The sequence below is a fragment of the Dromaius novaehollandiae genome, chromosome 1 (assembly GCF_036370855.1).
Source record: "Dromaius novaehollandiae isolate bDroNov1 chromosome 1, bDroNov1.hap1, whole genome shotgun sequence".
Classification (NCBI taxonomy): domain Eukaryota; kingdom Metazoa; phylum Chordata; class Aves; order Casuariiformes; family Dromaiidae; genus Dromaius; species Dromaius novaehollandiae.
Genome location: NC_088098.1, coordinates 146,567,072 through 147,068,304, shown reverse-complemented (window position 1 = coordinate 147,068,304; position 501,233 = coordinate 146,567,072). Strand labels below are relative to the sequence as shown.

Here is a 501,233-nt window from a genome sequence, read left to right as displayed (position 1 = left end):
AAGTGATCCTGAGTTTGAATGCATTAAGCTCCACTTATATGGGGAAGGAGAGATCCTGGTTTTGTTCCCTGTTCCTGGCGTGGTTATATATTCTGCATTAAATATGCACTGGATAAAATATGTTAACAGCTGAGTATTGTGAATGCCTGACCTCCCCTGCACGCTTGGTAGAAAGCTGTGGGGACTCTCTCATGTCTGTGGATCCTGTGGTAATGGCCAGACACCTAAAACAAAACTGGCGGGGCGGGTAGGGCTCAGGTTAGATGCCACCATCTAGTCCATTTAAGATGCCCTGAGTTACTTGAGATACCTCCGTAGAGCTGTCAGATGTGAAACAGGACCTATGGGAGACCCACGATCTTCTGGAGAGGTAACTGGAGCCCAGGTGGGATACTGTGGAGCATGCCAGTGACACTAGTTACTCATGTGTGGGAACAGCCCGGAGCCTCTCGGGTCAGATTCCCCTCCTAAAAGAAGGACCCCAGCTTTTTGCACACAGGCCCCCTTAACTGAGCTGACTAGGTCCCTGTCAATGTAATGGAAGCACCCAGTTCTCATGTAGACATCTACATCTAATCTTCAAATAAATCCCATCCTGGTCTTCACAGTATCTAAGTTCATTTCATAGCTCTAGACATCAGGATTCTCAAACCATATTGCTCCTGATTTCAAGATTACAGTATTTCATGCCTGAGACCACACCTGAGCATATATGTTTTGTGGTTTGATTGATATTCTCAAGTACAGTTTTGTCTGGTGTCCACCCCACTTCGTTGTCCGGCCCACTGTGACTCAGTGAAGGCTTTTGGTAATTTCCTGAACTCAGCAAAGGACAGAAAAGGAAAGGAAAGGAAGAACAGAGAAGGGGCAACTTGAACCCAAATATGTCCCCTGGCTGTGGTCACCTAGCTCATATTTGTAGTCACATGGTCACTACTGGGAAGAGAAGACGGACAGGCTCTTTCCTGAAGAGTCCAAGGCCATTTGCTGCAAGATACTGGAGTAAACACTCCAGATTTGCAAAGCTGGAATATAGAGAGTCAGGGAGCATGCCCAGCCTGTGTTTTCCCCTAGGACTACACTCCTAAACATAGCCAAAGCAATGACACACAAGAGAGGTGCAGCTCAGCCTGTGACCATGAAAATTGTCATGGGATTGATAGCAAATTCATTATGGGTGGAAGAGGGCACCACCTCTAAATTAACAGGTTATTATAAATGAAAAAAAGTATTCATTTTCAATCCCTTTAGTTAAATATATCTGCAGCCATAAGACCACAAGAGACTCGGCCATACTAATATTTTCCCCTAATATATTAATTAAAATTTTCAAAAGAGTGCAAAACATCTTGTATGGCCACATTAACTATTGGCATCCATCAGCAAAAATGCAATTGGCAGGCTAGAATTAGCTTAGCTCCTTTTTAGAAGAAAAATGATAACAGCAAAGGGAGATCAGGAAAACAATTAGGCAAATGAAACAGGAAAGAATAAATATAATCTTTTAAAAGTTAAAGTTCCACAGTGGGCTTTGTTCAGACTGTTAATGCCCTCCTTTTTTCCTTCCCTTACAAAAATGTGAACACATCTTGATGTTGAAATTCTCATATTCAGTAGAGTGGTAAGACCTTTAGTCTCTGCATTAAAAAATGCCTTCTTGTGAATGATGAGTAAATTGAGTTCATCTCTTACAGAAGTCTCCTGCTGCTGCTGTTTGCCTAACACCAATAGAAGACAAGCTTCTGAAAGTATTACGAAAGTAATTCCCCCATCACAAAAGCACTACATTAAATGTACTTATATTAAAAGCACTTTTTTATATATGAATATCATTATGTAATTGATTATTCTCATTAAAACGTCTTGCATCCTTATCACAACTTTAATAAAAGAACAAAACTGCTTTGAATATTATACATGCACTTGCCTGGAGCCACTATTAAGCAAAGAGGTTCTGTGTGCAGCCAGGCAATCATTGATGGTAAATCAAATGGAGGGCATATGGTTTTGGTATTGCTTCTAGTGGTTTTTTTGTTGCTAGAAAGAGCTAATGTTTCGCATTTAGGATTATTAAAGTAACAAAAATATTAACTCCTTTTTCCCCTTTCTTCCCCCAGCTCCCTTGAAGTCACACTCAATATAATACAAGAAAAGATACCATGAGCAACCTGTATGGAATGTTAGGACTTTCCTGAACTGCAAAATAACAAATTTCTGTTCTTTTTTAAAATCAGCACAATTTCTGGATGATACCACAACAGACTTTCAAAACATCTTTGATTGGGATTCATTGGTACTGATGTAAGCATAAAAAATTAGATGTGTATGTCTGAGCCAATTACCATAGACTATTTTAATAAGCAATAGAGAGAAAAAGGCAAGTACAAAGACTGAAAAAAGACTAAAACAGGGTAGATGAATCACCCTCCAGAAGTGCCTAATAGCTATGAATGAAGCCTACACCTAGGTAGACATTTAACTTTCAGGTGTCTAAAACTGCATGAGATAAATCCTATCTATGGTGACTTAATGGGAAGGAAGGCTAGATCTGTTTCGGTACATTGAGCACATTGCCCTCCATAAGCTTATCAGACCAAGATCTCTCATATGTGTTTAAGTAGGTTGGAGCTCCATGAGGAATGTCTCTGCTAATGGAAGGTGGCTAGCAAATAGGAAATCTGTTATGTTATGTTAGCACTACTCTTATACTAAAATTATTAGTGGCTTTCAACTAAATATAAGTTAAATTTTAAGTGTAGCTTAACACAACTAAATTTAAACATAGCTAAACATAGCCAAATTAAACATAGCTAAACATAGCTAAATTTTAAACATCACTTTGTGCCACACGTTTAAATCTTACAAGATCATGTAAGAGCAGAAATTAAGTTAAATATCATATTCACTTGAAAATAATCATTAGGAGAGTGAAATATAGTATCTCTTCTTGAGTAAGGCCAGGACACAAAGAAATGCTAGTGAATCATAGGATGCTTAGCAAATGCTCTTGATGTTACGTATCTAACAAAATGACTCAACATAAAAATACAGATACAAGGACCAATATTTATAGCTCAAAAGATAATGCTAACAACACAAAAGTGAGCTATTTCAACTTCAGATTCTGAAAATGTCTGAATATGGAACCCCACTATGGAGAAAAATGCTTTCTTTTTCGCACTCTGGAAGGAAATCTGCACACCTTGCACAAGCCCTATAAAACAGAAAAAAAACGAAAGTGATGTTAAACTCCCTCTCCACAGGCCTGGAGAAAACACACCTCATTATATCTGAGCCTTTTTTCATCTTGAGGTGAAGAAAATTCCTTTGTTGATTGACCCAGCATATACAATAGAGTCCAAATTAAGCATGGAGTACATGGCTTTGGCGCAATAATCGTTGGTTGTAAGTCAGATGCAAACCTTCAGTATAAAACTTCTCCCTGGGACTAGCTGCTTCTGGGCTTTTACCTCAAGATCGTTCAACCCACCTTGCAAACCTTCCCCCAGGAAACCTCAGAAGCAGTGAGATGCCTGCATCAGTGAGTCAACAAAACTCACTTTCGCTCTTCCAAGGAGGTTCAACCCATGCTAGCAGGGCTGGGTATTCTAGGGCATTATTGTTGCCCAGTGTGATAGGCACTAATGAATTATTTTTAGTACCTACAAGCCTATCAAGAAAAGTAAGAAAGTACAGACTGAAATGCCAAATGCAAAAATGGGAAACTGTGTTTAAAACTCCCAGGATATTATAGACATAGTTATTGAATTATCATTGCAGATCTGCTGAAACCTCAGTAAGTAGCAGACGATGAAGGTTTCTGCTATAAAAAGATTCACGTACAAGATTCACATAGCTACCTCTTATTTTTTAAAGTAAAAATTAAGTGATGTGAGCCAAGTTTTCCTAAATAATGCCCAAAATGTTTATGTATGAGAAGCTTACGCTATGTGGCTCTAGCTGAAATAAATGTTTCAGTGAACATGATGATTTTAAACATGATTTATTCAAATGTTATGTTAAGTAAGCATTCAATATGCTTTTATGTAATGCTGATGCCCAAGTTACATGTAATTATGATGACATTATAACATCCTTGATCTTTCATAACCTCTCTGGAAATTCATTTTTCCCAGCATCAGGCTCCACAGATAGTATGGAATTGACAATGTCATATAGTATAAACAGTTACCAGAATAATACTTCTCGGGTCCAAGTCTATGAGAGCTAGCCAGATTTGACTCCTTTTGACATCAGCCAGAACTGGAAAGTTTAGCAGTGCTCAGAAACATGCCAATAAATTAGCAAGCCTACAAGCCCTTTCATTTGCATTTAAGAGCAAGGTAGGAAGGATATAAACATGAAATGAGAATACGTCAAGATCTAGACTTCTACTTACTCACGCTTTAAATCTAGTTCAAATCCAATAGATTCTATGCCATTAATTTGGTCCACAGAATTTCTTTAATGTGCTTTATTTTAATGCATTCCAGCTCTAAATATAAAAGTAATAGGCATAGGGGAAGCTAGCAAAATACACACAACAGTGATGTGTAAATTTGCCATTATTCTTACAGTGAAGGTCTGAGAGTCACTGAGGATAGCTCAGTGAAAGGCTCAGTTCCATGCTCAGCAGAGAGCAAAGAGGTAAACACATGCGAGGAATGATCGGGGCAGTGATAGACCAAAATAGCATCGGTATAGTATTGTATAAATCTGTGGTCTACCCACATCTTATAAACTTTGTGCAGTCCTCTTCCTTATCCAAAAGGATGAGAACTAGCAAATGGATAAGAAACTACAAAAAGCTGTAGAAAAGAGCAACAAGGATGGTTAGAAGTATGAAACAGCATTCTCAGGAGGAAAGAGGCAAGTTTTAGACTGCGACTCTTAAACTAGGAAAGCAGATCAGGGAAGGGAGGTATGATAGATGTATATGAAGTCACAAACTGCATAAATGATTATTTGTTATTGCTCATACTATAAAAAACAAAGGTGCACTCAGATGATCACATAGTGGATTTAAAGCAAGAAAAACAATCCTTTTTCACACAATGCATAATTAACTTGTGGATCTCGTTGCCAGAGGAAGCTGTGGAGGCCAAAGTTATAAATGGGCTCAAAAATCCATTAGGCAAATGCATGAAAGGGAGGGCCATCAATGGCTATTAAACACAACATTTTGAATGCACCCTCTGGCTGAGGAAGTCCATAAACCTCAAATTGCTTGAAACATAAAAGGTTATACCTGGGGAAGAGTTACTTTTTATCTGTCCTCTTTCTTATGCTCCTTCTGAAGTATGTGCTACAGTCCGATGCCAGAGGCAGGACAGCAAGCTACACGGATCTTCGACTTGAGTCAGTGCAAGATTTCCTATGTTTGATGTGATCAGAAATGTATGTCTTCATTTTACTGTGAACCAGCACTAAAATAATTATCAGACCTCTAACTATCCTGTTGGTTTCATTACTATGCTCCACAAATGAACTACTGATTTTTCTTCTCTTTTTTTAAACCAGTGGTATTTCACCCCAGAAATTCATTGAGTTGCATATTTTAATTGTTGTTCCCCCATCCCCTTAAGCACTTACATACATACTAGGATGCTCGAAAGTTTGACAATGTTCTTTTAGCCCTCCTGAGTTATTAAAGTGCTGTTGTAAAATGCATGCATTGGTTAAAAAAGAGAAACTTTCAGATGCAGTTAGTGCTCATAGAATCATGTAGAGAAAAAATCTCTGTACTTTCACAGACCAGAAAGTGTGTGCAACAACTGTGTCCATATTATAAAAGACCTACTAAAACATATACTTGCTGCTACAAGGGTTCTGCACCCTTCCAGTAAATTGAAGACTTTGATGGCAGAAGAGTTTCTGCCCTAGAAAGAAGTTAATTCACTCAGTCCCTTGGTCTTCTTTTTATTCTTTTACATACTTTTTCATCTTCAAAAGGAAGATTAGTAGTCTGAGCAAAATAAAAATGACTTCATGAAGAATAGTTGATGCCAATTCTAAAATGCCCATGACTGAAAAGGCCAGATTCACTCACAGGGATTTAGATTTTCCATGCAAAATTACATGGGAGGCAGAAGAAAGCCTTGAGTTCTCATCCTTGCATCCTAGCAGGCATTTTATATTAGTCACTGACCTGTATTACAAAATGCAGAGGTTATCTTGACCCAACGTTGTGACAGTTTTGAATGAAAGTAGGTGTTGCTAACGTGCTATGTGCTGAACTCAGTGCTGTTGTATAATAGCCATGCCAATGAGCACATCTATTTGACAGGGCCCGTCAGGTACCCCTCATATACTTCCACTGGCAAAAAGTAAGGTGCCCTTGGTCTTCAAAGAGGTTAGGATTCCTGCAGATCATTCCTTGGATTTTGTAGACAGTCACAAAAAACAAAAAATACTTTCCTTTATTTTGTTTTAAAGCATAATCTTCCATTAAACACTTGAATAGTTCAGTTATTTAAACAAAAATATCATGAGGAAGAATAATTTATCTGACCCATTCAAAACCTTGTTGTGAATGTATATATTACATTATACACAAATACTTATGGTAAATAGGGTTAGGACACATCCCTGTGCACACACAGACTACCTACTTTTACAGACAAAACCTGTCTCCAAATTGTGCATAGAAGAACAATTTTAAGATGGGGAAAATGTGTTTGATCAGATGGAATAATCTGTTGGATACATACATGATAATACTTTCTCATAAGTTGCTACCTGTTTTGCAAGTACAGCTCAAAATAATTATTCTAAGTGATCTTTAGCTCTCTTTGTTGTTTAGATAGGAAGTCTTTATAAATTCAAAGCCTGTCAGCACACAGTGTGTCAGGAAACTTGAATTCGAGAGCCCAGCCCTAACATTTACATTCCTAGGTTATGTTTCAGAGCTGGTTGCAGCTGTTAAGAATATCTCCTTTGGGACTTTTAAGTGCATTGTGTCATTGCCTTAAGCTGTACTTTGATTTATCCACAACTCTTCTTTAAACATCAGAAGTTTTTATTCAAAAGATCTCTAGCTGAGAAACAAGCTGGTAACAGGGGGTATGCATCTCTTCGTTCTCCCTAGCTCATATCAAGCGTGAGGGTGAAAGAACTGTAAAGTGTAGTTAAATACTCATGGCAGTCTATGAAAAATTGGAAGCGTTCTATGAAATGGAAAACATGGAAATGTTCTTTGCCTTAAAAATGAAACAGAAGAACTAACACCATTTTTATTTTACTGCTTTTGAGACCTGAATATGCACATTATTTGGTAAAAACCATTTAAACTGTCCTGAATGCAAAGGGACATCCTGCCATCTGTTGCAGAAGTGCTATATACTAATTTAGATCTTTTAATAAGGGTTGGTGAAATTTTTGCTGCTGAAACTTTTGTTTAAAATGCAGAATGAACTTGCAGTGACACTGGAATATTCCAAGCTCTCATTTTGGCTTTGCTAAAAAGAAAAGATAGACTTTTTTCAATGAAATGCTTTAGATATTTTTATTCGAAGTGATGCTTCAAAATTCCATCCTCTTTATTTTAAAACATGTTGAAGTACTCTAGTCTGAAAAAAGACTGCTGAAATCCAGAACACATTTTTCAGCCCCTCAATTCATCAAGAGTTTTATAAATAGTTCTAGATAAACCTGAAGTACTTTTTATTGCCAGTAAACCAAAATAAAAAAATCAGTTATTCATACACCTTCATTCATTCATATTCATTCTGTGTTCACTCATCTACTAGAATCTCTAAATCACCTGGTTCTTCATCATCTTTAGAGATTGCACTATGCTTACAAACTGGCTAAAAGGCTTTAATATAGGTTTTGCCACTAACTATATTTGGCATATTTCTTTCAAAGCTCTCAGATATTGTACATACATATATTAGCCAAAAGCAAAATATACATTGAGGCGTCTGTAACCTCAGAGATATTAGGTATTACTCTCCATTCGAGAATCCCATTTAAGGAATATGGGGCAAGAACCATGGAATTAAATCATTTATCAGTGTCATGCCATGAGTCTTGGTTATAAGGTCTCCTTGGCAGATAAGGAAGAGGATGTTAGCCTCCTAATAGCCAATACTTTGTTCTAACCTCTAGGAAACATAAGTGGTATTTCCCCTCTTGAAAGCAGTTCTATATTCAACAGTGCTTTAGATGAAATAAATCAATTAAACATCCATTTTATAGTACTTCAGACATTCTAATACCCTTCATTTTGACATATATAACTCTTATTTATAGATTTATTAGGTATGATTAAATATAGATTAACTTTTAACTCTAAACTGCAGATTTCTGGAATTTAGGTGTTGTGGAGAGGTTGACTTCCCACTGAAAGTTGGGTGCCACTGAGAGCAGTTTTGTTCCTTAGGCAAATAAGATATTAACTCTTCTGTTAGCTTTTCAGGGTTTACCAGGTCCTGGGAGGGTCTCTAGGCCTTCTCATACCTTTGCTCTGTTAGACATGAGGCAACTGCTCAGCTCTTCCTCTCTTTTGTTGGCTCTGTAAGTACTAGCCCTCTTCTTATTCACTTTCCATGAGTTTCTACAGGAATCCATTATACAGCATATTCTGGTCTGATCCAGTATTCCCCTTCTTACATGCTTATGACTGTATAGAGATTTGGTATTTTACTAGGTGTCTTTCTTTGTATATTTAGTAGCAGTTTTAAATCTTAACAGAAACTTTCGGTAGAAATGTCCATAATGAAAATAAGCTACAGTTCTCTGAACCTTAGATTCAATTTTCTTTTTGCTTTGGAAACCAATGTCATACTATGCTTTACAAATTATCTTGCTTTTCAGTCAATGCATACAATTTAATAGCTTTCAGAAAGCTTAAAACCTCATTCTTCAAAACAGTAGCAAATTGAACAAAACACATAGTCCATCAGCCTTTATTCCTTCCTTAATATGGTCCCTTCACCATTAAACGAAATTGCTACAAGTCCACTGTAATCAATCCTAGACTAAAAGAGGAACTGATGGAGCTGACAGTTTCTGTGTTCCAGTGTGGTATGTCTGACATCTTTTCCAGTTTCCCTCCTGGAAAGATTAATCTAGCTTTTGCAACATAAATTATTTAGCTTTTTTTTTTTTAAAAAAAATATTTCTTTCTAATCTGTTTGCATTGACTCTTATGCATATATTCCACTTAGAACAGTAATTAAAAACCAATAATCCTTAGAAGAAGATAACATTGTTATGAGTAACAATTTACTCTCTATTTTCTACTACATTAAGGGGATTATATCTTAGATGTGAAACTATAGGCCAGATTGTGCCTCACACAAACGTGCCTACTCTGGAGGTTATGGCAAGCTGCACAGCCCATTGGGAACCTCATGGCGCAAAGCGGACATGCACCAGATGCTACACCTTTCCAGTGCTCTTGTGTATGTCTGGCCGGGGTGGAAGATGGCAAAGCTGCATCTTCCCATCTTGGAGGATGATTAGTAGATCAGGAATGGAAATGAAATGCAGATGCAGGTCTCAGCAAAACGCTGACACTGTATGTGTGGCATGACTCTCCCTTGGAAGAATGTGGGAGCATACAAACACACACATACACACGTGTGCCCACAAACACGCACACACACACACAAACATCACATGTGTTGTAGTTACCCTCTTTGTTCCAAGGGCCAGCTAGCATTAGGTCATACATATCACTTATGGATACTTATAGACAAAAAAACGTTCTTGAGTCTCTCATTTGCTTTATGCTGTGATAAAACCATAAGAGTGGTTAAGCTGTTATCTACATGAAGGTGGGTAACCCTGTTTTTAAATTTGATGTGACTTAATCTGTTGACAGTCAAAGAGCACCCCAGATAAAACTGAGAAGTGCTGATGGGGGCTGATTACTTTGCCCTGGGGCCCAGAAAGCTATGTGAGTTTGAGTAGTGCCCTGAGGCAGCCATTTCTGTTTGTTTTTTACAAAGATAGGAGGTGTTTTGAATGATTCAGACCCTTTAAATGAGGTAGAGTATTGTTCAGGTTTCTGTCACTAGAGCCTGGCCTTCCAAACACCCTCAACTCTCGGTGGATCTCAACATAAACATTTATACAACACAACATACAGCATCAGATCAGATCAGTAAATTCTTTTCTTTAAAATGTAAACCTTTGTGCAGCTGTAGCTGGGCTAACTAAAAAAGCCACAACTGCTCTTACTTGCCACAGATTGAGTTTATACGTTTTTCTTATTATGAGCTTGCTTGCAGTGTTGGCTCGCAACTCTACATCACAGCTAGTCCCGGAGTTGTGGCACATGGAAAGTATTCTCCCTCCGTTCGGGTTTTTCTCTGGTTTCACTATGACCTTTTCAAAGTACATTCTGTGATAAAAGATGACAGTGATCTCTCCTTCCTCTTAATGTCTTTCCTTGACACCAACGAAGACATCAGTGTTTCAAACTGATTTTGATTACATGCATCAGGGTGCTATTCCCAGAAGAATATGAGTTTTACATTAGCTCCAAGTACAGCCAGGTTACAATCATTCTCATGTGTTCCAGCACTGAATTCCTTACATTTAGTGTGGTCCCTGCTGAAATTTTGGGTGTTATAATTACATTCAGCTCCTGCTTCTCAATAGCAGCATTATTTTACTGGCCCACATTTTTCATGGTTGATCATGGCAGGAGGCTTTGGCCAGTGAGCATCATCAGCGGTTAAAGGAAACATGACTTTTTCAACTGGCCTCTCTTTCGTTGGAGACCCTACATGAAAACATATTCAGGTGATCCATGTTTTGCTTGCTTCCCTATGTTTTCTACAGTCTAGCTGTCTCTGAAGATGCCAATAGGAAATACTAAGCAAAATATATTAAAAGAAATTTAGGCTATCAGATTTCGTTAGGCAACAATGCAAAGGATGCTGCATTTCTGGCAAACTTTTACTGAGCAGCAAGGCTGCCTTGTTCAGAACAAGCTAAAGATTTCTTCACTGAAGTCTCTTTTACAGTCATTCTTTTCATTTGAAAACTATTTTTAGAACAGTTTCAATAGGAGGCAGCAGATATTTAATTCATAAGTGACTAGAGGTAACAACAATCCATGACAGTAATTTTGTGCCTATTGTTTGTATCCAGCTCATAGCCAGTAGCACCATTTTTAAGCGAAAGGTAAAATCTTGAAGGACAGAGTGTTGCAAACATTTTTCTAGTGAGTGAATCACAGTAATAACTTTGCATATGGGTTCAGTTGCACTGAATTCACATGCTCAGAATTAATCATGTGCACAGTTCATAAGATCAGGGCCTGTAAAAAGACATTTAGGGGAATAATTTGCTCCAGAATACATGGTCATGAAGATTCTCAATGTAAGTAGCAAGAAGAAATGCTTTTTAAATATCCTTTTAAAATATTCTTTGGGGTCATGTTTCACTTCATTTTATGCAGTACATTCTTATTATCTTAAATAGAACTCAGTTATCACAAAAAAGATTATGAAATATATGTACAGAAATGTGTACACATAAATTACAATGAAACATGCTTCTTTGTTATGCACATTGAAAGTATTATGCCACAAGTATTATGCAGTGAATGATTCCCTTTTATATCAAGATAACCTCAAATATCATGATTTAAAATTAATATGTACTAATTTTATATCTAGCATCACTTAATGGAGTGGAAATAAGACCAACAAATCTGTGCGAGTTCTGTTATGGCAGAGCTTAGATATATGTTCCTTATATATAGGAAGGTAAGTGTGACTCCGACTATACTTGAATGAGCCCTATTGGGGGACTGCTGCACTGGCATGTTGTATATACAAATATGAAATAGAGAATGACAATACAGATATCTGAATAAAGTAACTATAAAGGGACATTTGGTGACTTGTTTTGTGCACTGCGCATGCTTTTCACAGACATAATAGCAATGATCTAATAAGCATTTAATTTGGAGGGTAAACATGCTCAGACTACTCTAATAAAGTTTGCTTGAAGCTTTAGCATACCACTGTGTACAGTGTTCTTTATTGCTTTCCTTGTTATTTCCGATAACTCAGGCTACTTAAGTCTTTTTGACCACTGCAATAATTTATTCATTTAGCTATGAAATAAAGTGTATTTTTGTAACAAAAATTAAAGTTAATTTGTCCAAAGAGGAGACCTTTGGGAGGATTTTATTTGTATGTGAAGATGGAGCTACTGTGTGAAGAAAGCAAATGGGTCACCTACCCTGCAGCTGATCTGAGAACCCAGAAAAGTGCAACATGAGGACAGGAACATGATAGTGTCATCAGAATAGACATAAAAAATGAGGACGCATTTGTTTTTCCTGGTTTTAAGACAGAAACTATTACAGAGATAATGCATGTGTGTCCATGAAGAATGGACACGTGCACTGTCAAAATGCTATTTTAATGAGTCAAACTCTTGTGGCAGGATGCAAGTTACAGAAGTAATCACATGCCTACACAAAATTGCCTTAAAAGAACATTTTGATGGTTGCCAAAATCAAGTGCTTTAAAGTTGAAGGGCACTGGAATCTAAATGGACTATGAAATCTTAATTGTACTTTCCTGTACATCGGTATTATGACTTTTTTTCAATTGTCCTTCTTTTTCCCCAAAGAACCCTTTATCATCCATTGTACAGGATGGATGGTACCTACTGAAAAAGCAGCTACTTAGAATAGTAATCTTCACCAGCCAGTTAGCAGTGCCTTGTTTACTACACATCTAAAGCCTGTAGTAAATGCAGAATTAATCATTTTTTCATGGTCTTTTTTAGGCCACTCGTCACTGTAGTATCTGCATGCCTCAAGAACATAGATGATCTTATCATTGCCAAAAAATAGGAGACCATTATTATTATTCCCATTTTACAGCTGAAGAGACAGGGAGTTGCCTGGAGCTACACAGTGAATTAGTGGCAGAGCAAGGATTAAAATTCATGGATTGCAACCCTGTGCACATTACCGCAGACCACAGTGCCTTGCTGTCAGAGGTGCTGAGACTCCACAGCTCCTACTGACTTCATCTGCTGTTGTAAGTGCTCAGCTTTGCTCTATATGCCTTGGGCAGTCCAGGCTGATCATCCATAAAATAAGATACGCAATTAATAGTCAGCTTCCAGAATATTGGGTTTATCATCACATTAAGAGACTGATCCTTGAGTCCAGTGTTTACAGAAAAGTCTTGAACTTGGTTCCCTCATGTCTTGATGAACAAACATCTTAGCTACTGGGTCGCTGGCTGTTCTGGGGTGGGTAGTTTACCTTTCCAGAATGTAGATGCTGGAACTCAAAAAGTTGTGGTAAAAGCATCATAATTTGATTTCAACAAAATGACACTTTATGAAGAAACACTCTTAGAGTGGGAAACTTGCTGACAGGCTTGAGATGTCTTCTCTTTCATTTCTCACCTGAAATCCGTTCCCTCCTGTTGTCTTAAGCATACCTAGGAGTCTATCCCAGTGCTGCCCACAGCAAAAGCATCTTACTCACAGTTGATAGTTTTTGTTTTGTTATTTTTTTAATAAACTGGGAAAACACCAATGGATCAAGCTGCAACTCATTCAGCAGTCATTATGATATTTTATTTAATACATTTTTTCTCTTTGAAGCTATTCTTTTGATCCTCTTCTGTGCATCTGAAGTGCTATGTTCATTGACCATGCCCACTCTTTGGGTACTACCACATGGTACGTGCAGATGCTAGAATTAAAATGTGCAAAAGCTCTCTGGATCCACAAGTGATACTGCAGAGACAAGCCAGTAAAGTTGCCTGCACACAATCGACCAGCAGTCTGTGATCCATTTAAATATATAGCCCCAAACATGAAACTAATACTCTAGTTTTCATTAGCTGAAGGTGAAAGACATCAGAAGCATGGCAATAAATCCTGCTCATCTTACTTCTGTAAGTAGTCCTGTTTGTCCAAAATTTGCAGCCAATGGAGTTGTTGTGAACTTTACACCAGGACCGGACAGTATGACTGAATCAACCCAGGGCTTCTGGGATGTATTTTGGGGTCTGGATCCTCGGTTGTCCAGCCTGACACCTTTCTGCCAACACACATGCTTGTTTGCTTCCTTCAGAAACTACGGCACAGGAATCAAGGGAAACACTCAGCACCCAGGACTGAACTTGGATCTGCTACATCATGTAAGAATGTCTTAAATAAGCGGCTTTGAGGAGGGTGCTCTCCTTCCCAGTAAAGCATTCCTTGGCCATGGCTGGTGCACAGGTTGGTATCCCAGCTCCCACTCGATACTTGACCCAGTGAACACATAAGCATTTCTATCAAAGTTGAACAGCTTTCCAGGAGAGATCAAGGAAAACCCATCCAAATTTCCCTTTGTCCTTGGAGATGATGGCTGCCCATTGTAGCTCTAAGTCAGACATCAAAGGGTTAATCTGGGTTTCTCACGGCCAAGGGGAATGTCACAAGCACAGGGTTGTACATCAAATCCTGACAGCCATTCTTAACTCTTTTTGCGACTATATCTTCCTCTTCTACCCCAAAGTACTGCAGATTTTTTTTTAGAAATATCAGAACAAAATGCTCAATGTCTCCAGCGTTTTACTCTATTCCTTTTTCTTTGGCTGAAAGAAATTGTCAAATTTTAGCCCACCGTGCAGTTGCTTCATGAGTAAGCACCTGCATTTTCATTGAATAAATTATTTGCCAAAAGAAAAAAATGTCCCTACTTCATTTTTGTGCCAAATCTTATTCTTCGGATTCATACAAACTCTCATTGACTGAATCATAATTACTGGGTCATACTTGAGGCATAACCTCAGCTGATGTACGGGCTTAGTTCCACTGCCCTTCACTTACGCCAGTTTATACGACAAGCAGATCTGGCTTGTTGACTGTGATATACATAATATACATTATTAGTTGTGTATTTATCTATTCTTCTGTACTGGAATGGACAAAACATTTTCATACAAAGCTATAGGACTGACATCTCTTGCACTGGTGTGGTATATTACAATCTTTGCTATAGTTCAATCCTTAGCATTTGTCACCTTATAGTATTATGTACAGGTCACCACTAAACCCCCACCATTTTCAGGCTATTTCTTTCTGTTTTTTTTTCTTTTTCTTTTCTCCTAAACAGCTCTTTCCAATTTCTGCAAATGTTAATTCTAGATGGAACAGTTTAAAAACTCATTTTTCTTGAAATTTTATTAATTATAGCACTTGAATCTATATAGCAGAAGTCAGCCTTAATGGGATTTGGAACTGCAGAGAACATTTATTTCCAGCTAACACTTGCCAATGAATTCAGCCTGAAAAGCAGTGTATTGCAAATCCTAAAATAAACGTAAGTTGTGTCTACAGCTTTCCAAATGGTATGCATTAACGTATTTTTTGTATCAGTAGCTAATTACCACAGTGAATCATTAGAGGTGACTTGAAAGCATTTGCAGAATTTTACAAGTGTAGAAACTAATATTTTTGGATATCTTTGATAGCTACCTGTGTTGATAAGAAACAGAAATAATGAATTCTGTCAATATGCCCAGAACATATAAACAACACAGAGAAATGCAGTAAATATAGGAACTATAGCAGCCAAAATAGACCCGAGAGTTCATCAAAATAGCTTAAAACATGCTAATCTCATCTTATCTTACCATCTACTTGCCGAAACTCAGTTGACAGATACACCTGCTATGTACATATATGTATCAATATACATAAATATTTATACTTTATAACCTAAATAGAAGAGAAAGATATACATACATATGTATGTTTAATAAAATTCAGAGATGTACTGTCAAATAGATTTTAGTACCTCTTGTCTGTCTTTAATCAACTTCTAAACTTCAAATATGCTCTTCTTCAACATCACTAATGTACATTAGGTTACCATATTCCTATATTGTCTATGAATACAGTCAGCTTCCATCTGCTACGAGCATTTGAATATACACTTATTGAAGAATTTATTTATTAACATCAATCCTTCAAATTCAGTTCAGTGAATTTCTACATTGTTCCTGCTAAGATTTGTTCTGCTCTTCCTGTTATGAAGAAATTGCATGTACAGTAGCATATGCATAAATCCTTCAATATTGATGTAGAACTTGTATGCTCTAGTTTAAGCCTGATTAATCCTCCTTTTTGAATCAGATATATATATACAACTGAATCACTATGGTTATTCTCCATAAAGTACTTTCTTACTTAGATGCTTCAGAAGATGGAGGAATTTGGTTTTTTTCTCAACTGTATAGTTAAAGATATATTTTGTCCTCACAACAAGTGCACTATGTAGTATAAATTCTGTTTACATGTACCACACTACCATGTAACTTATAGAAAAGATGATCTGGAATGTCCAGACAAGGACTGAGGCCTTAAATGTCATACACAATACTATTTTTTATTTTTCAAGTACAGATATAACTGTTACTCTAGCTAGCTGAAATGCTAACCAGCAAATTCAGCCATTTTGAAGAAATTAGCTAAAGTAATTTTGATGACAGGACCATAAAGTTTCAGTTCAGAGGTTTTCTAAGTTGATGCTCACTTGTGTGCTTTAAAAAAACCTAAGTTTACACAGAAAACTGTAACATTTTGTATTTGAATATATATCACCAGTGTTTAACATAGAATCATTTACCTGAACACGTTAGTGACAAGTATTTTACATGTCTAGAAGAACAGCTATTCATCCTCTACATTATTATCATTTTCTATAGAAAAGTATGGTTTATATATTACATCTTTAAAAGTTAAATTCCAGGGAACCAGAAGATCTACAGGCAATTGCTTTCAGGATACAGCAACTGCCACTGCTGAGCAGGCACTCAGATTGAGAGAAAATGTAATGTACCTCTGTTAGCTCCATATACATTTAACTCTGACTTTTGAATACACCTGCTTTTCACTAAGCCTGCTAAGAAGCTTAAGTACACCTATCTGCACTGTCATTCTCATGCTATCAGTACGACATCCACACTTTCAAAGCAGGGAACCTGTAATCAGTTCAACTCCGAGATAGGCAAAAATGTACATCTGTATCCAATATTTCCATATAGGTACACAAAATCAATTTGTTAATTTGGCCCAGAGCTGGACTTCAAATCTAAGAGATGCTCAGGTTATAAATTTTGATTAGGTGGCATCCTTATTTCAAATCTCCTTCTACTTGCAATGCCAGTCTCACTAGTCCACAATCTGATCTTTGCTAAAAACACTGTGTCAACACAGGGCAGATTCAAGGTCAGATAACAGCAGGCACTTGTTTATAAAGATATAACATACACAGAGGAGGTGACTTGCTGCAAAGTTCATGGATACCCAGAAAGAACAGCCTGTATTCTCACAAAGCAAGCAGAAAGCAAATGAGAAAGTCACACTTTATACTGCTCCTGGGTATTTGGAAATCACTGGACAGAAATTTATGTGCTGCATGATGCAGGAGGGACTACTGCTAGGTTGTCCCTTCTGCCGCCAGAACCTGAGACACTGAACTACAAGTTCACTACATGACACATGGTTGCAAATCCCTTTGACCTCCATGCTGTGCATCTAAAGGGCAGACTTTGGTAGACTCTGCAGGAACAGGGAAGAGGTTCCTTATCCGACCCTGTGAAGTATGTGAAAAATACTCTATTTCTTTTGTGGGAAAAACGTCTGCATTTGCCCTCGCACTCTGACTTTGCATTGTTATCATCGGGTGTAAAGGAAATTCTTTCTCTTTCAGGACAGAGGGGAAAAGCTATGGACTGCTACGAGTCAGCTATAAAATCCTGTCTGTGCACAACATTTCTCTGAAAAGGCACAGAAAGGCCAATCTCAGGCTTAAACCCTACCTATGGCCCTGGGCCTAATGTCCCTTACTGACTAGTTCTAGGCTTTCATCAAGTAAGCCTAGTTTCAGTGACATAGGTGGAATTTAAACTGTGTAAATCTGGACCAAGTAGGTTAATCTGTAGGGAGGATGGGATTTATAAGGGAGAAGGGGATTTTAAGGAGTCAGATGACATGGAAGTTTGGAAGATAAAGATGAAAACCTTTTGTCTAGATGCAGAAAGAAAGGGAAGTCAATGTAAGCAATGGACACAATCTTTGCTTTAACACTAATCCAAGAACTCTAAGACATTACAGTAGATTGACAAATGTTGGACATGTCTTCCACTGCTTCGGGTATCTCTAGGCATCATTTCCCTCATGTAGTGGGGCAAAGTGTCTAATACTGATCCAAACTCATTTAAATTTCTTGCCACCCACTTCTGAGAAATAGGGCTGCTGACATCCAAGGCTCTCTTCTGAGAATATGGACCTCTGTAAGGTATAGTGCCCACAGTCATTTAGAGAAACACTGTGAAGTTTACAGCATCCTGTAAATCCACAACAGCAGTGTTCAGCATACCCTCAATGTTCAGTCAGCTGCTAGCCCTATAGGTGGAAATGGATTGAAGTGTAGGTCACCTGTAATAGACAGGATGAACTACCAAACAGACAATGTAGCCTTTCATTCTCTTCTCGACGGAATGTGTGCAGAAAGTGGCCTATTTGGGATTAGCTTTAGATGATGTTTTTAGACCTTTGAACCTGAAGATTCGGGAATCACAACAAATAGCACAGAGAAGCATCAATGTCATTTTCTAAACATGTCACTTTTCACAACCAGCTGGAATTTTGCTGGAGCGGAGAGGGCTGTCACATGCCTCCTTCTCCCACTGGTACCACTGAGGTATTCTGTGTCACACCAGAGGGGACAACGTCTATCACCAAGCAACCCTTCCCAGCATCATGCTGCACCCTGCTGTGTTTCACAAAGCTCCATTAAATAACTCTGTATTGCCACTGGGATGCTAGGCACAAACCAAACAAACAAAATGCTAGATCTTAAAGTGCAATTCTGTCTGCAGCATGGTCTGTCAGACAAGTGAAATGCATGTCACGGATGATGTTTTATGGCTGTCCGCAGCATTGTAGAGATGGCATGCATGAGTGAAGAACAGGTGTTTAATACTCCTTCTCATCACTCAGAGATACACTCAATGTTTCAAAATCTATCAGACCCTGCTACCTATCACACCAGCAACGTTATTTGTAACATTTCACTGCAAGTTGTGAAATGGTTTGGAAAAAGTAATAGAGTATTTGACAGAATGACACTGTATTGATAGCTCACAGAGTTGCACCATAGTTGAGGCTGGAAGGCACCTCGGAGGTCATCTGGTCCCAACCCCCTGCTCAGAGCAGGGTCAGCTTGAGCGAGTTCCTCAGGGCCATGAACAGTCGGGTTTTCAATATCTCCAAAAATGAAGGCTTCACAACCTCTCTGGGCAGCCTGTGCCAATGTTCAACCACTCTCACAGTAAAGAAGTTTTTTCTTATGTTTAAATGAAATTTCCTGTGTTTCAGTTTGTGCCCATTACCTCTTGTCCTGTCACTGGGCATCACTGAGAAGGGTCTGGCCTGTCCTCTTGACACCCTCCCTTCAGATATTTATACGCATTGATGAGATCCCCTCTCAGTCTTCTCTTCTCCAGGCTGAACAGTCCCACCTTTCTCAGCCGTTCCTCATATGACAGGTGCTCCAGGCCCTTAATCATCTTTGTGGCCTCACTGGACTCACTCCAGTAGCTCCATGTTTGTCTTGTATGGGGATGACCAGCCCTGGACCCAGCACTCCAGGTGTGGTCTTACCAGGGCTGAGTAGAAAACTCTTGGCTTTGATCTCTGCAAACACTGAGAAAGAGGGGAGTGGAAACAACATTCATGCTTTGTTCAGATCCAGTCTCTGTGTTGAGTGGCCTAAAGTCAGTAGTAGCTGAAGGTTAGGGATTCGAGCAATGATTGAGGAATTTGGATTGGTCTGTACTGGAAAAGCATTCACACTGCCAAAATCACTGTCCCAGGTGCTGCCTTTTGTGAAGTCTTAGCAAAGAGGCCAAAGACAGGAGATTTCAAGAAAATAGGCAATCCTTTCCACCTAAATGTCAGAAGTGAAACACTGGCAGTAGAGAATGCCTCTAAAGAGCCTGTCGATACCCACCACACATCAGACCTCTCCTCAGTTGACAAGCTTTTTGTAGCTCTCTTGGGAGAAGAAGGAATGGTCCCAAGAGTATAAGCACTCCCTCACGCCATGGTAGAAATCATGGCATAGTCTGCCCAAATTGTCAGTTTTGTGCTATGTAGAGGAAGTTCTAGCTCATATGCATTCATCTCTGCAAAAAATGAATGTTACAAATGACAGAGGGAAGGGGAACCTTGGAGAGGGACAGTGCAAGACTTCTCCCAAATATTAAAGAAAATCACATATGAAATGGCTACTGGTAGGCTGTGTCAGCTTTTGCTAAATCCTGGCACAGATAAAACAAACATTTCCTTTACCAGAATAAAAAGCAATTTTTTCACATACCAAATTCAACACATCCTTTGAAACTGGATAAAAGGAGGGTAAGAATACAAATAGGAAAGTGTGAATCACAAGGTAGTGTCTGAAAAAAACAGACAGCAGAGGTCATGTACAATGCTGTTGCCTTCAAAGCAAAGATCTCTCTATTGTTTGTAACAATTCTACCTTAACAGTTCAAAGCCACCATCGTGCAGGGACCCGGTACGCAGATCTACACAATTAATGTCTGACAAGCTCTCAAGAAACGACCTTTGCCCAGGAGTTAATTCCTTGCATTATAAACAGCATGTTTCGAATATATTGTGTCATCAGGTATAATTAGCTGGCAAAGAGAACCAGTTCTGTATTATACCGCTACCACACAGACAAGGCTACAGGAAAAACCAACACTGCTGTTAAGAGTCATCAGATCCAATTCCTTGCTGATATAACTCTTGACCAGCTACGTCTAAGATGTGTTTTCCTCCCAACCACTTTATTTCCCCTTCGTTATATTTAAAGTACCACACAATAGACGGTTGATTTCCAACGAATCCACTTGGTACTTTCTTTGACAAATTAGCTATTGAGTTTTGGTTGACACCGTTACAATTACCTACACATGGTCCTGGCCTCTGCAAAATAGACAGTGAATGCTGCAGTGTACGTGCGCCACCATCAGCTTAATGCCTACGTCCATTCTTGTATATACTTCAACAAACACATACGGCTTTTTTTCACAGCTCTGAAGCGCTGACTGCCACGAGGGTTGTATGGAGCTGTGATACCCTCTAACGGTGGAATCACAAACTACATATATTTACCTAGATTGCCCACCTAAATAACAGCAAAAAAGCTGACCGAAGAGATGGGACTTAGCCACGCATGCTTGTAAATGGATATTCCCCATAGCAAGCGCAACTTTCTAAATTAAACTGATATTTATCAAACGCTCTGTTTTGCGCAGTATGGCACTTTTTCATTTTTCTTTAAGGTAAAGTCAACATGTGGTCTAATGTTTTGTTCCTGTTTCATTTCCCAGAGACTTAAATAATTTCGCTCTTTGTTAAATGAACCTGCAGCACGTGGCTTTGATGAGAAGATCTGACAAGTTAAAGAAATTAATGTTAGGTTCTGCTACAGGATAGCTGGAGCAAGCAGCTAAACAACATGCAACTCTCACTAGTTCAAACGACAATTCTAGGCCGATATTTCTAGGGTTTTCTGTTGCAAAATTATTTAAAGATGATGTATTTTTACAACCTCACCGATACAGAGATATAAAAAGTTCATACTAGAAAAAAATCAAAGCATAGTTAAAAATCTGTTTTAAACACTCCTAGGCAAGGGCATTACCATGAGAAACTACTGTCATTTCATACTACTTTGCTCAGATATTTTTAAACACACAGAAAGCTATTCTGATAGCAACATTCATTCACAACTTCATATTTATTGAAGTCACTAAGGTACAATGAGGAACAATGCATGTCATTGGCTCTGCATTTAAAATCATAAATCATTGCTTGAAAACCTGAAAATAGCTAAGCGCCATAGATAACTAAGAACTGAAAATTTAAATTTGTAAGGACCCATTTTCAGTTCAAACTGTGGAGATTGTGAACTAGCTACATATATAGCAACACTCTCTTTGGCAATGAGCTACAGAATCAATATTGATTTCAGTGGAGGGATTAATTTCTTAGAGCTTTTTTATGGATATAAGAAAAAGACAAATGCTTTATTGATCCATAATGTTGCTTGAAAGCCAGACATTATCTTGTTAGATCTGTTAATTTAATATCCGAGTTTGGAGCATTATTTTAAAGGGAGGTCACAGTAGTATATATTTAAATCATATTTATTGTCTGTAGTGCATGCATGCTACAACATACTGCGTGCGTCTGAAGGCATCCACCAGAACTATGCCAATGCAACACTCATTTCAGTTCTTTGGGATTGTTCAAAATGCACCAAGCATTTTGCATCTGCATGCAGCACAGAGTACGTGTGACTGGGACACATAGCAAGCGTAATGCCCTCCCTATACGGCGGCATTAAAGCGCTGTGTCCGTTTGGATGCAGCAGCGCTACACATGTTCACAGTGAAACCTCCAAGTTACCGCAGGTCTCCTGAAATTTGCAATTTGTGGAGCCGTAGTGACGAACAAGTGAAAAGAGAGTCAGCGTCGCGGGTACTAACCACCACTTCGCCGTTTAAGAGTTACAGTGGTACACAACACATCCACCGGCTACAAAATACGAGTGTATAGATATATATTTACTTATACGTGTGTGTGTACGAAGCGGAGCCCGTGCCGGGGAGCTCCCGGCCCGGCCGGCGGGGCACCGGCGCCCGGGCAGCGCACCTGCGGCGCGGGCAAGGGCTGCGCCGCAGCCCCGCGCCTCCCCCGCGGAGGGGCCGCGCCCGCGGAGGCGGCTGCGGGAGCGGGGGCCGGAGCGGGACAGAGCCGAGCAGAGCCCGGCAAAACTTGGCGGCTCTCGGGCGGGGCGGGGAGCCCGGCCGGGCCCCCGGGGGCCGCGCGCCGCTGCTGCGGCCGCTCCGCAGCGCACAGAGCCGCGCACCGCCGCGGCCGGGGGCTCCGCGGGGCGGCGCGGGGGCGGCGCGGCAGGGCGCGGGCGCGGCGCTGCGCTGCGCTGCGGCGGGGCCGCGCCTGCGAGCGGCGGGAGAGGCAGCGCCGCCGCGCCCGCTCCCGCTCCGCACCGCACCGCGCCGCGGAGACCGGCAACTTTCGGGCACGCTTCGCCCCCCGCGCCGCGCCGCGCCGCGCCGCGCCGCGGGCGGCTGGTAAGCGCCGGGCTCCGGCCGGGAGGAGCGGGGCCGGCGGCTGGAGCCCTGGCCGGAGCCCCCGCGCAGCGCCGCGCACATGGCCACGGCAAACTTTGCGGGCGGCGTGGGGGAGGCTCGGCGCGGGCGGCGGCGGAGCGGGCGCGGGCGCGCAGGGACCGGCCGCCGCGGCGCCCCCGGTACGCGGGAGGCGGCGGAGCGGAGCGGGCGGCGGTGGCCGGGCAGGTGTGCGGGAGTGGCGGCCCCGCAATGCCGCCCCGTCCGCGGGTGCGGTGCGGCGCGCAGCGAGCGGGGCGCACCGCGGGGCAGCGCGGGGGCGGTGGGAGCAGCGAGCGGGGTTTGGTTTGGGCTTTTTTCCCTCCCGCCGCCGGTGGGGAGGGAGGGCAGGTTGTTGGGCTCCGTAGCAAGGGGTCCGGCGTGGGGGGAGTCCAGACTGCTCCCTCGGGGCTTTTTTTCTTTGCTTTCCTCTTTTTTTTTTTTTTTTTTTTTTTAATAGGGCACAGAGGAAAATGTTAGTGCCCAGTGTTGAAACTGGTGATCTGGCCGCTGAGGCAGGTATCCGAAAAGCGGCAGTCGCTGGAGCAGCTCCGTTACTGTCATTCTTCATGCTAGCATGAGGTTTATGTGCCTTTGCAAGGAAGGTCACTTTCTCCCCCCCTCTTTTTACTCAGTCGTGTATCAGCAGCTTGAATTGCAAGAAGCAGTAGGTGTTTCTTGGCATTTTAGCTGGGATTTTGGAAAGGGAAGTTGAGTATTTTAAAGGGGAAAAATTGCAATAGAAGGAAGGGCTGCGGAGGCTGCACACATCTCTGGGTTTGCAGGCATACAGAAGTTGTTGAATAGGTAGAGGGTCCAAACTGACATTTGGAAAACAATGAACGGTTCTGTAGTTAATTATCTGATGAACAAATATAAAGGAGAACTGGGCCACTGAAAGAGAATTTTTCCTGTTTTGCAATTTGCTGTCAGCAGAAGATAAAACATATCCTTGAAGATATACAATTTTACATAAACAGCTGATGTTTACATAAGCCTAGATAAGTTTGTGAAAAACATAGATAGCAAAAGATGCGATGGTAGCTGAACTTGACTCTCCTGCTCTTTGAATATAATAATTTTTCTTTTTGTATTGTTGCAGCTTAAGAACAAAGTGTGCAGCAATACCTTTACCAAATCAACTACCTACACTATTAATTTGATTTGGAATGGACAATGGGATGTTCTCTGGCTTTATCATGATCAAAAACTTCTTCCTCTTCTGCGTTTCCATGAGTTTAGCCAGTCACTTCGGGTAAGTTGCCAATTGTGCTTGACTTTTTGCTATGGGTTTTTGAGAAAAGCAAAAGCTTTGGCTCCATGTGGTGTGGAACAGCAGAACAAAACAAGCAGACTTTGCGTTTGATCTTAATGTCCTGATGTCAGGAGAAAGGGAGCAGTTTTCTTTCCTACGCAAATTTAACTGTCTCGTGTCAGTCCTTTATTCTCTTGTCGCTCTTGCAGGAAGGCTTTGGGGGAGCAGGGAATTCAGGCTCACAGCTAGAGAGGCCAGGCCTACAGATGGTGATGATCTTGTGTATGTGTGTGTATATATACATACGTATACTTATATATATAGAGAGAGTATGGATTTATGGTCTTGAGGATAGCAAAGTGTGGGGCTGTGGTGCTCATTACTGTCCCTGGCTGCGATGAGGAGTGCTGATACCTTTCCCTCTTACCTGGCAAGTCCAGGCTATAAGCAGTAGACCACGACTGCACTAACAGGACTCAGTGCGTGCTTCTAGCTGATACAGGCTTCTTAATAAGAAAGGGAAAATCTTTACTACTCAGAATGACAGCTTGGAAATTTCATTTCTATGAAGCAACGTAACAAAGAATTGTTTCCTTAATTTTTTTTTGGTTGCTTTCCTGAGTCATGGTATTCTGAAAGCTTTATCGAAGAAATATTCCTGCTATAGCTCTTCAAAGAAACAAACAGAAAAACCTAATTTACATGTTCTACCTTATCCCAGAGATTTCACAGACCTACCAAAATCAGACTATGCAAATGAGTCTAGAGAAAGCATTTAGCAAGGGCCCTAGAAATACAAGTTGATTCTGTTTTATGGAGGAGAACAATTATTTATGGTTTTGCTACACTAAAAAAAAAAAAAAAAAGAATCCTCCCAAACTGTTTCTTCACGTGTAAGCACATGAATTCCTTGCTGTAGGAAGACAAAAAAGATAGATGCAAGTAAGTTTCTTATTTCAACCAAAGTAATTTTTTCTAGATTAGAGTTAGAAGAAAGACCAAGTTTCCAGTGGTGACTGAGTATACAGTAAGCAAAACTTAGCCCTGTCTCTGCTGTGCATCTTAGGTAGACACACAGAAATATGTAATCACAGTGCTGTGCGTGAACAGTTGTGGAATTGCACACTTCAAAGGAGGCAAACAGCTGCAAGCTGTCGCCTTGAAAAAGCTGGATCCTGCTTTCATTATGGTCTAAGGCAAAACTCTCACTGGACTTCAGAAAAGCAGATCAGCTTCTTTGTTTGTGATAGAAATGAAAAGGACTTAGATAACATGGGACTTGTTTTTAGCTTGTCTTGGAATGGTAGTGCTTTATCAAATCATTACTGTGTGGAGAAAACTCTAAGGACTGTAACCTTAAGTCCCTTCTGATCTTCTTTCATGCCTACAAAAGGTAGCAAATATCAGGAGTTTAGCATATCCTTTTTGGTGTGGGGTTTGTCAGATGGATGTTCTGTCTTTTGTATGTGTTACTTGTTCTAACAGAAGCATTGATATGCAAGACTGCTAAAAAGGGGGTTTAACTGTCTTGTTTCTGCTAGAAAGTGAATAATGAATCCCAGTCCCAGGTAGGAATCGTGACCTGTAGCATATCTGGTAATTGGAACAGGACAGTTATGTGAAACTAGGACGCTTGTTTTCTTTAAGTTAGTCAAAAAAGCTTTTATGCACTAAAATGAGATTATCACGTAACCTCCCCCAGCCCCCCATTTCTGATCTAGTAATTTTAGTCAGGGCCTGCAGAGATAAGCAGCTCCAATTCACTGCACCATTCACATGCTGCCTGAGGGCTGAATTTTGACCCTGCTCAAAAGACAGAGGATGTTCCGGCATCTCTGTTTCAGAGGCAGAAGCAGTTGGAGTGTAATTTGCTAAGTGCTTTGGGACTGACTCTTCAGGACAGAGTGGTACAATTTACATGTAGGCTGGTATACTAATTGCTACAATCCAAAATCTTGTACTGGTAATATTTACTGTTGCTACCAGATTCTTCTTTATTAGCTTCACCCATGTTTGGAATGTAGTGTTACATTTCAGTGCATTTTGCAGTGTGCTGAATAAAAGTGATTGGTCAAATGAGCTCGTATTTAAAAGCAAAATACAGTAAAGGTTACAGATGAAGGCAGAGATTTGTCTATTATATTCCACAGCCATTTCATATTTATATTAAATCATAAATACAGTTTTTGCTGGCATAGTCAAAGCCACTTTGGGAGATTTTGATGCACAATACCTAGTAAAATAAGCAGAAATTATGCATCTCGGTCTCCTAGGCTACTTCAGAAATCTCAGAAAAAGTCTCTGATTAATTGTTAACATAAATATGGAATGACTGTCAAGGATTGTCCACATCAATAGACTGCAGAGGAGGACTGTAGGCATAGTTGGACAAAGTTATTTTAAAAAAATCACTGAATTGAAGTTCAAAGGTGTAGAGCAAAGGAGAACAGTATGTGAACACCACACCGTTGCCTGTGCAAGAGTTTTATAAATCTAGTTATGCATAAGCAATCTAGCACAAGTCAAAGTTTTTTCAAGCTTGCTTGGCTTAAGCCTTGAGTTGTATAATGCTCTGGGTTAAGATATTTTACTGAAGTATTTCAAGATAGTTCACAATTGTATTGAAAGTAAACAGTGCTAGAGAATAATTCAAAATCAAATATAACAGAGAAGAGTGTTTTCAGATGAGACAGAGCCTGACTTCTTACATTTGAATTCAATTAAGGCTTCAGGTGTGCAGAGCCTACAGAATTGAGGCTGACAAAAACACACGAAAGGTGGCTGCTTTCCTGGTGGGAGGGCAGTGGAAATTCAGAATAGTTCAGATTCTGCCTTCTCCAGACTGATGCCCTGCAAGAACGACGCTGCGACGCTGAACATATCAGCTGAGTATCCTGCAGGATGGAAATCAGCTCACTTGGGGTGCCGTCCGGCTGGATGGTATCGTGGCACTGCTGAATGTTTTGTGCTTTCAGGCCCTGGGCAAATACCCGCATTTGCGGCTCTGAGGGAGGGGAATGGCAAACACACCGTGTTACGGAGTGGTTTCTGGCAGATCGCCACCGCCGACGGTCTCCCCACTCGCGCCAGCACTCCAGCTCCACAGCCCAAGAGAAAGGCAGCACCTTTTTCTCTGGGGAGCACGGCACAGACTGTCCTGGGGATCTTTCTGGGGGTGTGACGGTGTTACAAAGTCCCTGCGCACGCTTGCATTTCAGATGTGAAATTTCAGAAATCTGTCTGAGGGCCTGAACGAACAGGGACGGATGTCATTGGTATAACCACAACTTAGATAAGTAGAGGCCTTAGCAGGAAGCATGTATAAACTGATTCCTTCAAGCATCTGCTAATAACATTTATAATAATAGGAACATGGAAAACAGAAAATCCCAATTAATTCTAGCTCTAGCCAACACAAGAGTTTTCTGTACACTGTAAGAATTCAGTCTGTGGGGTGTCTATTGTTTCACATACTTTTCTACTAGCTCACAATCTCTGCCATAATCCTGCTATTTAGGTTAAACATATCTCTCCCTGAGACCATGGAATTTATTTTAAGTTAGTCTCTGCCACCCTGAACAGTTAGTTCTGCTGGGTTATCCCCGTTCAAGTACTTACAGATGCTACGGAGTTCTTCCCAATATTTTAGACTAATTTTGTGAGAATTAGCATATGCTTATTCAGTCATGCTTGTCCATTTATTTTTTTTTATCCTGTTTGTTTTTCTTTCTCCATCTTCCCAGATAGCTTTTCGAACCCATTAGCGAATTTCAACAATTGGAAAATAAGTGAGTTCCTAGAGCTGGTTAGAGGAGAATGACAGACGTTAATCCCTCTGCTGAGCAGAAGGCTACAGTGGCAGCACTTCTGTTCTGCTTGGGCTACTGGCTGGCCAAATAGCAGGTGTGTAATGCAGGCTGTCCAGCACGTGCTTAGCACAGGCTTAGCAGCACATATTGCCACTTAGTGAACCCGTAGTTAAGGGACTTAGAAGGAGCTGAGAGTCCTGGGAGCATTTGGTAACTCTGGGAGAAATTCAGGATATTGAAAGGGACATTAAGCTGCAAGGGGATGAGGATTATGAGAAATCGCTACATGAAGAACATACTCGAGTTCCACTGTTCACAAATTGCTCATTTCCAGAAGGTAGTAAAATACTGCTCTTGGTAAATAAAAGAATGAAATTAGTCTTTAAGGATCTGCAAAGACCATTAAAGTTTCATTATTTTCGAAGTCAGTCCTCTCTGCTATCCTTCTGATCTGATTTGAAAGAATTTAGTTTTCATTGCACAGATTTAAAGAATACCAAAATTTTTAGATCTTAAGAATCTGTAGGAAAGGGATGCTAAGAAGCTAGCTTAAAAAAGTATATCTATTTCTGTGATGTCTGGCCAGCTGACAGTATCCCAAGAGTGTGCAAATGCATTCTTTGCTGTCTTTTTCACACTCTGTTAATTTGTCTGAGCATTCTGGTATAATTCTGATATTCTTAAAGCAAGTTATTGGAAACTCTACTCTTAAGTGAGAGAGAGAAAAAAACACAGGCTTCAATTGCAAAATATTTCCCAGTTGTTTTCCAGCATCTAACTTTCCTTTTTGTTTTCAAAGTTTTGGGAAAATCATGAAATATCTATGGATACATTTTGCTCTTAATACAACTAAGCTATGAATAGTATCTGTCAAGCTTTTGACTAAATGGTAATAAAGGCAGTGATGTTTAACATGGTAAATGATGAACTCATCAGAAGAGGTAGCTAAGCATCTTTAGGGAGTTACCTGACACTACACTGATCATGCTTTCTGTGGCTTCTGATTTTTTCAGTCACCAGGAAATTGCCATATTAAATAAATGTGATAAGAAGTATTCCTGGTTGGTTTAGTTTATGTTTATAATGAGCTTTTAATTTAATTACCTTTGAACTTTCTTAGCATCTCGTAAGGGTTTTTTTTCTAGGTTTATTTTTATTCCAGAACTGAAAAAGTTTGCTTTAAAAAACAGTTTTGTTTGCTGAGTGACAATAGTCACTACTGATTTTTTGATAAAACCTAATCTTCATATGGCAGTAATTAATTTAGGCTATCATAGTTTTATCACTATTCATAAGGATATAGTATCTAATATACAAAAATGCATATAATGTTGCAGTATAATCTTAATGCTCTTATGTCATAAAAGACAACTTCAGCACTTACTCCAAAATATGAATTGCTATTTTATCAGCCATCTAAAAAATATAAACTAAATGCTTACTTTTCTGTGAAAGAAAAATTAATGTTTGCATTAGTGGCAAACGGTGATCCATCTACAAATGCAACTTGAATAATTCTGACATTTCTCTGTAATTCAGCATCAGATGCCTTCTTTTTTGAGTGATCTGCCAAATCTAAATTGGATTGCTGTTGTACAGATGAAGTGCAAATTTTCTATGATGCTTCATCCTAAGTCATTCCTCCATCTTTTTCGTCTGTTAATTAGGTTTTCTTGTGGATATGCGAGTATTTCAGTATGTGAGGTGTGTACTACTTTTATGAAAGGCGTATATAGTCAAGATAGAATGAGGCAACATCAATTACTCACGTGGATTCGGAGGAGAGATTATGAGAACTAGATATATTCTGTCCCTTACCCACAAAAATAGTTCAGTGGAAGTCTTTCCTGAGTTCAATTAGCTTTGAATTCAGACTTGCATACTAAAAATACGAGCTTTTCCAAGAGCAGCAAAACTAGTGAAGCTTGCTCTCCAAGCTTCTATATCCTCTTCCCCTGCACCATCGCTCTGCAATAAACCCGAGCTCCCCGTACACCTAGTAGCCGTCTCCCCTTGTAGGACCTACATTTTACCTCCGCAGTCCGTATCTCACAGTATCTTTTCTAATCACCCTGCAAGTCTCTTTCCTATCTCTTAATTACCAGCGAGGAGGTGGGCTGCTTTTGCTGAGGCTGTTTTTGAGCTATATGCGTGCTGACTTGCCCAGTTGGCAAGCCAGAGGGAATAGATGACTGCTGACCTCACATTTTTACTTAATGAGGCACTAATTTGGATCGCTCTCCTCTTGTCTAGTCACTGCTCCTCATGAAACTTGTAAGAATGAAATAGAGTTTGATCTCTCGGCCTCTTTGTCATATGCACTGGAAAATGGAAGTGGATCCGTAAGTTGATAGGGTGGAACAGGCAGACTGCATGATGCACGTCTGTTTTTCTTATGAAAACAAGCTAAAAATAAATGAAAGAAAATGTAAACAGTATTCTAGGATTTTACCAACACACTAGTTATGGTCACTGAATAGTAAGAATTTCTGTAACTTATGTCCCGTCTCCACATTCATTAGGCTGCTGCTTGCAACTAAAGGCTTTACACAGTGAATCCATTTGATTACGTTTGACGAAAAAGGACATAGTCTGTTGTCTTGAGTCATCCAGTGTGCAAGGATGTCTAGTGCTCTTTAGTTAGTTTGGGTGTACTGGATTAACTATATATCATTTTAGTCAAACATATCCATAATGTCATCTGCCTCGGTTACTTGCTAGAAGTTGTGGTCACAGCAATGAAAACTAAGAGTTAATTCAGTCTTTAGACCATGGAGAGATGGGATGCCCTGAAAAATGGGTGAAATTCTCAGGTACGCCTCTGCCTGCAGTGAAAGGGAGCTCCTTGGTGGATTTGGTCTCTCCCAGTTTTGAACTTGCTGAGGGGTCGCAGCAGCGCTGGTGTCACTCCTGCTACCAGGTCTCCTCTCTGCCCGGCTCTTGCACATGCTTCAGCATTTCTGGGAATTGCCACAAACCTTGCACCCTCAGTCCTGACCTGCTCCCCTTTCCTGAAAGGCTCTGAAATCCTTTCTTTTCTCAGCAGAACACAAGCTATAAAGGGACCTGAAACAGGGCTGGGGGTCCCTACATCTGGGTCTGGCTCTCAGATAGTACGTGGTCACCAGCAGCTCCTAGTGAGCCAGGTCTCATGTCCCTAAAAGTTCCAGACTGTGCCCAGGCTGATTACACAGATGTCAGGGAAGTCATATTCAGTGTAAACCTTGTGCATGTAAAACTGGATTAAGGTCCCTCATCTTTCTTTTTATAAATCCTGTTCTGTTAAGTAAGTGTAAGATGTATTTTAAAAGCATCCTGCAAGACAAGCTATTCTGTGGAATGCTTTGAGATTCTCTATTTATTTACTGATTTATTCTCTGGGAATTGGTAATAAATAAATATGGATCTTTTCTTATCTCCGGTCAGTGGTTCACATCCAGTTCAGGTCATTTGAGTGTAAGTGGTTGCTGTGTACTGGCAGAGTGCATGACGTGGGGTATGGTTCTTAGCGGGGTGACATGCCCTCTGTCACAGCTGCAACATTTGTTAGCAATCTCAGCAGAGGCTGAAACTTGAATAAGCACTTGGTGTCTCAAGAGAGAGTCATTGCTAGCTGCAGATGAAGTACATTTATGGATAAACTTTTGTGTCATCTTTTATTTAGGTAAGCAAAGGCATTAGTGTGCAGGGGATTCTCCTGAGCATCTTGAAATGAAAATCAAATAGATTTAAAAATGCAGGTTATAGTTGTGCTGTGAGCTGGAGTATCATTGTGAGTACTTCCTGTGTAAGCCAACCTCATAGGTTGGTCTGATCCATTGATACCTGAGCAGACAAGTTTTTTTTAAAAAAAGCAAACCAGGGATGTTTTGCTTGCTTAAAGGACTATATCTGAAATACTTATGTACACATCACTGAAATAAAAGAAGAGTTCATATCAAGCAAAGAGTGAAAACAGATCTGACCCAAATATACAGAATGAAGCCCAAGGCACATTGTTGTTATTTGCATACCGTAAGGGAGGAGTAACTTATGAAGAAGAGAAAGGAGGAATGAAGAACTGTATATTCTGTACCACAGTATTCTTTTCAGCTGTCCCTGTGATCCGGGGTGGAATGTTTGAGTGCAATGGGAGTTCTTTATCTTCAAATGAAGTTAGAGTTTATCAGTTGTTCTGGGAATGAATTACATAAACTGTGGAAATTAGAATCTATTTGGCATATAAGGATTAAAGGGTACCTTCAGGCAGACCTGAAGGTGTATCTCTAGGCAAACCTGTGCTGCTTGCATAGCCCCTCTGTGAGCTGATGCAGTTTACAAAGACTGGAGAGCTAACCCGAGAAAAAAATCAACAGCTTTTGCTAGCTTTGTGGGCTGAATTTGCTCCCTGAGGGGGATGGACGCATGCCAGAGCCAGCACTGGGGAAGTGGGGTCCCAAGGGCCACATCACTTACAGCCTCAACTGCTGAAAAGGCAGGGGAAAGAGCAGCGGACTCGGAGGCTGCCTTTGTGAAGTTCCCTGCAAATTATGCTGCCAAGAGGAAGCCTCTTAAGATTGGCACAGCTTTTGACATGTTTCTTTTTATTTGCATAAAATAGCTTCTCACAGATGCCAACAGCTTCGGGGAAAGAGGACACCAACGATAACATTACTATATTCACCAGGATCTTGGACGGCCTGCTGGATGGCTACGACAACCGACTACGCCCGGGACTGGGAGGTAGAATAGCAATTTAGTTGTGGCTGGTGAATCATTTAGACAATTCTTCTTGCATAGTGACTCCCTGATGCCTGCCTGTATGAGTACCTGCCCTTGGGACGGGTCTTAACGAGAGAGAGGTGTTTAATTAGCTAAATGTAGACCAGAAAATATTGTCTCCTTGCAAACAGGTACAAAGGTCACTGAAGTTTTTTCTTTCACTCAGTGAAGTCATTTGAGGTTGGATTAGGCATGCATGATACATGTTTTCTGTACTGAATACAGTTTGCATTTTTTTTTCATTCGTTTTGGTACTCTTCTCTTATATGGCGAGCTAGACAGGGTGCTTGCAGGTTGCTTTAAGGTTCCCTGCTGGTCAGCATGTATAAAATTATGCCAGTGACAAAAAATCTCTGTTAAAAAAAGAACCCCAAACCAGCCGTTTTTAGATAGCTGCAGTGACTCTGTATTGATACGTCATTTAGATAACCTCTATAGCAGCTATTTTAAAAGCGTAACATGTGAACAGTTACTTGCCATTCTAACCTTGTTGAGCCCTTCTTCAGCTCTCTTTCCCCCAGATTTCTCTCATCTTCTACCCATGTGTAAACCATCTGTTATGTTCTTCCTGGCCCTTTTTTAATCTGGCTACCCCCACCCCTTCATATTGTGAGACCAACACATTGCTTTCATTGCTTTCTCTCCTTCTCCTCTCACTTTACTCAGAGATGCTTGAAAATAGGGCTTGATGCTCTTATCTTATGTAACAAACTTCTGAAAATTCTGCCCTTAAATCAGATTAGTCCTGGATTTGAAAAGATGCCAGAAAGACTCAGAGTCTTGAGGGTAGAATTAATTTCACCTAGCTTTAGACATCTCTAATGTAGATGTCTGCAATTGAGCAAATCACCCAAGTCAGTGGAGATAAATAGGTCCTTCTAAGGTACACTTCATCTCAGCCTGTAGTAGGCATCTAAAGTGGTCAGAGGAATTGTACCTGAGAAGGGCCTGTTCATTTCCTCTGACTATAGGAAGAGAGCCTGGGCTCTCTTCCAAAGGAGCTAGACATTTGTATTTGATCAGGGATCAAATTTCTCCTCAAACGCCTTCTTAATTTCAAATTTTGGGGGGATGGGGGTTAGATGATTCAAAAGTTGTTAATGGGGAAATGCATCAGAAACACGTATGTGTGTCTTCACGTAATTACTGACTCAGAGCCTATATTTATTACAGAGAGAATAACTCAGGTGAAAACAGACATCTACGTTACCAGTTTTGGTCCTGTGTCAGACACAGAAATGGTAAGCTCTAGCCCATGGCTCCTACCTTGTATTTCCTTGCTAAAGTCATTTTCAGAACCGTTGCTCCTAATCAGACCCTGCAATAATACGTCTGCTTCTTTATGCCAGGAATACACCATTGACGTTTTTTTCCGACAAAGCTGGAAGGACGAAAGGCTTCGATTCAAAGGACCTATGCAGCGCCTCCCTCTTAACAATCTGCTTGCCAGCAAGATCTGGACCCCCGACACCTTCTTCCACAATGGCAAAAAGTCTATTGCTCACAACATGACAACACCAAACAAGCTTCTGCGTCTCGAGGATGACGGCACTCTGCTGTATACCATGAGGTAATAACCTGCTTTAATTTTTCCTGATGCTGTTTCCCAACTAGCTTTGCCAGTACTTGGGGGGAATGCCACTCCCTCCACTCACAGTAGAGCCAGGCAAGCAAACTTTTGCACATATTTATGTGAATATCAAGAAAAGCAGAAAACATAATCACTGCCTACAAGCAGCAATTAATTTGTAGCTTCTGAATACTGCTATTGCCTAAATATTTCCTTTGATTAAATGGAAGGCATATTCTCAACAGATGTGATGATTCAGTCCAGCTTTTTTATGAAGATCTGTACTCTCTTATTATTTGTATTTGCAGCTGCAGTGTGATTGCAAGAGAGCTGTCCTGAAGGCCAGAAACCGATATCTGGTTCTGGGGCAGTACATCTTGATCTCTTGACACGTATATTATTATTTTTTCAATTTCACTATTAGGCAAATCATCACTGAGATAAACAAAGTAAGCTAGCAGCAGTGTAAAGCTATTTTAGCGACTGCATTCCTGAAAACAAAGCTGGCACATTATATTGGCAGAGAAGCAGCTCAGTGTCTGAATTCTTCAGGGTCGTGCTCCTCATCTGATTAGAGGATACTGACAAGCTTCATCATTGCATAACCTAGATATAAGCTATAATATCGGTGATGTTAGAGGATTATCTGAAATTCTTCTCAGGCCAAATCCCACATCAGTGTAGGGTGATTTGCTCATTAAAAGTAATTAAGCTGTAGTAATTGAGATTGCCTTATATCTTTAATAGGGTTTTCTCTGAAAGCATAGTCATATGGACAACACTTCAGAAGAGATTAAGGAAAAACCTGCTGGGGAATAAAGTGTTATTGTAAGCTTATCACAGATAAGCACAGAATGATGCCTGAGACCCAGTAAAGCAGTTAGGAGACTAAAGTTAGACACTGAAGTGCTGGCGTTTCCTGCGCTCATTCCCCCATGCTGAGCCGGGCTGGACATCGGGCTCCCAAACAGAGGAGGGGGGCACAGACCCTGGGGGCAGCCTGGGGACTGCACGTCAAGGGCGAGAGCTGGTGCGCAGCGAGCACGAGGCAGGAGACTGGATGCCTGCCTCTCTCTGGGGCCGGGTCTGCAGCGTTGCGGAGAGCGAGACGTGGCTGGCTGTTTGAAGGGCAGAGCATCAAGTTCGCTCCGGAGGTCGGGGATCGGGACCTGTCAGGGCTCTGGGAGATTACAGTGTTGTATGCAGGCGCCTAGAGGTTCACAGATTTTATTTTGGGTGTTTCCGTTCTGATTTTTTTGATCCTAGCCTTAAATCCCTTCCTCTGAAAGGAAAAGAGAGGTAGGAGAGGTAAGGTATCCTTTTGTATATGCTGACAGCTTTAGATCATAGCTGTAACTGCGCTAGTACTAAAAAGATTCAGATTTGATTAGGGGTCACGTTTAAAAGTAGGGGGAAATCTCCCAGTTTCTTTCTGCCTTATACTGCTGTTATTTCTCACACATTTTGCTGAGTTAGTGATCTCAATAATAATACAGCCCTGAAACAATGTGGTGATATGGTGTGTGTTTAGATGAGTGAAAGTCAAAATAATTAGAAGAGAAACCTATATTTCACAAAAATACTGGTAATTCACGCCTTAAAACCAGTCTCATTGCTGCTAGGACTACACTAGTACAATTCCAGAGACCACTACAGAAGCGATTCCTGGTTGTTTGTGTAAATTACTTGTGTAAATAAACTCCAAATCAGGCTAACAGGCTGGAAGGAAACATTACATTGTGTGGTGGCTTCACAGCTGGCATGCTATTTTTGTGGAAGCACTGGGTTTTGCAGTGTTAAAGAAATGCAGTGAGGCACAGAATCATTAGGCGATTAACTGAGTCACCAGGCTTAGTGGAGCGAGATATATCTAGTAGGTAACCTAGCCATTGAATCTGAATTGCTCATTGGAGGTGCCTCTCCTGTGACTGTGGTAGACTTGCTAAATTAGGTGCCACAGGCTGTAAGTATGCTGAGGAAAAGACTGTGTCCTGCTCGTCACACGCAGCTGGAGCAAAATTTGGGCATGACCCAGTCTTTCTCATCTTCCCACTACTTCTCTTTTTCCCTTGTTTTCACAAAAAAGAAACAGGGGCACTTAGCCCAGATGACAGCTTGGGGAATAGGAGGGGGCTCCAGGCAGCAGCCTTATCTAGATATCTGAGGAGGCCTTTTAAAGTTAGATGGGATGAATACGGGCCTTAGGATTGGAAGTGAAACAGTCAAAGCTTTAGGTTAAGGCTCTTCGGATTGACGTTCTTGTAGGCTACAGAAAGATGCAGAATGCTTTTCTAACCTAAAAAACATGTAACATAACTTTTTTTTTTTGAGTGTTGTGTGTGGGTGTGCATGTGTGTGGAAATAAATTCCCACCAACCATGGCGTATGAGATAAGAAAAGGAGTGCAAAGCTTTTAAAATATCTTGCTTTCCACTATTGCAAATAATAACTTTAAAAGCTAATAAGAAGTGTCCATACTATTCTATTTAAACCTAAGTCCAGAGGCTGCTCCCGTAACATGAAAGGAGCTGTGCTGCTTTAGGGATACCAGTCGTTCATGATGGGCATTTCAGCAGTGGGAGCGAAGTTCTGCTGCAGGATTGTTTCAGGCTCCCCTTCCCAGCTGTGCAGCGATGGCTATGACATGCACTCAGCCTCCTTCAGCTGCTGCTACACCTTTTGGGACTCCTGATGAAGGTTAACAGCTCATCAGCGCTACTTAGCATGGTTTTCCACCGGAAGATAGGCAACATAGAGCCTTTGAGGGGAGAAGTTCTCACTGCGGTGCTGATGCACTGCATGAAGCTACTGGGCTTAAGCAGGGAGTCTCGTCTCCTGCAGCTTTGGTTCCCAGGATTTGGGGATTAGAAGGCAGCCCCCCTCTGTTAGTCCTGTATTTCCCTTGTTTCCAAGGAGGAATTGTGCGTTTCCAGGCTGTACGTAGGAGTATTCTGTGCAAGCAGGATTGGACCCTCTGTCATTGACAGAGATGCCTGAATTGCTTTTGCAACCTTGCATCTGGCTGTCTGAATGAAGAGGAGGAAAGCAGCGAAGTCAGGTGACCTTCTATCTTACCTGGCTTCCAAATGTACCAAGTTTGATCAGTTGAGTAAATTTCCAGCTTTAGCACTTGTCAGTACATGTGTTTTCATTATAAATGTGTTTACTTATAAAGAAAAAAGTAGTCTTTGCACTTTGCATTTGATAGTGTGTGGTCTAGATCAGAAGTTGATGGGATGTGTTTTGCTAGGGAAATGTAAAAAATAGGCTTCTGTATATGTGTAGTATTAAATCTCTTCTGCATGAATATAAGAACACAACACACCCTTTAAATAAATTTCATAGGCAATACTGTTCTCTACAGGGAATGACTTAATAATTCTAATTGTCTTTGATTTGGTAGGTCTTATTTGTTTTATTTAGCTAATGTGATTTACAAATGATACACTATTGGATTGAATGCTGCAAATTTTATTTCTGCCCCTAGAGGGGAGTATTGTCTGCACGCACAGTTTTAAATGTTGATTTTCAGCGAGAGCATGGTGGTAAAAGTGCTAGCAAATGTGCCTCATATTTCACTAGTCTATGTAGAAAATAACATTCCGAATGGAGGCAAAAGTTAAATTTTGTTCCCATAATTACTTTAAAAAAATCTAGTTTATCTTCTCTGAGAAATAAATGTTGTAAAAAGTGTGAAGCTCATTTGTTCCATAAAACTCTTCTACAAAATGAGGGTAGTCATTAAGCAAGCTTTTCAGGGTAAGGGAATCAGAATATCTCAATGAGCTGCATTTTTTTTTCTTCAGTGAGAACTGACTATAAAGACAGGAGCTTGATAAACTTCACTGTACAACACCAGAAGATGGTGCGAGTCTGCCTTTTTGGCCAAAAATTGTATGAAGCAGAACCTGCTCACTAAAGCCAAGCTTTTGGACCATAACTGAACCTCTAGACAGCAGTTCTGAAGCAGTTTTGCCTGGCTTTCTACCTGCTTGTAGATACCGAAAAATATTTTTGTGTCATTGTAAGGGCAGGGCTCCTTAGAGCCATATTCTCACCTTGACTTTGAAAGGACCCTGAGATTCCTCTACTAGCCCTAAGACTGTCAGACATCTGATATAATTGGGGATTTTAAATATCATATGGTCATACCTCTGAAGAGTGTACCACACATTGATTTTTCCCTTGTTATTCTGATGACTGAAGGTTCCCAGAGATCCTGAGGGCATTCACTGGTAAATTTGTCATGTTACACTGTTAATGTGTAATTTATCAGCTTGAGACTGCAGACGTTAGCTTGATCAATGCAGAGTTAAGAACCTCCAAAATCTTTATTACAGCCCTGAAATAGAGTTATCTTTATCATTCCTGGAAGACATTTAAAATTCAGCAATGTTGAAGAGCTATCCGCTTGATGGCAGCATAACCCCACTTCTTGGTATTCTGTAGTGAATACAGAGACTTAGCTCTGCTGAAAATACTGTTTCTTACATTAGCACTGAGCATTAAAATTGTATGTGCAAGTGTGCATATGTTCCAGCAGCATCATGCCTCTGCCCGTATATAAAGCATTTCATGACCAAACTAACCTTTTTTTTACTATAGAGGTATTGGTTATAAAAAGAATTTACTGTTTTCAAAACTTCCACTGGGAAAGCCAGATTTGTGTGTTTTTTAATGGGAAAATTACTCTATGAAGAATGTGTTCATTCTCAAAGTGCTGACTTTGCCAGAAGGAGGACTTTCCCAGATGTAGATTTGCTTGTGTGGCCCCAAATGAGGAACAGCCAGCCAACCTACATTTTTAAAAGACCTAGTTAGTTTTCAGTCTGCTAGTCATCTAGATGAGAACATTTTTGTTTAATTTGCATATCTTGTTCTTATTTCAGAGAGGAGACTTCATTTATGCATCCATTTATATTTACAAAAAAGGATCTGGCAATAATTTGGGCATTGTATAAATGTTACAAAACTAATTGGGAGGTCTCAAACCACACAAATATACATTTCTTTTCACCATCTTAAAGACTTGCTGCCTTTTCTTTCATATACAATCTTCAACAAGCTTATGCCAGGAAAAAAAAAAGTAGTTTTTTTTTTACTTTGGGCTGAATCTCGCAGAGTGCTGAAAAACTGCTGTGATGCCAAGTACTCTCAGCTGCCTTTCATCAATTCAAGTTTTGATAGAACAAGGAAAACAGGGATACATGAAGTAAAGGGACCTTCCCTGAGGACAGTGTGCCTGCAGGGTTCTTGTTTTAACCCTAGAGCTATCAGTTTCAAAATTTCTGCTTTTATTGCACATTACTGCCAAATCTCAAAAGTTGTCCTTCAAGGAACCATGTTTCATTGTTTTGAAAAAATCCATAGCTAGAATTACAGCCAGGGAAAGAAAAGAATCAGAGGAGACTGTGGTGTAATAAATTCAAAATAGGCAATTATTACCTGCAGCATTCAAAAAGGTTTCCAGAGATAGTCCCTATGTAGACAGCATTACAATAGCCTATTCTGCTGGTAATAAAAATGGCCAGAGCCCTGCGGAGATCTCCATCATAAAGAGAGGAACTCTCACAGCAAGGATAAAATTGATTAAAAGACAAAACCCAAACCAGAACCAACCCATCTTTGGATGAGATGCTTGCCTGGACTTTGAAGGGCTACAAAAGATCCAGCTTTAGTTTCAGGTTGGTGTTGAGCACAAAAGCAGACATGTCCTTCCACTGAGGTCAGCTGGTACAATTTCTGCCAAATTTGCTAGTGTTCCACCCATGCTATAAGCACAAACCAAGTGAGGTCTCGTTGGCTGCAGAAAACTGGATGACCTGGTGTCCTGGCTGTGCATGGAGAAGCAGGGCTAACAGACCAGATACGGGAGGGAAGCAGTGGCCTGGCAGGTGTCCCCCAATTACCCCCAGGAAAGCACAGCTGCATCAGTGACTTCTTCTTTGCCTAAATCCACAGATAAATCCCAGCTTCTTGTGGACAGGGGCTTTGGAAGTACCTGGTAGATATTAAAAAAAAGTTTATGGCTACGCTGTCTTTTTTATTACCAAGGGAGTACAACATTGCAGTGAACTCTCTAGTCATTTCATTTAGAGTGAAATTAAAAACATCATCTGCCTAGTTGGAAATACCATCCCCTGAAGTACATTTATGTTTGTGCTGAAACATCAGACTGCCAATGAGTAATCTAAAGTATGCTGTGGTGGAGTACACCAGACAGTATGGGTGGGATCTATCTCACCTGACTTTATCCATCTATGATGCTGATAGCTGCAGCTGAGCCTGTCAGCTCAGGATCACTCCCAGTGCAGTGGAGAGACTCTTTTAAGGAATTAATTGTCTGCATTATTTTAGACATCTGCTTTAGTATGAAAGATGCTTATATCTGCAGATGGAGAAAAAAGTGCATAGGGTTACTACTGTTGATACTGGTATTTAGTCACATGAGCCCCACCCTATTTAGCTATTTCAATTAGTATTTCCCACCACATACTCATGTAGTCTGGAGACTGGTAATGTGCAAACTGCCTAAAGCTATGGGTCATTGTGGGCAGCAGCTGGTTCCGTAGCTGTGTTGTGTGAGACTTGCACAGTTTCCTCTCCATAAAACGTATAACCCAAGGTTGTGCAGTTGCAGCATATGAAAGCACACTCCAACTGGGGTTGCTCCTCCACTTTTGTCCAGGTGGGCACAGGGGGGAATATAACATGCTTTAGGAGGAGTACAAGAAACCCCAGTGAACTGTAGTCTTGCCTATGTGGAGATGGGGTGGCAGGAGAGCAGAGCACATAGCAGTAGCCAGAAGGCTGGGAAGGATGCACACACTGACCTCCACCCCATTTCCTGTACTGGCAGCCCTCGCTTTTCCTGGAGTGCTCAACTTGCTGTCTTGACCAAGTCACAGCTGCACAGTGGTGGGATGTCACATGGAGAGATGAGAATAAAGTGATGGGATTCCCTCAGAAGAGGCTAGAGGGTATCTACCTAGGGATGCCAGAGGCCAGCTAGACACTGGTGGGTGCCAGGAACCTGTGCCTGAATCAAGACAGCAGGATTAGGAAGACATTTGAGGGCTTACATGGGAGCAGGCTTTGCAGGAAATGGGTGTGGAAGGATTTTGGGGAGCAGGATACATGGTACTGATAGTCACTTAGGAATAAGTAAGCGGGAGGTACTGCAGGTTTGATGTGTTGGGATCTGAGGCATCAGAGAGTAAAAGTGTATGTGCGAGGAATAGAGCGCTTAGGGAGCATACAGACCAGCTCCAAGCTGCTTCAAAAAAGAAGAAAGGAGGGGCCTTGTCTAGGATGTTTCAGAAATGTTGGTATACATAGTGGCATTTGCCAAGCACCTTTTCTTGGTATGTCAGTTTGTCCTATACTCTGGTTCACTGCCCTGGGCTTTACTACAGGAAGAATGAGCTATCACTGGGACAAAAAACATTGTGAAAAGCAGAAGTCAGCTGAGGGGGACATACATTTTCCACATTCCTAAAACCAGCTTGTAGTTGCAGGTTTGACACAGCCTTGGCTGGCACACTAAAGATGAGAGATAGCTACATGGCCTGTGTTTTACCCCACTGACCCACTGCAGATGCAGACCTATAGTTTGCGTTGTGCAATGTTCTGCTCTTCTCTTTGGTAGCCTCCAAACCTAACAAAACCTTCTCCAGTTTGTCTCTCTTGAAATAAAAATCCTCAGCATCAAAGAATATGGGAAATTAATTTTCATGTACTGCAGTTAATTCACACCAAATTCCTTTAAAATTTCAATGTGCAGTAGTAGAGATTTCCTTTTTAGAGGATGGGAGTGTCATAAAGTTAGGGCAGATGAACATATTATGGTGGAGTGAAAAATTAACACAGGTTTAAAATCTTATTATGTGTGAACTGTTCGTGGGACATGTTATGTCACTGTTACCCTGTAGGAAATTCTCAATGATTACACTTCTCAGATAGTTTCATTAAATTACTGAACATGAATAGCTGAGTCCTACTTCCTTTTTGGAAAGGAATAGTTTTCATTGTCCCCTTTCTTTCTTTTCTACTTTGCTTCTTCAGCCTTCCTTCAGGAAAGTCTCCTGATATGACAGTATAAATGAAAAAATACACATGGATTGTCACTTAATCGGTAATCCATTTCATTGGCTGCATGTTTCTTTTTCCATTTTCAGTAATTTTTCTACTCAGTTCTGTAGAGGTTTTAAGATATTACCTTCGGAGATCTCATTTACATTCTAAGAGATCTTAATTTTATCTTAACTTGGTGCTCAGCCTGACTTACTCTGTTCCTACTCTTAAATTAAAATTTCTTGAAACCACATATACAAATTTATATCCTATAGTCATGTTTGCATCATTCCAAAAACTCTAAACTGTTATTTCTATCTGGTTGCTCTAAATGATGAAACAAGTCTTTTTCACAAGGCTGTAGCTAAACTCCTGAAGTCATGTCCACTATATGCACTATATCTAGTGTAAAAGCCTAGGAAGAATTTCTGCAAGGGTGGCCTTCTCCTTGCATGCTCCCAATCAGAAATTTGAGACAGGAAATTTGGGGACTGAAGGGGAGATTTCACCTCGGGTTATTTAAACAGCTCAGTCAGACTTTTATGTGGTTGTCTGATTAATCCACAATCATCTTTTCAGTGGCTAATGCATTCAAGTCACATGTCCTGTTCATGTAAAAAATGCTATGTTTCTGGATCAGAAATTCATCTGAAAGATAAGGAAAATAAATAAGAAAAAAAGTCCTCAAAATAATAAATACCTGTTATGTTTCTGCCATTAACTATGCATCTTAAAAACATCGATTATGCAAACCAATTTCAGCATTACTTAAAATACTGTCTCTATGTTTGCTTTGTCTAATGGTAGAATACGTCTTACACTTTCTGCCTGCTTTCACTTTGTGTCACTTCTGAAGGCGATCTGTCACTGAGATATAAGCAGGCACAGCTCAATCCGTGTTAGTCTGCAGGGGCACGTGCCCTGGGGGAAGCTGACCCCTTCATCTTGGCTGTAATGTGGAGTTCCCACCTGGCTGCATAACTGCCTCTTCTTTCTGGGGAAACTTGGGTAGAGAGAAGGAGCCAAGTACACAGCTGGGTCTTGCTCCCAGGAAGGGCCTGAGACACAGCTGGAAAGAGCATGTGGGCCCAAGAGCATGGAAGCGCCTCTTAGTCCTCATTTCAGTCATTTAGATCAGGAATTCCTGCCCCCTCCCCTTGAAAAGCAGTGGATCTTTCTTCCTGGGGCTATCGTCAACCCTTTCGAAGAAATGTGAACCCTAGAGCTAGTTGGGTAGAAGTGTCTGATATGCCACATTCATGTCGTTTTAAAATCCTGTTAGACATGCTTTAGCATGGAGAAAATCAAATGTCACTAGGAGGCCCATTTGGCCCTTCTTTCTCTCAGGTTGTGCTGTAACTAGCAAATAGGTGCTTATACTGTAGCCGACTCCAGCTCTGGAGGTGTTACGAATAGCAAATAGACGGTAAATTGAGGCAGCAAACTGTTTAATGACTGTTTATGGTGGGAACAGCTGCAGGATTGGAGAGCTCTTTCCCTGGAGCAGCAAACACCCACAGCCTGCCATTTACCTGTCATTTCCAAAGCTGCATTGATCAGCAGCATGTAGCATTTCAGAAACAAAGGGCAAAAAGCAGACAATGATGTCCTGCCTGGCTGGCCGAACAAGCCTTTTCCGTGTACCGATGGGGGTACATACAAAAATGTACGTGCAAGTGTTTCCCTGTGACAGAGCAGCAGGAAAGAGCACATGTTGCCATGTGAAAGAGCGTATCATCAGATCTCTTGATCTGTGCCCCTTTCAGACAGAAGTGTTCAGGAACATGTAAGTTACTCAAAAGATAGTGGATCTTTGTGACAGGTGACATAAGAGGTGGGCTTAGAAATGTGAAGAGAATAAGAAGAGGCTGGGGTTAAATGAGAGTTGGTGAAAGGAAACTGTAGTGTAATGCTTTGGAGCTGTAGATTATTCATCTGAAACCATGGAAAATAACCAAGGATTCCAGCTCTGGATGCCAAAGCACAATCCCTCCTACCTGCCCTCCCATCTCTGTGCATCCCAGTCATGATGTAAGATGGCCCAAATGGGCTGATATGGCCTATCTCCCCCCCACACCTCCACAGATGACTTTCTAAATTCAGCTCATTTTTCTCTATAGGAAATATTACAAGCAGTTACATATGTTGCCTCTCTGTACAAAAATAAAGGTCGAATGAACAGAAAGGAAGGAAAAGGATGGCTGTGTAGCTGGGCGACCCACATCTGAGATGGGGGCATGTGCCATATTGACTGGTAGAAACAGAGGGGAAAAATAGCCCATTTGACTGGCTCAGGAGATCTACAATGATCAAATGGCCCAGTAGGCAGTGTGAAAGCTAGAGGACAGGTGCAGTGTACTGTGGCCACCACAGTCCTTAGTGTCCACCAATTAGGGTGTCTGTGAGAGCTTTCTGTGCATCCCTTCTTGCTCAGGTACTTCGGTTTTCTCCTGCTGAAAGCAAGGGACAACCCCACAGTGCAGCTGGGTGCACTGGGCATTGCCATCACTGGCTTGACTTTGTCGGTAGTTGGGAGCTGCTTTTCTCAAGAGCTAAAGAGAAGCCCATAGTTCAGCCTTACACAACAATGCAAGAACAGTCAAATTTCTTATATTTAACACACGGTTGAACATATCACCAAATGGCCAATTCATGCCTCATGCTGATTAGGAGATTTTAATTAAGACTTGTAATGTGTGCCAATTTGGGGGAATATGTAGCATGGCATAATGAAGTATGGGCTGGCTGAGATATTATTTCCTATTTTACTAGTACCAACAACTGCAACAGCTTCTCAGCATTGCCATTTCTATTAAGATTTCTGTTTTTTTTTAATTCAAGAATTAAGCAACAATAGAAGTCGCCGCAGAGGAGAAATTTGAAGGCCTTTGTCATAGGTGGTCAAGGAGGGTTCATCATGTATAAGGGACTAGCAGGCAGAGAAAGCATGGAAAGGCTTTCGAGTGGAACTGTCTATTAGATGGGTGGGATACAGTGCTATACATTTCATGTATAGCATTTGTAGCTGCATAGCCATATTGGTCTAAAGTTTCTTTAGGAAGGTAAGATTTGTAGTAGAGAACCTGAAGAAGGACTTGGCTGCCCAAAAGCTTGTTTTCTTGACTGTGCCACTTAGTCTGATGAAAGTAATGCTTCTTCCAGCAGGTTTTACTTTGCTGATGGACTTGATTAGATACTTTTCATGGTGAGGATAGATAGGCATAAATTCAATGCTCCATTCATTGCTCTTATGCATATAGAAGAGATGCTATAGAATGAAAGGTATTACCTCTGCTATAACTTTTGACCAGGAGCTAGAAATGTGGTTCTTTCTGTAACCCACAAAATCTCTGTCAAACATCAGTAAAATTAAGTGTCCTATTGGTTGTCTCTTTGCCATTCTCAGTTCCTCCTGTGTCTAGAGGCTAAACATCTCCCCTGCTCCTGTCTAAAGGTATGCTCTGGGTATGCCAAAGTACTCTGTGTGCAGGGAAGTCATTCCTCTAGTGCAGCTTTTGAGATTAGTCCTGCCCCCCTCAGATCATCTCAGGATAACCTAGTCTTCAGCACAGCTAACCTAGGCAATTGAAGAGGCAGCATAAGTCATGCTAAGGATTTTGATCACTTAAAATGAGAGTTTTGCTGTCAGGTACACCATGTATCTGAATTAGGTATTCACAGATCACAACAACATCAGTAATTAGAGTTACTAGTCTTCCATTAGTCTTCCAGCCTCATCTCTGTGGCATTTTCAAAGCACATTTCAGTGTCATACAAAGATAACACATCTCAGGGAAGTAGGAAAAGAGTAGTATTGTTGACAGAGTGGTTACAAAGCAGAAATGGGCCAAAACAGAAATTTGTACAGATCACTTCACTCAAGCTCCGAGCTTTAATTTCTATTCTGTATTCAGTTTGTATATTAGATCTCAAGGAAATAAGTGTATCATCAGCATTAAAAATAAGAAGCAGAGTGGTGAACTGCCTCCCCACGCTACTTAGAGGGGCAGAATAAAGCCTTGAATCCTTCTTTGGCCATTTATCCAACACAATGATGGAACTTCATGAGCAAGGAAGTGTTTGAATTGCTGGGCATAATTACTTTTCTTCCCCTGAACCACACTGCAGACAAGTCACGCAGCCAGGTGTGAGTTTCAGGTCTTATTGCTTTAGGATAATTCTAACAGCTATCAATAACGTGATTGAAAGTATATCTACATCCTAAGACTTCTTTACTGTGTTAGGTTACCCACTGTCACCACCAGGCACTGGTTTTGTTAGGATTGCATGAGAAGTGCTTCAGAAGCAGGAAAGATCTTTATGTATGTTCATATAAACACCCATACACATTTTCTTCAGGAACATAGGCAGGCATCAGTTCCCTAGACTACACAGTTTTTCTACCTGGGCCTGAAACATGTCTTATTTTAAAACCCTTTGAAACAGTAACAGTTTGGTTAGAAAAGTGTTCCCAAGACATAACCCTGGGAGAATGAAGTGAGGAGTTTTGTCCTGAATCAAAGCCAGATGAGTAATTTTACAAGCCTAACAATGTGTTCACAGTTTCAAAAAAAATGACTCTGTTATTATATTATCTGCATATGAGCATATCAGAGCCTGTACTGGAGACACCACAAGGGCTTGAATTGTTATGCAAACACTGTGTAGCAGCAGGTGTCCCATGGAAGCTCCTTCTGGAGTTTATTCCTCAGAATAGTCTGACCTGACCTTAAAATTGCTCCTTCACACAGAGCCAGGCTGCCATTTTGGGTGGAATAAAGCTTGTGTGAAGTTGAATCCACTTAACTGTTTTTTGATATGTTCAGGAGATGCTGAAAGAGGTTTGAGACAAGTTTCAAGCAAATGTTTTGCCTTTTCTAAGGAAAATGGTGGTGGCTGGCCTCCTATTGGGAAGGGAACTTTGACTTTTCTGCACCCATTCTGGCCTGAGCCACACAGTGGTAATTGGTTACCAGCACAGCCAGGCCCAAAGCACAGTTTTAATATGTTCCCTTTGATCAGGGGCATGGGCAATGCACAATAATAAAGAAGACTTAGCTGGTTTGGGGTTACAGCAAACAGGCAGAAGAGCTTTGTATCTCTCTGGCCCCAGTACCTCAGAGCCAGCAAAACCTGCCATGATTCCCCTGCATGAGTAATAGTTATTCAACACTTATCTTGAGTTAAGGTCTCCTAAAAGCCTCTGGTGACTCTGCCTTTCTGTTCCCTTCTCCTCCTAAAGCTCTCTATTTTTGTTTGTTTGCATAATAAACATAGTAGCTGATAAGAAAAAACAGGTTGCTGCTACTATCTGTTAGCTTTCCAGGCAGGTGTCTGCCCTCACCTCCTGTCTGGCAGCTGCAGATAGTACTCTGGAAAGTGTTTGATACATTTCCAGGGTAGCAAAAAGATGTTAGCTTTGCTGAATTGCCCAGCTCTTTACCTACGTGTAGCAGTAGATGCTCCTTGCATTGAGAGAAGCACTCTGCAGCATCCCTGAGTTCACTCTGTCCTCCTCCCCGCCCTGTAACAACTGTGCTACTTCTTTTATCCACTCTAAAGCAACCACAAAAATAGTGAGGAGACCTTTGTACCTTACTGTAATGGCTTTTGCAGGGCAGGGTGCCTTGTGCCTCTGGGACTTCTGCTGAGGAATTCCTGCCTCTATTTGACACACACTCCAGATGGATCTCCAGGTCCCAAACATCTGCCTCTATTTTCTCACCACATCCTTGACTTTAGCACCTCGTTTTTTTTCCCCCCAGGCTGTTAAAAATGAACAACTTTTTGAAAGAATTGGTATGCTTAATTCTCCAGCAAAAATGTTTGATGGTGACTTTTCTGGACTTAAGAAATCTTGCTGTTTGAATTGTTGTATATTTATTAGATGGGTATATACGTCTATAGTAAATGTGGTTGGAACAGAACATCAGTAATCACTTTATGTGGTTCTGTAGTGCATACACAATGTAGCTCCGATGACACTTTCACATACAGTTATGAATGATACATAAAGCAATTTGTATGTCTAGCTTTTTTCTCAGCAAATTAAGATGTGATTGCTTAACTGTTGGATAGCAGTATGAGTATTTGGAGTGTTACGAAAGTGAAATTTCGTAGTTAATAATAAATCATCAGCAGTAGCCAGGATTTCTTACCTATTTTGGGTTAATACAGGCCCCACTGAAGTTGGAGAGAATTTTACTTTTAACTTCAATAAAATGAAAGTTTCATCCTCCCTTTGTAAAGGACCTTTAACAGCTACTTATAATCTTGTCAAAAATCATGTTTGATTGAAACTAATCCCGTAGGTCTTTTATTAAGACAGAATGATAATGGAGGAGGGGAAGCTTTTAAATGCTTCTGTTTAAAAGAACTGTAGTATGAACGGCTCTAGTGCTATGGCAAAAAAATTCTGGTTTGGAGAGTGTCTCCAGCTCAGATAACTGCTGTAATAAGCACAGTAAGATCATTCTGGAGTGACCACATTAAAAGGGTTAGACAAAGACTGTTTTCTACATGCATGCCAAAGCCTTCTTTCTCTTCTTTCAGTAAATGCAAAGAGGGAGTAATTTTGTTGTAATCAATCAGCTGTGTAAACTAGGGTACGCGAAGGTTACCTAAGCCTTAACACAGTGCTAAAACCAAAAGTGTGCTATGTTCTCTGGGTGTTGCGTGTGCCTGTAAGTGGAGCTGAGAAGTTCTCCCTCTCTAGGTGTGAGCTCTCAATCAGATAGGGGCACAAGTAATGCTGCTGCTTCTCAGGTGATATTCAAAGAAGAGGACCAAGTATCAATTTCTTTACGACTCCTGGAGCTAGAATCTGAATATATGCTTTGTACTCTGCACCTAAGAGCAAATCTGTATGCAATGACCCATGCTTTTATCTCTCAGATTATCAGAGATGGCTGCTGTGCTGCTTTTTTTCTGTATGCAGTAGAAAATCTGGTCTCTTTGAAACAAGAGCCAATTTTGTGACTTTTTCAAGTTCTCACACATTAATGAAAAGCAACTACTAGAGAGCACAAAGAGCCCTGCAGAAAGCTGTACTGATGACATTTGTGCAACATTTCAAAATCCACAGTCAAGTTTTCTGTTGCTGTGCATTTTACAAGACACTACGCAAGTTTTGGTTCATGCATACTTCGTAAGAGGTAACTAGGAGAATATCTGCCAAAAATTTTTAAATTACCCAAGAGGATCAGCTACACACTCTTGTGAATAACATAATGTGAATAACATAAATGGCTCTGGAACAGAGGCATGGGTAAAGGAAATTAGAGATAATGAGCAAAAGGGACTTCTTCATCCAAAGAACTCATATAATGAAAGGAAAAACTGTAGCTGGGTAAATGTGCAGCTGCTAAACTCAGTTCCCCTTACCCTTGGGCTAGACCCAAAAGATTGCCCCAGGCACCATCCTAAAGGATATGCCGCCTTTTGCAGGATAAGGAATTCAGAGAGGACATGGGAGTAGTCCTGGTAGAACCAAGTGCTTTGCAGCTTCTAAGACAGGTTGTGGCAATAAGGTGCCACATAGCCTTATGTGTTACCCTTTCATTTAAAATGGGCAAAAATAGTTTCTGAAGGGACTTGATTAAACTCCACCAGGTCATGTTTGTGCATTGCATCCTCACTTCTCTGAGGAACATGCACAGCCTTCATCATTATGCCTAAGAGTTTTTTGCCAGAGATGCAGGTGGAAGGATACAGTTCACAGGACAACTGGATGAAACAGCAGGTCTTATTCGTAATTCTGCATTGAATCTTCATTCATGTAATTCCTGATTCCACAGTTGCTCTGTTAGTAAGATAGATGTAGGCATCCCTTCCTTTGAGGTTTGCAGATGACAAGTACTGTGTGTTAAAGTGTTGTCAAACTGCAACCTCTGAAACAACATCCTCAAACTATTGGTAGACAGAGAGACAGGAGATGAACTATGGTGAAGACATGTCAGCTTTATTATGGACATTTGAAGCAAGGTGTAGCATTCTGAGCTTATCAAGAAAATTAAATTTGCAATGCTTAATATAGAAAATATAACGATATATTGGAAGATGGCCACCTTGCTTTGAAATACCCATTAGAGTGATTTTTGTGAAAGGGATGCAAGTACTGGACAGGATGCTACTAGCACCAGCTTGATAAATTCATCCACGTAGCACTCCCAGCAATTGTGGCTCTGTTGGTTTTGGTGCCCAAGGGCAGTCTCCACTGCAGACAGCTCCATATTTTAGTGATTTTAATATTTCTTTTACAAAAATAAAGTCCAAGATCAGTTTTGCCTGAGGGCAGATAACTCAAGCCTCACTCATTTCTTTTCCAAATTGTAGACCTCCTTCCTATTCTAACAAAGCGACACATCTCTATTCTGAACCTGATTTTTTCCTTTTGTTTTATATGGTTTATTATCTTTATATCTTGTATTACTGTTTGCAGTTTCCCTTTTTTCACTCGCTGTTTCTCAGCTTATCCCCATATATGATCTCTAGCCAATGATGCTATTGCATTGCTGTGTGCTTATTTTGTCATTTCCAGCTATTGGTAAAGCTCCAGAATTTCTGTGTGTTGGCAGAAGGCAGAGTTGTTTCCCCCAATTTATAGTCCATGTAGCCTGAGTGCCCTGGTAAGGCATCATTGTGTTATATTGAACTGGACTGGCTGAATGTTATGCCATCTGTACATGGACAGATTGTTGCACTTTATGATCCCTTTCGATAGAAGTTCGTGTAACAAGAATACTCACTTTGGTGTGGCAATATGAAGCAGTGGGTATATTGTTGGGAAGTCTGGCTACAGGATGGTATTATGAGAGTAAGGGGTACCTTTGTATTCTGGGGATAGGACATTGGGGAATTACCTGCAGAATTTTGACCACCAGAGAAGCAGTTTGATAAGGTACCAGGGCTCCTCTCCAACAGGTCCCTGGGTTATCCCACCATAGGGCAGTCTTTGAAGCTTTGTGTGTTTCTGGTCTGTTGGCTTGTAGACAAAATATTTGTATAAAATGAGGAGGGTTTATGGATGTTCATAATGTAAAACAAGAGGTTTGCATCCTCACCATCCTGAGCAAACCATTTATATTAGGCAAATATCAAAACAGCCTAATCGGAAATGAATTACCATTGTGCTATGTGCTGTATGCACCTAGAAAAGATAGGCTTTTGTTCTGATATATGGCTATATTGCACTGGTCAGAAATTTACTTCAGACTTTTTTTTGTGTTCAGCTCGATTGGTCAGTTATACGGAACATCCATAGGATATATTCATTTTCTGTAAGAGATTCTCCTTTCCATATGTCCACTGTAGATATGTCCTCTATTCCATATATCCACTCTTCCATGTGTCCCTTTTCAGTGTCTAAGAAGGTAAAATCAGTGCTTCTTTGTGGCTGTAAAAGTGCTTCACTCGTGAGTCATATTCCTAGTTCAGTTGCAGTATCCACGGAAAATAGATGAGAATGAGGTATGGGGCAGAACATCCAGCATAGAAGTTCTTTCACATACAAATAAGAAAGAACGATATTACTGAAACAACTTACATAAATAAAATCAGTTTATGTGGATAAACATTACTGGACAAGGCCTACAACACACACAATGGCCCACTTGGTTTATCTCACATTCAGTTTAACAGAGGCTGCTGTGATTTCAGCAGGAGTGAGGAGCCTTTAGGAAAAGCTTGCTTGTGTCAGCACTTGTGTATTACAGCGGTAGGCCTAAAGAGAAGGCGCTGGATAAAATTATGGGTTTTCTTTTTACTCCTCTACAGATTGACCATCTCTGCTGAATGTCCCATGCAGCTTGAAGATTTCCCCATGGATGCACATGCTTGCCCATTAAAATTTGGAAGCTGTAAGTTCTCTCAAATAAGAACCAGAAAAAATCCACTGATATCTGGCTTTCCATGTTCATCTATGTTTTGTATGATTCTTTCACTGTTCCTGCACCCCTCACTTTTTAAGACTGCTCATTCACACCCCCAGGCTGCCATCCCTGCTACTAGTTTTCCATGATTGTGCTCCATATCTGCCACAACTGCTTTTCATCTCATGTTTTCATGCTGTTTGATAAACTGTGAGCTGATGGGTGATATATATCCATATCAGGTGTAACAGTCAGTGTTAGATGGAGTAGTAGATATGCAGGCAGCTAAGTTCATAACTGTAGGTTTTATGTTTGTAAAAAAATGGAGCTTTCATTAGGAAATACCAGATTGTTTGTCCTATCATAGTATTTACCTGAATCAGATTGCAGTGTAATATTTGCATCACATATATTAAAAGAGATCTAGAATATTAGAAGAGGAAATATCTTTCCATTTGGCTTTAATAAATCCATTCCTGTTATCTTGTTACATGATTTTGTGTACACATGTATTTGTATATATGCACACGTTATTCTAAACTGTATGCTGAATGATGATTTTTCCTCAATTCCAAGCCTCTAATCCACCATACTGCTGCCTTGCCAGAAGCTTACTTTAAAAATAACCTTAGGGGATTAGGTGGTTATATTTAAATACAAAGCTCTTAATTAAAGTACAGAGGAGGCTACTGCAGTAAACATTTTTCATTTCAGTAATCAAAACAGAGGTTCCAGGTGCAATCAACATTTATAGACTTGAAAATTACCAGCCAAGGCATTTTGCTAGTCCCTGAAGAAACCTAACTAACTGCAGCTTTTTCTGTTGTTTTTTCAATTGTATCAATTTAGATGCACTAATCCTACCAAGATTAAACTTTGCCTTTATCTTCCGTATCTGCACTGGTTTAATACTGGCTATGCATTGTCTTCTAGTGATCATACTAAGAAGTAAAAACACTGTTTGCAGTAATGATTACCAAATTACCAAACTTAAAATGAACAGATTTCCCTTCCCTCCTACAATCCAGATAGACCCAGTTTCATGTGAATCGCCACCAGTATTTTACAAGGTCACTCTAGGTTAAAGTGTGTCCATTTACTTCAGCAACATTAATTTGCTGCAAAGCCAATATGAATCTGAAGGCCAGCACTGCCTTACATCCAACTTAAAAAATTATAGTCAAACCATACATTTCATTCCTAACTTAAAAAATGAGAAGATATCTCAAAGGAAAGTGTGAGTGCATGCACATAGGGCCGAACAACATCTACTGGAAAAAAATGATAAAGAAAAATAAGCTGTTCTTCTTGGTATTGCTGTTCTTTACTGTACGAATAGATAAAGTTGAAGTTACATCTTATTAATCATTAGCTCAGAATATAGATCTGCGATGTTGGGTAGTTTTATCAGATCTTGCAAGGTATGCAATTTAAAACTAAAGGATATATATTTAAACAAAGACCCTGATTCAGCAGAGCTTTGAAGCTCAAGCTTAAAGTTAAATGAATGCTTCAATGAATTACCAAATTTGGGACAATATCATATAAGTTCAAACTCTAAGACACTAAGACAAAAACAAAAAACCCAAAACACACAAGTGCTCTGGATAATATTACTAGGTAAGCTAACAAATGTTTGGAATGAAGTACAGTCTTCAGTAACATTCAAAAAATCATAAAGCTGTCTAAATGCAAATACATGTTTTGCTTGTGCCAGATGTGTAGGGTAGAGGACATTTAGCACATATGTACTTTTAATCCATTCACGTTTGATTTTAAACACCAAAAAGTCACATTTCAGGTACGTGAGGGCTGAATGCTGTTTTTGTTCTTGCTACTTGCCACACAGTGCACAATCCTACAGTGTATTTCACGAGCTACTACAAGTCACCTTTAAGTTCTTCCACAGTGTCCAAGCACAGAGCCACTTGGCCTATGCTACTGTTCACTGTTTGGTGTGCAGTAAGTAAATATACATGAATAAGTTAAAGACAATCTTTCAGCCTTGTACATGTCTTTATTGTTCACCTGACAGCTCGTTAGTACTTTATTGTGATTTAGTATGCAGATAGATGTTTGCACAAGCATCAGCCAACAAGTTAAGGTTTATCGAGTTAGTCCAGTTGCATTTTAGGAAAATGCAATATTTATTCCCTATTTACAGCAATATGAGTTTGTATTAAGTCATTTTCACACTTGCAGCAAGACAAAGCTTACAAGGGTTCTATGGTGAGTATGTTGTATACAAGCACATGCCCTTTCTGCTTTTACTTTACTCCCTGTCATTCCCCGAAGGATTTATTTTTAATGGTCTTCTTTCCAAGAAAGCCTCAAGGAATAGCATCAGAGTAAATGTTAAACACATTATCAACAGAGCAGGGAGAGCGGAGAAGAGACAAATGTTAGCTGGTCAGTGGTGGAGAGAGCAGGACAGCAAAACAAAGCAGCCAGCGCATCGACAGATAAGCAAGAGGATGGATTCCAGGCAGCAATGGGTGCATCATCAGAGACAGTAGCTGGTTTTTCTTGCTGCATGAATGCCCACCTCACTCACTGCAATTCAGCAAGCAAAAGAAAAAAACTTGACATTTCCTTCAATATTAAAGAGAAGGAGTGTTGATCTTGCTCACAGAAATAAAGGTAGATGTTGATTTCTTATGTTCGATTTGACTAACTTCTTGCTATATTACAATTCTAGGAGATTTTATGAGCCTAGGCAACACTATACATAGCAACAGAATATTTTGTAGAAATAATTCAAAGCAAGGTAGAACGTGGGGAAAGGGATACAACATAACATACAAACACTGCTAGCCTCAATATCTGCAAGGCAGTTCAAATACCAGCTACAGAAGGAATACCTCTAAATGCCCTATGGCTTGTCATGAAAAGCTTTGTTGGCTACAGGCCAAAAGTTCAGGGACAGCTTCTAATGAACTGAACAGAAGAGATTTTAGTTCTCTGCCTCTTAAGTACAATGCCCCAGGGCTCTGAGATGGCAAGCCAGACCCTGCAGCGTGGTCAGGTTGGTCTGTTTCAGATAGTGCTGAGTATGTGTCCTGGCCCTCCAGGCTTGCATCCTGCTTAGTGGTAAGACTACCTCTAGAAATCACAGTTAGAGTTACAGGAGGACTGAGGATGATCCATGGGGCCAGCCTCTTGGGGGTGAGCTCTGTCACTGCTAGCAGGCTCGGCTCTGCTTGAGTTGTGGGTACTCAGTAAACATGGCCCTGGCAATCTGTTCGTTACATCACGGTAGGGTGGAAAGAATGCTAGTTTCTTCCATGGCTGAGTTAAAAAATAAACTTTCTGTTGCAATTCTAGTACTGACCCATACTCTAAATAAGTTTGCGGATCAAGCAGGATCTGACAAAATTTCCCGAAGCCACCTAGAGTTTCACAAGCTATGTCTTGGCCTGAAGAAATTCCTCCTTGCCCCCAAGTTATTTTTGGTTTGGGGAGGAGGAATTAGATATGACAGCAAGGACATTAAAGCTAGGAAGCTTTAGTGTCTCACCTCTTCCACTGCTAGGCCTTAAGAGTACATTAAAAGTATCATTTAGTACAGCCTCCAAACACCCATGTGTCACTAGGTAGGTAAGCATCATTATCTCCAGGGCAGCTGAGGCAGAGAAGTTAATTGACTTTCCATAAGGTCACACAGCAAATCAATGTCAGAAAACGGATTAAACTCAACTTCTTTGGTTGGAGGGACAGATGTCTAATCCACTAGACCATGAAGGTCTATGCCCAGGCAACTGACTTAACTCCTAAATCTCATTTTGCTCATGTGTTAATTATATCAGTTTTACCTAGCTCAGAGGGTTGCCCTGAAGATGAATGAGTTAAATGCTATTAGTGAATGTTAACCAGTACTTTGACAGTGTCAAATATTGTAAGGTTTATTGCAACTGTCTTTTGAAGGCACAGTGTTTGAGTATACGTATTTTTTCAGCTCTCGTATTGTAGAATAGATAAATGCATGAATCTGCTGCCCAATAGTCACTTGACCACAAAAAATCCTCCTGTGTCTAGAGTAAGTGGAGATTCTGTTGAATATTCTGAAACTAATGATCTTCCCTAGTTCACAAGCAATGCTTTGGGAAAACAGGCCTGGTTTCTATTCCTGATGAATTTCATTTGGCCATGGAGGTGGAGAAGACTGATCACTGTAGGTCAGACAGGGAGTTTGAAGACTGTGGGAAAACAGTGCTAGGTAAAACTTGTAGCATCTGAAGAAGTTCGTTAGCGTGGTTTATGTAAACTCCCTTTTTACCAGGACAAAGTGAGTCATAGTATCTTCTGTTGTCTGTGATTAAGAAAAGTGCACAGGCTATTTCTGTAGCAGAAGGCATGCTCAAATTATTTTCCTCTAAGAAGGTCTGTGATGTCAGAGTAATGAGGAAACAGTAGTTTCACCCGTATCCCAGGATTTTATTGCAACAGTGAAGTAGACATACCAAGACACTCAGTTTTTACAGACTATCCACATACCTATAGCTGAGAAACTCTCCAAAACTTTTTTTAAGCAAATTCTCCTGATGGTGAAGTTTCTCTATAATTCTCAGAACTAGCTGTGATATCACTGACAGGAAGGCAGCTGTAGAGGATTTCTTGATATTATGTACCTCCTACTAGCACCAGCTAGTAATTGCATGAGTACTGCATGTGGGGTGGGAGAACTTCAAAACAGAATCCTTCTAAACAGACTCAAATTCCCATTTAGCATGTTAGTTCCTTCTCTGAAAGGGCCTATGGCAAGAGACAGGGAGGTTCTAAGTGAAGTGCTAAGAGCAGCCAAGTTCAAGACTAGGCTGAGATTTTGTGATTTATAGAAAAGCCCATTTATATAGAAATTATAAGTTTGGCCTTTATGCCGCACATAGAAGCTTTTCTTGAAGCCAAGGGAGGCATGCTACTTGCTCATGTAAAATATTCTTTTACATTTTCCTTAGGTTTATCACTGCTTACTTAGACACCTCCATTGTATTAGACACCTAATTAACTAAAATTAGGTGAAGCTAGTTGAATACTGGAATTCTGTATTTCTAAGACACTTGATATTATTCCTGCTCCCTCCTTCTACCACATGCCACCACCAGTTACTGACCACCACTTCAGTTGGAGTTCTCCTCCTCTGAATTTTAGCTGAACCTCCAGACTTACTGAAAGAGGTGTTCATGATAAGATAGAGGTAATCTAGACAACTAGCTTGAACCAGGTATAATTTTACTTAAATTCAGCTTTGTAAAGTGTAGACACTTTGCCTGAACTAATTTTCCAGACACTCTTTAAAATTAGATAAGAAGATGCGGGCCACCTCTAGTTGCCTTGAAATTATGGACACATGATTAGTTGTGGGGCTGTATTGTTTAAAGAATTCAGTCTGTTAATTCAGAAGTTCTTAATACACAGGTTCCTGAAGGAAACATAGTCACAAAATCATAGGGATTCAGTAGAGCCACGAGGCTCCACTAGACTTCTAGAAATCTGCTGTGGCTCTTGCCTGTTCTGCGACATGGAAATGTTTTGCTCCAGAGTGAACAGGGCTGCCTGGGCCCATATCAAAAGCCTTGTATTGATAGCAGAGCCTTGGCTAATGGACAGGATGGATCTCTGACAATTTTAGACAGACGGCTCTATCCGAATGAGTTGTCTAGACTCCCTTTGTGGTCACTGAAGAGAAATAAGTACCTCTGTAGTGCAATTCACTAGACCTGTTTCTGATGACTGTCTAAGGATGAGATGAATCATATTTTAGAAGTCCCTATTTCTTTACAATACTAGCTCAGATTTGGGTAAGTATATTGTACCTTGGTTAGAGGAACTTCAAAGTCCCTTTTTCTCTACATAGCTAGCAGAGAAAGAGATACCTCTGTGGTACTTTGGTCAGAGGAACCAGGCACTGCTGTGGATTAGTTAGGTGTTGCACATGTTGGTGGCAAGCTATTATATCTGGTCTAAGTACTATTTTAGTTCTTTCTGCTGGAAGTGTTATTTTTTAAAAAGGGTCTTAGTATATTAAGTCAGTAAAGCTTTTCAGTACAGAGACAACTATACTATTTCTGCAAGTGTTTCATTTGAGCTGTGCTGTTCTTCCTACATCTGGTGGGGTGGGTTAGACCAATAAACAGTTATGTGTTCTCACAGCATAAACTGTACTCATTTCAAATATAGATTGGTAGCAATATAGAAACCTCTTTCATCTAGTTTTGAGCAGGCAGTGCTGTCAGCATCTTCATTGTTGTGTCCAGTCCCAAAGTCGATGTGGAGCAATGTAACCTGGAGCTCCAAAGGGCAGGAGATTCAGGGGGTGTGATGTATTAAAGAAAATACTGTCATATTTGGATATTTCAGAGATCGAAGAAGCTTTTCTTAGTAGAAATCTGCTTAGAATTTAAAAAATGGGCTCCTGAGCCTGGACTGCATGGTTCACAGTCACATCATTATGGGATCCTACTTTTGATCAGAATTTAAAAACAAGCATGGCCCTAACCACTTTCTCATTTGGTGGGTTTCCTATAGGGATGATACCTTTTATCGTGACAAAAGTAAAAAGAGCCCTTTGTATGAGCCCCCCCCCAAATTATCAGAACTGTCAGTTTTTCTTCACCCATAATTATGACACATTCAGACCTTTCTACAAGAGATTGGTGTGGCGTGGCCTTCCTTTGGAGAGCCTGAGCTGTTTTCATCTTAATTTTTTGCAGTCGCTGCCTTTAATTAACTTTTCAAAGAGTTTGTCGCATATAAATGATCACTGTTTGCACCTACAGAATTTAAAAAATACATTAAAAACATAGCATTTGCTACTTTCCAGTCCTCTAGGTGTGATTGTTTTCCTGTGAAATACAGCCCATTTTTGGATCAGTCCCTTGATCCTTTTTGTGATTCTCTGTTCAGAAGCCAGTGACTTTTTGTCACTCTAGGTCCATAATAGAGTTAAAAGGGAAGGTCAAACAGAACAGTGGCTAGGGCAGGGCGTTTACCATGGGAGCTGAAAAAGCTGTTGTCTCCCACATCTGGCTCACCATCGGTGGTAACTGCAGGCTGCAAGTTCTCCTGAAGTGCAGCGGCTGCGGGCTTGGCTCCCTACCAGCCCAGGGCAGCCACCATGCAGGCAAGATCATGGTTAATGAAACCGTTTTTATATTTGTAAGGAGTGCTTCCTGGAGGCTCAGGCACTGTCTTGTACTGGCTGCAGAGAGGCTGCTGAAAGGCGGTCACTGAAAGCCTGCAAGCCACATGCTGGCTCCTCGTGAGCAGCCTCTTCATTGAGTGGTGGCCTGTGCTCATCAGGCTTTTGGAGGGGGAAAAGCTCGACAGGCAGCGTTTTCAAGCTGAAGGAAACAAAAGTGCAGGCAGGGGAAGGAGCTGGTGTGGAGATATTCTACAGAATTTCTTACCTCATGTAAAGACAGTGCTCAAGACACTATTGTGGCAGAGTAGTCTGGATAGCCAGGTGCTTGATAAAACATCATCATGTCTTGCCCACACTGGAGATTTCAGTCTAAATGTAAAGGTCACACAACTGCCTGATTACAGGAAAACAGTGGCTCAATTTGAGTTATCATCAGTCAAAAAAAATGTACAGATACTCTGTGTTTAACATGCTTAAGGCATATATAGCCTTCAGATCACCCTTTGTCTGCAAAACTGCAAAGAAATAGCTGAGCCCCTAATGCCCAGGAAGCACAGTGAGGGCTTGGAGTTGCCAGCCATGGATCACTGGTTTATCCCATTGGTAAATGAGATACTATTTGCAAATGAGACAAATGGGTAAATACTGCTTTCCAAGCCATGTTTTTAGTGGCTGTTATTTTCTAAGGTGGCCATTTCCATGGCTTGTAAGTATTTCAAAAACGTTTCTGAAATCATTCTCATGATACTGGTGTGAGGTAGGTAGGACTCTGCTGCCTGCATTTTGCAGGTGGGGATAAAGGAGGCAAAGAGCAATTGCAGTCTCTTCTGAGCAAAGATAGAGTGGTTCATTAGCTGCTTTGCTTGCATCTGTCATTATGGGTCCTTAGGTTCAATTAGAGCCTCCCAGTGCTACTGTAGCATTACTGTAGTAATGACAAAATGACTTGCCTACAATTTTGAAGAAAATGCTGCAAGATGCTGCTAAAACTTTGATTTCAGTTTCTGGTCTGGCAGCTCCTTCCTGACACCTCTGTCATCAGCCAGGGAATCCTCCCTTTAAATTGCTCGATCCCTTATCAGTTTTATCTTCTATACAGAAAGCCAAGTTAGCCCAATGTCTAATTCAGTGCATGCTGCAGTTCTAGCTTAGCAAGTTTCTTCAGAAGAAACAACCTTTTTTGTTGTCCTTGGTGAAGAAATGGAAGGGAAGAAGGAATGAGAAGACGAAAAGCCTGAAGGAGCTTCTTTTTTTCCCATTCCCACATCATATCCACTGAAAAACTCCTCATGTCCAGCCTGAGCTAGCAGCTACTGATTTTACTGTAAACATCCCAGTAGTAAATCTGTCAGCAAAGATTGGATTCTTCTTATCTATTTGTATTTCTACAGTGTAAATATATACAGCTGGGCTAATCACTCTCACCCTCTTAGAGTCAGGGGAGAGAAGTAGATATTTTTAAGCTCAGGTTAATCTCCTCCTAAAGCAGATGACTAAAATGGGTCAGTTGATGGCTGTAGATAAGGAAATGTTTCACTCATGTACAGAAAAGATAAAATCAGTAAGCACCTTTGGGCCTGGGTCTCTGTGACTCCAAGGGATATTTTCCAAAGAGGGAGATTCATTTAACTTCTGCCACAGGCAGCATCTGAAATGGCAGCTACTCTGATAAGCAACTGGAGGCTGGAGTCAACAACTCACTTTAGAGGGGCTCCTGATGGAAATAGCTTTTATCCATCACTGAGGTAGGGTAATTTGAATTGATGGCCTCAGGAGGTTTTGTACCCATTAGTAAACTGCTTCTTTTGTGTTTATTATGAAGGGAAATGAAAAGGCCTTGGTGATACACAAGAGAAAGGTGAATTGAAGGAAAAGGGAGAGTGAGTCTGTGGCAGCCCTCATATGGCAAAGAAGATTTATGATTTGCTGGAGTAACTCCCTTCCCTTAAAAACATTATAGTCCAGTTATGGGCTGCACAGTGACCCACAACAGAAGTGTATAGTTAGAGACTTAAAAAGCTGGAGTCTTTTCCAAAATGTCATCTTAGTGCCAGAAGTAGGAATAGAAACCATATTTTGTGGTTTCTAGGCCAGCACCCATTCTCGGGACTGCAGATGCTCTTCATTTTGCACTGCTGTTCTGAAGACTTCTGGAACAGACCCTGTTTTAAGAGTTTTGTCTGCTGTTTCAGTAGCCATGAGTGCCTGACATTTTCAGTCATGCTGCAGTATGTCATAATATATAAAACAGTGATATGTCTTCTAAAGGGCAGGCACCCTGGATTTGGGAAAACCCAGTTAAACTAGCTGAGCTTTCAGGCTAGCAGCTGGGAGTGGGAATCAGAAGATCTGTTTTCTAACCGTGGGTGTCTGGAAATTTCCCCCTCTGAGTTTTAGATGACTGTAACTTGGGCATTGGGAATAAGTTCTAATGGTTGTGATTTCTGAGCAGTATTACAGTGTTTTAATAATAACATTTCAGCCTACTGCCTTTACAGACTTACTTATTATACATTCACAGAATGTTATTAATGTAGCAGTACTTCTGAGAGTTGTAAATTTCTTCGTTAAGGGACTGGTTTCAGAAACAAAGGCATATATTTAGTGCTGCAAGTAGTCCCAGTCACTCTTGGCTGATTTCAGGCCATACTGATTTATAAACCATGATCCTTTGAACAGTAGCTTGGTAGCTATGCTAACTGTAATGCGTGAGTTCCTGGCCGCACTGCAGTTGGTAGAAAGAACTTCTGTTGATTATGGTGAGGTCAAAATTTTGTTCTATGATGTTAGATTTAGCTAAAATTGTCATGTTTTGTGAAGGAACCCTTCACAACAAGATCAAATTGAGTATTTTCTATAGTTCATTCAACATTTCTCAGAACCATCTTCAGGGATACTGCTGGAGAGCTTACCATAGTAGCTTTGCTGATAGTAAGTGGCAGTTTAAAATATGAGTAGACCACTACAATCAAGATTGCTTACAGAGCAAGATAATATGCAGCGTGAATAATGGTGTCAGTCACACTTTGGAGGATGCTTTTATTTGCTTTGCAAAAAGTAATTTAAATCTCTAACATCTTCTTCATGACCATGCTGTTTTTACTAATGAAGCAGTTAATATAGCTGCCTAATATAGTGATTTTAAATTCAAAGTTCATTAAATGTTACTACAGCACTAAACCTAGCCCACAAGTTTGGAATTACCATATGCCTGGCCTACAAAGACCAGCACAGGGATAGCGAGGTCCCAAGGTATTTTGTATTTTTAAATGTCATCCCAGCCTGTCTCTCTGCTCTGTTCCTCTGCTCCCCTTGCAACAGATATTTATACCAGCCATAACATGGCAAGTATAACAGAAAATATATATACATACATATATATATATATATATATATATATATATATCAGAGGCTAGCAGAACAGATTTTTGCCCCTGCCATATGAAAGGCAATTGTGTCGCCACCATGAAATGTGGTGTAAAATTGATCCTCAGGTTAGTTCTAGATCAAGACAGCTATCACTAAAGCCTAAAATAAAGAAAGAAGTTGTGTTATAAATACTGACTGCAGGGAGAGAAAGAAATGGGATGGAGGCTGAAAGGAAAGGGTGAAAGATGGAAAACATCCCCTGCTCCCTAAAGTCAGTTCTCAGGGAGAGCAGGGACTTTGGGGAGATGAGCTCCCCTCTGCTGTGGGTGCTGCCTGGCACCTCAGGGCACCCAGACATGTAGAGGCCCTGCACTTGTCCCAGCTTAGTCACCCCTTAGAGTGTGTCTTCCTGCACAGGCTTCTGTGCATGCAATACCAAATCTCAGACTCTGCATTAGGGAGTTTCTTCGACTGTCCTATCATGGAGCATCGTCTTGTGGCCTAGAAACCTGCGGTCCTGAAACAGTGATTTAAGTTCTTCCTATTTCAGGAGAGTGACCTTTCGTGTGGCTTTTCGTGTGACTTTTGAGTGACTTTTGCATGGTGGCCAATACGCACACCTCTTTAGGGGGCAGTGTTCAAATTGCTGTGCTGTCCCCATGGTGATCCTTGAGAGAAATTCTGTGTTACGCTGCACAGCTCCTAGTACAGGGTTAATCTTAAGTGGTGTAATAGCAGCCTGTGAAGGCAGTGTGTCTGAGTGAATTACCAGTACAACTGTTCATTAGTATTCATATTACATTCATTGTTGGTATGACTGTGATTTAGTCTACCAGCCTGCAAATAGCCAATTTAGAGCAGTCAGCAGCCTTGCCTATGCTAATCATGAATCACACCTCTAAAATCACAAATTTGCTTTTGAACAAAATCATGAGTTTTTCTTTATTTGCCTTCTGTTTTTGAGCTCTAAGTCGGGTCATACTCGAAGATTTTCTCCATGAATTGGAACTTCTAAAATTAAGCAAGACTCTCCCCTTGTCACTGGCTTTGAAAAGCTGAAGAAACTTAAAACATATACATATATGTATACACACACACACACACACACACACACATGTATATGCATATATAACGTTGTGTGTCTCAAACTGAATTTCACAAGCATCTTCAGTCCTGTATGTGTTACTACCTCATGGATACAGTCAGTGCTTCTGTTTCATTTCTGAGCCATAGGAGCTTCTAGCACATTCCTATTCCCATGTTTTACTGAGATGACTTCTAAATTACTTTCTGAAACAGAGTCATTTCTATCTAACTTGGGGCTTTATTTTTTTAGGAATGATCACTGTAGTATATTAGTGTTGCTTGGTAATGAAGTCTCTTGAGACCTGTCTAACGCATTTTTTATAACATCCTATTCCATTCCCTGTGGAATGTGAATACAGAATCTAATAAAACTTTTTATGGGGAAGACATAACTTCAGGAAGGACAGAAATGATCATTTTAGTAAGACTGAACTTCATACTGCCCATTTTACAGCCACATGGAGTCCTATTATCTTTTGTCATCAATTTTCATACAGGAATTGTTTCAATTTCATGACAACTTGTCCTCCGTTGTCCCACTTAGATGATACCATGCCATTCCAAAAATGCTTCATTCTGGGTTTTCTAATTTATAATCCCTTGTATTTACATGTTATGCACTTTGTCTATGTCACATATTTGAAGTCATGCATGCTGTTTATCAAGCTGCTGTAAGTTTATGCCAGTTTAAATGATCAGTCTTAATTCTGATGATTTCAGGCTCCTAAAGTGATTTTCGTGAACTTCAGATTTCCAAAGAACAACAAATTCATCATCATACTGTTCCAAAGTCCTCATTTTAGGCTCTTAATCACTGAATATGTGAATACATTACTCTAAGTATTTAAATTGCAGTTTTACTTTCATAATTGATTATTATTAAAAAAAGTTTCCCCCAAGAAGTCCATGCATATTTAATACCACATCTTGTTTTTATACTTAAAATTATGTTCTTTTACTAGATCTCTTTCCACCTGTTCTTCCTATAGAGTGATCTCTTTTGTACACCGATTCTTTCTTCTCAACAGAATTTAATGGGAAATTCCAGTTACAGAGCTCAAATCTGGCCTCAGCTGCCTAGGCACGATGATTGACTGATGCTTTGTAATGAGGTAAAAAGTATTCATGCACAAACCAGAAGAAACCCAGCCTGACTCTCAGAATTCAGGCTGATACCTTGTGACTTAGTAGCAGCACTATTTTATTGCCTGCAGAAGTCTTTGAAAGATTGTAAACCTGAGTATCTATTGAGTTATTTAATAGTTTCTTTTAGGTGAGTCAAACAGATAGATAGATAGATAGACAGATGGATAGACAGATATTTGAATGCATGTTTAGATTATAATTAGATGTTCTAACTAAACTGATAATTTGTGCATATTGACAATCAACAGGCTTTGATAGGAATTAGCAACACTTCAAGATTAGGCAGTCTGATGATTCTGAGGCATGTACTAAATATGACGATGGAGCCTAAGAATATAGCTACACAGTTGTAATAAGTAAAATAAAAAACAAGCCCAAAATCATTTTTCTTCAGTATCTCTTTAAATTAATTCAATCTCCGACTAGTGCCTTTCTGAAAGAAAAATTCCAGTTGTGGATTGTGAGTTTTGTGTGACAGTTTATTTAATTATGGAATGCAAAGTCAAACATGCAGGTGTGCATTCATATACACATCCCACATTTCACAAGTTGGTATTATCCTCATTATGCAGGTAGTACATTAAGTAGGCCAAAGATCTTATGGCATCCTGTGAGGTTTATCCAAGATTTTAGGGGGTATTTTTTTCAGGATTCTTTTTTTCCCAAACTATTTGCTTTGCTGCCATGAGGATATGAAAGCTTACTGGCCAGACATCAGTGTTATTTTTATTTCCCATGGCTGGTAGTTCAACAGGTCAGTCCTGGAAGCACATCTGAGTCCCTTGGACTCGAAGTTTGGACCCAGCTATCTGTATTTGGGTTTATTTTACTTCGGAAGCCAAGAAACACTATGGTTTTTGCCTGGAGTCTATTCCAGTTTGGAGTGGGGGGAGAGAAAGGGAGAAAGCACAGCTGCCACCATTGCCCTGTGGTGGGGGAGAAGTGCCATGAGAAGAAGACTCCCTGCATACAACCTACTGTTCCATTAGCCTTAGAGGGCAGCTTGAATATCTGATCCAGTCCTTTTAAAACCCTTACCATAAAGAATGACCAAAGTAAAAATTCTTTGAAAGAAGCCAACAAATCAACACAGGCAGTTGTCCCAGTGTTGCTTTTCTAGTTCCTGTGTGACTATCCAAGGCAAAACATGGCACTCTTCAATGCCAAAGCAAATGGCAGGGATCCCTTAGATCTTACCAACTGGCTGCTTTGCTTCATCAGACTTTCTCTTAATGTACTTCCTTCCTTTGGCTGTGATTGCTCCCATCCTCTGTTCACAGAGGTAAGAGAGACCATTTCACGCTTACCTTGCCAGACATACGAGAGCAGGAAGATGGTAGGAAGGGTGGGGGGAACAGCAAGGGAGATCTCTATAGTTTTTGTATTCATTGTGATGTGTGTTGGACTTTAGAATGTAGGAAACTGGATGTGCTCATCCAATAAACACATATGAGAAAAAAATGACTTTATTTCATCACTCTTATAGAGGATAAGCCTGTAGCCATTTATCAAATGTCCCCTAGAAATAAATGTCTCTTGTCATTTTCTCATTTAGTAGCATCATATCTGTCTGTATTTTTAGCTGTCCATTCCAACTGTTACCTTTTTTTCTTGCTTTTTTGGTAGGATGGTCTTAGAAGAGAAAGGATAATTTAATGGGGCTTCCCCTTTCACTGGGAAGCCAACAAAATCATTATAAAGAACACCAAATTAATTATTTAGATTCAGAAACAACAAACGAAGTCCACTTGCTTAAATTAGAATAAACATCAAGCAGTCTCACTTGTTTTTTCAGTGACTTTGAATTTGGGTTTTTGCTTTTGCAGCAACATCAGCAGCATTCTCCCAATATTTTAACACAAAGCATCTGCTACACTTTTCTGTCACCCTCTGAGGGACTTCTTATCTCCCTGAGCTGTGCATGTGTGCGTGCCATGTAGAGAAGATGAGGGACTTATTCCTCTATCAACAGTAAAGCTTCCCTGTAACTGCAGATAGCATGGGCTGAGGATCTTCAGTTCTTCAGCAAGCCTGGTGGACTGAAAACCTGCCAGGAGCTTTACTTAAACAGAGGAAGGTTTTTACACAATTTGATATGACAGTGAATAATACCGTCTCTCTATCAGCACCTGCCCTATCCTGATACCAAAGTAACTTTATTCTAGACTACTCCTACACTTTCAGCTTTCAATACAACTGTGCCTAATTATACTGCATGGATTATCAGAAGCAGCACTGGAGCTTTTGGTAGTCAAGGTTGGGATAATTGGAGATAATTCTGGGGAGATGTGGCAGAAGGTTTGAGATAGGAAGACAAGTACCTACAGCAAGTGCACAGATACGTGGAGGTGACCTGAAAAGACATGGTCAGTGGTTTGGCTACCACACCAAGGTACATGGGGTAGCCTACACCTGTCAGAGCTGTAAGTTTCTCTCAGGAGTGGGGTCAGAGCAGAAGCAAGCAACTTCTTTCTCACAGCATACTGCAGTGAGAAGAAAAATCCTGAATCCTCAGGGACTGCTGATATATGACAAAGTTAGTGGACAAAACAGATACACAGCACTGGAAGCAGAAGCTGGACCTCCCCCTGCTAGCTGGGCTATTCTCCCTTTTCCCTTAGATATTATACCCTTGGCCAAGCAGTGCCGTGGCTTCAGTGAGAGTAGGAAGAAGCACCCTCAGCTTTCTGCGTGGCAGCCTAGCAGTAGATACTCTGCTGTCAGAGAGGATCTGCAGGCTTGGACCCTCCTCCCAGGCAGAGACTGGCCTTGAACTCTGCTCTTTTCTGGCGAAAGGCTTTCTCTTGTCACCAGGCTGCCCTGAGATGGGCAGCTTTCCTTTCCCACCATGATTTTGCAAGAAAATCTCATGGAGGATTGCATGAGCATACCTGTGAGAACCTGAATGGAATTTTGGCACCTTCTGGCTCCTGAATTACAGATGATTTTTTACAGGAGAAGGTGCTGGGCTGCTCTGAGTAGGAGCCTCTTCGAGATTGGCAGAGCTGGAGAGTAAAGTGAATACTTTTTAAGCCTGATGGGCCTACATTCCACTGTGTTTTTTATTTCAGCAGAATTTGGTTATGCTGTTCTGACTTGGAAGTGTTTAGTCAGGCTGCATTGTGATGTGCTGTATGCAGAAAACAAGACAAACCCAGTGATCTCAAAGCCTGGGACCCTAGCAGTAACAGGAACTACTGAGGTGAGGTACATCTAGATGATCCCAGCAAGAAGTCCAGCTGCTTGGTTTGCATAAGAAGTAATGCAGGCAAATAGTAATTTCTCTGACAATCCCAAATCTGCCTATTCAAATCTAGCATGCACTGGGGCTATCAGCACATGAACAGCATATATCAGATAAACATTTAAGAAAGAGGGCTTTCTGCAACGCCTTTCCAAACTGACCCAACTCCTCCTACTTCCCTTCTTAAGATCTAATTTGGAAATTATTTATAAAATGTTATTAACCAGTAATCATCTCTGAGATGCGAAGAGCATCTCACCTCTGCAGAGAAAGGTGAAATCTCATCACTTTATGTGATGCAAATATTGTACAATGGGAAGAAATTCCTTCTTAGCCTTTCAAAATTGGTTGTAAGATGTGGTTACAGCAATTTTACTGCAAAGGTACAAATATGAGCACATTAAAAGAATGGATGCAGTCTTGTACTCAGCATGGCTAATGAAGGATGGAGGATTCATAGATCCTCAACTTCCAAAGGCAGAATTGGCTCCAGCCCTGAACACAGCAGCAATGATCTACTGTAAGTCATATGATGGGAAAAATGCTTATCATATTATAGTATTTCTAGTAACAGTAGTCCATAATGTTCTTTTGAAAGAACATTATGTTCTTTTGTTTATTTACCCCCACTACGAGGAAATTTTGTTTTATTCCTGAGCTGAATCTGTCTGAACCCATCTTCGAGATATTTAATTTTCTTTTGCTTTTGTCAGTGGAATGGAATTCACCCTGTTCTTAGATTTCCATATGTGAGTATCTATAGTCAGTGATTTACTCATGTCTCAGCTTCTTGTCAATGAGCTAAATAAGTGGAGCTCTTTAAGCTTCAGATCGTAAGACTCATTTTCCAGTCCCTGGGAATTCTTGTGGCCCTCTTTTGAACTCTCTCTCTGTGTCTTTTTTATTTCCGTATCTTTTCTAAGTTGTGGACAGTAATAACCATAAAAGGTTAGACCAAAGATGTATCTAGCCTAGTATTCTGCCTCCTGCAGTGCCTCCCACAGATGCCAAGGGAAGACTAAGAACAAGAAAAACATAAAATGCTACTTACTGCCCTGATATGTACTCAGGTGATCTGGAGCTCATTGTACTAGATATGCTCTGAACCTGAGTCAGGATTACTTCCCATTTTCTGCTTGACATTCCTGGTTTTATGAATCTATGGTCTGCTTTAGCTTATTTTTTGCCATTGCAGTGGCTCAGAAGCTCATGTTGAAATGCTGTCCGTGAAAGTTTTTAAGTCCTTCATGGAGTTGCAGCTTTCAAAGACAGCTTACTGGCTCTGGCAAACAAAACTTCCAGTCTGCTGGAGACAGTGCATATGGTCCTTCAAGCTAGTAGTTTGCCCTTGCCTTTCAAGTTCTTATCTGGAAAGCCATCATGTTGCCTTTTGCACAGATTGCATTGAGCTAGGATGTTAGTTTTTCCAGAAGAAAACATTCTGCACTGCCAAGCTGTAAGTTAAACAGTGCAGAAGGTTGGATATTAGTATTCTACTTCAGACCACTTCCAATTCTATCTACATTTCACCTTTTATTTGGAAAGTAAAGTTTACCTGCCCTTCAGACATTTTAGTACAATGGACTCCAGCCTACTGTAACATTCCTGCACTGATGCTACCTGAAAGCATTCAACAATCAGGAAGTTCTAAAAACCATGAGAACTGCTTAAATTAAATAAAATATATTTAAATGTATAGTCAGCTCCTGGATTTTTTAAGACTTTATCTGCAGAGAAGGCTTAAAAAATAGAAAAAAGCTACCTTGACAGTATTTCTAAAAGAAAACTGAGGTTTCTTCTTAAAAGTGTAATTACTCCAGGTGTTAGGGCTTTAAAAATAACAGCAACATTATTGAGAAATGAATGAGCTGGCAGTACTGCCATTACCTTTATTTCCTAAGACTTATGTTAGAGAGAAATCTTGCCATATTCACATTTTCAGATATGCGTGTGTATCCAGACAACCATCCATTCACTCTTACATGCACAGCCCTCAGGTCCTGTTCTCCTTTACAGTCTGAGCCCTGATTACTTTCTTTGTTCTTCTGCATCATGGATACACACACACACACACACACACACACACACACACACACACACACACAGGGGCATGTACACACATCCCAGCTTTCCTTCCCTTGCATACAAAAGTTACTCCCCTCATGCATGCACACATATCCCAGGCTCAGTGGACACAGTTCAGTCTATTCATCCACACACACGAAGGTCTGACCTTGCACACAGAAGCCCTGGCCCTGCATGCACAACCAGTTCCCAGTCCAGACGCACGAATACCCCAACCTACCCCACACATGCACATCAGACCCAGCACTGACACATGGCTTATCTCATATATTTGATCCTGGAGGAGGGCTGAGACACAGAAGCTGTCATCCAAGGCACTTAAGGTACCAAGTGTTTTTGAGGGGAGACTTCAACAAAACACCTTTTGCAACTTGCTAGGATTTAGGAACTGCCAACTAGGTGAGTATGGGTCTGAGCTACTCTTTCTCAAATCAAGTGGCTGTGATAGATTTTATTTATACTTCTACTGTTCCAGCCTTTGACAAACCATCCCACACATCTGTTACATTAGAAGGCTTCAACCTAATATTTTTGAGCTGGGCATATGGGAACATGGTTATATCATCTTTATTTGTTTTTCTCCATTCAGTCTCACTCCTCCATTCTTCCCTCTCCCCATCATTTATCATTTAAAGATCCACTAAAATATTATACAGTGTTTTATTCATCACCATCTTTTTTTTCCTCCCTTGTCAACAGATGCCTACCCCAATTCTGAAGTGATCTATGTGTGGACTAATAGCACCACAACATCTGTGGTGGTGGCAGAAGATGGTTCACGACTTAATCAGTACCACTTGATGGGACAAACTGTAGGAACTGAAAACATCAGTACAAGTACAGGTAGGACAGTCTTTCCACCCTGTCCTTTCTGAAAGCACAAGTATTAGGAGAGATATACAGGCTCTGGTTATTTTGCAAGGAGATGGGGGAAGTGTCTGTAGAAGTTGGGGATATATGTGCAGACTCCTGGCTATTTAGCTGAGACACTGAGGGGGTATCTGCTAAAACACTGAGAGGGTATCTGCTGGCTCTTAGGTACTTCACGGGGCTGTTGCTGAAGATGCACCCAAGCTCCTGCAATTGCAGAAGCCCTGGATAAGTTGCATGCACCTTCTTGGCAACTACCTTTGCGGAGAGTGCCAGCACTACTGCTGGCTTATTTCCCTGTGGGAGGGACCCCTCCTCAGGATGCAAAAACCACCCACACATTTGATCTGTTTCAATCATAGCTTTAAAATGATTTGCTTGATGAAACTGCTTGGGGGAAGGGAGGGGAGGGAGGGGAGGGAGAGTGGCAGCTGTTGCATGGCTCTGCAATGTGTCCAGGGAACCCCGTGGCTGGAGAGGAGGTGCTAACCCCGAGGATTCCCATTTCCTCCATAACTGGAAGTGGAGGCGCCAGATGTGGCAGCATTAGGGAGGCAAAGAAGCTTTAATCCCAGCCCAGCCACCCACGTAAGCCCTCCCTCCCTGCTTCTTAAGGCTCCCACGCAAGGGCGGCCCTCTGTGCGCATTGGCGGGGGACTCCGCGTAGCCACAGAGGGCGGTCCAGGCTGGGCCTGGGGTCACATGGGCTCTGCAGGAGAGGGGCTTAACCAGGTTACATAATACGCTTGTCTTGAGAGCATTAGTGGCATAGAGTGGAAGGGCTTCTCAGCCTGGAGACAAAATAGCCTTCCTTAAAACAAAGAGAGATTCCCACCACTGCTCCTTGCACAGGGTATGGGGAGGGGAAAGGGAGCATCGTCCAGGTTTGAATAATGCAGCCTGTAAAAAGTAGTGCTGGCAAAGCATTCCAAAGTCTTGCCTGAGATACTCTCTGTTCCTCATTAAAAATAACAGCTTTTGAGCCTAAATCAGGATTGTAGATGAAAAGGTATAGATGAAGTAAGAAACCTGTTACTATCATCTGTGCGATTTTTAGGAGACATGAAAACAGGTGCACATACACTCACACACAAAGTTAGTAGGATTGAAACATAAAGGTGAGCAAAGCTTTCTGCTCAAACTATCCAAACATGCCAATGAAGAGGGACACAGCTGCGCTTGCCACTTACTCTCCAAGCACTAGACAAAGTGAGGGAAAGCCTGTCTCAGGCAGCACAGGAGATCAACAAAACCAAACCACCAGCTCCTTCCTATAAAACTTCATCCCTTCCCTTTGCCCATTTTAGGAGCCATAAAACAGTTGCTGAAGCAAAGATATTTAAAGTCAAGAGAAGCACATAGAGGAAGCTCAGAGCAGTCACCCCAATAGAAAAAGGACAAGCAATCTGTCTCCCATTAAAGAGCAAAGACGCTTTTTTCCTTACCAGTTTACCATCATAGCCGCATTGTTTTCTGCAATGAATGGCAACTCCCCTCTCGCCTTCATCATTGCCAAAAAAAAGAGCCAGAGGATGTATTGGGGCATCTCCTACAAACTCGTCCTGCTACTCAGAGCAAGAAAACAACCCAGCCGAGGCAGTGAGTGCTCCAGTGTGTCAGCTCCGGGCCACTTCCAGTTTGTAGCTCTGCCCGTGAGTCTTCTTGTCTTCTTGTCTCTTCAGACAAATCCCGAAGTTTGTGCTCAGTAATCACCTCACTCCTGTACCCTAAGATTTAGGCTAATAAATGCATGTTTTCCAAAGTCAAGATTTTATATTAATGTCCCAGGTTACATCTGGGCTGGCTGGATTCTGATTGCAGGGTGGATCACAAAGAGCAGGACACAGATTGTAACTGGGGATTAGCAAAATACAAAAATCCGATTTTACACAGGGAAAGCATCAGTCAGCAATGGATTTTCTGGACTTCATCAAGCTCACAGTAGGCTGGTAATCAGGGTTACTTGTGAACGGCTATCTAAGATGTTTCTTCCTTCTATTGAATTGTTGAATGTGAAAATGAAAAACCAAATAGCTACCGTACAAATCCAACTGTTTAGATCTTTAGTGTTTTTTTGTGACACACAAGTCAAACTACACAGCCCCTGCAGTTGCATAGGCAAAATGTTTATATGTGTCATGGGGCATTTATGCTCTTCTTTCTAATAGATTTTTTTTAAATGCTAAATGCTGAACCTGCACCGATCCATTTGGATTTCGCTGATTTTGTATCCAAGCCCCTAGGTTTAGCTCTCTTCTTGGAAAAGATATGCTGGCACTAACCAGTCCTTAAATTGGGAATGTGTTGGCCATGCCACAGAAAGTAGCTCTGACATGTGCTGCCTGTTTTTTGGGTTTTTTTTTTTTTTTTTTTTTTTTTGGTGCTAAGGTCCCTAAATGTCACTCCCCCAAAAGAGAAGATATTTGTCTACTCACACTGCTTTAAACAGTCCCAACATCTGTCATGTCTTGGTACTGGATCGCTGAAAACACTCAGAGCTGGGATTTGGGTCCAGCTAGATCTTGCTGGTTTCTGCAGATGGTTGCCCAGTTTGATGGTTGCCCACCTAAAGAGCACCTCAGAATCTCCGATTGCTAACTTAGCATCTGCAATGCCGTGAAACACAACAAAACCCCACTCTCTTAGCTTCTGCCAGCTGGAGCCTAAACTCTGCAGTATCCAAAGCCCAAATAATAAAAGAAACGTTCGGCCCTTCATTTTGCACCAAATAATTCTGGCTTTTCTTTGAGATGTATCTTTACTGTGCAGCACTATAAAAAGGGCATGGTCAGGGACTGCAGTGCTATAGACCTAACTTCAGGCTCCTGCCAGAACATGTCAGTTGTCAGTACCCCCGAGTGCTGGTACATACAGTCAGCAAGCGTAGGGGCTGGCTTGCCACTGAATCTCAGCATAATGGCAGTGGAAAAATGCATGTAAGAATCCTGAAAATTTTTAAGAGTGATCTCCAGAACTCCATTCTCCAAATACCTAAAAATATTGTTGCAGTTTTTGAAGCATCAAAAAACCAAGACCAGCAACAGCACAGTAGCATAGCTTTTCCTATATTAGCTTGATTTTTAGGCTAGTCCCCCCAAATTATAGCAACTGCATGGAGAAGAAATGCATTCTAGAGCTTTTAATTGCTGCTAAATTTATTATTAGAGTTGTTTTTGCAGTGGTTAGAGGACCCCATCAGGAACAGGGTTTTGTTTTGAGTGCTACATAAATCTATAATAAAAATTAGCTCCTGCTCAAGAAAGCTTATGCTCTAAGGATAAATTCTGGCCTTACAGAAGTAAAAGGGAGCTTTGCCTCTCCAACAGAGCATTTGGTGGATTTCATCCACCATAAATCAAAAGCCAACTCGTGCAGCTTTTAGCATTATTTTAAGCAGTGGTCCCAGGGCATTAAAAACCAAGCTATGTCTGTGTGGTTTTTGCAAGCCATATGTCTGCCGACGGAAACATCCCCAGTGTAGGCATTTTTTGAAAAGTATAACATAGGAAAAAGGAGAAGATACGTGTTGGAAGAAGAACAAATACACAATCAAGGTGTTATCATTTTTTCAGAGGCAAAAGGAGCCTTGATAGGTTAAAGAAAATGATTAAGTAAGGTGAGAACCAGCCATGGAAGGCCACCAAAATGTAGTCATTCATACATTCATACATTTTCTGTCTTTATAGAAACAAGGATCCTGTTGCTCTGCTGAAACTGCATAGTTCATATAAGGGTTTTTTATTCCAGCTCCCAAAGCATACTGTCAAAATCAATAATGCATATCATCACTCCTAAGTGACCAGGGAAACTGTGACTCAAAATGCATCCTAATGCAGTAGCGACTCAGAAACAGATTACAGGCACATAGACCCTGCTGCTTCTGGCATATCTTATTGTTAATCCACAAACTGAATGCTCATAAATAAAAAGCAAGTGGGGTTCCTCCTGAGACCACAGCATGTTCAGCATCCCTCGTTCAAAATTACACTAGATTGAAGAGAATTAGACATCATTTCACAGGGTTTTTCTCCCCAGTTTCACACCATTCCCTGTCCATCTCCCCATCCCTCTTCAGGGAGCCATTTCACAAGAAAATTAGACTCCAGAAGAAAGTCGAAAAGACTGAGGCAGGCTGTCAGGTAAGGAAATTCTGTGCTATTCAAGTCTTTGTGTCTAAAATCCCCAGGAGGAATGAAGTCCCTTAACTTCATTCAAAATAAGAGAGCTTTTCTAGTGTAACATATCAGTATAGCTATATGTGCAAAGCCCTTTTACTGTAGACCTGTCCTCAGCTAATTAGACATATTGTCACTTAGAAATAATCTGCCAAATCTAACTGCTTAGCAGTTCTGGCTGCAGCTCAACTCAGGCTATTCACTCAATGCAGAATCAGTCTGTTATGTATCTTCCTTTAGTGGCTGTTGTATAGAGGATAACAGTCCATTCTTGCAACAGATATTACAGCTAATCCTTTAGCTCAAGTAGCTAAAGTCTGCATTCAGCTCATTCTTCAGAAAATATGAGATACATGCCCAAAAAACTCCTAGATCTGCATAATTTGTAAGTCAAAAGGATAGTTATATTTGTTTTATTCTTAGAGGACAACATATATTTCAGAGCAAGCACTACTCTGATTCATCAGTATCCAGCTGAATAATGCATGCTTTCAAATTAATTTGATATCAAGATGAGAAGAGATCTGTTGAGGCTGGAGGGGGGTTATTTGTTTTTTATTCATATATTATGTTTTAGTCTTATTTTTCCTAGGCTAAGAATAGCCTCTTTTTAGATAGCAAGATTTGTGCTTTTGGGGGCAATTACCTTCAATCAATAGTCCTCAGTAACAGCTATATAATTTTACAGCAACACTCTGAAGGAACTAGTTAGGTTTTTATTTTTTCTGAAACATTAGGAAAGGTGACAGCTGGTCTGTCTCTTTTGGAATGTATTTTTTAGGCTTGTATTGAAATTTGGACCTCACAAAAATCAGATTAAAGCAATACTGTGACTTTTGCAAATAAAAAAGGTATGGAGCTTTCAGTGAATTCTCCGCACAGGCAATACAATATTAAGGTCTAATTGAACAGGCAAACAAGACTTGGCACAGTGTTGGTCCAGAAATAGATTATCTTTCCAGAGCTAGGACATATCAAATTCTAGGAAAACTGGATGCACAAGACGGATTTTTTTTTTTTTTCTGGAGGAACAGTTTGGTGGTTTTGGATACTCAGATCAATGAGATCTCCCAGGATCAGCGTGTGAAGTGAGTATTTCTGCAGCATCAACACTGGAACAGGTGGTCATTATAAATTTGGTGCAGAGGGAGTGTCTGGACCTCATCTCATTCTTGAAAACTCACGGGTTGGCCTTAACAATGGCCCTAATCAGGTTAAGTCCTGCTACTAAATCTGCATTCTGAAAGTAGATAGCCTTAATCGTTACTCTGATTAGACAGTTTGTAGGACTGAGTCAAAAACTGGCAGGACTGAGGCACTGTCACCAATCCGGATTTTTGAAGTTTGTGAGCATCAAGACATTCTAGGTACATAAAAGGATTGCACCTTTTTGTGCAATAGGGTATTCATTTTCTTCTGCTTTTAGGCATTTTGAGGATTGAATGTGAAGACTAGCAGGAACTAGCAGCATCTATATCTTAAGCCTTGATTTTCCACAATGCAGAAATTCAGGCATAACTCATGCAGTTAGGAATGGCTGAATGGTATCCTCAGATAGGGGCTGGAGCTGCTTCAGTCCCCAAATCCATAAACTTCCCTTACTTTTACCTACGTATGCATTTTCCTCCTTCTAGGTGAATATACTATTATGACAGCACATTTTCATCTGAAAAGAAAAATCGGTTATTTTGTCATCCAGACATACCTTCCTTGCATTATGACTGTGATCTTATCACAAGTGTCATTTTGGCTAAACAGAGAGTCTGTTCCTGCCAGAACTGTCTTCGGTGAGTATCTCACTTTTCTTGCAGTTTACAGGAAAGAATGGGCTTGTTTGTGGAAGTGATTTTCTGTAACCCAACCACAGTGCACTAATACTTATTTCTATTTGACATGTTTCAGATATTCCTTCATTCTCTTCTAGTTTCAATTCAAAATCTTTTAAAAATACTGTTGGGGCTTTTTGGTAAAATTATGACAGAAATTGCACAGGAATCAATTATATGAAGGTTAGAGGAGGGAAGACAGAAGAGTCAAATTGATGTGATTTGTGGGTTTTTTTTCACTCAGATAAAATAGTGAACAGTTTAAAACAAAAGAACATACATATTATCAGAGTTAATGCATACTCTAGTGTAAGCATTTGAAACAGATTTCACTTCAAAACATTGTGTTTATCTGTGTTTCAAGGTGTTTATCTGGGAAAACCATGTAGAGGTTAATTAGTGGTAATTATCTCTATTACCATCAAACAAATTAATATGATTTTGCATTTACAAAATACATATTTACTACAGAAGCTGCCATGGAAAAATCCTTTGGGATCGCTAAATTCCTTGATTTATTACTAGAAGATTGCAAAAATAAAGCACAATCTTAACTGAAGGCTGATGAAATACAAAGGATCCACTAGATGAGAAATCATGGAAGCGAGAGCAGTTTTCTGTATAAAACTTTGTTTGAGTCTTTTAAGAGTCATTCATCTATAGAATTCTCCTGAAATCAGCTGGGAGCTTTGATTAAAAATCAATTCAGTGATCTGTATTGGGAGCTTTGTTGACTGGTTTGGTGATATTGATTCTAGGTTTAGAAAGCTGTAACTGAGAGTTGAATTTTGTCCTATTAGGGGCATCCTTTCACAGATGAAATTAATGGCAGCTTTGTCATATATTGACTTCTGTGAAAGAAGGAGCTACTGTAAAGGAAATGAATAACGGCCAACAATTTCATTCATCCACAGGTGGGAAAACAAAAACTATAATCCCACCACTTTATGAAAGTTACTGCTAAATAGATTGACCACTGATTTTATAATGCACCACTTAATAAGGGGCACTATATGTATACCATATATCAAAGTACAAGGATAAAACATCAGTAAGATTTTGATTTATCTAACAGTTGGGTTTATATAATCTTTAAAAATATATATTTAAATGAACTAAGACTAGAGATAGCTAGAATGCCCCAGAAGTAAATATCTGAGGGCAGAGGCTTTTATTTTCTCATAGTCAGCAGTGTCTTACTCTTTCAGACCATAATATGGAAACACTGACTTTGTGTGGCCTTCTTAGGTTTCACACTGAATCAGGACCTATTCCTAAAATATTAGGAATCTCATAAACTCTATCTTTTTTTTTCCCCTTTACAGGAGTAACGACAGTCCTCACCATGACCACCTTAAGTATCAGTGCCCGTAACTCTTTGCCAAAAGTGGCCTATGCTACTGCAATGGACTGGTTTATAGCTGTCTGCTATGCCTTTGTATTTTCTGCACTGATTGAGTTTGCAACAGTCAACTATTTCACCAAGAGAGGCTGGGCATGGGATGGCAAAAAAGCTCTTGAAGCTGCTAAAATCAAGGTGCTTACCTTACACTTTTTAAATACCTAGAATAAAAAGCAATTACCAAGCATGGTTCAAATAATTGAATATACAATTTTCAGCTTCCCCATGAAAAGGTATTTAATTAACTCATGCCATATTCTCATCTTCCTGTGGAAGAAAATTTGCAAGGAAATACTCCTTCTGTTCAGAGAAATAGCCTATCAGTCTCCACCATCTATATGAGATGGTTTTGGGAAGGATACAGGGCATTAAATACATGTGACGTGGGATTTTAACGACCAAAATTCTGATAGTCAGCCAACATACACTCTGAAGGATATCTCTGTAGAGCACTCTGCTTGTGCTCTCCAAAATAAATGACAAAGCTCACACTGAGCCCCAGGGGTCAAGGTCCCAGCACAATATCCTCAGTAAAGAAGAAAAAAAAAAGGTAGTGCTATGAAGACAGGAACTTCTGCATTTCAAGCTGAAATTTAACTTTCGGAATCTGACTGACTCTTATCAAATGATGTTCTAAAGAAAGTTCATGCATGCAGGCAATAAAGGAATTGTAAAATAATGATACAAAGAGGAGAAAATAGCAGGAACAATAAGCCTTTCACTATTCTGCTTCCTTTTGTCAGGAGGGTGATGCCTGCAAGGCAGCAAGCTCAGCAGGTGAACATCACCCTGACAAAAGAACCTGCTATTTCACATGCCAAGTGGGATTCGGCCCTGGCAGTCCTTGTTTAGTGTTTGCTGACGTCAGGGAAAGTTTAAACTGAGTAAGGGCTATAATATCAAGGCAAAAACAGCTGTTTGGGAGTCGAAGTCAGAATAGCCAACAGACATTTGTTAGCATGATTGATTAGGGTGCATAGATTTTGGGTTATTATTTTGAGAACATATTTCCACTTTCTGTATCTGCTGTCTAACATTTGGTATTTACACTGCAGAAAAAAGAGCGTGAATTACTGGGGAATAAGTCAGCTAATACTTACACCACTGGAAAGATGACCCCCGCACCAAACATACCAAAGGACTCCGCCCCATCTGTCATCTCAAACACTGTTACTGCTCTGGTGAAATCTGCTGAAGAAAAGCCTGCTGAAAGCAAAAAGACTTACAACAGCATCAGTAAGATTGACAAAATGTCCCGGATAATTTTTCCAGTGCTGTTTGGAACTTTTAACTTAGTCTACTGGGCCACATATTTGAATAGGGAGCCTGTTATTAAAGGTGCCAGTTCTCCAAAATAAACTGAAGGACTCTAAAGCCACATGTGAGCCATACTTACAGAGCAGATGCTACCAAGGAAAATTTGAGATTCAGATGGCTTTCTACATTTGGGCAATATTCTTCAGGAAGTTTTTTGCATGTTTAATAATATGTACAAATAATATTGCCTTGATTGTTTCTACATGTAACCTCAGATGTTTCGAAGATGGTTATATTACTTACTTACAGCAACAGATCTTTATAAAAGGTCAGAAGACATTGAACATGGCTTCTTTGCTGCTGAGTATCTTGCATTGATAGTTTACAAATAAAATAAGTTATATTTTTTAACTGTTCAAGTGTACTACATATCGTGGTTTTTATACTTCAGATGTACAGTCATACAAATGTAGGCTTAAGCTATATTTTACAGAAGAGCTCCACTATTGTCATCTGATAGGTTACTATGAGTAACACCAGTTGTAAAAGTGCCAAATTATTAAATGTAGGGCTCTGTTTGAGCACCTTTACTGATTATAGATAGTACATTACTCCACAAATAAAACTGCACAGCCCAATTTTCATTAGCAGAAGTTAATACAGTGCAGTAAATCCTAATGGGGCTATGCTGATTTTCACTGCTTGAGCTTCTAGCTTGCAGTGAAGTAACATAGGGAGCAAGATGCTGCTTGTGTAAATAAAGGTGGTGGAATCTTGCCCTTAAAAGAAAATATTAGGTTTGTTTGATTTTTTGCATTCCAACAGAATTTTCTCTGATGATTCTCAGTATTTATTGCAAAAATTAGAGATATATTGCATGAAATTACCTTTAACATAGATTAGGAACATATTTGTGCAAATAAAACTTTTAACAGAAGCAGTAGACATTTTTATTAGGGTAAAGTAACTAATGTTTGGACATTTTCCCAAGAAGATTATGTTATATTAGCAGAGCTAAACAGTAAAGAATTACAATAATTCTGAAGTACTTATTACTTGTTTCCCAGAGTGAAAATCAATCAGCCAACACAAAGAAGGGTGATCAGAAAAGAGATATGCTTTATGACAGCAAGGTGTTTCAGTGACAATATTGACAGAAAGATCTTTGTACTGTCCATCTGAAACTTTTCTATAAGATGCCTTGCTGCTACCAGTGTGTTTTGCTTTCACAATGAATGAGAAAATGCAATCTCAGTTTTCAGCTCTTTTCTCCTTGGCATCCTTTCCTTGTTCCAGAAGCTTTTGTAATTTAATCTTAATGTTTAAAATAAAAAATGCATTCAACACTTGATTGCTAAATGTCATTCTTCTACTGATTATCATTTTAGGAAGATAAAAAAAGTCCGCAGTAGAGTTAGAACAATTAATTGGGAAACGTGTGCATGCACATGAGTACATGTGCGTACATGACGCATCCTCACTGTTGCCCAGAAAGTTACAGGTCAGGTCCAGGCCTGGGGACCTGTTTGGGCTTCTTGCATTTCTTCTCCATTCCTAAGTGTTGCGAAGAAAAAGCTAATGAGTGTATTCCTTTTTGCAGCTTCTGTTTTAATGTTGTGAATTTTGAAATTTGCAAATTTTCAGTGGCCAGAGGGCACGGGACCAGCAGGTGACTGGAAGCTGGTAAAAGGGAGTAAGAGAGGTACATGCCAATCCATTGGTTACAGTGCTAACTTGAGAGAAGGTCAGGATTTGTCTCTCAGTTTTCATTTAGGCATCCCATGCGGCTTTGAGCGGCCACAAATCTCCTTCTTCTTCGTTTCTCTATTTCTAAAGCTGGATCATGGTATTTGAATGCAATGAATCCAGTCCTTTGGGGATCAAAAAGAGTGAAAAATTGCAGAGAATGTTGGGAGGCAAAACTTCAGAAAGCCCAATGGGTATTTCTTTTCTTGCACATAAGTTATTCCCACTCACAAAAAGGTGTGAGCCAAAAAGACCTCTTTCCTCTGTGCAAAGCACATAGCTTTGCTAAGTCCAGCAGGGAGGCAGTGCAGTGAAGTGCACACGTGCTGCGATGGGCGTCCTCAGCGGTTGGCTCGCTCTGCGCAGCTCCAAAGGGGTTAAAAGCACCTGGTGTCTGATGGAAGAGAGCAGATCTCTCTGCATGTGTGTGATGCACAGCCCGTCAGTGGCAGCCTCTTCTGCTTCTGCCTATGGCAATAGCGATGCAAAATAAATGTAGCGCTAGACTCAGGTCACCACTCCTAGAGGCTGAATATTCAGGCTAGGAGAGCTGAGCCCAATATGCTGTCAGGACTAGCAAACACATTTGCTGTGAGTCAAGAGATGAACGCCTGGGGATATTTCTTGTAACCATTGATATGGGCATATATTCCTCCCATGGCTAGGCAAACTGTCCATGAAATGAGCAGCACAGTAGCGGCTTCTTATTAATCACCTTGTTGTTAATCACTGAGGGAAGCAGCCTGAGTACCTACAGATGACTGTTCACTGTCCTGAAGTCTTTTCCTGTGGTCAATGATAATATGGCATGCTATTGACACCCATGGCAGGCAGATCTGTGCTGGATAACACATCCGAACCAGAGTTCTTGCAAGGAATCAATCTACCAGCCGCTTGCTATTTCTAATCTCGCCAGAACAACGGATGAGAGGTAACACTTCCAGCATCAGTGACACAGCATAATGCACCAAACTAACCTTACTCAAATGGGTATCTGCAGATTACTGGTGGGTTGATAAGGACCCATCAGGAGATAGTCCATGTGATGATTTGTCTTTTTTTTTTTTTTTTTGACCACATACGTACACACATTATTATGTTCTTGGCAGGTACACATCTGTACCTGTAAGCTCAATTTTCTTCCCAGCTACTCTTGCAGACCACAGGTGGCACAAGCTCACACTTTCTTATCACGCATCATTATTCATAATATTTGTAGTTGTGAAAGGGAAGTTAGGTTCTGTACGGTAAGTGCATTTTATTCACTTCAGGTGGTAAGAACAGTACTTGCCACTTTTTCCCCTCAGATACCAAACACTCAAATTGCATGAACTAGACTATGGGTTTTTTCAAGAAGATTAAGTAGTTGTAGGATTTAGAAATAAAAGTAGTTATTGAGCAGCAATGCTACAGAGATTAAGGAACTAACGGACAGCCACTGACCCAAGCCAGGTACTGTGGATTCAGGTCTAATTTGGAGTGAGGGACTTCTGCACAATTTTCTAAATAGAACTATATCAGCATTCTGAGATGCTGATTGTTAGAGGCTAGAGGAGTATTCGGGAGAAATATTAAATATACATACCCTGTTCCTCTTAATCTTCCCCAAAACATCTGCTTCTGGCCACTATCAGACAAAGTATACTCGGCTAGCAAAACCTTTGTTCTGACCTCGTGCAGCTCTTCAGCGTATGTTCTTGTGTAAGAGAAGGCTAGAGCACAGGCTTACCTGGTCAGACCCTTAGACCACAGTGTAGTTGTGAAAGTGGCATTAGAGTGCTTTTGGGACAATATAGAGGCTGTATTTACTACACTGTTGAAAACTATGAGCTGTCTGCAAACCTCCAGAGGACAGCATGTATGGTAAAAAGATATCTAAATACACATGTATCCCAAAACAAGAAAGAATCACAGACAGTTGCTTTCACTTTTCCTTAAACTTCCACAAAAAGCCTCCAATGTAAGGCTTTTTCCTACCCGAAAGGGAAATGCTGAATCATCTTTAAAGCACCTTCTCCACAGCCATTCTGTCTACCTAGGAGGTCTTCTGTGCTAATTTTTATTTGCTCACACCCCAGTATGATTCTTATCCTGAATGGCTCAGCATTGTTTTCTGATCTCCATTCCAATCTGACTGGTTACTCATGAAGAGTCTCCTACTGAATATAGAATACCTGCAAATCATTACTAGTGGAGTTGTGCAGTCACAAGGCAGGACCAATTGCTTTATTTTAGCAGACAATACTTTGGAATTTACTTGATGTGTAGATCTGACAATTCCCTGCCCAAGGCATGTGGCATGTGGCCCCACAGATATTTTATATATACATCACTTCAAGTTGTATTGAGTGATGCCTTCTGCATCTAAAGACAGAAAATGATTAGGGCTCATTCTGTTATCATGGATTTGCTAAACCTCATTGAAATTTCCTAAAGAAATAGTCTATCTTATGTTTCTTGGAGAATCCCATACATTCCTAATCCTTGCTCAGAACTGAAATGATAGAAGAAGAATGAACTTCCCAGCATGTGCTCCTGCCTGAACAGTAGGTGTTGTGCCATAGTTTTGGAGATGTTTTAGTAAGCTGATTGACTCCAGTCTAGAATACTTAAATACCAAGTTATGGTCTACTGCCTTGCACTACATAACACCTAACAATTTAAATAATCTTGCTGCGGTCAGTAGCACTGTTTGTGTGGGAGACCATTACTCATTGATGGCATCTGAACTGTGGGAGATGGGAGCATTTCCCAGATCCTGGCTCAAAGTAAACACCTTGGACTTGTCCTGCTCCAAGCTAGGGCAGTATCTGGATGCATCAATCTCCTTTGGCTTCCACTGGAAGGAGCCTGGGCCTTCAGGAATGGGGTGAATTGTGTCACCACCCCCAGTTTGGGTGAGCAGGAACACTGTAGGGCACATCTACTTTACAGCTTAATCACAGCCAATGAGAGTAATAAAAAGGAATTCATTGTCACTGGTTTTTTTTCTATACGCTTTCATGAAAAAGAGTTGAAAAGTGAATTACAACAATTCACCACTGGAGTAAGTATATGCAGGTCTATTGCCAAATTTCCTCATTTCCTCCCATTAAGAATGAAAGAGTAAGTCAAATAAAATAGAAAAGGTTTTTATTTGTGATATTTGAGTTGTACCAGCTTACTCCAAGGATGAATTTAGCCAAGAATATATTTCCTAAAGCTTAGCCCTCTTCTGTTATCTTGAACTGTGTTCTGCTTTTTCCTGAACAGAATATGCCCTCTGTGGAATAGCTTAACATATTCGTACAGAACTGAGAAAGGAATGATTTTATGAAATAATCCTGTCTTTCAGAAATTCTTGCTCAATGTATAAATTAAACTTTCAAGAAAACTGAATGAAATTGCTTTGCTATTCAGCTTATACAGACAAGAAGAATGTAGCACTTGCCCAGCTATTTGTTTTTTAAATCTGGAGACAGTATTCTTCGTAATATGAATATATTTCCCCTAACATTGTTGCTCTCCAGATTGGAATTGACATTGAAATGTTCAGAGGAACCTAAATTATCCTAAAACAGTGTTCGATCAAATTGTTTGAGTTCTTTCTGGCTTTTATGCGTTTTTATTTCAATACAAACAAAATAAAACCAAACATCCAAAATTATGGCCATTGAATGGTCACAATATCTCAGAGAGCAACCTCCCCTTATTAATCTAGTATTTTATTGTGGACATTTGTTCAATTTTGAGAAAGGCAAAAAGAATTAAAAGGTAGATTTTATGAAGCCCAAAGGGCTTCTGAAGGATCTCCTTGTTTTAAATTGGTACTGGCTAAAAAGAAAACAAAAAGAAAATTTAAGAATGTTTATTGAAGATACCGAGTCATTTATTTCACCTAGAGGATTGTGAAGGGTTTTTAGGAAATGCCAGCAGATTGCAATGCACTCGACAGACCATGATAGGTTACATTCATATGTGACAACATCTGAAGTACTACATACAAAACCAAAAATATTCCATAACCTGTCATCTATACGGTTATAAACTCTGGAACTGCTAATTAACTCTGGAACTACAGTCAGCCATGGCACTCTTGGCCTCAGAGGGTCAGGGCTCAGTTCACAGAATCACACAGAATCACTGAATGGTCGAGGTTGGAAGGGACCTCTGGAGATCATCTAGTCCAACCCCCCTGTTCAAGCAGGGTCATCTAGAGCACATTGCCCAGGATTGTGTCCAGACAGCTTTTGAATATCTCCAAGGAAGGAGACTCCACAACCTCTCTGGGCAACCTGTTCCAGTGCTCTGTCACCCTCACAGTAAAGAAGTTTTACCTCACGTTCAGACAGAACTTCCTGTGTTTCAGTTTTTGCCCGTTGCCTCTCGTCCTATCGCTGGGCACCACTGAAAAGAGTCTAGCCCCATTCCTCCCCTGAAAAGAGAAACAGCACCCCCGTAGGACACTGAGCTGGATAAATGCACCACAGAGCAGCTCCTCTGGCATTGGAGGTAACAATGAAAGTCCAGATAAAGTAGAAGAGAGTGTTCAGCACTTTCTGGGCCTTCTCTCATCTCCAGTGCCAGAACGGAAAGGCCAAAGACTGGTTGGTACCTGTTTCAGGGTTTGTCCCTGAAGCTGTCGGAAAAGCCTCTGACTGTATGTAGTGGAGGAATGTTGGCTCTGCTGTTATTTTTCCAAACAGATTTTGGGAGAGCAGAGGAGCAAGAGCAAAGAAAGGTCTGGAGTATGCGCTTTCTTTCTCTCCAAAGCTTTCCTAGGTGCCCCATCTTGCCCTTAGCTTGGTAGGAGAGGGCAGGGCACAGGGCAGCAGCCCCATGCTCTGGCAAGTCATCAGTCAGTTTTTTCATCTCCAGGAAACTGGTATTTGTTCCTTCTCTCCCTCTGCTGTTCTCAGGGAGTCAAGATATGAGGAATGGGGATATTCTATGTTTTAAACACTACGAGTGCACCATGAATGGTGAGATTTCGATTGTTTGGAGACCCATGTTTTGTAAATCGGAGGTTGTGGCCAAGGAATAGCAGGTCAGCTGCGCTCAAGAAGATGTTGCTGGTAAGAAGACAGGTTAAAACTTTTGCCTGCAAGCTTAAGGTGGGTGCAAACTGCTCTGAAGACATGACTGAATGCTTCAAACTGGCCTGAGAACAATTTCAGCTTGTTCAAGCTGAAGTGGCCACCCAGGAGCAACTGCTCAGAACAGCCTCTTCGGTGTCCTTGCCTAATAATACACCTTTGCTGGATGCATGTGAGGGATAGGACACTGGTCCCAAAAGTGGAGACATTTGCCGGCTACAAGGAAGCAGAGGAGCAGAAGAATCCTTATGGGCTGCTGTGCCATCCTTGCACTTTGCTTCTTCCTGGAGTCTATTGACATGGCATAGGCTTAGCCAGAGTGCACTGTCTTTGAGCACAGTCACAATGACCTGGAGCCACGCATTTTGTCATGGGACTTGCAAAGTGTTGCTATGGAATGGTTAGTTTTCTTCTTTCTACTCCTGCACTGACAAAATCATTTCTGCCTCCTGAGTACCTCAGTTTGCAGAGTGCTCTGGCTCTTCCTAAAGGGACTGCACAAAATGCTCCTAGGATCTGTAGCAGAGGATTCAAGAGCCTGTTCTGTAGCAGCAATGCCTTGCCAGAAGGTGTTGTCCCCTGGTTATTGAAGCCGACTGCCCTGCTGCAGAGCTGACCTTGTTCCTCTTTTGCTGCTGTCTAGGTGATGTAAGAATCATCCCTCTGAAACATGAGGATCCACCCGTGTGTGCCCACACCCCCTTTACGATGGTACACTGTTGCATAAAGAAGACCACAACTGCATTCTTTCAGGCCATCTTGAAAAGACGGGACACACAGAATGAGCTTCTGACCCTGGCAGGCCTCTGAACATGCAGGCTTCCTGGCTAGCATTGTTGGGTAAGCTGATGGCAATGCTTTTCCAGGACTCAGCAGCATTTTGAGACTAACTACCATAAAAAAAAAAACATTCAGATGCTCTTGTAATGGAACAATAGCTTAAATAGGCAGACCTAACCTGGCAAGATTGTATGAGAAGTACATGAGACCACCTAATCTGTAAGACCAGCTAAATCTGTCTCCTGCTTTGGCATTACTGACGTCCTCAGAACAGCTGCTCAGGGGTTGTCCAGCCCCAGAGGTCCACATGCACAGAGGGTGTCTGCCCTCAATGTCCATGCTTCTGTCAGTGAGTGCACGTGAAGCTGCTGAAAAGCCACAGCACCACAGCTTCAGGTGGGATTTGCAATATCCTGCCCCTGGGCCAAAGACAGCACGTGAGCTTCATGCTGAAGGACAGAGGTAAGGACATGCAGAAGATGATTCTGCGGGTCACATTGTGAGGGCTCTCCTTCAACATCTAATCACAAGCAAAGTTTAGGTGCCTAAAGCAGGAAAATTGTTTAGTGCTAGAAAGGGGGGGCATCCAGTCCTAGCAAGTGAGCCAGTTGTATTCCTAAGCCCCATTCCTTCCCTCTTTTGCTCTTCAGTTCTGTTAACTGGCACAGCTTCCCTTCTGAAATTTTTAACTTTCTCCTCCCATGCACAACAAATACCACTGAGGTTTTAGCCTTTGGTATCCTTTAGGTTGCAAAGATAGCTGCCCTACGTAAAAATGCAATGAAAAGTAAGTTAGAATACGGATAAACTTTATTGTGCTAGAGAATATAAACATTTTACTGTCATTAAAATGTGCAATAAAAAGTTACTTTGTTAAAACGTGTTTAATAATCATGATCTTCATCTGAATACACTATTTGAAGAGGCACAGCAAAGGCACAGGGTGCAGTTAAAAATAAGAGAAAAGGATGTGAGTATGAAGAAAAGAAGTAAAAGTAAAAATGCAGAAGGGAGGAGGTATAATAAAAGAAGCAGCTAAAATATTTTTTTGGCATTAGCACATAGGCCACTGAGGACAACAGGAAGAAAGTCTTAAACATCAGCTTATTTCTCCTTAATGTCAGTGGAGAAGGAAGCAATAAATGAATTGTAATACTCTATTTAAGCCGTGGGGCTTGCTGTCACACCGTAACTGAAGAGGCGAATATCCAGTTAAACATTATGAGAGTTTTTCCGAAGGGCTGGATGATTTACCGACCACATACACTACTTTAACAGTGCACGGTCACAGAATCACGGTGAGAGCATGGTCGCAGGAGAGTCCTCTGCTGCTGCTGGCAGGAGAGACCCTGCCGGACGCACCGGCGGAGGGTGCCTGCGCTGGGTGAGCGCTGCCCCCGGGCATCGCCCCTTCCTGCCCCGCAGAGGGGCTCCGCGGACGGCCCGCGCCCGCGCTTCCCCCGGCAGCCGCCAGGGAATCCCGCCGCCGCCGCAGTAGCCAGCGAGGGCGGGATGCGCCTTCGCGGCGGGCGAGGAAGAGGAGGGACAGCGGCCCGAGGGAGCCGTGCGGCTCCAGGGAAACCATCTCCGGCCGAGGGCGGAGGGACCCTGCCCCTGCCGCGGGGCTGCGCAGAGCCCCGCTTCCCCGGCCGGGGGCGGGGGGGGGGGGGGGCATCGCTCTTTACGAGCGCCGCTCGCCACCACTGTTCGTTTCCTCCGGAGAATTTTTGTCGCGGTACCACCTGTCCCGCTCAGGCGGCCCGTCCGGGCGGTGGCAGGAGGGCAGGCGGCCCCGCGGTCGCCCCCGCCGGCACCTCGCGGGGGCTCCGCTCCGCCGCGCTGCGCCCCGGCCGCGGCCGGCACACGCGCCCCGCGGAGAGCAGCCCCTGCCGCGGAGCCTTGCGCCGGCTCTCTGCCTGCTCTGCCGCGCTCCGGGCGGGGCTCCGAGCACGCGCTGTGCTTCCGTTTAGTTGGCTTGAAACTGCGTGTGTGAGTACGCGTTGCATACGTGTTTATATATACATACGCATGTGCGATGTGGCAAGCGAAGGGGCAGCCGGCGATCGCGAAACCCCTCTTTGCACGCTGCTTCCCATCCTTTCTTCCCAATTGCTCAGGAACTCTGAAGCCGGGACGTTGCTATCATGAACTCCGCCCTCCAACTGCTGTTTCCATAAGCAACAGCCATCAGAAAACCTTCGGGTGCCTGCAAATGCTCCTTGGTCTTGCTGCAGCGAGTTACCTCGCGACAGTGCCCGAGAGCCCGGGAGCAGCGGCCGGGGCCGGTGGGACGCCCCGTGCCGACACCCGGCAGGGCTTTGTCGCCTCCACCTGAAATGCGGTCGTCACCCCCCGCCTCGTCCCGCATGCTCTCAAACGCGAACTATTCACATCCGCAGACAAACGTGCTGCAAAACTAGCCTGCATCTGAAGAATCATCTCCAACCTGCACTTTCGCATAGCTATTTCCGGTGAATCCCAAGGCAATACCTTCCTTCCCTTTCCTTTCATATTCTGCCCATTATTTTTCCAAGACAGCAGGAGGTCTGGAGTTCAACTGTATTCCTCTACTGGCAACAGAAAAGAGCACAAGTTTTATAACAAGTGATCATGAGCAATTCACAGTAATTGCAATTAGCCAAAATCAACACGAAAGAACTGCTGTATAATCTGGTAAAGAGAAGTTTAGTTTGCAAGAACCTAAAGTGCATGACTGGAAATTAATTGCCTGGCTCGCAGTGGATTTTCTCTAAGCTCTCTCGTTCCCTCAATAAATAAATTAGGGAACAGAACTCATTCTAATCAGTTCTTCTGGGCGTCATATAGGAGCTATTCTAAAAGCAAGATTACGTCTTGCAGCAGAACTTTTTTTAATGTAATGCAATAATTAAAAGCAACTCCTTCAAAACTTGGAAATTATACCTAAGGGAGGAGAAAGCAAAGATTTATACTCCAGAGATTTCAAATCACAGTAAAATGATCACTCTAGCAGGGTTTTTTTGTTTCTGCTTCACTGTAATATAAGTGAAATTTTGTCATTTTCCAATTCCGAAAGCGAAAGGGAATATTCTTATTACCCCGATGCCTGATGTAAAGTTCCACAGAACTGGAGAGAATTAAAGACGTCAAAAACCATATCTGTGTTGTTCTTAGTGGAGTAGAAAGATTATGTCCAGATCCAAACTATCTTTCCCCTGAACACTTTGCTGCAACCACGTTTCCTAGTTCTCACAGCAGAAGATCCTAATTTATTCCAATGATCCCAATATACATATAAATCCATGTAACTCTGCCTACTGCATGCCTCCCTCCTCCGCGTATACATCCTACAAGTATACCTTATATATGCGTATACATATATATGTACGTACATACAGTGCATGCAAACTGCTACATACATACAGCTAGATATAGAGGCATATACAAACGCCTTGTGTCTATGTTTGTCTCTCTCTCTGTGGAAGACTATACTGTAGGTTTCTCTCTGTAGCCGCACAGACTGCGTGTATATCTGCATCTATATGTACACGGGGATGCCCGCGGTGCCGACCACCCCAACATCGGAACCAGCACACACCTCGCTACCTCCGTCTGAAGGGAGCTCCTCCAGCGCCCTGGGCGCCCCATTTGGCAAGTGAGTGTGGGGTCTGGGGAGGTGGCATCCCCGAAATGCCGGGAGGAGCTGCAGCCGGGGGCCACGCCGCCGGCCGCCCCCGGTGCCGCAGCCCCTGCCCCGGGGCGCTCCTCCGCCGGGAGCCGCCGCCCCAGGGGTCTCGGCCCCCGCAACGGCAGCTAGGAATTGCGGGGAGAAATCCCCACTACTGGCTGGCATTTGATTGCGCCTGGCGAGTTTCCTGCTCCCCCTCTCCCGTGCGTGTGTGCGTGTGTGTGTGCGTGTGTGTGTGTGCGCTCGCAGGAGCTGGGGGCAGGGTTCACTGCTCGGCTCCACTCCTCGCCGACGAGGCAGGTACCTGTTGGGCAGAGAGAGGAAACAAGGTGCTTCCCAATGTGGGGCGATCTCGGGCAGCCCTCCGCCGCTCGGGATCCAGCGCCGTGCTGCAGTGCTGGGTCCGGGGTAGGTGCTCCACTCGGGGGCTAAGGTGATCCACGTCTTCCCCCCGGCCCGGCCCCGGCCCCGTCCGCAGCCCCAGCCCGCCCCGCAGCGCCCGGTGCGCGGGCGATGCCCGGGCTCTCCCGCGCTGGGCGCCGCCGAGGGGGCACGGTCAGTGCCAGCCTGGAAAGCAGGAGGGGCCGCTGCGTTATTCCCGACAACGGGCTCTCAGGAAGGGGGAAGCGCCGCAGCACGGTGGCTACTGAACACCTGCCAGACCGTGGAGCTTGATTTATACTTTGATCTGCAAGGATCTCCTTTGGGGATTTTCCCCCTCATCCCACTTTTTTTCCCCTCTCTCTCTTCCCCCTCCCCTCCTGGAGCAGTGTTAAAGGGGGGTATCTTCTTCGGGGTATAAAGCTGAGAATACACAAGAAGAGAGAATAAGAGCCACATCTCATTGCCTCATTCTTGTTTGCATGTGAACATCCTGCAACATTTACTTCATCCTGCTGCACCTTTTACCTGGCCAGATCTGCCCAGAGCATGTCAGCTAAGCTTCTAGTGGTTTTCTTCCTTCTGTCAGTGTTTCAAGCCTGGTAAGTCCGCACTCCTTTCAGCTACCCCCACCCCCTCCTTCTCTCTCCTCCTGATACTGGGTTTTGGGGGCACTCTCAGAGTTTGCAGAATACTTAACGCCTGGGAAGGACATCGGGCTCTTCCCTTTCCCTCCCCCTCACCATTTTATTCTTTTCTGCTCCGTGCCGGGTTTTATTCCGAAATGCAGCTTGCTGCGACAACCTCCTTGGGACCCAGCCCCACCTCGCTCCACGCACCAGCTAAAACCCCGGTGTCTTGACAGCCGGTGCGGCTGGCGCCGCCGTTACCCTTCGCAAGACGAGTGCGAAGCCGGAGGCTGCCCGGGACGGCTTCGTCCCGAGCCGGCTCGCCAGAAAGTTTTCTCGCTGCTGCGCTTGTCGGGGCGCTAGCCGAGGCCGGCGCACGGCGGGCCGCCGCGATGGCGCTGCCCGCGGCTCCCCTCCCGCCGCGGGGGATCCCGCGGTCAGGCTCAGAGCGAGCCGCGGCAGCGGCGGAAAGCGGGAGCCAGGCGGCCGGGACACGCTGCGGGGGCCTGGTCCTGCGGGGGCAGAGGTCGGAGCGCCCGTGCGCGAGGTGCCGCCGGCGGCGGCCGTTAACCGCCTCGGCGCCGGCCGAGCGCCGCGCGGCCCGCGCGGAGGTAAACGGCCGTCCCCGGCCGTTGGTGAGCGCGGCGCGCGGCGCTCCCCCCGTCCCCTCCCGCCGCGCGGCCGGGCCGGGGGAGCTGCTGGCGCCCGGCCCAGGGACGCAGGGCCCTCCCTGCTTGGGGCTCCGGGAGCGCCGGTCACGGGGCAGCCGTCAGAGCCGCCCGGGCCTCTGGCAGCGAGGCGGCGGAGGGGGAAAGGCGGCAGCCGAGCGGCGGTGCCGAGGGAGCGCTTCCGCGCCCGGGAACAGGCGGCCCTCCCCGCTCCGGGCCGCGGCGGCCGCAGCCCTGAGCGCCCGCGCCACGCTCGCCTCCGGCCACGGTAGTTGTCCGGGATAACAGGAAGGGCCCCTGCGCATAGCCCCGGGCAGAGGGGGCTCAGTATCCCCAGCAGGAGCTGTCGCTAACCGGCCCACAGGGGTGCAGGCGTGCTCAGAGACCCCTTCCCCTTCCCCTTCCCCTTCCCCTTCCCCTTCCCCTTCCCCTTCCCCTTCCCCTTCCCCTTCCCCTTCCCCTTCCCCTTCCCCTTCCATTTATGGACTGTATTATTCCTCTCAGCAGCCTGTCCCCCTAGCCTGGCGGTGGCATCTCTCTCTCCCCTCCAGATCCTCACAGGGAACAGCGGATGCTTCATGTCGGCCCCTGAGGCCAGGAGAGCATGTCCTGGACACACTTGTACCAGGAAATAAACCCTTTCTCTCACAGCCTCTCGGGGTTTTTCAGCCTTCCTCCTCTGTGGGTTATGCTTTTCCTCTCTGTCTTCTCGCAGGATCAAAGCTAGTGTCTCCTTAGGAATCTGGGGAAAGAGGGCAGCCCTTCTTCCCTTTTTGCAAATCACCTGCCATCATCCCACATTTATTTCTATGGATAGCAGGGATATGCCAGGAGTTTGGCAGTCACCTGTAAGGCTACAGGTGAAAAAGGAACCTCAAGTGCCTTCAGAGAGCTTAATTGTGTAGAGGCAAGCAAGAGAGGTGAAAAACTCTCAAGGAGGAAACAAAACACATTGAAAAATACGTATTTAATGTGTATCACTGCTGTTAGTCTGACTCACTGTGAAATCTCTGCCACCTGCAGTCTTAATCTAGAAGGTAGGTTGGAACTTACATCCTTTGGAGGTACTTTCTAGGAAACAAGCTGCTGCAGTGAAGGGATTTAAAAAGTCTGTCAGTGCTTAGAGTCTTATTAGTAAGTGGTTTAAAGAAGCTGCTCCCGGAAATGGGAATCATGGTCCTGCATGAACTCAGTTGTCACTGCCACATGCAGTCTGAATGCCTCCAGTAGAACTGTAGTGGGTGCAGGAGAAAAATACATATGATCTGATGCTCCTTTCCTATCAGTAATTCAGCAGCACTGCAGCTTTTCAGCTATGAGATATAAGCCATGTATGTTTGGAGATGGTGCCTCCTTTGAGAATGGTTCTGTAACTGCAGCATTCAAACATTGGCTTTTCATGAATCTTAGGGGAAAAAAACCCAAAATCCCTCTTAGGGTTTTTTAACACTCCTGGTTGAATTACACAGAAAAGATCAAGCTCCAAAAGTGCAGTTTACTAATAGAAAATGCCTGCTTATCTCTTCAAAATTTTCTGTAAGTTTTCTGTACTTTTGGAACTTGACTATATGAGCTTTCTGCATAGAAAATCGTCAGGGGCTAGAGTTCAAATTATTTTTATATAGAAAGGGTACCCAGATCACTGGTGATTTGTGGGTCATGTTAAGTGATTCATGGCTAATACTTAGATATTTAATTAAAACAAATAAAAGTTTGATATGCTTGAATGGTGGTCTACAAGCAATGGTGAAGGTTTATCATTAAATTTTTATAATTCTTTTTTCTGTCACTATAGATTATCTGCCAGGTCTTATAGAAATTTAAGGTATTTTGAAAGACACTAGTGTCATTAGAAAGAGAAGGGGAGGGAGAGAAAGAGAGAGTGAGGAGATTGCTTTGATGGAGGCAGCTCTGGCAATAACACATCCCAAGAATAGGCAAGGCCCATGCCTCTGATTCTCTGTTGCTTTGTACCTTGCATAACTGACATCTGTGTAAAAATGCTGTGAAATGATATCAAATCACTAGGGCAATTGCGAGTCCAAGCACTAGATAATTACTGTTCTAGGTTCCATGACTGAGGTTATCTTTTCTCCTGATAACTTCATCTTGGATTAACTGTCACAGATTTTCTCAAGTGAGAGAGATGAAATAGATTTGGTTTCTAAGATACCAAAAGATACATCTTCAAATCAACATTTTACTATTCATGCACAAAAAGCTGCACAAATGAAATTGGTCCCATGTGTGAAAATAACTTTAGCTGTAGTTTCTGAGCAAACTGTAGTTTTACTACGTTTGTATCACCATACTCTTAAAATAAAAATAATCCACCTGTGAAAGAAGAAGAGTTGGAACTCTTTGTGTAGTACTGTCTTTTCTAATGTAATTAAAATGTTCGGGAGACTCTGAAGTTCAGATTAATTTATGCAACATATTTGTGTGCTTGTGATAATCTATCTTACACTCAAAGAGCAAGTTCTTAATTCTAAGCCTTGTAATACATTAAATTCTGAAATGCAGGCACTGAGAATATAATAATTTATTAATAGGATAAAATGATCAGGAAGTATTAAAAGTTCTGAATTTTTAATACTCTTATTAGCCTCTTTGCAAGAGATGAATCAGTTGTCTTGGAGGATTCATAAAATAATACTGCAGATGTTAGCTCTTCATAAGAGTATATTGTAAATTAACTAGTATGAGTAGGTTGGTTAAAATGTAAGATAGAAAATAGTACCCTGGTAGATGTATTAACTCACACACTATAATTTCTCTGAGAGACTGGCAGAAGACATCTTCAAAACAATATTCGATGATGCCCCATCCACAAACACTCAACGACTATGAATGAGAACATCCCCATCCACAAACACTCAACGACTATGAATGAGAACATCTGGTTGCAAAAACATCCTAAGGTTGGGTAGATAGACAAACCCATGGGAAGAATCGAAAATTTCTTGAAATGAGTGTGGACATTTACTCAGAATGTAAATTCAGATTTTATTTATGTAAAATAACATCTATTTGTTTGATCTGTTATTGCAGTTCTAGAAAGGTTGAAGAGGATGAATATGAAGATGGAACGATTAACCAAAAATGGGTATTAGCTCCAAAAACACAGGACACAGATGTGACTCTCATACTAAACAAGCTGTTGAGAGAGTATGACAAAAAGCTGCGGCCAGATATTGGAAGTAAGTTCTCCCTTCTCTACAAGTGAGGAAAGGTATCCATGGGCACAGACTTATTATATTTTGGTTAGTGTACACGGATATTTGGGAAAGTGGAGGTTAAGCGTTTTTGGCTTAGGTTCATTTCCAAGTCAACATTTTATAAATACTAATTGTCATGGGAAGCTGTGGAGGTAATTTAGCCTGATAAACTTCATTTCACATGTATACACTTTGGACAGAGATACGGAAGGGCTAGCTCCAAAGGATTCAGCAGGTCTTTGGCAGAGTCAGGAACACTTCTCTCTTTTGTTATTCAGTGCATACATAAGAAAAACTCAGGCCACAAGCTCTGATGAGTGATTAAAGAAGCAGCATATTAAAAACAAAAAGTAGGACACAGCAGGAGAAGAGTGTGCATCTACCCTCTTCAAAACACATGGCGTGATCACAGAAGTTACGTTCCTTAATGCTGAGAAGAGGGGACTACGATTTGCCTCTGTAAATATAGGGCTACTCTAGGGATTTTCTCCATAAAGCCAGCAGACACTTTATCTCCAAAGAGATCTGATAGAATGGAAGTGTCTTGTGGCAGTACTAGTATACAGGGATACATTTAGGGAAAAGCCAATAGATATCTGTATGTATATAATCATTCTGAGCTATTTTCCATTTTTGATTTTTTTTCTTATTTGTGTAATAGGGGTCTGTATTTCTATCTAATATTTTTTACCATTTGTGGTTATGCCCTGTTTGCCTTGTTTATATCCTTAGACCAAAAGGGCTACAGCGACACTGTTGTTCAGTTTGTTCACAGCCAGTTTGAATGACAGAAAGCAGAGACAACTTATCTTTTACATTTACTGCACTTTCCATATAGTTCAGAATAAACTGAGAAGCAAGGGAACCTGAAAACAACCACCTCATACAATTTGCTGTTGCTAAACTTTTGTAGAGAGATTAGAGAAAGTTTCTACCACTGATTATAAATGAAATCACTGTTTGGTGATGGCACATGTATTGATGCTTGTATTCTAGGTGATCCCTTTCAGTGAGTTTAGAGGGAAGTAAGAGCCATCTGTGGGTGTTCACTGTGTTATTATCAGTATCTAACAGCTACACACTATTATAGTAATCCCAGAAAAACTATGCCATGCTATAAAAGGAAAGGTCTTTTCTCATAGCTATTACTTTGATATTTCTATAGTGTTTAAAGAGATCATATTTGATAGATGTCTCTGTTTTTATCAGGGAGTGACATTTATCTCTCCCTCTGCCTAGTTTGTCATACTGGATTTAACTGATCTTTAATACCTGTTGGAGAAACACTTTAATACAGTTTCCCACCTGCAGCAACATCTGGAAGACATTCTCAGACAAAAATTTTTTTTTACTCTGTACACTGTGTCCTCAGATCACTGACTTCAGACAGAGTAAATTATGTTATGCCTGTATGGGACAGAGCAATCATTCAGAGTCCCTGTGTCAGTTGCCGTAAAATTAGTAGAGGTCAGGCGTATCCCACAGTATCGGAAAATCATTGTTGCCAAAGTAATTCCTTTTGTCTCCACAAACTTTCATAAATCCTGTTTTAGAGAAAGGAGTTAAATTACACAGCTCCTCATATATCCTACCAAACAGAGACTTTAAGTTCTGGACTACATCTATCTATTTCTGTTAAGGATCTCAGTCCTAGGCCATTTTTCTCTTTGAAAGGAATCTGGCTATTTTACAACTTCAGCTAAGTGTTGCTCAGATGCTAGGGAAGTTATTTCACCTCCCTACTTCCTTCCCTGCTCCCTCTTCCCTCCTCTACCACCTCTGATGCAGATAAATAATGTTGCCCTTTTGAAGCTATGGAGCTGCTGCATTTGTCAAGAACACCAGAGGAATGTCAGAGGATCAGGCATCATATCCAACTTACCTGAATTGCCAGCTGGTTCCTTATGCTAAAGCATGTGGTCGGTTCCATGTGGGAGAAGGTTATCCTCCAGGTTAAACAGTTGACTTGTCCTGTCAATGAAATTGAGTCCCTGTCCTGCAGCTCCCAGTATTAATATGTATCAGTTAAAGCACTAGGAAAAAGAAAGTAGTGCACTGAATAATAAAATGCATATTTTGGGATTTATGGAAAGCATGGAATGAACCAGTAGAGGAGAGAGAGAAGTAATTTTCAGAATCAAAGCGGAAGTGGAGCCAATAAAAGACAAGGAGGATTAAATCCAGGACTGGCATGCAGTCAGCTGTTCATTAGGGTCTTTCCATTTGTGTGGTGTTGCCTGTAAGCAAATCAGCTGTCCCACAACACAGAGGAGACTTACCATTTCATGTGGCATTGCACTTCACTCCCTTACCCAATTCCTTATTGCAAAGCTAATATTTCTAACAGTGGATAACTTTAGCAGCGCTCCTGAAGAAGCAGTCTTCTTTTTGAAAGCAGATGAGCCTAGTAAAATACTGACTGCTCAGCACTTTTGAAGTTCAGGATTGCTATTTTTAGGTCACTTGGGAACACACTTGTACATGTCAAAGGCTATGGAGAGAAATAGAAAAGTGTGGCAAATGGGAGGTGTTGAAGTGCATGTTGTGAGTTTTCTGTGGTCTTTCATCCTTCTCAGGGGACTCGATGCTCTGGCTAACCCAAGTATGTCCAAGCACTACCTGGCACTACACAGACATAGTCATGAGTGCCCACTTGCAATATGATTGCTGAGTACCTCAGCAATCACATAACCTTCAGGTCAGGGGTAAATTCATCACTGAATGTCCTCCTGTGAACACAGACACTCAGCACCACCTCTGCCCAGATGTAAAGAGGGCATAGGTCCATGCTAAGATGTGAGGCCAGAGCTTGCTCTTTTCTCTTTGGAAGCACTGTTTTTCTTATCCTGTTCCAATGCCTGGCCTAGGCTTTTATGTAAATCACTGTCGCTCAGATGCTCCATTCTGTGCTCACCTGACAGCACTGGAGTAGAGACATCACCTTCAGTGTTCCAAGTCAGGGTTTTGAAGGAGGGGATTGAATAACCCAAATATTAGGCCAAATATTTACTCTGTGAAGGGTATCACCGATATGACACCTTAACAGGAGGTACCTAGGTGAAAGGGGCCTTAGGACTTCCAAAACAGAATAATGTTCCACCAGCAGGAGAATGTCTGCCTGCATCCCCCTTGGCCACACACTGAGCAGAGTTCTTGTCTCCATAAATATCACGGCTTGTGAGGGTTTTCCTTTTAATAGTGGCATCTGGCAGTTTCCCATTATGCCACAAAACAAGCATGCCTTTTGGAACTGAAAAAAGAAAGGAAGATAAAGTGCCCCACACTGAATAACTTATAGTAGTGTATAGATGAAAGAAAAAAGAGAAGTGTTTTATGGGAGAAAGCATCTTTTCCAGCCATTTTTTACCAGCTCAGTTATAGGGCTGAGGATCCTAGCACTGTGCCATAGTATAAAAGGCACCAATCTCAGGTAACAAGTAAACCTGTTCTGACCTGTGAAGGTCTTAAAATCCCTTCCATAGGCAGGTACTCCATGTGTTTCAAAGTCCTTTGAAATGAAGACAAACTCAATGGGCATGCTACATTTTCCTAAGTGTAGTAAGGCTTTACTACCTTGCAAGAGTGTGGTTTCCTTCTCAAGTCACACTGGATTAAGTTCTAACATTTGGTAGGACACAAATACTGTTCCTGAAATTTTGCTTCCTCTTTATTAGTATAATGAGAATGGAAATAGGCAAATCAACAGGCTACAGAGCAGAATGATAATTGCAGCTAGAAAAATCTTGGACTTACTTAGGCTCTGTTAATAAATCAGATTTTTGCCATTGCACTGTTTTTAACCAACTGATTTAAAACATAAGCTCTATTAATCCCCCCCAACCATCGAAAAATTAAGTGGCACATGACAAAATAGATTTCCTTCAAAGTCAGTTTATTTTAATGAAACTTTCCTTTTCACCATTCTTAATGGACAGCTCCACAACTGGAGTCCTGGAAAATAAAAGCTGCCTTTATTACTCTACTTTGTTTAGCTGTCATATTCATAGGGAATATAGGTTGCCTTAGACAAGTGGAGAAAGTTTGTAATAGTGTATTCTTCCAAAGTAAAAATTTTGCCAGCCTATAAGGTGGGTTATTGCACTCCCTGAGTGAGTTTTGTATATGGAAGATAATACGCGGTTTCTTTTATTGTGAAAATCGCCTTACGCATAGAAAATGCAAGTATGTGAGAGGTTTCAAGTGTCATGTAAGCAATGGGAGGGAAAAAGCCCTAGACCAGGCTTAGGACTGTGGTACTTACTTGGAGCATAAAGAATATTAAGTCTCAACAGTTACCTTTTGGTAGCTAGCTTGCCTACCTCAGGGAGGAGGGTTTTTTTCCCCTCTTGCTCACTAGAAGCAATAACTAATGTGGGGTGAAATTTCAATGAGGACAAGACAGTAGTAATGTTAAGATTAGTTCATAAGCTGAGGTAATCTCCAAGTTTCTCTTTTTAGCTCTACCTGCTAATGTGAAAGAAAATATCTTATTCTATTTCACTAGTACTTTTTAGAGAATAAAAACATTGTGTGAGCATCTCTAACAAGCAATCATTTATCTCAGTGCTCTAATTTAAGTGCAAAGCATATTCTTAAACCCGCATCCTGCAGTCTGACCAGGTGCTCTCCAGCCTTCCTGCCATTACCTGTCCTTTCCCCTAGCTCCTGAAGTACTTTTCCCAGTATACAACAGGTTTACAACAAGAAGTTACACATACTTGCCAGGTTCAGAAAGCCAGAACATCTGTCCATTACCTCTCTCGATGGAGTTCCTAATGTGAGAAAGTTAGGTAAGTGATAGTTTTCCAGTTTAGCACTTTTAAAGATATTTTAAAAATCACTATAGATTTTATTTTCTCTCCATTTTTGCCTGTACCAATTATCTTTAAAGTTATTTTTATGATGCCAGAGAAAGTTGAATACTTTAGTTTCTGTTTCATAGACTGATGTAGAATAATGCTGCTAAGAAAAAAGGCAACTACAAGGGACTGTACTCTAGTGTGCTTTAACTGTCCAGGGCAACTGAAAGTACGGTGTGATCATAAGTATTAGAAATAAAGTTAAGACACGAAGCCAAATCAAGGAATAGAAAGTTACAAGGCAGAGGTTCCAAGTTACCTAGCTGAGTGTTAGATTATCAACTGATACTTCTGATAATAGTCAGCCCAGAACTGAAAAGATTGCATTAAATTTTTAATGCGTTAGAGATCTTGTATAAATGTGGTAGTTTATCATCTTCATTTATCGTTCCTGTACTTTCTAAGATCTGGCTTCTGAGCTGCCTGCCTTCTTAATTTTAAAAAAAGTGCAAGCTGACATCAAATCAGACTTGAGGCAAGAACATTATAGGGAATACAGAACAAACATGAATAATACTGATCTTACCAATATCATTCACTGAAAGAGTAAAAAAGAGTGGTAGGGTAATCTGTATATTGAATGTTTTGATCTTGTTCTGTTTCTCAATTGTATCACTATAGTAGGGCAGGCTCTGGATTGCACATGTTCAAGAAAGTCTTATCAGATTATGTTTTGAGGCAGCTTCACCACTGATGCCTGCTTTTCCCTCTCTTTTCGATTATACTGCAGTAACTTAGAGGCTTCTTGGACCCTTTATAAATATTTGATCCTTACAGCTTCTGCTAGTCCCTTATTTTTATTGTGTATTTATAAGCCCAGATAAATGTGCTTTAAAGTGTGTATGCATACACACACATACACACCCACACACAATTTGATGCCTGTGTATCTTTCAGCTCCACAGGTTCTACCTGTCTTGAAAGTCCAGCTGTTTTTTTTTCTCCCCAAGTATCTTCATTAGTCAAATTTCCCAAGACCAGAGTAGTCTCACAAAAAGCTGTGCAACTCTCAGGACCTTGAGTAGGTTCGTACATGAGTAGCCAGTAGAAATAGGTAGACCAATTTGTGTTGGCAAACAAAAAGAATAGGTTCTGTCTGAGTTGCTTTACTCTGCTGGCTTTGCAGGGCTTAGTAGCAGTTCTCTTTTTAAGCAGTTAAAAGTTATCTTTGTAACTAACTTAAGCAGTTCCTCAGTGTGTGCCAGGAGCAGATCTGTTGAGTGAGTGGGCAGAACTTTCATTCTGTTGCTCTTTAAAGGAGATGTGCATTTTCAAGCACAATCCAAATGAAAACCTTGAGTTCTAGAGCTGTATTGGAAGCTTTCTTCTCTCTGATCTGCCTTCATGGCAGGCCACACCAAAACGCACCCCGAAGTGCACTACAGGCTATTACTTCCACTGTGGCTGTCAAGTTATTTCTTCTAGCTGCTGATTGCCATACCTGATATTCTTTAAATGAGCTCCAGCAAGGCTTCCCCATATGTGATGACAAAGGATTGCTGATTGCCTCACAGATCAAAATACTTCCTGGATCATAGTACAGAGAAAGCTGTAAACTGTCATGCGGGGTAAAATTATTATTTTCTGGTAGAAGTCTTTTTTTATGCTGTCCTATGAGAGATGTTGTCAGATTCCTTATAACAGGAAGTAGTGAAAGACATTTGTCACTTTGCAGTCGATTACAGACAGTTGCACTTGGAGAGCTAACTGATGTATAAATAGTAAAGGTCCTCCACAGTGAGAAGCAGAGAGGGAGTAAATTCTGTTTGTATTACAGTAGTACTCGGGAGGGGAAGGTCATAGTCCCAGATCCTAATTCAGTAGTACTGGGCATTGCAGAAAGATGTAGAGATTAGTCTAATTTAGGCTAGTATGTCAAAAAAAAATTGAAAAACCCATTAGTTAGGGTGTGGAATGCTGTAGCCAAGACTCAGGTAGGAAACAGGACTGAATCTGGTGAGTGCTCAGTAGTTGAAAAAGGTCCTAAAAAAAAAAGTTTCAGTTGCTGTCATTGGTACTTCCCTTTCTTTTCTTTTGTGAAAGGAAAGTGGACTGTCATTATTTCACAAAACTTTTCTTCTGATTCAGCTACCAAACTGGAAATCCATTAACTGCCCATTTCCATGAGTAAGACAGTAAATACGAAGACTATTTTAGTGCCAGTCATCTCCCATGGATAAACACACCTATGCGAGGAGGTGTTCCTGGATTAAATGCAAGTGAGAACCATCTCTGTTCTAGGGTGGAGGATAGAATGTTTTTCTCAGTTGTCTGCAGAAACTAATTCTCTAGCATCTCTAGTAGTTGATACTTTCCTCTGCAAACTTTGTCACGAACATTTCCTGAATATTAATGCCAAGGCTAATAAAGGATGAGTAAAGCACTCCATGGCCACTCCAAAATCCCAGTTTTAGATTTTAAAAACTGTGGTCCCTATTTGAGTTTTAAAACATGGCATAAACAGCAGATGATGTAAATACAGGGGAAAATAGAGTTAAGAATCTTACAAATGTTACGAGTAATGGACAAAGGTGCTTTAGTCTTATTATTAGTTGGGAGAAGTTGCCGATTTACATGTGTTACGTAAAACAAGAAACTCATCACAATCAGCCTCACGTACAAGTTAGATCAATGCACCATGCAGTACCCTAGTCTGGAACCTAAGATAACTTCATTCAAACCTGTGAAATGAATAAGCTTCTCTTCTTTTGGAAATCTTGCTATTGTGAAAAAGAAACCTCACAAAGCTGAGCACCTAATGCCAATCTGGTGCCAGTGCAGTGCATCAAACATGGAGTCTTTCAAAATCTAGGGTGGGAGCATTTCTCATTAGGATGGGCTGTTGACAATAAACTTTTTGATGCCTGCATTCTGCTTTTTGAACCTCTTAACCAGGGAGCTGAGTACAGGGGAATTTTTCAGTTTCATTCCTGAAGCGGTTTTTGTCACAGCTGCTCAGCTGTGAGTGAGTGAGGGGAAATATTCCCCTTTTTCCTCCTTCTCTCAGGTAAAACTCATGACCCATACTGAAAGGATATGTAGACAGGTTTCATTCAAAAGTACTGACCTTGCAGCCTCCCCCTCCCCCCGCCAATTGAATGTTTCTGCTCAAAAAAGAATGTAGCTTTATTTTTTGATTATTTAACAAGTATTTTTTTTCCTTTTTTTTCTTTGCTTTGTATTTTTTTCATACAGCAGCATTTTGATTTGAGGCTGATAATGCTTAAACAGAAATATTTCAGTATTCAAAAGCTTTTTTTCTGAAGCTAATATCAGAATTTAACCAGAGTAATACAATTCCTGGGGGATAAGACTGTTCTTTTGGCTCATTTGTAATGAGCTGCTTGTGGTATCTTAGCAATACTTAAGACTTGCATGTAGTCTTTTGGGTTGACAAAGTTATACTGGTTTTGTGTTGAAGAGAGTGGCGTCTTACCTGAGTACTTAACAGCAAGGTCCCTTTCAGCAAGATCCTCTTTGTGTGAATGTAAATAATGCATTAATGCAGATACCTGTTATTGAGTTTTATTTCTTGGCAGTGATTACTTGCTAAAATGGCTTGTGTACAAGTTCAGACTGAACCTTTCCCTTAAGTGCCATTGTAGGTAGGAAGGTTTGGCAGGCAGTTATGTTTGCCAGACTCTTCAGCTGAAATGGAAGACCCAAAACTACATATAGCAGTGGCTAGTTCATAACTGATGCCTGATTTTCCTCATCTTTTCCATAACTTCACTTAATAAATCTGAGAGGAGGTTGGAAGGGTAGCATACAGACTTTCAGGAAGACAGGGATTGGAAGTTAGAGAAATTTGTCCTAAAATATAGAAGTTTTAGCTGATCACAACTATCCCTGAGAAGTGACTTGTTGGCATAGCAATTTGTTTACAGGAACAGACAAGTAATTAGATGTTCCCTATAAGGAAAATATTAATAGTCATCATCACTAATGCAAAGTAAACATTAACACAATAATCGCTACTATGACAGTTACCAATAACTGTGTAATTATTTGTTACAGCTTTATCCCAGTCTAAAAATAGCAATTTATGTGTTAATGAGATACTGTAAAATGTCATTACAGAATAATTTCAAAAAGTATCTCATTACAATAGAGCCAATCTTGTTAGTCTTTTGCTCTCAGAAGTCTCGTGGAAGTTAGAGGAAGTTTAGAGGGCTGTATATTTCTGGAACAGAGCTCATATTGTGTTCATTATGTGGTTGCATGTCTTCTAAAAATCTAGTGCTAATTGCTTTGCTTCTGTAAATATGCGTATATTGATCCATAACTTTTTTGCCCTTTAGTTTTTGCTTAAAAACAGAATAATTTAGAGTTGAGAGCTGCTTGAACAATATGAGAAAGGTTAACTCTCAACAAAAAATAATTTTAATTTAATTTTAAAATTTATGAGCACTCAGCTGGTTCTATTCATGTTTAAATGAGTTTTCAAGGAAAAGATTTCTAAACATAAAACTTTTAAAAATAATTCAAAATATGTATGATTGGTGCAGGAACATAAATGCTATTTGGATAGACTTCAAGTGTGGAGGAAGCTTTCTGTAGGGAGGAAACAAAATTGGTCTCATTCATGAAATAAACATCAATATTGAATAGCAGAGATCTACCAAAATTAAGAGATATTTAAGGGGATGGTATCATTTAAAATACTAAATAAGTACAATAAAACGTCAGGAACTTATTTGCAGAATTTTCCCCTAAAGGACTTGTGAATTTATTTGACAATCTCTTTGTTCGTTTCCTCAAAAATCTTTTAAAATTCTCCCACTGATTTACCTGTCCATTTCTTTTACTCTCTTAATCAGCTTGCATATGTCCAAGAGTAAAGTCTCCATGGATTTTAATGGGATTTGAGAACTATTACTGTTTGTTTCACTGGTGAAAATCTAAAGCAGATCTGCACAAAACCTATAGACAGCCTGCATTTGTATTTTTGCATTGTTCTGACTGCCTCTGTATTTTGTTTCTGGGTAGACATACTAAGCTAGCTTCAGACTAATTTCACCTGGCTTCTTAAGTGCAAACAGCATTGAACTCCTGACTCCTGTGGCTAGGCTTCTCTTGAAGTATCTGAAGTTTGTAGATGAATTTCACTTTGACATGTCTTTGCAATGTGATAGTCACAGGGCTGACTGGAATGTAAACACTCCGTCTGTCTCAAAGTTGTGGCATTTGGATCAGATGGGGACTATTAGCTAAACATTGACATGACCGTAGCTTTGTTTGCAGATATTTTGATTGGCTTGATAAATTTCTTTCTCAGTTAAAATCAACATGTTTGAAAATGAAACGTGTGTGATAAGGAGTTAGCTAACCCGGGATAGCACTGTGTAGCGGTATAGCACTGCAGTTATTTGGATGTGCTTGCATTGTCTTTTAGTGCAAGTAAATACCATATATTAAAGAATATTTCAAAGAACTTTGAGAAGGTTGGAACATTTGTTCACAGTCTTTTTTAATTGCTCTCCTGCATGTGATATACACATGGTTCTGCCAGTAATTCTTCTGAGTTTCTGAGATCTCTTTAGAACTATTCTGGGCTGATGCCTTTGTCAAAACTGTACTGGGAGCTAGGTATCCATTTGTAATCTTATAATCTTAGTGTTAGCTTTCAGTGAGGTGTTAACACTTTGGTTGCTCAAGCAACAAAACTGTGAGGACTGACATTTAGTGCATGAAGAAAGGCTCCATCTGCAGCTCAGCAACTCTATGCAGGGCTTAGTTTGTTAACAGAATGTTCACAAGTGTATGTAGTATACAGCAAAAATGGTGTACATCTTGAAATAACTGGTAATGTAACTATTTCTGTCTTTTCATGAAACTCAGTTTGGTTTTGAAGACTTGTAGAGGGGGAGTCCTTTCTAAATGTAAAATATGATAATTTTGAGACTCAGCTGTTTTCTTTTTCATAATGCGTTCTGAGTGAAATAATCCTGAAACCCTTGTCCCATTATGGTTGGTATTCTGAATTAAACTCCTGTGATAGCAAATCTAAATTTTATACTTGATGGTTTTCCCAGTATCTGCTTATATCCATGACAGACCATATGCAACAAGAACTGTATTTGCACGTCTCCTCCTTCAGAACTCAAACACATATTTACCACACCATTGTATTATGATCGTATTTTATGCCACTGCCTAGGAAAACAATCTCATTCAAGGGAACTTTCAGTCTTTTTTATTGTGGGAGTTAATAGCTTGCTCGGATTTTATTTTAATTTTAATTTCTCTGGGAATTTCTGAGGCTAGATCCTGGCTTTTGCTGACATAGAAACTTGCTGCTGGTTAGTTTTCCTATGCTTCTAGGTTAGAGCTTTACTGTAAGTAAAACCAAATTCTCTTTAACCTAAGCAAATGCAGTGCGTCATTATTTTGCACCAGGAGAGAATTTGGCCCAGCACTTTCAGGAGAAATTATCATCTCATAATCTACTTATATAGTTAACTGTAATGATTAAACAAAATTGGATTCTAAGCATTGTGTCCTGGTCCTAAACTTTGGCCCCGATCCTGCCAAGATTTGACTGCATGCTTGATTTGCATCACTAAGTGCAGTCCCACTAATGTTTACCAGAACTCTTCAGTGTTGAGCTTCCAGCTGGATATGTACATAAGCCCTAACAGGATCAGAGCCCTTTTTTCTATGTATGACATCTTGGTAAAAGAGCTAGCTGTAGTTCCCTGCTATTACCAATTCCTATGTAATGACATTTATTACTGCATTTTGAGGCAAGTCTCATTATCAGAAGCTGCTAGACTCCTATTTAGTTATTAGCTGGGTACAGTTAGAATCCCATTAATCAGTTGTGCCTGTTCAACTGAGTTCAGATTTTCTTTTGCTGAAGAGAAGATCTGAGTTTATTACTATATGCCAATACTTCCGACAATTTGAAATCATGACCTTAAATAACTGCAAATATCCTGACATATGCAGTTAAAGAACTGTATGGTACTTCATGAATTACGGAGAATGATTATTGTCTTTGACCACTATTTGTACCCATTTTAATGTTTGTTTTGTAACAGCAGATCTAGTCTTTCTAAAGCAAGATGTACATACCTAAGTTTTACATGATGACCTAGTCCACCTATTTTTTCAGAACCCTGTAACTTTTTAGCCATTTAAACTTCCTCAGGTGTCTCATTGTTATCCTGAAGTTTGGGGGTGGGGCAAAAATTTTTCATCTTTACATGTGAAGATTCATATCTGTCTTCAGCTTTGTGTCTGACGGGTTCTTAAGCTTTAGACAAATTAATTGTTGACCACCTGAGATAAGCTTCCCTCAGAACTGTGATGCTGAACTGTTCCTCACTTCTCCACTCAGTAGCTTCCCTAAGGAAGGCTCTTTGAGTTTGGAGTGGCTGATGTACCCGGAATTTCCTTGTTCTAGGGGGCCTAAGGGTTATCATGAAAAAGCCCTGAGTTCTGTGTAGTCAGGACAGAAACTTTAGTTCCCAAACTTCAGTGTTTCATATTGTTCTCTGAAGTTTTTTGAAGATGATGGATGGGAGAAGATGCCTCTGTGGCAAATGGGTGTCTAACAGAGGTTGTTGGGCTACTAAGGGCCAAATTTATTTCAGTTATGAGTATGCATTTTAGAATGGAATTTAAACTTACTTAATTTTGAGTTAACTAATTAGACAATGTAATACACCAATTTAGACTTCAGTTAATAGGTTAATGTATACCCTGAAGAGGCAGAAGGAAGGCAGTATAAGTAAAAACTGTGCTTTTAAGTGCAGGAGTGGCATTACTGTAGAGTTATGCCATGTCACCATTAAGAGCTATCTAAATGGTGTTCAGCAGGTACACCAACAATAAAGATGCTGAATGGAATGTAAAACCTAGTGGCCTCCACTAAAGAGAGTACAGAGTTTGTCCTGGCCTACTTGTTGTCTCTGAATTAAACTCTGAAAGTCTGAAAACACTGAGGATCTTGTGAGAAACTTGTATTTATTTAACCAAATCAAATTCAAAAACCTTTATATGAATGAGTGTGAAGACAATGTGGACTGAAGGGAATGAGTCTAAACTGAAAGGAGGTGAGTTGCTCAGGATTAGTTGAAAGGATTTTAAAGTGATTTACTCTAAGTTAGGATGATTTCAGGGCTGATATGATGAGAAAATCTGGAAAGATTTCTTTTTTTGTGTGGAACAAGCATGCTAAAGCACTTGGATGTTGAGGCAATGGAAAAAAATTGTAAGTTGCATTGTTTCTGATTTCATGTCAGTCATCTTAGATTTTGCTTTTGAGCCATTGTGCTTAGTAGGAAAAGTTTCTTTAGAAAATTGCTGCTGAGATAAATGGAGATCATAATGATAAAATGGTATAGGCTGCAATTTGTATTGGTGAGGAAGGAAAGAACCTTGTTCTCCTGAAAAATATGTAATCCATGTTTCTTAGTAGTCCTTGATTTTATCTGAAGGATGTGCTCTACAGTTACTGGGAAAGAAAATGTTTAAAGTGCTTGCTTATGTTTTCCGCAAAATAATATTAAATGTTGTTTTTTTTTCTCCACAGTGAAACCAACAGTTATTGATGTTGACATTTATGTCAACAGCATTGGTCCTGTATCATCAATAAATATGGTAAGTGACTTGCTAGCAAGGATTTCTATCTGGACTGCTGATCTTGGCATCAATATTAACTTTTGAAAAAGATAATAAATAGCACTGGGATGAGTTGCTTTGATTGGTGATTTAGTTCTGTTTTCAGCTATAGTTCTGTTTGTCGTATGTCTCTTGTGCCTCTTCAAGAGGAGAACAAACTTTCAAGCAGTATTATATACTGTGTTCGCTGCCATAAAATGCTAGTAGATCTTGACTGACAAAATAGCGGCATTAGGAAAGAATGAAACAAAGCTATTGTCAAGAAAATTCTTGAATTATTGTTTCAAGATTTGATCAACTACATCTTCATAACGTGGAAATCTGTATATAAACATATAGTCAAATTAATGTTAATCTTAAGACTCAGCTACATTTGACAAAATTGAACGTTCAAATTGATAAATATCCATGTATAGTATATCCTAAAGTCTTATGAAACCACCCCTATAGTATGCTGTGCTTACATAAGATTTGGCTTCATAAGTCTTTAGGAAAGACTTGACTAATACCACCCTGTGCTGTCAGTATATTTATATGAAGTTTTTCATCTCTTCAGTGTTTGCTGTCTTTTCACTGAACTATCAATAATCTTTAGCCTTGCAGTTGAATTTCGAAGAAGTTATCCATAGCTGTACTGCATGTGTAAAGGCAGGAGAAACTGTGAAAGAGTTTATGTGATATTGTGACAATGAACCTAGAAAAACATTATTGTTGTTCAGTTACTGTGGGCCTTCTGAACTCCAGGACATTCCTCAGTTCTGCAGCAACACATTCAGACTTAGAAAGCAAGCTGGATATTTGTTCAGCTATAAAGGTGTGGGCTATTGTGACTACTTGTACAACTTCAAGCTTGAATTCAGCACTCTATTCTTTGTAAACTAGGTTGAATTTTATCTTAATACAATTTGGAAATGGAAGATCAAAAAGAATACTTGGTAATTTCTTTATTTATTTTAAAGCTCTTATATTAACCTCTTCAAAACAGTGACTTTCTTTCTGGTGTTCACAATGACATTCAAAGGCCTATGGGTATAATGGTGATATAAGAATCTAGTAAGTCGATTGGCTGGGTGTTTTGTATGTTTGGAACAGCTGCTTCTGAGTTAGAAAGCTGGTCATTCAGCCTGCTTGTTTGTTACTGTCTACAAATACAGGAGAAGGTAATTATTGTGGCATGTCAAACACCGGGGTGAGGGGAAGACTCCTCCTGCCACCCTGGCAATGGGAAATCTGGCAAGTAAAGATAGAACAAATTACTTATTGGGAATAACTCAGCTACATATTCAAGAAGTGTAAAACATATTGGTCATATTTCTTTAGGTGAAGGACCAGTTGGCAAGCAATGGAAGTGCCTGCTTCATTCTTGAACTAATACATAGCCAATTAACTTGCTCTTTCTCGACTGCAAACCAAAATGACATGCCCAGGAGATCTATTCGAAGATCTATTCTGCTTATGTTCCTCTGGCTTGTATTTATGTAGACTCTAGGAATAGGTACTTTATTCAGAGAAATGGGGACGATGGTGAGGATGCTTTCTTTTCAAGGTCTTTTTCCTCTTTTGTCCCTCTGAATTGGCTTGCAAATAGCATTTTGAAGTGCTAGAAATGAATATGTATCTTCTATTTAGAAATACTGTGGAATAATAATTAAGGTAGCATTTGATGGGAACTGCTTCAGGTAGGAAGATGGAAAAAATAATAATAGAAGTAACCAGCAGTTCTTGGAAGTTGACTGTGGCACAGTCAAAACATGACTAGTTTACTTGTCCCTTACCTTCAAGTTCAGGATATCTTATGGCACCAAGGTGGAAAAATGGGCCAAGATATCAAATAAAAAAGAACACTGTATCTCTTTGAAAGTAGACAGTCTTATTGGGGTAGTCAGTGACAAATGTATGGTGTAGTAAAAAGATTTCTTGGTTACACTGAAAAAACTAATTATAGCCTGTAAGTGTAAGACAGTAAATAAAATAGTGTCGAAAGTCAAAAATATGAAATGTAGGTACCTGAAGTTTAAAGTACCGAAATCTGCTTAAGGCTACATTTAAACCTTTGATTAGAAATGGCCCAGGTTTCAGATAAGCGTGTGGGCAGTATATCCCACTGAAACCTGTTGAATCTGAACTAGCTAAGTGCTTTGAGTATTGCTTCTATTCTCAAATTAATTATTGATGTAGGAAATTAAAATCACTTAAATGTAGGAAACTTTTGTCCAAAAGTTCCATTTCTGCTGTTACTCTGGAGTTATTCCAGATTTACATCAGAGAGCAGAAATAAGCATGCAGTCTCAGATTTACGGTGAATATTGGAAATTCCCCTCACATACCTACAAGCTGTATGATACTTGTGTCTCCAGTAGCAGAACTACTACTACTAGAGGAGCTACTCTCCCCCAGTTTCATGCTATTTCAACTGTTTGGCTGCAGTATGCACAGGCTCTGTGATGCTTTACTGGAAAAAAAGTCTTCCTATTTATTTATTGATTGATTGATTAAACCAGTGTTTCATATAGTCTGTAAACTGGAGCGTGACTGCACAAACAGTTGAACGTAAACAAATAAGCTCGTGACTACCTGTGGTAGATGGAGAGGAAGGAAAGGACCATCTTCACTGTGATGCCTGTCATGCATCTGAGCTCTCAAAGGGAGAGGAATGTGTGTGAAAATCCTGTGTAAAATATAGAGTAGTGTTCTGAGGAGCAAAAAAAGTATTCTTCTTACCCTGAATCTATGTATGCCCCCTATATTTCTTAGCATGACAGAAACTTTTTGTTTTTCTTCCCTAAATTATTATTAAAAGTTGAGCTATTCTGTCAAGGTAACTTGGCTAGACGGTAGTGATTGAGCAAAAAGAAAGATGATTGATTACACTGATTTTCATCTCTATTTCAAGAGTGAGATCATCAACATGTACAAGGAGGACTTCCCTGCTGTGTACTTCCAAACTTAGCCTTTAGCTCTGTCATTTTTGCTTAATCTGCAGCACTTCTGAGGGAGAATCATGTGGAGCTTCTCTAGAGATCAAACTTTGCAGCAATATTTTCAAATCAGTTTTCATCAGTGCTTTCTATCCTGTGGGTGAAACCGAGAAAGTAAAACGGCTTTCCTTAAGTTGTCTGTTCAGTGGGTGTTGAATTGCATGTTCAAGCAAATTTTATAGAGCAAACCTTTTCAGACATCATTAATTTGGTTATAATTATGATTATACTTGAATATGAATATTAATATTGCACTGTTTCTTTGACAGTCAGGAAAAAAACAATTGGTACGAGGTACTTACTGCAAAGATAGCCTCAAATGAATTGTATGCAAGTGGCCCAGTGAAAAAAGAAATCCTCATAGCCTGAGGCTGGAGATGCCACAAGGGAAAGAAATGTCTACACCTTTAAGGGGGCTTTCAATCAAGAGAAAGGTTATGTTCTCTGTGCCAAAGATGGCATGGTCTGCAGAAATATATATCTGTCCCTGTGTTCCAGGCTTGAATGCTATTTGTGGGAGATTTGTGCCACTTCCCCTAAATATCCAGGAGTGATTCATTTGCTGGTTGCTTTCAAAAATACCTATTTAGGATCTCAAGGTCTCAAAAAAGAAGGGGTGATTGTGGGAAGTTAATGTAGGTACTGTTCTGTTAGAAGATTCATCATTATGACATCTTTATGGTGACAGGAGGAACTTGTTCTCTGGGTAGACAGTGGTGACTTTTCCTTTATCTGTGACATGGAAGCTTTCTTTGGGGCATAGTCTGGGAAAATGCTTGTATTAAGTATCAAGGAATAGGAATTGAATAAGGATTAAGAAGCAGACTGAATAACGAACTGTGATGCTAGGAGGTAGTCTCAAGTGGTAGTAGCTTTAAAGAAGAAAGTAATTTCAGCATTTTGAGCCGTGACATGATGATATGAAATGACAGCAGTGATTGATACTAGACAGGAGTATTTTGAAATGTAGAACTCTGAAATGTTTAAATGCCCATTCAAAATTTTTAGGCTTTTAGCAGATAAAAGCCATTCTTTGTATAAATATCCTGATATCTGTCTTTTATCAAAGAAATAATAGGACATAAGCTTTAGCTGATTTAAAAGAAATGTAAGCTAGGTGGTATTAAAGTAAATGAGACATGGATGTTCTTAGTCAAATTAAAACTTCCTGTGTGCTTGGTTTTTATCTTTTTATAAGGTAAGTTACAGAAATCTGCTATTTGCCATTTCATGTTACGTCATTAGAGATTCTGATTGTAGGATGCAATATTTATATCTACCTCAAGAATTTATTGCAACCCTTTCTGTTATTTGAAAGCATTGTTATGCCTATAATGATAATTAAAATACTTCCACTACTATTAGTCACTATAGTATTTCCACTACTATAGTCACTTCTAAGCGACCTTTTAAAATTTGAAAATTCGGTTGCATTTTTTAAATTGCTTTCTATGCTTTATATTTTAAAACATGTAGGAATTCCCTATCATTCATTTTTCTAATCATAATAGCTTTATTTAAATCTTCACATTCAAAATGGTGTCCAGGAAGCATATGCTTTTGTGTTGAAGTCCATTTCTTTTCAATAACAGCAAAGGTTTATAAGTTGATTTCTAAATTTTAAATCTTAATGGGGCTTCTTGTAGTCTATTTTTCTACAGATTAGTCTTACTGGCTTGTATGTAAAAGAACAGGAAAATGAGAAAGACCATATCAATATGCAAAGTGGGAATCAGATGTAAATGATAGGGAAAAACAAATATATTGCCCTAGAAATAGTTTTGTGAGACAGAGGTATAGCACTATGCAATTACATAGACTGTTCAGTCTCAATTACATCAAAGTTTGTGTGTGTGTATACACATGAAATGGTCTGTCTTAATTGAGTAGCTTCCGGAACCTGAGGCTGTAACAGAAGGCAGCAGTTAATTTCTCTTTATGGTTTTAGCAACTGGAATCTCATTTTAATGCAGCTGCATGAAGGTAGTGTGAAAAACAAGCTTATAAGATATATTTCTGTGTTCATAAAAGTATTAATTACTTACCTGCTGGAAAAATGCTCATCTCTTTATTCTCAGGTAATCTGAAAACATAGTTTGTAGAGTATTTCTTTTGTATGCTTCATCACTTCATACTTTTGTGTCCACTCTCTGGCCTACTTTATATATCTTTATTTCCCTTTTGTTCAGTTCAGTGTTGTGGAATAAAGCCAATCTTTACTCTCTTTTGACCTTAAATGTATTGATAGACTTCTTTGAACTTCAGTTTCAAAGTGTCCACATGATCATTTTTCTTCTCTACGAGCCATGAGAGGTGTTTTAAAGAATGATCTCAATGCTGAGACTTGTTTAAAATACTATTCACAGTTTATAATTAAGTCTGAATTTCTTGTATATTTTTAGTCTCTAGCACTATTTACTTGGCAATTAAAACTATTATTTGAGCATCTGAAACTGTAGAAATATGGCCCAGCAAATCCTAAGGAAAAGCTAATTTAAACCCAGGTTTCATCTACTTTTCACCCCACTGTGTAACCCCAAATGATATTTTCTTTACAGGCTTTCATTTTTGCTTCTCAAAGATAATACAAGACACTCTTTTAGCACAGGACCAGTATCATGTTCTTTGTTATCTTGGAGTGTCATTTCGTAACTGTATCTCTCTGTCTTACCTGATCTCTGTGTAGAGCAGTTGTGTAGAGAGAAGGTGCTATTTCTGCTATTTTTGAGGGGTGAGTTTTCTGCTTGGTGAGTTCAGATCATCTCTAAAATAATGAATGCCTCAGGATTTTTCTCTTTATCCCTGCAGATTTTACAAGCCTGTCTTCTCTTCCATGACGTAGGAGAACACTCAAGTCCTGGTTTAAATTTTGGCTGGAGTGGGCCTATTTGTTTAGGAGGACTAGGATATTAATCATCCACTTAAGTGTTTTGCCAGATTATGATCAAGTTACTGTTCTTATTTTCTGGAGTGTATTCATATACTTTCATCAGTCTTGGATCACTTAAAACAAAAAGGTGTGAATTACAGAAAACGTGAGCTACATGGATTTTTACTGATAAATCAAAATCACCTTGCATATGGACTTATTCTTGTTGGCTCAAGCTCTGGCAGGCAACACTTGGCTATGAAAATGTTTCTGAGAAGTAGCAGTAATAAGCTGAAACTTGAGTGTATTTATGACTGCTTTTCCACAATGGAGCTTGTGAGAGACTAAGACAAACTCAAAAGTGAATGTGCAAAGGAGTGCAAAGGAGGAGTCTGGGGGGAAAAGAATACCACTTTGGCAGCTTCTGCTTTTGATATCCTCTAGAGCCCCACTTTATGTACTTAAAATATGACCTAGCTGGTAGACACTTGAATAAAGGCCTTAGACTGCCCTTGTTTGAGGTATCGTGGGATGCAGTAGTACAATGTTCGCTTTCCTGCAATGATGAATGTTTGTGATATGTAACAGGAAAACACTTATTGCCGTGATCTACTACTTTGGCAGGCAGTTTGCTTCTTGAAGGAATGATAGTTTTCTGTCACAAGTCTTTGGTAATGGACAGATCTTCTGTTTCCTGGCCTGTCTTATCAGAGTTCAAGCAGAATTTCAAATATGGATGAGTTAGCCTAGCGTTGTCTCAAAAGGTATATAAGAAATTGAGCAATTTACTTTCAGTAATATAGAAGTAAATATCTTATCTACCGAGTGAGGGACATTGGAAAAGGATCTGAAGAAGAACTGGACTGAATATCTTTCATAGCTGAACGGTGCTGCAGTATCTGACAGGTACTGCATTTTTGAGCAAATGGATGGACCTTGGTACAAAGTATGAAAAGAGGCTACTCTCTAGCCTGCTGCCAGTTTTCATGCTTGATTTCTCCCACGTTCATAGCCTAATTCTTAGGCCTGTAGGTCCTAGGCTTCAGACTGTGTGTACACGTGAACTATGTGAGTTCCTCTAAAAAGTGATTGCCTTCTTTTTCTGTATAATGCTGCAAAGATTCATTTCTTTTATTGCCAACATTTGGGAAACTGGTTAATGCAGAAAAACCATGGCTAAGTTGCTGCAAAGGATATTGAATTACTTTAGGGTAAACTGAGGATTTCTTTGCCTAGACCAGTTTAGTTTTCAAGTTACCACGCATTTATCAAGTTCATTTTCTAGCTTGAGCTTTCCATGACTGCTCCATGAAAGAGTAATTTCTTGTGTGCTATCCTGTTTATTGTGTTTCTGCATGATACCTAAATAGTTTAAACCATAGTTTTGAGGGTTTGGTCTTCCTCAGTTCTTTCAGTAATGAATTAACCCTACAAACAAACAGATGTTGCTGTTTGGTTCCATAAATAATAGAACAATCTTAATGACACTTTCTTTGTAAAATTTCATGGTATGAAGTTCTGTGAGCATGGGCCCAGCCATCAGGGCATCAAAGGAGTGATTCCAATGGAATTATAAGTTGCTTTGTAGTTAGGAAGGAGCATTTGAGTACAGTGTGACCCCATATGGTCTGTAACTGGGGAACAGAGTAGTCTTCATGTTTCTGTAAGGTGTTTACATTGGTAAAGAGAGAATACTATTCACCAGTGTCATTAAAATGTCAGAACAATGCCCTTTAATTTTCATATTGTTCTCACAATGAAAAAAAAACCCAGAAGAACCCACTTGCCCTTAATTTTTTTCCACATGAGAGACTGCCACCAGTCTAGTTGGCCATCATTTCATTTACTGTCTCATTGCTGGGAAATAAAGTTGAGAGAATTATATTTGAATTCTTTTCAAGTTTTTTAGTGAACATGGTGTCCCTTGTCTTTTAAGTACTCAGAGACATGCTTTTTCTGGTACAGACTTCTCCTGAGTAGCTATACTGAACTGCAGGATAAAACAAATGCTTGGTTTCTGCAATTAGAAAAAATCTACAGACTGCAGGGGTGTATCTGTATCCCAGTACCACCGTGCTTTTGTTAATGTCAGGAACTTTTCTCCTTTTAAATCACTGTAATCTTCATTTATTGCTTTCTTTGTCTGGAGAAGAGCCTTTTATATGGACAAAAATGGTAAGAATTTCCAAGTTCTTTGTCTGTTTTCAAAGGCTTCTTCTTCAAAATTCTCTCCTCCTCTGTCTCTTCTTGTGAAGCTTCTTTTCATTAGACTGCTAAGATGCGCACAGTTCTGCTCCATACTGCCCTGGACAAGCTGTTGTCCTCCCCTTAAAACTGTGATCTCCTCTGAATCTCATGTGCTACGTGTGCTAACTTTCCATAAACGTTGATGGTTCTTGAATACTTACATTAATCTGAGCTCCACTGATATTTTCCTTGCATAGAAAGTGAATATTTGATGTAGGTGGGATTAGGAATTTAGAAGATACTTCTAGAATTCTTGGCACTTTCTGTAAGTATTTCTCTATAGGAATTCTGATCCTAAAAAATTTTGTAATAATAGGGTGGTTGTAAGTCTCGTGATTTGAGATTAAAAAAAGGCAAAGTTTCAAGGAGGGAAATTAGGCCAGCTGTTATAAAGTAGTATTGTAATAAAGTGTATTTGGAAAAATGGAGAAGCTCATGGTCATGCAGACATTTCATCAAGTTTGACATAGACACAGATAATCTTATGTTGTCATATAATCTGCTTATGTATTAAAATTCTTCCAAGAAGGCAGAAGTTCTTGTGAAATCTGTATGGGAGAAGCAGAACAAGTAAGATGCATCACAATGAACTGTAACAGAGGAGGTAAGACAAAAATGATAGGTTACTGTTTTGAGAACATTTCATAAGACAGCTATGCTATTTCAGACCTCATAGTCCTTGTCCTTGAGGGAGATTACTGAATACCTTCCAGTGAACAAGCTTGGAAAACAAAATTCCTAATTCTGTTGACTATGGAAAAGCACAGCCTCAATGGTGGCGTTGACTTTATGTCTCAGTACAGCTTATGCTCCTGGTAACCTCTGCAAGTGCTAACTACTTGTCACCCCTCCTGTCTGTTGCATCTTCTTCTGCTTGATTGTACCTGGTAGCCTTTATCTTTGTTGTTCATTTGATGAATGTAACTTACTTTGGACCGAGAACAAATTGTTCTCAACAGGTTTGAAGTTTGCGATGTCTCTGTCAGATCTGAAAAAGAGTGTATGTGCCAGGGATTTTTGTGAAATTTTTCCAGCTATATTGTTTACCCAATAAAAAATAAATTACCTCTGTTTTCAGACTTTGCCTCTCTCAGAATTGTTTTTGGAAGCAGTAGCTAGTGGACTTGAGGGATACTGAGCCCTGGCATGTAGTTCAAGTTTGGTAAGGTGTGCTGGGTAACTGAGAAAAAGAACTAACTGCTATCCGCTTACACACATTCCATTTATCAGACTCTGATAGTTCTGTGCTTTCAAATTCTAGGTGAATATGTCCCTGAAGTATATTTACTGCAGTGTGCACCGTATGGGTTTTGTGTTACATAGAAGCTCTGTAGACTAAGGCTGAATTACGAGGCAATCAAAATTGTGAATTGCAGAAACGTATGACCTTGTTCTTTCAATTTATAGAGATTATTTTACTGTAATAAAACATCTTTTTGTCTAATAATGTCAGTAACTTAATTTTACTGCTTTTGGTGATTGAAGAATTGAGATCACCACACTGTTTGTTGGTCTTCCCCACTGCAAATGGAAATGAAAAATGTCTTCCTGTGTTACTGATCTGCCTCAGTCTTGGTCTTCATTTCTCTGGGTGAAATTGTCACTTGATCACATGCTCACTAAACATCTGGCCATCTTTAAGGCAAAACAGTTTCAATTTTCCTAAATTGGGCTTCATGCATTATGCAAACATTACTTCATTAGACACTGAGATGAGCTATCAAGCTATATTGTGTGGTCAGAATAATGTAGGCTTGCCTCTTCTCTCCATGCTGGTTTGAAATCAGACTAACAATTTTTGATAAATTCAGTTCATGCAATCTCTTTTGTTTGTGATTCAGTTAGGGCTTACATAGGGATCTAGGTAAGATGCAGTCAATGATTTTTGTCTCTGTTCCTGACTTAAGCTGATACCTATGTGTGCAATGTTTGAAATGGCATAAACAATAAAAGGGCTAAATTAGTCTCTCAAGAAGTGAATGGAACTATGCCAGGCATAAATTTGAGCTACATTATCCTAAAATATTCTGCATCGAGAGGCTATTAATAATAAGAGCCAAAATAAACCAAAGTTTATTTTGTCAACAGAATGCATTGGGTCCTCACTGCCTCTTGTCTTTCCTTTTAATTTACTCTGTTGTGGAGAATGCAAAGTGAAACACCAGTAAGTTGGAGAATTTTTACTCTGTTGGACAGGGTCACACAAACAGGTGATGAGTACAGCAGTGAAGGATCTGCCTGTTGCCTGATGTTATGCACTGAATTCCACAGGGGTCCAGATTCTTACCTGACATAAATGGCTGACTGCATCGCGGTGAATGGAAATGTGCAGCTCTACATTAATCTGCAGGCTGGTGCTTTCAAATTTCTTTTTTCCTAAGTAATTTTTATTGTTTCTAAATTAGCGTTAGATTTTTTTCTTCTTTTGTATAATGCTACAATCTGTTATAGCATTCTTTTGTGGGGCATTTTTTTTTAAAGAAAAAATTAAAAGACTGAAAGACTCTGCTTGTTCTCACCTGAAAGCTGCTAAGTTTATCTCTATTGTTTTCTCTGCAATGTGTTCTCTAATTCTCAGGTGTCTGAAACTGTATTTATGTAAATATGGCTGAGCATTTCTTTGCCATCTGGATGGTTCTGTACGAACAGTATAAAGAAAAGGAAAATGAAAACAAATGCAGAAGCTTGGGAGAACTTAAAAAAAAAAGACGTATTTTGAGAGCAGCTTAACCTAAACTGAACTAGCACACAAAAGTTTTGACAGGTTAGATAGCACAGCTAGATGGCTAAATGCTGGAGAGAGGCAGATTAAAAGAATTATTTAGGAGTTTCTTTTGGAGTTCCACAATGTCTGGCTAAACTGATACCATGTGAATTTTCTAATGGAAACAATGGTAGGTGATGCATTGAATAGTCAGCATGTGAGTTATTCTTCAGTTTAGACCAGATTTATGTGTGAAACCTTTGCTGGTATAGTAGTGTTTAGGACTGTGACATCTTTTAAAATACTTCACCAGAAAAGCCATCAGCTAGATTATGTAGTAAGAGTGTTTTGGTCCTAAGCCCACAGTGCTTGGAGAATCAGCAACTGGCTACTGTTGTTTGGTATAGAAGGACCTGCACTGGCAGTTGTGTTGTGCAAGAAAAACTGTATCAAAAACTTGAGAGTGTAAACAATGTTTATTGAGTGGGGAAAATCTAAACATCAGTTTACATCTCAGACAGAAAAAAATGCAACCTTTCATAGGTCTCATGCACCTGGGAATGCTTTTTCTGCTATTGCTAATACATTTTACCCTGTACATATATGTAGGCTCTGATAACACGGATTAGCATCTCCCAAGTTTCAGACTCTTCGGAGGTCTAGAGTTACAAGGGTCTTTATAAAGCTGTTTGAATAAAACAACAAAAAAAAGCAATCAAAAACTTCATTAAATAAAAATGAGGAACATTTAAAAAATCTTAGCCACTAAATAAGTTGCCTGATTTATACTGAGTATCACATGGGAACAAATGGGAGGAGCTGGATTTGAAAGTGCTGTTTGTTTATTTTTGTGTCTGATTGAACTTTACATAACTAAGCTTCCATTTTCATTGAGAATCTGAAGTCTTTCCACAGTTTAAATCTCCAGTTGTTTTAACTGGTTGTGTTCCAGGATGTGATGCAAGGCTGGGCTAGTTTTGCTTATAAAACTGTAGATAACATTAGCCTTATCTAGTAATTTATTCCAGTGGAACAGTTGTGGTTTATAAAATCCCGGTAAAGGTTGTAGAAAAAGAGTATAAGTATGTGGGGTTGATGTTATAACCTGATTCAACATCTACCCGATATTTTCCTTTATAACTCCTAGTTTTCAGCTGAGTATTGTAAAGATTTGTGGTAAACTTTTCCACAGCAGATATCCATCACAAAACTTTGATTTGCCAGAAGTGACTTGGACAAAGTGATTCAGCTATTTCTTATGCAAAACTAGGAAAAAACTTTTTTTTTCATATTCAGAAGTCAGTGACTCTTCCCCACCCCTCAAGCTTTATTGCCTCATGCTAATCAGAAGTGACATAAAATTTTAAGGCGTTGGGTAGGAGAGATGGAATGGTGCATTTCCTATATGTCAGGGAAGCCTTCTGTTTTCGCTGTGAAAATCTTCCTGCAAGTCTGTTTGCACATGCTCTGCAGAGAAGAATTATTTTAGCAGCTTAAATCCTTTGATTCCACCTGTACTGCACATGTTTCAGTCTGTGTGGGCCAGATTTCCTGGAGAGAGCTACTGCAGCTGAACTGAAAGAATAGTCTTCCATGCTCCTAATGGTCTTGCTGCACTGCAGCAGCATGGAGGAGCAGTGGACATGGGGCTAGGGGTAGTGTCAGGTGCTGTAATGTATGTAATATGGGTGAGAAGAATTGATTGAGATATGGGGTGTTTTGAAGAGGATAAAGACTATGACTGGAGACTGGCTGAATGTAATAAATATGATTGGACTGAAGAATTGAGGTAGGGAGAAATCAGGGTTGGAGTTAAAAAGAAAGAGCTAACCTGAAAGAAAAAGTACATGTTAGAGAGAATTAACAGGAAAGCCTTCAATAACTTTATCAATTACTATTAACAATAGAGGGAATTTTAACTCAAACAACTGAGCTCAGTGCAATGCAGCTAATATTTCAGACCTTGCTTATATACCTACAGAAATGATGATACAATGGAAGGTAATTCTTTTCTACATAAGAAGATAGGAAATCATGCACAAAGGTTATATTTAAAGATATTTTTTCATATTGAAAAGTCACCCAATCAAAGTTACGGTTGACTGTTTTCACTCACTCACACTCAAGCATCATGATGCAGTCTTACATTTCTTCATCACCTACCATGTGTGTGCAAAAACACTTCCTCCTTCAGCACACAGAAAACTTCTCTGGTTGGGAACTGTTTGTTCATTAAAGGAGACTTTTCCTTAACGGATGTTCATTGCAGCTGTTACAGTAGCCAGCAGGTGGTGTAGGCAGAAAACTGGAGGATCTTGAAGTTGAAGAAGCAGAGTGCTGCTCCAGTAGAACTGGATCCTGCCTCTGCCAAGGAATATTTGGTAGGACATAGGACAAGACATTTATAGTGAACCTCTCAAAATGGTTTTTTCGTTGGATTATTCCTCACTTTAAAACCTAATCTGACACCCTACTGTTTGATATGTGGCTTAGATGCTAAACTGAGGAGTGTTGAACATAAGTCCAGCAGCGTCACATATTAGGTAATAGAAAATACTCTGGAAAACTGAGACCCTTGTTTTGAACACCAAAACTTTCCATGAACTTTTTGTTTACTCTCTGCCTCTTGAGTGATTGAGAGCACGATGAGACTTCCCTGAAATTCTTTTCCTTAGTAAATGTATAGGAAGATGAGTGTGTGTTAGCACACTTGACATAAATTTCTTGACTTAGTTTGAGAACCATGACTTTCTAGGCTTCCTTTGATTTCTAATTTTGCTATAGCTTTAGGTACCTATTTTTTTACAGTAAATTGGCATTAGCTACAAACTTCATGTGCGCTTCTAAGGGAACTAGAAAAGAGAGGCTTCTGGTTGGCACTGCTTTCATAGACAACTGAGGATTGTTCTGTCTTGTCCCCTTTTTATCAACTTCCTTTGGGTGCACCTGGGAAGTGTAAGTTCTTCAATGAAGAGTGATTTAGGTAAGGCTTAAAATCCTGCTGTTGCTTAGAGGAAGTATTTTGATTTCTTTAATAGTTCAGTGAAGGGTTTCTTGAATGGCCAGTGAAAGTAGCTTTGAGCCTTAAAAAGGTGTTCTTCACTGGTATTATGTTAGGTACAGGTATAGATCCATCTTTGATGAGATGCTTGAATTAGTTTTAGTTTTACCATATAGTTTTTTGGTGCATGTATAGAGGAGGTGTTTGGAGTGGCTGAGCATCGTGCTTTCTGGTGGAAATTCAGGCTTTTTGGAAAAAGAAGCCACATACACATGCTCTGACAGAATTTTTTTGAGGGATGGGTTGCCTGCATGCTGTTTGACGAGGTCTTAATTCCGGACTCGTTTAAAACAAATGACCAAACCAGGTGACCTTGAAACTCACCCAGATGTTGCCATGCCCAACAGGAGATCAGCCTGCAAGAGCCATGGCAGCCCACTGTTTGGGAGAGGTGCAGCTGGCTATTGAGAGCTACTTGGTGAGAGTGGGCACAGTTGCTTTTGCTGTTGTTTAAATAGTTTAAGTTTTGTGAACTATCATTTTTCATCTAAAACCTCTGAGTTTCTTATAGCCTTTAAAAGAGCAGTTTTCTCAGGAGTCAGGAGGATTTCTTGACCTCTAAGCCAAACTGCAGTGAGCAAAGAAGTAATTAAGAGCCCTTTCAGGTGGAATGTAGGAGAATGCAGATCAGGTTTCTGACCTGCCCAGAAAAGAGGAAGGATCTGAACCCAGATATTTACATTTCCTGGCTGAATACTACAAACATTGGGTAATGTTTGTTTCAAGTTTTGGATTTTTTCAATCTTTAGTCATTGCTGTAGATACTGTGGGCTTCTCTTACACCCTTCTTATGGATTCTCAGATACAATGGTACATAGGCTATATTTACTAAAATGGTATGAGTAATTCACATTGATCAGTAAACTGGATGAGAAAAGTAACCCAGCCCATATTTAGAAGGGAGGGATTCTGATACTCTCCAAATAATATCCCGTAATCTGTTTCCATATAATCTATGAAATCCTATATTAGTGGGCTCAGGGAGAGAGAGAGAAAGAGGTTAACAGAAATCTTGCTTCCTCTCCTTCTAAACATTTTGGTACAGTTAAGAAAGGATCACTCCTTTTATAAAGTAGGTCTACGTTTAGGTGGAGGCTTAGTGTATTTTGTTTTAGGTGGAGGTTTTATTTGAAAGCAGGCAAATGGTCAAAATCTGTCAGTCTCCAGATGCAATTTTCAGGTATTTTCAATAGTAGGCATCTTACAGAAATTGATTTATAAACCTGCCAATAATGCCTGTTCACTTAAAAACAAAAGCCTGAGTGTAACAAACAAACTTTTCCATCCAAGAAAGGTTGCTTTGGCTCTGCATTTTCCTTGGTTTAACTAAAGCTGACAGACCTATGCAGCCCATAGTATAAAGGCAGAACCTGAAATACAGTATGAAAGGTGCTTCTTTTCTATACTTTTTCTCAACAGATTCTCAGCAGATAGTGCTGTTTTTCTCCTTATCTAAATTTTCCTCAACCCATTCTTTACCTCTCAAAAACTGTGTATATTTTTAGAAAGCCTCTGAAGTAAATATGACGATGTTGATGTTTTGGGTTTTTTGGTTTTGTGAAAAACCTCTCCTGAGAACAACTTTGTGGCAGACTTGCTGTCTCATTGCTTTGTGATTCTCTCTTTGTTGTTGGTTTTTTTTTAACTTTGAATTTTTTTCTCCATGATTAGTTTCAGTCTCAGCCACTACATTTTCGGCTGTTACCTGTAAACCATTGTCTCTTTATCCCTCTGTGTAGATGACAGTTTGAGTGATTTTTTTTTCTTCCATTTTCTTGCTAGTCTCTACTGATGGCTTTGTAGGGATATTTGGCTTCAAGCCCACAGAAGGAATTCCTACAAAGAAATTTTAGTCCAAGGAAACTATTTGGATATGAGAACTGAATTAGCACAACTAAGTCCTAAGTTTCCAAAAGGGTGATTACTTTTCCTAAAAACTTGCCCACAAGCAAAATCTACTAACTACAGAAAGAGTGGTGAGCTTCCAATTAGCAACTTCATATAATGGGTGAACCCACTCCTTTAATAAGGAACCAAGTGCAAAGCAAGAAGAAATGATTTGGATTTGGTCCTAACCGGGGCTGAGAGAAAGCAGGGGGGAATAAGTTTCCAAGATGAGAGGTTCTCATATCTTTGTATGTCATGCTAAACCTGCCAAACAGGTAGACTGCTGGAAGCACCAGCAGGAAGAAGGATCTGATCCCTTGTAAATACTTCCACTTCTGCTCTCAATACAGAGAGTTGGATAGTTCATGGAGTTGTCAGGCAGTTTTGACTCTTGAGTGTGTTTTGCTTTCTCTGATGTGATTCGACTGTGCAGGTCAGTGGCTTGATTCCAGTTTTTAATGGATCAGGTGCATGACAACATGGTTATTTCTACCTTTATTATGTTATAATTCTATCAAGCGAGTGCTCAGTGGTGCTGAGAGGGTTTGTTGATTTTTGCCTGCAGATGCTGGAAGGAAATGACAGAATCACTTTTTAACTTGTGGTCTTCCATCTCGTGTTGTAATAGGCTGTGGTGCTGCCGAATATTCCGTCTATAGGCTGTGGCCATAAAATTTTGTCAGGTCTTTTCTTCAGCAAGGAAATACTAGCGGGATCATTGAGGCTATTCTTATGTCAGACACACAAGATACTTCGTACAAACATTTTAAATGATTCAGGTAGGGAGGTGTAAGTGCTGACTGAGAACAGTCATAAACGGAAAAGGTATTGGATGATTGTCCTAGACATAATACAGGTAATGCTTCATGATGGTAAGAATACTTTTTTGCTATATAGAAGGGAGAGTTTGCCATTATTGTGGGATAGTTAGATGTATCTTCAAGTTAAGGGATATTCCTGAGCCTTGAATGCTCTGATAGTCTCAGTTGGCTTGGTGACCAGAAGCACCTTCCTATATCATGCTGGTATAAAGATTATGAATTTACTTTAATTTTTAATTCACAGTAGTGAATTGTGTGTCCTGACACTTGCTTTCCAGACCTCGGAGACCTGTGTTTATTTGTAACCGCTATATATTGGCTAGGTCTTTGTTAGTGAGCACTGGGGTGAGAACTCCCGTACTTTCTGCAGTGTTTGCTACACTGGGAATACAATCCCTGAGTGAGGTTTACCGGGTAGAAAAGCAATAGGAAGACTCTGTTACGGGCAAAGAACTACTTGGTGCCTGAGAGAGAGCACTGAGAATGTGATCACTGACCAAAGGTAAATTAGGAAAGAGGAAGAGAAATCTCTCAAGAATTAGCAATAGCACAGATTTGTGGGAGAGATGGATTGTAGACCAGGACAAGTTTGTGTAAAACCTTAAAGCCATGCTTGAAGAGACTGTTTCTTTATGCAGGGCATTAAGAGCAGAAGTTGTCCCCTATGTCACTGAACCAATTCCATGCTGTTGTAGTAAACTATGCGATCTAGTCCTCTTGCCTATCTGCCCAACTTCTTACAGCATGCCTAAACATTTGTTTTCCACTTCCATGGATCAGCTGACCAGTTTAATCGATTTATACTGTTTGGATGAAAGGAGAGATTAGCCTCTCCCTGTTTTGCATAGAGTGTATAGTATGTAGAACTACTGTCTTTATTCCTTGTATTACAGGATGGCCTGAAATCCAGGATATCAGATGGACTTTTCTGGATATAGTGAATGAACAGAGGAAGAGATGATTTTTAGACGAGAAAAGGGTGGGGGAAAGTGGTGGGAGGATCAGTCACTTGACTTTTCTGAGCTTTAATTCATAGTCTGCCATTGGAAATGGCAGAAATAAAGCCCAGACGTCCTGGCTAGCTGTCTTGTCTCTCTTGAGGGCTACTGCTGCGAGGGTTGGCATTGCATGACTAAATTTAAATATATCTGCATTTAATGTAAGATTAGTGGCTTTTTAAAAAGTCATTGTGATTTACACTGAGAAAATTTTTTTTTTCTCTTTATTTTTGCTTCTGGCCACCTTCTGGTATCTTTACCTACCTGTTGAGATCAATGAGCAAGCTTAGCTACTAGAAGCAATCATAGCTGTTTTAGGTCTACCAACTGGCTACACAGCTTCTAGTACCTGAGGTGGCTCTTACCTGCCTGTATTGGGTACATGCTGAGATTCATTTGCATGGTACATGGTTTAGTGTATGCTGAAAGTACACCTCTCTGTTCCCAGATGATTGTGGCAAGTCAGATGAATTTGAGTGGTTTTATTATCAAATCTTGGGCCTGCCTTCCTAAGAGTCTAGTGGTAGAATTTTTCTATGGAATGTTCCTCTGGATATCAGTAGGAGTTGAGTGCCTAGGAATCTCTTAGGGTCATGGTCTTGTGTCTTTGCACCTCCAAGGTGAAATAGTGTAACAGCAGTTCCTGGTCTGAAATGTTTGAGGAACCTTAAGAACTTTGAGGTTCTTTTCCTTCAGTGATGAGGAGTGTAATAATATTGTGTGGAAGGAGTGAATGGGGGAGCTACTAAAATCCGTTACTGGCAGCATATTCAAAAGGAAGGGGTCTGCTCTCTGTTCCTCTTTGATTGCTTTCCCTAGTCACTTTAATTCACCTTTACTCCAGATCTGTCTTTCTTCCTTTTCTCTCCTTTCCATTTAGCTTATCCTGTCCTAACTTATCCCACTCCACATCTTCTCAGCACTGATTTCTCCCTTCGAGCAGAACAGCTGCACAGTTTGCTAATCTTGCATAACTCATTCTCTGCAAGTTTCTCCTTTATTTCCTTCTTCTCCTGTGACTACAAATTCCTTAGGACATGGGGCATTTATAACACTGTGTACATCAGGGTTGCAGTGGATTTTACTATTAGTAGAATTATTCTCTAATAAATGTGATTAATATTAAATGCATACTATTTGCCTAATATACAGTCTGTATTGAAATAAAAAATGAGAGTGATACTTGTATAAATGTCAGCTCTTACAGTTGTAACATTTTAAGTTTGCAAATGTCAATGTATGCTATGTAATGGTTTTTGCCTGTGAGTGAAGTACATTATAATCACTGATGGATGAATCTTAAAATTTTCCAAAGTTCATACAAGTTAATCAATCCAAAGTTTAGATGCTTTTACAAACTACTGAAATTTTTCACTGTGCAAATGGACTGGAAAGGATTAACTAAGAAAATGCCAAAGCATTCAAATGAAAATTCAAACCCCAAAGATTTTGGGCTGTAAAGCATTGCCCTAGGAGCATGATTAAAGATTCTCATCAGTTTAGATGTCCTTATGTGGTCCTGGAAAAAGTATTAGCAGCAGAGGCCTCTCATTTATTATACATGCAATTGCAAAAATGGCATATGAAGGGGAGCAAGGGAGGATAATTTTGACTAATCAGCGAGGTAGTTCAAAATACTGTTGTGAAATTCAGGTTTCCCATATTTATCTGCTCAATTTCTTTCTTCTAATGGAAATCTTTAGATGGTGATTGCAAGAGCAGGAACAATCCCTCCCATAGCCACTGTTGTTCAGTTTTTAATCCTGAGGTTTTTAAGTGATGGTTCAAATATAGGAAACAACAAAAAATCATGCATATAGCAGTGTGTATAGCTAATGATTCCTTTAGATGTGAACAGAGAGAATTTTGACACTCAATTTTTCTGTAGTCAGAAGATGAAGGATCAGACCTGAATAAGCAGAGGTGGCTTCCTGGGTGGTATCCCAGTCTAGCATATCAGTTGTTTCAGTTGCAGGGTCAGAACCAATGTCTTCTTTGTTATCATTTACCACTCTGTCCATTTTGTTGGACTTGAACAATGCAACTAAATGACTCTTTGATTTCTTTTTTTGGTCCTCAAAATGAGTGCAGCTTTGTGCTTTCAGTCCTATACTGAGTAGGAGTGTGTAAATCAACTAAACATGGGCTTACCTTTTATGAGGAAAGGTAGTAGCTAAGTGTAAATGCTTGTTATTAAATAAATGTGTTGGTTTTGTTTGCTTTTTAATTCACCAGGAAAAATATGCATCTGCTACTGATCTGAAGAAAAGTAGGAAAAAGTAGTTCTGCATTCGTGCTTAGAATTATGAAATAATTTAGGTTGGAAGGGACTTCTAGAAATCTAGTCATATGATCATCTGGAAATCTGGTTATCTGGTCTTAACCCCACTCAAAGCAGGTTCAGTTAGATCAGGTTGCTAGGGCCTCATCCAGTCTGGTTTTGAATATCTCCAAGTATTCCATAGCCTCTCCAGGCAGCCTGGTCCAGGATGCTTGACCACTGTCACGGTTTAAAAAACCTTTAACTTACATCTAGTTGGAATTTTCTGTGCTTTAGCTTGTGTCCATTGCCTCCTGTTCTATCCCTGTGCACCTCTGAGAAGAATAGGTTCAGACTCCTTTATGCCCTCCCATTAGGTAGCTGAGGAGCTCCTCTTAGTCTTCTCTTAAGGCTGAACAAATCCAGTTCTCTCAGTCTTTCTTCATATGTCATATTTTCCAGTCTCATGGCCATCTTGATGCTCCTCTGCTAGATTTGCTCCAGTATGTCAATATCTTCTTTGTAATGAGGAGCCCCAAACTGGACACAGTACTCCAGATGCAGTCTCACAAGTGCTGAACAGAGGGACAGAATCACATCCTTCAACCAACTAGCTATGCTAATAGTGCTAATATAGCTCAGTTTGTGGTTGATCTTTATCTCCACAGCAGCACGTTGCTGATTTGTGGTCAACTTGTCCACCAGGGTCCTCAAGTCCTTTTCTGCAAAGTTGTTTTCTAGCCAGTTGGCCCCCAGCCTGTCCTGTTGCATGGCATTATGTCATCTCAGATGCAGGAATTTGCGTTAGACTATGTTGAACACAGGCCAATTTTACACTCACTTTATAGTCTGTTTATTGAGTCCATAGTGTACCAACTTGACTATAAGCAGGTTGGGAAACCCATTCACATAGCGTTTGTATCTCATGGTACGTCTTTCAGTTCTGTGTTTTCCTTTTAAGTTATTCATATTGTTATTAATCAGGGTTTAATTATTCCTTTCATCTAAGCAAGACTGACGTTTTTTAGCAAGTGCACAATAAATCAGAGACACATTCTTAGTGTGAAAGTGGACTCTGCGTGGGTCAGACAAACATGTAGTGAATCCTGTGGTAGTTTTAACCTAGCGATGTGTGGTTAGTTATTACAGGGTGAGAGACTAAGGCATGAAGAGCAGAGATGAGGTACCATGGTTCATTTGTCTTCCTTGGACTCCATATGGAGGGGGTAAAAGGCATGCATACCTCTTCTTTTTGTAATATTTATGCCAGTAGCTCATTGCTGTCATGGAAGGATAAATGTTTCCGCTGATATCCTTTGAAAGTTAGTTTTGAGGTGGGCAAGAGAAGTGGGAAGGGACTGCACTACAGCCTGTCAAAATCTCCTGCACTGGAGGTTATTCAGTTTTCTTTTTAATGGCTTACTAAGGCAGTAACTGATCTTGCTTGATAAGTTGACTGTAGCAAAAGTGAAATGTTAACTGTGCAACACCTTTATTGGTTGAACTAATCTATGGATGAAAGAACATTTTCCCATTGGGGAAATAATGGTGCAGCTACCCATAATTGCAATATTCTCTCAGCCTCAATTGATTTAATTTAGCAATCAGATGGAACAGCAGGGAAGCTTCTTCCCAGCTCTCTGAGCATTGATTTATCTTCATTTGGCTGTCTTGAAGAACACTGACTGTCTAATCCACATGTAGAGCCTGCTTTGTTTTTAAAAGTCAGGGTCAGTTTGTGTCCAAGGCAACCATTTAAAGATAAGGCAATCCTAATAGCTTCAAAACTTATTCCATGTATGTAGGAATCCAGCTACAGCAGGCTATACCTTGGGGTCTGCCAGTTTATCACCAGGAAATATATTACAATGCAGATACCATCAATTTGTATCCAGGAGATTAAAGCTGGTAACCGCTGTTAGAGGTTTAATAACACTACTGATGTTTAAACATAGAGAGCTGATCTTTCTTTTTGCCGTCATTTTTCACTTCCTTGAAAAAGAAGTTGTTTTTGTTTCCTGGGGTTTAACTTTTATTAATAGATTGGCCATATTAATCACAGAGCTATTCCAGCTTTCACAAAGCATTATAATTGAGCAGACTGCAAATGTACATGCATATGTTTGGTCTAATTAGGCAATGCAGTACTTCATTCCTGATGTTAACCATGGCTTGATGATCATCAAAAGGATGTCAGCAGAGCATCCTAAAGGTGTGTTTTATATCAGCAAACTAGGGCAAGTCACACTCCATGATCTCCTTGACAAACTGATTAAAAGCTTGTTAAAGTGTCTGCTTTGTCAACGCAGAAGTGATTCACAAGAGAGACAGTGTGGCTGCATATATTTCTGTGTTGTTTCCCATTTTTTGTAACAATAAAAATAATTGTGCAGCAATTTACATATGTTAATTAGTCGTCCATGTGCTTATAACCTTTATTCTCATGTTTTATAGATGTGTATGCTAGAGCACAGAAAAAGAGTTTCATTATAGCAGGCTGCCTTAGGATCACATCCCCCCCCAGACCAAATTGGGGAAGTCTAAGAAAAAGACCCCAGCATTCCTTGTTAGTCTGTCACCTGCTTTGCAGGTGGCAGATACATGCCAGTCTCCCATTTCTCATGTTCCTCCTCTTACCAGTTGCTCAGAAATGCCAGTTATGTTAAGATGTTTCTAAACTAAATCCCCCAATTGCTTTCCAGTTCCAGTTGTATACCTTGGTTGTGTTGTGACTTCAGGCTGCAATGAGACCTCAGCATGCATCATCCCCAGTGTGTTTTGATCTTCAAGGAAAGAAGGCTGAATGTACAGGCAGGAAGGGATCTGAGGAACATGGCAGCTTGGTCTCATTGCAGGGGTGGAGGAATGTTTCCAGATCAGGGAGGTTTAGACCTGCAGTGTTTTTATGTTGTGCTAAGGACCTGAAAAATAATCATCCAATTGTAACTTACCTATAGCAAACAGCCATTCCTCATTGTTACAAATGTCTGTATATGTAAAAGCTTGCTTCTTTTGGTTAAAGCTGTGACTATATGTTGTAATTAATGTATCATGAGATAGATGAAGAGAGATCTCATGAGACATTTCCTTCCAGAAATCAAACTGTGTGATTTTTCTCTTGAATTCAACAGAGCGGTACAAAGTAATTACATAGCAGCACTGAAAATAAAAAGAACAAAACCTCTGTTTCTTTTTTGCATTGCTGAGCTACTTTTCAACTTCCAATAAAGTTGATGGAGATCTACCTACTTCCATGGAGTAGAGCCTTTTTGGGAAACATTCAAGACCTTTTGGAGGAAACTGAGTTTTCCTAGTGAAAGGTTGGAAAATGAATTCTGTAAGCAATTAAAGGAGATAGAAGGGCAAGAGAGATGATGAATTCAACCTGTTTTCAGTTCTCATCTAGCAGTCTGTTGGGATTGATTCTTTGACTTGCTCATTTGTATAATTGTTTTCCTGCACCTGTGCAAAATAACAAGTATTTTGATTTGGAAGTGACTGTTGCATCTATCTGGGATTTACTTTGTTCACCATTAATGACAATATAGTCAAGAAAATAGGAAATAAGACCTGTCAGTTACATTTCTCTCGTTGAATTCATGAGAAAACCAGCAGTGTATGGTATTAGTGTTCTCATGTATTTCCTCTAGCTTCTTGGAGCAGTTTCTCCATGAATGCTGTAGGTTTAGTTTAATACACTAATAATAAATAATAATGCTTGATAAATAAACACCTTATATGCTTTTCTATGAGCTCCGTAGTGTTTTTATTTACCTATACCCATTTGCCAAAGTTAGTTGGTTTCTGTCTGAAGTTTTGCCATTGAATCCTTTTAAACTGTGAAGCCTGAAATATTGTTAAAAGTAATCAGGAATAATAGCACAACATAAGCTCAGAACTACTGTACATGTTACTTGTTAGACAATCATCATGATCCTTGTTCTTTTTGTTCCTCTATAAGCTGAGTTTCCAACTGAATATAGCTGTTAATTTTTTCTATGGTACCTCAATCTCAGAAAGGTCTTGGCAAGTGGGATATAATTGAGAGAGTCCTTGAGGCTTAACTGGCAAATATTAAGGCCTTTCTAAAGATCTTGGAATCATGATAGGAAAACAAAAATATTTTTATAACATCAGCTGTGACATTCAAGCCAACACCATACCAGAGTACCAGCTTTTTTTTTTTTTGAGAAATCGTGAATAGCAGATTTATCAAATAAAAACAGTGAAATTTGACAAACTTGTCTCCTATTTCCTTGCCCTGTTCCTGACCATCTTGAGTTACTAAGTTTGTAACCTTTGATAACTTGTGGAGATCTGACCCTCATTACCATGCTGTAACAGAGGGAATTTTTTAAAAGACCATAGTGTAATTTAAGGGTAGGACATAATGAAGGGGGTTTTGAGTGTACAGGTGTATTGTAAAAGATTGGTGAAGCCCTCCAGACTTTATCTAAAATTCTTGAAACTGGCTGAAAGAGAGGCTTTTTAAACTTTTTGGCGATCCACTGGTATTATTTTAAAGGTTTATTCAGCTAATCTATGCAGATTTTTCCCAGCTGTATTTCATTGCTGCAATTTCCAATGTCTTGAGCCTTTTACTGCTTAATATTACTTTGCTTTTCTTAAGGCAACCTATGTTACAGTTGCCTCATCCACCTTTATGTGGAAAAATTGGTCTTGCTTATTGTGCGGCTTTAAAAAAATTGACAAGTCTAATAAATATTGCTGTGAACTCTACAGGAGCAATTTCATGAAATTATCTGGACAGTACATAACAGGCTACAAGATACTAAAAGCTTAATTATTTTTATTCTTTAAAAAAAACTTCTGAATCTTGATCCTCCTCTAAAGAGATTCTAAAGTTTGGAGGTTAAGTTGCAGGTATAGCCAGAAGGATTTAGGAGCCTAAATTAGACATCCTTTAATAGAGTAGCACTATCTTATTTCCATTAGAATTCCAAAATATGAGTGGCACTTTATAAAGTGTGAAACTGTCATGAATTACCTAACATACATTGGCTAAAGCTGTAGCACTTTTACTTTGGATTGTGATTTGCAAACCTGAGTATTTATTTCCAGAAGCTTTTCACTCCTGAACATAGAGGAACTTTAAGAATGTTCAGTTTAAGTCAAAATTTTTCACAAGCTGGCAACCAAATTGTGACGTGGAGCAGGGCACTGAGCACTGGAAAGGGACTTGGAGGATTTTGATTGTATTCCCAGGCTTATTATGCAATTCTGACCAATTTATTGCCCTTCTCTCTACTCTACTTTTTCTGACCTTTCCTTAGAGGTAAGCAAAGACAACAGAGTGCAGTTGTGATAAGCTGTTTCCTATATATTTACCCAAATGTCCAATCAAGTGCCTTCTCAAAAAGTCATGGAATTGTTAAGATCTAGTAATATGCTTGGTATTATACAAGCAACAAGACTGTCCCAAGGAGATTGTGATCTACCTGTCCCTTTAGAACAATCAAGGAATGCTTCTTGCCATATCTCTGTCTGGAATATCCAGAGGAAGCATTTTAGAAATGCTTTCTGTAGAAAAGTAGAACACTTGCGTGTTTTTTAGTTCACTGCATGCCAAAAGAGTAGGTATTGGGTACTTTGACATTTAAACAGATTGATCAATTGGCTGCAAAATGTTTCTCCTCCCTAAATTGATCTGATCAGTGGTATATATTTCCAATATCTAATCCATGTCTAGCCTATGTGAAATAAAGAGGACATTCTGATCCTGAGCCTGCTGGCAGGAATCTGATTCCTTGGAAAACTGTGATCACAGAGATTAAAACCCTGCATACTCTCACCTCTGGAATGTGACCTGAAGCAGAAGGGAAGGACAGCGTTGGGAGAAGTGCTTGGTTACTTTTCTAGAGCTGGACTCTTCTAAGAACTACAACTATCAACAACTGTCAACCAGTTTGTCTTCTTCGAAATCCTCATAGGTTCCTTTCATGGTGACAAGTGGACCATAATGTCTTTTTTGTTTCCAGAAGAGGTAGACATTCACCTGAAAAGCTACCTGCAGAATAGCCTCAAATTCTCAGTCAGTACTATAGTGGTAAAAGAGGGTGAGTATATGTATCCACTTGGTATTTCCAGACTGGGCAGGAGAGTGGGCAAACTTCGTTTGTGTGCGTTTATTATCGTCTACACAATTGTTCCCTGCTCTCCATCATAAAGCACTACTTCTGAGGTGCCCCTGGCTCTTACCCAGGGGTATAAGCAAACTAGTAGCCTACAAAACAGGTAGTATGCCTTACTCAGTAGCTCCTAAGCCAAGCAGCTGCCGTATTGAATTGACCTTTTACTGGAATTCCTCTTGCTGACACACAATGCCAAGAATGTAGCCTGGGTTAATCAAAGAAAAAGTTAGACTAAGTTGAGAAGCCAAAGATGAGAGAAGTCAGCAGATGAAGAAATTTATTTGGGATGCTTTGTTTGAGGAAGAGTTGTCTTAAATGTTTGCATGCCATAGCTGTGGGACATACCTTGTACTTGAAGAGGTGCCTGATGGAAGTTTTGTGTTTTCTCACAAAAGAGAGAATGAAGACCTAAAATGCAACTGCAACGGTGCTGCAGTTTATAACGTAGAATGAAAATGGAGTGGAAGTATTGAGTACAACATGAAGAGTTATGGCTACCTGCCAAATAAGAGAACATGAAAGACAGATTTTTGGACCACGAGTGGAATACTTGACCATGGGGACAAAGTTAAAAAAGGAACTGGGAGTGGAGGAAGAGTTGTATGTGTTGGAAACAGAGGAGGAGAAGCTGTCAAAACAGAAGCTGAAGCAAGAAATAAAGATGAAAGAAGATATATGGGAGATTTTTCCTTCTGTCAGAACAAATAGAATTGTCATAGACCTAGGACAGTCTATTGAGAAAAATACTTGTTAATATGGAGACTTGAGTGATCTGTGGAATTTTCCAGTCCTGTAACTGGATAAGAGATGCATGATTCAAAGACACTTGCTCCACCAGTTGGGTGGAGCAGGACTTTACAACACAAACTCCATACCTTACAGTACGAAGCATGCTGATTGTCATCAGTGTCTCTTTAGACCATCACACCCAGCAGCTCCAGAGTTTGTGAAAACAGACATTTTACACAAGTGAGAGATAATAATTATCTATAAGACAAGTGTTGAATTATATGTTCTGTTAGGGAAGATAGATAATGTTGGAATAGCATTGTTGGTTGGTCATGGGATAGATCCATAAAGAAATTTTGTTAGGGACAGAATAGACTTGGTTTGAATTCCCTTTTCCTTTTGGGAAGAGTTGTTTTTTGGGGTTTTGTTGTTTTTTTTTAAAAAATCCCCTCTTAGTGTGAGAATATCCTGTATATTCCTAGGTCTGGGTTTTAAAATGGAAAGAGATTTTCAGAACAGTGCTGAGATAAATTTTACTAGGAATTGTATTGATGTGTGAAATTAAAGTCTCCTATAACTATCATGGAAAACTTAATGAGAACTTTTCAGTAGGTTTAAATACAATACTTAGTGTAAAGTAATATAGGAAACAGTTTGAAGAAACGATTTGTGTGCCAAATTACTGCTTAGCATTATTTTACTTTAGGTTAAAGAGAAGATGGTATGATCTTGATGATTGACTTCTTGAAACTTTGTTGCTCAGTTTTAATAAATTATGCAAGTTTTCCACCTGTATAAATGATTTTACTATTAGCGTTCTCTGAAGTAATCATTATGCTTGGTTTTAAATATTTTTTTCAAACTTTTATTTTCACTGTACCTTTAGTTAACCATCTTCTGCACCTCCTTCTTATCAGTGCAGCATGTAAATTTTCCATGTGATATCTCATATGGCTCTTTACCCTTGCTGACTGTATTGCATAATGACGTTGTTGACTTAAAAAGAATTTTACTTTTTACTGTAAAAGTCTGGCCACTTTAGGGCTTGTAATTTTCTCAGCTAATGTGTGAAGGTCAGCATAAAGTTCAGTTATTCCTGGATGTGATAGCAGTCTGACTTCTTTAGTAAATAATTACTGAATCAAAAAACTGCAATGCTTGGTTTTGATACGTATTGAACTTTTTTTAAAAAAAATCACCCTGTTGGATTAAGGAATCATGCATCAATTCAGCTTAACTTTCACTGTAGACCTGTTTTGATTTTCTTTTGGGTTGATTTATTTTAGAAGTCAAATCTTAAGAAATTTAAGAGATTTATTTAATAAAGTCAAGTTGATTGCACATCTCAAGAAATTTAATGTTAAGGAGGCTTGTAGTTATTTCCATGTTCTAAAACTGACTTTTATCCCAAGCAAAGAGAGGAGAAGGAAGGAAGTGACAGGGATAATGAGGGACAGAGCCCCAGAACTAGGTAAAATGGAATTAGGAGTCAGCGAAGAGCCTATTAGGAATGGAAAGTGGATTAATCAGAGAATAGCCTGCACCTTCACCAACAGAATAAGGGGATAAAGTAAGAAATTTGAACGGTAAAACACTTTGCAAAGGATGTTAAAATTCCTAGTACTTTAGCTGCCGAAGTACAAACAGAATAAGGAAAAATGGGACTGTTGTGCATTGGGGATGTAGTATGATCCAGTACTAAATGAATGCTTGCTCAATTAAATGAGGATGTTGTAAAAAGGAAGAATGGCTTAGAGGAATGAAGGAATAAAGACAAACAAGACTGAAGTACAAACATGTAGTCAAGTCAAGGGGACTAACCACTCTACTTGGTGCAGAAATTGCAGAAATACCACCAGGAAGTAGGATTAGTGATATTACATAATGAGATTTTGCTACAAACAGGAGTGGGGGTTTCAGACTGTGTTTTTCTCATGTCCTATACCTTGAAAACAGGACAGAAATTTTAATTGATACCTGCTTTCACTCACTTTATTTGAACTAACCGAAATAGCTGAAGTGCCAGAAAGGCCGAAATAGCAAAATAGTGAATATACAGAAGTCCACAGTGCTGCTAGAACTGTACAAATCAGTGTTGCTCCAAGATATCGTTCTAGATAATGTATTTATCTGAAAGAAAAACTAAATTATTGAGATCCTAATATAGAGTAATGCTCTCATGGGGAATCATATCTCTCAAACAGAGCAGTTAGTCACTGTCTGGATTGTGACAAGAGCCTCCATTGCAAGCATCCTTGCATCAGTGACTTCAGCTGGGTTGGATAAGACTCCCTGAGCCACAGCTCTGCTCCGTTCTAATAATCCAGCTGACCGTGATCTTCTGTGACTACCCAGAACATGCATTCTTCAGTGCTGTTGATTATCTTAACTACATACAAAACAACTACATAGAAAAGACTGTCCTATGTGACCATTTCTGCAGGAACAGTTTCTAATGACTATTTACAAGTGTCTTACCTACATATAATTTAATCTGTTTTGCAGCAGGAACTACTTAAGTCTTTGGAGGGAACAGCCAGATTCTCCACTGAGGATGTTAATCAACACATTTAAGCATGCAAATTGCTTAGACTAGGCACAATGGGAGGTGCATGAGGGAAATCCCTAGAACTGTCCAAAGCTCCGCTCAGGAGAACTCATGTAACAATCAGTCAGATACGTAATTTTAAAGTTTTGGTCAATCACCTAATTTCAAGTTGCTCCATTGTCTTAAGCCAGTTCAGCTATCTCATCTATACAGATGACCAGGGAATTTCTGACTTAAATATGCATACAGGCATGGCCCTTATACTCAGCTACACCACAATTATAATCGTAGAACAAACTTGATTTTTTACTTTTAACTCACAACTGAAGTCCCATAGTCTTTCCACATTTTCTCTCTTCTTAATAATGGTTTGATTTGTTCTGTAGATCTTTGGACATGAGCTCTTCCCCAGTAACTTCTGCAATAAGTATATCACAGTAGTTTAGTACTAGTACTAGACTGTAGTCTTCCAGACTATAAAGCATATGAAGAGTTTACACCTTGGAATAGACTGCTATTAACTGCTTTCATGGTTAAAATGACTTTCTTCATTCCAGTCATTTTGTCAGCTTTTAATAAGACTTAAAGTATCTCTCTCTCATCTTTTGGAAACTCTTTGATATTCAAGATGAATTAAAAATCAACAGAAAGGATTTACAGACCACTGGACCTTTAAAACTGCTTCTTTTTCATTGCAATCTACTCTGTCCTACTGATAGGTAAATGGAATAGTTGCTGTTTAACATCTTACCAAGTGACTGCTGGACAAAGTGTTTCTTTATCACTATCCGATGAATGCAGAGTGTGTCTTTGTAGATACACCACAGACATCTGCTTTTTTAGCATAATGCCTCCCAATTTTGCTACTCTGATCTATATCACTTTTACACCATTGGTCATATTTGTTCTATTTAGTATGATAGATGATGAAAACCTGCCTCTTTCTTATTGAGGAAGAAACATCTGATACAACAGGAACTGTGTGAGAATTCTGTAGAGAAAACTCTTCAGCTATTTATCTTTTAAATTGTCTTTTATTATTTGGAATATTGGATCCCTAATGATTTTAAAGTAATGAATGCCACTGGAAAGTAATAATCCCATTTCTGGCTTTATTTGCTTTTTAATAAATTGAAACTGTAACTTTCTGATGCCTTTTTATGGCTTCATGTTTTTAGCACTAAAGATAGCCTTACTGTTTTTTTCCTCTTTATGATTTATATATCTTATCTAGTCCTGAAACTAGGAGACTGACTGGCTATCAGTACAATTGTATCCTGTATGACAAGCTGCCTGAGATCCCCCTTGAAAATCAATTGAGGTTTTTATTTCTGCCACTTTCCTTGGAGGAAGGCCATTCCAGAACCTCACTTCTTTGATTAGAAACCTCTTGCATGTCTTATTTCCCAGCTTGTTTCCAGCTGTTCTCCTGCCAACATCATTAGCCTGTCACACTCTCTGTTCATATTTTTCTTCCCCAACCCATTATAGAGGGTGATCACATTGCTTCTTGAACAGTGTTTTGCAAGAAGAACAAGCCATGTTCTTCTAGCGGCCTCCCTTCCCAGATGTTTCACCTATTTGCACTCTAAGTGTCCTCTGCATAACTCTCCTCCACACCTCATCCACTTCAAATGTTTCTCCTTTTTTGGTGACCTAACAATAGTTGGCTGAATATTGCAGAAAACCTCTTGATGTGCAACAGTGTTACACTGTGAGTCACAAATCCCGATAGAAGTGAGGGCACGTGATTAGACATGAGCCAAAAGAAGCTGTTTTTAGCTGTGGCATAAAGGTAGTTTGGGAAGGATTTTATGGCCTGTGGGATGCAGTGACATATGGAATAGAGTGCCAGGGTGCTCCGAAGCTGGGGGCTACCTGTGTGCCAGGCGCCAGTACCTGTGGGGGATCCCCAGGGATCCCCTGGCCTCACGACCGAGGGCCTGTCCCACCACCTGCAGTGAGGGAGCAGGGCGGGCCAGGTGTCAGCCCCAGCTCTGGGCATCAGGCACATATGTGGGGGGAGGCCAGGTCAAGGCCAGGCTGAGTGGCTGGCCCGTGGATCAGCATCCAGGTCAGGCCTGGTGAGGGTAACTGGTGTCAGACACAGGCCCTTTATGGCTGGGCAGAGCCATGGAGATGGGGACAGGGCCAGGCCGGGCTAAGTCAGGCAGTCAGTCTATGGGTCGTGGTCTGAATCAGCAGGGCCTATGGCCAGGCACGGGGATGACTGCAATGCACTTACAGACTGTAACTTTTATGGCGTCACTGCGGCAAGAAGTGACAGCCCTGGGCTGAGCTGAAATAGAGCCCTTGGGCCCATGGGAAGAGGGTGGGGTGGGGATCCTAGGAGAGACTGATTAGGGCAATTAAGTCCTATTAATGCGTTCAGGGCTCTGATGTAGAGGTACTGCAGATACTTTTAAAGAGACATTTATCAGATGGCTGCCTGGGATTGAGGAGGGCTTGAGCAATACTGGAAACTAAGGTACTGGAGTCCTGTGCTCTAGTTAATTATGGCATTTCTAGTATCTGTGATTTCTCCTCTAGTTTGTTTAGTTTACGTCTGCCTTTGTCGTGGACCTATTCTTAGCCTCCTTGCAATGGAAACAGTAAAATAATGTATAAAAGTTCCATTCAGGACCTCAGATTGACAATCATGGGTGTTTTTTGTTGTTTTTTTGTTTCATACTGCTCAGTTGTGCTTAAGCACTTAGAATTCTTTAGTGGGGATGTTAATAATTGCTCTGATTTTGCAATTGTCTTCATACTGCATTGTGGGTTTCATAATGTCCTATTAGAGCTCTGGTTAGCCAGCAGATCTATCTTGCAACCAGCTGTAGGAAAACACTTCAAGAAAAGCACACTCTCAGTGGAAGTTATTCAGATTTTAATGAGCAGGATGTTATATGATCTTTGCTAATAAAAATGAAATTGAAAGGGAGCACTCTTGCCAGAATATGTTCTTCTCCGTACTGCCAAAAATTGCAGGCTATGCATAAGCTGTTGTAATTCCAAGCATATTCTGTCAGAATATGAATATGTATTATTCAATTAAGTGTTACAGTATGACCGTATAAATAGTAATAATACTGTGTGCAGAAATGGGAAATCCCATAGTGTATAATAATATCACCAACAGAATAGTGTACCAATGAAAAGCAGTTAGTGACCTCTCTGCTAGCAGCTCTGTTCAGGCAAAAGATCTAAACTATTTCAGAATCTCTTCCTCCCCTTCCCACACCCCAAATTCCCAAAGGAATAGCACATATTAAGAACTAACTGCCTACAGGTTGTGGGCTTACAAAATATCAATTTAGTTTTTCTCTCAATGACAAAAAATACTTGAAAGTGTTCATTCAGTTATAAATAGAAGTAGCCTGAACAGTTAATACTTCTTTTAAAATGTATTCCTGATTGACATCCTGCAACAAATGCTAATGCAAAATTTAGTCAGGCTGTTGAAAACTATATCAAGCTAATAAATTAGAAAAATAAAGTTTGAGATAGATTTTCTTTCTGCCTTTCCTATCCCAACCCCGAGGAAAACACATTTAGAACAATTCTAATATTTGTGCTAGGATCATATTCATAGATTCTTTCTGAAGAGAGTTTGATTGATCTTGCTGTTGGAGCTCAGCCATGAGTCTGTCTTGCTTCTTTGTCACATTGTCTCTGAAAGAAGCTGACTGGGACATGGAAGAGGAGACTTGTCTAGTAGGTGTCACAGTTAGCCTAGCAGGACACTTTGCTAGCCCCTTAAATCTTTGTTAATTCTCCTTCTATAAAACATCTCAGTATATTATCTGTCCTGGAAAGAACTTTGAGCACTCATCATCACTATTTTTCAATAATATCTATTTATCATTCTTGTTTGAATGAATGATGACTTGTTATTGTCTGAAATAGTTTTTAATATGTTTTGCCTGCCCCAAGGCCCTTTCATCATAAAATACTTTACAGCATCTTGTAAATTATGTTTAGACTGGAGTAATTATTTGTTTTAGTTCCTTATATGGTTAAATGTGTGTTATCTGGTAGGTAGGAAGGTTTTTGACGCCATGGATGTAGGTTGGGAGCAATTACGGTGAGGCAATGCAAACCAAGTCAGGTTAAGGTGAATATCATGAATAACCTGACAATAGTGGAGGGACAAGAGCAACAGTATTTGTAGGTAATTAGGATTTTGATTTTATGTCTTCATGGAGGAAATGTATGCGTGTTCTTTATTCGTAAGTAGTTTTGTATTAGCTTAATGCTTCTTCCCCTCCCCTCCTTATTTTTTTCCATCCATTAACTCAACAGTGATAGAGAGACCAAATTACATCTAAAATGTATCTAAAGACTAGCATTTGACCATAATTCATTGATCAATGTATATAGCACACCAATTCACAAAGATTATGTGTTTGTGTATTCAGCTGAAGGATTGATCTGGTAACACTTTCGTTTCTAAAGTCTTAGAAACGAAAGACAGTATTTAAGACAGTATTTATTACAGTTTGCTTTGGTTTGGGTTAATTTTTCAGTGTATACTTTTCTTCAGTGAGAGAAATTTTGCTTTAATAATCTATATAGTTTGTTGTGTTACAATAATCTATATTGTGTGTTCAGGTACTAGGTGAAGGCTGTCCAATTTTATATTATAGCAGGCAAAGGAGGAGCTGTATGTCTGCACTCTGAACAGGAGGCAGTAAGGCATTCATCCAAAGGACAGCAGTGGTATGGGCTGTTGGTTTAAAAGAAGTAATAAACGGATGCATTTCCTTACGACTGTGCCTGAACACAGGAGTGAGAGCTGAAGGAGTCTAGCTGTTAGAGAGTCATCAGGGTGTTAGGGTTTACCTCCAAAGGTGGAATGAAACTGAAGCTCAAATTTATTTCTGGCTGTGCAGTAGGAGTTCAACTGCAGCATTCTAAAATATTTTGAGGCAGGTCTTTTTCTGTTGCAGATGTGCACCATGTTGTTTCAAGGTTATAGAAAAAACTTCTGTTGCCATCCACTATTCACTTCCATGAAGCCAGATGTAAGGAAATGTAATTGGGTTGGGAAATCTAATGTTAGAATAAGTTGGTACCCACTATCAAAGGTTTGTCTTGTATAGCAGAACACACTGCTCTCTAGGTGTAGGTGTTCTAGCTTGGAACTTGATTCTTTTGTTTAAAAATCTCGAGATCACTTAAAAATAATTACAATTGATCACAAGTCTGTTGCTGTCTATGATTCTGAAATGACATTGATTGTCCCTTTCCTCAAAAATTCAGCTGTGCGGCTCTGTTTCTCCTCTCTCATCTCCTATTTTAAGAGACACTTCAGTAAATAATTTGTCTGAACACACAATGTGTTATCCCCAGAAGTCATCTGACTCAAAGATTACAACAGCAAAGAAACCATTTTCAGCTCTTTCACACAAAATGTTCAATTTACAGAAATGCATGTGTGCAGATCACTTTCTATTACTGTCATGATCGTATATAAATATAATGCTAAGGGATAGAGGTTTCAGACAGCTGTCTGTAGACTTGAATCCTATGGAAGAAAACCTTATCTAAACCATCTGTTAACACCTGGGGAGAAAAATTTCGCTGTGGGCAACATATTCCACAGTGTTCTATGGATTACATGGAAGTTCATCTGTGTGACGTATTTAATAGTGTCATCCAGGACTCATGTGTTTACATGATTGAACACTTCAAGGTATAGGCATATCCACAACTTGCTTTAAATTGAAACTCTTTTCCTAATAGATGTCTGTCAAACAAAGGGAGGTCCTGTTCACTTGGGAACAGAATGAGACATGGGAAAGGAGAAGAGGGAAGGAGCACTAGGTTCATCTTCCCTGCAGAAGACTGAAGTTCGGAATTACGGAATTTCCCAGAAACAGGAGAGAGGAGAGACAGTGTTCTGAAAAGTGCAAAGGTTATGAAACTGTGAAGAAACTGCTGAACACAGCATTTGGACAGGAGAGAGAAGTATGTCATGTAACAGGAAAATCCAGCTTATCAGCAAGACTAGCTAAGGCGGAAGAAAACTGACTGAACAAGAAATGACCTAATTTATAGAGGCCATAGTCAAGAGCCTCTCTGGAGAAGAAAAGAGTATGAACAACAAACATCTTGGAGGACCTCTGGAGACTCTAGGCTCAAGAATTATTTAGGAAATGGGTGTGTTGTTATCCCTTTGTCTAGAGTTTTCTTTTAGCTACAGCAGTAAAACTATAGAGTAATTTTTAAGGAAAATGTCAGATAGATTTCATCTTATTTTACTTCTGAAAGCTGCCTTTGAGGTAGTGGCAGTTCACAGACAGTAGAGAAATAAGTATTTCTGGGACTGTACTTCATTTGACCAAATATACACATCTGCTTTAGGATGACACCAAATGCACCCTGTAAGTGTGTATTTTTTTTTGCTGGTTTTCAATGGAGATAGATAGTCTTTCAGTTCTGTAGGTCTGTGTACTTTTAGAAATTGTACATCCCTGAAGAGTGAATTGTAAATCCAGAGTGAGGCTGGAGTGCTAAGGAAAAAACACCCTATATTTAAATTAATGGCCAGTCTGGAGGGAGAGAGGATGCTGAGGAAGGGGAGCATCTAGCAGTGGTCCTGGTAGCCCACAGACCTCATGGTTGCACGGTCCCTTTTCCATGAAGGGGCAACAGAAGGGTTTTGTGCCCTGAAATTGTATCAGAGAAGCCTAGCAAAAAGAGCATGCTTCAGCTTGACTGGGTGTCACAGCCCGAAGGGAGTCGTTCAGGACAATCTCCCTCCCCTTTGGACCAACGGCCAAGTTCGTGATGCCCTTGGACTGAATTAAGGTGAAACGACACCAGCCAACCAGTTTTAAGATTTATTAACACAAAGATAAGGCAGGTGGTCAAATTGGATAACCAATTAGCTAGACAAGTCCCGTGCCGCACATTTCCTACTGATTCAACAAAGGAGAGGGAAAAAGACAGGGGGGAGAGAGAGAGAGAGAGAGAGAGAAAGAAAAGATATCACCACCCGTGGATCCAGCGTTGTCCCGTTGGTCCTCTTCACATCGAGTCTCGGCGGTCGGGGCTGGGGAAGGGGGGGCTTCCGTCTGGTGATAGGTAGGTCCTCTTCACACAGCTCGAGTTGGGTACCTCTGAAGAGGGACCTCGAACAAAGAAATCCCTGGACAATTATACCTTCCAGTCTAAGCTCTCCACCCCTCACGCGGTAGTTTGGACCAATAATAATTTTCTGGGTCTGGGGTCTCCTGCTCCTTACTGGATCTCATCGTTGTTCCTAGGCAGACTGTTTTCTGCTGCAGTTTCTTCCACAGGTGTGTCTCCATTCCTCGGGTTCTGCTATTGTCTCTCAAGGTCCTGACAAAGAGGTGGTAACTCCAGCAATTAGCACTGTTTCAGATGCAAACTGCTGGTAACTCCCTTATCGTTCCCGCCTGCACCAGCTCTGGGGCCCTTTCTCACCGAACTAGGGAGTGCGGCCTAAGGCTTCAGCAAATTTTGCCACTCATGCCAAGCAAGTTTTATAGAAGTTTGCTAAAAACGGACAATAATTTACAGTCCAGATCCCAAAGTCTCTGCCGGATTGTGGTCTCATTCAGTGCAGGCTCGGTGTGTCCCAGGTGGTCACAGGGAGACCATCTCGGGGGTCGCAGCAGCCCAGTCCTGATTCTGCCAGGGACAGATGGCTTGTTTGGGGTTATGGCCTGCCTGCACCCCATGCACCAAGAAATGTTTAAGGCAAAAAGATTCATTCATCTGTCCACCACACTGGGTCTAACCCAAGGAAATGTAAGACCAGATGCCTCTCTGCTGTGAGGCTCACATCTAATGGCTGTTTGTGTATGTGTGTGCATGCACACGTCTCTAGTGAAGGAGAGAGCTGCCAGCTATTTGACTGTCCAGAAGAGATTATTGTTACATTTCTCTGAAGCTCTGGTGCCCTCCACAGCTGAATATGGACTATATCTAGAAGGAGTGGCAGAACTACTTTGATCATCCAGATCAAGCATTTCTTCAGATCATACTGTGGCTCCTCTCTAGTTCAGCCACCTTGCTTCCCTTCCTACTGAAGCCAAGGCCAAGTGGCAGAGAATTTTGTCCTGCCTCCATATGGAGTCAGCAGTAAAGGATCTGTACATGCACTTGGACCTGCAATTTCAGAAGTGTTTGGCCTACCAGTGTGGACTTGGTCATAGTGACCTGGATCTGGTTTGGTCAGAAATATCATAGTAAACATGAAAGGCTCTTACATGGCTTGAGGGAGGTTAACAAAAAGTCCAGATATGCTTTATTGTTTTTATTTTTCAGGCCTGAATATCAAACCCACTATACCATTCTAGCAAAACGCTATGTTTACTGTAACTTAAATTGGATAAAAAGGTGTCTATTCAAATGTTCTTTCTCTTTGGTCTTATTTACTTAAAATTGTTAGCTTTCTAATACACATGTGAAATATTACAGGCTTTGAGAACACAGTATGGTATAAATGGTTTCCCAAAATAATTACAATAGATTCTTCACCTTGCACAAGTGAGCTTAACTTTCCATAGAGAATACACCTAGGTCTGGGTCATTATTTAACAAGTCCTCCTGAGTCAGATGAGAGTCTCATCAACGTAAAAAATGAATGGATGATTCAAGATCTAGCTGAATAGGAAAATGTCTGAGCTGTTAGCCGAAGACAGGAACATTAACACAACAAATGAATGTTGAAAAGAAACAAACTATTTTTTTTTATTTATACAGTTCTCATTATACTAATACTCTGCATATATTTCCATGGCACAAACAGACTTTATATATGCACCATAAGTTCAGAATTAATGTTAATAAACTTCTATAAATAAGTGAAAGACATTTTGCTCTGTTTAAACAGCATACAAATAAAAGTGTTGTCTGTCCCAGGATCTTTCAGAGGTTGAAAAGATACTCAAAATATCTTTTTTTAACCCTTCAAAGTTGATCAGCTTGTAGAAGTCAGTGAAGGAAGAAGGTAGTATTGCCCAATGAAGATGACATAGTGGGCTTATTCTCAGTATGTTAATCTTTTTTATAGTCTTGGTCAAATAATTTGATTCATATAAATTAACCAGTGACAGAAGCACTTTTTCTTTGCAGAGCACTTCTTGAGATATGGGATTGCAAGCCACGACAACTTACTGGCCTCTTGGGTGTGTCATAGCAACTCAGTGGTCAGCAAGCAGTAAAATCCAGCAATTTTGCAGTCCAGGAACAAATGGGAGCATGAGATAGCAGAGGAGGGGTCTGAATCAGTTCCAAGTGAGCAGTAATTGCCTCCGGATTCATGATAACTACATTTGTTTTAAATAGGGATGATGCCGTGCAACTGCTTTGCTGGCAAAAATAAGCAGGGCAAAGTAACACAGACAAAATTGTGTCTTTCCTCCTTCCCCAAACTTCAGCTCTTTCCCCCAACACATTACTCATGATGTATTCCTCCATTTTCTTCCCTCTCTACCTTTCCTCTCTTGATTCTTTTCTTTGCTAATTTATCTTTCAGCCTGTTCTTCCTGACACTTCCTGAGTTATCTGAAGCCCACCTTGCCAGCCTCTGAACTAGGGGCTGCCTGTAATGCAGTTAATGCTGGCATGTTTCACTGAAGATTCCTGAAGAATTACTTACCTGGCTGTGTGTACACTAGTTATTCAAAGGAGCAATAGATCATCCTAGAGCTCCACTGATAGATCTCTTGTTGTTGGCAGAATCCTATCACATATACTGGTGTCTTTCTTCTCCTGGCTGGTAGCTTTTTGTCTAGAGGGTATTCCAACAGGCAGTCAAAAACAGTCAGAAAACAACATACAGTGATGGATGCTGTTCTTATGGTCTGTAGACCATCCATGTACCAAAAGCTCTGGGTATTCTTTCCCCGGTAGAAAATCTGCTTTGTAGTAAAATACATAATGGATCAAATAATCCCGTAATTAAAAAAAATCACTTAGACTTCTGGTACATATGGTTCCTTGAATATAAAGAATCTGTGTTGCTGGCACTGTTTGTCTGCTGGCTCTCTGCTTAGGCATCTCTCTCATGTAGGGAACTGTCAGTACTTAGGTCATTAGATCAGCAGCTTTATCAGATGACAGTGATGTTTGTGTTAAACTGGTAGGCCTAGAAATGCTTGTGAACCTGCTAAGTCTGGGTGCATGGTGCCTTCCCTTTCTTTTGTTTGGAAAGATCATAAGGGAGTAGTAGTGTGCTCTGGTCAGGTCTGAGATCTGGATGACAAATGACAAGGGTCATGGAGAATCTTGTGATGCGTGCCACTTGACCTAGCAGAGACGTCTCATAAGGTTTATAACACATACACCATCATCTAATTTCCAGAGGGGAGGACAGCAGAGCATTAGGCATTCATTACATGTGCTATAGTTAGCTAATTCTTACTGCATCATAGGAGATGGGAGAGGACATGTTAACTTTATTTAGCAACACAAAAGGACATTTTGTACACTGCTGTGTTTCATACTCCAAGGTCTGAACTACAGATGAGCAAAAAAAATTCATTTTTGTCTAGTATCTTAATGGCTTTAGTTTTATAGATTGCAAGGTAATTTTCAGACTAATGAAGCTAAGGGTTTTTTGGGTTTTTCCCCCTTCCCCCCTGCCTGCTAGGGAGACTGCTGGTTGCACAAATTCTGCCAGAGAATTAGATCGTATTACTTGGGGAAAGGAGCTAGGAAAAGTTTTTTATATATATATATATTTTTTTTTTTCCTAGTATTTTGGAGGAATAATACTTGGAAAAAAACTAATTTACTTTTTGCATTGTCACAGTTCTTGTGGTTGATCATTTGAGGTGATGCTCAAAATAAATACAACAAATAGTGATTTCCAAATGTCATCTAAGGATTGAAGTTCAGTGCAATTAGAAAGACCATCAACATTAACTTTGTTTAGAGCAACATCTTGAATGTCCTCCTTAAGTGGAGAGTTCTGGAAGAATAAATCCATCAATGCAAAATTGAGAAACTTTCAGTGCAGGTGTGTGCATAAATATTTAAAGTCAAAGTGGGTCAAATAAATAACAAAGAGTTCCTAGAATGGATACAGGTGCCATAAGCAAGAATATCATTATAGAACAGCTTATTAAACACCTTTTTGAAATGCCTCTTAACTCACTACTTAAATCATTTCTTTAACCAGTTGAGGTAAAGGACAAAAGCATGTGAAGTACAAGAACAGCTCAACCTATGCTATTGCAACATGAAAGACACGTGAAAAATGAGCCCAGAGTAAGGACGGTTGGTGCTGTGACTTCTGCCTTACAGCCACCATTGCTCCAGTATCAGAGGCATGATGAAAGTGTACAGATCATGCCTTATTTCAGTGAGTTACCATTTAACCTAGGGAAAAAGAGTGAAGGGGCCGTGGGAGAATAGGTATTCTAGCACTACAAATCTGAGGTGAATATGTAAGTTACAAATCTGAGGTGAATATGTAAGTTGCAAATCCTGTTTAGTTACTTATCAGGAATTCAAAGTTTATAGTCCATATGTGAGAACAGTGTTGACATCCAAAGGAGAGTGGTCAACTACCTGTATTTCTGCTGAAGGTCCTGATGTTCCTGGTTAAACTGCAAGACTCTCCTCATAATATTTATATTCTAACTTTTGTTTTTGTTTGATCAGCTCCAGGTAACTGCTAGTGGTGTTAATGCATGTTAATATCTGTACATAGTTTAATTACCTTGGAACATTGTGGGCTTTACTGGTATAACAGAAGAGCAAGGCAGCATGCCTCTCACCAGGTTCTAGCCATTTATAAGCCTTCTAGGTGTTTGATCTAAACTAGTCATCTAGATTCCTTGTAGCGGCAATGGAGAAAGAGAAGGGATGAATTTCTCTCAAGGTATCTATTTTAGACATATTCTAAGTATTTTCAAGGGACAATTCATCCTAACCTATCTTTCTTTTCATTCACTAAGGGAGATCTAGGTGTTAAAATTGTTATGCAGCTGAGAAAAATCCACCCTCAGCTGCTACTGTTGCTGCAGAATGTTATGGAAGTGAGGGAGGATTATTTCTGTAAGTAGAACTTGCAGCTATGAGCAGTCATTTAATATTCTTAGAAATCTCTTTGAAAAGAGCTTCTTTCATTCTGAAAAGATGGCTTAAATGTTTTAAGGCATAAAATATGAAAAGCTTTTCATGCTTTTCAAGGTTGAAAGGTACTTCAGATGAGCATGATATTAAATACGTTGCCATCTCTTAGCTGTTGGCCAGTAAGCATTTTAACTCATGCAGACTTATTTGTGTAAGCCAGAAGCAATGATGGTACAATTTCAGATGAACAATAATACCCTCACTTTTGAATTGATATGTAGTTATAGGACTACAGATTAGAATTTGCTTAACCTTCAGCATTTAGAAGTACTTTAAGGAACCAGGAAAGGAACCATCAGTAAATAATTAAGTTATCTATTTGAAATCAAGAGGCTACATGGCTCTAAGGCCATGTAGGTCATTGGATCACTATAAATCTAACAGAGATTGAAAACACAATCAGAGTTTCATACCGAATTCCTGAAACTTCAAGAACATCAAGTTAAATCAGAGCAACGTTTTTTTCTTAAAATAGATTGCTCTATTAATAGAAGCTTAAAGTGATGCTTCGACACTGAAATGCTTTGGCTTGACATCAAGTGTAATTTGCTTTCTGACATTTGGAAATACCTCTCAAAACGATGGTAATGTTTAGACTCAGGATGCATTAGAAATTCTTTTCACTAGGATGCTTCTGATGTATTTTTGCGCTCGTTACCTAGGAATCCAGAGAGGAGAATATTGTGTATAATAAGCAAGGCTGTTTTACTAATGTCTGCGTTATTTTCTTTCTACCACAGATATAAAAACATGTCATCATATAGCAAACTCCTACAGAATGCATATTTAATTAATTAATTTGTAAAATTACCTACTACTGTTATATTCAGATGAATGTAAGTGTGTATCTGAAATCATAAACACAGCTGTCTCTGGGTCTTTCTAAAAAGATTACCTTAGAATCTTGCAGTATAAATGATTGGTGGTTTATTCTTCTTCCTGCACAAAAGTATACTTTCCACTTTTATCCTTTTATCCTTTTTTCACTGACCTCTCCTAAAAGGATCTTGAAAGTACTAGATTCAGCTCTGAAGGCCTTGATGCTGTTGTAGTTCTTCCAACCACAGAAACATTTTACTACATAAAATCTTTTAACTTCTCAGCTTTAAGTGACATGTTCTTTTCCTACATTCTTTCCCATTGTTGCCCGAAACAAAGATTTTTCTGCATATCTAATATTTCTCCTTTACAACAGACCACTGGCTACTCACTTTTTTCAGGGATATCACAGGCCAGTGTTCCAGCCACGTGTTTTACCAGCTTGGTAACTTTTCATGTGTGCAACCAAACCTTTGCTCATGGTGAGTGTTTTGTTATCCATGGATTGGTGAGGGCAACCTTAAGTATGTTTTGCTCTGACTCCTATCTTGCAGGTCAAATATCTAGAGAAGATAATGCTTTCACCACTGGGGGCTTGATTAAATAGAATACGTTGAGGTTTTGTTGTGGGCTTAGCATTCAACATAGAGATCAAACAGACATAATATTCCATTTATTTAAGTGTGGTGTCAAGGCTGGAGATTACTTGAATAATGCAAATGAGTTGGCTTGGTTCATTTTTCTCTCTGCTTTTTATGACAAACATTATTTGGGGCTGTGAAACTAGAATGGTAGTCTTTTGCATCTCCTTTTCTCTCATGCGTATGACATCACCAAGAAGGAAGGACTTGGTCTCTGGCAGTACTTGCTATATGTTTTCATTCCAGTCTCAATAAAGAGCCTGGAAAATGCCTATAAACAGGTGCTGATTGTTCTTAGTGCCATGAAAACTTGTTGGCCAGAGAAGACTTGCTTTACTGAAGTTTAATGAAGTTCCCATTTCACGCTCTGCTGAATCTCTTACATTGTCACTGCTTTGTCTGGAAGGCTGGATATACTTCCCACACGTCTTTTTTTCCTCTGGGAAGGTGTAGCATCACAGAATTAGGATGATGGGAGAGAGTGCTGGCAAATGAGTACCTTGCAGAGACTTAGTACTATGGTATGGAGGATGTTAGGAGATGCACAGGCATCTGTTTCTTTCAGGAGTGGTATTGTTCTGTACTTGCTCGAGGTGTTCTTCTTATGGTGAGAGGTGCCTCTACACTTCTATTTGGCAATCCAGATCAGTCTACCTTGATGCTTTAATAGAGAAAATGCTTACTGCTAATGTAAAGAAACAGTGTTAAGTGAGACTTTAGACCTTTTGCTGCAGAATTGATATTGAGTAATTATGAGGAGTTAAGAGAACATAATCCTAGATCATACTTCATCCTACCTTGTTTGTGTATGTGCCTGTTCCAGAAGGGTCTTTTCACACTGTGAAAATCTCCAATGGAAAGATTTGGAATTAAATCAAAGCTGTTTTCCGTTAACACTAATGGGCTTTGAATCTGATTGTATTAAATGCTGAGTATGTATCCACAACACAGTTTGTTTACGTAGTGTGTAAAAGCAGTGCTATGTGCCTTTCACTGTAGTGGAAATACCACTTACAGTATAAACCAGTTAAACCAACTTTAGGTTTGATTCAGCTGTTTACTTTCATGTTAGTAAGAATCTGTTGTTTTCATATGTGCTTTGATTACCAGGACTGCGAGTTACTAAATTGCTTCCTATTTTTCTTTTCACAGAGGTTAAATCTTGTTAAACCTTGACTATTACACCTTCAGTCTCTGTACATTCTCTGCTTTCTGACTGAAGTGCCACCTGTGAAAAAGACTGTCTAAAAATACAGCCTGTAGACTTTTCTATTGATTGCAAGGGTATAACTGGATTATCTCAGTCTTGTTTAGTCAGTCCTGTTTTTCACTTTTCTCTTGTTTTTCAATTTTAGTCTTCACATTCTGTTTTCTCCAGTTTGAATTTGCTTTTTAAATCCTCTCATTTCGAGGCAGGCCATACACTAGTAAGTCATTCTCTCATACTTATTTCCATCTACTGAGTGGTCATATGGAGTTCAATTATAAAGCGTAGTTTCTATGGAAAACGTCCATACATACAGCCAAATGTCAATCACTCTTATCATGCCATGTAACTCTCCCCAAATCCTCCTGCTGGAATCATAAAGCCTTGGAGAAACTGGCAATAGGAAAGTGATTGATATGAATCTCATTTTGGAAAGCTCCTTATGCTGCATAGTAACACTTGCCAGATTTAAATTCACTTCATTTTGTAGGCTGGCTACTGAGTGTCCTCAGTGTTCAGGAAAATCAAAGTGATTCTGAGAGATTCAACGCCTGGAAGTACCAGAGTAAGATATATTTAGTCTCTTTTTTTCTTTTCCTTTATTTTGTCCTTTCTTATTACTGTTAGAAATAGATAAATGTAAATGATTTCCAATAAAAATGGAAGTCTATGCCATACTCTAGTAGTCTGCCAACAGATTAATTACTCTTACTTGAATTTGAAGGTTGAATACTGTTAATTATTTGAATGTAATGGCCAAAGTATTCTCTCGCAAAAAGGACCAATAACCATAATCTGATCTGAAATCTCTAGTTTATTGCTCTGAGATCAAAAACCATAAAACTTCATTGATTGAAGCCAGTAGTGCTTCAAAAGACTGAGAGACAAATAGCTCTAGTTTCTTTCCCTTTAAAAAGGGGAAGAAAATGTGCAGGCCCACACAATTTTAATTAAATATTGATGTAGTACTAAAAATGTTTTGTTGTTTGAATTTGAAATTAAGACATTGAAAAGGATTGTACCTCCAGTATGAAATTTTGTATATGAGAACTTGCAGTTGTCAGACACGTAAATGTATAATACAATATATAGAGCTGTTTTCAAAATATTTTTGCCACGGACACTGTTAGTTTTCTTTAGCTTGTAAAGCTCACTGAAAATTCATTTTTTAGATAAGGATTGGGCTAATAGTTATTTTTAATTCCTAGATGAATATCAGCTTTACTTTCAGATGTTGTTCTTTCACATTGAATTTGACAGGTCTAGCTCTTGGTTTGGACTACAAGATGCATGTAACAGCGAGAGCAGGAGTCTGATCCTATGCTCTTTGGGAGTCTGGAAGGACCCAAGACCCTCACTCTTCTGACTCTAGCCCATGTAGCTTAATAGCAATTTACTGATGGAATGTTAGCAGTGATTCAACACCTTCCCAAAGGCAAGTGAAGGAAAGAAGGAGGAATAATAATTGTTTCCTTTCACTGAATGAAACTCAGTTTTCACATTTGATAGAACGGTATTTTTGTTTCAGACTAACTCTTCAAATGAAAATTCTTAGTGGTTGTGTAGCAGGCCTCAAATTAACAGGTTCCTGCTTTAACAACAAATTTCAGAGTAACTTATTTTTCTTTAACATTCTGTTTACATAATGAGGTAGAATAATCCAAAGTAGGAAAGGAGCAGTTCCCAGCCAAAAATCTGAGCAATCATTCAGCATGATTTATAGGCCATATTTCTTCATATTTTTGTGTTATCAGTAGTATATATTTATTTTTTCTTCTCTTACTTCAACAATGCTTCTAATAATCTATGACTCATGGCTTTCTAGGATAGTAATGATACATACCAGAAAAGTCTAATGAACGAGAGCATCTCTCTGTTCATCCCAGTTCTCGCTGACAGGCAGAATTCTATTGTCAAAATACAGCAATGAGTACTAAAATGAGGAAAAATAAACCAAGAACAAGATATTGCCAAAAAATTAAGAGCTTTATTCAGGGAAATTTAAGAAAGTTTGGCCAATATTTTTCTATCTGTTGATGCTAATCTCAATTTTTGTTTCTCAAATCAAACATTTTAACATAAATCCTGTAATGGGAAACACAGATATGAAAAGACAGCTACATGAAATGTAGTGTTTCAGTGGGATTTCAAAGTGAAACCAAAGGAGAATCAGCAATTCAGCCATAGATAATGGTTGGTCCTAAATAACAAATTTGTAGAGGGTTAATCCTCATCTTTCCATGGTCTGGCAGCTTTTTCTGAATTTCTTATGGCTGCATGTCAGTATATATTTGAGAGAAGAAAATTTGCCAGGTAACAGGGTATTTTCTTTATAGAAACAAGGGAAACTGGTTAAAAGGAGAGATCATCCAACTCTGTGTATATTTGGGAGAGGCACTGAATCTGCCCAGTTTATTCAGTGTAGTTAAGCATGTGAAACTGTTGCATTGTTGAATTTTTTTAATGTTCAGTTTTTCAGCCACCAGGCAACTCAGAATTTGTCATGTACCATCTACCCTGTCAGAAAGAAGACAGAGAACTTGTCAGAGAAGTTAGTTCTTACAACTTTGCTCTCTCAGGGCAATGACACTGTCTGAACAGGGAGACTGTTGGTTCAGCTGAGGTAGTTTCTAAGCCAAGCAATGATTATGTGCTGTAAAGACCTGGTCAGTGTGTTATGGCTCTTGCTCATCCTGTGTGGATGGGTTTCCTTTCTAGACAGCAAGGTTTAGACATAAGAGTATTGTGTGCTTGGGTGCTGCCCCACTGTGGAGTCAAGATGCAGCTCGGATAGCCAGAAGCTTGGAAGCATTCCCAAGCTCCCCAATTTACATGCTGCTTGAGTTTGTTATTGGACAACAAGTACTTTCCCTCCACCAAGACCCAAACCCAAAAGAAGAGAGTGGGGTAGAGGTTGCAAGCCCATTGTAGGGGAGTTGTGACTATAGTAGCAATCCTTATTAAATTAAATTGAGTGACAGTTTGGCTGAAGGTGGGGGTAAAGGGAAGATGAGAGAGACTCCTTGTTCCAGAAGAGAAGCCATTAGGAGAAGAGAGACCAAAGAAGGGGGCCAAAGGAACATGTGAGGAAACTAAGGCAGGGAATGACATACACAGGTTATATTTGTTTGCCTAAATTGTAGCTATTCTTTTGCTGCCCTTAGTACAAGCATGATTACTTTGACACTTCTCACAAACATTTTTAATTGTATATGTGCCAAGTATGTGAATGGTTGTTGTTTTGTTGTTTTGTGCCTGCAAAGTTAGATAAGAATCTATGCTGGTGCCTCAAAATTAATCCCATTCATTCTGCAGAAAACTACCAGATGAAGGTTTGGTGCAGTCCATAAAAATGCCTTTCTATTTCTCCCCTTACTTTTCAAAATTTATTTTTAAACTTCTAGACAGGTTTGAAAGCCTACCTTGGCATGCCAGTCACAGAGCACTTTTTAGTGCTTGGTGAAAATACACATCTCCAAATGTCACTGGTGCCCCAGTACGCTCAATGTTTTAACATCAGCACAAGTCTTCATGTGAAATATGGTAGATTTTTTTCAGGAAATGGACTTTTTTAATACCATTGCTAGAGAATTGCCATATTCCGTGCAAATTGGGTGTAGGCTAAGGATTTTGACTCAAAATTTTGTTGTATGGAGGAGATATCTCCCCTGATTACTGAGTAAGGAAATGGATGAAACTAATGTGTAGTTTTGTATGTCTTGATAAATGTTTTTAGTACTCCAGTATTTACTCTAGTACTTTCTTTTGTCAGTGACAGCCAATACCGAATATACAAGTAGCAAGAGGAGTACACTGCTTTTGTTTTTTGGTTGGTTTAGCTGGGGTTTTTTTTGATCCTCTGCCAGTCCTCTGGCATAGTTGAATGTAATATAGGAGAGATTGCTTACCTTTTTGAGGTCCTGATTATTTTTTTCTACACTTTACCTATGTGTATCTCTCCTCCATTGTAATTCTCATAGAGTTCATGCTTTATCTGCATGTATTAGCCTACATACTTGCTCACTTGCAGCAATGCAGTCACGACATGGCAAAAATACACTTATTTCTCCATATATCATCATTTCAGGTTTACTTGTCCTAGGACCCTCTGGAGTTCAAAAAATCTGTCTTGTTTTCAGCATAATCTCCCCGAATTTTTTTATTTTAGCTTCAGAAACCATATTTCAATATAGCAGCTGAACAGTGCTTAAGAGACTAACACACTACTTCTAAGGCATCGTGTGTCTGAAGTCACACATCTGTGCTCTGCTGATTGGTAGAAGGAGGGAACTGGTCACTGAGGGATGCTTGTGCTCTTCAAGTCATGAACTGTGCTTGCTATTCCTGCTGGAAACTTCTGGGCAACTAACGTGACTCAACAGAAGGCCCTTTGCTGGGTGAAGAAAGAACTGGTGATGTCCTGTATGATGCTTAACTTGTGTGTGGCCTTGTTTGTGGAGGGGAGGGTGTTTCTGTTTCTGATGCATCTGAGAGATAAAAAGCATTATAAGGATGCTTGCTTCCCCCTTGCTTTCCGTGAAATGTAAAATGGGCTCAAAATGCCCGTAGCAAATCAATATCTCTATCCGTTGCTATGACCATCAAGAATTTCAGATTGTTCTGCCCCACCAACTTGCCTACAGCTGAATATGATGAGTTGCACTGTGGTGCTCCTGGCTATTGACAAGGAAAGGCAAATAAGGGCTTGTTCTTCCCTCAGAATGCTCTTACTGTGAGCACAGTGCTACTAGTAATCAACTCTGCACTGTAGGTATTTTTTCATGAACTTTTACCACAGTCCTTTGCATAGGACAGAGTGATTAGTTCAGCCATAACAGGAACATAGAAGAAAAATAATAAAACATGGCACAGAAAAGGAGAACTACTCAGGTTATTAGAAATTGAAAATGGGCTTTAATGGTGGCATGAAAATAGAAGTTCATCTCCTAATACTACTTAGTTAAAAACTTGTCAGGAAAAGCATTAATAATCTTTGTGCTTTTGTATTAAGCTTGTTCTTGTTTTAAAACTATTTTTTATTATTATTCTTTTCTGATAAAATGCCCTCTTTCTGGATCTAGGTGTTTGATCCTGTTGAGAAAAGTCCTTCACAGCTTCCTAGTAGGAGTTCTGATATTGTAGTAGACTGATAAATGTGTAGACATACCACTCGTTAATCATGAAACTTCAAGAGCTTCTAATCCTCCCTGGATTGTAATCAGGAGATGTTGCAATCAATTTCTGTTGTTCTTGTAATGATATGTGGGATTTTAATTTAAACTGGTAACTTGTCCCTCCAATCACTTGAAGGAGAAGCTGGCAGCATGGTCAATTAAGTTCAGACTTCTGTAAATTATTTTTATTGCTCATCATTCATGCAATAGCACCTTGATGTACACAGGCAATATCCTGCTAGGCTTTGGGGATGCAGATTTTAATCACTGTGAGTAGCCAAGGAATTTAATGACTTAATGACTAGTCCACCCATTTTAAAGGGAACTGTGGGCTAATTAATTAGTAGAGGTAGTCTGTCGGATTTTTAAGAAAAATTGGTAATTGGGCTGCATTTGCTCTTTGAGAATGTGAATGATTGATGAAGTTTAGCTTCCCAATCAGTTAAATTGGGAGAAGTGGAAGAATTGCTTCAGATTAACAGAATTCAGTGCTTTTTCTTCTGATAAAACAAATCCCCGGAGTCTTATGTTCTGTTGACCAAAAAGGCTTCATTAAATCCCATCCAAAATATTTTATTGCAGGTATTTTTTAAAAACAAGTGTGAACTAAGGAAAGAAACAGCACTTCTGGAGAGCAGAAATCTGCCTTCTTGTTCCTTTTGCCTACTAACCAAAGAGGTTAGAAATAAAGTTTGTGGCAAGACCCTTCTAGGGTTTGATGGTGGATTGTTTGGGAGTGGGGAGATGGGATACGGGGGAAAGATGAGCCCAGTGATAAGATACAAGAAAACTGGTTTCTGAACCTCTCTACCAGGATAGCAGTGTTTTGCAATAAACATTAAAAAAAGGCAAGGTACAACTCAGCAAGGGTCCGAAAAGCTGTTACCCAAAGTCATATGTGCTGGTAGTTGCTCCTCAGATTGTTCTATTTGTAGGTTTCTGTCTGTTTCTATGATAAAGTGTGTTAGCATTAATGACATCAGTGTTCTTTATGAAAATCACATGAATACATATATATTCACAGAATCACAGAATGGTTGAGGTTGGAAGGGACCTCTGGAGATCATCTAGTCCAACCCCCCTGTTCAAGCAGAGTCACCTAGAGCATGTTGCCCATGACTGTATCCAGACAGCTTTTGAATATCTCCAAGGAAGGAGACTCCACAACCTCTCTGGGCAACCTGTTCCAGTGCTCTGTCACCCTCACAGTAAAGAAGCTTTTCCTCCTGTTCAGATGGAACTTCCTGTGTTTCTGTTTGTGCCCATTGCCTCTCGTCCTATCACTGGGCACCACTGAAAAGAGTCTGGCCCCACCTTTGACACCCTGCCTTCAGATATTTAAACGCATTGATAAGATCCCCCTCAGCCTTCTCTTCTCCAGGCTGAACAGTCCCAGCTCTCTCAACCTTTCCTCATGAGAGATGCTGCCGTTCTCAGTCGACCTCACTGTCTGCTCCTCTAGCCCGCACTTGCTGAGCTCGCCTATGAGGATGTTATGGGAGACAGCGTCAGAAGCTTTCCTGAAGTCAAGGCAGGCAACATCCAGTGCTCTCTCCTCATCTAGCCAGGCAGTCATTCCATCATAGAAGGCTATCAGATTGGATAAGCATGATTTCCCCTTAGTGAATCCATGCTGACTACTCCTGATCACCTTCTTATCCTTCACATGCTTAGAGATGGTATCCAGGATTAGTTGCTTCATCCCCTTTCCAGGGGGGTGGAGGTAAGGCTGATTGGTCTGTAGTTCCCTGGGTCCTCTCTCTTGCCCTTTTTGAAGACTGGAGTGACATTAGCTTTCTTCCAGTCCTCAGGCACCTCTCCTGTTCTCCATGTCCTCTCAAAGATGATTGAGAGTGGCCTAGCAATGACATTGCCAGCTCCCTCAGCACTCGTGCATGCATCCTATCAGGGCCCACGGACTTATGGATGTCCAGTTTGCCGAAATGGTCTCTGACCTGATCCCTCTCAACCAAGGGAAAGTCTTCCTTTCTCCAGACTTTCTCCATCCTCTCTAGGGTCTGGGATTCCTGAGGGCTGATCTTGCAGTAAAGACTGAAGCAAAGAAGGCATTCAGTATCTCTGCCTTCTCTGTATCCTTCGTCACCGGGGCATCCGCCCCACTCAGTAGTGGGCCCACCTTTCCCCGGTCTTCCTTTTGTTACTGGTGTATTTAAAGAAGCTCTTCTTGCTGTCCTTGATATCCCTCACCAGAGGATTCAACTCCAGATGGGCCTTGACCTTCCTAACCCTATTGCTGCATACTCTGACAACGTCCCTATGTTCTTCCCAGATTACCCGTCCCTGCTTCCATCTTGTGTGCACTTCCTTCTTCTGTTTGAGTTTTGCCAGCAGCTCCTCATTTAGTCATGCAGGTCTCCTGCCCCCCTTGCTTGACTTCTTGCTCATTGGGATGCACTGTTCTATGAGCTTGGAGAGGTGATCCCTCAATATTAACCAGCTCTCTTGAACTGCTCTTCCTTCTAGGGCCCTCTCCCGTGGGATTCCTCCAAGAAGGTCCCTGAAGAGGCCAAAGTTTGCTCTCCTGAAGTCCAGTATTGTGATCATACTTTTTGCCCTGCTTCATCCTCACAGGATCCTGTACTTCACCATCTCATGGTCACTGCAGCCAAGCCTGCCCCCAACCTTCACATCTTATTCACTGTTTTAGGCTTGTTTTTATAATAGTTTGTCATTCAGCCCCGAAACCGATGAAGATACCTAATGGTATAGCAAACAAAGTAATTATTCTTGGAACCTACTCCTCAAATACTTATTTAATATTTACAAAAGGCAGCTATCTTGGGGGATTTCTGCTTGTTTTTAGATCAGAATGGGAAAGCAGAAGGGGAAAAAGTCTAAAGGTTTTGTCATTACTAAGTATACATTACATTTTTGATGGGCAGAGAAAGCATATTTTGTTGAGAAAAATCTTTCTACGTTAGCTACCGTTTAAAACTATGAAAAATAATTTGAAGGTCGTGTCCTTATATGTATGTGGAACGAACTAAAAAGAGTTTTAAATTTTTCATCCAAGCACCCGAGACAAAGATCATGTGTTACCTAAAAGAGATAGGAAAGAGCATCCGTCAGTCCTAGAGCAGTCCTGCTCTCTGAGCTCAGAAGTTTAAAGATTCTGATAGTGTGGAATTAATGACTCAGGAAAAACACTAGTCAGCAAGAGACCCTAAGAAAATGCTTATTCTGCTGACAGAAGCACCTTAAGGACCTGCTGAGTAGAAATGCAAGTGAGTTCTTTAATGCTATATTTTTGTCTCACCTTTTTACTTTTGTGGAATGCTATTGGCATTCCCGCTCATCAGTTCATAGAGGCTGTTTCTGTCTTTATGTTATTTTTTAAGATCCCATCCCTTATTTATGCTACCATGGTAAGTAGATTCTTCTGAAGTCAAAACCTAAAAAAGAGGATTATTATTTTAGGTGAGGAACAAGCAATAGATAAATGTACTCCTGAGTAACACATCAGCTGTTTTTATTAAGTCCTCAAAAAATAAATTAGTCCCAATCACTTTTGCAGAAAAATTCAGGTGTTACTCTATTTGAAAAGTTTGCTTGGAAATACAATCTATAAAACAATAATACTAGAAAGCAAAACCAGAACACAAGCAATAACCGCTATGAGATTATTATTATTTCTCTCCTTTGTGTTTCTGCTTCTTTATGCAGTATTGGAGCAATGGAGCTGCTTCAGACCAAGAGGCATGGTGGATCTGGTTTGACATGTTATGATAGTTATATTATTTAAATATTATTTGCATGCTTTGAATCCCTTATCTAGCATACAAGTGAAAACAGACCTGAGTGCAAATAGAAATGGAAAATTTCAATGCAGAAGCTGGCTCCAATGGGAAATAATGGTCAGTGATCTTGAATCACAGCTGGAATTCAGGTCGCTTCATGCTAATCCCACCTCTCATACTGTCTCCCTATCTGAGGACAAGGTACTTTCCTCTGTTTTTCCAGTTTGCTGAAATTATTCCAATCTGATAGTGCTTCCTCATCCATCACAGGGCTGTATTAAGCTATTGTGGCTACCTAGAAGCATCAAAGTAACAATGAGTTAGGAAATGAAATGCTAACATGCCTGTCCTGGACTTGTATTTCTTGATGTCACCATTTGACAAGCTGTTTTTGAGCTGCAGAATGGACAGCAAAGCTGTCGTGGGGTTCAGGAAATGAAGGTGGGGAAGAGTTGCCTCCATGTTGAGAATTTCATTTCTAGGGCATCTTGATTATGTATCTTCCATTTGATTTGTTAAAGTGAAAGACATCTGATAGAAAAGATGGTGTATTTCTGCATAGCTAAGAAATTAATGCTGACCAGAAGGCTTTTGGGAGATGATGTTTAATAGTTGTTTTAATAGTTTTTAGTAATAGTTGTTTGTAGTAGTTTAATAGTCCTGTTTAATAGTCAGGATTGCAAAACTGCATGCAAGAAGACAGCGTCAATTTTGTTAGAGGCAGGAAAGATAGGTATATAGAGTATGAGACTCTTCGTGAGAACCATTCATTTCCCTGTATGATTCCTTTGTGTTTGTTCCCTAAGCTCAACAGGTTGGTAAACCTCCCCTTGGTAAACCTCCCCTTCAGTGCTAGCCCATGCAGCAGTGAATCAGAGAACAATAAGTCTGTAAATCAGAGATCTAGTCCATCTCCCTACATTGTAAATATCAAGACTGGTTTTATCAATTATTAAATGTCCAAAGACTCTCTAAAGTCTTCACATTCCAGTACGTCATCCTCCCTACTCCTGGAAAATCAAATACGCGTTGCTGACCCTGGCACTGTAAACATGGGGAATCGATTGCATCAGTGTTTATGTATTTGAAGACTACAAGGTCTTCTTGAGTCTCTTACTATTCAAATTAATGTTTCCACAGCTCATTAAACCTTTCCCAGTAAGTTTTAGATCCGTTCCTTTGATCATCCTATATGTTCCCTTTGGACTTTCTGACAGGTCCATGCCTATCTTGTTTCATGCTTGAAAGCAGGTCTCAGAATTTTCTAAGAGAAGACTATTTTTCTAGTGGAGACCTTACCAGTGTCACGCAGAACAGAAGGATTATTCACATACCCTTCTTGTTTGTGTAGCTGATTACAGTGGCCTAAATCTGGAAAGTTACATATGTCCTATCAAGTTTCATCTAGTTTTCCTCCAGCACAGTCACTGAATTTTTAAGTTCATTTTGAATTTTCATTCTGTCCTCTAGATGCTTAAAGCCACTCCCAGGTTGATGTCACCTAAAAATCTAATTTTACATATACATATATATATGTATGTATACACATATATATGTATGTTTGGTTTGGTCTGTCTTATGTATGGTTAAAAAAATTATTAGGTAATTCTGGACCAAGATTAGAATTTGATGGAACTCTGCCTGATTCAGCCTTCTGACTTTTTGGTCATAATCTACTGTGAGACATAAATAATGAAGTAGTTTTTCATTACAGCTTCTTATTACTGTGGTCATATATATCTTAATCCACCTTAGCAGAGGAAGTTAAGTGTTGGAGGGAAGGGGGCATCCCTGATAGCTAGTCTATTTCCTTCCCAATTAAAACCTCCTAATCTTCCCTTCCCCAGTCTCCTATGGCTAATGGAGGATGTTTAACAGCAAAGCACACTTGCACAATCCTTCAAAAGCCAAAAAATACAAACTAGGGGAAGCCTTTTTGCTCCTTTCAACATGCTAAATCTGTCTGGGAAATACTTTTTTCTATCAAAAATTTTTACAGAATTTTAAAAATAAATGCATATTTTTTGAGACAGAGAGGAAGTTATTTAGCAAAATATAATAATAAAAAAGATTTTCATTTGACTAAAACTTCCACTTACGTGGAAAGGCCACAGTCCGTCAATACAGTTTGGAGGAAGAGATTTCAATGCCTGCTCAACCCATTAATTGCTGTTAACAGACATGTCTAAGGAGTTCTTTCTGTGGATAAATGCATAACATGCCACTGGCATAATTCTCTGAATTGTGTATGGTCCCATTCTATTCATTTCATTATAGTGTGCCTTCTGCCAGAAAATCTGAGATCCTTCCAGGAAAGTGACAACAATATGAATATGATCTACCATACAACACTTTTTTCTTTTTTCCCTTTCTTTTTCTCTTTACAGGGAGAAGCTTGCATGTTAAAATGTTTTAAGAATAAAAATGTATAGTATGCTAAGTAAAAATGCTTTGTATCCTCAACAAAGACTCCTGATGCAATTCAGACACTTAACTGTGCTTACTACCTAACTGATCTTGGTATAAGTCAGTACAATGTGGCAAAGGAAATGTTGAACATTCTTTTATCACAGGTGTAGTGTTTATCCTGTAAGAGTTAGACATGGAACCTTCAAAATAAGTTTCCTTTTTCCTTAATCTGAATTTCATACTTGTTAGGCCCAGTATTCAAAATCAGTCTTGTAGATGATTCTCCGCAAGAATACCTGTTTCCAAGTTAGCCCCTAGGCATTGCCAACACTCAGATTCTTTTAGTTATAATATATCTGTCTCCTGCAGCCATACAGTCTATTTAGTTCGTCTTTCAATATATTTCTTGAGTTGGGCTATGTACTTTTATGCAAAATTTCTAATTCCAGTTGTTCTCTATTGAGAAGTAATGCATGAGATTTGCTTTCCATTAAATTTACAAAAGACAATCACCCTTCTAATAGCACTGTGTGATAGACAATTTAAGCTGAACCTGGACAAAAACTTCTTCTAATGCTTCTGTTGACAGATTTTTACCAGGCTGATTCTGCCCATTTGCTAGGGAGCAGATCAGTCTGCAAGCTCACCATAATCTGTTCTTTGAGAACCTCAGATAGTGCCTCAAGCAAAGTAGATTTAATCCAGTGTGTAAAACTTTGGTCTGGGCACTGTGATCTTGGTTGTGCCCAGATTTATGGGACAGAGTGAGATTTTATTTAAAAAAACAACCCCTGCCAACACCTTACCAAACCAAGACTTTGTCTTTATAAATGAAAATGTAATTGTGGCATTTCTGTTGACCTTGCATCTGTTAAACAGAAATACCCAGTGGTTTATCAAACTTTTGCAGCACTCTACTGCACTGATGCAGTAGACAACAGTTCTCAAAGACCTCTCAGCTTGTAGACTGTTCTCAGTGTAGGAGAGAATTTTACTATTTTTCCTTTTGTTTTTGGGTTGTCTCTTGAAGACACCCTTGACAAGGGTGGTCTTCTCTGGCCCAACATCTGCATGTAAATGGAACATGACTGAAACTTGCTTTCATGAAACTGTTTCACCAAGCAACTCAAATTTAGGTGTGTGTATTTCAAGCTGTTCTAGCTAAACCACTGTCACTGCTTGTATGAATACATTTTGGTTTAGGATTGGTTTAAACTGATTTGGGAGAGTGAAAGTCAGCTTAAACCTCTTCCTACATTTTATCAGTATAAACTGTTCTTGAACTGAAGCAGGCCTGTTCACACAATCTTTCTTATCACTTAGCTGTCATTTCAGGAAGGCTTACTAAACTGCCTGTGGGGTTTCTGTACTCTAGTGCTTGGGAGACTTATTTGCTGCAGTTTTTTTCTGCTACTTAGTGACAGTGAGGAGACAACGTAAGACGAGGTGGACCGTTCTCATGTCATTTTAGTAACAAGGGAATTCTGCCTGCAGGAGGCTTACCATTTGTAGAAACAATAATTTTTAGTGAGTGGGGTCAGAATCAGTGGAGAGCTAAGAGTTTTTATCTGCAGGAAAGCTGAGGGTGACTTGGAGCATAACTTGCACTATATTTATGAAATAAAACCTCTACAGTGAGTTAAAGTGTGCATATAGCTGGTTCCTGTTTCTTGTTACTGTTTGTTCTCACTTGTTGCATTCCTGTCTGTAAAAATTCTGTGAGTTGTCTGTGACAGCAGTCACATCTCCCTCTGTTTTTGCATGGTAAGACAAGAATGCTGAGTCTGGACAGGTCCCCCTCACACAGATGAAGGGTGGTGAAGATTTAGGTATTTGTTCCCAGCAGCTCGATTTAGTGTCAGATCTGAAATACAAGGGTCTTTCCTTAGAATTCGGGAGTCACGGCCATCTTTTCTCTCAGTAAACTGGGCATGGCTCTGTGCAGCTGCTGCATTCCAAGGCAAAGGATGAAAAATACTTTCAAAACACCTACTCTAACTGATTATTCTTGCTCTCCCGTATTAGAGTTCTCAGCATAATGTGCTGCCTTTGCCCTTCCTTCCAGCTAATAATCCATGCTTACTGACAGAGGTTAAATGTGATTGTTGAAAGAAATAGGTTAAAAAGAATGGCAGCTAGTAGGGTCCATACTGATGTAATAAAAGCAATTACACTTAAGAGATTAGAAGCATTGAAATAGCAGCTGAAGCAGTTCCAGATTCAGAGGCTCAGTGGGAAATTCAAATGCCCTGCTTTTGTTTTAGATTTGGGTAGAGTTTTTCAGAGGAGTGGATTATAAATGGCTTCTACCAGGAGAGCAATTAGAATTAACAGGTCAAATAAATTGGAAGTAATGACATAAGTACAAAGCTGACAAATTTTGTTACTGAATGGTCAGGCAGGAGATGGACAGTGGTTTACTACACCTGAGGAAACAAAGCTGTTGCAAATTAAAAGTTGAAATGAAGTAGCATATTTTGCCTAGGCTTGTAGATTCAAATGGCCAGTGTTTCTAGGTTGTGAATGTAAACCAGTGGGGAAGTACAAATGGTTTTAGGTTTTAGGCACATTGTTTCATGGTAACTACTCTGTGTCTGATTTGGGGCCAAGTCCATGGAAGTACAGTCCCAATTCCCAGTGTTTCATTGATAGTTAGGATCCACAGTGCTTTGGAAAATATTACTGGGCATCTGCACCCCTTTTACAAGATCTAGTCCATACCAAAAAATAAACAGATCAGGACCACTCTTGTCACCACACTGCAGTCAGTCTGTGCAGTGTCACGATCATCATGCACTTACATGATGGCAAATCTCAAGGCTTTAGAAAAAGCTGAAAACACAGTAATAGCACTGAAGAAAAATGCCAGACTCTGAATTTGGAGATTCCCCATTAGCCATAGCTTGGACAATACTCACAGTGCCTGGAATAGAACAAGAGAAATGCCATAAGACAGCCTGTCTTGATTCAGCTATTTATCACAGTGCTATATGTAAGTAGAACTACGTAACTCCGTGCTGAAGACACTTCCAAACTCAAATGATAAGTTTACCCCAACATTGTAAACTTCTGCTTCTGCAGAGACAAGAGGTTCTCATCAGTGAAAGTAGGCATGGTGAAAAAGCTTACTGCAAAGTGAATCCAGCAGATAATCAAAACCTGGTGTCTTCATGCTCACTTATGCTGCTGGGTTTGCCAAACTTAGTTTCCAGTGTATTTCAATTTTGGTTGTAGAACATCTAGTTCAAATATTGCAGGCATATGAGTATTAGCTGTTGATATGCAAAGGATAAAAGTATAGTGGCAGAATTTGCTTCTGTTGTAGCAAATGTGTGTAAGCTGTGTGTAAATGCTACTGCCATGAACTTCAACTCAATCTAGCAGAAAGTTTTATGCTTCCACCTTCTTACACCTTTGACTTTTTTTCATTTCTTCCTCCAATCTTACATGTCTGTTGCAGACTTAAATGCAAAGCTTTCTGTTGGTTTGTTTGCTTTGTTGGCACTTCTCGTCCCTGTAAAGTTTTCTAACCAAGTAGTCATTCAGAATATAGCTGTTAGGTAGAACAAGAGAAGATTCTCCAATTTGCCTCCTGGTGAGAAGAGAGGCGGAGGTACCTTGCAGGGGTAGTTCCTCACCAGAAATGTTACTGGCATTACCACTATGACTCAAGATAAGTAAAAATGAATCCATGATTACTGCTCAAGGATCATTACTAGATGCATCTTACAGTAAAAATGCCATGTATAGCTCCAATGTTGTTTGAACAGCTCAGTTTTGTTTTGACTCCCTGGAGAAATATTCATGTGTAATCTTTTATAGTTTTTTTTACTGCTTAGTGGTAGAATGTGCAATTAGTTGTTTGCATATGTATTTTTTTTCCACAATTGGGAAATGAGTGTGATGCAAAGCAGAGAGAACTATATTTTGTCAAGTTGATCTATAGATCAAAATTTGCACAAGAGCAGACAGCAGAGGTTATTGGCAGTGTTGCTTTCACTTTCTGATGCAAGCTGTTAGAATACCTAATAACTGTAGGCCAGAATTACAGAGGAAAAATGCAAGCATTAAAAATTAGGCAACATTGTTCTTGTGCCATGCCTAACCCCCTAGAGATGCAGTGATGTTGACTGAAGCAAGCTTTTGCTGAAATAGTATTACAGTGTGTTGAGAGATGGTACGAACCCTTTTTCTACTGATAGGTAGATCAAGTAGTCATTTAAATGGTATGTAAGGTTGATAAGAATGCTTTTGTTAGAGTTGTTTACCCCAGCCAATTTTTTCCCAGTGTACACTAGGCCTTACTTTGTGAAAGCTCAGGGTATATCTGTGGAACAGAGGAGAGGGCAAAGATGCGCAGAATTGTGTCAGTCCATGTTTGTACTTTAGGGTGGCACAGTGAAAAATCCAGTCCTTGCTAGACCTATTTCCTTTGATTCTGTGACTTCAAGAAGAACACCCATATTGAACTAAAATTAGGCCTGTGCTTAAATACCTACTGCTTCGAAACTTAAAGCTAATATTCTATACAAGTAAATGTATCCCAGTGAAATGATGACTCTTTTCAGATGCATTCACTCAGCTCAGTAGGAGTATCTACACCTTTATCTTAGGCAGTCCATTTTTAGAACCAGTTTATCTAGCCATAGATATTCATAATGTGCTCATTGCTGGAGAATATGTGCTGATTAGAAATCTGTGACACTGCTCTAGACTCTGTTCTAATACAGGCTGTAAATGTCACTGAGTCAAATGCATCCTGAAGCTTGTAAGTAGCAGTCAGCTAGTACTTGCAATGCCACTTGTTCATGAGAGATGGGGCCAAGATATAGAATTCAAATGATGATATGGAAGTCCTTAAACTGAGCATGTTCATACAGGATGGGGGGGGGGGGGGGTGGAGAAGTTGTGACAGGATTACCTCTTAAGTTCCCACATCCAGTGTAATAGTACTGGATACACAGGGTCACTGCCTCTGAGTTTATGGTTTGCTGTTTCTTTTGTTATTCAAATTCCTTTTAACTTCTGATTTCTGATTTCTCACAAAGACTTTCATAGCCTGGAGAGATGCTGCTACCGCGCTTCTCCCAATTTACCCTGAAGTAAACTTTTAGTCTAAGTTTTAGTGCCTCTCTCGAGCGTGTGACTATGTACTGATATTTGTTGTCTCTAGAGCTCTTGTTTTCAACAAACATTTAGGAAGCTTCTGTGTAGAGGTAGTCTTATTAGTGTCTGAAGGGACCCAGGGTTTCTGTAGTATGATATTCATTCTTCCACCTTCTTTCTATGGAACTTCTGGTATGAAGACTGCCAACTCACATTTACCCATCTACCTCAAGGCTATGATAGCATCTTGTCATCCTCTGCCTTACCTTTATAATACATGCTTTTGGGTGCAGGGTCTCTTACAGCTGGATATATTCAAGGAGAAATGAATGTCTTACTCGAACATGTCCCTGAACTTTGAGATGGGCTCAGTGCAGCTTTAACATCCAGAATAACATGGAGTTTTATATATGTAACAAACTCATTTCAGCCCAGGATGTTTGCATCAACATGTTTTTCTGCAAGACCCTCAGTAATTATATCTGTCCTGCTTTCTTCAGTTTAAGCATGTATGAGTACTGGCTGGGTCCACTGCCATTATTTTCAATTGAAAAGCTATGGTAATCTGTTATTTTCAAGTTTCATTGACTTCCTCACTTTTTACCTGTATGGAAATGTGTGTCCTCTCAAATGAGCAAATTTATTATGCTAAAGTTCTGGATTGCGTTTTTAAAATGAGATAGATTTGTATTATTTCATGATGCTGTGTTTTGCTTTCTTTGTTTTCTGGGCACATTTTAACATTCTCACTGTGAAAAACATTACCATCTTGTTTAAAGGAAGAATTTCAAAATAGGAAGAACAAAACAAAAACAAAATATCTAATCTTTTTTATGTTTCTACTTCTTGTTCTTTTTTTTTTCTTTGAGAGTCAAGCTAGTCTTGTCTGTGGCATATCAGCAGATATCTTGTGCCAGCTGACAATTGTTTACTTCTTGAAGAACTCAGAAAATTTGTGTGTCTGTTCTAATCCACAGAGAAAAGTTTGATGGAAGGTTAAGATACTGTGCCAATATATGGACTATAGTTTCTCCATGGTTTGTTTTACGGGGGAGAAAATAAGTGTGGGATTCAAGAGACCTTGCCTGTGAATTTGGCTTTCTATCTTCAGCAAGTGCTTTCAGTTACTAATTACCATGTAGGTGTCTGTTCATATGTCTGAGTCCTTAACTTCATTTAATATTCTTGGCTATAAACACACCATAATTACACTATAAAATTGCTGAAGTACAAACTAGGATTTTAATAACCTAAATCCAGTAGGCAAAAACATATCTGTAATGACCAAATTCTAATACTAAAATTGAGAAGATCTTGAAAAGAGAGCATCACATTCCAAAAACCAAATTTTGTAGAGCTATAGAGTAATTTAGGTTGGAAGTGACGTCAGGAGGTCTCTAATCCAGCCTTTTGCTCAAAGCAGGGTCAGTTTTGGAATCAGACCAGGTTGCTCAGGGCTTATGCAGTAAAGTCTTGAAAACCTCCAAGGACAGAGATCGTACTACATCTCTGGGCAGCTTGCTCCACTGCTTGATTGTCCTTGCTGTGAAAAAATTTGTCCTTTTATTCAGTTGGAACCTCTCTTATTTCAACATATGCCTATTGCCTCTCATCCTCGCACCATGCACTGCTGTCTTTATAGCCAGGCTCTGTCTTCTCGATAACTTCCTTGTAGGTCCTGGCAGGCTGCAATTAGGTACCCCTGAGGCAGTGTCTTCTGCAGGTTGAACAAGCCCCTTGCCTCAGAGGGCAAGTGTTCCAGCCCCCGACAGTCTTGGTGCCCCACTACTGAGCTTGCTGTAGTTGATCATGGCTTTTCTTATGTTTGGGGACCCAAAACTGGACACAATATTCTAGGTGCTGTCTAGCCAAGGGGGATAGTTACTTCTCTTGATTTAGTGGCCGTGCTCCTGTTAATACATCCCAGGATGCTGTTGGCTTTCTTTGCTGCGAGGACACACAGGTGGCTCATGTTCAGTTTGCTGACTCCCAAGACTCCCAAGTCCTTTCCCATAGAGCTGCTCCCCACCCACTCAGTCCCCAGCCAGTGTCATTGCGAGGGGCTCTTCCTTCCCTGGTGCAGGAGTTAGCATTTCTCCTTGTTGGAGTTCATGAGATTCCTGTTGGTGTGCTCCTCCAGCCTGTCCAAGTGCCTCTGCATGGCAGCCCTCCCGTCAAGCATATCAACTGTTCCTCCCTGTTTAGTGTCATCTGCAGATTTTATGAGAGTGGCCTTAGTCACCTCCTCCAAATAATTGATAAAGATGTTAAACAGATTCCAGAATAGACCCTTGTAGTACTCCAGTTGTTACTGATCACCAGGTAGTGACCTATTAATTGCTATTCTCTGAGCCCGGGCATACAACCAGCTTTTTTTTTACTCATCAAGTTGTCCACTCACCCAGCTTATATCCTTTTAATTTGAATACAAGCATATTGTTGGAGAAAGTGTCAAAAGCCTTGCTAAAATCAAGGTGAATGACACTCACTGCTCTTCCCTCACCCACAAATCCTGTCATTTTATTACAGAAGGCAATCAGGTCAGTTAGACAGGGTTTACCCATGGTAAATCCATGCTTATTGTTCTCAATCACCATCTCCTTTGTGTACCCAAAGACGTACTTCGAGAGAGCTTGCTCCATGATTTTCCCAGGGACCAAAATGAGGCTGATGTGCCAATATTTACCTTTCTCCAGTTGTCAGGGATCTTCCCCTCAATTTCTAGCTAAAGTTACAATTTGGGGTTTTCAAACAAGCAAAAGAAGTACTCTTTTAGTTTCCAGCAACTTGTCCTCAATTCTCCCCCTCAACCTTTTTGTGGATTTGGAGAACTGATTGATGTTAACGTGGAAGTTTGCCAGAATGGCAAGGATTGAATGCTTCCATTTTGACAAGATCAAGTAATCTGAGGAGAGGGATCTGTGTGCTTTGTTCTCTTTTTTTTCCTCTGTCAAAACTACTTGTAGCTTTTTCTTATAATGATTCAAGACTGTGAAGTGCTCCATTTTCTATATTGGTCTCAGAGAAAAACAAATTCTTCCTTTGATTATGCAAGTGCAATGTCCTTTGCTGAAATGCAGCAGCGAAAGAGAATTTGGGCCCAAAGAAATAGAATCTTTCGTTAAGCAAACAATGTATGTCTGGGGTAATACTTCAGCAGAGACTGTTGGGACCCAAGGCAGATGCTAATGCTTAAGACTTAGTATTTTGCCCAGTGCTATGAATGCCTTGTTACATAAAGGCTGGGAAGGGAATAAACATATTGCAGATGGCACTTTGGCCAACCATCCTTATTGCTTTCTTAAGAACAACACTGCATTTAAAATTAAAATGCTTCAGAGTAAATCTGTATTTTATAAAATATATTCTACTGCAGTACTGAGAGGAGGCTGTACTTCTTAGGCAGTTTTCTGGAGGAGAAAAAATTTGAGGTAATGATATCTCTGCCTAACTAGTATTTATTTTATCAGAGAATAACTTTCAAACCTAATTGCTGATACTGAATTAATACAACAGTGTAAAAGTCTCAAAGATTTACCTAGTCTTATGAATTCCATAAAAAATATGGGGTGGAGAGAAGACTCACTATAACAGCATTCCAGTAAGACAAGAACTCAACTATATTATTTAACACTAAAGAATCCATAATGAAAAGCAGCAAAAGCTTTGTGACATGATAATCTGATCTGAGAATCCAACCACTGCACGTGATTGTATGAGAAATCAGGCTTCATAAGTTTTTGCTGCGTATGTAACTCTGTGTTTGTATTTTCTTGAGTAAAAGCCCTGAATGTTCTTTAATACTGTTCATCACTGTTAAAATTAGTTGTATACAAACATTCCTGGGAATGATTTGCCTCACGATGATCCCTGAGAATGTTTCTGAAAAGTGAAAGTCTCCATTTCTTTAGTATGTTCGTGGAGAGATAAATGATGGGAGTATTCGTGCTACCGTTTTTGAAAAGCTTTTGATTTTTCCCAATTCCTCTTAGTCCTAGAGGTTAATTTGCCTAATTAGGGAGCAAAACTAATGTGATGAAGATGATTACACCCTGCAGATAGCCACAGAGTATGATCCTCTTGTTTAAAGCTCCCAATATCTTCTCTTGGTGCAGAAGGAGGCTTGAAGTGCATGTTTTAGGAAGTCCAGATGCAGAAATCTGAGTATTTGGCAAACATTTTTAAATAACACAAACAATCAAAATAAAACTGTTCTTAGAGGGAAAAAGGGCTAAACTAATTTAATAAATACAATAAGATTAGAATAGCACAAGGCAAACACAGTAGGTAAAGGTTGTTCTGCAGCTGTTACGTTCATTAGTAGTTCTGAAAGTTAGGGGCTCTGTAGCAGTAGCTCATGACTTTGGATGTTGCCACTTATTTGAGTTCACAGGTGCAGGCTAAGTGAAAAATATGAAAAACCTATCAGAATTCTATAAGAAGGTCTGGTTAGCCTAAGAATTGGAGTAGGAAATAAGTGAAGCTTGGAATACTATCTTTCCCCCCTTTTCAGCATCAAAGATTAATGATAAAGATTAGAGGAGAAAGTTACAATATGCATTTTATATTCTCTCAGCTTAATTCATGTCACTTTTAAAGGCTTTGTGGAGTCCTCATGTCACTGTGCCATCATGAAAGATCTCACAGAACACAGTTTTTCACTCATCACAAGATGTAAAGGTAAGATCATTTAGCAATTACTTGTTCAAATTGGACTATAACTGTTAGTGTCATTTTTGGAAAAGGAGACTTGGATATTAGAGCTTTGTATCTTGAAGTGCAATGAAGTTCTGAAAGAAATTCTCTAGGGAGGTGGTGAGATCTTCATGACCAGAGGTTGTGAAGACAAGATCAGCATCTGACTGCATCAAAGTGGATATGCTTGATTAAACTGCCTATGCTGGAAGAGGAATTGGTTAGCATCTTGAGGTGCTTTTCTAAGATTATGTATTTCACTTTCCTCACCTGCCATGTGTATGTTTGAGTGCCATGTTATCCAATGACAAAACACAGCAATGTTTATCATATTCCACTGGAATCCTATTCCACCATTCCACTATTATCCCCTGGGACAGCATGTTTTCTGAATCAATGACAGAACACCGTCAGTGCTAAGTCCCCTTCCAGAGTTTTAGGCTGGGATGGGTAACTGGAGGCTCCCTGGCTTCTTGCTTCTGTGACTTGACAGACTCAGGGAAACAAACAGAAGGAGAAAAGAGAGTTTTGTCTTTACTCAGTCTGCTCTACTGTTCCAGAGCAGAATTTTCCCTTCTAAGGCAGAGCTGATCAAAAAAAGGACCCAAAATGAGAAATCCCTTTGAAAATGCTGCTGTGAAAGCATTCTGGGGTTATTTTAAGAATATATTCACTAAATTGGGAAATCTGTGAGAATCAATGATTAATATTGTCTGTGACATTGTACTATTTCTATGCTGCCTTTGTGTCTGATTTTCTGTTGAGGGGCAAGGGAGATGTTGATAGGAATAAGTGTGGGGAAAAAAAAGCCTCTAAAACAGCTGAGGTTTTCTTTAGTTTCTAGTGAAACATCTACCAAATGCTACTCTTCTTTCTGCACCGATAGTACCAATGTTGCCAGCGTGTGCTTCTAGGTTATAATGATATTTCTTGGCTGCCCAGTGCTTATGAAACAGGAAGAGATATCAACAGGAAAAGTTTTAAGCTAATCTTATAATGCTTCCTTTTTTTCGTCTGGTATGGAAAGAAAGTAAGGAAGAAATCTGGATCAAGGTAAAAACCTTTTCCTGGTATGCTTTTAGCTCATTGGAGGAGGAGTGAACTATACAAGGGAAAGAATTAATTTCTTCTTTGGCCTTTCTATTTTACTATTGTTTTGTTGGATCTGTTATAGATTACTGTAGTTTTAACAGATATATAGAGAATTGAAAACATAAAGCCCTTTAGGGCTAAGCCTTGCCTACATGTCCCAGTATTAAAGTATCATTAAGGCTAATGCAAGGATCTTAGAATCGAGAGAGGATGGGTGATGAATAAGGGAATGACTGAGCCTTCTGAAGTGCTGGAACTTTACAGTAATTTGGGTCCCCTTCCCGCAAGTACCTTTGTGCCTGGTGTGGTCATATACATTATTCTTGAAGCCACCCAGTTGCAGGAACAAGGCCTGAAGGACAGACAGTGCAATAACAGTGAAGACTAGCCATCAAGACTTATCTAATGCATGGCACCAAGGATTGGGAAGAAATTTTATGAAAAATCTGGATTTATGATTTATTTATGATATTAAAATAATTTTAGCATTTCCAGTGTTCTGATAAAGATCACCAAATAAAAAATTTTGGCAGCTTTTCACAGTTTTGAAAATGCATATTATATGCAACAGTATTCCATAATGTCTCTCTTGTTGTTTTTTGAAGACCAGTGTGAAAGCCTGACTCCAGCCATTCCTGTTGATAGCAAAAGGTCAGGAATTTATCCACCAGTTGTCATGAACATTCTCAAAATGCTTACCTTTTTTTAAAACAGCTCTTAATTATAAAGCCTCCGAGTTTATCAAAACTATCAATTTTTAGACCTACTCATATAAAAAGTTGTTTTCCAAGAGGAATATATGAAAATTATTGGTGCTTCTTTTGTTGGAGATCTATTAGATATTTTCTTCCTTTATTTCTGGTGAACTGCAAGTATGCATATATAAATATGGAAGCTCTAGCTTTCATCTGAAGCAGAAAGAAACTATTTCCGTGAAGGTAGATGAATCTGTAAAACCAAAAAAGAAATGGCAGTACTGGAAGAACTTTTGTCAGGCAAAGCATCTTGAAAGTTAGAAGAAGAGGCCGACTGTTTTAATAAGCAATGCCACACTTTCTAAAATGCCCTCCAAATCTTTGCTTATATATACATTTCACATGCAGATTTCAAATTTGGAAAAAGCTAAAATTTGCATATGCAGTGTGCTGATTCTTCATCCTATTTGAGGTAAAAAATGTAAAGTCTTTTTGCAGTGTTCCCTTACAGCTCGTAAGCATAGTTTGGAACTGTTCTAAAACACTTTTGGTCTCTGAACTCGCTAGTGCTTGTATGTAGTCCATTAAACCTAAGAAAGATAATACATTCTTATGCGAGACTGGAAATGCAAATAAAAGTCGTGGGAATAGTCTGCATTATGAGAGAAATGTTTGAAAATTAGTCTGAATAGAGGGCATGGTTTTGTCTGCATTTTCTAAAGTGAGCAGTAGGAAAATGCCTTAACCTCTTGTAGACAATATAAAATCCATTGATGTGGAAAGCAGCAAAGGCAGAAAATTGAATATGTCATAGATTGTAACAGAGTGAGTTCAAACAGCCAGTTGGGATAATAGACTGCCATAAATACATCTATGACATGGAAAGCTTGCCAGCTGAAATTATAGAGGATTTCTTAGTTGGAGAAATATGTATTCCAAAGATTGTTTCTGGTATAATGCTTTCTATTCCAGAAAGGCTTAGATGGTGAGTTCAAAATATATTTGCAGTTCATCACAACTTTGACTTAGAATATTTACCATGGAATATTTAGACAAATGCTTTTTCTTTCAAGACCATGCTCCTGTCCTTGCTGTTCTTCTGTTCTTTTTTGATTTCTGTATTTTTAGTTATCTCCTTCCCTTTTCTTTTCTGTTTTTTTTGGGTTTTTTTTTCATTTAAATGTTTTGAATGGTTGAATTAGAGAAAGGTCCTTGTATGGATGAACTAGAACTACACCTGTTAATCTAACTGTCATAATATTCAGACCTGTAATTTTAAGTTCTTTTTTAGTTTATATTGTTTGTATTTTCTGTATATAGGAACAAGCAATGATTCTTTTCCAAAATCAACTCAAGATGATGGAATGACTGTCTCACTTACTGTATCACCAATCTTTGCTATCACAAGTTAGCCTTCCTGTAACAAGGGGAATCAAAATACGATCATTGCTACATGTAGCATTATAGTCTCTGATCTCTTTCTCTTCAAATTTTGTGGGTGTCTTTGCATTAGCTCTAACTTTTCAATGTCATGCTTAAAATGTGGGAACCAGAACCCTTTGCAATGTCATAAGTAGCATAATGTCCCATCTCTGTTTCTCTTTATGCATAAATACAATGTCTGAGTTAAATATACTTATCTTGGAAGCCCTGTCTGTCACTTGTCCACCATGAGCTAACATTCCTTTCAGAGTCCCTGCTTCCTGGGATAAAATATGGCCTCAGCATAGGAAGTCCTATATTATGTGCATAAATGTATGACTTTGCATTTGGCTGTACCGCAACGTTTTATGTTTGAATTACCATTCTTATTGCAATCATTTCTTACCAATTTAAACTCTAATCTCTAAATGTAAAAGGGGTTAGACTACTGTCATTCACATAGCTGAATGGGAGACTATAGGCTGTTTCCATAATTTTTAACAAGCCAACTCATGTTATTGTTTTTATTACATTAGAGCAATAAATCTGAGATGACAAATTATGCCCTCTTTTAATTGCCTATATTACATATTTTCAGCCACAGTGAATTTCATACTTAGTGTTCTCCAGAGACCCAGATGGGGAAAGAGCAATTAAATATGTCACATGCAGCCTCCCCAAAGATATATTTATGTTTTCTAATGGTAAAGGTTTTTAGAAGTAAATAACACAACAATCAGTGGTGTTTCATTTTCATCCTCTATGTCTAAAGTGACAGCTGTTAGATTATTTGCTGGGTCTTTTAAGCAATGCACTTTATAAATTTAAACTTAATTTGTCTCTTTACTACAAAAATTGATTTCAGGTAACACAGATTTCAGTGCTAAGATTCATTAGATTCCTAGCTTAATTGTTTCTGGGAGAAGAGCAGGACTTGCCACGCTTGAAGAGGCTGAGTGATAGGTCATCTTCATAAACTTTTTGCATTAGGTTGTCCCTCTTTCACCAACACACCCCTAGAAGAATTCCCATACAAGGACACAGTTAAAGCATGACACTGGCCGTATGAAATACAGACACTGACTTTTTTGCCAGTGTAGTTTTGAATTTCTCCTTGCATTACTATGAAACACACTGTATGAATTTCAGGGTTTTTTTTGTTCATATGTCAGATGCATGGTCCTTTTATTGCCTTGTTTTATATCATGCATTACTATGAATATTACATAACGTGGTAGTAAGCAAACCTGAGCTTGGGTCTCTAAGCACTGCCAGAATACATTAATATATTAAATCAGTTGCTTTGTAATGAATAATTCCTGGATGACTGTATTTGTAGTTAGGTAGATTTACTCCCTAGCACATGCAAAACACACCTGCACACATGCACGCAGACACACACACACACAGAGTCTAGTTTTCTCTCATAGAAGAAGACTTTTAGTCCATGTAACTGAGAACTTCAGGCGAAATAATGACAATCATCAGAAGCTCTGGCAATGAGATTCAGTGAGAAAAAATAAGTCAAGAAACAAAACGTGCAATGTTATACTTGGATTTAACTGGATCGGGTATATGGTTTACTAGGGCCTCAACCTATTTTGGGAGATAAAATACTGCAAATGACTGTGCAGGAAGCCTGGGGAAGGTGTGCCTGAGCTGGTGCTGGGAGTGGGAGTCTCTTACCCACCATGGTACTGTGTTGCCCCTCAGATAAAGCAGGGCACGTGCTGGCTGCTGGGCCCAGGCCTGCCTCATGTGGGAAGGCTGCACCGCCTGCGCAGCACTGTTTCTGGTGCCCCCTCATGTGGGAAGGCTGCACTGCCTGCTCAGCACTGTTTCTGGTGCCCTTTGATTGATGCTGTATTGCAGGGTGTTTGCATGCCCAACTTGAGTCATGGGGAGCCACAAAGTTATAGCTGTGGCTATGGCTACAGCTGCCTTTTTCGTGTAGTGTGACAAGATGGGCGCTTTGGTTTAGGCTGTGACAATTTAAGGAGTTACTAAAGTGAACAGTAGCTCATTTTACTTCAACTACCACCTCACCATCAGCTAATAGTGACTTTGTCACTAATGATTTTGTTGTAATGATTTCCCTTGACATAATACCTGTCATCCACAAGCATCCTGAAGTGCTCTATAGCCTGATTTACTGATTACTCAGGAATTGCTTCATCCACTACTAAAATGCAGCTACTTTTTGGATGAAAGGTAGTAATTGTGTTCTGCAGCTCAGAGTCTACTTTCCAGAGAGAAATGGGAAATAAAAGGGGTACTTGTAGGGTCCAGGGAGAATTCGTCCTGGTGAATGAGAAGTTAGCTACAGCTAAGCTTGTGATCTATGCTGTGCAAGTTTCTACAGGAGGAAACCTTAGAAGGGATTTGCGGAGAGACAAGGCAAAGACAGGGGAAGAAGATATGATATCGCATGCAGGGATCTTTGCGTTGTGGAATGGGAAACCAGGACAGTATCTCTGCTTTGTGGCAGAGACTATATCCTAACAATAAAATGGGGGTTTCTTGTGGAGGAAGTCTCATACTGCGGTGCCATACCAATTACTGTACATTTAATTTGCAGATTGTCTGTTTGCTAATTGGAAGGTTGAGAGGTCAGAATTATACAAAGTCTATTGAAGAAACACAAAATAGAAATACTTACATTTACAGATTTATTCTTAACAAAGAAAAGTGAGAATTTTGATTTCCATTCATCAGACTATGGGATTCTGATGCAGCCTGCCAATGGGGAATGACAGAAACAAGAAATCCTCTATATGGTTATAAAAAGCTTATAATTTCTTTATGGACTGCAAATTTTAGGGGGCAGGAAGGGTGGGTTTGAAAGATGAAGAGCCTATACACTGCAGGTTACTTTTGACCAATTTCTGTATCAGACATATTAAAAAAGCGTACCTTTGTGGACCTTCTACAGAGAGAGAAATGTGATCTCATGTAAAATATAAGAAGCTATACATATGATATTATTGATTAGAAGGTGTTTTGACACTATGAAGTACTTTACGAATGATGACAAGACATTAGAGTGGTGGATACTGAGGACATTGTTTGAAGTGCTGTGATTGCATCTCAAATATTTTAACCCTGGAATTTTATTATTTGTCACTTTGATATGCTTTTTAACAAACAGTTGCTCCACAAATGATAACAGAATATGTTTCAAAACAAGCAACTTATTAGACATTAGTGTAATAGGATTTTTTTTTTTTTTTTTAATTTATGAGCTTACCTTCCTTTCTGGGTCTTTTTGGAGACAGAAGTTCCAAGATTTTTTTTTATATTGTCCTGATGGGATGAAGAACTTCAATGTTTCTATTTCATGTGTAATCTCAGTCATAAGTTGAACAAACATATTCTTTAAGTACAATATTGCTTTGAAAAATAGAAATGATTACTTCTGTTCAAGGAAAGGTCAAGTCAATTCAAATGGGGTTTTTTTCCTTTTTAATCCAGAATTATTTTTTCCATATGAAATTAAAAAGTAATTTTAGGAAATACAAATAAGCACTCCACAGGAAGAATTTTAGATTTATGATTTCAATTCTTCGAGAATTGAACTGAAATAAGGATAGCAACACTGTAGAATAAGTATAAATTTCTAAATTCATCTTGAGAAATAACTCACTCTGAAGGAGGAAAATGAAAGAGATTTTTTAACAGTGTTCAAATGTGGCATATTCCTTCTGAAAAAAAAAACTGACACTGATAAAATCATAATTGTTATGTTATAGACTATGCCTGTCCTGTAAGAAGGGCATTTAGAAGCCTTCTGAACTACTTTGAAAAGTTGTAGATACCAAACACATTTTTTTTCTATGATATGATCTCCCAGGAATGCAAAGCTTTTGCAAAGGAATCCCCTCACTTAGTTGCCTGAAAATAAATTACAGATTATGACTGTAGTAATCACATTTGTAAATACTGATTGTGTGAATTTTATACTTCAACTTGCAGAGTGGTAGGAGATTGTTTGAATTGTTGCTTCCCATTGGAGCTCCAAGCTTTGGTGCCAGTAAAGATAACAGCAAAAGTCATCTTCGGTGTGGCCTTGATTTGGCCTTGTGGCCAAGTGAAAGTGTGCACAAAAAAGGTATGGTGTAGAAAATCATGTATAACGTCAGGTGATGGAAAGGAGGGGGGGTCAATTTCATAATAAATCTATTAAATGTCATTGTCAAGGGAAAGACCACATCTGACAATCCTGCATCCGAATGAATTCTGAATGTCAGAGTGATTCTACTTTTTTTCTGTGTCCTTGGACAACATTTTTCAAACGTAATTACCTGCAGTTAGGTCTATTTAGAAAATAAGTTGCGTAGTTGCTCAGAGGCTTTGAGCCCTGTAGCTATTACGCCTGAATGCTTTTTTATTATGTTTTTCCTGTTCCTTCTTATCAGTCCTATAAACTGTTCCTAGAACTTATTGGACAAGACATTGCCCCAGACTGAATTATTTATCCTTCAATGTTTACCTAGATTTTCAAACTATGAAATGGAAGATAGATTTACTTAAATAAAAAAACAAACCTCCACACCATCTGGACTGAATCAGGAATTTGTCAGTTTTACTCTTCTAGAGCACTGTTTTGTATTTTGCTAAAGACTCTTAAAACTTGTTCAAAGAGAAACTGACCTTTCTAGAGAAACCGATTATATATAAAAACCCAAGCCAGTATTTGGATACTTTAAAAAAGAGTTCAAAATCTTTAAAAATGTTTTGGAAGTATTGACCCTTCTGTAATAAACCATGAACTGTGAGAGCTGGAAGGCTTCACAGTGACTTAGAACAGCTGAAGTTGCACAAGGTAATACATTATGCTGATTTTACTTATCATATTTTATGTGGATGCTTTTTCCCATCAAGAAGCAAAAGTAAATAAAATCCAAAGTAGGATAGTTTTGCATATACAGTAGAAAAAGCATGGGAGTGGACATCTTATGTTTACAAGCAAGTAAAATTCCTTCTGAACTGTTATGTAAGATAAAAGCCTCCTTACTTAGAAAGCAAACTTCATTACACTTTTTCTAATATATTTTTCAGTAACACTTAAAAACTGGTTCCTTTTCCAAATGATGTAATAAAGAATATCAAGCTACATCTTCTAGAACATGAATTTTAATAGCTCTGCAAAGTTTTGATGTTACAGATTCAGTTCACGCTTTGCTTTGAACACAGACTGTTTTTACCTAGTCTCCAAGGATGTTGTTAGCCTGATGAGTACTTTTAACAGAAGTAACAAAGAGAAACAGTGTCCAAGAGGAGAAAAATGATTTTTCAAAACAACAAGAATCCTTTGTGATCTTTACTGAGACAGTACTTAAGGCTTGTATTACTTATTATTCTTGTTAAAATATATTTGCTAAGACTCCAAAACAGCATGATCTATATGAGTGAAATCTGGATCAAAACTAGGAAGGAGTTCTGCAACTAAACCTGTAAGTCTAAAATAATATAATAAAAAAGCTCACTCTGTCTTCACCATGCCTTGGAATCCATGGTGCAGTGTAGGACAGTTCTATAGAGTAGGATTTACAGTTTTGATCATCAGGTTGCTTTTTACACTGAATTTTCAAAAAATAGAGAGGGCAATGGGATGAGAGACAGTAGCTGGCGTTTGAAGCTCCTAGGGAAGGTACCCTGCTAGTTTTGTCTTCTTAGGAGTGCTTCCACTCACCCCCAGAACAAGAGATGCAAACTAAATGAAGAAATCAACTTTAAAGGTAAAACTTGTTTAAAATGAGATATGAAGGGCAATGCAAACATATGTTGCATAGCATAACTATCATTATATAGAAGTTGCAGTGCCTATTGGATCTAAGACTGCTCTCTTCACTGCGCTATCCAAATGTCTTTAGTAATAATTAACATCTGTTGCATGTTTAGTCTTTTCTCTATATCCCCAGGGAAAAAGTGTGTGTAGTGAAATGTTATGGTTGTTTTATTTTATTAAATCTGTAATGTATACATTTTGCTGACAGTTTGTTATATGAAACAGGGTCAAAACTCAAAATGTTGTTGCCTTTAGTCTTGAGAGAGGTCACTCCATAGCCTTCAGCTATCCCTGAAGACAGCTCATCTTTACAAGGGGTGAACCTTTATCGTCAGGGTAGACAGTTCAATTGAATGTCTAAACTAAAAAATACCTGTTTGTATCAGATATTGTAATATTCAGCAAAAAGACTGATAATAGTACAAACACTCTAGCCAAGAGGATTAAAAAGACTCAAAAAGGCTTATCTAAATACAACTCCTAATATAGCTAAACTCCAAAACACTAAAAATAAAGAGGGGAAGCAGGAAAATAATAGTGATAGAAAGGCAGTACTAAAAATGTATTTCAGTACAATATTTCTTTCCAAACTATAAAACCAATGCTTTTCTAATGTTGCACTTTTGTATAATATTTGATATTCAAAAGAAACAATTGTGTATCTCAGTGGAAAACTTTCAGTACACAAGTACCTAAGTAAATGTATAAACACCATTTCTGAAAACCTGATTTCAATACAGGACAAAGTAGATAAAAATATATAAATCACTGTAATGAGATTAAAAGGCAAAACCCTCAGAAAAAACTTTCTATGGTGTATGCTATAACAATGAGGAGGGCTTTCCTTAAAAGTTTAGTATGTACTGTAATTCCTGTAAAACTGAAAAATATTGCTGCTAAAATGTTGTTCAATAAAATTCTGCAAGAGAGAATGCAACTCCTAACAAAGAAGCAATAGAAACAGAAACAGAAGAGCATCACAGTTTCTCAAGGGTTCATTAAACAAGCATTTAGACTATCCTAATATGGACTGGTAGAAATGAAAAATTGTTACTGTTTACCAAATTTAAATGAGAGAAGTTGCATCCTTATGAAACCTCAAAATTATACAAGGCATGAAACAGAATGAGAATTTATTTTTTGTGACAACTCATGATGCATATCGCAATGGAAGTGTATTGGAAGATAGAAGAGACAGATTTTGTTTTTAAACAAGTAAGTAGGACTTGTGGCTAGGAGAAGGAAGAAAGCTCAGCAATGAACCACACTGTGATGCTGTAATTGTGATGCTGATTCTCTCACTGAAGTTTCAACTGAATCTTGATCAATAAGATATCAATAAGAGGAAAGTTTCATACCAAAACAGAGTACCCACAGAATCACAGAATGGTTGAGGCTGGAAAGGACCTCTGGAGATCATCTAGTCCAACCCCCTGCTCAAGCAGGGTCACCTCGTGCGTGTTGCCTAGGATTGTGTCCAGACAGCTTTTGAGTATCTCCAAGGAAGGAGACTCCACAACCTCTCTGGGCAACCTGTTCCAGTTCTCTGTCACCCTCACAGTAAAGTTGTTTTTCCTCATGTTCAGTTGGAACTTCCTGTGTTTCTGTTTGTGCCCATTGCCTCTCATCCTATCACTGGGCACCACTGAAAAGAGTCTGGCCCCACCTTTGACACCCTGCCTTCAGACATTTAAACGCGTTGATAAGATCCCTCATCAGCCTTCTCTTCTCCAGGCTGAACAGTCCCAGCTCTCTCAGCCTTTCCTCACATGAGAGATGCCCCATGCCCTTAATCATCTTAGTGGCCTTCACTGGACTCACTCTAGTAGCTCCATGTCTCTCTTATACTTGAGAGCCCAGTACTCCAGGTGTGGCTTCAGCAAGGCTGAGTAGAGAGGGAGGGTCACCTCCCTCGACCTGCTGGCAACACTCTTCCTAATGCAGCCCAGGATACCATTGGCCTTCTTGGCCACAAGGGCACATTGCTGGCTCATGGCCAAGTTGTTGTCCACCAGGACTGCCAGGTCCTTCTCCGCAGAGCTGCTTTCCAGCAGGTCAGCCCCCAGCCTGTTCTGATGCATGGGGTTATTGCTCCCTCGGTGCAGGACCCTACACTTGCCTATGTTGAACTTCATGAGGTTCCCCTCTGCCCATGGAGTATGCTGCTAGCTACAGGCCTCCAGCTAGACTTTGCACCACTGATCACAACCCTCTGAGCTCTGCCTTTCGGCCAGTTCTCAGTCGACCTCACTGTCTGCTCCTCTAGCCCGCACTTGCTGAGCTCGCCTATGAGGATGTTATGGGAGACAGCGTCAGAAGCTTTCCTGAAGTCAAGGCAGGCAACATCCAGTGCTCTCTCCTCATCTAGCCAGGCAGTCATTCCATCATAGAAGGCTATCAGATTGGATAAGCATGATTTCCCCTTAGTGAATCCATGCTGACTACTCCTGATCACCTTCTTATCCTTCACATGCTTAGAGATGGTATCCAGGATTAGTTGCTTCATCCCCTTTCCAGGGGGGTGGAGGTAAGGCTGATTGGTCTGTAGTTCCCTGGGTCCTCTCTCTTGCCCTTTTTGAAGACTGGAGTGACATTAGCTTTCTTCCAGTCCTCAGGCACCTCTCCTGTTCTCCATGTCCTCTCAAAGATGATTGAGAGTGGCCTAGCAATGACATTGCCAGCTCCCTCAGCACTCGTGCATGCATCCTATCAGGGCCCACGGACTTATGGATGTCCAGTTTGCCGAAATGGTCTCTGACCTGATCCCTCTCAACCAAGGGAAAGTCTTCCTTTCTCCAGACTTTCTCCATCCTCTCTAGGGTCTGGGATTCCTGAGGGCTGATCTTGCAGTAAAGACTGAAGCAAAGAAGGCATTCAGTATCTCTGCCTTCTCTGTATCCTTCGTCACCGGGGCATCCGCCCCACTCAGTAGTGGGCCCACCTTTCCCCGGTCTTCCTTTTGTTACTGGTGTATTTAAAGAAGCTCTTCTTGCTGTCCTTGATATCCCTCACCAGAGGATTCAACTCCAGATGGGCCTTGACCTTCCTAACCCTATTGCTGCATACTCTGACAACGTCCCTATGTTCTTCCCAGATTACCCGTCCCTGCTTCCATCTTGTGTGCACTTCCTTCTTCTGTTTGAGTTTTGCCAGCAGCTCCTCATTTAGTCATGCAGGTCTCCTGCCCCCCTTGCTTGACTTCTTGCTCATTGGGATGCACTGTTCTATGAGCTTGGAGAGGTGATCCCTCAATATTAACCAGCTCTCTTGAACTGCTCTTCCTTCTAGGGCCCTCTCCCGTGGGATTCCTCCAAGAAGGTCCCTGAAGAGGCCAAAGTTTGCTCTCCTGAAGTCCAGTATTGTGATCATACTTTTTGCCTTGCTTCATCCTCACAGGATCCTGTACTCCACCATCTTTTTGTCACTGGAGTCAAGGTTGTCCCCTCTGGTCCTGTGAAAAGCTAAGCCTCACTTTTTCGTTTCTGGACGTTTCTTGGTATATATAGTCCTGCTTTCAATAACTTTATAATAAAAGAAGAGTAGCTGTGGGGGAAAAAGAAAGGGTTGGAGAAGCTCCTAACTCTCTTCCCAGCAGTCCCTTCTTGTGATATTCACAGCAAATATCTTCATTACTATTATGCTGGGAGAAAAAATGATAGACAAGAGGAGAGAAATTTTGGAATCCAAAGCATACTGCTTGCCAACGTTTTTAACAGATGTGTTAGCACCTAGTGATGGTAGAGTAAACATGATGTGGGCTGAAATGGGGCAGAGGACAAGGTGATACCTTTCATTTTCCTGTGCTGTTTGGCAAGGATGTATGATTATTTCCATGAGGTTACTGGCTGCTTAATCCTTTAGCTGAAGTCTGTGTAGTAACATCACTATAGTATTATTAGTTTTGCTAGGAATGAATTGGCATAGTTTGGCCTTGCTTTACCAGACTCTGACTTCAATCGGATGCAGCCAGTGTTGCATCCCATGTACATGACAGGCTGTCCCTTTTTAGTCAATGGGGAAAATGGGCACATCTAGAACATGATGTATTTTGCAGTCCCCAGTTTTTCTGTCAATCCAGAGATTCAGTCACAGCCTTATCTTCTTTATGTACATGAGTTCATCCCTCATTGCTAACAACAGTTTGCTACAACAATTATGTTTGAAGCTTACCACCTATCTGGTTATATTAATTAGTCCTTTTCCTCCCAGTACCCAATCTGTTTAATTTCTTACTTCTCTTTTGCTGGGTGCATTTAGAAGCACTTCAAAGAAGCTCTTTCTTTGTTTTCAAAGGATTCTTTTGAACCTGTATAAAGGGTAGCTTTTAAGTTATAGACTTCACACGTAAAAAAAAAAAAAAAAATTAAAGAGAGCCTAATCTTTATCTCTGTACCCATCAGAATACCTATCTATCATTGCTGTGACATGCACAAATATGCAGGTTATTAACCTCTTTGGTGTTGTCTCAAGTTACTAACTGGCTTATCTTTGGAAGAGAAAGGCCTAAAGATTATTTTTGTCTGAATTTTTTCATCGGAGCTCTTTAAAGATCACATTTTTCTGTTAGAACCATTATAACTTTATAATAATCAATTATAACATCAGTTCCTGTAGTGTTCCTATCAGTGAGGAATCCGTACTCAGGTTTACATAGGATTTTCATACAAATAGATGCAGATCAATGTGATTTTTGATATGTCATTGAAATGATGCATCATTTCAAAACAGCAGTAGTCAAAGCAATGAGAGCAATTAGTAGTGAAGAACGTGTGTGGAAGGCTATAAGGACAAGAGCAGGGAAGGCTCCTGCCTCCCAGAGAGGATAGGGTGGAAGAGGAAGAAAGCTCTTAGCATTGCCTTGTTTTGCTGCAGCCCCCTTTGTGGAATTAGGTCACCCTAAGGGCAGGATTCCACTACCGCAGAAAGAGCAAATACTCTGAGAAGGAGGTTTAGTGGGGATAGGGGCACTTACAAATTCTCCCAGAACCACCTCACTCTTCAGCCAAGAGATTGATTAATTTTGTTATATTTAGATTTAGTGTTCTGGTTTCAGTGTTAAGAAAGGCTATTTATCATATAGGATGTCCTGTTTGAGGAGGGAACTAGGCTCCCTTAATGATTCTTTTCTATTAAGTGAGTGCTGCTGATATTTGACGTTTTCGCCCAAAGTGAAGTTTAAAGCAAAGCAAGAAAAAGTGAGAGGATACCTTTTCAAAGTGAGCTGCTCGGTAAAGATACATCCTTCAAACATAATTTTGAAAAGGATTTGTAGGTGGTATGGTCAGATCACTGAGCCTCGCACTGATGTTTCCTTGCCAGGTGAATGTAGAGAGCTGATGTATTTGCCATAGCTAGAGCTGTTGGAGAAACACAGTGCAGTGTTCTGTAGTAGCCACAGCTTTGGGAGAATTTGGGGGCTTAGTGTTAATCAATGTTAAGATGATAAAGACTTCTAAAACTGAGGGCAGGTCATGTGTCAGTAAGATAATTTCCTAGCCAACTGAAGAAGTTAGGCAGTGCTGCCCACCTACGTCACTCTGTGGGTGTTTAGGGACAACTAGGAAGCCAGGACTGCCTCCCAGTTGCAGGCCAGACTGTCTGGTATGCTAATTTAGATCCTGTTATTCACCAGTTGGACAATCTGTTGCATCTGAAATCATGGGACTGCTGTGGAAGAAGGTATTGCCAACTGATGTAAGGACAGTTATAGCAGTGTGACTTATACTGCTTCCATGCATGCTTGCTAGCTGCTCTGCTCTTTTGAAGTTTATGTATTAAAATTAAAGGTACTATTCAGCCAGAAGTGCTGCAAAGCTTCTTTATTATCTGTGACTCATTTGCATTGTAGATATTTATAACAGTAAAAAAAAAGGGGGGGAAATACTATACATCTACATCATGGTAGAATTCACATTGTTTTAAATAGAGATGTTATTACTAAATGCCTTTAGTGTGAGTGGAAATCCAGTCTGTGATTTTATTTTTACTTTTTTTTTCTATATGTATAACTCAGTTACAAGAGCTGTCAAAGTGTGTATATGTGGGGGAGGTGCGAGAACTGAAAGAGACAGCTTACCAAATCACAGAAACCCATTATTTTAAAGAGGAGTTCTACGAAGTCTGAAAAATATTAAGGAGGAAAGAAGTGAAGCTAACTAGTTATCCTTCAAAACTACTGTAATGGAATAAAAAATTAATGATAGATGAATACCATTTGCACATAAAGGTCTTTATAAATAGATCAGAGCTACAGGAAGGAGAGGAAGGAAATGATGATAACTCAGTAGAATAAGCAATGCATTTTTCTATTTTGCTTAGCAAATGAAAGCACGGTCCTGGCAAATTTATTTATGACTCTCTACACACTTTGAGAGATGCTTCAGCTCACAAATAAGGCATTTAATTATTTTTGAATGATGCAGCAAGATATAGACTAAGCAGAGTAAACCAATGAAAAATGGGGAATGTGTGCCGTGGACAAGATTTGAGGCAAATAAAGCAGTCGTACATTCTACCATGAATTCCAGGTAACAATTTATTATCCCCCTGGCACCCAAGAGCTTTGGTGTCTCTGTGCTTTGATCTCTGAAGCAGCACACATTTCAAGTGGAAGGATTTCAGACAAACTAAGGAGATGGTCTATTACACAGAGCTCATTACAGGTTTGGAACCTTTTATTATTTCCGTTATTTGTAAAGAAATAATTTTAAAATTGTCCTCCATTTTTTTTAAAAGAACTGGAGGAAAAAAATCAACATGTTAGGACTACATGGAATAAAATAATAAACCTGCATTATGTTTACACTCACATGCATACGTTGCTTAGGAATCAGGAAGAGGATGTCTGTACAACTACCATAAATTACACCACATGCTGTGCAACACAGTTTTTTCAAAGTGTGTTTTGTGTTCTTGTTTTTCTCAATTAAATGCTGCCAGACTACATAATGCCAGACACTGTATGGGAGATATAGGTAGATCTTGGCAGGATTTGACCCAGAAGAAGAGAGATTTTAGAAGTGCTTTCATCACAAACCTCTGTATACAGAATGAGAGGAAAACCCAGTGTTGCTGAATGTTCCTACCATAGAAATGGAAACTATTTCATGTCAGTTGAAACACTGGTTTTACAAAGACTTTGTAAAGGCAGGTGGTCTCATAGTAGTTGTAGTGTGGAGCAGAAAAAAAGAATCAGTCTTGAAAGAGCTTTTCATTTATATTTTTTATTCTAAGCACCCGTGAAAGTCATAATGAGCTCTGCTGTGCTAAATCTTCTGAAACTGCTTTTACAAGCTGGTTGTACTGTAAAGAGAGTAAAGCAGCCAAAATGTTCTGATACTGTAGCTACTGAGTATTTTCAGTTCCAGAGTTCCCTTAAGTTTTTGGGTAGTCTTAAGGATTTCTGATTCTGTTCCTCCATGCTCTTTTAGAAGTAATGCTGTTGTCAGGCTATGAGCTGCACAGAAACCCATTGTTCATGTCACATACAGCCACTGACAGGACTGAAGACAAGTGACTTATCACCTGATTCTATGAAGATTAATGTGTATTAAACTTTGAACCAAAGTGGGAGTACTGTGTGTGACTGAATTGTCTTTTGTTTGAAGTTACACATTTTGTGGTATTGGATCCTAACCTGTACAACACGTGAACCAGTTGCTTGTTTTGCAGTTTTGAACCTCTCTTGAAGTCAGAGATGGTGTGAGGAAGCAGGCTGAATTTTTCAGTTCCTTTTGCTGAAAATAGGTGGTCCAGCAGGTTGGGCTCATAGCAGAATGTTAAAGTGCACAATCAGGGCCTTTCAAATGAATTCTGGCTTGCCACTTTTAAATGGCATTGTAGCTATTAGAAAGAAGAGTGTTGATTTTCATGACTTTTGATTTGGTGGTTTTTTGACTTCGAGAGGCTGTTTAGTGGAGCTCAGTTCTGCCCATATTGCAGGAAAGTCCATAGTGTATTTAGGAAATTGTAAAAAGCAAAAGAAAGGGAATAGGCTGCACTGTAACATTAACAAACAGCATGGCTTTCAACAGTCAGTCATTAGAGGAAGTATTTGCTAATGTCAGGATAATTTTTAAGATAGCATGTGGTTGTACATTTGAGAATTGGAGAGAAAACAGTGAACACAAATGTACCTGGTTTAGAAAACAAAGTATGACTGTATGACTTGGTTTCATAGTCTCTTGTCAAAAGCACTTGTGGCAGGACTTGTCAACTCTGGAAAGAAACTGATTCAAAGATGACTGCTCGAGTGTTTTGACTAAGAGGAGAAACTATTAAAAACAAGTCTATATTCTAAAAATATGAAAAGTCTCTTTGGTTGCTAGAAGCGATAATTAAATTAAGCTGTGCAGGAATATTTTCTGCCTTTAATGAGCCTGTTCTGAGGTTAAATGCAACTGGACTGTTTGTTTTTGTGGCATGATCCTGACAACAACATTGAGTAAGGAGAGCTGAAGAAAAGCCTGCTTTTCATCTTTTCAACATTTTTTTCTAGCTAATATTTTCCTTCCCTGTTCTTATATAAAGAGGAAGGGGTAATTTAGCTATATATTTTGCTAGCAGCAGCTTTTTATGACTATGATATAATGTCAGGCATTTCACACTGAATGTGCTTTGCATATGCTGTGACCTTGAAGAAACTTTTGGATGCCTCCTAGTGCTTGAATTTAGCCTCCCATTCTTCCCATAAGAAGTAGGAAAAAAAACCCCACAAGCCGCCTTTTTTTTCTGAAAAAACTCCCATCAGGAAACTTGAAAGGCTTTTAATTCTACTTTTTTTTCCCCCCTTTCTTTTATTTTCTCTTTCATAGCCATCAATGCCACAGTGCTCGATTAAGTATCTCTAAAAATATAATCTGCAAATTACAGGCCTTGGTTTACCACAATGTTGCAAACTGTCATTAACAAACAGTCTTCAAAAGCCCCTGGCTTTGCAAGCCGTGAGGTAGCTGAAGTCCATAGAATTGTATTGTTCTCTTCAAGTGCTCCTAGTCATGGTACATTTTACCTAATTGTTTAAAAAATACTTAGATTTTGCTTGAAGGTGCTGAGTTTTCTGTAAGTGATGAATTGGTCTGCTGTCATTTCTAAGGGATTTAAGGGATATATGACAGGATGTCATATACAGGATGAATACAGGATGAATAATCTTTGGACATGCTCTTCAATGACTGCATGTTATTATTACAACTTCAGAGGAGTTTTGGCATGTTTTGCCTGCTGAGATTTAGTGCTCAGTTGCATACACAGAGTAACAGCAAGGGTTTGTGTTATCCCCCTTACCCAATGCTATGAAACTGAGAATAGGGCGAAGCATAGCAGGAAAAGAGATCAGAACTATGCTTTTCTGTGAGCCCTCCTTTTCCTCAGACTTATATGTAGGCCACTTTTCAAGACTTTTGTATAAAGTTGGCTGACTCAGCTGATGTTACTTATCTAAGTAAAGGTCTGGGTGTGCTTTGAAGGGTGCTGTTGGTTACTTCCAGCTAAACATGACTTTGCTACATGGTTCTTTAGCTTGGGGTTATGATCACCTGCGCCCCTTCAGCAGATGACGTACCTAGTAAAGTGCTGGGAGTATGGTTGGCTGCATCTGTGTTGAACTATTTCAAGCAGCCATAGGAGCCAGCCATATGAATCCTTTGAATTCAAGAACATTCTTGAGATTTCAGCATCTGTGTTCGTAGTCTGTGTTGTAGGTAGCTTGCACAGACCTTGATATCTGAGTTGCTTTCACATTCCATCTACTGCCACCTGCCAAGCACTATCCAGAGCCTTTTTAAGAAGGACCTAAGGCAGATGATTAAATACTGCTGACATTGATTACACTGACCAGCAAAACTGGGTGTAACATTGAAACTTCTGCATTGAGGACTGTTGTTCTCTACTTGTAGTAAGTCCAGTGGCTTGTATGCTTAGCCTCTCTCTCAGTGTACAATTTGTATGTTTTCTTTTCAAACTGAACTTTCATTTTCTTCTGAGTTAAATTTTACACTTACACAGCTCTAGTGACTCTCATGGAGGTGTTCCTCGCTCAGACTGAGGAAAACACAATGACAGTACAAGATAAGCTTTCAGGATTAACTAAAGGGTAAAGGAATGAAGCATTTACTATGGGACTCAGATATCTACATTGAAAACCTTGATCCCCAAAACTCCTATTCTGTTGCTGCAAATTCCATGTGCCAATGCAGGAGGATGAGGGAGTGCTTGCATGCCTTTCTTTCTTTCTTTCTCTCCCCCCCCCCCCCCCCCCGAAAGCTGGCTCTTTTATCTAAAATATATGGCCTTCCAAGGACTGAGAGCCAGTCCCCCGTCCTAGGTGACTGCCTTAACCACAAAGCTGGAGGGCTGTACTTTCCTGGAACAGTTCAGTATTTACATAGTGCACACAAGACCAATTAGCTTCAGTAGCATCAAGTACTGATATCCCTAACCATCTAGACCTGGTATTTGTTTGTCCACCTGAGGCTGGAAGCTTGGAAACTGTCCAAGGAAGGTGAGGGAATTAAACTCAAGTCTCTTGCTTAAAGTTATTGCTTTAACCATTGACCTATAGAATAAATTTTATGGGTGATTTTCTTTTCTACCATTTTTGGAAAGAAAAGTCATGACCCTCATAACCTCTTCACTAGCTTTTTTGCTTGTTTGTTTTTTTAGATTAAGGGCTTTTAACAGTTCTGTTTTCAGGAAGGACTTGAGAGCTGGAAATCCTGCATGGATGCACATGTGTCATTAGTATGCTATAGAGTACTTTTTTTTTGGAAAAGTGAGGTTTAAGAACTAGTCCTTCTTCTAACCTTTTCCATAGGCAAAACTCAGAGAGCTAGTAAGGCTAATCCTGTATTTTAGGGAATCTGGGGTCTAACACTAGGCAATGCAATCCACTGTCTCGCCAGCTTCCTAAAAATGAGTTACTTCAACATTCAGTATTCTGGTGCCTAGGTCCCTTTGTAGATCTAGGCCTCACTCTTTCATTTGTGAGAGACTGTAGAAAAGTAAATGCAAATAGGAATTTGAAAAAGCAAACTCGGATTTAAATAGTGTTTTTAAACTCAATTTTATGGAAACACAAAATTATTATTTAATGAATAGCTATTATTTATTAGTAGGGAATTAGTAGGGAAAATAAGGAGCAAGTGATTAAAGGTTGCAATATACCAAATACTAGCAAACTATTTTCCCCAAGAGTTTTTCAAATAGTCTTATTCCAAGAGGGCAGCATGAAATAAACCTTTGTATGTTATGAATGTGTTATTTGAAACACATTCTATCCTTAAAATACCATTCTTTGGAAGGAGCACCTATTTCCTGGAGAAGAAGCATTCCCTGATGTTGCTTCTTGAATTGTATCAACATTTTTCCTCTTAATGCAAAAAAATACATATACATTTGGCATTACTTTGGGAGGGCCCACATTAAGAACCAGTGGGAGTACTAGCCATGTAAAGCTAGTCAGGTTTCAAATTTGACTTAGGAATGCTTTGTTTTTATTTTATTTTTTCTTATTAATACTATATTCATATTGTAGTGGTTTTGCTTGTATGTGTAGTGACAGATTCATATCTACCTGTAAATATTCATACAGTTCTGTATAGATAGTAAGTAGGCATATAGGGTTTTATTGAAATAATAAAATTGATAAAGGTAGAGCAGTCGTGCTCTCTGATGGTTCTGTGATTCAATTAGCTGTGTTTCAGTTGGTGAACATCTAAAGCAAACTGATGCTTTCTAGTTCTGTGACTTGCATACCAAAATATTTAAGTTGTAATGGGATGCAGTTTAGTTTGAATTAGAATCTCTTAATATATTATTTTTATTTGAGTGAATCAATAAATTGAATACTTACTTCCCTGTAACATGAATGATTCTTGGCAGATTGTAGGAAAATTGACACTATGAAATAATTAGCAAACTTCAAAGACAATAATGCAATAGGTAAGATGACTTGAACACATTTCTGATCAGACTAAAAAGATACCTGAATGTTGATAACTGTTTTACAGTCATTTGAGAATGTGAACAAAGTCATTTGATCCAAGTGATACTATTAAGGGCCACTTAGCCTTCAAAATTTAAGTTTAAAGCTAGATAACTGAAGAGAATTGATATCCATCTTGGTCAATCACCACGGTAAGTTCAGCATGGTATTTTGAAAAATTAGAAATTGTAAAGCTTCAAATTGCTATTAGTTGAGTGTTTTAGAGTAGAAAATGCAAGTTGATTGAGCCTGAAATGATACTTAAGATACTTAGTGTGTAACAGTGTCATCAGATTCAATGCAGGTATTTTTTAAACTCTATCTGAATTATAAGTAGATATGCTCTTTTTCAACTCTGAGTATGAACTATATATATAAAGACAGACAAGAAAGTACTACCTAAATCTAAGCTGGAGAGACTTTGAAGCACAATATCTAAAATTATCTCTGGCTTAATTAAAAATCATTGCAGCATACTTGACTTTACAATGTTTGCTTTCAGAATGTTTCCCTTTGTGATTGTTACATGAAATTCATGAAGACTTGGAATGATCTCTTAACAATTTTCCTGGGTGAGAGAAAAGTCCTGGAAAGCAGCACAGAATGTTTTTCTACTCATTGCTATGTGGGTGACTTTTGAAGCACAGCTGGAGCTGCACTACTGTACATAGCTGGATCAGAAGAGTTGTGTAAAGCCAGAAGAGGAAGAAGACCCAAATTTTTACTGTTTATTTTAAGCTAGAAGTAAAACATCTTTGAATTTACCATCATTCACCTGAGGATAGGTGTGAATTCCTCATTAGCAGCTTCTGATGCACGGCAGAGTCAAAAGCCTCGGTGTTTGGCTTTGCATGTGTAGTTCTGTTATCACTGCTGAGTCAAATTTATTAATGAAGCTTTTTCCACTATTTCCACTTTTCTTCAGTGTATATGAGATACTGTGCAGTCATGGTCATCCAAATATGGTGATTCTTAATTTTAATTAGGCTTGTCTTTGTACTCTTCTAGCAGTACAAGCAGCAGGATAGCTTTTCTTAATAGCTATTGTCTTGAGAAGGTGGGCATAGCTCCTGGTCCATGTATTCATTGCACGCTTCCTTATGTGCCTATGGATCACTGTTTCACTCTGTGCCACTTTAAAATGAACTGAAAGCTTGCTCTGCCCCCTCTATCCTGCTGTAATACATCTCTGTTTGGACAGTAGGTGAGCCAGACACTTGTATAGGCAAGTACCTAGTAAGACCATCATCTAAATCCCTTAGAAAGCAACAGGAATCTTTTACAAGGGCTTGGGGTAAGTCCTAAATGTGTAATTGGATGTACTGATATGCATGAATACATGACTTACTGTATTTGACTTATATGCCTATTTGCCTAACTAACAAGGCGATTTATGCAAAACTTTCAGTGACGTTAATTTCTGAAAATACAGACAAATCCCTTTCCTGCCCACCAACGTTCATTTTCTAGACTACCATTTTACTGCAACTTCTGGTAGGAATTTTGCTGGAAAAGTATCTCTATATATCCATAAGTACCTAGAAAACACAAATTATGCTAGGATGAATTAAAAACTCTTGATTGTCTTTTCACAGTGTTATCCAGTACTGCTGTCCCAGAGAATGCAAAACTGTAAGCAGTTTTCAAAGCTCAAGTTTAATTTTCTAGACCTGATAGCTTTTAAAATGCAGTTTGTATCAGTTCAGTTTTAACAAAAGGCTGCTTACTGTAGTTACTGAAATAGATTTATCAGTGACACTCTGTTAGTCCTCTCAAGGAGAACAATGTTGTAGCAATAATGATCCCTTTTTTTTTTTCAATTAATGTATGTCTGACCTTTAAAATTTCCCTTTACTAGAGAGAAAACTGTTCCAGATGAATAGTATTTACAATGCAATGCGCTCTTACACATTTCACTGTTCATCTTACAGGAGGGAAACATTCAGCACTCTTATTTTGGTTTTATACTTCATTTTAAAGTAATCTTACTTAGATACTGTTGGTGGTATCTTCAGATGGTCTACATCCTCTGCTCTTTCAGTTGTTACTCTTTCTACAGAGTGAAGAAGATTTTTTTTCTTTTTAGCAAAAGATAGAGCAAGGTGAGGGATTAGTTAATGAACTAATCATTTCTCTATCTAATGAAGTAAACATTTCTCTGTGTTTGTCTTTGCATCTGCTTCAGAATTTTAGATCACAGTGACTAGGATCACACCACAGGATAGGTGGATCTTCAGTCTTGATCCCCAGGTTGTCTGTAACAGCAGACCTGGGCTCCATTCATGCCCACGTAACCAAGTTTGCTTTCATAAACTTTCTAGAGATATCATGCGCTTCATCACATCTGATGTACAGTCAGGACATGGCCACAGGTTGCATTTGGAGATCAGGTCTGCGTACTGAACCGGTAATCTTTGAGCTATCATACGGTATCAGTCATATAGGTTCTTCTCAGCACCTCGTATCCTTATACATCAGTAGATCTTTTGAAAGCCTTGAAAAGTATTTAAACTTTTTGTAGTATTTTTTTCCGCTTGCTTCTCCTTTATGTACCATTTGTCAGTACAAGACTGGCCACTATACTGAAATACTGGAAGTGGTTCTGCTGATGAAGAATTCTTAAATTAGAAACAGGCGATGGGGGAAATCTCACAAGAAGCAAACTGTCAAATGTATTTTAGTATAATATTTCAGATCCAAGATAACTTTAGAAGAAGTTTAGTGCAAGCTTTATTCCTATGATAATATATGTCCATGGAAGCATTTTCGCTTATGGCTATCTGAATAACAGAGGGAAATAAGAAATACAGTAACACGGCACTCAAATGAGGAGTTTGTTATGATGTGTTGTGTCATGTCAGCTCTCAGACACTTGCTTCCTGGTTATTCAAATATTTAGGATTTGTTTATTGGAAATTCAAAGACGTTGATGTTAGCACAAAGATCCCAATCCTACAAATGCTGTCTTTATGCTGCTGAAGTTGAGCATTTGAAAATCTCCTTTTAAATCAGCTGAATTACTCATGGTAGTGGAGTTACACATAGGTATGTATTAGTGAAAGCAGGCTAAAGTTTGAATTGCCAGAAAGAAAAGCTGTTGATAAAATATTTTGACTGAGTAGAGACCAAAGAGAAGATCATCTGAGAGGCAGAGGCTGTCATTAACATGTCAGTGTGGGAAGAGCTTTATCCACGGTGATCCATAATATGGCTTTTATGAGCTAAGCAAGTGCTGCATACTTGTGAATAGATGAGAAGTGCTGTGGTTCTGCTTCTAGTAGTAGTTCTACTTCTGAGACGAGTGTTTGACATTAAAAAGCTCCTCCATTTTTGAAGATTTAGGACACCAGAGACCCCTTTCCAAGGTCAATACTGTGTGTACAGTGAGATAGATGGATGTCCATTATACACAAATGAATGCGGATTGCAGATACATCCTGTAACTGTAATCTAAACTTCCATGTGCCAACTTAGTCTCACAGGAGTTACAGGCTGAACATATAGGTCTATATATGCTCACATATATGCATATATGAATATCATACATGCTTATGCTCTCCTTGTTGCTTTCTCTCTGAGAGCTCTGACTGTCATTTTAGCTGTGTGATTCACATTTGAGAAAATGCAAGACCCTAGAATCTATGGATTTTCCACTAATTCATTTTAGGATTTTTGGCAAATGACTTAACTTTTGTCTTTCAGACTCAATTTTCCCATTTACTTTAAAGGCTTGGGATTTTCTTCTTCTTTTTTCTCTTTCTTTCTTTTCCCTTCTTTATATATATATGGTGCTTTCTAGATACCTGTATTTCAGAAGTAGTTAATGGTAGTTATAGTCTCTGCTATGAGATAATTTAGCCATATTGTCCACTACAAGTACTGGAGGAGATATACTGGAATTCTGTTTAAGGAATCAAAGCACATTATAGCCTGTAGTAAACATTACTTCATACAGTATTTTCTAAATATTTTCAGCTCTTAAAATTAATTACAAAAGCAGGTAAACACAAGCTGTGTTGTTCTCTGTTCATTATAAACAAAGCAAAACAGGTTTCTTCTGCTTGCTTTGTAATTAAATTGGCCAATTTCTTTTTTAAATTAATGCTTTTTGTTTATTTTTTGTATTACTTGTTAAATGCATGTTTAGGTTTCAACCAGTTCAGCTAATATGTAGAAACTAACTACATCAGTTATATCTACAGCAATTATAATAATGTCATTTGCTTGCAGAGAAATTGCAAAAATCAAAGGCTTCTTTCTGACTCAGCAGGGCTCTGCTGGTTTTGTGTTCCAGAACAAAATTTTTATCAAAGTCTTGCAATATTTTAGATAATGTAGAGTCGTTTTTCCTGTTGTTTACTTTTTCCCTTCCTCTACTACTACAAAGTTGTTCCTTTAATATTTTTAGCCATGAACATGAACGAAAGTGGCATAAAGTATCTCAAGGAGGTCTGTTCAGCCCTGTTTCTTTTTAGGATTCACGCAATTTGAATAATTCAAATCTTTTGACTGTTTATATTGATAGATATGTCTGACATTTATGCTGAGACTGAAGTGCTCAGAATCTTTGATAATCTTTGTCAATTACTTCCTAAAAATTCCCTAGTTCAAGAATGGGGAGGGGGTCTTCTTTTTTCCCCTGTAAAGACCAATTATGTCCATTGCCTGAAGAATGGATATATGCATGCTTCCTTTTTTTTTTTTTTTTTTTTTTTTTTTTTTTTTTTTTCCCAACTACTCCAACTCCCCTGACAGGTCATAAGCTTTTCCTTGAAGGTTGGATTTTCTTTTTGATTTTTAAATTTGTAAAACTTTAGAGTATGAGGCTCTCTTGTCATGCTTTTGACATCACCTATGCCGTACAGCCTGGAACAGGCAAATCTGAGGCTGTGGAAGAAATAACTCCACTCCTCCCTTGCCTGTTTTGCCTCATTTACTGTTATTAGGAGAATGAAGACAGTTAAGTACTTTTTACAGGCTAGAAGCAAATATTCCCAGATTGCTTTAGGCTGGAGGCTGTACATCATTTCACATTTCTTTGTATCATGCTTGGTATGACTTGATTGGTATCTGCAAGCCTTCCGCTTAAGTACCTATGCACTAAAAGTTTAAAGGATGTAGCTTAGAACCATCTTTGTTATGGCATGAAGTTTTTCCCAGAAACTGTCTTAAATGCTAACATCTCACTTCCCAACATCTATTTTCAGGGAGTTAGCTGCTGTATAAAAGTTATTTTCTAAGAGCTTTTAGAGCCAACTGGCTGCTATCCTTATGCTTCTTAACTATAGGAGTATTTTCAGTGCTGCAGTCTGATGGCAATTTCCAGTCAAAACAGCATTGTTTTATATTGTACTCTGGTTGTTCTTTTGTCAGATGTATGTTCATTCTTACAGAACTGGTCCAACAGCTTTTGAGTAAGCACCCACTTCATTTCCCGTTACAGTATTGACTAAAGCATTATGTTCTGTTCAATATAGATGTCTGTTACCTGCTCCTACTTTAGAAAAGAAATAGCCTGTAGTTAATTTCTGGTCATTTAACTATGATCAGTTTAGGTTTCTTTTTTCTGCAGAAACTGTTCCTATTGTGTGATTGAGTGGTTCTGCATTTCCAGTAGTCAAAGTGGAATTTTGAGGGCTAGTAGAGTTCTTTCCCTTCCATCCACACACACATGCCTTCCTTTTGAGAATGCCATCACACACTAGTTGACAGCACACAACCATCTAGTTGACAGCACACAACCATCTCCATCTAATTATCCATGGCAAAGGCATGCTGGGTTTCCCAGCATTGTGCTGATCTTTCCAGTACCATGGAAGATGGGTTTATAAATCTTACTCTCTGTGGTATGGAAGTTGGATCTATCCTGCCAAAAGCTTGATTTTCTACAGAGTTCAGCACTCCTGTAGCAATGTCATCTGTTGTGCCAGAACAACTTTCTTAGATAGTAAAACAATATTTTTTATTGTTGTTTTAACTTCTGATGAAGAACAAAACATAAATTATCCAAATCCTGCACTATGTTACAGCACTTAATATTGTTACCGATGCTAGAAGGGGCAATTTGCCCCAAACACTTCATTAACCTGAAAGTGTGCTCTGACTTTCATTTTATACACTTTAATTTTATTTGCTATACCAGTCATTTCATTAAAGTTTTGTCCCAGCAAACGCCAGTAGTACACAGATTTTTAGGGTAAATTTGTTCAAATCATTTCAAGTGAAACAGCAACAACAATGTGTATTTCTGTCTTAATGGTTAGCTAGATAGCAAAGTAAAGTTACTTACCTTAGCTTTCACCTTGTACACAAATTTCATGTCAAAAATAGTGGCTTAATCACCTTTGTGGTTATTTTCTCCTGTGGATGGGGATAGTACAGCATACTCTGTGGCCCATTACTAACCACTGTTATAAATGTAAATTTTGTGCTATTATTGTCTGCTTCTGCCAGAATGTTTCTGTTTGGAATATGAATTAAGATCATACTGACTATACTGTTAGCTGACTCTAGGTGAAAAACAGGTGGACGCAAAGTCCCATGAAGTGCAAAAAATATGAAATAATAGAAGAAACCTTTTCCTTCTGTGAATTTCTTTAGGTTTTAGTAATGTTCAAGTGTTACAAACAGCACTAGTCAGAACACAATCTTCATCTGACCATGATTATAAGTACGTAGTGCTCTTTTAAACATTATATGGTTTTTTAAGTGAAAAAAGTCTCAGAATATTGGAAAATCTAAGAATGCTCTGAGGGAGCAGAACAGATACGCTTTCTTTCTAGATCGTACATTATCTGATAGGAAGAGACTGTAAAGCTGTACTTGAAATGTAAATATATAACTGTTCTCAGAAATGCTGCAAGAGGCGTGAAACAATGTGTCATTAATTAAAGACCATGAGGTATCAAAATAATTTAGAACTTCTCTTTAGAGGAAATAAAGTGAATCTATTCTTTAAACTAAAATTAAGTTAAGAAATATATCAGCACAATAAGTTTTTGCCCAACTTAAAGAGGTGACTTTACAGAACCTATCAGAGTGTGAGTTATGAAACAGAAGATATTTGGAAAAACAGAGCACATGCTTACTGTATAAGATGTATAACATAAGAGCTGTTAGTTATAGTTGTGAGACTGTAGAAAAACAGGTAAATGTGTTACAATATTTATTGCCTAGCCACACTAGAATATAATGGATATGTCTTAAAGGAAGAGAGGAAACTGGTACAAACATTAGTGAACCATGGGGATGATTCACTCCAACATCAGCCATAATTTTGGATTCATTGTATTGTAAAAACTATAAAACCAAATGGATTTTTCAGTGCTGTTTTTGTCCAGAAAAGCTATTATCAACAAAATAAAATATTTGCATATTTTACCTCGGTCTTCCGTATTGATACAGTTTTACTTTTTTTTGATTCCTGTGTCCATTTTTACCTCAGATTTTGAAGAAGGGAGAGGGGCAGATGACTTATGACCTCCATAGTGTCTTAAAGTTTTCTAGCTGCTGGTTTTCCATGTCATGCACGAAATATCTGGGGATTGACCTCTTTTTTAAATTCAATTTAAAATTCAACTTAAGCTTTTTTCACTGAAAAAAAATTCCGACCTCATGATATCTGGAAAAATATGACCCAAATGGTCATATTTACCACTGTTAAATGATGCAAGGGTAGACGATCTCATTAGTGAGAAGTTTTTTCTCTTTCCTCTAGTGAAACTGGCAAAAGGTTAAATCTCTGCAAGTTTAGAATGACCTTAAAAACAACATATCCATGTATTAGGTGCTTGACAATCAATTCACTACTGCAGTGAGTATGTAGGTTATCTTGAATATAGCAGAAAATGCTACCCTGAAGTTTTCTACCCTGTTCCTTGAAGGATAAAATAGTAAAATAGCTGAGAAGGCTTGAAAAAGCCTTTAGTTGGAATGTGGAGATGACCAAACAAATTATCACAATCTGAAAGCCAGATACAGCAAAGCTTTCAGGACAACACAAATGCCTACATAGCTCCAGTATTCAGAGCTGCTAAATTAAAGATACTTTGATGTCTCAGAATTATTCAGCATATTTGTACCTGTCCCAGAATACACTTAAAGGGAAAATAACCCCCTCCAAAAAAGAAAATAAATAAAAATAAATCTCCTTCCTAAATTTAAGAATGTGACAACGTTTGACTAGATCTGTGCACAGATTCAAAGTGTTCCTTTGTATAATCCTGTATTGCTCCTCCCATTAACAATACTGTATGCATTCCAGTCACTCAGGAGATATGATTCCTCCCCAGAGGTCTAAAGTATAGATCTCTTTTTCTGAAAAAGTCATCGAGACTCCCTGGATATTCAAGGGAGAAAAAGACGCTTCCAGAGTGTAAATGATTTAAAGAACCAGTTTTTCTCCAGGGCAGCTTAGGGTGAGTAGTTGAGATGTGAGCAGCTACTGTGTAAACATCTAATGGTGAGTAAGACAAATCCCACCTGAGGTATTTTTCTTTAAAAAAGCTGCTTTCTTCTTTGTCTTCTGCTCTAAATCTACCACTCACTGTAAATTGAAGGTATTTTAGTGTCATTCTTGTGTAACTTTCATCAGTCTTGATTTCTTTGTCCTTTCCCACTCCTCCCCACCTTCTTTGGTTATTTCTGGTTAGTTAGCTGTTCTCTGAGAGCTAGCTGAAGTGGCCTCTTTTGCATGTTCTTCTCCCTTAGTTGCAAGGAACTGTTGGTCTATACTGTTGCTTCCTTGGCCATCTGACCCACTGGGAGCCATAGGAAAAGAAGAGCAGCAGGCCGGTTGGTAAAGGGAGATGGCATCTCAGGTCTGGCACTGTAAATTGAGAAGTAATATATGCAGCACACACCTTCACACGGTCTTTTCTGAATCCTCTTGACCTGCAAATTATATTTTAATGCTTGCCTATTTTGTGTAAGAAAGTATATTCCTAAATCCCAGCCCAAGTCAGACACACTGGTGGTCTATTTTCAAAGAGTGTTATCTCAGAGTAGAGTTTGATAATGGAACATCTGTTTCAAACCATTGGATGAACATGGATGCTTGTGTTATGCCTTGATGAGACATGAATTCTTTGGGGGAGGGGGATTCTGTCCCACTTGTGCTGGTGGTTTATTTGGAGGGAATTTTAAGTCTTTCTCAGCACAGTTACATACCAATTGCAGCTTTCAGCTGTCATCTGTGATTAACTATTACTTTGACTGGAAATGTGCACTGAACTGCAATCACAGATCTCTGCCTTCATTGCTAAGGAGTGAAAGGTGAGTGTTGCGCTTACAGTGCATCAAACAACTTACTGGTGCACAGTTAATAGCTTATCAGCCATCAATGAGACATCAAATATACTTTTTCAGCACAAAACTCTATGCTGAAGAGAATTTCTAGATTGCCTTTTAAAGGCACATCTGTCCTTAAGAGGTATTCCTGAGTGAGGTGTGCAAGCTTTATGAGTGAATCTAAACCATCCAGCTACTTACCTTTGTCAGAGATTGAGAAGACTTTCTAAGTTCTGTCTAAAAATATTCCTGCACTGCAAAATATTTCCACCAAGGTCTGTCCTATTGTTTTGCTTATCTTTATATCTAACAGTCCTGAGGATTATGTATTTAATTGCTGTTAAATGGAAATGATGAAATGGCTTGATCTCTGTACTACATTGATAGTCAGTCAAAAACTACATCTTATTTTCATAAATAGGGGGGGAATGGGGCATGCCCTCGAGAGATCATTAATTGTTCTTCTGGAAGTGGAGGACCATATTTTAAGAGACTTTTTTCAAAACCTAGCTAGCAATGGTTTATGTGGCTTTAGCTATTTGAGGTGATTGGTGGACATTGGTATGAAGAAAGACACTGGAGAACCTACAGTTCTGTACAGTTTTATACTAACTCTCATTTAGGAATTTCCCTTTTACTGAGAAGTTCTTGATATGGCAGTTACATCTATGTCAGCAAGCACTTTCCCTGGCTTACCAGCCTTTTTCTGTAACTTCTGTTATATCAGAATACTTAGATATGGACTTCATGTCCTTATTTAGTCCTATAATATCATCAAAAAAAGTTCTATAATATCATCAAAAGCTTCACTTACCATTTTGTATAGGACTTACGAGTTGTAATTGGGCCTATTTATATCTATAGGATTTTTTGCAGATTAACAAAATGGGTTGTATCTCATCAGCTTCCTAATGTATTTACATGAATGAGGATGCCAGTCATTTTGGGAGTGAATTTTAAGCCACAAGCATATATTGTTGCTGTAGAAATACTTCTTCATTTCTTTTTCTAAGATTCTAAGAAGCACTATCACCTCTCAGTCCACTCTTTAATTTGCCTTAGTACAATATCCCCACTCACATCTGAGATGTTCAAATTGGCACTCACTTTGTAGGTATTGAGACCAATGAAGATGTTTGCATATGAAAATTGGCATTTGGGTATTCTGCTTCAGAACTAACTGACACGCTACAACAGAGTGAGCAGTGTGTGTGTATTTGCAGTTCATTATAATTTCCTGATTTTCATTTTCAGTTGTGACAATATGGACTTTTATCTGAATGTGTCCTGAAGCTATTTGCTTAATTGGTGACACATGGGTAATTTAGGATTTGAAAGTACTTGGACACTCATTTGATGGCCCTTGGAGTACCTAAGAAAAATGTGGTGGATACAATGGCTAAGTATAATGTGCAGGCAAAATAGCTCTAGCTTGTTTATCATTTTATACTTTAAATAGATATGCATGGTTAAATATTGCCATAGACATATATATTACAGCTGCTAAATGTGCTTTTAACTCTAAACACAAGTAAGACTTGCAGGTCCCAACTATCTTGTTAACCATAAAATGTATTGCATGGGATACAGTGTAATGAAAAACACTACACATGATGATTGCATTTGCTTCTTGCTAGAAATAGTAGACATTGTATGAAAATGAGTTCTGCAAACTGTTGTTCTTATTTAGTCTGATTGGTGATCCTGGTATTCTTGGATGTGAGATTTTGTAAGAGACTGAGATACTAGATTAGGCTGCTCATGGACATGTCTTATATCTATCATCTTCCCAGAAAGCAGTTAGGTAGTCAGCAGACATTACTTGTGAGTTTTTTTCCTAAGAAAATTTACATTGTTTTAAACAATAAAATAAAACCTCAACAAGAGTTTGGGTTTTTTAGTGTCTTGGAGTGGGACTAATTTATATGCCTGGCTTTTCAGCTAATTATGTTGTGATAAATTACCATGTCTTTAATATAATAGTAAATGTTAAATGCTAATCACCAACTGCTAATGTTTTGAAACTGTTCCATCGAAAGTTTTGCCGAATTACAGCGAGCAACCAATTCGTAATTGGTAATGACAGTTAAGTTAAGGTTTGGGGGATCGTGTTCAAAAATTGTGCTGCCCATGCTATCACGTCTGCATGTTGCAGCTACACTGTGTAACATCTTAGAAAGTACTCTGTGAAGGTTAAGCAAGTGATAGGTACTAGCAGGGCATTGGGATATATTTCACAGCTAGCACAGTTTCATACCACTATTCTGCCCTCAGTTTTCCAGTCTCTAAGACACCGGTAACAGAACTTAATTTCCTTTGTAAAGTGCTTTAAGTTTTGTACATTAAAAGTTCTGTATAAATGGCTGAGTAATCAAACTTTGGAATGGCTCCATAAATAAGGAAAGGCTTAATGGCAGGTATGGGATTTACATAAGAAAGAATACTTAAGGGAGTTTCTCTGTTACGCTATTAGTCTGTTTTTAGTTTGTTTTCACTTTTTAAAACCTAATGTTTGGAAGCTGCTCTTTTTCTGGCTGGGCTGATCTTATTTTCTGATTGTTACGTGTATTGTATTTGTTGCCTTGTTTGAATACTCACGATCAAATAGTCACCTTTACATTAATAGATATTAAGGATAGAAAGATTTTTAGATCGTCCAACTGACCTCATGTGTCATAGTGACCTCAGAATCAATGCTGCTTCTTCCAGCACTTAATTTAAGGAATTAATGCAGAGCCTACTAATTCCAATCTATATGAACTACGCACCTTTGGGAATCTGAAAACAGGCTTCTTCCCTTCATTGCTAGATTCTCAGAACAGCTCACCTTCAATACTAGTGGTATATAAAGGCACACTTTAACCCCTAGGAATGGGGATGGACTTGGTTAGCAGAGTAGATGCTTATAAATTTTTAAACATAACATTAAAAAGTGCATAAAATATTAGTGCCTAGAGTACTTTAACTCCGCATCATCTTGCCATACCTCCATCTGTATCTACTTATTTTCACAGCAGCTAGCTGTAAGGAAACATTCAGAGACATCTGCAGTGCTAAAAGCACAGTGATAGCCCAAGAGACTGATTCCTCAAAATACAAAATATTTTCCTATAAATATTAATACATCAATAGTAAAAATTGCCAAAATATTTCCAGCCCAACAACAGCCATTTTGGGAATTTTTTTTGTGTTTTAGCAGGCGGTATGAAAGAAACACAGGATATCTGCATATCGTTTATCTGCATATTTTTATATTGATTGTAATTATGCTTTAATGCTATGATGTTTGGAATAACCTTTACTAAATGTAATTTTTGACTTTTCTGAACAACAGGTGGTGGCTTTTTTGTTACTAATAACAAAACTATAATTTAGTTGTTTCCTTTCTTTAGTATGCAATTTGAGTATTTTCATTTCCTTCACATTAGAAAGGATGTAGGCAGATACTCTTTTACTGGATGGAGAAACTGGGATGCATCACTTATCTTTACTCACAAAGGCAGTCAGTATCAGTTCTCAAATTGATAGTTTTATCTGTCTAATGTTGCATATTGATGCAACCACTTCGTTGTCATGTCTATGTAATTTTAAGAGTAAAATGACTGAAATCAAGTACATGTTGTGAACTTGGGAGTTTTGTCTTTTTTTTTCATGTCATGAAAATAAGACTACATCACTTGAATAGTATCTAGCTATGCATTGTACCCTCCTAAATTTCTGGCTAGCTGGTATAAGTCAGAACAAAATGTTAACTATTCCCAGACTTGATACTCTGTTTTAAAGCGACTTGGGCTTCCTCCCTTTGGGTCCAGCACATGAAAAAAGCTGAGACAAACTATACATTTAAAATACAGATTTCTCAAATCCCGTTGAAACCCTTCTTGATAGTCTTGTGGGAGAATGTAGCTCCAAATGCAATAAACTGTTTAAAATGCCTATGACACTTAAAAAGCCTGTGCTCTTCACTTTCAGAAGGTATAGTTAATTCCTACTTCTTTTCATGATTTTTAGTGTAACTCTGAAAATTCAAATGGTCATCTGGCTGTATGCATAATAACCTCTAATAATAATGTCCTATTTGCTATCTTCTCTGCCTCCTTCCCACTCTCAAATATCAGGCATGATCTTTTTGAGTAACTTCTATATTCCGTTTTTTATCTTTTTGTTTTATATATCTATCTTCATATCTGTATATCTGTCTATATATTTAAAATCATAGAATCATAGAATAATTTGAATTGGAAGGAATCTCCAGAGGTCATCTCATCCAACTCCCCACTCAAAGCAGGCCAAATCAGATCAGGTTGCTCAGTGCCATGTCCACCTTGAGCATCTCCAAGAATAGTGATTCTACAACCTCTCTGGGCTCCTGTTCCAGTATTTGACCACCCTATTGGTAAAAATTCTTTTCTTTATATCTAATTGTAATTTCTCGTGTTCCAACTTGTGTCTGTTGCCTCTTGTCCTATGATTGTACACCTGCAAGGAAAGTCTGGCTCTGTCTTCTGTGTATCTTCTGATCAGGTAATTGCAGAGAGCAATAAGGTCTCTCCTGAAGCCTTCTTGTCTTAAGGTTGAACAGACCCAGCTCCCTCATTCTGTCCTGATATGTCATAGGCTCCAGCTCCTGACCATCCTGGTGGCCTCCACTGGCCTTGCTCCAGTGTGCCAATGTCTTTCTTGCACTGGGGAGCCCAAAACTGTACAAAGTACTCCAGATGCAGTCTCACAAGAGCTAAATAAAGGGGAACACTTCCTTGGACTTGCTGGCTACAGTCTTACTAATGCTGTTACACAATTACTAGTATCTGTTTATCCAGCTAACTAGTTGTATTTATTTCCATGAAGTGACCACAGTTTGCTAGAAAAAAATCAAAACTTATAAAGCAATCAGTAAATCTATCGAAGGCTAACACCCATCTCAACTATTCAACATAGCTGCACTTAGAAAAAAACCCAAAAGCACAAACCCACAGCATTCCATGCTAAATTAGATCCAGTTAAGATAATTTGATCCAACATTTACCAGTTTTTATCAGGAAATAAATAATTCTGGAGAGCATGTTCACTTCTGGTCTATTCTGGTGAAGTGATCTTCTGTGAAAGTACAGTGACTGACTTGAAATATTTTGATCAGATTGGCCACAAGCATACCTGTATAGTGTATCGTGTTCTTTGTGATCATTTGTGTGTTTACAGAAATCTAAAATGTATTTATTTTATGGATTGAGCAAAGAAGTTGTTTTGGTGGGTTCTTTTAGTTGCACTGAATTGAGTGTTGTCTGAAAAAATTACTAGATATCATGAATATCAAAAAGTGATTTCTAAAAGCTTTAAGAGCTTTTAAGATTAAACTACTGCACAGATCCATTGATCAAGCTACTTCTGTCGCCAGGGAGTGTGCTGGAGTTCTAGTTGCTGTAGCAGGTCTTGGTGCTCCAGTTCTTCTCTCACACTAACAAGCAGAAAGCCAGCTATTCACAGCAAACATATTGAATGAAGCTAGTTTTATTTTCTGTGAGGAAGGTAGCTTTATTTTCTATGTGTGAATAGGCTGCTCTTAGACACTGCTTTTCTCATGGAGTTTTTTATTATTTTGAAGCATTTACTATAGAGTTTGATATAAATTTATTTCACCCTACAGATTACTCATAAGCTATTTGCTGTGACTGTACTTGATTTGTAATTCATGCTGGGGTTATTCAGCTAAGTCATATGTTTTTATTTTGTTTCCTAAGTGGATGAGTCCTAAAGCGACCAAGAGTTTCTAAGTTGGCAATATGAATAATTTCACCTGAATACTAATGTGAAGTTTTGTATAAGACTTCACAGCCACTTAACGCTTTCCCTGACATTCTCTGTGTATACGAACACTCCTAGGAAACAGCCTGCTGGTTGCAAATGATGTAGAAGCATGATGAATGCAGCTAGAATGTGACTTCAGTGACTGTGCAGTGGCTGGCTTGTCATCTGACTTGGAAGATGTGGCATTCCAGGTACCATTGGTGAGGAGAATACCACGGTTCCTTGATAAATCTGTCATGGATCATCCTAAAGACCGTGGAGGATATTACTGTTATTATTGCATAAGTGCCCTAGCTTTAGGAAGGATTCCTTCTTTCACTCAGCCTTCAGATTCCTTAAGTGCCCATCAGTTTTGATATTGTGTAGTTTGGGATACGGCATACCTAATGATTATGTTCTCTTCAGAATTCTATTTGTTTTCCAGTGCAGCTTCTGTGAACTTTTGCTACTTAAAGCAGAGGAGAATTTTTTTTTCTCTTTGAAGACTGCAAAATTTCATCTGTGAGAAGTGTGGTCGATAACTTATATATGTGTCATGTGAATTTTCTGTCATTTATTTGCATAGTCTACTTTCAGACATTTTTGTAAATTATAATACCGTATGAAATAGTATATACCTATTATGATGAGCACTTAGCTGTGATTTTAGCTTTCTCTTAAGCTATAGCTGTGGAAAAAGAATCCAAAGCTGAGTAAAAATGTCTCAGTTTCAAATATAAATGTATCCACTTTCTAATAATGTGAATCAATTTGAATCAAATTACAAATATGTGGGGGGGCATCTTGTAAATTAACAAAAAAGTCATTCTTCACAGCTAGAGTGCTTGCCCATAAGAGGTGAAATCTTTATACTGAAATTAAAATATGAACTGATTTCAAAAGATAACATGGTCACACTACCTGGCAAGCCTTTTTTCAAGATGTTCACTTACAATCTATTTAAGTAAGTTGAATTCTTGGCATCTTTTAGAATTAGGGCTCACTCTTGCTGGAAAGTTCATGTGATACAAAGTTAGCATTAATAGTAGCATTGGTGAACTCTGCTTATTTAAAGCTTACCTCTTAATTTTTCACCTGTTGTAGATATGCCCAATATCTTGATTGACTTAGAAGTGCAAGGAGCTCCTGGTATGTAGTCATGTGGTTTAATCCAATTCATAAACTGATAAAGCTGTATCTTAAAAGTAGTTAAAAGTTTTTCTCATGTCTTAGTGGTTCTGCTATTTCAGAACCTTTTCTTGTTGCTAATGTTATAGCAAATGGTCAAGTCCATGAACACAGAAGCATTTTCATACCAGATGAATAAACAAATTTATTAAACATACATTCCAGACTGATGATTATGGACAGATGATCATAGTTAAATCATGCAGCTTTCTAACGCTAACCGTGAGTTATCCAAGCAATCTCATAATTTTTGTGACAAGATCTGCAAGAAGATAACTGATGCTTTGTATGTCTGCTGTTTTTCTCAATAGTGGAATTAAAACACCTCAAGTAGTGGATTTGGCTCTTGCTACTTATTAGCTAATGTACTTACAACTTAATCCACATGCACAACAGTTGGAGTAGGGTCTTACATGCTTTTCAAAACATGATATTTAAATTTTGTCTGTTCTTCAGTGTTGTCCATTAAATGTCTGACTTTCTAAATGTATTTTTGGTTGGCTTTCCGTTACTTACATTTGCTGGTGTTTACCCTTTAGCTCACTTTTTATAGTATTGTCTCTAGCTAAGAAAAATGTTGTTTCAATTCTATTTTGACCAAATATACAGTCTACCCAGGTGTATTTTATTTATGCCAGCTTTTCCTGTGCCCTGAGATGAGACAGGAAAGCTGAAGTGTCCTTTTTCCTCATCAGAGATGTTGCAACTTAGAACAACTGGCAAGTGTAGATGAAAAGCTGCCTTGCCAGATTTGTTACTTCCAGTTTTTAGAGCTAAATTTATTCATGTAAGAGGCATATATTCTCCAAAGAAAATGTTGCAGATCGGCATCCCTACATCCATTATTAGTCTAAGCTGCTTGCTTACTACCAAACCCTAATCTCAGTCAAGAACCAATAATGAGCTCTTTGGCTTAAAGAAATTCAAGGCTGCCTCTGCATCAAAGTCCCTAAGCTCTCCAGTCCAACTAATAAAAATAGGGAACTGAGTCAGTCCTTTTCGAGATCTTGACACCTAGTTACACCCTTCTGCTTATGTTAAAGTGAATTGACTTACATACATACATCCATGGCTGCTTGATATGATGAAATCTGTTGGCTGTAGGGGTAACCTATGTGCTTTGCTCAGGCCAGGCACATAGTCTTGCATTCAAACTGTGCTGCCTTTCAGTCTACTGATATAATCAATGCCTTCCTGATATTAGGACATTACTTCCTCTTGTAAAAAAGTCCAACATTCTGCCCACTGATAATATTTTATCCATTGCTGTGTATGTGTTTATGTGATTTTTCTTTTTCTTGTATATGAAAAACAGGAGGTGAACATCACGTGTCCCTCCCAGACTCCTCCCTATATTCTTACTTTAAGACTCCTAATGAGTCATGGCAGCCTTAGTCCAAGTCAGCTATTAGCTCAGGGAATAATATGAAGTCCATCTTTCATGAAGAGTCTTTTCTTTCTGTGATGCCTTACAGTGACCATCATCTCCATTACTGCTACCTTCTGGTACTGATCTCTGATCTTTATAAGGTGTATATTGTTTTTTATTCTCTTTGTACATCTTCCCTTGATCTGCTGTGGTAGGAATCTTTTAGTGTCATGTATTGCAGTCACCAGTTTTTATCATTGCTAGCATGTGTGAGGCAAACTGCTGACATTAGTACATACTTTCCAATACAGGAACTATTTATATCTTGGTATTTTGTTTTTATATGTATACACTTACCTAGCAGAGCGAGCTATTATTTGTATGATGTATGTTAATATTTGCAAGTTGTAGTGACCAAGTACTGCTCTTATCACCTAGGGGAAAAGTATTTTTCAAAGAAAAAATGTCCAGTTATGGGCTTTGGAAGCTAACTAAATCTTTCCCTAACATCAGCAACATATAACACATGAGATTCAAGTGAATGTAGAAGGTTCCCAGAGGAAGACACAGAGGAGAAGAAATGACATTTAGACTTCAAACATTACTTCAATTAGTGTAAATATTCTGCTTTGCCAGCATTTCCACTTAAAAATTGGTTTTGTTGTGTTAGAATGGGCAGAGAAAGTAGATAAAAAGTGAGGCCTTTCAGGGGCTGTATGCTTTCTCCATTGACTGGTTGTCTCTACAAAGCTAACAGCAAATACTAGCAATGTGTCTAAACTATTTCATGAATATTTCAGGACTTTTAATATTTGACTTGATTCATATATCAATCAAATTAAAAGAAATTCCATATCCACAATGAACTCATAAATTTGCTTTAATTCACACTACATTAGATTCCTCTCTTTAACTGTTTTCGGAAAAGGCATCAGTATTTTCTAGGAAGCCATTTTATATCTTTTCAGTGAGTCCATTAGAAAATCAAGCATTCATGAAGATATCAACCAGTTCTTAGCAGGTATATGTCTCCTAAGAAAAGAAAGTAGAAGGTGTTTAAAGAGAAGGGGAAGAATAAAGTAAGCTACCTAATAGCTTTCTTTTGGTGCTGTCTTAATCCTGGAAAAAACTGGGAGGGTGATTAGATGATGTATTCATGCCCATCAGAGCAACACAGGAAGAATGAGTGCTTTAATATTAGAACTGTTCTGGTTTTGGCATCTATGGTCCGTAATCCAACTGAGGAAAATAAATACATCCCTCTGCAATATCTTCTAATTTCTCTAATGTTTTTGCTCCATTCAAACTTAATGAGAAGGTTTGAGAAAACTTTTGTATAAAATTATAAGGAGGGTTAGCTCACTCTCAGAAGTAACATCAATTTGCATTTTGTTTTGCATAATACCAGAAGAACAGAGACTCTTGAGGACTTTGATAGTGGCCAAGATGTCAATGAGGAATAATGCTTTTCAAGAGAAGAGACCTACTGAAAGGAACCATCTACACCCAATCCCTTACCTTTAGATACCCTAAATTAAATTTTATCACACAGAACTGGTATCAACAGTTTGTTTTAAGAGGTGTCTACTAAATGCCGCCATGATGTGGGTGTTTGAACATTACTTTATTGCTATTTTGCTGACTCCACACACCACCAAATAGCTTGGTAAGAAGAATCTTCCCTTCTTCCCCCCTGACATCTGATACAATTCCCTTTCTTGCTTCACAAGCTTCCAGTCATGATGCTTTGCTGCTGCTCGTAAAACATTCATATATTTCTCTCTCCCTCTCCTTTCACTTCCAGATGTTGTTTCTTTCAAGAAACTCTCCTCATACCTCACTTCTGAGAGGCAGCCTTGTGCTGCCTGCTATTTCTGTTTTGGCATGTCAGATTTGAAAATAAAGCCACATATTAAATCCTGTGATGGGCAGGTAGAGCTTAAAACTAATTTGATCAATATCCTGCTTGAAGATAGAGCTTTCATATTATCAGATGCAGTTTATAATACAGTCTGAAATGTATTTTGAAGCATTTTTATCATTCCCTATCAAAAGAGAGATTTAACAGTACTGTATTCTACCCAGACATTTCTTCCTGGCATCAAAAATAGCTTTCAAACAGTAAATAAACTGATTAGGATACACATGAAAATGCATTGGGATAGTAAGGCAGCAATAATGTGAACCAGCGGATGCTCTTAATCCCTAAGGCTCCAAATAATCATTATAAGACTCCATTTCTTTCACAGCAGACTTTCTGCAGGAGATACAAAATAGATTTTAAGGTACAGTAAGTGCTCTATTTTGGATCAGCATTACTAGACAGAGCTGCTTTGTTACTTTGTTTAAGTTTTTCCTTTGATCTTTCAGCTGCTTGTGGGGGAACCATTCTGGTGAATAACATTAATTCATCTCCTGTTGGGCTTTTCTTTGATTTCCTAAATAGGTACTTCCTAAATGGGTACTTCATCTTTTTCCTGGTCACAAGGATTTGTGACATCATCCAAAGGAAAAGCAGCCATTAAGTGCCTGTGCGATTGCTAACCTTTCTTCCCTCAACCATTCTAACTGTGTGTTTTTCCAAAAACCACATCATGAGATGCAAGGTTAATACCTATCACTAATGGCTCAGGCAATTTGCATACTTTCCTTACCCAGCTGTCTCTGAGCCTCTGAAGATGCTGCACACCATAATTCTCTGCAACAGTGCTCTAAGGAGAAGAAAGCTTGACCATGCCATTTCTGCAGGTTATCAGTTCTAGGAGAAGACTTACAGTTATGACAACTCAGAATTCAGTTGAAATATTTTTTCTTCCCTAAAAAAGAGGCATTTCCTGACTATTCCTTGTTACTTTTCCCTTCCTTACCTCTTACCTGAGCCACAAGGGCAGAAATTTGATCAGCTCCCCAGTGCCTGCCTGGAAAGTCTGAAGGGAAACCAAAAGCAAGAACTGTATATTTGGAGAACGTCTCTTCTTGTGCTCAAATGGGTGAAGACAGATCAATAATGGAGGAGATTCCCAATTCTGAAAAGGATAAACATCTGAGGGACAAACTCACTTTAGCAAACCTCCTCCTCTGGAACAACACAGCACCTGAGGAGTTTCTGTGTTTCACTCCCCCAAAATTCTGCAACCAAGGAGCAGCAGTTCAGACCAAGAACTCCTAGCTACACCTTTTCTCTGCCAACTGTCATGATAAAAGAGGATATTTTATTAGCTGTGTCATAACACTCAGAAGACATCTGCGGTACTTCTGCCTAATCCTTAGTAGCTGAGCTTATGTTGTGGGGGAAGTATCCTCTGCACCAGTATGTTATGGTACATCACCAGTATACCTCTGCACAGACACCTTCTCCCAACTAACAGAGTGGGAGATCCTCAAAAGCTTACCACAGCTGTCTTCCTGGAATGTACCTGGGTTTCCTTCCAAATAAATCATGGTGTGTAAACAGATCTTATCTCAGTGTGCAGCTAAAATATGGCTACTGTGTACTGCTAGGGACCAGACTCTGGAGGGCACCATGGATTATAACACCCTTCAGTGCACTCACATTAGGTGAGGTGTTCTTGCTTATTTTGACTTCACACTGTATTTTAGACAACATCCGTCATGACAGAAGGCAGGCATTGCTCAGAACCTCTAGTTTCTATCATGAAACACTGCAGTCCCCTAAACACACACTCTGTCGTGATATTTAAATAGTTCTTTAATACAGTCCAATTGGCTAGGAAATGGCCTCATCAGCCAGTTCAGAAAAGCTCTAGAGTGTTGCAGAATGCAAGCACCATTAATATTCACCACCTCCCTGGATACTACTTCATCTGTTATGTAACAGATATTTGAATATCATGAACCTTTTAAAACCATTCTGAATCACTGCCCATGCTTGATTCGGAAAAGTGCCCACTGAATCAGCCCACGCTTGATTCAGAAAAGTGCCCCTTTCCAGTTTTGATCTCTCAGACCTGCACAGAGAATTTAAATCAGAAATATGTTTCCATAAATTGTTGGTGTCAAGTCAGGAGCTGCTGTTAGCCTATACTATGTATACCTTCTCATGTCTTCATCAAGAGTATTACAGTAGTCTCTCTGCCAAGAACAAACTCGTTATCTTTTGGCCAGCAGCAGAGGAGGTGCGTCCATTGCCAACTAGAAACCATTTTCCCAGATTGTTAGGAAAGCTCTCATATCAGATGCTGATAGCATAGCAGATGTGTGATATCCCTGCATAACTCCAAACCAGGACCTTTTCTCATGTTAAAATGTGATACCTCTGATGGTTATCCAAGACTGTGTAACTTCTTCTTCCACTCAAGGCTTTTTTATGTACTTAGAAATGATGAAGTATCAAGAGAAGCGGAAGTTCCTTTGCCGGTAACTAATCTTTCTCCTCCTCCATTTCATGGTCACCTTCCTCCTTCTTCTGCAGGTGACAAATACTGCAAGGTCTGGTCCTGGTCTGGAGCTCAATTTACATGCTAAGCAGGTATTATGTACTTCTCCCTAAACTGTCACACACTCTCAGTGACCAGGAACATAATGCATTGCATTCCTGTTGGTTAACCAGCATAATTTTCAAACCTCTACCAATCACTGTGGGCTAAAAAGATGTTTCATTAGGACTGCATACAAAATGTTAGGAGAATTTGGCAGTTAAGACTCCTAAGCCTACTATTTCTGGTTATGTGTGGTTTCTGATATTTATCTTGCATAGCACTGAGGGGCAAAAATATATATCCTGCAAAAAACAGTGCTTGAGAGAACAGGACCAGGATACTGGGATACCCATTCACAATGTTGATTGCTCATCATTATGAAAGCAGTGATTTGGACTGAAGTCTGGCCATTTGGGCAAGTCTGTTCAAGACTTCTGATATGTTAGTCTTTGATCCACAGGTTGCTGTGGGGCCACCTGAGCCTAAGGCCCTGTAGCTGAACTGGTTGAGGAATGACTCTTGTCTTTCTCTACAACATATTTCTCCAATCTCATAACAGGTAATACAGGTAGAAGAAACTCTGTGTGTGTATTGTGTATGTGTGTGCGCATGCGCACAAAAATGTCTTTGTCTTTAAAGAACTTATAAAAAGAAACATGAGGATTTACTTATTGGAAGATGACAAATTCTTTCTTCTAAGAGACTGGCTGATTTAGAAATGATGTTTTTAAAGATAGTAGTTCCAGTAGGCTGTTCTGAGGCAGTTCAAGATATTAGTATTGAAACTATTAAAAATAAAGAATGAAAAGCATGGCTGTGAATCGCTATTTTGAGTGAAGCAACCTGAGTTTAGCAAGGCTAGCTACCATACTTCTAAACTCCATTGAGTTCATAATGGCCAGGATAACATTATCAACAGTGTCATTAGACAGATCATGTTCACATAATGTGTAGCATGTTTTGAGTCTGTTTCTTTATGTTTGTTGGCTTAACAGTTATTATTTCATTTAACCTATTGAGTAACATGTTCTACCATCCAGATGTATCTTGGCTCGGAAGCGTCGCTTGATCTTTCATCTTTTGTTGCCCTCGCTGCTGTTGGACACTTTCCTAGGTCTCTGAAGTCTGTTAAGACTATGCAAAGATAACAAGGTGCCCCTGGGCTCCATGGAGACCATGCTCAAAGGCTGAGTATCTTTTCCATATGTCTAGGCTTCACTCAGGTTACAAAGAAAATTACAAAGCTGCCATTGACCAATCTTAATGATGCAGAAAAAGAAATGGTCTGTTAAAGACAAGGCATTTATTTGTTGAGTGCAACCTTGAGCAGCAAAATTTGAAAAGGCCAGGAAAGAAAATCCTACAAAATAATGACACAGAACTTATCTAAAATTGTGACAGAATAGGATAGGTCAGGTTTAAATTCGAAGATAAGGAAAAGGACAAGTCTCAGGAGTAAATGAGAGAGGGGAAAAAATGCAAGGTTAAAGTTAAGGGACACCTCCCCACCCATAAACACACACACACACACACACACACACACACAAACCCCACAACTAGAAATCTCAGCAAACACAGGACAGAATAATTGCCTAGTAGTCTTGAGATGTGGATAATTGCTCCTTTTGCTTCCTGTTTATTTCCTACACTGTTTGCTTCAAAACAATGGGCCTGTGAGCTAGTGTACACTGTGGCTCTGTATCCCTCTAGCAGTTCAGTGCTGGCATGAACCCTGCTAAACCCTGCAGCCACCAGCATGAACAAGTAATACTGGACCTGAAATCCTTCTTGAAAGTCTGCCAATTGCCTGCATTGATGGTTAGTGAGGAAGATGCGGCTGTGATTCTGAATGGGTGTCTCTGAATCTGGAAGAGATGAGATCTCACTCTTTTCAGAGGTAGTAGTTCTAGCTATGGGACTAAGTGCTTCTCTGCGGCCATGTCAGTTTCTGTGTTCTTTGTTCCTGCTTATTCTGCATATAGCTATCTATGTAGCTATATAGTATAGCTATCTCCATTTGAAATGTTTGATGTGCATTTATTAGTTAACACAGAGATGTGTGTATTACTGGGATTACCTTCTGTTGTATCTTCTGATGCTCTATTTACTGCTGTATCAGTAGTATCATAGCACTGCTGAGCATAGGGTTACAGTACTCCAAATCCCTGACTAGAAATTGGGTATAATTGTTTGGAAATTGGGAGAAAAAGAAATAAGGGTGTCAAGTCTTTGTAAGCAGCAGCATCCAGATCTTTGATTTTCCCCCAAAGTAACAATAATCCCAAGTGAGTCCCGTATACTGCAGTGGGCTTTGTTTTGCTATTTGTTTATATCCTATTTTTAATGCAGCGGCAATATTTCCTTCAAGCCCAATGGTAATTTAGAAAGGAACTGTTACTGATGCTATGTTGAAGCAAAATGTGCCTGTTTATCAGGACAAATGGCAGAGACAACAGACATCCCACTTCCTGTGTTCTGAAAGAAAGCCATGACTTCTGCTCTTCAGTCCTTTGTCATTTTTTGCATCTAAGAAAATCAGATGGAGTCAGGCTTTAGAAATAAAAGTTGTACAATAATGAATCCTCATGCTTAATTGTAACACTTCCAGATGGACATGCTCTATTCCTCACCTGTATAAGTAACTACCTAAATCACTTGTTGTAGGTTTTGCCCTTCTTCCCTAGTCATTATCTTTTCAATAGTGATACTTGGTGCAAGTTTGGCACATATGTAAATCAAAGTTGTCTACTTAAAGAACAGATGGAAATGACTTGAGAGGCATTCAGATCTGGTTTTGAGAGATCTCCTCTGGCTATAGAATAGTATTTCAGCCTATACCTCCAACCTACTGTACACAGAGCTTAATCTAGTAAAGAGAAGGATTAATTAACTTGCACAAGTTAAAACATGTTTCTACATACTACTTTAGATAAGAGGGAGTAGCTGGAGAATGTTCTGTAATTTGTCTGAACACAGAGCTGGCTATAGACATGTTCTTGAAACCCTTGCTCAGTAGATAACAGAGCAGTCTGGAAGCTGGTTAGATGCTTTACTTATCTTGTTCTTTGGTATATTTAATGAAAATAAATCTCTTTGCTAAGCAAGTGGCAAGTGTTTGCTTTTTCATTTAATTGGATATTCATTTCTTCCTATATTCGATAGAAAGGGCAGCAAAGGTGAGGGATGTTTTTGTCTGTCCGTTTTTAATATGACTTTTTACGTCTTTAAGGTAAAAATGAAATCATAAAGTCACCGCATGTTATACCACAGAACAGTTCTTTTGTCTGTGGCTGCAACTTCTCAGTGGCAAAGCTGTTGGTCTGTTCAGAAGTGCAACACTTTACACCTTGCCACCTGATCCAATCCTAAACTCTGAGCTGTGTGTCTGGGCACCCTCCACAGTGCATGAGGAGAGATGGCTCAATCTAAGCTGCCTAAATGGCTCAGAAGAGAAGTACGAAGAAAAGGGGTTAAAAAACCCCAAGAACTAACCTTGGCACAGCAGTCGTCTGGTGTTTGGATTCCAGACATGAAAACTTTTTGTTAGTAGGGATCCAATCAAAGTTAAGTTAATCAGTGCTATGCTTCCCCACCTTATTTTTGAAAAATGAGAGTGCTCAAGGTCAGTCATAGAATAATCAACAACATAGTGTTTGGGCACTGACGTGGCGCAAGAGGAGACTCGAGTCCTGTTCACATAGTCTTTCTAATCTTTTTAACTCCCAGAAACTGACTTGTGTTGTTTGATCATAGGTTGCCAGATCACAAAGCTTGAGCACGATCATCTTGTAATCATAAATGACAGCCAAATTTTTGTAATCGAACTATTCCACTAAGTCTTCTCTCCAGTTTGTCCAGCCTCAGAAGTGATCCAAATTCCCAGCTTTGCTTCCAAGGTTTTCCCAGAACTCTGCTAAAGTTGTGGCCTGCCTGTCATTACCTTTAGTGGGAGTAACATAAGACAATGAATTTTATAATCAGAAAGATCATTTATGATTATTTAAGTTTTTTTTTCTCTTCCTTCTTAGAGTCTGTGTTAGTCTGACGCTCACACTGACTGTTGAACTCGGAATCCATATCTTGATCATCTGTCTTGGCTTTTGTGGTTCTGCTCACATATGGATTAAGTCTGCTAGCAGACTGCTCTCCCACACCAGCAAGGAGACTAGCTCCAATTGTAGTGTTGCCCTGAAGGCATTTGATATGAACCTGGTATTTCTTGGAGGGAGACAGAGAGCTAAGATCAAATTCACTAGAATAATAAAAACCCTCCCTTCCTTTTCACTAGTGTTCATCAGTGGGGAGGTTTAACTCTTATCTGTTTAACATTGCATCTCATAACTCAATTATACTTTTATCGTATTTTTTGGAGACCTCCAGAAAGCCCTCTGATATTCTGTGATCCATAGTAATAATGGAGGCAGTGGTTAAGAAATAGGTCAATAGGTTCAACAGGCCAAACTGCTTTGCAGTGTTCCTTTCACAGGCTATAGCCTTTATTTGTCAAATGTCCATCAAATTCCTGCTGGTGGGAAAGATCGAAAGGTGCAGGGCAGAAGTTGCAGGGGACTGATTATTTGTTTGCTCAGAGCGCCTTGCAGGAGAGCAACACACTAAAAGAAAACACATTTGCCATCTTCTAGAAAAGAGAAAAACAAAAGAAAAAGCAAGAATTGTTCAGTTGTTCACCAGAAGCACAGGAGCAGGAGCAGGAGGACACAACAAAGGAAAAATCATATTTACCAATTCCTTCTCATTTAAAGGTGAGAGAAACATCAAAAGAGCCGCTGACTGGAAAGTTATCCACAATTATCCTCAGTGAGCTTACCAGAGCACTTGAAAAAGAGGCATTTAAACATCCTCCTCCATCATCTTTTTTTCTTTTCTTTTATTAAGTAAACAAGTGAACCGAAATTATCTTCAGCTACTTTCATTATTGCCGCTGTATTTGGTTATGAGTTCAGTAAGTGCTTTAATATGAGAGGGAGAAAAAAATAATAGATTTTATGTAAATACTGGTTGCTAATGATGCTATCAAGAGACTGGAAAGCAGGAAATGGGAGGAGTTGATAAGCAGGAGAGGTTGATTGAAAGTGCTGTACATAGCTGGTTTTAGACATGGCTCCTGAGTGAGGAGATTGTTGTGTTCCTGCAGTTCATCCAGGCAATGAATATGTTTGATTATTTGATGAAAGGCTAAAATACTGCAATGAGACATGAGGAATACTATGTGTAAGACATGGTAAGGAAATATACTGAAGAAAGACTTCTATTAACTAGGGTCAAGGAAATTCATGGCCAATGAAAATACACCAAAAGAGACCTAAGCAACTGTCTTTGTTTCCATCAGGCAATGTGTAGACCTTCTTCACTGTCAGATATGGGAAGTCTCTGATGTAGCAACTGTCTTGCTCTTCCTCCACAGGAGCTCCTTCAAACCCTACACTTCTACCACTTTTTGTCATTTTCTGCATATTGTCTTCCTTTACATGGATGTAGTTTATCAACCACATTAACATTGTCTGAGGCCCTCAACTAGAGTAAGCCTGGAGAAGAGGGGCATCTGATTAGAGCATAATGTACTGGGAAGTCTTACCAAGTAATTATGACTAAATAGAGCAATAGAACTGTGGAGTTAGAGAATATTTTGGAGAGCAGAGATATGCTGTAGAAAAGCTAAAGTAGTATTTGGGAAGTGTTATAAAAGGTCTAGTGTTGTACTTTATTGGTAGTAGTTTGTACTAAATGACCCAGAATTACTTAGTTTTATACCATAAAATGAGATTTTGATATCTACTAAAAATAAGGCTTGCATAAATACTAATATAGAGATCAACATGTGAGAAATGAGGAAGCTGAAAGAGAGTGAGAGTGTTCTTGTTTCTAGACAGATATTCTTTTAATGGTAGAGAGGTGCTGCCCGAAGCTCAGCTTCTGCACAAACAAATGGATGATCTGGCAGTTAAAATCTGGCAAGTCTTTTTTTCTTAGTTTATTAAATTACTAATGTGTAAAGAACAAAAGACATTAAGGTAGCCCAAAACAAAACTGTTACTGGCTACCTCTGTGGGACTGGTTATTTTCACGTCTGTTGTCAGTAACAGACATTGTGCTGCTGTAAACCATGAACAAACAGAAGGAATCCTCAGTTTTGAAGACTGAAATTAAGGCAAAAGCTATGAGAAAGAGAGAGAATCTTCAATGCAAATGTTATATAAGTAAGACAGGTGACGTAGACTTACATATTTATATATATTTTGAATAAAATATTATTTGAAATAAGCTGACTGAATACATTCATGCTCAAATTATATGAGTAGAAAAGTACTAAAGCTAGGGAAAAACCAGGCCATGCTGGAGAAAGCAGTTGAGTTTTTAGAAGAAATTATGCTGTTATCCTACAGAGAAAGGTCATAAAAGTAGTAGGTATACCTGGGTGATTTTTTTTTTTTTTTTTTTTTGTTTTTTTGGCACTCTCTTCTGGGTTTCTGGTCTGTGTAGGCAGAGCCTATACTGTTGATCAGGTTCTGTTATTCCAAGATGTCTTGAAAGAAGGTCTACACAAGGTCTATACAGACCATTGTCTACATCAAAGGTAGTAGTATCTTCTCCATCTTTATTCGGACACTGGTATTGTGCTTCTAAATAAGGAGAGATGGACAGAGTGACTCTGCAGTAGAGTTGGTGATAGCTGGTTTTGGTACACTGTAGATGTGGTTTGTGCTCACACATATACCATTTCTGAAATGAGATGGTCAAACAGCATTAATGGCAAATTCTTAGTTTATATCTGGTCTCTAGGAATTAATTCAGCTCCTAGAACAGGATCTGCAAATGCTGATAAACTCTGTTCCCAAGAAGGGCTTAGCCTGTGTGCCAATTTTGCCTCAGCAAGCTGCTGGTTTTTTTATCCAAATTAGTGCACAGTTGCATCCTGCTATTCAGACCTATTCAGCAGGTTGGGGGATGACTGGTGTTTTCAACTAACCTGTTTGACTTTGTTATGAGATAGGCTAGAAATGTTCTCATAGTCAATGATAACAGAGAGATGGTGTGAGAAGCTGTTTCTTACTGAACCACAAGTATCCCATCTCAAGTTTCTTGCATTACACATTAGCATTCTAGCTCACCGCTTCTAGAAGAATGTTTGTGCTTTCCTGCAATAGTTATGATCTCTTCTCAGCACTGTCTTCCAGCAGAACTCAGTATTTCAGCTGAGAGGTGAAGTAGCCCAGGCTTGGAGCGTTGTTGCTAGCTAGCTATGGTGATGTTCTTGGATTCTACGCCTAAGACAAAGTCTTCTCCAAACCCAGCTTTTCATTTGCAGGCTAATATGGTTTTCTGAGGCTGTGTGAACAGTGACACTTAGTGGCAACTGCCAGAACTATATGTTCAGGAACATAGGCTGTCTGCTAGGAAAGTTTACAAAAGGTGAATTGTAACATATCTAATTGGCTGATCCTCTCTCTCAATCAGAAGGGTCATCAGCAACCATTCCATTTGGCTTCCCAGTGGCTTCATTTTACATGCTAGTTAAACTCTGTTACATTTGGAAAAAATGAGAAAAATAATACACTAACTTTTGTGTCCAAGACAATAAATAATACAGATGATGGAGTTTGTATGTGTAAATGCTCTTCCATGTACACTAACAGTTAAAATTACTTGGCCTTAGCACTTGAAAATATCATGAAGCCCTGGTACAGAGGCCAGGTTCAATAATAACTGAAATCAAATCTTTTTCTTTTCTTTCATTGCTAGGTGCTAGCCTGACTGTTGTTGTGCTGCTGGCCTTCACTTGCCCTCTTTTGCCCTTTATAAGTAGTTCTTTTATTGGCTACTTTATCTTTAGATGAGATAATAGTTGGACAAATTTATCTGACTAAATTGCATTTATGGAAATGGGAGGACAGACTTACTACACGCCATCTTCCATTATTCCACTGAAGTCTTCCCTTTATGTTTTCATAGTCTTGATTTTTCCTATTGACTCTTGCTTTATGTTGCTGTTTTGTCTGCATGTCTTAAAGCAGTGCCATTGCTGAACATGTCAGTTGCTCTGCTATTGTAAGAAAATCCTTTCCTTAAATTAATGTCAGTGATGTATCTCAAGTAAGATGTGCATCCACTTAACTGTGGTTGTGAGTTCCCTTTGCATAGATGGAAGCGTCCTCGCTGCTGAGGGCAGATCAGCTACAGAAAGTGGGTAGGCCTTGGACCTTACATACAGCACACAATGTGTGCTGTCATGTGCATTATGGAGCATTGTGTCTTGCTATATAGTTGCATAATAGCCCGAGGGGTAAAATGATGTGAAGAAATAGATGATGACATTGAAGGGAGATCAGTTTTGCATGCTAGCTCCTGCCCCGTTCTTTACTGTTTTTTTCTGTGCTTATATGTCCCTAATTATTGAAACTGAGGATAAGATAGAGACCTTCCATTTGGCCTGCAGTGTTGCTAGCTGGCTATATCAGTTATTTTTGGTCTCTGGCATGGGCAAGATAGAGTGAATGACAACCCATAGTGGATCTGGATACTGTGGATTATTTGAGAATCAATGAGATTAGAGTTTTCACCCTACCTGATTATTTCACACAATCACTTGCTCCCCGTCTTTCCTCCAGTGACAATCTTCACCTTCTTCTTTCTGGCCTCCTTTTTTCTGAGACCACTTCCTTTCAGGAGCCCTTGGTTTTTCAGCCACTAGGCCTCAGTTTTCCCAACTGAAATAGTCTATGTGCAGAAGCATAAGGCATGATCAGCCTTCTAATCAATGGTTCTCTCTCATTTCTCTTTATTAATTGGAGGAGTCAGGACACACCACTGCTGTTTAGTCCAAATGTTATCAGAATTTACAACCAGCCCCTACTGGTTGCAGCTAGAAAGTAGCAGGCTTCTGCATGAGAGTTCAGAAGTTCAATTTTGGACATTCATCCCCACACACACACACACACACACATCCAATTATCTGCTGCCTTTAGCATTTGCAGTTTAAGCTATTTTCTCACCTACAACAGTCTCAAAGCACAACTTCAGTTTTATCTGGAGTCATGCCTTGCACTTGCCTTTCAGCTGCAGGTAACTGGGTTCCTGCCAGGTCTTTCAAATTCCCAAGTCTGGAGTTTGTTAGGTTCCAAAGGATTTTGCAATCAACTTTACTTTGTTAGTCTGTACTTACATCAGCTTAATTATTACTGGTTTACATGAACCCACATTTTTCCTTTGAATAACGGTTCTGTGACAAATTTAGTCACTACTGAAATCTCTGGACAGACCTCACTCTTCAGGGAGTTCTGTTTCGTTTTGCCTGTGATCAGGCTCTCTGGTCTGCACAAGTACCTGAGCTTAGTGCGTTTTTAAGGTGATGGATGTATTTGGGTTCTCCTTTTATGCTGAACACTAGTTTTTCAGATTTCAGCCCTTCCTTAATATTGGTTTATGTGTTAACAGTGCTGGTAATGGTTACATCTGGTTTGAAAACTTGATTAATCTTACTTTGCTTCTGACTTGTTCATCTAAGTCACATTCAACTTCTTTTATGGTCAAAGGAGAGAAGTTGACATTGATAGAGCACTGTTCTTCTCATCCAAAGTAGATTTCTAAAATAAGTAAACCGAATCATCCTTGAAGGTGTGAATAGAAGGAATAGAAGCTGAGTAGCACAGATGTAGACATCTAAAACATATGTGTCTATTTTTATGTGAGAGAAATCCTGCCCCGAAGTGCTTACAGAAGGCAGGCCTATCTGTTGATGTCCTTTCTCTGTCAGACATGAGGCTTACTGAAATAATATAAACAGTAGAGTCTTTTATAAGGCTAAACAATCTCTGAAGCATGCTTTTAGATGCAAGGGATTACGCTTGTGTATGTGTGTGTTGTCTGTTAGATACCTTTGGAATGCTTCCCTGTGTGTTTGGACAGGGCGTCTCACAAAGGACCCCAACACTGGAGTGTTACTTCTTGGCAGTTCTGTGATTTAAGTATTATGTCATCTAATCGCAGTTTGGATATTGTTACGGCTTAGCCAGAATACACAAGTCCAACAGTTTCCCTGATCATTTTACTGGTCTTCTCTAAGTGCCTGCACGTACAGCTTGTATTAATATCAGTACCAGAACTCGGTACAGTGCTTCAGAAATTGTTGTGCTTTCAATGGAGTAATCAGAATGATGTCATTGGAGGAAAAATGCATGAGAACCTGGAGCATCTCAGCGAACCTGCTTTTATGTTTCATTTTCATTTCTTTTAATGCCTTTTATAGCACTAGCAACTCACTAGGAAAACTCAGTTTATTAAAAACACTTTGCTGAAGATGAAAGGTTTAATCCTTTTACAGAATAGGTTTAAGAAATCTAGATGTGTGTTCAGATTGTTTGTAAATATTTTTGTATCAGTCATACTGCAGAATTACAAGCTGCATCAGAAGTAGTATTTTAGCTACGTTTAGATATGTTTTTTTCCCTGAAACAAAATTTCAGCCAGTAGTTTGAGGTTGAATTGAATGGCTTTGTTCACTTTTTAGAGATGAGGGAGAATTGTTTTTAATTTAAAAAATTAAGTAAGTTTCAAATAAAAAAAATCTGATTTTTGGCTGAAGTAGTTACCTGAACTTGGCACAAACTTGAAAATTATACCAGTTGACCTGAATGTTGTGCATTTTTCACCAAAAAGTAGTATTTCCTTATAAGCTTTACCTAGCTTTGCTCTCCAAACCTATTCAGCTAAAGTATGTCAAAGTAGGTGTTCCATATTGCAAGATCTTAATTTAAGCAAACTTCACTGTGTATTCCAGTGATTTAAAATCATAAGCCTGAATGAAGAGTATGTTTACATCCACAAAATCATGAATAAGAAATCTCTTATATTAAAGTGCAGTCTCTCACCAAGTCACAATGGTTATGAAAAAACATTGTTGGATTTTTGATTTTTAACTGTCTGGAATTTTCTGATATCGAGCTGAGAACATTCGGATTCAAAATCATTCCTTCTGGAGCAGGTGAATGTCATTATAATATGTATGCAGATACTTCTCTGTGCAGGAGAAGTATGTACACTCTGTGTAACATGTTCTTTTGGGGAAAAGTGAAAAGAAATCCATGTGGAAGGCAGATGTCTAACTTTCAGTAAAAAAGATAATTTCTTACTAACAGAACATATATTTTGCTCTTGGGCTTTTACTGGATATGTGAAAAGAATTTTTTTAAAAAAAAGGAAATGAGTACCTAAATCATTATGTCTCATTCACATTATATTATCCTGAATGTTCAGACGTGCTTGGGGAAAGTGCTTACTTAGGGCCTGAAGAGGGCCATTCAAATGTTATTATATTGGCTGCTTAGATTTTGTGACTTGTAGTGATCATGACAGGGAGAAGTAAATTTTATACAAACTGTTCACTACCAGAGTAGATGTTTCCCCAACTACAACTGCACATAACACATTTAGTAGAAGAGACAAGGAATACTGCAGGGCAGGAAGGATGATAATTTTGTTGTTCCATAGTCTACTTGACCAGGTTTGTTGAAAAAAATTACCATCAAATCCAAAATAGAAGAATTGTAAGTGGAACTAATTTTCAGGTAGTGCTTTTCTTAACCTTTCTTAAAATCAGAGACTCTTAGGATATCTCTTATCAGAACCACAACATGGAGGTGTCACAAATTGCTGGTTACTTTTCAAAACTATAGGCTTTAATTGAAATTAATTTTTGTTTCAAATGAATAGTGCAATCAAAACAGCAGAGCTGGTTAAATAAATTTCGAAGGAACAGTATTCTGTGGAATTACATGTTTTTGTTGTAAACATAAATGGTAAATACATTTGGAATTTGCTATCAAAGGAACCTAGAAAGCAAGTTCCAGCAGTGTTCCAGCATTTCTGTGTCTTTTTTTCCCTGTTGTTTGCTTTGAAGAAAACATATTTAATTCTTCTGTTTTGAAAATAGCTTCAGTTATAGTTGTGTCCAGTTTATATCCCATAACCTCATAGTGTAGAATCATGGTATTACTTACGCTGGAAGAAACCTCTAGAGGTCATCTGGTCCAACATGCCCCTCAATGCAGGGATGACATGGATCAGGTTGCTCAGGCTGTTGTCCAGCCATATTTTGAGTATTTACAAAAAGCTATCTTTAAGACTGTTCTGGTGTTTGACCACTCTCATGGTAATTTCTTTTTCTAACATCTAATCAGAAATTCCCTTGCTGCAACTTGTATCTGAGGTTCTTGTCTTACTGCTGCACTCCTCTGAGAAGAATCTGGCTCCATCTTCTCTACATCCTTGCATTTGTTGAAGACATTGAAACACTTCATTTTGCCTAAAGAAAACTGGCAAGATTCCCATTGAGTTTCTATGAGGCCTTTTTCCTTTTTGCATGCCTCTGGATAAGAAGAAAAATTCTCAATGTATTTTGTGTGTACCCCAAAGAATGAGGAAGGAACAAAACACAAAGAAACTTTGAAAAGAAACTAAGCTGTTGAGCCTTTAGACTTTGTTAAAGAGTGTAGTAAAATGATACTGTGAAGCCATATTTGAAAGAATAAGTTTAAATGTAAATACTTGCTTCTGCTACATCCCAAATAGCCATTTTCTATTTTAGAATATTTTTAAAAATAATCAGTCTTGGAAGGGATAAAGTGTAATAATACTAAGTTCTTCCATATGTATTTTTTTTCTTGATGCTGCATATATTCACAACACTGAATGCAGTTAAATGATTCATCACCCCCATTCTTTTGATGCTGAACTGTGTTGCAATTGCAGCTCTTAATAATTTTTACAAGGCAAAATCTGAGAGCCAGTAAATGTTTTGGGTGGCTAACCCTAGAAGGATCAGTGTTAGATTCTTCTGTTCAACAAAATAACATTCCTCCTCAGCTCTGAAGTTAGTATCTGTATTTTCTCTGTGTATTCTCTAGCACTGAACACCACATTGCCTTGAGTTCCAGGTATTCCTGTAACTGTGCCTTCCCAATGCAGCACCACAGTTTGTTTTGCCTGTTACAATCTCTGATTATGATGAAAGTATGTTCCCAGCTGCATCACTCTATAGCTCCTCTTTCAGTCAAATTCAATTTCTGTTGGAGGGAGCTCTTCCATACCCTGCCCATCATGTGCTATTGTCCTCTTTCACCGGGTTCAGCCTGTTGATGTTCTGATTACCAAAGGCGTATCATTTTATTTTGAAAAGCCTCCTCCTCAGTGAACTCCTTGAGATATTTTCAGCTCTATTTAGATTTGTGCATTACAGTTTTAAATTGCTACTTTGGGCTCTATTAAAACAATTTTCAAAAGGAAAATGTCACTGTGCACAAACGGGTAATTGAAAATAGCACTGGCTAGGAAGAAATACAGTTTTCCAACAGATTTCCTTACCTTTTGTTTAAAAGCTCAGGATTAGTATTATTTGAGTGGGTTTTTTTATTTTGTACAAATGTTAATCACGATAAAATGTCATTGGTTTGGGTAGTCGTATAATGCTTGTTAACATATCCATTTGTGCAAGAACAAATGAACTGCAGGAGTTGTGGTGTACACAAGTAAGAAATCCCAGGTAGCAGTCCATTAACCTCAGGAGGGTCGTTCACGTTACAGCATGAATGTTCATTATTTTTGTGCAGCATACAATATTTTATTCATTCCATGCATATTCTGGTTTTGATAGTGCTGTTATGTCTATGAGTGGTAACATACTCAATATTCCGCATCTTAAAAATATAAAATATTTTTACGCTGGAGTCACAAAAATAAATCTTTCAACTCTAGCAAGCTGTATAAAGTGCATAGCTAGTGTCTTCTTGTCTTGTGCTGTCTGAAGTCATTTACACAAGTGCAAGTAATTTTGTATCATTTTGTCAACGTGGCCTCACTTTGCCTTCCTTTTGCCTTCCTTCCTCTAAATTATGTGCAAAGTCCAAGACATTAATTTAGCTCCAACTGGAGCAGTATTGATGAAGCTCATCAGTGGAGTATAGAGAGCTGTCAGTGACATCATAGGTTATGTTTTCTCTAGCAAAAGTTTTAGCGAAGTGATCAATACTTTCTGCTTCAAAACATTAAAAAATCCATTAGGGCAGAATTGGTATGTTTCATCCTAATTTGTCTCTGGAGCTAAGAAGGCTCTGCAAATCTCATGCTAGTATTTTTTTATTGTAAACATATGAATGACAGGATATGAGTAGTAGGTCATTTAGTTTCTTGTATGGCTTAAAGCGCTCTACTAAACACCATCCAGTGCAATGCAGTTTTCTGCATTATATAAAATGGTAGAACTGCATGATTCCACAACCTTCTCTTCTTCCCTTCTGGTCAGATTAAGTCAGTGTCTGCGGATGTACCTGGAAGGAGCAACCTGCTTTGGTAGAAAGTGGTCCATGCTATTACCTTATGTGATCTTGGTCCTCTATAAAGATAAAAAAAAATGTGTAAAGGAAACCTGTAAAATGACATAAAAAATTGAAAGAATAATTAAGTTCTGAATGCTGCAGATGCTCCCAGGAAGATTTAAGGAATATTGAGGGATGAGAGGAATTTTTTTAGGAAGTTGTGCTCAAATGATGAACTGTTCTACAGAGCTAGCAGTGGCCTATAATGAATTATGTGAAGTGCTTTTTATGAGGATAAAAACAAGAAAAGTGATGGACTATGAGTGGTCTAATTTTATTGACCTAAGCATTTTGGAAACCAAAGCCAAACTGACAGCCTCAGTCTGACAAATGAGTCAACTCTGAATGTTCTTAATAATGGCACATGCAGCACTGGCTGTTGGAAGGAAGCATTTTTTTTCTGCAGTTCATCTTTCCTTCTTATTGACGTAGACATCAGTTGATACCTGTATTGTGCTGGAGTGGCTCTATATGTGTTGAATTTCTACAAGATTTACTGGAGGTATAAAAAATGGGGATGTTGATCTCTGAAAGTCAATGTAGTCTGAGTTACTGAAATTGTGTTCACTTCCAGTCAGTCTTCATTCACTCATAGATGTCTCCAAAGAAGACTCATATGCCTTTTCAATCAGTGTCTCTTTGAAAATTGCTTTTTGAATAATGTCCTTGATCAATGTCGCCCACATATGCTGTTATACAACAGCTTGGGAGATCTGAGCATGGAGCAACAGTTACATTTTGGTTGTGTTTGACCTAGGGATTTGATCCACTGTTGTTACTGTGTCCAAACTAATGCCTACTTAGGCACTTTGCCTCACATAAGGAAGTTATATGGAAAAATGTCTGTAAATGTCTCTCAGCTGTACTGTGATCATGTGCTTTACAGCACTCAGCGCTCAGATGCTGTGTAAGCTATCCTGTGGAGCATGGGTGATTCAATCTAACTGATTTTGCTTGAGAGTGAGTCAGGAGCACGTGCTTAGTCAGATACAGCTCAGAGTCTGTTGAAGAAGCTCTTCTGCATTGCATTTGAGCTCTGACTGTTTGCATTCCTGTGTGGCTGAGCATACAGACTATGTATGAGAGGTAGTTGAGGTTCTCCTGGCAAAACTGTCTGCTTTCATACCTTTTTACCACATTTTAGGTAGACCAACATTGTTGCATGAGGTTGTGCCTTAAATGAGGGATCATTCCAAAGTCTTTGCATACTTAAATCATAGATTTTAGAAGCAAGGAATATGTATTTATAATGTATAGGTACAGACTCTAGCACAACAGGGTGAACAGTATGGGGACTTGGGGCATCTAGATGTTACTATACTATGTGTAGTAATATCATAATTTAAAACATGATTTCTTCAGTTTTATTCTTCTCCTAAGCCATTACTCATCTTGACTGCACTGTGTATTATGCATGAAGACAAACTTAATCCTTGTGGAAAAAGTGTTAGCTTGGGATTTCCCATGTCAAAAAGTGCATGTTGTTTAATAATGTATTTAGACCACATCAGCTTCAGACTAAAGGCTTTTGTGTTTTTTCTTCTGTGCTGTGTGTTACTCCATAAGACACACACACATACAAACACACTGTGTGAACAGAACAACCTGCAGGGGAAAATGGGAAAACCCCAGCTTTAAAGGAAGGTAATCAAAGTTTACACAAAGGCAGTATTGTCAAATATGAACGTGGTTAAAGAGGAGCAAGAGGAAAATATTTAAATGCATAATGTATCCATTTTACCAGCTAATGAAGAGGACATTTTCTTAGCTTTCTCTAGCGGGAAAGTAGAGCAAAAGAACTTCCTTTAACACTAGTTTCTATAGAGACAGTATTCTCAAAATCATCTCTATGCATCTTTTTTTTTTTTTTTTTTTTTTTTTTGGTCTGTTGGTATCAAGGTTCATCCAAACCCTAAAAACTTCATTTAACTTCTGTCTTTCATTATCTGTGGCCTCATCTTCGAGATAGTGGGCAGTAATCTACCAAGGACTTACCTAGTTCATGGCTGATTCATTACACACTGAGGCATTAAATATTGAGCAATTTTACACAGTTAACCAGAATTCCTAAATTACATGTGGGCAGGTTCCTCAGCCAGTCACAGCTGATTATGTTTCAGTTACTGATAAATAGTAGCATACACACACAGAAAAAGCTTCTTTCCAGGATTGTTTTACCAGCAAATCTGTGTGTAATGTTGTAACCGTTCTAACAGCATGCTTATTTAGCTACTGGAACTGATTTATGCTCAGAGTTGCAAGATATTGTTAGATAAATAGTCCATTCGTTTCCCACAAAGTTTAATTAAAAAGAATGATAGCATTACATTTCATATGACAAAGAGATGACCCATCTTTGCTGTATAACCAGTTCTGGGAGATCTGTTGTTCAGTTCTGTTGTTGTCTGAGGCTGCAGCCTACATGTGCTTGCTTAGCACTGGTGAGGAGCCAAGGAGTGATGTTTCCTTCTTGTGTTCTCTCTAGCTATAGTATTTAGTATTTAGATCTGAGTTTCTGGGGGTTGCAGTCTCTCTTGAGGAGTAGTTACTGAAAATTGTACCTGGGGAAAGCAAGGGCCTTACTGCATCCATACTTCCTCTGTGACAGGGTTGTAGGACTGTATTGAGGAATATAACTCCTGTCTGAAAGCCTTTTTAAGAAAAGCAGTCACTCTGAATAATAATGATAATGCCTATGCACTGCTGTCTTGAAGGCATTGCTTTAGTTTTGGTGAAGCTGCTGCAGGAGGCTTCCTCTCATTTTGTTAAAGGTGAACGCTGTCTCTTACTCTGATTTTTCACCTGCGAGCCTAGTGCCAATCTCCTGAGTTGCCCTTCCTACCTAATATCATTCAGCAGTGCTGGGTATGTGCCATTCACAGTAATTTCCTCTGTCTTACCCATCCAGAATGTATTCATTGTCATTTGACTCATAATGTTTGCTGAGGGAGCCATTTGGAAATAGGGAAAGTAACTGAAGAAATTCAGATATGGGAAAATACCCATAAAATCATTCTTTTTAATCCTACAAATCAGCAGGAAATGTGACGACTTCCATCCAGACCTAAAATCTTGGATTAATATTTATTAATTAAAGATTTGGTCTGAAGATAGCTAAGGCAGTGTTGAGTTTGGCTACTCAGATAGTTTCTTTCAAGACTTGCCAACTTAATGTTTGTTTTGTTTTCTATATGTGTGGAACTTTAAAGCCTACAGTACCTAGCATGATACTGGCATATCTTCAAATAAGTGATAAGTCAACAGGATAAAAATAAACCAGACTGTTTCCTTGTCTGGAATATTATAATCTGTGTTATAGTATTATTCCCTTTTCTCTATTAGAGCTCTGAATTATCAGTGACCCGAAGGCTTTTTTACTCATTACAGTAATTGGTTTTACCTTTTTATTCTTCTAAGGCCAGTGAATTTAAAATTCTTATAATTTTGCCTAAATGAAAACATATATTATGCAGTAGGCAAAAAGATGCATATGTGATTAGTCTATGATTATCTTGCTGTTAAAATAAATCTAAACAAATGAGATTTTTATTGTTCCAGGGCAGACTATCTGGATGGTAAATTTTTCTAAATTGGTCATAAGCCACAGCCCATTCAAGTTTGTTCATAAAAGCATAGGCAAATGTGTAGCTTTAATTATTCTTAAATATAGGGTTTTTTTCATTTTTGATAGCTTTTTCTGGTCATAAGTAGTAAATGCAGCTATATTTTACTGCTTTGTATACCTGACATGTCAGCATGATAGTCTTTAAAGCACCAAGATACAATTTGATTTTGCAGCTTTAAATAACTGGGTGTCTTGCAGAAGCCAATGCAAGTAGATAATATCATTAAAATTAGATAGAAACACAAGATGAACTCTGTGTCAGTCTGTCTTTGAACTCCAGAAGCCTACTGTACGGGGCAATAATGCATGGCCATAGGATGAGTAAACAGTATATGCTACTTTAATGATGGAGAAAGGGCACTGTATGTGTGCACACAGAGATTGACTACTGTGTTCAGAAGGCTTGAGTACAAACATGCCTGAGTTGGCTTTAGGGCATCTACTTTGGGGATGATAGAGCTATAAAGATGCAGGGCCATCAACTTCAGCCACCTGAACTGGGCCCTGCTGCTGTGTCTTCCCACTAGCTGCTACATTCAGACTTATAAAGATTCTTGCACTGTCTGAGACTCAGTCAATGTGTGGTGGCCTAGAGTGAATGAGATTTGCATTGCTTCTTTTACAGGTACACTACCTTGCAGAAGCACTTACCTCTCTGTTGAACAATCTGAACTGCATGGGCCCTCTAAAAAAGTAGTGGCCCCCCCAGAAAATATTATTCTGTCTTGTTAAAAAGCTGGTTTAGCTTGCTCTGCAGTTACACAAATATCTGAGCCAGCGTGAGAAGCAGCAGAGCTAAGGACGTAAAGTGAGAGGGGATGACTAAGGTGGACTATGTGTACATCTTTTCTGGAGGAGTTAACAGTATTGTTTAATCCTTACTCTGGTAGAAATAATAACTAATTTCCAGTTACTAGTTAATAATATTTACATTGCACAGCATCTTATGATGTTTCCATAACCTAAAAAATTGTTACGCATTTGGTTTTCTTATTATGAAAATTAAATAAACAAGCTTTACAAAGAGGGAGCTGAAAACATCGCACATGGCACTTATAGTGTTCAACTGGAAGAAACCATCATAGGATTCTTAGCAGCTGGCTTTAGATTAGTACCACAAAATGCCCCTTAGATGGCTTAGAATACAAGCAAATAATTTACCCTGTGCTAATCAGTTAGCCAAATGCAATAACTTACACTTTGCTATAGAACTCCAAAACTACTGGTTATTCAACCCCCAAATACCAAGCTTTGGACTTACTGTTTTTTCTTTCCAGTTGTCACTGGATTGGGTGGAGGTTTTATCTGCTATCAAATGTGTCACCTCGTATCAGTCGCCAAGCCTGACATATTGATTACAATCAGCCATATTGATAAATGGGTGATATGTTGTTCTATTGTATGGAAGATGTCAATCTTATTCTATTCCCACTTCTTTTACAAGTGACCTTGTAGCTTTTCTTTTCATTTAGTGACGAATAATTTAATAACATTGCTTCTTAAGGTCAGGGAGAAAATTTTCTCATAGAAATGTTTTATACTGGAAAATTTAACTGAATCAACATTCAACTAAATCAAAACCTTATGAGGGACTATAAATTTTATTTAAAAGGGGTTTTGACAGACTATTATCAAGATTTGTTATGCTCTTGACAGATTTTTAATATCTTAGAACGTTTACAGAAAACCTTTTTTTAGAATGTTGAAAAAGAATCTTTTGAAATATTTCACTTTGTGAACAGTTCCGATATTTTTCTTTCCGATTCGTGATGGAAACAATGTTTAAAACCTTAGACCTTTGAGAAAGAGAGACAGTTTCATATTTGACCAACAGTGGCCTACTTTATAATGTCACTTGATAACAGTGGCACTGACATATATACTGGATATGATTCTGAATGAAAGAGCCAAATCAATGCATCTCCCTCATAGAAATAAACAGTCCCAGGATACAAATCTCCATGCAGCTGTCCCATGGGGATGAGTTGTGTTCTGTTAACGAGATGCTTGAAATGATGATGTGTGCAAAAAATATATTGTTTCCATTGTAAGTGGACAGGCAGTGACCTGTAATTCAGAATCAGATAAACCCTTACCTTAGGGTGATCAAAGATCAGTGGAATTTGCTTTAAAAAAAAAGGGCTAGGAGCAAGGAATATAATGAGGGAATGTTAGAGGAAGAGCTTCTGTTGTCAGGATACTGTGCTGAGAAGATGATAGAAGTCTTCAAAGTATGGCACAAAGCCTGAACAATTCAGACCTGTATTGCTACATATTGCTGCAGTTCCAGCAAGTACAGTGAAACTTTTTTTGGACAAGAGGCAACAGGCACAAACTGAAACAGAGGAAGTTCCATCCAAATATGAGGAAAGACTTCTTTTCTGTGAGGGCGATAGAGCACTGGAACAGGTTGCCCAGAGAGGTTACAGAGTTTCCTTCTCCGGAGATATTCAAAACCTGCCTAGACATGATCCTGCGCTACATGCTATAGGTGACCCTGCTTGAGCAGGGGGGTTGGACTAGATGATCTCTAGAGGTCTCTTCCAACTTCAACCATTCTGTGATTTTGTGATTTGTATTACACTCTACAGAAAGATTTACTGTTGCATGTTTCCTCCTTTGCCTTGGGAACAACTGTACGCCTGGAAAAATGTATTAGGCACCAACGTACAACTAATCTGTCTTGCTGCTGTGTTTTTGCTTTTGTTTAGAAGGACTTAGAGTGGGGACTTGTCACGGTTCTCCAAGTTAACCATTCTAAGTGAGGTTTGAAGTCACAGATTTCTTCGTGTAGGTCATACTGTTCTTTTATAACTTTTATATACTGTTGCTCTGCATCCGACAGCTATAATGGAGCTGCCAATTCAGGTAGCACAGGTGAGATCTTCTTCCAGTGTTGTTCTCCTTGCTGTTGACGTGCAGCCAAAGAAATCTGCATGAGCTTCCTTCTGCAGTAAATGCTCTTACTGTGAATCCAACTGTTCCCAGTCATGGGATAAGAGTCACAGGCATCGGTTACAGTGAGGAGGACTTAAGAGCTTCCTCCACTCACTTTCCCTGCAGTGCTGCTGGTCCCCGGAGAGCAAGGGAGCTGTTTTCTGGTTCAGTCTTACTCTTCTCATGATGGTTCTTCCTGGAAAACTTCAGCGTTCTATTGTCTGGCCTTTTCCATGTAATATATTGTGACTTGTAAGACATATAGAGTCCTTTGCTATATGTTAGTCCAGCTGAGAACTATAACACAAATAATTTACTCTTCTGGGTGTTTTCTAATCTTTTCTTCATGCCCATAGTCCAGAGGGAGTAAAGACACTAAAGAAACACCTTAAAATACATCTTCCATGTATGAAGTGAAATGACACAATACGAGGGCTCCAGTATTCAATGTTAAATAGGCCGATAGGTATAAACTTGGGTGCCCAAATTTTGGCATATGATGTCTTATTAATGCAGCCAGATTAATAGTGCAGTACTGAAAAGTATGCACCACCTTGCTGTCACTTGTCCATGACTGCTTATCGTGTGATCTGTAAATGCCTTGCAACTGTGAAAATCAAGCTTCTTACAGAATGTGTAACTATTGCTGTATGGACTACACACAGACAACAAAGCTTGAAAACACTGATCACAGATTTAAAGTTGAACAGTTTCCAGGAAGCTTATAGGGAAAATTATCTGTACATAAAAAAGCATACAGACATGCACAGACACACACACAGACACTCATGCGCACACACACACACACACACAAACATGTATCTTACTCCATAAATATAGTAGTATTAAGAGAATATAGACATGGATTTGGTTAAGCACTTGTGTAAGGAAATGGCAGCATTAGAGGTGCAAACTCAATGAAAATTCTCTCCTATAGTTTCAGCATTGTAGTACAATTTCCTCTTCCTGCATCTTTCATGGTATTTTCCAGCCAATGCAAAGTATTGAGCAGTTATCTCTGTAGTATGTATAATTTTAGTAATTTTTATATGCCTATCCTATCAACAGAATCCGTATATCTTTATGGGCAGAGCTGTACATAAATCTTCTGTGAGATATTTTAATAATTTAGTTAGGAGATGTGTATTATATATTTTCACCCAAATACTGCAACCTTACTGAAGAAAACTTTAAGAGAAAAAATAAATTCAAAATTATTTACACATACAAAAAAGGTCTTCCTGTAGATTTTTGGAGAAGCAGCATGTTTTTATAACTTAACTGCAACCTCAAGTATACAGTTAAGTAGCCAGTACACATGGAAGTTTTCACTGATGGTACTCTTATACTATTAATCTGCACAGGTGGAATTCATATCTTGCAGGCACAGTGGGGAGGGCAAGAGAACAAGGAGGCCTTTGTTCAAATATACGAGAAGAGTATGCAATCCTATAAGCAAAGATATTACTGTATGTGAAAAAGGACAAATGTTGGGGTTTTGGTCACAAAAATATTTTTACACTAATGCCTCTGGATGGTATTTTTGTTCACTTGTTAGAGGAAGAAAGTAATGGTGATCTGTTGCCAGACATAAGGTTCAGCTCTGCTTGCAGCTTTCATCAGCCTTGTATAGTTGGCAACTATGATCCTCAGGCACTCTATGCAGTGAGGTGTTCTTCAGCTACAAACTTTACAAGCACAGTGGTGTTGTTGAAAAGGTATCCATGTGTGCAAAGTAATTTTTCAGAAGCTCAGAATTGCAAAAGGAGAACAAATTTCCACTGGATCACTTGTATCTATTGTGTAAATTAGGGTTTGAAGGGATTTTGTTAAAATGTTTTTTGAAATCATTCTAGAGAGGTCTGTTATAAAAATTTTTACTTATTTTAATCCACATAGGACCAGTAGCTGGTACTTTGGAAGGGCGTTCTAGAGACTGCCTTTTGTAGGATAAGCAGGCCTTTTGTGTAATTAATTGATCAATCTGATAACACACAGTTTTGTCCTAGCTGGCATTTTTGCAACAGAGCAATTCTAATCTGACGCTGAAAAGAATACTTGGAGTAAACTTAACAAGTGTCATCAAGAAAACGTATCAGACATGAACTGCTTCAGAGGTAACAATGCCTTTGCAAAAGTAGAGTTACGCACTGCTTTAAGAATATGGGGACTTTTCACAATGTGAATCAAAATCAGGTCTTGGATGAAGGAACTTGAGCTATGTATTTTGTACTTTAAAACTACTTAATGCCTATCACAGTATTTCATTTTTTCCATGTGTCTGATTTATATTAAGATTTTAATGTCAGAAATCATTTTGAAGAACTACTTTTAAATTGTTTTACTTGTTGTATCAAAAGTACATTAAGAAAATTTAGATAATCAATCTGACTCTCTCATTTTCTACCAACCTGCCATCATGGTAGAACTGACATTTTAAACCCTTTTAGCAGTTTATAGAGTATGAAAAATAGTACCAGTCTAATTGCACGTTTTCTACAGGATATTTTGTTCTTTATAAATATAAATGCAAAATTGCTACTATTTTTCTTAGAGACCACCTCATGTCCTGCTTTGTTCTTCATTTTTCAGCATTTGTCAAACCATGTGCATATCAATCAGTATTTTACTCAGTTTGATTTATTAGATTTAGCAATTTATTGCTATAAAAGTCAACATTTACTTGCAGCAACACAGCAGTATACATATGTTTTGAAATATCTCTCTTCATAGTCACAATGATTTTTCCATGTTATATCGCACTACAAACAGCAAACATTACATATCCTCTGAAATATCTGTTCTGGTGTGATGAAAGGCTCTTAGTGAACTTGGGTAACTAGTAAACTAATGGAAATTCTTTTGGTGAAGTCCTTTTCCCCGTTTTCTCTTTCACTTGGATAGGAACATTGCACTGGAGTCTCGCTGGGTTCTGCTAAGATGATAATTCTGAAAGAATCTACCTCTACCCATAGTGCATAGGAATAAAAGAATGTGAAGAATGTGCAGGTCAGAAAAACCAGGATATTTGCTTTTGTCTCTGTAGCTCAGGCTTCAGAACTTTGGAGCAGCAATTGCAAAGGAAGTCCTATTTTGGGTCAGCTAAGAAAAATGTCCATTTTGGACAAATTCTCCAGGATATTTAGCTGCAAGGCTCTAATAAGTTTCTAACAAGATTATATAGAACACAATTTTCGGGGCTTATTTTGGTTTTTTGTTTGGTTTTGCTCACATTTTTGGACAGATTCGCAGCACAGATAAAGCCTTGTTTTCAAAGCTACACTTCTTGCAACTTTCTAGTTCTTGATCCAAGTCACAAGGACTTCAACAAGAGGTTGCAAGAACTTTTTTGTAACATTAAAAAAGATGATGTTGCTGTTATAACTTCATACCCAGAAGTGGCTGTACTTTTTTTAGTGAAACAAAACCAACAAATATGAAGTCAGACTGAGTCATTTACCTGACACTGATACTGCTTTTGGTATATCTACTGAAAATAGTTTTCTATAATTGGACAAGTCATCTGATTCATTATGATTTGTGACACTATCAGACTCACCTGCAATATAGAAAGTGGATTCTGATGTAGTCATATATAATAGAATGGTATTTCCTATTAATTGCTCTAAACTGAATCTTGTTTCACTTCCAGATTTGGGAATTTTATCATTATAATTCTGGGGATATAATTTTGACCCAGATCACACTGAGTTGTCCATGAGGTTCCTACTGTTCTTTATAAGCTTTCCTTATCCATTGATGTGTGGATTACAAGCCACTGGGATGTATTTATGAAAATGTTTCTGGCAGGAGGGGTGGCTTATTTGTAATTAATTGATTTAATACTTGGATCCCTGGTAGGAATGGAATTGGTACCTCAGTCTATTAATATACTTCCAACAAGTCTTCATTTGTGGCAGCAGGTGTTAAACTTTGATTATTTACTTCCATTTGCTTGCTCTTCATCTTGATCAGTTTAAGTCATTTGCCATTTGATTACATTATCTTTTGATCTACTTCAGCATTCTCATACACATAAATATATTTTAATGCCACATCAGCTTTTTGTCTTTATTTCTAATTTATTTATTTTTCTGTGTAAGAAATATTACTGAACTATGTCATATATCAAATTTTACTCAACTGGCTTGAAAGGCTTTTTATTTCAGTCTTTTTTATCAGAAATAGTTGGTTCTTAAGATATTATGGAAACTTAAGGTGTGGTGCAGTGTGCCCTCTTTCTACAACATTTCCTGATTTATTGCAACGCCTTTCAAATTGAAGTTAAACCAGACGTCTTAATAACTGTGGTGTTCATCACAGGCTTAGAAGTTAAACCTGCCTCTGGGAATGGAATTCATAAAGTTGACTGCCTCACAGTGCACCCACATGCTTTACAGGTTCTAGGTGTAAGGTTCATTCCCATTTCAGTATTTATAACAGGCAGTATTCTAAATTCTGGGATGCCTAAATTAACAAAGACTATGTATGATGGAAGAAGGGATGCTTCTGAAGCACTGTCTTTTGCATGATATTAAATACTTCTGTGAAGCTGGAATTCAGGGCCAGCAAGTTCTTTTTTAAACAGAGTTGGAAGACGAAGACAGGAGGGCAAAGTTTTAGGATGTTACACACTACTGCACAAATCATTTCTCTTTTATGTCCAATCATCATCTAGTGTGAAGTGCAAAAACTCTTGCTAAGACCCTCTCTTCAGCTGACTTTGCTGAAGATTGCAGTAAGACCAACTCTTTTATATTCTGGCTCCCTTAAACTTGCATTCCATGATACATGTTCAATAGGAGGAGTTAAATGTGCTGTTGTCTAGAACATCCTTCTACCTTAGCCTGTACCTGATCGTATTCTATTTTTCTGGGATGTAAGAGATCCGGGTTCAAACTCCTTAGGCTATGGCCTATTCACCAGTCACCTCAGCTAACAGGAACTCTGTAGAGTTTGCTCCATAGCATATCTTTAGGCATCTAAGATGCCTGGAGCATGTCAGCAAATTTGGTAACAGCTTTCCCGAGTTGTTCCCCTGAACTTAAGTTCTTAGAGCTGTTAAACTTGTAATTTAGGTGCATAAATGTTTTGATGATGTCTGCCTGCTTTGTTGACCTTCATTTAGATAAAGATTTTCATGCTTTAGAAAAAGCCTACCTTTTAGTCTTCAGCTCCCATGCCATCAGTTATACATTTGGTCTTCATTCAAGAAACACAAGCATGACCAATTTTCTTCAATTCTAAATGCATTCAGCAGTTTTGCAGTGACAACTGTCCAGAGCTTGTCTCCTGAGAACCTTCTTTTTCTCTTTGTAGAACTTCAAGCTTTTTTTCTCACTTTCTGAGTAATTAGTGTTGGCTTACTATCAAAGAATACAAAACCAGGTAGAAGAGTCCCCAGATCTTTGCTTTTGTGATTGCTCAATCTCATTCATCTCTGAAGTACTCCTACACCTGTGTGTTGTCATAAGAGCAAGATGAAATGAACCTCAAATGAAGGTTCAGATGAGAGATTCCTTTGGTTTAATATTTGATCATTCATTTCTCCCACAGTGTGGTAATGTCACTTTTATTATGAAGCTCACTAAATTAAGTGAGCAAAGTTGCAGCAGGTGGCCATTTTGCAGCTCTGATGACTGTTCCCCTTTATGAATTTACAGAAAGAGAGAAGCTACACTAGGAGAGCTCCTTAAGCTTTATTCATTCTAATGACAGCTGACTTATATGTATGTATTTATCAGTTTGGACAGAAGGTTGCCTTTTAAAAAATGCATGCATAATTAAAAATTCAGTTGTTCAATAGCTGCTTTCAAGTATTCTTAAATTCCTTAGTTCAATTTTTCACACAATTATTGCTAGTTATACTTCCAGAACAATTCCAGTCATCTTTCTCTTGGCTTTCATTCCACATTTTAAGAATGAGGAAAAGTGCCTACTTAGAACAGTTTGTACTTTGGGTCCTTTGTTTTCTTTCCCACTGTTATCTCAGTAAATTTAAAAATAAAGATTTATGCAGTTTTCCATTAGCAAAAAGCATGTCCACTTCTTTCATGTTGTTCACAATGAACCAATCTTTGGTTTTAAAACTGCTATAATAATTTTTTCCTTTCATATGCAATTGAAATGTATATTATGAATTGTTTCATGAAACACTTTAAAAGCAAAATTTCACAGCTGGGCATTATGAAATATGTTTTAGAGAATAACAGTGAAATAGAAAATTGCCATAGAAAATATATCTCTTTTTTTCTGTACTGGAATAGGTTGTTGTTGTATTAAAGCTGAATTTTTCACTTGTGCTACAATAGCAACAAGTCCAGAGCTCTAGTGAAGTAAACAGAGTGACTGTGCATTGATATCAGGTAAAAATGAAAAGAAATGTTAGCCCTGAGATTTAGTTCAGTTGTCTTCCAGTTGTCTGTTGCTTACAGCTCAGCAGTGGGATAGAGCATGGAAGATTTATTGTATCCCTCTGCTGCAAGGAGCTTTAATAAGCTGGGAATGTGTAAAGTGATTTAGAAAAATTCACAGAATGCTTGTGCTTGAAATCTTACAGGGTTTATATTATTTGCAGTAGAAAAACTTCAGGGCTGGAGAACCTTTGGCTGGGTTCAGAAATAGGAAGTCCACTCAGCTCTTAAGCAAAATGTTTATTTTCATATTCCTTTTCCCAAAATTAGAAAAATAAAAACAAAATAAGAATAAAAACAAAGCCTTAAGAATACTCAGAAATTAAAGAAATGTAGACTGAATAAGCCAAAATATGTAGAGTTAAAGAAATGTGGCTGGGTTAACACTGTTATTTCTCTTCTGTCATTTAAATAATACAGGTAGGTCAAAGAGACTAGGCTGGAATTAATTATCGGTGACATTCAGTGCTGGGCAAAGGATCAGCCCAAGTCTGTGTACCACAGAAAGTGATGTATAAGCATTACGTTGACCCCATGACTCTCATCTATAGTATATATCCCTGTATAAGCGCATCCAAACAAACAAAAGCATCTCTGTAGCCTCTTCTGTTTGAGAGAGACAGGTGCTTTTGTTATGTCTCCCTGAATTAAATTTGCAGCTGCGCTTAGCTGCACATTGCTGATAGCAGTGTATGACCCTAAATTGTAGCTGAAGGACTGGTTTACATCAGGCAAGCCTGACTGGGTTTCGGGGGAGTAACTATTGCCGATTTGGGGGCACTGAGGATGGGAGCTGCAATGCAGAGAAGGAATTGCAGCTGGGGGGAGAAGTGGAACATGTTGCACGCTGTTACTGTAGCAACAGGAGGGGAACTACTGCTTCAGTGTGCAGAAGCAGAGGTGGGAGTGTTACCATAGCAACAGATGGAGAGCTTTCCTGATTTGGGTAAGTTGGAAAAGCTGCTGTCATTACTTCTAATTACCTGCCTGGCATTAGGTGGGTAGATAGAACATGGCAGGAGTGCCTGTGCTTTCACCTACATACATTGCCTGTATCATTTCTGGGTAGAAAGTGAAACTGTGCTAACGATAAAGCATTTTTCCTACATGAGCTACGCTCATTTTAATCTCTTTAGGTTTTTTTTATTGACAACAGTATAATCAGTTCATAAGTAATAGCAGAAGTACATTTTATTCTTTTATGTATAGTGTAATCATATTCTGTTGTCAGTTATTAATTATGCAGTGCTAGAACAGATGCTGAGTTAGGGAGTGAGTTTATCTAAACATCATTACATTAATATGTTTAATTTTTCCTAATGAGCTTTGCAAAGCAAATCTTACAATTTTTCTTCAGGTGCTCTCATTTTCTTTCTGAAGAAACCAGGTATTGGAAATGTCCAATAGGCTCCTTTAGAATTTCTCCAGTTGAGGAGAGTTGAAGTTTGTGAGTCTAAGAGGAATGTGCTTATATAAAACTCATAGGAACAGCCCAGACTCCTGCAATTGCTATCATCGTTCGGCCCAGTGAATGGCAATCAGCCATCTGCTATTTGATCTGGTGTTGCATCCCCTGAAACTTGGACAATGAAGAATTACTGGTGTCAATAGATGATTTAATATGAGTCTCAGAAAAAAAAGAATGGACTAAAATCTCAGGGTAGCTAGTTTTTGATCAGGTTTGAGTTGAAGAGTAGAGTCTTAAAGGGAGACAGAGCTATTTTGAATGTCAGACCACCAATGACAGGAAGGCTTGGTAGGAAGCCTGACCTGGATGAGTAAAGCCCAGGAAGTATCTTGGACCCATCTGCAAAACCAGGCCAAAATTCCCTAAAATGCCCAAGAGGTGAAGAAACTGAGGCAGGGACAGACCTCTAGGTACTTAGTTTTGAAAGGTCCCTGTGGTTGTGTTGTGAAACCTGGTTGATGCCTGAAGCTATTTGCCTTCTTTATTTGTCCTGGAATAAATAAACTGTGAGCCAGTGTCCTCAAAGTTAGATATGAGGTAGGGCTCAGCTCAGCCTAGTGAAGGCAGCCAGCACTAGTTTCTGAGACTATGTATTTGGAATATAAGGCCTTGACTTGCAGGCAGAGGGACGTTCTACCAAGCATACTTCCAGGAAAGCAGAACCAGAGAGGGGTTTGCTTTTGCACCTGGCAGTGCTGAGGGGAGCAGTGCCTGCTTGGGCTGCTCAGCAGGCTGAGAGCAGGAAGTGCCTGAATATAGCTGAGACTCTCGCTGCAGAGTATATCTCTATGCCTATGTGGCAAAACAGACTTCTTATTTTTAAAGTGGTTAAACATTTGCATTTCCCTCAAATGCAAATGAGGGCATTAACAAATGAGCTTTTTCTAATGCTTTGCGGAAAGTTGGCTTTTTTGCACATCTGGATTTTCTGTTGAATGACAGTAAGAAAGGGTTTTTAAAAATACCTAGTCAAATATTGCTATGAATACAAGATAAAATCCCCTCATTGTCATTTCATCTATTTACTTGATTTCTGTCACCCACCACCTCAGCTTTTTGTTTTGGATCTTATATGTGTTGTAATGAACTTGAGCTTTGTGAACAGGGCATGTCTGTTCTGCCAGATCAAAGATGGCCAGAGACTAATATTTGTCCCCAAGACTGAGTAGCTCAAACTGGCGTATGTCTACATTTCTTCGTGTTAGCTGCTTCTGTGTGTCACAAACACCGCTCGTGGCCAGCGGGGTGACTTGTATTTTTTCTTTTAACGCTTCACTGACCAAACAGCCAGGCGGTTATCAGGTTTCAGATATTTGTTAAGTACACCAGTATCCTTACGCAAGAGAGTTTAAACAATATAGCAAGTTCTGTATTTAACAGGGTAAAAAATAACACACTACACTACATACAGAGCAAGCAGGGGTAATACGACCTGTTCCACATCGGGCGAGGGTCTCAAGTGTGCAGGACGCAATAAGGGGGGTCCCAGACCAGCTGAGAGGGAGCTCCAAAGAGCTGTTGTTATTGTCACATTTTATATGTTTCTAAGGCGCATGTCTATTGTGATTAGGTTTCTTGACATCCTTATCAGTAGCCAGAACCTGTGTCACTCTGACACACTCCTCTGGGCTCAACCCGCTGACTGGGTTTTCAAAAGGGAAGGGAAAAGAAATTAATGAAAACTTGTGACAAAGGTCTCCGCCCTTCAGATTTAGAGAACTAAATAGTGGAGGCCCCCCATCATGGGTCCTCATGCCTGATTAGCATGTAGTTGTAGATATTAATTCCCCTTTTCACTTGATTTATGAGGCAGCTTTGGTGTGGGTCAGGCTTTTGACATTAGTTTAGGCCGCAAGTGGTTGGTAGCAGATAATAGCGGAGGTGGTGACAAAGGCATTGTTATCATATCCTGCACAAGCTGGGGTGTGTGTCCACAGGCAGGGAGAGACTACCCAGCCTACGCCCGGTCCCACTCCCCGTCTGTGAACAGTGATACCTTCCCCTCTTCAGCAGGCCTTTGGACTAAACAGTGCCTTGTCTGTTCTCCACACTGTGGCGGATTTGCCGTGGAAGGGACAGAGTCAGGAAGTAAAGTAGTGATGAAGCAAGGTGAACGAAAGGCTATGCAGTGCTCTCTACTCGCTCATAATGAGTGGGACCCTCTCCATACCTGATCCTTCAGTGTAAGATGAATGTTTGTTTTTTCATCATTTCCCTGTTACCCAATCCTTTATAGCTGTCTTGTGCTAAGAGTGACAATATGCATTAAACCACTATGGTAACCGCTGTTTTTTTAGCTAGCCAAGAGCATAAAAGATTTTTCAAAACTTTCTTCCGCTTCTTTGGCAAAAAGGCCTTCTCTCCCTCATTAAAACAAACTCTTTCTTTAATACAGAGATTATTTGCATAAAGGCTTGTTGCGTGCAATCTGTAAGAGTGCATTTATTTTCATGAACAAACAAGATTAGCTTCTATTTTGAATAAGCTAACACTTCAAAATGTACACTTAGAAAGTTGATTCATCTTTTGTTGTAATATGTGAATGCTATTGAGTATCTTTATAATTTGCTTTATAACTTTTTCAGATATCATATAGTCTTAGGAGACCTTAATAGTGCACTTTATTATATAAAGTGCAGCCATTAACGTATGTTCACAGACTATTAATATTCTCTTTCTTTGTTTCTTCTGTTCAGTGTTATTTCTTTACTATCTCCGCAAGAGTTAAGCTTGTCCTTGTGCATTTGTCTTACTAAATTCACAAGTTAGTAACCCTAGTTTCTTACTATGTGGAATTAGGCATTTGAAATCTCTTTCTCTGTAACTCCTATAAACCCCAACCTTTTTGCTGTCCCAGTAAAGCCTTAAAATACAGGTCAGAGTGGACACTGTATTTTCTCTGTCAATTCCAATGGTACTCCAGTAACAATCTCCTGATTATTTCTGGTTACTATTTTGAATTATATTGTCCACTAGATCTAGTCACCCAAAGTCTGCTCTCTACCATGTATCCCCCACCTCTACTTCCCCTGCCGCTTCTTGCATATTTTGGACATCCCTCTTTTTAAGTACCAGTTTAAGAGCACAGTTTAAGAGCGGATAGTTATGGCTCATCACAGAAAAAGTTTATCATCAAAATCCCAGGCACTATCTGCAACAGGATATGAACATTAGTCCTGACACATCGAGAGGCTATGTAAGTGCAGTTACGGAGCAATCATAGGAATCAGGATGTCTTTGGGAATGTTATAGAGGAGACAAAAGCCAGGAAAAGAGTCCCAAAAGAAATGTGAAGCAGCAGCAATGAGCAGCAAGAATGAACAGTATTCCACTGAAAGGGGTGGGAAGAGAACAGAAGATCTACAATTGATTTTCTAAAGTGGGCTACAAGCCTTCTGATTTCCTGCTGTCTTTCTGACTGTGGAATGATTGAGTGAACCAGACGAGATAATCCATCAGTGTGGAGTGAGGAGGAGACATGTAGGGATCTGTGGGGATGGGCTGGGACAAACATCTCTATCCTTTCCTCTTGCTGAGTGTCAGAAGTTATTTGGAATCCAGCAAGACAGGAGCTAGCCTCCAGGGAGCCGAGATAGGTGCAGTGAGACAGACAAATGTTTCGTCATGGAGTAAACTCAAAATTTTATCTTTCTCAATAGGACAGAGGCTGTACCTTCCAAAGACCTTCAAAATGAATATGCAAACAAAAAAAGAATAATGGTGCATGATTTTTTTTAATTGCATTTCTTGTTTTTTTCTGTGAGGTTAGCTGTCTTTCACCCTTTAGAATAGCGAGAAGTCAATGAAATAATATACTGATGCAGCCAGAAAGCAACACTGTAGTGAAGAACGATGGCTTATGTCCTCCTTGCCCTGAGACTCCTGTTGAGGCTGTGATGGGAAGAGGCAGATAAGGCATAATCCCTGGCTGTAAGATTAGCTTTTTTTTTTTTTTTTTTTTTTAAACTCAGAGTGTTCAGCAACAGAGACAATTCTGATTTCTTTCTGAAATACTTTGTCAATGTTAACCGGAATAGCCCTTATTTCCCTGGTGACAATCTCAATGTTGGCTTTGCTTCTTTCATTGTATTTTCTCCATACAACCTTTATGCCTGTAGCTATATGAAAGTGTCAAAGCAAACTCTCACAAAGGAGCAAGTTGTCCAAAATATTTCTAATAAAAAAACAGTATGGAGAGTCTTCACAGATATATATTTTACTACCACTGTAAACTAGTTATTCTTTCTTTTGGTTTGTATATTCATTTTGGGGGTCTTTGGAAGGTACAGCCTCTATCCTACTGGGAAAGATAAACTCTTGAGGTCTTCCACCTCCCAGAGCCTATTACTAGTAAGAGTAGAAGCTGGAGGAGGAGGACAGAAAGTGGAAACAAAGCAGACTGGTGGAGAACTGGAAGGTGAGCCATGATGTGCCATTATTTCTGCCACAAAACCAAATGTTGCAGGTAGCATGAGGAAGATCTCCTAAATCCAGCTCCTGAGCATCCTTTGAACTCATGGACAGCTCCATGCTGGCAGAGCTTCTTGAAGGCAAGATTCAGACACACCTAATGTGGCTACTTAGCTCATCCCAAGCCTTGTAGAAAAAATAGTGAAATTTCAGAGCAAGTATGTGAGAATTACTGGCCTCACAGAAGGCTCGTGTTTGTCCTAATGATACACTGAGAGTTTTGAATACACACTACCTATGGGAAGTGCTTATTTTACCAGGTTTTCTCCAGCAGATGCCATTTATGCCTTTCTGGTTTATTTGCACAAATTGAGAGTGTAGGATTCAAAATAGCTTTGCTGGAGAATGGTAGATGATTCCACTACTTTTGGTTCCTTCCCACAGGATATCCGAGAGCTGCTTACAGATTTTTGAAACCAGAACGCAAGGTGCACATGTGATGCAAAAACCTGTCAAGGAACAGTGCTAAAGTAATCTCTTAAGCATTCCAGTTCTCTCCTGGAAACACCACGATTCTTGGCTGTTTATAACCTATACACCGTGCAGTCTGGGGAACAAACAGTGTACATCATGCAACAATCACTGTGGGAGTATTTATTTCTATAAATATCAAAAATAGCCATGAGCATGGCCTGTACCTCTTCACATGATCAAAAACTCAATTCAGAGGCATTATACATGAACAGTGGACAATTGTCTCCTTATTTTAGTCCACTTATCCAGGGTAAGTTTTCATGAATCAGGGAAACTAAAGGTAGGCTATGTCTGCCAGAATTACTATTGATGTTTTAATATCAGGTACATGAATGTTCAGCTTCGGGAAAAGGGAACCACTCATCCTTTATTTCAGGGGACATTTTTTCTCTCATTCATTTGTCACCTAACTGAAATGTAGGGTGAATCAATCAGACAGTCCTTTGCAGGGTAATCTTAGGCAATTCAATTGTTAATTAAATTTTCCTTGCAGTGCTGAGTTAGGCTGGAAGAAATACTTCAAGAAAATGTATTTCAGACTCCAAAAAATTCCACTTCCGTTGTGTTCTTGTTCAGAAGTTTTACTCTCCTGTGAGACTGATGTGTTCTGCTGAGGAGCAAGTAGAAGGGAGGACTTTAGAGCCATGTTGTTAAACTGGAAAGAGAAACAAATTTCCACTGAGGATGAGGACTGAGTGAGGACTCTCTGTTGTTGTTGTGAAGAACTGTGAAAATGCAGAAAATGAGAAGGCTGAACTACAAGCAACAAAGTCACCACATGCTGTTATCCATAGTCATTCAAATAGATCACTTGACTGAGACAACAGTTTAAATAGTGTTTTCCAGGATTAACCCACAGCTAAAATGATACATCTTGGTATGACAAAAACTTCATGTATTGCCAACAATATGTTAGCTCCTCTTTCAAATGAAGAAACGATTAAAGGCTTGGTTGAAAAGTGTGTATTTTTCTCTGTGGCTACAGATGCCTCAGACCATGGAAGCTTCAAGGTGTTTCCAATCATTGATCATTCCTGCACAATTGAAAGGCAAATAATTCATTGCTGGTTTTATTATTTTCAAGGCAGGAATGGAACCACATTAGGTTTGGAAATGTGAAAAATGTGAAAAATATGTTAAAATGAGATAGTTGCAACTGTGACTATATATCATTATTTGCAGCTGATTGTTGACTATTGTTAACTTAGGGGTATGTCGCTCTGTACACAAATCAAGAGAAAGAAAGAAAAATTATCTTTGGCTTCCTGCTCCATTCATAACCACAAAGAAAGAAAATTCTCTAGTTAAATCATAATTTGATTTTTAAGAAATTTAAGTTACTTTTTCTCAACTCATTCAATCATTTTTCTCAGCAAATATTTCAGATTTACACATGAGCTTATGAAATGTTCTCCATGAGACAATTACTTGCATACAGTACAGGTGAAAAGATCAAAAAACGTATTTGTAGGTTTTAGAAGATATTTCTGGAAATTAGGTGAGCATTGTCAGGTGTCAATTTTAAAAGTCTGTTTTCAAAGATAACCTTGTTGGAGGTGATGGAGAGACATTTTCAGTGACAGAATGTTATGTGTATTATTTTCAAGTTGTACTAAACATTTTTCAATAAGTCTTGAAAGTAGAACAAGTTGACTCTTTATGTGATGACATTTATAAGATAATGCATTCATTTAAGGGTAAAATGCAAAAAGAAAAAAAAAGATCACAAAGTTTGATAATAAGCTAGTTGTCATGGGAAAGCAGAGAAAAAGTGAAGAGACTGAGAAGGGAATTAGCTGCCAGACACTAGACTTTACATTTTGATATGATTAAACAAGATAAACATAAACTGATTTAATTTTACTGAAAAATATTAAACTTTCTAGAAATAGTACTGAAAATTTAAACTTTCTCAAGAAGCCTGATATGTATTTCACAACTTCAGCTGAATATTTGTGTATGTCAGGAGTCTTCTGTTGGGAAACATAATATTCCAATGTCACAGTCTTGCTCTTTGAATTTTTAAACATTTTTAAATTTGTCATGTCCTTGAACACAGCACTAGAAAAACAATTTTCCTATGTAATCAGATTTGGTCAGATTGTAGAAGTTGCTGCAAACAGATTCCATTTGGATGAAGTTTCTAAGTGTGGTAACTTTGAATTATACATGTAAAATGCTTTATCAATCAGTTTACTTTTTAAATCCAATCATAATGAAATCTATTAAAAGTGATAATAAATAGCTCTTCAATCAGTAGCTTTAGGTTTAGGATAATTGAATTTTGCATTAGAGAAATTGTATATTATTTCAGAAAATAAGTGATATGTTAAAGGAAATAAGATTTCCCTAAAATTTCCCTCCATGTTAACATGTAGTCCCATTTTCTTCATAGGGTTTTCCCTTCTATTCAAGGTGGAATGTTTCTTTGGAAGTGTAGCTACTATGCAGTATAGCTTCAGTTAATACAACCAGATGCAATGTGAATATGTGGAGTTGGTGTAAGCAGCAAAAGTCTTATGCCTGTTATGGTAGCAGGGCAAAATTGGGTCCTTAAGACAAGAAAACTTATGGTGACAGAACATTTTAGTGTACATGATCTTGACATCATTTTATGGAAGACATAGCTTCACCTTTCTGCAGCTGGGAGGGAGCCATATTAAAGTTTTTGCTCTTTTTTATTTCTTCCTGTGTTAATTATGATAATCAAAGGTTGTTGTCAAAAAGTAAACAAGAGAAGAACAAATCAGAAGGTAACATTTCTAGTGTGGTAGTGGAATAAAACATACAGAATATTATTAGAGTTTTTGGACATTGCTTCATCTAAGGCATTGTTTCACTAAAATGTGATGTTTTGCCTGAATGCTCTAAGTGCAACCATTCCTTTTTATAAAGGTTTTGAACACAGGCATTCTTCTAAATCAAGGGTAGCATTAGCTAGCAAATGAAAAATATTCTTTTCTTATATTATATTGACCTACATGTGGGACCAACACAGAAACCTTTCTTCTGGTAGTTTCTTGCTGGATGCTCTGTGTTGGAGATCACTGTGCCAGCTTTGTGCAAAGCAGTATATGGATTCTGTTAACTTCACTGTGAGCTGAGTGTCCGTTATCCGTGAAGATAAAGGTAATTTTGCTGAAGTGTGGAACAGGCTAAACTCAATTAAAAATGAAGAACTGAGTGCCAGTTTCAAAACTGACCTCCATCTCTTCCTTATAGAGTGAATGTCATACCTCAGTAACTGCTCAGTTGAAGGCTGAAGCAATTACAAGGATTAACGTAAAGGATGTACTGATCTAACATCCACTCCTAAAAAGGATTAATGGAGAGAATATAAAGGATGAAATTGCAGTTCAGAAATTAAATGGATATGTATATTTGTTTTTACTGGGAAAAAAATGTGTTATGTAGGGGCCAAAATTTTTGTGTACTCTGAGTATGGTAAATACTTTGGGTGAAGAAAAATAGGGATAAAACTTTGAAAATGACAATGCCACTAATTTTAAAAGACTTTCATCAACGTTTCCTTTTGAAATATTACTTTACTTTTTATAAGTGACCTAAGTTTACATAAAGAAAAATGCATTTTTAAGGACTTGGGTAACTCAGAAAGTCTATGAACCACTTCATTTGAGTTGAAACATTTTTGTTAAAGTGAATGGAGTTACACTGGCCCATTGCAGAGATATTTTGAATAAGACTCATATCTGGAGTGTTCTAGTTATCTAGTAATAAGTGAAATAAATGAAAAATGGAAGTTGCACAGTTGTGTTATATGGCCCTGCTTCTCATCTAATAAAATCTGTTTCTCAGCTAGAATAGTTTACATGGACAGCAAACCATAGTGATGCGTCTGTACTGTCTGTGGTGCCTACTTTGCTGAGATCTAACTGCAATACCTACAGGATGCTGTGTTACATAGCTCAAGGGCTTTCTTTCCCTTGCAGAGGGGGGAAATCCTAAATATGTACAATCTACCAGAAGAGAATTATGGATGCTCCTAAACTTAGTAATCATTTGACAGTCAAAATAAAGCATTCATATAAAATAACCTCAAATATGAATATCATGCAAAAACTTGTTCTGTAAAAAGGCAGCACAGTCATTAGCCAGCTGTATACAAATGGTCTTTGATTCTATAAATACTGATTCTCACATGAGAGTTTAAAAAAGCAACTCTACTCTTTCAGTGTTTGGAGAAACCCATGGACATGTCTGGCATATTCCTCTCTATAGAAGCTGAATGTGCCAACTAACTCTTGTCACTGGACTTTCAAGGATAAAGTGATGGAGACAGAGTTCAGTGTAAAGAAAGAAGATAGGCACTCTACCATCTTAAATCTGGTGAACTAAGGTTGTCCTTTTCATTACTTATAAAGAGCTAGGTAGCAATAAGAGTATGCTGTGTACATTACTGCATTATTTAAGTGTGTGAAGATATGCAACCTTGTAAACATCAAGATGAAAAAAAGTCTCTTCAGATTAGTCTGTCAGCTTCTCTGAGAAAATTAAGCTAATACAATGAAAAATGGCAGTGAGATAGGCTACAAAGAAAAATAGTCCCTAGTTCCTTTGGTGCCTTCAAGTCCTAAGGTGATCTATTACCTGGCATTTGGATACACACTAACAACTCTTATATATCTGTTGATCATTTGTGATGTAGAGATGAGAGGCCTAGAGCGTGTTTTGGACTAGGATTATAATGTCAGTAAATTAGGTTTACTGGTGTTATAACATCAGCTCTAAAAGGATGGCCTGCCAAAATTGTAATAGCGCAAGAGAACCAGATGGTTTTCAGAAAACAGTAAAAATACTGTCCTCAGTTCAGACTACAAACTCTTCTAAAAATCTATGCATAAAACAATACGAAATATTGTTCCTGTAATAGTATTTCTTTTTACACCTTCTCTTTTAAATAGGAGATTTAGGAGTGGGCATGCAAAAATGCAATAAAAGCAAGTTCAGAGTGGTCAAAGGCAAGACCTACCTGTTTTTCTGAAGAACCTTAGGCCTTTCTTCAGCTATATCGAGAGTGCATTTATCAGAGGATCTGAGGAGCTTTTTTCCCCTCAGCCCCTGTATTAGCCTGCATTGTACAATGTAAAATTTGTGTCACGTGACCAAAAGCTGTCACTGTCATGAATGCAACCATCCCTGCAATACTGAGAGGGTCTTTCATGACATGATCAGATACATGTTTCCATAGAATTCTTGTGTCAGAGACTGAGCAGTCTAGAAAGAGGAAGAGGCAGATCAACATAGTGAATGTAAACATGACCTTTTCTTGGCTTCTGAGGACTGGAGTTCACAATCCGAATACTGGTTTTAACAGAATTTCTTGTATGGAGTATTCTGTGCATCAGCCATTGTGTTTATGTGTTCACCTATATCGTTTTGTGTTTATGTCCATATATATTTTAATTTCTGCATTATTATATCTATTATGGCTGCTTACTTACTGCTGACTTAGAGCAGTGGACATGGAATGAAAGAAAGGATGAGATTGTGACATGTAAGCCATATTAGCCTATTCAGGGTAATAGGTTAACAGCCCCTTGGGTCTTAGCATTTGAAGTACATGAGGTGTCTCAAAGAAACGCAAGCATGCGTTTTTAATTCTGCTGTAGTGTAACCTGAGAAAGAATGGCTGCAAAATTGGTTACAAGCAGAACAAATAATTTATTGGAATTACCAAAAAAACCCCCAGACAAACAGAAGGCATTGCCAGAGTCAGAGGAATTTACTGTTCTCCAGCGTACTTACATTGCTCCTGTTCATATTTACCTACTGCTAAGACAGACTCAAATAATTCTTTCATCGTTCTGCCCTATGACATAGAAGCCTATGCAAATTGTTATCTTGTAGCTGTGACTTTCCAAAGACGATTGAAAGGGATGTGAAAGTGCAGAATTTGTTATGGCACAGGAGCAAAGCAAGAGACAAGCTTGGCCCCTTTTCTAAAGTATCTATAGAGAAAGAAAACGATGGAAGAAAAAGATTAAGAGTCTAGTTCCTTGGTCAGTAAAAAGGAAAACATAGCTCCATTGGCTTGCACAAATCTTGCCACTCTACGTATGGATAGACCTTATCGAAGACCAAGTAGTGGTGAGAAGCATGGAACAGATTTCAATTTGCATATCATGTTTTCATTGCAGGAATATCAAATTGATATATTTTTTGCCCAGACGTGGACAGACAGCCGTCTTCGTTTCAACAGCACCATGAAAATACTGACTCTGAACAGCAACATGGTTGGTTTGATTTGGATACCAGATACGATATTCCGGAATTCCAAAACAGCGGAAGCTCACTGGATCACCACCCCCAACCAGCTCCTCAGGATATGGAACGATGGGAAAATCTTATATACCCTCAGGTGAGAAGTTGAAGTATGTAGCTGAAAGCTTTTAGCGTCTTTTACTCAGTAGTAATTTTCAGAGCTTTCTGTTATCCTCTACTGTTTCCTTTCTCATGCCTACTGATCTTGCTTGACAAATGTTTATTGAAAATGCAGGCATGACTACTGCAGAGTTTAAAAAACAAAGCGTTATCTATTTAAAAAAAATCTTGAAGTACTGAAAGTAAGTTTCCCTAAATTGTAGAAGTCAGATTTTTTAGTGTTTGTTAAAATCAGAAGCATGTAGTCCCATAAATCCTGCTAGACACTTTTCTGATCAGATTTAGATGCAAGACTGGATAAAGTATTTCTAGATTCATGCTAATGCCAATGCTTGATTCTTCAGATAAGACATACTGAAAGATAGCATGTCACATCTCATCATAAGGGTGAATTGCTGGAAGGAAGGGTTTCAGAGTTTTTCTAAACTTTGTGATACCATCAGCTGTATGGTATTAGAGACATTGTATATATTTGCATAAAAAGAGCCTTTGAAAAACAAAATATGTTTTTACTTAGTGGAAGAACTGAATTGCACAGAAGAAAGTTCTGCCATATATCGGATTCCACACAGCAAACTTTTTCAGAAATATTCCTTTCACGCTACACAGTGGTTTTATTCAGCCTTTTGAGTGCAATATCATATACTGATCATACTCGCAGCTGCAGTTGGGCTTCAATGACAAGTCTTTGTTAAACAATAAAAAGGGGATTAGACAGTTGGAAATGCTACTGACATTTTTAGTGCCCTTCTCTTCTTAGGCTTGCTCCACTGAGTTCAGTGATAGAGCTCTTGTTTATGTCAGTAGCATTTGAATAAAGATTTTGGTGATTAAGTTTACAACTTTAATCTTTTTTTTTTCTTTTTTTTAATCAGGTCTTTTTTTCAGTATTTCTAGCGGAGTTACATATCTACCTAGTGATAGTTAGACTTACATACCTATCACTAAAGAAACTATGTCATGTGCATGGACTGCAAAATTTGTTTAAACAGATAAAAGTGGGATAATATTTGACCCAATGGATTGTTTGAATGAGCATGCTGAATGTGTGAAAGATGTTTTGAATCCTTTTCTCAGCTCAGCCTCCTTTTCTCATAAGAGGATTTGTGAGAATGTTCATTGTTTGTCAGTAACAGTGTAATTCAAAAATAAATAATTTATGTGATTTATATTACCACATATTATCAGTATAGAATGGGAGTGGTAAGTACTGCATGTGCAGGTTCTATGATGTATTGATAAACATTTTGTATTCAGGAGAAAGTGTGCAAGGTTGACTCATGCTCCTTGCCTTTCCCTCCTCTTCCCTGGTTACTTTGGGGCATGAATGCATTCCTGCTCTAACAGCTGAGATCTTGTTCTAGTGTCAGTACAAAAATGCTGGTCAGTTCCTGCCAAGTGACCTTTCCAAGACAGAGGTTTTTCTTTGTTTGTCATCCTACATTTGAGGCACCAGACCTTTCCAGATACAGTTTGTTAGGTTTTGAATTAGCTCTTTTTTTTTTAAAAAAAAAAAGGTTGACACCCCTGCTCCCCCCCACCCCAGCCCATGCTTGTTGCGTAAACTCAGGCACACAGTTAATACAGTGTCTGATTTCCTGACCACTACAGACCTGTAGTGGTCTACATAATAAACTAGTACTTGTTGCAATCTGCTCAGGTAAATAGATAGACTTTATAATCTATCAGACTGAAGATTTTCTGTTTCTAATAGCCATTTTTAAATCAGCTCAATTCACGGTGTCCTTTTTGTTAGGAAACCATGTGAAACAAGCTTTCAAATGGGGCTGAAGACATTTCTGCTGGTCTGTGTTAGTGGGTCATTTATTTTTTATGTCTCTGCTATTCAGGAGAGAATGACATGTAGAGATTTAACATGCTTTTGAGAGGTACCCCAAAATGATGGAAAGAATTTTAATTTCACAGTGTAAGTAAATGCAGAGAATGTTCCTTATAAGATTCTTTATAAGATTTTATTTCCATGGAATTGCAAACCACATCAGCCATTTTCTGCTATTTTTGTAAAGAACAGTTGTTTCCATCCCATATCTTTTAAAGATAAACTGTCTAAAGAAAAACAAATGCACAGATTTTTGGGGATCAGGAAACTCTTGCGGATGTATTTGAAATTATTTGTGTTCTTAGATATTTATAATTATTTTAAATCTGGCCTAAATAGCCAACAAACAATCTGTATATGCAGCCTTTTGCTTGGAGGCCTTACGTAAAGATGTGAAAGTTCTTTTGAAAGATTACCTAACGTTACCTAACTGCCTCCTTTTAACTTTTCCTTGTGCTGATATATAGTGACAGATAGATGGTTTCTCCACAGGCTTACCATCAATGCTGAATGCCAGCTGCAGCTACATAATTTCCCAATGGATGAACACTCGTGTCCATTGATATTCTCTAGTTGTAAGTACTGCTTTGATGCTTTATTATTGTATGTAAGTGGTATGTAGAGGTATGAGTTTATTTCTGGTTTCTGTCAGGTTGTTCAACTGTTCCACAACTGATAGAGAGGATGTTTAGTTTTGCTTAAATATTCAGGGGATTTTTTTTTTTGCTTCTCTAGCATTCCTGGCATGGACTTATGTCATGAAGTCTTCTGTAGATTTACTCTGTTATTTTTGCCAGTACCAGCCTTTTTAGCTGACACTGCAGTCACAATTTCAGCACAAAGAGATATTCATGCCAATCTGGGCTATGTTGATCTAGAAAATCATATGACATATAATTGAGAAAAGAAATTGCAGTATCTTCTGGAGGTGCACAGCTTGGGGACAGCCCAGTACGTACACCAATAACTGATGTAGGTACCATAAATCTTATTTTCCTGTTATTCCTCAGCTCTTCCAGTAGTCCCAGCTGCATTGTATTGTATGTAGTGTTGTTGGTGTATTTGAGATACACCTAATGGGCAAAACAAATATATTGTTGAAATGGATGGGAAACGAAAGTCAAGAGAGTTACTCTTGAGGTGTAATATTCCTTCACGGGAAGGTTCTCTTTGTGCTGATTCTTTTGAAAAAGCATGAGAGCTATCAGCTCATAGATACACCTGCATAGTTGTGTAATGCAAAGTGATATAATGCAAATGTATTACAAGTATTTTTAAAAGGGTCTTCTCTAAAGATTTTCCCTTTGATAAACTGCAAGTGTCAGGATCTGTGAATGAATGGGAAATATATTATTTTGTCTTTCTATTTAGAAAACAGTATTTTCTCCACCATCTCTTTAAAAGCGATAGAAGACTAATACTATTCAATGCTTTTCTAATAGTTAAGTTGCTGTGATAGGTGGATTTTGATTTTAATTTATGAAAAGTGCACTGACAGTGATCTTTTAGAATCAATTAGAAACAGGATTTGGATTTCAGCTGATCCAGAGCATGTTCTTTTTCCCCAGGAAAATTTTTCAGAAAAATCTGCCAATGTAAACAGCTGCCTTCCCCCAAAATATTATCATCACTTTGCTGGCGTTTTTTTATGACTTCTGTGGATATGTGAGCCTGGGCAAAAATACATAGTAGTATGCTTAATTCAGATGTGTGGAATATATGCATATTGAAGTGAACAGGAGGCAGATATCTCCTGAATGAGCTTTCCTGCTAATGAACACTTGTCACTGAATTCTGCATACCTCAGCTGAGTTTGGTTACTACATAAAAATACCCTTGCCTTGAGGCAATCTACCGGTGATGTGTTGCAGTACTGGAAAAGGAGTGCATGGTCTTAAAAATTAAGTCCCAATCTACAGATAGTAATTAAATCTACTACATACATGTGATAGATTCTACTTTAGCAATATCCAAAGAAGTTGTTGAACTGTAATAGGCCAGGAAGTAGCTTCAAATCATACCTTCATTTGTTGCTAATAACTAGACAATTGCTGAATGTGAGTAAGTTATGTTGTGTGTTTCCTTCTTTAAAGAAAAAGAATATCAGTTTGAATTTCAGAAGCCGCAGTTCCATGGCAAAATTTCACATTACACCTTGATTTGAAGGGTCCCTCTTAATTTAAATCTGTTAGATCAGAACCCTTCTGGCCTTGAAAACGCACTCCTGCCACATGATACTAAGGACGTTAGAATTTTGTAAGGATTCAAAAATGATTGGACAAATCAGAAGAAAAATGCATTACTAGCTATTAAAAATAAAGAGATCACTACCTATTAATGACTCCTATTTTTTATTCTCAGTTAGTGAAAGCTTTTCAAACAAAATACTAGGCTAAAGAAACACTAAAAAGTTGATTACAAAGAGCACCACTGCCTGCTTCTTTAGCAGCTCTCTGTTCCCTAGAGCATCCAGTGGTTGTACAGCTAAGCTATTAAGGGGCCCCTTTGGTTGCCCCTTGAGTTGCCACAAGACGGATTTCCAGCTGGCCTACGTGGTTCTATTTTGGAGTTTTCTGTTATTGGTGAGACTGTTGAATGTTCTGGATATTCTTAATCTGGGAGGACTAGGCTCACTGCAGAATAATTTGAACATGATTTCATCCACGTATGCATAACAGTTAATTGTTCAAGGTGGTCACTTTTCCAGCCCAGCAACAAACCTTCCCTCTCCTCTCCTCATCCATGTGCTCAAGATTAGCTTGAATCTATGACACTTCTTCAGGTCACAGCTTATGGTAGCCACACCAGAATGAAGCTGATAAACCCATTGCAGCTTGTTCAGAGCATCTGGTCAACTACCTTATAAGAACAAGTTACGCACATGGAACTTTACGAATTGTGGAAATCTGTGCTGGCTGCATAGCTGAGATCTGAAACAATCTGCGAGGCCAAGCTTAAAGCTTTACCAGCTGCAGTAAGATTGAGCTGCCGTGCAAGATGCAGTCACGAGACTGAGTTGATTAATGTGGGTTTCTTTGCCTTATTTTTCTTGGCACTATTACACTATTGTTTATTTTAAAAAAAGTATTAGACTTACGCAATAGAACCGAAATTACTTGTAGCCAATTACCTATGTTTTCTCAAGTGAGAGGGTCTACAGTGTCCTGAGTTGCCCATGGTTGGAGGATTGCCACAGGGAAGGAAAAGGTGGGCATGCCTAGAATTCTGTTCCTACTGCAGTTACTAAAAGATATACACAAATGTTCAAAAACAATCCAAATGCTTTCAGTTCAGTTGAAAATAGGAGAGAGCAAAATTTCTAACTATATGTGAAATGCATTTAAAAAATTTCATCCAAATCTAAGACAATGTTTGAAAGAAGTAGATTCCCTCTTTCTAAATATGAACTCTGTTCAATCAAATCTTACCCCTTTGGATGTGAAACCATTTATGGATATGCAATTTAGATGATCAGTACTTTGAGCCTCATATTATTAATTTTCTAGCAGAACTAGCCATCATCGCCAGTTTTAATTTGTTTCTTTATTATTCCTCCTAGCCTAGAAAAGCAAATGCTGTTTTTGTGGAAGGAACTGTGCTTTGTTTCACTTCATGTATCATCAGTCGAATCATTAATAAAGTCTGAGGGCAGAATTTTACTCCTGAGGAAGGACAGGCCATAAGGAACACAGCTTAATGTTCATATCTCAAGAGGAGTTTCATTAAAGATGCTGGGAAGGCATTGCAACATGCAGAAAGAGCCTTAATCCAAATCTGAACGTCCCATCTGTGTTCTCTGTAATGGGTTGAACCAGATCATGGGAAATCAATGGAATTCTTGATTTGGGTTTTGTGACAAGCATATTTTAGCTGTTGTGGCTTTTTCCTGTTATAGGAAGGTAGGAATTGAGGTACTGGAATGCATGCATCCTCTCTTCTTACTTCAGGCTGTCTTATTTCAGTGAATACTCAATACTAAGACTTACAGAGAGAAAAAAAAATGTATTTATGAAAAATTTGTCCACTGAAAGTTTCTTCCCAAACCCTGTACTCAGCATGACTTGGGTCATATATAAGAATGTGAAGTGTATCTGTGACAAATCCCTCCTCCGGTTCGTCTTCTAACCCTTCTCAGACAGAGACTCGTTACTATTGCTACCATTGTTACTGCTGCCCCCTTCTAGACTTAACTATTTTCATTATGCATTTTTTTCAAATATTTTGATTGGTGTGCAATGCAGTGTTCAAAGAGAAGTTGACTCTTTCAAAGATTTAGAATGAGTGCATAATTCTATAGGGAACTTTTTTGCCTTTGTTAACTTGTGTGATTGTAAGCATTTTTTACTAAGGTTCCCATGGTGATACCTGGATATAGTTAATTTGAAATATATTATAATCTTATGTGAGTAATTTGAATTGTTCCTTCCAATAGGCATTCTGACTGTAATCTGTCACTATGTTGTTCAGTTGTTAACTTCTCTTAGGTTTTCCTGAAATTCCCCACCAATGCTTCTTTTTTATCTAATATATAAATACATATATTTAGCTAGTATATTTATGACATATGTTTATCTAATCGACTGGCTAGTACATCTACTTTTTTGTGTTACAATTCTGTGTTAAGTGTATCTTATCTTTTTATGGTCCTTCATTTTATAGCCAAGCCAAGACTCATAAAAAACTTAAAAGATACTTTGCATCTGGAAATTCTGCTAATTTTTGTCCAATTACTCAAATAGGATGTAGTATACATCTATGAAATTGTCCAAACTCATCCATAGTATAAGTATGTCTACTGTAATTTTATACTTTCTAAATCTAATTCGTGATGCCTTCATGCCAAACTAATGTATATTGTAAATGTCGGTGTGGCACTCATCTTTCTCTTAGTCTTCTGCCTTATTGTGTGAAGGTATATCAGAGACAGCTTTCTAAACATTATGACTATGTGATTCTGTGCCAGTTCCAAATTTATACAATACATTGTGATACAAGAGTAACAGACATAAAAAAACCCTGATCATTAGATCTGTATGTAGTCACCAATATACACAGAATTTCTGTTTAGTAAGAAGGGCAGTGAGACTTCCCTGATGTTGGGAGTTGTCTGTTGCCTTTCTGATGATCACAGAAAGTTGATAGCATCGGTTAATTCGTGTAGTATCCCCTGCTCTTCTGAGGATTTCTATTTCTCCCAGAGAGTTCAGGTTTTTGGTTAGTAGCAGGCCAAATTCCTCTCTCCTTTTATACTTACTTTGGAGACTCTTCTGCACAACATTGAAGGTTCCTCAGGAGAGGCAGCCGTTACTTCCAGGAAAAATTAGACCCTAGAGTAAAATTCCAGCAACTGCTGATTAGTGAAGCCTGAAATGCTTAGCTCTTGATATCTTGGGTCCAGCAAACTCTTGCTGAAACTGTGTCTGGATTCATGGTGGGCTACTCCAGGAAGTTGCCATCTACTCCAGTTTTGAAGCAGTCTTCCAGGGATCCTAGGTATCTCCACATACCTGCCTGGTTGCCTGAGGAAGATGGGAGACCTGTGTCACTGGGGCAAACTCTCTAGCCAATCTGCAGACCCAAAATGTGCTCATATTCCAGCATCTGAAGTTTAGGATATGCAACTGTATTTCAGGGCTGGGACCTCCAGCTTCAACTTACCTTTAAAGCAAGGAGACTGGAAACCCTAAGACTCCCATGTGGAGTCTAGACTCCCAAAGCTTCCCACCTACTTTCTCGAGGTTTGGGGGCCCTAGAGTATTTTTTGAGATGTTTTGGCTTTTGGGAAATATGGATTAGACCATGTCCTTAAAACAAGGAATATTGGGAGCCTGCTGTCTGCTAAATGAAGCTGATATTCTTGTCCATCTTTCTCAACACCTTTATGGCACCAGAAGTCTCTTTCCTTTATATACAGCATGTATTACTGCTTATTAAACAGAACTGCATCACCAGAAGTCTCTTTCCTTTATATACAGCATGTATTACTGCTTATTAAACAGAACTGCATCCAAATTTTCAATTAATCAGAGCTGTTAAGAATAAGACAAATTAGTATCAAAAATGATTAAAAAAACTTTCCTGTAAGCCATTTTTTAATAAGAAGGTAGATACTTGACCAAGTTATGCTATATGGTTCCAGGAGAAACTAAGAGAAAAAGCCTGAAGCAAAGCAGGTTACTGTTTGCATGACTGACAGCTGAATTTATCAGAAGGCACTGTAGTCTCTGCCTTGTGACAGTCACTGTTAACTCCCATGCCTTTATCACAGATCTCATGATATTTGTTGTTTACTTGAAGCCAAAACCTCTATAAGCACATTATCCTGTGACAGTGTGAGGTGGGTTTTTTTTATTTAACAGCATGACACAAATGCACCAGAAGAAGTTCCACAGGCAGGAAGAAAATACCTTTCTCCCCAAAATGTAGTACAAAGCATATTATATACTACCTGTTAATGTTATTTTTATTTGTTCATTTATATATTTGATAACCTGTTTGCAAATGAATCTGACCATTACGGAGCACCTGATCCATAACTTGTAAACTCCTGGCAACACTGTGTTTGCAACCTCTGACATGCAGTGGTCATCTCTGTGATATACAGGGCATCAGGAGATGATCACACTCCTTTGCATCAAGTTCTTTAATTTGAGAAGAAATGTTGCTTTTGACACTCCATTAGTAACAGTTGCATCACAGGACAATGTGGGAGGTTCTGGAATAGATGTGTTTTCTCTGTCTTGGTTATGGAATCACAGCAATGCCTTCTGTAAGTAAGAGATTGGCCGTAGGTAAGATAAAAGTGTCCTTTTATGGGTGTTTTATTTCAAAATGAGCAAGCAGACTGAATGGCTAGCATTACATGAGTCAGTCTCTCACAAGTGCCTGGATCAATAGTCAAAAGTGCTCAGACTCTTACCAGGGCTATGTGTAGTTCACTCCTGGTTGAATTATGAGCAGATTTAGATCTTTGGTGGTTAACTTGTTTCTTAAAGAAACTTCCTAAGGGACCTTCCAGTACATATTTTCCATTTTATGTGCACAGGGTGATTTCATATGCTTATTTGGAGTTCCTTTCCTTTGGAATGTTAGATTTTTACAAATACTGAAATAACTACGTGTTCATTCCTTCTAACCTCCCTTGATGTAACTGAAAGGTACATCATAAAAAATAACATTAAAAATGGAAGTACAATTCAAAATAACCCCACTAACAGGTAATTTAAAAGCTCAGATCACACCTCCCTGCAGCAGTTCCCTTCTCCTACACTTATTTGCACATTTCCAAAGGCAACAGATGAGCTCTGCAGCACACCTGGAAGGTTCAAGCTACTTTAGTCCCCTAGTAGAATATATATACTTTTTAGGAAACAAAGAGCATTTAGTTTTCTAATTACTTTAGTTGTTGTAATGTTTGGATTTTTTAAAATAGAAATTGATTGTATTATTGAATTTGGTAGCAACACTGAGGGTTATAGTAATGCACGTCCAAATTGTGAGAACTGTGCAGTTGAATTCAGTGGTATTTTGTGGGAAATGTAAGAACTGATGCAGAACTTCTACCAAGGGTAGAGAAACTGTTTGGCACTTTGAGAATGAAGAGATACAGAACAAGTGTCAGAATCACAATAGATACAAAGAAAAATCACTGGGGAGGTGAGAAAAGGAGAACAAGGAGAGACCAGAATCTCCAAGGTCAGTCAGATAATCTGCAATATCCCACAGAAGTTCAACAAAAAGTGGTGACTGTTGACTGTCAGATTAGATGAATTTTAGCTAGAGCCGAGTCAATGCATGTTACTTTTGCTAGATTTGACTGACCAATGATAATGAAGTGATTAGCAACCATCAAAGGTTTTCTTACAGCAGATTCAAAAAACAGAATGAGAACATCAAGTCCTCAGCCCGTTAGTGTTGTCTTGTTAATTTTGTTTATCTTTAACACGGACTGGCAAAACAAGACAGCCTGGAAACATGAAACATTACCATGAGAAGATCGCCCTCCCTTTTCTTGCTTTTATTTCTGGAAAATTGCCAGAAAAGCATAAACACATCACAAGAGCCCAAACAGCTAAGAAAGGGGAGGAATTAATGCAGTAGTGAAGCTTTACCTATTGTTTTGTTAATAGTGCTAGAGGAGGATCAGAGAAATGTCGTCTATATCTGGTCCCATCACAGTAATGTTGCTGAGGTCTGACTGGCTTGTTCCCTTGCTATGAAGGGCAGGTCTGTCTCCTTAAAAGGTAATTAACCTTGTGTAATGGGCTGCTGTATGACTGTTAATAAATCTGGAATCCTTTTTCATAGTTGGGTAGCATGTGTCTGTCAAAACAAAATACAGTGGGATTATATTTTCCTATTAGATACCCCCTTAGACAGACAGACAGACAAAGGAGTGATAAGGTTTAGATGGGAGAAAAGAGTGGCACAAACTGAGATATCAAATTTAATTTTAACTTCATTTTAAAATAAATATTTCTATAGTCTCCCATGTGATGCAAATTGTTGATTCTTCCCATTTTTTAATGAAACACTGTACTTTCTGCATAGCTAAATGCAGAGATCATTTCTGTGGAATGGAAATTAAGTCATGATTTAATATTTGGCTTAGCCATGCATATTATGAAGTCATCTATTTTCTTCCTAAATTTTTTCATATGTGACTTCTGGCAGTCACACTGATCTGTTTCAGCTCAGGCCTAGCTGACTTTCCCACAAAACCTTTCTATCAGTCATAGGAAAGAATACATAGAGCTACACATAGACTGATCAAAAGGCACATGCTGTCTTGGGGCAGTTGGCTAAATTAGAGAGCAGTCCAGAAGACACTGAGGCTCCTTTCTGGGTCCTTGTACCTGAGTTTCTTTCCTAGGGAAACCAAAGGACGATGGAGAGGGCTGAGTTAATGTCCGCTCTTTTCATCTTGGCAGTCTGATTGGGCATCTGCATTTCTTCCCTTGGAAATCTACCATAAGTGAAAAATCTACAGCCTCATTAAAACAAATCTGGTTTTCAACAAGTTGAATGAGTTGAAATTCTCAGAGCTTAAGGTGCTGCAATCAGTATGTTTCTATTTTCATTCATAGCAATACAGGTTACTACAGAACCACATCAGATCCATCCTACTCTTGACATGGGTCTCTCAGCAAAGAAGAGTTGGCATTCTGAATTCGAGGCATTCTGTACTATGCCCTAGGATATGTTAAAACAATCTAAATTCCTAATTGAAAATGTTACTTCACTGGAACGTAAGAAAACAGTATGTGTGAAGGGCCGATATGAACTTAGTCCTTGTTTGTAGATGAACATCTTAGAAACCAGGATCCATGCAGATCTTGCCATCTTTTGTTCCAGTTTTGTCTTCAGTAAAAATTTTAGCAACACATTAGTATAACAACAACAATAACAAAAAAACTACCAGAAGAAGAATCTCCTTTCTTCTCTCTCTTTCTCTCAGGCAAGCATTCTTACGCACATGTACACAGACATTCAGAAGAATAAGAGAGGATGAAAAAACAGATATGTGTCAGCTTTTAATCTTTTCATTACTGGCAGGTGCTCTGCTACTAAGGTAATAACCAGTATGCAAGGAACTATATAGAAGAAATAAGAATAATGCAATAAAAAAAGAACAAATCCTTATGCAAGTTCTCTAAAATAGAGAATGTAACTGCCCTTTAACTTCTTCTTAATGGGTTAGATGTAAAATACTCAGTTGTGGCCTTGAGACAATCTGATGCTGCGATGCTTATAAGTCTTCCTTTTATTTACATTGACTGATTTGACATTTGAATGCAAATTCTCTACAGTTGTGTTTTTTAAAAAAATTCTGGGAATATTATATTGTTGATGGGTTGCAATGCTGAAGACAGTATCAGAACTGATGAGGAATTTTCAGAAGAAACTTTTTTTTTGGTTAGGAAAAAGGCTATTCCTTGGAAATATAAACTTTTCTTCTTGAGGAGTATGTATTTCAGTTTTGCGAAAGATTGTAGGAATTTTTGGTCCTCAGCAGAAAGAAGGTTCCACCCTGTAACATCCTGAGGTTCCCTAGCCCTGGATAGGGGACATTAATTTCAAACTTCTTGTCTTAAAAAGGCAGTGGAAAGATTCTGAATGTACTTTTTCATTTTGCCTGTAAATGGCTTGATCATAAAGCCACTGGCTATTTTATAGTTTTTGCATTATCTCTGACTCTGATTTTTCACTGCAGAAGGGTTTATATGAAGTCTATATGCATAGTGTATTTCAAAATGTAGCACCTAAGGGAAAAATGGTAGCTATTTTGCGCTTACAGAGCTTCCTGTGCATTTCTCTGACAGGCAACAAAAGGATTATTTAAAAAAAAAAGTTAATTATTTAGAACAGTCAATGTTGTCCCCTTTTTAACTATGGAAGGTCAGTTGCCCCTTTTCAAGTTAAAAAAAAGTAGCACTAGGTGCATGTTTGTACCTTACAGGTATTTTCTTCTTGTATTGATTAACTTCAAATGAAGCTACTGGACCAAATGAGTGTGGAGAAGCTTGTCTGTGAGTGATGACTTTCAACAAAAGGGAACTTTGATCTGGAAGTTGTATTTGTTCTCAACGGTTGTCTGAAAATCAACGTTTCAATAAGACAACATTGCTTGCCTCTTGCAGCCAGAGAAGGCAACTACAAACTCTTGGATAAATGTCTTTTATGATTAAAAGGAAACTGAGATATTCAAGTGTTTCATAACATTCCCTTTATTTCTTTTTGTTCCCAGTACCTTTCCCCAAAGTCCAGGCTTGAAATCTTTAAAGCTTTTCTTGTCTAACCTGCACAAGACTTCAGAGAGACAGATAAAAGGCAGTTCTCAGCAACTTGCAAACCTCAAAGTTGTTTGGGGGATTTGTACTGTAGGTTTCTATTGATTTATTTGTAAAATATCACAGTATTTCTTATGTCAAGGCTTAGCAGAACTGGCAGCCAAAAACCCTGGTCAGGGGCACTATTAGGTTTCGAAAGTTAAGCAAGCAGAGACTAATCGCTATTGGTGTGGGAGTTTCAGAAGGAAAACTGAGGTGCTTCTGTGATTCCAGAATGACATTTATTTATAATCTTGTTAGCTGTGATTCCCTACACCCACAAAAGGGCTTCCAGTTCCTATCGTAGGTAGCTGTATATATCAAAGCAGAACATAATAATGGCCAATGCACAGTAGTAACCTTTAATGCTTAGCTACCTTACTGACGTGCACAGCAGAATACTGAGATAGAGGTCATAAACTGAGACAGGAGAGGTTCTGACTGGATATAAGGAAAAATTTTTCAGGAAGGGCAGTCAAGCATTGGAGCAGGTTGTACAGAGAGGTTGTGCAGTCTCTGTCCTTGGAGGTTTTCAAGACACAGTTGGATAAAGCCCTAAGCCACCTGAGCTGAATTCAGTGTCAATCCTGCTTTGGGCAGGAGGTTGAACTGGAGACCTCCTGAGGTCCAGATTTTGGCAAAGGGGAAAATGGATAGTGATGTGTGTGTTTGAAAGAGAAAGTCCAGAAACTGGACCTGCAAAAAACACAGAGGAGTAGAAACCTCAGTGGATTTGATTCAGAAAGTGACAAAAAATAATTATGAGTGAATTCCAGGACAAGAGATTCACAGTGACCATAACCTTGGAATTCAAAGCAGAGGAGGTAAAGAGGTAGCTCAGAAAGTAGATGAAGACTAAAAAATACTAGAGAAAGAAAAATTATAATTATTCTAGTGTTCAGGGCTCAAGCATAAAAAGAACAAAAACAGTGCTATATTCATAGCTATTGCAAAAATTCATACAGTTTCTGTGATTTTGATTTTCTTAATTCTGGTTCATAAAACAGTTCAAATAAATAACTGACATGAAATTCTTGTGTTGGACTCAAACTTATTTCCAAACTGACCAGTTTTTCCATTTCACTAAAACACCTCAGTATTTATCTTCCTAGTAATTTTATTTTCATATATTTTTGAACTTTTCATTTTAATCAGAGTTGTGAGATAAAGTGCTGGAATACTATAAAAATATTCTCATAGCTGTTCTAGGATAAAGAAAGGCAGGAAATAGCAGAAATTTCTCACTGGAGGTTTTTGCTCCATAGGATTTCTAGACAACTGTGGTACTTGAATATGAGTCTGAAATATTGTACACATACACACATCTCATTGAATATCAAAGCAAAACCTTTTGGAGATCAGCAGCCCTTAGTACTAAGTTGGAAAGAACTCATAATACAAATACTGTCATGAGTGACTGCAATTCAAATCTGCTTCATCATTTTAATCTTAACTTCAGTTTAAAGCCAATATCCATATCAAGCTTAAAGCACTTGTGAAAGAAACCATAGGCAAAACAAATACCAGTAATAGTCCAAGTTTATACCTTCTGCTAAAGTTAGAGAAACAAGGTTTTAGAAGTCTTTCAATGAGATTTTTGAAAGTTACTTGGAATAATATTTAGTGCCTTCTTATCCCTGAAGTCAAATGTATTAATTACTACTTTTCCAACTGTAAAAGACCTAAAGAAACTGAAGACTTTTGTCTCCATTAAAGTCTCATTATTTTAAAGCTTTTTCTTTTAAGCCATTCTGTCTATAGTGTATGACTTCCCTTTCCAGCCTTGGAGGATTTTATGATGCTCAATATTAAACTTATAGCAATTTTATGCCTTGCAAATTTGTTATAGTTGCAGGAATTAACTTATACTATATTAATATAAATCTCTGTAGGATAAACAGCAGTAACACTTACAGAGCAGTAACAGATGAAATGTATATTGCTGATTTATCTTAGTCAAGAGAAGGGCAACAGAAGTCAGTTCTCACAAAACCTTATCTTCAATTTTTATTGTAGAAGTCCATTTAAAGAGATTTTTTTTCCTACATAAAGCCAGAAATGGAACATTCAGTGTGACTTTCTGTATATAGTTATTAAACCTTTCAAAATGATGATGTCCAATGTACAACACGTTTTGGCTTGGACCAGAGTTTGGTATTACTTTCTGGACCTTTTGCTCTGTTTTCTTAGATATTGCCTGTTCTTCTGTTCTTATACCACTGTGAATGGCATGTGAGCTTGTAAATTAACAATGTAACAGGCCTATTAAAAAGGATTGAGCAGAGATCTAGCAAAAAACATATGAGCCAACTGAGATTTTCTAGGTGGTATTGCCTGCGTATTTATTTTTACAGGCATAACTTGGGTTTTCTAGGCTTTATTCTTAAGTCTTTTCTCATGAAGTCAGTGCTGGAGCATTAACCCCAGATATGTTTGGCCTTACTGCAGGTTTAATTTACTTCTATAAAAGTAAATAAATCTCTAATGTCTTGGCCATGTTTATAAGATGTCAGTTGCTTTGGACATCTGTTTTATATTCTGATAGCATAAGACATCTACAAGTATCTGTAATGCTAGCAGTTTAATGCCACAAAGAATGCAAGGTATTGGCTTGGAGGAGGTGAGACTTAGGTGCCATGATATTTTGCAAACCAACTCAAAACTCACATGGTGTGATGGCATAGAGGTGAATCTTAAGAAGTTTAGAGCTGTGTATATCCTCTTGGGTACATGACAGAAGGTCTGCTAAAGATTTTTGAATGCCAAACTGGCTGGTCCATGACTTAGATTCTCTCAAGGAAACCATGCAGGGGTGTCACTGAGTGCATAGTGTCTTGCCTCTTGGTGCTGTAGGCATTGACTGATTAATTTGCTATGCCTGGCCAATGCCAAATTTAAAAAAATTGTGTCAGGTGCCCAAATTATCAGCTGATAGGGGACATTTTTGAGGATTTCTTTAACCTTCAAGTCTTACTCTGAAATAATTTAAAAATATAGCAGAAGGGGAAAAAAGCCATAGAATTCATTTTTTTAAAGAAAGCATTTATTAGCAAACAAAAATCAAAGAAAGCTATTTCCAGTGCCAGCATATGAATGAAATGTTTGGCAAGTAATACCAATGAAAGGAATACAGGAAGGGGTGGGCAGTAATGCTTTAGGAAAATGGCAAAAATAAGTGTAATCTTGCTATCTAGATTTAAGTTCATTTGCAAATCAAATACTCACCATGAAGGCATATAGTGTTCAAGAGAGGATTTGAAAACTGGAAATTGGTTTTTTATTTCTTTTTGGCTAGCTTGAATAACATACATCAAAGGCTCACATCCACTGTTATTTTTTGGACTGTATTGAAATTAGATTCCCTGTATCTATTCTACAAATTCATTCAGCTATTCAGTCTCCATCAGTAGTGTTATTCTTCACCTCATTAACCAAACAAGAAAGTAAAGGAGGGAATTAGGAAGGAAAATCTTCGAAATGTATTCTCTTATTACTACAGCAAAAAAATATTCTTTAGTTTTGTACGATTTCAATAATGATGGTATTGAAAGAGAAATTGAGAGAAATACCTGGTGGTTAGCAAATAAAATAGACACTGTCAAAATTCACAGAAGTATTTGTTTCAAGTTTAAAGGCATTCTTCATAATACATTTTTTTCCTCTTTACTGAAAAGAATATTGCATAACAATATATAACACAGATAATTGTTGAGAAGGTAAAATACCAGGAGTTTCAGAAAACAAAAACCAAGACAAACTTCCAAAAGAATTAGACATCACTGCAAAGGTCTGGTGGAAGTTCTTCTCTCATTCAGTCTCTGTGGAATGTAGTCTCCGTCAAGATGCCATTACTGTCCTCTCATTAGGACCACAGTAACACCTATTTTTCCCTCTTTCCATTTTTTCCTCTTTCTCATTTTCCCTTTCTTTTTCATTTCCTATGTCATGCATTTATTTCCTTCCCTCCCTCTTAGTTTATGGTCCTTCCTTGCATCTCCTTCCTCTTTGTTTTCTCAGTTACTCTATGGCTGGATTGATATCTTCAGACTACTGCCTGGATGTTTCTGGCTCTGCCACCTCTGCTCTGTTTCCTTATGGACTCAGTGCTTGTCAGAGGTGATACACAAAATCAAGATCAGCATAGCAAGCAAATTTTGGAGCACAGGACCATCAGTCTCCATAGTAATTAGCACCTGTTACCATGGAGGAAGCACCTGCTGCCTTCCTATGCTAAATATGGTGTCATTGTTCTTCTGTGATTAAGTGGGCATCAAAGAGTTGGGGCTGTCTATGTGTATGCCAATGTAGCCTTATGGTGCTCTACAGCTGCTACTTGTCTTCCCTGTAATGAAATTCTTGGGTATCTTGCATAGGTCCTTGCTCTAGTCTGTAATTATTTTCCACTCTGCTTCTTTTTCTTCTGGAGGATTTCCCTTCTCTCAGCAGTCTGTGTGCCTGGAATTACTTTCAATATGAGAATCTGCTGGGGTAAAGTTCATGTTGATTTCCTTGTTAAGAGGCCTAGTAATGATATTGTCCATCATAGTAAGGTTACATTCAGTTAATTTTAGAAAGAGAATTCACTAACTCCTAATTTAGTGTTCATGGTTCTGTCATGTTCCTGATTTTCCAGATATCAAATAACAGTAAAGATAATTTCATCTTCTTTAAGCAAAAAGTCAACATATCAAGAAGCAGCTGGCCAGATGGTACAAGTCACAAACACTATATTGCCAGATGTAGTCTTTGTACTTCAGACACATGTTGCTGCTCAGTATGCAGGTATGTACCTTTCCTTTGTATAGTATTCTTTTGACTTCTAAATAGCAAATGGAGACACATCTCTCCAAAACACAGACTGGAGGAAACAAAACAACAAAACCTGTGTATGAACCTTCTCCTGTCCCCATATCAGAAGAAGCACTGGAAGCTATTACTTCTTCTAACTTTCAGGCAATTTTTTTCTCATTGTGTTCCATCTTTGGGAGGCCTTCATCCATGGGAGCAATAAGGTCAGAGATTCTTCAGCCACATTCCTCCTTCAAGTCACTTTTGCCTAGCTAGTACAGTCTCTCTTTCTGCTAAAAGTTTGAAAGAATAATGTCTGAATTTGCATACAGGCAAGACATTAATTTACCAAGCACACACCTGAAATTCTACTACTGTGCTGTGTTTATTCTAAAAGAATATTTCACTTCATTTCCATTTTCCCTTAAGTGTCTTCTGTGCATTCCATTATTTCAATCTAAATACAAAACAAATACATAGCAAGATTAAAAATAGATCTGCATTAGTTCCTTTGGCTGTTGTAAAGACCTGTAATCTGGACAACTGCCATTGACTTAATCTTGAATGTCTGTGGTTCAACTGTCCTTCAAATCTTAGAGTCAGTACAGCACATGATAAAACGGATGGCTGCTCTGAAGTGTGCTTGCTAAGATAGATTCCTTGGGATCAGCCAGCCAACTGATGAACTGAGCACATTGGTCAGATATTTACAGGAACTCAGTGTGGCTACACTGTAATAATGATTTCTTTTTCATAGTACAAAAACTTTAAAAAGTTTTCTGCAGTGTTTTCAACTCATAAATAGCTATGGATTCTGAACTACATTATACTCACAACACCATCACAATTCATTACATGGGGTGGGGGAGTGTAGAGGAAAAACACTGCTTTAAGTACTCTGCTTGAGGTATCAGTTTGCTATTTTCATATTCACTGCTTATTCAAAACATCAAAGTACTACTCTACACCCAATGCTTTTTAGTATTGGTTGCCTGATTTTCAGGATGTTAACCTTATCCTTACTAATAAGTAGCGTATGTGAGATGACCCACATTGCTTTCTTGCTGGGCTGAAAGAAACAGCTGAGTGTAGAAACCTCCATTTTCTTGACAGGCACAGATGGTCAACCACATAGATGGTTAGTAACACAGAAATCTGTACTTACCTTTTTCCTTCGTAAATATTGGACTTTTCCATTCAGTATGTATTTGCTCAAAATAGTTTCTTTGATCTGTGCTCTTTTTATGACTTTTAAACTAAGAACCCACTTCTTTGCCACTAATGTTGGTTTTCCATTCTTTGCATTTCTGCCACTTTGGACAGTGAATATAGACTTACCAGTTTTCATTTTTGTTTACAGTCTCTTCCTCTTTTCATCTTTCATTAACTATCACAATACTACTAAGCTTTGCAAATATGATAGAGAAATTCTCTCCTAAAATGACTGTGGGAGTTTACACAGAAATTTTAAAGAATTTGGAAACATTCTGATTTTATTGTTGGGTTTTTGGTCAAATCTTATTTTAGTGAACTCATTTTTTCTTTTTTTTTTTCCTAGGTGGCACTTAGCTGCCATTTTATTTAGTATGATGGGGTACAGTAATTGAAACACTTGAGCAGTAGTGCTTCTCAAGTTATATAAAGTCATCTTACCCCACACTAATCTACTCAGATTTTAAGATGGGGAGGCAAACCTTTTGTCTTACTGTGTTCTAGTTAAAGTAAGAGAATTTGTCAGCTAACAAACATGATTCTGTTGATTTGAAACTTGTGTGAATGAGCTGACTACACCACAAAATTATTTTGTATTCATTCAAATTCCAAGTATAACTTAATGTACAGAAAATAATATACTAGTATGAAAAACCATTCACAGAACCATCTTTTTTTTTTTTTTTCCCTGAGGCTTTCCTCTTTTTCTTTTCTTTTGAACTCTACCTTTTACAGATTTAGTAAGTTAAATAACGGGATTTTTTTAAGATTATTTTTAACTTTCTCTTGGTCTCTGGCTGTGACATCCTCCCTTTCCATCAGCCAGACATCAGATTTTCTATAGAAATATTCATTCATAGAGGGATTGGAGAAAACCTGACCTTCCTGAGCAAGAGGAAGAAACCTTAGGAAAGAGCATGGCAGTTAAACCCTTGTTCTGCTTACTTTGACAGCTGCATCTTTTTGGATTGAACTGTTGGGGTTTTTTTTTTGCTTTTCCACATCTAATCTGTACCTACATGTTTCAGATTAGGAACTTCACTTTTTGCCAGAGGGAGCTGCATACTTTTGAATGTTTAACGGTATTCTAAATGACCCTGGCTGTGTTTGATACTGAGATCAGGTAGATTTGCAAAATGAAAAAGGTGTGAAAAGGTATTTGAAACTCTGTTCTGTCCTCACTTCTGTGTCATTGGACATTTTATGTCATGCTACTGAAACAGTCTCAATAAATTCAGACTTTGCCAGGCACAAGGCCATCTTCTTTAAAAGGTTGTTTTGGTGCATCGGCATGTGGATTTTGATAACCTAGTAGATAACAGGGAAAAGTAGTCTGGCTATGAATCAAAACACTGTCAGCCTGTTCTCATTTAGCCATTTATCAAGGCCGTTCTTGCCTGTGGCTCTCAGTTGGATATCACCTCTGGATAGTGCAGTATTAAATGGCTTTTCTGTTAATAAAGCACTTAACATGGAAGATTGAAATCTGTCTGATTCAGGACTTTACAGTAAAAATCCAAAATAAGAGACAAATGGAAGTCTGTTGTTTGCTGCATTTTGAGCAAGTCTTTTTATCGTCTGAGTCTTGTGATTATTTTTTCCTTTTATTGGTACTTAATTTTCATATTCTCCTGATTAGACTATTTGTAATTTCAAATTAGGAGTGGAAAATCTCATTTAGGTATTTGTGATTGGATTTTAGAATTTACAAAAGAGGTTGAAAGAAACCTTTTGTGCACTGTCTTTGGGGCAAAATTGTCTGTTTTCCAAACTCTTCCAGCTAGTAACATTTTAATATTTTTTCCCCAGTATATATCTGGCTAAATGTTTTAAAAGCTTCTCTTTAGGTCTGCTTCCTACTTTCAGTTTCACTAAGAAAAACTGAACCAAGATTGTTGTATGTTACTGATTTAATTGTTAGGTGCAAGGCATGCATATTCTAATGATGTTGTCCTCCTAACTCACTCCATTTTGTTCGGCTTATGCTCAGAGTATGAGAACAGTGATGTCTTCTTGTTTTCAAGCCATGCACAGTCTGTACCAGGTATTACAGTGGCAGTGATTCCTCAGATAAGCCATGTAGTTCAAAAAAATCCCCAACAACATATGAACAAGCTAATGAGGTTGTCTCTTCCTATGGCATTCTGAACATGGATACCTGAACATTGTGCCGTGCCTTAACCACATGCAAGTCCTTTGACGACTTCACTATTGATGGCAATATCTTTGTATTAGTTTCAAACAGAGACAGACTTTGTCAAATCCAAGTCACATGTAGAATTTCTAGAAGAAAAGTAAATGATTAGTTAAAATAGGATACTCCTATATTGCTCTACAGTAAGATTCTTTTTTGTTTTTTGTTTTTTGTTTTTTTTTTTTGGAGGGTACGATCTGTGTCCAAAGTCGAAGCATGCAGAGAGAGAATAGAATGAAAAAAAAGGTTTTTTTTCCAGAGTTGGATCAATAGAACATTTTAACATCCAAATCTACTATCAGCACTAAACCTAGTGTTCATTGTAACCCTCAGAGATGCTTGGGATTGAATGAATTTGTAGATGTTCCACTACTATGCAAGGTGAATTGATGCAGAGTTACTTACCTGATCAGTTTTTTGGAGGCATTCCACAAACTAAAAAGTGGACTCCAGAACAGCTTTAGATGGCCTGGCTTCTAGGGAAAATGTTTTAGATAGGATAATGACCTCAGGAAGATCAAGAGGTCAGGAATCTTTGGCCACTTTTTTTCTGGCTCATGGATTAGCACAGTGGTACATCAATAGTTCCTTTGTGCATTGTCTCTACTGAGCACTATGGATGCACTTTCCTGGCTCCTCTTTGCTTCCCAGCACAAAGACTGCCTTATGTAGACAGAGTATGCAGTACCTGCTCTCCTAGATGCCCTGTTCAGAAATGAAGATTTTAATTGGAAACAAGGAGCAGCGATTAATATTTTTTTCCATTTAGTGTGGATGGAAAGAGCCATTAAAGGCTATTTTTAGCATACTTTTAATGTTGAAACTTTTAAATAACAATGTTCCACTTCTTTACAATGATCATTTCCCCTTTGCAATGACCCCTATACATGTTATTAAGCCAGTTATAATAATATACGTGCACCTTACTATTTTTCTTTTTTAAGGTCAGCTACAAAGTGATGAATGGTGGATAGACTGGTTGTTTCCAAGCAGAAGTATAAGGGAACAATTTTATGTCTATTAAAATTCTGTAGCAATCCTTTAATTAAATTACAGTTTCCTTTCCTGTGCTTCAGTGCTTCAGTGCTGCATTGGATATTTAATATTGTATCTAACCATAGAGTGATATCTGGAGTGAAAGGGGAGAGTGAAAGGAGATAGGCTCATTGGCTTCCTAAGTTAAAGATGATTTGATTAGTTTAAGGCACAAGGATATTTTCACTATAAATCGAATGTGCAACAAGTCAGAAATAGTTTATTTCTTAGTTAAAAAATAAGTGAATAGAGAATATATTTCACTGCTGTGGAGGAATCATTTGGGTGAATGCAATTTGAGGTAAAATGAAGACAATCCCACTGGAGAGCAGATTGCAGCTTCTGTGGTACAATGAAAATACAGGCTGTATGTAAGTTTGAAGCCTAAAACTCATTCACTAGTTCCCCGAGCATCATGTCATGAGTATTGCCACTAGTAGTAGAAGGTCATCTACTCTGAAGGTAAAAAAAAAAAAACCCTTCTTCTTCCACAGCCTCTAAGAAGACCACATTTCTGATTTATTTTTTCACCTCAGCGTCCACTAATGTGTTCATTGTTACTAAGGCATTTTATGTCTCTGCCTAGTTTGTGCACTGATAATAGGAGGAGGAATCACAGAATAGTCGGGGCTGGAAGGTGCCTCTGGGGATCGTTTACTCCAACTCCCTGCTCAGAGCAGGTTGCCTGGGGCTATGTCCAGTCAGATTTTGAATATGTCCAAGGATGAAGGCTCCACAACCTCTCTGGAAAACCTGTTCCAGTATTTGACCACCCCCGAGAAAGAGTTTTCTCTTATATTTAAGTGGAATTTAAGTGATTTCTAGATGCAAAGATATCCAGTCATATATACACTGAGTATGATACTCAGGCAACTGAATTTCTCCTTAGACTTCCCCCCTGCTAGGACTGGCCTTTTTTACCTTTTCAGTGCAGCACTATGGCAGATCCTATCTGTCTGATGCATTTGGTAAGGTCTTCTTTCACATACTCAGCATCTGCATCTAGGACTAACATCTCATAGCAAAAGGTTGGCTATGCTGCTGTACAACAAGCAGGGTCCTCTAGCAGGATCATGTGTGACACAGATACACACAAAAAGATATACACACAAGCTCTATCTTTCACAAGCTCTGTGTTCTCCATCCATCCCATGGCCTGATAACCTGTTGTCTCAATCACTGAAGCAGAGGAAAAAGATTTCTGTGTTGCCTTTGAGCCTACTAGTATTGCCAACAATGCTAGAATGACCCTTCCTTTGTACTTCTTGGCAGGGATACCTACCATCACAATGACATTCACTGCATGGACACAGGAAGAAGAGGGTATCTCTGAACATACAGTGTACACCCAAAGTGCCTCTGTTATCAAACAGCCCTCTAGTTTGCCCATGATTGGAACTAATATGCCTTTGAAGCTACAGGAGTAATTTAAAAAATGGTAGTTACCATTCAGCACCTCACTGGTGCCTTATAGGGAGGAGAAGGAAGGGTTTACTTTGCAGCAAAGCCTTGTCCCAGATCATGTGTTGTCTATCGATATATGGAGTGCAAGTGACTCAGAGCAAAGGTCTCCCGTCACATGTGCCTTGCTCATCATTCTTACCTGAATTTACTCAGAACAAAGGTAGAACTCGACAGAAAAGGAAAGCAGAAAAACTATGAACATTTTTAGTCAAATTATTTGTTTCCTTCATTAACCACTTCCTCTGAGGTGTAGGTTAAGAAGAGCAGATGTTTAAAAAAAGGTTTTCATGTCATATTAGAAGGAAGGGTGTGCCATGTCATTAAAACAAGTCTGCATGAGTCATGTCAGTATCTGTGAAGGTATGCCTTGAGTACTAGAAACTAACTGTATTTAGGTATACTAGAGATCCTAACAGAGGAAGCAGAGTGGCTTCTCCTACTAGTTAAGTAACTGTATAAAAATACTAGTTGTTTTGAATGCAATGGCAAGCTCCTTTTGGCATCAGTAAAGTGAAAAAGAAAAAAAAAAATCTCCCCTGAAGTCCTCTGACATCCAGTTACTTTAGAGGGAGAAGAAGCATTTTAGCTCTAGCTTTGTCCAGTATTTGGGGTAATATAAAATGCCAATCATATGCAGGTAGCATTCATATATGGAAAGTGTAGTCTAGTGGTCTAAAAGTGTTATATATTTTAAGATTACATGAAGGAAATGTGTTTTTGTGCTCTCAGTCTGATTTCGAAAATATGCGTTACAGATGAAGTGCAGCTTTTGCTAGAGCTGTGCAAGAACTAACATTTTTCCTTTGAAGGAAATTAATGACTGCAACTTTTCAGTTTTTGTTGCTGTGGAAATCAGTGTGTTCCAACAAAAAAAGTTCAGTTCACTGACACTGTCTTTTCTGACAGAAAATGATTCAGGTACAAAATGTTCAGTTAGTTCCAGTATTACTACTTACAAAGAGTATTTTTATGAGCAAGTCCAAAAATCTCATTTTAACCTGAATCAATATTTCAGCCATTTCTAGATTGCAGGATAGGTGCATTCCATAATTTGATCCCTAATTGTATCCTGTCTGAGGGTTTTTCAGCAGCCTCATATTCTGTGCACCCAGGCACATTGCTTCCTTCCAGTGGACACCAGGCAGAAATAGATGTCATGCACCCAGTTGGACAATGGTATCCATGCTCACTATGATTTTCATACCATGATTTCCAGGGTGATCACCTTGACTACAGTGTACACTAGGACAAGAGAACCCAGAAGTTGTAGTGGTCCCCCACTTGAACTATCCTACTGCATTTCAACCTCTGCCAAGGATAACCATGCAATTGACTGATGACGTCCCCATCTTTTCTCCCGCTACTTATAAGGGAAGAATGTTTTGTTCACCAGAACTGGAAACATCAAGAAACAAACTACAAACTAGCAGTTAAATCTGAAACTATTTTATATATAACAGAGGTTTTAAAAAACTTTCTCCAACTGGGTATTTTCACAGTGTCTACAATGGCATTATTCACTGATGTTTGTGAACTGCTGATATTTCCTATGGAAATTGGCATTTAAAGCAGTCACATTGAATATGTAAAGATATCACTGGCATGACTTCTTTGGTAATCCAGCAATAAGGTTCAGTCACCACAAATTTATGAAGTGAGGAATTCTTTGGCAATCAATCACAAGTGCCATCATCTTCTGCAACAATTTAAAGGCCAGGTTCTATTTTATAGGACTGTGAAGAAAAGTTTTTTGAAATGTTAGGCACAGAAATGGACAATAAAAACGATTTTAAAAGTACATGCTCTCAAATCAATTTGAGAATAATGGTTTCTTTTGTAGGAGTCTTTGGAAAAGATCAGCAAAAGTGAAACCCATTTTCTAATTCTACAAAATATCTCTCCTAGTTTCCATATATTTCTTTCTTTAGGAAAGTGTTTTTAAGACTATTCTGCATACTCCAGTGTCATGTCTCTCACGCTTATGGTATTCTTTTCTGTGCCCTAGTCTTTCCTGCATAGGACTCAAAAGGTACAAATGGAGCATGTATCTGTTCCCTTTAGTATTCCACTTTAAATATGGTTCTTATTCATCCCGTGTCTCTGAGTTCTGGGTGAAAGAATTGATTCTTTTGCTTAGCTTCACTTCAGTTATTAAAATATGTTGTTTCTTTTATTAATTATGACAACTCAGGTGAAGCAGTACACGTTGAAAATGTCCTGTGGGCTCTATGCAACATTAGTCTGCTATTCTTCTATTACTGCATCCTCTCTAAAAGTTCTTAGGTACTAAGTATAGGTATGTATGTGTGGGAGAGATGGAGGAGGAGAATGGGGAGATTTGCATCATCTAATCAAATTACCAAACATCTGAGCCAAGACTCCCAAGGTAGTCAATGGAGAGAATTTCTCTCTTCAGCAGGGTGATTCAGATTCCCTGACCTGTACAGACTGTTTATAGAGAGCCTACACACGTTAAAAGAGAGCCTAGACACGTTAAGTTATATGGCTGAACATAGATTCATGTCTGGATATTGTGAGCTGAAGACCTATCATGACCTTGATATATTTTGACTCATTAAATATGGTTGACACAGCAACTCAAATAGTTATTAGTTATATGGCAACCTCCACTCATGGATATATCCTTGTAGAATGCAAACAAACAGGCACAGTTTCAGTGTTGAGTATATCTAAAATGAAAATAAATTTTAATGGAATGTGTATCCCATTACCTAAAAAATGAAATACTGTGGAACTGAACTGATCACTGTGGAAAACTGTAAAAAATACTGGTCTACTGAATCCTGAGGTTATATTCTGCCATTATGAGCACTTGTTCATCATTTTCCATGTGTGATTCTTAAAAGAATTTAACCTTGACAATTTTGGTTTTAGTTGTTTCTCTCTCCTTTTTACTACAATTATGCACATATTTTAATGAACAGGCAAAAAATCTGCTGGAAGTTAAGAAACTGCATTGCTCTCCTACGGTTCTTTTTGAGGGAGTGATAGAATACACACCCTGTCATTGAAGAAGCAAAAGGAACAACGACTGAGATTCATCAGGACCTTGGTTTTATTTTCCAAAGGAAATGTATGGGGCACTGTAACTCTTTGGGTCAAATATATTACTTTTGTTGCTTTACAACTTCATCCTAAGTATGTGGATTAGTTGGTTCAAGCTTCAAGTTGCTCATATTAATAAAATATACTCATGGATCTGGACAGCAGTCTTACTAGCTGAATAGTAACTAAGACTTAAGTACATGTTACTGTGCAGATGGCTGTGCTGTGAAACACTCTCTCTGTTCAAAGCACTCAATAGGCCATCCAGCATGAAGTATTGGGCTACTTGTTAATTCATTTTCAGTGGATAACTATGTTAACTGATTTCAAAGACTGTCACTGTTAATAGCATAATTCCATCTAAACTAATGCAGTGGAGCATAATAAGACAGTATTTGATGCACATGATGGACGTAAGTCTACTACAAGTGTATGGAAGAAGACTTGAGCAAAGGAGAGATCATACTTGGAGTAACATAATTATAGACTTAAAAGCTTGATTAACTTGAACAAACACCTAACAGCAAAATTTCACAGCATTGCTGCTAATTTTCAGTGTAGATTGATAGTCTGAATTTTCTATTTTTCTGCTTGTTTGAACTTCATAATACATGGTTTATAGGATTATTTCTGCAGCACTGTTATATCCTTTAATGTAAGTATGTGAGAGATTTCATTACATTGTTGCAGAAAGGTACTAATGTAATTGTATTTGAATTTTGGACATGCTACAGTTCTTCCATAGAAATCTCAATGGACTATATTGAATATGATCTAAAAAATGCCACACCGTTAGGTTGAAAATGACACCCTGTTATTTTGCATTGCAAGTTTCTTTCAAGCTGTTATATAAATACATATGTTATGTCTCCGCAAATTTGAATGGCATTTTACGCTTCATATGGTAGAATATTTTGGAAAAAAAAATCCAAATTTGCAGTAGCCACTTGATCACAGTGTAATGTCCCAAGACATTACTTGAAAAATGACAAAATAAAGTAAACCTTTTTACAAGCAATTTTCATGCAAAATTTGTCATTTCAAAAGTAAGGTTGCAGTGTCCTTCTTGAAACAAAAATATATGAACTCAACACAGTATAGTTATATAAAAAAATCCAATGGAAAATAATAATCAAGTTAAGAGCAGAAATTGTTATATAGTTGAGAAGAAGCTTGAATGTCATGTTCGCTGTCTGAAATATTTGTCTGGATGAGATAATGGGTATCTTGGAAGATAAGGGCTTCTACGGGCTTTAATAATTTTTTTTTCCAAGTTAGCATTAGTCTATATAGTAAGAATTGTCATTGCTTCAGCACACCTTACTGTTATGAAAGCCTCAAATGTCCCAGTCCTGCAAGACATGTACAATTAGTTTACTCAAGATTATTTCATTTTGCCAGCTTGCCAGCCTCAATTCATACAGGGTTGCTCCAGTCTCCAGAACTGTGGAGACCTTGGAGCTGTAGCTAAATGATCTTAAGTTGCAGTGACCTGTAACAAACCTTGCAGTGAATATTCCCTACAGTGTAGTATGGCATAATTCTTCAGTTTTACACTGTTACATACATGTTATGTCCAAGGGATAGTTTATGTCCAGAAAAGCTTATGAGGAAATTTCAGGTATAGCACAAGGTGATCCTGCAACCTGTTAGAGAAAGACAGGGGCAGGAGCAGTAAGTTGTGTGACAGTTTAGAGAGGGTTACTTCACTATGTGTTCTAGAGAAGTAAGAGTATGTATATGAAGACCACATAGTATGCAATTATCAAATGAAAATGATAAAAGATTATTTTGGCAAGTTAAATATTTAAAGAGTAAATAAAAGCCATTTATTTAATTTGGCATCAGTTTATTACTGTAAAACACAACTACCAAGGAAAATATGTTACAGTATTTTCAAACAAAACAAAGCCCCCCGTAATTTAAAACTTTGTTAATCTAAACATGTTAGAGAAATTCACCACAATGATGTATTTGGTGATAGAAATACCTCCTCTTTTGGATTAACTTATCTGCATTGAGTGGTAATTGGTACAGAGGAGACTTCTTAGCAAGAGTTGCAAGATGAGCTAAAATGAATTAGCCACAGACACTGTTTCCTTACTAGTCTTGATTACTGGCTTGTGTTTGGGAGTTTGTTCATTCCTATCTTAGCTGTGCCACTGCCCCATCATACGTGCACCACCAACTCTTGTTATCAATGGAGTACAAGTGAAACTAGATTAGCTGTAGTATATAATAATTTTTAGCTCTCTATAAAAATCCAAAGCCTATTTAAAAAAATGCTTACTGAACAGAAGACTATTGCTGTATTTCATCTGCAGGCATTTTTTGCCAGGAGTTGAAGATATTCTAGTTAGATTTAGCAGATTTTCAGTGTCTTTGAAGCAGAGTATTTTCTTACAGTAAGGCTGTTGGTAAATGCTGTGGAATGGGGTTTTAGATGGTTCTTCTGTGAATAAAGCATAATATTTCATAAGAAAATTTTCTGAACACCGTACACCCATTTGGCCACATATTACCCACTGTTTAGCTAATTATGAGAAAATTAAAGCACATATATATACTGATAACTAAAATAAGGATTTTCCCTAAATTTTAAAATTCCATTGAAACCAGCTCATAAATTAATATTTTAAAGATTAGAAAAAGTACTATAAGCATAAGTATATAAAATAACCAAAGATAAATATAACTGGTGTTCTCTGTAACGGTGGATTTTGTAAGCTGAGGTGATATAACTTGGAACTCTTGAATATCATACTTCTTTCGTGAGTATAATTGTATTAGTTGTATTTGATTTATGTAAAACCTGTTGTCTTTCATTCTTACATGGTCTTACAAAAATGGCAAACATAGAAGATTACTCCAAGCATGGTTTTAAGATGGTTATGAAATGCAATTGAAATGCTTGGGTAAGAGTTTGTATAAAATATTTAATAAGTTTAGAATAATAATCTAATTTCTCCAGTGCAGTCGTTCTAGAGTTTCAAGGAAAGGACAATGTATTATTTGTTCATCTTTGCAAACAGAGGTTTAAAAATATATGCCTCAGACTAATTATTTTAGGCAACCCTTAAAAACTTCTATCTTTTGTGAATTCAGTACCTTTATGATGTGGAATCACAGTAGTAACTAATACTTTCAGTAGGCTTGTCAAGTTACAGAATTCTAATACCAATGAGGTCATGATCCTATCATATTATGGAACTATTCTGAGCACATCTATTTGGGGGACAAAAAAAGCAATTTGCGATCTTTGGATGTGGAGCAGAATCTTATATTTAGCCATGTGCTTCCTGGGCTAGTGTTCTGACTTCACTTCAATGTCTTTCACTTTAATGAACTAAGAAGGTAGGAAGAACAAATAAGAATAGACCAGTTTGACTATAACTTTTATTTTCACATGACGTTTCATCTGTGAAGCCAGAAAACGCATGGTTATGATGGTCTAGTTAGTGTTTATTTGAATAAGTATATTTCTGATTGAAAGAATAAAGCATTTTAGTTTCCCATCATATGAAATGTGCTCCTAGATTTATCTGTGACTTTCCAGTGTATTTCGAATGATGTCAGATAAGAAGTTTTAATAAGCACCTTAGTGGATTCTCCCACTGGATGTAATGCTAGTGCAATCCATACATTCTTTGATATTTTATCACCTACCTCAGAGAGAGATCTTTCACAGAACTAGAAAGTCAATTCTAATGTGTATTTTTAAAAGAACCTTTTTGAGTTTTACCTTTATTCCTAAACAAATTCTAAGTTCCTCAAGCATAGATTAATACAGCAAAATACATTAATTGCAGCTCTTTGAGTAGTCTAGTCATCAATCCATGCTTAATATACAAATTTGCAGAAAGACAATTAGACAACTAATTTTAATTCCTGTGCAAAAGGATGAACAATAATAAGCTTTAAGTAAACATTAAGTGGAAAAGATTAACATTTTCTTGAAGCTGAGCCTTAAGCAATTAAAACTCAGTGAAAGATTGTTAGATTTTTACTGGTAGCCTAATCACTTGCCCAGAATTATGTCAACACTCTGACAAGAGGGTGGAGCAAGGATGGGTGTCAGGTTGTTTTCTGCTGCCTTGGTTTATGTCGTGTCATGAAGTCAGTGTCTTCGTGTTGTAAATGTGCTGGAAATGCACTGATGCATTATATGCATTGTGGTGGTTGCAGGGCAATATAGTAAATACATTATTGTATCACAACACAGAATAGTGTTTTGAATTCTTAGAAATACAGCTTTTGGATCTATAAATATTACAAAAATCCACATGTGTCAGAATGGTTATAACTGCATTTACTGCATTCGTTTTGCAGTATTTAGGAATAATAATGACAATAATATTTATGCTATTTTCATACTGTAACCAAGTTCCTTGTATTTTTCAGTTTGTTTCATGACCTAAGTGTTAGTTTGCTGGTGGGAAGGGGCTGTATTCCTTAATCCACAAAAGGTGTCCTGTAAATGCAAAATCAACTGCTCAGGACAACTGACAAAAGTGAAAATGTTACACTTCAAAAGAAGGAAACAAATAATTTAAAAAAAAAACAAAGAATGTTTATATATCTAAACCAAAGCTGACAATCAGAAAGGTGACCATTTCTAAACAATTGTGATGTGTGTGTCAAGTTTTCAGGAGCTGTAACACAACCGTAGCTTATGACAGGAGACGAGAGAACTTTAGACCATAGCACGGGATTGTTTATAATGAATTTTGGAGATGACATTAAATGAAGAGTTTCAGGATTCAGCTGTCACTATGCTGTCAGAATGCCTACTTGCTGGTTAAGGGAGAGAGAAGGACGGCATCTCATCAGAAGTGCCTTCATTCACTGCAGATAGTAAAAGCATGCAAAGGACTTCACCATAACCCTCCAGCTGACAAATGTGACTTGTGCTTTATTTGTGCATTTATATGGAAAGGTGTTCTTAAAGGGCAGTGTCCTTTGGATCCCAGTTTGCAGGAACCTTCTTTCTCAGAGAACTTTATCAAAGGAAGCATTACAGAAAGATTGAAGGAACACCAATAAAAAGCTGAGAAAATGAAAAATACAGTTCTGTGAATATAAGCAGCTTACTATTCTTTTTGTAGATGGTGATGGAAGGTATGCGACTTCGTTTTTTCACGACATAGTGTGATAGATTTCTATGCTACCTGAGGTTTAGATATCTAAATTTATTTAGCTGTAGCAATGACATTTCTGTTATGATTATCTCCCACAAAAATAAAGTACTGAATGGGGCAAATTCTGCCCTCGTATGTTCCTGTGGCTCCTCTTGACCTCCATAAGAGCTATGTTATCACACGGCTGCATCTGAGCATAATAATTTAATGAACAATTTATCACCTGTCACACAGAGTGAAATGGTGCCATGAGAAGATCATCTTCAGAAAGCCCTCTGAAGTGAGTGTCAGGTAGGCAAAATATATATATGCACATGTGTGTAACGGGTAGTTCTACCTGATGGACAAAAATGTCTTGTTACTCTAAGTAATTACGATATATTATGAGTATTACAAGTATTAAGGTACTTTGTTAGATAATGTTACTAGACTATTAAGCCTTTTACCAGTAGATTCAATACTGAGGTAGAAGACAAATGACATTAAGGTCCTTGAGGGGCGTACCTCCAGCCTGATATAAATGTAATAAAGCCTCACTGGCTTCATCTGAGCTCTGACTTTTGGCAGTACCTAAGGGCCTGCTGCTTTCAGTTAACTCTCTCCTACATTTCTAGTTAGAACTGAGATCTTAAAAAAAAATAAAGATAGTCATTTCACCAAGAGTATCTTGGCTCTGAAGAGGGAAGAAGAGAGTATGGAGCAGACACATCCCAGTTGTACTTCACGTTTTATGATGTTAATGGAGGGAGAAGTATTAGTCAGTCTTTTGGAAAGCGGGTATAACAATTAGCTCTGAGAGCCAGCTCTGTTTTCTGCTAATTCCCTGATGCTTGCAGTGATATATTTCAGTGCCACTTGGATCACATGCCTGCACCTGATTCCATAGGTGATACAGAGGCACTGCTTTCACACTATGAGATCTTGAGCAAACAAAACCAGGGTAAGAATTACCACCCTCTTCAACTTCTAAGCTGCTTGTTACTTTTCCATTTCTCCTTCACAGTTTACTATTCCCTCTGTTGATGCACAGGTGCTACTTTCTTTTACATAGATTCATCTCACTGATCCCCTTCAGAGTGCACATTCACTAGCAGTTGCTCCAGCACAACTAAGGAGGTGTAAACAGTGCAGAGGAAGGGAGAACAGAGGAGAGAAACAGTCTTTGTGTTGGAGAGATGTAAGCATGCCCGTAATTATAGACTTTTTCTACAACTTCGTTTCTGGTACTCCATTGCAGATTAGCACATGGAAGCAGGCTAAATAAATAGCATATGCTTGCTTTAAATGTGTGGGTGTTTTTTTTTTTTTTTTTTCTGAAGTAACATTCTATTTATTTCTGGTTTTGAAAATATTTAAACCACATTTGCAGCAAATCAGTATTAAGTCTTATATATACTGGAAGGCAGTAAAATGCTTTGGCAGTTAAGCAGAGTAATTTTTGAGGGAGAATCAAATCATTCTGGCTTTAGTTTCACTGACTAGGATCTTGGGAAATTGTTGAAGTGCAAAACTTAACCCTGGTCAGGTATAACTGCTCCTGTAACTTCAGAAAGATTATCTTCTCTCTGGTTTATCCATCTTGTTCAATTCAATACATGCTCCATTTCTAGTTAAACTGAGTAAAATCTGCAAACAAGACGAAAATTAATTTTCATCCTTTACTGCAATATTTTAATTTGAGATACAAGACCAGAATTAGTCACTCTAAAATCTTGGATAAGATGATCTGATATAAATAGTTCAATTAACTACATGCAAACAATATTTCATTTCTTCAATGAAAGGCTTCTGTTCAGATTTAGAACATTTTGATAAACCCTTTTTTTCTATGTACAAATGTGTAAGGTATTTTTATTTAAACAATATAAATATAAGTACAGCTTGACACAAATCACAAGTAATGTATTTGCCAACTAGTAAATGAATGTGTTATCCACCACTATCTACCATTATAAACACCTAACAATTAAGAATGAATATATGCTAAATATTAATTATTTAAATTAATATGTATAAATGTAGTGTATCCTCCCAATTAGAAGAAAAGAAACAACAAATTTAAAGGCCGCTCTTAGCAGCAAATCAGTGTTTTTCTGGGCTACTGACCAGTGAGTTTTCATGGTTACCAATCAGACGTGCTTTAGAAAGTAAAAATTTAAAACAAAACAAGATTGAAATCAGTTATTTAAATCAAGATTTCCTGCTTTCTGATTTAAATTATGACTAAAATGGACTGAAAATCAATCCACCCAGCTTGAGTCATTTATATGAAAAGTACACAGTAAATTCTATTTACACAAGCTTAATGTTTACTACACAATATTATAACACGGAGTAAAAGGGAATGCTTGCCAATGTCCTAAGGCCAGTAATGTAAGCAGCTCAGTCAGATTTTGTTTGATTTCCGTAATAGTGAAGAGAGCATGGTGTAAGAATCTTTTCTTTCTTTGTCCGATGTGTGCTGAACAAAAAAGATAGGCAGAACTGAATTTAATATATACCATAGACTGATTGCTAGCTGGTCTCTACTTATCTTAAATCAGACTTCATCTTCTGCCTACACGTACTGCTGTAACAGCTTTGATACAAGCTGCAGTGCACCCAGTTGTGTAGCAGCAGGGCTACCTTCTCTTGGTGTGTATACAGATAAGACTAGGAAGCAATCATGAAGTAATTTATTTGATGACTTTTGACTTTACTAATCACTGGAAATTCCAGAATAGTCTTTATCTTTAGACTGTGGTTTCTTGGTGTCTAACAACAGTAAGACTTTTCATTCCCCGTGTATTAGGGCACTTTACAAATGAAATTTCCATGGAAACAATGTTCATGGTTATCCTAAACTTAAACATTCTTATCCAACATAAAACACACGGAGTTGAAATATTGAATGCTCAGGTTTTCTTCCTTTAATGCAGCAGTCCTTAGCTTTAATGTCTATTTGAAAAGCAATGTTCAGTCTTCCAAGTGCTTATCTAAAAGTGATGCTGGCACTATATCGTGAGTGGTGTGTGAGCGTTTATACCTTAATCTTCTCAGTGTGTAGAAAAGTGACAGGTCCCTATTTCAAGTATACTTCTCCCATCTCTAGAAGGATTTGGTTGTTTCTCATTTCAGTCTCCCTAGTGGGTGGGAAAGATGAGATTAACAGTATGATAGTGTTAATATTCCACATGCTGGTGTGTTGCTCCATGAAGAGTCCAGGTTTGCAGGTCGAATCACTGATTCCAGAAGGGCTGGGTATGGTCTCAGCTGTGACCCCTTCCTTTTGGGGCAGGACTGAAGAACAAGTGAGCTTGCCTTTGTCCTGGTTTTGAAGGAAGGAAACCCAGGCATTGAGGCTGGAGAGAAACTGTACCATATGTCAGTAGATCTGCACATCTAGGGAATGAGCCATGCCCATATACCTCACACCCATCTAACACTCAGATAACAGCCATATTTATCAGAACTTTGTCTAGGACACAACCCACATGTAGACCTCAGAATAGGGCTGTATCTCTTTCTAATATGTAAGGAGTCACGCATAACATTTGAAGAATAATGAGAATAGCATTGTGGAGGCTTCACATTATATTGTAGTATGAGGTGCTAATTCATTTTCTTTTACTGTAGCTGTCTTAAATTTAGGCCTTTCATAAAAGAACTGACAAGAACAATCCCTCGGTTTCATCCCTGCCTTTATATTATAAGTTTGGATTTTTTGTTGTTGTTTTTCAAAGTTTTGTTTTGCTTTATTTTTCAAGTGCCTGTTTCTTAAACTTATGAAACAGGGACAAAGAAGAAACCCCTTTCCTGTGAATGACATACCACAGTACTGAGCAGGGAACTGGCAGTGGCCTAGAAACTGAAGGCATCCATCTCAACTGCCTCCAAGCCTTAGTGGTAAGGTGACATTTCCCTCTTCCAGAACAAGAAATATAATCAGTGGTGAAAGCTTACCACAGCTCACATGTATTACAGCAAATGGATCTGGAGAGAGCCTGGAAGGTCCAAAGTCAAGATCAGCTAGGCGTGTGATGTTCCCAAAAACACATGCACCTTCTTCAGAGCTCCCAGCAGAGGAGACTGCTTGCAGCTGGCAGCTTTCCACTTTGACAGCTAGCTAAGATAACCTTACCTTGAATAGTTTTCCAGTTAATCATGAATACACCTAATAGTACTTTTACATAGTCCATGCTTCCCTGGCTTGCTTAAGAGAGTGTTATGTGAGATTCTCAAAAGCCTTACAAGCATGAAGATATGACAGCTACTTCTTCTCCCTCATCTTTTATCCTGTGATAGAAGGAAATTAGATTGGCTTGACATGATTTCTTCTTGACAAACCCCTACTAGCTGTTACTTACCACCTTGTTGTTATCTACTGGTATGTTATCATCTGCTCTGCACTTGCAAATTGCTGTATGTATATAGACCACTGTACTTCCATGGAGCCTCCCTGAAGCTGACAGGACTTTACATCTGCAGAGGACACTGTGGGACAGAGACTGTAAGAGTGTTAGTATCAGTGGCACATCCTACCATATCATGTACATTGAGATGTGGCTAGAACCTCTCTGTTCTGGAGCCAGAGTTATCTTCAGATTTCTGTTAATAAAAATGCAGCGTACTGCTGGAACCAGGACAGACTTCTGTGGAGATCTATCTCCTGTTTTGACAGCAAAACATTAATGAGCACCATTGAAAAACACAGTGTGTACTGCTTCTGCACTCATTATTCTCTGGGAGCATCAATGCTGTAGCACATTGCTGAGTCAAAACTATTTCAACTCTAGTGCTTCGTGCAAGCATGTATCTTGTCATATTGCAGTACTTGCTATGTGATCCTACCAGCTCAAACTGCTGCTAGTTTAGGGTTTGGCATGTAGGATTTTGTAAATGCAAGTAGATCAGAAAGAGATAGGAAAATATTATTTTGCAACATTTTTTGCACAAAAACTCTGTGCTAGGACTCAAACATTTTTTCAGGACTGTTATAGTTGATGAAAAAAAGCATGAACTAGAAGTAATGTACTTATAATTAAGCTGCTCTTGGTCATTAGATATTTTAAGCTGCTGAGCCATTTTTTCCAGCCCATTAACTTCATTTAGATATAATTACACTTTTTAACATGTTGGTCCAGATATGCCTTGATCATGGGCTAACATGTGCTACAGTGTGGCTGCCATACTGCACAATGCTGCATGTTCATTTTTAGTTTCTTGTACGCCCCCAGGGATCTGATGCCAGGGTTTTTCTTGCCAGGGGAACAGAGAGGAAGATGCTTTGAGGTGGTGGTAGGTTTTTTGCTTTGTTTGCTATTTGCGTTTTTCTCTGGAGTTTTTTACATTCCTCGTCAAGGCTGCAATTGCTTCTCTGATTGTTGCTCCTTTCCTTTTCATGACTACCGCAATTAAACCCCGGCGCTTGTTTCACAGTTGGCATCCTATTTGTCAAAGATGATGGTATTACATGGAACCTTTCCAGAATTAAGAGTATCTCTGTTTAACAAAGTTTGTGGAATTGTTGGAGAATGTAAAGCTTCATTTGCTAGTTGAGTTCTGGTGGCCTGAAAAGTGTTAAACAAGAAGTATGAAACTGGCCCAGTAATTTTCCCTACACAGAGGTAATCTTCAGATATTCAACCAGAAATGATCCTTGTTTGATGGACCAAGATTGATCTGCAGCTTTGAAGTATATGCTTCATATTTTAAGAAAAAGCAACACATTTTGCCTGTTAGGAGGATGTTAGGAAATCTCTGTGAACATGAGTCTCTAAGGAAGATTAAGGTGCTGTGTTTGGAGAGTTTCTGGGATATGAAGATTCAGGGGCTGTTTCATTAATTTGCTTTTGCTTTGTGATTTTTTTTTTAGGATAGGGAGGAATTTTCCCTCTTCTGGTATTGATATTATGTTCTTTTATATAGGCATCTCCTCTTTTGTTAGTAGGGCAAATCAAGAAGAGAGTCTGCATTAGATCTTTTGGAGCATTTATGAGTTTAGGCAGGTTATGTCCACAGTGGTATTCAGAGCCTTGTCAGGCAATCTGGTTCCCCATGCTGGTCATGGGGATAATTCGGTACAGGCTGGTGGGACCCCCAAAGCCTAGAACTCAGCTGGAAGCTGTTTAGAGATAGCTGCTAGACATATTGAGTATAGGGATGTTTAAAGACTGTTTCTCTGTCTAGCCCTTAGGCATCTTTGCCTGTGTTTCACAAAACTGTCTCATACTGTTGCCCTGGACTGTCTTCTGAGTTAGGTCTAGAGAACTTAACAGAGGATTTATGCAACTGTGGCAATCACAGCACAGTGATATTTTCATCCTTTTTATACAACAGGTCTTGCCACAGAGATGAGAGAACAGGGCTAAGCTCCTTCAGCTTCAACGGCTATAAATCCCAGACTGTGTAACACTGGAAAGACAGAGGAAAAATATGAAAACAGACCCCAGAGCAAAGACCAAGAATCTAGATGAGTGTCCTAACCATAGGCTGTGCTCTTGATTGATCCAGTGAATCTTGGATTATATTTGACCTGTCCTTACTGGAGGGCATGGAAGCTGTAGTCCATCCAACCCAGTCAACAAGGTAGGGCACTCCTGCGGTAGTGGATCCTCTGGATTTGGAACCCCAGAGACTGAAGGAGGAATTTTCTCACAATTTATCCTAGCTTCTAGGCTAATATTCAGTGTGTATCACCTCTTACTCCTTGATTTTTAAAAGAAGCCTCTCCTTGGTCTTGTTCAAACAGACTGTGAATCTGACAATTTCAGCTTAAACCTTTTATGTTGGGCCTGAAAATGTCCAGCAGAATGAGCTCTGAGAGGGGACATATTCCCCCGCAGAGGTTTTGGGCTCTAATCAGGTTTAGGCATTCTTAGTCTGAGCCACCTTTGGGGCTCTTGCAGGCTCCTAATGTAGATTAAAGTCAAGTAGAGAAACACCTCGTGAATTTAGGCACTTCCTGCACTACACAGGGATAAGAGAAGGCTTTGGGGGTCAGAAGTGGAACTGATGCACTTCCGTTTCATCTTAGCACTTTAGTGGATTTAGCTATTTATTTCTAAAGTGAAACAAACCATCTTAATTATAAGGATCATATGAAGAGATGAAACTCACTGATGAAAAGTGGGTAAGTGACAGTATTTAATTAATGGGTTTAATTACTGCATCTAATCATTGTGTTTAATTAATTACTTTGTCTAATTAAGAGAGCATTAGTTGTGAATGAGCTATGCTGGTCTGGATGGAAAACCAGCTCTCCACTGAGAGAGCTCATCTCTCAGGCAGAATCTGCCATTACACATTGAGTTACCATATTCTTTGGATATGACATTCTCCCTCCCACGTGAAGCAGAGGCCTGCAGGGAGGGCAAACTGGAGCTTTAACTGAAGTTGTATAAGGCTTGTGCTGCTTTAACCCTTTGTCCCTCTGTCATATTTATGGAATGTGACTTTGCTTAGCAATGACAATTTCACATCTGGTCTTCAAAGTCAGCCACCTAACTCTCCCAGGAGTTGGGAGTCTGGATTAAGTACTTAGGAGCAAGGTATTGCACGCATGAGAGACACAATGTAGATTTCAGTCACTTCAGTGATGTATAGCACTCTGTATTTCTTTCTGATCTTTATGATTTCCCATCTTGGGCTGCTGTGGCTCTAAATACAAGTAATATTTTCTGAAGAGTCTTTTTTTCTTTTCCCTGATAAAACTCTGAAATTAAATGTGGCTGTGTTACAGTCCACCAAAATGGTATTTGTACAGATTGCAGTAGAGGGTGTGTTGCATGACCTGGGTTTGACATGGGAATGTGCAGGGAGTACCTGAGGATGTAGTTTGCTGGGATAGAGTTGGAAGGCTGGGTAATGTAGAAGCGGACAAAACTGGCCTAAATTTATCCATACTGACTGGTAGGAGTGGTCCCTGGACTAAATCAAATCCCGAAGAGTCTTGGGTGTTCATCTCAAATGACATTAGTGGTTTTATGCCAGAGGAGTTTGGAAGTAAATACATGCAATATGGATAATCGGGACCAGGAACTGGGAGCTAACCAGAGAGCTTAGTTAACCAGCAAGTGTATGCTGAAATTGTCTGAGGCTACTGTTAATGATTGTGGTTTGTTACTAGATGCTGATTTAGTTCCTCGTTTCCACAGTCACAGTACACAAGCAGCCACCCTGGGAACAGTCTAGCTGCATGACACTAAAGGTAGTGACTCATTGTAAACATGAGGTTTAGTATATTGCATTTAGGGAACCTTGATTTCTTGGGACTTGTTTCTCTTGTTTGTCTCCAAGAGCAATTTGACAGAAGGCTGGACCCATCTTAATCTTCTGTGATTTTTCCTAAGCAGAATATGTAGCTTGATTTTAGGGGTGGCTGTTTTTCAGTAACTGTTCACATCCTAAGGATCACCATCCAAATGAAGCGCCTACTCTTGACATAAACTGAATTATCCAAATAGCACCTCTGAAATGTAAAATATACTGCCTACATGCAACTTTAAGAACTCCTTCATCTGTGGAAGTTCGCCACCTTTACAGTTAAAACAGTCATCTCCGTTTTCTAATCCCTAGGAATACCGTGAGGCTTACAGTACCCATCTTAAATGGAGCTCAGGCAAAGGTAGAAACATATGTTTCTACACATTTTGTAATGAATGAATAAAATCTCTTTGATTCATTTTTCTGTAAGACTGCTTTTCTGTAAGCATCCTTTAGCTGGTGGGCTTCAGAAAGCAAGGATATTTTCCCCTTTGTTTCTGAAAGAGTTCATTATTTTTTAGAAGAAATGGTATTCTTCTGGTATTTTACAAAACTTTAAAGACTGCCATATTTTGTCAGAAGTTTTTTGGGTGAAGAACAGCTGACTGAAGGAAGATGGCAGCTGTTATTTGGTTCAGTTCTTTAGTGTTTCCCCTGTAGGCCCTCTTACTCAGTTATTTGTTGTAAACTCTATGATACAGCTGAGTAAATAATGTGAAGAAATGAAAAGTGTAAAATCTGAATTTCTCCCAGAAGCTCCCAGGGGAATTTTATGCTTTGAATACAACAGGTATAAAGAATGCTAAAAAGACTGCAGTTCATTTGTTCATTACTCCTGACTTATCTTTGAACAAAGCACACACACAAAAAAAGAAAGCAGTGATTTACTGTTCAGAGGCTAATAACTGGAACTAATAAAATTGGTCTACCACTTATTTTTATAATGACTTGCAGCTTTCACTTACAACCCTGTAAGTATAAAGTCACTGTTTCACTTTATAGTATTGTTTATAGTGCTTTGTTTCTTCTTTAAATATCTAAAGAATTACTTATATTGAATTTTTAGGGAAACATATGAACAGTTCTGGTGGTATTATCCCCCTCTGCTTTTCTTGGCTGATTTGCATCCCAAATAAATGCAAAACTTCTTCTTGAAAGCAATTTGCAGGAACACTGTGCACAAAACATTTATTAACAGTCACAGTAGTGACAGGAACCAAATTAGAACAAGAATATTGCCATTACTATACATGTCCTAATTTGATGGGTAATGAGAATAAAAACAAACACAAATACAATTTCAGCAAATATCTTTACTTGCAGAGAAATGGTTAAAACACAGAAGCCACTTTTTATTCCCTTACTGCTACAGTTGGGAGGGAACAGTCACTGACTTTTAGCCTTTATAGTCAACTATGCTTTAAGGTGAACCACTACAGATATCGATTGCAACTTAAGGTCAGAGATATAGTCAAGGCTATTTCCCTTTTAAGTGGACAGGAAGTCTAAGAAATGGCTTCAATGGCACAATCATTAACTAACTCTTGGAGGTGAGGGAGACAGAGGGCAGGCAAAGAATCAGTAGCAGCACAGAGAGAGTGAATATTTCCAGCTGTACATTTGGGGCTGGCATCTTGCGTTCTTGTGCTTCTCAAATTAACTTCAAATTTTCAGCTGAAGGCTTAGTTCTCCACCACTGCCATGCAGAGCCACAAGTATTTAAGGATCCAGTCAATCAGCTTTTAGGGAGGTGAAACAGAAATTCTGTTGATGCAGAAAGTTTCTATGTATTCCTTGAAAAATTCCTTTTACATTATTTACATTCTGTTGCCCTTAGGCCCTTGTAGTGAGACTTCCTTACTGGGGAAAACTGCAGATGCCCCCAGGATTTTGATTGCTGGATCATCCAGACAGGAGGCTTGCTCACAGCCTCTCAGAGCCCTCTCACTCCTTTTCTTTCTCTGAAAACCTGAGTACAAATAGGGCTGGTGAGTGCCCAGGTCTTGACCTAATATGAAGTTGTCACAGAGTGGGAGCACAAATGTAGCTCTGGGAACCTGGAAGAGTCCCGAGTACACACATAACTGCATAGGAGTGAGGTACTGAACTCACTGTTGGCCCATAGAGTTGCTCACAGGCAGTGCACCAAAAACGCTCCTAATCACAGAGGTTTAGTCCCTTTTTCCCCAGGATCTTGTGACAGAACCATTGCTCCTTACTGTCACAATGCACAGGCCACCCCAACGTTGCCCCATTCCTTGCAGCGCTGTGTGCCTGCCTTCCAGCTATGAGAGTCCAGCTCCTTTTAGGTATGCAGAAACTGCTGGAGATCATATCTGGTCAAGTTGAGGAACCCTGCTAATTGCTCCAGTATCTCTATGGGATCTGTGTCCTATGTGAATGATTTTGTATTTTTGTTTGAAAAACAGAAAATATGAATACAGTTATAATTTCCCTTATATGCTGTTACTAAGTAAGACTGATTGATAGTCTTTTGTTTGGATTTCTCACCCTCCCCCAGATTCAGCTCGTTGGACTCAGCTAAGAATTATAGTTTAATTTATTTTAAGTAGAGATGTTCTGTTTTCAATTATTTTCTGTTGCCTCCCAAAAGACTGTTGTATCTGGGTATTTATTTTTCAGCTGGAGATTACTGTTACCATCCTTGGATCATTTGTTAGCTGATGATGCTTCTTGATGACTTGGTGGAGAGATTGCCATGGAAAACAAATACATGAGCCTTCCTAATATATTAAGTACTTCAAGCTGTTTTTAACAGAAATAAGGGAGAGAATTTTTTTCCCTTCATACTTTATCATAGGTCAAAACTGAATCATTTGTTTCCTCCTGAAATTGAAAGCAACATCTCTTACAGAAAGTTTGAGTGGAAAATACCTCTGTACTGTGATTCCTGTTCTTACTCTAAAAACAAACAGATTAATTCCAGTCTTCATTCCCATACGAGCTACGTAAGGAATGTTATCTGAATAGATCTAACTGATTTTTTGGCTGCCTCATTTCATTATTGGAGAAACTGCTTATATTTTTTAATGACAGTCTAACAATTCAGTGATTAAATTAGCTGTAAATAAAGTTGAGTTAGGCCTGGTAACTATATGCTTGTTAATTTGTAAGGTGTGTTGTGAAGAAAGCATACTGATACTTGAACCACTTTAAGCCATAAGCTGAGAAGATCTTTCCCACCATTTTAGCAAATTTACAAAATGTTCTTTGTAAAGTACATTATAGTTACAGCAAAGTAGTATGTATACCTAACTATTGCTTCCAGGATTGCTTCCAGTCATTAGTCTGTTTACCAGCATGACATATATGTGCATTGGGATATCCCCTTATCTTTTCACAGCTCTATTTGTATTGTTCTTGAATGCTGTTTCAGTTGAAAGCTTTAAAGCAAGCTGCACCACACAGATGCAGAGTAAGACACCCTTCACTTTTTGCTCAGTTCCCTCCTGTTCCATTTTTCACATTTTCCAGTGTGTAAATGAGAGTGTGTATGTTTTATTAAAAAAAAATCCTACCTAAAAGGCTTTGAAAAGAGACCATTTTTGTTCTTACATTTTTTAACATACCTTCTCCATATTTCTTCTAATAACTTTATGTAATTATGTGTGGATTACTTTGAAGCAATTAGACCTATTGATTCAGTTTCATGGAATTTTATGTTCTGTTCTTTTCACTGTCAGACTTTCTGTGGCAGGATGACTGCCACTGCTGGCTGCCTAGCCAAGATATTGCAATACAGCCCTGACAGTCTGCCTAACAGATATTGAGTGTTATAAATGAACTGACAAAGGAATTCCTCATTTTCTCCATCCTCCATTGGTGTGCAAGCACTGTGAAGCTTTCTCCATAGGGCTTTTTTTTAGTTAGAGGTACTAGGCAATGATACAATCCAACATGCACAGAATGCAGGCATAGAATTGGCTACATTAGAGTGAAGAGTGATTTTTGATATTAAAATCATTTGTAAATACAAGTAGAACAGCATACACATGTCCACTTTGGGGGTACCATCTGCTCATGGCATATATGTGTTGGAATTTTGGGAAGAAATGAATAATATTTATTAGAATTAAACCAACATTTATCATTAAGCACATACCACATCTCAACAGGCATCCTCTGGCTGATTCTGAAGTTAGTGAATGCATGTAGTCTCTGTCTCCTTCATAATGCATGAACCTTTTAGAAATAATTTAATGAAAGGCAATTGCTTGATTGCTGTTTCTCTCTATGGAATCCCTCAAGGGTGTTAATCTGCAGTGCGATAATGAGCAAATATTTTTTAATGTCTGGTATTAGTGATCCACAGGTAATAGCACAAGAGCTGGTCTCCAAGTAAGAAATTCTTGCTGAGCAACCAAAGTAGCCAGAGTAGTAGGATTCAATAAATAGCTACATTAAACTGGTATTGTTTTGTTTTGTTTTGTTTTTCCTGAGTTAGAACTAGTTGCTATCCAATTTTGCACGTGCTTTCAAAGAGAAGGAGTGACTATTAGTATGTGCACTTGTGATACAACATAGTTGCAAATGACTGCACCGGAAGCAGAGAATACTTACTACTAGAATGGATAAAGTATTAAAAAGCACTGATTCATTACCAGCATAGCCTACATCATATAATGGTACTGTTTAATCTTCTACCAGAAGGAGTCACAGGCAACCAAGAGAGTTACAGAATCTTACAACATCAAATCAGCATGTCTTCTGTAAGTCATTCTTCCAGTGTGACTAACTCACTGCCAAAACTGACTGGATGCCAATTTTATACCAGGTTTCTTTCAGCTGGAGTAGATGATGTGTATCTAAATCCCTAAAGTAGCTTCTATTTTTAGAGAAATTTTATTGTTGTCCCTGAAGTCCCATGATGAAATGAAAATAAAACAAAATCATGAAAAAACAAGTCTTTTAAATAGCAATTTAGCACTCCCTGTAACAAATGTACAGTACTTAGGGTACTAGTTATATTTTAGCAATTGCCCATGCTGTTTAAGTGCAGACTGTTCTGACAGCTAGAATAACAAATTGTTCCAATGAAACATGGAGATAATAAAACTGCATTTCCAACACACTTTATTCTTTGTCCCCAACTCCTACAGTAACTTCAGATCATGCCCCAAATCCTAGGGCATGATCACCAGCCTATGGGAGACACAGTCTGATTTTGTCTGTGTGCACAGGCCTCAGCCAGTCAGGGAGCCATAGTCTCCACCACCTTGAGAAACCTGTGAAAATATCATGTCTTTTAGACTTTTGCTCCCTTTTTCACTTTTGATTGGAACTGGCCTGTGGGCCATCATAAATTAGTGGGGAAGGAGATGACATGCAGGCAGACAGCAGAGTGGCTTAAGCTTGATTTTTTTGGAAATCAGACTAAATTAGCCCTTTAAAGATCTCACATATTTTATGTCTCAGTGATGCCATATTCCTTATCCACAATTTTAAAATATAAAGACTGAGTTTTAGAAAATGTTTTCTCTCACATTTGTATGCCATTACAATGCCAACATCAACTCCATTCTTCTGCTCATTCTGGTTCCAGTTTAATCAAGGATCTGAGCGTATATAGATTGTTTATCCACAAATTTGGAGACTTCTTCATCAAGGCGCTTAAGTGTGTGCTTGTATTAAGCAGCTGAATAGCCCTGCTGGCTCCAATTGCACATACTTAAGGATCTTGATGAGGAAGTTTCTGAATTTGTGGATAAAGATCTGGTGCTTTCCCAATGTGAAAGAAGCGATGAGCAGAGAAATATGAAGAATAAAACTAAGCAAAAAAAGATAGCTGTGCCCTCAAAGAGGAGTGCTGCAGTGAGGGTAACTGGGAATAATTAGCTGCTCATCAGCTGGTTAGCTGAGCTCCGACAGACTCTGAGGGCTTTGGCAAATGTGTGGTGGTGAGTTAAAATCAGATGTCTGAATCTGTTGGGGCCCTCATCAACCATCCTGCTCTTGTGATGCTCTGAGTTAAGGGAATCTGATCTACTCCTGCACCAAGGAAGTTTTCATCCAAGTACATGAATGAATCAAAATCAGGAATAGAAACAGCAATAGGGGCATCAGAATGATTCAAAACTGGGAGTGAGTTTCCTATTCTATTTACAACAGATGCTTGCCACTCATTGTCTGGAATACTACTACTTTCACCACTACTCTCACTGCTAAACATATAATCCCATTGCTTTTAAGCTAAGAAGTGCATTGCAAACCTCTTTGTCTTCAGTTTGGAAACTAAACGCAGTGTTAATCTCAAAGGGATAATTCACAGAGCATGAACAAGATTGCCTGTTTAGGGAAAGCTGGTCCTGCAAGGAAGGTATGTTTAGTTCCCTTTGTGATTAATCATCTGCCTCCCAGGTGCTGCTCTGCTGTCTTTTAAAACACTCCAAATGCAAACAGAGGCACAAAAATGCCTGGAACCAAACTATCCCAGAGCTTTCAAAGGCACAGTTCTTAAGCAGAGCTATTCCTACTATTATTTGCCTCAGCATCACTCAGTCCTTGCCCTGTTAGCTAGGTAACTAACCAACATGGGCCAGATTCATTCCTTTATCCTTACTGGTTTATAGGACTTTGTCAGTGCAGAACTTACACATCTGCAGTTAGAAAAGGGAGATTTAAGGAAATGAAACATAAAATACTACTCTGTTTCAAGTTCCCACTCCCATTTTCTCTTACAGTCATAAGGCATATTAGTAGAAATAATTGTGGACATTTTTAGGTAAAAGATTCCAGAAGTTTGCTGAAATCATTCTGGGCCTAAACTGAAGTATGGAGGGGGAGCCAGGTGTAGCCAGACGTGTAGCCATTGCTTGAGGCTAAGAAGTTGGAAACAAAAGAAGAATATATTCTAAGTGCCCACAACAGGTCAGGTTAGCAATGGGGTCTCAGAACAGTTCTGCTCTACAACCTATTCAGAGTGACCTGGAAAAGGAGATGAATAGTAAGGTGACAGAATTTGCGGATGATACCAAATTATTCAGGCTTATAACAAAATTGATTGCAAAGAGGTGTGGAAAGATGTCGTGACAATTTTGAATGGATAAGGTAGAGGATATTAAATTATCAGTGAGCCAGAGAACAAAAAAAGGGATGATCACTCCATGTTTCTTCTAATGTGAGAATTAGGACGCATCAAATGAAGTAACTGGGAAGGAAGTTTTCAACAAATAGAAAGATTTACTTTCCTTTATATCCTATACAATTTAAACTCTCTGTTACACCCGCAAAAAGCTTTTCTTTAATCCACAAAGCACTAAAAATTTCTGATACATTTTCCAGCTGCAGTTTCAGATACTTCATGTCAGAGGTGCCAGCAAGTATGAAATCAGCCTGCCCTTCATTATGGTCTCCAAAGCAAGCATTGGTCAGGCCAGCATTCATAGCGATTTCTCAAACATAAATGTGCAAGATGAGCATCCTTCAGCTGTGTAAGGATGTGTTTTATGCCCACCTTTCTAAACAAAATGGGAATCCCTTTCTGTAGAGAACATCACATGCCCTCTGTTAAATATTGTAGCAAACAGGTTTGGAAAAAGTCACTATCTTAGACTTTCTAAGCCTAGAGAAAATCCCTTGCTCACAGACCAAATTGCTTTTCTCAATTCTGTTAAAACACTGACCCTCCGACCAAGTAGCGTCCTAGTACTGAGATGACCTGGCTCAGCACTTTCTCACTTCCAACACTCATTAGACAACACTGATTTGATATTCCTCTATCTCATCTCTGGGGTAGGCTTCTCCTAGGTCCTTCCGATGGTCCTTCTGAAGGTCCTTCAGATCACACACAAGATTAGCTAGCAAGAGGCAGTATAGCCTCCCTAGTCACTACCTCATTTGTTAAAGTGACCTAGATAATATGATAGCCTTGAAATCAAGTCTCTTTTCTGTGCAGGGGGACTTCCCTAGACCCTATCTACTGGTGAGAGTTGAATAGACTATTCCAGGACCTTTCCGTATCTCTACTGGCACTCTTCTGCTTCCCCCTTATTAGTCCACCATTTATTGTGGGTTGAAAAGAGAAACATAATATAGTACATGTAAATTCAGGTTACATTAAGGAAGTTAGAGAGTCATGTACATTACTGGAGTTGTTCATGCTTTATTACTCTGTGAATATGGCTTTGGTTTAAACAGTAGAGAACAACTTTGTCAACCTGCCACTGGAAGATGTTAACTTGGATCTAGTCAGGCAGGCAGATGAACCCACATTTCCCACATCTTCATAGGTTAATGGTCACACAGTATTTGGTTAGCAGATTTTTTTTTCCAGAAAGCTTTTGAAAAAAGGATTGCTGAGATTAGATTTCAGGGAAAAAAAACTGTCAGGACCCTCAGTCCTTCAGAGAGTCCTAAGTCAAAAGAAGTATCTTTCTTATAGTAGGGAAAAGTGCCGAATTTCAGTAGGGCAGGACTGAATATATATGTCTTCTCTGTAGGATTTCTTGTTGCCTGACCTATACAAGTCTCCATTCATTATTACCTGATTTTTCTAACATTCCATTACAGGACCCCAGTGAGATCCCTAGATGTTGTCTTGTAGCATGGTTCCTATTTTGGTGGCAAAGTGGCTAAAATTTCATTTGTGAATTCAGGCCTATGTTTTCTCTCAACCAAAAGACTTTGACAGTTTGTGACTAAATATCTTCTCATACACAGTATGCAGCTCTATATCAACCAAACCAAAGTATTGCTGTTAGAGACCCATGACATAGAATTGTTACCAAATCAAAGGAGCCTTTCAAAGCTCAGTGGATAATTTTTATTTTAGATTCTTCCATATTAATGTATATGTGAGGTCATAGAAATGATATCTGTAGTAACTGTCAGAAAGATTAAATTATAGATTGGCTTATTCACATACAGCAGAAATGTTTGTAGTATATATATTACTTGCATACACAAAAGAAAAAAAAGCAAAAGAATAAAACAAGAGAGGCTCCTGGAGACTTACCTTTCACTGAAATAGGCAGGTTTAGATATGGATGTGGATCAAGAGGCTTATTAGCATTCAGTGAAGAAACCAAAGCATTTACAAAGTTTGTCTATACTTTTTCTTGGCTATGCTTCCATTACAAAGGATAGCCTATAGAAGAAAAGCTGAGAATGCAAGGCAGAGAGATGAACATGGAGTGCCTAGTAAAAAGGCAAATATATTTTTATATAACAGGGAAGACAATAACAGAGTATGTTCTTCATTGTAATGCTGACCCTTATCAGAAATATTATGCTCATTTTTGGTAATCGCTGAAGAAGGTAACCTGTAGTAAAAGTGTTCTAGCTGAGACAAAAGACTAATAAAGACTATGGACAAAAGTGGTGTTCATTCAAGAGGGACACAGAACAGTCATAGTTTTGATTATAGCTTGAAGAAGGAAAAATCTGAAAAGTCTGTACAGGAATTACTCATAATTGTATGGATAGGTATTGAAAAACATGACCCTCCTTTGTACATTGCTATATGCTGACAGAAGAACGCACATGATACAGGTTTTCTTTCAAAAGTGATCTGAGGCCTACTGATGACAAGAGCTACTTAAGAGCTAGTATTCCAGTCAGTGATCACTGCTGTGTAAGTTTAGGATAAATAAAAATAAATCTGTGCCATAGAACACTAAAATCAAAGTATGGACGTTAGTGTTACAGGAAGAAATCCAATTAAATAGTACTAAGTTTGAATTTTAAATGAACTGTGTAACAAAGAAAGATCTACAGTTTCTTTGCATTGCAATGAGATCACAGAATCACCATGTTATACGTTCCTGTTGACTTATTGCAGGTGACTAGAGGCAGGCCGATCCTTATTTCCTTTCCAAGAAGCTTTTTATTGCCTATGTGATTATCTAGTGTATCATATGACTTTTGTAACCTCCGCTGAAGCCTCAAGTTGTTGAGTCCGACAAGCTGCTGCTCTTAAGAGCATGCTGCATGCTCTATGTTTAATCACTGTGGTAAGCAGTTTTATCAGTTGAATTGCTCTCCTGTAAAAAATTGATTACAGTGTGTACAGTGACAGAGAATTCTTTTTTTAGACAGACAACCCCCCTCAAACATCTGTTTTTTTGTTAACCTTTTCCTGTAAAAACATGCAATGAACATATCACATCCAGGGGCCCAGCTCTCTGTTTGCATTTAATGTTGGTCCTGACCTGCAAAACTGTCAAAAGCTCTCTTAGGATTCTTAGCCCTTTTTAAAGCTAATTCTCATCCTTCAGATATATTTAATCAACTGTGATACTCTGCAATTGCTAAAATATATGTACCACTGCTGTCTTGCATTTCCGGTGTCTGTTTTATTTGCAACATTGAAAAATGAGGAAATGGAGCAGAAAGGGCTGTGGGGGTCTAGTGATGCAATGGTAAGAGATGGACCAGCTCAAACACTGCAAGAGTAGAAAGCATGAGAAGGAACCAAGAGAATGATTTCAGAACATACTTGAGTTTATGGTGACTTGCCGAAAGAACTTGTGACTATTAATTATTCACTGAGCTCTCATCTCCACTTAATGGGAAATTGAACTAAACCTAGTGACCTTTGGAACAATTTCATCAATGCCTAAGTGCTTTGCAAAACAGTTTCAAACCTGATTTACTGAGGTAATATTCTCTTCTTCTTTAAAGAGCCTCTCTGAGGTCTGTTTTTAATAAAGGGTTATGAAGCTCTTGGAGATAAAACCAGAACGTGAAGTATGTGAAGATTTTTCAAAGGGAATATTTAGAGTAATCATGTCAAGTAGTTGTGTTCATAGGATGTCGAGGTTGTCAGTTGATTACAGTGGTCTTCAGTAGACTTTCATTTACGATCTTTCTTAGGAAAGACAAAAACATGTCACCCTTAAGAAGGAATACTCCACACAATTTGAAGTTTTTCTCCAAGGGGTGCATGTGCAGTCACAGTAGGTGCATACCCATTACTTCCCAGATATTAGGTACTAGAAGTTGTTTGAAATAAGTATGTCTCACGAATTCAAGCATCAGAGATCACAAATTAATCTTGTAGCTAACAAAAACAATAACAGACAAACAAACAAATAAAAAGTCAAAAGTGCATTGCATCCTTTCTACTACTGAACTGCAAAGATAAATTGACAATATGAATTAAGAGTGTTTGCAGGAACCAGCAAAATCCTAGGCTGATGGATCATGCCTAACTTAGGCCTGTCTACTCTATATTATTCTAGTTTTATGCTGGTGTAAGGTGATTAAAATGAGGAGCAGTAAAGTGGCTTTAAAATCAAAGTATCACAGTAATGAATGAGGCTCCAAACCAATTTCCAGGACTAAAATTTCTGTACTGGTATATACTTTTCTTGAAAGCGTACCAGTTAAATCTGCTTAACAGTGACACTATAACTCAGCTAGATACCTTACAGACTGAATAATATCAATGTTTATGAGATACAAAATGCTTAACAAATGAGCCCACAGTACCATTGGATACTGAAAATAAAAAGGCAAATAGTTCCCTAACTATGATTATAGCTTTTACTTATGTAACTAATGCTTTACCACCATATTTTCCAGTTACCATGGCAATACTGCCCAACTGTGAGAGCAGCATAAGGCATTGCTACTCAGGCAAACCTGTAATCTGGTCAGCTGGCTACACAGAGGCTGGTACATGGGGTACTCTGTTGTATAGCACAGCCTGAATATCCCTCCAGGGATTAGTAACCATAGTGGTACAAAACAGCCATTCTTGCCTTGTCTACAATTGCAGCACATGTCTTATGAAACTGGAATTATGCCTAAGATGTTTCATTCCTGAAAGAAAGATTTCACTGCAGAAATAGGAAGAAGAAATACTTTCTTAATCAAAGTTGTAACTTTCCTGAGCTTTTCTCCATTGTAAATTCTTGTTGTTTTATGGACAATGAATGCCTGGCTAAGAATAAAAAAGGTATTTTTAAAACAAAATCAGCAATGGTCTGGCTACTTATGAAAGAGGGAGAATTATTGACCCGTAACTTCAACAGCAAAGCAGACTCGAAGGCACAAAATCTTCTGCCAGCAGAGTCCTGATAGTCCAAACAAGTACTCTCCTCTGACAAGGTCTCTTTTGTGTGGTGTTGATATCAAGGAACTTTTTTGTTCTCCCTTGGAAAAAACAGTATCAGCTTGAGTATACTCAAATGGACATTTGTAAATGAACATTGTTCCCCCACCTTTGCTATGAGTGGGCTTACTCCGAAGGTTGAACAAAAAACTGGTATCTACTGCTATGGGGAAGTAGAAATGAGAGTCTGCCTCAGGTATGCCACATTTTCATAGCTGGAGAGAAGTGCTTCTCATGGCTTAGAGACCTTCCGAGTGCCTTTATCTTTTAAAGGCAGTGGTGCTTAACATCACTCAAGCATAGAAATGTAAAGCCGGAAAAAACCTCGAAAGGTCATCCAGTACCTTTTACATTGAAATAGGGTCAAGGACACCTGTATCAGCATTAACAGAAGTTCATTTGATCTGTTGTTAAGAAAACTCTAGAGGAAATTCTGCAATATAAGTAACCTTTACTACATTTACTAGATCTTTAGGGTGTTGGGTTTTCTTTTTTTTCAGAACTAAGCAAATTGGATTCTCCCATCCTTTTATCATGCTTCCTAAATCTCTTTTTATTATACTTAAAAACTCCCTGTAGCTTTTAGGCATCTCTCATAAAGCATGGTGTCCTCAGCTAGACACCGTATAGCTAGACATAAGCCTTGAGTGAGTTCATGTCTTTTTCTGCAAAGCTGCTGAACAGCCACTGCATAGCTACACAATTAATATATTTCTTTTTTATAAGTTGCATCTTGTTGATTTTAGACCCTACCTCCAGTTTATCCAGATTATTTGAACTCTGATCCTGTCCTCCAAAGTGCTGGCAGCTCCTTGCAGGTTGATGTCATTTACAGAATTTGAGAGTATGTGTCTATTCCATCATTCAAGTCATTACTGAAAATATTAAATGGAACCAGATCTAGAAAACAGTGGCACCAGATTCTGTCTGAGATTTCTCCCAGGAGATAATCATAGGAATGCAGTAGAGTAAGTCCTTTTTTTAGCATCAAATTGCAGTTGGCTGTGCACCTGCAACTAGTCACCAGAAGTCTCAGGTAAATTAGGGCATTTCAGGATCTCAGGTAGGTACGGTCTTGCTCCTTGAAATTTCTGTTAAACATGTATTCAAAGTGGGTCCTCAGAACAAACATTACATTGCTGCACACAGAGCACTTGTATGTAGCAGGAACAGAACTACCCAACTCCCCTGCCCAGGTTTCCAAAGTGGTCAGCTCTGGTGTGTGAGCTGGACAGCTGAGCAAAGCAACATGCATCCATTAAAATGGCCTACTTTCCTGCTCAGGTACTGCACTACACTAAGGCCTTTATGGCTGCATTTGTGTTAGTGTTTTGGTTCAGATCAGTTGAACTTTCTCTTTTGAAGGGAATGTCCCAACTGTTTCCCCTTACTGTGCTTCTGTTGCACTGTGGAGTGGTCTCAGAGCTCATGAACCAGATTCCTTTTAGATGAAGACAAACGGGAAGCTGTGCTCCAGAAGTGCACCTGAGACTCTCCAACTACAAATGGTCATTCAGTCTATGGGACCAGACTAAAGTTAGTCTAGAGGAACAAAAGCCTGGAAATGTTCAGACATCAGGTCCTCAGCACCACCTGCTTTGAGCTGGAGATCCACTCCTATTTGTCTGTGCAGTGTACCAACGCAGATGTATCCTGTACGGCTTCTTCCACCTGGTCAGCTCATTACAAGAGCAGGTGGGCCCAGAATCACACAGAGCTTCTCAGCTTCCCTTAGAATAATTCTTTATCTTCAGGCAGCTGCTAAAGCAAAAAGGAAACAGAATTGGCAACTAATGACCACGTCCTGAACCCAAGCAATGAATGACTTCAAGGAGAAATGGGTCAGAAGGGGTTGGAAGACTGGAATTTTCCACCTCTTCCTGTTTTTCTTGGGCAGTGGATAGTGTATATAATGCTAGGCCTCAGCCATTGCAAACGGCAGTTGAATAGAAGTTCATAGAGGGCTTCTTTAGGAAGGAAGGAAGGAAGAAATTAATGAAATGGCCTCTTATTGTGCAGAAAAATTTATTGCAATTCCATGACAGCTAATCCATGAAGTTTGTATGTCCACAGCCTAACTCTTGAGACAAGCCTTCACACAAAGCTGCCTTCACCAAGAGCTGTTTTCTATAATCCTCAGCACTGCTATAGCTCTTAGACTTGTTTCTTTGGTGAAGGGGAAGCTCTGCTGTACTTCATGGCTTTATGCAACCAGGAGGATTTCCCTGGAGTACTTCCATCAAGCATTGTCAGAACACACGCTATTTGCCGGGTGCAGAAAAAAGAGAGTAGTGCATTTTAGCGGGTTATGAAAAATCTTTTTTTCTGAATTGCATCCCATAAGGATCAGGTTATACAAGAAATCCCTAAATTGTATTTAGTCAAGTCATCCTCTTGTCACAGAATGGAAGCAAAGAGCAGCTGAAACACAGAGTGAGTGAATAGCTCAAAAGTACTTTGGCAGGCTACTACTGTTGAATCCACTGTACTGAGATTCTTGATCCTGCATAATCTGGGCACTCGCATCACTGAATTATGGGTTTTTCTTTCTAGCAAGTAGACTTTTATTTTTCACAAAATATGAAGCTACAGAAGACAAGCCAATGCTTCATGAACTACTTATACACACCCACAAGGATAGGATGTCGAGGCTAGCATGTAATAAGGATTTATGTAATAAATAATGCATTAGTGGCTAGTCTGTCAGCAGTTACGTATTAGATAGAGATTTCTAAAACCTGGGGGTGGCTTTTTAAAAGGAAAATTTTGAAAGAAATAGAGGGAAAAGCAAAATAAAGTTGACCTGAAAGGAAGTTACCTATATAAATTTCAAAGATATAATCCCAAGACTTATCTGTTGATGAACAACAAAAATTTTGTTAGGCTTCTAAAATAAGATTGATTTGAAGTGAAAGGTTAACCAAGTCTATAAGAATTTGTGCTGCCTTAATACACATGTAATACTAGAAAGGATTGCCCTGTCAAATGACAAACATTTGCAAGCATAAATCAACTTAAAGTTTTTCAGGAAAGCTTTGCTATTTCCAGCCCTCACTTTTCATAACCAAAGAATTCAATTTCTTTGTCTAAACCAAGTATGGCTTTCTTTTATAACTCTGTGATAGTGAATGATATATTTTTTCTGAGAATAATTGTTTAAAATTCTTCATAGAGCTTCATGACTGAAATGAGTTTATACTCAAATAAGCAGGTGGTGATTACAGAGGTAAAACCTGACACACCCTTTTCAAAAGTGAGAGTTAGTACAGGGCACTCTCTTGGTATGTGTGTTACCCAACAAGATAAATGGCTGTTTGATGTAAGTAAGTGACAGATTCCTTAAAGGTGGAAGAAGATTTAGAACAGTCTGTGCAGGATCTTAAATTTCGCATATTTGCTGTGTGACATGTAGATGACATGTACAGGATTGGCCATATAATATGATGTGTACAGGGTCTTCCTGAATAGTTTGAGCTCTAGAAATACAAGTTTTTTGTTCTTGTTTTCAATGCCACATCGTACTTAGCAACTCGCATGAGAACATAAGAAAGGCCGAATGAGGTCAGTCCAGAGTTCTAGCTCTGTATCCTGTTTCTAACAATAGCCAAGAGCAGATGCTTGGAGAAGAACATAAAAACAGGAAACTTCATAAGATTTCCTCTTCTGTGTACTCTGCTGTCTTCTATATATCTTCAGCCCAAGGACTTCTTGAGCTAAAGATGATATCTTTGTGTTTAATAGCTTTGATGTATTTTTTCCATGTTTTTTCATATTGCTTTTTGAACCTTACATAACCTTTTAGCATCTACAACATCCTGTGGCAATGAATTCTCTAGTTTAACCATGTTTTGGGGAAGAAATATCACCTTGTTTGTTTTAGAACTGTCACCTGCTAATTTCTTTTAAAGCCGTCCTATATGTAAGATCGGTATGTGGGATGGTGATCAGATAAATAATCAGGAAACAGTCACTCCAGCTGTTCTTAGAAAATACTCTAAAACCCTGCTGAATCTCACGGACAGCTGAATGCTTGAAGATGCTGTTGAGAAAGGGCGTCTTGATTCTGTCAACATGTATATAAGGAAGGTTTTACCTACGACTTAGAGGAAAATGAGTCATGACGCAAACAGCAATATAGCTCTTGTTCTTCCTGAAACAGAGCTAAGACAAGGTTAAGATAGCACAGGCAACTAACTGCTTAAGGAACCCGGATTCAGAAAGCCCCAAATTACAAGAACTCAGGCAAATATTTTCTTGTGAATATTGCTGAGATTGTTTTTATCTCAATGGCTGCCCCTCTACTAACAATTTAGGCTAATATGTTACATATTGAAGCTAGGTGGCTGACAAATCCAACTTTCTTCTACTTCCCTGTTTCAGGTGTGGTAATATTCAGGAGAGAAATGATACAGGCAGGTGCGGGGAGAAATGTCTTCAGCCGCCTCATCATACCTCCAGTAGACATCTCTGAGTACCTTTGGAGATTTGAATTATAAAGCAGCAAAAAATCTTGCCAAGAAGTCTTTAGGAGCTTTCTCAAAGAATCCTTGTGTTTAACTTACATTCTCATTCCTGCAGTCTTTGTTATCTCTGAATCTGAGGGCTTCAGGCCTAACAGCCTTTCTTATAGGACTTGCTTGCAGTTTAACTCTAATTCAATGCCCTGTACTGATAGATGCAGACAGCAGTCTCCCCAGGTTGTGGGTTGTTCCAGCCTTCAAGGGACATCCAGTCCTATGCAGGATACTTTTGAATACAGGAGCACATTGACTGAATCTATTCTGACACTGACGATATGCTGAAATATTAAGGGACATGCAAGAACATTCAGGCTGTTAAGGTGTAGAAAAGAGCCTGGTGAATTGATGGACAGAAAGCTGGACACAAGTCATCAGTGCATTCTTGTGATAACTGCATACTGGACTGGACTGAGAAAAATATAGCCAACAGATAAAAGGAGGTGATTATTCCCCTCTCTTCTGCACTGGTGAGGCCATATCTGGGGCACTGTGTCCAATTCTGGGCACCTCAGTACAAGACAGATGTCAGCAAACTGGACAGAGTCTAGCCAAGAGCCACTAAGATGGCTGGGGACAGGAGTACATTATATATAAGGAGAGGCTGTGGGAGAAGAGTTTGTTGAGCCTGGAAAAGAGAAAGCAAAGACTGGTCTAGTTGCTGGAGCCAAAATCTGCTCAGAAATGCACAGCAAAAGGACAAAAGGCAACGGTTACAAATTGCAGCAAAGGAAATTCTGGCTTGGCATAAGGAAAAAAAAAAATCCTCGTCAGAGTAGTTAATACTGAAGCAAGTGCCCAGAGTGGCTGTGGACTCTCTATCCTTGGAGATTTTCAAAACTCAGGTAGACATACCCTGATCTAACTTTGAAGATAGCCCTGCTTTGAACAGGGGGCTTGAACTAAAAGACCTCCAGAAGTAACTTCCAATATTAATTTTTCTATGATGATTCTATGCATATAACTTCTTTGAAGTCATGAATTCTTCTATCGATTGTATGGCCTGCAATCAAGTTGCTCTATTAATATTTAAAAAAATTAAAAAGGGGAATAGTCTCCATTCTTAACACCTAAGAATCCCACTGAAGTTAATGTGAGTTGAGGAAAAATTTCAGAATACTGTAAGTAAGGAATCTCAGGCACAATATGGAATATTCATCTATATAAAAATGAAACTTTTTTTTTTTTACTGGAGTTTTTTCTTTCAATATAATACAATTATACGACAAGGGCAAAAAGTAGTTGCAAGGATAGCTAATGAACCGAAAAGCAAATGCCATACCCATTTGCTCTGAGACTTCAGCCCAGTCTCATAACCAGATAAAGCTCTACCCTCTCAAGAAGATTTTTTTTCTTGTTCTTTTCTGTTTTCAAGGCTTTTTTAAATAGAAGGATAAAAGACAGTAAGGTCTCTTCATGAGCAGTGCCCCTTCATTAATGCATTTCATTATGCAAAGCAACACAGTAGTCTATTGTAAAAATGAGATCTGTGTTGTCAAAGAGATGTTAGGAGTGTGACATAACTCCTCAGATGTATAAAGCTTAAAGAAAAACCCTTTTGCTCTTGTTCCCAATGCAAGTTATAAGTATTATTAACTGTACAGGTATAAATGCTTCCAGAACTGTTGAGTAGACCCTGACAGGCTTGCTAGTTTGGCAAAGTACAGAGTTCTTCATGTCATTAATTTATAGGATTTGAAGCAGGAGTTGGGTCTGAGAAATGTCCAGGCAAAAGTAGTGCAAGAGGCTGTCAGTTGTTTTATAATGGTAGTAGTCCACTTTTAACTTTCAAATTAAAATATGTTTTCTTTTGATTTCAAAGTCTAAAGTTTCATCTTGACATCAGAGCCAAAATATTTTTTTCTTACATTTCTTATTCTCTCCAGGAGTGAAGTTTCTCCAAAAATTCTTTTCTTCAGTGTGATTGAGAAATAGAGTTGGAAACTGTTAAATTATTCTGCTAGGAGTGCAAATGGTAGAAAACCCATCTCTATCTTTCCTTTCTGTGTTAGCATTACAGTGCTATCAGGAGCATACATTATTAAGAACTTATTTGTCAGCCAAGCCAACAGAAATGAGTTTGAATTCTCACGAGGATGGTACCTGTTAAGCAATAAAGGCCTTTTTTATCTGATCTTTTTACACAGTAGTATCACACACTGATACTGGTGAAAAGTGCTACTCACTCTTTTTTAACATACGAGAGTCCTGTCTGCCAGAGGTAAATGTGTACTTCATAAAAGAGAGACTCTGATCTACCCAGAGCTGTAGTTCATTGATGAACAAGGCACTCAAGACCTTATTATACAATGAGTCCAGATGCTTCAAAGAGCATTACTTCTAAAATCAGTGTACTGACCCATATCCAAACGTCTGCAGGCTTTGGAGTGGCTGCTCAAGCTTCCACTCTCTCTTTGAATTCACATCTTCACTGAGGAAGCTCAGTTCATATGAAAGAGCCAGCTTTTCTTTCAACTCATGTATTCCCTTTTCAGAGTACAGCTGAAGGAGCAGGTTTGCTATCAAACTGCCATGAAAATACTGCCATGACAACATTTGAGCGCTATGATCTTCCTTTCTCCCTCCAAGCACAAACATTTCAATGAACATCTGACTGTTCTTAAAGAATGGTGTCATTTTCCTAAAACATGTAATACTTTTAGCTGTTATTAAAATAATTAATACAGGCGGCTATTTCCCCAAAATGGTTACCAAGAGATGGCAGACAAAAACTGAAAAATCCTGGAAGTTTGTTGAGTGGACTAATCAGAAACGTCCTCAGAAGCAGAAAATTCTGAGAGAAAGTTTTGAAACCAATTTTAGGAAGAAAGTTTGATCTATAGTTAACTGTTAAATACAGGAAACCTCATCTGAGGCTATTATTTTCCACAGTATAAGATATAAAACAGATAATGGAGAAATAGATACAATCATAGGCATTTTTTGCATAACATATTGGTGGATTTAATTTATTTATATTTTATTTTACTCTGTAAACAGCCTGTTTGTATTAAAACACACTGTGACAGTGATACAACTCTCTTCATACTCATTATCTATGTATTAGTAGTATTTGGTACATTAAATGATAATTTATTACAGGACACATACATTTAGACATGTAACTGAAACTGCAATATTTTCATCCAATACAGATGTGAAATCTGGAACCTATTTTACAAAGAAAACTCAAAGTCATAAAACCCAGGGTTTAGGTTTAGTTTGGAGTTTGACTTGTTTAGTTGCTTAATTTGGCATTAACATGTTTAATTTAGCATATTAACATCTTTTTCATTGAGAATATTTTGAGAAGGTTTTGTAAGTGTATTAGGTTTTCGTCATCTTTTTGTCTATTAAAAAAAAAGAAAAATTGATTGTACATGATCTAAAAGCATTTTGCTTGATATTTCAATCCTGATACCGTTCTCCAAGAAATGCAATGCAGGCAGGAAATTACTACTTTTAATCTTCCTTTGATGGCTTGTATATTAAAATACCCACTTTTAGGATTTTGACTGATTACTAACTTAGCATGAGCTGAGTTGATTCCAGGACTAAATTTGGGTGAGTATGTATACTGATCAAAAAGCAATTATTCTGATCAGTTTAACTAGGGCAGTACACTTTCCTAAATGCCAGTTCATCACTATTCTCCAGTAAAATATGACCTGTTAAGTAATGTTCATCAGAAATGTATCACAGATTGGCATGTTTTATATCTAGCATTTCTAAGCCACAGCTGCCTGATACTACTGAATAACATGAAGCATGAAAACCTGTCTGACATACATGTGGGTTTATAGGTTCTGTAGCATTCACTATAGGCAGCTTAATCAGGCGTTTTCTGCAGTTACTTTTTTTGAATACAACATATCTGCAGCATGAATGAAAGCTGAATTGAATTCTTTATTGAGCAGAAAAAAATAAAATTTTAACTTGGTGATCAAGTAGTCATCCCCCTTCACCAAGTATTGCTTCATGGTACTGTACATAGTTTAAATTTAACTTAAAATTAGATTGTCTTTCACTGGAGTGAACCTCTGCCAACATTCTTCCTTTTCCAACTCTTCTTCCTCTATCTTCTCATGTGCAGACTGAAAATCGCACTGTTGCTTTCTGGGACTAAAGGTATTTGATGTCCTTCTAGCATGGCATCCCGATTCTGCACACTGTAACAGGACATTTAATCATAGCAAATTAGATTTTGTGCAAACGTTGGTTAATTAGCTATGAGAGAAATTAAAGATAAATCTAACTAAAAGGTAGGCCAATTGGTTTAAAGAAAGAAATATAATGCAATACTGAAACAGATATCTATATTACTGTAGATAGATGATGGATGAATGGATGGATGGATGGATGGATGTGTGTCACCCAAATGAAGGAAGGCTATCCACATTGCAAATGTCATTTCATCCTAACTAACATGTAATAATATTACTACTGCCTCTGTCATGGCTGTTATACATGAAGGCAAATGGTTGTAAGCAGGATTACTGAAATGGAGCATTAAATGATGTACTGTAGAGCTGAGTATAGAAGGGATTTATTCTACGTACAGATTGTTCTGCTTTGGCTTTTCTACTAAATCAGACATAGTGCTAATTAAAAAAAAAAAGTAGTTGCAGGCAGATTGTTAATAAAATAAATAGCCAGGGAATAAGGACAACAGGAACAAAGAGATAACAGAAAACCTGCTGCAAAAGGTGACACAGAACATGCACCCTCTGTCTTTTCTGCTCTTCCTCTAATTAAAAACAGAAGCAGAAAACAAATTAAATGTACCAAGCCTCTGCTATGTGGAATTCTAGGACCAGACAAAAGTACACTGATGGGGGGCATCTAGAGGGCCCGTACCCATCCCATTGCTATAGGACTGGGGGGGCAATACTGAACTTACAGGTGTGTTTATACCTGGTTTGTTCTTTGTTTGGTCTAGGATCCTGAGCCCCCCACCAGCCTCTATTACATACATCAGACTTTGCCTGTGGGCTTCACTCTGGAGTGCACCAAATTGCTGTAGAGGGGAGAAAAAACAGGCAAAAAAACATATGATTATTTGCTCCAGGCTCTTTCCCTACCATCCGTGTTGAACATGAGACAGTCCACAACAATTAGTCTGTAGGCCAGGCCTCACTTCCTGGCACAAATCCCCAAACCAGCACAGATACACAGAAATGCCTCTGAATCACTTTGTGACCGGGACTGACTCCTGATCTAAGATTTTATAGCACAGGTCAACCTAACATGAAAAGAGACTAATACATTTTGAATATACATTTTTCAACCATCTTTGAATTTTTGGACTCTGAGAATGGGGTCCATCCCACCTAATCATAGGCATTCCCATAGTCTCTCATAAATGGAGGAAAATATGCATCTCCAGAAGGTGATTCACTTGATGCATGTTAGAAAACTTTCTTAGGACGTGCTGAATCACCTTCTGAAAGGTAGTGGATAGTCTCAGATGGCAAGCTGAGCATTTGTTTTCTAAGTATTAGATACCTAAATCAGGACTGGTGAATGAGAATAATTTTGTAGTGGGAGATCCTAGAATTCACACTTTCATGTATTTTTTTTCCTTTTTTTAAGGGCAGAAGTTGTTAAGACAATATATGTTAGAGCTAATTCCTTTTTGCAGGTCATATTCTGAAAACAGGCCTATGGACCAATGCCAAGATTCTTTTCTGTCATTTCTTCAGTGTATATGGGCACTGAGTATGAGCTAACTGATCTGCATTTGTGTTTATTGCTGAAAAGATGAGCTTACAATGAAGGGTCACCACAGCAAGGTTAAGTTGCCTCTGTTTCCTGCAAAATTATGTAAACACAAGAAGAGTAGAAAAGTCACTTTGGAGAATTATTTTTTTCCTACAATGTAGTGAAATCGTGCAAAAAAGTGGGATTTGGGGGAAGGGACTAAAAATTCCTTTAAATTTGAAGTCTGATTTAAGGTTATTTTTTACAAAAGCTGGAAAAAAAATCTGGTTGTAACAGATTACTGTCATAACTCCCTTCCATCTGGCATGTCACTGACTAAGCTGGAGACCTCAAATTTGAAACATGAGTTCCTGTACCTCAGACTACACCCATCTTTGAGGGGTTTGTGAGAGTTATAGACTCTGCACAGATGAGGACTTTTAATGTACATGTATCCCTAGTTTAATGAATAGGCATCATTAGTGTTATTATGAGTTAATTTCCCATCATATAGATGAGCTCAGAACCTACAATAAAGTTTAAATATTATTTGCATATAGTTAAGATGTTATAGTTAAGAGATCCTATACATCTTCCAGGCTTTCCCAGGCAGAAATGCATTCACATGTCTTGAACCATCCATGCCCTTCCCCAGCACACTATAGCACACGCGCGCACACACACACACACACACAGAGTTTTTTCCTACTCTCCAGTGAGATCAAAAGATAAAATTCTTAATCCTTAAAGATGAAGTTCAGTGCTTCTCTGTTGTTTTGACTGATTCTTAGCTTTAAAAGGTTAGCACATTTGAAAGAATGAAAGCTGAGAGTTCAGTTTTCACTCAGGCCAATTCCAGCTAAGTTCCAGGATAAAGGCAGATCACAAAATGATAAAGTAGAAAGCTTTGGTAGAGCCCGCCAGTCCTCCTGCCACATTTGAGCAGACCGTGTTATGGCAAGACAGAGATGGAGCTCTTGCTTTTCAGTACAAAGCAGAACTGACCACCTCTCTGCTTCCCCAAGGTGCAGGTATCAAACCCAACAAGGGGAAAAGAGCAGACCTCTGAAGTGGAAGATTATTTAGAGGGGTTGGCTAGTACCAGTGAGATAGGTACACTACACCTCTCAGTGACATGAAGAAATAAGCTCATTTCTTTGCACATTTGGAAAGTCCTTGATGCAGTGGGGGAAGCCCCTTCCTAGCATAATTGAATTTTAGGCTAAAGGCCTTAGTGTGTAACCTGCAATTCTGTAGAGTTGAGTGTATGAAGCATGTTAATCAATAGAATATCTCCTCTCTGACTTTCCAGCTCTTCCAAATTCCAAATGGAAATAGAGTGCATAACACGTTGTTCTCTGAACGCCTACAGTCGCAATGATCTTGTCGTGTGTGTCTCTCATGGTCAGCTGAAGTCACGTATGACAAGCAATTCATGGGCTGGCCAGTATCATTATCCCTGTACCACTGATGCAGCCTTTGCAGATTACAGTGTTCTGAAAAGGAGAAGCTGTTACTCTGCAATGACAGTAAAAAAGGAACCTAGTCTGCAGGAGAGTATTAATGTCCACAATGCATATAGAAGCTCTGGGGCCAATCCAAAGAACAGGTGAAATTGTAAAACTAGTAGAGAACTTGGTGTGCCTGGCATGCATACTGAGGAAGTACCTCTGTCCTTGGTTAAATACTGAATGAAATATGAAGTAGAGACAGCCAGAATTTGAAGGAATGTTTTGTAGCCTTAGAATGCACTGCGTTACAGTTTCTGCTTTTTGCTGTTCTGTTTTCAGGCTTTTCTCAGAGATGTTATTGCACATCAAAAAAGCGTTAGCGTTTAAGTCCTCAGGTATTTCATTCTGTTGTGGTTTGGGTTATTATCAGTCTTCAGAATATTTATACCAGGAAATGATTTGAAGCGATTGCATCAGGAAATATTCTAGATTTGCCCCTGCCGGGGTACACTTGGTTTTGGGTAAGAAGTGGAAAGATACAGAGACTCTTAGCATATGTTGGAATCTAATCCTCGGTAGATGATTTCTGCATTAAAAAAAAAAAAATCAAAGTTTACAGTTGCAAAAACAGTCTTGCAGGAATATCTGGGGATCAGGACTAGGAGGTTTTACAGAGCAGTGGATTAGAAGTTTATGAAAGTCTTGAGTTTTCTTTCAATCACACTAGTCACTGCACTGACTAACTGTTTTTTGTGATTTGACAAGACCAAATTTTATATCTATATGAATAAAAGAAGGTGATATCTATCTCCTTATGGCACAGGGATGTACTCTTCTCAACAAATGACTCCCAGGAAGAGGAGTGTGCGTCCAAGCCCATACATTTGTTCAGCTCTCCCATTCCGATTGTAGTTTTTCTGCCCCAATTACTGCCTTTTGTTTTCTCTGGAGTTCGGATCTTGGGATCCAGAGGATCCCCTTTTCAGTGCTAAGCTGGAACTTTGAAAAATAGATTACATAATGTACTAAAAGGCATTTTTGTGTTGTTCTTTTTCTTTGCATAAAGTTCTTTGTATCCCAGTTTCTCAAGCTGCCTAAAAATGACTTGACACGGATTCTGTAATGTCAGTTTAGAAGTATGCTTTCCTAATTACTTTTTCTGTACTAACAATTGATTCCCCACTGTTTTTTTTTCCTGCAGCAGGTGTCATCTTACAAAAGTCTCTGCAGCAGTTTATGAAAAAGTGGAATATTCTGAGAGTTGTAGTCTTTCAAACAGAGCTTCGCAAGGACATACCTGTATTGGAACACTACAGCTCCCTGAACTTCCTCGCATCACTGCCTATGAAACGTCCTGCATCGCCACTAGTGGGGAGGGGGGTAGTCAAGGACTTCCAGCACTGCAAACCACACAGCACCTTGCATCTGTGTATGGGAGCAATTGAGAGCCGGAATTGACACCTGTGAACCAGTGCATGCTTAGGGTGGGGAACAAGGGAAAATGGGAAGTGTGGTATAAGTGGCAACATTGTCATTTGATATATTTCACTTCACAAAAATATGCAACCCAATTTGATCCTTTGCCACAGAGCTCTGCTGGAGTTCAGCTACTTGGATATTCTCCAGACTCCTGCATTTGCATCAAATCATATTGCACTTAGGAGTTTTTAAACTTTCCTTTGATCCACGTCGATTCTTGTGCTCACTTTTTTCTTCACCTACTCTGGCCCATGTCCTGGGCACAGGTTGTCTGTCTGCAGTCCATGGATAGAAGAAAGACTCTGGGGCCATTGCTGCACTTCCATCCTCAGCTCCTTCACTGCTTAAGAATATTCTAACTCTCTGAGCACTCTGTTCTGTTTTCCTTTTCCTTTTCTTTTTTACAGCCTAACTCTCCATGCTAGTTCATTTAGACAGGCAAAGGCTTCAGAGGAATTGCAAAAGCACTCACTCTACTCAGCTGAAGACACATAAAGATCTAAATAGAAATATTAAATGCTTGGACATACTCCTCACCTCTATTTATTTTGGCAGCTCTTTGGCCTTGTGTCCAACTTGCCTAATGAGTCCAGATTTAATCAGACCCATATGGCTGGCTCCAGATATAGACCATATTCATTGACAGAGTAACTGGAGGGCCTTACTAGACTTTCTCATGTTATTATAAAACCAGAGTCCCCAAAACACTATGCTTATCAATTGGTAATCCTATGCTGAAACTCCTCCAGCAGCGGCTGTGCTTGTGGTATGAGCATTGTTGGGTTTTGGTGCTGAGCAGGTGGCATCAGAACAGCCTCTTTCACCATCTTTCGGCATTTTTGATCCTAGTTAGAGATCAGAATGTGGGCAAAAGCATGAAAACATAAAATAAAGAGGTAGAGATAATGATTTTTTTTGCTCCTCAGAGGATTCAATTTCAGTTTGACTTCTGAGCAATTGTTCTGGGAGATTTTATTTTATCTAACCAGTCTGATTCTCCATATCATTCATACTTTTAGTTTATGTGTACTGAAACAGAAACTTTCAGTGGCTTTGCTGTAGAAAGCCAGCTGGACATTTGAATTGTGGCATCACCTCATATTCAAGTCACAGTATTCATTCATACTATTATATCGTTTAAATGCCATGGAATTGCTATATGCATGCATTCAGAGATGCTCACAAATATATGAAAGAAAAATGTGGTTTTAATTTGCAAACGTAGTATACAAGCCCTGAGGAGAGAGGGAAGAGAAGTGGATGCTGAAGCAGCCAGCTTCCAAGAGATCATTTGATTCTTAAAAAGAAACTTTAATTAATTGGAAAATGTTAGGAAATTCATGGGAAAAGCACATATTATTCAAGCTAATGACCAGTTTTATGCTTTACAGCCTGTGCCTTACATGCACAAATAAATTCCATAAGCATCCAATACTTAGATCTGGCAGAAGAGGTATTTATAATTAATGTCGAGTTGGACTGCGTGATGCTTATTTACAGATTTCACTAATAAATAGCATGGTTAAGACATTCCTAAAGAACGCCAAGAAATTCATGGGAGGTATAAATTTGACAGTATCTTGGCTGCTTTAGGAAAACTCCAAATACAAAATATTCTTGGAGGATCTCTTTTACTATGGGAAATAATCTTTCTGATTTCGAATATATGCTACTACCTCATCCCTAATGGTGAAAAAAGATGATCATGTTGTTTTGAGGTACAGTCTTGCAAAAAAAACAACCCAAGAAAACAGAAGATGGTGATGACAGAATAAATTTTATTAGATAATATGTTCCTGCAGGTGACAAAGATGTTCTTTTATTTTTATTTTAAAATCATTTCCCAGTGTTAAGTGGCTTACTGTTTCCCGCAAAAGCTAGTCTTTGTTCTTGTAATCCCTTCAGCAAATAAAAAAAATAGACATCCTAGTTTCTGTCAAAATGCAATTCTTTTAGTCTTTTCCAATAAGGCACACTTGCATGTGCCCAGTGTTGAATATACATATTAAATACAATATTATTCATTCAATTAATTAATTCAATGTATTAAATTATTTATTCTATTAATGTATTTAATGAATAATTAATTATTTTTTGTTTACTTTTAAAAGTTCAAGACATCCTTGAGCAAATTCATGGATCAATACATCAAAATAATTAAACATATTTTGCAAGAGAAATATGGTGGAAAATTTTCAGCTGCTGCTTACAGTGGATGGAGTTGCCAGTCCTTAACTGGCCATAATGGACCGCTTTGGAGAGTGTCGCTATCACTCCATACTGCTTGCTACCCAAGCACACAGTGAACAAGGAAATGTGTAATGGTAACAGCTCCTCCATCCATTATGGGGCAACACTAAAAAATGAACAATGAATAGCATGTATCAAGCAGGCAAGACATGATAGGCCAGATATTCTGAATCTGAGTCATTGGTCTTAACCAAGGGAGCTACTTCCAAGATCAAATATTACTCATCAGGAACAGTTTCAGGAGGTAGAAACAGTCAGTCTTGCAGTGGCATGAGGACCCAGATTTGTCTTGACCCATACCTATATGGCATGGAGTTCAGGACCAAATTTAGGCATTCCAGTGAAGGAAAGCATACATTTATCCAGTAACATTCAGTGTTAACCCAGATTCATCCTGAATTAATATTAGCACACATGATACACAACTGATACCAGCTACAGCCTATGGTTGTGCTGCTGGCATTTAACTTTTCTTGAACTTACAGAGCAAATTTGCCCCAGTGTTTGTGTCAGTAATAAAGCATTTATTTATATCTATTACATTTTTGAGAAAGTACAATAAGAAAAAAACATCAGTAAGTATTATCAGCTATTTGGGCAGCAGACCAGGAGAACAGATATTCCTTAACAAAACTAACTTAAAGCATTTGTTGGGAAATCTAAAATCAAGAACAAAGAATAAACTAAGATACTAAAAGTTGAACTAAAGGCTCACATTGGACTCTTGAAGTTGTTGAGTAATTTTTCTGGTTTTGACGGCGTCACTGAAGACCTGGATACATAATTAGTGAAAAATATATTCCCTACTTTTAACCATGATTATTACTCTTACAAATAGTTCGTGAATGTATTTTCATTTTTATCAGTATGCTACTTATATTAGTTAATGAATCTTTTGTGCCAACATAAAACACAAATTTTCACTTGGGAAAAACTAGTTGAACATCTTTTCCTACATAGCCACCTCAACATTGTTTTTCCTTTCTGGCTGGATGCCTGAAAATCAGATAAAAAGTGAGAAATCAACGTTTCAACTGCAACCCTTCCAGTTTGCGTGTGTACCCACATTAAGCTTTTGTTATCATATAAACAGTCTTTGAATTTAAAGAGGTTACTCATGTGGGTATTCATATGAAGCAAACAGATTTTGTTATAAAAATCACAGAAGCTAATCCTTCAAGGTAAATTTCCAAAGCTGCTTTGTGCTTTATTTTTAAATGCTAATTAAATGTACTGGATCGTGTCATTGTGCTGAAAGTTTGTTGACAATCAATAATAATTTATTAATCACAACACATTAAAATACCTTCAGGTGTTTTTCAAGTATTTCTATAAATTTGCATAATTATTATTAATTTATATGTAACCGAATTAGCAACCAATTATATGTGGGAAGCATTGTGAGCATGATCATTTTTTTTTCGATGGAAGTACTCAGCTATTCCATTGTGCTCTGTGTTATGGGAAGAAAAATCAAATCTTGTTGAAGCTGGCCTTTCTCTTTCCAAGGAAGCCATCATTTCCAAGTCTCCCAATATCCTTGAAGAAAAGATCTTGCTTTAGTTACTCCACAGTTGAATGCAGCAAGTCTCTCCCATTTGAACTTTGCTTTATGACCCAGACAAATATCTTTCTGGCTGCTGCTTAACCACGAGGTATTCTAGGGACCTCATCTGCTGAAAATTGGGTGCATGCTGAAGTTTGTCTTTTCTGGAAACTGTATACATATATACTTAAGCTTGTATATGTGAGCATTTGGTTCTTATCTGTTTTTTTAATTCAATTTAGAACAAAGCCTAATCAAAATTATTTGATTGAAAAGAAATCATGTTTAAATGGCTTGTCTGAGAAGTGTACAATTAATTCAAAATACAGTTATCGTTTCCCCAAATCTTTTAAGTGATCTTAAAACAAACAAGTATCCAAAGCCTCAATGTAAAATAAGCAGTAATTTTCTACAAATTCCAGCAAGATTCCAAGTATTCATCATTTAACACAGTGTTTTCCTCCTGGAACTCTACAGGGTATCTGATCTTTCTAATACCTATGACACTAGTTACAGCTGTTGTTGTAGGTGTTGTTTCTATGTCAAATTAAGCTTATCCAGAGTGATACTAAACACTTTAATTTTTTTTGTCTCCACAGAGTGGGTATTTTATATTTGTAGCTAGTAGGAGATGTAGAAAATAATAATATTGCTATCTTTCAGGCAATTCCATTTGGCAAAACTATAATTTTAATGTTGTTGTTGATGGATAGGGGATATGGGCATTAAAGTGAAATGGGATTGGGGATAGGGTGTTATTGATGGGATAACAGAAGCAGACAGAAATTATGATGTAGGCTAAAAGAAGCAGAAAACCAGTCTGATACAGCCAGTGTTCCCAGAAAATATAAAGTGAGGTCATAACAGTGTGGGTTTGACTTCATGTTGATCTATGGAAAATTACAGTACCACAGAGAATTCTAGTTTGGTGATCTTGAAGGTATGATGTAAAAAATATAAGAGGTAGTAAAAACATCCCACATTAGTGTTCTGCAATCACTCTGTGAGTAACTATGGGCAGCAACTGGAATGAATGGAAAATTCAGCTGGAAGTGAAGGCACAGAGGGTGATTGAAAGGCACGTCATCCTTTGTGTCTTTCTGCCTTTTCTTTTAGAATCAAATCTCATTTTGCATCCTTAAAAGGATATACCAAACAGTCAAAGATTTAAATTGCATTTTATTTTCCCTCCATGAAAAACAAATCCTGAACAGACCCTCTCACTCTGTGCTTCTCATGCCTTTAATAAGATGCTGTTCCATTGCATAAAGAGATAAATCTATAGCATTCACAGAGGTCAGGTTTCCTGAGACTGATTGCTGCACTGTTGAGAAAAGTCTTTATAACACAATATCCTCATTTTGAGAATTTGAGGCAGAAAGTACTATAAAACCATTAGCAGACTCTGTCGATGGAGTAAGCTTTTCTCTCCCTTGGAAGTGCAACATGTGCTTTTAGTCCTGTCCTGTCTTCCCACTGAGCTTGTGTGAATACCACGCCAGATAATATTGCAACTCCATCTTACAGTCGCCAAGAGAAAGTTTGGGGAGAAGCCAAGGCAGTGATTCTCTTCTCGTCAGCATCGTGTAATACCAGGACAGGCAGGTAGCTTAATGGCTTCCAAAGAAGAACTGTCAGTAGCTTTCATTCAATTTCGAGGAAATGTAGGTTTTCAGTGGCTTTTCTTCCCCTTCATCACAGACTGTACGTACCAGAAAGACAATTGCCTTTTGATTTTCAGTAGATTTATTTTTCCCCTCCCACGTCTGGTCAATGGTAAATAATCCACAAGTCACTGAAATGACTGATAGTCATTCAGAGACCAGCTCGTGCATGGAGAGGAGGTATTTTTAGTCTTTTTTTTTATTTTTTTGGTATAAATGAAAATACAACATGTTGAGGAGGGAGGTGTTTTTAAATTGAAATTTAGTCTTCCTGAAAGTTCTTGGGCTGACAATAACTGAGAATTAAATCCTCTGTCAGCCATAGAAATAGTGCAGTATGAGCAATGAAGCCTCCCTATGCTGCCAGTTATATAACTTCCACCTTGATCAGAAGAAAGAAGGCCAAAAATCCAGCAATGACAAAGAAGTCATTGTCCTCCCACCTGCCACTGCCCCATGTAGCCCTGCGGTAGTATTTGGCAGATAAAGTAAGTGGAATTGTGCCAGCTCTGAGGATGCAGAAAGCAGCTGGGGAGGACTAATTCATGTCACAGACTGTATATCCAACAGCCATCAAAGGGGAACAGAGATCAGTCACAATTTGACCTTTATTTGAACCAATGACTTACAAAGGTGAAGGGCTCTACATGCCATTATCAGTGCCCAGACTTATCCCATCCTCTCCTTAAAATAAAATGTTATCTTCGTTATGGCATTCCTGAGCCCTGCTCAGGAGGACAGCAGAAAGCAAGACTGCACACAAGACTGTCTTTAGATTTATCTATCTTCTGGAATTCGAAGGAAGCCATTTATCGCTGGGGTTTAAAGACAGAAATAGAATTTGATTTTTCTTTCCAGCTGCTTTATGTGTTTATGTGTATGAAATATTTTATTGAAAAAATAATTTAATACTTTTGTACTGACCATGTTTCTCAAGGAAGGCGACATCATGATACTAGAGTCCCTGCTGTGTTCTGTAAACTCTGAATTCATTACTAAGGAAAGGCTATCAGTATTTTTTCATTATTACAGTATACTTTTGCTCAGAAATTGTCACAGACAGAGAAGAAGGCCTGATGCCATTTGCTGTCATTGATGAGCCATGCATTCAGAAGGCTCTTGTGGATTTCCCAGAGCAGCCATTTGCTTTCAGTGCCTTCTGAACAAAAAAGTAGAATTTGCTTAGTCTTCTCAAGAAACATGCAGGGTGAATAGGCTCTGAGAGGAAATTTTAAAGTTTACCTGTAAATAAAACAGCAGCAGTAACTAAGCTCTTCTCTTAACTTACTGGAAGTCAAAACACGCTATATACTACCACTTCTCGACTGGTCAGCAGCAGCAGCACTAGCAGCAAAGTCACGTTTGAACCCAAACCAGTAAGCTCTGTCAGGCTGGTTGGCTTTGACTGCACTTTGGTGAAAGGGGAGAGGAGGAGGCAAAGGTGGGCTTTTTGAGGTAGCGGGGGGAGACTTGACAGCAGCAGGGAATAACTGAAGTGTCAAGAGTGACAGAGATCAGAGGGGCCAAGCAAGGGCGTCCTGGGAAGTGCATGCAAGGAGGGTCAGGGTTGGGGAAGCAGAGCTGAAAAGGGTTCAGGGTGTGAAGCAGTGGTGCCAGAGAGCAGCGGAGGGACTAAGGAGTACAAAAATGCAACAAAAGTGAGACTTGGCTAATAAAAAGTTGGGAACTCAGAGCTAGAAACGTTCCCAATCAGGAACACATTAAATAATCTTACTAACCTTTCAATGATGTCTCAAGGCCCTTTCAAATAGGTGCGATATTGTGTCCTAAAGTTTTTAGTCATTCTAGAGTAAATGGAGCCATTGAGTTAGGTGTCTGGGATATGGTAATTACCCAGATAAAATATCCTGAGAGGAGCCTGGAGGTGCCTGTGTCTGCCTAAGTGCCATAGTCCCCTGGTGCTTATGACAGCAGCTGTGAGGAGGCTGCAGAATGCTTGTTCTTTACTGGATGGTCCCACCTCAAGGTCCAGTGCAACATCGCATCTGGTTTTGGCTGTTTTGTCTCTTTAAGAATTGAGTGGATTATTAATGAAATAGTTGGGAAAAATCTGATGGTGAAAAATCAGCTTTCATTTTATTAATACTTAATCAAAAAAAAAAAAAGTCACCAGGAAATGTGGAACTGTAGAAGAAACTACTCTACATGTTCAGTTTGGCCAGATATATTAGATGTGCTGTGTTTTGTGAGGCAAGATGGTTGATAACATAAGTATTTATTGTTTTGTTCAGGGACTGTGATTTTTATTTTTTAAGAGTGAATTTTAATTAACTATATGTTACGATTACCTAAATCCTTCAGATTTAATAATTGCAAAGGATGTCAAAAGCCTAAGCTTTCCTGTCTGAAATATCCATTGCATTTTGAAACATTCTAGGTACAAAAAAAACTTCCGTCAACAAAGAATGATAACAATATCAAATGGATATCTTATATTTATGCATCTGATAGTAGTAGTTGCTGTCTGGGCATTGCAAATCCTCTGAGATCATCAAAGTGCTAAGTCTTCGCAAGCAAAATTTTAGAACATCACCATGTCAAGTTCATGTCAGAGCACAAAGTCTGCTTTTCCTCCCTCTTTTTTTTCCATAGCCTAGTAATGAAACTACTTCCTACAGCAGATCCTTGTCCTTGGGTCCTATGCCCAGATTCAGCTGCATTCCTGAGTATCTGCTCTGTCTGAAACATCATTTCCTGTGTTTGTAAATACCGCTTTGTCCTCTCTTCGTGCAGCCATTATACGCATTATCATTTAAACACATCCCAAACCATTCCTGCTTCAGACTCTGTTCTGAAAGATCCAAATGCCGACTTTCACAACTTGCCTTTTGTACATCCCTTTTTATATCTTTAATACCTCAATGAGAACCTATGAGTGAGGGTGATGCTTTAGGCCTTTGTCTAGTAAGCCAGTTTGCAGGTCATGTTCAGAGAGAACTGTTAATAAGTTTAACAATAACCAGACAAACTGATGTATTCAAGGCTATGAGCTTGAATGTCAAGAGACTGGATAGTGTATGGACCCTAAAACATGCTTACCTAACAACACAACTTTGCAACATTTTGGAGGATCATCTCAAGCATGCAATGGTATATTCAGAAACCAGTTACCCATTGGGATAAGCAGAGTAATGTAGCAGAGATGGCCTGGGACACAAAAGGCCTCGGTTCTGCTCCTAACTCTGTTGTTGGTCTTCCACCATGAGCTGCAGCCAATTACTTCATCTCTGCATTGCTTCCTCTGTTAATCTGTTTCTGAAATGGAGAGGAATGGGGAGCCAAGCTGGCTTCCCATATGAAAAGTGAACTGTTGCTCTTACCTGCTCTGCCCCTCTGCTTTCCTGAGCCATAAAGGAGGCAGGCATTACTAGAATGGAAACCGGCATCAGTCCAGAAAGACTCAGAGTCACCTTGTGAAATTTTGAATTGCTCTGCTTTGTACAGCTTTATATTCATAAAGGCAAAATTGGATTCCATTCTTCCATAACAGATAAGGAATGCAGACCTGGGTTCTAGTTATAAATATGAAAATGTGTGGTAAGGGCACATTTATTTAAAGTTATCTGAGAAGAAGAAAACTTATGAGCCAGGATCAATATTATGTTTGTGAAAGTTTCAATTTTAAAGATTTTTCTGGGTATGTTTTTGCTCAATATTAATACCAGAGATGAAATCATAGGACTGTGGTTCTCCAGTTTTTCTCTTTGGGACCATACAGTAGAGTGAACAGTACTCTGGTTCGCTACACTTTTTTCTAGTGCAGAAAATGGGATGGTAGCCACCTCCTACAGTCGGTGCTCAAGGGTACTGTGATTGTCAGCCACTTTATACATAGCAGCTTTATAGTAATCATCATTTCAGTAGCAATTGACCTTGCAAATATAGGGTCCTGAGGCAGAGAAATGATTTACAACATAACTGTTGGAATGGTGTCCAGGGTGGAGAGCTCAGCAGAAGTGTAGTGGGATCCAAGACTGATGACAAAAGGGGGGTATATTTGTTTCCCAGACATAAACAAGAAATGCATTATCAGAAAAGTGTGAAGGACACTTAAAGAATGAACTTGTCTCCAAGCTATTTTGGAAAAGAACTTACCCTTTTAACTGTACTTAATATCACAAGGAAGAAAATTTCCCTGGCTCACACCTCATAAGTGTGCAAGAACAGCAGAAACAGCATTTTATTAACATAAGTCCTCTGCTATTAAAAGCACAGAAATTACAAGATCAAACCAGACACTTCATCTACTCCAGTTTCACATTTTAGCACCAGATAATACATGAAGTTTCTGAAAAGTTCTGCAAGAGAAAAGCAAATGATTTTGTTAATTTGGGAGTCTGCCTATGTCAAGTTTATGGATTCTGCACAGGTCTGAATTAGACCAAAATGCCAGTCAGATCGTAAGCTGATCTCTGCCTGCTGTTTGTCTTGCCTTCCACCTTAAAGTACAGTTCCTTTAGGGTCCTGGAAGAGGGCTAACATCAGTTGGTCATCGCTGTCACAGATACACAATTAAAATATAGATGGTAATCCTCCCTGCCTGACAAGGTTTGGGGTGTCAGGCAGAGCTGCTCTGGCAAAACAGCATGCGCCTGCTCCGTGCAGCTGGGTTAAATTCACCGAGCCCTCCTGTGGCAGAGCCTGGGCTTCCACAGTGTCGCGTGGCCACTTCAAGTTGCCACTCTCTTCCTGGCTGCCACGTTGGGGCACTATTCAGAGAGTTCCCGCGCTGGGGTGGGAACAATTCAGAGAGCCAAAGCGGCTCTTCTGCAGCCACTTCAAGTATCTCTGCACTGTTCCCAGGGCCAGAGTGCTCATAAGCCGAGCTAGGTTGAACATCTGTGCCTCCCTGGGACTAATCACCTGGCTGGGTCGCTGTTGGAGACATGTTAGAAGCTAATCAGGTGATAAAAGGACAGGCCCAGTGATTTGCATGCTCTTCCACTATCTGACACAACTCAAGCAGAAAGGCGGAGGAAGGTCCCGAGTTCTTCAACACTGGTAGATGTCCTGGCAGGCAGTGATGGTAACCCTTTTGCCTTCCTTTCCCCACTGCTCACCCAGGGGTGCTTTGTCAGACAGCATTGCACCCAGCTGGAGAGAAACCTCCTTCTTAATGCTGTCAGGTATAGGTCGAGATGTATCCTGGAAAGGAATTAAGATTTCTGTCTTTCCCAACCCCTATTTCATTTTCTTAAATCCTAATGCATACATCCTGGTGTCTGAATTAACTGTAGACTAGTTTAATATTTTTGGACTTTTTAGTGATGGCTTCGATAATAACCGTCACTGGGCAATAAATTTTATTGAGTAACCGCACACTTCATTAGAAAAGAATTCTAATTTTTTTTTAATTTTGTGCCCTCTGAATTTAATAACATGTTCACTTCGTTTTGTATTCTATGAGGACTCATCTAGAAGCACTCGTGGCATATTCTTGATATCATTCATTATTTGGAAAGCTTTTGTCTACACTGCTTATTTGTCTTTTTTCTGAAATAAACAGTCCCAAACTTTTCAATCTCTCTTTGTGCAAAGGTTGTTTCTGAATCCAGCCATTCCTATCATTCATCTCACAGCTCCCTCTTTTCTCGATTTTTTTAAATAGGATGACTGAAGATGAGCACCTTGTTCCAGGTGACAGTGTGTTTTGTCATGGAATTGTTCCATTTTCAGGCTTATTTTTCAATCTCTCTTTGTGCAAAGGTTGTTTCTGAATCCAGCCATTCCTATCATTCATCTCACAGCTCCCTCTTTTCTCGATTTTTTTAAATAGGATGACTGAAGATGAGCACCTTGTTCCAGGTGACAGTGTGTTTTGTCATGGAATTGTTCCATTTTCAAGCTTATTTTCCCATCCTTATTGTTTTTAACCTTTCCTTTGTTTTGTATTTATTTTTTGACTGCTGCAGCCCTTTGAACAGAAAGGTTTTCACTGAACTGACCTCGTCTTTTCCTGGAGTTTTTACAGTTTTAATTTAGAACCTGGGAAGCTGTCTGAGTAATTCAGTGTCTTCCATTTAATATGCATTATGCTGGTCAGCATTGAAGAAATGAATTTACTAGCTGAACATTAGAGTTGTTGTAGGGCATCACAGATACCAAATAAGTTAGTGGTAAGTGAGATGTTTTAGATTATCACCCTTGAGCAGTAGAATAGGTGTGCAAAGGATAATAGAATTAAGATGCTTGGAAACAAGGATTTCAAATGCCTTCCATTTCCACTGCACACCTGAATTGCCTAGAGGCAAAGATCTTGAATATCTGCATAATTCCCTGTGGCAAAATGGCTACACTCACATCAATCAGGTCTGTTCTTCAGGGAAGGTGTATAAGAGTGTAAACCATCATGAAAACCGGGAGAGACATGGAGCTGAATGGCACTGACTCAGAGTTAAAAGTGTGCTGTCTCAGAGAAAAGCCGTTCTGTCTTTAGCCTTAACAGGCATGCATTCGGTAGCATGTCTCACAGACTCACTTGGTTGTGTCTCATGAGTGACTTCCTAGAAATGAAAAAGCTTGAGCAAAATCAGACTTTGATCCAAATAGGTTATAAACAGTAGTCTATTACAGAAATGTGCTTTCTTCTCAGAAAGTAGTTAATTCAATGACACATGGCAAAGAGAATACAAGTAATCTCTCGTCAGATCATCTAGAATCAAGAATGTCTTGGATCACACCTAGCCATAATGCCAGGCTATTCATTTTAACCAATATCTGACATCTCATTGAAACAAGTAGTTGTCATGCAAGCAATGATATTTCCTTCAAATTGAATGGACTTTTTGAATTTAGCACCAAGGTTCTGTATGGTCTTTTTCTCGAACATAAAGACTTACACAAAAAATAGAGATAGGAGCTCCTTCTCGAGTCAGAATAGTAATCAATGTGTTTTTAAGCTCCCATCTGTTAGAGCAAAGTACTAATTTTTTCAGATTTACGAAAATACTGTTCTTTGTTATTATTTAAAACTGTAGGCCAAATTGATCTGTAGTAAGGTTAAAATTAAGGAATTATGTACAGTGGGAGGATGGAAGGAGATGGAAAAATTTTTAGAGCAGCCTGTCACTTGCAGTCTATGAAGTTTTTTGTTGCAATACTAATTTGGTATCTTGCATATCTTCAGTACTGCTGTTTTACTAGCTCCCTTTTCTTGGCAATGTTCATTTTATAATCCCATGGAAGGGAATTCAGAAGTCTGTGCCCATTCTGTGTATGTTATAAATGTTGGCTACTATTGTATTCAATTTCAGTTCCATTTTTTGTATTTCAGCAGTCATAAGGACCATGATGGTATAATTTTGATGGGTATGTGGGCTTCTTGTGCATCAAGTGTCTTTATCTACAAAGGGGTGCTATTGCAGCCCCTGGAAATAGAGGCTAATGTCTCCAAACTGAGATCAATGTCAGAATCTCTGTGCCCCTGGGTGAGTTGCCTGTGCAGGTAGAAAAGATTGGAGAGGGAGAGCAAACTCCATGTAACCACATCCCTGTCTGCTGCCCTCGTGGGTAGGGAACAGGTAAGGTCTTTACTTTGCCTTCTCAGCCACCAGCAGAATGAACATATTGGAAAGAGCAAATCTTAATCAGAAGTATATGTTACTGCCTTCCTCAGCCAGAGAGAACTGGGAACGGGATCTTGGTGGCTTCCTAGTGCTGGCTCTGGAATAGCACAGCTAGGCACTTCCTCTCCTGGCTCTTATGACAAAGCCATAATTAAGTCTTAAAAGTCTCCTGAGGATGAGCTGCTTCATCACTGCCAGAGTCCTAACTTTGCCATTAAATATCCTGTGCTCCAGCCATAGGACAGTTTTAGCTCTGCAGCTGCACTTCCCTGTAAGTGTTGTGATTATACAATCATATATAGAGAGAATGCAAGAAATACACAATGGTAGACACATTCTCTCTGATATTAAAAAACAGGCAGTCAAGTCAGTCACTGCTTTTAAAGTTGCCAGCTTTTTTTTCTTTTTTTAATAAAATTTAATTGAAAATCTGTCAGTACTTGGCTGACTGGAAAGAATTTCTCCCTTCAGCCCCTAACTCCTTATGGTTTATACAAACTCCACTATGAGCAGTCTATATTAAGGCTTATACTTTGTGATCCTTTTTGTAGTTAAAACGTACATCTTAGTGTGCTTACACATAGCACCCAGTTAAAGCAAGCTGCTAGGCAGCTTATGTAGCAGCATCAACATCTACCTCTCCATATGTCATAATTCAGTTTCAAAATGTAGCCAGTTTTAAAGGGAATTGCTTGACTTCATTATAATATAGATGAGCAGCAGGTGCTGTCTCATTATCAGATGCTGAGTTGGAAAAAGTGACTTTTCAACTCTTAAAATTCTTGACTTCTGTGCAGTTAAAAGGGAAATGTGCCTCATGAAATGATCTCTTCAAAGCATCTGTATCCATTAGAACCTTCTATAAATAACTCTCACCCATATCTAAATCTCATCAAAAAATAGGGAGAAATATAGGCCCAAAGTAATTCCCCAGAGATTTGATGACATTTTATACGGAGAAGCAATCGAAGAGGTCTCCAAGCACCAGAGGTGTCTGAGCCATCAGGAAAAAATATAACTATCTTTTCACAGAAAGTAGTAGTTATAGAGAGGGTATTTGCATAGTGTCCTCTCACATGTGCAGTCCTGATGTTCTGAAGTAAAGAACACTACAGCTAATCTGGCATACTAATTAGCATCTCTAGAAACATGAGAAATGTATACTTTTCTTTTAATAATACAATGGCTGAGAGGCTCAAAATCATTATATATCACAATAGGAAGCACTGGGGAGCAAATGGCAGTATACATAGAGCGATCAGAAAAAGGGGAGGATACTGAAATTTTATAAAGTTGTCAATAAACACTTAAAATTGTGGGTGTCACCCTCATGTTCTCTCCAAAGTAAAAGTATAGTGAACATCCTGTCTTCTCCCTACCACTGAACAACAGAAGGTAGAGACAAGAGAAGGTATCTGTCCTATCTGGTTCCTCACTATGCCATTTCTCTAATCCTTTTCATCCACATATGAGAGGTGCTGAAATGAAGGGTGAGTCCATAGAAGTTATATATGGCTATAAGAAAAGAAGAAGAGAGAGAGAGAAGGTGGAGGTGATGCTTTCAGGAGACAATACTTTTTTATCCTGGCCAGCCGTGGGAAAAGCTCGGTGTTTTCTGAGATGGAGTAACTGGTTTCATAGTCAAGTCAAATTTGCTTATCTGTGCTGTTGCTAGTAAGTTTGAACTTCAACTGGATTTTCACTCTTTAACTAATACACAACCTCATTCATGGAAGTCCACTAAACTTTGATCAATGAGAGAGGGGTTACTTCAGTGGTGAAAGGGCCACCTCACTGTTTGCTTTGCTCTACATTAGTATTAGTTACTACTGTTTTCTTTCTTTGAAAATTTCTTTTGCCAAACCAGCTGAAAAGCCAGGACAGTTAATATTCTGTCCACGTGTTTATTTAGATTGCCAAGTTAGCAGCCATGGGGGAATTCTTGTAGAAAAAGAACAGGATTTGTCCTGTCCAGACAGCTGGTTTGATTACAGATGGTTTCATTTCTGTGAAAGATAAGGGGACTGCATGACTCTGTTCAAGCAGTCCTGCACTTTAGTAGCCTCTTTCAAAAGAAACAGGAAACTTGACAAATAAGAGAGGGAGTCCTGTACAACTAAATACACTGCTGTAGTGAGTGGGTGGTGGAGTTGCTTCTCTTTCTTCCTTTAGTCAAGAACAACATGATTTTATTATTACCAAACTAAGCCTGAATAACAGCTTCTGGCCCATCATTCAAGAAAGGGAACTCTTTCTTACTTTCACAAAATTGTGTCTTTTCTCGATCTGGAAAGCTTGTAACAGACGCTTACAAATTTTCAGCAAATTCATATTCCAGTCTGAACTTTGTCCTGTTCCTTTCTCATAATGGGATTTAGGTCCAAAGAGAAAACAAACACTGCTTTCTGGGCCCTCCTCACCTTCTTCTCTTTGTTCTGGCATATGATGACAAGGAGCATATGTTGGGCTTTAGGGCACTCTTTACTTCCTTTTTTCACTTGGGCATTTATTCTTGCCATCTTGATTTCCTTGGTTTAAAAGCCTGCTCCTGGCAGGCAAGAAGGCTCTAAACTAGGCAAAGTAAGCAGTTGCCTGCTGTCTGGGGCAGCAGACTGTATGATTCTGCTGACTCTTTTGCTGGTGCCAGAGCCTGGGAAAGCTGGTACAAGATTTAAAGACTTAGACCAACCATCTGAGCCCATCATACTCAAATCCCTTTGCTCTGTCCTGTGATGCTTCTCTCCCAGTGGTATGCTGCTGTGTGTTTCAGAGCAGAGCTTCACATTCTGGAGATGTTTTGAATGACAGCTGCCTCTAGCATTTTCAGCAAACTGTCCTCAGTGAACAGACAGAATGAAGATCGCTTACATTGGGTTTTAAATACCCAGAAAGATTGGGAGACAGCTGGGGGGGGGGGGGGGGGCGGATAGTTAAAACATGTATCTCTTCCAAAATACTTTCACGGAAAGCAAATGCTGGCTTTCTAGCCAAGCCTGGAAAGAAAATCCAGAACTAAAATTTAAGATAAAAACAGAAGCACAAATGGATTAAAGTAATGTTAGTGGAGAAGACTTGGTGTCGGTGGTTATTGAGTGGGGCACATTTTGAATCATCTTCAAATGAATATAAGTGGAATGAAATAATAGCACTTCCAGGCAAAGTCAGCTATTACAGCTGAAAAACATATGCTTGCTGAGAAGCAGAAAACGAAGTCCAGAAAACTCCCTTGATGACAGATTTTCTCCTGTTGATAGGCTGATGGTTGAGATGCCCTATTTGTCCCTGGACAAAGCATGTCAACCTAGGGCCCAATTAAATATGTTGTCAGCCAAAAAATGAGTGGTAGTAGCAAAAGATCTTTTGGGAGGGATTTTAAAATAAGTAGCACTGCTGGAGAAATACGTGATGAAGGCAACACAAAGGAATGATATGCTACAGACAATGTCAGGAGAAGTGTCAAATGGGACTTCGAGCTCTGAAAGTTATGAGTCCATATGTATTTTTAAGAACAGGTGCTCTGTTCCCCTCCCCTTTTTTGCTGGACCAGTCCTCTCAACCTGTCGAAGTGGCTGGTGGCATAAATTGCATCACATTCAGCACAATGTTCCTGGTGTCAGCAGCATTTGTAATTGCAGAAGCAGTGAAACTAATGAAGGCCAATATCCCAAGGACGTGTGACTTGAGGATAAGTGTCTGGTGGCATTCTCTGATCTTTAGTAAGGCTATAGCCTTTTTCTTCTTTAGGGGCATTAGTAGGAAATGTCTCCCCTGTTTGAGAGCTTCATTTTACAGAATGTAATACCTTTGAGACTTAGCTTTTTCAGTTAGTTTTCAGTAAAATTGGTGAGTGGGTTCAAAAGTTATTGAAGCAAGGACAGATTACACACACATAAACATACACAAGGAATTTAATTACATAAGCTTCATTTCCTAAGCAAACCAGGCTAAAAAAGATTTAATTACTGTAACTTGGGCCCAGAGACATATGAAACAAAAACTGCTGAGGTTCTGACTTTCTGATTTGGGGATTTTTTTTTTAATAGTTGTCAGTATGATTTATATTGCATCTGGAATAGAGGCAGCAGTGCACTTTTCAGAAGAACAGGAAGTCAGTGTTCAGAAAGTTGTGCCAGGCTATAAGAATTAACAGAAATGCAGAATAATGGGGAACTTGGGAAGAAGGTAAGACTAGACTTGTCCCAAAAATTCCAAAAAAGGAATTTTCACAGTCAGGATCTTACACAAAGAATCTTACTGTTTTATAATGGAATGATTTTTGTCTAAATATAAACACACAAACCCACCATTTTTTAGAAAAGGTTTCCCATGAACTGAAAATGCAGATAAATATTTTCTTTCAGCAACATGGGCACACATTTTCCCAAAACAAATTATGCTGAGAGGACCTTGACACTGTTTTGCAAAACTGGCAATATTGCCATTATTCCTGCTGCAAGAAAGGCAATTGCACTGCGACTCAACCACGGGCCAGAAAGCTGGTATGGGCTGCTAGGCTCCCTGTGTTGTGGCAGACAAGAATGCTTTGACTAAAGCTTGGAGCCCCCTTGTAGCCACCACATTCTTGGGTCTATGAGCTGAGGCCTGCTTCCCTGGAAGTATTGTGGGGAACTGTAGCTGTCGGACAATTTAGAGCTGTTGGAGTCAGTTGTGCTGCATGCTGCTACAAAATGCTGCTGTTTTAAAGCCTTGCAAGAAATGAAGAAGAACAAAACTGGAGAAAGCTTTAAGATTGTTTTGGTCTGCATTTGTAGGAAAAGGGTGTCAATGAAAAGACAGGGAGTTGGTATGCAGTCTTACTTTGGGTAGTAACTTGTTCTGAAACTGAAGAATTTGATCATAATACTTCTCAGTTAACTAAAGCCAAAGCTGTCTGTGAAACTAAGAGTTTAGGAATATTGCACTACATGGAAAACTGGAATGCATGAGAGAATTATGACTGATGCAAGGATATAGGTGAGCTGGGTTCTTCAGCCTTAGCTCAGCCACAGTCCTGCAATCTTAAGAGCAATAACTGATTGTCTGAGGAGTTTTAGATCATGAATAGTGTGTGGAACCAAAAATTGAAAAAAGAAGCTACCAGGAGATGTGGAATTTACCCTCTTGTATAATATGAGACATAGATTTATAGCCAGCATGGGGATTTGGAGGAGAAGAGAAAGAGTATGACTCCTTAGTAGCTTTAGAAGGAACTTTGTTGCTGAACTAAAGCAAAACTAACCACAATAACAGTTTCATGTACTGGAAATACCTGGGCAAGAAATTAGGACGGTGAGATATACAGATGCATCACAGTAAGGTGTCCGTGATGAATACATGTGTACCTCAAAAGGTGAGAAAGGGCATGAATACTTGGAATGATACATTACATAGAAATATCATCTAATTTCCATAAGCAATATCTTGAGATCAAATGAAATACAAATATTAGAGTTTGCAAAAAGAAAGGCATTAACTAGTGAAATACAGCCCTGAGATGCTTGGAAAGTAAATGTCAAACCAAGGTGTCCACAAATGCTTCTAGAGAAGATGCAGGCCAAATTTAGTGGATTCAAAATTAATGTATTTACCAATTCATCATAATACTGTTGCTGACATCTAAAGAGAAACAGTGCAGCGCCCTTCCTAATTTAATTGATCATGGCTATAAATATATCAGACTCAGCAAAACATCATGTTCATCTGAAACTTACTTTCCTCAGATAATTTCTGATGAGCTGTTATTAGGAACAGAGATACTACATCTTAGTCATGACCCTCTCAGGAACTAGTCTTTTTTGAAGTGTTATGGGATACAAAAAGTATGTTAACATTTAACTTCAGTTGTCTAGTCTTGCATGCTATGTCAATAAGCCCTATGGAGATAAAATTGAAACCTAGCAAAATGTGACAAAAAATAGAGTTCTCTTTGTTGCCTTACTTTACACGGCTATAAAAGCTTATTTGGTGTGAATGTGGGCATGTGTGCCAATCTGACGTTAGTAAACAAATGAAAATATGCTTACATAAGGGTAAAAGCCACATGAAAAAGCAGATTCCATTCATTTCTTTGTAAATAGCTGATAGACTGAAAAAATCCGACTGGAAGAATCTAGCTGTAAATTGTTATTTTTTTGTTCAGGGAGATTTTCCAATAATGTCAGTTACACATTTTAAGTTATACTGTGATGTAAAACAGAGGAATGAGTCTTCCAATAAAAATATTTGTATGCTTTTTTTTCCAACAACAACATTTCAAAAATCTTTTAAAAGCTAACACTGCTTAATCTCAGGCCAAAGGAAATTTTGCGTTTAGTTTTGATTTTATACTGCAGATTGCTCTTCTCTACAATGAAATGACAGTACTTGGAAATGAAGCTGTGTTTTCAATTTGAGTGTTCTGGTGTTTTACCTTCTATTAACCATTCACTACGCATTCTGAAAAGATCTACAAAAAGGTCATAATGATCTTGCATGGTAATCTTCAGTTTGCAACTTGCTTCCATTAATACTATGTTGACTGAGTATAGCACATTTCTGACGGCTTTTGTAAGCCATAAGGCTTTGCTGCTCTGAAGCCTAAAATAGGTTTCTGGTAATTCAGAAAAAGTATTACTGATATCTAAATTCTATTGGGTTTGAAAAAGTGCAGTTCAGGCTGGTCACAAACCGAATGGCCTGTGCCAGCTGAATATATAACTGCAATGACTTTTGTAGTTGAAACTGGATCTTCAAGTACATCCACCCCCAATATCATATCTCACACTGGAAAATTTCTGTAGAGGGGACAATACAAATAGGTTGTAGAGTTTTTCTAGCCCAAGAAATTGGGCACTGATAAATAGGTGGATGTCAATACTACTGTGGGTATTCTTACTACTTCATTTTAACAGCTATCTTCAAACTGTGAATGTCATTTGTTTTTCAACAGTGTTTAACTAATTATTATGATTATTTTGTATGAGAATATGAACTTTTCTTGTCTTTCTTTAGAAATGTAGGCTATTCCTTGCCAATTCTTTTCAATATACTTTGTACAAATGCATAGCTTAGTTACTTATATTTGCATGTTGATTATAGTACTCTTCTAATCATAATATTGCAGTGCAATACTGCTAATGCATATCCCTCTTCAGTTGCAGTCATACTTAACGTATAATATACATATTAATTATCGAGTAGCAGTTGTAATATAAGGTTTAAGAATGTTTAGCATAATCTTCTGATCTTATCATCTCCATGTGAGAAACACAAAAGGAATGCTCAATGTTAAAAAATCCTTATACCAAGTGTTGAAGTAAAAAGCTGTATAGATTACTTGTTAAAGAAACGAAGAACCTTCCTGTAAGTAAATTATGTTCTGTCCATTTCTCTCCATTTCCATGGAGTAAAAAAAGTTTACAAGTAGATTTTCTTTCATTTCCTGGGTTATGTATGGCCTTGTTTACATTACTCTGGGCTCTGAGTCTCCATCAGCATCCTTTCTCATTCATTATATGATTTCAAGCAAGTCCAAACACATTTCCTCAGCACTTTGTAAAACAAAGTAATGGATGAAGTAAACAATGTTGTCTGCCTTATCAGGATATTCATGGGGAAATCTCTGTAGTCCTGCACTGAAGATACAGTTAATTCGTACCATTAAAAGGGGTAAAGGCAAGATTATGTTACTTGTTTCTCATCAAAGAATATCCAGCGCAGTTCAAGTGGATACTGAGCATTTATGGGCTATCTTTAAATGCACGTATCTTTATGTTAAAGAGTTTTGATGGAATATACTGCATGTAATTTACACACTTCTTCTTCACCTAAATTTGAGGTGCCCTAGCTAATAGGAAAAAAAATTATTTTCCAGATTAGGTGTTTGCACACATTTAGCCAACATCTTTCTGCAACACTTCTGTCCAGCATACTCACGAGCAATTTAGGCACTTGCTTTGGAAGGGCTACTTTGCTAAGTATCTTCAATAAAAGTGCAAGTTAGTTAAATGAATAAATCAGGGAGGCTGCATCCTGGCTATAGAGAATGTCAGCAGACCAAAGAATTGTAGAATTGACAGGTATTCCGTTAACAAGCTGTAGGGTTTATGTGCCACTTTGGCTGTTTTTTTATAGCTTTGTTTTCTAATTTGTCCAATTGTAGGCACCAGTTGGTTTTAAATTCTGAAGATATGAGCTTTGACTTGCTCTAGTTCATCCAAATGTTTTTAATCTGCTCTTTCTTTTATGCTGGCTTCCTCTTTCATAGGGCTGACTTAAGAGTCATGATTTATACAGAAAACTGTTGGTGACTGCCATTGCCTGAGATGCTACTTGAGTATGCAGCCACTCATACTTTGCAAATATCAGGGAAAATCTTGTGAAGCACCTAAAAATCTGCTCTCCGCAGAACCAGCAGAGAATTCATGTCTAAATGGACGTGAGAAAATCATGTATTCAGCATAGTAGTTTTTGCTAGTCAGTTACAAACTGTAAAGAGAAGTGATTTTTGTCTTCTTATTTGAGTCCATGCACTCAGCCAAACACAAAATTTTAACTGCTAAAGTATTCATTTCGCACTGTTTGTTTTCCATTACAGAACTCAGTGCACATATTTAGCAAGACAACAATGAGGCCAATCTCTCATCAACAGTATAGCTAGCTCTTGAATTCTTAGCATCATTTGGTAAATATCCAGGGCCACGATAAGTCCAGGTAAATGAAGGGCTAAGAGGTGAGACTGCCAGCTGTTTGAATCTTTCTTCCCCACATCCCAAGAATGCTAAGTGCTCAGCAGAAGCTTCCCATCTGTATGCATGGCTGCCTGGGGTATATAAGGTCTAGCATGGGGTGGCGCAGCAGCATGGGATCCAGCAGACTCTGAAGGGCCTTTTACCATTTGTTTCTGAAGCTTTTCCCTTCCTTGGAATCACCATCTGCAGTCTCGTAGCCAGTAGAAATTTGAGACATGATCTGTGTTACCAAAAAAAAATCTAAACATCATTATCAATAAAGTCCTGGATTACTCTTTGGTCTAACTCTCATGACAGAGAGATGTGAAGCATCACAAGATCAATATGAGGAAAAAAATAGTACAGGCGCTTAGAAAATTAAATTCCATCTCTTTCTGGTATCATCGTTTATAAGCAGAAGACTTCTAAATATGTGGAGAAGAGAACAAGTAAATATTCCAGACCCATTCAGGACAGAACTGGAACTAGGAAAAACAGTTTCAGGACTTTCATTTTTTTCTGCAAAACAGTGGTATTGCAGAAAACTAAGAAGGGTAAAATCTTCACATTGTTCGATATGCAACAGAACAGGAGATTGGGGTAAAGTATCTATTCAAGAAAAAGTATGAACAGGGCTATATATGGCTAAACAAGGTTTTCATATATGCCCAAAGTATTCTGATCCATGTAAGAATGCTCTTTGGAGATGGTACAGTTTATATCCAATATGCTAATTTTAAGATGAGCCCATTTACCATTAATGATGTTAAAATGGGGATGCAGAATAGCTAAATCAGAGGAATCTGAACATTTAGCAGGTGTTCTAATTAGCAATGGAATAATTTGCTAGCCAGAGCAATGCAAGGAAGTAGGCAAAAGCAATCGCTGTGTGCAAGGCTTCTGAAAATTGCCTTCCAAATAAAACTATTAGCAAGCAGTAAAAATAAGTAAATAAATAAAAAGGCATAACAAAACATTAAGACAGACTGTAATATGAGACTTTTTTTCAGAAAAAGTGAAGGCTTTCGCAAGACTATAAAAAAGTGTAATTATAAGGACAAAATATGATGAAAACAACCATTTTCCAAAAACACATCACTCTTGGTACCAATTGCAAAGGAACACAAAAGTAAAAATTGTTTTTTGGTGAACATAAAGACAGAGTACAAAGGTGTGACAAAGTAACAGAATTGCCTTATTTTATTAATGCAATTTCAAGCCATTTCACCTATTGTTTAGAGTGCTGGGATGGGACTCTTTGTGAGAAAATCATAGCACTAATATATGAGAAGTATCTGTTGGATTTTAAAAGGAAACTATGCTTATTTGAGAAAGGCAGCACATGGAAAAGCCACATCTCAAAGCATCTTTGATGGAAAACTTGTCTCTCTTTTCAGTCCATTCCTGTTCTTTCTTTTCTACATTCTTTTCCTGCTCATTTTCAACTTTTCATTCTCTTCCCTTTTTTCTTTGAGGCAGTATTAAAACTTTTCTATGAGTGGCAAAGAATGAGGAGAATGTTTGTTTATCTTCTACACGAACTGGCTAACAAATATCCTTCTTTCAGGTCTTATTTGTACCAGGTTAGGTCCTCTGACAGCAACACTTCCCTTTTCCTCCTTTCTGTTTTGAAGGCCCAAAAGATGCATTGATGCTACGAGTCCCTCCCAAGAGCTAAGCTGCTGTATAATGTACCAGTAAGTTGTATTAGCATTCTAGCACTTCCCTCTAAACAAAATTAGTCTAAGGTAAAAGAATAATTTAGCAATACTGTTGATGATGCTGACTGTATTTTCTATTTCTTAGCCAAAGTGATATCAGAATCATATTAAAGCACATTTTTAGGTAAAAAAAAATATTCTCTTCAATGGGAGATGTATCCTTTAACATCAGGGCAGTATTAGATCCATTACTCTGCAGTTATGGGGATGTTGGTAGATTTTTTTCCATGAGCTAATGTGCTGTTAATAAGATGCCAATTACCAATGCAAGCAAATAGGGCAAAGAATAACGTTTATAATTGCTGTAGTTATCACCTAAGTGCAGTTATCTACAACTGTTGAAAAAAATCACTTCAGGTTTTAAAGCCATCTTTATACCATTCATGTCTGTTTTTTTTTTTTATTATAGTTGCCTTTTAAAATGCCTCATCACTACATTTTTCAGCAGTGAGTGAGAGAAAAGCTAGTCACTTTCATTTGTGGACAGAGAGAAATCAATCTGCATTAAGTAACAAGAGTATTTTTTTTGCATAGGTCTTAACTAGGCAAAATGAAATGTCTCTCTTCCCATTTCTGACTTCTGCTTCAATCTATCCCAATGAGTTCCTTGTGAAAACAGAGTAGTCTATGAAATTGCTATATCCCCTAAGTTTTTTTTTTTTAATTTTAAACTAGTTGAACTGGAGCTTTCCTCTTTTTGCCATCTAATCATGCTTAATAAATGTGTGTGATCATGAAAACTAAGGCAGTATCAATCAGCAGGGGAACCTGCTGATTCTTATAGTTAGAACATGCATGTTTTCGAAGTTAGACCAAACACTGGACAGATATGGGAATGGACCTCTGAGAAACCTATTCCCCTGAAACGTTGAGAAGACTGGATTTAGAAATGCAGTTTGCTTGCTGATAAAGAAGAATTTATAAAGCCTGCTAACAAGAAAAAGAGCTAAGATGGCTTCTGTGAATGTATGTGATTTGTCATCCACAGCACGGTACCACAGAGGGGTGCATTTCTGGACTTAATCATCCCCCTCATATGACTGAAGCTGTGTTGACAGAGGCATCCAGATTAGCCCTAAAAGGAGTTTACTGGCTAGCATCAGAGGAAGCTGAATTCCAGCAAAGTGTATCTGGAAGCAGCTGGTTATGAGTAAGGTATAGAGGGGTGCTCATCGCCTGCCTCTAATTGTGTTGTGTGTCCTCTCCTAAACACCTTCATCTGCAGCAATTAAATCTACAACACTCCCTGTCTGATGTGTAAACTCTGAGTAGTAGCTGATAGCACACAGATCTTTCAGATCACACTTTCTCCTGACTTTGAATGTGTATCTAACACTCCTGAAAAGCAGAGCATTCCCAGAATCCAGCTATGTCTTTCAAAAATATACCCTTGTCACAAGCTTCAGCCTCCTGGCAGATACTTAACTGAACCCATCCTTCCTTTCTTTCCTGCTTCCCCCATATTTTCAGCTTTGCTGCTGCTTTCATTAACTCCCTGTTGCATGCTCTGAGCATACAAATTTTCCCAGGGCTAGGAAAGAGAGAAGAGCTTCCTTGTTGTATTATTCCTTCCTCTTTTATTGTTGTACAAGCGGGGGTCTGCCTGTGTTATATGTGAACACAAGTGTAAGGAACCAGCAGTAAAATAAACAAACTGATTTCATGGAGGGGGAAAATGTGTCTGAAAAAATGAAAGAGGGTTTTTCCCCCTGTCTCCCATTTGTACCATTTTTCAGGGATACATTTCCAAGTAAAGTTTTGCAGATAGAAACTAGTTTTTCAAGTTGTCTGTGTCCTTTTCGAGAGGACCTTCTTTCCTGCTATCTTCCTTCCATCTCCACTCCCTTCCTGTACCAGGCCCATTCTCACAGAGAAGGAGGTGAAACAAAAAAATCAAGCATTGATTGCAGACCAACAGTAAGGTTGGGGAAATCAGAGTTAGAGGAAGCATGCACTAATAGGCACAGATCAATGGTTGTATGGAAGCTGCTGCTTTTCCATCGGTGCTGACTCCTGTAGCAAACATGCTTCAGGGCTATGTGACTGTTTTCAAGCTGCCAGCTTGTAATTGCATATGCCTCTCATCCAGCCTGGAAATGTTTCTGGCCTTGACTTTAAATAGTAATAGACTCAGGCTTGAATTCTGATGGGACTTGCACTCATGATATCTCTGGATGTTACTTACAGAGCCCATTTTTCCTAGCAATTCAGCAGATCCTTCTGCACAAATCACATAGTTTCTATAGAAAGTAAGGCGATATGAACATGAAGAATGAAGTATAAATATTTTTAACATATCTGTTATAAATGATACAGTGGTAGTTGTGGTAACATGAGTTCAGTTATTGAACAAATAATAGGGAAATAAAACAAAATCCACACAACCTTGCAGGTTGCCATGACAATTTGACTTTCTGTTGTAATAGGTCCACCTCCAAAATAGCAAAATGTACATTCATTACTTAGCAGTGTGAGCATCATGGGAATTAAAGTCTGTGGTACACTTTGAAAATGTATATATTTAAGCCTTTGAGTAAAATAAAGAAGGTACAAATCATTTGTATTAACTGGAATAGCCATTAAACGTGTGGTGAAAGTAAACAGGAAATACTACATGCATACTTCCCAGTGGGCTTCTAAAGAAGTAACTTGTACAAAATTTGTTCTTGACTTGATTTTATAAATGCCTGTAGTGCTGGTCTTACAAAAACCCAAATGGTCAAGGTGCTTTCTAAAATTCTTTGACATAGTACCATATAAATCTAATCCCATGGAAGATCTGAAGAGCTACCAAGTAACCATAGGACCAAAGAATAGGAGAATTTAAAGACAATCGAATAAATTCGTGAGAGGAAAAATGGACATGTCGATACACGTTTTGGTTGAGAAGTTCCTAAGCTGCGGATTGCCAGAGCTGGAAAGGTTGTAACACACAAGTGTCATGTTTGTCTTCTTTCCATGCCATTTCTGAAGCAGCCCTTACTGGCAACTGTGGGGTAGCCTGCTAGCCCTCTTGGAGCTTTGCCCTGCCTGCTTCAGTATGGATGTTCTTACATAACCTAAAGCAAGCTGACAGTGTAAATACACTTGATACCAATTTGTTCAGTGTGGATGGCTGGATGCCATGAGGTCATGAATTTCAGGTAATTTACTGCCATTTGTCATGCTAGGGAAGTGAAAGGAAACAGGCATTTCTGTAGATAATAAACTCTCAGTTGTGTTGTGGGCTGAATTGTAGAAGATTCATTTTCTTTTGGAAGCACCAAAGTCTCCAGGTCTGATATTTTCTAAAATGAAGCACTTAGAGGGCCAGAAGCAATTAGGCTCTATACAAGAAATACTGTTTATCACTGAAATAAGAACTATTATGAATTGGCATACTCCATAGTCCATTCTGTAAGTTAAACTAATCCTAGGTGTGATACAGTGTCCAAATAGATGTGTCATTATTCTGTAAGAAATGTTACATCTTTTAAATGAATTGAAAAGTGAAATCACCTGGCACTGGATCAGAACATAACAGCAGTTTTTTAACAGGCTGAAACAACTCATTGAATCACTTGTATTTATCTCCTTTCATGTAAGTAACCCAACCACTGTAAGAGCAGATGTCAGTAACTGTGGATTAAGAGGACTATTATTGAAAGGGTATGATAGTCTCCTGAAGTCGGTTGCCTATTGTTTAAAAAAAATGAGTAATACTGAAAGTAGGTATTCTCAAACTGAATTTGTCTCTTCTTAGTCAAAGAATCTTGGAAAAATACTGCAGGATGAGAATCTCCTGGACTCATTCCTGACCACATGCTTCTCATGCCAGGATAAATAGCTATGCCTGGATCATATGACAGCAAGTTTCTAAGATTACAGAAAATGTAATGGATGTTGAGTGGGGTGGCCAGAGGGTGAAAAAAAAGCCAAGAAATTGAATTCAAGACTAATCGCTGCATAATTTTTTTTTCAGTGAAATTTGGAAAAATTTTAAAAGTTCATTTTGGACCAACCTAAAATAATGTTTTAAATCTTTTTTCTTTCTTTTTAATTCCAGATTATTAAAAAAAATCCTGCAATTATTATGATAAAATCCTAATAACAGAAAAAAATAGCTTCAATGAAGTCAGAAGGTTTCATTTTTAAAATGTTCAAATGAAATGTTTCAGGGCTGAAATATTTAATTTCGAACATGTCAAATGAAATATGTTGACATTTACAAGATCCCCTCTCCTTAAACTAGTCATTCCTCCCAAACTATTAGGGAACTCATTGTGTGTTTGAAGATAAGTCCATCTTCTCTGAAGCTATTTTTTGTAGGCGTATATCTCCTGCAGGTATGTTCTTTCTTACTGCAGACACAATCCAACTTCTTAAGAGCCTAATATTTTGCTGCACTTTATGTGATCTTAATGACGGAATATTTTAGAATTCACCTGCAAGTTACTGAGAAAATAGGGCACCATCTACTGCCTGCTAAATCTGCAAATTAGCAGTTAGGGAGACAAAATCAACAGCTTTAGCTGATGCAGTGAGTCCGAAAGGATGATGGCTTCATTTCTTCTGTAACACATGGCAAGCTCACCTTTTCAGGTCCAATCAGGACACCGACTGCGTGGCAGCCTCTATTGTGTTCCTGGTACCACTTTCTGGGGAAGTGGTTGCTTTGCCGCTGCCAGCTGACAAAAGGGCATATCCACCTTGATGTGGCTGTTTGATGCCTCTTCCCTCGTGAACTGAGGGCACGCATCCGAGTCTCCAAAATGAAGCCAATTTGAGAAGGTTTCTAAGGTAGAAAGTAGAGCTTTCAGCTAGATGGAAACGTTGTACAGTTAGAAATGTCATCAGAGATCTCGGTCAATTAAAAGCCAGGCTTGAGATTTCAGAGGATGCCAAGCTATGGAGCCAAGGCTCACAGACCCTGTAAAGCCTCCTCTGTACCTCTGCCTCCTCTACCATAATCCGCCAGGCAAAAAAACTAACCTTTAAATCAATCTCACAGATCATTACAGCAGAACTGGCAGTGAAATTTGCTTGGCAGCAAGAGTTCTAATAGCAAACAGAGGAGCTTTTAGTTATTATTCAGCTGGGTTCTTTATGGGTTATTTCTTTGTTTCCATTGATGGAGAATATGTGAATGTGGCATTTTGAATTAACACACAGATTAGAAAAGGACACATGGATGTTTTTCATGTAAGAGGGATAAATGAGGTCATGCACACCTTATAACAATGCCACAGTGGGGCAGAACCTTAAACACGGCGAAGAAGGTAATTATAGGAAAAGCAGGAAGGAAGTAGCACCGTGACCAGAGAAGGTGTTTTGCAACACAAATATCAAAATTTATCAGAACTCAAAATTACTGATGAGATAGTTATATTAACTGGATATTGCCATTGTTCTGCTTTTAATTTGCCTTGTAATTTACATCCACTTTATTAATTATTTGATGAATAGGAACTTAGTGGATTATGCATTAGAGAACAATCTAGTCAACTGAGATGGGCTTGCTGTTGTTTTCTAGATGGTCTATTATTATGGTTAGGGCAATGGGAGATTTGTTGCTGGACTTGTATTGGAAAAGCCAGTCTCTAATAAAAAGGAATTAAATAGTGGGCATGAAAATTAATTATGACTGTTAAGTGCTAATTGATAAAACAAGACTTTCAGAAGCTATTTCAGTTGTAGAGATGAGATAATGCCTCATTAATACTATAGCCTTTAGAAGTAGTATCAGGCATAATCACTTTAAAAATCCCATGCTGATTAAAAAATTTGCTTTGCTGTGCTGTACTGACCAGAAATTTCAGAAATACAGTAGCTCACACCACATTAGAACTATTGTCACTTTTAAAATAATCTGTCCTTTTCATTTGTTTACATCTTACTCCATATTTTTTTAAATATGCTATTAGTTTGCACAGCTTATTCAGAATATGTAAAGCAGTATATTCCTGTGTGTGCACCTCAAATTACTACAATCATCTGCATCACTGAGGAGATCTACTTCTGATAGAACTGATCAGAATTTGTCTCCACTGGAAAAAAACCAATGATTAGGAAAACATAGTTTTGTCAGAATTACAGTTTTATTTTGGTGTGCCATAAAACTCTTTAGTTCAATTGTATCACCAAATGACCAGGAAAGCAACAAATCACAAATGTAGATATTCCAAACAGCCATAAATACATGAAAAAAACCTGTTTTACAGCATCTTTTTTTATGAAATACAATATATGTATGTGTTTTATTTTCTAGATGGCTACCCTAAAGAGGAAATGGTTTACAGATGGAGAAAAAATTCAGTCGAGGCTGCTGACCAGAAATCTTGGAGACTCTATCAGTTTGACTTTATGGGTCTTAGAAACACTTCAGAAATTGTGAAGACCTCCGCAGGTAAGAATGACATAAATGGCATTGCTTCATTTGAAAAACTAAGCATTTCAAATTATATGCTCCAAGTCTACTTTCATTAAAGTTCAGTTTGGTTGCAAAGTGTACCACTGTTCCTATGAAAACTGCTAAATTGCAGACTTGAAAACTATAGACTTTGTCTGGATTTTGAGAAACTTTTTTTTTCTCTTCTCTCTTTGTAATTTAACAAATTGAGGAATAAAGTTGACATAGCTGTTTGTAATATACTTGAAGTTACTACATGATTCTTGTTCCTCAGTTAATTGTATTAAGCCATTCCTTCATTGAGACTTATAATTGAAAAGAAAGATTCTGAGCTGCAACAATTATTGTTGCCTTACCCAGAGCATAGTGGTAGGGCTAACGAAGCTGGACACTTTCATGGGTAGTTAATCATTCAGCCACAGGCTTAGTATATTTTTTAGCATTTCAAAGGCACTATCTCTCAGCTTATAAATGCCTTTGCCAGTGACCTTACCAGTTGATTGTAATTAGAATCTAATGATATCTATTTTATTTCTTTAGAAGTCTTATTCTTTCCTATAATAACAGCAGCATGGGGAAAAAGATGTATAAATAGCATACATTATTTAAATTGAAAAGTTACACTTTATGTGGTATAAAAAGTAGGCGAAGTATTCAATAGATAAATTCTCATAAAATTCCAATAGCTAAACATTATATATGACTTTGAAGTAAAATTCCATGATTATTCTGTCTCTGAAGTAAGCTCCATGATTATCATTTGATAAGTCTTCTCCTGGCCAGAGTACTGGAAGCAATCTATCTTCTGCTTTAGTAGTAACTGATGGTGAATTTTTGAAAAATCCAATTTTCTTTTTTGCAAAATTTATGCAGAGCTATGTTATTCTTTCAGAAACAGTGAATAATAATAAAAAAAATTACTAATCTCTGAAACTGCTGCAGTTGGGTCATGGCCCACCCACTACCATCAGTAATGTAATCTCAGGACTGGATGGCAATTTTTTTAAAGAAGTGCCACTAAAGTGTTAGTGAATCTTTTGGGTTTGTAGTTGATCAGAGGAAAATATTGCAAACAGAGCACGTGGAAAAGTTCTCTTCTGTTATGGATATAAATCCTTGTAGTCTGTAAGTTTCTCAGGAATGCAGGTTTCTAAGGAATGTTTATGAAAATTGCTCAGGTGAGTTAACCAGGATTTGATGGATAAAAACAAAATACAAAATACCAAATTGGTCAAGTATCTGCGTATGCAGGCATGGCACTCATCAGGAAGGATGGCATGAATATAAAAGAAAGTCCTGCTCTTCCTGCTGTGCTCACATCCTAAGTGCTGCCACCTTAAGTTTTCATCAAGAACTGCTAAATACAAGTGCAAGAAGAATTATGTGGTCAGCCATACTAGGATGCTGATAGTATTCTTGTAAAATAGATCTATTTACCTTCTCCTTTGCATGGGACAAAACCAGCTCTATAGAGGTCTCGTTCAAGTTGGTAAATGGTTAATGTGGAACAAGGACAGAAGATATTTCCTATGCTCTTTTTATTATGTGCCAAGTTCCTATTAAGATGAGTGAGTTGACAGTGTGCTTTTCCTCCTATTGCCATTGCTGCTTCTATTCACTGATGTTTGTGAGTGCAAAACCCAATAGCATCATTAAACTATGTCTACTGGAGCCAGCAAGTTCTCCTAAATGCATCCCAGTGGCAGACAGTTCTTGGCAAAATGGAGCTTATTCAAATAATGAACAATAAAGCTATCAGGAGGCTGTGAAAACTACTTTGGAAGAAACAATATGAAATGTACAGGTCAGACAGTCTCTGGTGTTGTTAGGCAGAAAAACGAGCTGCACATATGGCCCCTTTATTCTGGCCAGCAGATGGCTGAGAAGGGGCTCTCTAGGAGTCAGCAAATATATTAAAGATGTGAAAAATAAAACCCTGAGTTTGTACATGAATCTGAATTTGTATAGAACAGACCCTCTGGCTGTATTTGCACTGTATTTTAAGATACTTTCAAGGCCAAGCATACTGAACAACCATATTATTTACTGTCAGGAGCAAGCCCAAGGCTAGGGCAAAGGAAAACCAACTGGTACATTGGAAAATGATAAGTATGCTCCATGCTGTAATGCAAGGATTCCCAAAATGGAAGGAATTATCAAAGATAATTCTTCAGCCTCATGCTGTGAGCACATAGTTATGTGCATACAGGCAGGGTAAAGGGGCAGCCCTGCTGTGGCACATGCCAAACTATTAGAAGAAAAGTAGCGCTATCTAAAAAGTTTGAGAATTTCTGCCTTAGGGTGCATCCAAGGCTGTTGCTTCCCACACTGAGGACCATGTTTGATGAAGGGAGCCTGCCTCTGTTACCTATACGTATCTCATCTCCTTTGCCACAGAGCTAAAGGCAGTCAGAAATGAGATGCCAGGTTCTGTCACAGCAGCTCTGTGACATATTTGCTTGAAAACCACAGGGATAGGGAGACTGCCCCCTAAGGCCCTATGGGTATGGATACGGGCAGTCAAGGTATAGGAACATGCTAGCTTCAGGCTGCTCACCAAACTGGCCATTTCCCAGCAGCTAGCCTTGAGTTGGGTGTGGAGCCTCTCAAGCCACCTGGGAGTCCATAGAGGCCCAACAGCCTCGATCCTTTTGCAGACTCCGGACAGGAAGAAAGAACAGCATTACTTAGAGTGCTACACAGGGAGTAATTCAGAGTAATGAGATGAAGTAAAGCAAAGCAAAGCAGGCAGAATATCAACAGAAGCTTCCTGACAAAGAGAAGTACTAAGCTATCATCTGTTCCTCCCAAGGGAAATTATGGAAACTACCATTATACAGGGCATTTAAAAGTAGACTAGACAAAGTATGAGAAAATGTACTGGAGGGAACAGTCCTGCACCAGCAGGAGATGGATTCAATAACCCAATGTCTTTTTTACTTTGAATGTATACCTTTCTGCTGTTTTATGACACTATTACCTCTCACTAAAGTGTATGTTCATCTGTAATACGAGAGCTGCCACAGTGTTACCTGCCTGTATCGTATTCAAATATGCCTTTTTTAGCTCCTTTTCAGCAGTATTTCAGTTATAATGAAGACAGCTCATACTGACCACACAGTAACATGCTGCTGTTCTTCTGGCACGTGCGTAAATCATTTCTTGGTAGTCATTTTCACCATGAAATGACCAGATTATATGCACTGCGGAGTTCTGCTATTTGATATTCTTTCAGTCTTTCCAAATCTTTTTTGAGGTATCTGAATAACCTCTATGCTAATCTAAGGCAATTTCAGAGGTATACAAGTAGGGAGCCAGCTGTCACAAAGGCTATATTTCTGAATCTCAGCAATATGAAAACATCTCCTGCTTTATGCAAGAGGCGGCTTGTTCTCACAAGAAGGCTAACCTCTGTTAAAACAATCTAGCAGCCAAGGAAAGTTTCTTGTAGCCATCAGGAAGAGGTAGTCAACTTTTTCTTTGGAGCACTTTTTACATTTCATGCTAAGATACAAATATAACCAGATAAATATCTGTTGTATATGGTAAGAACATGAAATACACAGCAGAGGTCACTGTGCTGGTTCTGTGGTCATACACTTTTTTTTAGTCTATAACCTAAGTGAGCTCTCACTCTCAGGTGATATCAAACTAATTCACAAGTACAGAAGAAATGGCATATTGCCATCTAGCAAGATACTAGGTGCCACTTTTCTTGCTATAATGTCAGATAAGTTTGAAAACGATAATTAAAATAGAGGGAATACTACTATGCTGCCTGGGATTGAGCTGCAAAAAATGGAGGAACTGCATATGAAGAAAAAAAGCTGAAAATTTAAAATTGTAGGTAAGCCAAGGGAAAGGTATTCCTATCAGGAAGAAGGGAAAGAGGGAGAGAGAATGTCATCCTTAAAAGTACTCTGTGTATTTTTGCAGTAAACTTTAGGCTTCTGAATCCCAGTCTTTCCAAGTACAGTTAGGGAAAGAAAAGCAGAATCATGAAGGAATCCATGAGCGAAGCTCCTGGAGAGAGCTGTAGTGTTGCTTAGCACTCTTCTGCTAACATCTGCCCTGGGGAAAGCCTATTCATTCTTTTTTAAACCCACTCCACTTTTTACACTGGTAGCTAAACACAAAGCCCTTGTAGCTACTGAATCTAATTTTCATTTACTTGACAATATCTTCACATCATACAAGTTCTATTCATGTTCTTCTTCAGATGCCTTTAGCCTGAGAGATTTGTGCAGTCCAAAGAAGCCTTTGCTTAAATAAGTTCAAGCTAATTCATTAGAAATACAAAACCCCATAAAAGTGCCCTGTTTAAAATCTTTAATAAATGATCATTAAAAATGAAACATACAGAACTAGACAACAAGTACCATTTCACACATTCTGAATAACCCCCTAAATATCAATACGTATTCCCAACAAACAGCCACAACTGCTGCCATAAAAAGTACACCTTTTTATACATTGAATGGGTGATGATTAGTAAAGTATGCCTGTCATACAGCTTCCAAATTCTGCTTTATATTTTGAAATTGCTATCCCAGCAAATGCCTCAGCTCTCAGCCTTATATCACAGGGCTGCAAAGCAAGGTCAGTATCTGTTGTCACTGATTCAGATGAAAGGTTTTTGAGACAACGTGTTGTCTGATGCTTGTAACAACACATTTTAAAATACATATGCTGTTGGAGGGGACTTGGTGAGCAGCAAGTCAAAAAACAATACACAGCAAAAACAAGAAAGCAAGTGTTCGTAGGGAGAACATGTATTTTAGGAATATGCAAAGACCTATATAAATAGCTTTGGGCAGGAGAAGGGAAGGAATACACACGTTTTTATAGGGAGGTCTGGTTTCACTGGAGGAGCCCCCTAGGTCAAGGGATGGATCAGAGGGAAGCAGACATGCAAGTGACCCTCAGCTTTGTCACAAGACTAACACAGTCCCTGAGATTTATCCATAGTACTGAAGAAACTAAGACATGAAAAAGTTTTCAGCTATCGAGCTTTTGTGTGAGGAGAGCAAAAAAAAGTTGTTTTTAGAAACCATTTCAAAATCCACTCATCTGCTCACTTTTTGCTGTTATCTGCTTCCCAGTTGCTTAACGGTAGGCACAGAGAGTGTCTGTGGTCAAAGTTGGAGTAAGTGATCGCATGTTAGTAAGGGAGGGCAACACCTGATACTGGGAATTTTGGCAGCCAAACTGCAGTACCCACCTACTGTAAAAAGGGTAACAGACCTTTATCAAGGTAAGGAAAATGACAGTGCAGTCTCTTCCCTGGCCAGAGGAAGCAGAGAGACACACGGGCTCAAAGGTGTGTTGTGGAGGGGTTATCAGTTTGTGCTGGGGTGGGCGCGAAGCGATGCAGGCCAGCAGCAGTGCCAGGAAGAGAGCCCAAGCATGGGAAGGGACCCTGTGGGCAGGGCACGCACAGGGGAGAGCAGGAGGAGGAGCTGCTGGCTGGGTGGAGTGCAGGCAGCACAACTCCTGGGAAGGGAGATGGGGAATAATGCTTCCTGGGGGAGGCATTTAACAAGCAGGTTGGTAAGCAGCTGTGATTTTTAACCAAACCATTATTGATGGAGAACCCACACAGTAGAATGGTGAACAGAAGGGGCTATGCAAGACTTGAATATGTATGTGTGACTGGTGTTTTGTAAGTGCTGCTTGAAGTGCTTTTATTTATGCCTAGACTGTAGCAAGTCATGTTTTCTTTTGCAATATAGATATTACATACAAATTCTTTCCTCATGGCTTTATTCACTGTTGGCAAAATACCTATTGTGCTTGGTGGAACAGAGATATTAATAACTATGAAAATATGCTTTCAGCAAAGGTTCTGCAATTCATTTCTGTTTATTTCTGACTGCCACGTTCAACTCTGTAGCAGACCAAAGAGGTGACAATAAAATTATTAAAATGGCTGAAGTGATATAAGCACAAAAATGAAATGATTAAAACTGCTAGCTAAATCCCTAGGTTCTCGCAGCTGCTTTATTCAGCATCAAAATGCTTCTCTGGAAACCGCAGTGAACTGGACTGCTTATGACAAGAAGACTCATACTTACCTGGAAGTCAGAAACAAGAGCCCAAAGACTGGGATATTAAGATAGTCTGGAATTTTAGGACTCTTGCTCCATAGAGCTGAAGGCATGATTGGACCTCTGAGTGTGCCTGTAAGCACGGTCTTTTCAAATTGCTGGATGCATGTGGGTGTCTGCAGCAGTCTGTACCGACAGCCATTCCCAGACACTCTTGAGTTCTGAGCCATATAAATAATTTGAATTATGAGTGTCAGGGAAGAGCTAGAGTGTGCTTCTTTGCAAGGGAAGGTGAGCCAGGAGACAAGGGTGACAACAAGGTGGGTGGGGACAATGACCTTACTGACAACGGACATAGACCTACTGTACCCAAACGAGAAGAGCGAAGCTGGCCCAGTGACAGTACTGAGGTTTGGGCAGTAGTCCAGGGATCACCAGGCAGGTCTGCATTCATGAGGCAGGAGCACAGTCTGGCCTGGAAGTCACGTTGGCAAGGCCGGGTCAGGATCAGCAACAGGCAAGGCCAAGCATGGCATATGTACAACATAGCTCAGGCAAGGACCAAGGGAAAGCAGAAGGAGGCCCCAGATGTGCCTTCTCCCAGCTCTTGCTCACAACTTAGCTGTTTTTCCGGCAGTCTGGTCTAAGGTTACCCAGCTGTGCTGTATCAGAGTTGAGCACATGCAGCTAAATGACTCGGTGTGGGGAAGAGGTTGCAAGAGAGGATTACAGGATGGCTACAGGCTGATTAGGGCAGTTGGAGCCCGTTGGTGCACTCAGGGCCCTGGCAATGAGTGGAAAAGGATGTACAAAATGCCATGATTGTTGACTGTGATTCTCTCTGTGTATGCTTTTAAAGATCTGATTCAGCCACACCCTCTCCTGTACCAGCTGCCTGATCTGAAGACATTTAGTTAATGAATATTCATGAAACCCTTTTAGTTTTTAAATGTCACTGACATTTTTTAATGTCCCCCTGTGTCCTGATGGCACACCAGAGAACGCTTGTCATCTGCGTATTCCTCCCAGGACAAATGTGTGTTTGTGATTTCTTTTTTTCTCAAATATGCAATTCAGTGGGATTGGGCACACATTACCTCAGTTGGCTATACTGCTTATACTTACCTTTATCACATGGCATTCTGAAAAAGACAAGTAGAGACTCAGATAAATGTGCTATATCATTTGAAAACAGTGCCTATTTTTACTTGCTTGGCATTGCAGGAGCTTGGCCTCCTTCAGCTAGGATATTGCATAATCTCAAATTAATATGACGTGACCAGTTAAACTTCGATTTAAAGCCTTCAGAAATCACCTACTCTGGGTTCTTGGGGTTCCAGGTAGTGTTATCTCCTCTTTTCTCATGCCACAAAAAAAGCCTATCATTTTTGTATAGAAACAGCTTTGTTACCTCACATCCCTCAGTCCCGGTCCTGCAGGAGGACCTCTACTGGTTTGGAGATCTGGATGAGGGGAAGGGTAGCTGTCAGGATTAGAGAGACCCCCCAGGCACAATTTCCTATTTTTTCAGGGTGTCTGCCATGTCAAGTCAGATACGGGATTCAGCAAGTACTACCAGGGAAGCAGAAGTCTGGCAGAAGACTTTATTTTAGGGCTGCTTTTAGTTACAGAGGAACTTTGCTTATTATGTGCTGTAAGCTCTCTCTAACTTACGGCTTTTACCTTGAGCATGTCCCTTTATTGGGAACACTGTGTATATCACTTTAAAGAAGAAAAGTATGCTATTTTTGAACAAAGACCATACGTATAAAATAGAGGACTATTTATTTACGTTTTTCTCATACCAGGCTATATCCTGCCTGACTCCTAATGTAAGTGCAGAAAGGGAGAAAGATAATAGGATTTTTTTAAAAAAAAAACTTGGTACAAGTGGATTTGCAGCACTGGACTCCAGCAGATGAGAAACTGCTTTCCTGTAATGCCAGACATGATCTTCTCTGTATTGGGCGTCTGTACATGGAAAGAGTCAGCATCTCACTCCACAAAGAGGTAGAACAGCAAATGCTTTTGGTGGGAGAGTGCTCTATTGCTTGGCTCTATGGCTGTTCAGTTCCAACACACCTCCCCTGACCTTCAGCAACTTCTAGATATTACCCGTGCTTAGAGTTGTGGGGTCTTCATTTGTATTAAATAGATGTAAATATTCTCCTAGCTGTCCTTGGACTCTTTTAATTTGGGGGTTGAATTTTAGACTGTGCAATATTTGCTTCTGTTCCCACAGTTCATTAAGTCAGGTTTAGGCTTTCAAAAATTCTGTTTCTGTCATTTAGACACACAGCTTCTTAAGAAATTAGTGCTTGAGCTACAATCTTGTGTTGAGTCAAACTAATATAAGTTTATTTTTATAGCTGATAGACAGAATGGTACAGAGGCAGCTGAGGCCCAAGGTGCCTCACCTGACTTTGCTGCCCCATCTCTGTATCATACCCCTTTCTGCTTTTTCTCCTTACGTGCATGGACACATACACATATACTCTTTTCAGACTCTGGAAAGAGTCTTCTACCTGAAAGGGCCTGTAATCCTTAATCCCTTGCAGCTCCAACATTGCCAACTAACAAATGTCTGGAAAACCCTCTTTGAAGCTGTTCTTGCTCAATTCTCCAGCTCTGGTGCTGAAGATACCTCTACTTACTACTACCTTGACGGACGGAGATGCACAAACCACACCAGTACTTACAACTTAGTTTGCACTTGTCTTTTCTGTCCTATTTGCAACTTTCTCCACAGCTTTGTCCATAAGGAAATTCATCAGAGCCAGTGCAAGAACATAAAATCCCCTTTAGGACTTCAAACACATTGAAAATAATACTTAGTACTGACTCACAGAACTGACACATGGCATATGTAATGAATTCACTCTTATTTTTTCCCTGTTTCTTTTTCATACTTCATCATGAAATATGACCCCAATAACACCTTTAAAGCCAGAATGTTTATAGAGCTTAGAATTACTTTGTGTGCAAGTTCAAGTATAAAGTCTGGATTTGAATTGGCTATTGTTCTTTGGCTGACACTCTTCCTGCTGATTTCAGAGGAAGAGATTAATACTGAAAATCTGTGCCACTGTAATCATATCTGGAATGAGGGAATATTGTAAGACCTCCCTTCTGACAGTAAACATTAATTCATGAGAAAGGAGAAAAGAAGCCTGTTTATACAAAGATTTAGCAATAATCTTTTTGTTGACAGAGTTTTTATCTCTGATACAGTATTTGCAATAAATCAAATCCCAGTTTAGCAGAGATAATCAGCAGTGGCTGTACTGACGTTTAAAAGATATTCACCTGTCAAATGATAACCAGTCTGAAGTAATATTTTCAATAAGTCATAGTTTTTCTAAGAGAAATATCAATTTTTATTTTAACAGAAATTCATCTTGCTGTGATATTGCAAACTTCTCAGGATAGATTCTGATAATTTTGTCATTAGCTACACAGGTGGGAAATATAATAATTAAACAGACGATTACTAATAATACTTCTATTGCAGTGAACTCTTTTCATACATTGGTTATGAGTTTGATTGACACTTATGAGAATCAAAGCTTTTATATTGCCCTACAATTGATGGTCTTGCTACAAAAATGTCTAAGAAAGTTTAATTGCAGTTAATGGAACTTTTCTACTGATGCTGAAATATTGTAGCTTGGAAATTGTCTTTTAAACTACAGTTCTAAGTAAATAATTGTTCAGTCACTAGCAACTAAAAAAAGTTCAGCTTTACAGGATAGCATCAGGCAAAATATAATGTGCTCTAGAAACACCTTTCTTCTTCTGTTTATGAATAATACAAAAGATTTTTAGAACTGGAGGAGTGGGGAAGATATTTTTCCACTACATATTTTGTATGTTTGGCGTAACTTCATATGTAATTGGTTTCATTCTTTGTCTTGTGGAGACTATTGCTTAATGTCCTTTGTAAAGGCCTTTACTGCTGCAGCTGAGGAGAGAGATTAGAAATAAAGGAAAACTTTTGGTTAGAAAAAAATAGGTACTGAAAGTCTCAGAGGCATGTCTTCACCTGCTTTTATTTTTTGAGGGAAAACTCATGTAGAAAATATTTTTTTCCTAAAATACCTAAAATTTCCTTAAAGGATTTTAAGCTGTTCTTTTTAAAGATCAAATTTTCACATTGGGTGAAACATGCTACAAAATCTGTTTTCATTACCTTTTCCTTCTGTTGAGTTTTTTTATCTGACTCTATATTTTGGTAGTTTCATATGTACCTGACTTTATGAGACTCTTGATTTAATATCTTAATTCACTGATCCATTTGGAACGTCATATTTGTTAGTCCTTTTTATTTTGTAGTCTTGATCTCCTACTCCCTTCTGCTGGAACTACTTCGCTTTCTATCCCAGGACAATTCATGTGGCAAGAAGGAATATGAGAGTGACTTTGTTCTCCTATAACCATAACTATGTTCTCCTATAACCATAAACCAGAGCTTAGGGTTGTTGGCCTGGGTTCTCCTCTGAGCTTGAAGGAATGACTGATGAAGGAATGAGTATTTAATAGCAATATCAGGAGCTTTAGGAGCCTATTTCAGAATTTAGCCTGAACACTAGCCAAACTGCTCACTTGAGAGGTAGGAACTTCAGTCTCACATGTCCTGGCTAAATGTTTGAACTATTAGGCTGCAATGTAAAAAGCAGAAGGCTGCTGTTGCTTCCATGTTTTTGCTAGGAAAAGAAGATACAGGTTTCCTCCTCCAAAAGAGATTTCAGAGTTGAAGAATCTTCATAGCAATGGAGGACTTCCTTGCAGCCTCTTCTCCTCACCTGAATTTTTTCCTACCTAGCTTAGGTGACATCACAGTAAGTTGCTAGCCTTCATGGATTCATTCAGAGATGCGCAGCTCCCTCCAGTTCCTACAGAGACCCCCAACAAGGCTGGTTCTGTGGGTACTATTGCGTGGCCAGGCACCTCCAAGTGAGAAGTATATTGCTGCATGCATGATACCAAAGCCCTTAGACGTACAACCTTTGGGTCTATTGGACTATGTATATAAAGGCAGTAATGTGTTTTCTGTAGTGGCAAGAACACCAGGAAGAGAGGGAAGTATTTCCATAAAAGAGACACCGTAACTACAGTGAGAATGGCTTTACAAATGTCCTTAATAGACAAAATACAAAGCAGATTTGCAACAATAGCTGTATTTATTCCTAAAAAAGTACACAATGAGAAAATTTTGACTCAGGTTGGGAAGCAGGTGTTGTGATTTTATGGTCTAGAACATACATTGATGACAATTTCTGGTATTAATATGACAGTAATGGGGTTGGAAAGATGTTATATAAAACTATGAACCTCTCTGCATGAGAATGACTTTCTAGACACTTGCTATCCTAGCACCTCTGGCTTTTATTCCTAGTTGCGTGTCATTCCATCATTGTATTGATGATTTATGGTTGGCTCAATCAAAAGTGTGTATTAATGAAAAACTGTGAAGGTTTGCCTTTTGCCCAAGGTTGTTACAATGTTATCTCAACCCCTTTCAGAAGCAGCAATTGTGCTTAATTTAGAATTGACAGTATTGCAAAGAATATTTTATATTTTCTTTTACTAGTGAACTGACAATCTTAATGAGAATTTTAAGATACAAAACTGGATGACTATTCACATGTAGCAGAAAGGTGCTGAGCATCTTTTTAAATTTTAATTTGTCATAGTTCATAAAAAGTGCAGCACAGATTAGTTATATACTGGCAAGATTTCTCTAAATTTAGCATTTACTCTTTGACATGGGGTCATGTTCCTGGATTCTTATTGTGTAGTCATGGTAGCTCTTTGCCTCTAGGATCATTTTCTGCAACTATTATTCACAACATTCAGGTCCTGTTCATAATAACAACTCCATTGCAGTCAACACTTCTTGTTTCCTAGTTACACTGGCAAGAACCAAAATCTCTTCTATGATTAATTGTTTGATGCTGGATTGATCCAACGCTTACTGAAGCCAATAAGATTCTTTCCATTGTCTGCCATAGAGCCTGATACTCTGTGAGATAGCTAAGGAAATGGTACAGTACAGAAATACGTGTCTAGGAAGTTTCCAAACTTTCCAGCAGATGCAAGCATAATAATGCCATGGGATAATATGAGATAGTGTTCCTGAAATGTAAGCAAGGCTGTCATGGCCAGGGCTACCACAGCATCCCATAGAGAACCAAAGGTGAACCCCTTGGCAGTTGTGCCAAGTTTGGCAGTGACAGAAATTTAGGCTTACATCAGTCGCAGTGCATTGCAGTGTCTTCAAAATAAACTTGGAAGAAGATACCAAAATGGATTATCCCCATTCTATCAAGAAAGTAGATTTTGCAAAATATTTAGTGCGACATTTTGTTCTAAGTCTCTCTTCAAAAACCCTTCTCTGTTTTTCAGAATATTACCATTGTTGTGGACTGTCTTGTATTTGTTCTCAAAGGAGAGAAAATATCAAATTGGCATTCTGACATAATCCCCAAAGACTGGTATTTGGAAGGGTACTTTCAGCTACCTTAAAAATCTAGGTTCCTCCCTAATGCAAAGGTTTCATAATCCCATCTACTTGATCTTTCTTGAACAGAAACAATCCACAGCTACGTCTGTTGTTTTAAGCACCTGCCATCGCGGTAAGTTCCTTTTCACTTGTTCAAATGTTTCAAAACAATGCGTGTTGTTATATAAAAATAAGCTGCTCTCCTTATGTACAAGTACAAAATAAAGATTTTCATCTACAAAGTACAGACCCACCACCCACATTTTAATTCAAGAAGGTTTCAAAGTTATTTACAGACCTACAGTAGAAGCAGTTAGAGTAGAAAAATATCTGAAGAGTTTTCTGCTCTTCATGTCCATAGCTTCAGGCACGTCTTTTGCATATTATTAAACAAAGTGCCAAATTATTCCTTCAGTATTACTGGTTCAGAATAGAAATTCTTTTAGCAAAGTGAAATAGCAGAACCACAGAAGAACTGTAAAGTAGCTTGAAGAGAAGAAGTGTATGCATCTTATACATTGTTCACTAGATACAGACTGTTATGAAGCACATGAAGTTGTTAAAAATATCTTGAAATTTCTATACATCTTCCTGCTGCAGATGTCACTTGTCAAAACAGTGTGAACTAGGCAAACCTGAAGCCAGAATTGAGGATAATGGTTTCAGTCTGTCTCTTGGTCCACTCTGGTTTGAATTTCTCTCAGTCTAGTTAATGTCTTTATAAGGCTGACTCCCAGAAAATAAATACTGTTAAGCATATGTCTATCAGTACAGAACATTGGGCCAAGTATCTTTTGTAGTAATACCAATTTATAGATTCCTCTTCCAAACTTTCCATTTTATCCTTATTCCTCAGTTCCTCCAACAGGAGTGAGCATGTCTGTTTTTCTAAATACTTCCTAAAAAAAAGAAGAAAACTTGATAAATGTTGCCTGTGTCAGTAGACAAAGAAAGAAGTACATTCAAATGTGAAGAAGCCTTATTGTAGCTTCTTCTCATTTTTATCAATAGATAGATTAATTCTTAAGGGCACATCCTAAGCAGCACTTCAGGAAAAAAAAAGTAGTCCTTGTGTAGATCTCCACACTACCTGCAAGGACCCCCTCAGCAGACTCTGAAATCCAGGTCACCACTGGCTTAGCCACTGGGATTTTAAATTGCACCTAAATTGCATCTGCAATTCAGTTTCAACTCAAGCTGCCTCCAAGTTGTATCTGCTCTTGGGACAGGCTTCATCAGAAACATCCATCTCTCTTGCTTGAAGACACAGAAAGATAAACATGAAAGCGAGGAGACTGTGTAGTAAGGGAGGACCATCCACTCTTTAACAAAGCACATCCTGGATGAGTATTCTTAATCTTGGGTGCACAAAAGTTCCCCCAAGTCTCCCTCAAAGAACACTAACAAGAGCACAGTGCTGACCTTTAGTTTCCTCTAGCAGCAAATTAGGTAGCTGGCAGCTATTTTGGTCTTGACATGCTACATTGCAGTTTACAGGTGTAGAAACTTTGGTTTTAGTCATGTCACCTGAGATAACAGCAGTTCCTTTTGCTCAGCGGTAGGCTCATAACTCATTTCAGGCCCAGGCCCATTGCAAATGGTGCTTTATCCCATCCTCTAACATAATGCATTAGAAAAATAGATCCACAAAGAGATGCGCTGAGAACTGGATTACAGGATGCTAATAAGCACTTTCTCACCTAGGAGCGAAGGATTTCCTAAAACATAATAAAATGTGTTTCTGTTATCACAGGCTTAAAACAAAACTGTATTTCAAACAGGTTTGATTACTTTGTGCAAAAATTGGCTATTTCGCAGCCAAAAAACTTCTTAGGACAATGGAACTCCTGAGAAGTTTAGAAATCACAGCAAAAACGAAACATTTTTCATTGCCCTTTTTTTCCCCCATAATTCCTCATTGTCTCTGATATTGGGCTACCAATATACCCCTTTTTGACCTATTCTCAAAACTATTTCTATAACAGGAACACTACTGGCAGTTATTGTGCACCCAGTTCTTAGTCCTGCTTAGGAAAGAGAAAATTACTCATGTAGTTTCATCTGAGATTCAATCAATATAACATCCCCAAGCACTTCCAAACGTATTAATACCCTATTAAGTGTTTCATTGTAAGGTAACTTGTGCATAAAGGAACCCTTTAAACTGAACATTTTTTACAAGTTCCAAAATTCATAAATAAATGCCTATTTTCTTCCACTGCTTCCACAAGTGTTTAAAAAATTGATAGAAAAGAAAAAAAACAGAGCTCAAACACTGTAACTTCTGGAAATAATAATTTCTTGAAGAATATTGTAAACATGACTTTGCATACTTAACAAGAGTCAGAAGCCAGTGTTTCCACTGCTGAAAAAAAGAACATTGAAGACTGCAATCTGCCATTTTCTTGAGGAAAGCTCCCTCTGAATTCAGTAAGATTTTTGTACAACCCTATATATAGTATTTGGGCTATTTTTTATTATTGATACTGGATCAGAAAAAAGGATGAAAAATGAAATCGTTGTTTGCTTATTGTAAGCTTCTTTCTAAACAATTATTACTTGAAGTTGATGCCATTCAGTAGTGTAAGATGATGATACCATTTTCAGCTTTCCTCAGAAAGCTATTCTGAAATACAATGACAATGAGGTAGCCTTAGCAATATGTGTTTCAGAAATGCCTTTACCTAATATCATCTTATTTGAATTTCTGTAAGTATAGAAGGCCATAAGTCATTCCACAATGAAACTGAATAAGAAAAAGAAAATAATAATGTTGAAGATTTTTTCACTGTGTTCATGTTTTTAATTCATACAGTTCATAAACCTTCATGCACATTAACATGGGATTTTGTCATTTTTGTTATTTTGTTCTTATTTTGTTCTGAAAGTCATTCATTTTTCTCTCTTTTAGGAAAGTTGTCATCCAGATAAGAAACAGATAACACATTTTTAGTTGATATTTCATAAAGAGTATTCTTAATAATTGCAAAGTTAAATTATTAATTGAACCTATTTTGCAAATACTAAACAAATAACAACTTCATTTGGCAGTACTCAAGGTGAGTGTGAGAATGATATGTTAAACAAAAAGGAGATGAAGCCTTCTTTAGACAATCACATTTCTTAAGTACAGTCTTAAAATTTTAATCATTGGGTGTGGCTCAATAAAAGAGTAAAGCTTATAGCTCCTCATGTGGGGTCAAAAACACAACAGACACATTGTAAATAGTGGAGATCACTTATAATCTCACATTCCAGTTCACATGTGGTCAGAAATGTTGGGTCTTCTCTGCTTTGGTCAGTTTTATGCCAGTTCCACTCTTAACGTGTCCAAGTCAGCTAAGCTTTCAATACCTAACCTTCAGGCCTCTTTGCCTGCTTCGTTCTCCTCCTTCCCACTTCTTCACCTCAAAGACCATTTTCTTTCAGTACTACCGTCCTTTCTTTAATGCAAGTTGGGGCTTTGCCTTTACTTTCCCTTTGAGCACCTGTTGGAATAAGGCCTTTATCCATCTTCAATCATTTGCTGCAGACCTCTTTCTTATTCTTGATTTATTGGCTCTTCAATTCAGACCTTGCCTTTCCTTCTGTACCTGGCAGCATGATGTGGTCACCTAACTGGAGTCAGGTCACACAAGAGCCATTCACATTCTCCTGGTTTCATGTGCCAGCCTCCAATTTGGACATGTACACAGGAGCTGGATTTAATAGGGTTCTGGAAGGTATGGTATTCCTCACTGGCGACACATCAGTATGGCTTATTGCACCATTTCACCATAGATACATCGATATGAACATTCAGGGAGCTGGAGCAACGAAGGACCAGGGCCCTGAAGAATTTCTCAAAGAAAGTTCATTAATGACCCATTAATGAAGGATTCCCAACAGTAGTGTTGAAGTAGTAGTTCTGGACTGCAACAGAAATACTTTGGAAAAATAGCTGGGATTCCCTTTTATACAAGTTTGATTCTTCTCTTTTAAGGAGGATGTAGGATTCTAGGATCATCATCCGACCTTTGTGGGAGCAGAGAATGAACAAGTTCCTATAAGGAACATGTCATGTCAGTATTTCAGGAACAGCTAGATCAACAGACTGCCCGCTCCTTTATGTCCATCAGCCACATGGTAATGTACACAAAGAACCTTGGGATTAGCAAATGTCAGCTTTTGAATCATATATGTGGCTGTTGTCTTTCCAGATGCAATCTGCCTGCACTCTGCAGTCAGCAGAGCAATGGTAATCAAGGGTTGCCAGCTTCCAACTCAACAATGCAAATCTCTTTCAGTACTTGGTAGGATTTCAGTACTTTGGTAGAATGTTCCTGTTGGTCATCTGCAACATCATGTTTAAGCCTTCTCCTGCCTGAAATTATTCCTGTTCTGATGGTTGCTCTTTTAACATTTTGCAGCATGACAGTTCACTTCTCTTCCCTCAGACCCAGATACTAGGGAGACTGATTCTTGCTCTGCCTCTGCTGCCTGCCCTAAGTAACATCCACAATGCATTGGACAATCACATGCTCTATCTCAGGCTGTATAGCAAGTTGAAAAGCCTCTGTCTTCCTGTTCAAAGTCCCCTGCTGATATGGTCATGACTATGATCACAGAGTTCTGGAAAACTGATCCCTGCTGCTGTTCTGAATCAGGATTGATTCAAACAAGTCACAGTTGATAACATTTAACCTGATTAGCTTTCCTCAGGGTACTTTGTTTTTTTCCCCCCGTCACCTGCCCTGTTCCCCACCATTTCATATTATCAGACATCCAGTTATCAGTGCTGGATATTGAAATCACTTTCTATCATAAAGAGAAAAGCAAAAAAGCAAACCTATTTTTAAAGGGTTGGCAGCTTTTCATGCTACAAAATCGATTTGACAAAATGCTTAAGAGATAGATTGTCCTGTATGTTCATCCTGCATCTTCCTGTTTTTAGGGACCTCCTTGGAATGGATTTATGGATAGATACATGTTATAGAAAGGCTACTAAAATCAGGGAAACAAGGACAAACAGAGGAGACAGGGGTACTGGTTCTCTCTTTGCTTGAGTCTGATGCAGTCACCTACACTAATGTAAAGAGGATGTAAAAATAACAGCCAGTAAGATTTGTAATATTTAAAATTATTTTGTTCAAGTTTACATGACTTGATAAAAAGGCAAGACAACAGGGATTCAACCTCAATATTTTAAACTATTTTTGATTTTATGTACTTATTTCCTACTACAGATATATTTATGACATTTTTATCACCGCAGAAACTGAATGCCTAATGATTTACAGAACTGAAGACTGAAAGAATACATTTAGGGAAGAAAGAAAGAGGGAAGATTTACTTGTTCAGCTGAAATACATGAACTCTGACATTTGCATCAAGATCCAGTTAAATATGCTTACAAAAAAAACCAAAAACAAAAACAAAAAAAAACCCTCTATGTAACAGTGTCTGTGGAATTAAACATGTACTGTTTCCATTGATGAAAAAGTAGTTTTCTCTCTCTGCAATTCCATATAAATGCAGCCCCAAGCATTACTATTACAGGATCTCTGATGATTTCTAGCTTTGGTTTTCCAATTCAGAGTTTTTACTACGTTGACAACTTTAGCATTAATAATGAAAAGCAGCAATTTTATTAATCAAACATGTTCAGTCATCCAAGCATCATTAAAACCTGATATAACCTTATAGAGAAAATGCTTAAGCACTTGAAGATATCTGCAGGACATACTGACTTACAGTAAGTGAAGTGTCCAGAAGAGATCTAGTCCTCCTCTCCCCTTTTCCTCAAAATATGTAGTACAACAGTGTAAAGCAGACTGGCATACCCTGACATTTCTAAGACTATGGCCCAGTCTCCTGCCTATCCATTTAAGTACCTAGCTTTTGAGCAGTTTTTGCCAGTTAGGTATTATGTTTGGTTATTTATTCAAAGCGCATGAGCAATGGAAGAATTTATGCTTCCAAAAGATTTCACTGCATAAATAAAACAGGAAAAAGCTGATATAATACAAAATTATGAAAAGAAAGTTATATTGAAATAAATAATTTTGAGAAAAATAGGTAGTTAAGTTTAAAACATCCTTACTCTTCCTGTGTGAGGTCCCCATGTGAGTTAAGGCACAGAAAAAAGAGCTTGTACCTTAATCAGTCCAGACGGACAGCTCTCCAGAGAAAATATCTTGTTTCATTCTGTGTTTGAAAAGTGCATGGGCCCACACCCAGGTCCCTCAGGTCAAGAGATCACACTGAAGGAGGAATGTAAAAGTGTCCTGTAAATCCATGAAGAAATGATTCTTCTCTTCCAGGTCATAGTTTTCCCAAAACTTAATTAACTTAAAAGCATGCCTCATTTGGTGATTTTGCCTCATTAGTGTTCACACTTTGTTAATCAATTCATTAAACAAAAAAAGAAGCTTAAAAGCTTCTAGGAGAAGAGAGAGCAGGGAAGTGGTGAGGAAGTGGTAGCTAGGATTGGGGTGCTAGGACTGGTTAGACAAGGACCGTGATACCCAGGGAGAGGCAAAATAGGAAAAATGAGACTAGAGGCTAGTAAGACAGGAAAATAAAAAGCAGTAAAGGAGCTTGGGGAAGTCTGGACAAGAAAATTGTCTTGTAGTAGAAAATGGAGCAGTACAACGTTAGAAAGATTGGGGCACAGGGGAGAATAGAGACTTCAGGGACAAGGAGCCTGAGACTGGGATGGGAAGCTGGTAGAGTCCAATGATCAGATTGTTTGAATAAACAGAAGAGGGAGTCAGAGCTGTGAAAGATAAAAGACTCTGGACAGAGACAAAATATATTAAGCTTGGGGGAAAGAGTGTGTTGTTGTTCAAAGCCTGGAAGGGAGTCCAAGACCTTCAAATTTCACCATTCTTCTGCTGTCAACAAAATGCCTGTGAACTCTATGACAAAATGTGTGTGTTTTATCCTCTTCTAGCACTGGGGACTAAATGATCATAGGCCGTATCAGTCACTCAGTTCAAGTATCAGTAGGGCTGCAGGATGGGAAGCTGGTAGAGTCCAATGATCAGATTGTTTGAATAAACAGAAGAGGGAGTCAGAGCTGTGAAAGATAAAAGACTCTGGACAGAGACAAAATATATTAAGCTTGGGGGAAAGAGTGTGTTGTTGTTCAAAGCCTGGAAGGGAGTCCAAGACCTTCAAATTTCACCATTCTTCTGCTGTCAACAAAATGCCTGTGAACTCTATGACAAAATGTGTGTGTTTTATCCTCTTCTAGCACTGGGGACTAAATGATCATAGGCCGTATCAGTCACTCAGTTCAAGTATCAGTAGGGCTGCAGGATGGTCTTCAAATAAAGAAAAAAAATGTCCAAAAGAACCTTTTTTATTTTTTAATTAGGAAGCGTTAGGTCAATAAATTTAATACAAGCCACTGATTCTACTAAACTTTGGATGAAAATCAAGAAAGGAGGCCATTCACTTTCTCACACATGCACACACAAACAAACAAAATACCTTCTAAATGTGTTAACTGTAAAGCTTTGACCATTTCTGCCTTTTGTCATTCACTGTTATTTGGAGGGAACTGCCAAAAATGTAATATTCCCTGTTGGCTGGGCTTTAGGCTTTGTGAGACGTGATAGGCTCATGCAGGGAAAATCAACACAATCTGCATTAACAATGCACTGCTCTCTACTGAAAACCGCCTTGCAGAACACAAGAAACAAAAGCGAAGGTTTCAGCTTTTAACACTGTAGTCTGCTCATTTTGACATGAACTCTTTTAAAGAATTATCCTGTACAATCACTGTGAGAGAGAACCTGAAGAGCCTCATTTGGCTGGACAGGCTAATGTAAAAGAACAGCAATTTTCCTCAAGAAAAGTCTTGCAAGGAAAAAGATGTGCAACTGACAACTGAAAACAGAACATGCCAGATTTAGAGGAAAGGGGTTAGTTGTTATTTCTTTTGGGTACTCGCAAGCTCTAGACCCAAGAGCTTTGAACCCTGTCATTGTTTATATCCATCCAAGTCAATTATTGTGGATGTCAGAAATATTATAGGTAGATTAGAAGCTCCAGATCCTGGACTGCCTGTTTGGGGTGAGGAATAATACTGGCTGATTTGGCCTCCAATTCTTCTTTTTTAATCTAAATTATTGCAGAGTTGTGTAGGTATCCATTCAAAAATGGAGTAGATACATATCCATGAAGTAAGAATGCCAGTTATTGCTGAAGTCCTTCATTGCAAGGTTGAGGTGGGCAGAATGGCAAGGAATAACATAGATATCAAGTTTAAGCAAATTGTAATCTTGCAGTCTTGAGCTGCTACCTTCATATATTGCTTCAGTCCTAAGAGTTATCATTTATGTTTATGGCTTTTCACAGCTATGGAAATATATCAGAAAACTTTTTATAATACTGTCGACTACATTAAATCATCCAAGGCCTGATTAAATCCACTTAATACAAATAATTCAGGAATGGTTTTATAAAAAATATCACAAGAATAGGAGGATATTTCTGAGTACTCATGGGAATTAATTATGTAAGCCATTTTTGATGGAGACATTATCTTGCAAGAGTATACGTCATTCTGGCTAGTATTTAGAAGACAGCATTATTCATAGGTTCAGCTGTCTTCATCAAAAGGCTAATTGTTTTAATGATTATTTTAAAGAACAAATTGTGTTTTCTGACATTAAAATGCAATGTATATAAAACTCTTGAAGTGATAATTTCCGAAGCAGTTCATAGAATAAGAGGGAGTAGGCTAGAGGTTAAAAAAAGTGTTTTAATTGAGATGGAGCTAAATTGCATGTATTTCTTTGCTTAAAATAGGAAAGGAATCATAAGGAAATAGTGAAATAGAAGTGAAGACTACCTGGGGATAGGTAGCTCCAGCTGACATAAGCCAGATAGAGGGTTGATTTGGGGAGAAAAGCAAGGAGGAAGTGGTTAGAGATTTCATAACTGAATTGATTTGAAGATTTTCACAGAGTGAGAGGGGGTATGAGGTTTGGTTTGGTTTGTCTTTTCTTCAATATAATGGTTATTTCTTCAATATCATATTTCCAAAATAACCAAAGCAAATAGTTCATGTCACTCATTAATTACAATGCTTGCCAAAAATAACAGTTTAAATCAAGCTAGGTTACGAATTGTACTAAAAATAGCTCCCTCAGCTATTCAGCATCTGCAGTTGTTCAGTGGAACAACTTTCTTCTTTTTTTATAGGGTAAAAAGCTCCAAGGCTGAGGTATTGATTGCCAAAATGCAGCTCTGAATACATTTGCACAGATGACCAGTACATCCCCAAATATAAATAGTCAGGGAAATGCTGACAAAATGCAATTACAAATAAAAAGAATAAAAATACAAGGCCATGCTCACAGATGACTTGTCATTTTCGATTTGTTATGTATCAGTGTTGTTGTCCTTGTCCTAAAAATGCATGTAAATATTAATGAAAAAGCAAACTACTTGCATCACAAATGATTCTTAAGGCTCTTCCAATCACTTCAGTTCTAACAGCCTCTCCTATTCATTTTCAGATGGCTTAAGGAGGTTACACATGACATTAGCATCTCATTAACATTTAATTTATGCACAAAGACCCAAAGTTTTCCATAACTGATTGGCAGTGCCATAGAAATCTAATTCCAGGGGCTAAATGACGTAGTGGCTTAGCCGAGTGCTTCTGTTGTCACAGGGCAGAAGTGTGCTTATTGCAATTACTCATATCACAAAACCACTGCACAGTCAGGTACAGATGTGAGATAATGCCCAGGGAAGGCCTAGGTGTAGAATAAAATTATTGATGGTCAGGGCTCAAACTGTGTAATCAAAGGAAAAACATGACGGAAAACTAATCTGAATATCCAAATAGCTTTTTTTGCTTAAAGTATTAAGCCTCACATGGAGCATCCTAACATAATCAGGCCCATCAGTAAATGCAAGAGTAATTGATCGGCAGTAACTCAGTTCTGGAAGGGACATCTTCTCATTTTATAAGGTATACTCTGTACACAAGAATAGACTTTCATCGTTAAGAGCAGTAACAGTAAAGAAAATAAAAAGAAAGAAAGGGATAAAAAGGGATAGGCACAATATCTTGGTTCCTCCTCAGCTTTTCTTCCAAAAGCACTTTGTATTGGAACAAATGTACACAGCATACTTTACTCCCTTCTGACATAAATTTATGGATCACCTGTTTAAACAATGCTCACCTCTACACTGGGCTAATCTAAAGCCTCTCTTGAATATTGTTTAAATAACAAATCGTTGAGCAGTCAAAAGCTAGTGTTCAGTAAACAGGTGCTCTTAGCACAAACCCAACCACCACAGTTGTCTATTACACTCTTCACAGAGGATTCAAGGGTTGAATCTTAAGAGTAGTCATTCCCCAACCAAGCTGACTTTTCTAATCAGGTTGTATCCCACCAAGCATCATGGATATTAATTGTCTTACTAAGAGCCATGCAGTTACCTGTGCAAATAAGTAAGTCATGTAAGTCTGATGGTTTCTAAAATCAGTAATGTTTTTTTTTGGGGGGGGGAAGGAGGAAAAACTTGTTAGTGTTCCTTTCCCAGAATTGATTGTTACTCGGGTAGCTCTTTAGACAACGTCGGTCCCAGATATGATGGCTGTTCTGTAAGTATTTAGGTTGCAAATGTGTGTATGCTATTTAAATGGGACTACAGCTATGTATGGATTTGCTGAGTTTCCTTCCCACATGGTCGAATATCTCCCAACCAGTTCTTTCTAGCCTGTTACCATCTTGTGTGTTTGGTATTTTCTCCTTGCTTTGCAGATTCCCCTGTGAATCTGCAAAGCACAGGGCAAAGAGAGTGCTCGCTATAGAAAAAAATCAGAGGCTTAAATTAAGACCTTTAGTAAAATTTCTGACTGCCCTTTTGTTACCTCATTGTACACTTTATCTTTGTAGGCCTAAGCCCTTCACAAATGGAAACATTGCTATACTTTCTTCTTCGGAAGACTTAATTTGACTGCAGTGTTGAGGATGTAGGCCCCATACTGTTTTCATTAGACCACCACTACTGGAAGATTCTATCTGCATATGTGAAACGAATATACTTAGGAGAAAATGCTCAGAAGTACATGTTAGTCAATCTGTGTAACATCCTGGGGACCAGTCTTAGGCCAGAGTTCATAATACATTTACATCCATGTAGGCTAGCAAGCCTGCAGTAAGGCTTCAGGCACAGCTAGTATCTCTCACTGAAAGTGGCCCTTCGGAGCATATATAATCACAAGGGACCTTATGTGATGAGGATGCTGAGCCGTGGTCCCAAGTAGTCACTGAGACCAGGAGACCCACTGAGACTGGCAGTCCATCAATGTTAGGCAGGCATTCATATAGCTACAACACAAGCAGGTGCCAGAGCATTGAGGGAACATTAATATTTTACAAACCTTTGGGGAAAAAAAACCTTTAAATCATACTCTCTGTTGTTTGCTTCTATGTGCAACTTGGAGCTTCAGTTACTACAGCAGCACACTCATTAAGTAGTTAAAAAATTAATAGACTCATCTATATTTAGCGATTCCAAAATTGTCCTCCTCTTATAAATACTTGGCTGAAGCTGCTGAATTTGCAAAGACTTTGTAGTGTTACAATTAGAATTCATCTCATATTCCCTTGTAATTGGAGCACATCTGACATATAGTCCTCCTCATACAGTCCCATTTAGATAGGTGATTCACAGTGAGCCATGGATTCAAGTAAAGGAGGCTACTCGGCTGCCCAAAGCCTCACACGTCTGTACATAATTACATAGGAATTTGTAGTTGAGGCAAACAGAAACCTATAAGGTAATTACTGAAGATAGTACTAAATGCTCTTCAAAAAGTTAGCATAGCTGAAAAATACATCCATAGTTTGCTGTGGCTTCGTTACACAGAACTGGCCTTTTGTTTGCCAAAAACTAATTCATTACTGGCATCAATAGGTGTAGATCTCTTGCTGCACTATAGTTGCTCCCTTTTACAATCAACTGTGAATTGTGAATGAAACCACTTATCCTGCCCATCCTTTTCTTCAAAATTTGAAAGGGGTCCTTTATTGTCTCTGCAGTTATTTATGGTGCCTCATGCTTTTCTGGATCTTACAGGGAAGATGTAGAAAGCCCAATAGGCTCTTGCCCAGGATTGAAGAGAATGGTTGAAAGGTGTTGGTGAAAGGTACTCAGGGAAAACAGTTCTATTTTTTCGTTTGCAACAGCAATAGCATTGGTAGTTTTTATGACAGTGTTTAATTTAATAAGAGCCCCTTCAAAATTTCAGTCTATGTTATTCTCCTGTAACTTAAATATTTCATACTGCTGAATAACAGAGTAAGAGAATTTATCGATAAGCAAAAGTAATTCCCTAGAGAGGTGAGGAAAGCAATATCACCAAACTTGGACTAAAACTCTCATTTTCTGTCTTTAACAGTTTTAAGCCAACATTATTGGCAGATTAAAGCAAAGTTCATTGCCAGTTGTACTAGAAGAAGGAAATAGTTGTGATAAAAAACAGTGAAGGTTTACGAGTTTGGAGTTCAGAATTGAAAAATATTACTCATAAATAGATATGAACAGATGAGAAGTAGTTGGATTTGGATGAGATTTAAGCTGGCTTTCTCATTCATCACAAATGAACTGGGAAGAGCAGAACAAACTGACTAGATTATGGAGAAGGGCAGTACACTAAAGACAAATGGCCAGTAGGAACAGGAAAAAAGTGAGCTTTTAGTTAGCACAAAATGAATTTATTAACAGCAGCAAAGGCACTAGGGGATGTGAGGGGGAAAAAAAATCACATGAATACCAAAGGTACCAGCTAGAAAAATTAATAAAGGCACTTATTTATGAATATACATTTAAAAGGTGGTATCATTGAAACTTGAAGAGACAGAATAGTGGCTGCTGGGAATGTAAGGAAGACTGATAACAATCCAGTCAGAAAGGCTTTAGTAGGCAGAACAGGAGCTAAAATAACACTCAATCAGGAGTGACGTTACCTTTTTCCAGCTGTCCAACATCTTGGAAGTAAATAATTGTGAATACATATTGATTGATATTTTTCTTTATTTTACCAGATAAAGCAGCAAACAGAATGCAAACTTGCATGTGTTACAGAGTACAAATAGCTCTGCAGAAAAACAAAACACATCTGCCTATGATGTGAAGTGAAAAATAGCTGTGCTGTCACCTTTAATTTGAAAGACTATGCTAGAAATCCCCTTCTGCAAGTACTAATATTCCTTGGAATTTCTTGACCTTACCTTTTACAATTTCCTAACTCAAAAAGCACTGCCTGTACCACACAGGAATTCTGTGTGAGATAAAAAGTTAGAGTGTAAAAAATAAACTAAATGTTAGAGGTTTTTGGAGTACAAATAATCATTTATTGTTTTTATGTGTGGTAAATAGAGAATATATGTTACCAGGCACTGATTTTATGCACAGCCACATATGAACTCAGCACTTTGAACAAATAAGTCTCTCAAAAGTGAAAACAATTGAAAAGCCAATCAGTTAGGAAAGAGAACTAGAAAAATTGGAACTGTGATTGGAATCATTTAAAATATAGTTTCTAGACATCCAAAAAGCCACATCCCATGTTCACAAGGAAAAAAAGCACTAGTTTAGAAAAGAGCTTTGCGTAAAAAAGAGGTGAAAGCAACAGTAAAAAGAAACAACATGTATAAACACGGTAAAAGGAATTGGACAGCAATTTACCAAGATTAGAAGGTAGATAGTCTACAGATAAGAGAAGCATGAGAACATATGGTGAACAAGTAGACATTTTAGGTAGTATTTCTGTGTTTGGAAAAAAGTCAGGTGATGCACTGGTGGCTAAGCAAATAGCTTAGCAAATAGTCATCACGACACCTTCATTACCCTTTGTTTAATTAGCATATCTTTTGGTAACAACAGTCTAAAGAGTTGACCACAGATCAGCACTGTCCATGTGTAACAAATCCCCTTAGAAGTTTCAGCGGACTGGGGGGAAATATATTATTTTTGCATTTTCAAAAACTGGAAACAGAATGACCAAAGTAATTACAGGCCTGTTATCCTGGCACTGATCTCAAGCAAAGTAATGGAATAGCTGATTGAGGAATGGATTAATAAAAACTTAGAGGGTAATATAATTAATATCAATAAACATTCACTCATAGAAACTCACTTCTGTCAAACTAACTCAAAATCATCTTTTGAGATTACATTTTTGCAGATATAATGTACTTTTGCAAGACATTTCACTTGATGCCATATGACATTTTGATTAAGAAACTACAGTGATAAAAAAATCATAGTGGCACATATCAAAGGATTAAAATTTGACTACCTGGCAGGATTCAAAATATAGATAGAAAAATCACTGTTAGTCAGGACTTTCTGTTGAGGGCGTTATGGCTTCTGGCTTGATGCTGTTTAATATTTTTTGTCAATGATGCAGAAGCAAACATAACATTAAAACTCATTAAGTTTACAAGTGACACAAAGATTGAGGGAATGGCCAATCATTAAGAGAACAGGTCATGGTAGAAAGCAGTTCAGATATCTTCGTACCTTGGATTTAGGTGCCAATATGCATTTCAGTACTTCAGAACAAAAAGCCTTATATTGAATGAAACCTATGGATTATGCTTTCCCATAACTGAAGACCTGAAAATTTAGGTGCTGCACTTCCAAAGATTCAGGGAGATCTCTCAGCAATTAATAATCAGTTTAAAACATATTTCTGGTGTGAGGGTATGGCCAAAATACCTTGTACAGATTTTGGAGATGTATTCAGAGGAATATCATCTAGAAGGAGGGCATTTATAGCACCTCTGTATTTGATACTGATACAGCAGCTATTAAAGTATAAGTCCTAATTCTGACAGCTGCACTTCAGGAGGTATTTTGAAAAGCTGCAGAGTACACGAAAGAGCCATAAGAACTATTAGAGACTGGAAAACATTCCCTGTATTGAGACTATAAGTGTTTACTTTGAAGGATAAGGGGTAATTGATTACAGTCTATAAATACCTGTATGAGAAAAAGAAGTTTGATAGAAGAAGGTTCTTCAGTCTAGCAAAGATGTAACAAGACTCAAGGTCTAAGCTGAAGCTAGAAAAATGAAGACTAAGAAAAAAACATATTTTCCACATTGAGAATAATTAAGCATTGAAAGAAATTCAAGGGTTGCAGTGGAATGCCATCATTGGAAATTTTTAGATGAAGGTAGGATGATTTTCTAAAAGATGTTCTACTTTATCTGTAACTATTGGGTTTGCAGCAGTAATTACCTAAGAAAAATCTGATACCATGCAGAAAGTGAGACCAGATAATCACCATAGACTTTTCTAGAACGCAACATTTAGAGCTGGAATGGACTTCCGATGAGATACCATTTAAACCTTTCAAAATATTATAAGGGAAATTCTGCCACAAGAACGTAGGCAAAGAATGTTAGAACTGGACTAGATGTCAGCATGGAGAGGAAAAAACAGGTTACCTCATTCCATGAACATAGGAAAGATTACCAGATTACAGTCACAAATGATAGTAAGGCCTAACTCTTGGACATTATCTTGAACAAAAGGAAGAAGTATTTTAGGCCAAGTGAAATGTTGCATTTTCATTATTAAAAAAAAAAAAAAATCTGCGCATGAAGTATAATTCTGGAGAAAGAAAAGACAGCATTTTATTTGGAAAATGTTCAAAAGGGACTTTTTTATGAATTGTAAACTATTCTGACTGTTTTTGGAATTAAAACTCACCAAATCCAATCTGTTAGTGGTTTTGTTTCAACAACTACTTTTATCCCCCGAGAAACAACATTTTCTTTGAAAATTCCCAAGTGTCTCTAGAAAACTGTAACTCCTAAAAATGAATCAGATTCAACAGTCTGAATGTAGTATCAACCTAGGTAAGTCTGACCTACCTTAAAGTTCAAGGAGATTTCAGTATATTTTTCTAATGTCTCTCAATAAAATTCTCCAGGGCAGAAATGTTAATGTTGAAGCCTGTGAGACTTCATAACAAACCTCAATACAAAGGGGCCTCCTACCACAAACAACAGCTCTTGTGATTAAGAAATTCAGTGCTAGAAATAAGTGAGAAGTGATCAGCATTGACAGATGACATAAATCTGGTGGTTCCCAGGCATGGTTTGGTGCATATTAAGAGCAAAATGAATGCTAGAGTCATTATTGTTGCTTCTTGTCAGACCTCCTAGAGTATTTGGTACTTTGCGGAGCATGAAGATTGTTCTTTCCTATGTAAGCGTTGCACAGCTTCCAGTTAGTAAACCCTCCCCCAAAAAGTTTCCTAGATAAATGGCATTCATTTTCACATCTTCTTTTCTGATCTACTTTCACTGACACAGACAGTATGGTGATTTATTACTGTTTTCACTTCATCTGCTATTGTTCACCTTTATTTTTAAGAACAAAAGAAAGCCTATTTATTATAAATAACAATACCTTCTTATGAATAATAAGTACTGGATAATGCATGCTACCTCATATTTGTATATTGATTTCCTCTCAGCTAGATACATGAATGCAAAAGGAGGTTATATGTGAGTCTTTTCTACTGTTCAGCCAGAAATCAAACCAGACATGTAATTGTGGATCAAATTCTTGCTTGTGGTGTTATACATTTTTATTCCCATTATGTGGTTTGATGAAACTACCTTTTTTGAGGATTTTCCAGTAGTAGTTGTACCTTACAGTAGTCAAATTAAAAATCAATCGTTTTCATTAGTACCCATTTGAAAGAACATACTAAATGATCCCTTATGTTCTAAAACAAAAATGTCATTATGCCTAAAGATAACAGGCCCGAACTGCCTGAAAGCAACTGTGATGCTTACAGTACTGCATAGATGACTAAGATGAGTAAGACTTCACACAGCCTTCTTGGGAGGAGAGTATTATGTACAATAATAGGACTGGGAACAACGAACAGGTGGATTTGGCAGAACGACCTATCAGTGTAAATAAGCAGAACATGCTTTATCATGCAACCAAACACTGTAATCATTCGCGCTTTTTGTCTCAAAGCTCGTACTTTTGGAATTAGTTTTGGAGGTCAGTTATATTCATAGATGTTGATTTATCTCCCAAGTATACTCAAAGTATTTCAGGCACTTAACAGAAGATATGGGTTGCAGCTACAGACAGTGAAATGATTACAACTGAATAAAAATTAACTGTTTTAAAAATGTCAGTACAGCATATAATGAATTGGTTAGGGCATAAGAAATACTGACTAGTAGGTTTCAAATGACTGTGGGATACAATGAATTTAAATTTTGGAAAATGTGCCTTTTTTTTTTTTTTATTTTAGTTCTTCATGAACGGTTTCAGCACCCAGACTATATATGTCAATAAATCTGAAAAATGTGTTAATAGGAACAAATTCATGGAAAGTCCAGATTTAAAATCAGAGTATGAAATAATTTTTTGTGCTGGAAACATAGCCATTAACTTTTAAAAACAGGCAATATTTTATTCAATAAAAGTGACTTTTTACAAAAATTTTTGAAAATGCTACTTGTATAAAAGAAAAAGAAACTTCATTGCCTAAGGAAGAACAAATAGCACTAAATGCAAATTTTTTGATGCTGACATTAAAAAAAAGGATAGCTTCAAGTAAAAATGTGTTCCTCAAAATTATACTTCCTCTTGTTATTAGGCAAGAAAAAAAAATGAACATCTTGTTCTGATGACAAATCAGGGCCAAGTCTTGGTCTTAAATGACTTAAAAAAATTTATTGACTTTAGTCAGCCTTTCTTTTTCACTCTTTAGAAAAATCTGTTGTTATTTGTTTTTTATTATTCATGTTTATGGATATGTGTGTATATATATAACTGAGGATGATATTTACAAGCAAAAACAAGCAATGCTGTTGGCCATAGGCATCGTTTTCTTCTGTATATTAATATAGTCATTTCTTTATAATAACAGAAAACTTAAGCAATGAATTGGCATGCATGGTGTGCATGCATCTCTGGAAAAATCTGCATTTCAGTTATAAGTGTTGAAATCCAGCTCAGGGCTATACTGTACATAAACATACACACTCACACTATGAAAGCCCAAGACAATTGTAAATTCACAATCTGAGATTCTGGAGCACAGACTGCTGTTTTGCTCTGTGTTTGTACAACGTCTATTATATAAGGGCCTTGCCTGTGACTAGGAGTCCCATAGCTGCTATGGAAATGCATATAATAAATGTCAGTTCTGAAGACTTGTATACAATTCTAGTGTGTTTAAACATACAGATCATCCAGAAATTTTGTATATAATGTGGCATGTTATTACTCTAACAATGCTCAATTTATCTGGGACGAGGTGTGAATGTCGCTCTGCAGTACATGTACTCTCACCCAAGCATATGTCAGTCACAAGAAGACACCTGAAAGGCCAGAGCAGCATAGGGAAATATAAGACGAGTCCTTACATGACAGCATGACCTCAGCCATTCTATTTATTTATTTATTTATTTATTTATTTATTTATTGGTTTAGTCTTAAAGTACTGTGGATGAAAGATTATTCCTGGCAGTGAAAACTCTTAATGCATGCTGAGTGACACAATTTGGAAGAGTCAATTTAAGCCTGCACTAAGCCCTCAGTATTTCTTTGTTGTTTACAGAGATTCCAAATAAAATATAAACATTTTTAATGATGCTTTCAGGACTTTCACTTCTTCTACATTTCTCTCCAGGAAGCAACTACAAAATCAATTTTCAGTCTTTTCTGTTCTCTTCTAATAATAGCTGGTTCTGGAGTCATAGCCACTTGTGAGGCAATTCAGCTGTTTCTTCTACCATTTTGCTTGGTCACTGCACCTTCCAGAGCATCTAGGAAAGCAACTTTAGCATGGGATACCAGTTCTGTAGGCAGACAAGCTGCTGAAATGTCAGTAATAGGTAAAATGTACCTTAAGTAAGAAATTCTGATCTGTCTGTTCTCCTTTCAGTAGTGGTAGCAGGAAGATAGCCTGAACTCCAACTAGACATGTCTCTGAGTGGTCAGGATGCTGGCCCTGGAGTATGAAAAGACCTGATTTGCATGACAACTCTGTCTGATTTGGAAGAAAAATTCTATGCTGAATTAGGCAGGCCGAGGTTTTGTACCACAGTCTCCATTTCTGCCTGATTTTGTGCAAAATCTGGAACCTGAAACCAGCTCTTGAACCTGAACTTCCACATCCCTAATCTGTACCAGCACTACCACAAGTCACTTCCAGAAAACCCGTCTAGTAAACGTTTTGGGAAAACTTCTATGTGTATTCACTCTAATGAAAAGATATTTCTTCATTGGCTTTACTTACCATCTGTCTGAGCCATGTAATCAACAACAGGAGTGGTCTCCTGTTTGAGACACTTTTTTGAAATCACCCATATTACAGTTCTGTTCTGCATCAGAGATAAGAATTGTAAATGAAGGAGCTTGTGACTCAAGGTCATTGTACTGTATGCCTGATAGGCAGTGACCAAAATTTTCGGCTTACTAAGAAAGCACAGAAACCTAGTTCAGGAAATAAAACAGGGAGCTTTGGGAAGTTAAGGTCAGAGACAAGGCTGGGAGGAAAGGAACAGTGGTGAGTGAATGACAGAATTAAACAGAGTCTTTTCTTGCCTTCCAAATAGAAATAAAATGGAAAAAAAGAAGGAAATACTGAAGATTGCAAAATTAGGTTGCTAGCTGTTAAGTAAATTTTATTTATTGAGATAGTAGGGAAAATACCTCAGCGTACGCTCTGTGGCCCCATAGATCAACAAAGAAATACTTGTGACGTACTGTGTGAGTCCTCCTTCTAATGACTATTCCTTTTTTTCCTGTAATCAGACTCTTGTAACTACATAGATAAACTCTGTCTCTCATTATCCTCCATCTCTAGTGGTGAACAATTAGAATGTAACTCTCAGTTACATGCTGAAATTACTCTATATATGGATTGTAGTTTCATGTTGCAGTCTTTGTAAAGTCATTCACTATTTAACTTTCTTCTACAATAATTGAGATTGCAGTACTTGCTAGCCTCAGAGTATAATGGATGAGTGAAAAAATGCATAGTAAGAGAGTATAATGTGGTTTGATTAAAGAAATGCTTTACAGTGCATCATTTTGTATTTTGAAAAGATTTATGTAAAATAAAATAACCAATTGGATTCTGCTCAAACATTTCATGCTTAAGAGAGCTGTATTTAGCGCATTGCAGGCAAACTTCTAGCAATTCAGTCAGCTGTGCCCTTAGTCTTCAATAGACAAAGGAAATAGGCTATAGTTTAGCATTGTTCATTAAAGTCTACAGCGCTTATTTCTTAAAAAAAATTATTGTTCCAAATTTTGAATTAGAAAGTTAAACTAATACAAGTCCTATGGGTTACAGACAATAGTCATCTTGGTTCCGTGGGAAGCATTGCTGCACTATTGCTATTACTTCACATTTGCTGCCTCAAGATGCATCTTCTGCTCTTATTATAGAAAACCTATAGTGCACTATCTTGCCTCAAGGTAATTTTCATTATTTCATTGTGTTGGTCTGATAGTCCAGTTCAAAGTTAGTTTGCCTTCTTGGGAAATTACTTAAGCTGTTAAAAAATAGAATTCCTCTCTGAGTTTCAAAGTGAATTTTTTTTGATATTAGTTATTCCAGTGGTCCCAGCAGGGCAATTATCAGGAGATTATTTTTAAACCAACTACACTGATTTAATGATTTGCAGTTTGGAACAAGGTTTTCTTGTCTTGTCTGCCCCGCAGAGCTTTGTTGCATAATCAGCACTAGCTCCTCTTCTGGCAGTCGCAGTAATGGCAGGTGGAGCTCTGAAGGGTGACAAAGGAACAACGAGGCACAGCACAGAGTGCATAAAAGCTCTTTCTCTCCTTTGGGTTCTCATGCCTGCAGGACATACAGGATGAAATGTACATCATACTTCCTGGAAGAGAGGAGAGATTCAATGGTTTGCATATTAGTTGTCTGTGAACATTAAGTATCTTTTAAATTGTTTTGTGTGTGTAGAGAAAGTCAGAAATGTATGTACCATGGCTACTTTCCTTGATGCACTCTTTCAGACTTCAGGCAAGTGTTTTTAGATACATAGAGAATAATGTAGACTTTAATAATAATAATAATGCAGTTTGGAGCTCTGCATCAAAGGGAAGTAGCCATGGTACATGCATGCCTGACCTTCTCTAAGCAAAGAGACAATTGAAGAGTCTCAATAGAAGTTGACTTGACTGAAGATAAAAGAACTGAAGTGTCACTTAGTTGCATATCTTAATTTACCAAAACTATTTAAAAAATACAGCTAGTACATGTTGTACAGAAAAATGCTTGCCTTTTACAGCAATCCCAACATTTGTGCTTCCAGTTTGGGTTTTGTGTTTCAGCAGAGGTGATTTCCTCCTGCCGCTAAGTATTGTCATCAGTGTTCACAGTCTCTGGGTTGTGTTCTCCCTCATCACCATTACAATGCTGTGGGACAGGCAGCTAATTCTCCTCCTATGTCTGCTTTGCACCAGTAATTCTACTGAACCTAACTGTTCTCTCAAACTATTGGTGCATAATCTGTCAGCGTGTTCTTCTAAGTTAGAAAACAGCACAGAGAGTACAATATATAAGTCCCTATGCACAGCTGCTGCCACTATGCCTGGGTCTCCCTTCCAAACCATGAGAATTTTTGTCTGGATTCCAGATAATAAAGATAGGTAAGTGAATAAATGAATGCAGCCTATCATTCTCCTAGGATTTCATCTTCTTTGAGTATTTATTAGACTTCTATGTGTCTTTATTAGATACTTGGGAATTTGCAGCTCTTTGTAAAATTCAGCTGAGTCACAGTTCCTGTATTTATCTAGCTGGATTATCTAGCTCTTGGCAAGTTTTTAATTGGGATAAAGAGAAAATGAAAAGTTCTGTTGTAACAAAGAAGGCTTAAGAGCAGGGGAAGGAAGAGAGGAAGAGAAAAGTGAAGAACAGAGGAGCAAGCAGAGTAGTTGCACAGGTCCTCCAAGATCAGATCATGAAGTTTAACAATGAAATAAAAGCAGGAAAATAGTTAAAATACACTTTAAAAAGGGTAAGAAAGTTACTATAATTTGATTAAGTAACCATCCAAGAAGTAGCACAGTTTTGTGGAGAAGTTTTCATCTTGGGATCAAGGGATGTGATTGATTCATTGGACAATCTGTGTCTACAGTGTCACTGTCCACACCTGAGCTGGCCACTCCTTTTTTAATCACTGGAGAGAAATGGAAATCTTGTGGGCACATTCACCTCCTTTTAAAGTGAACCTTTAAAACAGGGTAGACAAACCACATATTAAAATTACTTCATTAAGTATTAAGTATAAAAGGAGGCCACAATGATGAGATCATCTGTAGAATCTGCCTTACAGATGTCTAAAACCTGGGTGAGATTAATCCTGCCCCTGGAAGATACTGAATCAGTTCCTGACTAAATGTGCTGATGCTTTCCATGTCATCTAATCTCTGCCTAAGTTCCTGTCTGCAAGACACGTGAAATGCTTCACAACTTTCTCCAGCTCTCAAATGATCAGGTTATATAGGTCAAAGACCTTCCAATCAGGGACTTTACCTTACTATGTCCAGTATCTAGCCCTGTTCTCATTTGTTCTGCTGGATTTCACGGTGATACAAGTCAGAGGAGCAGTGACTTTTGCGTGTACTTAAACTGTGTGTAACATGTATCGCTGTATAAAATGAGAAGTCTGCAACATGCTTTGCCTTCTATCATTCTCAAACAGCTTATCTGTAGATGTACAGTTTGCAGTTTATAAAAGTACATGTACAATGACTGAGTAAGGGAAAGGTAAAGACTTGTCACCATTTCCTGTAGAATCTTCGACTTCCTTTTTTGCTCATTCTTCTGTGTTGACAGACAACCTTTGCAACATTAGCATAACTGTTTTCCACTGATGTTGGTTTCATTCCAATCAGTAGAAGCACTGGTTTACACTGCCTGTGGCTCCTTAATCCTGTTTCTGCACAATCACCTCAGTTGTGGTGGTACAAATCTTTCTTCAGCCATGCAGTGAAACAGACTAGGGAACTGATGTAGTTTAAAAATAAACCAGAAGAACTAATGTTTATTAACCCACATCAGTTGCCTGATCCCATTCCCTGCACAGAGAAAAGTGCTGGGGATTGGTGCCGTGAAGATAACATGCTGACTATGAACACCCCACAAGTCTCAGTACGTAGTGACAGTGCATGTAGCAATGCTTCATGCTTTCAGCGGCAGCAAGCTCTTTCATTAAAGCTCTATCCCATTATGCCAAATACACAGTGCTTCTGGAACCACTATCCAATTTTCCCAGACACACACTCTTCACTGGAACAACACTCATGAATATCTGTGCGTTCATCTAACAGAAGCATGATGTCCACAGGCATATCCAACTCTTTCCTATCTATCTTTCTCAGTATTGTTTTTACACATAGAAAGTTTTGCTTTTTACTCATTGTTCTAAGCTTCTCTTCCCAAATACCACCCTCAGATTTTTATCTGTTTTTGACTTCGTAGCTTATGTTAGTTCACTCATTTTATAGTGGCCTTCAGAGAGAATTTGGGTGAAAGTTATTTTTACTGAATTAATTTCTATGAAATCTTGAGCTATAGTCAAAATATCCACTGTATTCAATGGTTTTGTTCTTATGCTTTCTGTTATTAGAAGATTAACTGCATTTTTTCAACTCCTAATGAACCCATTATGTTCCTATTTGAGAGAGTCATATGTAAATATCTCTGGGGATTAATCCCTCTATGCTCCTTATTTCTTCAGTCTTTGGCAGTTTGCTGTAACAGGACAGATTTGCCTACCTATTGCAGACAATCTATGGTGCACATATCCTATTCTAGAAAAGCAAGGTTTGTAATGAGAAGCAATGCAATGTATTAGATCGAGTAGTGTAGTCAGACAAAAAAAAAAAAGAAAAGTTTTCAGGCATAGAAGTTCTGCTTCACATCTGAAATGGAAGCAACAAACTTCAAGCAAAGTACAGAAATTGCTCTCTGCTCAATTTCATTATCATTAATCACTGTGACTATTTGAGGGAAAAGGATAGTTAACACCTGTGAAGCAGAGGAAGTTTTTAGTAAGGACAGAGGTGATAAGTTTGTTAGCCTCTGCTGGGTAGAGAGAGAGAGACAGAGGGACAGGTTATTATCCCCTGCAGAGCCACGAGGGCAAACAGCAGGGATACTGTGAATAAAATCATGTAATGTGTGATCAGCCAGCCTTCTTACTGATCCCTTGGTTTTATGAATTTTAGTATTCAGCAGAATAATAAACTTTATTCCCAGGCTCACCTTCTGAAGGTTTACATATACTAGAATTGACCATTACTGCTTTGAAATGGAGGAATGTTGACAGAAACAGACTCTTGATTTTTAGTGGTAAGACCTTTAAAAGTGTGCAGTCTGACCTCTTGCTCTGATATTGAGGCTCTAGTGTCTGTAAATGACTTCTCATGTCTTGGCACTTACGCACATGCTTCACCTGTCATAAAGACCCTCTTCTGCCTAGTTCACATCTCAGAAGAGGAAAGCTGAAGTCACTCAGACTTAAAATTAGGGCAAGGAAGGCACAGCCTGCTGAAGGAGAGGGATTTAGTGTAGCTTGGTTACAGAATCTGATAAATGATGGTAGCTTCATGTTTGTAGTGATGGAGTCATCTAGAAATACCAAGTCTGGAGGGCTAAAAATTTATTCATCAGGAATGACTCCTGAGAGCCTCTGCCTGCTGCTGTCCAAATAGGTCAACATTTCTGCAGGGACCTAAAGCTAAAGCTAAAGGAATTCCATGAGAATGGAAAGGTTTATTTAAATTCTATTTTATGTGAGCACTACTGCACAGATGCTCTGAAAACACTAAGAAATATTTCATATACATTTCATATACATTTTAGTAAATGTCTGTATCTTACCACAACAGCAATTTTAATTTTCTTTGCTTTATTGCAGGTGATTATGTAGTCATGACTATATACTTCGATTTAAGTAGAAGAATGGGATACTTCACTATCCAAACATACATTCCCTGTATATTAACAGTTGTTCTTTCCTGGGTATCCTTTTGGATTAAAAAAGATGCCACACCAGCACGAACAGCATTAGGTAAGTTTTTTTTAATTCCTTTTCTGCTCTCTTTGTGTAGTCTGTATATTACCATTTGAAAATGTCAGCTTCCTTTCAAAAAGGCCACTAGCTATATACTTTGGATTATTGCTACCACATCTTGCAGGCTCAAATCTACTTATCACAGAAGACCTTGGTTTTCTTTCTTTAACAGGGTAATTAAAAGTGAACTACCATGACCCTTTGGAATGACACTGCCACCTATTTTGCATAATATTCTAGAATTAATGGCTCTCTCCTTGTTCTCACTATAATATTTTAATGACATTTTTGAAGAATAAATGCACTGCACTGCTACCTTCCTTCCCTTCTGAAACTCTCTCTTATGTTATGTGCTATGTATACTGAAAAGTGTGGAATATGATAACACTGAGTCTTTCAAAGTGTTTTAGGCTTGTGCACTTAAAGTTAATCTCCACACTAGGTGTATAAATAATCACCTGTTTTTTCAGGCATTGTAGAGATTTATGCTGGTAAAGGTTTTTTAGCAGATAATTTATGTCAGGACCATGTGGATTTCAGCACTGTACTTTATGTTACACTCAACAACCTTCACCATTTATTCTGATGTCTGTAGGAAAATCTGCAGGTTTTGCCAGCATCAAGGGCAACATAACAGGCAATTATAGGTGTACATCAAAACTGAAGGGAAAACAACATTTTAGTCTAGACTGCGGTTGCCAGATTTGCAAATATGAACCAGTTCAGAAACCTACCACCCAAGGAAGAAGGGGAGGCTGAGTCAAAGTTAACATGCCTGTTGTCAAGTGTTGAGGTTACCATTCCCAGCTATTCATTGCTCCCTCCCACTAGACTTTGCCACCATCTTCAGCTAACTGGCTGGACCGTCTAAATCTTTTCAGTCATAAGACCAAACTAATAAAGATTAAGCTGACCTGCCAGGCTTTTCTGAACTGAAATTAGATAGGGAGCATTCATAAGAGCAACTGAGTCACCAGGTTTGAGAGGGTGATATTGCTACATGTCTGAAGACAAAGACTGAGAATAGGCTGTAGCCTTCTCAGAGGATGTGTGAACACAGCCTGCAGCAGGCACAGTACTCTTGGGTCCTGCTGTGTGCCAACAGGCCTTCATCCAACCAGAAAATAAGAAGCCATTTATGCAAACCTTTTTTGTCTCCCACTCCCCTAAATAGCTGCTCAAGGGTCATCAGCATTCCTCATCCCATTTCCATCCAAATAACTAAGATATGTTTACCAGAAATGATTGTTATTTCTTTTGTGAATCCATTTCTATGAGCTTTCTTTCAAACACTATGTCAGGGTGCTGCACTTAATCTCAGGAGGAAGACACCTTATTCAACAATGCAGCCTTTATTGAGTTGTTCAAAATGGTGTGTCCTTTTTCTGTCTATTCCTCTCCTGCACTAATAAATCAGAGCCACCACCAATTCTGAGGGTGCTGTGGTTTTCAGTGCTCTGAAAGCACTGAGGGGAAAAGGAAAAACAAAGTGCTAAAGAGACTTAGAAGCCCATTCACTTTCAATGAGATTTTAGCTGGAAAGTCCCTCAGACTCTCCTTGGACTTCTAAAAGTCTGACCTCACTTTTCAAGTCCTTTGCTTGTGCAATGTCCAACTGTATGGTCATCTATTCACAGCCTACATGCTACACTAGAGCCTAGGTTAAAAACATTTTTCTTTGCAAAACTGCTAATGGAAATCAATAGTTGAGTAACTTTTAGCTGAATGCCAGCAGAAATATGTTACCAAAAATATCCTCTAAGTGTAGCTCTTACTAGGCACAGCTTTGTTTAAGCAATGACACTATATGTCAGCCATTTGTGCTGTCAATACTTAGGCATCTTCCTACAGAGGCTGCATCAGCTTTTCTTCTTAGTGAATGACCAGGGACATCCTTTCCAACCAAAAGCAGCTCAGTGACATAGAACTATGCAACCGAATCAGTAGTAAGAATAGTCTCAGAGAACCTGTAATAACAGAACTGCAGGCAAACAATACTGGTCTACATTTTACAGATTCTACATTACAACCCATTTTGCATCTGGTCAGCACAAGACCATAAACTGCTGGATTTGCTCCCAGAGTTTGTCAAGATTAAGAAATACAGCACTACTTCTGGTACCCATTTTTCTCTCGATGTGTAACAGAACCTTAATTCTGCTCATTTGCTTTTATAAACCTTGAACTGAACATCTGTACACTAGATCTGACTTTCAAAACACCCTTCCAGGTCAGACCAGTAAGCGTCAAGGCATCACATGGGCCCAGTTTTCTGCGATTCTGTTCTGAGAAAGGAATATTCAGTCCTTCTTCTCAGCATATGAGTGCCAAAGTGCCTTTATAGTGCTGCTGTGGCAACACAGCAAACCCTAAGACATATACCCCTTCCACTTCCAGGGCAGTGCAGAGAAGGCAAAACAGAGCAACTGTGTAGCTGTCTATTCCTGGCCATGTAGACTTGCCAGTAGTGGCTATAAAATTGAACAATAGGCCTTTAACATGCTTTTCTGCTTAACTTAAGTTGTGTGGCTCAGTGGAGATAAGGAAAGACTGGCCATGCTCTGCTAAGAGCTTTTTTTAACCAGAATTGTGAAACTCCATGTGTGTGCTGAGAGTAACACAGCATCCATTTGGATTATCTTTCACAATGCTTGGTTTTCATCAGAAAAGTGAAAAGGGAGATAAAGCACCAACTCCTAAAAATGTGGTAAAAAATTAAATTACTGGATGAAAATATAAATTCTGATGACTAAAGTCAAATGACTGGAAAATAATATATATGTGGGTCACTTCTTTCTGTGCACAATCAGAACCCTGTTGCTCTCAGACTGGCAATGGCCTGTTGACCCTTGGGGAGTAGTAAGCAGATGTTCCTAGTTTACTGCAAGTCTGCTTGTAAAAAGCAACCAGTAAATCTGTCTGAACACCACCACCCACACCCACGTTTGGATAGTGGCACATGGTGAACTTGTGAGTAATACAGCCAAAGGCAAGCCACTGAAATCGTCCTGCTAATTAGTTGAAATGAATTGTAGACTCTGTGCACCAAACCCACCCCTAGTGTAACTGCATTAATGTGAAGGAATAGCATCAGGGAAACATTTCACTCTGTGAAATTAATGAGTAATTTCGTAAGCTATTGGCAACTACTCAGGGTTATATGGAGGACAGGTTTTTACCCCTTTCTGAATAACTCTAAGTAATAAGCTATTTCTGTGCTGGAAAAACTAAATGCAATCAGGGGTATTTAGGCTGTGAGGGAAAAGACAGAACCATAATCATTCTTTCAGCAGCACTGTCTAGAGGCATCAAAGTGCTCTTTAAAAAGTTGGCATCATAATCCCATTTTTTACACTCTGTTTGAGCGGCTGAGGCCCAGAGTGATAACATGACTCACTCTGGGCCACCTGAAGAGTAGGTCGGAAACTGGAAATAGAATTCAAAAGTGTTGGATGAGAACTGTGTTTTGCGATCCCAGATTATAGTGCCCTCCATTCAGACAGAAAAATATATCTCTCTGCTTCTTCTACTTGCCTCTAATAATGAAAATGATCTTCTTCCAATGCTCATAGTCAAGAGCAGCTGGTAAGTGTCTAAAGAAATGTTATGATTTGGAAAATAACAGGGTGTTTCCCTTGAAGATGAAGGGAAGTAAGTTAAACTGAAGTTTTCACCTGCTTTCCACTATTTTTTAAAATAGATTTAACATGTTATATATCTGGGCAGTTAGTATATAGCAAACTCAAACTGAAGTTGATAAATACAGTGGGTGTCAAGCCCAACAATGTGTTGATATAAAAGAAGATATAAATGATGGTTAACAGAAAGTGAACTTTGCTTTTCTTGTCATCCCATCTTAAATTCATTCATTAGAAAAAAAAAGTGCTCAAAAAAGGTACTAGACCAGAAAGGTGGAGAAAAGAAATGCCTATTCATAAACAAGTGACAGCACAGGCAAAGGCAGTACACTTTTTCCCACAGTATCCCATCGGCATGTTAACACCCTTGTCTGGAGATAATACTCTTAGAAATATACTAAAAATTAAGCCTCCCTTAATTTCTAACACTGAAGCTCCTGCTATTTCACTTTGCATACTGTTGTCCACTAAGCAGCTTTCAGACTGTAATAATTTTAAATAACTGTTTAAACCAATGATCTAAAGGTTAAAACATCCTCATGTGTGATGAATCCCTGGATCATTTGATCTACTGGACAGTCCTTTTTGATTTATGAAGTAGCATCTTTGATATGGAACTTGCTCAGAGAAAATAAATGTCACAAACTGGTGTTTATACACAAACACGGACTCCCACCTACACCCATGCAGCTGATATTTTTGGAGACAGATTGCTTCAAAACTGTCTTTGGCTGATTTTGAAATTCTGTTGAAATAGCTCCAAAGCACTGGAAATTTCAAAAACAGATGCAAAATTCTCTTCATGGTACTGGTCTCTTCAAAATGAGAGACTTAGAATTTCATCTGGTAAGGTTTATTGCATTTTAAACCAGTCAACAAATTGTGTTTTCTTAAAATGGCAGATAAAATGAGCTAAGGGTAAGGAACTTGGATATTCTGTCTGGAAACAGTAGGTGTTACATTTTCTTCATACATGCATTTCTGAATATTCTGACCTATAAAAGTATAGAAATACAGAACTGTATCATCTGGTGCATGTTCTTTCTCTTTGTTCTCTGTGTATTTCATGGTAACACTTGTAATATTTCAAAACTTATATCAATGTATCAGATGTAAAACTGACATACAGGATAGAATTTTTATCATTTCAAACACTCATTTCTTATTTATTGTCTGAGCTAAAACTCAAACCCAAGCCTCAACTTAAATGAAGAATGATGTTTTTATACTGGATTTCATATCATCAAAAGATTTTATATAAATAATAAAAGTAAAAATCTTTTTGTTTCACCTTTAGATGTTTTCATCTGTCCAGATGCAGTTCTTCTAAAGTTACTCCTTCCTGAGACCTGAGTATCTTCTTTTGTCTGTAGTTTCACTGAAAAATAGCTATGCATTGGAGGCCCTGATCATACAGAAAGATGAATTATAATTCATAGTTAGTGTGGGGCAAATCAGGACGAGTGAGCCAACACCTTTTGCAGCTGAACACTCATGCAGTGCCCTACTGTGATGAATGGCGAAGCATGGGGTTTGTCTCTGGAGGTTTTTCAAAGCATCAGTTAGCTGTTGTTTAGGAGTCTGGAGAGGTTACTGGATCATGGCAGCCACCTCTGCCTACACTGGGATGCGGCACAATTAGAACAGAAATATTAGAAATAAAAATATTTCCCCAGTAGCTTTTTAGATGTTCGAGATATATACAAAGTCTACAAGAACGTCCATGCTGCATTTCAAAAACTTAAGTGTAGTTCATATACAGACTAGCATTTGCAGGATAGAAAGTTAGCTAAAGCAACGAAACCTCAGGGTAGGCTACAAAACGTAACAGGACATTGGGTAACATCAGGGCAGCTGTTTTGTACTAAGATCTATGTGTTGCATTTGTATAGTTAGATAAACTACCTAGCTTAAAGGTTACATGACTACAACCGCAGCTGTGGGTTGTAGCATAAAGGGAGCCCTAATGCTGAGGTCAAGGACATTGATTAGGGAGGTCCCTGTGAAAGGGAAGATTCTCCACATTCCCCACTTCTTACTAGCATTGCTTTAGTCTTTTGATTATTGGGATGTGGTTTCTTCAGCAGCATTTTTTTTTTCATTTTCATTTCTGGAGAGTCATTTGGGTAGTTGAGAAATAAAATTATTTGTCATTTGTTATAAAAGAAGGTCTAGATCTAGGCAATACTCTGCTCACTGGCTCTTCCAGTGACTGTGAGAATTGAATGGGGAGAGTTTTTCTTGCAGATCACTGTAGTTCCTATCAAATGTTACAGATCAAAGGCAGGCGTTCTTTCATAAAGAGAAGATAGTCAAAAGTAATCCGCAGATACTTCTTGCTCTCCAGAGTGCTGTTTGTGAGAAGTAATTTTACTATAAGGCATAATTTCAGTCATCCCATGCTATTTCAAACACTGAGCACTGTTGCAAAATGTCAGTTTAGCTATAAAAATTACCTTATAAGTATGTTGTTTTTAGAGCAGGTTCTCTCCTGAGACTTGAGTGAGTTTTATTTTTGTGTCCAAGCTGTTGAAAAGTTTGGGGGTTTTTTTCTACCAAAAGGCTAGCAGTTCACAAAGAATGATTACAAACATCAGCCCAAAAGTGGGAAAGAAAAGACTTCTGTTCCTCAGGAATGAATACAACTGACACATACTACCCTTGCAGCCAAATAATGGATGCCCCATAGACTTCATTCTAGTACTGATTATATTGTTTCAGGATATTTCAGACCAAATAATTCATTATTAGTAGATTCATTATTACTAAATTAATCTACTACTAGTAGTAGATAAATATACTAATAGAGAAGATAAATCTACTATTTATCTACAAATAGATTCATTATTACTATATCAATCTAGAATGTGATGCTTTTTATGAATTAAAAAGGATATTTCCATTAAGGAACACCTGAAGTATGTATGAGAGTCCATTTTCCCTCATTCAGAAGGAAAATAGTAGTGTGGCCCTCCCAAAGAAGCAGCAGCATGCAAACATATTGTCAAAATCCATGCTTAGGAACTTTTCTTTTTTTCCTTTTTTTTGAGCACAGGATTTTTCAGAAGAACAGTATCACTGTGAAAAAGACCATGTTTCCTTCTATATTTTCTATTTCTTTTTCCAGGTTTAGTATCTTTTCTGCTTTAGCCTTTTATTTAAAAATGTCTTCATTCTCTCCTTCTTCCTCACCCCTATATACAACCTAACTGGGACTGGAAAAATGAAGAGATGATGAAAAGAATATTGAGAAGCATGGGAATTTCAGTTTTGCAAAGGCAAACGGAAATTGTTGAGGAAATTTTTGTTTACAAAATAGTACTGGCTCTACTGATGCCATTTTTCATTACTTTTACTCTATCAGATGAAAATAACAAGTTTCCTCTGATTACCTGGGTAGACTTTGGCCCTCTGTTTTGTGTGCATTTGTTTCCAAGATGGAGAAATGGTATCGTATACAATTAAATCCAGTTTCTCTCTGCAGGTATTACCACAGTATTGACTATGACAACTTTGAGTACCATTGCAAGAAAGTCATTACCCCGTGTCTCCTACGTCACCGCTATGGACCTGTTTGTGACTGTGTGCTTTCTATTCGTCTTTGCTGCTCTGATGGAGTATGCAACCCTCAACTACTACTCAAGTTGCAGGAAACCAAACTGTACTAAGAAGAAAAAGTCGGTAAGATGGGATCATTTTTAAATTTTTGGCATGTGTGTGATATACAGCAGAGAATGCTTTTATAAAGCCTGTAATCCCATGACACTCAGCTCCACCTAGCTCCTCCCAGTGTGTGGTGTGCTCTGCCCCCTGAAAGCTGATGGGAAATAACCAACCATAGTAACAGGAGATGTAGTTGTTTACTTGTGGGGTGAGGTCTGTTGCTAAAAGAAGTAGCCTGCTCACCATGAAGCAGCAATCCTGCTTATGCTTCTTTCCTCATGTCATTGCTGTGCTGGTAATTATAAAGGAAGGAGACTCCCACTGAAACAGATTTTGTAGCTTATTTTAAAAATACACACACACATATCAATGTGTATTCAAACGCATCTGCTATCTTGTGGCATAACAGGTCTAGAAATACTTATGAACTTTGCAAATGGGATTTCCATCTCTCCATTGGGAACTAGCAGTTGTTTTTAGCCCTATACACAAATGTTCCCAAGTACAAAAGCAGAGAAGGTTACTTACAAAGATTTTATAGATAGCTGAACTTCTGGACACAAAGATACTTCCAAGAGTAATACAAGCAAACACACACACACAAAAGCAGTTTAAATAAAACAAATTATTCATGTATAAACAATTACCTGGCATCCTTCGTAACTGACTAGGAGAATAATGTGGATGTTAGCATGAGGGGTGGCTGAAGAATGAAGAGAAAAATCTAAAAAAGAATTGGGCAATAAAAGAGTCAGGAAGTGGATTGTCCATTCAAGATCAGTAGGAAATCTTGTGTGTTTGAGATCAGTAGTTGGAGATTTTGGATGCCAGTTTGCACAGTGGTGGAAACAGGGACATTTGAAATCAGAAATACAAAGCCAAATAGAAGAAATGTCAAGAAGAGAATTAGAGAGAAGACTAAACTCAGGGAATAATAGGTCATGAGGTAGAAAGGGATTGAATGAAGAACTAATGGAGGAAAAAATGAAAAGAATATGGAATTAGAGAAGGCCGAAAAAAAACATAGGCTTAAACCTCTAACAGCTGTTTGCAAAAGTGCATTGCACAGAAAAGGCAAAGGAGAATAGTGCTGCCAAAACAAATTTTTGAGACAACCAGAATGAACTAGCTGATGACCAAACTAAAATTGCCATCCTATAGAAAGCCCGAATGAAAAAGTCATGAGCATATTTTTGAGTAGGATGTATTTCCAGATGTGTGAATGAAGATGAGGAAGAGCATGCAACACTGATGAGATTTAAGTTAACACAAGAATAACTGCTGACTTAGCTAATAATAAATTAAATAGAATTAACAGGGTGAATAAAAATTTAGAATGAATATCAACTAGGTGAACATTCTGCTGGGGTTTCATGTAGTTTAAAACTGTACAGAGTATTATGCTAAATATATAGAATACTGAGTGTGAAAGTGTCTTATAAACAAACACATTTAAAAGTTTATTTTAAGAAATGCTATTGAACATTGGGTGCTTATAAAGCAATGAGCATGTTTTCTTCTGAATAATTCTTTTGTTATCTTCATTTAAGCTACCTGATGTCAGTTTTGGTCATGTGATGGTAAGTAAACTATTTTATTCAGTGATAACAATGGAGGCATGAATGTATGGTTGACATTTACTTGCAATAATTCCTGACAAAGTGGAAATGCCATGTTATGCTTTATCCTGACTTCACTATAAATATTGTTTTTCTTTTTTGTTAAAAGGTCAGTTTGTTTTTGGCTGTGGTAGAGAAACATAGCTGCTTATTTCTATAAGGACTTATCAAATGATTTGGGAGGGAGAAGGGTCAAGTATAAAATTTTGTGTGTTATTTTTACCTCAGAAATTTTATATGTCCGATTAATGTAATACTGCAGTTTTCATTACATATTAAAAGAACATAATAACCACAAGTTATGTCATAAACTTATACTGAGTTTTAATTGAGTTTTGTAGAAAATAATTAATTCAAGCATATTTGCAAAAACTTTAACAAACTTTCAGGTGGATTTTCAAAAAATGTAGGCACCCAAGTTTAATGCAGTTAGCATTACTGTATTCACAAATGTAATAAATTCTATTCCCCAGACTTCCAGACAACTATTTAAATATGCATAGCTGTAATAAAGCAGTGTTGAAATTGGATACACAGTTGTGTCTCTAAACTATGTGAAACCTGAAACTAGAATATACATAAAGAACGAAGAGGGCCAGTTAATCAGGTGGTTGGGTGATCTGCTTTCCAGCTGATGAGCTGCAAATCAGCACTTAGGTAGAGCTGCGTTTGCATTTCTTGATTTGGATATGCCTAGGTTTAGCATTTATAGCTACTAACTTAATGTTACTAGCTTACCTTTTTAAAATAATGTTATTCACTTCTTTTTTTAAAATGGATTTTCTGATGTATTTAAGAGCTCATATAGCATTGAAAGTCTGCTTCTTGACAATGAATGGTTTACAGCAAGCATTGCATTTATACACTTTCTACTGCTGTCTTTTCTTGGGCAGACTTTTCTGAACGGTTAGTAAGGCACTTTGATGGGGTAATGCAGTTTCCTCTTTTCAATAAAAATAAGAAAAAATTAATATAATTAAAAGGACACCAGGGCTTAACTCTCCTACTCTTTGTCTAGATCTAGTCAGTTTGATCTGCTTGGAAAGTACCTGCAGCCTCTGCAAATTTTTCTCCCACTCTTTTCACAGAATCACAGAATGGTTGAGGTTCCTACTGTTAAGATAGATACTGAGCAGGGACTTGCTCTGTGCATCAGCAATTCCCATGCTTAAATTGTGGCAGAAGCTGCGTAAAATAGGCAGTGTCTCTGACTCTCAGGATACTTGCTTGTCTTTGCCAGCCTTGTAGCGATGCCACCCTAGAAGGTGAAGTTTCAGTTAATCCATGTTTGGGATTTAATGTGATGGTATTCCTGCCCTGTTGTTTTTTGTCCTAGAGAACACTCCTATACCATACCTGAAATTATTTTGTTTTATTTGTTTTAACATTGGATCTGGAGGCACATAAGAATTGCCTTGCCTTGGCAGATCTCTCAGGTGAGAGGTGGTGTCCACTGTGTTTGCACCATCCTCATCCTAACCCTATCTCAGCAAGACTCATTAGATGCAACAGGTACTATTCCAATTCAGCTGTTATCTAGTCACTTCAAGATCCCTCCTATCTGACAGGGATTAAAGGAACCAAAAAGGTTAATATATCCCTATTATATAGGCATAATCTTCCCTTCTGTCCTGAGCAGGCTTGGTATAACAAAAAAAAAAAAAAACAAAAAAAACAAAAAACAAAAAACAGGCTTATTGATAGGTGAGAATATTTTCTTCACAGAACTAGGGCATTTATTTCTATTCACTTATTCAAAATCATCTGGAGAGGTCTAACTTAGCTTTTCTTCTCTTTAGATTAAAAATTCTAGCCACACATAGAAAATTTTAGTCCCTGAGTAGAGGTTTTTCAGAAAGGCCTGCAAGAAATGGAAAATACGTGGTATAGTGTTATAGCACAATTCCATACATACTTTAGTGATAGTTTTTTTTCTCTCTAGAGTGCTACAGTCAAAAAAATGGTGATTTGTACAATAATCTCAGACCTAATGTGTTTTCCATGTGGCAGCACATTGTAAACCAGTGATACCAGCTACCCGTTATGCAGAAGGAAACTCTGAAACTTGATTGTGTACAAGCAAGAGAGAAGACCATGAGGGTACAATTTGTGTCATGTATTCTCTGAGATAAGGTCATTCATGAATAGTAGCTTTGTGCTCCTGTTCCTGAGCTGGGATCCATTTACAGTCCATAACACAATGCTCCTGAGAGATTTTAGACGATGTTTAGACGATCTAGTTACGATGAGATGACTTATGCCCTAGAATTACTTGACTGGATAGCTTAGAGTACTTGTTCAGATGTAGTTATCTATGTTGTAGATGTCGACATCTGAGAAGAAGGATCCCATCCAAAGTTCTTAGCTCAGGGACCAGGCATGTTTAATGAGGTGGGTAATATTATGGTGCACCAAGCCAAAGGACTTGTAGAAAGAAAAGAAGTCAGCAGAAGAAAGTTTCCCATAAGGCACATTAACCATATCACTCATTTATTTCACATATAGAGTGAAAGTTTTCATATGTGCCCCCACACCTTCGACAGAAAACATTGCTTATTCTGTATAGTAAGCCTAAAAGCACGGTCCCAGACTTTTCTAGAGAGCACTCTCCAGGGTAGATGGACACATGATGCAGATGACCCCATGTCCCCATGCACAACTTGCTTGTTAGTATGCAACCAGGCGTGCTCACGCAGGCAATTGTCAATGTTCAGAGCAGTCACAAGGAGAGGAAGAGCCTATGAGGGGGAGTGAACCACGCTGACAATACCGGAGTCTGCTTTGTCAGTGTGGTGCAAACAGGCAACGAAGCTGGTGGGAGATATCCTAGTGACTGCAGTGGAAGAAGTGATATTTGTGGGGATGAAGCAGGTGGCTTGATGAGAGACTGTTGTGGGAAAGCACCATTCAGGAAGAGGAAATGATGTGAGAGAAGAGCTGACAATAGGGAGTTCATTGAAGAAGGTGAGGTCTATAAGCATGAGTGGGAGCTGTGAGGTGACTTGACACCAAAATTCCATATTTTTGAGCATGATTAGTGCAATAAGCATTAAAGGACCATGCCTAGGGATGTCATTTTGAAATTCTATACTGAAATCACTGTCATCTGTAGCTGACGATATCTGTTTTTGTAAATCATGGTAGGGTTAAGAATGCAGCTGTACTAAGTGGAGGTCCTTCTCTAAATTAAATGATGTGTATAGGTGCTCTGGGGACATATCTTCATTATTATTCTGACACCATTCTTAAATGTAGTAGCTTCGAGTGTTTAAAGCAACTTGCAAATAATATTCTGACAGTTAAGTGAACCCTTAAGTATGAAAAACGATCACTAGCAAATATATGCCTTGAGTTACCCAAGTACAAAATGCATCTAGAATTAATTTAACTTGCCACTCCACAATCTCTCTGTGGAAATTCGTCTGAAAAAAAGTATCCTTTGAGGGAAAGAAATATGGTCTCTAAATCTGGAATTCTGAAATTTGTTTATTCCCAGCTCGTCTCTCACATCTCCCATCATTTTTCTCATGATTACTAAATGTGACCTGCACCATTCACGAAAGTTGATCAATTTGTTCGTTTCTTTTTTTCTCCCCAGAATTATTCTGTACTTGATATGAGACCACCAACTACAGTCATCACATTAAACAATGCCATGTATTGGCAAGAATTTGAAGAGGCATGTGTCTATGAATGCCTGGATGGGAAAGACTGCCAGAGCTTTTTCTGTTGTTATGAAGAATGTAAATCAGGCTCGTGGAGGAGAGGACGGATTCACATAGACATCTTAGAACTGGACTCTTACTCTAGGGTCTTTTTTCCTACATCCTTCCTGCTGTTTAACCTGGTCTACTGGGTTGGATACCTCTATCTTTAAATTTTACCTGTAGTGGTGAAGACTACTGTGTTTTCATGCTGCTTAGGGATGGTGAAAGTGCAGAAAGAGTGAAGGACACAGTCAGTTTCATCTCAAATTATAGAGGCCACGTTAACCTTCATCATCAGAGAAACTGATGAAGAATTTTAATATGTGATTGCCTGAAAAAAAAATACATGGAAGAATTCTCTCCTTAATGCTATTCATTTGAAGGAAAAGATTCTTACTAAATTCAGCTGAATTTGTAGTATAAGCAATGTTTATGAACAATTCTTGTATATTAGAATCTTTACTACTCTCCCTTGGCATAGAAGCTATCCACAATTCAGGCAAGGGTTAAATACGTAATTTTTGTTCTTCATTCCCATACTTTCTTCAAAATGCTGACGTATCCCTGAGGCTCAGAGCAGCATACACAGGCATTGGCAGATTAGCCAAAGCCCACCAAGCCATCCATTTGTATTTAAACTTGCTTGAACTATGACCCATAGGTTCTGGGAATTCTTTTCTTGGTGATCTTGTTGCAATGGAGAAACCACCAAAAGACAGAAAAAAAGTCTCCAGTGAGATAGAGACATGAGAGTTACTTCCTGTAAAAGTCTGAGATATATGGAATTAGCAATTTGCCTACATCTGTTAGTTTTAATTTGAGGTGAAAAGGCTGAGTTAGAAGAACACTAATATTTTGATACAAAGTGAAAGGTTTGCCTATCTCTGAGGTAGCTGTGGGCATAACTTCTACAGCTTTTCAAGCCTTTAACTGTCTTTTTTTATGACTGGTTAAACAGAGGATGGTCATTGATTTCTAAAGAAGTACTCTACTTAAGGCAGGACATGATTCCTGCTTGTTTGTGTCATTGTAGCAGACCATAGTTGATAGACCAGGAGTAAGATTCACTATACAATAGCACTAGGAATTGTAAGTTTCTTCAGATTTCAATTTACTGCAAAGTGCACTCATGTGTTCTTATTTTTTTCTCTTTAAGTTATTTCACAAAATTGAAAAAAGCATGTGCCAAAGTACATTTTTATTCATTCCATAAAGTTAAATATTGCAGTCCTTATTCATGGCAGATGGTCTATGGGTCTGAGCTGAAGACTTTTGACTTTTGACTTAAATAGTGCATTATGGGAACTCAATAGTATGCCTTGGATTAAATATGGAATAATATCCCCATATTGAAAAAGCTTGGGGTTTTTTTTGATTTTTTTTTCCTAGACTAGCAACTACATTTTAATCTAGATAGCCATTTTGTATTTTTCAAAAGCTTTACCATTAAATTCTTAAACTACTCATTTTGCAAAACTTAGTTTTACAGTGTTAAACTAGATTGCATTTTTTACAGACTCCCTCAATAATTGTTATTAAGCAAATAAATCAGACTCGAAACTAAAGAGCAAAGGCTTTTCAGTACTCTTTGGATGACAAATAGTTACAAATGATAAAAAGTAAAGCACACTTAAAAGCTAAATTCTGCTTTTTTCTTGTCCGGAAGACCTGATCAGTTTTTTCTTATCTAAATGAAAATGTGTCTCTCTTCCACACAATGTTTGAAAAAATGAATAGTAGATATGAGTGAGGAGCAATTATTTTTATCCTCAGAAAGAAAATCCTGCAAACATGCAAAGACTAATGCAATGGTGATTTTAAAGAAACAGTAATGTAGCCATGTTCTTTGAAACATCACTGTCTGTCATTGCTGTTTCTCTGTGCTTCCAGAGTGTTTTTAACTAAAAAAAATTGCTAACACAAAAGGTAAATGTAGTTTTTCAAAATATTTTCTTCCATTTTTCAATTGTCTGAAGTACCAGAGAAGGAAAGCTGGGTTCAGATGGGGGAGGGGAACCACTTCTCCAAGGACTAACAAAATTCAAAATAGAAGCACAGAGAAGAAATCAGATATTTGGGAGTAGGAGCAAAACCTTATCTTTAGCAAAAGCTGCACAGTCTGACTTCTAAACCAATAATCACCCTCTGATTTCAAAATACATGTTGAAGCTTTTGCTAACTCTTGGTAGCAAATTGCTCTGTAAACCTATTACCCTCCTGGGCTGAAATTATGAATTAGTCAGCTCTAACGGCCACTTTCAGCCACATGTTGCAAGAATGCTAGTAATATCTGAAGACCATATAGAAGAATGGAACCAATTATCCTTTAGGGGACTGATCCTGCAAACGCTCTGCACAATTAGTTTTGCTGGGAGTATTTAAAAAGATGAGACACAAGAAGGTGGCTTCCACCATTAGATCTTGGCTAAATAAAGTGAGATTTATTTAGCAATCGCATACTTCAGTGAACAGACTGGGACTAAGTGTGGAAGGGGAATGTTCGATTTTTAGATTATGTGCACATGCTGTTCTTACACTTCTGCTACAGCTACCCACTTCAATTTAGAGCACGCAATACTGTCAGATCCTTCCTTGCAAGACTGATTCTGCTAAGTGTTTATATTGCGTCTGTTTTTTGAGTGCTTTCATAAGCACAGGTTGGAAGCATAATACTCCACTCTTGACGCTCCTGACCAAAACAGAATGTGCAGTATATTCTGGTTTCTTCTCTTACACTGGCAACAGAGGATATATTCTACTTTCGAGTATATTCTACTTTGGAGTAAAGTACAATAAATTGATTTGTATGCAAGGTGAGCAGTTTTGAGTTGACAGGTTCCAGAAAGCATTCCTCTGGTTATTAGCTGCTTTTGGCTTATTCTTTCTGCTGCATTTCTCTGTGTAGCAGACAAGATAACCTTTCTAGGCTCTGCATCATTCAAAATACAAATATTCTAGACATTTAGATAAAATGGTCTGCAGAGATCTATGTGCCAGACCGTTCTGTAGTATTAAGGAATATCCTCATTAGTGCCCAGATATCCTTTTCATTCCTTTTGAATTCTTTCCTTTTCAAATATCCTTTTCAATTCCTCCTGAATTGAAAAAAAAATCGAAAAAACTGCAGAGTGCCATTGGAAATGTGAGAACCACCTTTTAGCATTTTAGAACACTTTATTGTGAGATAATTTCATATTCAAGACTTGCATTTTTTTGCTACTTCTTTTTTGTAATTTCATACTTGTTTTTATCTTTCCAAAGAAGGGAAGGGAATGGAAGAAAGTTAAATACAAATGACTCATTGGATATGAGTATATCTGACTCATTTGGATATGTCTGTAGAATCACAAAATCAAGTACCTTCTCATTAGACTGTTTCCTTGTCGAAGTTACAGAAAAGATTGTGAGGGTTTTTTTATCATATTTCCCTGCACAATCATCCACTTTTCCCAGCAAGACAAATAATTGTAAAAATCAAACCTCTTATTTCCTTCACTTCAATTCAATTGAATTCGCTTCAGTTACGAACTGAGAAACACTGTTTTCCTGCTTAAGGACAGCCTTTTCAAGGCAATTAAGAATGTATAAAAATATTGTTCTGTTTAATTCAGAATCTAAGTCTTCTTAGTTCTTCTGCCCCTGGCATGCTGAGAACTCCTTCTTATTTGTAGTTTCTTTAGGAAAAATACCAGAAAACCGCCCTTATTCCAATTATTAGTGTATAAAATCTATGACCCAGTTTATTCTGCCTCCATGTCTAGCAGTAATGTGGAACTGAAGTGCTCCACACAATCTTAGTGTAACTTTCTAATCAAGAAGTGTGGCTGTAGATTAAAATATCTTCAGATGCTCCTTTCCTCCCTCACCAAATCTTACTTGTATATTGAGTCAATAAAAATGATTGAAATTACAGTAGGAAGAATCCAGAACTATCTTCACGGAGGTGATGAAGTGTGAAGCTAAAAGAGGAGATTACTTTTCATTGCTCGGCAGTTCTTATCCACCCTACTCTTCTTCTTCAGTTCTTCCCACCACCTATACACAACTAATTCCAAATCATCCACCTAGTGCTTTGCACATTCATCAGCTGTAACAGCAGTGACACATGAGCCTTTAGCTAATAGGAAATTATATTTCTGGAGCTGGAGGCATCCTGCCAAGTAATGCAGGTAGCTGTCTTGAACACTTTTACAGCCCTAATGAGTCTCAGAGCCTAGCACCTCATGTTGCCCCATGAATTTATCACGACTCACCTTCCCTAATCCCTTCATGACCTAGGGAAAGATGCTTATCCACTTTTTACACCAAATTTCACCATACATCCAGAAGGATGACCTGGCTTGGTTCACACTCCAAGTGACCAGGTGCCGGACAGCTCTGGAAATGCCACACTGGAATGATTTTGTGAGAAGGGAGACTGTAAATGTTATAAGATAGATTTTATTAGCCTCACAATCTAAAGGGTTGGTGTTACTTTCTAAGCTGTAGAACAAGGCACTCACCACAACTTGTAAAGGCTCTCCATAACATATTGAACTTGTCCCATTGGCTGCACTTTCTGATTTTCCAGAAAGCACTACGAAAAGGCAAGCCATGTCCCATAATCTTAGCTGCCTACACCATTAAAGGATTTTTTCAAGGTACATTCTTCTGCTTGCTTACAGTGAAATCCTTGTGCTTCTTACATTGGTGCCTTTAACATCTACTGATGTTGAAAGATATATTCCTGGCCTGAGAGTTAGAAAGAGTAACAATTACCTGGTTGGAGTTCTTCCTGAGCACTACAATGTGTGACCACTGTTCTAGTCATCTTAGTCATCTAGTCATCTTAGTCGTCTAGTCATCTAGTCAACATATACATTGTGCAATTTTGGCTGCTTTTTCTTTCTTTCTTTCTTTTTTTAAGCACTTAATAGATTTCTTGATCCCTAGGTAGCAAAAAAACTGCAATGGGATTTCAGTCAGTTCAGCAGAATCCTTCCTTCTTCACTCAGCAACTTCATTCCACTAAGATGTGCAGAGCATAAGCTCAAGGCTGACATTTACCTCATCCAGGTGATTTCCAAGAAGACAGCTTAAAATAGGCAAAGAACAAATGATGCTTTGTTCCGTTGGGAATACATTTTCGCTATTGAAAGGTGAGGTTCTTTTTCCTTTATAACTTTTTTTTTTCCTGAGTTCATTTTAGGTAAAACTTCTTCTTTCTTTCTTCTCTTGCTAATCCAGAAATTGCCAAGCATAAAATCAGCTCAGTTCCCTTGCTACTGGATCCAGCAGCTGCAAACTATTGTTTCAGGCAACTGCATGCTTCCCTTCAGGTGACCTTGTGCCGCAAGTGGAGGCCACAGAGGATGTGCAGAGAGAATCAGCTGCTCTAGGCATAAACCTTTTTCCAGCTAATGCTGTCCAAATATGGTGGTATTTGTCTGCAATAGATGTGGGAGAGCTCAGCATAACTCTCTCATAAACCACCCCTTTTTAGACTTCATTGGCTCTTTCCTGTCAGTGGGTGAAGTTTCTAATTCAATCATCACTTCTCAGCAGAAGTGTGACCAGCACCATAGACTATGCTGGATTAGCAGCTTATTCTAAAACATTGAGCAAAATTCCAGGACAAGAGTGTAAAAAAATGATTGATGCCAACAGTTTCTCATTCCCTTTTATTTTCTTTTCATATCTGCCTGTTATTTTACTCCACTACTAGCAGTGAATGCTGCTAACAACATTCATATCTAATCTCTCCGAGGAAGGCACAAAGAGCAGAGTGTATTGTAAGGCATCCATTATCAACCTTTTACAGAATCTTTTCTGCATGTTTCTAGGAGGTATTTGAGGAGGAGCCAACAGATTGGAACATCGTTTCATGCACAGTGACCATCCTATGATGCTCCTTTGCTAGGGACTTAAGGCATAGCTGTGGTGACAGACATTACTATTTTGCTAGCTTTTTTTTCCATTCCCTTAATAGTGTTTACGAAAAAACAACACAAGGAAAGAACAATTTGAGGAGAGCAGCTGTCTTTTATTTTATACAGGGGCTACTGGAAACTATGCTGAATAGCTCTGTTGATCCACAAACAGGCTCCATCACATGCTATATTCTGTTTCTAGCCTGTTCAGAAGGGAGGTTTGAAACTTTCACTTACATACTAAAAACAGCATAATAATCATCAGTCTTGTAGTATATCTATATACATACAAGCTTCTCAAGTTTCACAGCATCCTCTTTTTCAAGGATTCTAGTACATATATGAAAAAAATGAAGACCTTTCCTCAAGTTTCAGTGGCCTTATTACTTTTGTCTCTTCCTCTAGGATTCATGGTTTGTCTGAAAAACAAAAAAAAAACCCAGAAAACCTACTTTCCTCATCACTTAGACGTTTTACTCTTATCACCTAAAAAAAATCATGTTTTAACAGAAAAATTACCATCTTTGAATTGCATTGCTCCAACTAGTTAAACAATGTACTTTTTGTACATTGTACCTCTGGTGGGTTAGTGAGATGTTCTAGCTTGTAACGCTGTTTAACACTGAGCCTGAATTAGGTATAAACAATGTTCTAATTTTACTTTTCTTAGCAGCTGTTTCTTTAAATGATTTTGGAATGTGACCAACTTTTAGCACTTGGTTAGTGTCCACTAACTTTCCTCAAGAGACATATCCAAGATCTGTGATTATGTATTTCCTTCTACAATCCACAAACTTTATTTTATTTTTGCTTTTCCATTGTTCATTTCATCCTCAAGTCAGTGTTTGTACACATCTGGAGTCCTCAAGGGTTTCCAGAATATGTATGGAATTAGACAATAAAATTCATAATGAAGTTCAGTGCCTCAGAGTTTGACACTTGAGAATTCTTTAGTCCTTATCTAAACGTGCATCTTGATTTTCTAATCATTTGCTATTTTTGAAGGATGAAGTAAGACAGAGAGCAGAAGAAATGTGGTTATATTTATTCTTGTGTCTGGGGATGGGCTTTCTCAAGCACTGAGTCAGGCAAACCAGGCACTGATAGGGTCAATTATTTGCCAGGTATTCTTTTATATGGGTAATGAGTGACATTAACCAGAGGAGCCACAACAGCACATTCTATGTCATCAAAATACTCAGGTAACTCAGATTTATTTGGAAGCCTAAGCCAGCCTGCAGAGCTTTATACTGTCCCAGCAGTTTCTTCACTGCTCCTGATACTCGTGTCTTTCTTCATAGAAACAGGCTGCCAGTGGCAGTGGTTGAGAGAGATGAATCTGCACTGCCATAATGTATTATAAAATGCAAATGATAAAGGATTCATAGGGTAGCTGGTGACAGCTAGTTATTGAGATGGTGTCACGATTACAAGTTTTAAGGAGAGGACCTTTAAGTCTATCTGAGTCAAAAACATCTGTATCAGTCAAGACTATTGACCAGAAGGGGATTTTAAGTTTAAATATTCTTAAAAGCAAACAAGAGCTTTGGATCACATTCTGGCTGGGCTGACTCTATCCATTGACTGGCTTAAAAGCTTAGGGAGACCAGATCCTAACTTACGTGCCTGAAGTTAGAGGCCTACGACAGGTAAATGCCAAAATTTCTAAATTGTGTCTAAATAGAAGATGGATGAAGAGACTGATATTGATGACATATTTGAAAACCACTGATGACAAAGGAAGATAGAAAAGAGAATGTCATAGAATCCATTTCATGCGTACAGAATGCACGGAATCCTTAAACATAAACTGCTGGTGAATTCATGCAACGCTGGTAAAATACTTGCATGCAACAATATTACACAGGCAGAGAGAGGAATATTTCCTTCCAAAGGAAACAGGGTTTCAGAGTAACCTTCCACAAAGGAATGCTCCTCTCAGCAACAGTGGGAGATCTTGTGCAGAGAGATTACAGTATCAATCACCCATTTTCACTTTTGTAGCTGTTAAGGAGTCCTGTGACTTTATTGTCATCCACGTTTGCTTGCAATACCAAACATAAAACATGAGCCAACACATGGTCACAAGTAGGAACACTGGGCTGGAGGGAATCTGTTGAAGCACTGAATCCAGTTCACGGCTGTCACAGGCAACCATCAAGCACCTTGTACAATCCTTGTCTTAAACTCTCAATATATTTTTCACAAAACATTTTTTTCTGATATGACAACATAGGGATAGTTTTTAAGTCACTGCAATTTTAGAATCAAACAAAATCTGCCAACTATGTGCCAAATTTAACTTTCTTATAGAACACAAATAAAATTTTAGATTTCTAATTATCCTTCCTTCCTAAGTTTTTCTTAGGGGTGTGTGATTTCTTTGCTAGCAGTGCAGCTTGTGATGTCATAGTGAAATGAAAGTACAATTATGTGCCCAATGTGCCTTGAATAATACAGGTAGCACTAGTACCAGTATGTCATTCTAGGTTAGATAGCCATCCTAGTGATCCCCCAGACTGACCCAGCCAAGAGAGCCAAACATCTTTGTGCTTCACCTCCTCGAGTTCTCAGACAACAATGTTCCTATACCAGTCATATCCATTCCACTTTATTTTGTGTTAAGGAGTAGGGCTGTGCATCTAGAACACTATTTATATTCGTATTTTGATTCCAACATTTGTATTCTGGATACAAATAAATACACATTATCAGAAAATGCAAGTATTGTGTGCATATATTAGTGATTGTATTTTCTTGTGAAAGTTGAGAGCTTAAAAAATATAAACAGACATCTGACAATCTGCCGAAGAGAAGAGACGCTGTGTGGTGTCTTTGTGATAGGGTCTTCTTGGGAGGAATTTCACAAGATTCTTTTAAAGTTTTCAATAGTCAGCATGAGCAGCCAGTAAAAAAAAAAAAAAAAAAATTGAGACTGAGGTTTATCCATGGGTCAAATATAAAGTGGGAAATATATCCTATGAAGTGCAATGAGAAATCCAGAAATACAGCTGTCTTTAGCACAAACTGATTGAATATATAAGCTTCATAATTTAAAAATTGCTATCGAATTTGGTTTCAAAGCTTTCCCAATCCAAATTTCGTTCTTAAATTTAATACTAGCTCTTTGCATCTGTTTACACAATGAAATTTACTGCTGAAACTATACTCTGTATTTTTAGAGGTATAATTTCCTTGGCAGCTACTTATTATTAAGTAAGAGTGTCGTCTTGGTTTATACTCTTTGAAAACAACTTGACTCCTGCGTTTGTATGTTCATGGCCACAGAATTGCCAGGCATCAGCCAACTCCTACTGTGAAATCCCTGCTCCTTTTCAAGATTCCAGTGCAGAGAAACACTGAAGATGACAACTGGGCTGCGGTAATAGAGAAACTTTCCAGATTTCTCGTGATGCTATGGTGCAATAGGGATTTTTCTGTCTGAGCTTGTCATATTATCTCTTCTTTATGTTCCTACTGCTTAGGCATTTTTTTCAAAAGACAATTTTATTTCACAAACAACAATAATACCCAGTTCTACTGCAGTCTGTCAGTAAATTTCCACTAAGACATCTTTCTTTTCCCTTCAGTAACTCCACTGTTTTCTCTTATTAATTTGACATGCAGTTCATGTTTACCTCCATTTGTGTTTCTCTATGACTAGTTACTAGTACTGACCTATCGATTTAAAGATAAATGTAGATTCTGAGTGGTTGGCACTTGTTATAAGTGTGTAACCCGCAGTAGCCAGGTGGATGTGGTTATGCCCCACTCTCCCAGCATAACAGTTAGGCTTAATTGGCACCAGGATTATTTAATAGTCCTTACCACCATGATATATTGTTAGTCCATAAAGCATATCATTGTCACAGTGTGAACATAATGCCAGCTGTTCTCCCTAGCAGAGCATAAACTGGAACATGACCTATACTCCTGCAATCATTCTGGGGTGCTGAAAAAATGCGAGTTGAGCATGTCAGTCCTTCCAGAGATTTAAAGTGCTCATCCTGCCAAATTCAGAAGGATCTGATACATCTTCCAATTTAATAACACTTTCTGCCCAATAGGCTCGAGTGTGCAATAAAGTAATATGATGAATTGTGCCAATAAGTTCTGCCTTTTTGTGTTACCCTCTGTCTCACCACCACAAATCTAGTTAAGAACTGAATTACTGCTTGGCAGATTCAGTTAAGGTAAACTCACTCTGTGAAATGGAAAATAAGTAAAGCTGAGAGCTATCCAGAAAGTAAGGAACAAATGGAATACACATTTTCCTACTGACTGATATTAAAATAAAACCATAGTCATAGTAAAATATTTCACTTTTAGAGCTGGATTAGAAATGGAAGCATCTGCATTAGGAATGCAAAATAATTGATATATACTTTGGCTTCACATGCAGAAACTCATGCTAGAAGGCTTTTTTTATTTAATAATTTCTATGTTTGCCTATTTTTTTTTACCAAGAAGATTTATCCTGTGTTCCTCCAGACTGTAACAGAACTGGCTTTAAAAACCCAGTTTCTCATATAGGTAAAATCTGGGCCAATGGTAGTCTTACTGGCCCATATTCTGGTATTGTGCAACCAGTTCACATCATAGGCAAACATTTTCACATACTCATGGACATAACAGATAATAAATTCTATAGCAGCTTTAGCTTCTAGGTTGACCAAATTCGAATTATTTTTTATAGAGCAACTCTTAGGGTAAGAGCATCATGGATCACGGTAGAGGTGAGAAGGTACCCTTTGCTAAGGTGCAACTGTTTTCTTGCATCCTGTAATCATCTGACAGGAGCCAAAGGTCTAACAACACCACAAAAAGAAGAAAACCATTCAAGCAAAAAGCAAAATCTCTCATTTCTTAAATAAAGAAAGAAATATTTTCTATCCTGTCTGTTTTTTCACCTCTACCATCCATTTTTTTCCTCCACACCTGATCCTCCATCAAATGATAGCAATCAACAGTAAGGTCTGGGTTAGGTATGGCAGAGCATTGCAGCTGACTATCTTCAGAGCAGTGAAGGCAGTGCAGTCTATGCCAGCCTAGGTACCCCAGTCCTGTGTACATAATAATGGGGAGGGAAAACAGTGTTGACTCCTATAGGGCTTAGTGTGGTGGTCACCAGAACTTCATGAAGGAACAGGTGGTAAGTCACACAGGAAGGAAGGCTGCGACCGTTCATCTATAAGGCACAGAAACCCTTGCATCCTCACTGCCAGCAGCCATTAAGGTTGAGAGAAGATTAGGTTTGATGCATGCCTGCCAAAAGAAGCTGAGAATTGTTTTCTAACTGTTGGTCAGGGCACAAAAGAACCCAATACAAACTGAACTGACAAGACCACAAAGTACACACCGAACCCAAACCTTTCCTCTCTCAAGCCCTGAGACATGCTGTTTCCAATACTTTTAGGCTGTGAAATAGCACTACATTAAAGATACTCATGCGTTTTCGACCAAACTTGTTAAATGTCAGGTTGAACAATATTTTGACCAAACAATGCTTTTGATAGAATGCTCTGGTCAAAACAATGACAATGATAGAAGTCAAATGCAAAATTTCCATTGATTTCCCTACCTTTTAGCATCCATACTAGTTGAAATGCAGATGAAAGCTGTGCAATGCTTTTTTAATGGATTATACAGAGGATCTAACTCAGAATCCCCAAAAGACTCATAGGAATCACACTGTCATTATTATGAATTGACAACCAAATTGACAACATATAGCTGTGCTATAAACCATTCAATGGTCCATTCCTGGACATTAATTTCAGGATTAAACAAACAGAAACCTCACGGAGTTCAGTATGGAAAAGTGCAAAGTCCTGCACCTAGAGCAGAGCAACTCCATGCACCAATACGGGCTAGTTACCAGCTAGCTGAGCAACATCGCTGCTGAGAAGCTACTGAGGGTCACTGTAGATGCCAAGTTGAATGCAAGCTAGCAATGCACTCACTCTCCTCATGGATCATGCAATTGTAAATGTCCTACACTAGAACTGTTGCTAGCAAATCAAAGAAATTTATTATTCCCCTGGTACTCAGCACTGGTGAGGCCACACATGAAATAGTGTCCAGTTTTAGCATGCCCTCCCCACTTACCTCGTCAAGAGGGATACTGTGGAACTAGAGAAAGAGTAGCAGAAAGCTACTGAGATGGTCAGGGGCTGAGAGCACATGACTTGTGATGAGAAATTGGGGGAACTGGGCTCATTCAGACTGACAAAATGGAGACTAAGGGATGTTCTTGTAGCAAACTACAACTATTTGAAGGGCATTTAGAGAGATATTGGAGCCAAACTCTTGCCTTCTCAGTACTGGCAAACAGTATAGAAAGAGGCACAAATTTCACCTTGGAAGGTAGTTCAAAGTTATCTGTTGCTTAAGCCACTGTTACTGAAGGTGGTCATTAGGCAAAATCAGATCCTTATTTTCATACTGCAGAAATCCAGTCAAATCAAGTATCAGTTAAAAAAAGCAGTAATATACACAAAGTAAAATTCATTTGACCAAATATATATATAAATATTGTAGACATTGTCACTGGAGTTAGTCATCTAAATTCCCTTTACCGCTGATGGAGAGGCGTAGACACTTCTGGAATACAATTTATCTTATCCAAAAGTAGACATCTGAAAGTGGAGTCATATAAACCATGGTCTAAAAGAGTTCATTTAATTATTCAGCAACTATAAAGGGAGTCCAGGGTGTCTAGCTCAACCATAAACATTTACAATTATGGAAGATGAATCTCACCTACATTATCTCTCAAACAGCAAAAATGGGGATGCTACGCTGAGGAATGCAGAACAACATTACCACAAAAAAGACCTGCAAGCAGTAACGCAGTCATGAGGAAAAAAGTGGGATGTGGTGATTTCCCAGTTCTTTGTAGGACTGAAGGAAAATACCAACATGAATATGTCTATAGTACCTGCTGTACTATATTGTGTACATTGCGTGCCTACAGTATCACAACATAGGATGCTCATGTTAGCACAAGGAGCCTTTTTGCTTTGACAGCATGGAGCTGTTTGCGAGATCACCCACTCAACTGCCCAGGGAGCTCTGGGCTAAAGGGGCTAGACTGTTTCTCCAGCTCCAGCTAGCTCTAAATAAATCAGCTCAAACATCTTTACATTTCACTTCAACATGCTGCTGTGACATATCCAAGGGTACCTGTATAAAGAACCATATTGCACAGTGGTTTCAAACAGTCATGGTCAATTCTCTGCAACACAGCAATTAAGTGTCCCAACTAACTTTCCAGTCAGCTTCTGAATGATCTCAAACCTTTCTTAACATGATGAGCATCAAGAGACTATAACAATCAGGAGAACAAGATGATGTGGATCAGGAAATAGCTGTGTCCTGGAGAAAGTGCACAGCCTTGTTCTTTCAGTGTTACTGCTTTTGGACTTTGAATGAGCTCTTCTAAGCAAGGAAGATGCAGGTAGAGTGAGGTGCTTCATATTGTACAGTGCACATAGATATGTGTCAGACCTCAGGTGACTTACACCATGTCCATCATTTTTCTACTGTCATTTCGGAGATCCATCATTGATCATTTTATACTCTGCTCTGCTAAACACCAGCATAGCTGTTTTTCCTTCCATCAAAATTGCCCTGAGCCATCCAGTCATACTGAAGTGTTCCTGCTAGATGCTTGTGTGTGTTAAAATAACTACTGAGAATACAGAAACAGTAATCTACGGTGCAGTATTTAAAACATCTCATAGAATATTATTTGTGTATCACACCAACACCAGCAGAAATAGGCTGAGAATCTTGTGTATGGCTATGCATCAGCGTCTTTGTTATTCATTCATGCCACTGAGATCTTGCTTTTTTGAGTATCATTGCTGGGATGAGAAGGGGAAAGATCTTATGTCACGGTATACTATTTTTGTGTATTTAAATGTGTATTTCTGAAGTCCCTCCAAACATTCCCCCCTCCAGTCAGTCGAGTCACTAACCATCACGCTTTCCAAGAACACATCACCAGGGCATGCCTGTGTATTCTGAGCATACTGTCACATATGAAAAGCCCTTAAACCACATTCTCCTTTCCAGTGCACCACTGTTTCTAAGCAAAATGTGCCAATGAAATATGGAGGCAAAGTAATCAGCATGCACAGCCATAGCACATGCAGATTCTCCCATCCATATGGTCTGTAGCATGAGGTAAGCTATCCTCCCTTTTGACTTGCATTTCCTCCTGTACTTGGCACAGCTTAAAGAATAACCCAGAGCTGGCAGAGCCACATGAATGTGAATCCTAGCTGGAATTGCTTTTCATAATTTTCTCATACATCATCCAACAATCTTTCGACAGAGACTGGCCTTCGTTCACAAACAAGGATGTGGCTATTGTCATCAGCATAACAGGGAGTAGGGCTGCACTTCTGTCTGGCCATAATTGCTATGGAAATTGTATGAGAAACACAATGGCCTTTGTTGTTAAAATGCTGGTTCAGTCTGACTCACTACAGGCAACCAGCTGTTTTAATTTATCCCACTAAAGCTTGCCTGCCAAAAGGGTGGCTCTCCAGTGCCCACTCTCCAGCTCCAGTGTACGCAGAGCTGTTTTCTACTTCCATTCTCCAAATCTTCCTAATATGAAGAGACCACAGCACTTAATTCTACAGGCGTCTGGTGTAGGTGGAACGGGAGTTACGTATCTCTGTTTTGGAAAGCAGTAACACTGCTTGTTGAAACTTCCTCAAGGATTAACAAGAATAGTTTTCATGCATTTCCCTGGAGAGATGAATCCTTTTCTCTTCTCGTTGCTATTTGCCCAATCTCCACATGAAGTTAGCTTTGCAGAGAGAGGGGAGGCAGTGTAAGTACTTGTTTCTGTCAGCCAATATGTAGCAGCACTGATTGTACACTTCTTGGCTGTGTCAGCAGAGATACCCAGGACTCCTGCTCCTTGGCTTAGATTCTCCAATTCAAACTTAAGGCACGTGGTTACAGCTGTAAGGCATATTTGCACTCTTGTTCTTCATCTCATACTATATAAATAGCTAAGTAAATGTTAGTCCACCATTTTTAATGCTATCAAAAAATTCATGTGAAAAGACTCAAAGGGTACTTCCCACACAAACACTCCAAACTTCCAAGTACTTCAACACTTAGGAGCATTCTTCAAACCAAGTTAGCCCCTTTGCAACACATAGGCATTTCAGTGGAAATGTTCCTGGAAGTTACATTTTGGAAGTGAGCTGAGGGTTCTGCTCCACCCTCTCTGCTAATTTAAGATTTGTCAGTCAATAGTATAATTTCATTATTCTGTAAAGTGTTGGACCAATTTTCATGTAAAGTGCAGCACTGAAATGTGTTTCTCCTTCCCATTGTAATGCCCTTGTTCTGAGGCTATGGGGTTTTTTACTGATGCATTAAGACTAGAAAAATTTATTCCAGCCCTGTCATTAATCCTTCAGAATGTTTAAATTCTTGAGGTATTTTGCATGTTGATGTGTATTAAAGAGGGTTTTTCATGCTACATACATAATTACAAGCTTAGTCATATATTTTATAATAATTTTGGTTTAATGTATATACAGAAAAACGAACAATATTTTCTGCAAAAAATGCATATCACACCTAGTAGCAAATCACAACTAAAGATATAGGAATATTTCACGTATAGCTTATTGATAAGTCTCAACAGTTTTCTGTTCATTTTAAACACTTTTTTTTCACAGTGCTAAAAGCTAGGCTTCGTTTATAACATATATACATGTGCTTTAATATTGTCGGCACAGGAAGCATTTGCAGAAGGTGCTATCCAAAACTTTCTAAAATTATTATTGTTAACCTAATTCTACAATAAAAACTCTCATGCTGAGGGTGGACTTATTCTCAATTTCAGATGGCTACATCTAACCTAATCACCTAGACAACCTTTATAATTAATGAAAATACACAGGTAAATTCAGAGCAGAAGTTTTCACATTTCTTTCAGGGGCTTTATTCCTCTTTTCAGGCATAGCATTCAACTACTTTGATCACACATAAACACCTCATGGCCATCTGGCCTTGCCTCTAGCTGCCACTCCAGAAGGGTGCAAGTCTCCCATAGGCCCTGTTTCGTATCTGTCAGACCTGTGCAGACACTAGGTAGCCCAGGGCTTCTCAAATGGCACTAGGTACATATGTATGGGTAACTGAATTGAGCCCTAGCTGTTCCTCTCGGGATGAGATTCCCTAGAAATACCTTTTCCTCTCAAACCACATAAAAAGCACCAAGCTGACCAGAGCTTGATCCAGTATCCAGAGCATCCACAGGGATGACAGATATGACACAGGACAAAAGGGATACCTGTATCTGCTGGAGTGAAAGCTGGGACGAGCCATGTTATTCCGCCCATCTCCAGTGCTTCAGGAAGGATCTGTATAGGCTCAGTAAGTCTCTGGTAAACTGAGACCTGCAAGAGAAAATACTGATTGGGGCACTTGGGCACAGAAACAATTTCTGCTTGCAGAGTTCCTGTCTCACAGGGCCTGTGCCCATGAAGGGCACAGAGGTTAAGGTACAGACTTTTCTTGAGCATCTCCTATAGACTAGCTTATGCTGTCATGAATATCAGGTCAGATGCCAAACTCTTTCTTATTTATTATATAAGGATCTTTGTCATCTAAGTCATTTTGTGAATAGTGCTTCCAGAACTGGGCTTTTAGAGCAGACTATCATTTGATTATTTATTGAATCAAGGTCATCAGGTTGCAAACCTGTGTCTTTAGCAAACTGTCTCAGTTCTTTATCTGCAAAATGAAGATAATGCCGCTTCCTTAACTCAGAAGTGCTGTGAGAAATAGTACAATAAAAACTGTGAGGAAATATGATAACAAGGCTCTTCTAAGTAGCACAGATGAAACCTGTTTTTATTCCTTAGGGGTGCTAAAGAAGTTGCTATCATCGCATCGTATTTCTTTCATCATGTTAACCACAGACTGCAAAGAAGAGGGGAGTGAAAGATAAGAGGTTAAACATAGCACCATTTCTTTACCCCTAAACAATCTGTAGATGTAATAATACTTATCTGCAAAAAACAATTTATATGGCAAAATTGGTAGACAGATATTTACACATAAATGTTTTTCAGATTGGATCGGTGTGAGTTTTGCTCTGTCATTCTTTGAAAAAGAGATGTCCTATGCTATCTGGTATGAAAATGAATAAATGTGATGTAAATAGCCTGAGATGCACGTCAAACAATCTCACAGCACAAGCACTTCTTCCTCTGAAGTGCTTGGATACCGTGGAGATTAATACCAGAGGAATGCCTATAAAAAAATTAGTCAAGCTTTTTAGACAAGCTGAACCCTGAACTTCTGTTGTGATGTAAATTTAGGTAACATTGTAAGTAGCTGTTCTGTGAAATGACATCCTTAGCGTTTATTAATGAACAGCCTTCTCTTTATGTGTTTCCTCTTTTGTCTTTAATTGGCTGTAGTGCTGTTGTAAGGTTTCTGGTTGATGGCTCAGAGATGAAAATGACCTACTTACCCACTGAAATGTGGTCAACAGGCTAATGAAATATTTGGATATCTTAGCAGGGGAGCACTAAGCAGAGAAGCTACAGTAGAGCTACAGCCTTTACCTGAATAAGTCACAGGACTGCAAGAAACCTTCTTGATCATTATCAACTTTATTACAAACAATCATGACATTCTCATCCATCTCAGAAGCAAGCCATGCTACACCTTAAATTTAGATAGGTATTTTTCCCTCTACTGCTGTTGGAAGGTGGTTCCACAATATTGCCAACTGGATATTTTCTTCAAATGTCCACTCAGCATTCACCTGTGACCACTTTGCCTTTTGTTCTGAAAACTGCATATTAAATTCTATTATTCACAATTCCAGATAATGCATAAAAGCTGGAGGAGAAAAAAAGAAAAACAATTAGGTTGGTCAAAGGGCCAAATATGCCTCAGATTGCCAGAGTAGGACTCATCTCATGCAGCTTTGAACTTCTGCAGTATGTCTTTTGGTGTAAAATTAAATGTAGTCAGAAATGCCCACTTCTCTCTATTGACTATAAAAGAAGCCTATGTGACCAGGTGACTTGTAGAAAATAATTTGCAGAGATCTAAGTTTCATGGATTTCACAGGAATGAATATCCCTGTGAGAGATGAATTTATTTAACTTATCAATGAAAAGACAAAATGATTATTTGGTCACTACTCATATAGCTATCAATATGGAAAAGAAATATTTGGTAACAAAGGCAAACAAAGGCAGAAAAAATGATGCAAAGCTGAAACTGGATATATCTAGAAAGCAAGTTTAACGAGATTATGAGGATAATTAACCACTGATAATAGCTGTGTTGAACTGGCTATTTCATGATATTTTTAAATAAAGATTTGGATGTTAATCCCCTGCAGAGTTATGGTCTGCTCAGAGTCCATCATTTTATATGTGAGGCCATGATTCTTTTATCCTTTGTACATCATTGTATATTTACCTACATTCAATTTTATCTGCCTTTTTAGTGCTTAGGTCTTCGGTCTCACAAGGTCTTCCTGCAATTCCCTGCAATCAACCCTTGACTTTAGTACCCTGTGTATATTAGTGCCATCAGTAAATTCTGTCTCCTAACTATTCACCTCTTTGGAAAGCTCATTAAACCAAGTTAGTCCTACACCTTGGGGAACTTAAGCAAGCCATTTCTCTCCCTATTGAAAAATTAGCATGGGCATAGTTCACTCATTTAAATGGAGTTTTGCTCCCCTCTGATGGGAGTTTAATTTTCATGTAAGGGTACAGGAAGGTCTGTTCTGCATCAGGCTTTTCAAGGAGGGGATCTCTGTTCTCCACAGACCTTTCTCACCAGCTTCTACCACCTGTCCTCATCCCAGTTGTATGGGAAAGTGCGGAAGAATGTCAAGGAGATAGACGATGGAAGCTAGCCAGACCATTCCGTGGGAAAAGGAGCATCAACAGGGCATGTTGACCAAAAGTCATGTAGTTGAGCCTGTGCCAGGGTGGCGCTGCACCTGGGCTTTGAATCGAGAATAACAATGAGCTCAACATGCTTACTGCGCATGTGTATAGTACATAAAAACTTCATCTAGTGCCCCCCGGTGTTCCTCACCCTGGACCGATGCTCAGTGGTGCCAGGGATCCCCCGCTCTGTTATTGCCTCGATCGGGAAAATGCCGGGGAACCCCGGTTCAGACGCAGAGGTAATAAATGCTCCATATCGACCATTGTACGCCTTGTGTTTGTGTATCCGTCCCTGCTGGGAGTCCAGGCAGTGCCCCCGCCTCACCCTTACACTTGGCGTAGTCAGCAGGATACAGAAACGACAATGCCGTGGCTGAGGAGAGCGAAGAGGGAGGACGAGAATCAAGAAGGGACTGCTCACCTGTGGCTGCCAGGATGGCCCCAGACTGAGCCATGGGGGCTGGCAGCTGCATTGCTTGCCATGCTGGCAGTCCCCGAGGACTGGCCAGAGTTGGCACAGGGGGAAAATGTTACCCCAAAGGCGGTTGAATCCACTTTACAGGTTATGCCCTTCCGTGCCACTTTGGAAGCAACTCGGAAGCTGGCCGGACGATTAGGGTGGGCACTGTTGACAGGCATTCGAGCCTTAGATAACAAGGTATCGTCTTTGCAGCAATGAGTAAAGGATCTGGAGAAGGAGAGTGGAGATTTATGTGATGCGAAGGCGGTAGCACAGGAGTTGATTATGACCCAAACTGAAAAGAGTCAGGAATTATCCCATAGGGTAGAGCGACGCTCCATATCGACCATCGTATGCCTTGTGTTTGTGTATCCATCCCTGCTGGGAGTCCAGGCAGTGCCCCTGCCTCACCCTTACACCAGTCCCAGTTACAAAAGACATTCCCCTGCCAAAAACCTACAAGGCTTTTGAAGCTTGCATTTAACTCACTCCAGTATGTCAACCTGAAGACGATATTGTACTCACTGTCTCAGGATCCTTCACAGCATGCCTGCTAACTAACTAAATTGGCAGTCACATTTGATGTGACTGAAAACATGATAATACACATGCTAAGCGCATCTTGAGTTCTTCTCAAGAACTGCATTTCAACTAAGGGGCACTAGCAGTTGTGAGATAATTTCTCACACAGCCTATCAGCTACAGTTCATTGTATGAGCGTTCTTTATCTATTTTTTGGCCAGAGTAAACACGCAAGTTTGTCACACCTACATGAGTTAGGCATTGCTGGAAAGGAAGCAGGTGTGCAGCCACATCCATACGCACCTGAAAATCTTTCCCTTTTTATGGGAAGTTGGGACTGCAATGATGGACAGGCCTTGTACTAGTAGGGCTTTTCCCCCCTGCCTAAAAGCAACCTACCTGTTCACAAAATTTATCCTCAGTAGTTAACAAAACTGAACATTGTAATATATTGATTTAATACTGAACTTCCCTTTTTTTTTAAACAAGCATGTTAAGTAAAAGCTATTGGCTCTTCATATTCAGGGAAAAATTCCCTTTATTCATCTTGTGAAGATAAATTGACACGTTTTTTGCAAATGGAGTGAGTATGAGAGTGGCATTAGAAGCCATATCTCTGCTGGAAGAGTCAATAAAACTGGAGGAGGAAAGCCATTGATCTAGGAAACCTGTGTTCATGTGAATTGTTTTTAATTATAAACCAAGAGGTAAAAAAATTTTTGGTTTCTAAAGTTTCTTACTACATTTATGTTTGTTGCCTATATGATTCATCAACACTAGTTCTGTGGGAGCCAGCTCCGGTTAGATCATACACTAACTGGACAGGGGAGCTCCACTCTCTATTTGACCTTATGCAAATTGTCTATGCATCTGTTCTCTATCCAGTCTGCAGACAACCTGTGTTTCCTTCCTATGCTTTTCCACATCGCCTTTTAAACTGTGAGCACTTCAGAGCCAAGCGTGTCCTATATACTCTTCAGGAGTCCCATGTCCTCTTCAGTGCTAGAGAGTGAATGTAGTATTATAACTCTGATATGGTTCAGCACTGTGGAGGTCCTTGTAATACAAATGATACTAACCTCCAAAACAAAGGATTAAAGGAAACCTTAAGACTGACAAATCAAGCCTCCAAAACTTAGAAAAATATTGAAACTGAACTGAAGGTCTTGAGGCCATCTCTCTTTTGTGCCAGAAACCAGCCTGTACCGACGGATGAAGGCAGATATGATAGAGGTTTAATCATGAGGTGCCTGGACAAGACAAATAAAGAAAGAATTGTTCACTGTCTCTTCCATGCAAGAAATAGGTAGCACGAAGCAAATTCAAAACGTACAAAGAAAGGCGCCTCTTCGTGCAGCTAAGCAGTGAAAGCCCAGACCATGCATAACACAATCCAGAAGCACAAAGGCACTCGGTTCATGACCTACAGCTAGTCTGAAGTGAAAAAAGTGCCCTGAAGTGCATCTAAGGCAGATGTCAGGGCCCTGGCCCCAATGTTTAATTTATCACCCACCCCTGTTTTCTCTCTCTCACTGCTGGCTACTGTTGGCTGCCTCTGGCACAGCACATCTGGAGGATCAGAGGTTTCGACCCCGTAATGCACCCTGGCCACTGGAGCTTGTCACAGCGGGAACTAGATGTTGCTCCAGATGCAGGTTCAACCTCTGGTAGCCAGGAGGTCTCATGGATACCTGTTGAGAATCGATGGCATCTGACACCACTGTATCTCCGGATCCAGGCCCATCCTGAAAGTCATTTTCCCTTCTAGTCAGACCCTTTTCAGTTATATGCCTTCCCACCAGGCACTTCACCTCCTCACCCCTGTCTAAATTTGTCTCTGTCCTGTTTACCTTCCTTTCCCAGATCTACCTGCCTGGCTCCCATTCCCTACCTATGTGCGTCATTTCCCACAGTCAGAGCTACAACAGCTTCAAGTAGATGGGCCAATAGCAAAGAAATTGCATTTCCATTCCTGTCACCTTTTGCTGCAGCATGTTCACTCTAAATGGCATCTGCAAGACCTGAACTGTCAAACCCTACCCAGTATCTTCACAATGTGCAAACTGGGATGCATGTCTTGGCCAGAAGTGGCACATACAACATGTTTTTGATATCAGAGCAACTCCCTATCTCTGCACCCAAAGTTCCCCATCCAAAGCAGGAAATGCAGGAAGCATGATCCCTGGCATCTCAAGAAAAAAAGGAGAAAGCGTTGTAAGAATTAAAACCAAAAACCATAGACAAAATAGCAAACTTTCTAATCATACAGGCTACCACACCCTGAGAAAAAGAGAAACCATTTTTTGTTTTTTTTTCAAGAAAAAGAAAGACTGTCATACTGAGGTAGATGCTGTGCCTAGAAAATTTTGGCCTAACAGTTAAAAGTTGATGAGTGAAAATGAAACCTTATAATGGCAGGTGTCCAAATCCTTACCTTGCTGGTCGGTCACAGCTGGTGTTGCCTATAATATTGTAAGGGATTAGAAATCATCTGTATGAAAATAGATCCTTTTTTTTTCTGATGGGCTTGAGATCACTTAAAATATATCAATCTTTTTTCCTTGTCCGTTAGTAAAGAGCTTACTCGATAAACCTGAGAGGTACAAGATCATATGCAACTATGGTTTAATTACAGTTATGTATTTATTTGTGAAGCTCTTCATGCCCTTCTCTGTCTGGCCTGTTTGCCGGCAATAGCATTTATCCAAGCTCAGCTCAGCTACAGCCTTGCAGGAACTGGAGGAATTACACTGGACCAGGGCAGGGTCCCATTTTCTCAGGGAACTCCCTGCCCTCTGCTTTGTTCAGTGTACAGTGAGATCTGAAGGAGGAGAAAACCAAGGTCATTTCCCTGTAGCTGGGGAATAGCTGTGTTTTAATGACAAGGCAAAGTGTGCTGAGTACAGTATTTCATGCACTGGCCTGAGGAAGGCTGACTGAGTTCTGGGATGGCAGAAGCAAACCTATTGCTCTCAACAATAACAGATATCACGATGGGAATGGTGAATATAAGCCAATTCTTTTCATGTGCAGATAAATATAATATGAAATTTCCCTTATAATTTTATAGTCTAAGTGAATGCCAACACATACCTGAGTGTAATTAGATACGAAAGCAAGAGCTGGCAAAGTTTGACTGAAATAAATATATCTATGTCCAGAATGAGAGAGCAGGTGATGAACTTTCTTTAAGCCGCAGAGAACTAGGTGGAAGAATAATACAGAAGCAATGTGGAAGACATCTTACTGGCTTAGCTTATTAACCAATAATTTATTTGCAATCAGTGGAGAAGTCCAAAATAGATTAAATGATTACTCATTTTCAACTTGTACGCACGGATTTGATGGATTTTTTTCTTAGGGTCTTTCACAACTCAGGTCAGGTTTTTTTTCTTTTTTCTTTTTTTCTGTTTCAGAAGACAGGAGAAAAAGTCTGAAAGACTAAGAAAGTAGAATCACCCAGAGCTGGAAACAGGGAGCACGGACTATAGCTCAGATGAATGACAGAGCTAGGATGGTGAGTGAAAGAGGTCACGTGATGATTATACGCAAGTACACTGAAGTTGTAATGATTAAATAGGCCAAGAAAGCAGCATGTACCCAAACTGAGATTTTATTAGTAGGTTTGTAAGGGTGAGGCGGGGGCACCGCCTGGACTCCCAGCAGGGACGGATACACAAACACAAGGCGTACGATGGTCGATATGGAGCATTTATTACCTCTGTGTCTGAACGGGGGTTCCCCGGCATTTTCCCAATCGAGGCAATAACGGAGCAGGGGATCCCTGGCACCACTGAGCATCAGTCCAGGGTGAGGAACACCGGGGGGGGCACTAGATGAAGTTTTTATGTACCATACACATGCGCAGTAAGCATGTTGAGCTCATTGTTATTCTCGATTCAAAGCCCAGGTGCAGCGCCACCCTGGCACAGGCTCAACTACATGACTTTTGGTCAACATGCCCTGTTGATGCTCCTTTTCCCATGGAACGGTCTGGCTAGCTTCCATCGTCTATCTCCTCGACATTCTTCCGCACTTTCCCATACAAGGTTTTCTTTTAATGTTCTTTCAAAGAAACTAGGGGAACATGGAAATAATACAATTGGCTTGTCATCACTGTAAATCTGTGCTGTACTTTCGCAGGTATCAGAGCAGGTCAGACAAAGGCCTGGTCAGGTAGCATGGGTGGCATAAGAAAGGAATAGACATGACACACCAGCTTCTTTTTGCTGCCTGGTAGTGTACAAAGGACTGACATCCCAAAGCAATTCTTCCCTGGAGAAATCAGAGGGGACAGTTTATCCAGAGAGTTCAGCTTTCCATCAGTCTTGGCAACACTCACTAGGTGCTAGCACGTCTCCCGTGAATTCAAACAGCCCAAAAGCCTAGACCATTTAAGCCAATGGAAGAGCAGGTGAGAACCTTCCTTCATGGGCAGCTCTTTCTTGTCCTGGACACATAACCATCTCTGACTTCTGCATCCATCCCAGCCCTTCTCCCCACCCTCACTGCAAGTATAAAACTTGCTGTGTGGCACTTCAGTAAAAATCTTGCCTTTGGTCAGATAAGAACAGAGGTATGGGACTATGTAGGAGTCCCATTAGTATTATGTCATTGTTCTAGGAACTTCTCTGAAAACAAAGATATTATTACGTCATGTTGCAAGAGGAAAAAAATAGACAAAATGTATTTTCATTTACTAGCCTTAGGTTGAATCAAGTCAACAACGGCAAAAACTCCCTATATTAATTCACTCTGCCACCTAACAGTCATGCATATGCTAGAGGGATTGTGTGAAAATATGTGGTCATATGTCAGACTGAAACGTGAAAGAAATTCATTTATGTTTCTACAGATTCTGAAAGGCAGGAGACAAGCCAAATAGCATGACAAGTTTCCAGATCCCATGGTTATGTTATCATAACACTAGTTGTCACCAATCTCTAGAGTTATCCCTCTCTAGATGTAGTGGCACTCAAAAACAAAGGCAAGTATTTTAGAAAATTGGATAGGAGAGAAGCTAAGAACAGGACTTGAAACAAAGCAACATTTATGTAATGTATGCCAGAAACTTTTTCTTTATTAAAAAAATGCTTTCCAGATAAATAACAGGCACTCAAGACAACTATTATTTTCCTCTGCAATCATCCTTTCATGTAATCTATACAAGTATTCTCGCAGGAATAATTACAAAGTATTCTGATGACTACTATTAACAATCAACTGAATTGCACTTCAGAATAGTTCCTCTCAGATTGTGACCATTTAAAAAGTATTGTCAACATATGCCCAGAAGTCTGGAGAGAAAATAGACTGAGTCTGCAAGGGAGGCAGAAAAAAGGAAAGACTGAGCCAGATAATTAAAGACACAGATGCAGAAGCTACATGTATGAAAAGAGGATGAATGTAATTATAGAATTCAGGTTCATGAGCAAGAATTTAATTTTCCAAGCATAAAATGAATAATCTTCGTGAAATCTTCTTAGAAAGAAAAATAGGCTCTTCTATTTTAAATTACTTCAAAACTGTGGAAAAATTTAGGATAGAAAATGGAAAAAATTAGGATAGTTCAAATGACTGCATCTGAGGTAATAGCAAAAATTAATTCATTTAGCATTACAAAGCACTTAGTACCGAGTAGTTTTGATAACCTCTGTCCTAGCCTATCAAGTGAACTGGCACAAGAAAGTACAAAGTCAGCAACAATGATGTTTTTCTGTATCTTTTATGTCAAGGGTATTTTACCCTTTATTTATGTCAAAAGTATTTTAATACCTGGAGAGTAGTAGTAAGTATAAGTAAAAGTGTGGGAGTGAGGAAAATGATTCAAGGAACAGACCTGCTACTTTGACATCAGTAGCTTACAAAATCTTGGAACAGACTTCAAAGGAAGGCAAAACAGATACAGGCATGGAGTCTAACAAGAAGCTGAATATGAAAGGTAGACCAGGCAGGCTGCTCAAATATCTTTTTATTGATAACAGATTTTTCAGACACACGTAATGTAGTGGCTGAATCTATTCATACTTAAATGAAGCATTCTATGCAATGCTCATAGGAAATTTTTGGTGGGAATGAAAGAGAATCCAAGGTTAAGAGGGTTGGCTAAAGCCAACCTAAACCCAAATTATCAGGGTCGAAAAAGATGACCAGTGTGTTCCTTAGGGATCAGACTTGAAGTTGTTCCTGTTGAACATAATAATTTTTGACCTTTGGGAAAACTAGGTAAATGTGTATGATGAAAAACACAAACTTGAGAGGTATTGTGAGAGCTAAAGAGGACCTGATCATAATATGAGAGGAGTTGGATCATTTTCCCCACTGGGCTGATACAGAGAGAATGAAATTTGACAGGAGAAAATACAGAGTCACATATGTAGAGGCCAACAATAAGTTTTTTTGCTGTCAGCTGGGAGCTTATGAACAGAAGGAGTCTTCAGCCACATAACGCCACAACCAGGGAAAATGGGTAGCCATAGGCAGCTGGGCCAGCGGTACATGCTGTGGTTACCACAGTGCAGGTATGTGTCTGCTTAGGTCAGGGCTAAACACCAGTGTGGTCCCACGTTATGTCACACACCACAGCATGAGCTTCTTCCTGTATGAAGCAGCTAAATTAAGTATAGACTCTATCCTGTACCTGTAATGTCACAACCTCATAAACTTACGAAGGACACTAAGCCCCTTTTTGAAGATAGTCTTTCCTGTTCAACAGCTAAACTAGACAGTTCATATTGAGACTTAGTAGATTTATTGCACAAGCCTGGGAGTTGAAAAATGTCAAATTTGGTTCCTTCAAACGACATCTTTACCTACAGGAGCACAGGGTTTCTTTAAAGTACATTTCGCATACCTTGTTTTGAGGTACTAATTTGTCATATTTGTTAGCTTGCCCTCACACCAGAGAAGAATAGAATTATTATTATTGACTTACTGACTCATTCTCCTTCTTAACTATTTCTGCTCTATTCATACATTTGGTGTTTAAGAAAAGTAATGACTACTGAAGGACTTACAGTGAAGCCCTAGAAGACAATAAACCCTGCAGATCTTGGTGACTTGGGCCAGATGTGACGATGTCCTGAGGCAGTGCAGCAGTTACAAGCTTTGTTCTTCTGAAAAAGTTCACATTTATTGAGCTTTCCCATAGGCCACTGGAGTTATGGCCACTTCAGTAACATGAAGGAGACGGCTGATAAGTTAATAGCACTGATCTAGTCAACATTCCCTTACCTGTTCAACTACAGTGAAGCAAGGTGGACAATTTTTATGATATACAACTGTGTATCTTCCTGCGCAGTCCTACAGAGGAGGAAAGCAGCATGAAAGAAGTAACTGTCTTTCTTCCTTGCTCTCCTGTGACAGGATTCACTGAATATGGATCTAGACAGGGGGTCATTATATACAATCGGTAAGTGAGATTATATAGGTCAGCTGTCTGGGAATCTGGAGAGAAGACTACCTGCTGCAGGAAGCAAACATTTGAAGGAGGCAGCAGCACTTACATATCTCAAGACCTAATGTAATCACAGAACATTTGCAAATACTTCTTTTAATAAAGACCCAGTTTAATTTTACAAGCAAGGAGCATCTCATTTTGTTATCCTCCAAGACGCAGGCTAGGAAGTACTCTCTTGCCCTAAAACATACTTTTTCCAGTTCAGACTGAAATAGAATTTTCAGCATTCTTTAGCAGCTATATTTTGGGCCAACAAACAGATCACAAAATCAATATAAATCAAAGGATTAGGTGTTGCATTTGGGGATAGTTTTAGAGTTTATGCCAGGGCCCTTCACAGGAACAAGCTAGCTCCCTCCAGACATAGTGGTATGGAGACTCTGCTCTGGGCAAGACACAGTCACTCCAGCATCCTGCTTTCCCTCTCCTAAATGTTCTTGAAAGATATTATATTCATTTTGCAGGATAGAGCAGCGCAGGGACATCAAGACCCTTTTCCACTCTGCCTTCTTTTGCTATCTGGTAGCAAAGACACTGTTAAGAAATGCCACGTGGCGTTTCTCTCGCCCTTCCACACATGTAGGAAAAAGATTTGTCAAACACATGCAATGGAGCCAGAGCAATCACTAGCCCTGGACTGGACTGACATTTGAAATGATGACGGTGTAGAAATATTTACACTCAAACAACCCCCGGGCAGCAATGTACAAAGAGCTCACCTACCCGACTGCATGTTCGTTAGTCTGGGGACCAGCAGCCTGTTTGCTTACTGTGCAGAGTTGCTTTCAGTGTTTGCCGAGGCAGTCGCTCAAGACCAAGAAGGTGGCTTTAACCACAAAAAGTCTGGCAAGAGCACAGAAAGAACTGAGTGATTCTGGGAAACAGGATAAAAGCTGCTTTTAATGTGTACATTTATTTCCCAGATCCCTTTCATATTTGTCCAAACTAGTAATGGCTGAACCTGCGAACCTGATTTTCATACAAACCTCCTGGAATGATGGGGAAATAGCAAAGAAGAAATCTGGGCATAAATCATGTATTTAATACCTATAATATTTCTGTAATGACAGTTTAATGATTTGACAGATCTGATACAGATGTGTTAATGAATACAAAGAACAAGTGCAGGACTGAGGCAATTCTGAACTGACAATAAATACATCATGTACTCCATGATGGATGTAACCTTCTTTGAATTTATGTACAACTTGTAAAGTGAGGCATGCATATGTCTCCCCTAGCTGAGATGCATCTTGAAAATCATCCTGGAACGAGACTTAAATAGACTGATGCTAACTGACCTCTTGTTCCTTTGGGCCAGAAACATCCTATCAAACAGCGGTTCCCTGCAGTATTTCAGTTGTTCTAGTCCTGTCTGAGCTCTCAAAATAAGGCGGCATAAGGAAATGAAAAATAATAAAGGAAGGAGCTGTTTTGTCTTGCAACTCAAAGAATCTTCATGTAACTAAGTTTATTTTATTTTAGGCCAGACATTTAATCTGTCTCCAGTAAGAAATGGGGACTGCAACCAAGCTCCATTTCTGAACACCATTACACTTAGAGGAGCTTAATATCTAAATCCTAACTTGGCATTCCATGTCTGTTTCAGGGCTGTTATCGGTGACATTCAGATGCATTAAAATGCTGGCCTCTGTCAGTCCTGGCAGTGAAGCAGCAGACGATGTCAAATAGTTAGTCATTACCAAATAAATATGATGAAGAATTATAATCCAAGCAAATTATACAAATTATAGGTGAAGAAAAAAATAAAAAAGATAAAATGTACAGGGAATTTGTCTAATGATAATAGCTATGAGTTGCTGAAATCCATCCAAAAGAAGATACACCAGTGCTTCAAAGTTGTTGGCAAGGTAGCAGCAGATAAAAATAAATGAGACTTAAAATAGATAGTGTAAAGTAGTATATTTATGGACAAAAATACTTGGCAGAGATAGACAACTGGAAATTGCTGTTTAGAAAAGTAGTAATGTAGAAAACAAAACCTGCAGCTATATTAAATATATTAAAAAGGAGTTCACAATGAATTTTCGTTGCAGTGTAAATAAATGCCAATCTGTGCTGTGAATAAATGAAAAGGATCCCTTGTAATAGAAAAGAGATAGTCATAATTCTGCTCAGTCCATTTTTGACAGGAAGTTACTTACAATAGTTTCATTTTATACCTCTCTATTACATATCAGGCCTTGGAGTGTAGCATATAAACTAATGGAACTGGTTTTTTGAAAAATGTCAGACTACTGACATTTATGACAATATAGATATAGATATAGATATACATTATGTGTTTTATAACATGCCAGAAAAAGAGGCACTGGTGGAGTTGTAACCACTCCTTTTTCATCATTCAGAGTGAAATTTGTAGAACAAACTAATTTTGAGGGACAGTGATTTCTTTTTATTGCATAAATTCAACTACAGACAATGTACTAAATACTTGTTTAACATAAAATCTGTAACAGACACCCAAAGGACTGGTGATGTTTGGGCTTTTTATCTAACAGCTCTGTTTCTGTTTCCAGATAAGCTGAAGGGATTTTTGTGAGTGGAATCAGCGAGTCAAAGTCACGATTGGCAGAAAATACTGCTGTACACAGTTACTCAGGTACCATACAGAAAGTAAGTATTCACAGTAAGCAGCTGAGATTTCATGCTTTCCACATAGCATCTAAGATGGGACAGACAAGCTTCATAATCATGGTGAGCAATCCTGCCAATATATTTTGTGAGACTGATGCAACAAGAAGTGTCTTCATACCACTAAGTGTCACAAGATCATTAGACCTTGGACGGGAGGGCAAAGGTTTGTAGATGGGTGCCCAAGGTTTTTTGTCTCTGCTTTTCCTACCCAGGCCAGCTTGATCTTAGTCAGTATTAGGATCTGTTCCCATTGTAAGTTAAGAGCTCATGTAGGAAGCACCGCTTCAAGGGATGGGAATGGGAAGAAGTGAGGGAGAAGGGAGGGAGGGAGGGATGCTGCACACAGTGAAGCTTGGCCAGGCTCTATGTCACAAATATTGCAATAGCAGGACTACTACCAGGTACAAGAATCCCCATGATCATTTCACACATTCATAAATATTAGGGGGGGAGGGCCATTCAAAAATCAAGACCAAAAAGCGTAAATTTACTTGTAAAAACTTTAACACTATACATTGTCACACATGACTAGACCCATCATCTGCCAGCAAACACTACTGCTACAGCCCAGGTTTAATTTGCCTCATTTTGGATGCATTTCTTATCAAGTCTCAAGTTCCACACACTGATTCAGCTCATTCCACCCATGACTCTCTAATCAGGCCAGACACTATCTGCAACTGTCACAGCAAATCTTTGATACTTTCTCCCACTGAAAGTGATGATTGTGGAATCCAGTCCAAGGAGCCTTCACAAAGCAATTTTTGGTGAACTAGACCAAACATGTTGAAACTAGAGTGTTTCGGAAAAAGTCATCTTAAAAAAAGAAACAGATTGTACATATGTCTAGGTAACCACATGCCTATTCCCCATGGCACTGAAATTCCTACTGAAAACATAATCTAGTCAGTATTTGTATCTGTCTCGTGCATGAAGAGCAATCTATAAATCTCTGTAACTGTTTCAGAAAAATCTGGTCACTGCATTACTGTTTACATATGCACAATATCTTGTGCCCCAGCACTGTCAAATGAAACTGGCGGGTTCAAAAGAAACCAGGCATAAAATGTTTGAAACAGTTATTTTTTCTGTTGCTGTTGATATATATATAGATAGATGATTTATCTGAGTCTTCTTATATTGCTCTCCTGCTTGTTCTACCAAGAATTTCTATTAAATAAAAGTAATACAGAGTATTCGAGAATAGAGAATTAGGGAGTAAAAGAGAATAAATATTCTTCTGGCTCCAACATGACTGTATTATAGTCTATCTCCATAAAAAGAATGAAGTATTAATGCACTGTTAATGCAACTATTAGATGGCAGTCTCATGTCCATTACCAATAGAGTCACTTAATTTTCCAAAGGCATTTATCATTTGGAATTATTTTGTATATAAAATCACAGATTTCCTCCTCTCAGTTATGACAGCTCATGTTCGCACTTTTGTTTTTTTAATTTTTTAGGGTCTTCTCACCTTGGATTATTTCCTTTAACATTTTAGGCTGTCAGCAACACTCAGAAGAACTATGGGAGCACCAAGAAGACTCCTTTGTCAAGTGAGGGTTTTTGCACTGCAGGCTCAGATGCTCTCTCTGTTGTGATGTATTTCATTTTCTGCTGCACAGTCAGTCCATCTCAATACAAAGGATTGCCTCTCACTTTCCTTACAAACACTTCAGGTTGCAATACAAACAGGTAGGCAAAAGCACAAAACCTGTGTCATCAAGATATCAGAGAGGCCAGTGAACTCAGCTCAGTGGTTTCAAAGTAGAGGTGCAGGAACAGGCTTAAGTGAGGTATAGAGGTCTGATTCCCAGGTGGACATAAGCACTTTAGTGCAGCTCTCACTCGAGAAAGCAGGAGCTAAAAGTACCTCAGTTGTTCACTGTGAACTTATTTCAGACTGACTTTCTGTAAGAGAAGTCTGTCCCTCATTGTAACCTTGACAGGGAATCTCTTGATCATCTTTCTTTAGGCTCCAATTTCTATTCTGGGTGCCAGCTACTCATAAGGAAGGCATTGCAGCACATAACTCCCAGGCACCTGAAGTGTTCTGTAAGGTCCAGGTTCATAGAAAAAATAATAAAAATAATAAAGTGGATCTTTGCTACTTCACTTTCAGGTATCCTGCTTCCAAAACATCATTTTAAATGCACAAATTCTCTCTTTCCCTATATACTTTAGTAGTTACTGTGATGTTTTGGCGTCAGGGATGAGATAATTGCAGATGTCCACAGTGACAGCTTCTTCTGAGCTAGTCACTCTCAGGTCTCTGCATAGTCAGTGGTGTGAAAAAGGCACTGCTGTGGCATGATTTATCTGCCTTATTTTACATGACTGCTTTAGAAGGAAAGGAATAGCACCCTAGGAACAGCTATTTCTCTCCATTGCCTGTAATGAGCTTAGATGCCTAGCTTAAATGGAAAGCAATACATTAGGTCAGATGAATCTCACTCCAGAGCATGTTCCTGGTTCTGTTGTACAGATACAAATACAGCTCCATGACTGATCCTTCACACATTTAGAGAGTCAGGCAAGAAACACAAAAATAATGACCGTTTTTTCTCAAAGGCATGTACATTTAAGATTTGCTCACATGGCTCCAGATGACTGAGTTACTGCCATTTTATGTAGGTGATGACATTTTCAATGGCAGGAGAACAACGGCATCAGCTAAGAAATGCTATGTTGTTAATCTGTAATAACTCAAGACTTGTGATTGTGTGAACATACCCTTTGTTAAACAGAACTTGCAGAACTGCTATAACAATGCCATATGTTGACTACTAAAATTATGACTTACATGTCACTTGTGATGCATTCCTCATCTATTTTATATCCTGGAATTTTATATCCCTGGAATAGTAAGTATATTGAATGATTATTCCTTCTTAGAGTGTCGTGGGTTTATTGTTTCATCAGAGGCTGTTTTTTAACCTGTTTTCTTTTTCTAAAGTAGGCATATTTATGCAGACAATAGCAGGATTTACATGAGCAAACCCCACCTTGTGTGTGTAGGTTTGAGAAAGCTAAAATATTGCTTTACCTGAAGAATATTATGAATGAAAAATATATGGTTATGCCTGCAGAACAGAGAGTTCTTTCTGAAAAGATATGAACATGCTCAAAAGGAGGATGTATGCACATTTCAGGCAGAGGCTTTTTGTCGTCCTCAAGAAAAACGTGCATTTTCTGTATTAAACGTCTGATTGAGGGTTAGTGAGTAGGCATTTTCGATTATAAGAAACTCTGGTAGTTTCCCTTCTTCCAAATTTGAGTATCCATCTATTACTTCTGCTACATACAAGATGATCCAGGCTCCACTTTCAAAACAGCCTTACAATAGCAGACGGATTTTTGTGTGGGGTCATCTAAATTTTGATGCTTTAAAAATTCTAACTATATTGGCAAAATACAGCAATACTCTGTTTATTCCATTGACTCTTCCTTTTTGCAATATAGAATAATGGAGGTGATATTTTATTGATGTAGTTATTAACTCTCCACTGTAGCTGATTGTACTGGAATCAGCTGAGTTCTTCAGGAGTTTCTGGCCTAAATGTGAACTACTTACTTTTTAAAGTCAGTAATCTAGGTCCCCTTTTGCTACACAGGGAATCTGATTCTTCTGAGTAAAATATCACAAATTAACAACAAGATAATGCTTTATTTCTAGATATACCAAGGAAGAATCTTTTCTAAACATCTCCAGTATGCTGGTCAGCTTTTCTAGTTGGTGTGTAAGCCATATGTTTGCAGTCTGAGGACTCTAGTGATACAAAAGGTGTGCATCAGGGAATGTGCTGGTGAGGGATGTGGGGGTTCTTATGCAGAAATTCCAAGCCAAAAGGTATCATACGAAGCTGTTGCTTTAAACTTTTATACTTTCAGAGTTGTAGGCTTTTTAAGCCACAACTTACTGTGGAACCAAGCATCTGGTCATTAAACTGCATTCAATGTACATGTCAAATAGATTAAGTATATACACCTGCTGAGAAAATGTGTCTTCGGCATGCTGCATATAATTAAGATAATGTATAATCTTAGAAAGACACCAGCCTAGCAGTTTTATAGTCACAAAGCATTCTCTGATATCCACTCAGGCCCATTTGTTTTAGTCATTCATTACTTCATTCATGTCCTTGAAATCATAAACTTTTTCTAGCAGATCATGTCATTCATTGTGTATTTATATAGTACCAAGCACAGCTGCTCTTATATCTAGACTCCATAGAGAGTATTTTCCTCACCTAGCTTTAGCCATCCGAGAGCTAGGTGTCCATTTATACCAGTTGCTCAAGTCCTTTCTGTAATCAGTGGAGAGAGCTAGTACCTGCAGGGTTGAGTTATCCCCAGCTACATTAGATACCTCTTTCAGTATGTGATCCACTAATATCACCTTCTTGATTACGCCTGTGCTGCAAGGTACGGACACAGGAGCAGGCTTAAGAACATCAGGACCCTAGGCCTGCCCGTGGAACTGAGTAGCATCCATATACACAGGATCCTATTTCAGTTTACAAGAAAACATAGGTCAGGAGTGGGATGCTCTACAATCCTTTGTTAAAGTGAATGTAAATAATCTTTGCTGAAGGATCACTAGGCCTCCTGAGACATCTTGTGGCAGACCGATCTTGCACAAACTTGTAGCTGCCTGTGTTGATCTGCCCAGTCTAGATGAGCAAGTGAGTTATGACCTGTGGTCTAGAGCTTGGCTAAAGTCTTCTTCTGAGGAAGGTTTCACGTTAGCTATGTAGCTAGTGGACAGTCTGATCTGGAAACTGTGCTTGCACCTAGCTCTTACACAGTGTCCTTGTTTTCTGTGTTTTTCTCTGAGCATTCTCTTTTAGCCCTTCTCTGTTCTATAAACAGTCATTAAGATTGTGGGATAGGTGTATGCATTAAGCTATTTATAGAAAACTGTAGCTATGCAGCTTCATGCTATTACAAAGCAAGGCTCCAGGATAGTTGCCAACAAAATTCTTGAACCAGTCTTCTTTTGTTGCTGTTGTTTTTTTAGGTAAATCAGTTCTCAATTTATTAGGATCTTTCTGATCTACACTACTGCAAGACCAATAATATCCACATCAACGGTTAATCTGGTGTAGTATTCCTGGTTCATTTGCTGCTTTGCTGATGCTTGGAAAGGCAGCACAAAGCAGAGCTGGAGCTAGACTTACAGGGGCTTTTGTTCCTTCCCACCTGTCCACTGTCTGCCCTGCAGTCTCACTGAGCCCAAGGGATCTTCTCATGTCCAGGAGTCCAGAGCACTTGGCTTTCTTGCTGCCTCACAAAAGGGCACGCCAGAGAGAGCCTAGGTTGCAGTTATACCAACCAGTGAACAAGCGCTCTATAATTCTCCACCTAAGACTTCCGTCACTACTTGAAGTTTTGTGACTGGCGAACTATAGCTGACCTGAGCAACCATTACCATACATAAGTATGACTGAGCTCAAAAAGTGATATTTGCCACTGTGTGACTGAACACTCACACAGCTGAAGAAAAGAGATGAAGCTGAGTGCTGTGACTGAAGCAGGTGAGGCAATTACTGAGGTAAACAGAGGCATTACCAGACTCAGAAAAAGAATTGGAAAAATTATTAGACGTGACAAGAACAAAGAACCAGTGGCCACTTTGGACTTGTGAATGTTTTGGACTTAAAGCAGAATTTGCAAGACCCTTGAAGTATACCAGCTACCCAAGAGCCCCAGGATATCTGGTAAGATCTTGTGCACAAAGATTACCTGTTACTGCTTGGTTTGGCACAGTAGTATATGTAATCAGTAGGGCTTTTCTATTAGAGGACAGCTTGTCTTTGCCTCAGCTGCTAACTGCTTGCTATCCAGATTTATCACGTTGGCAACAGTGTGTGTGCTGAAGAGTCATCCAAGCATTGGTTATGTGCCCATCGTTCCCATTTCACTTTCCTCTATTTCATTTACTAGAACCACTTAAAATAACCTAGTTCAGTTGGAGCTTAACAATAGGAGCATGGTGATTTTCTTCTGTATTTCTATCTATTGGTGTGATGTAGGTGCCTCGTCTATTCCTAAAAGTTTCCACAGCAAGCAGTGCCCCAGATCCTATTATGTATTCAGCCCTTCAGGTCTCAGGATCTATTTTGTACCCCCCGAACTTTCATACCAGTGAGCTGAAGTCCACAAGTCATGGTTCAGCTATCTGTAGCTTGAATCCCTCCCAAGCAGGATGTACAGTATGGAAGAAGAGAGTTCTGCATAAAGAATTTATGAGCCTTTTATGAGTCTACATAAATTTAAAGAATCACGCAGTTCTCTTCACTTGCGTTGTTAGACTGGTTTTCAATGTTCTTTGATTAAAGAATTATTGTAAAGAGGAAATCACATTTGGAAGACAATTTCATATATTCTGAAGGTGTTTTCTGATAACATGGAAACCATTCAGAATATCTGAATATTCTGAAAAGCTTTGAGCTAATTAGCATGCGTATTCTTTATAAGTTGTATTTTTTCCTTATAGTTACCCTACAGTTATATACCTCATGTCCATATCAACACATACTTTTTTGTTATATAGCAAAAGTGTCATAAATGCGTTTTAGTGTGATGCACCATCTTTTAGCTTATAAGGCAGATTTCAAGTCAAAGAGAACTTTTCATCTTGGCCCCAACCTGTCACATTTCAAACAGGCAGTTACCTTGACTTCTGTAAACTGCAGTTTAATATTTTGCCTGTCTTCTGGGTTAAGAATTTGGAGTTAAATAAACTATGATTTGCATAGGCTGGAAGTCCTTTGCGATTTCGCTAAGAGTTGCTTTGCCAGACCAGAGGTAATACTGAAGTCCAAGTCAGCCTCCTATGGTGCTTCTCATCCAGATGTTCATAACCTGCAAGAGAGATTTTCATACCTACCAGTTTTTCTGGGCTGTTAATTTGCTCTGAAATTTAAGCTTATTCAGAATTCAACAACCAGACTTCTCATTAGTGCACGCTATCATTCTTACCGTGGCATTCAGTGATTGAGGAAATCACCATTACTATAAATAGTTAATTATAAATTTCTTTTTAAAGCCCTATCAAAGCTTTTTTTAAGAAGAAAAGTAAAGGGAAAATATTTAACAATATATGAGAATAAATCTCTTAATATTCAGCAACAGAAGACAGGAAGGCATGTATAAGGAATAATTAAAATGAAGCTAATGCTATGTTATATAAGATCACCAGTTGCATAGGATAACATCCTTCTGCAAATGCAAGCCATAGCTATTTTTGATCTATGAGAAAGAACTGGAAATGGATAACACAATTTTTTCCTAGAAGCTAGTACATTAGTATTACATGCCAAAATATACATTCTTACATAGTTGAAATATGTAAATTCATGGAATTCAGTGAAGTCGCTTGAGACGTATGCAGTTATATAATTAACAATGAAATTACATCCTGTCATCTTTTGAACACTTTATGGCATTATTCTATTCAGTTTGCATAATAGGAAGAAAATGCTACTTTTATCCTAGTGAGTGAAATTCTGAAGTAAAATGGGAGTGGGGGCACTTTGGTTGGGATAGGTTTCTGAGCTAGTCACCCTAAGCTCCTATATCTGGGAGAGAAGCAGGTAATGCTTGGGAAGAACCACTGTATTCTAATGTACCTTTGTGTATCTGATCAGAGGATTCATACCTCCGTGACTAATTTCTCTATGTTGCATGTAAGGGAATCTCAGATGCATATATTTACATGACAAATATCTATAAAGTGAGACAAATCCTACCTTTTCTTGGTATAAAGTAGGTCATCACACACGTCAGTAAATTATAACTCTAATGGACAGCTTTCATGCTCAGTTCTCCTGTGTGAAGACATATCTTTGCCCATCAATTTCATATATAACTGAGTTTGGAAGCTCTGTGTAGGACAACCTCTATGTAATTGCTGCAAAAGCTACTTAACCTTGCCATACTTACTGCTTCAATTTTTGTAATTCTTTAATTTCTTCTGAAAAGTATGATGAACAACTAAGATTAGAAGCAATGTGGGTGAATTTCTTGCTGAAACAAGCTACTGTGAATGTGTAGCAAATAACATTCCACTGTATTCTGAACACTAGTCTTTGCTGACTTATTGTATGAGTAATAACATAGTGAGCATAAGAAAAATCTGTGATTCTCTTTAAAGACAAAAATATGGATTATCTTTTATCACTCAACAAAGATGGAGGAGAACAGAATTTTGATTTAGTTTACCTTGGAATGTTTTATATTGCTATTGCATATTTGGATTTTCTCTTGTCTTTTTGGAATGAAAGAGAAATTTCATAGCTCAACCAAAGATGAAATGTTACTTCTTTTCTTCCTTCTCCTGGGCTTATGCAAGCTTTCATTGAAAGATATTTCTATTGACCTTTTGGACTTCTCCTGTTCAGAGAAAAAAAAAAAAGAAACTATAGTTCACTGTCATAATGGTTTGGAAATATCTTCTTTCCCAAAAGCCCACCCAGTCCTGAGGGCTCACAAACACTCAGCAGCTAAATTTAGGGAGCGAAGCCTTTGCACTTGGGTAACATCTGAAATGCAGCTTCACACTCATACCCCATTTCCAGAACCAGGATGACCCCTGCCTGTCTCATGGCAGTGTAGACAGCAAACCCGCAGCAGCGGGTAAACTTTCCCCAGATGAATGAATGTCAGAGGGACGGCAAACAATCTCTATCCAGTCACATATCTCTCTGGCTGTCCTAAGTGTTTAATCCACGGCCTCTGTGTCTTCTAAAGTAGCCCCCTCAGCTACAAAAAAGACAACAGATTGTGTATCTGTGTGATTGCACAGGAGCCGAGAGGATATCGCTTTGTGCTCCAGAAAACCTTGCCCAGTCTCTGCCATAAGGAGGTATTTCCAGAATAGGGAGTCTTTCTCAGGGCATTGATGGATTCCAGGACAATAAGGAGAGGAAGAAGTAAAAATATAAAGGTCCAATGGAAAATTGTTTAAATATTTAGAGCTTTAAGTTTAAAATATGGCACGAACTTTTAGAAGTAAGGATGATTAACCACTGGGACAAACCAATGAAAGAGGTAACAAATGTCTTCATCTTTTGATGTCTTCACATCAAGGCTTGATGATATTTCTATCTGGCTGAATACATTCTACTAGTCTCAAAACTGAGAGAAAAGGATAAAATGTATTAAGTTTGTTATTCAGGTCTAACTAGGTGATCTAACAATATCTTATGGCTTTAAATATATGTAACTGACACTGAAAACTCTTGCCAGTTTGAAGCAATAATTACTGTCAATGCTCCAGAATTCCCTTTAGTTATAAAGAGCATCACCCACCCTATCTCTTACTCTTCCTCTCCTTTATTCAGGAAAAAAGAAAAAAAGTAAGTTCTTCTAATTTCTGAAATAAAAAAGCATTCTATGGGACAAATGATCAGTAAGTACACTGCTAAGTACTCCCTTAATTTATGGAGAAAAAACAATTCTGTATTTCCTGGAATCTCTGACATAAGAGAAAAAGATGTTTTCCACATTTTCAGCATGTGTTTATAGCATAAAATGCATCACAGCAAGAAAGGACAGGAATGACTTTATTGGGGAGAAACTGAGAAAAAAACTATGGTAATTTTTTCCCAATATTTGTTCTAAATTCTACTGTTCTGAATTCTACTATGGTAAAAAACAGTTGATTCCAGACAGATGTCTTGCTTCTGATTTAAGGCACTGTAAACAACAGTAAATCCAAAATTTATGTATTCACTACATAGCACATATGCTTACAAAAATCTGTCCCATAGTGAGTTGTTAATGATCCTATTATACTTCCTAATATACCTCTAGAGGTTTATAATTCTTATCTTCAGTTTTTTAAGAGAGATACAACCTATCTTACCCTGGCATTCCATCAAATATGTAACAAATCCACTAATGCAAATCATCTTTTGCCAAAAGCAATATGATTTACAGCCTGCTGTTTTCCCATCCACCAAAAAAAAATAAATAAATAAAATAAAAATAAAAAGTTGTATTAAGTGGAATTTTCTAACTGCAGCTCTTGAATGAATAAAGTGCTTATTCCCCTTGACTCTGCTTTAAGGAACTAGCAGCATTTGTAGCAGATTTATCACTTAATGCTTCAATACATAAATATATCCCCAGTCACTGTTGTTTTTTATTCCATAAATGGAAATGCTAATAAAGGTGCTTGAAAATCAACAGTAGAAAGACAGAGTTTCTCCTGCTGTAAATAATTTTCAGTGTTCACAAAAAGTGCTCCATTCCAAGTTTGTTTCTATCATGCATTCCACTTACACAGAGAATGCATAAGAAGCATATTATTTGCTGACTTTTAAATATGTACTATTGAAGTAGTGCAAAATATTAATAAACAGCATGTGGTCAGATGTTGAAATTTCCAAGGCATAATCTGCTTTAGTGATAACAGTGCAAGTTTATAGCAGTCTAATCTTTGGCTAAAGGAAGAGAAACACAATCAAGCTTCCAGGAAAGCATCTCTTGACATTTATTTCAGAACAAATATAGTCTAATAGGCATACTACAAAGCACAGCTTGAATTCTATGGACAATTCATTTATTCCAAAGGATATGAAAACACAGTCACCTAAAAATGCAATGAGAATAGCAGCTGTCTTCAGAGCTATTAACGAGTTAATTAAACTTAAAATACTATATGCATCTTATGATTGTGAGTATGACCCAACAGAAGATCAAGGGCTCCGTGAAATCAGCAGTAACAACAAACTGGCTGCATTTTTCTCCCTAGTCCATCTTATTAGTGTTGTTGCTGACACTGTTGTTGTCTACAAGAAATTTTCTGGTGATAAATGTGAAGGAAAATGTGAAAACCTGTTCCCAGAATGGAATTTTCCTTTCCGAGAGCAGAGCCCTGACATTTCCAGATGAAGCAGGCTCCTGCCTGCCCACCTGGTGGGTGGTGTGACAGGACTGGGCACCAAGCAAGCCCTGGCTGGTGCCAACTGAAATGCATACAATTCTTCTCAGTCTCCTTGCTGCTCAGCACTGAAACTAACAAAAATAAAGTCTAGTTTATTCTGCAGTTCCTATTGAAGTCTGCACAGCTGTTGAAGTCCCCAGCTTAGCAACAATTGAGTGCTCAAGCTCAGCACAAATTCCTGAAAAGAGCAAGCCTTTCCTGTAAATAAGTTTGACTTCAAAACATCAGCAATTTCAGCCCATTCAAAAAAACCAAGAGAAAGGCCTTTTTTTTTCTTTTAACCATTTTTCACATTGCTTTGCTCTCGACCAAGTGAAGTTGCCAGTCAAATGAAACTTGAGTCAGTATTACTTTCTAGCTTGCTGTTGATGGAAATGAATATCGTCTTTTGAAGAATTTGCAGTCTGAAATGTTGATTACAATATTTATCCTTTCCCCGACAAAATAGATGCTGCAGGCTACATATAAATTTCCCTCTATAGTTTAATGTAATTCAGTTATACAGGGGTTTACAAATAGAATATCTGTTCTGTAACTTCTAATAGTCTTAGAAGGCTTTAACTTTCACTTGAATGGGGACAAGTGGTTTGTTATGAATACGTACAGCATGAATGATCTAATATTAATTGAGTAATGAAGGAATTTTGTGTTGCCTGAAGACGAATACGACAGAAAGTGTATTTTCCTTTTGCAGCTGGAAATAACATTTTAGCTGTATAGAGGGATTCACTGCAGTTCTGATGCAGCTCAGTCTGTAGGACCTATTCCTGTTCTATTTAAGATATCATACACAATCTCAAACACTATTCTAACATCTTCTGGGGCCAATCAGAGGGGAGAACCACTTTCCATAGTACAACATTTCTAATGAAGAAACGAAGAAAAGCCACACACACACAGCTACACAGAATGTCTCTTTCTGCTAATCAAGAAATCTCACCTAAATAAAGGCTTGCAATCTCTCTTCTACTTTATGAAATCCTAAAAATTCAGCTTCCCCTGGCTCTTTATAACCAAGCTTCTGGTATAGCTTAAAGAAGCAGTACACAAGCCCTCCCCTTCTTCCATTATCAATGCTCTGTGGCAAAAAGGATTATCTGGCAGCAAAACAAACATTCAAAGGAGTAACTTCCACTTGCCCTGTGAAATGCCCACGGGTGCACGACTCTGTTCAGGGAACGGCCTTCCCTGCAGCAGGGCTGCATTACCCAAGTGCAGTAATTACTGGACTCAGAGCACTACAGGCCCTGTGCTAGTAAACCCTCCTGTGATCTAAAGAGACTAACTCAAAGTGTGAGGTCCCTCCTTGTTAATCAAAGAAACCATATGAGCAAAACCGCAGACTGAGCAACCTATTGCCATGATTGATGTAATTTCTAGGCTGCTGCTGCAGTCGAATGGCTCTTGGGAGTAGAATAATATGATCTTGCAGTTTTGACACTGTGTTGCATGAAGCTGGTAGAAATATTTGAGTGGATGTCATTCCTGTAGGAGATCCACCTGCTGTCCCCTCTTTTTGCCAACAACAGACATTTTGGGGCAGAGGGGTTGTTGCTCTTAGCAAGGGACAAATGGAACATTTCTAAAAATTATGCAAAATTGTACAACCTCTCTTGCATTTAGAGGAAGACTGAGGGAAGTGTCACAGATGGCTTTTGCATCTTAAGATGGTCCAGATGATCCTAAACAGCCCACAGACAGTTTTACTTTCTTTAAACATGTATTACGTCTTCCCTTTTTATGTTATCTTGGCCAAATGATTTAGAGCAGCCACTTCTCAGTCCCAAAGGCTCAAAATGATGTTTTTGTTATTGTGCAATTAATGTTTTTCTCAGTTCATTGACTTCATTTTTTGGGTTTGCTTGCACTATTAGCACTTCCTCTGCCACAGCACACTAGATGTGCTAAGCATATCTATGCCCAAACCTATTTTTTCTGGCTAGGAGACAACAACAATTTCTGTTAATTTCTATTCAGAATGAATTTCTCCTAGCAGGCAATGACTGCCAGAAATTTTTGCCCAGATTGACAAATCTCAGTGAGCTGTTGCTTTCTGAAAGGTGTTGTTAACACTTTATCAGGACCACAAGGGCTCCCAGATTTCCCCTTTAAAAAATCTCATATTTTGATTCTGAAATTAACAAATCCCTTGGGAAAAACTAGACTTGCTTGTTTATGCTGGGATTACATTATTACTGCTCAAGCCCTTTGAAAAGGTATGGTAACCCACAGAGCTGGCCTTGTATATTCACTCTGTTCTCTCTAGTAACTCACAATGCCTTTCTGTTTTGACTAGTAGTTGCAGCAAGCACTCTGGAGAGAAAAAGATTGAGCACGCAGTTGGACTGGTCTTATCACTGTAAATTTAATTTTCTGCAAAGAGAGCAAACAAACACCTAAAAGGTTCCTTAAAATACAGGAGATGTCCAAACAGTGAAGCAATCATTAAACAAAAGACAGAGGTAACCTCTAAAAGCATACATCATTTTAGCTATCTAATTCTTAGTTAAATGACAATAATAATACTGTTCAGTTTCAGGTGCATTTATTTGAGGTTATTTTTTTTCCAAGAGTATTTCCCTAGAAATCCTCCCAGAAACATCTATGTTTCAAGCATCCTAAACAGAAAAAACAAGAATATCAAGACAAAAATCAAAATCAGGGTCAACTTGAAAGTGATCAGTATTCAGCATGACAATCTTCAGCATATCAGTAACACTTCAAGAATATTGTCTTGACATAAAATAGTTTATGGGGGAAAAAAAGGCATTCAGATGAACTTTTACTGAATTTAGCCTAATAGTCTGGGGAACTGATGGTTGAACAGACTGGCACTTCTTGTTTGTACTGTTACCTCAGTGCATGAAACCAGTTTGCTTGCAAACGGTCCGTATTTCACTAGCATTTTAAGTGCTACAAGAAAATAATTAGCTTCTAATACACTATAAACTAAATCATTGGAGCAGAGGTCATCAATAAAACAGTCAGCAGCAAATAGTTGAATCCCATTTTATTAATGCTGCTTGAATTCAAGCACTTTCCAGTTTAGGGTTTAGCTGCACTTCATGAGGGGCATTTCATGTCGTACTACAAATTTTGTCACAATGACACAGATCACATATCTGTGCAATACAGTTGACAAAAGCCACCAGTTGTCTAACTCATTAGGTGTTTGGGAAATCAGTAATTTTTTACAGATGTAAAATGTAATCATTTGGTTTATGAGACGCTTTGATAACAGATCTGGGCAAACAGAAGCCAGAGGGAGGAGGGAGAGAATTCAAAAGCAGGTGCCACAGGCCTTATCAGAAATGACAACATAAATGGCATATCTCGGAATTACTACGAGGCAGGAAGGCTCTGAAATCAGCAGTCCTGCGGCATCTGGAATAACTGCCTTCACATTTCATATTCGTTGGCACTGTGGAGGTCAAATATGCTGGTGACCCTTTCTTCTGTATGATTAATGGCCCCAGCCTTCACGATTTTCATCCAAGAGAATCACATTGATTGGAATTGCAGCAAATAAGATTGCACATAAAAGTTTTCACATAGCCTCTGACTGTATAAATTTGCATTTACATCATATTTGCATCTGGGGAGAGCCCCCATACTATTTTTTTCATAAAACAGCTGTAATGTCTTCAGAGCCTGGATGCGGTGATTGAACATCTGCCACTCAGTGCCAGACTTTTTAGATCTTTTAAAATCCTAAGGAACTGATTAGTAGATGAATTAATTACCGCTGTGTTTATTTGTTACTCTAGTACTTCCTTTTCTTCTTGTTGAGCCATCATTTCATATTAGGATTGAAATCCTAATTTTAGTTGCAGTTACAGGCAAAGCACTGACTTAGGAAGAGAGATTCTAAAGATCTAAATATGACTGTGTCAAAAGGATAACAGAATAGTTAGGGGAAAGCAGCAGATGATAAACCATGCAAGTATATGATGTATATTTCAAGGGCCAGAAGTGGTGGCTAGGTAAGGACAAAATCATGTACCACTTCTTCAGTGATAAGAGTTAGGAGAAGGCAGATTAAACCTAACAGATTCTAACACACAAAAGACTGCTACAGCAAACAGAAGACATTTAAAACAGCTACTGCAAGGCTCCTGATGAATGGGTCTACCAAACTTAAATGAAGAGAACTGAAAAGCATGTCTGCAAAAGGAATGGCTCTGTGGAGAGGAATCATTAGGATCCACATAGTCAGAATAGAGAGCTTTCGTGGCTTTTGCTTTGCTCCTGAGCATCAGAAGAACATTTAGTCTAAATGGCTATGGAAACTTAGGTCGTAAAATCTCTTAGCCGTTGATTTGGCTTTCCACAAGAAAGAGGTGAAAGAGTCATTCTTGCGATCACTGGAAAATAAACCACATAAATCAACAGAAGATGTACTATTAAGGAACAAAGCATTTAACAAAAAATCCAAAAGATTTTTGCTGTCCACTTTCCTCCCAGTTAGAAATAGAAGAAAAGGGATTTCCAGTATATACTTTCCAGAATGGTCATTTTTAGAAATAGAAGCAACCCAAAAAGGGTCAATACCCAAATATTATATTCCTTGTTTCTGTTTGGTAAATAAGATTAACTGTGAAAAAACAGTAAAAATATAATATTCTATAGTAAGTGTCTCTAAGCTTTCCTGTACCTTTACCAAGGGCTTTCTGAAGGTGAATGTACCTGTGAGGGGGCTGCAGTTTCTATTTTCACCGTTAAATGATCTTGATTTCAGTTTATTTTAAATGAAATTGTCCCACTTCATTTCAGTTTATGTCATCTATTAGACATGAAATAGCACCATGTTCTTAGTTCAGAACAGTCTGAGAAACACAAGGAACCATAACATATTCGGTTTAGTGGAAACAAACTCAGGAGTCAGCAAAATGCTAATACACCAAATGTTGGCTGAACAGTGTAATAGCTTGTGATTCTGACATTATTTTAATATATTAATATGTCATTGTGACTGTTTATTTACATCTTTATTTTTTTGCATTATGTGCACCTTCAAGTGATCCATCACTGCTTGCTGCACTTTACTGCACGTGATGCAGCCTGGTCCTCACTCCCTAGATCAGCAGCCTGGAGCCCCTGGGGTTTACTCCACCTTCTAGCATCCCTACTGCCCTTCCCATGAAGGGAGGCATGGCTGGGCTGAGGTGAGACCCGAGTCCCCCCTCCAGATCCACTTACTGCTACTTCACTCCCCCCTTCACTCCCTCCCAGCCCCATTTGTTTACTTTAAAAAAGACTGACGTGAGGCACCTTGGGCCAAGCGTAAGGCAGGGCAAGCATGTCATGAGACCTTTGGAGCAAACCTTCCCACCTCGCAGCAGTCTGTGACCCAGGAAGCATCTGAAGCAGAGGTGGTGTCTTTGCATTTCAGATGCTTCAGTGGGATCTTCTCCCATAACTTTGTAAAGATATCCCTTGAAGAGCTGTAAGCTAGTACTCACTGCACATTGCCATAATCTTTGGCTTAACCATGTATTATCAGAAGAATCACTTCCTTTTCATTGCTTTGAATTTTCCTCCTGCTAGCTTAATTGGAGGCCGCCTAGTTCTTAGGCTGGAGTTGTTTCCCTTACACCTTCCCATGCCAGTCAAGATTTTATAGATCTGTATCATATTTATCCCATCACTTTTTTCTTTTCCAGGGTGAACAGTCCTCACCTATTTACACTTTCCTTGCACAAAAGCTGTCCCATAGCTTTAATTATGTGTTATGTTTATTTACATTCACCTCTATTTACTTTCATGTCATCTGCTCAGTGTCATTAGGGCTTTCTGTAGTTCTTTATATTTGGCCTTATTTTTACTATCCTGAAAGCTACTTATCATTAGCAAACACTGTTACTTCATTTTACCTCCCTTTTCTAGACCACTCATGATGTGGTCTCCACTAATTACTTCCTTCAGCTTGAATCCTGAGGATTTATTCCCCTTTTTCTTTATCCAAATGTGTTCATTTCCTCTTGTTTCATGGTACCTTTTAAAGAGCCCTTGGTGAGTGATCTTGTAAAATTGCTTTTAGAAAACCAAATACATAGAGCAACCAGATCTTCTTTGTCTGTACCGATGTCTCAGTGTACTGTAGTAACTCTGTGAGATGGGACTTGCTTTTGCAGAATCTGTGTTGACTCTTCCCTAGTAGTTAGTACTTACCCACATAATTCCGTCCCTCATATAGGCTTATGACTCAGTATTTCATTTTCTCTAACCTGGAATTCTTTCAAAAAATATGATGCAACTTTAGTCTGGTATTCTAATATGAAGGCAGTTGTAAGCTTAATGTTACACACCAATTTTTAGTTTAGCTGTTTCTTATGTAGAGAACTCCTGGGTGAAATACCATCAGGACCTTGCAATTTATTAATTTTAATTTTGTGGCTTTGTTCTCCAATCTCTTTGACACTTTGGTCTGAGTTAGAACCTCCACTGTGTTTCCCACAGAATTCAGGTGTGGGAACGTTCCCAAGGTTCCTCCATAATGAAAACCAATGCCGACAATTCATCCAGGTTCTCTGTTGCTCTACCTATTGCTCTTCCGGTGAAATAATGTGGTCATTACATGGCCTCGGATTATCATGGTCACTATTTAGAAGTATAAGGAACACACAATAGCTATTATAGGTATAAGATACAGCCATTCTATGAAGGCAGGTTTGTAGACTGTAGAAATTAATATATTTCTCCTGGCTACCTGGCGCTTTTTAATGTGAATCTCTGCACAGTACAGGTAAAGTCTAAACACATTGGATTACATATTAGTCAAAACCTGCTTCTTCACCTACATTAAAACTTTGGGTTCCTCCTCTTGTCTTGACAGATATAAAGAGACTTATGCCAACCCAGGATATGTTACTAAGGTTTAAAACTGAGTGTTTCCCATTTCAGTACAAACATAAGCGTTAATCTAGTTCTGTTATTAACTTCTTTAACAATTCTCTGGTGTAACAAAATATATATACCTCCAAATAGCAATAAGACCGTAACTGTTCAGATGATAGCCACTATGAATTCATGGTGGCTGCAAAATTCATTGGGGAACCACTTGTCTAGCTATCCATTACCTCAATCAGATTTTATAGCTTCCTTTCTGTTTCATCTCCACAGGAAACTCACTTAAAGACAATTTAAGGGCTAGATGCTTCCATATACTAGTGTAGTTGAGAGCTAAATACTGCTGTAAGAGAACCCTGGATTAGAATGACTGAGCAATACTAAACGAACTTTCTCTATCTGTCTTTCTGCAGAAAAGTACATCTTATTATTACTATAAATTTGACAGAAATCATGATGGAAGCTTCCAATACCTATTAATGTCTTCATGTTATACTATCATGTCTTGCAGCAATAATGCTTTTGACACCACCTTAACTGGCAGGCCTTTCTTGTTGTTATCATTGATGCAATAATAATGCTTTCTTTCTAACTCAGGAAGAAGGTTGCATTATTTAGTTTTACTTATACTCCTAAATATTATGATGCAGTGTGGCATGGAACATGACTCTCAGCAATGGTACCATTTACAGGAAACAGTTGTAAAGAAGCAAAAAGGTTAGCACTTGCTGCTAATTGAGGTCCTTAACTAATAACATTTTAAATCCTATGACAATCTGTTCATTAAACATTGCGATAGAATTGTTCATCATTCATGCCCTCTATTCAGCACATATCTGGAGTCATTGCTATGCTAACACGTTTCGCCAGTCTCTCGATTAGGTCTGACAAACATAAAGTGCGGTAGCATATAGTAGGACAAATTTATGCTTATTTTAGAGCCTGTGGTAATCCAGGCTTTTGAATCTAAAATCAGACAGCTACATCCTGGTTCAGCTGCATCACTACTTAGCCTCTGCTGCAGCACCACAAAAGAAAGAGACTACCTCACCACTAGCCTTTGGGACACTTGCCTTCCAGGCATCAAATGTCACCCACAAGGATTTACAGCACTTTTTTGTCATAAGGAGTGACCCAAACAGCAAGAACATCCTCTGGATGTGGCCCAGTTTGGCTTAAGACTAAGGACTAGCTCCTCTCTGTGGGCCTGCCACTGGGAACTGCATCTGCTCTGGGGATCCACACATGTCCAGCAGGCTGGGGCTTCACTTTGGTGACACATCACTGCCGTCTGAGCAGGGCGAAAGACACATATCGGAGAGGTAACCTGAGGCAGCTCTAGTGTGGGTTTGTGTCAGGGACTGGTGTACTGCTATTTCAGCCAAAAACTAGGAACTGTTATGCAACACTTCATAGTTGAAGAGCATTTTCTGGGGAAGCTGAAGGCATTGCAGTTGCCACTCTGCCCATCTGTGCTAGCACATGCTCAAGCTTACATGACAGTGAAGAGTCTGATCTTCTGCAAAGTATCTCCACTTTTCCAGTCACCACTGCAGAGGTATCTTCCCCTTCTGTCTGCTGCTTCAGATCACTGTAATTCAAGAATAGCACTCTGAAATTGAAGACTGACAGTTATGATTGGATAAGTACTAGAAATCAGGCCTGAAATGGAAGTCTGAATGAAGAATTAAGAAATGTTTATGTTTGGAAGGGTCTGCCTCCCATCACCAGGACTGTTTTTTTCTTGTCATTTTTCACCAGAAATCTTTCCTAGGCAAATACTTTCAGCTAGTTCACAGTTAAGATATATCTCTAACTTTTCAGGTAAATTATATAAATGATTTTCTTTGCTTTATAACCACTGTGCTTTTTAAAAAAATCAAGAACAAACAATCAGATGTATTTAAGTGAATATCTGGAGAATACAACCTTATGCCCTGCCATTCCTCTAAGTTAATATGACAAGACTTTGTTTTTTCACTTTGCCTGTATTTTCAGAGAGAGGGGACACTTTGAATTTAGAACACTCTCCTGCCCTGACAGCATTATAGTGTGAATTTATAACCTGATCCCAATCATTCTGTTCTCAGTTCAAGCAATTTCTGCCGAGGACTATATGCCTTGGCAGTTTCAGCTTGAGTTTTTGTGAGGGAAAACATGACTGAACTACCTCAGATAGAAAATATCACTTTAATTTTGACTCAGTTTCTTTAAAATTGTTTTTTGCCTAAAATATAACCTCATACAAGGGTGTGAAGACAAAGAAATTGCTTTTCTTGGTTTCCCTGGTTTACTTGATGTCAACGCTTTGGCTTTTCTTTCCAATCAGTAGTTGCCTTGAGCCAGATCCAGGAAAAATCTTTGACACCTGTAAGTTATCAAGGTTACATTTTCAGGTGCCTGAGCTTCAGCTGTAATCCAAGGTGTCTACACTTCCCAGTGAGTACATGGAGAGCACATCAGGTAAGAGGTGTGCACTAAAAATGTTCATGGTAAGCTGAGGAACACTTAGAGCTAAATGCTAAACTCTGATGTAGGCCTGAAATTTTGCTCCCCTCCAGATGTTACGTATATGAATTGGGTTTGCAAGGCACCCTCCTTGTGTCATTCACAATCCAGAGCTGAAAACTCACTCCCAAATATTCCTGGGTGGAACAGAGGAGGCGTGGTTTCCCCCTTTTTCATAGTAGCCTACCTCTCAAAGCAGAAAAAAGTTCAACATTTTCAGCCTGTAGAAAGAGCAACTTACATCATTCACCTGCACTATAAAACTGAAGAAAAAAGAAGTTAAAGGAGGTCTGATGAAGGAACCCCATCTACCCCACCTGTTGATGGTTCTTCATTATGAAACAAAAAATAACTGGGTTCCCTAGACTCAAAGGAAAGCAAACAAAAAAGAGCCATAGTCCACTGGTTAGGGCACACTAATGGGAAGAGAGAAGGAAAGATAGATTCCTACTTGCAGAGCTGGCTTATATTCCTGGTTGTTTTATTAATTTGATCATTAGAAGTTACGTACTGTAAAGGGTAGCTAAACTCAATCTAGGACAGCTGTGCTCTTGGAAATCGTAATATAGAAGTGAAATCCATGAATTTTGGAGAGAAAATGCTTGGACATACATCGCTGCTTCTGGCATTTCATTCCACCTCTGTTGGTAACATTTATAGTATAAAACTGCTATTTCTCTGCAGGCATCAGTAGCCTGAATCAGGGCTGTGGATTTCGCAAGGCAGGAGCTGAGCATCTAGAGGTTAAACATTAAAACCAAATGAATTTGGGTACCAAAAATACCCTGTCTCAAGAAATCACGAAACATTCAAGAAAAAAAAAAAAAGAGAGAAAGAGAAAGAGGTAAGAGAAGGGGATACAGTCCATAACAGAATATCCAGGATATATGAAAACTAATCTTTATAAAAATGCAGGCTACTATGAACTTCTGTGGCTTTAGTTTAATTAGCATTTTAAAATTGCGCTGTAGTTCTAAAAGGGACTAAATGTTGTGACCTTTAAGATAAGAAATGTCTTGTTAACCTTCAAGTACCTAGCCAGCTCATCTCTAATTCTCACTTATGAAGGAACTGATTTGACAGCTGTCATCAAATATATTCAGAATGATTCTGAGGTGTACATAGAAGTTTAACAGAGGTAAAGGGTTTATTGAATTGCTCTCTGGAGGGCCTGCTTGAATACTGTGCTGGACAACCAGATGCTGAAGTGCATTTTTGTTTCCTGTTCCTGAACTTGAACTGGAACTTTTAATCCAGGATTTTGGATTCCCTCCTCCAAGATTCACCTGATGTTTCCCCTTCATTCATGGAAGAAAGTCAAAATCATGAGACAAGAAAGAGATGGATGACTTCAAAAGGGTCTTATGTAAGTAATCACAGACTGCAGTGTGATCATTATATTGACATCAGACTATATTGCCTAACTTTCAGGTATGTGATGTCCCCATTTTATCAAGGACTAGGGAAGCTATTGCAAGATGGAGTAAGGATGAACCAGTCGTCTACCATAGACCAAGTTCCAGTGAGGCATGATGTACCTTTCCAGGCACCAGCGATCACTTGGAAACCTTCCCTTCCAAAATCCCCAAGAGAAATGACAACACTGATTCTTTAGCCTGAAACTGGATCAGAGCAATCTAAAAACACTTTGCAGTTCAGAAAATCAGCATAAGAAATACCTTTTACTGCAGTGGCAGTTCCCTATACCAAGTAAGGCCAAAGACTATAAAAGTTGATATGTTTGAAAAGCTTTTTATAACTACTATTTGACTCTGTTGTTTTGGGAAACACTTTGGAATCCTTGTAGCATTGTCTGAGGTGGAGTTCTAACCGCATTGGAAGGCACCAGAGAATATTTCCCTACTAAGTTAGAGAATCTTCCCTTCCAGTCACAACAATGTGGTTTTCCAAGGTTTTTGTCAGTGGTGGATCAGTGAAAGAACTGCTGAAATATTTGCTCATCAAAATACCTTGTAACATTTATATTCCCTGGGAGAGAGAGGAGAAAGAGGAAACTGATTAGCGTCTGTAATTGATGGTGAACTTCCAAGAAGAAGATATTAATTGGCTTCTGAGATTGTAATGTAGACTTAAGCCAATTTGCTTTTTATGCTAAAATATTTACCCAGGTAAAGATTTATGTCATGGCTGTAGGTTGAATGAATGGTTACCTCCTTAAACTTCTTGCTTGAGGATTTAGGAGTGATTATTTTCAGTGTTCATTTGCTGGTTTTTACTAATCTGAGGATTTACTGCCACTGGTGCTGATAAATTATTACATGATTTGATTTTGACCATCATTTGACATTTGCACTGATTAACTCCTAACCAATTTAAAAGAATTTGCAGTAGGCCTAAATAACTATTACATTCTCTTTGACTTGATTCCTGGTTATTTATTACTTTTAGTAAAATTAATGAAAAGCGTACTGAGTCATTTTTTTCTTCAATAGGTAGTTTTAGATGAGCCTCTGAAATTGAACCAATAACTTTCTGTCCTTTAGTTTAACCCTTTTGTTATTAAAAGGACAACATCACATACCTTAGGGTGACTTAATAAGACAGACAGACAGACAAGAGGGTATTATCCAGTATCAATGACTGAGCGCGTATTGGTTCTGAAGTGCTCGGTAACTGTACACGTGGTTTGGTAAAAGCAGAGATATCACTAATTCCAATTTTATTCAGACTACACTTTTCCAATATGATTTCCTGTCTCAGAATGGAAAAAAAAAAAAAAAAAAAAAAAAGTTGCAGTGCACAAAGAAGTTTTTGACAGATGATCTTAATTCAAATCAGATTAACATCAACTTTTATAAAAATTTCCTGTGAAGCAGAAATTCCCCAGAGCCAGCAGCTGTTCTGTGAAAATGACATTGTCAGCTTGACTAAAAATAGCAATAACATTGATTTATGAGAGTAGTTGCAAGGGGTTTCTGTATTCTCCTACCCACAGCAGATCTGTTGGTGGGATGCCAAGAGTTTGACCCTGACACTCACAGCATCTATAGCTCTGGGACAGACAGAAACCTCTTTTGGGTCCAGAGGAACTGTGCTGAATCCAAGATGCTTTGAATTAAGTATTTCAAGCTTAATGACCTAGTGGCTTCATGCAGAACTGTCTCTTCACAAAATTTCTGAAACTCCAAAAGAGAGTTATCAGTGGCTACAATGGCTTGATTTGTCTTGCAGTCAGCTGAAACAGTGAGGTTTGCAACAACTCTCAGTTGCAGCCCTGGTATGACCTGATTGTGTTGCAAGTCTAGTCCTCATTTTGAAAATTAAGTTTCAAAATGTGCCTCAAGTGTAGCCAGAGACTCTTTCTCCAGCTAAGCCTGCAAAGAGGCTGAAACAATAGCTCCAGGAGCTGAAGTAACTAGGCTCTTTTGGAGGCCTAACTGGAGGAGATGGATGTCCATCAATCCACATATTCAATGGACCCCATCACCATTACAGTAAAGAATTCATATAATAATAAGAGAAAAGAGCTACACAGCCAGATCTGCTATCCTGTCAGAGAGGAAAACCAAAGTTACCAACTACTACTTCCCATCTGAAGTGCCAGTACATGTTGCACTGTAATGTACAGCTTCTCTGAACCTAAAGTAATGGAAACTACCACTTGCTTCTTGCTGCAACCTGTAGTTCAACCTCTGTTCCTGGGGAGAATGGAAAACAGGGGGGAAAAAAAAAAAAAAAAAAAAAAAAAAGGGAGAGAGAAAACAGCACTCTAGATTTCCAAAATGGAAAATTTGGCTCCCAGAGCAATAACCTGCATTGTGAGGAGCAGAAACAGCAGCAGAAGTGATGAGGGAACAGTGAAGCATGCAATATGTGAAGCAGGATCAGGGTTCAGCTGCAAAAACATATGACATGCCTTTGAGCATTTGAAATGTCTGCAAGTGGGCAGTGGATATGACAAAGGACTGGAGCCTCCATGACAACAGCTAGATCCCAGCATGATTTCCCATAGTGCCTAAAATGGTTCTGTATTATTATCATTATGCAATTGATTTATGTCCTGAGTGTTTAAATTCTCATGATAGCCAATGGAGGGTTTGAGTCATTTGCCCACATATGGTGCCACCAGAGGTGCCCTGGAGTGAGTGCCTGAGACACTTGCAAGGCACTTGCAGGCATCGTACAGGACCTATGTGTGTCACACACCTCCTGGAAGGGCATCTGGAGACCAGGCAGGATGACTCAGAGCATCCCAGATGGTGTTGGAGACCTACATGTGAGCAACTGAATTGAAGTTGGAATTAAATCACACTTCAGTGAAGTACACAGACCCGTTCCCCTCACTCCACAGCTAAAGTTGCATTTGCTAAGGCAAACAGCTTAGCATTATGCTAAACTGTAATATAATGCATTGTACGCTAAGCTGTAATGTAATATGCATTACCTAGGTCCTTGCTCTCTACAAAGATGAAACACCTTGTTCACAAAGAAAAATTCTTAGGTGCCTGGAGCTGGAACATACTGTGAAACAATATTTTTGATATAAAAATCTTGGCAGATGTGTTGGATGTCAGGAAGACTGTGGATTCCAGGTAAAGAATCCCTGGTACCCAACAAAAAGTGCCTATAATCCCAGATAGAGCTGTTTTATCAAGGCACAGTCTGTCTCCATGTCTTACATAGGGATCCTTGACATCCATACTGGATGTGACTGCATAGAGGAAGGCTGTGACCCAAAAGTGAGGCCCTGCAATGGGCTGTATGGGAATGCTCAAGTGCCTTTGGTGGATCTGAATGTCAGCCCTGTTTCAGGACCCTAAGTAGTTTTGTAATTTCTCCCCTGATAGATTTAAAGGAATAGACAAAAAATAAGATGGAACTTCACTTTTCCTCAATTGTATAAGCCACAGACGCTTTGTATTTAATAAAAGGTACCACTTGATGTTGCTTTCCTGTGGTCCTTTTTATGAAGTGTTACTTTTCAATGCACCCTAGGAGGAAACAATAATAAGCTTTGCTACAGTTGCTGCTCAGAAACCATTAAAAACATCATCTGTCCTTGCCCTGTGAAAATGTGCCCTCTGAGAGGCCCTATGAACATTGATTTTTAGAAAATAAAGAAGATAATTACTGGCCAAAGAAGCTTCATATTTTTACTTAGGGAAAAAAAAGAGCAAGTCTGAATGTCAGAGATCACATGAATCACAGCAATATTTTGCCCATGACATTGCAAAGTTTGGTAATAACTGAAGTAAGCTGGTTGATAATAGGCAATCTAGAAATTCAAATGCCTACCTGAATGCTCTCTGACTTCATAAAATTGGATACAAAGTTATCCTACCCCATGCTTTGACCAGAAATTCCTTAGAGTCATGTTAGCAACATTTGACCCAGAACATGTCAAATGCCACTTTCTAGTAACACCTCCTTTTACTTTTGAACCTGAAATTAGCACAAATTTTAAAGTCAAAAAGATTTTTAATCCAAAATTTGCAAAACACAAAAAGAGACAATAATTCTAGAAATCTGTTAAATACATATTAAATACATATATTTATTTTTAGCATTTCTGGGAATATGGAAGTAACTCATATGGAGGCATCATGAACAGGAATGAAGACTCTGAACTGGCTTTGGGGAACTGTGAACCACCTGTCTTTGTTTCTGTAACTCATCTGCTGAATAATACTGGGAAAATCCACCTCTTCCTCCCAATACTGCTTTGTCTTCAGTTAAATCAAACAATGCTGTGTTTGGCCATGAAGTATCTTGAGAGCTGCCAACACAGACTCTGCTCCACAGCTGGAAGGTGTTGTTACAGTACGTGATTTTCAGCGGAGTCAATGGGACCAGAGTCACAACAGAGATAACATGACAACAGCTAGATGCAATACCAAGCAGGTAAAAAAGTTCAGGGTTTTGAATAGTGACTTTGGCCTGCTTAGTTGCATATCAACAACTGCCTTTAAAATCTATAAAAGTCCTATTAATAATGCAGGAAGGGAAGAAAAATAGAGCAGTTAAGGCTGCGCTAATATAAAGTAAGGCTTTTGCTTTAAGGATATACTTAATCCTCTTCTTTTTCATTGTAAAGCTTTATAAGAAAATATCCTGTATGACTATATTTTAGACTGTACGGAAAAGACTAATTCCTTTCTTTCAGAAAAAAAATTAATTGGGACAGAGTGGCTCTCCGTTTGCTGCTGCTAATCCTATTTCGTTTGGAAATAAACAAGGTCAACATACACACCATGAGAGAGGAGAGGGGCAGAGCTGCAGTTTTTGTCTCCAGTGATGCCCGTTACTTGCAAGCCAGCTGCTGGAGGCAGCCAGCGCGGCAGTCACCTCGTCCATGCCTGCGCCTCTGCCAGTGCCAGCCCTGCAGTGATAGTCCCAGCAGCGCAGTCACCCCACCGTGCTACCTGGCCCATCTCAATGCACCACTGCCAGTGATTGCGTCTCACTTTGCAGGACCTCGTTCTCTAAATCTGAATTGCTTTCATGGCACCAAAGGACGTTAGAGATGGGCATTAGGTTACTGCATTTCGAAGGATGCTACTGGAAGGTGTAATAGTGCTCAGTGCAAAGATCCTGCATGATTTTGCTCCAGTACTAGAGGCAAAAGAATCACTGGGTTGTGCTCAGTGTTGCAAGACTGTTAATTAACTCGGACAAGAGATGAGGTTAATTAGCACAGCACTGTACTGGCATACCCCTGCTCCTTGCAGAGGGCATAAGAGTGTATTTATCCAGCTTTGTATCCTGTCAGGTGATCTCACTGCAATCCCAAGTTAAAGCCCCAAAATCTCTCTGTGTTTTGCAGAGGGACCTTCGGCCCCTTAGAGAGGCTGAGCCTGTGCAGCAGCAGGTACCTGCAGTACTCGGAGGCTGAGAGCTTGTCCTGGATCTAGCCCCAGGCCATTCATACCCACTGTGTGTTATAGCCAGTCTGATGTGAAAAGGCTGAGATGGATTTTGCTACCTTGAAAACTTGGAAGCACAGGCCATTCACAGAGGAGCTTGGCCACCTCACCTCAGTCCCTCCCCTTATAGGCACGAGGATAGAGATCGATAAACATTAACAAGTGTTAAGTGCTTTTCAGCTGTCTCTAGCATCTCCATTTAAGGGCAGTGACTTGTGTTTGCCTGAGTTGTCAGACAGTGTGTCATTCCTTCATTAGTCACAATTTATTTATACATTTCTGCATAATTTTAATGTATGTCAAATATGATTCATCTCGGATACTACTTCTACTACTACACAGCTCTTACTCAACTGCTATTTCAGAATAATGCAAACTTTGGGAGACCCCTAAGATAGGATACAGATCTTAAAGCTGCAGAAGAAAAAAATAGGTGGAAAAAAAGTCACACTAAGAGCATGAAGGTGAATGTCATGATTAAAAAAAAGACAAAAAGGTGTAAATGAACAGGTGCTATGAGTGCACATCAAGTATTTCATCCAGCACAGACAGTCATCTGGGGTTCAGCAATATTCAGCTCTAGACACCTTCACAGAGAGAATCATTCCAGCCTCAGAATAGACATCTAAAAGAATATGAAAAATTACCCTCTTGAAATGTCCTTTCTCTCTTTTTACAGTAAAGTGAGTCTAGACATCTAGTTACATTTTCAGAAGTCAAGAGTTAGGTAGATGAGCCCTTGCTTATGTTAACTCAAGATGAAAAAAACAAAACAATACAAAGAGGTCGGTCAATCCCATTCCTAACATAGACATTCTTGAATGGTTAGGAGCTGTGGACAAGCAACACACACTGCGCAACCACCCTTTGCTTCCCCCACATACCCTCATACTGGTAGGAGACACAAGTGACTCTGCAGACTGTGGAAACATCAGAGCCTGCTTCCACCCGGGAGCTGCAGAGTCCTGATCTTCCCACCTCGGTGGAGCACTGCTGATTTCAGAGAAACACCAGGAATGCCCAAGGATTCAAATTCTGTGATTCACCAGCAGAACAAGCGATTAGCTCTTTAAAGGCATCGCTGATCATCTCAAACCATCATTTGGCAGTTACCTTATGCAGCAGACTCTTCAATTGATGCTATTTGGTGTGTATAGAGCTGCCAAAAGGCAGACATTGGCCAAAAGTTTAATATACAAGCTTTCTGAAAGCCAAGCACAGTCAGGGATCCTGAACTTTTTGCAAGTATTATTAAGACTTCCTCAACCTGTATTGCCACAAGGCTGAATTTTCTGTGCGGGTGGCCAGTGCATGCATCCATTAATCAGGAGTATTTCAACAACAGAAGGACAGCACGATATCTCTGTAAGCAAATGGCAGAGGCCCAAATTAAGTGTCTGATAGATTAGTAGATAGATAAAATAACTTCGTCCCTCCTCTAAGCCCTGGGAGACTCCATTCAAAACCTTGCTCTCTCATCTGGACAAGGGGCATGAAATCTCTCTGAGTACACAGAGCAATGGGAGTACAGATGCCCCTTTCTCTTTCTGGCCTGAACTCCTGATACAAAGTGTGATGCTCCAACAGGGTATCCTGAAAAAGCCCCAAGCACTGTGGATTCAAGTTCCCGTTTTGACTCAGCTTAGAGATTTGAACTTCAGTTTCCTTCCTCCCTACCTGAGCATCTGAACCATCTGGCTGATTCTCTTTCTCATGTCTTCCATTTTGTCCTTTTTCTCTTGGGGAGAAAATCTGGAGTGGACCATTCAGGCAACTGATCTGACGCTGGCACTTAAAGCCAATCGAGACCTAAGATCTGTAGCAGAGAAAAACATTTGCCTGACACATGGTCAGCCTGGCTCTGGTTAGATGCACAAGGCAAGGAACCTACCCTTTTTCCCTGATATTAATGAATTCTTGCTCACAGATTTCACAAGAGCCTTCCCACAATGGTCACCTCTTCCCCTGTACTGCAGAGGGAGAGGGCACCTAGACAAGGCTGAGCATTATATGCAGAGCGCCTTGAGCTGGGACACTCCTGCTAAGAGCACTGGGGCATGCAGAGCAGAGGGACGCATGGGGGTAAGGATCCAGGCACAAGTACCTGAAAAGGCGGGAAACACTGAGCCGTGCCAGTGAGAAGCTTCGAATGGAAAATACATGTGGAAATATTAACATCTATAATTAACTTCCTTCTTGGTGGCTCAGCGCTGCCCATTTGTTCTCTAGAATAAAGCCAAAAGGTGCTCTTTAAAAATTGACTGTCAGGGACAGCTATCCTGAAAAACTCTGCCATTACTAGAGGCATTAATCACAGTGTGCCTGTAACACCTTAAAAAGAAATCAATCCAAAATAATTGAAGCCTTTCTAAAGACCTGACTCAGGTTCTTGCATTGACTCTGGTCATGTCCAGCTGATATCAGAGGAGTGAATGATGACTTACTAAATTCATGTAGTTTGTTTCTAAGTTAGCTCAAAAAAGGTATGCATGCTGCAGATTATTTACACTTGAAAATCCTGCTTTTAAATAAAAGTACTTAAAAATTGCACCAACAATAATAAATTAAAATGTCAGCCTTACTTAACCTGATAGAGAGATAGATGTAGAGCTGTAATTCACAGACCATGGGGCTGGAAGGCCCTTAAGAGATCACCTATTCCATCTCCCTCCCCAAGGCAGGTTCAGGTGTACTTATGCCAGTCTGACAGATGTTTAAAGAATTTTCAATGACAGAAATTCTTCAGACTTTCTCAAATGTTTAGCCTTGGTTCTATATAGGACAGTACCGTATCTCTTATTCTTTTTTGTCCTTCTCACAGCAAACATGGAGAAGACTTTATTCCCTTTTTTTTTATAGCTAGCTCTTAGAAATGTGATCTCACATCTGCCTTACAGTATTTCTTTTCTAAATCAAAGAATGCCAGTCCTTCCTTCAGCTTTTACTGACATGTTTTCTAGCTCACGTTGCCATGCACTTCCCTTCAGTGATGCACATCTTTTCTGAAATTAGGTAATAAACACTGCTCACAAATCCACTCATGCATCGCGAGGATCAAATAGGAAGAATTACTTTCTGACCTTTTCAGATATTTCTCCTGTTTAAACATCCAAAGATGTTTTTCACTTTTTTCACAGTGGCACAGCATCACTGATTCATGCTTGCCCTGTGAATCATTGTAATCCTTCTGTCATTCACAGAACTGCTGTCTGGTCAGTTTTTCTCTGTCCTGTCTTTGTGCAACCTACAGCTCTTGCCTGCAACTGAAACTTGCTCTCTTGAAACTGTAGCCGATTTTATTTGAACCATTTCTTCATTTGGCCTCGAATATCTGAAATTCAGATCCTACCATCCAACATGCTTGCGAATCCCTCCAGGTTGGTGCAGTCTGGTAATTTAATAAATACTCTTCTTTCATCCAAGCTACTCATGCGAATATTGAAGAACAAGGCTTGGAGGTGATAACTGTGGATTTCTATTCAATACATCCTTCCCACCTGACAGTGAACCTTCAATAACTGTTATCCAAGAAGCTTCCCACCATCAATCCACCCACCTAAGAGTACTTGAATTTAGAATATGTTTCCTGTCTGTTTTCAAAAATATAATGTGAGACAGGTACAAGAGCTTTACTATTTCTCCTTTATCCATATTTTTACAAGGTTTGTTACCATGCTGGTTAGTTTGCTATATGTTTGACAAATCTATGTTTGCTGACAGTCATTATTATTATCTTCTAGGTGTTTACAAGAGGTTTGCTTCATTGTATTTCAATTTTTTTCTTCCTGAAAACTGAAAGTATGCTGTCAATTTGTAATGCTTTGTCTTTTTTATTCCCCCATTGTAAAAACACAAGAATTTTTTTTGCCTTTGTCTGATCTGGTGGAAGCTTAACGCAACTCCAGCTCCTCTACTCCTGAATACACCCATGAGGAGGGCAAAGAGCATTCCTGGAGGACTGCTGGTGAGGATAAAATAGGCTGCTCATTTACCTTAAGGCTACACAGCAGGCAGATATGTAGTCTTTATAGCTGAGAGTGTCCTTGTTTTGTCAGCTTATGGACATGTTTCTCTAAAACCGATGAGTTCCAAAGCTATCTGCAAGCCAAGAATGAAGATAATGAGCAGTTGGTACGTTTACACTGATGATAAAAGAAAGCTAAGAAGTGAGAAGTGGGGTGGCGGACCCCAGCATGTCCACAGTCCTTAGTTGTTAGCTGGTTCTGCTTTGCAATGGCATTAATGAAAACACAGAAGAACCTGGCTCTGGGGAGGCTCCTGTGGAATTGTACTCAGCACATCCTTCCCATCTGACTGTGCTCTCTACGGGTGCATTTTACTGTAAAAGAGCAATGCTTCTGTATCCTTGTTCACATTTATGGAGGAGCAGAAATATGTATATATGGATGGGGTAGACAGACACATGCTTCCCTGCCTCTATCTGCTCCGAGCTGGCCAGACACAGATTAGCTCTGATAAAGAAGTCAGAGCTGCACATGTTGTTATGCAGGATCTGTGTCAGCAAGATACATTGGCCTGGGCTAAAAAGTCTATGGTAGCATTTAGGTTGCAGCTTGCTCCCTCCTGAATGGCTGTGTCAGAGAGAGAGTCTACAGACTACACCCAGCTGTAGGTCATTCCACTATATGTAGAGACTGAGTGGTGCCCTTTGAAACAGTGCAGGAGCTCTTCATTACAGAGCCCTGCCTCAGCCTTATGGGTAACCAAGCCTGGGTAACCAAGCCTCATGCATTTGTACACAGTAAAAAAAGCACAGTCATCTGGACGCTCACTCTGCAAGGGTGGATTCCTAATATTGTATGAACAGCATAAGTATTGCCATCACATAAATGAATAGAAGCCATATTGTTCCCATTCATGGTAATCCAGTTAACTTTTGCTGCCCCCATGCCACCATATCAACCCCTTTTAAACAAAGAGGGAAACAAATGGAAAGAGAGCTTCCATTATGACGCCTGTTTCTTGCATCTTTGTTTTCACATTCATCATTGCCACACAGTAGTTGCCAAGTTAAACAATTGTTGCTTCTATTTGTTCATTTGAACATAAAGACACAGTTCCGTGGCCTTATACAGCTATTTAATTATTTTGAATAAACACGATCAGACTGAAAATAACTGCAAAAGAGTAGATCACAGCATATAGTTTTTACCCTCTTCATTGCTTAATTAATAGTGTATTGGGGCAGGGTATAGTGGGTACATATACCAGATATGATCAGAGAAATTTCCTTCCCACCACTCTATTTTTACACCTAGTATTAGTACATACATATAATGTATTTTAAGTCTTGAGTTGCATCATAATGGGTATGGACTAATAGACTACAAAGGATTTGATATTTCTCAAAGAGGGGATTAGCAAATGCATGAAACAGATCTTCCAGCATCACAGTTTCTTGCCCACCTTGTCTCTATTCCATTTGTATCTGCACTACCTACATGATATGCACTCTCCTCCTACTTTATCATGCCCAGATAGATGCTGGGTTGACCTGGGAAAAAGCACATGACAAGTATATCCCCATGCATTCTGCACAGTTACACATAGATGCTTCTTATATATGTGAATCATTTGCATTGTATTCAAATAACAGTGACCGGAAGGACAATCTGTAAATGGCCTTTAGTTCTAGGAATTTTTTTTCTTCCAGGGTTTTGCCATAATCTAACATCATAACTGATCATGGCAAGACGCTTCTCTTGTGATATACTAGGGGTCAGAATAGATGACTTGGGAATTCCTCGTGGCTTTAAATTGAGCAAATATTGTCAGTATCACATTGTACTCCTTGCTAACCTTCTGCACTGCCATGAATTTCAGGCAAATATTCCCATTTTTATTTCATACAGGACAGTTATTAAGTACCCAGAAATAAAATTTTAGAACACATTAAATCCTCTGAGAGAGAACATCCAGCTTGTTCATTTCATCTCTAAATACATCTGCAGGTTCACATTTCTCCTTAAGTCCACATTATTCTTTATTATGAAAATATACCTTGGATGACATAGATCCGAGTTTAGCTCATGGTGGAGTTAGGACTAAACTATGTCCGTGGTCCAGAGGTAAAGAATATGGCCTTTTCTACCTACAGCTACATTTCATGGAAGGATATATATTTGACTTAACTAAAAAATCACTCCCTTCCATTTTCTGTTGCTGCTCTGTAACCTAGACATTCAAAGATTTATGAAGCAACAAATCTTTTTTTCACTGACACACTTCTAAGAAATAATTTTTCAGTGCAAAATAACAAATGAAAACAACTTTTCTTCTAAAGTTCCTTCCTTTTACATTTTTAACACTCTCCATCTATACTGACTAAAGTTACACCTGAAATATAGTTACAGAGGTTTTCACATAATCACAGAATTACAGAACAGTTGAGGTTGGAAGGAACCTTTAGAAATCGTGTAGTCCAACCCCCTGCTCAGGCATGGTTACCTAGAGCACATTGCCCAGGACCATGTCCAGATCGCTTTTGAATGTCTCAAAGAATGGAGGTGCCACAACCTCTCAGGGAAGCCTGTTCCAGTGCTCTGTCACCCTTGCAGTAAAAAAATTTTTCCTTATGTTCAAGTGGAACTTCCTGTGTCCCAGTTTGTGCCTATTGCCTCTTGCCCTATCACTGGGCACCACTGAGAAGAGTCTGGCCCCATCGTCTTTACACCCTCCCTTTCAGGGCATCAGTCTTCTCCAGGCTTAACAGGCCCAGCTCTCTCAGCCTTTCTTCCTATGAGAGATGCCCCAGTCCCTTCATCATCTTAGTGGCCCTTCACTGGACTCACACCAGTACGTCCATGTCTGTCTTGCATTGGGGAGCCCAGACCTGGACACAGTACTCCAGATGTGGCCTCACCGGGGCTGAGGAGAGGGGGAGGATCACCTCCCTTGACCTGCTGGCAACACTCTTCCTAATGAAGCCCAGGATACCATTGGCCTTCTTGGCCACAAGGGCATATTGCTGGCTCATGGCCAACTTGTTGTCCACCAGGACCCCCAGGCCCTTCTCTGCAGAGCTGCTTTCCAGCAGGTCAGCCCCCAGCCTGCACTGGTGCATGGGGTTATTGCTCCCTAGGTGCAGGACCTGCACTTGCCTTTATTAGACTTCACGAGGTTCCCCTCTGCCCATCTCTCCAGCCTGTCCAGGTCTCTCTGAATGGCAGCACAGCCATTCTGTGCACTCTGGTGCATCAGCCACTCCTCCCCGTTTTGCATCATCAGCAAACTTGCTGAGGGTGAACTCTGTTGCTTCAACCAGGTCTCTGATGAATAAGCTGAGCAAGATTGGACCCAGCATTGACCCCTGGGGGATACCACTAGAAACTGGCCTCCAACTAGACTTTGCACCACTGATCACAACCCTTACCTCAGGGAAGTGGGTGACATGAGAATCTTCTTCTTCTTGTGGCTTTGGGTGCCCTTCAGGATGGCCTTCTTGACCTTCAGCACTGTGGTCTTTGCCTCTGCCTTTGGGGGCACAGCCTCATTATTCGCCTTGTGTGCCATCTTGGGCAGGCAGAAGCCAAAAGGGGCTTTCATTTTTTTTTTCTTAAGTGTTTTCGCTGTGTCAGTGTATTTCAGAGAAATTGTTACCTGAAGAAATTGTTATAATTCCTATTTTTAGACTGTAAGGTTTGAACTTGAAATGAGTTGAGTTAACCTGTAACAGGCAATAACTGCATTTACTGCAATGTCTTTTATATAGTCTGTTCTTTTTGTATACTGGTAGTTCTGCAGATGAGTGTGTTTAGCATGTTGTTTGGCAGATAGCCATTGCTGAAGCCCTGGGAGAAGTAAGTTCTGTCAAGGTGACATTTTTTGTTCTGAAAATGGGGTTTTGAAATAGACTACACAAAGATTTTAGTTCAGTGTGGGAAAATTCTTTACCTCTATAACCATTCTTAATCTAGAGAGGAAACAAAAATACAGCAAAATGCTTGTATGTTGATTTTTTTGTTGTTGTTGCTCTCTCTGGTTGTGTGTAATTTTCTTTTACTTCTAAAATGTTGGAGAATAAAAGAACATATGTATATATTTTAAAAACATTACAAAGGACTTCTAGGTGTCCACTGTGAAGCATCTTAATTGAGCCTGATTAAGATATTCAAAGAGCCGCTGCTTGCTGAACCTACGTAAAATGGAGTTCTTTTGAAGTAACTCAAATCGGCTCTCACAAATTGAGGTACTCAACATTTTAGAATGCTTGGACTAAATATACCTCTCCTCATTAAGGAAAAGTAAGTTTATATTCTGAGGAAAGATGCGAGGCCTGATCTTGCAAACCCTTCCACACACAATTAATGTTAAGCCTTGATACCACATGCATATTATTGGGATCAAAGTTTCATCTGTGTACAAGCTGTTGTCTCAAAACACTCACAGAGAATTTTGAGTACATCTCAATTTTTGCCTTAAAAAAATACCTTGATCCTACAGAACCTTTGAGTAACAGTAGATGGGAATTATTCTATTGACTTCATATTCCAGACTGGACAAATTATAGGACTTTAAAATTAAATTAACTATATAGAGACTACAATCATAGTTGGAACTAGTGGCTGAAATGGCTTAGTATACACATACATGCTATGTATGTCACGTATATATGTCATGCTGGAATTTGAGAGAGGAATGACACAATTTTTCTACCTACAGGTAATCTGACAATCATGGCATACTGGGATTTTTTTTCCCTTTGTGTGAACTTTCATGTAACCTCTTGCTACTACCTCTAAAGTCCTACCTCATGCACTGCTGGCACTGTGGTGAATTGCCTCTAATGGGATTTTCCCCTGGGCATAAACTTAATCACACACATACATTTTTTGCTAGGAGGAAAGCATGGAATGTTCAAAAATATTAAGTTGTGTTATTCCTTTCCCAGTGCTATTTCACTGCAACTACTAAAGCCCAGTAGTGGCAACCATTTTAGAAGCAGACCTTCTATTTACTCCAGTATAGACTAAAAACGCCAGTCAGGCTGTCTCCAGATGGTATCAGATTAAGCTATGTGACTTCCTCTTCTGCAGACTAGCAGTGCCAGGAGATCCAGCATATGCCAACACAGTCCTGTTTCCCAGAAGCCATAATACCTTGTTGTGCAGTTTCTGGAACTTGTCCAGTTTGCAGACTCCCCACAGGTCTGCAGGCACCTGAAAAGTTGAACTTTGTTTTTCTTTGTCCTCCCCTGGTCTTCTCCTTTACACCAAAACAGAGCATGAGAAGCAGACACAAGAGTGGGACTTCTGGCTGCCTACCAGGAGACTTCCTTCTGCCAGGGCAATGTAGCCTATAGGGGGTAAACTTGACAAAATTATGAAACAGTCTTGGTTCAGACTAATTTCTGAAACAATTTTCTGCAACTTTCCTAATATCACACTTATCAGCTGTGCAGCTCCACTCTTCACAGCTGTTTTAATGTCTTCTGTCTCAGAAAAGGTGTGTCTGGTCAAATCCTGGTCAGAACTCTGACAGATTTTCAAGAATACTACTGCCATTGCTCTTCTCAGTAGTAGATTTTCTCCTTTGTACACAAATGAAAATATGAAGACTACCTATACGTGTGGGAAATGACTACAGATAACTAGGATTTCATCTACAAAGACACCTTGCATAGCATTTCTTATACCAAACTGCTTCTTATTTATCTTGGGAATTTTTTTTTTTATCTCAGCCACTAACACAAAACTTTTCTGTAGTCATTACTTCAGTTCCCACAATACTGATGACCTGTGCACCATTGGTTGTTAGCCATTTATAAATGTGCGACACTGAACATTTTACAAAGTTCATTCATCTTTACTGCAAAGTAATTAATGCCAAAGAGACAACATATTTTTATATGCATGTAATTAATGTTATTATAAATGGGGGGTGGAACGGAAAGAAAAAGCAGCAAGCAAAGTAAATTAGTTCCACAGAGGTCCAGGAGATTAAATAGTAACCTTTTATTGCTTGTTCAGGAATATGTAATGCTTCCCTCGTCTAGAGAGCATAAAGACAAAAATTAATGAAAGGGTAGGAGGTCTTCACAGGCTCCAGAGGAAGCTGATGGGCTCCAAAGCAGCTTGTCAAATAGAGCACCAATATAAAATCTGTTTCAACATTGAAGGAATGTAGAAAGCAAAGGGCAATACAATCTTCTGCTACTTCTCAGATACAGCTACTGCCAAAAGTGAACTTGCACTTTCAAACTAATGAAAATGCTGGATCAGACTCTTTGCTGCTTTTCTGGTACTGTTGCAGTGAAACAGAAGGAATGGCTCCAAAGTGAACAGCAAGTGGTTCCCAGGAGGAATTCCCATATGCATGGAGGTATAAGCAGCCCCAATATCCCTTCCCTTAGGCCATTGGCATATACAGGAATTTAATGAGTAACAACAGGCATGGCTGTGAAATATACACACAATAGGCAATTGCTCATGAAGGGTTAATGTCCTGTTTCTATAGCTAGGCAATGTTTTAGAATTGCTCTAACCAGGCTGGGATGGAGAAGGGATTTAACCACAGCACCTCAACATTTGTCTAAACACAAATTCCGCAGACTGTTAAGGTTTTAATGATTCTGTGAAGAAAGCTTTACGTAGCATCAAGCATCACTTGACTTTTAAATTGTGAGTGCTCAGCTGAAGAAAGGAATGCTGATTATAAATAAACACAGTTACTTGCAAAGTCCTGGATGTCTGTCTCCTCACTTCAAAATAATCGTCCTGGAAGAGGTAGTCCCCAGACCCTTTTTGTTCTATTCTTATCTAGTCGTCAGTCATCATACAAGAAGGGATGAGAAGGATGCTGCAGAGAAAGAAGATCCACGTGTGCTTTGAGGCTTTTTTGGTATTAAGAGATTAAGGTGCATCTTCCATGAGACAAGGGTTTGTCTGCATAGGGTTCATCTTCTTGAACTTATACATGTCCACATTGTGACTTTGCTTACTTCACTCTTTCTGATCTGTTTGTGTCTCAGGCTTTTTCTTTTAAACTAAGAATTTTTGAAAATGTCTCCAAATAGTCTGTGCAAGAACTGAGTTCCTTTTTCCTCAGTGATATGCACTCTGGACAGCTGTGAAAAAAACCTAACGAGGAGCAGTGAGAGCTTTAGTACCTGGAAGGTTTAAAGCAAGACACAAACCACAATAGTAGATCTGAAATAACAAATTATACTACCGTAACATAAGGTAAATTAGAAATCACAGGAGGAATTTTACATCTATAAAGTTTATGATTTTCTGCTCAGAACACAAATCACCACTGATTTAAGCTCAGTTTAAAAAAATCAAATCCATCTGACAGAGGTCAAATTTCTCAGAAAACTCCATTCAGCAGTATTGCCAAGACAGAGGGCTCAGAAACAGCAAAAGGAGTTTAAAACTTGTAAGTCTTTTAAAAAAATAGTGACCTTTGTTATTTTGAAGTTAGTTTAATACTTCCAAAGTAAAAAAAAAAAAAAAAAAACCCAGAAAAGCATTACATTTCCCTTGAATTACTACCCCTTAAGACATTTAGTGACACTCAGGTCATGATTTGAAGTTTGTTCCGAAGGCTGCTTATTTCATTCAGTTTTTTAATTTCCCCAGAACTATCTGGAGGTTTCTCATTGTGAGACTAGGATGAATGTCCTAGCTGCAGAGACAGAACAGTATATTCAGATACATAGCATGTATTGATAACTACTAACTACTACCCATACTGCCTAACATGCCTGGACTAGAAATACTAAAACACACTGATGACACTGTCACACTCTACTATAGCAGAACACATAGGGTACAGGAACAAAGATGGCTTGAATCATCTGCTCCAGACCACCAGTCATATTAATATGTTCATAATTATAAACTACACTATTAATTTTCATCACTTTATGTGCTTTATTATATTGACTGTTAACTTTATTATTTTATGAATTATTAATGGCAAAATAAAATAAATACAGGTTGTAAATGCAAATTTATAAAATTTCAGAAAATAGGTAGATGAGTCAGCAAAGAATATAACATGAAAAAAGCAATGGGAAACACAGGGCCTGATTTTGAAATGAGTGGACCATCAGAATAATTTTCCCCGTACAAATGATGCCATTATTCCAAGTTGCTGTTTTATGGAACAGACTAGATGATTTTGGTAATCCAGGTTAATTAATTTCATGTCAGTCAACTTTTCTATTGGATAAGCTCATGCTGCAGAGACCAATTTAATGTTTTTTAAAGTTAATAGGAACATTTCCTTCCCTGCAAGAAGTGTTGAACCAAAAGTCAAAACTGGCCTGCTATATCCAGTGAGGCCAACAACGACCTAGAAAATTGAAGGACTAAAAGACGATCTGAAGTACAATAGGGTCCAGTCCAAAGTACTCCACTCAGGCAGAAGGGCGAAAGACTGGGTAGGCAGCAGTTCTGCAGAAGAGGATCTGATGAGGAGGTGGTTCACAATGCAAGTAAGAGTCAATAACAATTCAGTGTTAATTGACTTAGTCACGTGTTAAGTCATCATGGACTGAACTTATGTGGCCCTGTTTGCTTTTGGAAGTTGAGATGTCTGTACTACATTCAGTACACAAGTCATCCTTCACTATTTCTGTTTTGCATGAACTTCTGCTTCAGTTACTGCCCTACTTGTATCGCATGCTCACAGTGTATGTTCACAGAACAAGGCTCTGAAGAAGTCCACCCTGTACGCTCCAGGTTTTCTAGTGAAATTGCAGAGGGCGATCTGGGTATTATTATACAAGGTTCAATGGATGCTTCTTCTCTCATCCATACAGTGCTTTAGGATACATTACACATCTTATTTAGAGAAGGAAAATAAGGTATTATATTTTGCTTTTCAAAGGGATATTCTCATTGTGAATACTAGTCCATTTTAATAAAAATGCCGTAAACAAAAATTTAATATGTTCCTTGACTTTGATTCTCCTTGCCCATTTCTGTCATGTTATAATCACATTTTCCTGGCTTGGAAATATTTTTTTTCTTTCCTATTGCTGTGTGAAATGTAAAACTGATGGTGGAAATTGACTTCAGGCCTATTCCGGTAAACACAATGAAAACTAAGTGCTGTCAAATGCATAAACAAGACAAAAAAGCAAACTTTATTTCTGTACTCTCAGTGATAATAATCCTTTATATGTTGCTTTAAGCAACAATAATTTCTACATATAAATTTAGGAAAAAAATGTGATTTATAAGTTAAGGATGCCACCATAACAACTGGAAGGGAAGAAGTAAGATCATTATGGAGGCATGAAGGAATACATAATTTAGCCTTGTCATGCAAAGGACTTCAGAATTCAGACATCTGAGTATTTAAAATGGACAAATTTACTGTTCTTTCCCTAGAAGTTTTTTCTTTGTTTGTTTTTATCAGCTTTGAAGAACCACAGCTACACAACTGTATCTATGCAGATGGCTTTTCTTGAAGTATACAGACAGCAGGAAGTCCTAATGTGCATTTTTCAGGGGAGTGCTTTTTGCTCCCTTTTTTGGCACCTTCTTTTACTGTCTATTTCCGATTTAGTTCCAGTGGAGTTGAAAAGAAGAAGAAATGTCTTTCTCCAGTCTCAAAAATAAGGGTATAAGGAAAGTACAGAAATGCGGAGATTGGCTACAGCTGAAGAGGAGGAAGTCCATGGCAGAAGTTAGCCCCTCAAAGACCCCCCTTCACATTTATCTTGCTGAATGATTGTGATTGTCCTACATTTGGCTCTTCAAGGGTTGTGAAATGGACTCTACCTTCACCTTCTCATTTCGTACCCCTCACAGCATTTGTCCTTTGCATTTTTGGCTTATATATGTGCAGGCACTTCTATTTGCGCATTTGAGGAGAAAATACATTTCATGCAAACGCATGCTCATTGTGTGTTAGTCACAAAACAAGGGCTTTGTCTGGTTGTCAAAGAATGAGCAGTTCAGTTCTCGGTGCTCATTCTAGTTCCCCTGCCCTGATCATCCCCTACAGTCTGCAGAGATTTAGAATTAAGAAGATGATTTTTCTCCTGGCTGTGCACAAGTGGTACTGTGGTCCACTGTAAAACTGTGACTATATGTTGCTTGTGTCAGATTATAGTGGAGAGAGAGTAAAAAATATCACCATCAGTAGGGCTGTGTGAATAATGCATTTTTCTGTTTAACTGCCAAACTGGAGAGAGAGAAGAAGAAGAAAATAAATTTAAAACTTTCAATTTTCATTTGACCCAAAATGAAATATTTCATTAATAACCACGAATGGTCAATCACTTGGCTGTATACCACCACAGTGACAAAATGCTTCCAAGCAGCTTCCAAGCTTCTTTACATTATGCCAAGCCCTGGATTAATATTAATGCCTTGAAAGATTACTACCTGCTCTACTGAATTATGCCATTTCCTGAGGCACACAAATAATCATTGGAGATAACTCCTCTGAGTGAAACAAGCAGCCCTAACAGTGCTTATTGCAGGATGGCTAGAGCCCGTGGTACCAGCTGCAGGGGTCCAGTAGGTGGAACAAATTCAGGAGGAGTTAAAGAATTTTGGAGAGAAGGAGCAGTGCCACAAGCAGTGAGGAGAGACAGCAGAGGAAGCCAGATGGAGAAAATAGCAGCTGCCTTGGAGGAATCTGAGGAAGCCAGCTAAGTTAGAACTAGGTGAGGAGTTTTGAGAGCACAGATTATCACTAGTTCTGCCTTTGAGAAGTAATATGTTGTCAAAACTTAGGATAGAGCCATCTTACAGCAAATGGAACTGATGTGCAGCACATACCGTGGTGCAGGAAATACTGAGCTTTTAATGGTGTAGAGCAAAGGTCCCCAATCCTCAGCGACCAGTAGGAAGCATTGCTGAGAAATAAATGCACTACAGGCACCAAAATCATTTATTTTCTTTGACACCCTGAGGAAACATACATACTCGCCTGTGGCTGTAAATGGTACTGAGGGTCTCCCAAGCAGCGTGTTGCTTATCACAGATGGAGCAGGCACATCAGTGTAGTTGTTTCTCTTCTGGTACATTGCTCTGATTCAAACTTTCCGGGGACTGCTTTATCGCAACATGTAAACTCTCTTTGGCAGACCTGCTCTCAGAAAAGTCAAACTCTGCAAAAGTATCCCAGCGTGCTACAAGCAGGAAAGCAGGATGTGTCAGAGCACTTATTGTGGTGCTCTGGGTCCAGATGCAACTGATGTGAGGGCATAATGAAGATCAAAGTCTCAACTCTATCTCATCTTGCCGCCCTCAGACTTTCAATTTCTTACCTTCGCTTGGCAGAGGCAGCTTCAGTAGTTAATTTTAGAGTAGTAATGCTCTGTTTTGAAAAGGACATTGAACCTGCTCTTTGCCATGCTGCTGACAGGTTAGTGATAAAACAGATCAGGAAAAACAGAGGTGCACCCTGCGATCTTTCAGAAGCAGCTGTGGAGTTCAGAGTGTAATGGTTGCTAGGAAGATTATGTTCAAAGGGTCTTTATTTTAGGCAGAACAAGGGTTCTTTAAGTGTAAATTAAGGCTATTCTTTCCAGATTCCACAAAATAGGTTTTTATACACAGAGGCAATTTCACTTCTTCTTATCTATCAGCATGGAGAGCTGTCAATGTGTACAGCAGGATTCAGAAATGTCCAGCAGCTGCTGGATATCCTGCACACTGAGCTCTGGCCTGGGGAGTACAGTGTGGGAGGAGGGAACCCAGCACAGCTGGAACACTGCTTATGCTAAACAGACTTTTATATTCAATAGAAAGTACATTTCGATCAATGGATTTAGTGAAGTAATAAATGCAAAGGCATGGAAAGTCACTTGTACCCTCAGTACCCACTGATCTTTTGTTTCCAACTCCAGGAGGTCCAGAGCATTATGGACTAAACTAATCAGGAGACTGTGGGGAGATTTTTTTTTTTTTATTAACTAATTAATGGGTTTCCTATCCTTATTAATCTTCTATTCACCCTGAAAAGGAGACTTCTAATAATTTCTATATTCATCTGTGCACATATAGTACTTCATTGACATGATAAGAGCACAACTTAATTATCTGAAAATACCAATTTGTGTTAAAAAAAAGAATCATTATCAGTAAGGGAAAACACAAAAAACACAAAAACACATACAGCTGTTCATTAAAAAGTATCACTTACCTCACCAGAAAAGCTACCATTGACTTCAATCTTTGAACAAATCTACCCAGCTCCTGCTGCAGGTTCTGGTAAAATAAAGACTGCTGGAATTACCATTACCGGTATGGGCATAAAGGACTTGGTTACTCCTCTACTGCCCTGGCTTTGATTGGGGGTGGGGGGTGCAAAAACACAGAGCTTTTCGATCATTGCATTTGGTTGCTTCATAAATCTGTCTGGCTTTCTCAGTGCAGCTAGGCAGTTCCGTGTTTTGGGTCACAAGCGGAAAGGAAGGCAGAAATCTTTTCTCCTGAGGGAGTTAGACTTACAGGCTAGGATTCATCTCACCAGATGAAAGCATCTATATGGGAGCTAGTCACTCCAGGCTTCTTCTGTAGTCAAATGAAAAAATGTGCAGCTTAACTCATCTTGAATAATTATCTAAAGTAGTAGATTAATCATGCCCTAAAAGTGCCTATTCCTCTTCATCAGCTACAAGGGGAATGAACATAGGGTGAATGGTTCAGAAGACGACAATCTATACTGTCAAAATGCAAGAATTTCTACGATCCTTCATGCTTATACCTGTCTATGATGAATCTTGTTTTCTCTGTCTTATAGGGAACAATGCTTATCCTTATGTTGTAAAACACAGACTAGCATTTTATGACGACACAGAGGGTCTTCACAGTGATATCTGTGCTTGGCAGAACTAGCGATCAGAAAAAACCTTTGAGGGATGCTACAGGAGATAGATACTGGGGACTTATCTTAAAAATAGAAGATGTGAAAAATGAGAACTCTTTCCCTGAAGAAAATTCTTGATTTAACTTATTCTCAAATTTAAAATGCAAGGCAATTTTTTCTTTCCGTATGACAACCTTATTGTTACTTCTAGCAGTCTGAAGTTTTTTCAAGCAGAGACGATGGTTTCATTATTCAGTAGGGATGTTGTAATGGGAGGACAAGTTGCTGAAACTCCCTTACCACCCAGGAATCTCCGCTCGCGCCAGTCTATTACACCAGAAGATCAACAGCTCTTCTGTTTACATAGGGAAGTACTAGGTAGTGGTAAATACTAGCTTTTACATAAGTTGACAGAAAGGAAAGACCTTTTTTTCCTGTGTTGCAAATAAATAGTGTGCAGTCATGTAATTTTGAATAAAGATAGTTGTCACCGTCTGCTGGATAAACCCATGCCTCTCAGAGACTCAGTTTTTTAATGTAAGAATGCCTATTAACTCAAGCAAATGCACTGGGAGACCCATGGAAATAATACTCCTTTGGACATGCCTTACATCCATAGGATGGACGGCCAACATCCATAGGGTACGCCAAAGTCTAAACCAGTCCATCTTTTCTGTCTGAGAAGAAGAAAGAAGGGAGAACAGTGAAGTCAGAATAAAGTTCCATCTAGCCCAGTATCAAACACTTAGTGAAAAGTATAACAAAAAAACAAACTTGCATGTTTCTAAGAACAGAACAGACTTTTTCCCAGAATAATCTCACTGTCCCTAATTATTTGTGGCTCAGGGACATCCTGAAACAAAGGTGGATTACAATGGACTCTTCTACCCGGAGCTTGTCCTATTGATTTTTGAATTGATGTAAATTTTAGAAGCCACCATTCTGAGGCAAGGAGTTCCTCAGCACTTTGTAAAGGACAATCACGAAATGTGTAAAAAGAAAAGTACCTTTTTTGGCCTGTTTTCAACTCAAGCATTGTCCCTGAATATATCCCTGAAAATCACCGGTATTAGGAAGATGCTATCTAGAAGGAAGGAGGACCTTTATTCTGGGGTTAATCCACTTCTTCCTAATAATAACCTCCCCAAAATACTTATCTAAATTTCAGATATTTATAAAACACCAAATCCATTTTTTTTGTTTAAATAGATAGATGTAATTTCTGAGACAGCTGTTCATAATCCTTCAATCTAAACAGCAGCATAAGTGTCTGTCTTAGATGCCTGCCATTGTAATCACAAGGTCAATTATTTATTTTGATATTTGCAGTTCCCTTCATTGATTGAAAGAGAACAGCTTTGGGAGCACAACACAATAACTGTATTTTACATCTTTTGCTCTCAAATTTAATTATGTTTCAGCTGCTGACATCATTCTTTCCATTGTGTTCCACAAATTCATTAAAGTTTGCCTCTTTAATCTGAAGTGTCAAACCTAGTTCTGTTCAATGCTCCACAATCTTAACTTTATAAACCAGAATTTTAAATTGACTTTCAGAATCCATTTCTTCCTGCACAAAATTGTGGGCAGAAATTATTTATATTTGCAAAACTGAACATATTTATTTGCACAGACATGAAAAAGGAACTAAAACCCACAAAGCATGTTCTTATCCTCCTGTGTGGGCTGAGACATGAAAAAGGAACTAAAACCCACAAAGCATGTTCTTATCCTCCTGTGTGGGCTGCATGTTCTCCCCCTTGATTGCGTCTGGAAGGTTTTAAAGACCTCAGGTGAAACCCTGATTTCATTAAAATTAATGAAAAAATCTTCCCAACTTCAACTAAATCAGAACCAGAATAATGCCTCCCATTTTTTATCATATGCATGTAAAATTATTTTGTGTGAATTTAATGAAAAAATACACTTGTTTTCTACCTATATTAAGCCAGAAGGCTTGGTGTTAGGCTATTCTCCTTTCTAGATATGGCTTAGACCCAGAAAATGAAAAGTTCTAAGTTGCAAAAACTCTCCCAGATCCTCCTTATCATCTCCAAGCTTCTATCTATTCTAGGCATATTTCTTGCTCACCCTGTGACATCTTCATTGGTCTTTTCTCTCAGGTACCCGTCATAGTGACTGTCACAGGTTCATTCTATCAGAAAGAAGAATAACTCTATGCAGCTTTGGACAGCATAAATCTGATTTCAAACAGTGTGGCTTCATTATCTGCCACAAACCATTCACAGAAAATCGTACAGTAGGGAAAGGGGAGGAAACGACAGAAAAATATTGTTAGGTAATAACAAGTAAATTCATGAGTCACAAATTACTTGCTGAAAGGAACATAAAGAGCAAAATTGAGGTTTTGCCATTGACTTAATGGGAAAAGGACCAAAAGTATTAAATTTTTAGGTCTGACTTAGAGGATTGAAGCTAATTATGAAAAGCTCCTACCTAAAAATGGAACTTGTATGTTTTTTAGCAAAGTCAAAAATGAGTTGCCTTCTAAGCCATTGCTATACTTTGGCAGTAAATTAACACAGTCCTATCATTACAAAGTTGAGGCTTCTGCTACAATATGACTATGTAACTGATGTCACTTGCCTAAGTTGATCAGATTTATGTGCTGGTGCTTTGAGATATGAAAGGTCTCCGCATACTAATCACTGGAACTGTCAGCTGGAGATAGCATGATTAATTTCCCATGTATAAGGTATCCTGCAGCCTTGTGTGTATATCCTCATATAAGAGATTTAGAAGATCATTCAGGCCTCAGCCTTAAAATCACATTTATCCCCTCCTCCTGAAATTTTGCAACCGCAGTCAAACTCCCTGGCATACATAAACCTAAGGACTCAGAAGGGCTGTTTTCAGAACTAATAAATAGAAATGTGATGTAGGAGCAGCTAACAGCTGCTGATTGTCCTGTGAGCAGAAGCAGTGATTTGGGATTATCATTCAGCGAGTAGGATTAAGGAACACAACTGCAATACTGGTTTCCTGATATTTCTTCTCTTTTTTTCCTCCCATAGAAATTTTAGGCCTTCAAAAATAAGCTGTTATCTACTGAATATAGAATAAGGGAAAGGGAAGAATATTTCCACCTGCTTCATGCCGTAAGGAGAGAGGTATGAAATGTGATTTGTGTTATCAAGATTAAATTGTTTCTGAATCCCTGACAGCCATTTATGGTGTCTATATGTTGTGCAAAGCCATTTTTAACCACAGATTTATTCTACCCTTGAATTATTCCCACAGGGCTTCACAAACCAGCACCTGCAAAGGCAAAAGAACCGAGAAGTCAGTTAGTTTCACTCTGTTGTACAGCTCTTAATGTGAAGAGCAGGGAGAAAGAGGTGTTTGGTAATTGCAGGCATTTCAGATATTAATTATCTCATCCAACTGTGTGGGCAACTATATTATAGACAGCCTCATTTGAGCTATTCATCTAAACTTCCTGCACAGCCAGTGGAGAAAAAGCTGACCTAAGGATCAGGTAAGACTGTAACCTAGCTTGGTAAAAAATAAAAATGTTCAGAAAGAGATGATGCAGAAATGGAGATGATGGGATCATGAGAAAATTCATGTTCAAAGGGACTTCAGGAGGTCAGCTAGTCTAAAATCATGCTCAAAGCAAGACATGATCTGAGGTTAGACCATGTTTCTCAGGGCTTTGTCCAGTTCGGTCTTGAACACCTCCAAGGACAGAGACAGCACAACCTCACAGGACGACCTCATGGGATGACCTGGTCCACTGCCCAACTGTCCTCATGGGGCAAAAAAGAATCTCCTCTCTTCTTTCAGCATATGCTCATCACCACTAAGCTTCCCACCATGCTCCGCTGTAAGAAGCCCATCTCCATCTCCTCAATGACCCCCTGTAGGTGCTGGGGGGCTGTTTGGTGCCTCCAAAGCTATCTCTTCACCTCACTGGGCAAGCCCAGCTCCCCCAGCCTCTCCTCATGGGGCAAGTGCTCCAGCCCCAATTGCCTTGAGGGCTCTCTGCTGAGCTCACTCCAGTTTGTCCATGACTTTCCTGCACCGAGGGACCCAAAACTGGGTGCAGTGCTATAGACATGCTCTGATGAGTGCTGCATCAAGGGGGATAATCCTTTCCCTTGATCTACAGGCCATGCTCCTGCCCATACAGCCCAGGTGCTGTTGACCCTTTTGCTGCCAGTGCACACCGCTGGCCCACATTCAGCTTGTTGCCCACCTCAACACCTGCACCACCCAGCTGCTCCCCAACCCCTCTGTCCCCAACCAGTGTCATTACAGTAGTTCTTCCTTCCCTACTTCAGGACTTGACAATTGTCCTTGTTGAATTTCATGAGGTTCCTGTTGTCCCATTCCTCCAGCCTGTCCAGGTCCCTCTGGATGGCAGCCCTGCCCTCGAGCATATCAACTCTTCCCCGTCTGGTGTCATCTGAAGACTCGATGAGAGTGTACTCCACCACCTTCTGCAGGTCAGTGATACAGATGTTAAGTAAGAGAGTACTCCACTTGTCAGAGGCATCCAAGCAGGGTATGAGCCATAAACTACTACTCTCTGAGATCGATAATCCAACCATTTTTTTACGCTTCTAGTTGCCCACCCATCCAGACCATAACGCCCTAGCTTGAACACAAGCGACAAGTGTTCCTTCATGCTCTTAGCTACAGTGGCATGGCTGATTGACTGCACAAGAAATAGCCTCATGCTAGGTTCCTGTTTGGATGTTAACTTTGCCATCAGGGTCATTTTCTTAATGTTCTCCCCAAGACAGACATGAGGGTCATGTGGGAACAGGCACTGGATGAGTGGGCCAGAGACCATGTAATTGACTGCTCTGTATGAAGGAGGAGGCAGCAGTAAGGGAGCAGATTAGCTTTAAGAAAACCCAGATTTTTCATGGGCCTACTCCATCTTGCCTACAAAGCTGCTCTGCATATGAAAAGTAGTTGCCAGAAGTTCACCTCCAGGTTTGCAGAGATATTTCTGACTTCCAGGATCAAGACTGGCTCTTGTCTTTGGGTACATCCAGAAAAATCCTTCACAAACTTTCTGCTTCTATATATTATCCTGGAAGGTGGAATACAAAATGTCTGTGTACATGCCATATATACACATATGTAAACTGTCAATAAACGTCACTGCAGGCTACAGTTGGCTTCAGTGAAGACAAGAGACTCTATGAACCCGATCTCATATGACCCTGAGAAAGCAGAAGGGATTTTATAATATTAAGGAGTTAAGAGGGTCCTGCCTCCTCACAGAATGATAACTGTCTGTCTGCATCATCACTTCTCCTTGTCAGGGGAGGATGGTAAAATTTAGCTTTGGCCTGGCTGGAAAACTGGGAAGCAGGAAGTTGAGCCAGGGAACCAACCCTTATACCTGTTTCCCATGGTATGAAAAGATGTAGCTTCACATGGCATTTCCCAGGATCCTTCCAGGAGATATCATTTTCTCCTGCAGGCTTAAAAGTGGGTTAGAAGCAAAAGCTACTAACCTGATCATTCAGATTTTCACACAGAACTGTGACTTTGTTCTGCTGTATATCATGAACCACTGGCTAATCTAGCACCTTCCTGAGAATCATGAAAGCAAGTAAAGCATCAATTAGCAACTGTGCTGTGGAAGGAACCAGCACCTCTGACTTCATGATCGGTTTCTCCAGGGCTGATCCAAAGCCCATGGAATCATGAATATAAGATTTTAGCGGATTTTGTGATAGACTCTTTTAAGCTAGATTGTAGCAAGCTCCTTCACAAAATTCTGCTACTGCCTAGTGCAGCAGAGAAAAACAGAAAAAAGGAGCAATGCATAATAAACAGAATGAAAAAGGCCATATCAGAAAACACAACTTAGCAAAGCTGATGATTAAATGACTACTAAAAGTAAATATTTTTCCTGTTTTCCACTGATGTGAAAAGCTACCACCACTTGACAGGCTCCTAATTATAAACAACTGTTGAAATCTATCCCAGGCTTCCCAAGACATTCAGCCAATTTCACGTGGATTAACAGAAAACTAACATATACATCAGAAAAATAGGCTTCAGATGCATGAACTGGAAATCTCAACTGCCCCAAACTAAAAAAAATAGAGATTTGAAAGAACATCACATGACCTCTTTCACTAAGCTGGGAGAAACTTTGTTCCAGCTCCTGCTAAGGCAAGGAACCAGACAAAATGTCGATGCACACAGAGTTCCCCAAATTCTTTATTCCCCAAGATTTTTGTACAGGTTTTCTATCTCAGAGACAATCTGTTTATATAGCCACCATCTGATACACAAAACACAATATACAATAAGAAAGTTTTCCTAAGAACACAATTTCCTCCAAAATGATGGAAGGTTAGGATGTTTCATGTGCTTTTAGGCAATCATGGGGACACTTACGTAGAAGGAGATACATGTCTTTTCTTGCACCAAACACTTTCAGAAAAATGAAGTTGTACGTCACATAGTAAATTCTCCCCAAATGCTACATCTTACAAGTGATTTGGGTTTTTTCCTCCCACTAAAAGTGAAAAATGTGCATATATATTCATTAGAAAGTATTTGTATATTGTCTATAATAAAAAGATTAAATGATGAGGAAAATCTTTCGCTTCAGGACATTGACATGGATAGCATATCCATTGCACATTTCTATCAAAAATGCAGGAAAGATCAACTTCATCTGCTTCTAGCTCTAGTATAGGCTAAAGGAGGCTAAAGAAGTTCCTCGCACATTTGAGGAATATCTTTCTTCCTATGCATGTCATCCTAACCATGAAGCATGAGTAGCACTGCATTATTTGGACTTCTGTACTGTAAGTATTGTATCATCAGCATGTCACAGGCTTTTATCATATTTACAGATGAAAGTTTCTTCAAGAGCTATCTGTCTCTTTTCTTCTCCACTGCTATAATAAATAGACACAAATTTTGTAGATGCCTAATTTTACACTCCAGTTAAAGCAGTAATTGCTAGAAAAAAGCTGGACTCAAAAATGAAGCACCACGTAATGACGCTTGTCACAGAAGCTAGAGAGTTACTCAAGTGTTTGGAGATTTTGAATATCCAAGCAAACCTGTAAGAGATGGTTTATTTCAAGATCTTTCTAACAGATGTCTAAAACAAAATAAACCTTGCAGAGGCTTTTAATATAGCATTATTAAAACCGGACGGGGAGGTTGTTTCATTTCAAATCTCAAAAAATGAGGGGCCTGGGGATTTTAAAATAATACTTAACAAAAACTCACCTTCTGTGAAATATTTTCTCACTTAAAAATGTTCTTACTACACAATATGTTTGTAAAATAGAATTATAATCTGATGTACCTCACATATTTTAATATTCCACTAAATTAGAACAAAGCTTACCATAACTTAAATATAAAAGATGGAATTAATCTGATTTAATGTAGACTTTGCATCTCAGTGAATCTCTCTATTCTCCCTCATTACCTGTGGAAGCATTTCTGTGGTTCACTTCACCTCATCCTACATTAAGCACTTTCATTTGCTCAAATGACTTGTGCCGTAGAAGTACCCATTACTTACCAAGAAGCCCACAGGGTGCTAATTCAGATGTCTACAAATGAAACAGCTATGCTCAGGTGAAAGAAATTTCAATCAAGTCAGCTGAGAAATATGCATATCCTGTACATTCAGGTTGATCTGAATGTCCTGGAAACAGATCAGTTTTGTCAGGTCATCCTGCTACTACCTTGTCTACTTACCATGTCTATACCACACTACAGAAAGTGCAAAGCCTCCCCCTCTCCCAAAGATGGTCTCAGGAAATAAGAAATCTGCATTTTCTGCTCTCCCTGTGAACGGTGAGGTAAAGCCATCTCTCCTCTGAGACCAGCTGTGGAATAGCTCATCATCCATACAAACAAACAGTCTGCTGCACCTAGTAATCGCTCTGACGTGACACACTCTGAGGGCAAATTAAAGAGAAAAGGGTTAGGTACACTTTGTGGTGTTCTTCTGTACAAAGATTTGTTGAGCTTAGCCCACAGCCACTGTGAAGTATAAGCACTACAGAGCTGATTCACCTGGAGTGACTCACCCTATTAATCACCTTCCTTAGCTGAAGGCTGACCAGAAGTACCAGAGAAATTGGAGGATTTTCAAGCAATGTAAATAACTGAAAAATGAACTACTTGAAACTTATAAACTCATAATTTTGCACCTGTTGTGTTGTGTCTGTCTGTCCCCTCTCCTAACCCTTCCCTACAAGAGACACCACCTCTCAGTTCTGCCAGCAGAGCTGCTTTTGGAGGTGCCTCACTGTAATCAAAGTGATCCAGACCAGCTAATGTACCTGAGTAGTACTCTTAAGGGGGAAAGACAGAAAAAAAAGCACAACTAATGTAGAGCACTTTAACAAGACAGTAGCAGGGGGAATTGCCTATACAAATATGTCAGAAGCCTCAATTTTGTAAGTTCTGTCAAGCAGAAGGGGCAGAGAGCAGTGGGGGATGCTGAGGGTGACAACCTTTTAATCCTGCTGATTTTCAGCCAGAACACAGCACCTGTCTACAGCCTTGCTAAAGCAAGCGCACAGAGCACCTCTACAGCGCAACCAATTCTTGTCGAGTGAATCATTCACAGAATGAATTTCAGAAATAATACTAATACTCACCATACAATTATCTAATTTGCTGGAGGGTTAGGGCATTTTTTTCCTTCCTTTCTGTCATATTTTTCACAGCCTTTAAATTTCTCAGTTAACTTCAATTAAACTCTCTTTAGGCCTAAGAGCTCAGAGAGTCATTGAACTTGCTAAGTCCACAGCTTGCCTGTGCTTTTCCTTGGATTTACCACTCCATTTTCAAAATGTACATTACAGAGATTTAAATGAGAGTTTTTAATTATTCCTTTTAAGTTAGATTTGTTGTAAGTAAAACACTGCTCCATTTTTTTCCCAGATTGCAGCCAATATTCCTCAGTATGAAAGGATTTTTCCTTAAAATAAAGAAGCTGTTTTCTGCTATATAACATAAGCAGAAAATTTAAGGTAGTTATATACTGAAAGTTTCCTTCAGTAACATAGGAAATGAAAAGGAATGAGCACCATTGTAGTCTGGCTACAGATTAGATTTACAAAGTCAAAAGCAGACCTTTTCACAAAAGCAGTTCAGAGCTAATGCTGGGTATTCACCATTTCTAAATAAAGAGAAAAATGGACGACAAGTCGAAAGAGGAAAAAAGTTAACAGCTGGCATAATCCAGTAATTTATTTATATATAAAAGCCTGAATGTGATTTCTGCTTTATAAGAACCACATTTGTTTCCTACTAGTAACATATGTATTGTACAGTTTGTATCACCAATGACATTAGCAAAATTTTGAAAGCAAGAGAACTTCTGTTCTGCCTGCTGTTGCTCATCTATTGTTCTGTCAGAGAAAAGAATATATTACCCACTTGTCTGTGAAGGAACAGCAGTTGTTTGCACATGGAAGACTAGCAAGGCATGGGATGCTTCCCTGCTGGAGTGTAGAAGGTGTTAATAATCTAAAGAGTATGAACAGCTGGTATCTTTACAGTAATTAGCATAATATTTCCTGATTGACTACACTATGCATTCTCTTTTTTAAAAAATGAAACTGCAACCAAATTAATCCAATTATTCATATTCTGGGATCATTTCCAATTTATAGACTGAGAAAGTTCATGAAATGAATGTACAGATCAGAAAACATATGATAACCCATGAGTTCTGTTTTCTTTTCTGAGGTTTTGTATGTATTGTTTCAATACAAACAGAATAGCAGCATTAAAATATAGAGGGCTACATCCACAGAAGATCTCATGACAGGGTGAGAACTAAACAGACGAATTTTTGAGCTTTGCACCTACCTATGGAAACCTTAGTTCCAAGTTTAGGAGCCCAGGTTCTCTAGACAACGTAAGAAGAACATTAAGCAACTTTCCAGATATTCACATTACCTAGTAGAAAACATTGAAGAGAGAACTTGATTCAACGTTAGGCATCTCTGAAGTCATTATGTGTCAAACCCCAGGCCCATGGGGCCCAATTTTGCTTATTCTTACAAGAAGTTGAGTTTATTAATTGCTCCATAGCCTCAAATAATGAATCTTAAAATAAGAGAGTATGAAAAACTTATGTTAAAACCCTTCTTTCTATTTATTTTCATAAAAAAATATTCATAAAAAGCAGAATTAGCAACAGGCTGGTTTTCCAAACTTCAGTTAAATATTACATAACTCCATAGGGTATATCTGCATTAACATTTTAGTTCAGGTCAAAGGAGCACTTTTGAAGAAAATCTGGTTGTCTCAAGTTCCCAAGCTTTGGGTCACACTGTGGAGTGGTCTAAGAGCATGCAAATTAGATTTCTTTTGGATGAAGTTAAATCAGAAGATATGCTCCCCGTGCACACCCGAAGTTGTCCAGCAGCTAGTGGGAGTTCAAACCACTGCACCAGACAAGAGTTAGTCTGAAATAGAGCCCTAAACACATGGTGTGGATACAGGGTCCTTAGCACCAGCTGCTTCACGGATCTTCTCCTAACACTGCACTGCTTGCTAACATAGACAGAATTTAGCATAGGATAATTTCCTTGCTGAAGAAGGGCATACACCCTACAGTATTTCAAACTGTATACATAATTATATCCCACTTGACAATGAGGTTAACTTCACTGCCTGGTTGTTAGGCAATGAATGTGAAAAGATTCAGGTGAAAGTCTTATTCCAATGACTGCTTAATTATTTATGCTAATTGCAGAACAGCCTCAGCAGGAGGGATGGTTGGTGATTTACACAGGAGGAGTTTGGTGTTTAGGCCATTATGCTAAAATGTGAGCTCTTGTGTTTGAGTTGCTGCTCCAAGCTGGGCAGAGTAGAGGATGTGCAAATGAGCCTCACATTTCAGGTGAGTGTTTGGTTTTCTTTTTTAATTTTCTTTACATAGCTCCCCAAAGAGACAGTTTACTAATAAATAGACTGCTTTCAGTAGCCTTTCAAATTTTGTGCTTTCTTCTGTTCTGCTCTTGCTCTTGCCTCTCCCCTCTATGCCCTTAAGAGTTGAAGAAGCTTACTATAGAAATCATGCAGGAAGGGAAGAAGATACTAACTCTATTAGGTCATTTTTCTATTCCTTCACAGCCCAAGCTTTTCCATTTTCTAGCTATCTTTTGTCTTACCATTCTCTACCTACATACCATCTACCTGTGCTCTTCATAACCAGCTCTGCTACAGTCCTCTGTTCTGCCAGTTCAGGGCCATAAGGATGTGAAGTCAAAGAGCATGTGGATACCTGGAGTGTAAGGACATGTGGTTTGAGAGGATGTCTGGTTAAGGGCTATTCCATGTAAAATACAAAGACAAAAACCAAAGGAAGCCATAGTTAAAACACGCAGCTACACAGACTCTATAGAACAAGAGATAATGGACAAAGCCCAGAGCTTTGAAAGCCTCTTATTGAAGGACTACTGAAGGAACCATTCAAATAAAGCCTTGAAGAGGCTCATCCAGAACTCCGTAACTAAGAACAAGGGAGAAAGAAGATGGGTCTCATGGGGAAGAGAAAATGTATGGGGTATTTAAGGGGATTGTGGGAATATGTAATTCATGGGACATTTAGGGGAAGGGCCAAAGGTAAGGTAGGGTAGGGATCAAGGTGGATCAGGGAGGAACAAGATGAGGAAAATGGAGAGGAGGAGTGATAAAAGGGTCTGGTTGCGTGTAAGTGAGCTACTGATTTGGCCAGACAAGTGTACTGACATGTGTCTGATTGCTGCAATCTGTCCTATCTTACAAAATCCTCTTCTTAACTACTTTCTCTGTTACCTTGCTCTGTAGTGTGTGTGTGCAATTTCCTAGTGCACTTCAAGCTGGACCAGCTGTTGAGTAGGACAACCACATCTAGAAAGACCCAAGTTCAGAGTTGGTGACCAGGTAAAGGACCTGGCATCTGGGTGTGGATATTAGACAGACTTAAAGCTCTTGCTAATACTCAAGAAACCGGTGAATGTGTGTGCCTGTGAGTGCAGAGTAAGGGTTTGTGCACTTTTCACTAGTGAACTGTAGTCCTGCTCAGCCAGGGAAAAGGAACAGGACCAGGCTATTTGTGTCTGTGCTTATATGGGTGCCATTTTGATGTGAGTACTGGTAAAGCTACTACTCTCTGTCTCTGTAGGTTTGTGTGGCTGGCCATGTTGGTGTCCTGTGTGTGTATGGGGCATGTGCATGGGTTAGCATTTTTGGAGCACCTGCTCAACAGCAGCAAAGAGACTGAGAGGAAAAATCCCCTGGATCTTAAAGGCTATTGGATTTGGCTTCCCTTAGCAAGAATTTTTCTTCTCTTCTCAGCTCCCTTCAAACCAGACTACTCAAGATTTGTTACACCTGCAACCCTATCAAGCTGCTGAATCAGACTTATTTATTCCACATTGAAACATCAGTAACCTGATCCTACCACCCTTCTCTTTGTCCTTTGTTTCAAGGAGCCTCCCTGCAACTTGTGCCAGGTCTGAGAGCTTCATATCCCCATCCTCAGCAAGGTTTTTAACTTCTTGTCCTGTTGGGGAAACCATGCACAAAGGCAGAAGGATACATGCAGAGAGGAGCAGGGTTAGTTATTCCCTGGTGAGCTCTGGACAACTTTTGAAACACAAGTCACTGCAGTGCTGTTTTAGAAGATCCAAACTCCAAGCCTGCATCCACACAGCAACTCTACATGGCATGCGTAGTGTGTGTGTAACAGGTCAGTCTTGTTCTTCATGTGATGTAAACTCACTGTATGCAAGAATGATCATTTGACATTGGCTCTCACAATTGCCATGCCAGACCAGAAGCTCGGAGTCTACCCATGTGAATATGCAGTAGAAGATGTTATGTGGCTTATTCAGATATCTCTACAAAATCTGAATGGTGTCCAAATGACTGACCTGCTTAAATCCCAATTGAAATTGATTCTAATTCCAATAATTAAATGAACAGAAACCTCTGAATATGACCATGTTTCCATACTCTGAAATGGTCTAATATAAAATATTATTTTAATGGTGCTTGCTCAGAGAAGAGATACCTCTCTGTAGACATTGCTTTTGCTCATATCCCATAGGCATATTTTTGTTAAACATGTCCTGTAACAGCACAGTTAATTAAAATCTTTAGACAAATTAAATTTCAAAATTAGACTTATATTGCCCAATCATTCTACAAATTCATAGTAGCTCCCACTCACAGAAGCCCAAATCAGGCATAATGAATATTTGCATTTCAAAATACAGCAAACAGTAGGCTTCAGCTCATAACTAAGCTCCGTTTCAAATAACCAAACTTTTTACACTGGTTTTCACAAGTGAAAAATGCATGCTCTAAAGCTGAAAAACATCCTTCATCTGCTAAATTACAAACCTGCTCCTGGTTTGTTGGATTTTTGCTCACAGTAGAGAGAGGGATTGATTGAAGCACGAAGAACACACAGAGATGCTGACTCTGCCAAGAATTTATTTATTGTTAAAAATGAAAGCTTGCAACTCTTTAACTAATAGACAGCAAAATCAGACTTCCATTCCCAAAGCAGGGGTCACATGTAGTCACATCTGGCTCTCTTGGCAAGATTAAGAGTATGTGAGAGAAGCAACAAAGCAGACTAGAGTCAGATATGTGCACTCTGAGAAAGAAAATGAAGCTGAAGATAACTAGCTTAATGGAGAAAGTATTTTATTTGGCTCAGTGTCTATCTCCCCCCCCCCCCCCGATCTGTTTCATTTAAGTAAAAGGTATAATTGAAGTATTATTATATTATTATATATGTGTGCGTGTGTATATATATGGATAAACATACTAAAGGTATTGCAGTAAAACAAATCCAGACACTACCTTCTAGGGGGAGACAGAGATAGACATTGAAGTGAATGTAATGATCACCTTTAAGCAGGGTCTAGAAGGAGGCTCTGAACGTCCTTAGACAGCTTCCTAGCATTCCAAGAAACAATACCCATCTTACCAGGGGTGATAGTAATACAATAACTGTGAGTTTTATCGAGTTTTATCTTATCTCCACGGTCTGTTGCAGACATTGATATTTGGTCTGTCTGAACAAATGTTGGCACTTTCAGTGCTAATGTCTGTATCTGAGCAAGTCAGTTTAGTCATCCCTTACAGTCAGAATCTGAATCATTTCATCTGTTGAAACATCTGTAATAAGCCACATGAATGTTTTAGGCTGAATGAAACTCACAATGGGTGTTTTTTCTCTGGTGACAAAACAGAAATCCTCAGAATGACCAGCTCAGGTGCAGACATCTACATGAGAGGTAACTAACATGGGTGATGCCTTAATTTTCCCATTAATTTACCAGTTAACTACTATGGTCAGGTATCACCCCATGCAGTGCCTGCAGGAACAGGCTTCTGGCAACTTGAATCATGGAAAGAAGGGTGTCAGCTGCATGGAAACTGTCTATGAGGGATAATCTGCTCCACACAGGCTTCATCAGTCTGTAGGAGAGAGGCTGAACTGGCAGAAGCTCTGCAATGCATGTTTGCCATAAAGCAGATCCTGTAATAATTGCTTCTTTAGATGACATGAATTCTGTCATTTAGATGACATTATTCTCTGGGAGAACTGGAAGGAAAAGATGAAATGGAGAGCAACCAGAGATCTTGCAGTGAGTTCTTGCATTCCTCTCATCTGGAGAGAATTCCAAGGAGGTAGTATGGATTGTCGTCTAGGACAGAAGCAAAATCAAGGTGACTTTTTAATGATTACATATATCTCATAAAAATAGTCTTTCATATTTAAATAAATCTAATAAGAATTACTAGATTATCAGATATTATGTTTCTTGTTTTCCTTTTACATATTAAAATGTTATCCTAATGTGCCCAATGCAAACAAGCCCGTAAACACATGTGTAGCTTTACAAGCAGATTAAACCATAAAAAGAGCAGTACCATCCTTAAGGAATATATTGAACCAAGAGTTTACTCCTCAGATATCCAGATTAGGAAACCTGACTGCATTATACTAGAGTTCCTGTGCAATCTACAGGCTCAGGTTAAGACTGAGACACAAGAGTCATGAGGGTGGGGAAGAGAAGGAAGCTGATATTCATTACACTTCAATACATTGATTACCATATACATTTCCACTGTAATATATATGCAATTTATCCAGAGTGTCCAACTGAATTCAAAGTCCAGTGATATGGACTTAGCTACTTTGCCTGAATGCACTTTTCCACACAATGTATTTCCGTCAAAATAGGTACATTGACTAAAACACACTGATCTGTGTACATTTTGAGGAACACTTAAAAAGAAGTAGCTGAGCCCACTTTTTACAGTAAGCACTATGAGATAGCTTACAATGTGATGCAGACATAATATGCATACAGGAGATTTTAGTGAATAAGTTACATTTCCCACTCCACATCTTTTCTCAATGAGTCAAAATTCAGCCATGAGTTAGTATTGCATAGTTGCAATAGATTAGGGGGCTATAACCACTGCTTCTCCCCCAGTGATTCATGTTATTGTTCCTTTTTCTAAATACTAGAGTTGAGATGGTAATTTGCAATGTGCTATTGTTCTTCTATGTAATCCTTGACTCTTTTTATCCTGAAAATGTTTCCTTTTTATTACCTGATTCAACAAAGAGCTAAACATCAGGTTAGCTTCACAATCTGTGAATAAATTTACTGACTTCAGCTGGAGCTAATCAGATGACTATCATACAGCATGTGTTTTAAGTGCTGTACTGGAACTGGCATAGAACAATTTTTCTCTGTTTAAAGGTGAGCATATATTGACTATGTTTCTTATTTTTTCCTTAACCCCTTGCAAAAATCTATCCCCAACCTCTTATTTCCATTCCAACTGAACTCTTTAATTTCACAAAAAATGAGCTTGTATTTATTGTGCCCTCAGTTCACACTGTCTCCTATCTCCAGTTCTTGGTACCTGTGCTTCTTAGAGTAATTCAAGGCACCATAGATCTAGTACTTTGTGTCCCCATTTGGCATTTCACCCATGGCACCAATTTCACTTGAGGAGCTGAGCTCAAAGGAGCTAGTACAATTACTTTGGTGATATTTTGGATTGCACAGCATGGAAGATGACAGCAGAACTCAGCACTTATGAATCAGCTGGCTCTAAAATAATGAGAGAGGAAGATGTACTCTATTTCAGAGATTCACAGGTGTTATAAAGCTTCTGTATGTTCTCACTGAAGCCAACAGGAGCTTTTCCTTTGATTTCAATAGGAGTTGGATCAGTAGAGAGAATGAATGGAGAACTATAATTTCTCACAGCAATAATCTTCTTTCCCTTGCAAGGATAAGCTATTCAGCTTCGAACTCTCTGTGGACCCTTGTAGGCCCCAGCATTTTGACTGGCTTGAATGGCATCCATTTCCACTACGTGTTGTATAGAAACAAGGGCCAGTTGATTTTTCATTACCACAACAGTATTAATAATATAGTCACTCATATGAAAATATAATCAACCTGCACAAAATTCAGTCATGCAAATAGTCATATAGTCATGCAAAAAAATGTATTGAATGAAAGAATTATTTATGCAGGGATATTCTGAAGACAAAACACATTAAAGTTTAAGCTAATATAGGCATATTTTCCAAATCACATATCTTAAAGTTGACATTAAGATACTTAATCTAATCTTAGAATTAACTTTACATTGGCATTTGCTCAGGTTCTTGTGGATTTACTTAAAGAATCAAACCTTCAATTTAGCATGTCATATTTCCACTACAACTTTGGAATAGATTTAAGCAAGCCCATCAGTAATGAGAGTCAAACATACCCTCTTTATAAGCTAACTATTCAGTGCTTAATATTTAAAAATTAGGAAAGACCAAGACAGGATGTGTCAGTGCACATACTGCCATGGTCCTTTCACTGACCCTAATAAAATGATGCATCATTTCAGATGTAAGAAAAGCATTTACTATACCATCCTACAGAGATTAAGTCATATTGCAGAAATCTGGCAAAAAATTAAGCTAATATCCCCAGCAACTAAAATTACTTTTTTCCCCACCTTCATTAATACTCATATTAACATCTCAGCTGAACGTAAGTGGTGCATTACAGGAAAGAAATGAGATATTTGGTTCTTGTAGGTTCTGCACCTTGCGTTTGACCTCCTAACTCGCAGGCTGTTTACCCTGCAGCCATCTGTGACTTTGAAAGGTACTAAATGATTGGTTTCAACCATCTCAGCCACTTATTGATAGATAGATACTGACCTGTATGGTCTTTTAGCCATGTGGGAAAACGCCCGTGGCAATTTTGACAGGTCCTATGCTTATACTCACAATTAACAAAGACAACAGGCTATCAGAGCTCTCTCACAAAGGTGTTGTTTTAATATGAGCATAATAGTGTAATTATTTTCTTAAATAACTATTGGTTAATATGGAAAAGCTTTTAAAAAAGAATACAAATGGTAAGTTAAAAGCTACCCGTAACAATTCATTCTGAATCATAGTCATTACAGGAAACGAGGCGTATATTTAAATCAACTTATACAAAAAAGTTCATACTCACCTTTGCAAAAAATTACCATTAAATGACCTTCCAGTTTAGGTGAGTGAGTTGTGTGTATTGATATTATACAATTTCATTTAACATGTTTGCCATGATCCAATGTTAATTCATTCAGGAAGAACAGGATATGTATAGAATAGCTTCATGTTCAAAGCAACAGCAAACGCTGACAGATTTTAGATCCACAAGTCTCAATAAAGTGTTTAAATGTGAGATTAACTTTCAACATGCAAATAGACTGACTCCAGATTACAATCACAAATACACATGAATACATTTGCATCTGAAATTATTAGTCTAATTTTCTTGTTTTGCCATGGAAAATTTGTTAGACTGTATGAAAAAATATAATAGAAGATTAGGGAAACCTTGTACTTTCTTGCTGTGATTTCGTGGGCCACCTCACAGTATTTGGTGTTTTACTTGAATCTCTGGCTAATAAATAATGATAGTATGGCTTACTGTAAAAGTAGTAAGCCAATAAAGCCATAAGCCAAAAGTATATCATTTCTATATATGTCCTCATGACCTCATGAACTCCAAGCAGTAAAACCTCCAAGTAACCTACAAGGTGGACATTTTTTTATATACACAGAGACAACACAAGTTCTGTATATGATTTCTGTCCCACCAAAGCCCTATTCTGAAGAGTAAGGAGTTTCAAGATGTGCTGAGTCCTTGGCCGAATTAGGATGAATTTAACTTGGAATAAAAATATATTAACAAGGTGGGATTATGCTAGAGTTCTGTACGTCTCTAAGGATTTAGGCCCAAGCCAGAATCATGTATTGGTTATATTCACTTTTGTTTCTTGGGATAATTATGTCAACTCAAACATATAACTAACTGGGAAATAGTGAGCGGAATTAGATGTTGGTAAGAGTTGCTCACATGGACCCAAACAGAAGGGAGAAGTTTATTGGTTGAGAGGGAAAAACAATGAAAATTATGCCTATAGTAATAAGTGGATCATACCTGTATTCATTTAAGCTAATCTTGGTAGAAGGAGAATATAGACATAAGGTGAAAAATGAAAGAAATGGTGAAGTTCATTTTGTTTGTGTGTCTACTGTAGGTCAAAAGGAAGTCAAAAGATTTTCCGTAGCAGAGGGAAAAGTACAAAAGGTAGATATGGAAGAAATAGTATACAATATGTTAAAGGCTTTTGGCAGATTGTTCATTTCTTCAATAATTTAAAGCAATGATCAATACCTCAATTAAAAACATTTTGCATTTTATGGATACTGGACATTCAAGCAATCAGTTTGCTCAACCATAATCAACCCACTATTTCACTGATTTCACTAAATTAAACAAATCAGTGCAAATGCACGGCCTGTCTTATGTGGCCATACACTGTCCTAGCCTGTACTTGCATTTCTCATAAATTCATAACCTGTCAGCACATACTAAACATAGATGGGTACATTTTTGTTTCCAGTCAGTAATTTCCTCTCATTTGGTTAGCAAAATATGTTGACTTTTCATTTGTACTTCATGGCCTTGCCAAGATGAGAGGCTCTAAACTTTTGCATTTGTAGTTTGGAGAAATATTGGCCCAGTCCTGCTACATGCTGAAGTTCCCTTACAGCAGCATCCTTAAGTTCTTAGTCTAATGTAACACAGTCAGGGTCAAAGCCAAACTCTTCTAAGATTTTCCTTGATTAGGGGCCTGGCTATTTGGGCTGAATTAAAGATCAAGCCCCTCACTATTGTTTTCCACTCACCAACCTGGAATTGCAAAGATTTTGTAGTTTATGACATATATTTCTGTTTTATCTTTGGTGAATACCCGCAAGCCTTGAAACTTTGACAGAATTTAAATTCCAGTGTCTTATTTCAAGGTTCTCTGTCAACTTGCAGTAACAAACTGCCCACTGTGGGTCACAAAGTAGTTGAGGCTTGAAGGCACCTCTGGAGATCATCTGGTCCAACCTTCCTGCTCAGGCATGGTCACCCAGAGCAAATTGCCCAGGACCCTGTCCAAATGGCTTTTGAATATCTCCAAGGAAGGAGAGTCCACAACCTCTCTGGGCAACCTGTTCCAGTTCTCTGTCATCCTCAAAGTAAAAAAGTTTTTCCTCATGCTCAGATGGAGCCCGTTGCCTCTCATCCTGTCACTGGGCACCACTGAAAAGAGTCTGGCCCCATCGTCTTTACACCCTCCCTTCAGATACTTATACACATTGATGAGATCCCCCCTGTCTTCTCTTCTCCAGGCTGAACAGTCCCAGCTCTCTCAGCCTTTCCTCCTATGAGAGATGCCCCAGTCCCTTCATCATCTTAGCGGCCCCTTGCTGGACTTGCTCCAGTATGTCTCTGTCTCTCTTGTACTGGGCAGCCCAGATCTGGAGCCAGCACTCTCCAGGTGTGGTCTCACCGGGGCTGAGCAGAGGAGAAGAATCAGCTCTCTCCACCTGCTGGCAATGATCTTTGTTTTCACAAAGCATATATTGGTTCTCTGATAAGTTAATAAAGGATGAGTGGACTGTTTTTAGCCTTTCTCCCCGTGAGAAAACAAATGAAGGCCCATCTATTCTCTACTTGATTTACTATTTTCATAACTGCTGAAAAGCTCCCCCTCTGCCAGTTTTACTGAATTTGGTCCATAGTTTAAAGGTTGTCTGGATCACACACAACCTGATACACATCATGACGTAGTAAGCCATGTTTCCTCAGGAATCACACTAAAAATTGATAAGTGAATTACAGAAGGTGGGACATTAAATTAGCTATACCAAGTAAAAATTCTGCTTTGAACAACATAGAAAACAGTATTTCAGGCTCAGTCCTGCTCTGAATGAAGTGAATGGCAACATATTCAGTGTTTCAAATTTACCTTATAATTCCACTGATGTCAGAAAAATACGTCAGTACACCCTGGCTTAGGAACTGGCTCCACAGCTTCATTTGTTCCTGCATCTAAACAGCAGTCTGACAACAACTGAAACAACTAAATTCGTATCGTTCATGATGGAGGCATGATGAGATTGTCAGCACCACATACACAGTGCAACCCAGTGACTATGTGAACCTAGAATTTCCTGAGTTTTGACACTTCCCTGACTTTCCGTGAAGGTAGTTGTTTCTCTTTATCATAAGCAGGCATGTTATTTCTGATTTACTTACATTATTAGGGTATTACAGTTTCAAGCAATAAATATGTTGTTTCAGGCAATAAAGCAGTACAAAGAATTATTATTAAGTTTTTGTTGCAAAGCCCTGAAGCCATTTCCCAGTTGTATATGAAAGGGTTAAAGGCAAAACTCTGTATCCAAACTGCTTTCCTTTCTGTTCTCTTATTTGTCCATAAAGATAGCTTTAATTAGTACTTGCGTGGAAACAATTTTCAGATATATTAACTAAAAAGTGTAATCAGTATGAAGAGAAGCTGATGAACAGTCATAAAAATAGCATCCAAACATCAAAGTTCCTTTCATAAGAAAAATATTTTTAATCTTTATACGAGATAGTACAGAAGTGTTGCCATGTCAGTAGGAAATGTTCTATTTGCATGTCATTTTAACATGGCAACAGGAGCAGTGGTCAGCTCATTTTTGGGATTCATTTTCAAGATACAGACAGTGTAATCAGGGATAAATCTTATTGTCAGTATGAAACTTCTCTCCATCTCTAATTTGTGAATGATTTTAATTATACTCACCCAATTTGCCCAAGCAAAAAGAAGAAAGAAAAAGGAACAAGCAACTACAGCTGTACAGCTTTTTGATACTTTTTGATACTTCAGCTGTATTGCCAGATTTTGAAATCTTACCATAAATTTTGCCGGAGTTGGCATTGTCTTAAAGTTCTGCTCCCACAGCTAAGTGATCAACTGAGAATCTACTAATTTTTTAATAGCGATTTTCTTGCCTTTTCATTGGGAAAATATCTGAATACATGAAGTTGTATTCCAGAAAACAAAAAAAAGGTATACAAAGAGAATTTGCATGGGTGTGTATTTTTAAAAAGTCTTCAATCTATATAGGTATTTGATATAGGAATATTATGCGTGTGTGTGTTTAAGAATCTTATCTGCTGACTTTAAGCACACTGATTAAGGAAACTGGAAAAATTGTTTATATCAACAAATACTAGCCTCAAGGTATTAAAGTATCACCTAAGGCCACAATCATTTCATCTTCCTCACAAAAAAACCTCTATTATTCAGTGGGAAAGGGTAACAGACAAGGAGTGACAGGGAACATGGAAGTGAACTGAGACGTTCATGGGAGGTGAGCAGAGGGGCTGAACAGGAGGGGAAATAAGTGACTACACGAGAAGAGCAAGAATTTGGTGGACTAGGAGAAGACAAGGAAAACTGTGTGTCTTGTTAGGTAAAAGAAGAGAGAAAGGCAAAGTGGGAGGAACAAATGGAGTACAGAACATCACAGGACTCTGTGATAAGTGCCAGTGCTTGAGGGGGTCTTTTGCAAAAGATGTGGACTACAAATCTATGGCTTGATACAGATAATCATAAGCAGCCAGCAAGTATCAGCGTGCAAAAGCAACACCCCTGAACCTCTTAACAAGATAAAGAGATAAAATTCAGAGGGCTAATATCTTTTATTTCAACTCATAAATTATTAAATATACATTACCCACTGGAATGGTATATGAATTATAATGATCTTCAGGAGATGTGGAGAAGAAGTTGCAGAAAAATGAAATTGGTCCTAGAAGATCAAAGTACCATTAGATTATATCCTGTCTTTGTTTTGCAAAATGAGAATTCAATAACAAGTGTCAAGGTTTTGAAAATGAAGTCAGGAGGGATATTCATAAAGACCTAGAAAGCAACCGTTTTAGGTTTCTTACTATAAGTCTAGCACTGATCAAGGAAAGGAACAGACATAAGTCCCATGCAGTGTAGGCATCTGCCTCTTTCCACTGACGGTCTGGTTTCTTTCAGTGATTTGAACAGTGACCTGAAAAGACTGGAGAGGACTCACATAAGCTACCTCCAGCTACCTACCACTTTTCACAGAGGTAAGACTTTAAAAGACATGGAATGAAGTATAATACTGGTTCTAATCTGATAGCCACATAGCAGTGTTAATGCAGTGCTGTGCTTGAGCTAGTAGCCTCCAGAGAGGACATACGGTTATTTTTTAACTTAAGTCCAAAGTCAAGCAGTATGTTTATATTCACAAGATACTAAAACCAAGCTAGCAAGTAAGGTCTGATTCTGTACGTAGAACCAACTGGTTGGTAAGCAAGAACTACGAACCAATGTGTACTCCAGACTGTAATCTGTGATGCCCTAAGACAGTCAAAACCAACACGTAACCTGTATCAACAATTTTTATCACTGTTGATGCTGAACAGTTCCCATGACTTTTGAATATGATCCCTTCCAGTGCTGACTATTCACAGGCCATTTGTGCTGTCATCCCAGTTGAAGGATACATTTTGCTTCAGTAGGGTGTTCATTATTCAAATGTTCAATATGTGCTTTGAAAACATGAGAACACTCTTTCCTAGCTTTTGAGTTGAGGAATCACTTCATCTTAAAAAAAAAAAGGAGGGGGAGGGCATTTTGCACAGGGTTTTTGTTCATTTACAGTCAAATAAAAATTGGGCTGAACTTTGAGTTTTTATTTATCTTTTGCAATTTTCTCCATTTTTTTGTTTGTTTGTGGGCACCCGAGCACATGTGCAGAACCATTTTCAGGGAATGAGATTTCCAGTCAATTTGTAGAATGTCTTCTACTGTCTTCTGATCCACCATTGTCCAGTGACACTCCAGCAGGGTCCCGAGAGATGCATTGCCGTATCATCTCTCAGTAAGTAGCTGCATCAACATTTCCAGCTAGGCTACATAGGTTTTCCACCAAAGCATATTTTCCAGTCTTTCCCAGATCTGTATCACTGGTTCTCAGTTCTTTCCCCACGAACTAAACCTTCAGATAGAGCAAAGGCTTTTGCTGTTTTTTAATCCTTCAACAGTTGCTCTCATTAGCCAAGCTTCTGCTTCAGTTTGCTGTACACTCTGCTGCCCTGACATGAGGTAACCTTTTTGGAAAGGTACCTGGGACACACTGGATTTTCACTGTCTCTTTGAATTTAAGGGAAACTTCCTGTATAGAGTTTTCCCCATTCTTTTGAAGTAAGAAAGCAGTAGAACCTATTTTGCTGATAGCTTCTTTATCCCAGCCCTATAGGATATAGCTTTTCATATAAGAAACCATTCAAACTGGATACAGTTTAATTACCCAAGCTTTTCTACTCTTGAGCATAATCATTACAATACTTCCAGCGCTGAAAGAAAGTTGCTTGCTTTTGTAAAGAGCAATGCTGCAAAATGCTACGAAACACACCTGTAAATAGCCTGCTTAGACC

General features: G+C 38.8%; 2 protein-coding genes across 4 annotated transcripts; both read left to right on the top strand.

Moving 5' to 3' along the window:
• The first annotated feature begins 23,101 nt into the window (after positions 1 to 23,101).
• GABRA5 (gamma-aminobutyric acid type A receptor subunit alpha5) lies at positions 23,102 to 81,459 on the top strand. 3 transcript variants are annotated; one of them, XM_064501828.1, is made up of 10 exons: positions 23,102 to 23,159; positions 24,298 to 24,450; positions 32,860 to 32,981; positions 34,194 to 34,261; positions 34,370 to 34,590; positions 52,438 to 52,520; positions 71,303 to 71,446; positions 77,283 to 77,435; positions 78,800 to 79,011; positions 79,932 to 81,459. In XM_064501828.1, the coding sequence occupies exons 2-10, from the start codon at positions 24,365 to 24,367 to the stop codon at positions 80,232 to 80,234; spliced, it is 1,392 nt and encodes a 463-aa protein (XP_064357898.1). In that variant the 5' UTR covers positions 23,102 to 23,159; positions 24,298 to 24,364; the 3' UTR covers positions 80,235 to 81,459. The 3 variants fall into 3 exon arrangements, with proteins under 3 accessions (XP_064357898.1, XP_064357884.1, XP_064357892.1); XM_064501814.1 differs by having other exon boundaries at positions 34,194 to 34,590; XM_064501822.1 differs by lacking the exon at positions 23,102 to 23,159 and having other exon boundaries at positions 23,925 to 24,450; positions 34,194 to 34,590.
• Positions 81,460 to 92,198: 10,739 nt separating this feature from the next.
• Positions 92,199 to 410,216, top strand: GABRG3 (gamma-aminobutyric acid type A receptor subunit gamma3). The gene is made up of 10 exons (XM_026103153.2): positions 92,199 to 92,384; positions 96,131 to 96,279; positions 109,696 to 109,763; positions 257,948 to 258,168; positions 260,524 to 260,606; positions 352,947 to 353,084; positions 390,601 to 390,753; positions 397,879 to 398,075; positions 399,608 to 399,637; positions 403,275 to 410,216. Exons 1-10 carry the CDS (start codon positions 92,332 to 92,334, stop codon positions 403,551 to 403,553), a joined length of 1,371 nt encoding a protein of 456 aa, XP_025958938.2. The 5' UTR covers positions 92,199 to 92,331; the 3' UTR covers positions 403,554 to 410,216.
• Positions 410,217 to 501,233: the final 91,017 nt, after the last annotated feature.

What these genes read in the sequence shown, in the direction of transcription:
- GABRA5 (XM_064501814.1), top strand. Translation starts at nt 24,365, where the DNA reads ATGGACAATGGGATGTTCTCTGGCTTTATCATGATCAAAAACTTCTTC. An exon ending in AGTTTAGCCAGTCACTTCGG is followed by an intron (nt 24,451 to 32,859) that starts GTAAGTTGCCAA and finishes TGCATAAAATAG; the next exon opens with CTTCTCACAGATGCCAACAG. An exon ending in ACTCTGCTGTATACCATGAG is followed by an intron (nt 34,591 to 52,437) that starts GTAATAACCTGC and finishes ACTCCTCTACAG; the next exon opens with ATTGACCATCTCTGCTGAAT.
- GABRG3 (XM_026103153.2), top strand. Translation starts at nt 92,332, where the DNA reads ATGTCAGCTAAGCTTCTAGTGGTTTTCTTCCTTCTGTCAGTGTTTCAA. An exon ending in ACCAGCACGAACAGCATTAG is followed by an intron (nt 390,754 to 397,878) that starts GTAAGTTTTTTT and finishes TTCTCTCTGCAG; the next exon opens with GTATTACCACAGTATTGACT. An exon ending in TCAGTTTTGGTCATGTGATG is followed by an intron (nt 399,638 to 403,274) that starts GTAAGTAAACTA and finishes TTTTCTCCCCAG; the next exon opens with AATTATTCTGTACTTGATAT.